The 576716-nt window shown below is 35.9% G+C and overlaps 3 protein-coding genes and 4 non-coding genes across 9 annotated transcripts; 3 read left to right on the forward strand and 4 right to left on the reverse strand.

Moving 5' to 3' along the window:
- Positions 1 to 17376: 17376 nt before the first annotated feature.
- On the reverse strand, positions 17377 to 17448 carry TRNAS-GGA (transfer RNA serine (anticodon GGA)). Its single transcript has one exon. It is a non-coding gene; the product is annotated as a tRNA-Ser (tRNA).
- Positions 17449 to 17660: 212 nt separating this feature from the next.
- Positions 17661 to 17732, forward strand: TRNAS-GGA (transfer RNA serine (anticodon GGA)). Its single transcript has one exon. It is a non-coding gene; the product is annotated as a tRNA-Ser (tRNA).
- Positions 17733 to 18042: 310 nt separating this feature from the next.
- Positions 18043 to 18114, forward strand: TRNAS-GGA (transfer RNA serine (anticodon GGA)). Its single transcript has one exon. It is a non-coding gene; the product is annotated as a tRNA-Ser (tRNA).
- A 16750-nt stretch (positions 18115 to 34864) lies between these two features.
- l(1)G0289 (lethal (1) G0289) lies at positions 34865 to 309785 on the forward strand. Of its 3 annotated transcripts, none has more exons than XM_069833939.1 (10): positions 34865 to 35032; positions 219380 to 219763; positions 238678 to 238835; positions 252057 to 252191; positions 259910 to 260102; positions 265183 to 265392; positions 277987 to 278138; positions 284798 to 285056; positions 287784 to 287917; positions 295864 to 309785. In XM_069833939.1, exons 1-10 carry the CDS (start codon positions 34945 to 34947, stop codon positions 295930 to 295932), a joined length of 1782 nt encoding a protein of 593 aa, XP_069690040.1. In that variant the 5' UTR covers positions 34865 to 34944; the 3' UTR covers positions 295933 to 309785. The 3 variants fall into 3 exon arrangements, with proteins under 3 accessions (XP_069690040.1, XP_069690041.1, XP_069690038.1); XM_069833940.1 differs by having other exon boundaries at positions 34867 to 35032; positions 219380 to 219772; positions 284798 to 284978; XM_069833937.1 differs by having other exon boundaries at positions 34868 to 35032; positions 219380 to 219772.
- TRNAY-GUA (transfer RNA tyrosine (anticodon GUA)) lies at positions 167851 to 167923 on the reverse strand. Its single transcript has one exon. It is a non-coding gene; the product is annotated as a tRNA-Tyr (tRNA).
- Positions 309786 to 409207: 99422 nt separating the features above from the next.
- On the reverse strand, positions 409208 to 471953 carry LOC138705199 (uncharacterized). The gene is made up of 9 exons (XM_069833942.1): positions 471825 to 471953; positions 458255 to 458322; positions 442484 to 442511; positions 440394 to 440422; positions 436436 to 436475; positions 431542 to 431600; positions 427443 to 427485; positions 419348 to 419382; positions 409208 to 409409 (listed from the first exon to the last, which is right to left on the reverse strand). The coding sequence occupies exons 1-9, from the start codon at positions 471871 to 471873 to the stop codon at positions 409380 to 409382; spliced, it is 381 nt and encodes a 126-aa protein (XP_069690043.1). The 5' UTR covers positions 471874 to 471953; the 3' UTR covers positions 409208 to 409379.
- A 42354-nt stretch (positions 471954 to 514307) lies between these two features.
- LOC138705198 (uncharacterized) lies at positions 514308 to 561618 on the reverse strand. The gene is made up of 9 exons (XM_069833941.1): positions 561492 to 561618; positions 551995 to 552062; positions 536274 to 536301; positions 535305 to 535333; positions 533835 to 533874; positions 528614 to 528672; positions 526581 to 526623; positions 521112 to 521146; positions 514308 to 514509 (listed from the first exon to the last, which is right to left on the reverse strand). Exons 1-9 carry the CDS (start codon positions 561547 to 561549, stop codon positions 514480 to 514482), a joined length of 390 nt encoding a protein of 129 aa, XP_069690042.1. The 5' UTR covers positions 561550 to 561618; the 3' UTR covers positions 514308 to 514479.
- Positions 561619 to 576716: the final 15098 nt, after the last annotated feature.

The following is a 576716-nucleotide window of genomic DNA, read 5'->3' on the forward strand; positions in this document are numbered from 1 at the left end:
CTGAAAATTTTAAAAGAACAGGGGTTGTCTTTGAGTGAAATGGATAAGTTATCAATGTTACTGTTTGATGAGATGAATGTCAATGGTGTCATTTGTTAGGGTCGTGAAGGTGCTCACAGAAATGCTTAAATTGTAATAATCCGAGGATTGACAGGTGAGTGGAAGCAGCCCCTCTATTATGATTTCGATAAAACAATGAACACAGAGATACTGTTCGAAATTATATCAGAAATTGAAGCGGCAGGTTTCAGAGCAATTGTGATTGTTTCTGATCTGGGTGGCGGCAATGGAAGACTGTGGAATAAGTTACAAATAAATGTAAATCAAACCTGATTTTCAAATCCTGCTTGAGACAAAAATATTTGGGTTTTTGCAGATTTGCCCCACCTGATTAAATTGTTAAGGAACCATTTTATTAACAGTGGGTTTCAATTGAATGTCAAATGGCAATGTAGTAGGAAAAAATGTAATTGGACGGATTATTAAATCCAATTCTTCGGAGTTGCAACTATTCCCGAAATTACATTGGGGTCACATTACTGTGCAAGAGAATGATAGCCAAAGAGTTGCACCTGCCATGGAATTTTTTTCACATTACACTGCTGCTCTGATTAAATATTTTATACCCGAATGTGAAGAAGTACAGTTTCCCTGGAAAAGGATGAGACGATTGAATATTCCTAAGTCTCAGATGTAAGACACTGCGCATTATTGGAGACCAGAGCACCGATACACAAGATAACGAATATTGAGTTACTTAAATTCAGGCTATTTGGTTTGTTACTAGCATCGTTCCGAAATTCAATTTAAAAACTGCAAAAAATATGATAATATTACGTAAATAAAAGACAAATATATACATAAATCGTGTAGTTAAATCGACAATGGACCTTCATGACTAGATCGACACTCCGCACAGAAAGGAAAGCTTTCATGTCGTTTCCATAGCTTAGACGGTAAGACTTCTGCGTGTTGTGTAGAAGAGTGCGAGTTCGATTCTTAGTCTACACAACAATTTTTTTTTGTCTAAATAACGTTGAAATAGCTAAGTCACGTTGAAATATAGTTTTACAAAGTCCTGAGATTAAGTGTTAATGATCGCAAACAATACAAAATTACAAGTTATAATATTATAAACGTTAATCTAATGAATGCATTTATACACACACATATATACAATGTAAATGCATATATATTAAAAACTAACAATTAAAATGAAATTAAAAAAATATATAATAATAGACAAACTTTTACAAAGGTTTAGAGTCCTTAGGCTATGTCATTTGTTGAGTAATTATTACAATAATTTATTAATAGCTTTCCCGTATGTGTAAGAAATGCGCTCGCACAAAACAATTTTTGTTAAAAGTATGGCTTTGGATTATTTCATTCTCACCCCTGCAGTTAATTTTAACTATTTTATCTACGTGTTTGCATTCAATTTTATTCATGTTATGATTGAATGTATAAGCACTGTTGCAGTTATTGACTAATTACATATATTAATAATAATTATTAAATACATCTGTTAAGTAACCAATTGCAGTATCTTTTGCAAAATCTTGAATGTTTAAGTTGTCAATAATATTTCTGTACTATATACTATAATACGTTAAAAGAATTTGCAATAGATTTGGGATCCTCTACTTTATAATCATTGGTTTTAATGAAAAAATAGTTTCTTTCTTAGGATATCTACAAGTTTAAATTTAATAATATTACGAATAGGTTTAATTGCATTATCTGAATTTTGTACTTTTCTACTCAAATATATTCTATTTCCCTGTTTCATAATTTTTGATAAATTACACTGTACTTTTTGCAGTATTTAAGAACATGAAGATCATTACATTGCAACTCATTACATATAGATTCTTCTTTTTAATACATGAGATTTTGAAGTCCCTGCGTTATCTACATGTTTTAACTTTTGAATTTTTTCACAACATTGAGTGGAGAACATCCACTGAAGTGATTATGAAATTAAGTGAAAAATTCAATATATTTACTCTTAATATCAGTAGTACCAGTATCATATATGTTTTTCCAAGATTCATTTTGTAGACATAAATGTAAATAATCACTAGATACAGCAATTACGATCCTTTCTTAGTTTTTAAATTAATATTTTGAAATTGTTCAGTGACATTGGAAACACATAGGATTTGTTTATCATGGTCAGACAAGCCATTGATTATAGGTTCTGTCGAATAGGAATTCAGTCTAATTCTGTGTACAAAACGTTTATCAATGGCTGTGTTACTTCAGCTTGTATGCTATGGGAAAATGACCCTACGAATAAGGTTTCCAGTTTCAAGGAGTGAATTTAATTTACTTTTACGGAAAAGTTCCGAGAGATAATCTATGTTTATGTCACTACAGATCACAAATTCCATATGAGATTTCTAAAGTCTTTTCTTTACAAATTCAATGTTGGCTATAAATATTAATAAATAATCTAAGAAATATGAATGATTGTAGTTAGAAGTCTGATTTACATTATAAAAAGCAAGAAGTTACATTTCTCGGCAAGATTCGAACTTTCGATGTTTGGTTTTGTCGTCCAACGCACAACCACGGACCTATTCAATGCTTATGTTAATAACATCCAATTTAGCTGTAGCAATGTGGTGTCATAACTTGGGGTTTGTTTATTTAATGTAATTAGATTTAATTTGATTAGTTTCGCAACAATTGGACTTCCTGTTATATCCTGTTATTTAGATATTTAATTTAGGGTTGATTTATTAACTCTTACTATGCAAGATGCCTCTTATTTCAATAATTCTATATCATGTTAAATAGTCATTGTCTACACTAAAGTATTATCGTCATCTCTCATTTCTCATCGTAATGGCGAACCGACGTGACATGAGACAGCGAGTTATAGCTCTAGTTGAGGCTGGATATGGGGCTAGATCTGCTGGCCGTTTGGTCGGTGTTCCTGGAAGTACAGCCGCGAGATGAGTTCATAGTTACCAAAATTTTGGGGAGGTCGAAAATCGCCCTATTCCTGGGCGTCCGCGGATTTCTTCATTGGAAGAAGATGCTCTTTTATTCGAGACAGTTCGACAGGACCCCTTTCTGACTGCTAACGAAATAAGAGCAGCATCTAACTTTCCCGGCTCTTCACAGACTGTGATCAGCAGGTTGAGGAACCGCGGTATTAGGAGCCGGAGGGCTGCGCAAATGGAAATATTGGGGGAGCCGGAGGGTTGCGCAAATGGAAATATTGGGGGAAGCACAAGCTGTCGACCGTCTTGCCTTCGCTACCAATCGAGTGGATTTCGATTGGAGAAATGTAATTTTCTCCGACGAAACAACCATCTCGAGTGATTACGAAGGTCCTGTCCGTGTCTATCGTGAGGATGGTCTCCGACATGATCAGCGCTATGTGCACCGACGTGAAAGATCGGGGCGCTTTAGCATATCGTGTTGGGGGTGGATGTCTTACGATGGACCTGGCGTTATAGAACGCATCGATGGCCGGTTTAATGCGGAAACTTACGAGCACATTCTGGAAAATATATTCCTTCCCTCCGCCCGAGAACGTTTTCCCGAAGGAATATTGCTGTTCCAGCAGGATAACCATCCTGTGCACTATGCTGCAAGCATTCAAAGATGGTTTTAAAGGAGACCCGAGATCGAAATCATTAATTGGCCTCCGAAGTCACCTGATTTGAATGTCATCGAAAATTTATGGGCGGAATTGAAAAAGAGAAGGATAGCCACCTATGCCCACCGACGCCCTCGAAATCGAGACGAATTGTGGGATCAAGTTGCTGACACCTGGGAAGATCTCGCTGGGGATCAGAACTTATTCCACAATCTCGTGACATCCATGCCGGATCGACTTAGAGCTGTAATAGAAGCTGATGGCATGTGGACAAGATTTTAAGTTAACAGGTCTCTTTTTGTTTCTTATGATTTTTGTTTGAGGAAGAATACTTTTAACTTCCAAGTAAAATTTATTTTTTTTTTTGACGAGGTTCAGCCCACTTGTAAGACCCAGAAATTGGGCATAAATTATTCCATATTTTTCGACAAATTAGACAGTCGAGGAACTCTGAACAAATTAATTACACCTCAATAAAAAAAAGTTTTACCTGGGATCGAACACGAGACGTTTCGGTTATACAATGGAACCGGCACGCTACTATATGACCTACCGAGACAAGACAGTGATAGCAGCAGTCCAGAATGTAGATCCCTTAGCAGGCATTTGCCATTCGGCACAGTGAAGCAATGATATTTTGGGACTCGAGCTATGTTGTGAAATCCTGGCCTTAAATGGCAGTCTTCTTCGTGATCCTTATTCTGGTCCTTGTCCTTGTTGTGGTCCTTCTAACAATTCTTGTACTATCTGTCATGTCATGTATCCCTACGTCGATATCGAGTGAACCGCGCTGTAGAACTTTAACTTCCGACGACCAAGAATCGTCTCATTCTTTTTCAGGGTAACTGTACATGATTTTTTCAACTCATAAATGACTTCACAGATGTAATGAACTCGGGAATTCCGAAAGATCCTATACACAATAAACTGAAATGTGTCTTCGGGATTAACCACAAGGAACAAGTAGAGATATTAGATAGAATGGAGAAAACAATAAAAGAACTGAGAGTCAGAAGCAAAAATACTCTTCTACCCTTTCAGAATGGCTTCCTTACCTCTAGAAAGAGCTTGAAAGTGTTATAGGTCTATAGCGATTTAAAAGAAAAAGGAATTGATTATATAATGACTAGGAAACTCAATCAGGACGCCCTGGAAAACCTGTTTTTCCAAATTCGTGGGATAGGACTTTTTATAATAACCCTCTGCCCGTCGAAGTGAAAAATCGCTTGCGCCTATTAATATTAGGATGTCGCCTTCCCCACCCTACAAGTGCCCCAGCAGAAGATTCAGGCGGAGTAATAATAACAAAGCAAGTTTTTCAGGATCTCGTGGACATTTCTCATGAAAGCGTGAACGAAATTCCAGAGGAAGTAAAGCCATTAGAGGTAGATATTGATCATAGAATTGACATTACAGATCTAATGAAAAGGAAAGAAATAGAAACACTCGATATGTTGCTGGTTATATTCCTAGAAAATGTAATAACAAAAGTGCAGCTTCGGATGCTAATTCCAGTCGACGAACTCCAGGATGGATAGAGATCGTTTCACGTGGTGGGCTGGTTTATCCCTCTTCTCAGTGGATGGCAACAATTTTATTTAAGAGTGTAAAGTTATATTTAAAAAATTTCATAAAAAATCAGTCAAAAGAAAAAAGAATGTAATAGGCCGTTTATTTAGACTTTTGAGGAAAAAACTTCCAAATGAAGATCCGGAATTATTGAAGTTATTCACAAGACTAGGTGAGTCAGTTTAAATTTTGTGAAACATTCTTAAAATAAATTGTTCTATTTGTAAAATCAGTGTTAAAGTTGGGATATTTTCATTCCTCGCTGGTATTGAAATCCCTCCTCAACCACTTCACTGAAATGGGTTAATTTACAAAATATTTATTTAGCAATCCTCTATAAAATTAATTATTATTAATTAGTTTTAGTGCACACACTACTCCAGAGTTATTAAGGGAAATTTAATACATTTTGCATGCGTAATGTAAATTCTGTCGTTCACATGTGTAGTTTTCATTTATTGAATACTACTTTAATATAGGCCTAACTAATATTTTGAGGCTCGGAAACAGAAATTGAAGTGTAAAATAAACTAAATATATTGTACAATGCGTATTCATTAATAACTTTCTTTAAAATTGGACTGAAATATTCTACAAAGGTTAGAGATACAAAAGCAAGTACAATGAAGTATTCATAATAGTTTTTATATTGCTAAGAATTTGGAAAGTAAACCATCACTGAATTAAAAGAAAAATGAGATATTGTAGTGGGAGTTATACTCCTAAGCCTTCACTCCTCCAGTGTACATGTGGCCCTAACAAATATATAAATATAGATGTTTAAGTCACTTGGTTATCGCTAGAAAGTGCAAGCCGAGGATTGAAAATGCGTATAGGGTTCCCGTGGTGACGTCACAGATTTACAACCCTCTTGACTGTCCCTTTAAACGCTGTTATGAAGAGACCTGTGAGAGCGACAGCGACCGTCCACGGACCTTGCTATAAAGCTATCGACGTCACTATAAGAAGAGCGAATTACTTCCGACACCCTATGGAGTCCATGTGCTAAGCAAGTTAGATGAACCAACTTAGGAAACATTATTTTTATGTCCTTGGTCGCTTTATCATATAGGGCGCAGCATCTGTGACTAAAAGAAGTACATTATTATACCTGATACCATTAGGCCACAGAAGTCCACGGCATTACAAAATACAGTTGCCATTATTGTGTGGTTCATCTTTTCTGTCGTGGAAACATGTTGCTTTGTATAGCTTATTTACGTAGAAATTCTCGAAAGTGTGGTTTATCTTATTTTTTTTAACGAAATATTTGCACCGATGATCATACCACACAAATCGCTGCAAAATTTCGCATTTGAATTTGCATCCGATGTTGACGGATTCTCTTGTATGTATTCCCTGTAATGTCTGTTGTTGCAGTGCCTTTCTAATTGCCATTTTTTCGTAGCTCTTAACGTCACTTTACATATATTACACTTAATTATTTCTCGTTCACTGCTGAAGGTATTACCTCCGAAATGGTGTACAAGAAGTTCACTTTTTTTTCACTTTACCACATTTTTCCTTAGACATTCTGACAGTTTATAAATAACAACACCAATAGCACACGCTTGTTCCTAACTGGTGTGTTTAACTATGACCCGCTACTGTGCGCAGTTCATCGGATATATCGTATTCCCACATAATAACTTCGCATTAGAGTTCCGTAAGTGCTTTCAGAGTGGATACATCTTATAGTGCTTATTGAGAGTGAACAGTGTTATTTGAAGACGTTTCTATAAATTTAGTTGTGTTAATTTGTAATTCGTTCCTTTCTTTTTTTATTTTTCTTCTCTCAATATGTAATATTACATACACTCACTGAAGTTTTTTGAATATTAACGAAATACAACGGGGTACACCCCCATCTGTTAGGGATGGGGACCAGTGGCGTGTGGTGATAAATAATCCTGGTGGTGCACAAATATTTATTATGATTATGATTATCATATTATTATTATTATTATTATTATTATTATTATTATTATTATTATTATAGGTACTAACCACGACATAACTACTAATATATGTTACATATGTAGATATAGATAGCAAAGTAAAGTGTTCAATTTCTATTGCAGCACACCGTAAATAATATTGTTTTCGCTATATTGCGTTTTATAACACAGTTCACACGTTCACAAGCATTCGATACGTGTGTCGTCTCATCAGCCTTAACTGCTAAAAGTCAGCAGCTTTCTTTATTTCTTTGAAATCTCATCATGGCATACATCAAAATGGCTTGAAGGACTTCGTTCTGTATAGTGTTTGATGTGCTCTTAAACACTGTTTCTCTTTCCAAATGTTCCTTAAGAGTGCGTCTAATTCAGAACTAAAATTGATCAGGCCAAGAAAAATACTAGCGTTTAAAGATGAGTTTCCCTCTTCGTGACCTCTTAAAGCAACAAAACCGCACGCACATATCTGTTCTTGGTAACTTTATCATTGTGAAGTGCAACAATCCAATTGTGTCTGTATGTTTGTTTGACCCAACACTGCTAATTTAACATTATTGTTGAGTGTGCAGCTGAAGAATCGTGTTTTTATTTCTTTCATTCATGTGCTTCAAATCAATCATACCTACAGAACGATAATCAAAATTATTTAGTTACTACGCACAGTCCTACATTCAAACAGAAGAATAAATACAATTCATAACACGTAGCCTACTTGTTTTTGTCAATGAATGTTCGCCGCCGAACAATAGGCAAGGAAAACAAAATACAGCGTCTTTTATATTGCAGCCACATATTGTATTTTTCGTAAGTGCGAATGTTGAATTTTCTTGTCACTTCTCTATTACTATTCTTCGTCACTTATAATTTTAATTCCTGTGTACGTCTACCCATCTTCTTTATTTTTATCTTTTCGTGTAAAGTTCTTACAGGAAATTACATATTTAAAAGATTTTGCACACTATTCATTGCAATATTTATGATAGAACGGGCCAAACAGCGACTGCAGAACACATCTGAAAGTGCTCCTAACCCCTCTTACGCACATTGTACTGGCTCCCTAACATGCTCCAAAGCCTGCCAGTGAAACTCTACTACTGCGCATGCTCGAATGGAACAGTGTGCCGCAAGTGTCGAGTGGTAAACCTAAGTCCCAGGCGTCAACAAGACCAGTACACGTGCAGCGTTATTTTTACATAGTACCGTATTATAATAAAGAATTATGTCGCTCACATAGTCTACTGCAGCTCATTGATATACAGTAAATTTAAAAACATGTGTTATTTGAAGAGGTGGTGCACTGCTCCTGTGCTCCTTAAGAGAAATCGCCACTGATGGGGACCTAAACTCATTACATAACTATACATTAGAGAAAGAAACAACACAAAAAATGGAGGCCGAGGAACTAAATTCCACTTCTATATCTAACACACAATCGCAAAAGTTACCGGTAATATATTACGCACAGAATTCAAGAGGACCATATGCAGTATATGTCCAATCTCAAGACAATAATATAGGCAATTTAAACCCACTGAAAATAGGACGAATATTATTTAAAAGAGAACACAAAGATATTCAAGAAATTAAAAGACTAGGGAGAAATAGACTGCAGATCAACTTTACAACGGCACAGGCAGCTAATAATTTCCTAGAAGACAAAGTACTAGAAACAGAGAAATTGGTGGCCTTTATTCCTAAACATAGAGTTACTTCCATCGGTGTAATACGAGGAGTCGACACTTCAATTTCTATCGAAGAGATACAAAAGGACATACATAGTTCGGAAAAGGTATACAAAATAGGACGCTTTTATAAAAAGATGTACGTAGGGGAAGAGGTGAAATTTATTCCAATTCAAACAGTGAAGATTACTTTTGAAGCACAAAATCTACCTTGGTATATTACGTTATACTTTGTTAGATACGAGGTAGAGAAATATAGATTTCCTGAATAATTTCGAGGGAAAAATTGTTCCGGAGCCAGGTATCGAACCCGGGACCTTTGGTTTAACGTACCAACGTTCTACCACTGAGCTACTCGGGAACTCTAACCGACACCGATCCAATTTTTCCCTCTATATCCACAGATCTCAAAGTGGGCTGACAACCGTCAAGCAACCAACTTCGAGTGCACACTAACTCCGTGTGACTTAAATTGTGACTTAAATTGTGGTTTTCTGTTAACGAACAGTGACGTGTATTATGCAAATCAAGATTTCATGTATAACTCCCTGTAAAGTTGATTTGAATAATTTCGAGGGAAAAATTGTTCCGGAGCCGGGTATCGAACCCGGGAATCGAACCCGGGACCTTTGGTTTAACGTACCAACGCTCTACCACTGAAGTGATGTGGAAAAATCGAAAAATCGAAGGAGAATTGGGAGGAAAATTTAAAAGGTACGCAAAACGCGTCCTTGCAAGGGATTGACAACAGAGAAAGTTGTGTGCGTCAATACATGAGCCAGTAATTTCACTAAGATGACTCTTAAAATACAAAGACATGATGAACGTTGTCAGCATTATATTATAAACCTACCCTTCCCCCAATTACCAGTTCAAAGAAGTCTGCTATATGAGGCAATTAGCCTATAGGTTAACAAATTTTGCTTTCATGTTCTTAAATCCAACCAATGTGTGCTGTACATGTATCACGAAAGGAGCCAATGATGTTTGTTCGAGATTGAATTCCTCTTATTTTTTTATAGTTGCAGAAAGATCAAATGCGATGTTAGATAAGATGATATATCATCACAGTCTACTATATACAGTCGCGAAGCTTGAGGTGATTTTTTGCAAATCTCGTGATAAAGCGCTCCAAGCGGTTAGCAACTAGAAACAATAGACTGTCCACGGTCGACTTTGGACTGTGTCGTATTTCCATCGAGTGCTAGCTCGTTGCGTATTTCAAATTGATGCTTGTGAAATGTTCGTTATTGGTTGTAATTAAAATGTTAATGGCTAAAATACAATAATTGGAATAATAATATTTTACTAGAGACGTAGAAAAATTAAGTTTGTTTTAATAAAATTTATTGATCACGTTTTATTTTCAATTCTGGTGGGATTATTATTGCTTAGGCCTACTTTTTTTTTCAAAGGATATGTTTTTAATTATAGCTGTTAATTTTGTTGTTATTTTTATTTGTTACTTTACTAGAGACGTAGAAAAAGTCTGTTAAAATAAAATTTATTGATCACGTTTTATTTCCAATTCTGGTGTGATTATTATTGCTCAACCTCATCCCACTTTGTTAACTACGTAATCCTACACTACAAGTACCGGTAAACGTAAGTTACTCCATTAATTCATATTTCCATTATTATTGTTGTAAAGAGAAATGAAAATTAATATTTATTGGTTTCATAGTTAATTATCGCTATAATCTTGCATGAGTGAAGCGATTATAGTAAATTTCACTTCGTTTTGCACAAACAAAAATAATTTTAACCTATTTCTTGCAGGTATCTTCGAGTTTATGGTGGAATTTAATATACTTCATAAAATAATAAATTAACTTTATGCATTTAATATTTCAATAATGGAAGGAAGGTGTTAATTTTTCCAAAAGAACACGACGACGAAAGTGTAACATATTTTGTCGTCTGCTAGGAGAGATCTGCGATGATGAGGCGATAGTAGCGATCCTAGTGGTGGGCAACTATCCATGTTTGCATTTTTACTACATATTGAGCTTCGCGACTGTTTATAGTAGACTGTGATAATATGATCGCAGTATCACGATTATTCCTGTGTTTTGTAGGTTAAGAACATGCAGTTTTGAATACTATGTAGGATGATTTTGAAAATTTGAAGTAAAAATATGGTTTTAATAATTAGTAAACAGCATATTAAAAACATTATTCACGAAATTTATTTCACTATGGATCGTCCTGGAGAATAAATATCCCAGTTAATCGAGAGTTTACTTGCAGGCATAAACTTCGGGGAGTCCTAGAAGTACTGAATATAATCTAAATTAACATAGCTTGCTGTCGAAGTTGCATATGCTTCTATTAATTTTTCTTTTCCCTCTTCCAAAATGAAACTGTAGCTAGCAATTCCTTACTTGAAGTAGTTATTTTTGTTTAATACCTAGCACTTTCGAGGCACAATTTAATTAGTTACATTTTTAAGTTTAAAACATGTATTGAGAATATTTCGGGACCTGAAAGAAGACAAAAGGCTTTCCCTGGTTTTTACATATAGGAACACAACAAAAATTTGGCATTTTGAGTTGTTTTTAAGAGTATTTAATGTACTAATATACTACGCAAATCCTCAATGTTTAAATACCGGAAAACAAATGCACACGCAAAGCGCATCCCTCAAAGTACACGCGCGCTATCTGTTGGTGCTAGTTCAAGATATCCCTGTTTGGGAACATTTGTATTTCTCACTTCTCCGCTACGGCGTGGTAGGAGCTCGGTACGGCCCAGTGACTAGTGGCCAGCGCAATCGGCGTTGCTCTTGGGCTTATCTAGTTGTTCCATTTACCATTTTGTCTCGGAGTCTCAGAATTCGTCTCTAAGAAAATGTAATTGCAACTTATTATACTCCCTGGCTAATGTAAAAAGGTTTGGTAATTCTGGAGGACGACCACTCCACGATTTTCGAACTCACCCCCCCCCCACACACAAACGACGATTTTATGATCGACTTTCGAAAGATAACACAAAAAAATGTCGTAAACACATAATTTCGACTGTAACCTAACATAACTTAACACAACCTAAACTAACCTAACCTTAACTAACCCAAGCAAAACTAAGCTAACCCAACCTAACCCTAGTTAAGCTAACCTAAACTACTCCGATCGCCACAAAGCAGTAAACATCGCCTACCAACAAACATAACATTACACTACCGTCCAAAACTACAAAAAACTTTAAAAATCTAAAACATGTAAAACCATAGTCCGCTCGCAACACTCTACGCATATGAATTATGGAAATTTAATATAACGAGATATTATTTGAAGAGTGTGAGATCGACGATTCGCCATGTGATTACCTGACATTCTGCTTACAGTTGGGGAAAACCTGAGCAAACCCAATCAGTTAATCAACCCAAGCAGGAATCAAACACACACCCAAGCTCAGCTCCACATCAGCAGGCAAACTCGCCTATCGCCTGATGAAAGTAGTGTGAAAGTAGTCTCTAAGAATGGCGGCAATACTCTTCAGATCGGAATGATGCTGTTCTACAATAGGAGTGTAACCACAGAACCGTGATTAAGATACCGTATGTTATCATAAAGAACATATTTGGATTAATAGATTCCATCACAGTGAATCAAATTCATCACACAATAACCACCAATTGGCTAAATGTTCTTACAAAGAGCGCTTTGCAGCACGACTTAACTCGCAGTGGAGGGTCGAAGCGATAAGGCAATGTTTATACTAATACTGTCCTTTACTCAGGAGAAGACGAGCGGAAAGAATGTGACCTTCTTGACTATCGCTGTTGATTATTATAAACATCGCTCAGATAAGCATCCCAGTAGCGAGGTTATTATTCGTACATTAAACGTGAGTAACAATTAGAGTTGGGCAACACGATTCTTTTTCAGAAGTCGATTCCAACGATTCAATCACACATTACGAATCGATTCTAACGATTCGTTCACGATTCTTCTCAGTCTGCGATTCCAACTATTCTTTTGAATCGTCAACGAGTTCACGATTCTTCCCAGTCTGCGATTCCAACTATTCTTTTGAATCGTCGCAAGACACTTTCCTTTGCAAACCACGCGTAGAACAAAAACGTTCTACATCTCTCTCATAGATGGCATAAGAGGCGAGACATTGGATTGTCTCTTTCTCATTGGCTGGAACTATTCAGTATGAACTCCATTAGTCTACAAAATTACCCAAGATAATATCTCTAAATTATAATTTATCAACTGAACCTTATTATGAAGTACATTTTTTGCATTACATCTCTATTTAACTATGCAAATTTCAGGTTTGTGTTCATTATTTTCCATACTTAACATGTGCAGTACATATTTTGATTTCACTCTCGCTCGGGAGCATTCGACACGGTTCGGAAATGTCCGTTGACAGGTTACATCAAACAACGAATAGAATCGTGGGTTACGATACCATGCCGATTCCTTCATATTCTTTTGAATGACGATTCGTTACGATTCGTTTGAACGACGATTCGTTACGATTCTTTTGAACGACGATTCGTTGATACCACGAATCGATTCTTACGATTCTTTATTATTAGTCGTTCGAATGAACGATTCGTTCACGAATCGACCCAACTCTAGTAACAATGCGTATGGAAATTAAAGCTAAGTTGAACAGAAGGAGACCTAATGTTTCCGGTTACTGCAGTAAAAATATTGCACTTGTCGTATATACGTTATCTGTTCACATCCCTTCCTCCTCAGTCCGCTCTCGTCTTCTCCTGAGTCACCGACAGTACAAGTAACAAATGGCTGACACAGTTATAAAAGGGATGCACTTAAACATTCTTTGTACAGTCAAAACCATACTCAACAGACCTCATTTGTGCCGAAATCAGAAAGTCGAAAATTCATTTTTGTACATGTGATGAAATATGTATGTGTGATGAAATGTATCTGTACCATACACAAGTGCAAGGTAGCAGCATATAATGTAATATTTATGTAAGTATAACCATGTCAGTTAATGTAGTAGATTAGTAGAATGTACCATGTAACAATTAGGAAATAAGATTGATCCTGTCCACCGCTGTGAAGTATGGTCAGCACGTCTGGCTAAGAAACGAGCGGGCACAGGTTCAAATCCTAGTTGGGACAAATTACCTGGTTGGAGTTTTCCGGGGTTTTCCCTCAATTGATTGAAGCAGAATTTCTGGGTAATTTTCGGCGTGGACCTCGGACTCATTTCGCCATCATTAATTCATATATCATCATCATCATCCATACCACAGTCCGGGTTAAGTTCACGGTGCAGCGTGCTGTACTTGTAGAAGAGCTAGGCCGTTCGGCTACCCAATCATTCACAAGAATAAGAGTGGGAAGCACAATAAGCCTCAGTCTGAAGTGTAAGCCTTCGGATCCCTCCTCCGTACAAGAGAAAAAAAAGATGCACCTAACTAAAGCAACCCTTAAACTCAAGTCTTCGGAGGAAATATCCGTCTTGCTTCACGGAACATATGTGGTGATGTGGTGAGAAGGGGGTGAAATAGCCTTTCACACGACCCTGCCCAGACCTAATTTCCCGAGAATGTCGCCCCTTGGGAAAGCACTTTTTACTCAACAAAGTAATGAAAAGGTCGAGAGGTTGTTTCACATCCTGACAAAATATTATACAAGAGAAGGAACACTGTAGCCCGTATGTGACTTAAAGTCCACTTAAATTGTGACACATCTACCAGAATAAAGTATCTACTGTATCTACTATTGACTCTTCGTTGTTTCTGTTATCGACAGCTAGGGCTTAAGGGTGCAACCCATGTGACTAAAAAGACTGTTCTACAATACACCACATCCAGCTAGATCGCGCAAATCGCACACTGACGTCGGGACTCGAACCAAGAACTTTTATATCCAACCAGATATTCAACACCTTAACTATTAAGCGGGGGCAAAGGCTAATTGGGATTCTCCGGTCTCTGATCGGAACAAAAACCCAGATAGAACTGATATTTAACCCTTGCGGTGAATTTCGATGAAGTCCGGAGGGCTTAATTAGTCAAATCCATTCTCCTCACCTCCACGCTGGGGCCCCCTGGGATCTTTTAAGATGCGAAAGAGAGAGAGAGAGAGAGAGAGAGTGGTGTGTGGAAAGCAACGAAAAGCAACCGTAATTATCGTTCCCAAGAAAAAGTGCAAACATGGCATGATGATTCTTTCCATGGTAAAAGATTCCAGACGTAAACTATGCCCCCCCATTCGGATTTCCAGGAGAGGGATGCTGAGGAAGGACACATTATGAAGCAACCCAACAAAGAGAAGAAAAGGAGACAAAGAGGAAGGCAGAAAATAGGAAAGATTGGAGAATGTTAGGTTTGTAGTGAAAGACCTGCCCTTGGGCAGAACAATGAATGAATGAATGAATGAATGAACCATTAAGCCAAGAAGACAAACTACAAACTGACCGTCAGAATAATTTATCTGTAAAATTATATCGATAATTTCTAGGTAATAGTCTGTAAACGAAACAATATATGACACTACACATTTTTTTTAATAAATTCTTTTTCCATATACGGTTCTTTTTGCTTTAGCAATTTTCCACGCAACTTCATAGCTCGCCTCAATAATGTTTTTCTTCATGGATTCCAGCCCGGTTGTTGTATTTGATTTATAAAACTTGCTTTTTAGTTCTACCAGTTGTTTAACACCGTCAGCCAAGAGACAGCTGTAGTTTGAAAATATAGTAAATTATATTTTCGTGATTTTCAATTTTATGTTGAAATTAGTATGGATAGATGCGTAAATAAATAAAATTTATATTTATTTATAATTAAAGAGAAAAGAGTTTCATGTTTCAGGGAAACAGAACTAAATTTTTAATAATCGAACATTAAAAATTAAATATTTATTCCTTGATGCGTATCGATTTTAAATTGCTAAGTACTGTCAGTAGCAGACATTAATTTACTATGATAGCATGTATTACTGAAACTGTGGAAAGTGCTCAAGATACAGAACACATATTAATGTGGATACATATAATATCATCACTAGACCATCAAATTGTCCTTTCGAAGTGCAATGTAGTAATTGTAATAAAAAGACTGGTATTACAAATAATGCTTGCAAATTTTCAATTCAACAAAATATCATTCTTATATATTGGGTTTCATTGGAATGACATTAGAAATAGCTGCTAGTGAAAGTAACTTAAGCTTAAGCATGGTTACCGTTCGTGATTATTATGCTTTTGTAGAGAATTTTGTAACGTAATACCACAGTCTAGTATATACAGTCACGAAGTTCAATACGTAGTAAATATGCATCCATAGATAGTTGCTAACCACTAGGATCATTACTATCGCCTCATTACAGACAATGCGAAATAGTGCCTGCACAGTCTATTGTTCCTAGTACGGTACCCTCAAAACTCAAGCTTCGTGACTGTATATACTAGATTGTGGTAATACCAACAAATAATTCGACACCTATCGGTGGGCCAAGACCGTTGCTTACGAGATTATACATATGTATATAATCTCGTAAGCAACGGCCAATACAGACAGTAGATTTCGATTAATCTCATATTGTTATGAGGAAATACAAAAAGGGTAAACTTAAAAAAAAATCAAACGTCAACATATCTGGATTTCTGAAAGGATCATATGGTTTGAATACGGTACGTCTTCCAAAACATTATCAACTTTCTTGAAAGACATCGCCATAGTGTACCCAGGATACAGGAAGAAGCAGAAGTTAACTCCAAAGCTTGTACTAGTGAAGGAATATTCGAAGTGGATGTTGAATGAAACAGAATAGTGAGTAGTAAATAATATTATATATGCTTAATTTAATGGCATAACTGTATAAATACATAATGAAATCATCAATTAAAAAAACAACATGGCAGTATATACCTATTATAACTACATCGTGACGTCATCTATAACATACCTTTTCATCGTATCTTTAAAATTACCGTAGGCCTATAAATAACCTATACACGTGTTGATATAAAAGTGTCGTGAAGATAGCAGAAAGTGAGAAGAAACGGAGGAAAAGAGAGGAAGAAAGGGTAGAAAAAAGAGAATAGTTTTTATTCCCCGCCCCTTTACTTTCACAATCTAGAGTTAATGCATAACCGACATATGTGAAAATCTAGCTGCAACGGTATTGTGCACTTGTTCCCTTATTATACTAACAAATACTGTATACAACAAACCCTCAATGTTTGCTTTCTCACATGAATTCTAAGGAAGAATTCTCTGGAATGGTCAGAATTCATGTTAGGCCTATAATTATGATCATAAATCAGTTATAGGCCATATAACTCATATTAAACGTGTACCTACAGTACATATTTCTTCCCCAACGCGTAAATATTTTTACCAGCATTGTAAATAAAAACGTTACGTAGCTCTGTCCAAAACACTTCTCTTAAAATACAGATAATAATAAATACCTACATAATACACAGCAAGCTTCAACTTCTAACTTGGATATTTATTTTGATGTACCGAAGTACATATGATATTTCCATGCAGATATTCTGCTTTCTCAGATGATGAGAGAGAGATGGAACGGAGAAAAATTCTCTCCGGCGCCGGGATTTGAACCCGGGTTTTCAGCTCTCCGTGCTGATGCTTTAACCACTAAGCCACGCCGGATACAATCCCGACACCGTTGAGAATCGTCTCAGATTAAGCTCCATCTCTTGGGTTCCCTCTAGTGGCCGCCCTCTGCACTACGTCATAGATGTCTATGCACGCAGGACCGAAGTCCATACATGTGTAGAGGTGCACTCAGATGAGTGACTGGTTGGCCGGGGTCCGACGGTATGGGCGCCGTCTTTAAATCACGAAGTGGTGTCGGGATTGTATCCGGCGTGGCTTAGTGGTTAAAGCATCAGCACGGAGAGCTGAAAACCCGGGTTCAAATCCCGGCGCCGGAGAGAATTTTTCTCCGTTCCATCTCTCTCTCATCATCTGAGAAAGCAGAATATCTGCATGGAAATATCATATGTACTTCGGTACATCAAAATAAATATGATATGCGTAATAAATCACTTCGTGATTTAAAGACGGCGCCCATACCGTCGGACCCCGGCCAACCAGTCACTCATCTGAGTGCACCTCTACACATGTATGGACTTCGGTCCTGCGTGCATAGACATCTATGACGTAGTGCAGAGGGCGGCCACTAGAGGGAACCCAAGAGATGGAGCTTAATCTGAGACGATTCTCAACGGTGTCGGGATTGTATCCGGCGTGGCTTAGTGGTTAAAGCATCAGCACGGAGAGCTGAAAACCCGGGTTCAAATCCCGGCGCCGGAGAGAATTTTTCTCCGTTCCATCTCTCTCTCATCATCTTCTAACTTGGACATAAGTAGGGTCTACTATAATGATAAACGTACAAAACAAAGAAGTTTTTTTTAACTTGGGGGTTAAACGTAAAAAAAAAATTAATTTATATAATTATTTTAATTATTTAAACTGCCTCTCCTGTGAAATTATCAGTATGTAACTTACCTTTATGTTGCACCATTTCTTCGTAATACGTTCCTTTATCTTCAAGTTTACACTGAACTTTAATGAAACTCAGGCTACAACAACTATTTACGTGTACACAAATTCCAACGAATGAATACTATGAAGGAAAACTACGCACTACACAATAATACTGGTGAACTCAAACTTAAAAAAATGGTCTTGATTTTGGCTCATTAGCACAATTACTTAAAGCAATTTCAAACTCTTTCTTGCCCTAAAATAAACTCAATATGTAGATAGTATATCATAATAATATGAAAATATTTACATTACAACGACAGATACTTCAATCAAACGCAAAGAAAGCAATCACAAATTGTGCGACAGACTCAATACTATAAACTAGAAAGTAGCTGTGTAGAGATGGCGTTGATGTCAGTTTACCTTCATGCATACTATTTCACAGGGTGTTTCAAAATTTATTACACACAAAATATTAAGAACTGAACTTCTATATAAATTGCCTATCAACTGTTGCTTTCACCATCTGTACGAACATTACAGTAGAGAGATACAGAAGTACTAGCGGGTACCTACCTGGTACTAACGAATATACTTATAACTCACTGGCAGAATTAATTATCTTAGCAACAGCTGATTTTTTGTCCTAATGAGTTGTCTATACCTGTTTTTTTCTAAAGATGGGATATGACATTAATTAGCGCTGCGATCGGAAAAAAAACTGAATATTACATAGCGTGGGATGCCTGTTGCTACGGTAACAATAGTTGAATTGTCAAAGTTACAATTCCCACTTGGTGAGTGCTCAATAGCGCTCTTGGCACCATTTGTTGTGCACACAATGTCAGCTATTAATACGTTTCGCGCTTCATTATCTGTCGAATTTATGTTTTTTTTTATATCTCTTCTTGTCAAAGCTACTTCATGTAAATTTATGTAATCTGTTTCTAGTTAATCCGTAGAAATTACAGCCTATATGAAATAAAAAATCAACTGTCTTGAATTTGGAATTAAAGAGAATGCCTTTCATGTCTGATACAAAAAAGGAAACTTCTTATTTGGGGTATGAGTTAAATTATTTCATTTGATGTGTTTGAAATGATCTTCTGGTCTGTCCAATGTAAAAGTCTTTGCAACTGTTGCATGATAGTTTGTATAGCCTACACCTGTTAAGTTTTATTTATTTGTGTGTCTTGTCTGTGTGTTAAGATGTTTTAGTAGTGTGTTTTGTATTATGAAATGTTGTATTTTAGTTTGGTTGGTATATTTTATATTTATAATTTCTTAGGTCTATTATATATTCCTTTATTGATCAATAATCTTTATATTAATAATTTAGTTTCTTGAACACACTACAAAATCATAAAAAAAACATCTTAACACACAGATAAGACCCACAATTTTTTTTTTTATTTTAGTAGGTTATTTTACGACTCTTTATCAACATCTAGGTTATTTAGCGTTTGAATGAGATGAAGGTGATAATGCCGGTGAAATAAGTCCGGGGTCCAACACCGAAAGTTACCCAACATTTGCTCATATTGGGTTGAGGGAAAACCCCGGAAAAAACCTCAACCAGGTAACTTGCCCCGACCGGGAATTGAACCCGGGTCACCTGGTTTCGCGGCCAGACACGCTGACCATTACTCCACAGGTGTGGACGACCCACAAATATAAAAACAGGAATATACAAACTATCATGCAATAGTTGCCATGAATTTTATATTGGACCAGACTGAAAAATCATTTCAAACACGTTGCAAGGAACATATCACAAGGTCACCGGCGTGGCTCAGTCGGTTAAGGCTGCCGGTCTGAAGTTGCGCTCGGGCGCGGGTACGATCCCCTCTTGGGCTGATTATCTGGTTGGATTTTTCCGAAGTTTTTCCCAACTGCAAGGTGAATGCCAGGTAATCTATGGCGAATCCTCGGCCTCATCTCGCCTAATACCATCTCGCTATCACAAAACTCATCGACGCTTAATAACTTAGTAGTTGATACAGCGTCGTTAAATAAGCAAGGAAAAAACATATCACAACAATAACCAAACTACACAACAATTCAGCCTAAGCAGAACACATCAGAAACTCCAATCACAACTATAGCAACATAGAAACCGACATGAAAATACTACACATTCAGTCAAAAAACCAGAAACTTGACACTCTAGCCAGAAACTAAATACACTAGAACAATACGAAATAGAAAGACACACATAAACACATCCAAATGAAATTCTCAACACACAACTCAATTTCAAAAGACACATACTCTTTGACTCCACATTACACTACAGAAACACACCACCACAGGGAAAAAAACAAAAGGCGCCAAGACCAGCAACAACCCGGTCTGAAGATGGCCAATAGCAGGCCGAAATATGTTAACCAGGTACGGTAAAATTTAACATGAGAAAGACATATAATACATATTCCAAAGTGACATAGTGTTAAAAGTTGTGTAATCAAGATGTATGTTCCATTTCTGTTTTCGAAGCTTACATTTTTGGAAAATTCAATAATTTCAACGAAAATATGTCCATTCTGGAATCCTAGAGGATGTTGATGAAATGCCCTTATTTTTTATTTTCGCTATAAAACGTTGTCCTTTAGTACAGTAATTCTTTTTATTTTATAACAGAACAAAATAATGTAACTTTTAATTTGTACTAGCTGAAAGCACCTTGCGTTGTCCGAGTTTTCCTTTTTTGCTTCTATTTTGCATTAAACTGGTTGTTAAACTTCGCAGAAATCTCGTTAACTTAATTATAGACAACCAGAACGAATTGCTTTTGCTAAGTTTTCTTGTCCATGAAGGTAGATCTCTACTAGCTGAAAGCACCTTTTTTTAAGTAAACTCTTTAGACTTTTCAGAAATCTTGGAAACTCAACTATAGACAAAAGAATTAATAAATTGCCTTTACTATAGTCGCGACGCTGTTATTCCCGGCGTGATTTCTCCTCTTTGCTTACGTCTTAGGAAGTCAAGGCTCTATAAAGTCTAGGTAGGTAGTATCGTTCGCCATTTTTGCTCTTCGTTTCCGAGCTACCAGACGAGGAATCTATTTGCCATACCGTTAAACATTATCATGTCGTAGCTCCTATGATAATAAATCAAATGCACTGTAATTCAGCAAATAATTGAATGGCAAATAAAGTCCTCATGTGCTTTCTGCGAACGCAAACAAAAGAGCCAAAATGGCTGGCGATTATATTAAGTATTTATCGAGCATTAGGAAACGCATAACTTCATCAGCGAATCACAAGGCGGACACGTTTAAATGTAGCCGACCTGTAATGTGATTGGCTGCCGGAAATTAGAGCGATGGACTATAGTCTTTTCTCGTCAATAAAGATGAATATTTACATAGCGTTCCTTACATGAATTAATAAACTTCTTAGCCAAATGCCTGTCAGGGTCAAATCACATGAAAACAGTTGTACATCAGACGCCTAAAAGAAAACATTTCATCAGGGCTTTACGTCCAACTGTTTTTTTCAATTTATATATTTATTTATTTCTCTGGTGTATTTAAGGCCAACAGAACTTCTCTTCCACACCACCAGAAGTACAAATAAAATAATAGAAGAAATCATACTATACACAAAGTAAAACTAAACGAAAATATGTTCAGGCTACAGTCACACAAACTTTAAATGAGTTAGCCTTGTCTTGAAGTTCAGCAAAACAAAAACACACTCCTCGGTACCTACAAGCCCACTAAGTGTTGACTCAATGTTCTGCAGATCTTATATTTTATCTCTGCCTGTCAGTGACCATTAAATTTCAAGTGGCTTGTCTTATTCTTGGACGTCAGCCTATTAAAAAACATTATAACCTTTCTGCAGTCTCCTTTCCTCCCCACTGTAAATGTGATGTTGTACAGAGACAGATTTAAAATAATTATAAGATCTGTACATTGATCTGAAGCTGTGCTGACATGAATTTTACGTAATTTCATGCCTATATGTGTTTTTACTTGAACTTCAGAGACAGCTGACGATAAATAAGGATTACCTTGTTTTCAGTCTGAACCCGTTGGGATGTCATAATGAACAAAAATTTATCTCACTATCGGTCGTACAAATAATCAGTATTCATTCATTCATTTAGTGTTCTGCTCAAGGGCAGGTCTTTCACTGCAAACTCAGCTTTCTTCAATCTTTCCTACTTTCAGTCTTCCTCTTTGTCTCCGCATATGATCCATATATCTTAATGTCGTCTATCATATTATATCTTCTCCTGCCCAAACTCTTCTCCCGTTCACCATTCTTTCCAGTGCATCTTTCAGTAGGCAGTTTCTTCTCAGCCAGTGACCCAACCAATTTCTTATTCTGACCGTCCATTTCATACGTTCCATTCTTCTCCAGGAGATGCTAATTTTTCTGTTAAAATCTTCCTTATACGCATATAATTACTCCTGTATGCCTGTTTACATCATATTCGGTTTTTTCAAAATATGACTTGAGAAATTATTATTATCTCACAAATTCAGGTCATATTACTTATATAATTTTTTATTTTATGCACTTTTGTTGACGTCGTACAAAATTTTGTCCAATATTCTTTTGAGAAGATTAACTCCATACGTAGATGAAATTAGGATCATCAGTGTCGTTTTAGGCGTAATAGATCGAATACTGATCAGATTTTTTGTATTCGACAGATAATGGAAAAAAAAATGGGAGTATAAGGGTACAGTACATCAGTTATTCATAGATTTAATAATAATAATAATAATAATAATAATAATAATAATAATAATGAGAATTAAGCAAAATATGCATGGAGCTAGAATCACTCGCTGCAAAATCGTGTCAAAGAGACTGAACTTTGTGTGCACCACATAGCATGATATCTATCACAACTCTTCATGCATAGTTCACAAATGCAGTCTTCTGCCGGCAGGTGGAAGGTCTTTGTCCTACATAGTTTGTGATGGAATCCGTGGACCGCGAAGCGGGTCATCGTGTGTCTCAGCTCGTAGCCCGCGGCCATCCATTCTCTTGTAATCATCGCGTCTGTGATGTAGAAGTCGCTCCAGATTTCAGGTCTTTTATCTTCTAATTCTGTCACTGTCTCTTCGTATGCCTGTATGGATGGTAGCTGCAGCTGCAGTCGTAGTTCCTCTAAGTAGAATGGCTCCCTTTCCAGCTCATACGTAAGTCGCGACGGCGTGTATTTCGATATGCACAGGACGCTTTTGAGGTACTTTGCCTTTACTGCTTCGATTGCCTTGAGGTTGCTTGTATTCAGGTGTTCCCATATGAGTGTTAGGCCATATGTAACTATTGGTGAGATTTTGGCTTGAAATAATTTTAATGCTGATTCCACAGACATCTGTCCCAGATGACTGATGTCATTCGTGGCTCTAATCGCAGCAATTGTTTTGTCTTTTAGATGTAGCGTGTATGTGGTTCCTGTGATCTGAAAAGTTATACCTAGATACTTAAAGTGATTCACTCGAAGTAGCGGTTCCCCTTCTAGATACAGAATGTCATCTGCTGCTGGCCTACCTCCTTTACGGAAAGTCATTTTCACGGTCTTCCGCGGGTTCAGGTGCATCTCATTTGTGCGGGCCCAGAGCACTAGCTTGTTTAGAGTTTCCTGCAGTTCTATCTTGCACGTTGATGTAGCAACCATGTCGTCTGCATACACGTACATGCTTACATTCTCCGCTGGTAGACTTCAGACAATGTCAGCTGTCGCTATATTAAATAAAAGCGGACTTAGAGGGTCGCCCTGGAGTACGCCGTTTGTTTGTTCGATTGGCTCTGATAACATTATACCATCAACGATTTAAATTTGATTGCTCTGTAGTATATTCCTGATGATTCGGGCGATGTAGTGTTCCCTTCCGATCATTGCGTCCATTTTTGACACTAGTGTTTGCCTGTTGATGAGGTCAAAGGCCTTGGTGTAGTCTATGAATAGTGCATAGAGCTTGCCTTTTGGATGTCTGAGGACGTCGCGGCTTGTGTTGTCGATCTGCCTCTCCGGAATCCGAATTGCAGTTTCCGGGATTTTCGTCTCCACCAGGACTGTGAGTCTCGAGTTCATGATTTTTGTGAAGGTTTTGTAAAGATTGCTTTGGAGAGCTATCCCTCTGTAGTTGTTTGGATCTCCTACGTCGCCTTTTCCTTTGTAGAGCATCTTTACTTTCGATTTTCTCCAGTTGTCTGGTATACACCCTTAATTCAGGCATTCCATCATGAAGGTTGCCCATACTTCTACGAATATAAGAGCGGCTTGCTTGAGATGCTCATTGAATATATAGTCTGGACCCGCGGCTTTTCTTTCTTTCATTTGTTGAAGCGCCTCTAGGATCTCTTCCTTTGTGATTGGTTCCCACTCTTGCGAGGGACTGATGTCATGCGTAGGCCTCGTCTCCTTATGTTGGAGTACCTCTGTCTTGGCTAAGGCTAAGCGATCGACGAGCCCTGCATTCTCTTTTTCTCTTGTTTCAAATTCTGCGCACCGCTACCCCAATATATTTGGCTTCTCGTTTTCAAAATTTATCCGCATATCATCAGCTAAGTACAAGATCTCATTATAACAATTTACTCATTATACCCTACCACAAGACATCTTTATATTCTTCATCCTATACAGTTTCAGTTGCTAGAAATTGGAACTCGCTTCCGAGTGATATAAGGGGTTGTTGGACAATAGCTTCATTTAGGTCAAAATTGCATAAATTCTTACTTAACAGATGAATTGCTGATTAATATTTGTTACTTATAATGAAACTAATATCTGTCCATTCTTATTATTATTATCTTTAATTTCTCTAAATAGATTTACAAAACCTCTAATGGCAATTACATTAATATTCTCATTATAGAAATAGAAATATATATATTCTCCCTGTAACATAGTCCTAGTAAGCTTATATTAAATTAATTTTCATCATTTTACTAGCTATCTCAAATATTAAATTAATTATAATTCATTGAATTAAATTAGCTCATAAATTAAGTTACTACTTTACCTTATAGATTTATCTAAATTTAAATAAATGTGTAGTGAAGATTATTGCTGGAGAACCTTTTAAGTGTAGTGAAAATATTTGTAATATAAATTTATGTATTGTATTGATTAAGGCTGGTTGAGTGGAAGAGAAGGCCTTATGGCTTTAACTCTGCCAGCGAAAATAAAACATTATTATTATTATTATTATTATTATTATTATTATTATTATTACCTTGGTGAGATGTTGTGTCCACAGCTCTATCGGTATGTTCCTCGGGAAGTGGGGCTGCTTGGGTCTTAATGCCTTGAATGGATCCTTCTCTACATCCTCAATCATTTTCTTTTCCTCCTCATGTCGGAACTCCTCTCTAGTTCTCTTAATGAGCTCTTTGTACTCTCTTCTTTTCGCGGCATATTTCTTGAGCTTGGCTTCTGATTCATGAAATTTTGCTTCATATAGTGCAGCTATTGTCTCTTTCCTTTTCCTGTAGCATGTCTGGTTGAACCAGGGTTTCGTTCTTCTGGAATGGCTGGTGTAGTAGCTTCCTAATGCAGTTTTCTATGGCTGCCAGGGCTTCGTTGGGACTGTTACTTTGTATGGTTTGTATTATATGCTGTTTGTTGGTTGCTTGTAATTTCGACAAATTTATCACCCTTGATATGCGGACTCTTTTGTCAGTTTTCTCTTCCCGTGATGCCCTGAATTGTATCACAGCTTCTACTGGAAGGTGTTTCCGCTCAGTGACATTTGAAAGTACTTTGTGAGAGATGTGTTGCATCCCGTTGTTTATGAAAATCAGGTCGATAGTACTTGTCCCGTTATAGCTTATATAGTCTTCTGGTCTTTACTGTTGATTAGGGTGAAACCTTCCTCTGCTAGGAATGCGAAGACTGCTTCTGTCTTTTTAGACGTTACATCCATACGGCAATTGAGATCTGCTATTATAACTGGTTCCGTTTTCGGTATTCGGGAAAGGAATGTACTTATTTCGTCTATGATGTCCGTTTCTCCTATCTCTGGTTGAAAATATGTCCCTACTATTGTGCATATCTTAGTCTTGATTGCTAGTATGTGCTCTGACTTTTCCTCCGTTTCGAATGGGGAGAAGCTGGGAGTTATGAGGCAGAATATTCCTCCTTTTGGCCGGCCCAGTTTGCTCTGGGTGGCGAGGTTATTAATACTATAGAATTTCTCTAATCCCCATTCTTTAGTGAGGAACGTTTCTGTGAATATTACGAGGTCGTATTTCAGGAGAAAGTTCAGTGGTGTTAGGGAAAGTGCATTAGTAAGTCCTTCTGTGTTCCACAGTAACATCCGCAGGTTTTTCCTCTATTGTTTGTTGTTTGTTGGTGTCCGGTCGATTACTTCGTGCACGTGGCGTCATTCCTTGTCTACACCTGAGCTGTTGCGGTCGCGAGCTTCGTTCTGCTCTCTGAGCTGTCGGGATTCCTCTCCGAGTCTTGCAGATGGCAGTCTAACTTGTCCGTATCTCTGGCGGCGAAAAATATAACGTCTTACCAGCACTCCTTCAGGCCAGAATTCGGGTGCGTTAATCTTGTCATTAAACTTGAGGGGTATCCCAACACGAAATGCACGGTTTTTCCCTTTAGTTTCTAGTTGTTAGCATTCTATCTCTTCTCTGATTTCATTTGCTTTTATAAAGCATGTCAGATCTTCCGAGGATGTCTCCGGATGTAGTTTGCCGACGTAGAGCCACATATTGCGCTCTGCTGGTTTTAAGGTGCAGTCACTGGGAGGCTTGGTTCCTTGTATTTTTGCTTTCTTCTTCACTAATGTGGAGTAAGGAGTTCCTCCGTCTACATGCGTGTGCGCTCCTGTCACACGGGACTCGTTCTCGGCGTTCTCTTCGTCTTCACTTGATATTGAGGGTTGGCATTTCTCCTTCCTCTCTCCTCGGTGCTGGCTTTTCATATCCTCCGTTGCTGTGTTATGTGGGGCGCTTACTGGTCTTGTATACGCTGCCTGGTCTGGGGCGTTCCTCTGATTGGCTATGCTAGGTGAGGTTACAACCGCTGCTTTCCTCTGTTCTCGTTGCAGTTTCACTTCCCTAATCGGTGTCACCCGTGGGACTTCTTGGGCTTGGTTGTTCGTCTGTTCTGATGATTTTTTCCGCTGTGGTTGGGACTGCTGTTCCCCCTGTACTCCTTCTCTTTCCTGGGCGTCATTCTTTGTTAATACTACGAGACCTGTAATTTTTTCCATTTCTTTTGCTACCGCTTCTTGTATTTTTCCTACTAGAATTGTTTCCAGGTGTATCTTAATTTGCTCTTGTGTTTCATCCATGGACTTAGCAATGCTGTGTAAGCGGTCCTCATAGCTTCCTATTTTCTTCAATCTTGGTTTGCATTCCTCGCAGAGCCATATTAATCTGCAATTGGTTCTGTTCAGAGTGTCGAATTCACCTTGTGTTAGTCCTGCACATTTCCTGTGTTCGCGATTTTCACAGCCTTCGCATTCGACCGAACCACCGTCATTGGTAGAGCTGTTGTTGCATTTCCTACAGAGCTCCGCTAGGTCGCTCTGCACTGCTGCTTCCGGCAGAGTCCGTGGATGTACCAGAGTAGCGCAATCACCGAGTCGGCCGCCATTGTTAGTCCTTTTCAACACTCTAGGGATAGGATTATTTAAAGTAAAACTCAGATATTTTTAATTTGAAGGGCAAAAACGTCTAAAGGATCTTCTTACATTATAGAACATTATTGTCAGTCAACATACTAATGTAAAAAATCTTCATTTAATAATTATAATAGCATAAATATACATTTAAGTGTTCAATAGACCCCTTCATAAATGTCACAGTTGAAGGTATTAAAGCAACAAGAACTTAATAAATTACAAGTAACAAATTAAAACAACAATGTTTCAAATAAAATAACAATAAATCTAAACATTTCCAACTGCATTCCTCGTGCGAACTCTCCGGCTTCCGCATATAAGGGGATAATATAGTGAAATTTCGCGAAGTTCATTAGTACCTATTTATTTGTCTATAATTTAGGCTATATAACAAACTGAAAGCACACTTAATATTAATAACAATACAAAAATAATTGCCACCTACACTTCTTGTGCAGTTACACATGAATAAAACAATGATTATGGATAAAAACGCACTTTTGCTGGAACCCGCACCCGTCCTGTTTAGGCCTACTAATTAAAACCAAAATACTATCATATGGTGGGAATTATTACTATTCGAAAAAAAACATAATCTTTACAATCTTACCTTTTGCTTCCATGTAAAGTTCCTTCATACAGTATGTGTAATTTTCTGTTTTTCACTCTGTTATTTTCTTGGCTGGAGCTTCAGTATTATAGTAAATAATAACAATAATGCTTACAATAAAACCTCAAAATAAATAGTACCATATAAACACGGAACATAAACATGAAATACGCGGGGAAATGTATACCAACGCAATAAATTTCACTACATTTTCAATAACTTCATTGCCAACGTAATAAAAATTTTACTATATCTTCCGGATAACAATCCTGCAGTTAAAATCCGCTGGTAGTACAGAACAAAATATTTAACTTCCAGATTGGTAAACTGGAGTATACGAATCTGGAGCTTTAACAGGCGATCGTAGTACAGGCCCTTTAACATAGCATTTTCACAAGAATAGAGCAAAGTAAGTTGTGAATTAACAGCTTGAGTGGTTTTTGTTTAGACTAGTTCAAGAATGTATAATAATAATAGTAATAATAATAATAATAATAATAATAATATTAATAATAATAATTTTTATTACTACAATAAAATACATATTGTTACATATACAGGATGATTCACGAGGATTTACCGCAACTTACGAAGCTTATTTCCGAAGACATTCTGAGCAAAAAAAGTCCTATAAACATTTATCCTAATCACAATATTTCAAAGTTACATTAATTTGAAGTTGTTTGTAAAATACCATTATTCTTCAGTTTCAAGGGTGAAAGAATATTACAGACAAAGAACGAACTATTCAGAATTATCATTTCTTTAATTAGTATACTGAAACTATGAATTCCAGACTTGCTTCGTAGATAATATTTTTTCGATTTTTAACTATAAAATCACGTTTTTCTTATGCATTTATCACAACAATTGTTACAAATCACGCCACTCTTGTAAATTCTGTACATTAGGATGCATAATTAAACTGTAAAGAATGAAGTTCCTAAAGTCGTACGATTTGTAACAATTTTTGTGATAAGTGCGTAAGAATAATGTAATTTTAGTCAAAAATTTAAAAACAAAATCTGTACAATGTAATTAACAACATATTTTTAGCTTCAGAGCACTAGAAAATTAGAAAAGCCCGACTCTTCGAGTGACGTCACACAACCTGCATTACGGTGGTCTAGATCGAGAAGGCATTGGTAGGACGCAACCGAGCCCCTACCACGCCGTAGCGGAGAAGTAAAGGTACGGTCACACGTCGCTAATTTTGCAGCGCTACTTTTATACTGCAGCTGCAAAAGTTGCGTGTCGTGTTCACACGTAAGCCAAAAGTAGCGCGCTGCACGCTACTTTTCGTGCTGCGCAACCCGAGTGCTGCAAAAGTTGCAACTGGAGGTTGCGAGTCTGTTCACACGCAAGGCGCTACTTTTGCAGCCGCAGTCATGCTGCAGGTTCCCATCTCCGTGTTGACTTCTCAATATACATTTTGTGGTTATGTTCGCATTATTAAGAAACTCATGCGAAAGCTTCCTTATCTATTATTTGCTTTTCTGTCGTATCTAGTATTCAGAAATTGACATTATTTTTACTATAAAGCTTTTAAAAACGCCTATATACTTAAATGATAACCAACAGTATATTCACTTAATCAATGTTGGCAACCCTCCTGTTTGGAACTACGCTACGGAAAATTTAAAAAATGAATTATATCGTCACCAATTATGCTCAGACTGTGTTGTGTATTTAATAACTGTTACAAATAATTTATTTTCATCACATTTGACATTAAAATATATCCAAACAATAAAAGTATCATTGACACATTTGGGTGGTAACAGTGGTCGCAACCGCAGCAAAAGTTTCAACAAAACCGATATCAAAAATGCTGCGACTGCAACCCTGAGAACTTCTTTTTATCCTCTCAGCTGAGAACCCTGTTCACACGTCGCTACTTTTAAGCTGCGCGCAGCATGGAAAAGTAGCGAGTAGCAGGTTCGGCAACCGCTACTTTTCGGGTTGCACCATTGTTCACACGTCGCAGTACGAGACAAAGTCTAATATATACAGTCGGGCAACTTCAACATTTTTTTTGCCAACATTCACGACACTAGCGCTCAAGCGGCAGGCAAGGCACTGGTCATAGGGTTGATACAGCCAGCACGTGCTTTAAAGTTATGCGAGATGTTATAATAACGTATTAATCATGCGTCGGAATAAAGGCAATGTGTGCAATGACGAAAATTGCAGTAAGAACAAGTTTAAATCTCCGAATTTGTCGTTCTTCAGATTCCCTAAAGACCAAGAGAAAATCATAACTCAGTCATAACCTATAATCCACGCTGTAGGTAGCCCAAGAGGACTAAAAATATATATAGGCCTCTTGAGGTAGCCTACGTATTGTGTTCTATAAAACATTTATTAGTTATCAGCAGGGAAAGGATTTATATGTAAATACATATTTACTTATAAAGCTAATATAATTTATATTTTGCATTATCTTTATGTTTCACAATGTGTAGGGTTGAAAAATCCTACTTTTATTTTCCATATTTTTCCATATTTTAGAGTTTAGTACATATTTTCGTTAATTTCCATATATTTTCCATATTTCATATAAAACAGTCCATATTATATTAGGTTTAACAATAAAACAAAACAAAATTCCATTAACTTTTAAAAATACATTTCAACAATAGAGATTTAAACACATGTTCAGTAATCCCTTTAACATCAGAGTTATTTGAAAATTAGCAGTCCTATCAACAATGGGAAAGTAAGTTACAAAACTGTATTAATTTAATTTAAAATTTTTAACAGACTTCAGTTGTGCAGCTCAACAGTTAAATGCCAGTCAGAGTACACATAGGTTCAGTTTTGTAAATCATACTATAAAGACGGTAAATATGCCAAAAGTACGTCATTCAGTCAATTTAAAATCAAAACTAACAAGTTACATTTCAGAATTTAAAGAAGATGGTTTATCAACTGACAATAAAATATTATTTTGTAATTTGTGTCAGTGTGCAGTATCATCTACACAAAAGTTCCTGGTGCAACAACACATTACAACTAGTAAACATCAGGCCAACAAACAACTAAATTCCAAGCAGAGACAATTGTTTTTAACACAACCAACAACATCGAATGTAAGATCTGAGTTTAACATCGACCTGTACCGTTCTCTCATCTCTGCTGATATTCCTCTCTACAAACTAAAGAATAAGGTCTTCAGGGAATTCCTTGAAAAATATACTCAACATACAATCCCGGATGAGTCAACACTTAGGAAGACGTATGCTCCATCCATCTACGATGAGACAATACAGAAGATAAGAGATGAAATTAAAGATAGTTCAATTTGGGTTTCCATTGATGAGACTCCCGACAAAGAAGGTAGACTTGTTGGTAATGTAGTTATCGGTTTGTTAAGTGAACAATATTCTGAACGAATTCTTTTACATTGTGATGTTCTAGAAAAGTGCAATAACAAAACTATAGTTAAACTGTTCAACGAAGCTATGGGTATCCTGTGGCCAAAGGGTATTATGTACGATAATGTGTTATTCTTTATTAGCGATGCTGCCCCTTATATGGTCAAAGCTGGACAAGCATTATCTGTTGTATATCCTAAATTGACTCATTTTACTTGTGTGGCGCATGCATTTCATCGTGTGGCAGAAGTGGTCAGAGACAATTTCCCTAAAGTAGATTTGTTGATTTCATCAGTGAAAAAAGTATTTCTCAAAGCTCCCAGTAGAGTTAACGTGTTAAAAGAAATGTACCCTGAAATTCCATTGCCACCAAAGCCAATTTTAACTAGATGGGGTACATGGCTAGAAGCAGTTGAATATTATGCCGAACATATAGACTCTATTAACAATGTTCTCCTTGCATTGGACTCTGAAGATGCAGTCTCAATTGATACTGCGAAAACAGTTACCTGTGACATAAGTGTGAAGAATGACTTAGCTCACATTCAGCATACATTTTCATGCATCATAAAAACGCTCAAAAGTCTCCAAAATAGGCACCTTTCACTATCTGAAAGTTTTGAAATTATAAATAGTACTGTGGAACAACTGAATCGTGGTAGAGGTAAAGTTGCAGATGCAGTAAGAGCTAAGGTGGACACTGTACTTTCAAAAAACCCTGGATATGAAGAACTACAAAAGGTTGTTGCTGTGATGAGTGGTGAATCAACAGTGAAGATTAACTTGGACTTATCCCCAGCAGACATTGTGAAATTGAATTATGTACCAGTTACTTCTTGTGACGTCGAACGCTCTTTTAGTCAGTATAAATCTATCCTCAGAGACAATAGAAGAAGATTCACTTTTCAGCACTTGAAAGAAATGTTTGTAACCTATTGTTATGGTAACAGACAATAAAAATTGTGTTTTGTTGAAACTACATTGGAAGATAAGGTACGTCCATTATATTTTTTGTTTAGTTTGATTAAAATGTACCAATATTTAACGTACATAGTCATTTTTTTATAATTTTAAGTCCATATTTAATTCCATATTTTGGTAAAAATCCATATTTAATTCCATATTTTGGTAAAAATAACTACATATATATTTACATATTTCATATATTTTTAGTCCATATAAATCCGTTCCCTGGTTATCAGTTACCTATTTGTATGTCAGGAAGGAGAGTTTAAATAAAAACAAAGTAAATACCTGTTACAGTATATTATTGTTTTGCAGAGATCATATGTAAATGTGTAACCATTCAGATTTTGGATAATGTATCTACAGTTTTTAATGCAAGTAATTCCATAATTTTTGTATTCGTGTTTTTTTTTCTTTATATTTTTCAAAGTTGAATGTTATATTGCATTCAAGTAGAAATTATGGTCTTAATTTTTCAAGAATTCATGGCGTATTATAATCCTTTTGCAAAATATTCACTTCTTGAATAAATCCACACTGTGTCGATAAATTTCTGATGTGTTGGTGTAGATTCATGTGGCAGACGTATTAGGTTCTCAAGAAATAAAAGAGCCTTTTTAAATTTAATATAAAAAGCAATCTCTTCTGTAATAATTTGCATGACTATTACTGGTGTTGATTTTATTGCCAGTGATTATTTGAGCCGTTCAGAGCAGAAGTGGTATAAGTCAAAATTAGGTAATGAGGTTTAAAGTAAAAATTCTGTAAAATACAGCGCAAAGTAGCAATTAATATATACTTCGTGCTATTCACTGACTACTAATAGTTTAAATAAATTCAATATTAACTACTACTTTGCGTTGTATTTTACAGAATGTTTACTTTAACTCTCATTACCCATTTTTGACTTACACCACTTCTGCTCTGAAAATAAAATTAGACCTACATTTTCTGAGTTAATTGAAGTTAATTGTGTATTCTTTTGTTCTCACCTACGTCATAATAACAGAAAGTGCATGTAAATTACGTATTATATAGGTAGGGTAAGTTAATATTAAGCTTATGTGTGAAAACTGGAAATGCAATGTAAAATGCGGTAAACTTTCCATAAAAATTTAAACCATAATATCAGCACTATTAGCGACTCAAAATAATAATAAAAAAAATGAAAAAATAATGAACTTCATAAATCATTGTCTGTCAAATTAAGGTTTAAATCTTCCCCTTTTTTATTTTTAAGTTTACCTCAGCGGCCGAGTTTACCCCAATTTGCGGTATGGAAAATAGTTAATTTCTCAGGAAATAGGGAGAGGAGTTCACCATGCGATGTACCCTACGAGATATGCCCTACAAATTTGACTCTTCTCACAGGAAATATAGAGTTCCAATGGTTCATAAATATATTTAGGAATGAATTGAATTAACCGTCCACGTACAAACAATTATATTATTTCAAACCATGATACGTGTTCAGGGCCATGATTCAGTTGTAAGGAGCAGAAAGAATTACGTTTATTCCCAGTTTCTGAAACTTGTAGATTAACTGCGTGTGAAATTCTTCTAGAATTCTAAAGTAAAATTAATAAGAACCATATAACTTACTGTATAGCATAAAAATATAAAATAAATTACGCAAAACCCGTTTTCTGATGTGTTATCATAATATGACATATTATGTCGTGTGCACACTTTTAACTTGCCTGCTGCTAGAGGGCTACTGTCGCGCCAGCTGTCAAATGTTGGCATATTTTATACGTATGAGTTGCGCGACTGTGGTACGAGAGTTGCGCAGTTTTTTGTACTGCATCGCTGCAAAAGTAGCGACGTAGCTCATCACTCTATTGACACATTCTAGCTCGTTGTTAAAAATACATACAGCGACTCTCATAGTATTCTGTACTCTTTGTATCAGGCAACGGTCTCATTGGTATCAGGGAACTAAGGAAAAACCTATTACCTTGTATTCAGATGAAGCAAAGCCATTTCTATGTCTGGTTCTATTGTCTCAACTCTTCTTTTAACAGAGACTCTCCACAGGTTTTGGTCTGTTTATGGTAGTGTGGCGTGAGTGTCGTCAAGAAAGTTAAAAAATGGCGTTTGCTATGTTGTGGAGGTATTCTTGGTATTGCGCAATTTTTCTTCTCATCTTGGAATTTTCCTTAGTTTCATCGAATCAAGGTAAGGGAATTATCATTTATAAACTTGGCAAATGGTGTCACATTTACGAATGTTTTATTACTGAGAATGTTTTTTATTTATATGATAATGTTCTCTTTGACTGATGTTTACGCAAGACGAGAACTCTATACAGTGAACCAAATGGCAATTAAATTAAGTGTTTTACTCCTATTTTTTGTATAACGAGATTTAATTAATTGTTGGATGATTGTTCCATGTCATTAATTGACAGATGTTGCAAAGTTCGATCACATGCATTGTCATTTGTTTTTTTAACACTCGCAGACAATGGACTCTTATAATTTAAAGATTTACAGTACTTGTGTTTGCACTGTAGAAACTTAGCAGATATATATTTTTTTTTTTGAATTTTTACCATATTTTGAATCAAGACAAGGTGACTTTTATTGATCCCTTTTTTGTACCAGTATTACCACTATGACATAAGTATAATTCTCAATGTTAACTGTGTACTCAAATCTTTTTTGTGCGGTTTTAGAAGATGTTTGTTACTCATTTTGCGACTACAGTTAAAGACAGGGTCTGATTTAGGTAGGACCCTATGGTACTTATGCTCAGGGCCTTAAAATTCAGGCAGGAACAGCTTTATTTAAAAGTGATTTATGAAAATTGAAATAGATAACAACTCTGCGAACTGAAAATCATAATTAATTATTAACAGGTAGTTACATAATTAATTAGACTTATGTTAGAAACAGCATCAATACTTACTTTATCGTTTTAAGTTTATAGCGGGGTTGCAGAACAGGGAAAGAGAGGGGTGGAAGCATGGGGAAAGAGTTTGTTCCCTGTCCATAATCCCTTGAATTAAGTATCTGTGACGCCCGCAAGTACACTGAATACATATTTCCTCTCTCCCTACCGTATTCAATGACGTGTGGGGGTGAAAGGAAGGGATGAGTCACGTGTTTCGGTTTGTGACGTGTGCCATAATTGGAACAAGTTTTGCATCCCGGGCCTCTTTCATAAACACAGTAATAATATTAAGTAGGTAATATTATTACAGTCATGAAAATAATTTTATTAATTTACTAAATTCTGTTTCATAAACGTTTTACAAAACTCATAAAATACGTACAGTAATATTATTAATTTATTAATGAGCGCATTCTATATGAGACCAAGTTGTGGATGGTCATGCGTGCTAAACAGTGGTTATAGTGTGTTTATATCGTTTGCAACCATTATAGATAGATTTGAGGTTAAGGCTGACAAACATAACCGAGTATTGGTCTACAGCTTTTTATATTATCACAAATACTTTCTGACAATTAGAGAGCATTTGATTATCCTCTCTGTTAACTTGTACAAATATTGAATAAAATAGGTTTGGATGTACTGTGTTTAATAGCAACAACAGAGTAAATCGTAATATGTATAAATGTTTGAGAGACAATTTATTTCAGATAGGATTGTAAATCATTGAAATTCGAAGTTATTGTTTCTGCTATGTGTTACACAATTGATCTATTTAAAAGAAACATTTTAATAAATCTAAAATATTGTGAACTGACATTGTCATTCCTCATTGTTCACGTCTCTGCTGATGCAAAGTTCAAAATCCTAAAATTAGTGCATCAGTCATAGAAGTGTGTTCCCTAAGGCACCATATCAAAAAGTTAAGCACTAAGCAGTGAAAGTTTTTAATGACATTGTTCTAGCAGCCTTAGGATGTCTTAACTGTCCAGTTAAACGATAGGTTTACTAGTCCTTGCAAAGCATCTTATCGCAATTTCAAGTTCTGTTATACTTCTGAGTACTGCACAAGTGCTTAGTGGTAAAAAAAAAATACTTTTAAAATTAGAAAAAATATATTGGTACAAGAGTAAATAAATAAACACACAAAAATGATCCTTGCACCAAAATAAATCAGTAATGTAATAAGAACATAAGTAGGCCTACTTAAGCAGTGAAGTCATTCCTAGAAGATACTGAGGAATTTGAAGGTGTTGTAGGAGATTAATGTTATAATGAAATGAATAAAAATACTCAAATTGTCTTAATTTTTTATTGCTGATTATATAGCAAGTAGTGCTCTCAAGAAGTTGCCTGACTGTACAAAATGCAAATAATCTTCTAGTTAAAGATTGTGAAGTGGAATTGAAGGTACCCTAAAGATCTCGTAAATTACTCTTAGTTGATCAGTAGGTGTGGTTTAAAGTATACTGTGTTCCTACACGTGTAGAACATACCTTAAATGAGTGATTGAATTAATAAATCCTCTTGTGTTGTCAGTTTGGTTCACCAAGATCTTCACAATGTTAATTAATGAAGAGTATATACAATTTTATAGATTCAGGTTGTCATTACATTGAAAAAAAAAAAATCAATATAGAAAATGTTAATATTATTTTATGATGCAGATATCCCATGTTCTTTTAAAACTACTCTGAAAACAATTGGAGAAACTTGTGACCAATAGGCCTAGACATATCCTATTTCTGAACACTTATTGTAATTTAAAAAATTATAATGTGAAAGGAGGGAAAGATGTTAAGTCAAATGACAACATAGCCTACAATATTGTAAAAAATAATTGCTTGTAATAGTTCTATACTGTAATTTAATTTAGATTTGACGCTTTCCAGTTGTTTCTCTTTCCAAATTAGATAAAAATTCAGTCAATTTTTTTTCTCATTTTAAGCATAATAGGTACTGTAGTAGATTTTGTGGCTTTCAATTTCAACTTGGTCCATCTACATTGGCGCCTGTAACAGTCATTTGTAAGTACGAACAAATGGTCATTCATTTTGTCTTTGATACTTTTTAAAATGAGGGAAAAGAAATGAAAAGAGTTTGAAGAGACATCACTATTTGAATCGGAATTATCCATTTCAAATGTTTCCACTGTTTTATCTTCAAAATCGAATCCTACATTCACTTCTTACCAATTTTGAAATTATTAGTTAAAATACTCTCATGGAATTAATGCTAATATAATTAATAAATTTCATTACCTTTGCTGCTTTACGAAACACTTTACTAATATTATCATTTATTTCAGTAATATTATGAGCGTTTACAGTAATAAATAATATTAACTAATACTTTTATGAAACGACAGTAATAATATTACTTAATGTTAGGTATTACCTTTTTACTAATACCGGTAGTATTAATTTATTAGTTTTATGAAACAGGACCCTGGTTTAGAGTGAGAAGTTGACTGCAGAGTTTAATGTGGTCAACTTGTAACAGCAGGCCTGTTTAAATAATTAATAATAAACACAGCAGTCGAAGTCAACAACATTGTGAGTTATCTTTGTAATAAATAGGGCTAGGATTTTGATGACCTATAAATCATGAAAAAATGTCCCAAAAACAATGCATTTATGACCTAAAAATATTTCAAGAATGCCCTAAAAACTGATCTTACATAATTGGCTTAGAAGGAAAAGAGGTTTTCTACTAAATATTTAGACTAGTAATTAAATTAAATTCTAGTACCAACATTTAAGTTTATTTAATTTTACATATTATGTCTAATTTTTTCTGAGTAGTACACTTCAATTAATTATTTTACCTGATGTAGTTTCCATGTAGTCCACCACAAGGCCACTCTTATCCGGAACTAGCAGGTATAGAGGAATCTATATTGAAGGAGTGGTTGGACTGATCCATTACATAGAGTGTACTACGTTAAAATGGCAATATTTGTGTGGAAAAACGATTAAAATATTATACAAAATAATGGGTATTTATGGACAAAATTGGTAGAGAAAATATCAAAGGATATAAACATTATTTTACATTAATAATGGGGGTTTATGGCCAAAATTAAAGAAAATGCCTAAAAAAGACCGAATTGTATTGTATTGTATTTATTAACATTCCATGGTATTCATACATGCTTACAGCTAGAATATGGAACAAGTCAAAAAACTTAATACTATTATAAAATCTTAATTTATAGTCACAGTCTAGATGAAATATATACAGACGAGATTTACAATAAAGTCTACTAGTACAACACATAGTTTTAGTATCAATTTCATGAAGTGTTATTGAATGTCATGAATTCACCTACAGAATAGAAGGCGTGAGAAATTAGGTACCTCTTTAATTTGGCCCTAAATAATTTTATGTTTTGAGTTTCATTTTTTATATCGATAGGGAGGCTATTAAAAATTTTTACTGCCATATAACGCACTCCTTTTTGATAGCATGATAGACTTGCCGATGGAGTATGAAAGTCATTTTTTTGACGTGTATTTATGCTGTGAACTGTTGAATTAGTTACAAAATTTTCACGATTACATACGATTACATACGAATAAAACAAAAGATGCTCTTAGGAGCCGAAACAGGCAAAAAATGCAAAAAAAAAATGCCCAAACAAACACTCATTTTATCACATAACATATAAATACTAAAGAAGCAATGTTTCTGGCTTACTAGAAAAAAGATGCAATTTCATCAAAATCCTAGCCCTAGTAATAAGTATTAAAACCAAATGCTTAGTGCTGGTGTTCCTTGTAGGTTATCTAATTGTTATTGGTATAAGTAGGACAGCCCCTGGTAGAGGGGCAGAGAAGGCCTGACGGCCTTATCTCTACCAGGTTAAATAAATAAATCTAATCTAATCTAAATTGTTATTGGTATAAGTAGGACTAATATCGGTGTGTAGCGGTAATGTTAAAGTGTATTTATAAGGAAGTCCATTTGGAGGGAGTTGGCGATGGATAGAGAAGGATGGAAAAGAGCCATAGAGGAAGTTAAGGCCCACCTGGGCTGTAATACCAAATAAGAAGAAGAAGAAGGAAGTCCATAATTAAACATTAAATTCCCAAGCAAATTTGAGTCAGGAGCCAATAAAAATGGAAAGCAACTGAAATATAACAGGAAAAACAACATTGATCACTGAGCAATTATAATATGTTTCCTCAGATGTTAATATTAGTAACTCTCCTTTACTCACAGAGATTTCCATTTACACAAGATAATACTTTCACACAGAATGATGAATATTTTGTCATACAAGGACAACAATCCACCACAGCTACTGAACTGTGGAGAGCCAAAGTAAGTCTAGCTCTGAATTTAGGAGAAATGAAAATTTCTCTTAAATTTCTGAATTGGACTAGAAGAAACAAGGGATAGTACTACCAGCGAATAGGGATTATAAAGAATGGACACTGAGCGAATTTTCCTGTGTTTTGTTTCTCTGTGCACCGGCATTTAGTTCCACTTTCAAGCGCTAGAGGTTAGTGTAATCAAGCATATGCTAAGATAATAATTGAGAGTAGAGTTGAGACACAGGATCCAAACATTGCCACCTTATTGCATAATCCAGTAACACTTTGCTTCAAATAAATTCAAGTTACGGTAACAGCTTTTCCTTATTTCTCAGTGGCAAACTAGTTGTAATAATAATTTTTTATATTTCAGATATAATAAATTAAATTATAAAATAATATAATACATTATAAAATTAAGTATCGAATTCGTTTAATATTTGTATATAATATAGGTATATGGTTTTACCAGCGAATAGGGATTATAAAGAATGGACACTGAGCGAATTTTCCTGTGTTTTGTTTCTCTGTGCGCCGGCATTTAGTTCCACTTCCAAGCGCTAGAAGTTAGTGTAATCGAGCATACGCTAAGATAGTAATTGAGTATAGAGTTGAGACACAGGATCCAAACATCGCCTACATTATTGCATAATCCAGTAGTGCTTTGCTTCAAATAAATTCAAGTTAAGAGCTTTTCCTTATTTCTCAGTGACAAACTAGTTGTAGTACTTACTTACTGGCTTTTAAGGAACCCGGAGGTTCATTGCCGCCCTCACATAAGCCCGCCATTGGTCCCTATCCTGAGCAAGATTAATCCAGTCTCTGTCATCATATCCCACCTCCCTCAAATTCATTTTAATATTATCCTCCCATCTACGTCTCGGCCTTCCCAAAGGTCTTTTTCCCTCCGGCTTCCCAACTAACACTCTAGTAACTTTCTCCATTCTCCTGTAACTTCATCCCTCTTAGCCCCAAATATTTTCCTAAGCACCTTATTCTCAAACACCCTTAACCTATGTTCCTCTCTCAAAGTGAGAGTCCAAGTTTCACAACCATAAAGAACAACCGGTAATATAACTGTTTTATAAATTCTAACTTTCAGATTTTTTGACAGCAGACTGGATGATAAAAGCTTCTCAACCGAATAATAACAGGCATTTCCCATATTTATTCTGTGTTTAATTTCCTCCCGAATATCATTTATATTTGTTACTGTTGCTCCAAGATATTTGAACTTCTCCACCTCTTCAAAAGATAAATTTCCAATTTTTATATTTCCATTTCGTACAATATTCTGGTCACGAGACATAATCATATACTTTGTCTTTTCGGGATTTACTTCCAAACCTATCTCTTTACTTGCTTCCAGTAAAATTTCCGTGTTTTCCCTAATTGTTTGTGGATTTTCCCTTAACATATTCACGTCATCTGCATAGACAAGTAGCTGATGTAACCTGTTCAATTCCAAGCCCTCTCTGTTATCCTGGACTTTCCTAATGGCATACTCTAGAGCAAAGTTAAAAAGTAAAGGTGATAGTGCATCTCCTTGCTTTAGCCCGCAGTGAATTGGAAACGCATCTGACAGAAACTGACCTATACGAACTCTGCTGTAAGTTTCACTGAGACACATTTTAATTAGTTGTAGTAATATTTTTTTTTTATATTTCAGATATAATAAATTATATTATAAGATAATATAATACATTATAAAATTAAGTATCAAATTCGTTTAATATTTGTATATAATATAATATAGGTATATGGTTTTACTTCTCATAGGAATTTTGTTTCTCCATTTTTAGCGCTATCAAATCATTACATAGTATTTTAATTGTTGTTGGAGTCAACGTCTCAACTCTCATTATAAAGAAACTTTAGAGTCTAGACATTACAGTTAATGACGGATTTATTATTTCATCGGTCCAATTTATTTTATTTGGGTACATAATGTACTTAGATGTATTAATTGTTATATTTCTGCTGTGTCGACTGCTAGCTGGTGTGATGTCAGCGCCAACTCTAGGGAGAAAGCAGAATCTCACGCTCTAGCTGACTTGAAGGTCATTGAAATCAGTCCGGCTACATCAAAGGTATTGACGTGAAGTGTCCATACATAATTACCTATACACTGGTACTACAACTGATGCAATCAGCTTTGACATTGCTTTGTGGTCACATTTAATCACTGATACCCTATGGAACCACTTAATTTTTAATCATCCTCTTCAAAATCGAGAATTAATAAAAAACCTCGGGGAAGTAAATATAGGCCTACATGGTGAAAGAAGATAGTTAACAGAATCACTTATATCTTAGTGCTAAGAAATAATGTGAAGTAACCTCAAGACTGACTCATTTATTCGCCTAAAATGGCAGTCTTGAGTGTGTCTGTTACATTTGAAAACTCTTCAATAATAATTGTGCAGTCTTAAGTAAAATTGGCTTTTCAGCTTGGAATCATACTAGGCTATTATCAAACTAAAAAAAAGCATTAAATTTCTATTTCTCATACACAGTTTGTTTTCTCTGCTGTTGCTACATCAGAAAAAACACTGTCGAATTGGCTGTGCTATGGTTTTGGACTATGATAAAGAATGTAAAATATTGGAGGGACGTTTTAAAAGTGTTGTACCTGTGATTAAATAGTCGTACTCGTACTATATGACTTCGTTCTGTCATTAATTATGTTTAAATAACCTATTATAGGCCTAATTATCACATGTGAAAAAAAGGGGCCTTAAGAAGAAAATTATGCACCGAGCCTCTGAAACTGTAAACCAGATCCTGGTTGAAGACGTTAATTGTATCTGCTGTATTCATTGGTTTTGTTAATTAGTTAACATTTTATGTATAATTTACAATTTTAATACATATCTACTTAAATAGTTCATTGAACAAAGGAAGAACTGTATGAACAGTGACCACATCATAGTTTTAATACGTCTTATTATCAGATAAGATTGACATTGGCTTGCATTGTGATATCTGCGATTTTTAGAGAGGGACTTGAAAATTAACATTACTGTAAGCAATTACACCCATTCATTCATTCATTCATTCATTCATTCATTCATTCATTCATTCATTCATTCATTTTATTCCATAGATCTTACATGAGCAATGAAGCTTTAAGATGTGGAACAAGTAAAAATTTTACAATATTACAATTACAATATTTACAAATTTTTACAGTTTTACAATTTAGTAATTTTCAACAATTTTTACAATTTTGTGCAATATTTGGCGAGATGTGGTGAGATGAGGTGAGGTCCGAGGATTCGCCAAAATATTACCCGGCATTTGCCTTTTGGTTGGGGAAAGCCTCGGAAAAACCCAACCAGGTAATCAAATCAAAGGGGTTGATGCCATAGACCATCCGGCTTCAGTCCCATGGCTGTGAAAAACCTCAGAAGAAACCAAAGGGGGATCCAACCCAAGCCCAAATGCAGCTCCGGATCAGCAGCCCAGTGAGTCTGCCGACTGAGCTACGTCGATGGCTCTACTAAAAGTATACAATACATAGCCAATCAGATTATTAAATTTACAAATGCAAACAATCATTCGTCACTTGAGCTATATGTGTAATACAAAACAAGTTAATTAAATTTAAGGCATAAATAATTCAACCAGTTGTGATATACAGAAATTGATAATACATATCATGCAACTACTTCAAATTACAAACACAAACAGTTTATCAATAGAGCTATACAGATTACTATTCAATTTAAAGCATATACAATTCATCGGCCAAAACTATACAAGTATATACAATACAAAGTAAGCAGATTAATTTAATTTACAAGCATACTTTCATTAAGCTATACAAATTTGTGCAATTAATATCAAGTAGATTCATTCAATTTATAATCATAAACAATTCATTGGACATGTACTGATTTATCCTGTTGAATCGTGTAGCAATGGTTGGAAAATGAGACTGAAGGGAAATTGAAGTAGATGTGTACGATTTATGATTTATCACACATCCCAGAATATGACAATATTTTATTCAGTGAATTCAGACACTTCAATTATAGCTTAGTGCAGAATTTGTGATGGGACATGTGTCGTTCTTGTTATCAGGTTTATAATTTCACATCATGTTGTACAGACCCAGTAACAAAATTTGGGCCACCTGAATTTTGTTTCTGGGTCTGTACAATATTTTATTGACTTACATAACACACTCGATGATCTCGGAGGACAGTGTTGAAAATTATATTTTTAGTTTGCAATAATAGATGAAGCTGTTGCAATTGAAATAACATAAAATAACTTATTGATAGAACCGCCAAGATTTGTACCAATTAACTATACTACATTACAGCTTGGATTATAAAGGCATTAGCGCATACATTAGGTTCAACGCAAAGAAACAAAATTATGAAAATTTATATTTCGCGAGATTTTTAGACTTGAAAACTTGAATAAAAATTACAAAATCCAACCGATTCTTCTAATTCCTTCAAAAAGTGTTAAATTCTTGTTCCTATATTTCACGAGATTTTTAGACCAGAAAACTTGAATAAAAATTACAGAATCCAACCGATTCTTCTAATTCCTTCAAAAAGTGTTAAATTCTTGTTCCTATATTTCGCGAGATTTTTAGACTTGAAAACTTGAATAAAAATTACAAAATCCAACCGATTCTTCTAATTCCTTCAAAAAGTGTTAAATTCTTGTTCCTATATTTCGCGAGATTTTTAGACTTGAAAACTTGAATAAAAATTACAGAATCCAACCGATTCTTCTAATTCCTTCAAAAAGTGTTAAATTCTTGTTCCTATATTTCGCGAGATTTTTAGACTTGAAAACTTGAATAAAAATTACAAAATCCAACCGATTCTTCTAATTCCTTCAAAAAGTGTTAAATTCTTGTTCCTATATTTCGCGAGATTTTTAGACTTGAAAACTTGAATAAAAATTACAAAATCCAACCGATTCTTCTAATTCCTTCAAAAAGTGTTAAATTCTTGTTCCTATATTTCGCGAGATTTTTAGACTTGAAAACTTGAATAAAAATTACAGAATCCAACCGATTCTTCTAATTCCTTCAAAAAGTGTTAAATTCTTGTTCCTATATTTCGCGAGATTTTTAGACTTGAAAACTTGAATAAAAATTACAAAATCCAACCGATTCTTCTAATTCCTTCAAAAAGTGTTAAATTCTTGTTCCTATATTTCGCGAGATTTTTAGACTTGAAAACTTGAATAAAAATTACAAAATCCAACCGATTCTTCTAATTCCTTCAAAAAGTGTTAAATTCTTGTTCCTATATTTCGCGAGATTTTTAGACCAGAAAACTTGAATAAAAATTACAAAATCCAACCGATTCTTCTAATTCCTTCAAAAAGTGTTAAATTCTTGTTCCTATATTTCGCGAGATTTTTAGACTTGAAAACTTGAATAAAAATTACAAAATCCAACCGATTCTTCTAATTCCTTCAAAAAGTGTTAAATTCTTGTTCCTATATTTCGCGAGATTTTTAGACCAGAAAACTTGAATAAAAATTACAAAATCCAACCGATTCTTCTAATTCCTTCAAAAAGTGTTAAATTCTTGTTCCTATATTTCGCGAGATTTTTAGACCAGAAAACTTGAATAAAAATTACAGAATCCAACCGATTCTTCTAATTCCTTCAAAAAGTGTTAAATTCTTGTTCCTGCACTCCGATTTACTTTTATCGTGCAGGCAAATACCGTGAGATTGTACCTGAACTCTACCAGTATTGCGGTAAGTTGCTATCCTACTGTTATCTTTTGAATACGACTGAATTATTTTAGATTATTTTACTGTATTTACGTGAGCTGTATTATTCACTTGCAATTATTTAAATTACAAAAATTGAAAAAAGAAACCACTAGAAACTAAAAATGTAATATCCGACACTGTCCTCCTTTAGTAACACACTCTTTAAGTCTATATATTAACAGATATGTCAAACTGCTTTGTGTTTCGTGTTCTTTTATATATTACCAAACCTCTTGCGTGCCACACATGATCTATAGACCTTGCCATTGATAAACCTATCAATGTTTTTTAATTGGCTAAGTTATTGTTTGTTGCCTATTCATATAGACTATAGCTAATAATGCATTAACAACTGTTTCGATGGAAATAAAAATATGTTAAAATAATACAGTATGTTTAATATTATAATGAATAGGTTATGAAAAGCGAGTTTAACCCAGGATATATACAGTATATAGTACTGGTATTTCAATTTACAAAACAAATTAACAAAAGTTATAAAACACAATATTTCACCATATTTTTTTTGAGAAAGTTAACTCTTTATGTAGATGAAATTATTGGGGATCATCATTGTGATTTTAGGCGTAATAAATCGACTATTGGTCAGGTTTTCTGTATTCGACAGATATTTGAGAAGAAGTGGGAATATAAGGTCACAGTACATCAGTTCGTCTTAGATTTCAATAAGGCATATGGCTCTGTTAAGAGAGCAGTTTTATATAGTACTCATCTTATCCGTGCGCTTTGCTGTACTTGTTATAAATAAATATCATTGACCTAAGAGGAATTCCATTGTCACGAGTGTGACGCATAGAGTTTCAAATAATTGTAAAATATATCAGGTTCAATATTCCTGTTTCAAATAATACCACTTTAAATGCAGCTGATTGTTCTGTGATATCTGCAAACCAATTTTTAAATAACTATGTAAAGATACATTATTAACTGAAAACTATGTGTCATGGATGTAACCAAATTCGGAGACATACACACCTATTTACATCTTTCCAGGAAAAGAATCTGTGAATGAACTGATGGTATGCGGACAATTTTTTTAATGCAGCATGTTGAATGTTTAATGAATTCTACTCGAAATTATCTGTCAAAAGGGTTTCTAATTTTCAAGATTATAATATAATTTCTACTGTCATGGGTGTGACACAGCAATGTCATGGGTGTGATGGGTACATATCTATTGAAATAGTTAATGGAGGAATGGTTGCTAAAGCAATTAAAATAAATGTAAGCAATAAAAAAATAAGTCTAATGTAGTTTCTGTTCTATTATTGAAAAAAAACAACTTAATTACTGACACAAAGAAAGTAACTTAATGTTAAGTAACATAACTACAGCTAAATTCAAATATCTTTTGTAAAAGAAAATCCCAGTAACAGAAAACACTGTCAGAAAAAAATAAAAATATTCGAAATATGATTAATCTCACTATTTTAAGTCGAATGAAAAGAAAATCTTTCATATTTCATGTTGCACATAAATTCTCTCTAAATGACTCCAACCATTTTGAATAAACAACACATAATTATTATATAGGGTGGAGCAGTGAAATGGAGAGAAAGTAAGGGAGGGCTGTAGCTGACTATAGAGGGGTTGAGATACAGGACTTATCCTAGCATGACCTATACACTAAGTGTGGCTAAGTGAAAGAGAAGGCCTGATGGCCTTAACTTAGTCAGAATAAATAAATAGATATTATTATACACACTACCATTTAGTCAGAATACAACGGTGGATGGGTGAGGAGCGTACCTTCGCTGTTAAAGCATATTACCAAAACGGTGAAAGTTTGCGAGCTCAGCATTCATTCTGCATTAATTTCAATGTTCTATGTAATTGACGAGTACCGTTTAATCATGTGGTAAGAATGTGGATAAACAACTTTGAAGCGAGTGCATCAACAACAAAAAAAATGGGGTGAGAGTGAAAAAACAGTGCGAACACCAGAAAACATCGAGAGGGTTAGACAGGCATTTGAGAGAAGTCTGTGCCGGTCTGCCTGTCGACATTCTGCAGATCTTGGAATAAGTAATGATCTTCACTACAATCCCTATAAAATTGAGATCGTTCTCTCAGCCTAACCAGTTGTGATTTTTTCCTATGGGGGTATCTGACAACAAAAGTCTTCCAGAACAATCCACCTAGGACAATCCTGACTTTATAACAGTGAATTCGAGATGAAGTGGCTGCAATCCCATTGGAGATGTTTGGAAATGTAATGAACAATTTGAGATTGCGACTTGAGGAATGTGTGTGTCTAAATGGACATCACTTCACAGATGTTATTTTCAAGAAATAAATTGTTCAGTTGTTATTTTCAAGAAATAAACTTTTCAGTTATTATTTTCAAGAAATAATTTTTCAGGTGTTATTTTCAAGGAATAATTTTTTTGTTGTTGTTATAAAACAAAATTGTAAATCCTTTCTTTTCATTTCTTACCAGTATATTTATTGTTAACAAACGTTTTCATTGTTTTTACATTACTTTGTTCTCTTCTCGTTTCATTGCCCCACCTTATATTTCAGATGGCCTGCCAGTGATTTAAGTCTTTTTCAGAAATATCTTGTTTATACTGATTGAATCTTCCTGTCATACATTATACATATTTAATTGCCATTTCCTAACATAAAACATAACAATCCAAATGAAGAGATTAATTTCACCTGATCTGAACATTTATATGATTTTCTCACAAAATTGGTAAAAAGTACGATTTCCTTTCATTTGAATTTCAGGAGGATTCAGAATTTTAATAACATCCTTTTTTGTATATTAACAAACGAAGTATAATTTTCCATGGCTGTATAAAGTTTATTGTCCTTGCATAAGTTGATACTTTGTGATCATACCACACACAACATGTGAATAAAGTTACCTGTTTATGGCTCCAGTGAGTGTTGAATTTCATCCTTCCTTAGGGAGAAGTTCTCTGTAGAATTGACTCTGTAGACTCCAGAGGGCAAACAAAAGGAGTGATGAGCTAAGCAATCTCCCTCTACTTCCTCAAAAGGATCTATGACTCAATATCAATGTCTACAGTCACTGGGAAAGGCTGTATGGAAAACAACACATGCATTGCCCAAATCACCAAGGAAGAAAATGGCTGTTTTGACATGCGTAGCAGTATATGCTGCTTTATCACCATCAGCCCTGGAAGTATTACATCATTCCAATGCAAATTCCAAAATGGATTATTCGAAAGTGAGAGATTTCTACTTCAGGCCAGACATTATATATACATGCCCAGGAATGAATGACTGTATCACTGTTTGGGAGAATGGAAACAAGATAATGTCATAGAAGCGCTACTGGACAATGTCCTTGAAAGAAGCTTTTTCAATTTTCAAAGAAGAAAACTCAGAGCTTGTAACTGGTCTTTCCAAATTTTGTAGCTTTTGAAAAACACTCCATCTGATCAGTGCAAGTGCAGAGTGCATGAGAACTTGATTTTTCACACTTAAAGCCCTAAAATACAGCTATTCAAATTCTTTCTGGCAGAAAACACTTTGTGATGTGGAAATCAATCCGATGCAAAACAGGTGTGAAGTCCGCTGTGATGACGACTTTTGCTGGTGCCAACAAACAGTGATGATAAAGTTAGTGGGAAATGCTGGAAAAACTCGGACCATGGATTAAAACTTTCTTCTAAAAAAGGCCAGGTTGGAGATTTATTTGCTGCAACAATACAGCTGTGGTGAAATTGTGAAGATAATTCCTGGGCCACTGATTACCAACAACAGGGGACTGTATAAATTTATTGACAATTAGTTAAAAATTGTGGACATTTCTAATGTTGCAATTATATAACATTAACATATGAGTTGATATTATGTATTTATTTTCTTTCGTAACCTAACCCAAGAAAAGAATGAGACTTCACACAATATCCCACACGTGACATCAATGTCTCACACTTGACAGTACGAAAATAATTAATTTTTCCAATTTGTTCATTCTTTACAATAAAATTAATGTAGGCTATATGATGAATATGTAGCTAATAGTATGTAGTTTTTATTAAAAAATTGTATTCCAATAAAAAGTTCTTGGTTTCACAGAGTTTTTAAACAGAAATGAAAAATTTTTTCCATGTCCAATGACCATGTCCCGCACATGACAGTAATTCAGGTACTATTGACATTTTAAAAATTAATTCGTGTATATAAACCGAGTTGTTTTAGTACTTTTCAGCTGCACACTAGCTGGTTGTTACATTTTGTTTATTAAAGCAAGATAAATATTAGTAAAATGATTGTGAATGTCTCACATGTGACAGTGGAATGCTCCTGAGGCTTTCCTGGCATTGGATATGAAATAACTGTTCTCAAGTTCTCAGCCACCTAGCTGAGAACTAGAGAAACGTTATTTCACTGTAACTGAGTATTTTTGTAAAGATGATGTGAATCAAGCTACTTCAGTGATTCATGATGTAAAATCTGTTAAGAATCCTGTAACTGGAAAAAGAGAACAGATTCAAAAGCAGTATATGATTTTGACTGTGGGTGAAGCTTATTAAGAGGAATTTAAGAACTCCATCCCAATAGGTTACTCCTCTTAAAAAGTCAACATTTTACGAACTAATCCCAAGTTATGTACTACCACTGTCACACACCTCACATAATGTGTGCAAATACCATGCAAATTTAAATTTTCTGACTGAAATCATTTCACATGTAATTCCATAATTTCCTCGATCTAGTAGTAAAGAGTTGCCTCAAAGTTATGTGTCATCAGTAAAGATGAATGCAGTAATAACGCCAAATTTCATACTGACACAGTTTTTGACTGGGCATGGAAAATTCGGGGAATACTTAAATAGATTCCATATTAAAGACGATGCAACTTGCATTTGTGGGGAGGAATCTCAAGATGTCAAACATGTATTATATGATTGTCCAGTCTTTTGCCGTGAAAGATACGAGCTTGAGTTGTTACTGAACACTTTAAATTATACATTTACCAAACCGTTAACCAATATACGTACCAACTCTGAATCATATAAGTACTTCATGTCCTTCTTGAATAGAATATTCGTGAAACTGTAAAATGTTAAATTATTCTGGGAAAAAAAATCGTATTAGTTCTAATCAACTATTATGAAACTATAAGTCTTCAATTTCACATATTATAATATTGTACTATTGGTTTTAATTTTTATTTTAATTATGCATTTGATTTCTAATTTTGAGCCATTTCTTGTAATACCTGATTATTGCCAATTGTTGTTACTAAATAATGTATTTAATTCTTAAATTTTAAGCTATCTCTTAGTATAGCTATTTATTGCTTCTAAAATAACATGTTCAATAGCTATTATATATATATATATATATATATAATATAATATGCCTCAGGGTGAAATAGGGTTTATTAAATTGGATAATAATAATAAAAAAAAAAAGATGAATGCAGTCTGTGTAAACAAGACCTGTCGCATTTGTTAACTGATACTAATGAAGATATATATATATATATATATATATACATACATAAAAATATTTCTTCCTATAACCATTAGATATAAATATAGAGACATGCCTTGAGGCTTTAGGGAACGATCCATTCTTTCATTAAGGTGCATTCTTGTACAAAATTCATGTGAATTGTAACCTTGACAACAATTTTGTATTATAATTTTATTATTGTTTGTTACTTATAAAATATATTTTGATGCCAACTACAACCCTAATATGCCTCAGGGTGAAATAGGGTTTATTAAATTGGATAATAATAATAAAAAAAAAAAGATGAATGCAGTCTGTGTAAACAAGACCTGTCGCATTTGTTAACTGATACTAATGAAGATGAAATGTGTCATGGAAGCAGTGGATTGAAGACAGTGGAGTGCCAAAATTGGTAGAAAATACATCATCTCTAGAAACAGTTGTCAAAGAACTAGGGAATCAGTTATCAGCATTTAAAATACACTTTTGGAGACAGCAGAAACAATGAAATGTTTTGACTCCTGTGATAAAACTTAATGAGAATGATCATATTTTCTGTGTTTCTCCATCTCAGTTTGTCATACTTTGCTTCTTTTTCTTCTTTAATAATCTGATATCTGCTTGTTTTCCTGTTTTTGAAAATACGAGTGTTCATGTTTTAGTCGTTCACGCATCTTTTGCATCTGACTTGCACTTGTATTAAGCAATGTTTGACATTGTGTAGCCCTAGAAAGAGAGAAAATATTGTAATTGATATTACAGTAGTTGTTCTAGATGTTACTTACTAAATTTGAGAATGCAGTTGTCACATTTGGGACATACTTAAATAAGCTTACCTAACATAACCTGTAATAGAAATATGGTAAAAATCATTAAAAATTATGGGAGGATTAGAAATAAACAAAACAGATAAAATTATTGTTCGGCACAAATATATGTAATTTTCTACCACGTGTGGGACAAAAATTCTGAACTAATCATGGCTTAATTACTTGTTCATACAGTAATTATAAAAATCATTATATTGAAAACTGAAAATGTGTTTTCAAGTATTTACTTTCTACAAAATATGCAGTGCATATTTCTAAAGATTCTTGTTGTGCTCTGGCAAATCCTCCAAAATTGACAAATTTTTGCTTGCTTCAGAACCAACGAGTTAAAAGACAGATTCACTGAGGAACAAAAAAAAAAAATTTTTTCTTAGAACAAAAGAATATGTGATTCTGATAATATTTTTTTTCTCCTGAATGCAAATATCATATCGGTTTTTCCCCATCATGTAAGGTTTCCGAGAGACAGGCATTTATAATTTCAAACACTTTAATATTTTCTACATTTTTACACAACATTCAAACATTCTGACTCACCTAGAAAGTAAGAAATGACGATTTTCTGCTATATTTCGTCTGTGGAACATCCCTCTTGATGGTCCAACAATAATCAGCCAGCATATTAGGGTTCCATTTGCCTTGATACCTCTTTTCCATAGCTGAAATCTCCTGATGAAAGTGTTCCCCGTGCTCATTGCTCACTGCGCCAAGATTTCCTGGGAAGAAATCTAGGTGCGAGTGCATATTACAACCCAAATGTTTATAAGATGTTATAAGATTGTTGACAATATCACGGTAATTTTTTGCCTTTCGTTTTCCCAAAAAACTGTGAGTAACTTTTTTGAATGCCAAGCTGCTTTCTCCAGTGGATTCAATAGTTCCTAAAACTTTTCATAATGCATTAGTGACCATATTTGTGGACCCACAAATATTCTTTCTTTAATTTTTGCTTCACTAATTTTAGGAAACTTCTGTTTTAAGTACATGAAGCCAGGAGTTTTGTCCATGGCTTTGACGAAATTCTTCATTAATCGTAATTTGATATGTAACGGAGGTAGATACACATTTTTAGGATTACACAATGCGTTCATGTTTCACATTTTTCCGTCCAGGAATGAATGATTCGCGTTTAGGCCATTCTTTTCTAATGTAATGGTTTTTCTGTTCCTACTATCCCAGTGACACAAAAACCAAAAGTACTTTGTGTAACTAAGCTGCAGACCAAGAACCTAAGTGCAGTTACCTTCAAATCACCACAAATATTCCATTCATATACTACATATTGAAGCTTTTCAATATAAATTTAAAGTTTTCATATGTTTCTTTCATACTAGCAGAGTGAGCCAGAGGTACTGATGGGAATTTATTACCATTATGCAGAAGCACAGCTTTTAAACTAACTTTAGAGGAATCAATGAATAAGTGCCATTCTGTTGGGTTATGTTCAATACCAAATGTCTCCATGAGAGAAGAAATGTCATTACAAAACACTAAGCCATTTTCTTCAGAAAAATAGTCTTTAAATTGAGAATGATGATTATAGTACATACATATCTTTGTATTCTTTTGAAGAAGAGTTCATCCTCCAGCTGGGAAGCAAGCATTTCAGACTGAGTTTTGGATAACTTTAAATCTTGTATGAGATCATTAAGATCTTCTTGAGTCAATAAATGAGGCTCAGATGAATAGCTTTGTTCAAAAGTTGTATCTGTTTCTTTTTCTTCCTTACTTCCATTAGAATCTGAGCTCTCTTCATCTAATGTCGCATGTTCTGGAGGCTTTGGTATGGGCAATTTTTCGCAGTGTGGAACTGGTCCCATTGCAGATTGCAAATTAGGATACACTACTGTATGTTTTGATTTTGACGTAATCCCTTTAATGTTTGTTAAGCAGAAATAATAGCCAGAGGAATGATCTTTGGGTTCCCTCCAAATCATAGGGATAGCAAAAGGCATGTGATGTGTGCCATTCTTCCATGCAGTGAGAAGCCTAGAACACGATAAACAACAGATATGTGAGGTCCACGCTCTTGTTTGGTACCCCACTTTACACCCAAAATAAAGTTCATAACACTTTTTCACTAATGGAGTAAGGTTTCGCCTTTGGGACTTGAGCGTCACTTCTCCATATATAGGTATATAACAAAAGTTGTTAGGAAGATTTAAACAAACTCTAGGCATTTTGTAACTAACGACTAATTAAAAGAAATAAATTTGTAAATATGTAATGCACAATAATTCAGACACACAAAGCAATCACAATGACGTGTTTACTTGTTCACTGCTATCTCACAACTGGCATCGTTCTGATGACTGCGTGCTACACTAGTTAACGTTTGTGCATGTCTGTACATATCTGTGGATGCGTATTCAGCAGACTGTGGTCTGTACATGTCTCTATATGTTTTAACATGTACAACAGTAGCAATGGTATCATTGGTTCTATCATATTTGTAATGCTCTAGGAGCTTTTATTTGACAATTGACAAATTGACGAAAAAACGTTTATTTTACAAAATTGAAGTTGAAATAAAAAAAACTGTGGGTGATGGAGAAATTCCGAATAATTCCGAATACATGTTTGAAAACACGATAAGAAACAGCATTAAGTACAACTATTGGTACTCATGAGACAAAAATCGTGTTGATCGTGGCCGTTGCACCACCGTGTTTGAAGAAAATTGAAAGAGCATCCACCATTAAGCACCCAAAACAAAGTGGGCGTGACGATAAGTAAGGTTAGAGACGAGAAGCTGTCAAAATTTCGTTTGCATAAATCATTTAAACTGAAGTGGAAAAATTTAGTGTTTCGTCAAAAATTTGACTTATGTGCTAGTAACTTAATCTAAAATAAAGAACTTAAGTATGCTAAATTTCAAATACTTGAGCTATTCCTAGAAGGAAAGCTTAAAAGAATAACCTGAGCAAAATTGTCATGTATGTACGAGAAGAGTTTCAGCATATACTGAAGGAAATGTTAATATTCTTAAGTTTCTTTTTTAAATTCGACCTGCAAGACTGTCTATAAAATGAACGACTATGATTCGGATGATTTTATTAAATTGTTTTCCCAGTCTCTACAGGTTGTAAAACTATTTATTATACTATAAGATATTATAGAATGAAAGTAGGCCCTTAACTGTAGTAAACAATCTTTACCTCTAAGCTTATAGCTTGAGTTAAACTTGACCCAACATGCTTTAATTTTTATTTGGTTACAGTAGTGTATAATTATCGGAATGTGAACGTGAGGCCAGCTGTTCTGTCTGGGGGTCAGATTATTATTATTATTATTATTATTATTATTATTATTATTATTATTATTATTATTAGTGTATAATTATGTTCTTTCATGTCCCTCCAGTCAAAATACTAACAACAATACGGCCTACCCGAGAGTTTTGCTAAGAATTTTGGATGCCAGTGTCAAAATACAAATTTAATATTTTATTGCTATTAGGTTTTAACTGGGTTTGAAATGGAATTGTAGTGGTTTCATCCGTGTTTAGTTTAAGTCCATTACTAGTGAACCATTTATTTGGTTTATTATTTATCTTCGAAATAGGCTTACTTTTGAACCATTTATTTGGTTTATTATTTATCTTCGAAATAGGCTTACTTTTTATAAGGTACAGCTCATCGTCTTCTTCTGTAAGCAGTAAGGACACAAGAAGTGTCGTGAACACAAACGGCTATGCTCAGAGGGACACCATTTGTCTCGCTTCATATTTATTACCCACTGTTTCATCAGTTCTTTTTTTTTTTTTTTTTTTTTCGAAAGGAATCTGTAAGAAAAGAAAAACACTGTACACATGGTTGCTATATCGGGCTTTGTTACACATTTATGCATAAAAAAATGCTAATTAACAAAACTATGGACTTAACTTCATAAAATTTACCAGAAATATATCATTTGTCTCTTTTCTGCTATTGCAGTTATATGCAGCACACACAAGAAACATATATATATATATATATATTTTTTTACAACGGAAGGCACTTATTCCATTTGTCGTGTTTCATGGCGGTACCTCTAAGAGCGCTGTACAAGGCAACTTGGCCACTCTATAATCTCTCTTCTAAGTCGTTGTTCAGAACAAATCAGCAGGTAGTCATCTTGTTTCAGTATTGCCAACTCAGAAGTGCAAATTTTACCAACATTTTATTCAATACATTGAATTTAAAGTGTAAAGACATAATATTAACACTTTTTATTTTAACTTGTGAATTTTTTTTTTTTAAGTCATGTTTCCTTTGGAATTCCCCCTCAAGTTCTACTCAGTTAGGCCTACAATGTTGTTTGTTTCTGTAGACAAATTTCTGGAACTGTTTCAGAGTGTACTAAATATTTCTTGGGATCAGGATGGTTCAGTTCTTTAATAAATTTTTTAACACTGGCAGTTCGTTTTTTTGGACAGTTGTGAAGTGATTTTTTTCCTTTGTTAACTGTCTTGCACAATGTTTGAGGACATTTATAAGATCCCAAGTCACTGTTATCATTTTTTTGTTTTGCAGGCTTACGTAGATTTGCTCTACATAACCTTTGTCTAGCCCTATCCTTCTCCTTTTTGACTTTCAGTTTGCGTTTGTTCAACAGTTATTCTCTTTTCCTGGCTCTTCTAATCATGCCTCTTTATCTCTCCTTACTTAAATGTTCTTCATATCTTAATGGATTATTCTCTGATTTAATACGCGAAAAAGACATTGTCTAAAAACATAGATCCACAGTTAGTTTTTCTTAAACTATTTTAACTTCAATTTTTGTCTTCAGATGAATTTCCACCTCTCATTATTTAAGGCAATTGAAAATAAATTGTCTCTAACATATCTCATCTTGTAGGTAGATATTCTCCCTACTTGGCAACAATCAAAAGTTCATAATATCCTTGAAAATTTCTGCCAATATATTGTTCCCTTGACAAAAATTACTATCACACCCGTGACAGAATTTCTAAATAAAATAGAGTTCATTCAGAATATTAATGCAAGCACAGGTTTATGCACATGCTTAGCCTCACTTTCCTGAAATATTATTCGTTTTATAAGCAACTTGTTTTAACAAGAAGATAACTTGTTCATGTTATCTGTCGGGGTGTGGGTGTGACAGTAGCCCATATACTGCTTATACTTCACTTTGTCTCTATGAACCAGGAAACACAATGTGCCTTCTTCTGTGGAGTAATCATTTTATTGAAATGTGATATACAGTGAAACCTCTCATTTACGGACATCAAAGGGACGTAACAATCTGTCCGCATCTGGGAGGTGTCCTTAATTGGGAGGGAGGCTCCCCAATCTAACAGTAAATTTATAATATGCATCATGTATCCCTTCACGCTTTAAATGAAAGGTATTACTGTAGTTTAATTCTAAATACAGTATACTACAGTAAATTCTTTGCAACTTTGAACTACAGTAGACAAGACCGAAAGAGGGAAATACAGTTCTGTGCCATGCAGTTTTATTCTAGATCTACAGTTATGCAGAACTGTAATTTACAGTTTTCAAATTAACCTTTTCGTTCAGGTGCCATGTCTCTCGAAACAGAACAACTGATTGAAGTGAAGAAAATAATCCTACTAACCTTATCATGTGTCGAATACAATTTCATGTTCGCGGAAACTTTGGGCCCATCAGACAGGTTAAATTTTATGACTTTGTTTATCCACCCGCTTCCAGCTAACAAGGGGTAGCTGGCTGAGCTAGTGGTAGCCTACGAGATACTTATTGTCTTCTTTAATGTTAAGGAATTCATGTACAGTTCTCAAAGTTAAATTTTCCATTTTTGTAACACATTATGTCTTGAAATCCAAGTTCTGTCCGCAGTCAGGAGGTGAAGCAAGCTTTAGGACTGTGAAACAGCTGTCTGTGTCCGTAGCTGAGTGTGTCCGTAAACGAGAGTTAAATTTATCATTATTTCTATATTATTTCAGTTGGGACATAAAAATCTGTCCGTATATGAGGAGAGGTTTTTACTGTACAACTGAAAACCAACGTAAACGAAACTTAGATTATCTTTAAAAAAAAAAGAAGCAACTGTAATACTTCACTCCATTATTTAGAGTTGACGTTGTAAAGATAATAGTGTACATTGCGATTCGGATTAAGTTATGAAGTAAAATGAATTAAAAAGAACAAAGGAAGAAAAACGTTCACAAACATTTTTCCATATAGGTGCACAGAATGCATATTTCCAAGCCAGAAATATAGTTAGGATCGTGTTCAAAAAGCGAGATTAAGATTTATATTGAGTTTGTGTCTCAAAGCTCAAGTCTATACTACACACTAGTGACTAGCAACTAGTTGACTAGTAAACTACACACTAGAGAGCTTTGAAGATGTATGCTTGAATTACGGCCTTCATAGACTATTTTTCTTAAAACTATGAAATCACGGTTTGGCCTGGGTAGCGCAGTCGGTATAGTGCTGGCCTTGTGTGCTCGAGGTTGCATATTTGATCCCGGCCCAGGTCGATGACATTTAAGTGTGCTTAAATGCGACAGGCTTATGTCAGTAGATTTACTGGCATGTAAAAGAACTCCTTTGGGACAAAATTCTGGCACACTGGTGACACTGATATAACACCGGCAGTTGCGAACGTCGTTAAATAAACCATAATTTGATTTCAATTTTTAACGGTGCAGCACTGAATTAAGAAGGCAGTGTGCTAATGCAGTTTCATTACGAGTTATGTGGAAAAGATAAGGGCCTAAAATATTACAATAGTTAAAAAATGTAAAGAAGGTACAGGAGTACCGATGTCAGTGTTGAAGGTTAACATATTGTTCTACATTTTATTTCTAAAGCATCTCCAGATTTCATAGCTCCAGTAATTGCTGATGAAGCATCCATGTTTAGTGAACAAATCATCAATCAAGCAAGCATTTTCGTTTAATAGCTACTACGGACTTGACTGCTAGGCACTGTGTAGCTTTGGATCATGACTTCTGTCGTCACGTCCGGCTTTTTAGACAACTATGTAGTTCACTTCAGCTGCAAATGTAGCTTTGAGACACAGCCTTACATTCACTTATTAGCCTTACTTTTACAAAATTCCTCAAATTTCGAGGTTCCCCCTAGACAAAGCATAACAGACACACACGCGCACACACACATATACACACATACACAGTGGCTTTTTACGATAAAGTCAAAATGTTCGGCTTTCTGCCTTTCAACAACATAATGTACCAAATATTGAAATACAGTAGGGCCTATATAAGATAAAATCTGAGGTCAAAAGTATGTGTTTCTGTCGTTATATGAAAAATATGCATTTTATGAATTCTGTGCTCTAAAAGAATTTGTTTTGAAGCATTTTTCTTGGAAACAATAGGTTTACAGTGGAGTACATTTTTTGCGCAGGTTGTGAATGTTAAGTGTTTCCAAACTTTGCTGTATAGCCTATATGTCAATTTTTTTTCAATAATTGCACATAATGCCAATGTTGAAAGGGTATTTTCACTAATCAATATCCAATAGTCAGATAAAAAGAACAGACTATCAGCAGAAGCAATAAAGGTTACTGTAACAGTACAATATAATTTGAAGCATTTTACATGTAAAGAATTTCGCACCTATTTATTAAAATTCCCAAAGCTATTGAAGGGCATTTCCACTTCACAGTAGTATGAACAATGAAGTTGTAAGATTAATAACAATGGATAGCTTTGGTACTGTGTTTGCCTATTGTTTTTATTGAAAAGAAATTTAATGTATCAGGCTTTTTTTTTTCAAAATGGCCTGCTTTTTTCCTTCAAATGTCCTGCTTGTGAACATTTTGATATGTTCACTCTACATATACAGAGCTATTATTATCATAGGTCCCAGAAAAGAGCGGCCGGCCGCGCTCTGCATGGTTCTGCCTCGCGCTAACCGTTTCTTCCGCGCAATCGACCTCCAGTAGCCATATGGCATTCAGTGTGCTTAGAAGTCGTGTAATGAAACTCTCAATTCTTCAGTTGTACAACGTTAGTGTAGGCTATAAAGTTTAGTGATTATTGTGTATTTAGGTAATGCCTAGCAACAAATTTCGTTGTGTGAACGTGTGTAGGCTATATGTGCAATACGTACATAGAATATCGTGTGCGAAAACAAGACGAAAATTTTGAATAAAGTTTCCAAACAGACCTGTGTCTTCTGCCAAAACAATTAGACGGCTTGCTAAAAGATTTAAAGAAACAGGCTTGGTGAAGAATCGAAAATCAAGCAGAAAACGTAATGTTCTTACGCGCAACGATTGACAGTTTATTTCAAACAAGATTCCGCCACTGCTCATACAGCTGCCGTGTTAATAAGTGAATTGAGGCGTATTTTCTGTACGAGACTGATCAGTAATAATTTGTGGTCTCCACGAAGCCCAGATATAACACCCTGTGACTTCTATTTATGGGGAACACTAAAAGGTAGGGTTGATAGGAAAAATCCTCATTCTATAGATGAAGTAAAATATTATATACGGGAAAAAACCCAAGCTATCAATGATGTGGAACTTCAGAGTGTTGTTCATTCGTTTATCAGAAGATGTCAGTTGTGTGTGGCAGCAAACGGGGGCTATTTTCAGCAACGACTGTGAGCATGGTGAGTCCAAATTATTGAACATTTATTGTTAGTGCTATTACATTTTGGAGAAGCGCTGGAGAAATGGTTATGCGCTCGGCAGAAACTACGCAGGTTACAGCCGGCCGGCCGCTCTTTTCTGGACCTATGATAATAAATAACTCTGTATATAATTGAGTTAGTACATTAAATACAATGTTAAGTTCAGTAACGCCAAATTTACAACAGGGGAAAATCCTGATAAGTTGAATAATTAATGTAGATAATAATAGTGGTTTTTATATATTTGTAGGAAACACCTGGTAAAGGCAATAGTTATTTCTTTTCAAATAGATGTTGGCATGGAGAGAGATACCCAAAATTTCGCTAGGAAGCCTGGAATTGTTCCTCTAACACGAATGAGTAGACCCACTACCTCTGTACCAGTGGTAATCAACTGATTTGCAATGTGCATCTCCCTAGCTTGATCGCTTGCTTGCCCCGAACAATGGAGTGTGTGGTAACGGAGCAGAGGTTCCTGCAGTGGCGATGTCTCTGTTTTTTAATGAGCAAGACGTTGGACATGATGTGAATGAAGGAACATTAACTTTTTATTGCATTAGAATATTTATATATTACACATGCAAACAGAATAAGACATTAAATAGCGGCAGCACAATTGTTACATATTACTGGCACAATTGCAATTAAATACTTAATATTCAAATTAATAAGAACCTTGTATGTATTTCTCAATTAAACACTGATTGCCACTATATACATAAATATGCATTAACTAAACCATGAACATAATGAATGCTATTATTTTAGGTTTGAAAGGAGAGAAATAATTGAAATGAGGAATTATAAATTGCTTATGAAAGAAACAGAGTAAAAATAAATATTTCTGCTATTTGTGAAACACGAAAGAAGTTTACTCAACAATGGCAGCTATTTCTTTTTGGGATTTTTGGATCCTCTTTCACCCACCAACCATAATAGTTCCAGCCAAAGTGTTGTCTTTGAATGTACAATAGTTCCTTCACAGGCAAGTATGATGGGAGAAGCGGGAAATTTTTAACTCCAATGAATTTGCAGGGCGCGTTTCATTATTAAACATTTAGCCTGATTGATTAATCAGATTCATTTACATTGTTTGTTATTAATATAACAACAAGAATAAATTCAATTTCAAATTGTAAGATTGTGTCTATTATTATTTTTTCAAAATCATTTTCTTATTATTTCCTTCCTTACGACCTCGTAAGGAGGAAGGAGGAAGGACTCAAGGTCAACAAAGCTTGGTATCCGGCCCTCAGAAGCACACACATCAAACCATTTCTCCGACAATTAGACACTACCACAAACAATGAGAACATCGAAGCCACTAGTGCTGACGGCGGCGACAACGACAAGCAACAACAGCCCCACACCTTAAATATCGACGTGCTACCATTGAAAACCCGAAGTGAGACAAGTGGCCAAGAGGCTTGGAGCTCACATATTCAGTTTTTCACAGCCCCAACTCCCCCCTTGCAAGGACGTGCTTTCACGTACCTTTAAAGCTTCTCCTCCCACTTCCCCCCCTCCATTCATTCATTCATTCATTCATTCATTCATTCATTCATTCATTCATTCATTCATTCATTCATTCATTCAGTCTCAATGCCAGTTCCTGATACACACAGCAGATCTCTCCGCACACGTGTACCACGCCGCTGAAGATGTCCATCGGAGTAGTGGACGAAACGTTTGGTTGTAACACCGACAGACCACGGCCCTCTAGCCCGGAAAATACGTATCCTAAAATAATGAAGCTTTAATATGAAACTAATATCACGTAGTACTGTAGTAATTTCCTTTATTTAACAGAAGGAATGATCAAATCATTTCGATGTTTTATAGTATGTATAAATTACTGCACTTACACCTGACTATAACAGCTGCCATGGTTCGAATTGCATTATGATCTTAAGATCTTTGGAGACGGAACTAGTTCCGAAACAATATAATATTTTGGTGATTATTACGTTGTCAGACGCTTGCTGTTATTTCGAAACTGTTCTTTGGAACTAATACTTTCTTGGAACCAGAACTCTCGGAAAAATTCCGGAAAGAGAACGACTTTTCCCAACCACTATGCTATGAAAATCTTAAAATCTGACTCCATACGTTCAAGCTTTCAAATCTGAGTGAAATTCCTCCTGAAGGAATCGACGGCCTTTGAGACATACTACTTCTCTGTATTCAACATTGCAGTTGGCTTCTGCCAATAGTCACTACAGAACAGGAGATAGGGTTGCATAATGCCAAGGATGAGGTAATGCCCGCTTGTCCTGCACGGGAGCAGTTTGAGCGCCCATGCTCGCCTTCGGCCGGTTGATCACTACTCTATACCTTCGAGTACATATAAAAGGTAAAAAGGTAAAGGTATCCCCGTAACATGCCATGAAGGCACTTGGGGGGCATGGAGGTAGAGCCCCATGCTTTCTATGACCTCGGCAATAGAATGAGGTGGTGTGGTCGGCACCACGCTCTGACCGCATTTTACCCCCGGGAAAGACCCGGTACTCAATTTTATAGGAGGCTGAGTGAACCTCGGGGCCGTTCTGAAAGTTTGGCAACGAGAAAAAAATCCTGTCACCACGTGGGATCGAACCCCGGACCTTCCAGTCCGTAGCCAGCTGCTCTACCAACTGAGCTATCCGGCCGCCTCGAGTACATATAACCAGAGGTAATATTTTGTTACTTATGTAGGACGTTTAAAACGTTAGCCGTGAAATATTCAAAGAATTTATGGGGGTTAAAGGACCTTAATAATCTTCATAGCTTTATAATATATTGAAATAGAATTTTGTTTTCTCTTATCCGCTGTGGCTACGAGGTTTTAAACTTTCTTTTCCGTATCCTGGATAAACAGCTGTTTTGGCTACCAAAACGTTAGGAATATCTTATGAACTTTAGAATTAGATCTACTATTTAGTGTTTTACAATGGAAATACAGTAATGCAGATGTATGTAAATCGTCGAGTCACTTTTATCATCTATCATCACGTACTTTAAAAAAAAATTCACAAACGTTGAAGTTCTGCTTGCGAATGACAGCAAGTATACAACTGAATTCTAATATTAAGTCTAAAAGGTAAAGGGTTATTGTGCAATAATATTGACAATAGATGACACTGCGATTACACGATTGGATGCCATCTCTGTTCAATTTGAAAAGATATGATACATTGATACTTCAGTTACATTTGAGGCTATGAAATGCAAAACTCGCCTTATCCAGGTAAAGTGATTTGTCAGAAAACAGGAAAAACCGTTATACACATGGACAGTTTTGCATTTGATAAAAGTTTTCTGAGCTCTATGGAAGAGGAATTAGAGAAGTTTTGTACAAACCGACTATATCAATAGATAGAGAGCTGCAAGAAGTAGAACATCCCATATGTAACTCATTTTTTTTTTATTTTGGATAAGGCGAGTTTTGTACTTGATAGCCTCATTTAGTCGATCTTTTCTCAGGCTAAAGGTTGTCGGATCGAATTCTGGTGGACCCACAGTAATATAATGAAAAGTACAGTTGTGTAATATGGAATAAGTATAATAAAGAAACTTAGAGAAGAGGAGAGATACGAGGGAAGAGGAGAAATAAGAAAAGGGGAGGAGTGACTAGAAGCGTGATTGTTCATGATGACGTCATAAAAGAGGTAGCATTCATTATCGATTTTGTTTTAACAGACGATTTCGTGGTGTATGTTTACAGTTACTCAGCAAATAATATTCACCTTCTCTGATAAAGGATATTCAGATCATATGCATTTTTTAGGCACTTACATACTCCACATCATCTTCTAAATCAATGTTTCTGACTGACCCTTTTTGATATTGAGTTTCCCTTTTCCTCACCTTCTTTAATAATATTTTTGCTCGCAGCCTCCAAGAGAGTCGCGGCTCCCTGCTTAAGAATCACTGTTTTGAGTCATTTGCCATATTATTTACTTTCGTCTACCGTAATGTGAAGATGGTCAACTGCGTATTAATACGAATATACAGGGACATCATTTTATTTTTACTTCAATTTTTATTGTACCTGAGTTTTTGAATGTACTTCACTCCCACACCTTCTACTAGTAAACTTCCAACCGTTCACGACACAGAGCCGAGGGCGCGCAAGCAGTACTGAGTTAGCGAGTATAGTACGTTCCAGAAATATGTTAGCGTTTTCCAGTGACGAAAGAGCTTTCAATATTGAATCATATTTTCGTACAGATACTGTCGTCCGTTTGCCTACGTCGCATCCCGGTTTCCCCCACCTGCTTCTGTTCGCCCCTTTGTTAAATCTAGTAGCTGGGCTATCGTAGCTCTTTTCTGAAAACATTAATTTCTGTTAGGAATTGGACGTCTACGTAATATTATACAAGTGTTTAAAATAACTTAAATAAAAGGGCCTCGTTAAGTAATTAACTGTCACGTGATCCCACCCACCCCCTTTTTACGACAAAACCACTTGAACGGACAGTAGATAGCATTTCTGAGTAATTTTATCTTTTCGGGTCGGGCAGAAGTGAAGATTGAATTTACACTACGTAAGGTATTCTTTTATAGAGTAGGTACGGAATTATTTCAACATGAGTTACTCGTACGAAGGACGAAACTGGTAATTGGAATTAGGTACAATAGTCTATAGTGCGATAATATGCACAAAGGAACTGAAGCCTGTATCGAAATGAACGGCCACCATTTTCAAAAATGTGTTTAAATATCCATATTATGATTATTTTTCAATTTTACTTCATTCTCTATATTGTACGCTAATGTGCTGTAACAGTACAATATACACTGCATAATTAATACGTCCGAATGGATAGCTCAATTCGTGTGTAAAACACTAAGTGTTAATACAGTACTGTATTTTGATTAAACAAAAACCTAATGAAAATTATCTAACTCAAAATTGCGGTATTTCCTAGTTTACATAAATGGATGAACTACTTTTCTTCCCTCCTATACCTAGTAAAGTGATTTGTATTTTACGCCAGTATCATGGAACTCCAGTCGTGGAAGGGGTAGCAAACGGTGTTTCCTGTTCCAATCGTTAATAGAAAGGTATAGCCAGGTTAATATTAAAAATGTTAGTAAAAATAAAATGATGTCCCTGTACTACACGACCAAGGCGGGAACCGTTTTGTATGGTGGCGCTGCAATTCGCTTCACAACACAGGCCGTGCTATAAAGTCCGCATTAGATGCAAAATGAAGCACATGCTGAACTGCGCTCTTAGCAATGCGTCAATTCTACACTGTACCCTAGGTCGATTCTGACGAACTAGAGTTAGCAACTCACATTTCCGCATGTCTGCATCAAAATTAATATTATTCCTTGAAAGCCAATGCTCTATATCACGTTTCAAACAATTTGTTGACGGCGCTTTATTTTCCTGTTTATTATGGTATGGAGCATTGTCCAATACAACAATACAGCCCTGTAGAACCCTGCTAGAATTTCATTCGTCATCCATTGCGTGAATTTTCTGAGTTCATTTCATTATTATAATCCCCGGATTTGGATTTCGCATCGTACATGGGGAAAGCACCCGGTATAAATCACTACCACCAGCATGGGCTACTGTAAGTCGTTGATCTGCACTGCTATTTGTATAAACTCGTGGCACGGTTACGTCTTGCCAACATTTGTGGACAGTGTAATGGGTATGGAACCATGTTTCATCCAGGTAAATAACGGGCTTTTGTTCACCTCCCTCATATAACCAAATAATTAAGCTGCGCGCTCAACTACTATATCAGAGCGTTCTATTAGATATTTCCTTTTACTTTTATACGTGGTACAGTCATTAAGTTCTAAGACTTGACGCCTGGAGGGTAGGCTCCCACAAGAATCTGGATGTATCACAAGATGCCGCATAACACGGCGTATATTTAAACAGAACCACTTCCTCCCTCAAAATAGTCTCCGTTGGCCGTTATGCACGTTTGCCAACATTGGTATAGCTGCTGGAAGCACCGTTGAAAGATGTTGGCAGGAAGGTCCCGTATGGCTTCTCTTCTGGCAGTCATGACCTCTACGCCCACGTAGAGTTGCTTTCAGAGAAAAAAAATCGCATGGTGCGAGATCAGGTGAGTACGGAGTGTGTGGAAGAACTATCACCTGTTGTCTTGCAAGTTCCTCTTGGACACGGACAGAGCGATGTGCAGGGGCGTTGTCATGTAGCAACAGCCAACTCTTTGTACGCCATAGCTCAGGTCGCTTACGTCGAATTGAATCTCGTAAACGGCCAAGGATCTCTTTGTAGCGGGTTTTGTTCACAGTTGCACCTTCTCGGATGAATTCCATGTGAACAATTCCATTTTAATCAAAAAACAGTTCAAGCATCACCTTGCCTTTTGACCTGTCTTGTCGCTGTTTTTTCTGTCGTGGTGATAACGGCGTTTTCCAGGTGGCGGATTGTCGTTTCAGTTGCGGATCGTAAAGGAAACACCAAGTTTCGTCTCTAGTTATTATCCGGTTGAGAAACGTCGGATCACCGTCAGCACTACTGATGAGGTCACCACAAATCGTCATGCGATCATCACGTTGGTCTTGCGACAGGATTCGTGGCACACTGTGCTGGGTAACACGAGACATGTTCAGGTCATCAGACAGAATTTTGTAGCAAGTACCATGGCTGACCCCTACTGTTGCTGCGATATTGTCTACCGATTGGGAGCGGTTAGCACGCACCAACGTTGCAACTTCTTGGATCTTGCGTTCAGTTCGAATTGTTTGTGGCCGACCAGTACGCACATCATCTTCCAAACTGACTCTTCCTTGCAAAAAACGTCGATTCCACCTAAACACAACACTGCGACTCACTGCGTCCTCACCGTAAACTTGCTGCATCATTTGAAACGTTTCGGCAGCAGTTTTGCCTAATTTCTGGCAGAACTTGATGCTTGCCCGTTGCTCAAACTGTGACATCTCGGGTTCCGACGTGCGCATTCAAACCGCCGTCACAACAAAGACCGTAGTTCTGCTTATAGTGCATGCACTCAACTGTCTCTTTTTGGGTCGAGAGACTAACTGACAAGGTATCATACCATGGCGCCACCTATGCGCTATATTGCACCACAACGCCACTATGCGCTCAGTATTAGAACTTAATGACTGTACCACGTATGTCTGAATGCAAACCTCATGGATAGCATGAGTTTTCGTAAAGTTTCCTTGCATCCTTTAAAATCTGTCTCTCTTTTAGAAAATTTACGCAGCTTGCCTAATGTTGGAAGCTCTTTGTAGAGACTATAATATTTATGAACTTCTTCTTATGATACATTTGTCCATGTCATCTAAATCAACCTATTTGTAGGAGGTCATCTAACTTTGTTTGATGTCGATATTTCTACATCCTTGTCCTCACATTCTTTACCTATCTTTCTAATCCTACTAATTGTTTCCTTATCTACCTTAACAATAACTGCAGCACGCTCTATTATCTTCGATAGAGGTAGGAATAAACCAGTTGTCTTGTCTTCATCACAAAACTTTATGGCATTATAAATAACACTCCGCGCTTGGCTACGAAATACACGTCTTTCTACACAAGGAAAATCTAAATCTATTTTCCTTGTTCCTACATGCGGCATTGCGACCAGATTGAAACGCTAGGTGTTGGATGTGACGACACTCCAACAGTAAACATACGCAACGAGCACGGAGTTCCTCATTCTGCCACGACGGGTCCCACCTTGGTCGAGTAGTACCTACCTCTTCAACGATTTGACGACAACAATTTAGTTGACGGATTGAAGTACTGTCTTGAAATTCAGTCATAGATTGGTGAATGACAGGATTTTCAACGTAAATTAAATTGAAATAAGTTCTGATAATCGTTTTACCTTTGAAATTCGTCAGCTTATCAAGATCGTGATTGATGTACATAACTGTCAATTGCTTTATCAGAGAACAATTAAAATAGGCCTAGACCCTAGAAACAAGTCAATTTGTCATCTTCGAGAGATACTCTGTTGCCAAGTCAAGTTAATCGTTTCAGAAAATGATGAAATAATCGTAAGCATCCTGCAAAATGTTATACATACATACATACATACATACATACATACATACATACATACATACATACATACATACATACATACATACATACATACATACATACATACATACATACATACATACATACATACATACATACATACATACATACATGTTCTGCCCATAGGCATAGGCTGCAAATCCAGCATTCTCCAATCTTTCCTATTTTCTGTCTTCCTCTTAGTAGTCTCCGCATATTATCCAGGTATCGTATCTTAATGTTGTCTATCATCTGATATCTTCCTCTGCTCCGAACTCTTCTCCCGTTCACCATTCCTTCCAGTGCAGCCTTCAGTAGGGAGTTTCTTCTCAGCCAATGACCCAACCAATTCCTTTTTCTCTTTCTGACCAGTTTCAGCATCATTCCTTCTTCACCCACTCTTTCCAACACAACTTCATTTTTTATTCTGTCTGTCTACTAAAATGTTATAAATAGGTATCTTACTTACTTACTTACAAATGGCTTTTAAGGAACCCGAAGGTTCATTGCCGCCCTCACATAAGCCCGCCATCGGTCCCTATCCTGTGCAAGATTAATCCAGTCTCTATCATCACACCCCACCTCCCTCAAATCCATTTTAATATCCTCCTGTCTACGTCTCGGCCTCCCTAAAGATCTTTTTCCCCTCCAGTCTCCCAACTAACACTCTATATGCATTTCTGGATTCGCCCATACGTGCTACATGCCCTGCCCATCTCAAACGTCTGGATTTTAAGTTCCTAATTATGTTAGGTGAAGAATACAATGCGTGCAGTTCTGTGTTGTGTAACTTTCTCCATTCTCCTGTAGCTTCATCCCGCTTAGCCCCAAATATTTTCCTAAGCACCTTATTCTCAAACACTCTTAACCTATGTTCCTCTCTCAGAGTGAGAGTCCAAGTTTCACAACCATACAGAAGAACCGGTAATATAACTGTTTTTTAAATTCTAACTTTCAGATTTTTGGACAGCAGACTGGATGATAAGAGCTTCTCAACCGAATAATAAAACGCATTTCCCATATTTATTCTGCGTTTAATTTCCTCCCGAGTGTCATTTATATTTGTTACTGTTGCTCCAAGGTATTTGAATTTTTCCACCTCTTCGAAGGATAAATCTCCAATTTTTATATTTCCATTTCGTATAAATAGGTATCATTTCGTATAAATAGGTATCATTAAATTTAAATATTCATTATGAAAATTGGCAATTTACTTTAATGCAGTAGTGACTTTTATACCAGTAAACTTCAATATACATTCAAGATGTGGAAAAAATTAATATTTGACCTATAAGAGTACTATCTGTAAAATAAAAAGTCTTGTCGTGCTAGACAAGTCGTCAGTTGCATTCTTTTCTGATAGAGCAAGTGAAAAAGGAGAGTTTTGGTTTGAAAAATATAGGCTTACCTATTTTGCATAGCCTATAAGAACAACGAAAACTTCTGGAAGATAAAATTGTATAGTTACAATACTGTTGTAAAGTTGAAGCTAAGAGTTATCCATCATTTTTAAGATCTTCCTTGTCACCACCACTATTTGGATTAAGTCTGTGCTAACTCAGTATCATATTTGATTATTCACTTGCCAACGTTTCTTCGACCCTTAGATTAATTCGGTGATTTCTATAGAATTGTCCAAGACATTCACATTACTTGATCGGGCCATTCTTTTCCATAATAAATTATTATGCCTAACTTTTGTAATGTGATATTCAGCAGGTTTCTTTTGTCCCTGTTATTTTAATTACTTCTGAACAAGGTCTGCCATGTTCTTAGATAGGCCTACTTCTCTTCAGTTTCTATTCTCTCGACTTCTGCTGTGGTCAAAGTTTTTGTTACGGGTTCATGTAACAAAACAGAAACAATTGTACTCTAACTTTATGAAACCTGAAAACAATTATTTTGTAATATAAAAATACTTAATAGAATTATGCATACAAATGTAGAAGAAAAGGATAGTTTTCCAATCTTTCGTAAGGTTTTAGTGAAAAGAATACATACTATTTCAGAGTTTTAACCTCTTATAATGGGAATGACTCCTAACAGATTAAAAAAAAGAGCATAATCCCAACTACATAAAGTCTATTGGACGACCAATGAAGCGCTGTAAAAATCAACATATCTCTGCCCCGTTTCCATAAGAAACATGAAGACTGGATGCTGCATACTTAGGGCCTATGCCTTGAAATTATTATTATTATTATTATTATTATTATTATTATTATTATTATTATTATTATTATTATTATTATTATTATTCTTGTTGATGTACTCATTCTGATTTTCCGAATGGTTAGTTATAATATTGTCCTTTTCTATTCACATTCAGAGAGGACGAATGGGCAAAAAGTAATCAGTGGGAAGTATATAATTTATGATACTTGCCACTAGGGGGAAAGGAACTGGCCACCAATCCCATTATGTCCTGGCCTAGTTGCCTCATAAATGGTACCTTGTTGGTATCACTTGTGAGGTTTAGACCCGGGAACTATAACCGACACCGATCCAATTTTTCCCTCTATATCCACAGACCTCAAAGTGGGATGACAACCGTCAAGCAACCAACTTCGAGTGCACACTAACTCTGTGTGACTTAAATTGTGGTTTTTCTGTTAACGAACAGTGACGTGTATTATGCAAATCAAGATTACAAGGTTACAAGATAGCTCAGTGGTAGAGCGTTGGTACGTTAAACCAAAGGTCCCGGGTTCGATACCCAGCTCCGGAACAAATTTTCCCTCGAAATTATTCAATATTATTGTCAGTTATTAATTTCTCGAGGCGAGTGATGGCAACACTAAACGTAGTAAAAGTAATTTGAAGGCAACTTACATAAAGAAGCTTAAACTTAATGCAAGTATGCTCCCTAACAATTTTGTTTACTTACCCTTAGTGAAGTGTTTGGGTAGTAAACTTTACTACGCACACACTGTGAAAGATTGGGATATTTGATGTGTGCGCATACTAAACTTACTCAGAGATAACTGAAGTGTCCCGTATTTTTTCCAGTATGTCTGGGAACCCTATCTATACCAGACTTTAATATTGTTAGCGAATCGCCAAGTCGTTATATGACGAGTAACCATTGGCGAACACTTTTTTGTGATGTAGTAATTTAAGGACTTGATCCTTTTCTTTCTAAGGATCGAGGTTTCGTAAGTCTGCCCTTGGGTGCGAAGCGCAATGTTACGCACAAGAGCTCGGGAACGCGTGTGTCAGCGTTTAAACTCTGCACTGTCACACGTGCTTTGCAAATGTTGGTGTTCTTTTTGCTTGTTAAATGGGTTCGCATGTTGGCTGTACATTTGATAGTAGACATGGCGGCCGATTCTTCTCACAGCTCTACGATTGCTGGAGCCACTGAAATTGTGTTTTTGTGTAGGCCTACTTGTGCAAAGTATTTGTAATTATTGTTACATTAAAAACAAAGATAGTCACGGACTATACGGAACTCCCGAACAAATTAAACTTTGAAGATTCGCCGCTTTTGCCAGTAGCCAATCAGCGTGAATGAAACAAATATGTCACTTTTCAAATTCTTTAAATAAGATTTTTATAGTTTGCAACATAATGATGTCATGTAAATGATAGTCTAGGAAAAGATGTTCGTAGATTGCTGTTGGGGGTGTGGGAGGTAGAGTTAAGCCTTCCTTTCACGATCATGTATGGCATTCCAAAATTACCGTGTATAGCATCGTATGATGCTGTTTGACACACCAGACTCGTGTATGGGGAATCAAAACATGTTTGATCACAAAGTATGTCGTACATCGAGCAGGTTTGAACATGTATTGAGATGTTCGACGTTGCCCGTCATTCTTGAGCTATTCTCCATAACATGAACATGGCTGGCAAATAAAGTTTACGAGATTTTATGGATGCATATCGTGATATGCCTCCACTGTGGAAAGTGAAAAGTGATTATTACAAAAATAAACAGTTAAACGAAGAACCTACACGAAATTAACGTACATTTTGCAAACAAACTATCATGCTGGTATCACCAATACAAAAAAGAAAAATAGAAACTCCTTGCGATCGGGATATAGGGCTAGGCATGAATTTAAAATAGTAGAACCCAGAAGGAAATGGGAAACTGGATTGGATGACGTAAGTGATACATATCATATAGTACTTTAACGACATCAAGAACGTCTTCAAGAACCTTTGTCTAACAGGCATCATAGCCAGAGCATGGGGAATTCTATTTACCCAAGCACCCCTTGAACAATATTTATATGCTGAAAAGGTGTATATGATATTCTCTTCAAAGCAAGAATGAACACATTCCATCGCGACTCTGTTAATATTTATCACTATTGTCCCTGCTTGAGGACAAGCGCGCCTGTGACAACTTTTCATCCCAACGACTCTGAATCTTTCAACAGGTCTGAAAATGTACTGGAGCATCGGTCACGTTCCCAAAACTTGGTACCATGTTGTTCTTCTCTAGTTGTTGTCTTTCCCCTTCCTTATATGTTCGGTGCCTTTCTCCTTAGTTCCTCCTGTCCCTGCTCCTTTATGGTTTGGCTGCATAAGGATGTCAAGCACGTATCTTGCGGAGTTATGCAAAGTAATGAATATAGATAGGTAATTTTTGTTCTTATTAATATGACTAAACATTCTCAAACATGAGAAACCCAAGACATTACAAACTTCGCTTTATTTCATATGAAAAACTAATCGCAAGATAAGTGCTCAAATCCTTAAGCTGTTCAAAACATGAAAGGATGGGAGAGGAGGACAGCAAGTATTTTCATAATATTGGCGAACAAACATGATAGGCCTTTTCTTGCAAAGTGAAAATCGAACTTCGCCACACTCAACAAAATGAACTGAACATAGTGCCTGTCATGTACGATGATAATATGTAGTATGAAAGTGAAATAAATTAGGCCTATTTTATTTATTAACAGGTTTTATATTATGAACAGGACAAGGGATTTGGAGTACTGTAAAGTAATGGTGAAATATTGTACATACAGCCAAAGTTGTTGTGAACTTGAATCGGTCTACTGCACTGATCAAGTAGAAGTACAGTTCAGTCAATGAAAATTGCAAGCAACTTGTTGCAAAATTATTTCAGAACGGCACAGTACTTGCTCCGTCAGAGTATAAACTACTAAACAGTGCAGTTGTGTTCAAGTTTGTCAGTCGGCAGTTCGTGCAGATTTCTTGCAGAAATATGCCGAAAATAGAACAAGAACAGTGTATACAAAATTAAGAGTACGTATTTCAGAATTTGATGGTATGTGTTTTATTTAAAACAATAAACTATTCTGCAAATTTTGTAAATATTATGTGACCGTTCTAGGAGTTTAACATAAAGCGCCATGTAAGTACTGTTAAAAACAAACGTGCTTATGAAGACAAATTGAATTGTGAGACTCGAGTTACACTGCCTCGGCTGCTGCGCGACCCGCCAATTCGTGCCTTAAATTCCCCCCCCCCCTCCACGTATCGCTAGATGACGTCACCCGCTCCAACTCAAGGTTATTGTGGATACATTGATTCTTCATCTGTCAATCACCCTGTACTTCATTGGAATTTGTCGTGTAGTATAGAAATAAAATTATAGATGCGACAAAACTCGTCTGAAAATGTGTCGGTCGAAGTTCTGGGATCGCATCCTAGTACTGGGCCGAACTTAACATATTCAGTCAACACAATGGCTGTAGCACACTTAGTGAAATTTCAAATGTGTTATCGAACACATATGCTAATGACGTCATTGAAGATGTACATTTAAGTGACGTGCCTAATTTCAAGTATGCCGTCGGCCTCGGGAGCGTACTTGGTATAGCGCTGGCCTTGTATGCTCGAGGTTGCGGGTTCGATCCCTGCCCAGGTCGATGACATTTAAGTGTGTTTAAATGCGACAGGCTCATTTCAGTAGATTTACTGGCATGTAAAAGAACTCCTGCGGGACAAAATTCCGGCGACGCTGATATAACCTTTGCAGTTGCGAGCGTCGTTAAATAAGAACCATAATTTATTTCAAGTATGTTGCAACTGTGTCAGCCAACGTGGAACGCAGTTTTTCCATGTGTAGGCCCAAGTTTTTTCTTCCATGTAACAGGTGTCGTTCTCAATGGAAAATTTGAAAATGATATTCAATGTGTACTGTAAAAAATCACACAAGGATTATAAGGTTTATTTTTGTTAATATTTAATGTGTAATATTATAAAATTAGCGATGTCGAGAAAGTATAGCCCTATGTTTCCCTGTATTTTTTTAAAGGACATCAGTCAATTGATGTAAATTTTGTGAAACCAACATAAAAATATATTAAGAGCTTTAAAAAAATAATTGTAGGCCAATGTTTTTCTTATTGTTAATAATATACCTATGTGATATTTTGAGAAGAGTGTTTAATATCATATTAATGATTTATTTTTTAAGAATTTCCTTAATTTTCACTCGATGGAAATTAGTGTCGTCCTTAAAAAATATGGATTCATTTATTTAGTTCGAAATGAAAAGTATATTGTATATGTAGCCCAATATATTTATTTAAACTATGTAATACATTCATTTGTTCTCAAATAATTTTGTAATAAGTTGCGTGTAATTTTCTATAGCTGGACTGTACTTTTGCTTTGTCAGTGCAATAGCTTGGTTCCAGCTTACTTAACCTTGGGCTATACTCGTATATACTACGTTTAAACATTACCTTATAACACTTCAAATCCCTTGCCCTGAATATAAGCTAAAATAATAATAATAATTTATTTAATCTGACAGGATTAAGGCCATAAGGCCTTCTCTTCCATCCTACCAGATAGCACATATAAATACAAAAAAGAAATACAAACACTGATGAAAATGATACAAATTAAGTTAAAGCCCTATAGAGGGTCAACAGAGTCAAAAGTACATTATAGTGCTCTCATCGAGCTAATACAACGAAAAGAAAGAAAACAGAGATAGCAATGATGATATTGATAACTGACAATAATAATATTAATAATAATAATAATAATAATAATAATAATAATAGTAGCAATAGTAATAATAATACTAATACTAATAATAATAATAATAATAATAAATACATTACATATTAATTTTCAATTTTACAACAGCATAGTTACAATATTTACTATATGTCATAGGTTAAGGTGAAGTTGCGCAACCTGACATGTGTTCAACAAACAATTCCACGAACTAGAATGTGATTTTTTAATTTAAATTTGAATTTTGATATTATCCGACAGTCTCTGACGTGGTCAGGGAGAGAATTCCAGAGGCGTGGAATAGATATGCTGAAAGATGATGAGTAGAAGGATGTTCTGTGCAGAGGAATAGAGAGAAGGTACATGTTCCGGGTTCGAGGTAGTGAAAGGTAAACAAAACGAGATGCTAGGTAAGAGGGTGTGGAGGTGTGGATGATTTTAAATAGTAATAAGAGAGAGTTGAAGAATCTTCTTTCTTTAAGTGGACTCCAAGACAACAATTCTAGTGACGGTGTTACATGATCGAATTTTCTAATGTTACAAACGAAACGAACGCAGATATTGTGAAGACGCTGTAGTCTATGGGCAAGATCAGTATTTAGATTCGTGAATAAAGAATCGCAATAATCGAAGTGGGGCATCACTAAATAGTGTATAGTATAAAAGTGAATACTTTATACATCTTGATTACACAACTTTTAACACTGTATCACTTCGGAATATGTATGATAAGACTTTCTTGTGTTAAATTCTAACGTACCTTGTTTACGTGTTTCGACCTATTTATGGGTCAACCTCAGAACTGGTCGTTGTTGGTCTTGGCGCCTCTTGTTTTGTTTCCTGTGAGAGTGTGTTCGTGTGGTATAATGCAGAGTCAAAGAGTGTGTGTGTTCTGAAATTGAGTTGTGTGTTTAGAATTTCGTTTGGGGTGTGTTTTCGTGTGTCTGTATATTTCATATTGTTCTAGTGTGTTTAGTGCTAACCACACCCACAGAGATATCAACACAGACATGGAAATACTACACATCCAACCAAAAAGCCAGAAACGAAACAAAATTGTCACTCAATTAGCAAAAGATAAAAATTATTAATCCGGGATCTGTATAAATTGGCCAATCATAGAGCCAAAAAAGAACATGAATACTTCTTGTACAACTTTATGACTCCAGGATCAGTACAAATTGGCTAGTCATTGAGCCGAAAATAAATTACTCCTAGGAGTGCAACTTTACTAACTCCAGGAGTAGTACAAATTGACGGAGAAGTGAAACAAAGAAAAACATTCTCCTACGAGTAAAGACGAAAAAACTGCCTGTTAGACTGGGAAGGTTGTCATTCTTACAGTTTGCCTAGAACCACAGACCTACTGCTGCAGTGCTACTGTAGCCTCGTCGTAGATGTTCCGAGGACACTCCAAGCGAGATGGCAGGATGTTGAGGTGGTCCAGGTGCCCCTTTTGCATATGGGGAATCTTGTTGTTCCCGTCACTGACTTTCATTATTTCAATGAGATTGGACTGCAAAGTGAGGAAGACATTGTTGAGCTTGTCGCGTGTCAGCTGAGAGAAAGCTGTTTCAATGGCGGCGATCAACTCATCAATAGTTTGTGGAGCTGACTGATGCTGGAGAGACTGAATTGCCCGGAAGTAACCCAGATCTAAAACATTCATATCCAGATAGTTTGGCGGTTGGCATACGAGTTCCAAAGTGATTCCACTGGCTGCTGCAGCGTCCATCCAGGTGCGGCCATTGGGAGCGATGTGCGGACGCGCATTGTCCTGCTCAATTGACACCTGAATTCTCCCTGTGCGCGGTCCAGGAGGCCATTTTGCATTTATTGCTGGGATTAATTTGGTGATGAGCATGGATCCACTTTCCAAAGATTGCCGCCCCCGTTGCCAAATGCAGCCTGCTGTTCTTTTACTGACATGAAATTTCTCGGCCGCACCTGTTACGGCACCATTCTTCACTACGTCAGCCGTAGTGTTTTTCAACAAAAACCGCCTGCCGTTCACTATCTGTAAGGTTCTTGCTACCCCTGTCACTCACTACCGCCAGTTGTGTTTCCAGGATATCCATGTCTGTTCAAACGTAAGTACTCACTGCAGGAGTATGCTCTACTAACGATTTCCAGCTTGCTTTGCTACACTAGTTTGTATATAGTGCCATACCGGTGAGTTGAAAACCAATACCCACTTTCGGTAATTTTCTGGGTTGTGTGTGTTGCTTGTCTCAATAAGATCATGTTATTGCTCTGCATAACCTTGTGCACTGATCTACTGCGCGTCTCATGCGTGCACTTCTCATTTGTCCCGTTGTCTGTAATTACTGTAATACCATTTTGGCGTACCGGACAATTATTATGGGACAGAGGAAGTATTAAAATACAGACAAATTGAATGTCCGGGGTTTCATACATGACATTATGTTTAATTATAATGTATAATTGCGAATATATGAATATAAGTTAAATATAGTAAACATAACCTATAATTTCCATATGACATAACATCAACAAGTTGCATCATATTATGTAATGGGAGGGCATTGGAGACCACTAAAATTAGACAAAGAGGCAACTGGTACAGTAAACATAACATATAATTTCAACATATCTAAATATCCGTGCGGTGCAACTGAAAAATATTGAATCGTGCATAAATGAATGTACAAGAATTTCGCAATATTTAATCGAAATAAAGGCAAGTATTACACATACGAACAACGTAATTTTCACAGCAAAAATAATATTACTCGTAAGTGAATTATGTCTGAAGTGTCTCATAATCCTTGTTTTAAATATTATTAATGCAATTACACTACATTTTAGAGAAAAATATGTTACTCTTTATGTATTCAAACTAATTTCTATGTTTGAAACGCGAGTCACATGATCTGCTTTACGGCCTGTATTAGTCCCTATTTACACTTGCTATTTGTCGCGCAACATCAACCGCTTTCTGTCGGCTATAATGTAGCATCACCGTTTACACTTGGCAGATTTTTCGTCCACAAGTCGACGCAAGTTGTTGCGCTTTCTGTCGGCTAAATGTAGTATCACCGTTCACTCTTGGCAGATTTCTCGTCTGCTACTCGAGGCTAGTTGTTGAGCTCGAGCAACGTGTGAGTGATGTGGTGAGCCTTTTAAATGAACAGAATGGATTTTAACAATAAAAAGTAGCTGTTTTAGCTTCTGCAGCTTCAAGTGTTTTGTTAGCTTGCACTAATGAGAAGCAAAAAAAGAGAGAGAGACTGGGAAAGGAGATGGAGGTCCAGAAGGCAGGACAAAGGGTTATTCTATGTTCTCAGTAAAGATTTCAAACTGGAACAAAATTGTCCAATAGATATTTATTATATTAAAATGAATTGAAAGTTTAATTTTTTTTCTTGCATATTGACTCCTGATGTTCTTTATTTTTGTTTTGATGTCGGAGGGAATAGTATTAGGACGAACAGACTCCAAATTTTTACAAATAAACTCCAATGCATTTTCCCTCCGAATCCTATTGTGATAGTCCTTATTTCTGATGTCATAAAAGTATGGAAATTCCTCGTAAAGCTCGATTAATTTCATTACTTGGTTTTTGTTCCACTCTGACATGATGCTACAAAGCGCGCGGAAAGAGAGAAACAGCTGATTAAAAGTTGTCTGCTACTGCTTTTCCGAACCATGTTCGGGTCCTGTCGCGTCAATTCGGCCGGCCCACCTAGGAAATGTCGCACAGAAATAGAAACAGCTTCTACTCAGCAGATGTCGAAAGGAAAGGAACGAAATCCGTACTGCGCATGCGCCCGCGCTGTAAGTCGAACGACAAATAGCAAGTGTAAATAGGGACTTAGATCACGATGGCAGTGACACAGTCTATTGTTCCTAGTATTCACAGCGCTCCAAGCGGCTAGCAACTATCGTGAGATATGCAAAAAATCATCCCAAGCTTCGTGACTGTATGTAGTAGACTGTGCTACTACGCCCAAGGAGATGAGCATCTGTTGGAAAATCATATGGTGCAAGACTTTCTGTTAACATCACACTTCACGTGAAAAAAATGACGTAATTGTACAAAGCCATGGCAGTACACATTCGTCATACGTTTCTGAAACTTGTACGCATTAAAAGAGAAGAAGAAATTGAATAGTGTTCTTTAGAATCGTTACAGTATAGACGTACATACTTCTTTTTGGTATACATACATGCACATAGATAACCTAATTTTTTATTTTTCCGATTTGTATACGAAAGGCATTTCTCGCAATCCGAAAAAAGACTGAGTTTATTTATCAACTGTGCGGTTTAAGTAGATGTGTATCGTTGATTTTTAACAAATTCGCATGAAATAGCTATTCGTGTCTTAAAGTCATTTACATAATATCATTTGCCCATTTACGAAAATAGATTTCTTAGAAGTGATATAAATAGGCTACATATTTAAATTATTAATGCGTTGTAGTACTGTATAATTAACAATGATTGAAAATACATCTTTCTCATTACAAATCAGACAACTTACTAACGGAGATTTACAATGAAAAGTGACAGCAGAATTGTGTCGCCGGCTTAATGAAAACAATTAACAGGGAAATCCCACGCATTGTGTCCTCTGCCGGGCTTAAAGGAAATAACTAGCCGTGAAAACCCAATGCTCTGCCAGTCAAAAGGGAACCCCATGATCAGTAAACATGCCAGTAGCATAGTTCGACTCATTCTATAAATTTATTGGGGAGGGGGATAAATATTAGAAATCCAAGGATTGGAACATTTGTAACTGATGAAAATTAATTAGAAATGAGAACGGCTCTAATTCTTGTGAATGGTATGAATCTTTGTCAATTTTGAAGAAATATTGATCTGGAAACTAGGAGTATGTCGGGGAAAGCTGCCTCATAACTAGGGACCGGACCGGATGTTTATGTAATTACATATTATATTCCTTTCAACCTAATCGTATATAAATAACAAATCTTTGCGAATCTTGTAATTACCATAAATATTTTAACATTTGATACTACATATTTTTACATATTTACCCCACATTACATATTATGGCTTGGTATTAGCCTACATAAATCTACATATTTAGGGGTTTTATTCATTTTTACTTCTTTAAAAGGAAAAAGAAAACTTCTGCTGGGGAAGTTTGCATTTGAAATACACAGATTTACAAAGCCTTTTTACCTACCCGAGAAAGGATATATTTCGGGACGAAACATAACATCTTAGTTCCAGGAAGTAAAAGAGGCACTCACCTCTTACCGCCCACTGTAAATATGAGTGAACAAAAGGCAACCTTTCTCATACAACTACTTTGTATTGTAAAAATCAAGAAGGAAATAATTTCATAGGCATAAGGGGATGACATAGTAATAGGTCTAGAGACCTTACAAAGTTATAAGAAACAATAAACATCATGGTAAAATGGTGCAATAAAAACAAATTTGATATAAATGTGGACAAGAAGGAAATGATACTCAGAAACGGCGGAAGAGCACCAGAAACAGTAGAAATCGCCATGAAGAACAGAAAATTAAAAATTATATCAGACTACAAATATCTAGGCTTAACAATACAAACCAGCGCAGATATCGATATTAAATATTTTCATGATTTTACATATTTTGGTACATATTCAGCTTATTTTTCTTACATAAATATGTACATTTTTCACACCTTGATATTACATAAAAATCCGGTCCCTACTCATAACTATCTTTGTACACCACAAATTCCACTTGACATTCGCCGAGCGGGTTCAGTGTGAAAAGTTGGTCTAACTCACAAATCGAAGTACACGCAAAATGAATCAGTATCGCGAGCCCGCGAACCAAACCTCGGGGTTCCTGGATACGAAGCGAGCGCGCTACGTAATTGAAATGATCGCCATCTGTCCATTCAAGGTCTTCCATTATGCCAGAGAGTTTTTACCAGTTCCGAGTTTTGTTACGTAATAGATTCGCAGTGACTCTGCTAATCTCGATTTATGGTTTATGTCGCGGCTTCGAACCCATCTCGTCTCTTCCCGTTCCGCTTGAACGTTGCGCACTTCTATTGCAGTGCAGCTCTCATTTTTTAAAGCCATATATGTTTTATATTTCTGTATGAATCAAAGAAGTGTTTTCTTTCTTATAAAAGGACGTCATGATATCTTAACGAACCTATTTTATGGGGATCAGCCATTTTACAAATGTGTTTTTATAAAGGTTCCGTCATTTCGGTTTATTGACTGCCACGTCAGTTGCAACTTGTACGCCAACAGCATTAATTGTAGCCGTATTGCTAATGAGATTAGTACTCATGAGCTCCCGCTTGTGATCTCGTTACTTCTCTTCATTTCCTTCCTTCTTAATTCAATTTTTATTTAGTGAATGTGTATTATATTGGCTCGCTTTAATAAATTTTCAAACTACAATATTAATTAATTTTCATACTACAGGCTTTATTAATTTTGAAGCTATGCTAAGATTTACAGTTCGGTATTTGCGAGAAATGTCTTTAACCAGATGTTAATTTAATAAAATTGTACCACTTTACAATAGTAACACCATCATGGTGTTGAATTTTGCTTAATCTGCTTCGGCCTATCATCGAGAAGTCTCTTCATAGGACATCCTTGTTTTCATGGTGTTCACTATATACAATGGTGTTCACTATTCTTATGCAGATGACACAGTTTTACTTTTTGGTGGAAAAACCTGGCATGATGCATATAATAATTCAATAATGGACTTAAATTAATAAAAAAATGGTTTGACATAAATTATCTTTCTATCTACGAAAATAAAAACATCATTATTCCATTTCATTATCTGAAAAATGTAACATACCTCCTACATCTATATTAAGTATTAAATTACATAATTCTGATTGTTGTCTTATGCAGTGTAAATGTCCAATTATTAAAGAGTCCTCTGAAGTTAAGTATTTAGGCATAATTTTCGATAATCATTTAAAATGGAACCAACACATTAATTACCTTTGTAATAAATTACGTAAAATACTGTAGTATATTATTTTGTTTTATTGAGGAATTACTTGTCAATAAGTTTATTACGTACAATATATTTAACTTTATTTCAGTCGGTAAATATGTATGGAATTATAGGATGGGTTAGCTCATTTAAATCCAATTTTAATCCACTTTATTTATTACAGAAGAAAATAATTAAAATATGTCGTCATAAACCTATTGATTTTCCATCTCAAAATTTGTTTCTAGACTTTAATGTACTTAACGTAAGACAAATTTATTATATTGTATTAATAAAATTCATACATAAAAATCGAAATAATTTTGAATTGTATTCTCATAGTTATGAAACAAAAGGTATGAATTCTTTAAGATTGTTTGAACCAAAATGCAACACTGTTACAGTATTTAATCATAGTAGTAATTTAGGCCCAAGAATATATAACAAATTTATATTTAAATATCCTAATCTTGTCAATTCTAATAGTTCTAGTATTAAATTTAAAAAGTTATGTATGGATTTTATAAAAATTGAAAAATTGTAAATTTAAATTTATATACTATAATTGCAAATTGTATTGTATAATTATTAATTATAATTTTATTATATAATTATTAATTTCAATTCAGGAATCCGCCCCCAAGCACGAGTTCTACTTTTTCAGGGGCGAGCTAAAGTTTCTCTGTATATTTTATAATTTGTTACAATTATTAGCAAAATAATAAATAAATAATTAAATAAATAAATAAATAATTAAATAAATAAATAAATAATTAAATAAATAAATAAATAAATCTACTACATGACCTGTTTTTGCCTCTGATTGAGGTTCTAGTTGGTATGTACACTTGGTCAAAATGAAAGTGGCCGGTCTCTTGAGCAGCGAAAATTTTTCAAGTCCCTTCCGATGAGCGCGCAGTTCACTACAGTATACCTCCGTGCGCCGCTTAAAGGCTGGTTCACAATAAACCGGGAACGGAAACGACAACAAGAACGAGAACGGAAATATTGTTAAAATAAATTTATTTAAATGTGAGCATTCACTATTAACTATTGTGAATGTTCACATTTAATTAATTACATATGTTTTAACATTATTTCCGTTCTCGTTCTCTATGTCGTTTCCGTTCCCGGTTTATTGTGAATCAGCCTTTACTGTATCCGTCACGTAACTTGGCGGTCGGCCGCGCCGAGAGGAAAGAGCTACTTTCAGCAATGTTGCCGCATTAGTAAAGTTAGCAGGTTGAAGACAAAGGACGTAATGTCGAAACGAGAAAATACAAGAAGATGGTTTCAAAATGTGCTAACTTAATTAAGTCTAGATGTTATGTATTGATTGATTTGTAAAGAGAAGAGTGCAGTTTTATGTTTAAGGCATTATTCATACTTGAATCTAATTTTATTGGCATTTATAATATATAATAATATCTCTTATATACCGACAAAAATTATACCAGGTATCTTTTTATAGAATGAAATTTTTTTGTCTATAAGTGTGCTCTACTATTACACAACAGTGTTTTAATATTTGAAATTAATATTAAATTAAAAGTATGTTTGCTGTAAATTGAAATGAAACTTACGTACGTAAAACTTTGGTCATATTCTCAACGCCATTTTCAGTTAGAATGACATCTTAAATACGAATACCACCAAAATTGCGAAATATTTGTATTTCTTCAGACAGAAATATATAGGCTATATACGAAACTGAAATTCGGAATATGAATATTTATACATGATAAAAAAGGAAATTAAAAAGTAACTCTTAAAATATTTATATCACTCTATTTACCTCATTATTTATGATGAATCTTCGTCTTCTTCGTTGGAGCCTGAAGAGTCTGAATCGGAATCATCAGCCAAATTAATAATTGCTGGCTCCAAGGTGTTACGACGGGCGGTTCTTTCTCTTAGGCCCAATTGTATAAAACTCCCTGACTAAAGATCAACTTTGATCGAAGATCGAAAAGTAAACCGAGTTCAGACACTTCTTCTATTGTATAAAACTTTTCTGCGATCAAATTACCTTAGTTCAAATGCAATCTAAGTTCACGTGAAAAGGATTTGGCAACATCGCATAAACAGGTGAAATACGTGATGCGCGGACCATGTTATACAGGTTTGTTCAGTGTTGCCAATCTAGAGACTTTAACTCTTTTTCAACAACAATTTTTTTTAACTTTTATATTGCTTAAATAGGGATTTAATGACCTTTTTAGCACCCCATAGTGACAAAATTTAATCTTTCTTTGTTGATAATGAGAAATCTAGCGACTTTACAACTACTTTTTGGCGACTTTCCGTACACACTGTTGGAGACATTGGTTTTTTGTGCAATGTAAATAATGGCGGACAATAAGAAGAAGGTTGACTGTTCTCCGAGTTGTTATCATGTTATGGTGTTTGATACTGCTAAAGATAATAAAGCTTTATAAAACGACAATTTTCGTTTAGTAATACAGTTAATTGAAAATTTATGAATGTACCTATCATATCCATTAATAATTAATGGTTGTTATAAACATAATATAATTATAGGTTATGTTATTTGATACTGCTGAACACGATAGAGCCTTATAAAATATAAGATTGTTTGTGTATTAAGGCAAGAAATTGAAAGAAATATATATAAATGTACCTATCATATCTATTAATATTAATAATAATGGATATTTTATTTGCACAATCTGTCACTCGTATATTTCAAACAGAAAAGAAATAACTGAACTTGGATCATCTAACTTAATCGGAGAAATTTCTTCAGTCAAAGTTGACTTTAGTTTGAGACAAATTAATCTCAGATTAGACTTTATACAACACAAAATTCCAAGTTCAGCTGAAACAAGGATCAATTTAACCTCTGATCTAAGATTAAATGGTTTATACAATCGGGCCTTAATCCTTCTCCTGAAGCTTCTCGACGTGGCTACACAATTTTCCCACGATGCTGCGTCCACAAGAAGAGCCTCCTCGAACAAAACATCAATGTCTGCCGTTTTAAGTGTTTTGTTATGTTCAGCCACACATCCCTCGACTTGTGCCCAAATGAGTTCAGTGACATTGTATTGGTAGTAAAGTAAATCCGTAGCGTTACAGCTCATGAAGGGCCAAGACCAACTAGCCGGCTGCTAGCCTCACGTTCACATGCCGAAGCAGAGGTGGACGATCATCCAACCAGAATGAGGTATCGTGTGGTTAGCACGATGATCCCCCCAGCTGGTTTGCGAAACCGGATTTTCGCTACCTATCATAGCTCTCCAAGTGCATCACGATGCTAGGTGAGCACCGGTCCCATAAACTGGCCGAAATTTCATGAGAAAATTTCTTCTCCCATGAGGACTCGAATCAGCGCGCATTCCATAACACTCGTCCTAGACAGAATGCCTTACAGCGTATTCCGAATCTCACCGGTCCGGTGGCATCAATGACGTCACGTTGCAACGAAAATAAGGAACAAAACTGCTGGAAGAATCGATGCTGTCATGGCGACTGTGCTACGCTAGCAAAATTTTGCGAAATTTCCGTACTGCCATCTCGTTCAAATAAAAGAGATCATAAACAACCTATTTCTTGAACCGGTAGTAATAACTGGTCCGTTGACATGTTCGCTCATAAGCCATTAACATATTGTTTTTACGTTCTGCTCATTACAAACAATACAGCAGAACTAAAGCAGAACACACCGCCATGACACAACAGTGCACGATGTCATTCGTCTGCTAATTCCCGCCCTATACAAGAACCAATCAGATTCACTGATGGCGGCTGATGGAGCCTTCCACCACCTCTGCAAGTTGATGGCACCGGTGCGACACCGGTGGAGCATCAATGACGTCATCAGTGGAATTCGGAACACCGTGATGCCATCGGATTGCTCACCGGTGAGATTCGGAATACGCTCTTAGACCACGACGCCGCCATTTTACGATATTGGTAGTGGTAGGGCGGTAATCTAACAACTCTGTGTCCATAATGTCTCGTAGTGCCATTGAGTTCATACAGCTTCGTTTGGGCCTTACAATTTTCACCGACTGCAATAATTCTACCCGTGTCTGCTTATCAGAATGAGGCACATTGTTTGTAAGCAACCAGTTTATTATGTCACTCTTCTTAGAACTGGAAGTCGGAGGTTTGTTCTCTACACCAAAAGATAGGGGACGTTGTCAATGACAATAATCGACTGTGGTGAGAGATAGCCTACAGAAGAAACTGCGTCGTAAACCACATCCAGGTTAAATAAACCATTATTATTATTATTATTATTATTATTATTATTATTATTATTATTATTATTATTATTATTATCATCATCATCATCTTAAAAATTCCACATTCATTTCTCCATGATAATCAGTATTTGATTTAAACCTAAACACTAATTTGCTTCGTGGAATAAATCCTGTTGCGGCTGATTCAGCAACCAGCATGCCATTATTATTCGGCCGCCTTTACCAGTAGGAACCTTCATGCCTCCAGAACCGTCACTATTCTGTCAGCATTGTTTCCGACTATGATTTTAATTAAGCCACGTTTCATCCATGTAATAAATATTTTTAATTCTCAAAGCCCTTATCTCATGCATTGATCTGAGAAACATTATTTTCGCTGCAGAAATCTTTCTCTCCATCAGAAATTTTCTGCCGTCGTTACATTTGTGATAATTTAAATCCCAAGGAATTCAAAATTCTTAGTATGGACGATTCACTACCCACATATTCCGTCGCTTCCTTTCATTCCGAACACCAATTTTTTTGCAGTATGAAATTCTCCCTGTCGTAAAATTCCAAAACTTTATTACGGTCTAATTCGTCCATTCCAGTTATCGGTTTCTCATTTTGCCTCGTTTTGCTTGGAGAACGAAACACTTCACTACCAGAAGCATTTTACAGGTCCCATACACTGGCCGAAATTTCATAAGAAAATTTGTTCCCCCATGAGTACTCGAACCAGCACGCATTCCGTAACGCGAGTCCTAGGCAGGATACCTTAGACCACGACGCCACGGCGCGGGACTCTAAGCTATTGTACTGCCCGATATACATATATATATATATATATATATATATATATATATATGCTCCGTCGTACGTTTGCGCAATTAATTTCTTGCTATAGTTAAATTCTTCTAAATGATCAAATACAACTTCAGATATTCTTTCGGCTGCCCTGTCATCTGAAAATCCTGTTAATTCTTATTTACTATAGCTTATTTTATTAATTTTTCTGTAATTTTATTTTTTATTCCTTTTATTTTTTATGTCATATAATTTTAAATTATTATTTCGTTTATTCTATTCTTTTAAAATGACCAATGAACTACATTTAAGAAGGCTATAAGGCTACTTAAAATTCTTATTGTAGTCTCTGACAGGGTCTCCATCATCCAGAAAGAAGGGTCGTAGTATTAGGATACACGGTCATATCCTCAAACGCGGTTAAAGTCAAGCCATACCCCTCTTTCCGCACCCTCTCCCGTTCGTTAACTTCACCGCTAAGAAAAACCGTTTGCTGTAAGATATTTGGATGGTTCCTCGGAAATTATTTCTGAGCTGTGCAGTGGCGACAACTCACGACAGAAAGTGGAAGCTTAAAGAAAATTACGTCGGGGCGTATTGAAAATCAGAGGCACGAAATTAAATTGTAGGATCATCCTCATATCCTTCATGGAGGAATCGCCACTGTTAGTACAACCCATAGTTGCATACGCCGACAGTAAATTTTGCACTAGTTCTTCATAGTTCCCACTTCTACGGTTACCCAGAAAATTTAATACAATCTCCTTGAATGCAATCCAGGCAGCTCTCTTCCTTCCAACAAAGATTCGAAGTGATTGTCCTTCTTTATTTCTGTAATTTGTGTTTCATTGAAAACTCTTTCTGTTATTTTTGAGTCACTAATAGCAGGAAATATTCCCTGGGTGTGTTTAAATGCTTCGGTTTGATGATTCATCTCTTTAACAATATTCTTCATTAACCCTAACTCAATGTGTAAAGGGGATAAAATTACTTTACTTTGAGGTTCAAGGGGTTGATGTATAATATTTTTCTTCCCTGGCTCTAGTGATTGTCGTGTTGGCCATACTTTTATTTTATAATTCGTATTTCGAGCGCGACTGTCTCATTCGCACAGCAAGCAGCAGAGTGTTGTATAGTGTAATTGCATTCCAACCTTCAACTCTGCACATATAAACCATTCGTACTTTGAATGTTATCATTAAAGCACACTTTAAAGTAATACATATCTTACACAGAATATTAACACTATGGAAATCTCCTGGTAAACTGAAACGATTTCATACTGCGAACCAGTGGCGGCTGATTGACTGAGGCAAGTGAGGCCGGGCCTTGTCACTTGGCTTAACTGAAATCAAATTTTGTTTTTATGTAATATATTAGTTATTTGAATGAAGCATATATCGCTGTAGAAGCATTTGAAAACTTTGTGATGTAGATAGACCTGTTTTGCAGTAAAATTTGTTCCTGAGGCCAGGATCGCTCGTGCCGGGTCTGGCTTGTGATGTATATAGACCTGTTTTTCAGTAAAAATTTGTTCATGAGGCCAGGATCGCTCGTGCCGGGTCTGCTTCTGGATTTTCGTTTGTCTTCGCGGGCTTTTGACGTTGCGCTTTAAACGTTGTAACTGAGGCACAATTCGTCTGGCCTGGTCAGGTTTCACTCCTCTCAACCATGGGCCGGCCTCAAGGGTAGAGTAGGGTGGGAATAGGGTGACTTGCCTTCCTAAATACGCCATAAATAACAAACATTCCAGCTCTTTGGCAGGCAGAGACCCACACTATTCTCTCCTCTTATGTCTTAGTTTATAACTTAAGCGAGGGTGTTTATTTTTAGTATGTTATTTTACGACGCTTTATCAACATCTTAGGTTATTTAGCGTCTGAATGAGATGAAGGTGATAATGCCGGTGAAATGAGTCCGGGGTCCAACACCGAAAGTTACCCAGCATTTTCTCATATTGTGTTGAGGGAAAACCCCGGAAAAAACCTCAAGCAGGTAACTTGTCCCGACCGGGAATCGAACCCGGACCACCTGGTTTCGCGGCCAGACGCGCTGACCGTTACTCCACAGGTGTGGACGCGAGGGTGTTGTACTATTGTACTTCGTGTAGTGAATCAGGGCCAATGTTGTTATGTATTTCGGGAAAATATAAACAGAAACAAATGCCAGAAATAATGCTGGTGCAGTTAATTCATTGTTAGAGTGTCCTTTTTCGAGAAGAAATAATATTGAAAGAAAGGAAGTTTTAAATAAAGAGAGAGTCTACCGAGATACCTACGACACCGCTGACAATTTTTCTTACAGATAATCTTAAAACGCGAGTTTCTATTGCATCCTGGTATGGGCAACATAAATGGTTAAGTGGTAATGTGGTGTAAAATAAACTTCTCTGTTGGCCTTGTTGCTGTCAAAAGAAAAAAATAAAAAGAAAAGAAAGAAAGGGAAATTTCAACACATAATATGGGTTGCTTCATCACACTGAAACTCGCAGCATAACAGCTTATTTGGTGAGTGAAATTATTATTTTTCATTACTAATAATGATAATAGACTAATAATAATAATAATAATAATAATAATAATAATACAGTAATAATGATATTAATAATATAACAACAATAATAATTAATATCATAAATAAACATTTTCTATCGGAGGCACTTAAACTAGTTGCATCTGGCCTCACCGAGGATTTGGATCACCGGCCGCTACTGCTACGAACCCGCTTCTCCCCCCCCCCCCAATGGAACCGAAAAGGGCAATAAAACAATTTCCGCTTCTAGAAGTGATTTTGACAGAGTGGTGTATTGCAAAATATAAACTACAGTAATGTCATTAAAGCTCACAGTGAAAGAAATACACATCTCAAGTAAAATCAGGTAAACTCAAGCGAATTCATACCGCGAACCTGTTTCACCCCCTCCAAATAGATTCGTAAAAGGGCAGTAAAATAATTTCCGTTTCTACAAGTCCTTCTAACATGGTGGCCTACTTATACTAATTGTTTTCAAATAATGGGTCTTCACATTTGTAAAACAAAATAGTTACATACGAAATACGGTGATATTTAAATAAAATTTATAGAAAATTAATTATATTCTGCACCTCAAAAACCCAAATTGATGGAAAATTTTGTTTGTTATTTTTTAATTCAGGAGGTCTAAATTAGTAAAAATTTGTTAGTTTTATGTCTGGTGCAAAATGACTGTTGACCAGTGTAATAAAACCATTACTACTAAATAGCTGGACTAGTGCGAATTACGAATATATTATTTATGTAGTAAAAGCCCCTTTATTCCGGGTTAAAATAAAATAACATATCTAAAATAATGTAAATAAATGATTAAATAAATAATAAGTTAACACGAGATTCGAACCTGAGTCCAATCACATCACGGCCTGTCACTTAACCATTACACTACGGAGGACTACGTACTAGAGTTGTTGAATTAGGTGTTATGGTTTCATGTTTGCTGCCTATAATGTTTAATTTTAAACAAAAATGTGTTTTATGCCATATAGAGGAAATATATTCATGTGACCTGACATATTTAATCAAAGACCGTTCCTCGTATTATGTAATTTTTAATTGGTATTATTTTATTTATGGCGGCCGGGTAGCTCAGTTGGTAGAGCAGCTGGCTACGGACTGGAAGGTCCGGGGTTCGATCCCAGGTGGTGACAGGATTTTTTCTCGTTGCCAAACTTTCAGAACGGCCCCGAGGTTCACTCAGCCTCCTATAAAATTGAGTACCGGGTCTTTCCCGGGGGTAAAAGGCGGTCAGAGCGTGGTGCCGACCACACCACCTCATTCTAGTGCCGTGGTCATGGAAAGCATGGGGCTCTACCTCCATGCCCCCCAAGTGCCTTCATGGCATGTTACGGGGATACCTTTACCTTTTATTATTTTATTTATTTCTGTAGCAATATGGCCGTATCTACAACGAAAAAAGAGGTGAAAATATATAAAGCGCTTCTGATTTGGATGACGTTCATTCTTTGCGTTTGTGGAAGCTAGACCTTGGCAGTGTCGAATCAGCGCCGTCATGCGTTCGTTCATTTTAACGCTAACCGCAATCAAATACACGGAGCTTGTATTTGTCAAACTTCAGCGAACTTCACCGTAACGAAACGAACGTTGATCGTAATTCCGGTCTAAGCATTGGTAGTGAACGGACGCAAGTTGAGCGCGGCTCTGACGTTGCAAGTAAAAAGGCATTGCCCTCAGGAAATGTTACGGAAGGAGCTTCAATCCAAGAAAATGGAAATGTATGGGAGTGTGTAACAGGAAATATTAACAGGGACGAAAGAATTTGTAGATCGGAATATAGGAGCTGTAAGTAATGAAGAAAGGACAAAATAATAATAATAATAATAATAATAATAATAATAATAATAATAATAATGAATCAAGTGACAACAGACAGGATATTGAAAGGGTTAAGATAAACATAGAGGGACACAGTGAGAAGATTGAATTGTTGAGACAAGAAATAGAGCAACTGAAGAAGAAAATTAAGCAGTACGAAATAAGTAAAAGAAGAAGGACATTATTATTCTTCGGAGTACAGGAAAAGGGACGTGAATTCGCAATAGAAACCTGGGAGACAGTACGCAAAGTATGCTACGAGATCTTCAAAGTAGAGGTAAGAGCAGAAGACATCGAGGAGACTTATAGAATCGGATTAGAATGTAACAGGCCTATTGTGATAAGATTCTCAAACAGACATAAATAACCAAAGAAAAAATATTAAGGAACTTACACAGGAGTGCGAGGAACGGGAATGAGGGTGGAAAAAGACCTGAGCTACGAGATCAAGTTGTAAAAGGAAGCTGCTACTCCCATTCATGAAGGCGGCAAGAGCGAATGGACACTTTGCAAAGTTGTATGAAGATAAACTAAAAATCAATCGGAAATTCTATGACGTAGAATTCTGTAAGGCAAATGAAAAGTGGAGATCACCCAATATTTGGATTAAATACGAAGAAACGAGAACATCAACATGAAAAAGAGCAAATGAGATCTGAAGAAATGGACACGAGGTCGCAAGGTACTAATGGAAAAACTGATGGTATTACAATCGTGAGGAAGAAGAATGGCCAACAGGAAAATAAAATCAGGCAACCGCAGTTATCGCAAAAACTGGAAAGTATGAAAATTGAAGAAAATCATTAGCATAGATTAATACCTACCAGCCCAACTAAACAGAGGTTAAGAGAAGATCGGAATTCGAACTGGGACAAAAAATACGTGACAGGTGATGGACAATTTGTTCAATCAGTAGTTTTGGCGGAACAACAAGAACGTTGACCAGGTACGTGTAGACGACGGAGAATTGGCTGAATTGCAGATCGCGCCGGAGGAAGCGGGACCTGGACAACCAGGAAACGGCGTGGTGGGAATATATATATTCCCACCACGGACGAGAGGCCAAGTCGACCACACACTGCCGATAATGTCGAAAAAATTCGACAAATTGTGCATAATGATTCTCATGTCCATTTTGAAAATGAACGACCACAACTCTGGAAACAACAAATGGATGCTCCATGATGACAATGCGCCAGCTCACAGAGCTCTCGCAGCACGCCAATTTTGCACCCGTAAGGCAATCAAGAAGAATGCTTCACTTTTTTCTGCTGAAGTTAAGTGATACACATCTCTGGAATCTTTTATTGTTGAGACATCCTGAAAAAAGTAGATCATTTTACATATAAATTTAAAAAAAAATCGGCAAGAAAACAGCAGTTTACCAGAAAAACATGAACTGCAGGTCCAAGTCGACCTCTTTTTTTTTTTTTCAATTCCTGATTTTACATCCTACGTTTCATAATTCGAAATGGAATTACGTATATTTTAGTTGCATTACATAAGGACATTTTCCCTTTCCTTTCATCTTATATTGTAGAACTAGATTATTTTGTGATAAATATGTAAATATTTCAGATGTATCTTAGAGTAAATTAATACCTCTTACATTCCAAGTTCCGAAATTCATTAAACCTTTCTTCTTCCACGAATTCTTTTTCGTTGTCCGTAACACGCCTATGTTGTCAGTTTTATCCATCCGGCTACTACCTTTTGAGACTTCACTGTAATTAAAATTTCCCCAGAATAGTTAGTAAATTATCAACTAACAGATTTTAAAACTATTAACACAGGTGTACGACAGGGTTGCCCTCTGTCGCCTCTGTTTTTATAATCTACATGAACTCTATGATATGTAAATGGCGTTTCCAAAACTCAAATAGAGGCTATGTCCCCATAAACAGACGGACCAAAATAGATACAATCCTCTTCGCAGATGACCAGGTTCTATTGGCCACTTTAGAAGATTATCTCCAAAAGTCAATATATTCATTAAACATAGTTGCAAAAGACTAGACAATTTCTGTAGAAAAGTCAAAAGATATGGCTTTTAAAGGTGAAATCCATTAAGAAGTAAAATCTGTAATGACAACAGAATTTTAGAACAAGTGAACGCATTTAACTATGTAGGGTACCGTCTTTCGTATAAAAAAGAACTAATTTTATAAAAGTTATCGGCATTATCAATTGAGTTTTCAAACCTGATTTAGTACAGAAACATACAAGATTAAAGATGTACAAAATTTTAGCACGACCTACTTTAGTCTGTGGATCAGAAGTCTGGACTTTGACAATAAAAGATGTTTAATGTATAACTACCAACGAAATAAATCCACTAGGAAAACGACGCGATACACACTTTGGGATAGAAAACGAAATACAGAGATTTTGGAAGAATTGAACGTCCAGTCTATATTAATTTTTTTTTCAGATCTATAGAGTTAATTGGAAACAGCATGTCTAGAGAATGTCAACAGAAAGATGGCCGAAGACAGTGCTACATTACCGCCCTTCTGGATAACGATCTGTTGGAAGACCATGAAAAAGATGGATGAGACCATTGAGATCGCAAAAGACCACTAGGTCTAGTGCTTGAATTGGATGATGATGATGGTGATGAAGTATCTTAGAATAACTGTTCTTACATTTTCACCACTGAAATTAAAAACTCAATACAGATTTTGTACGGCGAGGTTCTCTTATGACTTATCTGATATAGATAGTGATTATAGGCCTACTGAAGTGGCATCTTACCCCAATGACTAGGAGAAGATGCCACCTATGTATAATCAAGCACTGGTTTCGCAGAAAGAATGGTGAATACCGCCATGAGACAGCTAAAGCACGTGATTTAAGAATGTATGGAAGAATTAGGCTCTTAACATAATATGCGTTCACTGAAAATCCTTAATTGTATAATCAAGATCAATATTGTAGAAAGTCTACTCACTAGTGATAATATACAAAATTCTTTTGATTACTCTGATTAGAGATGATTTAGCTGGAACTGTTCCTCACCAATGTTTGCAGTAGACTTCGGCTCACACTCTGTGACGAGTAGACAAATATCTATCAGGAGATTACGGAAATATCTGCGTAGTGTCGTCTTCCACCTACTGACATCTTTCCCTGACTTACCTTATTCCTTAACAGTCGCATACCAATGCCCATTATTACACCCAACTAATACCAATGGTGGGGTCAGTGACTGACATATTTTATATTGTTTCTGCAATTAAACTATATAAACTATATATTTTTGTAATCTTAAGGCTTAAGGGGCGGCCGGGTAACTCAGTTGGTAGAGCAGCTGGGTTACGGACTGAAAGGTCCGGGGTTCGATCCCAGGTGGTGACAGGATTTTTTCTCGTTGCCAAACTTTCAGAACGGCCCCGAGGTTCACTCAGCCTCCTAAATTGAGTACCGGGTCTTTCCCGGGGGTAAAAGGCGGTCAGAGCGTGGTGCCGACCACACCACCTGATTCTAGTGCCGAGGTCATGGAAAGCATGGGGCTCTACCTCCATGCCCCCCAAGTGCCTTCATGGCATGTTACGGGGATACCTTTACCTTTTTTTTTATGGCTTAAGAAACTTTATATCAACTTTATTGAATGTATTTTATTTTACAAAAAAATTTTTTTGAACGGATACAAAAAAATAAACATTCTGAGAGAAACAGGTATTTGGATACAATATTACTTGATGTAGTCAAGATTTATAATTACTTCCTGTCTCCGTGCAAAATTCGTCATTCGGTCATCGAGTGTCATCATTCTAGTTATTCTTATACTCGTATTTCTGAATAATATTAATTATGCTCTAAAATTAATTTTTGTATTGTGTGTTCATTTAATTTCTTTTCGAATATTGTATGGTCTCTTGATATTCTGACAAACCACATTCCTATGACTTGTGTAATTTCTAACTGGCCTTCGTTTAGAACTGACTTCTTGTAACCATAAAACAAAATTGAAATGACAATGACGTTGCAGTGTAAGGAGTGTTTTTGTGTCTACTTTGAAAGACGTCACATTCTAAATATTATGGTAATTAAATTGTTCAGTCGCTATATTGACTATTATATTTTGTATTACCAGCAAGTGTCTTTATTTTAGTTTGCTTTATAAATAATATTTTGATAGGCTATGAATATAATTTAATGTATATTGAAATATGTTATTTAACTATCAGCGTTTCTCAAACTTTTTTGAAGTGTTGACCACTTTTTTTAAGTCAGAACAGTTCCGCAGACCACCTTACCCTTGTTCCTTTCAAAAGCAAATTTATCATTTTTGTAGCATAATTTAATACCTGTATATTTATATTTTAAAACAAAATTAATTAATTAATTAATTGAATAAATTCATTTAATGTTATATTAGTATAAACTAATTAAATTAATGTTAATAGAAAAATACATTTTCGTTTTTTAATAAATCAAGGCTATTAGAGTTTGGATAATCTTTAACTTATTAACTAAACAAAATAATTAATGTTGGTACTCGCATTAATGTGCGGCCGGGTAGTTCAGTTGGTAGAGCAGCTGGCTACGGACTGAAAGGTCCGGGGTTCGATCCCAGGTGGTGACAGGATTTTTTCTCGTTGCCAAACTTTGAGAACGGCCCCGAGGTTCACTCAGCCTCCTATAAAATTGAGTACCGGGTCTTTCCCGGGGGTAAAAGGCGATCAGAGCGTGGTGCCGACCACACCACCTCATTCTAGTGCCGAGGTCATGGAAAACATGGGGCTCTACCTCCATGCCCACCAAGTGCCTTCATGGCATGTTACGGGGGTACCTTTACCTTCTTTTTTTACTCGCATTAATGAGATGGATAAGCCTGCCGATTCTTGCACAGTTCTATATTTGGATGTATGCTGGTAAGCTTAAATCGGAGATCGTCACATACATCGAGTCGATTTCGGTACTTTGTTTTTATTAGAGTTAGTGATGAAAACCCTTTCTCACACAGATACGTAAAAGCAAACTGAATTATAATCTGAAAAGCACCATTGTACAGTTCACTATATTCTCTTTTCACTTGTGATAAGGTCCAGAAATTAACTATACATTCCGCTTGGAATTTCATTTTAAGTCCGGTATCATTCGAGAGTTCAATTAACTGTTCTCTTTCACTTAATGAAAGTTTATTTTCAATATCGCAATGAAAGGGGTCACAAACCCATGAAAATTCGTCATATTTACTTGGAAAATAAGTTTCAAATTATGACCTTAGAGTTTCGAGATGCGGACATATGTCATTGCATAATTATTTTCCAATAACGAAATCATTTTCAACCAAAAAGACTCTAGGGTGGAAATAGTGAAAAAATCCTCTGTTTTACGGAACTGACCCGCAAACAAAGTTTACTCTCGAACATCTTTATTTTCTCATGCGCATTGAGAACAGTCAAAGAATTATCTTATAGAGAGATTTAGTTCGTTTAGTTTAGAGAATACATCTGGAAGATATGCCAATGTACTTAGCCACATGTCATCAGCTGATGTGCAACGAAAAGATGGCGAGAAACACCACGTTCATAGTGCTTTAAATCCCTCTTTTGTTGCTGAGAGTAGAGTGGGAATTCGGTAGACAGGATGGGTAATAAATTTCATAAAATGTCAGTACTGGGAGAAAAAGTGAAAGGTGATTGCCATGTGTCATTTCCAAATACTGAGATTTTCAGCTATAGTGTGATACGCAATTCGCTTGAATTTTATTTTTTCTTCTGTACTTTTTGAAGGACCACATGTGGTCCGCGGACCATAGTTTGAGAAACGCTGAACTATACTATATGAAGCGCGAGATCAATATAGCGTCCGTGAGATTGATGATAGATCGTATTCTGGCGAGATGAGACCGGGGATTCACCAAGAGATTATATGACATTCAACTTACTAATGGGAAAATCTTTGGAAAACACCGAACCAAGTAATCAGCCCAAGCGGGATTCGAACCCACGTTCGAGTGCAGCCTCGTATCATGTGTCGTTACGCCTGAGCTACAATGGTGGCTCCTGATCTGTATTTTGTAGTCTACTATGTAAGTATTGACTATATTATCGTCGTCTTCATCATCATCATTATCATCAGTCATGTTTTTGAACTAAAACACAATTTCTTCCTAGGTCTGCCTCTATTTTGCTTTTCTCTTGGTTTATAAAGTAGACTTCGATTAGGGTATAGTAGTTTTCTTCGTTCATAACATTTAGGTCACATTTTCAGTTTTGTTAATGTGTGTCTTTTATACTAATGTTCTCTCCATTGTTTCACAGCTATCATAAAATTACGCTGTTTTATCAATGGGCATTGATATTAGATAGCCTTGGAACTCCGTTAGAAACAAAAGCGAAAACAGTTATCATGAAAAAGAGTATGTTGCTTGATAAATAGTTATTCCATGTGTGGTGATAAAAAATTCTAGTTTTATGGTGTAAATTTTTAAACAAATCATATGAGTTAACAATTTACTTTTTATAATATGGAGTGTCGGTCGGTGAAAATTACCTGTTTAAGGAAAGGTTATTCAGTAATGAAATTCATGCGGTTAAGGTGAATACATTGAGGTTTGATTATTCTTCATATGCCGCCATAAAACATTAAATTACGGAAATAAAGATGGACATCGTGTTGGAAGATCTATTTCTGTGACTACTCCAGAAAATACAGATGCCGTGCATAAAATGATTTTGGAAGACCGACGAATTGAAATCAAAGTTATATCAAAGATTTCGAAAATTTCCTATGAACCTATTTTTCATATCGTTTTTTACCTAGGATCACTAAAATACTATAGGGAGGTTAAGCAGTTTTGGAAACAGGAAGAATATATTAGACTAAATTCAAGGGAAGAGAGAACAGGAATGGCATGGTGGAGATTAGGTATCTGGAGACTCAAAAATAAAAGAGGGAACGTGGAGAAGGATAAATGTCCTTTGTGTGGACTAGCTGAAGACTCAATGCATATTGCGCTGAAGTGTCAGGCAACGAATGGTTTGAGACACAGTTGGGTAGATAAAAAATTTCTACAAATAAACGCTATAGTAGCTTATAAAAAATGAATGGTCACCTAAACGCCAGCAATTTGCATAAATTAGGAAAATTTCTTTTTAGAGTTAAAATTAGATGGGAAGAGAAAGTCAAAGCTCTAACGGAGATGGAATTATAAATGTTGAGTAGTCACATATAAGAAACTACGAAGAGTAGTCAATGAAGTTAACAGAATAATTCTTAAGAGATTGAGCATAAAATGAAAAAGCTAAGGTAGGAGTTTTAAATACAAGAGCTATACTTAGTATTAGGCCTAGTTGTGTATTATTATTATTATTATTATTATTATTATTATTATTATTAGTTTTATTATTGTAAACAGAGGAAACTTATAGGTTCATTATGTATTACTTTGTGTTATATTTGTATTGAGAGTGATGGCGGATTAAGAACTGGAATACATCTAATCCGCCATGACGTGAACAAAGATTGATGAAATAAATAAATAAATAAATATCGTTCGTTATGATTTTGGCATGAGAAAATTATTTGCGAAATAGATAGTTAAGGCCCGGTTTTATAAATACGGTTAATCTAAAGATTATGTTAAACCTAAGTTAAACGTAACCATGAGTTTAACTCAACGTGCCGTATTACAGAGTCTCGGTTAAGTTAAACCGTAGGGGAATACGATTGGTATTACTGCTGGGAAAGAAAAGAAGAACATCGCAACTGTTTAATTATATTATTGATTTAAAATAGCCGACACTCGTAGTGAATCTTCATTAAGAAACATCTTTGTCCTTTGATATCAGAGTAACACAAAAACCTAAAGACGACCAATACCGCGTACTTTAGTATGCTTGTCAGACTGAACCTCAAATAGTTTCTTAACGCTGGCTACCAACATTATACTCCCAAGCACAATGCAACCAAACTAAACTTTACGGGTATTATTCGTAGACATTTCGCTAGTCCGCGCTACGAGCGTGCAAAACTAGACACGGCTATCGACTGGTTACTTGTTCAGGATTCATAGCATAATATCATATCGCTAACACTGGTTTATGAATACGAAAAACGTTAGTTCGCTGATCATCCACCGGAAGCCCGCGCTAATAATATCTATGAATAGGTGACCATCCGCGACGTAACTCCATACTGAGTAATGAAGTAATAATATTAGTGTGCGTCTAGTAAGATTAGGTAATATTATTAGTGTGTTTATAAATCAGGCCTCATAGTAAATCTTACCAGGAGACTGTCTTCCACACACAGTATAATGCGCAATAGGTTTATAGTAGATTTACGGACATCTCCGAAATCTTCCATCGTTTTCAGTATGTCTACTACCAGAGGAAAAATAGCTCAGCGCAACTAGTAACTGATGCAGAGATTTAGCAGAATGTTTTCAAAAATAAAAAAAAGAAATCAGTTATATTTTCAAATAATCTTTAAATTCAAACCTTAAAACACATATTTTTGCACTTTCTCATTTTTTTCTGTTGCATGTTGTATCCGAGTTTCAATTTTTCGAAACAAGGTTAGGACTATAAGCCTAATTCTGAAGGTTATGACTGTCTGCTTCGAAAACCTCAATCTGTTTTAAAACTTATGTTCATTTATGTATATTTCAAACTGGTGCACTCTATTTAAAAAAATTCTTGGCCGGCGTGGTCGTTCCGTAATATTGATCACTCACATATCGTCACTCATAAGTTATTGGAAAACATCTGCAATATCCATGTGTATTGCGGGAACCGCCATCTTGCACTGTTCAGCCTTGAACTGCAGTTTAAACGGCAGAGAACTGCCGATCAAGTTAAACTCAAGATTAACTGGTAGTTAAGGTTTATAATACGAAACAGAACGAAAAATTTCAGTTTAAACTGAACGTAAGGTTTAAACGACGTTTATAATACCGGCCCTAAATGCTTGAACGATAAATAGAAACTACTTAGTGTGTCAATTTTCAATTGGCTTTGTCGCCATTTTTAAGAGGATTCTTCTAAATTTTTGGATCATATTATAAATGTGGACGAAACATGGATCCATCATTACGATCAAAATAATTGAAACACACTGGTTCTCCTTGCCCAAAGAAATTTCTCGTTCAGAAATCTGCAGGGAAGGTCCTCACATAAGGTTTTTGGGACAAAGATGAAATAATTGATAGACTACTAGAACAAGGTGAAACTGTGACGGGAGACTATTATTGTACATTATTAACTAAGCTTCGGGAGAAATTGTATAGAAACGTGATGCAAGACAGTGCACTCGCTCACAAGCCCCCGATTACGTTACAGACAACAATTATTGAAGTTGACTTTAAATTGATTGACCATTCCTCATATTCGCGAGATTCACCCCCCTCTCAGACTGTCACTATTTCCGAAAAAAAAAAAAAAACACTGAAAGCAAACAAGTTTTCATCGAATTAAGCATTTGGAAGAGTGGTTTGCATACTGAACTGCAGTTTTTTAAGGCGTGTTTTATGATTGTTGTGCTAAGTGTGTACAGTTAAACAGTGACTATGTTGTATAAATAAGAACTTGTTTCCAAGTACATTATCTTTTTTCATATTAGGCTAAAAACTTAACAAAACCGAATCATTTTTCATATTAGGCTAAAAACTTAACAAAACCGAATCATATGTACTGTATCGTCATTATCTTATTGAGTTAATATAATTTAAGTAAGCCTAATTGCTCCATCTTGGTCGATGATTTATTCTCATAACATTTTGTTCTCTTACGAAATTCTGTAGGAGAAATTGACATTCAGTCCAAACAATTGAAAGTGTTGAAATAGTAGTAATATGCGTTACAAGAGCTGTATGTTGAAGTTTTCATGTTCGTGGAAAAGTTTGAAAAAGCGAAACGTAGTTGAGCTTTTTTAATTTCCGAGAATTGAAAGAAAACATACCGCTCGTGTATCGTACATTAATTTGTGCGAAGATCGTTTATTACATACCTGAAAGAGGAATTTCTAATTAGTTGCAATGAAATCTCCATCTTGGTTTCTGTTCAATGACGGCAAATTTGCAAAACAAAAATATCTATCTTCAACATTGTTGCATTAAAATGTTTTCTGTGTTTACTATACTCCAGCAGGCCGTGATATACGTCTGTCTTTTTTTCCCCCCAGTCTATGATGAGTCTGGAATCTTGTTGATTTTTTCACGGCTTCCTTAATGTTACTTGCATCACGAATGCAGTAACTTTAGTGGAGTTGTAGAGTTTACTTAATTTTTGCAAATATTTAAAAACAATAACTAACAGTGCAATTTAGGTGAAATTGCAGTGGTAAGTTTCCAATTTCTAATTATTACTATATTGAACGTCTCTAAAAATAATATGTTTAAAGCCTAAAGCAGTAAAATCAATATGTCACTTAAGCGGTAAGAAGAGGGAAATTGTTATGTGTGTTAGGTTGGGAATACTGAATGTGTAATTTTAGACTTTCCGCGGATTGGTTTTGTGCGGAAAGCAAGCAAATACGCACGATCTCGCACAAAATATTATTTCTCATGTCAGGCAGTATTCTCTTAAATATTGTTGAAGAAAGACGAAATAGGGCTCGTAGGCTTTTGAACTCGACATTAGACTGGAGATGTTTTTGAAGTAAAATAATGTAAATTAACACGTTAACTATGAGCACTGACTTTGTTAGTATCTTCTTTGCATTTTTAAGTACTATTGTAATATATTAGGCCCTTACCTTTTCTACATACATAATTAGTAATGAAGCTGCATTGAGGCACTGCCTTCTTAATTCATTGCTACACCGTAATGTCATGGTTTTTATAAAAAAAATAGTCTATGGAGGAGGCCATGATTCAAGCATATATGTTCACAACTGCCTAGTGTGTACGGCCAAAGGCCGTGTTTCAAAGCTGAAGTTTACACTAGCATTGGACTTGTAGGCTTGAATCACTGCCATTTTCAGGGACTATTTTTCTAAAACAAAACTATGACATCACGGTGCAACACTGAAATAAGAAGATAGTATCGCAATGCAGTTTCATTACGAGTCATGTGGAAAAGATAAGGGTCTAAAATAGCAATGTTTAAAAAATATGTGGGTACCGGTACTAACAATGTCATTGTTCAAAGTTAACGTGTTACTCTGCATTATACTTCCAAAGCATCTTCAGATTTCATAGCTCTAATTGCTGATGAGGCATCCATGTTTGTTTAGTGTACAAGTCATCAACCAAGCAAACATTTTCGTTTACTAGCTACTATGGACTTGATTGCTATGCACTATGTAACTTTGGATCATGACTTTTGACGTTGCATCCGACTATTAAGTCAACTATCGACGTAGTTCACTTCCTGTAAATATAGCTTTGAGACACGGTCTTAGTATCGGTTTGCGGCCATCTTTAACCCCCGAAGAACACTCGTTCTTGTGTAATGTTAGTCATTTCGGAGTTCTGACAAAGTGAAAAATTCCTCATCCCGAATTTGTCACTGAACCTGAATCATTTTTTACTTAGGGCCTTTGTTGACTAAGCTAAGTTTACTCCTTACTAGAGAAAGTATCGTGTACTGCAAAAGAATGTATACTTTTTTCACGAAAATAATTCACGTTTTCACCATGTGTGACTGAAAAAATGGTTTTGAGCATGCCGTCTATCCGTCTGTGCAAAGCGATTTCTCCTAAACTGTTGAATTGATTTTTTAAGTTTAGTTTTTACGTTTTGTTTATGGTTGTGAAACTTAGACTCTCACTTTGAGAGAGGAACATAGGTTAAGGGTGTTTGAGAATAATGTGCTTAGGAAAATATTTGGGACTAAGAGGGATGAAGTTACAGGAGAATGGAGAAAGTTACACAACACAGAACTGCACGCATTGTATTCTTCACCTGACATAATTAGGAACATTAAATCCAGATGTTTGAGGTGGGCAGGGCATGTAGCACGTATAGGCAAATTCATAAATGCATATAGAGTGTTAGTTGGGAGGCTGGAGGGAAATAGACCTTTGGGGAGGCCGAGACGTAGATGGGAAGATGATATTAAAATGGATTTGAGGGAGGTGGGATATGATGGTAGAGACTGGATTAATCTTGCTCAGGCGGGCGGGCTTATGTGAGGGCGGCAATGAATCTCCGGGTTCCTTAAAAGCAAGCCAGTAAGTAAGTTTTTACGTTAGGCACATGATTCTAATTTTTTTAAGGTTAACACGTGCATAATAAAAGCTAGCATGCGGCATAATGTCTTTGGATTCTTTTCTTATAGCGTTTGTTGTATTTATGGGTTTTGCACGCACACAAGATTTTCACACTAAGCTTCTGATCCATTTATGAGTTTTCTGTTACTATAGTTTTCTGCAAGTTTCTGCAACAAGAAGTCCAGAACTAAAGACACTAGTAATACGATTATTTATTTTCAGTCAATTACTTTACTATTAATATATATAAGGTGCAAGTCCTTACATTACATGATTTAATATTGTATGAACGTTTTCGTCGGTTTCATACCAACATCATCAGATACAACATTCTATATAGCAATATCATCACTAACAGGTACATATGTCTCTATAAACCAAAATACAATATATATTAATAAGCATACAACATGATAAAAACATGATAAAAACCAACATCATTAAGATGTAAATGTTTCTTTTCTGTGTGACTACACTCTACTGTCAAATGGTTAAAACACACGTGTGATTACAATACTTATGCAGATATGTTTGCAGGTCTTCACTGATAAAAATAATAAAAAATAAAATAAAATCTGTATACTATATTGTGTGAAGAGATGCATTACAGTATTTGAGCTATGTTAACTGATTTTTTTCGTTCCCGTATTCTTGTTTTATCAGTACTGCAGGTCTTTTCACCTTCTAATGTATGTACGTCGTAATATATAGACTGAGGTTGTGCCTTGAGTCTAATTATTCAAAGTAGTTATGGATATCATTTGTATCCGACGATATATTTCAATATTAGGTTGTCTTATGATGTTGAATTGCGGCATATACTTGAACGTGCATTATGAGCGGTGATGCTCTTCAATCTAAAATAGAAGTAATAGAGTTTTGTAATTAAATTAAATAATGTGTATTATCATTAAGTTGATGACTTGACTTTAAATGAAGAGTTATTGAAAATTTTCACGAGATTAATTAAATTTCGTGTGACGTGTTGAATAGATGGAAATTTACATAGTTAATTTACGGACGGTATCCAAATACTGTAGTTGTTATGGACTATTGTAGTAAGGTGAATGTCAGCGTTCAAGTTTAGCTGGAATGAGATAAAATGTGAAGTAATTAATATTATTACAATGATAAAACAAATAAATGTATCTGGGGTTTGTGTCTATGTAATTTAAATTAGGATAAATATAAATGATAAAAGCATTCTGTGCTGTTAAATTGGGTAATTAGCTATGTTGCAATAGTAGATAATTTACGTGTATTATTGAATAATAACAAAGTATTTATAATTTAGTGGATACATAAATCAAGCTTTTAGATTGTATTATCTAAGGAGAAATCAGTTTGAGAAAACAAATATGTGAAACTTACTTGTATATAAGCGTGTGTATTCGTTGGATGTTGGTTGTATGGAGGCTATGTGAAGACTGTGTAAAGACTGCGTCTGGATTTGCACCTTACATATATTAATAGTAAAGTCATTGACTGAAAATAAATATTCGTATTATATATCATAGACTTTTCTGAAAATTAATTAAAATGAATTTCAAAATAAAGACACTAGTCTTATCATGAAATTCAATGTAAGTTTGAAAAGTGAAATTTCGTCGTTTAACTCTATATAATTTCATTAAATTGTACAACTACCCTCGCAACACTTCGCACATAATGGTTGCACCACTGTATACCTACATGTTTTCTAGTTTGAGGAAAAAATTTGATAAGCTCATTTCGAAGGGATTAGGATTTGATCACCATCTGATTCTACAGAAGTTGTGATTACAGAAGTGTCAGAGGCACGGGTTATCTTGGAGAACTAAGGTTTTAGTTATTGTCTAGTCACAGTGTTATTGTTTCATATACAGTCGTTATTTTAAAACATGGTTTGGTGTAGATAGATTCAGCCGGAATAAAGAGTTTGATGACTGTTTACACGTCTATGCAATTTTTCCGCGGAGTGCTGACCTCGACAACTCCGTGTTGAAAGTTCATTTACATTACCTTCCCGTTTCTGAGGAAGCCGGAAGTTCATAACACCAGACGGTGTCTTGAATGAAATCCAGTTCTTAATGCAGCCTGTTTGTGAGTTTACACCGTCACGAGTTTTCTCACCGAAGACTGGCGGTGTTGGATTTGTGGTAAGTGAAGCGCTTTTGGGAAGGTTATAATAATAATAATAATAATAATAATAATAATAATAATAATAATAATAATAATAATAATAGTGAGATAATTTAGATATTTATCTGTGATATATAACCATTAAACATTGAGAAACCTGAAACAGCTATTATTGTTAACAAGAATTGTTAGAAAAATATTTCGTTAGTCTATTCTTAAATTGGTTTGATGTCTCACAGTCCCTGACATTACTCGGTAGGGAATTCCAAAGCCGAGGAACAGCCACAGTGAAAGAAGATGGATATGAGGATGTTCTGTGGGAGGGAATGGATAATATTGAGGAGTGTTGTGATCGTGTGGCTAGGTTATGATGGGTGGATAAATTTTGAAAACGAGACGCAAGATAGACAGGAGTGGAGAAATGCAATATGTGAAAGACAGTGGATTTTCCTACGATCTTCTAGACGGAGCCAGGACAACATTTCGAGGGATGGTGTTACGTAATCAGCCCGGCGAATATTGCAGACAAAACGGGCGCACATATTATGAACACATTGTAGTCTGCGCCGAAGTAACGCTTAGGTCAGTAAGCAGAATATCACAGTAATCGAAGTAGGGCATCACGAGTGTTTGCACTAACATTTTTTTCATGGAAAAGGGTAGAAAATTCATCGCCTAAACGAGTGGATTAACGAGAACACTTTTTTGCAGGTTTCTGCATCTTGAATGTTCCAATTTAAACTTTTATCCATATAAATACCTAGATTCTTTACTGATTCACTGAACGGAATTTCGGTGCCGTATATTTTAATCGGGGACAAATTTGGTATGGTAATAGTGCTTAACAAACGTGAATGGCCCACAATGATTGACTGTGATTTTTCTGGATTTAGTTTAAGTCCGAATTTCCGTGTCCATGTCCAGATTGAGTCCAGATCGTCATTAATTTTAGTTATTGCATCATTTATTTCGTCAGTGTGGAATTTTATGTTACAGGCTATATTATTTTACCATTGTTCCATTATCGCATCGTCTCGGCATAGTTCTTCCTGTGTGGCACTCGTCCGGTGTCTCAAACATTCATATATGATTTGCTTGATGACAATCAAATTAACAATTTATTTTTGTAACATGTTAAAATAGAAGGATTGAATAGGTATTTAAGTGTTGCGAATGATATCCCCGTACTTGAACTGTCAATCAAAAGAAATAAAATAAGTTACTGTGTATCCACGCGGGAACATGAACTTTCGCGTTCTGGATTACACACGAAGGACACTCTTCATAATTCCACAGTAATATATCTGACGATATCTACCTCCATTCATAAATTGTACGGTTTAAGTGGGTGTGTCATTACTTTTGCATAAGTTCATGTAAAATAGCTATTCGTACATTGTAATCATTTCCATATTTCAAAAGTTGTTTTTTTTTAAGTGATACAAATGTTGAAAGGTTAGAAGGACTTTATATTTCTTTTGTGTCAAATAACCAGGAGCAAAATGAAATCAGACAGTTGAAGGACGTTGTAATTTTGTGAACATTCGTATAAGTTTTTTTTTTTTTTTTACTAGTGCCCGCTAATTCTTCAAGAAAAAGTGATCCAAACTTCCCTGCACGCCAAATGGTCTTTGTGTTTCTTTTGTCCTGGAGATAGTAGACTTTAGGTGAAAATAAAAGCCAAGAGTGGAAATAATCACAGAAGATGTAATTTTATACGAATTATACTGTACAATTTAATTCATCGGTTTATCCTATCTAATACGAGACATGACTTAAGAAAATAATTGGCTCTAATTTTGAGTGTGTTGTTTGTTTTAAATAAAGATGCATTAATTTTATCATAAAACAAATTTTGTGTTGTTTGTTTTAGATAAAGATGCATTAATTTTATCATAAAACAAATTTTATTTTATATCTCGATGAATTGACTCGTAGATACTAATTATGAACAACATCCATTTTATATTTTAGGTCGTTAGAAGAAATCTCTGTGCAGAGACGGCATGCTCAACACATTTGCTGTAGGCCTATCAGTAATACAGAAATATTGTATTAGAGTCTACATGAATCTCATATCGATGTTTTTGCCCTACATTATTTTCGTTTTGTGATTCGTATGATGACTAAAAGAATTATCCCTCAGTTTAGTGAGTTCGTAGTTCATGCTTGTAAGTTTTAAGAATACTATGAATTTTTTAGTAGGTTATTTTACGATGCTTTATCAACATCTTAGGTTATTTAGCGTCTGAATGAGATGAAGGTGATAATGCCGGTGAAATGAGTCCGGGGGTCCAGCACCGAAAGTTACCCAGCATTTGTTCGTATCAAGTTGAGGGAAAACTCTGGAAAAGACCTCAACCAGGTAACTCCCCGACCGGGAATCGAACCCGGGCCACCTGGTTTCGTGGCCAGACGCGCTAACCGTTACTCCACAGGCATGGAGTGGATTATACTGTAGAAGTATCGTGATAAGAAATAGAAAATCGTCTGCTTATAAAATCTAACGTAATAACCGTGTATGACCTAGCGTATTGGAGATTACTCTCTAACCCCCATAACTTTGTGTGGGTTTCTTCAAAATGTCAGTTGAGAACGAAACACCTGAATTTGGCTGTCGATTTGACGAATAAGAAATAGTCAACATATTTTGATTACGGTTGTTAAAACCTGGTGATATATTGACAAAGTGTACCATTTCATCGCGTGCTAATTGTCTTTGTACTTGAAAAGGGATGTTAAATAATTGTCCATTGTCAGAGATAATTTTGTATCCTGAATACAATAATGCTTGCGCCTATGTTTTATCAACTGTTGTTTTATTGTGTAATCTTGGATTCGTGCCGATTCTGTCATCGAAACCCTGAATGTGTCTTATCAGATTGAAAATGATTGAAAGGAATATGAGTGGGTATGACGCTCTTTCATTCATGTAAATATTCCTATCTCTAGTGCAGAGGCAACTTGTACTTCGCACATACACTTGGACTATGTTCTGAAGCATAAATAAACGTATAGCTTGATGTCAGTCGTAATGCATTTTGTCACAGCACTCTACTTCCGGTACTGCATCTCAGCTTTCCTTAATCCCGTTACGTCATGGCAGAGAAAGCTTCGTGATGTTGCAAATTTTTTTGTCTAAATTTTGACGAAAGTAAGAGTTTTCCAGCACATCTTGACACAGAAATATTGTTTTTGGCATGATATTTGCTTTCTTGTTGCCTTTTTCCATTTTTGGACCAAGTGTTCTTGTTTAATGCAGTGAAATCTTTATTATCCGAGAGGCCGAATCATTGTGGTTTGTACTTCCTTTTTCGCGACATGTTTTCCATATATTAAAAAGGAAATTACGTCGGCGTGGCACGGACTAAATTGTACGTTACAATATTCTTTCATTGTTGCGACATCTTAATTTTTTTGTTAACTTAGTTTTTTCACAAGATCTATAGCCTCCTCTTTTTTCTCTCGCCGAAATGACGGTGACTAGACTGACATTTCTTGATATGTTGTCGGATTGGCTTATGCCTCAGCTAAATGAGGGCAGCGCTACCTACATTAGGCCCGTAACACACTTTCAGAGTTTTCGCAAGCGAGAAATGTGTTGCGAGAAAATTAAAAAATTGATAACATTGATTCAAATGGACGTCCACACACTGGAAGAGATACTCGTTCGAGGCAAAAACCTCGCGCGAGTTTCTCGCTGGAATCTGTAGCTCAGCGAATTTTCTTGACACATTTATCAAAGTTGTTTGACATTTATACTCTTTATGACGATTGAATGTAGAAAAAGACGTGGCGATGAATTGTATTGTTTTTATTTGAAAATGAGGAAAGATGGCTGATAATTGCAGTCAGAAACTTATCGAACTTGTACGATGTCACCCGTAGGCCTATTTATTTGATACACGGGATGAAAACTATAAAAACACGAAACTTAAAGAAGAAATCTGGGAACAAATATCAGATTATCTGAAACTAAATAGGGCTATATTTTATTTTGATGAGATTTAATAGTCTCAATTAAACATTTGAAATAATGTATCTATATGTCTTAACAGTTTACATAATTTTAATCAGAACATAGCAAAGAATCCTCTATCATATCATGAATAGCAAAAAACTGAGGTCCATTCAACCTGCGATAACGCCTAAACGTACAGTATCATCATCCAAATGGAAATCAGTGACCGAAACTCTCCTTTATCTTCGTGAGATACAATGTGATCAAAAGAAATAAAATAAGTTACTGTGTATCCACGCGGGAACATGAACTTTCGCGTTCTGGATTACACACGAAGGACACTCTTCATAATTCCACAGTAATATATCTGACGATATCTACCTCCATTCATAAATTGTACGGTTTAAGTGGGTGTGTCATTACTTTTACATAAGTTCATGTAAAATAGCTATTCGTACATTGTAATCATTTCCATATTTCAAAAGTTGTTTTTTTTTAAGTGATACAAATGTTGAAAGGTTAGAAGGACTTTATATTTCTTTTGTGTCAAATAACCAGGAGCAAAATGAAATCAGATTGTTGAAGGACGTTGTAATTTTGTGAACATTCGTATAAGTTTTTTTTTTTTTTTTTTTTTTTTTTTTTTTTTTTTTTTTTTTTTTACTAGTGCCCGCTAATTCTTCAAGAAAAAGTGATCCAAACTTCCCTGCACGCCAAATGGTCTTTGTGTTTCTTTTGTCCTGGAGATAGTAGACTTTAGGTGAAAATGAAAGCCAAGAGTGGAAATAATCACAGAAGATGTAATTTTATACGAATTATACTGTACAATTTAATTCATCGGTTTATCCTATCTAATACGAGACATGACTTAAGAAAATAATTGGCTCTAATTTTGAGTGTGTTGTTTGTTTTAAATAAAGATGCATTAATTTTATCATAAAACAAATTTTGTGTTGTTTGTTTTAGATAAAGATGCATTAATTTTATCATAAAACAAATTTTATTTTATATCTCGATGAATTGACTCGTAGATACTAATTATGAACAACATCCATTTTATATTTTAGGTCGTTAGAAGAAATCTCTGTGCAGAGACGGCATGCTCAACACATTTGCTGTAGGCCTATCAGTAATACAGAAATATTGTATTAGAGTCTACATGAATCTCATATCGATGTTTTTGCCCTACATTATTTTCGTTTTGTGATTCGTATGATGACTAAAAGAATTATCCCTCAGTTTAGTGAGTTCGTAGTTCATGCTTGTAAGTTTTAAGAATACTATGAATTTTTTAGTAGGTTATTTTACGATGCTTTATCAACATCTTAGGTTATTTAGCGTCTGAATGAGATGAAGGTGATAATGCCGGTGAAATGAGTCCGGGGGTCCAGCACCGAAAGTTACCCAGCATTTGTTCGTATCAAGTTGAGGGAAAACTCTGGAAAAGACCTCAACCAGGTAACTCCCCGACCGGGAATCGAACCCGGGCCACCTGGTTTCGTGGCCAGACGCGCTAACCGTTACTCCACAGGCATGGAGTGGATTATACTGTAGAAGTATCGTGATAAGAAATAGAAAATCGTCTGCTTATAAAATCTAACGTAATAACCGTGTATGACCTAGCGTATTGGAGATTACTCTCTAACCCCTATAACTTTGTGTGGGTTTCTTCAAAATGTCAGTTGAGAACGAAACACCTGAATTTGGCTGTCGATTTGACGAATAAGAAATAGTCAACATATTTTGATTACGGTTGTTAAAACCTGGTGATATATTGACAAAGTGTACCATTTCATCGCGTGCTAATTGTCTTTGTACTTGAAAAGGGATGTTAAATAATTGTCCATTGTCAGAGATAATTTTGTATCCTGAATACAATAATGCTTGCGCCTATGTTTTATCAACTGTTGTTTTATTGTGTAATCTTGGATTCGTGCCGATTCTGTCATCGAAACCCTGAATGTGTCTTATCAGATTGAAAATGATTGAAAGGAATATGAGTGGGTATGACGCTCTTTCATTCATGTAAATATTCCTATCTCTAGTGCAGAGGCAACTTGTACTTCGCACATACACTTGGACTATGTTCTGAAGCATAAATAAACGTATAGCTTGATGTCAGTCGTAATGCATTTTGTCACAGCACTCTACTTCCGGTACTGCATCTCAGCTTTCCTTAATCCCGTTACGTCATGGCAGAGAAAGCTTCGTGATGTTGCAAATTTTTTTGTCTAAATTTTGACGAAAGTAAGAGTTTTCCAGCACATCTTGACACAGAAATATTGTTTTTGGCATGATATTTGCTTTCTTGTTGCCTTTTTCCATTTTTGGACCAAGTGTTCTTGTTTAATGCAGTGAAATCTTTATTATCCGAGAGGCCGAATCATTGTGGTTTGTACTTCCTTTTTCGCGACATGTTTTCCATATATTAAAAAGGAAATTACGTCGGCGTGGCACGGACTAAATTGTACGTTACAATATTCTTTCATTGTTGCGACATCTTAATTTTTTTGTTAACTTAGTTTTTTCACAAGATCTATAGCCTCCTCTTTTTTCTCTCGCCGAAATGACGGTGACTAGACTGACATTTCTTGATATGTTGTCGGATTGGCTTATGCCTCAGCTAAATGAGGGCAGCGCTACCTACATTAGGCCCGTAACACACTTTCAGAGTTTTCGCAAGCGAGAAATGTGTTGCGAGAAAATTAAAAAATTGATAACATTGATTCAAATGGACGTCCACACACTGGAAGAGATACTCGTTCGAGGCAAAAACCTCGCGCGAGTTTCTCGCTGGAATCTGTAGCTCAGCGAATTTTCTTGACACATTTATCAAAGTTGTTTGACATTTATACTCTTTATGACGATTGAATGTAGAAAAAGACGTGGCGATGAATTGTATTGTTTTTATTTGAAAATGAGGAAAGATGGCTGATAATTGCAGTCAGAAACTTATCGAACTTGTACGATGTCACCCGTAGGCCTATTTATTTGATACACGGGATGAAAACTATAAAAACACGAAACTTAAAGAAGAAATCTGGGAACAAATATCAGATTATCTGAAACTAAATAGGGCTATATTTTATTTTGATGAGATTTAATAGTCTCAATTAAACATTTGAAATAATGTATCTATATGTCTTAACAGTTTACATAATTTTAATCAGAACATAGCAAAGAATCCTCTATCATATCATGAATAGCAAAAAACTGAGGTCCATTCAACCTGCGATAACGCCTAAACGTACAGTATCATCATCCAAATGGAAATCAGTGACCGAAACTCTCCTTTATCTTCGTGAGATACAATGTGATTTCCAGATATTCCTGGCTTTAATTTTTTTGGCCTACTTTTTCTTTTCATTAACAAAATATGTTCACATAACTCCATTTTCTCATCATCTGAATAATCAGATTCAACATAATAGCGTTCGTACGTAATTTATAAAGTACGACAATATACTTACAGGTTATATATTTAAGTAACAATACAGTAAATACATAACCTATAATATTTCTCCCAGCGAGTGATTACTATAATCAGCAAAATGATTTCTGCATGAAGGCAGTGCATAGATGATCATAGCGAGGTGTGATCTGTGATAACGAGAACTCTCCAAGTGTGTGGAGGAGGGTTCTTCGCCTCTTTCTCGCAACACATTTCTCGCTAGCGAAAACTCTTCAAGTGTGTTACGGGCCTTAAGCAGTTGGATGGAGCCCGGACCCCGTCCCATTTTCACATAGAGGTGCGAAATTTCTTGGAAGTCCGCAGCTGTGGATTGGACTCGGAAACGTGAATGATCAGAATCTCCTATCGCTGCCGCCTTGATTTCCTTATCTAACATCCATTAATGAAGCCATCCAAATTATCACCAATGACGTACTCCGGTGCGTGTGGCAAGAATTCGAATATCCGATAGCTATCTGCATGGACAAAAGGGAAACATATTGAATATTAAATTCGTGAAGGAATCTTGTGAGTGTAGTGACAAATCAAAATAATGTTTTTTTTTTCTTATAAGTGCAAGTCACAGTGATTTTTGCTAATCCTGACAGTTACAAAGACTGTCTCGTAAGTTATGTTGGTTTGGAACAAAATTTTAGTCTGAGCTTCTATGGTCTTTGAGTCACCTTTCAGCGAGGTTTGTTATCCTGCGATGATACTACTGGATGTTCATTTCAAAGTGTGTCATGACGTCACTGTTGTGAGTCAGCGATTTGAAGCGAGTTTCAGCTTTTATGTCAGAGAAGTTGCCTATTAATCAAGGCGTTCAATCTGAACTTGAGAACGCGTATGGTGTAACTTGAACGTCGTAGCAACAGATGGCGGTCTGTAAAGTCGGTGTGCTACCATAATATTTCGAACTGTGTTTTGCGCGGGCAAGTCGTACGCAGGGTATTTGTTATCATCGGTTGCGTACGGCAACATTCCACAACACAAATCAAATGCTCCGTGTCCATGTTTACCGTCTAAGTTAATGTCAACAAATACGTAAATAATCGTCTTAACCCTCTCCCCATATCCCTACAGTAAGAAAAAACTCACCTCAGTACGTGTTTCCAAACAGTTCACATTCCTGCCACTACCGGCGTTACTGTACGTATCGGTAAGTACTCTCCAGAATGAACGCCGTACTTGCCAGGCAACTTCTCTGGCACATAGGTAATACGCCTCTACGGAAGTGTAGGAAGATTGAATTCTCTATGCTCATCGACTAGCCACATGACGGCATACAGCGAGTCATAACACACTTTAAACTGAACACGCAGTAGTTTATGGTTTTTGATGCGAAGAATTCGCTGATACCTATTTCAACGGCTTTCACGTTTTGAAATGTCTTCCACGCTGGAAGTGGACAAGAATCGAAAGAGATGGTAATCGGAAGACGCAAAATCAGGGCTATATGCCGTGTGTGGTAGCTGTTCGACTCCCCCCAATTTCTGAATTCTCTCCATTGTTCGAGCGGTAGGGGGTATCGCATTGTTGTGTTGTAAAATAATTTAATTTCGATTAACCAATGCAGAGTCTGCACGTCCGTTTGGAACAAACTGTAAGTGAATCATACCTCCAAAATGCCACAAAACACATAACATTACTTTGGGGTCGAACCGAATTTTTTTAACGAGTCTGGTCAGCTGACGGGAATCGAATCACTGTTTTGAGGTGTCAGAATTGCGTTAATATACTCATTTTCACATGTTAGAATTCTCTTAATGAATCTATCATGGATGTGATTAGCAATAAGCTGACGACAAATATCCACTATCTGTTCATGAGGTACAGATCTGTAACTTATGTACGATTTTCTGAGCGTCTGAAGCACCTAATTCTTCTGACAACCTACGAATACTTTTTTTCTTAGATTTTCTCCCAAAACTGCGTTTATTCTCAATATTTCATACCTTAGATCAGGGCTAGGCATCGGGAGCGCATCCAGACTCTAAACGGGGACTCTTAATATTCATCAGTTACGGAATCAACGCTGCGTGGTGTTCGGCGGGAAAGAAAGGGGATTAAGAGAAATCATATGGCTCCCGTGAGAGAGTAGAATACGCTCTTGCTGCCCAGCCTTGCCTTAGATCAGTCATGTCAACTGATGCCCATAGGTGCAAATGCAGCTCAGAAGAGCCTGAGCGCTTTACAGCGGAAAGGAAAAAGACTGACGAGTGTTTCTTGGTCGAGTTACTGTATATGCAGGGATGGCCAGCACTGATTCAATGCAAAAGGGGAAGAGAACTTATTAAAACTGTATCCATGTTAATTTTTATATTTGTCTGAGAAGTATAAGTGCATTATAAGAATGTAAGTTTTAATTTTAATGCTCATTTTTCACAAGTTTGCGTTTTTATTCAAAAGGAATATTTTCTCAACTCTTTTTTACAGAAAAGTGAAATTTTCAGATATGCTTGTTTAGCAGCCTTACAGGTACTGAAACAATGTTTTCGTAAATCTAACATATCGTAAATACGTAATATTGAAGATAGTGTATTGAAAATTTTTAAAATATTCGCATAGAAAATGTTTGTAAAGAAATGAATTAACAAAGCAGCTATTGTTACATCATAAACAAAAGATATGTGCCCATGTGTTGTAGAAACGTCAGCTCTATAGCTTCAGCAGATTTCGAGAAAATAATTTAATATTCTGATAATAGGAAGTTGCGCACGAATATCACTTTAAAGGTATAATAGGATAATAGTTTTATGTAATATTAATTACAGTTAAAACATATACCTAGATAATTTTGGTTTGTATTATAATATTGTTTTGATTAGTTTATTGATTACTTTTATAAGGCTAAAGATAACATCAATATCAATTCCAACTTATCATGTCATACTCAATCTTCCTTTGAAATATCACTTTCTTTATGAATGACGTTTCATTCACTTAGTATACTATAATTGTACTACTATGGAATTTATGAGAATATTCTTTCTTAACTCTTTATTATGTTATTAACATTTAAAACACAAATGCAATATTAAGATATTGGTGTTAGCCTAGTACTTTTGTTTTACAGACAAAATATCAAACAGAAAGAAGCCATATAAAAATGACATAAAATTTCACGTTCCGTTTGAATTTTGTGCATCGCTGTTTTCTTAATCCAACAGGCTGCTTATTCATATACATAAATCTTCATCCTTCCATACCTAGCGCTTGATGCCCGCGCACGACGTCAAGGTCAGAAAAATGCGCTTGCTTTGATATCACTGCTTTAGATCTTCCAGGATGTTGTAAGTCTTTAGGCCGTATCTCAAAGCTACATTTTCCGATGAAGTGAACTACTGTAGATAGTTGTCCAAACAGTCTGATGTGACGTCAGAAGTCATGATCCAAATCTACATAGTGCATAGCAATCAACGAAAATGCTTGCTTGATTGATTGATGACTTGTTCACTAAACAAACATGGATCTCATCAGCAATTGAGGTTATGAAATCTGAATATGCTTTGGAAGTGAAATAATGTAAATGTAATGTAGAATAACACGTAAACTTTGAACATTGACATTGTTAGTACCTTCTTTACAAATTTTTAAACATTACTACTTACTTACTGGCGGTTCATTGCCGTCCTCGCATAAGCCCGCCATTGGTCCCTATCCTGAGCAAGATTAATCCAGGCTCTACCATCATATCCTACCTCCCTCAAATCCATTTTAATATTATCTTCCCATCTACGTCTCGGCCTCCCCAAAGGTCTTTTTCCCTCCGGCCTTCCAATTAACACTCTGTATGCATTTCTGGATTCGCCCATACGTGCTAAATGTCCTGCCCATCTCAAACGTCTGGATTTTATGGTCCTAGTTATGTCAGGTGATTTTAAACATTACTGTAATATATTGAGCCCATATCTTTTCCACATTACTCGTAATTAAACTGCATTAGGACACTGCCTTCTTAATTCAGTGCTGCACCGTGATGTCATGGTTTTTAGAAAAATAGTCTATGAAGAAGGCCGTGTTTCAAGCGTACATTTCCAAAGTTTCCTAGTGTGTAGTTTATAAGTCACCTAGTTGCTAGTCACTAGTCACTAATGTGTAGTATGGTCTATAGACTAGAGCTTTGAGAAACGGCCTTAATGTCTCCTCCGTATTGAAACGCTGGGACCATCGTTGTGGTACTCGCTCAGTAATGACACCTTCACCGTCAACTTCACATATTCTTCGAACCACGGTTTCCAGTAGTGCTTTAAAAGTACTGTAATCTGATACTTTATCACCTCCATTGTATAAAGAGTGCGGCAAAACATCCTCCCTAATTTAAAGTTTAAATAAAAAACAGATGGATCAAAATAAGGAGACTGTATTAATACAAGTGGTATCTAAACAGTGGGAAATTTAGGTTTACATGCGTTGCCATAGCGATATCAAATGACATGCACAAAACAACAAGAATTCAATAGGACATTGAATACACGGAATTGACATTCAATTAGTGCAACTTGTAATCTGTAACGAATTCCAACTATGCCGTGGACGCGTGAAGAACGTGCTTACGCTATGGTATCGTTTCTGGTAAGTGGTAATTCCGTTGTCGCTGCCCAGCTTGCTTTTCGGAGAAGCTTCCAGATTCCCCCCCCTCGTGATCGCTGTTCAAGAATTGTTTGAACGTGATTATGAAAATCGTATGAGGTCATGTGCAAACATCCTTCAAAATGTGCCTGAAGATGCTGTGGTTCTTTTTAGTGATGAAGCACATTTTCACTTATCGGGATACGTGAATCATCAAAATTTCCGATATTGGAGTGGATAGAACCCTCGTGAACTTCATGAAAAACCTCTACATAACGACCGTGTTATTGTATGGTGCGCTGTTGCAAGAGTCGGGATACTTGGTCCTTACTTTTTTGAAGAGGATGGTGCTACTGTGACAGTAAACTCTCAGCGGTACACTTTTATGATCAACAATTTTTTGGCACCAACTCTCAATGCGCTGCAGATTGACCAGGTATGGTTTCAGAAGGACTGAGCCATCTCTCACACAGCTCAGATTTCTCTCCAAGTCCTGAGACGGATGTTTCCCGGACGCTTAATTTCTTCACGTGGCGAAATCCCCTGGCCAGCACGATCACCAGACCTTGCATCCTACGATTTTTTCTATGGGGCATCTTAAGGCTGAGGTGTTCAAACATCGGCCGTGGACTTTGTCAGACCTAAGAAATGCAATACAGGAAGAAATTGGTCTTATTCCTCAAGAAATGCTAGTTAGGGTGATGCAGAATTTCCTAAGTCGCGTTCAACAATGCATTGATAGTAAAGGACACCACTCGAGAGACACGTTATTCAAAAAATGAAAAATTCCCACTTTTAAGATACCATTTATATTAATAGAGTTTCCTTATTTTGATCCATCTGTTTTTTATTTACACTTTAAATTAGGGAGGATGTTTTGCCGCACCCTTTATTTCTTGTATTAACAATTGACGAATGTCGCATGCTCACAATACACAGTAAACCATAGCGTCCTGTAACAAACTAAAGAAACTCATTAAAATCATACAAAACACCAAACTTTAAAAAACCATATCGTCCTGTAACAAACTAACGAAAATCATTAAAATCATACAAAACACCAAACTTGAAAAAAACCGACATTACTCCGGGTATTTACCCATAAATACATTTTGTTACACATAAATACATTTTGTGAGACGACCTAATATTTAGGAAAGCTCTGTATTACCAACTCTGAATACCTGTTTTAGTTTCAAGACATATTATTATGCGTTGTTTTCGTATAAAAGTTGGCACTGCTGCTTCATTGAGTTACGATAACAACATTGCAGCTTTTATACAGCAGATCCTAGTGCCAACTGTTTTTTGAGTTTGCAATCCCATTCTTCTTTGATAAGCATTCTGAATTTCTGCACTGAATACGGTACGGAAACTTCTCGAGGAATGACGAAAGTCTTTGCCTGGAATATCAAGTGACGCATCACTCCGAACCTGTCGGTCAAGTAATGACGTAAGAGCGAATGGAACTGTTTTTATATCTTCGTGTTTATGTCAAGCTGAAAGCGATGTGATTTTCCTTGAATGGCGCCACATCGAAATGAGAAGAGAAATATTCTGTTATGAAGAATGAAGATGGGGAAAAAGAAAATGAAAATTGGAAGAGGAAAAACAATCGCAGAACAAATGTATAAGATAAATGAGAAAATAGAGAAGAATAAAGGGGAAGAGCAAAGAGAGAAAAGACAAATAGAGACGAGAAGAAATTAAAGCAAAAAGAGAGATTAGAATGAAACAGAGGAGGACAGAAAAACAATAAGAATGAAGGAAAGAAAATAGGGAAGAAAATGAAATCATGTAAAGGAGAGAAAAGATACGGGGGGGGGGGAATAAAATAAATATCAAAGAAAGAAACGGAGATAAATAAACGGGATTAAAATAAGGAACAAACTGACAGTGAAGAGCAGGCAACGAAAGAAAGGAAAGAAAATGGAAAGAAAGGAGAAATATAGAAGAAAGGAACTTACTTACAAATGGCTTTCAGAGAACCCGCATGTTCATTGCCGCCCTCACATAAGCCCGCCATCGGTCCCTATCCTGAGCAAAATTAATACAGTCCCTACCATCATATCTCACCTTCCTCAAATCCATTTTTATATTATCCTCCCATCTACGTCTCGGCCTCCCCAAAGGTCTTTTTCCCTCCGGCCTCCCAACTAACTCCCATACGTGCTACATGCCGTGCCCATCTGAAACATCTGGTTTTAATGTTCTTAATTACGTCAGGTGAAGAATACAGGGTTGTTTCCAATCTCTGAAAACGAATTTGAATGACATGTGCGTCAGGAATCACACCGACACACAGTGGTCCAGAATGCAAATTTAGCGGGACAAACTAATAACTTTTCAGCTACTAACAGATTTTTATGAAATTTTACACAATAGTTACAGGTAGCATATATGTTTTGTATACAAGCTCTCATTACGTTGGTCTAAGGGGAACTACCCCTTATAGGGGGGGGGCGCATTTAGACAAAATTAGTAGCTTTTATCCTATCTAACATATTTTTATGAAATTTTACACAGTACTTACGGGTAGCATATATGTTTTGTATACAAGCTGTCCTTACCCTGTTCTAAAGGGAACTACAACTTATACGGGGGCGCAGTTAGTCAAAATTAGTAACTTTTCTCCTATCTAACATAGTTTTACGAAATTTTACACAGTAGATACAGGTAGCATATACGTTTTGTATACAAGCTCTCATTACGTTGGTCTAAGTGTAACTACCCCTTATGGGGGATGCAATTAGACAAAATGAGTAACTTTTTTCCTATCAAACATATTTTTATGAAATTTCATACTGTAGTTACACTTAGTACATTTGTTTTGTGTACAAACTCTGATTACGTTGGTATAAGAGGAACTGCCCCTTATAGGGAGATGCATTTAGACAAAATGAGTAACTTTTCTTCTAACAGATTTTCATGAAACTCTATAAAGTAGTTACAGGTAGGAAACTTGTTTTGTATACAAGCTCTAATTCTCTGGATTGTTTTTCTTTCGACCTCATACTTTCTGTAATGGAAAAGCTTTCTTGGGCAGCCACGACTTTTTCCAGGGGCAAGCTTCCTCTAAATTTTCATTACTATCACGATGAGAACCTAATTTAATAAGTAGTTCACTAAGACAATGTTCATTTCGTTAAAAAGAAAACTTATATTCTTTATCCTTTTGCTCTCCAAAGATAAATTATCTTATGGGAAAAATGTAATATTTTAGGTACTATTGCACCTTTTGGGCACTCGGGAGGCTTATTTGATACATAATTAACAAGCTGCCACCTTGAATTTCCTGAATTTTACTTCGGAAGCGGATTCGGTTCACAGATATTTAAATAACTGTAATCGAGAAAAATTGCATTACTGCACCTCGAAAGAATAGTGCGCATAATTTATTACTTCCGCAAGTCTTACAAATAATATTCAGAATTCTGTATTTAATAATTTATATTAGGAAATCATTTTGCCTTTTATAAAATTATTTGTCAGTTTGTTCTACGCAATATAAAAAATCGTTTTAGACTGAATCGCTATTGCGTTTGTCACTTCAAGCAAAAACCAATTTTTTTTACTAAAATCTATATTTAATATGCATCATGTTGGTGTTTAGGAAAATATTTGGAGCTAAGAGGAATGAAGTTACAGGAGACTGGAGAAAGTTACACAACGCAGAACTGGACATATTGTATTCTTTACCTGACATAATTAGGAACATTAAATCCAGACGTTTGAGATGGGCAGGGTATGTAGCACATATACGCGAATCCAGAAATGCATGTAGAGTGTTAGTTGGGGGGCCGGAGGAAAAAAAACCCTTTAGGAGACCGAGACGTAGATGGGAGGATAACTTAATATTAAAATGGATTTGAGGGAGATGGGATAGATTGTAGAGACTGAATCATAATTAATCTTGCTCAGGATAGAGACCGATGCACAGTGGGCCAGAATTCGAACGTAGCAGGAAAAAAATTAAAATTCAACTTCATTCCCCATTTTTTCCCTCTGAATCTGTTAACAGATAATCATAGCTTAAGAAAATCGACCTTAGAGATGAAAAATAGACGGACATGTTTATAATATAACAATCGTCATCTGCACTTCCTTGAGGGAGCGTCCTGTCTCGTCGGTAGTTGTGTGTTGGCAGTGAACTTTGTTGGTTGTTTGTTTGGTGCCAGTGCATTATTGTGAATATCTGAAGTATGGAAAAGAAAGCTACAGGTATGCACTTGCAAATCAATATAGTTATAAGTCTCTTTTTTTTTCATCAGTATTTTATATTGAAGGTGTTAACAAGCTGATGTAATCAGCGAGTGAAATTCTTATTTTTTAAATTTACACAGTAGTTTAAAAATGTATACAAATGTATCAGTTTACATTTTCATATCAAAATGTACAGAAACTCATAACGATTGAGGGTAAAGTTTCAGTATGTGCCCAAATTTGCCCAATTCTTAGAAATTTTATTTTATTTGCAGAGGCGCGCTTTTCGCCGCGACCTCCCATAACGCACCGTGAGCTATGAGAAGTGTTGAGTGATAAAACACAGAGTGAGGATCAGCTGGTGCATTATGTAGAATCTAAACTAAACATAGAGGACTCTTCTTCTTCTTCTCTTCCTCCTCCTCTTCTTCTTCTTCTTCTTCTTCTTCTTCTTCTTCTTCTTCTGAAGTGTTGCGTTGTATTAAAATGACATTGAGTGTTTTCAAATGCAGATTTCAAGAGCGATGGCAAAAAGTAATAGAATGAAACTAGGTTTCCAACAATAAATTCCAATTCGCTAGAAAAAGAATTACATTTTTCTGATGAAGTTTATAAAGCTACATCCCAAAATTTTAAAACTGCCAGTTCAGTTCCGTCCACCTCTAAACGTGGAAGGCCTAGAAACTCTTTTTTTTTTTTTTTCATATTTAATTTATTTTAATTAATTAATTTAATTTATTTATTTAATACTTTACACTTGAGCTACATTAGGCATTGCAGCCCGAAAGAGCAGAAGCTCGTGCTCGGGAATGAAAACTAAACAGAAAAGGTTAGAAGATTTAATTAAAGAATTAATAATTAACAGTGGCTGCTCAAATCTTACCTCGATCTTCCGGTAAAAGGGACGCAGCAAAAATTATTAAGAACTTTACTGAAACTACCCCTCGCAGAGCCACTAGATACAGAAAAGCATACGAGTTATCCCACCCATTACCTATTCCATATTCTCCAGAAGAAGCTTTGTCATTTCTTGTAGACAATAATTGATCTAAAATCCAATATAGTAATATACGCATGGGAGCTAAACAGAGGCACAGTAACATATAGGGGAGAGTTGGGTAGTATCGGACATCGGGTAATATCGGACAGTGCGTTTCTTTCATCTACCACCATATGGTAGTATCTGAATGACATGGTTACGTTTCTGTATGCGACGTCACATAAACGTAACCATGTCATTCAGGTACTATCATCGTGTGGTAGATGAAAGAAACGCACTGTCGGATATTACCCGATGTCCGATACTACCCAACTCTCCCCTATCCATCATACAATACTGTCAGGGAAGCAAAATTAAGAAGTTATCCACCAAAAAGAAAACATGAAAATTACAGAATTTTTCGCCGAAATAGATTTACAGTCATTGTTAGATCACATAATTGAACGACTTGTGAAGATAAATGCAAACAAGTCAAAGAGTGAAGGAAAATAAAGCAGGTATAAGTGAGAATTCTAAATGAGGAATATTGCTTAACACGGGAAATATTTTATACAATAAGAATCGTGAAAAAATTTGAAACATTTTTTATTGTCTCAATCGTTAGAGTATATTTTTTCTGTATATATATTTCCAAATGTTCTGAATATATTTCCAATTTTTCAGATATGTTGACAGGAAGGGTGTAACATACAGTCGGACACTAAAGTCTACATACACCCCCATTTTTTAGCATATTTTGTACAACCCTGAATGCACAGATGTTAACGTGGAGCTCTATGTCTGCGTCCACTTCCATAACAACAAAAACCAAGGTATTCAGACCAGTATCTTGCGCTACAAGCGTGTTAGATGCAACTGTTTGTGTTTACTGAAGTACAGAAGTGAACATACACTGCGATTCTTTCGTCAGTTGTAGGAGAGACGTTGCAGTGAACACAGTGAAATTGGTGCAGTTTGTTAAAACAGTAGATGTGTATTACAATACATAATTTGATCGCGTATCATGGATCCAAAAAGAACTGAAATATCAGTGGAGGTAAGACAAAATATAATTGAGCTCAATAAAAAGGGGGTTTTTCACTGCGTAAAATTGGGGAAATTGTTAGAAGGAGCCATGCAAGTGTCCAAACCGTAATAAGGAACTACAATGATCGAGGAAGTGTAGAAAACAAAGCCAGATGTGGAAGACCAACAAAATTATCTAACAGGGAGCAACGGCACATCATTAGAAAAGTGAATTCAGATCCCAAAATTACAGCTACGGAGTTGGCAGTAGATGTCGCAAATACTAGTGGAAATATTGTTCATCCCATCACAGTACGAAGACTTTTGAAAAAGCATGAGTTTCAAAGTAGAATAGCAAGGAAAGCACCATTCATAAGCATTGTATATGAACAGAAGCGCCTAGAATTTGCAACTCTGCATCGAAGTAAAGATTCCACATACTGGAATACAGTGCTTTTCACGGATGAGAGTAAATTCAACACATTTCAATGTGATGGAAAGCAAAAGGTGTGGCGAAAAAGGAATGAAAGTTTGAAAAAGCAAAATCTTGTACCATCAGTGAAGCATGGTGGTGGAAATATTCTTGTATGGGGTTGCATGTCTGGAGCTGGGTTGGGAATTTAGTATTTATTGAGGACATTATGGATAAATGGAAGTATCTCACCATATTAAAGGAGAATTTCAAACAATCTGTTGAGAAACTGGGACTAGGAACAGACTGGGTGTTTCAGCAAGACAATGACCCCAAGCATACGGCCATTGTCGTAAAAGAATGGCTACTTTACAATGTACCAAAACAGTTGCATTCGCCTCCCCAGTCACTAGACATCAACCCAATTGAACATCTTTGGGGAGAACTAAAGCAGAGGATAAAAAAATACAAAAGCAAAAGCAAGAGGGATTTGAAAGCTGCCTTAGTGAAAGAGTGGAATAAATTTACATCAGCGGACACAAAAAAATTGGTGGAATCTATGCCTCGACGTTTGGAAGCTGTGATAGAAGCAAAAGGTGGAAATACAAAATATTAAATGGTGCCTGAAAGTGAAAATAATCAAAATGTATGTTGACTTTTGTACCTGATCGGTTTTTCTTTTGTGTGCTTAAGATGTTATTATATGGAAATGTTATTAATAATGCAGTATATATGTTGTTTTTCATTTCCTAAAATGTCTCTTTATGTCACACAAAGTGAATACATAATATTTTCTTTATTGATTTTGAATTTAAGTGTTATTTTTAGGGTGTATGTAGACTTTTGTGTCCGAGTGTATGCAGTAGGTGCTTTTAGTGCAGTAGCCTCGAATGTCGTGTACTTTTCTTATAATGCACAAAGTGATTTTATAGTGAAATTTGAACCAATTCCAGACAGTTTTCATCAGAGCGTTTCTTCAAATACATTAGCGATGTCAAGGTCAAGAGCACGTGGACAGTTCTGCGTGCGATCAAGCGCTCACTGGTTGCAATGCAGGCAGCAACAGAGAATAAGAAGGGGTGAGCAAAGTGAAGTCTATTGGCCTATCACTGCAAGATGAATTAAACTGTTTTTAAATAATAGGTAACGTGTTACATTCATACAAGACAACAAGAAATCAGAACGTGTTTTGTAGAGTGTACCTCTCTAATAAATGCAAAGAATTATAAACTAGTAGGCTACAATAAATAATAAGCATAGTTCTCCTTAACTTATATATTTTCAGATAATAGCTAGAATATGATTAATTTTTATATAGCCTAATTATCTAATAATCCAACTAGTATAAAACACTGTTTTCCTATTTAAACTTACCAATACAAAAGTGAAAGAAATTACAGGACGTTGTGCATACGGAAAAATGAAATAATAGTATTGCAACAAATAATAGTATATTTTTTATCTTAGAGGTTTTAGTAATGACGCCTATCTAATTAAATGCTATGTAACTGTTACATACTTAATAATGTACTAATTATATGAACAGCACATTTCTAGAAACAAATTTAAATTCCTGACTTCTTGTCTAATACAGAAGTGTTTCTTCTTGTTTTACCCGACACCAACCTTCTTATGTCCGGCGAAATTATGTTTCCTGCAGCATGACGTAGCATAGCACGCATATTATCTTAGATGATCTTGGTATTAGTCTTGGTTTTGTGAGGTTCACAAGTGAGGAAAATAGCTCACATACGTGCTTACTGCCAAATATAGAAATAATTTGCGCCCGCAAATATTAGTGCCCTGGATATATTTCCAGGCAAAGCGAACTTCCAACTTGACTGTGTTCACGCATTTCAAAGAACCTGGAGAGAACTTTTCCTCGCTTAACCAAAGGACATCACAATGGTAGGAACCATTGTCAAACTGAAAATCTGTAGACATATCTTCACAATTTTTAGACAGAATTCATAACGAGTCTATGCTATTAGCATCCATACTTTTGTACTTTATTCTGTAAACTTAAATGCAATGCGGCGAGGAAGAACCTCTACAGTACATCTAAACATATATTTATTAGTATTTAATGTCAATAAAACAACAAAATTTCAATACATCATTATGTACAGCTGTCAAAAAAAAAAAAAAAAGTGGCCGCACTCGTGAACAGCGAATATTTTCGAAGTCCACTTCGGGTCGCGGCGATGTTACACAATGCATGTGCTTGTACAAGCAGTTCCGGAACTATGGAAGTGTTCCATATCTGCTCCTCGCAGACCAGCGGTAGAGTGCTTGTTTAATGATTCAAAGGTTGTGGGTTCGCGCCTTCTTCAAGTTTTCATTTTATTTTTTAATCGTTCTTTAGCGATGTAAATGATATTCAAATTATCATTTATATCCAGTTATCGTTCTTGATGGATATCACGTTATTTATATTTTGTTATCGTTCTTTAGGGATATGAATAAAATTCAAGTCATCATTTGTATTCTGTTATCGTTTTATAACGATATGAATAATAATAATAATAATAATAATAATTATTATTATTATTATTATTATTATTATTGTTGTATCTCCAGTGGGGGTTAGCCCTATTTTACATATGTATCTTAGGGCTATAGTTTTATACACAAAAAGATAAGCATAAAGAGAAATGGAAAAGAAAATTAAATTAGCTTACGCGATGTAAACAAAACATAAACAATCCGTAAATTAGGCATTGCGATTGCAAAACAAATATCAGTTATCAATTTGAAACATACAAAAACATTAACAACACACATACGTAACACTTCTATAACACAAATATGCAGCTTTCCATACCATACATCATAAATTAATACACAATAGTCACACAAACACAATCAAACTATAATTACGACATTGCGACGACATCAAGCATCCCATAACTGACTCACATACATAACAAATCAAGCATCCGTTGCAACACATACACTTCAACATAGTAACCACACTTTTAAAAGTTACAAATTTGGCTCCAAGAAGAATAAATAGGACACTGTTACTAATTACTATTCTTCTACAATTTCTTAAATACATCTGTAATAAATCTGTGATATGAATAATATTCACGTTTTTTATATTGTTATCGTTCTTTAGCGATATAAATAATATTCAAGTTATCATTTACCCTATATTCTGTTTTCCTTCATTAGCATTATAAAATAATATTCAAGTTATTCATATTGTTATTGTTCTTTCATTTATATTGTTATTGTTCTTTCGCAATATAAATAATCTGTATTTTATGTAGGTAATTATTATAACACAAATAAACATCTTTCTTTGTAAAATAGGTTACTTTATTTAGATAATTAAACACGTATTATATAATATCTTATATTAATTAAACGAACCGATATTTATAATTTATATTGTAATCGTTCTTTAGCGATATAAATAACATAAATTTAATATTAGGTTTGGAAAAATCCAGTTGCATAATACTGCTATTAGTTTTTCTTTTTGTATTATTACATTATACTATCTTGAACCACAATAAAATGAAAAGGAGTAACGAGGAATTGAACCTGAGACGTTGACATCTAAATTCCGACGTTCGTCCGCTGAGCTACGAGGGCAAAAGTGTGGAAACATTTTCGGAAAAATTGGCCCAATCACACTCTAAGATTTTCTGATGATTCGTAGAAGCTAGTCCAGGATGCGGGGGGCAAAGGCTAATTGAGATTTCCCGGTCTCTGATCGGGTGAAACATCCTGATAGAATGAATATTTAACCCTTGCCGTGACTTTCGGTGAAGTCCGGAGGGCCCAATTAGTCAAATCCACTCTCCTCATCTCCACGCTTGGGCCCCCTGGAATTTAATAAGATGCGAAAGAGATAGTGGTGTGCGGAAGGCAACGGGATGTTACCGCATTTAGGCCTATCCTTCCCAAGAAAAACTGCAAACATGAACAAAGGAAGCTTTAAATAGAAGAAGAAGCATCTTCTGCGGACCTCTGGAAAAATAACTAAGGAAGAGACTAGTGAAGTGCTTTGTGTGGAGTGTGGCATTGTATGGGAAGGAACATGGACATTACGACGAAATGAAGAGAAACGAATTGAAGCATTTGAAATGTGGATGTGGAGAAGAACGGTGCGTGTGAAGTGGACAGATAGAATAAGAAATAAAATTGTGTTTGAAAAAGTGAGTGAAGAAAGAATGATGCTGAAACTGATTAGAAAGATAAAAAGTAACTGGTTGGGTCTCTGGTTGAAAAGAATAATAGACGACATTAGGATATGTGGATCATATGCGGAGACTAAGAGAAAGGCAGAAAATAGGAAAGATTGGAGATTGCTGGGTTTGCAATGAAAGACCTGCCCATGGACAGAACACTTATGTATGTATGTTCAGAATGCCTGGAATATCGTGTCTAAAAACAGTCGCTATTTGCATAGACTAGTCAATTCCATGCCCACTCGACTGCAAGATGATCGAGATAAGAGGAAGATAGACTAAATATTGAATAATGGCCTTTTGTTTTGTTTTTTGAACGCTTAATTGTTTGAATGTTTTAAGGCCGACGCCAGTAAATTTGTTTTGTTTATGCCATGAAAGATATTTTTATTGAGAATAAAATCTTTTTTCTTTCCATTTGCAGCCACAATATCATAATGATAAAGTCATGGCATAATATATTAATGAACCTGATGTTAATTACTAAAATGATCGTAAAAGAAAAAAGGAGCCATTATGTATAGTTTGTCTCTCTCAAAAACAGAACAAAAAAGAACATAAAAAGCACGTGGTTGTAGTCGAACGCAGGACCTCATGAATAAGAGGCCTGAACGCTACCATTATGCTATCGATAACACACAGAATACTTCAATTATAACTGTAGATATCAGGCAACGTGGTCCAACAACATGTAACATCGCCTGTCTCCGAATTGTAGCGAAGATACCCGAAGGGAACTTTGTTCCAGGAGAGTGGCCACTTTTTCTTTTGACAGCTGTACATCAATTAATAATTTCAGGCGTTTCACATTGCTCCTCTTCGTAACTAAATGTTTCCCATATATCAGACAAAGAACATTTTCGCCTCTTTCACTCATAAAAATTCAGGAGTCCAGTCAGCCTAAAACTTACTGAACGACTTCTTCCTCAATGTGTAATGTACAATCCTTGAGTTCATCAGTGACTTGTACCTGCGTGCCGTACGTGCTCTCTACAGCGCATACGGGCGATGAGGCACGCTTGCGCTCTCGTTGACATCACTGAAATACAACTTTGACACAGCTCGAGGTTCTCGTACTGAGAAACATGTGCCAATGTACGTACGCAGTTCCGCTTTGCTGCTCCTATGCCCACAAATCGCAGTGATCATTGTTCTGCATCCTGATTGCTCTGAACTAACGAAATGTTTTAAAATAATCCTGGTTGAAGAGTCAAACAGTGCATGGTAGAAGCATCCGAAGGTAATTGAAGCTATGAGTCAACCATAGCTATGATAACGAGACATTTCAAGATAAGCGGTTTCTCTTAAATCAAATCAAGAAAGGCCGACGAAGTTCAATGAGCGGAACCGATCAAATCCTTCTCGTAAAGTAAAGGAAAATACGAATAGCACTCTACAGCAAAGTATTGAAGTCCAAGCGAGCTTGTAAGCGGAGTGAAAAATCTAAGCAAGATAGTTAAATCTAGTTATTTGTAAAATAATTGAGGAGCGTTTTTGCAAAAGTCGATAGATGCAGAAATCAAGATTTTACAGAAATTACACTAAGTGACACGATCTATCGAGTTTTGAAAAAAACCTGGAAGGTTTGGTAGTCTCTACATGCGGTATGAATCAAGTTTTGGTAAATCTGATTTCATAGATCGATTCCGGAGGTAGAAAACATACGATATCCATATGTAACTCACTTTCGAAAATTTCTGCATCTATCGACTTTTGCAAAAACGCTCCTCAATTGTAAACCAAATTATTAACCTGGGTAAAATATTTAAGAGATTCGTCTTCAATATGACGTGTACTTTTAAATACAAATATATATACAGGGTGATTCACGAGGAAAGGTAAAAAAAATTAGGATGTGAATTCTGAAGTCATTCTGAGTCAAAAAGTTCTTATGAATATGGGTCCGTTTTCGAACGATTACGGAGATATGGCTCTTTGATTTCACAAAAACTTCTCGGATTCCATTGTACTAACTCGCATTTAGAGACAGATAACGGATAAATTTAAACTTTATATTCACGTATGCATACATACCTAATATTATAGAAGTCGGGGTTGATGTTTTCGCACATTTTCAAAGGTACCTCCTTCTGCTTCAATGTACTTTTGCACTCGGGCGTGAATCGCGCTCATCGCTCGGGAGAGTTGAACGTGGCTGTTCTTTATACCGCATCCAAAATACGATCGATTAGCGCCTCTCTCGTTTCCCCGTTCCTTTGCTATACCAAGTCTTTCATCCAACCCCGTAGACAGTAAATACTCTTCGGCATGGTACCCTTCTGTTCGGAAAGCGTCGTTCATATTCAGCGACGGCACGCAAGGTACTTCCATCGCACAAACCATAAACATACAATATCGGCGTATTCTGTAGTCGAAAATGTAGGCCTATAAGGCATCTTGAAAAACACAACTTAACACTTCCGATAATTGTACCTGTATAACTACTGTACTGTAAGTAGCTGACTGAACTGCTGTGAACTGATAACTGATAGCATATTTGTTGTGACATTTATAATGCCCCACCACCCGGTTTGTTTCTCTTATCTATATCGCTCACAATGCAGATTCCAATGTTACGTCATTCATTGCGATGGTGACCTTGTCTCACGTTTTCACGTCAGCAGCATATGGTAACGTCTGATTCACATTGGGGCGAGATGTTTTACCAAAAAAATAAATCTAGCTCCGCCATCGTTCGAGAACGGATCTATGTTCATATGGACTTTTTCACTCAAAATGGCCTAAGATATCGTATCCTAAATTTTTTAGCTTTCCTCGTGAATCGCCCTGTATATATATATTAATTTTAAGAAGACGTTATTTCTTTGGAATTATCTTCAATCTGGTACAGCCAGCCCATTAGACGTACTTCCAGGACCACATGATGTACTGGACTTCAATTTAGAATTTTAGAGCATCCTTCTGGTGACAGCAGTATCATTGTGGTAGAAACAGAGAACATTTTGTAATCTATGGCAGTGGTTCTCAAACTTATTAGCGGACTCCCTTTCCACAGATCAGTATTTTCGCTGACTCTCCAAAGTCGTCAATGGAATGAAGGGTGGGTTATATTTTAGGTTTATATTAAGTAAATATGAGTAATGATATTTCTGTTATATTTTTCAAAAGTGAATTAATGTTGACGGTAGGCCTATATTCGAATTAAACAAAACGTAAATAATATAATACTGTTCCGAAAAAAGTAAATGATCTTCTTGATTATACAACTTTTAACACTGTATCACTTCGGAATATGTATGATAAGACTTTCTTGTGTTAAATTTTAACGTACCTTGTTTACATGTTTCGACCTATTTATGGGTCATCTTCAGAACTGGTCGTTGTTGGTATTGGCGCCTCTTGTTTCCTGTGAGGGTGCGTTCGTAGTGTAGAGTCAAAGAGTGTATGTGTTTTGAATTTGAGTTGTGTGTTGAGAATATCGTTGGGGTGTGTTTTAGTGTGTCTGTATATTTCATATTGTTCTAGTGTGTTGAGTTTCTGGCTTTTTGGTTGGATGTGCAGTATTTCCATGGCTGTGTTGATGTCCCTGTAGGTGTGGTTTGGCATTCAGACAGGTAGATCATTTCAAACACGTTACAAAGAACACATCACAACCATAACAAAATTACAAAACACCTCCACATATGCAGAACACATCACAAATGCCAACGATATTCTCAACACACAACTCAATTTTAAAACATATACACTCTTTGACTCTACACTACGAACGCACCCTCACAGGAAACAACAAGAGGCGTCAAGACCAACAATGACCAGTTCTGAAGATGACCCATAAATAGGTCGAAACATGTAAACAAGGTACGTTAAAATTTAACACAAGATAGTCTTATCATACATATTCCAAAATGATCTTCATTAATATGTTACAACAAAGTTGATATTAAAAAACACCAAAAGAAAACAAAACTACTTCTGAATCCTTATGAATGAAGAAAAGAAATCTCCCAGACCAAAATATTCGCGCACCCTCAGAATCAGCTTAGGGGACCCCATTCTGAGAATAACTGATTTATAGTATTGAGAACTTGAAATAATATCATTCGTTTTCTATGAAACCAGCATTGCAACAGATTACAAAATTGATGGTAAGCACAGAATGCTACTGAAAGCCTGAACGAACCTTCTAAAATGGTGTCTTCCATCCAAAATACGTAGATACATTGCCTGACAGGAAGCTTGAAACGTTTGTATCTAAAAAGATGCCATTTTTCGAAAGATTTTCAATTTCAACAGCATTCACGGAAAATAATCCTACATTATGGAAAATCAATGACATTTTCAAGGAGAGATTGAAAAAAAAAGTAAAGAGACTGATGCTGGGTTGCAAGAAAGCATTTATAGGTTCGTTAAACGCTATTGGTCCTATAACTGTCCATTTAGCGTCAGTATGCGTTGCAAGAACGACCTTTAAAGCTATTGGTTCGTTAAAACACTCTGTAAACTATAGATCGAAAATCGGGGCTGTAAACTGTTAACGAATCGTTAGCCGCCATATTGTACGTATATTTCTTGTTTTGTATCTGACAGTATTAAACATTTTCGTGGATATGTTATCATTAGAAACAGATAAGTAAAATGTAGTCTGATATACATATCACAATGAACTCGAGATTCATGTGTGTATAGGAAAAGTTTTGTGAATAAAACAATTTTGTTACCGGTATTATTATATAATCGTCTGACGTAGAGGTTATATTTGATATGGTACAACATCTACCAAGACCAAGAATACTGAGAGACGATCGAATCCTCTAGAAGAATATGATAATATTGATTTTAAGGTTAGATTTAGATTATCGAAAGACACATTCTCTTGCTCGAAATAGGGCATCATATTGAAAAACAAATCGTACGCAGTACAGCTGTTGATTGCCGTGCACTATTACACAATAGGAGCGTTTCAGAATGTGATAGTGGATCATATTCATGGTTATAAATCTACAGTTTGTAGAATAATAAGATGTGTGACTGCATTGCAAGAATAAGAGAACAATACATTAGTATGCCTCAAGGAAATTCTGTGTAAATAGTAAAACAGGATTTCTTCTCAATTTGCAATTTTCCCAATGTTACTGGTGCATAGACTGTAGCCATACGAAAATTCAAAGCCCTAGTGGACACTTGAATGAGATGTACCGAAACAAGAAGGGTTACTTCTCTATCAATCTGTACCAAGAATCCGTTGCATGTCTGTCTAGTACGAAGTTTGAAAACAATGACTATGCAAAAAACACAATATTACCATAGCGACACGTACGTATAATTGGGAATTATTTGCGCCGGCTACGATGGCTCTGTCGTTTTGGATCTTTTCCGTTTAAAGATGGAATAGCTAACAGATCGTTAAATATCACATTTGCAACGACCTATACTTTAAAGACTGGAATAGTTTAAAGGTCCGTTACTTAACGAAAGAATAGCAATTTATGGAACAGGTTTCTTGCAACCCAGCATAAGTCAATGAACGGCCTCTCGGCTTCAATATAGTCACAGTTTGCATCAGTGGCGTAGCATTATCATCTGAAAAGTTTATGACGTTAAATGCGGCTAATTGAACAATATCTTTATTATATTCTGTAGCCTACTTTCATCTAGTGCCAAGTAGCACCACTTCATAGTTCTCTCCCCATTGCGAATGGTTTCATTCTATCCGCAATATATTATGAAACGCGGTAGCTGGCGCGAACCAATTTTTGTGCTGTGGTTTGTTCACTATCTTGCGCGATTTTTTTTTTTTTTTTTTTTTTACTGTTTTGCCCTTTTAGACTTTCTAACAACCACTTTCTCTGGTCCCCTATAATAGATAACAAATTCTTATGTTGATACAAAGTCGTATAGAATTACATTACGCTGATCGTTAAATTTATTAGTACGGTAAACAATCATATGACGCAGCTAAATATTAACTGATAAGTTAATCCCGTAATTTATTACATGTTTATTTTATTAGAGTTACAATAATTCTACAGAAATGACATTTCATAAATAATATCTGAAATTATAACTTTTCCATACTTCTTGGTATGTTTCGTATTGAAGTGTCGTCTGATATTAAAATGTGCAATAAAGCGAATTGGTACAAAACATAGCAGTAAATGGCCTTGCGCTATTACGCAATAGGAGCGTTTCAGAATGTGATAGTGGATCATATTCATGGTTATAAATCTACAGTTTGTAGAATAATAAGATGTGTGACTGCATTGCAAGAATAAGAGAACAATAGATTACTATGACTCAAGGAAATTGTGTACAAACAGTAAAACAGGATTTCTTCTCAATTTGCAATTTTCCCAACGTTATTGGTGCATAGACTGTAGCCATGTTAATGTTAATATTGTATATACCACTGCCACCGGGTGCTTGCCCACTTGCAGTGTAAATAAATACATACATATGAAAATTCAAAGCCCCAGTAGACACTTGAATGAGATGTACCGAAACAGGAAGGGTTACTTCTCTATCAATCTGTACCAAGAACCGTTGCATGTTGGTCTGGGTCAGTATTTGATGCCTGTCTTCTACGTGCAAAGTTTGAAAACAATGACTATCCAAAAACACAATACTGTATTACCATAGCGACACGCACGTATAATAAGGGAATTATTTGTGCCGGCTACGATGGCTCTGTCGTTTTTAAATATTTTCCGTTTAAAGGTGGAATAGCTAACAGATCGTTAAATATTACATTTGCAACGACCTGTACTTTAAAGACTGGAATAGTTTAAAGGTCCTTTACTTAACGAGAGAATAGCAATTTATGGAACAGGTTTCTTGCACCCCAGCATGAAAGTAGTTAATGTCTTGTAAAACAGTAGTTAAAATTGTTTGTCCGCGTTTTACAGGAATCGTAATGGTCGAAATTAACCATTCTTTTTTGTAATTATTCACTTACAATCAGAAGAGTTGGTTCCTGGATTTCTGAATACCAAAAATAATTTTCGAACATTTCCAGATTGCGACGCGTTTCATTTTATTCTGGCGTAGGTCGTAGTGTTAAACTGTTGTTTCTGATAATACTATATGCATTACATACTGTACACACGTGGGTTGATAGCGAATACGAAGGACACAGTCTATGTGAAACGAGGACAAGGATTTTAGTAAAGAACTACAAATGTAATAATTTATACATTCATACATTTCGTTCATTTAGTGTTCTGCCTAAGGGCAAGTCTTTCACTGCAAACCCAGCTTGCTCCAATCTTTTCTATTTTCTGCCTTCCTCTTTATTTCCTCATATGATCCATATATCTTAATGTCGTCTATCATCTGATATCTTCTTCTACCCCGAACTCTTCTCCCGTTCACCATTCCTTCCAGTGCATCCTTCAGTATGCAGTTTCTTCTCAGCCAGTGACCCAACCAATTCCTTTTTCTCTTGATTAGTTTCAGCATCATTCTTTCTTCACCCACTCTTTCCAACAGTGCTTCATGTATTCTGTCTGTCCACTTCACACGTTCTATTCTTCTCCATATCCACATTTGAAAGGCTTCTATTCGCATTCTCTTTACTTCGTCGTAATGCCCGTGTTTCTGCCCCATACAATGCCACACTCCATACAGAGCACTTCACTAGTCTCTTCCTTAGTTCTTCTTCCAGAGGTCCGCAGAAGCTCCTTTTTCTATTGAAAGCTTCCCTTGCCATTGCTATCCTCCTTTTGACTTCCTAGCAGCAGCTCATGTTACTGCTTATAGTACTCCGCAAGTATTTGAAGGTGTCCACTCGCTCTACTGCCTCATTTACAATTCGCAAGTTTATATTCTGTATTTTTCTTCCTGTGACCACGATCTTCGTCTTGTCGACCTGGTTGGCGAGTATAGCGCTGGCCTTCTATGCCCAAGGTTGCGGATTCGATCCCGTGCCAGGTCGATGGCATTTAAGTGTGCTTAAATGCGACAGGCTCATGTCAGTAGATTTACTGGCATGTAAAAGAACTCCTGCGGGACAAAATTCCGGCACATCCGGCGACGCTGATATAACCTCTGCAGTTGCGAGCGTCGTTAAATAAAACATAACAATTAACATCTTCGTCTTATTTGCATATATCTTTATCCCACACTGTTCACAACTGTCATTTAGCTCCAGTAGCATATCCTTCAGTATTACTTCCTCTTCTGCTAACAACGCCATATCATCAGCAAATCTTGTGCACTGTATTCTTCCTCCTACTATCACTCCTCTCATGTTCTGAAAACAGTTCTTCACTAAATCCTCCAAGTAGATGTTGAACAGGTAGGTGATAAAGGACATCCTTGACGTACTCTCCCAATTTCACTTCCTTCTGACATTTCTTCTCCTATCCTGATTTTGGTTCGTTGTTTCATATAAAGATTACTGAACAGTCTTCTCTCTTTCCACTGCACACCAATTTTCCTTAGGATCCTCATCGGTATATTCCAATCCACTCTGTCAAAAGCCCTTTCTGAGTCCACAAATACTGCATACACTTCTTCATTCTTCTCTAGGTGTCTTTCGCCGATTGTCCGTAGCAGTCCAATTGCATCTCTCGTACCTTTTCCCTTTCTGAAGCCAAACTGCTCTTCCAACTGTTCTTCCATCATAGAATATAAACGTCGATTCAGTATTCGCAAGAGAATCTTCGCCGAGTACGATGTTAGACTGATAGTCCTGAACTCCTTACATTTCTTGGCATTATTTATCTTCGGTATTAGAATCAACACTGTCTTCGTAAAATCTTCAGGCCATTAGCCTTTCTCATATATTTCGTTGCATAATGATAGAATTTGCTTCTTGTCTTCACCCAAACATTTCAATAATTCAATGGGGATTCCATCAACTCCTGTTACTTTCCCATTCTTCATTTCCTTAAGCGTTAGTTCAACTTCTTCGCTTAAAATTGAAAATCCTTTTTCGTCTTTTGATACGATTCTTTGTCTTCTGTAGCTAAGTCATCTGGACGATTCCTTGTCCCATATATATATATATATATATATATATATATATATATATATATATATATATATATAATAGCTATTAAACTCATTATCTTAAAAGCAATAAATAGCTATAGGCTATTAAGAGATGACTTAAAATTTACGAATTAAATACATTATTTACGAACAACAATAAAATTGGCAATAAGGAGGTATTACAAGAAATGGCTGAAAATTAGAAATCGAATACCTGATTTAAAAAAATAAATACATAAAATAAAAACCAATAGTACAATTATAGTATGCGAAATTGAAGACTTACAGTTTCATAACAGTTGATTAGAACTAATAAATTTTTTTCCCCCGGAATAATTTAATATTTTACAGTTTCACGAAAATTCTATTCAAGAAGGACTTGAAATAATTATATGATTTGGAGTTGGTAAGTATATTGGTTAACGGTTTGGTAAATGTATAATTTAAAGTGTTCAGTAACTCAAACTCGTATCTTTCACGGGAAAAGACTGGACAGTCATATAATAAATGTTTGACATCTTGAGATTTCTCCCCACAAATGCAAGTTGCATCGTCTTTAATATGGAATCTATTAAGTATTCTCCGAATTTCCCATACCCAGTCAAAAACTCTGTCAGTACGAAATTTGGCGTTATTACTTTACATTTATTTCGATCATAGACCGTTAGAAAATATAGCTCTTTTATAAGAATTCCCTTATCACTATTGACTCATCTTGCGTATAATGTTCTTTGGCTACCTTTATGATATAGGATATCGGACATAAATTGTACGACAGTGGCATATCAGAGTTGGCTGCCATGAAACTATTGGTTGTTTTACGTCTTCACTCTTGTCCTTGTTGTAGGCTTATCATAAAAGTTATATGTACGTGACACTCCCAGAATAATTATCATCGGAAAAATGGAAAGGAGAAACGTGAATACCCCGCGAAAATCGCAACTTTCACCATCTCTGCCCAACACTAATTTCACTTGAATTCGCTGGGATTTGAGCCCGCGTTCACAGCATGGGAAGGTTTGTCTGTTCGGCTTATGTTGCGCCGTTAAAAGAACAGTCGAGTTGATTAGAAGAATAAGGTGTAAAAAGGTGGATGGACTTAAGTACAGACAGAAAAGGAAAAGCATGTCTTCAGATCTCTCTGGAAATCATGTTTTTTCAGCATTAAAATATTGTTCGTATAATAGGAAAATAAAGTTAAATAGAAAACTTTTGAGTATCAGACGCAGTTCCGTAATTATTTAATTGCTGAGTCTACCTTTCGCCTCGTTTGTGACGTAAAGTACCGGAGCCTGAATGGACGACGTAATTGCTAGCTGCTAAAAAACGGAAGGTAACTATGTTGTTACGTAATATTGGCGCCGACCCTGAGCATGGCGTCAATTCGAACCCAACATACACGTGTGCGGGTATTTAAGTGACATCTGTATAGTTCGTCTCGTAAACTGGAAACAAAGGTAACTTCCCCAAATGAAATAGACCTCGGACTTATGTGAGGGCGGCAGTGAAGCTCCTGGTTCTCTAAAAGCCATTTGTAAGTAAGTAATGATAGAATACAAAAATCCTTTTTCGTCTTCTGATGCTGTTGCTTAATTTTCTATAGCTTTTCCTGCCTTATGTAGCTCTTCTACATACAGGACTCCTACAAAAGGCCTTTCCGGTTTCGAACACATGTAATTTACTTAGAAATTCTAGATTCAAATGTAAAGACATTTTTAGAAAGAAGCAAAATATTTTGCAGAAATATTCGGGGTTTTTATCTTTATTTCGGGGAAGTTATACATGTTTTTATCAGTGTGTCCACTCCATGAATCTAGTATCAGTAATGTATCATCCTTAACATCAGTAATGAACAGACTCATCAGTCATCTTTTTACATACTTTTTCGTGTTTCTCTAAATTGCTGGTATTAACCACAAGATTAAATGAATTTCCTCTTTCAATAGTTTGTTTAACTTTGGGTCCAAACTCTGCTTTCTTTTCTTGGAAACAAAGATAAAATTGAGTTCCTAAGGTGTCAGCCGATGAAATATGGACCTGTATAGTGTAGAAATACGTCATAGAAGATAATGATTGCACAAGTGCATGGGAGTGATTTTCAACTATCTGTGATAAAATCCTATCAGATATCATCTCGTATGCAAATCGAGACTTGTCGGTGTTGAATACACAGTCGTACCTATTGTATGGGGTTTCTGAAGTAATTTTGTTTATATCTGTCACGAAATGTTTTGTTGTTTCAATTAATTTAGAGTGTTTAGACTCTTCCTGTACGAATTTTATTATGTTTCTGGATTGGTGATGTCTCAAGTGCCACACGTTACAGTTCTCGGATTTTAATTCTGCCGGTGGGCGACGTCATAGTTTGCGGAGAGGAAGAGGGAAAGCAGCGGTTGTAGTAGTCTGCGAAAAAAAGTTCGCTCAAATGCTTAATCCTGAGTACCTACCTAAGTATTTAGTTTTTTGTCTACGGTCGATGCACACTTTCCCAATGCGTAAAATTCGTTCACTGTCCTCATTACGCATTGGTCAAAATCGTCCAAGTTCATGGTGTGAATGAACTGTCTTCTAATTTCTCAATGGCGGATAGTTCTTGTTTTATCACACGCATCGTTCTCTCTAATATACCTGTGGCAGCAGCTGTCTTCTCTTCTGATTTAGCGACAGGAATACTGAAGTCACCACGATCTGCTTCATTCTTCATAAACTTTAATACATTAGCCACCAGCTCCCGATTTTGACCACTCGGTTTTTTGTTTTTAACTTTGGTCATGATCGGTGAAAAATTGGAAATTAAAATGACTACTAGTACACAATCAAAACACTTTGAACTATTAGTAATTACGAAACTAAAGCACTAACTACTATAAGCTAGACTTCTATAATAATAATAATAATAATAATAATAATAATAATAATAATAATAATAACAACAACTGTAACACTGGCAATATTGCCGACTTTCGACACACATTACTAACAGGGCAGTTCTTTTGGGAGTGAGACGATCAGATGTCTTTTGTTTTGCTGTATTAGTATTCAACACTCAACACCCTCAACCATAACAAGCGGTCGAATCCCAGCTGCCATTCACCGGCAGAGATAAAATTCGGGATCTGTACAATGAATGACTTGTTTTTTATATTTGTCATGTATAATTTGTGTAGTCCACACCTGTGGAGTAACGGTCAGTGCGTCTGGCCGCGAAACCAGGTGGCCCGGGTTCGAATCCCGGTCGGGGCAAGTTACGTTGAGTTTTTTCCTTGGTTTTCCCTCAACCCAGTACGAGCAAATGATGGGTAACGTTCGGTGCTGGACCCCGGACTCATTTCACCAGCATTATCACCTCTCATTCAGACGCTAAATAACCTAGATGTTGATACAACGTCGTAAAATAACCCAATAAAATAAAAAATAAAAAATGTATAATTTGTAGAAGTACGTACGCAAATGCTTCATCTTCTGCGTCTTCTTGGACTATTTCACCACACATTTTTCAGTTTCAGTTTTAAAATGTTAACAACACTAATTGTATTAATGCAGTGATAATATAAGCTTCCTATTCAATGCAAAATGCAAACACAAAAATAGTCCGTTCCTTACAAAAAAAAAAAAAAAACACATAACGTAACACAAGATAATACAGACACAGTGCAGACTGTCTAACCATGGATACAACCAATACACAACTGTGCTCGTGAATTCCATATTTTGAGTCGCAAAGAGGGTGCCCGACATAGCCGGTCACGTTTTGCTTGTCAAGAGCGAAATTTTAGATTTGTTCCAACAAACAATTCAGAACGCGTTACGAACTGAAAAAATAGTGATAGGTCGCCACTCAATGTTATTTGCATTACCTCCTTTATAAATAAGTGTGCTCATGCCGTTTTCAGTTGCTTAGGTATGTAATTAAATTTAAGCATGACATTGGATAGCAAAGTAAGAAATTTTGTAGTTTTGAGATGTCTCAAGACTCGAACCGTAACTTTGTCAGGACCAGGAGCTGTGTCGACTTTAATACCAAAGAGTGCCTTATGAACTTCATCTTCACTAATTATAATATCTTCAGGAAAGCATGATGAGAAGGTTCCTCAGAAAAAGAAGACGAAGGTAGATTATTTTCTTTGCTAAATGCTTTAGTGAAATGTTCCGTTATGGAAGAAAGTGGGATTTTGCATGACTGCTTACTTGATTCTGTCAAGATTTTCGGGAAACTCGGCGTCTGTGATTGTAGAAATTGTATTGAGCGACCTCAAACTCCGTTGTCTCTTTGTTGTCCTTTGTGGATTACAAGAAGATTTATAAGTATGCGAGCTTTTGTGTTTATTAGATTTACGATAGTTAAAGTATCAAATTGCAGGGTGAACAGGTTCTGGCAGTTCCACTATTTGATTAACAAAAAATGTTAACACATAAGGAGTTAATCTTTCTAGATCATTTTTAATTCCGTCTAATAGTATGTCAGAAAGTTTTGTTTCCCATTCTTGCATAATATAACTTTCAGTAGGGCTGTCTTGTTGTTGGTAATTACTGAACAACAAATTTTTACTTTTTGTCTTGCTCCGAAATAAAAATAGGTGAATATTACTAATATGTGTGCCCTAAATCTGAATTTAAAATTCAAATTGCCATTTTCCGGGGAAAGTGAATTGAAATTTTTTATGAAAAAACTTCTCTTTTTTATTTTTCATTGCTATTGATAAAATTACAACAGACTAGGGATTTAAAATGTCTCATAACACTTGCAAAATGTATACTGGACATAAAAGTGATTCATTGATTAAAGTTCTCGTTAACACTTTGTTAAAACCATAAAATTTACTTAGTCTTACGTTAAAAAGTTTCGACGCTATGTCACGTCATCCTCAGTGTCTCTTGAACCACTGGTGATCTTGACTCTACGATGTGCATTTGTCGATGGTAGAGGTGGGGGTGTGTTGTTCCTATGGTGGGGGCTGGCTGTTTGTGTGTTATGATGTATTATGATGTCGAATAATGTGTGTATTGAACTGCAATTGTGTATTAAGTATATATTGTGGGTATGCTGTTGTATTCTTATATATTTCGTACTGTTCTAGGATGTTTAATTGTGAACTTTTTGGTGTGATGTGTAAAATTTCCATATCTGTTTCTATATTATTGTAGTCATGATTATTGTTGATAACAATTTTAACACTTTTTAAGTAAATTTTATGGTAAAAGTGATGTTAAATATTTCATGTGTGTAATGAGAAAAATTTCGGAATTTGAATTATCATTTAAAAGGATCTTCTGGATGAGTTCCATTTGTAACTAGACCTGGGACTGTCTTTTTTTACAAGGAACCAACAATAGTCTGCGGGCATGCTGGGTGATGATCTTCCTTTATATCGCCTTTTTCCATGCTCGTCGCTTACCGCTCCAGAGTTAGAAGGAAAGAAATTCAAATGTAAAAAGTGCGTTTTGAGACATTCATTACACCCCATTTTCTCATATGAACTTACCACACACAAGTTCGATGTAGTTGCCTGCCCTAGAATTTCCAAGGAAATTTGAGCGAACATCTTTGAAAGCGCGCCATGCCATTTTTTCTATAACGGAAAGTTTTTCCTTAAACAAAGAGAGAACCAATAACTTTGCGAGTTTGTGGATCGATGAAAGTGCCCTCTTTTAATTTGCCTTCACTCAAACTGGTAAACTTTTCTTTTAAATATTGAAAACCACACCCTTGTTTGTTCATTGCTTATACCTCACTTTGAACGTTATGAAATTTACAGAATAGAAGAGACCAACATCTGTTTATTTATTAGAAGTACAAAAGAACATGCCAACAACCATAAGAAACTAGAAATAAGCCATAAAGTCATGAAATGCATTAGCTTTTGTTTTGGTTTATAACCCCCAACCCACGCCAGATGTTTTCTGGGAGAGCGCTTATCGAAACGTGAAACCATAGTATATCTTGAAAACCTTCCGTGATACGAAGAAAAGAGTTGCATTTTCGGTTTCAACGCACACAAAACCATAGGGGACACATTGTTTTAAGTCGGAGCAAAATTCTTGTTGTTCAGTGTAATGGAGGTTTCAGAGGTGTTATGGTTAACATCATTAATTAATTGCGAATTTGATGTTTTATATTTAGCAACTAATGTGTGTCTCCTGGATTGTCAGTGCGCTTTTCCAATATGAATCTTAATTCCCAAATTCTATTTACATGTTTTTTTACAAACTGGACATTTAAAACACACTATTGACTCATTATCATTCTGATATTTATTATTCATGAACAAAATTTTTATTAAACTGTAGATATAATACGCATTTTGTGATTGTTATTTCTGTTGTCATGCAGAATTTAACAATAAGGTTCAGTCTATTACTGAAGATGAAACAACACAAAAATATTATTTCACCATTAAAACTCGCAACCACGATGCCTCCAACACTATCAATGATTCACAAAAACAGTATTACAAGTTTTATATAATATATGCTAAAATTATCTTATCACAGATGTATATAATCCTCTGAACTGTAGAGCTTCGTATTTGATGTGCATATCAGTGACTTATACAGGGACATCACTTTATTTTTACCAACATTTTTAACATTAACCTGGCTGTACTCGGAAACACTGTTTCTCCCTTCCATTACAGGAGTTTGATGTTACTAGTGCAATAATATGTAAACAAATCATTTTACTAGGTATAGGAGGAGAGAAAAGTAGTGTATCCATTTATGTTGTAGGGAAATACGATATTACGATTTTCAGTTTGATCATCACTTTTACGGAATTTATCAAAATACAGTGGAGTAGTAACATTTGTTTTTTCAAAAACTCAACTTTTCAGGCGGCTATGTTCGTTATGTAATGTCTACTTTATTTAGCATATTAATTATTGATGTTATCGTACAATATAGAGAGTGCATTTAAATTGAGGGGGTCGTAAGTAACGGGCTGTAAGTGCACTTAAGTTACTTTTGAGAAAATGGGGTTTAAATATTTAAGCTTACGTAAAATCGGTGAAATTTTTTATTTAAATTTTAATGTGTGATGCGATTAAAATATCCCTTTGCCACTAAAATTTTAGATACTTTTGCTTACACTGGATGCACTTAACTCATGTTATTACAAATGTCACTAGCATTCCTTTGCTTCTAAGCACCTCAATTCAAAAAAAAGCTAATCTGAATTTTTAAACAAGTTGCTGAAAATGGTTGCCGTTCATTGCAATGCAGGCTTCAATTCAGTACGCATATTATTAAAAACATTTTGAAGCATATTCTCTGAAATTGAATTTATCGTTTCTTGAATATAATTTTTTAGTACGATATTATTAATATAGGTTCTTTCTTCTATAGAAAACGCAATCATATTTATGAAACACACTATACACTGCAGTGTTTACTTCACTGTTTGAAGACTTAGAATGTAACAGCGGCCGTAAGTTTGTGTGTCTGACGGGAGCAAGGACATTAGTGAAGGGGTGAGAGTGAAGTACATTCAGAAATGCAGGTACAATAAAAATGCAAGTAAAAATAAAATGATGTCCCTGTATGTTACAAGTCTTTACTTCCACGAAATAATGAGTGCGGTGAATAGACTTTAAATACTGGAGTGCTGTTTCTTCACTTCATTATAGTATTGAAGACAGAGCAACTTTCTTAGCATGTCAAAATGACTATGTAATTGAGGACCGTTTTTGCAAAACTTGCTAACTGTAAAAACTAAATTTTATAGGAAACACAAAAAAAATGAAATAACTGCAAGTTTTGCTATAGCTCTCACATAGCAGAAAGCAAGTTTTGAAAAAACGATCACACTTTGACACAACTGTGAAGGAAATAATAAGATTTTCCTAAGAAGCCTTTAGCATCATGTAGAGGCCTGTCTTATGTTAACTAATCCATCAAAATCTCAATTAGGATTAATTGTAAACCAAGAAAATATATATATAAAATTTCAGAGATTTAGTGTACCCACTTTTTCTCTTCCTACTCGTTCATTAAAATTGTCACTTGACATCCGATCATCGTTGGTGTACCACGTAATTATAGAAACCGTGTGCAGGTCTCATTCAAGCACAAGAATGCTCCTGTCTAGGGTTATTTATAAATCGGTCAATGTGTTTTATTCTTGTTTATGCAGCTAGCGTGGTCTGGGTCTGCTTTAACCTTGTGATCCTCTGTAGGGTCTATTATTTGTTGATGCAGTGATTTCATGGCAGTTCCTTTGTTGCAGACAACATTCCTCACGGCCGAAGTTCAGATAGGCCTATTACTAATTCAAAATAGTAGTAGTGGCAGTGGAAGTAATGGCCTCCGGCGTAGCTCAGGGAGTAGCCCGTTTACCTGATGAACCGTAACTCCGCACTGACGTAGTTTCGATTCTCGCTTGGGCTGATTACCTGGTTGGTTTTTTTCCAAGGTTACCACTGTCAAGCTAATGTTAGATAATCCCATAGCGAATCATCGATCTTATTTCATCGAGTAGTTGAAAGTGTTATTAAGCAATCAGCTATACAGGGACATCATTTTATTTTTACTAACATTTTTAATATTAACCTGGCTATACCTTTGGATCAACGCCGTTTGCTACCCCCTTCCACGACTGGAGTTCGATGATACTGGCGTAATATACAAACAAATCACTTTACTTGGTATAGGAGGGAAGAAAAGTAGTTCATCCATTTACGTAAACTAGGAAATATCGCGATTTTGAGTTTGATCATTTTCATTAGGTTTTTGTTTAATCAGAATACAGTATAGTATTAATAATGCGTGTTTTTATACACGAACTGAGCTGTCCATGCGCACGTATTCATTATGCAGTGTATATTATATTGTCTACAATACATCAGCGTACAATATAGCGAATGAAGTTAAATTGAAAAATAATCATAATATGGAATATTTAAACACATTTTTGAAAATGGTGGCCGTTCATTTCGATACAGGCTTCAGTTCTAATGTGCATATTATCGCACTATAGACTATTGTACCTAATCCCAATTACCAGTTTCGTCCTCTGTAACTAGTAACTCATGTTGAAATAATTCTGTACCTATCTATAAAAGAGTATCTTACGTACTGTAAATTCAATCTTGACTTCTGCCCGATCCGAAGAGATAAAATTACTCAGACATACTATCTACTGCCCGTCCAAGTGATTATGTCATAGGGTCGTAGAAAGGGAGGAAATCACGTGACAGTTAATTACTTAACGAGACTCTTTTATTTAAGTTATTTTAAACTGTTGTATAATATTACGCAGACGTCCAATTCCTAACAGAAATTAATGTTCTCGGAAAAGAGCTAGACAGCCCAGCCACTAGCTGGCGAATAAAAGCAGGTGGGGGAAACCGGGATACGGCGTAGGAAAATGGCCGACAGTACTTGTGCGAAAATGATTCAATATTGAAAGCTCTTTCGTCACTGGAAAACGCGAACATATTTTTGCAACGTACTGTTTACTATGACCGTAAGGCTACTATGACTGTATATGCGGTCTTGGATCTGTGTGCAGGATGGTTGAACTTCATTAGTAGGAGTGGGAGTGAAGTACATTCAAAAACTCAGGTACAATAAAAATTGAAGTAAAAATAAAATGATGTCCCTGTATATGTATATATGATTGCCCACGTCCTTGCGTGTAATCGAAACCCCAGGTCTGCTTGATTTGTATCTAGGTGTGCAATAATAATAATAATAATAATAATAATAATAATAATAGATAATTTGTAGAAACAAAAGCCGCCCTAAATAAGGGTTCGATAGATCGGCCTACTAATCAATTCATAAAGAATAATAAGTAAACAAAACAATTTTGTGACACTTGGAAAGAAAAAGAAAAAACATTAAGTTAAGAAAACGTAGGAAATCATTTACAATAAAAATTTTGTTGGGTACAAATGATTACTAATTATAGCTAAAGATGATTTTAACACGTGAGATCCTATGGCATCAATCGTTGCATCAGAAATTTTATATTGTTTAAGTTGATTTAAAGTTTCACGTGGGATCGTGCCACGGGCACCGAACATGAGCCCAAAAACTGTCCAATGTGTGATGTGGTATTGTGCTCCAAGATGCTGACAACAAGGCTCATATATGACTTGTTTTTCACGACACACCTCTTGTGGCTGTTGCTCATGCATCTCAAAACGGATTGTGGGATCAAGAATGACACCCTTATCCTTCTGCCGATCAATTATGATGATATCAGCCCGTCTAGTAGAGCCATCAGAAGAGACGCAACCAACCTCCTCATAAACCTCATAGGAAGCATTCTGACGGATTGAAGCTGCGATGAGAGAACGAACCGTATTATGTCTGTTGATTCGGAGCAATTCTCCATGACGGCAGAAACCCAAGACGTGAGGAAGCGTTTCTTGCTCGTCGCATCTTCTGCAACGGGTTGAGTCAAGAGTTCTACCAGGGAGAGTACGTACAGGTATTGTATTACAGTTCATCTTAATGGCTTGCGTCCACTGACTGCTCGAAAGTCCCTTTTTGGTTGAGATCCACGAAAGTTCTATGAGAATTCTAGCATCAGACTATTTTATTTTAAATAAAAACATAAGCTAATTAAATTGTTTTCTTTTTGAATTGATACAAAATTTTACCTTACTACTTTCTGAGTTGTACATTCTACTCTACACTTCAGGTCCAGGGGCCGCACTATCGCACTAAACTAATGTGAGAATAAAGAGGAGCCTCAAAACCGAAAAGATTGAAAAACACTGCAGTAGGCCTACATTCTAGACGCTAGATACGGGGCCGCACTAAAGTAAAGTGAGAAAAAGAGATGCGCCATCAAAAAAAGGTTGAGAAACCTTGATTTATATAGATTATAACAAAAAATTGATGATTTTGTTCTAGTGAACATTTTTAAAGAAACAATAAAGTGTCAATTATTATCACTTATTTATTAATGCGAGTAATTTTTATTACCTTATGTTAGCGATAACCGTTCGGTAGGGCATAATTATGTACATCCAGTTTAAACTGCATTTATTGTAACTTTTTGAATTGTTCATCAAACGATTGAATGCGAAATTAATTAAAACTTACTTTCGTCTTCACGCAAGTCACTGTAGACCCATAGATTTATAAATGTCCCCTTCGAGATTCTTAGAAAGTCAGCCTGGTAGCGCATTCGGTATAGCGCTGGCCTTATGTGCTCGAGGTTTAGGGTTATATCCCGGCCCAGGTCGATGGCATTTAAGTGTGCTTACATGCGACAGGCTCATGTCAGTAGATATACTGGCGTATAAAAGAACTACGGTACAAAATTCCGGCACACCGACGACGCTGATATAACTTCGGTATTTGCGAGCGTGGTTAAATAAATCATAATTTTAAAAAAATTAGAACTAGTAACCAGTGAACCCAATGTTGTGTATTGTGCAATCTTTTTGATACAAATAATATGGAGCCAAAAGCTTTCCTTGTAGCACTCTAATTTTGAGTCCACACCTGTGGAGTAACGGTTAGCGCGTCTGGCCGCAAAACTAGGTGGCCCGGATTCGATTCCCGGTCGGGGCAAGTTACCTGGTTGAGGTTTCTTCCGGGGTTTTCCCTCAACCCAATATGAGCAAATACTGGGTAATTTTCGGTGCTGGACCCCGGACTCATTTGACCGGCATTATCACCTTCATCTCATTCAAACGCTATATAACCTAAGATGTTGATAAAGCGTCGTAAAATAACCTACGAAAATAAAAAAATAAAAATCTAATTTTGAAAAAAACAAGTCGACTGATGTACTTAATTAATCTGGAAATTACGGGTGACTGAAAACAAACTGCATACGGATCCGTAGTTCTATTTCTTTTTTGCTTATTCTTTCGAATTCAGTGCAAGCTTTTCAGTGTTGTAAACTTATAATGCATATTTATATATGCGTTAATTAATATTTTGAACGGATTTCAACCATCAGTTTTGCTGTCTACTTAATTTGTTCTCTTTTTTCCAACTTTATTGGGTTTTTCATCATACAAAACACTATTAACTGAGAGATGTAATTTTTTGCCAGAAAGTATAGAAAACTTACTTTATGTTTATTGTAGGCCTAACCATTATTCAGTTCAGAGAATATAAGAACTAGTTTTTTCTTCGGTGTAAAAAAATAGTTACCTAGCTCTTGAATACAGATAAAGATTTAATTATGCTGACTATTACACTATTACTACGTCATACTACTTTTGACCAATAAAACGGTACGAAAGGACGTATTTCAACCAATCATGGCTGCTTATCACACAATTTTATCGCGTCCCTAGCATTTGTTTAATTTTATCGCGTCCCTAGCATTTGTTTAATTTTATCGCGTCCCTAGCATTTGTTTAATTTTATCGCGTCCCTAGCATTTGTTTCTTTGTTTGCCAACATTTGAAACTGCGCTGGTCTGGACGTCAAAACCACTCCAGTCGATGCACATCAGTTTCAAATATGACTCGTATTGGCATTCAAGAACAAGAATTAATTAAAATCACTTATCATACCTATGCATCTTCTGAAATCCGATTTACAAATAAATGAAGAGCACCATTCGGAAATCTTGAATAAGTTGAATACACCATGTAGGCCTAAATGAACGAGTTCCACTTCTATTACGCACACGTCCAATATAACATCAATTGAACCACCAACCACATTCAAATTTGAATATTGTACATTCAATAATTATTCCTTTTAAAATTATTCATGTTTATTTTTTTATGTCGTCGTCGTTAATTAAAACTTTTCTAACACTTGTGTATATTAGTTAGGTTATGTTATAGCTTCTGCTATATGATATTATGGATAGTCACGTATCAGAGATTGTTTAATATTAAGATTTATTGAAAATCATCTGTCAAGTGACGTTGATTACTGGGATTCGGATAATTGAAGTGGAATGTTGCATTTTAATAAAAATGAAACTGAATCAACAAAGCCTTCTTGACTAGTAACATTGCCATCGTGTATAATAGATCGAGAACTTCTCGACGAGAAGGCATTGCTCACTACTGCCATCTAGCATGCATCTAGCGTAATATTTGTAATGTTGAGATGGTAAAATAATACATTTGAAGACAGTTGTATTTTCGTAAGTCAATTAATATTTTATTGTATTGGAGTACTTCGTTACTTCTAATCTTTATATGCTTTCTTCTAATCGTGTAATAGTCAATTAAATCCCACTCGAGTTTTGATTTTCTCTAGATAAATCAAAACGTCTAGTGAGATTACTGTTGATAAACTGTTCGATTATGTTGACTCATTTTATTTTCTTTGGTAACATATTAAATATAGACAAAATCTATAGTAGTTTCTCAAGTCTTATTTTTTTTGTAAATGATTATGTAGACCTTCTCCAAATGATTTAGGAACGAAGCTATTTTTCAATTGAAATGTTTATTTCATATTTTCATGTTTCGAAAAAATAAATTTAATATCTTGGAAAAAATGTCTTCATATTGTGCCGGTCTCTAAATATCACCAATATCTCTACTTGCGGAACAAGCCCTCCCAGACTTCAGACTCTGCATCACCTTTTTTTTTTTTCTTCTCTTCAAGGAAGCATTATAACAAAATCTTAGAAAAGTTAGAAAAGAGGAGACGAAGTCGAGTCTTCAGTGTTTCCGAGATACTGTTCCGCACTTAAACACATGTGTATTGTATACTATTTTCTTTGCACGATTGTGTTTTTTGTTGTATTTACACTAGTGCTTTCGATCGATCAAAATATTTAATCGATTAACTATTTGTATTTAATCGATTAATCGAGTTTTGATCGAGTTGAAAAAATGTTTTAATATACTGTAATACACAATTATTGTTAAATTTAACTTGTGTTCTGTGGTAATCGTAAGTATTAAATGTTATACTGTATATCTGTATATATTGTATCGTTATATTACAAAACAACTATTTTAATTACTTACTAACATATTTATTATGACGCTTATAATTTATTGTCTCAATTTCTCGGGGAATTTTTGAGTCAAACATAAATAACAAAAAGTATGAACACCCACCTACTTAATACTGTTTCATCCATGATTTTAAACATGTGAATGCATTCACATGCTCCGAATTAAGTGCCGCTCTATGTTTAGTAACAATGTTTCCTGCATCATTAAACACGAAAAAACTTTTTTTTTCTGCCAAGAACTTCTCCACGATCGTTCAATTTAAATCCAAACGTTTCACAGAGTTTACCTCTCGAATTCTCATATGACATAATGGAGCTTACTTTCACCATCCCCCATTTAAAGTGAAAAATAAAGTTTGCCGCTTACCAACTTTTGTAGGTGTAAATGTGTTATGAGCAGATCACATCGAAATGAGTATTTTTTTTTCTCACTTCCCAAAACAGATTTTCATTTCGAATTTTTTTCTATGCTTTCCTTAGACATTGAGCTATGAATTAAAAAAATTACAGCGCGATTGATTGACTATCATAGGAGCTACGACATGACATACATTTAAGGGCGCGGGAAATATCGTATTTAAGCCAGTGCTTCCTATAGCGCTCTTGTAATCAAGGTGACGTCATTCACAGAACTGCACGGAACTCCCCTTTACCATTACTACTATAATTCGATCACGGTTCCACCTGTAAGTCTTCCCGCCACGGTACTTATTCCAGACTTCGAGCAGTCAGCCCGATATATAACTACAATGTCTTTGAGTCAGCCCCACTCGTCTCTAAACTAGGCAGGGTTGCCATACGTACGACTATAGTCGTACGCATACGATATTTTGACTCAATGTACGAGGTACGACCGCACTCTATGTCGTACGCAATTTTGTACGACTATTTCACTGAAGGGAAAAATAATTGGGAACTTATAATGTTGGTCTATAATTAAAATGAAATTTATGGTTAATTCGTCCCTTTTAGATGAAGTTTTCTTCATTTAATATGTCCTGGACTAATATAAAAGAAACATGCTTTTAAGGGGGGGGGGGAATGCTGTGAAAATCGATCTGTAACTATGCTTGTCATTCAAGTCATAATTTGTCATCTTGAGATCTAGGTTTCGCGTAGACGGCGCAGTTATATCAAAATAATACGAGTTTAATTTTATTAACTTCCTTGTTTGTTCGATAAAGAAAATCTTTTACCAATTAAATAGTACCGCAGTAGCATTAAGAAGTCTAAACGCGCCGACATTATAGAGGTGTCGGGTTTGAGTAGACTGTAGATGAATGAATTTGATATAATTTTCAGCCGCCGCATTTATTGGCCTATCTGCCGCCGCGCCGGCCAAAGATCAAATTCTGCTGACTTTAAATATAAGAAAGTTGTTTCTAACCAAGCGTCATCGTGCACGCCTTACTACGATGACAGTGTTGATTTATTTCAATGCTGAATGTCATTGTGGATGTGAACTATAATTAGTAGTATTTTTAATTGGAACTAAAATTTACTGATAGATATATTTATTTTGCGATTCTTTATTAACTGCGTAATGACATGAAGGTGATAATGCCAGCGAAATGATTCCAGCACCGAAAGTTAACCAGCATTTGCTCTTGACGGGTTGAGGGAAAACCTGGAAACAACGTCAACCAGATAACTGGTCTCATCCGGGATTTCAACTCTGGCCCGCTCGTTTCACAGTCAGACGCGCTAACCATTACTAGACAGCGGTGGACTAGAAGTATATTAGGAAGTTGAGAAATGTACGACAATTTTATGCTGAAGTACGACAATTTTTATAAGTTAGTACGACGGTTTCGATTCCTCTATCTGCAACCCTGAAATTAGTTCCCTCAGTGCGTTGCCAGCCGGCGTTCAGGGCATACTATGGATTGATAATGTAATGGAGATCGAACTGAATGATATAATTGATTTTGATGCTTATTCTAGGGAAATGGGACAATTCCCGAGAAATCTGCCTTAAGTTTCACTATGGATGAAAAATCACAGGTCTGACAAGTGGGTCTACTCGAACTGGCAAGGCTGGAGAGAACGTCACTACAAGAAAAATGGTTTTAGTCCTGAAGGACGTCATATAGAAATGCAAAGAAAGTGATTAAGTGTAATAGAGTAGGCAGTCTGTTGAATCTACTGCAATATATGAAGTTAATGATTATAGTGACAAATGTATTCTTTTCCTCCATCCGCGGTTTTTTTTTCTGTTTTCTTCCTTCCCTTGTTCTATCATTTTTGTTCACTTGCACATTATCGCCATCTGCATCTTCTGTTGTTCAGGATTAGAAAGGTGCGGCCCTCCTCAGCTCACGGTTTCTTACCAGAGAACAGGAATGTGGTTGCTGGTATTTCCTGTGTACTTTTATGAAGACTGTATGTTTGGTAGGATTTCTTTTACCCTCTAGCGGTCATTGCTATTATTTCCACCATTACTTTGATCATAAATCCTGCGGTTCAATTAATTGAAATAATTTAATATATGATTACAGTATTATGCGTTTTAATTTGTCATAAAATATCAATTTGTACGACAAGATATTACATAGGATGAGGAAAATCGTGTTGCCATACTGTATGGACAACGCTGTGATGTGGGTCATTTGTAAAGTTTTTGACGTCTGCAATGGTGATTTAACCTTATCAGGGATTATTCCACATCTGTTTAAATATAGACGATGACTGTTGTATGGGTTTGGCATGGTTAGGCATTTCTCTTATCTTTAGTTATAATATTATTCCGCCGTATTGTAGGCTGTTATTACGCAGCTAAGACAGAAACCGCAGTGACCGGATGTAGAACTGCTACAGTAATATTTTTGTTGCGTCTACGGAATAATGTTATGGTTGTTCGTGATGAGTAGAGACCGGATTTTTATGTAACTACATATTATAATATTCCTTTCAACCTAACCGTAAATAAATAACAAATCTTTGCGAATCTTGTAATTACCATACTTACTTACTTACTGGCTTTTAAGGAACCCGGAGGTTCATTGCCGCCCTCACATAAGCCCGCCATTGGTCCCTATCCTGAGCAAGATTAATCCATTGATATATTAAAATTTGATACTACATATTTTACATATTTACCCCACATTACATATTATGGCTTGGTATTACATAAATCTACACATTTTGGGGCTTTATTAATGTTTACTTCTTTAAAAGGAAAAATAAAACTTCTGCTGGGGAAGTTTACAATTTGAAATACACAGATTTAAAAAGCCTTTTTACCTACCCGAGAAAGGATATATTTCGGACGAAACATAACATCTTAGTTCCAGGAAGTAAAAGAGGCACTCACCCCATATCGCCCACTGTAAATATGAGTGAAAAAAAAGGCAACATTTCTCATACAACTACTTCGTGTTGTAAAAATCAAGAAGGGAATAATCTCATACGCATAAGTGGACGGCCATTAAGTCAGACATATGTCAATAATCATGAACGTATCAGGGAAATGGTTACACGGTACGAAGACTACAAGAACGACGACCGGCTGGAAACATCGGAGAGTAATTTCATATAGATTAAAAATTAAAAATTAATTAACCGTGATGAAGATGTTCAGGAAGAAGAAAATTATTACTAATCATGTTTATAATAGAAACAGCATGCACATCAACAACACATAAAAATTTTAACAAATTACATTTTCACCAAATGAAACAAGTTTCATGTCATCATTTTTTTTTTCCACAGTGGACGAAAACATAATGGACGAAGCATGAAAATGGGCTAAATGGTCAGTGGACAAAATTTAATGGACAAATGTGTCAGTGGACAAAATAAAAAATGGACGAAACGTAGTGAACCAAAGGTCCTACTCGTATAACAATAGGATTTACTTCTTGTCTTCTCCCAAGCATTTCACTAATTCAGCGGTGTTTCCATCAACTCCTGTTGCTTTCCCATTCTTCATTTCCTTAAGCGCTAGTTCAACTTCTTCCCTTAAAATAGAAAATCCTTTTTCGTCTTCCAATACGGCTGCTGCGTCTTCTATAGCCAAGTCATCTGGACGATTCCCTGTCTCATATAGCTCTTCTACATACTTCGTCCATCTGTTCAATATTCTTGGTCAGTCTGTTATTTCATTTCCGATTTCGTTCTCTATCAATCACATGGATTTGCTTTTCTTATTTGTGAAGTTCAAACATTTTACTTCGTGGTACATTAAATCAAATCTTTTTTTCTCTCTAGATCCTTTATTTCTTTACATTTCGATGGCCCAGAATCAGACTGTTTAAAGTCCATTTTATTATTTTTTTTTTCAGGAGAGCTATTTTAAGCTCCTGACATTCAAAACTTCATGAAACCATTTGCAATAGCTTCATAGCAACCTTATGGAGAGAAATATTTACAATTTTGTTCGAATCATATATGCAGACAAGAACTGGAACACAATAAAACACAGATTTCTTTCCTATAAAAAGTTGGACTTAGAACAGTCTGGTTCTCAGCCATCGATTTGTCTTTCATCCAGTCTTCCTTCGTCTTATCAGTTTCTCTTCTTAGTCCGTTGTTTAGTTTCCTGTAGTTTCTTCTACCTTCTTCTGTGTTGATGTTTTTCCACTTTCTCCTTTCCTCCATCTTCTCTAACATTTTCCATGTAACCCAAGGTTTCTTAATTCTCACACCTTCTGTGTATCTTATTGTTTCTTCTGCTGTTTCTGTATACAGCTTTTTAGATGAGTCCAATACTCATTGCTATTGTCAGATGTGGATTATAATGTAGCGGCTTTCTTTTGAAAATTTGCTTCAAATTTTCTTCTTTCCTGATCATTCCTTCCTCTTACATTCTTCAAATGAATATCTACTTCGCCTATCAAGAGGACATGATCTGAGTTCATATCTGCTTCTGGTAAAGTCTTAGCATTTTTAAGCAATTTCGGAATCTTTCCTGTACCAGTATGTAATCTTTCTGGTACGTGCTTTCGTCCCTTGGGCATCTCCATGTGTATCTTCTTCGTTTATGTTGTTGGAATAATGTATTTCCAACAATCATTGCATTTACGATCAATTATAGCCACTGCCCTTAAAGATGTCGATTACAACACCTTTGAAGAAGTACATGGTCTCTCCGTCACTGGCAGTACACTGCGCATAGATATAATAGCTTTCAAGGAATCTACAAGATCTGGATTCATAATTGATCCCACTGTGCGTTTCGAAACGAATGAGGAACAGCCAGCAGAAGTGGATAAGGAAAAAAAAGAATATCTACAATCCTACCATTCCATATTACCTCCAAAAGTACCAGCTAGAAGAGCTTGAAGTAATCGGACTTCTGGTTGGAGCAAGAGGTACCTCTACTCTCTTCATGAAAGCTGTGTTTAAGAGGCTAAAATAGCTGTATTTAATAGTGGAATTTGTAGTGGATTAAAAGGGTAAATACCCTTGGTATTCCAACATCTATTATACCGATTGTAACTTTAGCTGCATTGAAAGGATCAATTGCTCTTCTGAAGCATCACTTATATTCGAAATGAAACCAAGTTCATTAGCATTCTTTACTTTTTTGTAACACTTGCCTCTCTAAAACTAGGTATATTTCCACCAATCACAAAATATATTTGCAGCTATGTACTTGTGGGAGTTTCATTGTCAAAACAGAATTAATGGTTCACTGAACTTGTAAACATTACTATGGTTAAGTACTCTTTGTCCCTTGTGGCAGCTCACGAATAGTGAGAAGATTTCTAAATTCTAATTCAATACAGAAATTTACCAAAGGTTCTCCTCTGTCATTTCTTCTTCCCAATCCATATTTTTCAACTGTTCTTCCCTCTTGTCCTTCTCCTTCTCAACTATCTCGTCTATCTTATCATAGCTTTCTTCCACTTCTTCGTCTGCTAATCCACTATGTGGCATATAAACTTGCACTAGCGCTAAGTCCATTTTCTTCCCAGTCTCACCATTATCACCCGGTCATCTACATAACGCACTGATATCACTTTATCGTTCACACGTGGTCCCAGTAATACACCAACACCATGACTTCCCTTGCACTCACTGTTTGAATAAAACAACCTAAATTCATCACTCACCAACTCACCACTATTTTCCCACCTCACTTCTGATATTCCCATCACATCCACTCTGTTTCTTCTCATTTCTTTCTTCAAGTTTTCCAACTTACCTACTTACAGAAGAGTCCTTACATTCCACATTCCAATCCTCAATCTTCATTCTTCTCTCCGTTGAGTTGCTTCATAATATGTCCTTCCGCAGCATCCCCCTCCCGAACATCCGAATGGAGGGATAGTTTACGTTTGGAAGCTTTTACCGTGGCAAGACTCATCATGCCATGTTTGCAGTTTTTCTTGGGAAAGGTAAATGCGGTGGCTTCCCGTTGCTTTCCGCACACCACTCTCTCTTTCGCATCTTAAAAGATCCCAGGGGGCCCCAGCGTGGAGGTGTGAAGAGTGGATGTGACTATTTAGGTCCTCTGGACTTCACCGAAGTTCAACGCAAGGGTTAAATTTCAGTTCTATAAGGGTTTTTGACCCGATCAAAGACCGGGGAATCCCATATAGCCTTTCCCCATCCCCCTAATTTTTTTTGTAAAACTGAAATTGTACAAAGTGACATAATGAGTGTTCCCTCCAAGATGTCCGTAATCTGTGTGACCTTTTTCATTTGTAGTGTTAGGTTAGCAGTACGGTACATATTTCCCTTTTGTACCCCTAGAATTTTCCACCTTTTGTCTTCTTGTCAGTTGTCCTGAATTATTTTCTGTGGAATATGTAAAATGAATAAGTATATAAATTGAAGGAGGGCATGTACACACGAGTAACAAGGTCGACTGCAAAAAGCAGTCGGTCTGCCGCCGGCATGAGCGGTACTACACTATCAGTTTTTGAAGTTCATTGAACCTACCTGCAATATAGTTTATTCAGAATCTTTGCCACCTGATGTTATTAAAAATGTGTATTTGAATGGTCAACTTGAAAAATAATTGGACAGATGAATGCAGAGTAGGAAGAAATGACAACATACTTAAGTGGAAACAAGAATTTCCTCGGGATTTGGCGTTCTGAAATCATTACAACGGATTTTTACTAACAACAATCAGTTATTTCTAGATGTAACTTAATTATATAAGTCAAAACTAGAATTTCCTAAAGAGCCATAGTTATTTCTAGATGTAACTGAATTACGTAAGTGAAAACTAGAATTTCCTCAAGAGCTTTCTCAGAATTAGAATTTCCTAGAAACTTCGGGTTTTGACGGATTTCGCGTTCTGACTGTAACAATTTCATGGAGCAACTGTACTTCCATCTAGCGGTCGTTAGCAATCGACAGTGGCGATTCTGGTGGTTATTCTCTTCCACATGTTACCGTTTTTAACATGGGGATGACCAATTGTAATATATATATATATATATATATATATATATATATATATATATATATATATATATATATATATGTGTGCGCGCGTGCGTGCGTGATAAGGGCTAATAAAGTGGTTCAGGCACATAGGCAACGCGTAGCAATGCCATCTAGTGTCGATATAAGCCTATCTTTGGATAAGCGACGCGGGACTGTGAGACCTTTTTTTTATGTATACAATTTGTCTCTTCTCCCATTCTAAGTTTTGGGCAAATATTTTCCGAATAGCCTACTCTGTAGCCTATAGGCGATGTCGGTTGAAATAAAGAACATACATATCCTTTTTCAGTGCAATGAAGTGGACGGTGTCCGATGCAGATACTGAGGAAATTATCTCGGCTCCTAAGTTTTAAAAGGAATTAAACCGTAAACCAATCAACGCGATTTTACACTGAGGGTCAGTCCTTGTGGATGGGACGCATATTAGACCAAAATGATAGGGTTTACTCTTCACAGAAATCTTCGTCTATAGCCATCGATCGCCGGAATCAAAGAAGCCTCATTCTTGACCCCACTGTCCGTTTTGAGAAGGATAATCAACAAGCCAATAACGTTAACGATGAAAAGAAGTCTATTTACAACCCATGTATTTCTCACTTCAGTGAGAGATACAAAATGAATATTAATACATGGGAAGTGAAAGGACTTCTTTTTGGCGCTAGGGGAACTGGTTAACCAAAACCATTCTCCTTTCTCTTAAATTTTCTAATAAGTACATTAACAAAATTTGTCTAATGGTATTGAGAGATTCATTATCCATTTTACACAATCACTTGTATAATGCTATGTAATTTTTTTTACTTCATTTCATTACTCTTCAATGTATTTTCATCTCATGTTTCTCCGAAATCAAATTGTACTTTATTTTTAAATGTATCATTGTTCCGTATTCTCTCTGCAATCATATTGTATTTTTAATTTGACCTCTGCTTTGTATTCTGGATCCTAGTGGTCAGCCGTAAATTTCGGCCAGATGTCCCAAATTGTGGAATTTATGTATGGTTATTGTTTTTGGGTGAAAGGCATAAACTATATACAGTATCTCTTCCCTTAGAAGCTTAGATGTTTTCTGTCCCTCACAAGTCATTGGCGATCTCGCGGTTATGCTATCCATTCGATCCTAAGTTCGCGAGGTTAAATCCAACCGAGGGCTATAGAATGCTTAGCATAGCTTCCTCGGGGAAGAAAACAAAGGCACCTGGGGTTGATGTGTAATACAGTAGCGTGCAAATTAATCCGAACAACGTAATTACTTATGCAAAAACACTCAAACGGGATAAAAAAAAAAGGATCTAAGACATACCTCAGTAATCTATGTGGCCTCCCTTGTTCCTAATAACAGCTCTGAGACGATTTGGCATGGATTCCACTAATTTCCCACAAATATTCTTCATTTCTTCATCGCGAAACCATACACCAATGAGGGCAGAAATCATCTTCTCCTTTGTAGAACAATCCATTTTTTGCATTCTTCTTTTGCAAATTGACCACAAGTTCTCAATGAGATTGATGTCGGGTGAGTTGCCTGGCCAGGGGAGTACCTGAATATTCTTCTTGTTGAAGAATTCTGTAGTTTTTCGAGACGTATGGCATGGTGCCAGGTCTTGTTGGAACACACCTCTGCCATCCGGAAATGATTTTTGCAGCTGGGGTACGATTATGGTTTCCAATAAGTGAATATATTTGTCAGAATTCATCATTCCCTTGATAGGTATTAATGCTCCAGGCCCTTCATGTGTAAAACAACCCCAAAACATTACTTTAGGGGGGTATTTGGGTGCTTGTTGGAGATGAGCTGCTGTTAATTTTTCGGAACCTTTCCGTACGTAAGAAACACGGTGGCCGAGGACCTCGAAATGAGACTCATCGGAAAAAAGTACATTCTTCCAGTCATTCACTGTCCAGTGTTGATGTAATTTTGCCCACATTAAGCGTTTTTTGCACATAACAGGGGTTAGCAGTTGCTTCTTAATAGGCTTACGAGCCCTTCATCCAGCTTCCAAAAGCCTACGCCGCACTGTTGTGACGTGAATAGCCATTAACTCGCGGGTTAAGTCGACAGAAGTTAGTACAGGATTTAATTTACTTTTCCTGACAATTAAACGATCATCTGCAGGTGATGTCTTACTCTTCCGGCCACGGTTTCCTTTTTTCTGGGTTGTGATGAATCCAGTCTCCCTGTATCGTTTTATGATCGAATTAACAGTAGCCAAACCGATGTGGCATTCTGCAGCAATTTGCCTCTGTGTCATAGAAGAATGCTCTGCTAATGTTATAATTTTAGACCGTTTTCGTGGAGTTGTGTCCATATGTGAAGACGAGAGAATGTACACAGGATTACAGTATTAAGTCTTCAACACAACTGAAATGCTTATAAGTACAAAAGACAGGCAAAATGTCACATATTACAAAAAAATAATGACAGACCTTCAACAATAGAATTACACGTACTACAGATGTAAATTAAAGCGGTATGAGCAGCTGTGAGGCCAACAATGACAGAAACTGTAAAAATATGTCGTGTTCGGATTAATTTGCACGCTACTGTATGCAAAATAACGCTATTGTAGAAGGCCACAGGCAACATCTTTCTCTCATTTCTCGGCTTCATTAAATTTATAAGCAGAAAGCTTCTACAATTGAAAGTGTCATATAAAATACTACTGCTTTTGCTTTTCCTCACTTTATTCCACAGGCTTTCGGTGAGAAGGATGTAGTGTTGGTTCACAGAAATGGTAGTAAAGTTATCGAGCATGATGCTAAACATTCATCACGTGTTTTGTTATACCTGAGAGAACTTTACCTTCGGAAGTTGAGAATGGCAATATGCCGAGGTTAAGAATGAGCGAAATGTTTCCGCCAGTATCTGATTGCGTTGTAGAAACAGGAAATAACTAGGGGCCCGCAATGGCGCATCTGGCAGTCTGGCAGGCAGGCTGACTGTGTGAACGCATAATTGATACAAGTCATTTAACCCCCGTCCCTCGCGGATTTAAGCTCTCTTCTTTTGTGACCTTGTACTGGGAGTTGGAGAGTGTGTGTAGGGTGAATGTCCATCAAAAACAACTGCCTGCTGACTGGCCGCATCCGGCCACTCCCACACTAGGAAATCCTGCATTGCGGAGCTATGAGCTTGGAATTCGGATTTCACAGTCTGGTACCAGTAGACATTGTAGACAGTTGTTTGAATCGTTTTGATATTGACGGAATGAGATTAACAGAGCAACCAGTATTACCACAGTCTACTATATACAGTCGCGAAGCTTAAGATGATTTTTTGCAAATCTCGCGATAAAGCGCTCCAGGCGGTTAGCAACTAGAAACAATAGACTGTCCATGGTCGACTTTGGACTGTGTCGTATTTCTATCGAGTGATAGCTCGTTGCGTATTTCACATTGATGCTTGTGAAATGTTCGTTATTGGTTGTAATGAAAATGTTAATGGCTAAAATATAATAATTGGAATAATAATATGGGACAAGGAGGAGACGTTTGTAGTGCTATAAATTGTAGCAACAGTAAGAGAAAGAGGCCAGAGTTATCCTTTTTCCGATTTCCGAAAGATTCAGAAAGGTTCCTGGATTTCCACAAGGATGCTGTGCAGAAACAAAACTCTTAATTTTGAAGTTCTTTGTGACTGTTAGAATACATTACATCCTTAAATTTCACAATGAAATGTTTCAGTCTAACCGAAAGGACATTAGATACCGGTTAAAGTTCTGTCACTTAGGCTGCTAAATTTCCAGAGAAATAAAGGTTAGGTCAACTTTTTTTTTTTTCAGAGGATATATTTTTAATTGTAGCTATTAATTTTGTTATTATTTTTATGTGTTATTTTACTAAAGACGTAGAAAAATTAAGTTTGTTTTAATGAAATTTATTGATCACGTTTTATTTCCAATTCTGGTGGGATTATTATTGCTTAGGCCTACTTTTTTCTTCAAAGGATATGTTTTAATTATAGCTGTTAATTTTGTTGTTATTTTTATTTGTTGCTTTACTAGAGACGTAGAAAAAGTATGTTACAATAACATTTATTGATCACGTTTTATTTCCAATTCTGGTGTGATTATTATTGCTTAACCTCATCCCACTTTGTTAACTACGTAAGCCTACACTACAAATACCGGTACACGTAAGTTACTCCATTATTCCATATTTCCATTATTATTGTTGGTGTAAAGGAAAATGCAAATTATATTTATTGGTTTCATAGATAATTATCGCTATAATCTTGAATGAGTGAAGCCATTATAGTAAATTTCAGTTCGTTTTGCACAAACAAAAATTATATTAACTTATTTCTTGCAGGTATCTTCGAGTTTATGGTGGAATTTAATATACTTCATTAAAATAATAAATTAACTTTATGCATTTAATATTTTAATAATGGAAGGAAGGTGCTAATTTTTCCAAAAGAACACGACAACTTAAGTGTAATATATTTTGTCATCTGCTAGGAGAAATCTGTGATGATGAGGCGATAGTAGCGATCCTAGTGGTGGGCAACTATCCATGTTTGCATTTTTACTACATATTGAGCTTCGCGACTGTATATAGTAGACTGTGGTATTACTAAGTGCAAAGCTGCGTTGTATCTAGCTTGTTAGTCAACCTCGGTGTAAAGCCAGTTTCCCCTTTTGTAACTGCGCAGGAATAATGAGAGGCAAACAACAGTTGCCAGTTAAAACTGCAGATTCTCTGGCGCACATCTCGTTTTATTTGCGCACATATTCATTTTGGATAAGCAAAGGGATGAAACTAGAATCATAATTGAGGAAGCGAGCTGGCCGAAAAATCACATTTTAAAAATTTACGCGGATATCAAGATCAGATTTTGAAATTAAATTACAATTGATTGGACAGAAACAAGTTTTTTTTCGTGAAGCACTTTCAACAGTTACCAAACTGGCCATATGTTTAAGGTTTACAGCTACTGGTGACAGCGTTCCAAATTTGAGATTCGCTTTCAAATTGTCAGGTCCTATTATCTCACTCTATAAAAGAAGTTTTCCGGCGATTGTGAAGGCGCTCTAAACTCTCGTAAAAGTAAGTATTGTATTACCAAATTAATTTATTGGTGAAATATACGAATAAGCAAAAATAAATAAGACAATAGAATAGAAGTTTTTTTCTGCAGTCAAGCTTTTTTTTTTTCAGAAGGAGCCCAACAATAATCTGGTTTAAATTATTTGTGATTAATTGGATTATCGAGACAGAGTATAATACGTAAAGGTAGGGACAGGAAGGCAAAAAAAAAACATTAATTACTTACTTATGGCTTATAGGAACCCGGAGGTTCATTGCCGCCCTCACATAAGCCCGTCATCGGTCCCTATCCTGAGCAGGATTAATCCAGTCTCTACCATCATATCCCACCTCTCTCAAACCCATTTTAATATTATCCTCCCATCTACGTCTCGGCCTCCCCAAAGGTATTTTTCCCTCTGGCATCCCAACTAACATTCTATATACATTTCTGGATTCGCCCATACGTGCTACATGCTCTGTCCATCTCAAACGTCTGGATTTAATGTTCCTAATTATGTCGGGTGAAGAATACAATGCGTACAGTTCTGCGTTGTGTAACCGTCTCAAATATTTTCCTAAGCACCTTATTCTCAAACACCCTTAACCTCTGTTTCTCAAAGTGAGAATCCAAGTTTCACAACCATACACAACAACCGGTAATATAACTACTTTATAAATTCTAACTTTCAGCTTTTTTGAGAGCAGACTGGATGACAAAAGCTTCTCAACCGAATAATAACATGCATTTCCCATATTTATTCTGCGTTTAATATCCTCCTGAGTATCATTTATATTTGTTACTGTTGCTCCAAGATATTTTAACTTTTCCACCTTTTCAAAGAATACATTTCGTACAATGTTCTGGTCATGAGACATAATCACATACTTTGTCTTTTCGGGATTTACTTCCAAACCTATCTCTTTACTTGCTTCAAGTAAAATTAAAAATAAATGAGTAAAAGTGAATGAATAAGCGAGTGAATAAGAGGATAAAATAAATAAATAAATAAATAAATAAATAAGTGATTAAATAAAGAAGCGAATAAATAAGTGAATAAATAAGTAAATAAATAAGTATATAAAGAAATAAATACGTAAATAAAGAAATGAGTGATCAAATAAGTATATAAGGGAATAAATATATGAGTAAAGAAATACATGATTAAAGAAATAAAGTAAATAAATAAATAATTGAGTAAGTGTATAACTAAATAAATAAGGTAAAAAGGTATCCCCATAACATGCCGTGAAGGCACTTGGGGGGGGGGTATGGAGGTAGAGCCCCATGCTTTCCGTGACCTCGGCACTAGAATGAGCTGGTGTGGTCGGCACCACGCTCTGGCCGCCTTTTACCCCCGGGAAAGACCCGGTACTCAATTTTATAGGAGGATGAGTGAACCTCGGGGCCGTTCTGAAAATAAATAAGTACAAATTATCTGCCTGTCTGTCTATGTAGAATTTGTTGCAGGTATTGCATTTGCGTTTGTATACACCTGTCTGGTTGTTAATTCATTTACTTATTTACGTATTTATTTATGAACGTACTTATTTATTTCATAAATAAATACGTAAATAAGTAAATGAATTAACAACCAGACAGGTGTATACAAACACAAATGCAATACCTGCAACAAATTCTACATAGACAGACAGGCAGATCATTTCAAATGTGTTACAAAGAACACATCACAGCCATAACCAAATCACAAAACACTTCCACATACGCAGAACAGATCACAAACGCCAACCACACCTACAGCAACATAAACACAGACATGGAAATTCCGCATTTCCAACCGAAAAAAACAGAAACTAAACACACTAGAACAATACGAAATATATAGGCACACATAAGCACAACCGCATCGTATCCTCAACACACAATAATTCAATTTCAGAACACAAACACTTTTTGACTCCACATTACACTACACAAACCCACAGAAAACGCAATCAGAAGGCGCGAAGACCACCCAGTTCTCATGATGGCCCACCGGCCGAAACTAAACAAGGTAACCTAGTTAATTAACACGTGAAATCATATATATATATATATATATATATATACACACACTTTATATTCCGAAGTGATATAATGTTAAAAGTTGTGTAATCAAGATATATAAATTAATGAATTCGGCTTTCTTCGCTCCTGCATGAAACCTATTAAAGTAGGATTTTAAGGAATGAACTGTGTGCGCACAAGCCGTTTATGTTGCTGAAGGTGTGGTTGGCGTTTGTGATCTGTTTTGCGTATGTGGAAATATTTTGTGATTTGGTTATGGCTGTGATGTGTTCTTTGCAACACATTTGAAATGATATGCCTGTCTGTCTATGTAGAATTTGTTGCAGGTATTGCATTTGTGTTTGTATACACCTGTCTGGTTGTTAATTCATTTACTTATTTACGTATTTATTTATGAACATATTTATTTAGTTATACACTTACTCAATTATTTATTTATTTACTTTATTTCTTTACTCATGTATTTCTTTACTCCTATATTTATTCCCTTATTTATTTATTTGATCATTTATTTCTTTATTTACGTATTTATTTCTTTATTTATATACTTATTTATTTACTTATTTATTCGCTTCTTTAATTAATCATTTATTTATTTATTTATTCACTCGCTTATTCATTCACTTACATATTCATTCACGTTTACTCATTTATTTTTAATTTTACTTGAAGCAAGTAAAGAGATAGGTTTGGAAGTAAATTCCGAAAAGACAAATGTGATTACGTCTCGTGGCCAGAACATTGTACGAAATGGAAATATAAAAATTGAAAATGTATCCTTTGAAAAAGTGGAAAAGTTAAAATATCTTGGAGCAACAGTAACAAATATAAATGACACTCAGGAGGATATTAAACGCAGAATAAATATGGTAAATGCGTGTTATTCGGTTGAGAAGCTTTTGTCATCCAGTCTGCTCTCAAAACCCCTGCCTGTAAGAGCTCGAGCTCCATCCGTACAGAAGCCCACACATTTTCCCCCTGGATCCCTTTGTCTCTTATGTAACTATCGAGAGAGTGAAATATTTTTTCTCCAGTTGTTCGGGTTGGCAACGTTCAACAAAACAAAATATCGTCATGTGTGTCGTCACCACTTGCATATCTAACGTAACATATTAACTGTGTGTCATTCGTAACATCAGTAGTTTCGTATATATTTGTAACACATAATAAGGACAAATTCCGTCATACAGAATCAGTCTTATGTCAACGAAAGGGGACAACAGCGCGCTCAAGAACCGTCACTACAAACGAGAATCATGGACGACTTCTACAACAGGTGTTATAATCCCCAAACCGTAGTCTACGACGAACTTCGCTGAAACTTCGTTAGAGCGATTGGTCTGTTCGGCGGATGTTTAAAGAACAATGATTATTAGAGGAGAAAAATTCGCTCCGGCGCCGGGGATCGAACCCGGGTCTTTGGTTCTACATACCAAGCGCTCTAACCACTGAGCTACGCCGAAGTTCAATCCACAGCATCGAATCCCCCTCCTCTAGTGAACTTCGGCGTAGCTGAGTGGTTAGAGCTACGCCGAAGTTCAATCCACAGCATCGAATCCCCCTCCTCTAGTGAACTTCGGTGTAGCTGAGTGGTTAGAGCGCTTGTACGTAGAACCAAGGATCCGGGTTCGATCCTCGGCGCCGGAGCGAATTTTTCTCCTCTAATAACTATTTTTACCATAATAGATAAATTCTGTAGGACCAAAAATTAATCTATACATGGATGTTTAAAGAGCTGGGTGGATTTGCATACCGCATTTAAGTTACTCAGCGTCTAACAGAAAGGGATGGGCGAGCCTGATTATAGTATTGCAGGCGAGTATTGTCCATGAAGTGTTACGATCCAGATTTCTTCTGCAACGTAATATGGTTTCCAGATGAAAGCCATATTCACCTTGTTGGCTACATCAACCGACAAATAATTCGTTATTTAGGATTTGAACGGCCTGATGTCGTTCTACAGAAACAAAACCACTGCACAGTGCGCGGATTACGATTTTGTATATCGTATCCGGTCATGGAATATTGAGCCCATATTTTGTCTATGCTGCACAGAATCCAAAAACAGTAAATCAGGTACTGTACAGACCTCATTACCCCATTCGTGAGGGATTTGCGCCGTTTTTGTCGCGCCGGAAACTTGCCGCTCCAACGACAATTGATGCAGCAAAATGGAGCTACAGCCTACACCGCAGGGGAGTCACTTGCCCTTCTGCGACGACACTTTGGAGATCCCCTAATTTTAATTTCTCTTGGAACTCCATTCCCATATTCTTTCTGCTCCCCGAATCTCACGGCCATAGATGCCTACATATGGAGCATGTTGAAAGAATTAGTTTTCAAGACAGATGATCCACCTACAAATATTCCAGAATTACGCGAGAAGATAACGTCATTTTTGTATCCTTGCAGCAACTTTTTTTCATTAACATGTTCAGTAATCTTCAGAAACGTTATGAACAGTGGGTGGTACATATTTTGAACATATACTGTAGGAGCGCAATTAAATAACATTTGTGTCGTTTGTTTCGCGGCATAATGTGGATAAATAAATTTTAATGTGTTTTTTTTTTTTTTTTTTTTTTTTTTTCAGTAAACCAGCTCTTTTGTTTAAGAAAAGTGGTCCATAATAGCAAGCTGCATTCCCAAACCTACACTGACTGACCACACTTAGGTTCGTTGCGTACTCAGGTTTCGAGCAGGCAACCCTACTCGTCCCTAGACTACCCCCCTCTGTGAGTCACCTGCCGGCGTTCAGGGAATGCTATGAAATGACGGAATAATGCAGATGTCCAATATGGAGAAACAAGAGAACCCCGAGAAAAATCCTAACCGTAACCTTGTCTGCCACAAGAAAAATCGCAGGCCTGACAGGAACTCGAACCCGGGCCGTCTGCGTAACAGACTGAAGGTCTGACCACTCAGCTATCGCAGAGACAAAGGGCAGCTTTGCCATCAGTTGAAATGCATATTTGTTTTCTGTCAATGTGACGCCATTTGTCGTCTTAGTGGAGGACTAGCATTTTGCATAATGCTCGTTATGAAATCTTGCTTGGCATTCGTCTAGTAAGTCGACTTTTCTTTAGGATGACTGGTCTTTTTTTGAGCGTGGAACTATTTTTTGCCATGTGTATTTTTACTTGTATCAAAAGGAAATAAGGGAAATATTTATAAAAAGAATTGCTTAAATGCTTGTATCCCAAACAACTTCCATTCCTTTGTTAGGATACGTACATAGAATTAAAGAAAACCTGAAATATCGCTCAACTGAAAAGGGTTTTTGTAAACAACTGGCGTTGGGACGCACTGAGAAACCATTTTGTCACTTATGGTCATTTATACAGTATTTATTTCATGACACTTGGAGGGGTTATACTGTACGTCTGAAGAGCAGTATGTATTTTTTGGTTATTTATCGACGCTCTGCCAACTACTAGATTATTAACGTCGGTGGAATTAGTGATAGCGAGGTGGCATTTGACGAGATGGGGCCGAAGATTTGCCATGAATTAAGCCTATTTGACATTCACCTTCCAGTTGGGTAGAACCTCGGGGTGGGGAGGGGAGAGGAACAACCTGGTAATCAGCCCAAGCGGAAATCGAACCCACGCAAATGCGCTACAGGCTGAGCTATGTCTGTGGCTGGGATATGCTGCTTGCCTTTTTTTTTTAATAGAAGAATAAGGTCACAACCTTCCTTGCCATAGTCAGCCATGATTTCCTAAAGTAACGAAAAATATTGTCATATTAATTAAGCAGAAAGTATGCATTGTCTGCTCCGTTTAGAAGAAAAATAAATTATACTCTCCTTATGATGGCGTTATTGGTTACCCCTGGTGGCGCGTGATGCTTTGTTACACGCAGATCGTGTCCACTTGTGTTGTGACCCTTGTAATTGAGGCGGAAAGATTTGCCGCGCGTCAGTTCCGTCCCAGACTTGGCTGTCAACTGTCATGTCCATGAAACTGTAGTTTTATATTGGCTAATTGTTCATAGAACTAGCCTTTAGACATCAGACTCCATTTAAAGCGATGAAGTGATGGGCGATAGAGCAGTTATGAAGTATTCGAAGCAAATCTGTTGACGAGTAAGCCTTACATATACAGGGACATCACTTTATTTTTACCAACATTTTTAACATTAACCTGGCTATACTCGGAAACTCAGATGCCCCCTTCCATTACAGGAGTTTGATGTTACTAGTGCAATATGTAAACAAATCAGTTTACTAGGTATAGGAGGAGAGAAAAGTAGTGTATCCATTTATGTTGTAGAAAAATACGGTATTACGATTTTCAGTTTGATTATCACTTTTACGGAATTTATCAAAATACAGTAGAGTAGTAACATTTTTTTTTTTTTTTTCAAAAACTCAACTTTTCAGGCGGCTATGTTCGTTATGTAATGTCTATTTTATTTAGCATATTAATTATTGGTGTTAACATACAATATAGAGAGCGCATTTAAATTGAGGGGGTCATAAGTAAAGGGCTGTAAGTGCACTTAAGTTACTTTTGAGAAAATGGGGTTTAAATATTTAAGCTTTCGTAAAATCGGTGAAATTTTTATTTAAATTTTAATGTGTGATGCGATTAAAATATCCCTTTGCCACTAAAATTTTAGATACTTTAGCTTACACTGGATGCACTTAACTCATGTTATTACAAATGTCACTAGCATTCCTTTGCTTCTAGCCACCTCAATTCAAAATAAGCTAATCTGAATTTTTTAATAAATTGCTGAAAATGGTTGCCGTTCATTACAATGCAGGCTTCAATTCCTCAATGCATATTATTAAAAACATTTTGAAGCATATTCTCTGAAATTGAATTTATCGTTTCCTGAATATAATTTTAGTACGATATTATTAATATAGGTTCTTTCTTCTATAGAAAACGCAACCATATTTCTGAAATACACTATACACTGCAGTGTTTACTTCAGTGCTTGAAGACTTCGAATGCAACAGCGGCCGTAAGTTTGTGTGTCTGACGGGAGCAAGGACATTAGTGAAGGGGTAGGAGTGAAGTACATTCAGAAATGCAGGTACAATAAAAATGCAAGTAAAAATAAAATGATGTCTCTGTATAATGTACGTACCTCAGCCTATTCCTCATGATTGTCAACTAAGAAACGTGAACACAGTGTGAGAAGTTTACGGATTTGTGTTTCTTTGAGTTGGTGTAACAAGCTTACAGAGAGTTTAGAATAAGCTTATAAAGAAATAATAGTTACGTTATTCAATAATGTTTGAGTAGAAATTGATATTCCTAAACCATCAATCAGCAAAATCAGCCTTCGTTAACAGCCAGTTATTTTCAAACAAGAAAAAGTAAGTAAAATACCAATTTAAAAACCCAAGAATACATTTTAATCGGTTGCTTAATGACGTCTTGTCAATTACGTGGTTCGATGACGTTGGTGATACGAAATATTTGGTGAGATAAGTTCTAGGATTCGCATAGGGTTGCCTGATATGGGTCGTTCTCTGAATAAGGTAAAAGTTGTCACCATCATTTAATAAGAATTACAGAAAACGTTATAATGTTGACTTCTTAAAGTTTAAATGTTATGTTTTATTTAACGGCGCTCGCAACTGCAGAGGTTATATCAGCGTCGCCGGATGTGCCGAAATTTTGTCCCGCAGGAGTTCTTTTACATGCCAGTAAATCTACTGACATGAGCTTGTCGCACTTAAGCACACTTAACTTCTTAAAGTAGTCACTAATTTAAGACAATAAGAAGAGAGGGATTGTAGAAACTTTTACTGAAAATATATTTATTTACAGTTTATTTAGGCTATCCAAACAGTATTAAAGTGCCCTCCATGGACTGTCTCTACACCCGATTTGTAAGAATCTGAACATTGTTATTTGTGAAATTTTGGTTAAAATTTACTTTTTCAATGAATAATAATAATAATAATAATAATAATAATAATAATAGTAATAGTAATAATAATAATAATAATAATAATAATAATAATAGAGCAATTCCACGTATTACTGACTGGCATTTACAGTACATTTTGACAGCAAAATGTCTGTCTAAATTGTTTAATAGGTTGAAATTAAAATGTGTCACCGTATGATTTGATAGAGGAAAGTGTACAGCAGCCGTGGCGAAAAGGCAATGGTGCGCCGAGCCACTGTGTAAGCTGCAACGTGCATAGCACCTATGGAGGGAGGCGGACAACCGAAGGGGAAGTTAATGTTTAGGACGTGTAACGAAGAAAGAAATGAACAAGAAAACATAGGACACATTATCACAACCTAAAATTAACTGTCTTCAGAATGTCTCTGCGACAAAGTTTCAAAATCAGGAATTATGTCACTTACTGCCAATCGTAGTTGATCACGAAGGTATTTGTCTGTCAGTCGTGATCTAAATTTGATTTTTACTATTTTCATTGTTGAAAATAATTTTTCACAAACGTAAGTTACAGCGAACATGGCTTCAACAGAGCAAGCGAAAGAACGAAGAGCTTCAAATATTTATTTTGTTCCAAAGATTTGAAAAGTTCAATATCTGTCAAGTCCTTACATCTAGCTTTCATTTAACGTCACATTGTAAATCTGTGAGTTTAAATTGAAAATCTAACGGCATTATTCGTACATCTGCTGTAAAAGAATCGACGTACAGAGATAATAATAATAATAATAATAATACTTAACCTTTTAATGTTTCATCAGTAACATGTAGTAACTTATAATGCCGTTTTATGTTATTCAACCGTTTTCCTAGTAATATTTGTGAACAAATCATACATTTAATATTTTCATCATATTGTAAGCAAAAGAATGCATCCTCTCATCCTACTTGAAACTTTCGTTTTTTATAGAGGTACATGGTTTCGAGAGAGATATTGCGACGATACGCCACTCGCAGGTCCGAGACAAATACAAATAGAACGGAGTTTGACTCCAGTGAGTAAGAGGGTGGGGGTTGTAGGTAGGAAGCGAGGGAAAAGCACTGCGAGCCACAATGTGTTCGTGAGTCGCATTTTCGCCACGGCTGCTGTACAGTTAAGATACAGTGGCTATCACTCTTATTCGTACATAATCTAATGTAAGGGAATAGCACAACATTTTGTACAAAATAATTGTATTTATACATTAATACTAGTATTCTATGCTTTAAAACCATTCCTTAGAACGTTAATTTACAAGCAGTTTTTATTTTAATCCCTAATGGTAACCGCGAGTGCAGCATAAACAGTGCATTACGCTGTGCTCTAGGATTTGTTTTGCTTCAGTAATCAGTTCTCTTCAACATAGGCAAGTCGAAGGAACTAAGTGTCGAGCTAAAGGAGGCGATAGACTGGCTCTTAAAGGTTATTATTTAGGGAAAATAGGCAGTATAGTAAATAAAAGCCATTCCACGGTACAGTACGCGGTTAATAAATTCAAATATCGTGGATCTACTGCAAATCAGAAGAGGAAACCAGAAGAGAGAATACTAAATGAAAGGGAAGTACGTTTTATCATAAGATAGATATAATCAAATCCATGGTTAAATGTGCCGAAACTAGTCCTCTCATGACAAAAACCACAAGGAAGACTATTAGTGAATCAACGGTGCGCCATGTCCTATATGTACAGGGACATCATTTTATTTTTACTAACATTTTTAATATTAACCTGGCTATATACCTTATTTTATTTCATGGAGTGCAGTTTCATAGAAAAGACTTTGCCGACAGACCTTCTACTGCCCCCTACTAATTGGTTGTCATAAATAAATGTCTTCCTTACTGTGACGGAAATCTTCTCTTCTCTTGCTAGTAACCAATCACAACCCTCGTTCAGAAGAATTGACAGGCTTCCGTCAAATCCACGTGGAGGCGGAGTTGTCGCATCTTTTCCGAATTCCAAGAATCCCGTCAGTTTCACTGCATAATTTCGAAGGTCACCAGGATTGTGGCAACTGTGCAATGTTGGGACGAGGGGACAGGATGGAATTGTCAGAGGTGTTTGTGTAGTAAGTCATAAATCTGTAAGTGGGTGTTCAAAGGAGCCACCGAACTGCACTCCTTGAAATAAAATAAGGTATACCTTTACAGAACCGGAAACACCGTTCGCTACCCCCCTTCCACAACTGGAGTTCGATGATACTGGCGTAAAACACAAACAAATCACTTTACTAGGTATAGGAGGGAAGAAAAGTACTTCATCCATTTACGTAAACTAGGAAATATCGCGATTTTGAGCTCGATAATTTTCATTAGGTTTTTATTTAATCAGAATGCAGTACTGTATTAAGAATAAGTGTTTTTACTCACGAACTGAGTTATCCATGCGAACGTGTTCATTATGCAGTGTATATTATACTGTCTACACCACATTAGCGTACACTATAGAGAATGAAGTTCAATTGAAAAATAATCATAATATGGATATTTAAACACATTTTTGAAAATGGTAGCCGTTCATTCCGATAGCCTACAGGCTTCAGTTCTTTTGTGCATATTACCGCACTATAGACTATTGCATCTAATTCCAATTACCAGTTTCGTCCTTCGTACTAGTAACTCATGTTGAAATAATTCTGTACCTACTCTACAAAAGAGTACCTTATGTACTGTAAATTCAATCTTCACTTCTCCCCGACCCGCACAGATAAAATTACACAGACATGCTATCTACTGTCCGTCCAAGTGGTTATGCCGCAGGATCGTAGAAAGGAGGGAAATCACGTGACAGTTAATTACTTAACGAGGCCCTTTTACTTAAGTTATTTTAAACAGTTGTATAATATTACGTAAACGTCCAATTCCTAACAGAAATTAATGTTTTCAGAAAAGAGCTAAGACAGCCCTGCTTTTACAGACAGGCGTGCAGAAGCAGGTGGGGGAAATCGGGATGCGACGTAGGCAAACGGACAGTACCTGTGCGAAAATAAGATTCAATATTAAAAGTTCTTTCGTCACTGGAAAACGCGAAGATATTTCTGGAACGTACTATACTCAGTGACTCAGTGCTGTTTACTATAAGCGGCCTTGATTCTGTCTGGAGAACAGTTGAAACTTCATTAGTAGAAGGGGTGGGAGTGAAGTACATTCAAAAACTCAGGTGCAATAAAAATTGAAGTAAAAATAAAATGATGTCCCTTTATATGGATATCATGGTAGAAGGATAAGAAGGCCCTTTGTAAGTAGGAAATATCGAGCTTTAAGAATTAAACCTTCTAAAGTCATGTAAATAAGGAGCAAGAATTTTGGGATGGTGTTATTTGGTCGGATGAGACCAAGATTGCGGAGTGTGAATATGCGACTTGAGAGGGCTCTGATGAGACCTGGGGCATCACACATTGGTTTGATAGATGTAAGCCCTATAAGAAGGTATGAATATACAGTGGATAACAGTTATATTTGTACAGCTGTATTTAATATTTAAAACAACGTTTTTTCTGCAGAAATAAATATTGTATTCTTCTGTTTTATGTTGCATTATAAATTATTTACATACTTATCAATAATAACATATAAAAATAATTTTTCAAATACTTTAACATAACAACTTCCTCTATTTAAACAAATACACAGCCTTTTCTCTGCAACATTCTTATTTGTACAGTTACAAAAATAAATTATAAATGTTTCTTTGTTTTTACATTTATGGCACAGACGGGAAGTTTTAATACTTTGTTGAATAGCCTCTAGCCATCAATACAGCTCTGCACCTTCTTTGCATTGACTGTACAAGCCTAAGACAAGTGGCAGGTTTAATTTCTTCCCACGTCTTCAAAATAACTTCCTTTAGATCTTCTTTAGATTTTACTTTACATTTACGAACTCTTCTCTTGAGAATTGGCCATAGATGCTCAATAGGATTAAGGTCCGCGGATTGGGCAGGTGTTCTAAGCTGTTTAGGAACATTCCAGATGAGCCACAGTTTGTTAATTTCTCTGTATGTTTGGGGTCGTTATCTTGCCGAAACATGTAAGATGCTGATAGTCCCATTTTTTCCACACTTTGTTTGACATTATTTTTTAAAATGTTCAAATAACCCCATTTGTTTAAGTTGTCATCAATGAAATGAATCGTACCCACTCCTTTTGATGACATACACCCCCATAATTTAATTGATCCACCTCCGTGCTTGACTGTTGGTAAAGTATTCTCCACATTATCGGCCGTATTGGCTTTCCTCCACACCGTCTGTATTCCATCAGATCCAAATAGATTTATTTTAGTCTCATCACACCAAATCACAGTATTCCAGAAGGTTTGAGGTTTGTCCTGGTGCTCTTTAGCAAATGCCAGTCTTGCTGCACGATTCTTGTTACTTACATATGGCCTTTTTCTTGGGATTCTGCCGCGATACCCATGCTGCCACAGTATTCGTCGAACGGTCTGACTGGATACCTTCTTACCCGATGCCTGTTGCAACATCTGCACAATTTCTGGTGCAGTTACACGTGGGTTCACTTTAACTTTGTTAACAATGAAACGTTTTTCTCTCTCATTCAGGAACGATTCTCTACTACTTCTCGGAATATTCTTAATGGAACCATTATATTTGAACTTATTTACTATATAACTTACTGTTGAGTGAGGTTTTCTCACAATATTACCAATTTTCCTGAGTGAATAGCCCCTCAAAGCAAGACTGATTATCGTAAGTTTAAGTTCTGTGCTTAGCTCCTTCCCTTTCTTCATGTTGGACACGACTGATATAATACGTAACAGACAACATCGGAACTCCCCCACCTCAATAGGTACGGAAACCCAGTTAACCATCTATGCACACAGTAAATGTAACGTATCTTTGTAAAGTGTATAAATAAGAGTGTTGCATGATATGTTGCCTTATTGTGATGCATTTACTTCCCACTGTTTATAAATAACAATGTCATCATTTTGTTACATTGTACCCGTTTAGTATAAGGATTTTAATAATATATTAAAATATTTTAAAGTTTAAATCAATTTATAAGACAAACCAAGTTATTTCTTTACAAAATTTCAGCCTGTACAAATATAACTGTTATCCACTGTACATCATATGGCCTGCATCTGAATGATAGAGGCAAGGAGCGCCTCTCGGTTCTTATTGCTAATAGCATCAGAGGCAGCCATGTTGAAAAGCAGAGTTGTAATATTCCTGTGTTAGTTAATGCTAGGGCTTCTCCTTTTTTAGGTTAAACCTCCCACCAGAAAGGTGTTTGAAACAAGTTCAACTAAATTGTAAATGCTCTGATGTTTCTAGTAATGAATATTCTAAACACACTAACTTCACTATTTTTCATCAAAATATTAGGGGATTAAAACAAAAAACTGATGAATTGATCACTTCTTTAGCATCTCAAAATCATAAACCTCACATATTATGTATAACTGAACATCATATGAAGCAACAGGAAATATTACAAATGTCTTTACAAGGATATTTATTAGGTTCTCATTTCTGTAGACATGTCTTCCAAAAAAGGGGGTGCCTGTATTTTTATCAGAGAGGATCTATTATTTAATAAAATTGATATATCTGATTTTTGTCTTGAATAAGATATTAAAATCTATGGAATACAAGTTGGTTATGAGATATCACATTTAATTATCTTATGTGTTTATAGGGCGCCAATGGGAGATTATAAGAAATTTACAACTAACTTAGATTCATTATTGAAAAGACTTTATAAACCACATACCGAATTTGTAATCTGTGGTGACATAAACATAGATTATCAACAGTAATCTCACTAGAGGTTTTGATTTATCTAGAAAAAATCAAAACTCGAGTGGGATTTAACTGACTATTACACGATTACAAGAAAGTATATAAAGATTAGAAGTAACGAAGTACTCCAATACAATAAAATATTGACTTACGAAAATACAAAACTGTCTTCAAATTTGTACCATCTCAACATTATAAAGTCCACACCTGTGGAGTAACGGTCAGCGCGTCTGGCTGCGAAACCAGGTGGCCCGGGTTCGAATCCCGGTCGGGGCAAGTTACCTGGTTGAGGTTTTTTCCGGGGTTTTCCCTCAACCCAATACGAGCAAATGCTGGGTAACTTTCGGTGCTGGACCCCGGACTCATTTCGCCGGCATTATCACCTTCATTTCATTCTGACGCTAAATAACCTAGATGTTGATAAAGCGTCGTAAAATAACCCAATAAAATAAAAAAAAACATTATAAATATTACGCTAGTAGATGGCAGTAGTGTGTTATTATTAGCTCTTGTCTTGATATCAGTTGTGCCAACTATGGAATCTTCATTGAACTCTGTGGAAGGTTACTGGTCAAGAAGGCTTTGTTGATTCAGTTTCATTTTTATTAAAACAGTTGCATTCCACTTCAATTTTCCCGATCCCAGTAATCAACGTCACTTGACAGATGATTTTCAATAAATCTTAGTATTAAACAATCTCTGATACGTGACTATTCATAATATCATATAGCAGAAGCTATAACAAACATAACCTAAATAATATAAACGAGTGTTAGAAAAGTTTTAATTAGGGATGATGAAATAAACAAGAAACGTTTTAATTAACGATGATGAAATAAAAAATAAACATGAATAATTTTAAAAGAAACAATTATTGCAAGTACAATTTTAAAATTTGAATGTTTTAGTGGTTGGTGGTTCAGTTGATGTTATATTGGACGTGTGCGTATAAGAAGTGAACTCGTTGATGTACATGGTGTATCCCTCAACTTATTCAGGATTTCCGAATGGTGCTCTTCATTTATTTGTAAATAGGGTTTCAGGGAAGATGCATAGCTATGACCAGTGATCTTTATTAATTCTTGTTCTTGAATGCCAATCCGAGTCATATTTGAAAGTGCTGTGCATCGACTGGAGTGGTTTGTAATTTTCTGTTTTTGACGTCCAGACCAGTGCAGTTTGAAATGTTGGCAAACAAAGAAACAAATGCTAGGGTAGTGATAAAAATAAACAAATGCTAGGGACGCGATAAAATTAAACAAATGCTAGGGACGCGATAAAATTGTGCGATAAGCAGCCATGATTGGTTGAAAGACGTCCTTTCGCACCGTTTTATTGGTCAAAAGTAGTGTGACGTAGTAAAAGTGTAATAGTCTATCAGAAAGCTCACGTAAAAGAAAACTAAGCTCATTTCTTGAAACTTATAATCTTAATCACACAGTAAGTTTCCCAACCAGAATATAAGCTGGAAGTAGTACAGCCATTGATAATATATTTATAGATAAAAGTAGACTGAATTCCTATTCAACAATTAGTCAATGGCCTGTCTGATCACGATGCACAAATTCTAAGTGTGTTCAATGTGAGTGAAAAATTCCAAAGTGTTAATTTAAAAATAAAAAAAAAAGGATTATAAATGCTGAATCTCTTCATCATTTAAATACATATGTACAAAATGAATCGTGGGAAAATGTATATAGTACCGATACCATTGATATTAATACTAAATTTAATGCATTTTTCACTACATTTACGAATTATTTCAATGAATGTTTTCCAGTCAAGGTGGTGAAAAAATGTAAAAGTAAAAACATGTGGATAACTCAGGGAATTAAAATATCATGTTTTACGAAAAGGAATCTATATTTAATGAGTAGGGATAGTGATGATCCTCATGTTCTTAATTACTACAAGAATTACTGCAAAACTTTGCCAAAAGTTATAAAAGATGCAAAGAAAATGTATCTGAATGAAAAAATACAAAATTCAGATTGTTCCATGGCGAACATCCAGCTAATGCGAGCAGCGATGTGCCGTGTGCCAGCAGCGAGGCTGCAGCGTAAACCTACCCTAAACGTACCCAAGTCTCTGTCTGCCTCTTTTTATATTTTTTTTGGGGTTTATGAATTTGTTCCTTTTCAGTTAATAGTTAAGAGAATTATAACACTCTGCATGTTTATAATTTACTATCTTACCAGACACAAAGTACCAGCAATACTACTGGATTCTACTTACGATGTGATTAAGTTTTGTATGGAAATTAAGTCACATACACAACACATTTCTGTTTTTCTATCGCTTATTTATGTTCAGAGATATTCAAGGTTCTGCTGGCTATTGTATTATTATTATTATTATTATTATTATTATTATTATTATTATTATTATTATTATTACTAGCCGTACCCGTGCGCTCCGCTGCACCTGTTAGAAATAAATATAAAGTAATTACATAATTAAAATAGGACGTTTGATCCAGGGAACAACTTTTACAACAGCGAAAGATAATCTGCTTCGCTCATTACCCAATTTTTTTTGCATTGCATTTATTGCATATATATTTTATGTATTTTAACACGATTCAATTGAGCATAGTTAAAATTTGAATTATAAAATAATGGATTGCTAAGCTAACGTACTATTACTGCATACTAAATCAATACACTCTCGTTGTTCGTTAATTCTCTGAGATTAAAATGAGTGTACATAAATATTATTTTAAGAAATACAGAAAACGAATGTACAAAATAGCCTATCAAATTTTCTGTGCATAAGAAGCTATTTTAATCTTACCCGTCCTCGATTTACTCAGACGTTACTGTAATAACATTATAGCATTATGTCCATCTAGAGAAACTGCACTTTCCAATGGTGAAATAATAATTAATTATACAAATCGGTTAATTTAGCTTCCGATATTACTTCATACAAACAGAAAATTTGTCTGTAGGCTAAGTTTAATAGCTTTCGATTGTTGCTGTCCATGACCCCTTTTTCGATTGTTGTTGTCCAAGGCCCCTTATAGACGAAGTCATTTGAAGGGTACACGGGAATAACGATCAAGGTCCATTTCAGAAAGTTTCGAGAAAAACGAATTTTAAATTTTAAGCACTTAATACTTTGTTATGTGTGTATTTAATAAAATTGACGTAGTGGAATGTCAAGAACGATGATTTCTTATTACCAGCTAGACCACATGATAGTACTTCCTTTCCACTGTAAGATGGCATTATTAACTCAATTTCGATTTTTGATGGACCTTGATCGTTTTTCCCGTGTACCCTTCATTTGTTATTTTATTGCACCGTCATAGATGGCGTTATTCTAATTTTAAAACTCATTTATCTCATTAAATATCTGTCCTATCAAAATTTTGTAAAGAGTAAAACGTATCGGAAATCATTTTTAAAGAAACTTTTGTTATGTAACATTTTTCACAAAAATCAATAATAAGCGAGATATTTCGATTTATTTAATTCAGGCGCCCTTATAACTCCCCCTTTTAAATAAAGTATTTTGAATGCCATATAGCCTAAAATCTAAGTTACAACGAACTTAATTTATATTCCAATTTTCATATAAATCGGTTCAACCATTATCGCGTGAAAAGGTAACAAACATACAGACAGACATACAAACAAAAATTTCAAAAAAGCGATTTTCGGATTCAGGGTGGTTAATTATATGTGATAGGACCAATTATTTTTGGAAAATCGAAAATTACCAGAAAAATTTCGGCTACAGATTTATTATTAGTATAGATTATTATTATTATTATTATTATTATTATTATTATTATTATTATTATTATTATTATTATTATACGACATGGCGTCGTTGTTATGTTTCCATGGTTACCAAGTATGTTTGCTGTTATGTTTATGTTCCCATCGTGAATGATGGTATGACTTCTTGATTTTACCGTAACGTTTATATTCTTAAGTTAACGCTTACGTTATGTTTAATTTTCATTGTGAATGAGCCTTAATATTATTTTACTTTTTATTCTGTCTTCTAGACAAGGGGGATTACGTTAGTTTTTTTTTTTTTTTTTTTTTTTTTTTTTTTTTTTTTTTTTTTTTTTTTTTTTGAAGAAATTGATGTAAAGTTATCTGAAAATTTACAGTTGTAAAGATACTTCTGTGGAGTAAATTGTCTAGCACAAATAGTTTTGCAAACATACTGTCTTTACTCTTGTATTTGCCATGTTGTACATGGGAGGAAAAAAAACTTGTTTATGGATATCGAATCTATGATCTCCCGAATACGAGCTAGCAGGCTAGATGTTTTATATTAGACTTCCGATAGGTAGCCTATTCATTCTGGGAACATCTCATTGAAACATCATTCCCGGAGTGACACTGTCGAGATGGCTCGCTATTGTCCGACCCTACCTCATTGTTTCCTTTTTCGGAAGTCTCTTTAATTGTCTTGGCCAGCAGTCCTGACGTCACCATCCGGGAAGTGAACAGGAACCGCTAGAACATAGCACCGGAAATACTTGTACCAGGACCGGATGTATATTGCAGTACTTTGGTGAGGTTGCACCGGAGCGTCAACAGCAGTTGTTAGAAAGATACCTGTTGTATTAGCTGCATTTGTCGGTTACTTGGAATAATAAGTTAGTGCTATGAACAGTACACATTTTGAAGTAGGCACTGAATCATTTACCACTTTAAAACACATTTTGACAGGATTGAACAGTATAGAAATAACCATATACGTATTCAATTTATTAAATTCAACTATTCTTTTAATAGACAGTAAACATTTTTTTTAATTTGCACTCTAAACATGGTCTTCAGATAATATATTTTTACGGCAAACCCCGTCAACTCCAGTGTACATTAACTAGCATAATATTTCCTATTTGCCTACACACTTTCACTATCAATCCCTAATAAATTAGGTAGAGTAGTGAGCATGAAATATTATTTTCTATTCTAAGTAAAAGCAAACTTTAAAGGAATATGATTCTACCCTATTAACAAGTTAATATATTTCAAAAACAAACTAAAGATTACATTCATATTTCATATTTTTATTAGACAACTTGATACCATTTAAAATTCAATGTTTTCAGTTGTGTATTTTTAGACGTATACACTTCACTCAGTGCTTCCCTTACTGCACGAGCCACTGTTCCTTGGGTTGTACCCTCAAGTGGTTTCGAACACACAATGTGAGGTCTTCTAGGACCCACTGCATCCAATTTCCCAATCGCTATATTAGCAATGTACCGACCACAAGTGTCCGTTGTTTCATCTACAGACAGCCAGAAGTGTAGGCCTACATCCCCTAGATATTTCTTTTTTCCCTTCAGAATCTACAAACAATATTAAATGTAGGATCAAAGTATTCCACGATACAAATAATATTAATGCCCTTGCCATGCTTGAAAATTCTGATTTTTTTAAAATAAATATCGTGATGTGAAAAGTAAAACTATTAGGTACTTGTTGATACTGTTATTGCAAGTTATCTTGAACCTTCTGAGCGGGGAGAGAGGGGCAGAGGGAAGGAAGCGCGTAACGCGGGTGGAGCCAACTGAGTTGTTTGCGCATGCTCCGCAGCATAATCTCTTGTCAAGAAACATAGGACTATTTCCTTCACTGCGTACCAGTAGTGTTACCATGGAGCAGCAACCACATGGTAGTAATTGTGGTGAAATCACACCACCGCGGAGAAAAAGTAACGCTGTTATCCATAGCCGAGAAAGAGAAATTATCGCAAATATAATAAAATTAAGCGTTGCGAGGAGGAAAAATTAAACAAATAGTTGCTGGAACCTCTTGCTAAGGAATATGAGAGAGCGGCTAAATACTCTAGCAAAAGTATTAGCTCCGTGAAAAGAATTAAAAATAATATTGAATTACAACCGAATGAACCTCACACTACTCCGGGAAAGAATAGGTATGAAATGTTTAGAAATTATTGCTATAATAGTTTTGTACAATAGTGTGTGTATTGAGAGCGACATAATGAATTACTGTTGCAAGTTATTATTTTCTTATAGTTCTACTAAACATATTATTTCATTCCAGAATTAGACTTGTGTAAAGTTGAAGTGGACGACTTCGATCAACATGTTATTCGGTATACAATCGAAGAATTCTATCTTGTTCAGAAAGTAGTACCTACGATTAAGAAGATAATTCCGAATGGATGATGCCATTGGCGAAATAATTAATTTTGGAACAAGCGATGATGGCAGCAATGATAAGGATATGGATTGTGTATAATTGTAAATTAATGTAAATTCAAATAATAAGCCTGTAAAATATTGTTATAAGAATATGTACTTATTAGCTGAAGGTGTAAGTTATGCAGGCCTATATAATGTATAGAAGTAGCTGTAGTAACTCCTCCATTGCCGGTCCCCAGCCCGGATGAGAGAGGAGTGTACACACGATTATATTTAATATTTAAATACTTACTCATTACAGGTTAATTAAAGCTTGCTACGAAACTATGTTCTCCTCTCAAAATCGGAGGATCGAGAGAAGATGATGTCTGTATTGAACCAAGTTCTTTTACAGTAGAGAGCCGTAAGGTAAAAGAACCAACGTTTTTTGAAAAGAGTCACGTTACCCGAGGGAGGGGCATCCTTGCCGTGTCGTTACGTTGACGAGTACACGCCGTACCGAGCAGTTCCAAAGACAGACTTAGGGGATGTCAGGTTCAAGATAACTTGCAATTACAGTACTTGGGTTCAAGATAACTGCTTCTCAACGTAGGTTCATTAGGAATGCTTTTGTTTACATTATTTATGCAAAAAAGACTCGGAAAGCAGCATTTCCAAACTTTTTAAAAGGGATATTTGCTGGTACAAACATCACATACACTCTCGCAAAATTTGTTAGCGTTGTCCATATAAACAAATGGTTGAATGCTACCGGTATTGTTTCCCTTTTTATCTGCATCGGTGTCTTCCGATGCTGATATTTATTATCACATTTTACCTTAAAAATACAATTCTGAATTAATGTTCAAGTTTGAAAAATTTTACTTTTTTATATTTAGTCATTAAAACTTCCTGCCAGAAATGACAAAATATAATTTATAAACCAAAGTGTTAGATTTTATCCCACTAGTAAAACATTCAAATAATTTGTTACATGTAACTTTATTGCAATTTACGTGTTTACACCAGTAATTAACATAGAATTAGTTTGCCATCTGTTGTAAATACCGGACCATTATTTATCCACTGTCTCTACAGTGAACTTAATGAAGATGGTGATTTAGGAATGACAGATTTTTACACTTAATAGGCTACTTCAGCAGCAAGAAAGCAACTGAACCAGTGTTGCCACTGGCCGAAAATAAAATTGTACCAGATTTCTCTGAAAATTGTACCAGATTGTACAGATTTTTTTTCTGTAATGTACCAAATTTGTACCAGCCCAATTTTCTCGTGAAAACACCTGTAAATATTGCAAATACAGAAAAAAAGCATGAACATATTTACATTGACTATTACACTCTTACTACGTCATACTACTTTTGACCAATAAAACGGTACGAAAGGACGTATTTTAACCAATCATGGCTGCTTATCGCACAATTTTATCGCGTCCCTAGCATTTGTTTAATTTCATCGCGTCCCTAGCATTTGTTTAATTTTATCGCGTCCCTAGCATTTGTTTCTTTGTTTGCCAACATTTGAAACTGTGCTAGTCTGGACGTCAAAAAAAAAATGTATATATATATATATATATATAATTACAAACCACTCCAGTCGATGCACAGCAGTTTCAAATATGACTCGCATTGGCATTCAAGAACAAGAATTAATAAAAATCACTGATCATACCTATGCATCTTCTGAAATCCGATTTACAAATAAATGAAGAGCACCATTCAGAAATCCTGAATAAGTTGAATACACCATGTAGGCCTAAATCAACGAGTTCCACTTCTATTACGCACACGTCCAATATAACATCAATTGAACCACCAACCACATTCAAATTTTAAAATTGTATATTCAATAATTATTCCTTTTAAAATTATTCATTCGGAAATCCTGAATAAGTTGAATACACCATGTAGGCCTAAATCAACGAGTTCCACTTCTATTACGCACACGTCCAATATAACATCAATTGAACCACCAACCACATTGAAATTTGAAAATTGTACATTCAATAATTATCCCTTTTAAAATTATTCATGTTTATTTTTTTATGTCATCGTCGTTAATTAAAACTTTTCTAACACTTGTGTATATTATTTAGGTTATGTTATAGCTTCTGCTATATGATATTATGTATAGTCACGTATCAGAGATTGTTTAATATTAAGATTTATTGAAAATCATTTGTCAAGTGACGTTGATTACTGGGATTCGGATAATTGAAGTGGAATGTTGCATTTTAATAAAAATGAAACTGAATCAACAAAGCCTTCTTGACTAGTAACATTGCCATCGTGTATAATAGATCGAGAACTTCTCGACGAGAAGGCATTGCTCACTACTGCCATCTAGCATGCATCTAGCGTAATATTTGTAATGTTGAGATGGTACAATAATACATTTGAAGACAGTTGTATTTTCGTAAGTCAATTAATATTTTATTGTATTGGAGTACTTCGTTACTTCTAATCTTTATATACTTTCTTCTAATCGTGTAATAGTCAATTAAATCCCACTCGAGTTTTGATTTTCTCTAGATAAATCAAAACGTCTAGTGAGATTACTGTTGATAAGAAGTGTTAGTGTGTATAGTCTGCAAAGCAATGGACGTAGCCTCCGACTCCGAGTTCCTTGATGAAGATTCTGGAACTGCAGATGGGGTGGACACTCCCCATTTTTTTCACCGTCTCGAACAGACAGTTGTTTGTCACTTCAATTTGTATTCCGTATTTTTTTCATTACCTACATATCTGCAAATTAAATCTTAATATATCAGTAATGTTATTTGTCTCTTGCTTAATAATAATAATAATAATAATAATAATAATAATAATAATAATAATAATAATAATAATAATAATTTATAATGTTATATCATATAAAGTCAACATAACTGTCCATTTGTTAATTTTTTAGACGGACCCTTTAGAATTCATTTCACAGACCTATCTTATATATTTATCGAAGAGCAACAAGAAGGTGTTTTCCATTTCGAGATACAATACACATAAAGAAAAAATGCATTGTTGAGTCATTTTTGCAGCAGAGGCAGTTATCGTAGTAATCTATGTCAACAATGGATGGGTTAAGAAGTGAATGAAAGAAAATAAAACTTTAGCGGACATAGCCTATTATTTTATTTCAAAGTTAAATTTGCTACTTAAGTCGTGTACTTAAAACCACGAACATATCTAGTACTACTGCTAGGAGCTGACGAGGAGAAGAGAGTAGAGCGGAAGGAATGCGTGACGTAATACTAGAGTCATAACATTTCTATCGCATGCATATTAGTACTACGTATCCTGAAAATATTAGTCGCGTTTCTAATTTAACATTTTAATGCGAAAGAATTTTTTTTAACCGTTAACAATACATTAAGTTATAAGTTATTCGCAAAGCATTTAAGTACTTACATTTAATTTTCTTACGTTACTTTATTCAAGAATTCGACAATTTAAGAATAATTTAATCTAAAAAAATTGTGTACATTAATGTAATAATAGTATATAATCAATAAGTTTATATTGTACGAGTTTCATACCCTATTGTTTGTACAACAGAATTATAAAAGAATATTAATAAAATGAAATAAAATAAATATTAATGAATTAATGTCGACTTTATAATAGATGCAAACAATGAGTACGTAATCTGTTAAAACAAAAGAGCGCGATGTTACTAAACTAATATTATATTGTAACGATTTTCAGCAACAATAAACGCTACTTATAATTCTGGTATACAAAAAAATAATTATTTAACTTAACTCAAGTAATATGATGAAAGTTGAGCTCCATATTCGCTTTCCGACAGTGGACTGGCAAGCTCGGTGTCGTCACTTTCTTCATCTGATTGTGAGTCACTCGAGTCACTAGTATCACTTTCGGTGATGTTGTTCCCTGAATCGCCTTATTGTCCTCAGATATACACAACGCCAATCAATAATATGTGGACGTTCAACTAATATTTTCCTCGCATTATAACATTTTTTTTTTTCATTTATAACCCATATTTTTCAAAATCCTTCTCAAAGAATGTACCCCCCCCCCCTATGGAAACTTTATTTTTTCTTTCAATGCAGGGAACAGTGGGTACCTGTTTTCTCATTGAATAAAATTCACTAATATCTCAAATTACCCTCTTATCAAAATCGTCTAAATGAACATTTCTTTAATCTTGGCGATTTCTGTGTTTCCCTGGAGTAGAAAGGGAAGTCTCGCCAGCATGAGCACCTTCTCTACGAATTCTTGTTATTGAACTGATTGGAATACCAGTGTAATGAGATATTCGTAAATTTACTTGTTTCACTTGTGGCTAAGTTTCCCTTGTCGTGCTTCCTCATCACAACCAACTATAACCCTTCAAAAAATATCCCGGACCTCACTGTGTATTGTTTTTCCTTTTTTCCTCTGTGGTTCCATTATAAAATACTGTATATCTATGCGAAATTAACTATATGCCTACTAATATTACCATTAACTTAGTTATTTTGACGAATAAAACACGATGTTTATAAACACTGTAATGAAAATGAAACAATATTACTAATATTAGTAACCGCAACGCATGGATTCATAACACGACTATGCAAGAGCAAGAGCGCAAGTTTTGTGAATGATTAGTACAGTTCAATGCTTAATACCACGTGCAGCGGGGATTCACAGCGATAACCGCGTCCCTCTCCTCATGCCCCGCTCCTCTTCTCGTCAGCTCCTATACTGTTTTCGCTGTAAGAAAAATCCTAATGTAAACATAAGCACGTTGCTGGCATACCCGTGATTGGCTCCCAGTCGAAACGCTCACATGACGCAGGAAAATATAATCCGTATTTGGAAACCATAATCTTGTATTATTTGAAAATAAAAAAATGAATTCTACTTGTTAAATATGGTGAAACATTTAACTTCACTCATATGTAAAACGCTATGTAAAAGAAAAACTACTTTTATATTTTGTTATGTACTATGAACGCGGATGAATACCAACAGTAATACCGAGGTAGTCTGTTCTTGTAACAAGCTGGCGTCACTTGAGCTCGTAGTTGTTCATTTAAGCACGTGGTACTGAAGTAAGGCTTCTGGACCCTCAACTGTCCATTGTGAAGACATAAGACTTAAAAAATAATTTAATTGCAGTAATTATGAAGTAAATGTTTCCTAAGCAAATGAATGCATAGTAGTGAGGTTAGATCTACTTGACGAGTAACGGGAAATGTTTAATATGAAACAGAATGTACAACAGTAGGCGGGAACACTTACTGAGAATCTATGGCGCCAAACAGTGGCCAATGAAGCCTCATTTCAGTCACGTGCTATTGTTTACATTAGGATTATAGTAGTACTACCGCCGCTACTACTACTGTGCGTTACTCAGGAGAAGACGAGCGGAAAGAATGTGACCTTCTTGACTATCGCTGTTGATTATTATAAACATCGCTCAGATAAGCATCCCAGTAGCCAGGTTATTACTCGTGCAGGAAACATGTGTATGGAAATTAAAGCTAAGTTGAACAGAAGGAGACCTAATGTTTCCGCTTACTGCAGTACAAATATTGCACGTGTTGTCGTACGTTATCTGTTCACATCCCTTCCTCCTCCGTCCGCTCTCGTCTTCTCCTGAGTCACCGACAGTACTATACCACCGCCACCGCCATTCTTACCAATATTACCGCTACTACTACCACCACTACTTCCGCTACTACTATCGCTACCACCACTATTACTACCGCTACCACCACCACCACCACCACTACTACTCTTACCAATACTACCGCTACTACTACTATAGGTCATTCGTTATCATGAAATCAAATGCGTGCGTGCGCCGGCGCTGTAACATTTAGTAATAACCCCTTATCACGTATACGTATAACAGATTGGCCATCCCCATGTTAAAAACGGTAACATGTGGAAGAGAAGAACCACCAGGATCGCTACAGTCGATTGAGAACGACCGCTAGATGGAAGTACAGTTGCTCCATGCAATTCAATGAGAGTTAAAACGTGATTTCTTATGTAGTAGCTAGATGGCAGCGTAGTGAAATTGATGAAAGTTGTTGCCGTCAAAGCCTATAAGGCTGAACATTCTGATATATGTGATCTGGAGTAATAACCTTATGGTGGGAGGTAAGGGAGCTCGCTTGCTACGAGTGGAAGCGTAACGGGGGTGAGAACTTCTCAGTCCATATTCTTATTCCCCTGTCGCGAAGGCAGGTTTCACGAGATACCGAATGCCCTATACCACTACTACTATTTCCCCTACCACCACCACAGCTGCTGCTGCTACTGCTTAGGTCAGATAAGTATGTTCCGACTTGTAAGGGAAACGAGCTGTAAGTCTACAGTTCGGTGTGTTTAAATACGTAATTAATGCAAGGAATGTATATTGATCACAAAAGTCCACACCTGTGGGGTAACGGTTAGCGAGTCTGGCCGCGAAACCAGGTGGCCCGGGTTCGATTCCTGATCGGGGCAAGTTACCTGGTTGAGTTTTTTTGGGGGGTTTTCCCTCAACCCGATATGAGCAAATGCTGGGTAACTTTCGGTGTTGGATCCCGGACCCATTTCACCGGCATTATCACCTTCATCTCATTCAGATGCTAAATAACCTAAGATGTTGATAAAGCGTCGTAAAATAACCTACTGAAATAAAATAAAATAACAAATTCTTTCGATAAAATTTCAGAACAGAAGTGATTTTCCCGTAACTGTGTTCCTATTGTATTACGTCTGGACAATTATATTAATTTCTCAGTACTGTTCGTTACTCAGGAGAAGACAGCGGAAAGAATGTGACCTACTTGACTATCGCTGTTGATTATTATAAACATCGCTCAGATAAGCATCCCAGTAGCCAGGTTATTACTCATGCAGGAAACATGAGTATCAATGCGTATGGAAATTAAAGCTAAGTTGAACAGAAGGAGACCTAATGTTTCCGCTTACTGCAGTACAAATATTGCACGTGTTGTACGTTATCTGTTCACATCCCTTCCTCCTCAGTCCGCTCTCGTCTTCTCCTGAGTCACGTCCACACCTGTGGAGTAACGGTCAGCGCGTCTGGCCGCGAAACCAGATGGCCCGGGTTCGATTCCCGGTCGGGGCAAGTAACCTGGTTGAGGTTTTTTCCGGGGTTTTCCCTCAACCCAATATGAGCAAATGCTGGGTAACTTTCGGTGCTGGATCCCGGACTCATTTCACCGGCATTATCACATTCATCTCATTCAGACGCTAAATAACCAAAGATGTTGATAAAGCGTCGTAAAATAACCTACTAAAATAAAAATAAATCCTGAGTCACCGACAGTACTTATTTCCTGGTATTTTCACGTGTCTACCTAATGTAGGCCAAAGTTTTCTTGTGGAGAATAAAAGATCAGCTGTTTACGTTGTTGAACGGACTGTAGCTCATTTGAAGTCTTGTCCACAATCATTTCTAGACACACATTACAAGAGATCGTTGTTAAAGCTATCACGCTCCAGAGTGATGAGCACGGTGGCGGTCAGATATTTTCAGCTGAACGACGCTTTCAGACAGACAGGCTTGCGGACAACGTTCTGAGCAGTGCAGCGTTCTACATAACAGTAGTGATAAGCATAGGTAGGAAGTAGGCGAACAGTAGATCCCAGTTAAGTACAGCGAGCAGAGTCCGTGGATATATTCACGGACTCTGGCATTGTTCGCGCTCGCCATAGACGATACGCAGTTCACAAACAACGCATACTATCATTCTGTGGAGCTGTGTACAGTCGTGAATAATTTGAAGAATATTGTTAATTTATATCAATAGTTTATATTTTGAACAAAGTGAGCTATTCTGTTTTTGTATAATTTACGTAATATTAATATTGTAACTTTTTTAATACAACAACAATATGACTTATTTCTAATTTTAATCACACACCCCTCAACAATGGGTATTCCACTCAACACAGCAACACAGTAGTCGTTATTGCACTCCACGAACGACAATGACAATTCACGTGTATTATTGAGAACAACAATGTAGTCCTAATTTCAACTAATGTTCACAAAGCACTATGTACGAAACAAAACTGTCAGTTCTCAGTTTACAGTTCGTTCGCCTTGGCTAGTTCTTCTAGCTCACTCACTCAAGTTCACTGTACATCGAACCCCAAGCCTTCCAGATACAGTTCACTGTACTTCGAACCCAAGAATTCCAGCTACAGTTCACTGCACTTCGAACCCAATACTTCCGGATACAGTTCACTGCATTTCGAACCCAAGCCTTTCAGACGCGGTTCCCTGCATGTCGAACCCGCCCTCCAGATGCGGTTCCTTGCACATCTAACCCAAGACCTCCGGGTACGTTGCACTCGCCTGGATACTGCCACAGTTACAGACTCAAGTTCACTGCACGTCGAACTCAGGTTCACCTTGATCCAAGACTTAAAGACCAACTAGCTCTCTCGCAGCTGACTGACTTCGAAGGCTGCTCGCGCTTTTATTTACTTACCACCATTGTCTAGAATGTTCTGCGTCGCGAAGCCTCTGCAACACACCACACTCGGCTTCCAGATGCTCCCCTACGTTCATCCCCTCCGCCGCGCTGTCCCATAGCCTTGTTTCCCCTCCGCGCTGCGTCCCAGCGTCCACCAAAGCTCGAGCCTCGCCTCCCCGCGCCTTCCTTTCCGCTGGACGCGCGCATACACTCCCGAGGCAACTAGAATCTTCCAGCACGGTTGCCACAAGATTATGCATGATTCCAAAAAAAGTAAAGTTATATGTTATTAAATAATAAAATTTTGCATACGGGAGTGTGTAACGCGTTTATTTTTTCCCGGATTATTCTTCGTTATATGATGACGTCTCGTGCTGCTATGCATTCGGTTGCGAGTCTAAGTTCAACACCGAAATTATGATACGAACATCCTAACTGTCATTACAATGGAAATGAAAAGTTTTCTTGAAAACAATTATGGGTTTAATATTATGTGCCACATACGAGATACATTATTAGATTCACAAAATTGTTGTTCACCTGGTGATAATAAGAAATACTGTATCACATTTTCAGATTTGCTCCAGTAACGATTTGTGACGTAGAAAGTATATTTTCGGCGTACAAATATTTTTTTTTCTGAACATAAAAGGAGCATTTCTTTTGATAAAATGAAAATTTCATTGTTATTTGTTATAATGATGCTAGAATGATAGTTTTATGCGGTGTATGTAATTTTTATACATATGTATGGGTAAATTATTTTAGATTGGGCAACAGCAGGAAGCAGACGTATCAAAGCAGTGCTAAATAGTGAGAAATAATTATACAGCTAGAAGAGGAATGTACGGTGCTTGACCTGAGAGGTGAACTAGTAGACGCATGGGGATCGACATTGAAGTATACAGATTAAGAATTGGAGCTTTTTTCCACAGAAATAGAAGAAATTCTGGGAAAAAAGAGGAATGTGGAAGATACGAGGATTTAATATGGGGGATTAGGCGTTATATTGGCAATTCTTCTAATAATCAGCGGAGTTGAACTAAACCCCGGTCCCCCAAAAAAATCAGTTAAACCATCTCAGATGTTAAACAGCGAATTGATAAATTGATAAATGAGTTAAGGAACAAAATTAATGAAATTAATCAAACACTCAACGATTTGGTTCCCCCACTGCAAGGATTTCGTACATCCATCGACGGGACTTCGAAGAATCTCCAGACTCTTCATCAAGATAATAAGTTACAAGTGAAGATCAGCAACCTAGAGATACAACAACGGAAGAAGAACCTAATTATCTTCGGCCTGGAAGAAGAAAGAATAGAACATAGATTAGAAACTTATAATTCTATATTCTGACTGCATTGAAAAATTCGGTTTGAACATAGATGTAAGTCATATTGAAGATCCATATAGGATTGGCAGAGGGAAAACAAGACCGGTGATGGTAAAATGTGTAAGTGTCGCTACAAAAGAAATAGTTTTAAATCGTAGAAGGAGCCTAAGAAGATTAAACATTTGGCTGAAAAATGATTTTAGCGTGGAAACAAGGAAGAAGAGAAAGCTGCTTATTCCTTATTTGAAAGAAGCCAGGAAAAGAGGAGAGTTTGCAGTGTTAGCATTCGTCAAACTGATAATAAATGGAAAGAACTATGATCTAGATTATTGTCAGAGGAACTTTAAGTCAAATAATAACGATACTAAAGGCAAGAAGATCAGAAGAGACGCAGGCCAATGACTTCAGTACTGAGCAGAGAAACGAGAGGAAAGAATGCGAGGAAATCAGCAGATTACGAGGAGAGACGCAAATGTCAGCATCTCATTGTATGTACGCAGAGTGCGAATAGTTCAACAAGTAAACAGCTGTTACCTGAGATCGATGCCCAAGGTACGTTACATAGTGATTCTACAGATGGCAGAGGAAAACGGATCTACCAGAATCTTCAAGGAGGGAGTTAAGTGCGTCAACAGAGGGAAGCTGCCAGAACCCGGGACCTTCGACAGCAGATGGTTTGCTATACTTGTTTTTTTGAAAGATGGGACATGACAGGAGCGTTGCGATCGGAAAAACAACTGAATGTCACATAGCGTGGCAGGTCTGTTGCTATGGTAACAAGGTTGGGTTGCCAAACTTACTGTTCCCATGTGGCGAGTGTGTAATAGCTGTCTTGGCGACAGTTATTGTGCACACAATGTTAGCATTGACACGTTTCGTCTTTGATTCTCTATCGATTTTTGTATTGTTTTCTTACCTTCGCGTCAATTGCCAATGAATGTTTTAACGTCAGCTATCTTAACGACAATTGCTAGCTTCCATCAGCCGGCAGCGTGGTAGTCTATATTGGCAACATGGCACTGTAGTTCCAAGCTCGGCCGCTTAATTGTCATGTCCCATCTTTAAAAAAAAAACAAGTATAGAACAGATATCGTTTAGGAAAAATTACTTAATAAGGGAATTAAAAAGACAAAGAAAAAAACGGGAAAGATAGATGATCTTTTTATGAAGATTAAAAAGTAATTTAAGTTGGATGTGTAAATTGTGATGAAGAGAATAACAATTGGTGAAAGTGTGATAAATTTTAATTGGCTAAAAGTGTACTGAAATAATTATGGGGACAAATGAAATAATGGAAACAGTTCGCGGACTCAGAATGACAAGGTTCTATCTGATATTTTTTAGCAAAATTGAGATTTTTGTTGCATTGAATTCTGCTACTTCGCAGCTATCTACCATATAAATTATATGTTGATATCTCAATTATTGTTCGTGATAAAGTTAGTTTGAAAGGTTCTTATCTGCATTGATTTTATTAACAACCAAACTTTTAAAATGCTCTTTTGAAACATTTACTAAACACTAGATAGAACCTTGTCATTCTGAACCCTCGAGTTGTAGAATGGTGCGAGCACTAGGAAAGGACGTAATCTGGTCGAGAGAATCGTAAGTGTGGAAATGTGTGTGAAAGTATTATTAGAAATATGTGAAGGAACTGTAATCAAAATTAGGGTGTACGATCGACTTGCAAAACGAATAGTGGTTAATGCGTGTCTATAGGATGACGTAGATGCTGATTCAAAAACTGAGAAAATTCGTCTGTTATTACGCGGTTACGAATGAAGAGACAAAGCTTAATTTTAATAACAACAGTAATGACGTTCTAGTTCTAATAGTTAAGCTACAGTTAAGGTGAGTACTTAAAGAGTTAATGCGTCAGGACGTCAATAATATGTATAATGTGCTTTGACAACAGTATGTAGGCGTAAGTGTAAATATAGTTATGGTGAATACCTGTATACAGCAATGTGAAGGTACACCATTACTTATATGTTCTTTTGGTGACATTAAATATAATTTATATTTTAGATTGGGAGTTACGAAGTTTATAATTACAAATTATTGTTTTTTATATTATTCATTTATTATTTTCTTGTTCTAAGGCCGTGGACGATTGGAGCACATGATTGGTTAACACCCGGCTGTACTACATGTTTGCCGTTCTGCTTCACTGACATTGAGAGCAGCGCTACTAGACTTCTCATGCGGTAGCGATATAGTCCAGCCGTGGCGAAAATGCGACTCACGAGCACATTGTGGCTCGCAATGATAGCTGTGCATTTCTCTTGCTTCTAACCTTCCCCAACCCCCACCCTCTCACTCATTGGAGTCAAACTCCGTTCCATTTTGTCTCTGACCTGCGAGTAGCATATGTCTCTCTCGAAACCATGTATCTTTACAAAACGAAAGTTTAAAGTAGGATGGGAGGACGCATTTTTTTTTTTTTTTGCTGCCAATATGATGAGAATATTAAATGTATGATTTGTTTACGAGTATTACGAGGAAAACTGTTGTATAACATAAAACGTCATTATACTAAATGTCACTCATGAAACATTAAAAGGTTAAGTGTTATCATCATCATCATCATCATCATCATCATCATCTCTGTATGTCGACCCTTTTTCAGCAGATGTACGAATAATGCGGTTAGCTTTTCAATTTACACTCACAGATTTACAATGTGACGTTAAATGAAAGCTAGATGTAAGGACTTGACAAATGTTGAACTTTCAAATCTTTGCCAAAAAATAAATATCCGAAGCTTCGTTCTTTCGCTTGCTCTGTTGAAGCCATGTTCGCTGCAAATTACGTTTGTGAAAAATTATTTTCAACAATGAAAGTAGTAAAAACCAAATTTAGATCACGACTGACAGACAAATACTTTCGTAATCAACTACGACTGGCAGTAAGTGACATAATTCCTGATTTTGAAACTTTGTCGCAGAGACATTCTGAAGACAGTTAATTTTAGGTTGTGATATTGTTCATTTCTTTCTTTGTTACACGTACTAAACATTAGTTTGTAGCCTTGTACTGTATAAAATTATATTTAAGTGCTTGACGTAAGGAAAATGAAAATCCGTTAATAAGTCAGACAGTTGCTTCACTTGCCCTTCGGGTGTCCGCCTCCCTCCATAGGTGCTATGTACGTTGCAGGTTACACAGTGGTTCGGCGCACGATTACATTTTCGCCACGCTGATTTATAGTCCCAGCTCACACAACTTAACAGTTTTTGTACCAACTTCCTAGCTCTGGTGATAAGATACCACCGGTACAGCTTGTCGAGTTTGATCGCTGCCCACATCACTGTGTGAATGAATGAATGAATTATGAATGAATGAATGAATGAAAGAATGAATGTGAGGAAAAACGTACAGTACAAAAGGTACGCGAAAAACGCATGCTTGCAAGGGAAATTTGGCTGAGAGATACGAGGTCCAAGTGTGCTGGAGTTGGCCACTTGTCTTACTTCGATTTTCGCCTTTCCATTTGAAGGAACATTAGAGAATTTTGAAAGAAGAAGGCTGCATATGGACGTAACCTTAGCTACTGTGTGAGGTGGGGATATCGAAAGCATGACAAAACAGCAACAGGGCAGGATCGTAGAAGATTTTAGAAGTCTGGGCAGCGAGTGGGGAGAGGGGGCACCACACTCCTTGCAAGAGAAGGGATCCGATCCCTTGTGCTACGCTTGTGAGCTCGCTCTGGAGTACGGAAAACGACACGCGAAAGCCAAGGTTTCGATTTTCTGGAAAATTCCCAAATATGAGTAGGGGGAGACGTAGGTCCATGGCCTATTTCTTTTAGGGCTCCTGTCGATATATTTTGTCTTAGCGCCTTAGGAAAACCACAGACAGAATGAGTTTTCTCAATGTAAGGGGCTGGAGAGATGATTCCAACAAGTCCACACCTGTGGAGTAACGGCTAGCACGTCTGGCCGCGAAAGCAGGTGGTCCAGGTTCGATTCCCGGTCGGGGCAAGTTACCTGGTTGAGGTTTTTTCCGGGATTTTCCCTCAACCCAATATGAGCAAATGCTGGGTAACTTTCGGTGCTGAACCCCGGACTCATTTCACCGGCATTATCACCTTCATCTCATTCAGACGCCAAATAACCTAAGATGTTGATAAAGCGTCGTAAAATAACCTACTTAAAAATATTCCAACAGATTATTACCGATTGAGCGTGAAGGTATAATGTGAGGAAGGGTGGATATTCTTGAAAGGAATGTGTGTCCCAGGCTTACAGATTTGTTGGCGGGGGACAGTGATTCTGGTTTCCAGGCGAGATAATCGATGCATCGTTTGTGAAGTTTTCGTGCTCGCTACCGAGTTGGTGTGAGAAGACTTGATCGCCATCGTGCCCGTCCCGCCATCGCCATCGCCATCGCATAGTCGTAGTGCGTGGTGTCAGAAATCGGATTCCTCTTGTCTGGATCGAAAGTGTGTAGAGGTACAGTAGGGCCTACCTGGTTGTTCTTGCTTTATCATTTAAAATCGCTCTAGGATTATTTATTTATTTTTGAGACATTCTTTATATACTGTAGGATAATTAATTTCGTGACCGTAATACAAGTCTGTTCAAATGTTTTTTTTTTTTAATTATAAGTTTGAAACTTTACTATCGGCCCCAACAAACATAGGGGCGGGCCGCAGGTTGTGCACGGCTGCTGTAGATTCACAGAGATATTCGGAACATCGTTTTAATACCTTGCATATTATTTTCGAAACTTTTTTGGCACAACATCTTACACTAATAAGACGTATCAGTGTGCAAAATTTGAAGGTCTTACGCAACCTTTTAGTGTTGAACGTTCCCTTGTGAGAGATGAATTAGTTTAGGATCAGCAAGAAGTGGCGTGATTACACTTTCACTTGATTTGTTGTGGTTAGATCGCTACAGAACACGCTAGAACAACCGAGTTGCCGAGCCGTGAGATGGTACAGGTCCACTCTGTTCCACATTTTGTGCGAGGGTCGCGAGGCTACTCCAGCTACCCATTGTAGACGTACAGTACGTAGTATCGGTGCTTGACATCATTATTGTTACGCTTTCTCGCAGAAATCACCGCGAAATAGAACGGAAGCCTCATTATGACATTCTTTCCAGTGCTTTATATCTCGATTTTATACATACGCCTGCTTTCTCCTTTTGAAAGAGTTGGGCTGTGAGATTACATGGAAAGAGTGTCGTACTTTTCCAAGAATATATTCCTGATAAGTAGGGACCGGATTTTTATGTAATATCAAGGTGTGAAATATGTACATACCTATTTACGTAAGAAAAATAAGCTGAATATGTACCAAAATATGTAAAATCATGAAAATATTTAATATCAATATCTGGCAGGTATAGGATAGGTAAGACTCTCCAGTTGTGAGTTCATAGAGCACCCGACTTTTTTACCGCAGACTTGACACATTACTATTTCTCCATTTGTAGTGAAAGCTTCGTCCATCGCAATCCATGATTTTGTTTTTGTTGTTAGGGTTGAAGATACAGGGGTTATTTTAGTTACTTAAAAGCAGTAGGCCTAGAGAAACTTACTTGCACTTTATACTGTAAGTACTAAAACTAGAGAACTGAGTGAAGTGAACGACACAACAGTATTGCAGGCATTGTTTCGCTTTACTGAATTAGGAGAAAATAAGAGGAGATGTGGGACACATGCATTTTAGCTGCTCGCTGTAAGAAATAAGGTACCTACTAAAACCTCAAACTATAGGCATTTGCAAACTGTTGTTTGAAAAGTGACATTCCTGTCTCATTCAGAAGGGTTGGATTATTCCAGCCGAGAACCATACTTTCTATTTGCTCGGAAAATCCCATTTACGTATAAGTCTACCAAATTTTACAGTAAAGAGGTCAAGCAATAACCTGAAAAGCTATTTATTTTAATTTTTCAACAACTTTCCAGTTTGTTTCTTTACAGCTTTTTTTTTTCAAACGTCGGCTACTTTCTTGTGACTCATGTCAGACTTGACACGGGTTTTCCCTGGAAGGATTAGAAAGAGGGTGGGTAAGGTTGCAAATTGCATGGGAAAGCTTGTTAAGACGTGTGCAGAACAATTATAGTTCGAGACAAATCATGTCGTCCTCGTCCCACTCCATCGCATGAAGGCAACGTTACTTTCTGAGTGATTTTTTACAAAACAAGGTAGTTGTATGAGAAAGGTTGCCTTTCGTTCACTCATATTTACAGTGGGCGGTATGGGGTGAGTGCCTCTATTACTTCCTGGAACTAAGGACGTTATGTTTCGTCCCGAAATATATCCTTTCTTGGGTAGGTAAAAAAGGTTTTTTAAATCTGTATATTTCAATTTGTAAACTTCCCCAGCAAAAGTTTTTTTTTTTTTTTTTTTAAGAGACTTAAAAATGAATAATACCCCTAAATATGTAGATTTATGTAATACCAAGCCATAATATGCAATGTGGGGTAAATATGTAGTATCAAATTTTAATATAATAATGGTAATTACAAGATTCGCAAAGATTTGTTATTTATATACGGTTAGGTTGAAAGGAATATAATATGTAATTACATAAAAATCCGGTCCCTACTGATAAGATAACCGTTGGATCCAAACTCTTCACGGAAATCTATATCTCGGAAGTGCTTGAACTACAATATAATATGGTTCCCAGTTCGAGCCTTGCCATGTCGCAGCCAGATTGGAATTCGTTGCAGATACTGCAGCAAGCCAGAAATTTTAGCTCATGTCTTCGGTTCGTGCCCCCGCAGCGCTTTACTCGGGAACACCTGTCATCATATAATTCGCTCTAGGATTGCCAGTGCGTTAAAACGGAGGAAATTCGAGGCCCATGAAGAAGTAAGTCTCTTATATCGTAGATGGAGGAAGTAGCAGTAGTATTGACATAATAGCGATCAATAGAAATACTCAACACGTGGAACTGGCGCAGATTAACTCACTGAAGTTAATTCAGAAAAATATAACATCTTGACTATTTTCAAAATCTTTACAAGGTTGAAACTATCAATGTGGTAGGTCTTTTGATTGGTACCAGAAGCTAGAGGATCGGTTCCTAAATTTATAGTTCAATTTCTCAACGGGATTAGGGTTGAACAAATAATTATTTTTAAATCTTGATTTAATTTCGTTGAAAGGGTCTGTACAAATTGTTCGAAATCATTATAATTATAATCCTTTTTAGTGTCATTCTTAAACAGTCCTCTGAACAACTTTTTTTGTTACACGTTTTAAACATTGTTATATCTTCCATTGTTGTCACTTTATGTTTTTATTAATTAATTATTGTAACACTGTTTTTATTTCAATCTTGTTATATGTTTTATTTTATTTTTTGTATGGTTATGCGTCGTCTTTAACGGCAGCTGAAAATTAAGAAGTATTTAACAAAATACTTGAGTGTTGAGAGGTTAAATATTTGACAGCGATATTTATGGTTCATTAATTATCACAATATTGTGAATAAACTGCAAAATAGGTTTTCAGACACATTTCGTCAAAGCTGAAGGTGTTATTAGCGTCCAAAATATGTTTGAAGTAAGTCAGCTGCGAAGTAAACAAGGGAGTCAAATGGGGCTATGTCGTGGTGAATTTTTATTTTATTTTATTGGGTTATTTTACGACGCTGTATCAACATCTAGGTTATTTAGCGTCTGAATGATATGAAGGTGATAATGCCGGTGAAATGAATCCGGGATCCAGCACCGAAAGTTACCCAGCATTTGCTCGTGTTGGGTTGAGGGAAATCCCCGGAAAAAACCTCAACCAGGTAACTTGCCCCGACCGGGATTCGAACCCGGGCCACCTGGTTTCGCAGCCAGACGCGCTGACCGTTACTCCACAGGTGTGGACGTCGTTGTGAATGTCCCTTTCATAGACATCCTGTTCTTTTGTATCATTTAATAAAATATCAATGTATTACTTTATTATGTAATATTGAAAACTTTTTTTTTTCTATATTGACTTGTCTTAGATGCTACTCATAATTTTTTACCAATCTGATCTTAGATTTGTTCGGGCTGTGCGGTGGGTGCGTGGTCTAGTCTAGACCAATTGGAAGGCGACAGTTGCCATCCACGGCGTCATTTTGCTCTAAGCTACTAATTCATTGTTCTATATCTGTTGTAATGGCCTATTTCTAAAGCATGCACCTCTCAGTGGTTCTTTCATCTTAGGGGAAATGTCTAAGTCCAGGACTTCTGGAGAATGCGAAGGATGCTCCAGAATTACCGAGGTATAGCTCGCGCAAGGAACGATTACCGAAAAGCAATGGTGGCATTGCTGTCTGTTTTGATGTGTGAATGATGGCACGCCGAGGGGGAAGAGGTGCGGGCCGATGGAAGTACTGCCTCTTCCGAGAAGATGAACAAATGAGGACATCGCTGTGGAAATACAGAACGTAGCAAGAGAAAAATTCGAAGCTAATTAAACGCGCAACATATGTTTACGAATGAAATAATATTACCGTGCGATACAAGACACGTATTCACATGTAATGGAACAAACTAAAGTCGTAATATAACTATCACAACGCAAGACTGATTCTATCGATGTCATTTCTCTTCCGACTGTACTCTTGAATATCATTTAAGCTATCTCGTGACCTTTCCTGTCGCCCGCTCTTCCTTATCGCAGTGTTTCATTCGCATTCCTTCCGTCGGTATTCCGTGCTTGTGAGACCTATACCTATTAAGTAAATAAGGTTGTGATTGACATCGCGTTGGCGAAATTACATGTGTGGAGGTTCGGCGTTATCTCGCCCAATCACAATTCATGGTCCCCTTAGGTCACTCCTGGATCATGAATTGTGACTGGGCAAGATAACACCGGGCCTCCCCACGGACTTCGCCTATGCATTATAAATCACAACCTTATTTATCTCCCACTGTAACCACTTAGGCAGTCACGTGACTACGAGCACCATCGCGAGGCACAATGGAGTGGATGTTCAAGAGATTTCGGCGCATTCGACCATTCAGTCTTTTACTAGCATCCACGAGCATTCCAATTGGAACAGAATGAGTAATTAATATACCTTCGTAATCATAAACAACAATAAACATACCCGAGCGAGGTGTCTGAGAGGTAGTAGTAATAATAAAAAAAAAAAAATAATAATAATAATAATAATAATAATAATAATAATAATTTATTTTAGCTGGCAGAGTTAAGGCCGTAAGGCCTTCTCTTCCACTCAACCAGCAAAAAGTGTATATACATATGCATGAACTTACAAAGAATTCAACATTTTGATTTAGATGAGAGTTACATGTATACAAGAGTTATTTACGAATTAAACAACAAAATACTATGAGCTATTAATTAAACACTGAAATAAACTGTGTAGCAGAATTAAACTAAAATACATAGAATGTTAATATATTTCAAATAATATTAGATAATAGAAAGAGATTATTATGAGACAATAAAAATACAGCACAATCAGGATGATGTCTAAAGAAAAAAGTAACAATGTAGTCAGTGATATTTTAAATCAGTATGATTGGAGTGAAATGCTAATAAGGTTATCTTTTAAGCTGTTCTTAAAGGTGTTTGTTGTCTTGCAGCCCCTAATACTTTGTGACAAGGAATTCCATTGACGCGAGGTGGATATTGTAAAAGATGATGAATAACAAGATGTTCTATGAAGAGGTATACTTAGCGTGCCACAGATAAGTGATCTGGTATTTACGTCGTGGTTAGAGTATAGATAAGAGAAACGAGAAGAAAGGTAATTTGGTGTTGAAGTGTGCAGAATTCGAAAGAGTAAAGACAAAGAATGTAAAGTTCTGCGTTCTTTAAGTCGGAGCCACGAAAGACTTGCGAAGGAAGGTGATATGTGATCATATCGTCGGATGTTGCACACGTATCTGACGCACATATTCTGAGCTCGCTGTAACTTGACTGACAGTTCAGAACTTAGGTCACTTAACAAAACGTCACAATAATCGAAGTGCGACATTACTAGGGTTTGTACTAGAGCAAGTTTTAGTTGCTGGGGCAAGAAGTTTCTCAAGCGACTCAAACAGTGAATGGAGGAACAGATTTTTTTTTATCGTTTCTTTAACTTGAAAATTCCAACTTAGATTATTATCAAAAAAGAAGCCAAGATTTTTTACGACAGATGAATAAGGGATTAGCGTGTTGTTAATGGTAACAACTGAAAGATTACTGTTATTAAGGGAGTTAACTAAACGCTTATGTCCAATAATTATGGCTTGAGTCTTACTTGGATTAAGTGCGAGTCCGAAATTGGCCGCCCAAGTGGAGACAGTGGCTAGGTCACAATTTAACTTGTCAATCGATTCATTGATCGTATTGGGTCTGGAATGTATGTAAAGTTGTAGGTCGTCGGCATAGAGGTGATATCGGCAATACTGTATGTTCTTTGATACGTCATTAATGTAGATAGAGAAAAGTAGTGGTCCTAATACGGAGCCCTGCGGCACTCCCGCCTTTGTGCATCTCCATTGGGAGAATTGGTAATGGACTAGACTCGCATTTTGGAGGTTGTGGATTCAAATCCCTTTGGCCAGTTAATCTTAGGGTTTTCAAAGTTTCTCTCAGAAAGGCAAATGCCGGATTGAAAATTTACATACTATGATTCATCACCGCCTTGATCACCATTAGGCCTATCATAATCATAAACATTTAAATCGGTTATAATGAATACAAGTCCTATATAATATATGGCAAAAGAAACAATGAAAATAATAGTACACGGCCTACTGATATACCCAAAGATCTTGTAAGTACACGGGATAAAACCTACCTAGCTGTTAAAAACGTGTATAAATAAATCTCCTCTTGTTTATATTCTTATCGGCCGCAGGAGCTTGCAGACATTATTATTATTATTATTATTATTATTATTATTATTATTATTATTATTATTATTATTATAGTGTAAATGAGATTATTACCTTACAACTTACAAATAACACATCAGGCACCACTCCGTCTCATACTATCACTTTAGTTACCGTTAAGGGAGCTGAATATCTGTACTAGCAATGTTGCCATTAATTTTTGAATGACCAATATATAATATATTAAATTTATATTACTTTTAAATACCGTTTTTCTTAAATAGAAGAATGGTAGGAATGATAACTACATACGGGTAGGCTAGCTGTTTTGCGTGATTGTACATTTCTGTTCAAACGTTACAGTTTATAAATTAAGTTAAATACCTTAAAGGGGAACACAACACATATAACTCGAATGTTAGTTGTGTTGGATAACCGAGAGAGCTTATTTTAAATGGAATGGTGCAACGTTAATCTCTCGACGATAATTAGAAGTAGAGTTATTCGCAATTTAACATTTCCCGCGTGACGTCAGTAAGTCAGGCGCTGACCTTGCAGTCTGCTTGAGTTACGTTATTTAACACGCCAGTTAAATGGCTTCATGTATTTTATATTTCCCTGTTTATAACCATTGTTAATAACTTACTATTCACAATAAATTAACGTCATTAATAAAATCAGTACGGTAGTGTAAACTTTAAATGCAAATATTTTGTTGTAATACAGTAATATAAAGTGTATTTTCGTAATGATGGCTAATTTTTTTTTTCTAATCTAAACCAGTACTAATAAAATTCTGTCACGAACTACTGGACCTGCGTCTGACATCAAATTAGTATAAAATATATAAACAAGCCTACCTCTTATCAGTGTTGTATTGGAAATCAGGTGAACTTTCTGCAGCTCATTTCCCCTGCAAGTGGTTTCGGTACTGGAGCGATGTTTCGTGGGATAGGGAGGTTCCAGATAACATTAATGCCGATGCAATTAACACATTGCCTCTTGGACGTCGACCTTGCATTTCCTGTGATTACCACTGTATTACTCGTTGCACGAATGATTGCCGATATCCAGAGAGGCTTTGGCGCTGCGTCTTGCGATACGATCCATCTCCTACGCAATGTTTATGCTTTAGTTCGCCTATTGCCCGCCGGCAATCATTCGTGCAATGAGCAATACAATATGACTAGACAGTGGATGCGGGGTGACTTATCGTTGAACGTAGGTGCACATTTACTATATGTTACATTTTTTCATTCAGACCATTGGCTCAACAGGTTTTAAACGTAAACAGACGACGTCAACATGCTACTGTATCTCCGTAGAGTCAAAAGGAAAAGAAAAATAACGTACTGTAGCACATACCTTGCAAGGTTCAGTCCTCGTCATCATTGATGCAATTACCAGCGTTGCAGTAAACGACGATATGTTCTCGTAAGTTGTCGAAGCTGAATCGTCTTCGCCTATCGCTTAAACAGTTTTTGTATTGAGAGAATTTCTGAAGAAAACCTCTAAAATGGGGATCACTCAATTTCTTTAGAGGAATATTTGTACTGATCATCATGTTGCACGTGTCGTTGAACCCGCACAACTAAATGATGATGATGATGATGATGATGATGATGATGGTTCCTCAGATTTCATTTCAGCGCATTTCCTGTGCGATGTACTGTTGCAGTGTTTCTCTATAGCCTGAGTTATTCTAGTTGTTATTTCAATTTTACATACATTACACACGATATTGTCTTCGTTAATACATAAAATGTCACTCTCATACTTCTTAATTGCATTTCATATTTCTGAGCGAATTTAAAGTTTTGCCATTATGAATGGATCAGCACAACACTATTAATAATAATAATGATGAATGTTAGTTGGGAGGCCGGAGGGAAAAATACCTTTGAGGAAGATAATATTAAAATGGGTTTGAGGGAGGTGGGATATGATGGTAGAGACTGGATTAATCTTGCTCAGGATAGGGACCAATGGCGGGCTTATGTGAGTGCGGCAATGAACCTCCGGGTTCCTTAAAAGTAAGTAAGTAATGATTTATTTAACCTGGCAGAGTTAAGGCCATACGGTCTTCTCTAACACTCAACCAGGAGTAAAACTGCGCTACAAAAACACTACAAAGTTACAAAGTACACTACAATTTTACACACACAACTGAATAAAATAATAATGTAATGTAAACAACAAGTAAGTAGAAATCAGACATAATATATAACATACAGAAAGAAAGGAAAAAGCGTAATAAAATGTGAACAGCAGGTCAAAATAAATGAGACAAAGTATAAAAAATAAGACAATTATTGATAATAATAATAATAATAATAATAATAATTATTATATTATATTATATTATATTATATTATATTATATTATATTATATTATATTATATTATATTATATTATATTATATTATATTATATTATTACTATTCAACGCGTACTAAATACTTGAGCAGGATAACACAACTGCACACATTGCGTTGCAATGTTACTATGAACGGACTGGGGTTCCTTCGTTTTGTACGCTGCTGTACTCGCCAGGTACATAAAAGACGGACGGCGCGGCACGTGCCATATACTCTGATACGAAACAACTTCACATTTCCTTAAGTCATCCCGTATCCACTGTCTAATTATGACCCTCTTCACAAATACTGTAGTTGTAATACACAGGATTGCTCTTTTATTGTAACGACTCACTTTTATAACACGTGATGCACAACGCGAACAAAATTTAAATAATTTATCTAAACAACGCAATAAAATTAGAAACCACATTACTTCAATACAAGTTTCTTTGTTTATGCCTTCGCAATCATTGTCTTCAAAGTCACTATCACTTTTGGAATTTTCACTCAGTTCATAACTTCCATCATTACTATTGTCAGAAGTTTCGTCGATACATATTTGTCTAAATATTTCAGTTAACATTTCGCACTTCTTTATCCAAATTAAATGTTTCTTGCGGATCTTGCAATGGAATTTCCTCATTAACTATCATGTCACAAGTAGATGTACAAGGTGTTTGAAGAAGCGTGGAGACAATCTTCTTCCTCTGTTTCGTCTCATATAAAAAATTTTCTGGTTTCTTTTCTTCAACTTTCAATATATCTACATATTTTACAGTTGTATTACTCCAGATTTAAAGTCCTTTAATTTATCGGGCATTAATTTAATTTTATAACTTAGATTCATCGTAATCAGACGATAAAAATGGTCAGAGCAAATAACTGCATTAGATGTTGAAGTATTTTCTCTTGCAAAACTGTAGTCTGGCCGAGTGCCGCTTTGGAGAGCAATCTCTTTTAGGAAATGAGTAGAAGAATTTTCTCTCCTTTCCTTCCTTGTCTTTATATCCAGAAATGTTGGAACATCATAAGCCGCACATTGAGTCATTTTAACGACTGCACAGAATGAGGAAAAAACTCACTGTGACATGCTGCTACAGCTACGCGACTGCTTGGCAAAGTAACGTCATACTGTTTCTAAGAAACGGTGGCGAGCTAGAAGTAAAAGCTATTGCATTGTTGCTTAGAAGGACGAGTACATTCATTTAAAAAAATAGCCTGTATATATATATATATATATATATATATATATATATATATATATATATATATATATCTGTATGAGAGAGAGAGTGAGAGAGTGAGAGTGAGAGAGAGTGAGAGAGAGAGAGAGAGAGTGTGTGTGTGTGTTTTTTTTTTTTTTTGTATTATGTTCCCTTTTAATTTTGAGCATAATAAAGATTTCCTTTTTGTGCGCTCCAGAAAACGAAAGAAATATTTTCTTATTTGGTTTCAGGGGTAGTGATTTCATTTGTGTATGTTTCTTTTGAATAATGCGAGTACTTCGAGAATGAGATGCAGACAGTAATATTGCTCGCAAACCGATGAAGGTACTTCATGATTGCATCGCCGTAACTGCTAAAATGTTGACGAGGCTTAGTGAACTTGTCATCAGAACACTGCACTCTCGGGCTAGCGTCTCTTACCCGCAAGTATCTTACAGCACCAGCGTGCATTCGTGGCTGCTGACGGGTATGCTTCCTCCCGTACGAAGGTGCATGTTGCCATGTATATCTTATTTTATTTCAAGGAGTGCAGTTCGGTGGCTCCTTTGAACACCAACTTACAGATTTATGGCTTGCTACACAAACAACTCTGACAATTCCATCCTGTCCCCTCGTCCCAACATTGCATAGTTGCCACAATCCTGGTGACCCTCGAAATTATGCAGTGAAACTGATGGGATTCTTGGAATTCGGAAAAGATGCGACAACTCTGCCTCCACGTGGATTTGACGGCAGCCTGTCAATTCTTCTGAACGAGGGTTGTGATTGGTTACTAACAGGTGAAGACAAGATTTCCGTCACAGTAAGGAAGACATTTATTTATGACAGCCAATTAGTAGGGGGCAGTAGAAGGTCTGTCGGCAAAGTCCTTTCTATGAAACTGCACTCCATGAAATAAAATAAGGTATACTGCTTATCCGTAACCCATTTCAGCGAGTGCTGACAACTACTGTGTTAGACCATGGTTACGTACAATTCATTGGACACAACGTTATGTATCATACGACAGCAATCCTATTAGTTACTGTAAAGAGAACATATGAGTCATTTAAATTGCACCAATTTTTTTTCGTATAATATGTCATAAGTATTTAACTATTTTACTTTTTAATTATACGAGTAAGTAGGATCAGCTTTCTTGTAGTCTGCTACTTGGCACGCTAAGCGAAATTTAAGTTGTTAAAACATGATCTGTAGGTTACATCATCCAAGAAAATGTTAAGGGATAAGCCCACACAATGCTGGGGGTCACTGAAAGTTGGGCCTGACCCCTTTCACGATTCAGTGACGGTTTGTGCACTTTGTACCATTCCGCATGCCCCGAATTCCCTTATCTGGGAGATGTCACTGACATTAGAGTCACACGGACAAAGCAGACACCTGGAAAACTGTTTTGTGATAATACAGGTTCCAAGATTGTGCCATTGCATGTGTCACACATCGGTACAGTCAGTCAAGAACGATAGAGCGCTGTATTCAGTCATGAAGTACGCGTATTTAAGTCTTTGAAGTTCAGAGCAGGGTTAACAAAATAGCTGATTTTGTCATTCCATTATTGGTATAGAAACTTAGGCGACATCTTGCATTTTCGTGAGAATCAAATAGTACGTACTTATCAAACTTGCTTATTAAAAAATATTTACTTGACGGGGGCGCTGCGCAGTTTTGATCCATTTGCGTTGTCTCTGTTTTAAATCTTAATCATTGCTTGTGTATCTGCACTGAATACTCCAGCAACTCAACTGAAACTCTTGTTAAGATTTGATTTAAGAATAAAATGCAGAGTCATTTTACCTTGAACATTGTTCCGTCAAAAATTCGAAACAAATTAACGGTGATGATATTGTTGCCAGTGGTGTAATTTAACATTTTTGCCTCCCACCTCTAGGCACAATGTGTAATTGTATTGTATTTATTAACATTCCATGGTATTCATACATTGCTTTACAGCTAGAATTTGGAACAAGTCAAAAAACGTAATCTATACTAATAATAAATCTGTAGCCGAAATTTTTCTGGTAATTTTCGATTTTCCAAAAACAATTGGTCCTAACATATATAATTAACCACCCTGAAACCGAAAATCGCTTTTTTGAAATTTTTGTTTGTATGTCTGTATGTTTGTTACCTTTTCACGCGATAATTGCTGAACGGATTTCGATGAAAATTGGAATATAAATTAAGTTCGTTGTAACTTAGATTTTAGGCTATATGGCATTCAAAATACATTATTTAAAAGGGGGTTATAAGGGGGCCTGAATTAAATAAATCGAAATATCTCGCTTATTATTCATTTTTGTGAAAAATGTTACATAACAAAAGTTTCTTTAAAAATAATTTGCGATAAGTTTTATTCCTTGAAAAATTTTGATAGGACTGATATTTAATGAGATAATTGAGTTTTAAAATTAAAATAACTGTCATCTAAGGCCGTGTAATGAATTAAAAAACAAATGACTTCGTCTATAAGGGGCCTTGGACAGCAACAATCGAAAGCTATGAAAGATAGCCTACAGAGAATGTTTCTGTGTTTGGATAATATAATATAATATAATATAATATAATATAATATAATATAATATAATATAATATGTAATATTATATAATATAATTTAAGTTATTTGAAGGGTTCAGAACCATAGTGAGCCAAGCGCCATTTACTGAATACGTAGAAAACAAGGGTTAAAATTAAGTTATTACCATAATTCAATGGAAACCTATAACAAGTAAAATAAAATATACACATTAAATCTAAATGATGTCAATCTTCATTAAACTATGGTTGCATGTAATAAAAATTAAGAAACATGTTAAAGGAATTGTCATTGCACCAAATGAGTGTCTCTGGACCAAAATGATCGCATTTTAATTATTTGGATGCAATTTAAATTAAGTAACATATTAAACGATTTATCCTTCTATCAAACACGAATGTTCCCTGGATCAAATGTCCTATTTTAATTCTGTAATTACTTTATATTTATTTCTAACGGGTGCAGCGGAGCGCACGGGTACGGCTAGTACTATTATAAAGTCTTAATTTACAGTCACAGTCTAGATGAAATATATATACAGACGAGATTTACAATATAGTCTACTAGTACAACACATAGTTTTAGTATCATTTTCATGAAGTGTTATTGAATGTCATGAATTCACTTACAGAATAGAAGGCGTGAGAAATTAGGTACTTCTTTAATTTGGCCTTAAATAATCTTATGTTTTGAGTTTCATTTTTTATATCGATAGGGAGGGTATTAAAAAATTTTACTGCCATATAACGCACTCCTTTTTTATAGCGCGATAGACTTGCCGATGAAGTATGAAAGTCATTTTTTGACGTGTATTTATGCTATGAACTGTTGAATTAGTTACAAAGTTTTCACGATTACATACGAGGAAGACTATTAATGGAAAGATATACTGACAAGACATGGGCATTATTTGTAGTTTTTTGAAAATAGTCCTACAAGATTCCCTAGATTTGGCATATGCGCCTTCTCTCCAAACATATGTTTTAATACTTACGTATATAGGCTTAGTTTTAATATAACCAGGAATGTGCTATAAATAGTTAATAAAATGACAAAAAACATCTATACAGGGTGTCCACATGAAACCTTTGTGCGAGATCGTGCGTATTTGCTTCATTTCCGCACAAAACCAATCCGCGGAAAGTCTAAAATTCCACATTCAGTATTCCCAACCTAATACACATAACAATTTCCCTCTTCTTACCGCTTAAGTGACATATTGATTTTACTGCTTTAGGCTTTTAACATATTATTTTTAGAGACGTTCAATATAGTAATAATTATAAATTAGAAACTTACCACTGCAATTTCACCTAAATTGCACTGTTAATTATTGTTTTTAAATATATGCAAAAATTAAGTAAACTCTACTACTCCACTAAAGTTACTGCGTTCGTGATGCAAGTAACATTAAGGAAGCCGTGAAAAAATCAACAAGATTCCAGACTCATCATAGACTGGGAAAAAAAAAGACACGTATATCACGGCCTGCTGGAGTATAGTAAACACAGAAAACATGTTAAAGCAACAATGTTGAAGATAGATATTTTTGTTTTGCAAATTTGCCGTCATTGAACAGAAACCAAGATGGAGATTTCATTGCAACTAATTAGAAATTCCTCTTTCAGGTATATAATAAACTATCTTCGCACAAAATAATGTACGATACACGAGCGGTATGTTTTCTTTCAATTCTCGGAAATTAAAAAAGCTCAACTACGTTTCGCTTTTTCAAACTTTTCCTCGAACATGAAAACTTCAATATACCGCTCTTGTAACGCATATTACTATTACAACGTCAGATGTAAATAACAAATTATTGAGACACGATATCTGGATGCGGTTTTCTTCACATTAATCAGAAACTGTCAAAGTTTTTATGGAAATTTTGTTGGATTGTTGAAATGAGTTTTTTTTTTTTTGGTTGCAGTTGTAAATTTTGGTGAAATCTGATAGTGAAGGAAATTTGGACACCTCAGGAGATGGCACAATGTGTATCCTGGTTAATCGAGACACGATCAGATACAATGTGCAACATCACGTTCGGACCCAATGTGACAGAGAACCCGCCATCACGGCCAACAATGCGGGAGTGGCACCGAATATTTATAGAGACTGGGAGTTTGCTGCGGCAAAAGGACATTGGGCGGCAAAGCACAAGTGTGGAGGACATTGAACGTGCGTAAGGTGTATTTGTCCCCGAAGGAATCCTTCCTCAGCATCAATTCTAGCCTGCATGTCTACAGCAAATGCTGTGCGGCGTGGACGATTATTTGCCTGAAAAGCTTGTACTAGCTGAACTTTGTACGCGTACAGCCTCAGATTCTTGTAAAGGACTTTGAGAACAGTCGAATACGGCAAGTTCACTTCCCCAATGGCACTGCGAATGGACTTATAGGCGTACTGATCGTGTCTCGATAAACCAGGATACACATTGTGCCATCTTCTGAGATATAGGCTATACATTTCTTTCGCTGTCAGATTTCACCAAAACTCACACCAGCAACCAAAAAATGCATTTCAGCAATTCAATAAAATTCCCATAAAACTTTGACAGTTTCTGATTAATATGTAAAATTCCACACCTGTGGAGTAATTGTTAGCGTGTCTGGCCGCGGAACCAGGTGGTTAGAGTTCAATTCCCGGTCGGAGCAAGTTACCTGTTTGAGGTTTTTCTGGGGTTTTCCCTCAACCCAATATGAGCAAATGCTGTGTAACTATCGGTGCTGGACCCCGGATTCATTTTACCGGCATTATCACCTTCATCTCATTCAGACGCTAAATAACCTTAGATCCTGATAAAACGTCGTAAAATAACTTACGTAAAAAAAAGAAAAAAAATACATGCAAGAAACCGCAACCAGATATTATGTCTCAATAATTTATTTACTTCTGAAGTTGTAAAGATTTTATGTGGACACCCTGTATACTTCAATCTGGAAACTTTAAAGCAAAGGTGAAGAAAGAAAAAACTCACCATTCGCAGAATTTTGCGTCTGGCTTTGACGGTAGCAAACTCGTTGATCATATCTTCATAGTTGAGACGGTCATCAGTCAGGAGGTCGGCTTCGATGTGAAGAATGGACAAGGCGTTCAGTCTCTTATGAAAGTATAACGCAGGCAGTGTTGTATGCAGAGTTTTGTCAGAGAGGAGGGTCATTATTAAAATTGTGTAAAATTTACATTATCGGTATTTAAAATTTTATACAGGGTGATTCAGACCACCCGTAACAGCCATTTATTTCGGAAACTAGTGCATTAAAATTTTCGAGACAAAAAATATTTATAACTAAGTCACATATGAACTTTCACTTGAGATTGATTTCATCAATCAGCTCTAACAGGAAGTAGGGTCAGTGGCGTATCCAAAGGATTCAAATCAGGAGACAGTGCTGGCCATACCACAGAACCGCATCTCCCTCTTCATCGCCCAGGGAAGAGCTGATTGGCCAGCACGTGCCACCAAAGAGAAATGAGCTGGGCAACCATCTTGCTGAAGCCACATTACTGCTCGTGTTGCCAGTGGTACATCCTCCAAAAGCTGGTTGAGGATTTTCTTCAGGAAGCCAGCATTGTCTTGTTTACATTTTCGTCTTGTAACATTTCTCAATATTGATGGCATTGTCTTTTTGTACGTTTTCTCATTGAAAGAATAGGAATGATAAAAACGTTTTCTATGAAAGTTGTTTGTTTTGAAGAACTCTATGAAATGGTGCCCTATTTGATTCCGACTCCCATTTTAAATTTTAAAGTGATAGCCACTTGCCGTTAGGGCTAATTGATAAAATCAAGCTCAAGTGAAAGTTCACATGTGGTTTAGCTATAAATATTTTTGTCTTGAAAATTTTAATGCATTAGTTTCTAAAATAAATGGCTGTTACGGGTAGTCTGAATCAACCTGTATATTAATTATTCATCATTCATTCATTCATTCATTCATTCATTCATTCATTCATTCATTTCGTGTTCTGCCTAAGGGCAGGTCTTTCACTGCAAACCCAGCTTTCTCCAATCTTTCCTATTTTCTGCCTTCCTCTTTGTCTCCTCATATAATCCGTAATATTTTTAATGTCGTCTATCATCTGATGTCTTTTTTTGCCCGGAACTATTCTCCAATATATTATTATTATTGTTATTATTATTATCAGCTGAATTTTCACAGGGGATGTGAAACTAGTTCTGGGAAGAACGTTCGCGACAACATCGTCACACTGCGAAGAAACATTTGCCAATGTGAAATTTTTACTAACTCAGGGTTGCCAGATTGGGCGATATTTCGCCGTTTGAGCTGCATAAAGAGAGATTTTGCGACCTATTTTTTAAGAATTGCGACTAACGCCATTTGGGCGACATTAATTTTATTTTGAGTAGTGCATTGCTGATACATCCCTAATTCAGTCCAATGACTGACATGAAATATTAGAATTATCGTTGTTGACACGCCGTAACTTTTTTTTATCCAAGAAAACTTTATTATAGTTCGAAATTTTCTCGGTCCGCACTAATAACAGCCAATCGGCGCACAGCTCCTCGGCTGACTCCCTCTGGCACTATAAATTAAGGAGCTAGGTACCCTCAGATATCACTTAACCCTGAAGATGAGGAAGATGAACATCCTCGAAACGTCGGTGGATCACCAACTTATGACCTGGCTGGAAGCCCGAGAAAATTTCGAATTATCACGTCGCCAGGAAAGCTTCAGTAGTTATTTATTATAGTTGTTCGTTTATTCTCAACATTATAGTGGAGCGCCGGAACTTGTCACCGATCTTTGAGGCTTGTTTAAACGAACATATCGCTATTTCTTCCTCGCCCCAGGAAGTAGGCCTACTGCGCTATTTTTTCTTAATCTGAGGACCAATAAACTGATCAATACTGGAACTTATACACGAAGCATTGTAGAGAATTTTCTGACAACATGAAAAATAGCAATGTATTCCTAGTTTCTATTCCAGCTCCCTAAATATTTAATTATTTCAAAGATATTAACATTGAGATTGGTTTAATTTAAGGGGATATAACAGTGACTTGTGTTGTGTAAAATTGGAGAAGTGGGGAAAATTTGAGAAGGTCGGCACAAAAACCAATGCAAAGCGTATGCTATAAATACTAAATTTATAGAATTTATTATATAAATATGACATAAAGTAACGATATTATATTACAAAAACGCACACATAGAAATTACTTATTTTTAAAGTGGAAAATTGGCGACATAGCACCAAGATTTGGCGACTTTAGGTAAAATTAATCTGGCAACCCTGTTAACTAACCTCGCGAGAATCACTAAACGATATTCTGCTAAAGAATTGTAAAATTGAGCTTTGCAGTCGCTTAGGTTGACTTTATTGATGCAAAATCATCAATTATATCATCAGAATTTAAAGACCTAGCAAGATTGTTCTCCAAACTAAGGAGGCCAAGGTTACTCACATTGTTTATCTGAATACATTTTTTATTTTCTTCATTTTGCTGAAGAATCTTTCAGCATCAGCAACTGTCACAGGAATTGTATAGAATATTCTAATGGCTATGCAAATATTTGGAAATAAACTGTCCAGTTTTAATTCCTTCAGACTATTTAGGAGATTCATAGGTTTCAGTAGGGTTGGCCCTAAATTAGAGCCATGAATTGATTTTAAATATTTCGGCTCGTCACTGATTTCTTTGTTAATGTCTTCATAATATTTTTCAAGCTGTCTACCACCCATATTAATATCTTCTAATTCTTTCTGTCTCTCCTTGTGGTTCTCAGCTCCCGACTTATGCCTGTACTTGTCCATTGTGCAGTTAACTATAACCAGTAACACTAATGAACAGAATTTATTAAACAACGACAACGAAAAGACGAAAGTTTCGACACGAAACATACAATGTACTGAAAAGGAAACGTGATCCTGCGACTTCTGTTTGGAAGAATCCACTAGCATATTGCGGTGGGCCAGGGGTGGTTGGTGGTGAAAAAAGACAAACCAATAAATAATTGAACTCGTTCAGTACAAGCGACGGGAACATAGTTCAGGCAAATGCCGGGATCCTCAAGTGTCGTGTCGGTGAACGTTAATGCGGGAAACCGATATTCTATTATATAAAAGTCAAATATTTACATATGAAGTGGTAGTTTGTATTAATTCTACTATTGTTGAGTTAATATGTCAAATTTATGTAACAAATATTCTTACAAAATTTTATAGTACCCGTATGTATCTACGAATAATTATTGATAATAAAAAGTAATCAGACTCAATCTGATGGGCCCTTATTCCTCACGGGCCCATATGCACTCGGCCCCTTTGCCCCCCCCCCCTTCTCGGCGGCCCTGCTCTATACCAAGAAATATTAGTAACTTCTTGAAATATTCTAAAAAAGCGACTGGCACTTGATACTGGTCTTACAATGAACTGTTAAAGTTAAAATATCTTTAAATTGTTTGTTAGGAAAGTTGGTAAGTAGTAATAGCTGGAGTTAAAAAAATGTGAATGATTAATTTAAAAAGATCATTTTTTGTTTAAGTCATTTGGTTTAAAAACGAGCGAATTCTGATTTTACTGAACTTGATTCCCTCCTTCAAAACCAACTAAGAAAGGAGTTCATAATTCAGAAGATGGATATTTGCGGATTGTACATTTTAGCCTACATGTTTACACCTTTTATCTTCACCATAGTACTATGAAGACTTTATTTGAATTTTTTTTCTTCTTCTTCTTCGTATATTAGGACTAAGTTCTGTCTTTTTTTAATTGGTGCTAATTTTCATTGGAGAAAGGTCGTCATAAGGATTGTCATTGCGATTTTCGGAAGACGATCATCAGACATTCTTGAAGTGTGGTCTCTCCATCTCTTCCTTCTTTCTCTAACCCATTTCACCACATCTTGTATTTCACATTTGTTCCTGATTCCTTCATTTGTCTGTCTGTCATACTATATCCTGTGATACTTCGAGATGTTCTCATTTATTTAAATTACAAATTACGTATAATGCATATCGTCGTCGTTCCTGCAATAACTCCTATGTGCAAAATATTAAGTTTTCAGTAGTAAGAAAAGACACATTCATTCATCCTATGGCAGCCGTACATAGGAGACTGTGAATTTTTACATTTTCGAAACAAAGAAATATAATTACATATAGGAGATTTTATTATTTGCTGTATCACTATTTACTTACTTACTGGCTTTTAAGGAACCCAGAGGTTCATTGCCGCCCTCACATAAGCCCGCCATTGGTCCCTATCCTGAGCAAGATTAATCCATTCTCTATCATCATATCCCACCTCCCTCAAATCCATTTTAATATTATCTTTCCATCTACGTCTCGGCTTCCTAAAGGTCTTTTTCCCTCCGGCCTCCCAACTAACACTTTATATGCATTTCTGGATTCGCCCATATGTGCTACATGCCCTGCCCATCTCAAACGTCTTGGTTTAATGTTCCTAATTATGTCAGGTGAAGAATACAATGCGTGCAGTTCTGTGTTGTGTAACTTTCTCCATTCTCCTGTAACTTCATCCCTCTTAGCCCCAAATATTTTCCTAAGCACCTTATTCTCAAACACCCTTAACCTATGTTCCTCTCTCAAAGTGAGAGTCCAAGTTTCACAACCATAAAGAACAACCGGTAATATAACTGTTTTATAAATTCTAACTTTCAGATTTTTTTGACAGCAGACTGGATGATAAAAGCTTCTCAACCGAATAATAACACGCATTTCCCATATTTATTCTGTGTTTAATTTCCTCCCGAGTATTGTTTATATTTGGTATCACTATTTAAGTTATTTAATAGAGCAAAAATCTGAAAAATCGATATAAATATGGCATATAGGAGTTATTGCAGGAACAACGACGATATTTAATACAAAATAATATATACTTTGCACACAAAAGAGAAAATGCTCAGATAACCATAAACAACTGTAAATTCTGTGACCCAAAGTCACTTGTTTACGGAAATTCTTTGTATGCACTATGCAGTGTACATATTCAAATAGTATTTTTCTATAAATAATTGATTAAATGGCGATCTTACTCGTGTTAATTATGTAAGCATGTGCGGCTTAAGCTGTTTCGGTGCTACTTGACACCATCATCAGAGCCTTCTGTTTCTCGGCGCCATCTTAACTTCGCTGCCTGTTGTGTGGGTGCGTTCATATGATGAAGAGTATTTTTCTGTAATTTATTTCGGATGCAACTCTGCAAATGTCCTTAAAAGAAAGCAAGGATAGAATTTTGACTTGGGTTAGCACGAAGGGAGACAAAGGAAAGCAAGAATAGAATTCTGGCTTGGGATAGCATAAAGGGGTACACTCTCACCTGCCTACTTCAGCCTATACAGCAAAACTATTTGAACTTACAAATAATATACTGGTTTTTGTCTTTGTTTTCAGATAATTATTACCATTATGAACTTCACGAACATTCCATCAACCGTCGTTCACCATTGTCAGAAGAAGGTATGAGCCCTAGTGTACATCCAAAAGCCCAAGTCACAGAAATAGTGCCCGTGAACGTTACTACACCCACACCAGTAGTAGCAGTGTCGTCTTCTGCTACTTCATCTCCTTCAAGAACGGGTGGAAACTACGTCACTTCAGATAAAAAGGAGAAGAACCAAACGGCTCCAAATCCTGAAGATGCTAATCGTACATCTCAGTCAATTGACAGTACTACGAACATCACGTCTGTGGCCACTCCAAATGGAGCTCCAGGTCTGCATCCAGGGAGTGCAAACGACTCCCTGATCATCCCTGTAACACAGTCACCAGAAAATAGTACGACAGGTACCTATATTATCTTAATACACAAAAGTGTATGTATGTATGTATGTATGTGTGTGTGTGTATGTATGTGTGTATGTACATATGTACGTACGTTCTCTATACAAATCTACACTCTTTGACCGATATGTGCCAAAGTTTGCACATTTAACCTTCATAACAGAAGAAAAACATAGGCTACATTAAAATTGTTTAAATGGACGTTAAATTAATTAAAAACTAAAAAATAGAAGTGAATACGATCAAACATTCATGTATAATATTAAAATGCAACCTTCTATAGTTAATTGTTTTTTTATTAATGTCTGTTGTATTCAACATAGACTTTCACGAGGCCATGAAAATTATAACACGAAATTAAATACTAACAGTATTGATACATCATGAAGGCCAAAATTTATAAGTATCTTTACACAGTTCAGAAGTATTATATTATGAATTTCTCGATGCACTTGTAGATACTAAGCAGTCTGTGTTTATGACTGAATTCTTGAATTCATTGGAACCACAAGGATTGCTACCACATAATTTAATACCGTACTTGATATTGAATCACCAAGTGGGTTCGATCCTGGGCCAGGTCGATGGCATTTGTGCGTAAATGCGACAGGCTCATCTCAGTAGATTTACTGGCATGTAAAAGAACTCCTGCGGGACAAAATTCTGACACATCCGGCGATGCTGATATAACCTCTGCAGTAGCGAGCATCGTTAAATAAAACATAACATTTAACGTTTGAATCACCGATTGTACTATTGCGAAATATTGACCCACCAAAATTATGCAGTGGAACAAGAATTGGTGTAAAAAAAAAACTCATGCAAACTAACTGGCAAAACGAAAGAAGATGTTTTCATCCCACGTATTCCTATGATACTCACTAATGCCTTTCGATTTTAAACAACTGCAATTTCATTGCGACTAGCCATTGTAATGGCCATTTATTAAAATGAAGTTCAAGAACAGTTGCTCAGAGTTGCAGACATTAACTTAAAAACTGCGTGTTTTTCACATTCTCAACTATATTTTATACAAAGGAGTGAAAAAAAAAAAAAAAAAAAAAAAAAAAAATTACACATATTAAAAGCAATTCAGTAATACTTTTGTCATGTTGCTAATGTAGTATGTGAATGTACGTAAGCCGACTGAAAATAACACTATAATTCTAAAATATACGTCTCTCAACATATTGTTGTTCATGTCCGAAAATGTGTTGCTGCGAAATTCTATCTGTATAATCACGTTGCCAATGTAGTATGTTATGCATTGTGGAATTGAATTTAATGGAGGGGGGCACTATGCCCAGCACTGCGACCTGTTAAAATCTATTGCGCTGACCTTCTGGTGACACATTCCCAAACCCACACCGGCTGACCACACTAAGGTTCCTCTGTGTGCCCAGGTTTCAAGCAGGTAACTCCACTCGTCCCTAGGTCAGCACCCTCCATGTGTCACCACCAGACATTCAGGGAATAGTACAGAATGATAACAAAATGGAGAAATGGTGACGGAATGATGTAAATGCCTAATTTGAGAAAAAATAGGAGAACCCTGGGAAAAATCCCAACTGCGACCTTGTCCGCCACAAGTGTTGAAAAAATCCCAATCCTGACCGGGAATTGAACCCGCGCCGCCTGCGTGACAATCTGAAGGTCTGATCATTCAGCTACCGCAGAGGTTATGCGTTGTAAAAAGATCAATATAGTTGTTTTAAATTAAGTTAATCCTTTCAGGCATTTGGCTAAGAACTTCATTAATTCATGTAAGTGACGTTATGTACGATTCATCTTTATGGAAGAGGAAAGCTTAGTAAAGACAATTCGTTTTGGTTGTCTGTAGTTGAGTTTCTGAGATTTCCGAAAAGTTTAATAGCCAGTTTAATTAAACAAAAAGAAACAAAAAGGACAATCGGGGCAATGCCGGGTGCATTCAGCTAGTATATATATTTGTCAAAACTGTTATCAGTAGACATCATACAGAGGGTGCCAAAAAAATGTATACTCTCTTTCACTGATTACAACATTAAGAATTATTATGATACAGAAAAGTTTCAAAATTAATAATAATGTGAACTAATGTAGGAACCAGTCATTTATTGAAAGTGTTCAAATTGTTGGCCATTGTGGTCCAGGCACAGCTGATAACGCTAACCAATGGAATCCAAAAGTTCCTAAACATTTCGATTGGTATTTGGGCACATTCTCTTTCAATGACTGCTCTCAACTCATCGATTGTAGCTGGTTTTGTGCTATAAACATGTGCTTGATATGTCCCCACAGAAAACAATCCATCAGAGTCAAATCCGGTAAGCAAGGGGAGTACTCGTTACTACCTCTTCGTCCTATCCATCTGTTCTGCAGGTGGCCGTTAAGATAGGCCCTTACGTTGCATGGTAGTGGGGAGATGCTCCATCCTGCTGGAAGTACCATTCTTCATTCCTAAACATCTCTTCAATACATGGATTCCTTTAGCAAGTAGAGGTAAATTGCACTAGTCACGGTACCATCAAAAAAGAAAGATCCAATTAAACCAAATGCTGACAAACCACACCACACTGTAACTCCTGATAAGTTCACATGGTGTTCCACTGCCACATGAGGATTGTTACATGCCCAGTAGGTGCAATTGTGACGATTAATTGAGCCATTTAACTTAAATGTGGCCTCGTCACGCCAAACAATCTTATACGAAAATTGATTGTCCTACACACATTTTGCTTGGTACCACTCACAAAATTCAATTCTTCGGTCATGATCATCTTTATTGAGAGCATGGACTAATCTAGGAATAAAACGTTTCCATTGAGCATGCTTCAAAACGCGATGGACACTTGATTTTGAAAGTTCTGTCTCACGACCCGCTTGCCGAACAGATTTTCTAGGAGATTGCTGAAACCTTTCGATGACTTCTCTTTCTCTTGTGGGGCTGGTGGATGTTCGTGGTCTTCTGGAATTGTTCTTATGGATATTCTGAACAGTTCCTTCATCTTCAAACTTATCTCACAAACGACACACTTGAAAAAATAAAAAAAAAGTGAGTTAGTTATGAGCTATTAAAGAGTGTATACATTTTTTTTGGCACCCTCTGTATTTATTATACACAGAAAGCTAAAAATGTCACCGAGTCAGAGTGGATGTGATGTCTTTTGGAAGAGTTTCTATGTCTAATTCACAAGTCTCAAAATCTAACAATAGGTAAACGAGTCATATGGACTGAAGCATGCATCTTATGAACCACACGCTGATATGTAAATGTGTAAATGACTGTTAAGACTGTTAATAAAATATTATCAGTATTTTGTTTTCATACTGTTAAGGGCCTTATCCACCATTTACATGTCAGCGCTAGGTGTACAAGATGCATATTCCAGTCCATGTGACTCTTTATTGTTTGATTTTAGGGACTTGTGAATTAGGCCTAGAAATTCTTCCACCCTAGTATAAGCATTGACACTCTTAATTTTTAATGCATATAAATCCAGACATCTAGTTATCAGCTCATGGGACTGATCAAAATATGAAATTTGTGTGTTAATCAGAAACAGAAATTGAATTATGTTTAGCTGAACTGAAATTTGATAACTGTGCATCCTGAACTAGTTAATAGTATTTTCTGCGCCCATTTGATTTTCAAAATGTGCTGCTATATAGGTACTCTTAGATAATCGTTCTGTGTATACTTGTATGTTTTAGCCGAAATTACGACTGTAATTTAGTAATAAAAAATTGGTTTATATTCCTGTTATTAATATATAATAATAATGATGATGATGATAATAATAATAATAATAGTAATAATAATAATAATAATAATAATAATAACAATAACAATAATAATAATAACAATAAATCATCCCGAGTGTCACTATGAAGGGCATTGTGTCTATATTGTATCACTTATTCACTGTTTACTCCTGATCACTTGATTGGTGTAGATTGCTACATTTTGTTATACATTTGTTGATCAATGTTACTTGTAAAATTTTCGTACATTGCGAAGTTGACATTCAATGGTTTTCCATGTATTTCTGCTATGCTGGACCGTTGTTGTTGTTTTCTAATGCCAGGCATATGACAATAAAATCATTTGACCTCTGGACCATTGTGGACCTGCTTGTGCTGCGTAGAAGCCTCTCCATCTCCATCTTGGTTTGCCTCTGTGATGTTTGTCTAAGCATATGTCCCACATGGTGGTCTTATACATCCATCTGTCGTCCTGCATTCTCGCTGTGTAGCCTCCCCATTTCCACTTCAGACTGATAGCTCGTTCTGCAATGTCATTGATGTTATTTTGGATAATTCTTCGTTGGAGATTTTGTCCCTTTTTGTTATTCCTAATATCTTGTGTTCCATTTTCCTTTGGCTTATTTGCAGTGCATTCATCTGTCTGTTTGTCGCCAACCATATCTGGCACCTGTATAGTAGTACTGGGTAGATGCAGGTTCCTAGTTTTTCGAATTTGAGACTTCTGCTTATTTACCTGTCGGAGAGTATAAACTGAAGGGACCAGAAAACCTTCAGGCTAGGGATATTCTTCTGTTTATTTCTTTTTCCGTCTTGTCCTTGAAGGACAGTTAATCAGCTGTCCCAAGTATAGAGGAGACTGTTGTACCTTTAAACACTTTTCACATTTTATTTTTTTTAATTTTGGGAAATGAAATTTTTTAAATAAAAAAAATTCTTGAAATAATTATTGAAGATTCCTTTACAACTTCCTGTATGTATTTTCCTGTTCTACAGATCTATTAAGGATGGAAAAAATAAAATGAAGGGATATGTAATGTGTTCAAAGGTACAAAAAGTTCACGTACCTTGGAACATACCCTCTTTTAAGTTGGAACACATGGAATGTAGGTGGGAATATAAGCTGTAAAAACTGACAATCATATTTAAAATGTATTTGCCATCATAAACCAGAGCAGACTTCTCTCATTGAGATTTTATTTCCTGGAGGAGCATAACTGCATCAACAGCTTTCTTCAAGGCATCTGGATCAATTGGAGGTCTTTTAACTCCAGACTTACTTCGTGACATGATCTTAAAATAAAAGAACAACAAAAACTGATAGTATCATGTTCCTTGGAACATAACATGTTCCATGGTATAACATGTTTTGTGTTCAAAGGTATAAGACAGTGCACTTTTAAACAAATATGGCTCTCAAAACTAGAGATTCTAATAAATCTTGGAAATTAAAATATGTTATTACTTACCAGATGATAAGGAACACACCGACTTGAAAGATATTAACAAATATGATCTGGTTTTGTGTTAGAAAACATATATCAATGAACGAAATATTTACTTTTGGTACTAGAAAAACTTCTTTTGTTCACAGAACTCACACTTTGCAGTAAACCAAACTGAAACTATGACCAGAGCTACTTAGGAGCTTTCTCTACAATCTACTTCAGTTTGAGTCCTCTAGGTAGTAGCAAAAATTGAAAAAACAAAAGTTGTTCAAAGGTACACTATGCTAAAGGTACAACAGTCTCCCCTACATATTCCTTCACATATGATAGTGTTACTCCATCTGCTGTGATTGGAGTTTCCAGTCTATTTGTCATTAGCTGTATTTTTCTCTTATTCATTGGTAGGCCTACCGTTTTGCTTTGTGTGTTGAGTTGTTGTAACATCGTTTGTAGTTTCCTTGGAGTTTTGGCACATAAAATCACATTGTCACTGAATCTTAGATTCGTTAAACTACTGCCATTTATGTTTATTCTGTATTGACTGTTCCATTGCATTTTCCGAAATAAGTCTTCCATAACACAGGTTAACAATATATAGTATTGAGATATTAGAGATTCACGAGAAAAATAGTTTATTTCTTAGATTACTTAATATTATAACTAAAGACAGGATTTACATGTAGATTAAGGTTACCAGATTTTTTTTTCTCCCACAATTTCCGTGGATAGATATCGACATATAAAAAAATATTTTCAGCATTTTGCTAGATTACCATTTGCTTATATAGTTTGTACACAATTTAAAGAATTAAAAAACTGATACTCATTCTATTTACAGACTCATTCATCATTCATTCATTTAGTGTTCTGCCCAAGGGCAGGTATTTCACTGTAAACTCAGCATTCTCCAATCTTTCCTATTTTCTGTCTTCCCCTTTGTCTCCTCATATGATCCATGTATCTTGATGTCGTCTATCATCTGATAGCGTCTTCTGTCCCGAACTCTTCTCAATTCACCATTCCTTCCAGTGCATCCTTCAGTAGGTAGTATCTTCTCAGCCAGTGACCCAACCAATTCCTTTTCCTCTTCCTGAAAAGTTTCAGCATCATTCTTTCTTCACCCACTCTTCCCAACACAGCTTCATTTCTTATTCTGTCTGTCAACTTCATACATTCCATTCTTCTCCATATTTACAGACTAAACTGCTGTTTTCCAGAAGAATGAATTTCTTTTAAGCAGGTCTTCTTTAGATCCCAATTTTTTAGTAAATTCCTGACAGGTCACGTTGAAGTTGATTAACCCTTAGAAGCCAGAAGACTTATGCTACTATTGCACGCAAATGTTTAACTCTTAACCAGGGGTTCATATACCTGCATAATCGGGTAAATTCGTGTTGGGTTCATTAGCCTAGCGGTTTAAGGCGCACAAGATATGTCCGGCCAGCATATTGTGCCTAAGATCGCAGGTTTGCGTCCTGGCCACTGCAGTCAATTGAGCCTGTGGTGAAGGATGAGGAGGGCTAAAGCAATCAGTGTAATGATACGCATGGGGTTTCAGTTGACTGCAGTTGAAATAATTTTGCTCCTTTTTTAAGAAAAAAAAAAACATTACAAACAATTTTGTTTTAATCAAGTGCACTGTCCTTAATGTTATATAAAATTAAACAATATCAACGTATTTTATATATAACATACAATTTATAACGCATTATATCACGTCATTGCCATAATACTAGCTGGCCACTATAATGGACACACAGGTCCTAAAGGTTAAGACAGCAAGCATGGCACGAACAGTTTCTAAACTCAATCTGGATTTTTGATATCTCTACATCATGTTTCATTGATGAAACTCTCTCCACTGAAGCATTACTTCCAAGCAGACTCAGAGGTAGTTCAATCAACTTCTAAAATTGTGCACAGAGAATCATTTTCTCAGAAAAAAAAATAATAAAAATTTCCACCCCATTGTAAGCAGAGAGTATAATTTTCTTTATTTCACTTTGCCATTTTTTCTGAAGTCATATATTCTTCAAGCAAAAAATTTCATCGAATAAATTATCTTCAACCAGGTCAAGTCCATCTAGATAGATGGACTATCTAGATCAGGCCTGCACAAACAGCGCTCAATGAGCGCTCATGCTCCTTCGGAGCGGGAGAGCGGTGTTTATCGCTCGCCGAAACGGAAAGGAAGATACGTCAGAATGACATAGACTTGCTATAGGTAGAGGAGAGGGAAACGACCACTCAGTTATGTAGTGGAGTGCTGTGTGTAGGCCTATTCTCAGTAACTGTTTCACGTTACTTACCTACTGCTACAGTACAATATGGAGGAATCTAAAAGACGGAATGTAACATTTAATGATTTACAGCTCGAACTTACTGATCTTCAATGTGACGTAAGGGCCAAAGATCGTTTGAATAATACTACTAGCCTGGTTGAGTTTTACAAGACTAAACATTAGCAATAATATCCACGACTACACAGGCTGGCTGTGAAAATGATTGCTATGTTTGGCTCAACATTTATATTTGTGAGCAACTGTTTTCTATAATCAACTTTAATAAAGGCAGACATCGAACATCTGTAACTGATGTTTCATTATGATCAGTAGGCTACTGTTCCTTTCAGCTGCCAACAGCATAAAACCTCATTTTGATGTACTGATAAATAAAAATATAACAAAATGATATTGTACATTTAAGTAGCTATAGAATTTCTATTACTTCTGTAAAATAAATATTTCTTTATTAATTAGTAATAGTCCAAGATAGTTTTGCAAACACTGAACGGGAATTCATTTCATAAACACTCGTAATAGTACTTCCTTTTGTGTACATTTTGTACGAGATCACCCCTTCTTCCAGTCCACCCTTATACAGAGTGCAGCTAATATCTGTATTCCGCTCATGAGCTGTGAGCCGGCCAGAGAGCGCAAACCTTGTGCAGGCCTGGTCTAGATGGACTGTCTCTTCAAATATTTGTCTTTCTGTAGGAGGTTTCAGCACTATAAGTACTCGTAAATTTCATAGATGTCTTATGTGAATAACCTAGGCAATAGGATTTTCTACAGCATTTTCATAAAAATCATGAGAAATACTGAGAATGCTGTTTTGAAATAAGAGCCACTTCTTCTAAATACGCCCAAAAGTTGTTTAATTGATGGTGAAATAGTTGTATCTTCTTTCCTAGAGTTCAATTTTCTTTTATTAACTTCGATAACAATGAAAGACTCAACTGCAGGTGTCCTCACTGTGAGTTTTGATTATGGCATCATGGAGAAGCGGTAAAGTTGCATTAGCAAAATTTATCACAGCACTGTGGAAGGATCATTAAACTATATTAATAATAATATTAACAATGAAAATCCTGGGATATCTGGGAAAAAAAATTATTAAATTTGGGAACATTCTGGGGATAGAAAGCAAAATTCGGGGATTATCCTGGGGAAATGATGACGTCTGGTAACCTTAATGTAAATGTATGTTTTCATATAAGGTTCCTACACTTCTCAAACTTTGTAAATATCCATTTCATGGCTAAGTGAGTCGAAATAAGTATACTTTTTCCTTACATATTTGCATGTTTTGACTTTTTTAGGGATAAATTCATGCATAATGTATGTTTTTAAGATTATAGGTTTAATAAAGCATATTTAAAGGTTTATCTTCCATGAATATTTAAATACTTATATAGTCACAATCATGCCATGGTATGAAAGAAAAATTTCACAACCTCGAGTGGGATTCGAACCTGCGACTTCCTGTAAATCCCGCTCGAGGTTGTGAAATTTTTCTTTCATACCATGGCATGATTGTGACTATATAAGTATTTAAATATTCATTAATATGTCATATCAACGGACGTATATACGTCATCCACCATCGTAAGATGAAGTTTACGTTTATCTTCCAATTTTAGTGCATGTTTTATGTTAAATCACATAATACTGCATTTTATAAATAACATCTCATGCTTCTACCTGAGAACTCCTGGACATTACCAGATAATCCCTTCATTGTATTGTCACACTAAAATTGCAAACCCCCCAACTCTGTTCTATACAAGTTCAACCTGAGGCCTAAAATATTAGAAGAATGCTTCTCATGTATCCCTTACATACTTTGTACTGGTATTGACAATACTGCTAACATGCTTCTCTTTTACATGGATTTAATTTGGACAGGTAATAGGTCTACAGTACATGTATAGTTTCTTTGTGAATTGCTATAGGGCTATTTGTGTTCTGTTAAAGTTAATGGATATCCCGATTATGAACTTGTGGTTAAAATGTTGAAGACACAGAATTTTGCCTCACTTTGTCTTAAAGTTCATAATTGAAATTCGCACCTTCCACTTCTTGTGACGTAGAAAAGTCATTTTCTGTGTACTAAAACATTTTGACAGATAAACACATGAACTTCAAAGCTGAAAATTTGAGAAGAATGTTAGTAGTGCATTGTGCCATTCGAAAATAAATGCAAGTTTCAATTTTATTAGTGCATATTTTTAGCGACATTTCCTTCATTGTGAATCTTTGGTCATTTGATAATGCATGAAAATTCTATCTCTAATTATAATCATAAAGTGAAACATGGTGTAACCTTTCTCAATTTTTACTCAACAAACACCGTCTTCTAATGTCAGATCTACTTTCATTTTCACTCGTTTATTTTTATTATATTGTATATAATTTTTAACTCCTTTGACAAATCTTAATCATGTAGAAATAACCCTAAAATTGTTTTGATATAAATCTTAATAAAGTATAAAATAATATTGGGTTTCAATGCTGTAAGATAAATGATAATTTATTATTTATCAGTTTGTGCTGCTGATCAGACATGAAGTCTCTGTGCAGAAGAATATGGCACAGTGCTGGCTGGTAAGACCGAGCATTCATTGAGGTATGATAATGGTAATAAGAAAAATTAATGAAATTATGGCATAGGAAAGAAGAGTGCCCAGAGAATGCCAGTCCCAACATTTTCTTTGTCCAGCAAAAATTTTACTGGGATTTGAACTGAAGTCTGTGACATTGAAAGCCAATTTTCGAGCTGTCCACTGCTGTGGAGTAACGGTTAGCATGCCTGACCGTGAAATGAGCAGGCCCAGGTTCAAATCCTGGTTGGGACAAGTTACCTGGTTGAGGTTTTTTCGAGATTTTCCCCTCAGTCCATTAAGAGCAAATGCTGGGTAACTTTTGGCAGCGGATCCTGGACTCATTTTGCCAGCATTATCACTTCATATCATTCAAATGCTAGATAATCATAGCAGTTGATAAAGCTTCGTAAAATAACCCACTAAAAAGAAAAACACTGATGCTGTGGTAGTGAAATCAGGTAGCTGAAACCATGTTAAGTTGAACTCATAGTGTCTAAATAAACTGAGATCAGTAGCCAAATATTGTGCAGCATAGAAACACAATTGACCAGTTTGTTTCCAGCAGCCTTCAGGTTTCAAATCCTGGGAGCTGCAGTGTTGTTGATTTCTGTAGTTAATATAAACTGTTATGGAATATGACTAGAGGCTAGTTAGATTAGTGTAAGTACTTCAATTAATTTAGAATCTTCAGAATAACTTTTGGTGGTTTTCTTAGCCCAGATTGTCATTGTCATTGTCAATGGGAAATGGGAGGAGAAACATTTAAAGATAATCGAAAACACATCCTTTGCAAGAAAATTTGGGGCTGAGAAAAACTGAATATGGGAGCTCTAACCCTGTTGGCCATTTGTCTCGTAATTCGATAATTTGAAAGGGAAAGACGAAAGTGGACGTAACCTAATGGCTAGCACATGAGGGACGGAGAAGCATGACAAAACAATAGCAGATCAGGATTGCCGAAGATGTTAAAAACCTGCACATCAAGTGGGATGCCACAGTTCTCGCAGGAGAAGGGATCCGAATTCTTGCAGTGTGCAAGTGATGCTCGAGTAAACTCGCCCAGAGTAGCGAAGATAATAAGCAAAAGCCAAGACTCTGATTTCACAAGGCTTTGATTTGGAAAAATTCCGAGATTTGTATATGGGGTATATGTAAGTCAGTAGCCCATTTCTTTTAGGGCTCATCCCGACATTTTTCTTGGCACCTTAGGAAAATCACAGGCAGAATGAGTTGTCTCAATTTAGGGGACTAGCCAATTTGTTCTGAGGTGACTAATAAAATATAGTCCGATGTTTGAGATGGGCGGGGCATGTAGCACATATGGGTGAATCCAGAAATGCATATAGAGAGTTAGTTGGTAAGCCGGAGAGAAAAAGATCTTTGGGGAGGCCGAGACGTAAATGGGAGGATAATATTAAAATGGATTTGAGAGAGGTGGGATATGATTGTAGAGACTGGATTAATCTTGCTCAGGATAGGGACCGATGACTAGTGTATGTGAGGTCGGCAATGAACCTCTGGGTTCCTTAAAAGCATAAGTATTAGTATTATTATTATTATTGTGACAGCGACGTGAGAATCGAACTCACGACCAGCGTCCCGCAAGAAAGCAGATCGCACAGGCTCCACGGAACATTGAGTGACGTCGCGCGGTGGAGAGAGGAGAGAGGGTGTATTACGTCACGCGACGAGTCCGCGCGCGCAGCTGCTTACGGAGGGAAGGGGGAACGGACCTTCCCGGCCCTTCCAGAAATGTCGATGTAGAGATATTGAGATAATTCTCTACACACCTGTAGAAGGTTCTCGCAACTATGATTTTGCTATAAAAGAGCAGGCGCCAGCGAACTAGAGAGTTGTTGTAGAGTTTTCAGTTATTCCGTCAGCGAGTAAGCCAGAGCAAGCAAGCCAGAGTTCGACTCGAGTGTGCGTCCGCATCTGCGTCAGCATCCGAAGGCCTGAGTTCGAGTGCAGTGGACCGCAGTTGGAGGGACCTGAGTTCGAGTGCAGTGGACCGCAGTTGGAGGGACCCGAGTTCGAGTACAGTGAACTGTCTCTGAAGGTCTGTGGTTCGAGATACTGTGAACTCGAGTGACTGAGATAGAAGAACTGTGAACTGAGAACTGGTAGTTCTGATTTGTAAATAGTGCTTTGTAAATATTAGTTAAGATTAACAGTTCATTGTTGTGCGTAATAGTCCAAGTCAATTGTCATTGTCGTCGGTGGAGTGCTATAACGAATACTGTGTGAGTGAAGATCCAATTGTTGACGAGAGCGTTTAAGGTGAATTGTAGAAAGGAATTATTGTTGTGACGAATAAATTACATTGTTGTTACTAAATAAAAAGATCACACTGGTGTCAGAAGTGGGATATTATCGACAATGGAGAACCTACAGCAGATTCTGCAAGCCATCGCAGAAATGAAAGCAGAAATGAACAAGCACATCAGTGAGGTTAAGAACGACATAAGTGGAGTGAAAGGCGACATAAGCGGAGTGAAAGGCGACATAAGCGGAGTAAAAGATGACGTCACTACGCAAATTGAAAGCGTTTCGGCCCACGTAGATGGAATTGTCGCCATCGTGAAAGACGAACTTAAGGCCGATTTGGATAAACTAAACCAGAATTTTACAACTATAAACGAGACAGTAACCGAATTGAATCAGAAGGTGGTACCGGTGAGGGTCCTGAATGTCACCAATCGGGACAAGGAGGTGCCTAGTGGAACTGTACTAGGTAGCGTCGAGCCGGTGGTGTCTGTGACGTCTCTGGCAGAAAACGAGGAGTGTCACCGACCACATCCAGATCTAGACCCATCACTGAAAGAGCTGGCTCGAGAATTGCCGGCGAATTTAAGCAAAAGAGAAAGAAGACAAATCCACGATCTACTGACAATTTCAGGACGTGTTCAGTCTGTCTGAAAATGACTACGGGAGAACGGAGAAAGTTCAGCACCGCATCGACACCGGAAATGCTCGCCCAATCAGACAACCTCCTCGACGCGTCCCTCTAGCTAAACAGAGGGAGATTGACAGCCAACTGGAGGGCATGAAAGCAAGAGGGGTCATCGAGGAATCCGACAGCCCTTGGTCATCACCTGTAGTGCTGGTGAAGAAGAAGAATGGGGACCTGCGTTTCTGCGTGGACTACAGAAGACTGAATGACGTCACCAGGAAAGACTGCTTTCCCCTCCCACGAATTGACGACACCTTGGACACCCTGGCCGGAGCAGAGTGGTTCTCGACGTTGGATCTCAAGTCAGGATACTGGCAGGTGGCGCTACATCCGGAGGATAAGGAGAAAACGGCATTCTCTACAGGCCAAGGACTGTGGCAGTTCACCGTTATGCCGTTCGGCCTCTGCAACGCCCCGGCTACATTCCAGAGACTAATGGAGTCCGTAATGAGAGGCCTGACATACGACACCTGTTTGCTGTACCTTGATGACGTCATCGTGGTGGGCAAGACTTTCAGCGAGCAGCTGTTGAACCTGAGGAAAGTGTTCGAGAGACTGCGACAAGCCAGGCTGAAGTTGAACCCGAAGAAATGTCATCTATTCCAGAAGAAGGTCAACTACTTGGGACACGTAGTAGGGACCAACGGAGTGGCCACGGACCCGGAGAAGCTACAAGCCGTCAGAGGATGGCCGAGACCGAGGGACAAGCAGGAGCTGCGCCGCTTTCTCGGCCTCTGCACTTATTACAGAAGGTTCGTAGCTGGGTACGCCAACATCGCTAAGCCTCTAACCCAGCTGACCGAGGAGAAACGACAATTCCAGTGGACAGACGAGGCGGAGTCATCCTTCCAGTCGCTGAAAGAGGCGCTCTGCACTGCTCCTGTACTGGGATATCCCATCCCTGGAAGGAAGTTCACGCTCGACACGGACGCTAGCAACGTAGGCATCGGCGGAGTACTCTCTCAGGAACAGGACGGGCAAGAGAGGGTGATTGCCTACTTCAGCCGAACACTATCCAAGGCTGAGAGAAACTACTGTGTGACACGTAGAGAACTTCTTGCCATTGTGGAAGCCCTGAAGCACTTCCACAAATATTTGTATGGCCAGGAATTCCATCTGAGGACAGACCATTCTGCACTCACCTGGCTATTGGGCTTCAAGAATCTGGAGGGGCAGACCGCCCGTTGGGTTCAACGTCTGCAGGAGTACAACTTCACCTCTGAACACCGACAAGGGAAGAAACATTCCAACGCTGATGCCCTGTCACGACGTCCGTGCCCGGATGGCTGCAAACACTGCCTGAAAGTAGAAGAGCGGGATGGCGCCCACGCAGTCCGAGCAATTGCCGCCCAGCCGAGCCCAGGATGGGATAACGCCGCCATAAGGAGGGAGCAGCTGGAGGACCCAAACATTGGACAGCTACTACGTGATGTGGAGTCCGGCCAGAGACCAGTATGGGCCGATATCGCCAACCGTAGCACCACTTACAAGAGCTACTGGGCCCAGTGGGAATCCTTCACTGTCAAGGACGGTATCCTGAAGAGGATTTGGGAGTCTGCCGATGGAAGGACCCGCATAGAACAACTTGTCCTGCCCAGGAGCAAGGTGAAGGAAGTGCTGGAGGAGACTCATGCTGGAGTGACTGGAGGCCACCTGGGAGCCAACAGGACGCTGGACAAGTTAAGGCAGAGGTTCTATTGGTTGCATCAGAGAACCGACACGGAACAATGGTGCCGAAGATGCGACACCTGTGCAGCCAGTCGCGGACCAAGGACCCGCAGCAGGGGAGCCATGCAGCAATACAACGTGGGAGCTCCTTTTGAGAGGATCGCCATTGATGTTGCTGGACCGTTCCCGGTCACGGATCGCGGGAACCGCTACCTGCTAGTCGCCATGGATTACTTCACAAAATGGCCAGAGGTGTACGCGATTCCCAACCAAGAGGCTTCGACGGTGGCCGACGCGCTGCTTGACAACTTCATCTGCCGATTCGGGGTGCCCCGGGAATTGCATAGCGATCAGGGGCGCAACTTCGAATCCAACCTGATGGGAGAATTGCTCGAGCGTCTGGGGGTGCATAAAACCAGGACCACTCCCCTCCACCCACAGTCCGATGGTATGGTGGAACGCTACATCAAAACCTTGGAAGAGCATCTGCGGAAGGTGGTGTCCAACCATCAACGAGACTGGGATGCCAGAGTCCCACTGTTCCTCTTGGCCTACAGAGCTTCGGTCCACGATACAACAGGGATGACACCGGCAAACATGGTCTTCGGGAGAGAGCTGCGCCTGCCCTGTGATCTGCTGTTTGGCACGCCACCCAGCGCCGACCAGCCAGCGACTGACTATGTGGCAGAGCTCACCGAGAAGTTGAATGGAATTCACCAACTGGCCAGAGAGCACCTCAAGATGGCCAGCGACAGGATGAAGGTGCGCTACGACAGATTGGCCAACTCTGCAGGATTCCAGGAGGGCGACCTGGTGTGGCTGTATCGACCTACCAGGACCAAAGGGAAATCACCAAAGCTGCAGCGTGCCTGGGATGGACCATACCGCGTGGTGACCCGGATCAACGACGTGGTGTACCGGATCCAGCGACAACCTCGAGGGAAGATGATGTTGGTGCATCTGGACCGATTAGCCGCCTACCAAGGGACTGCCCGGGACGAGCAGCCCTAAGGAGGGGGCAATGTGACAGCGACGTGAGAATCGAACTCACGACCAGCGTCCCGCAAGAAAGCAGATCGCACAGGCTCCACGGAACATTGAGTGACGTCGCGCGGTGGAGAGAGGAGAGAGGGTGTATTACGTCACGCGACAAGTCCGCGCGCGCAGCTGCTTACGGAGGGAAGGGGGAACGGACCTTCCCGGCCCTTCCAGAAATGTCGATGTAGAGATATTGAGATAATTCTCTACACACCTGTAGAAGGTTCTCGCAACTATGATTTTGCTATAAAAGAGCAGGCGCCAGCGAACTAGAGAGTTGTTGTAGAGTTTTCAGTTATTCCGTCAGCGAGTAAGCCAGAGCAAGCAAGCCAGAGTTCGACTCGAGTGTGCGTCCGCATCTGCGTCAGCATCCGAAGGCCTGAGTTCGAGTGCAGTGGACCGCAGTTGGAGGGACCTGAGTTCGAGTGCAGTGGACCGCAGTTGGAGGGACCCGAGTTCGAGTACAGTGAACTGTCTCTGAAGGTCTGTGGTTCGAGATACTGTGAACTCGAGTGACTGAGATAGAAGAACTGTGAACTGAGAACTGGTAGTTCTGATTTGTAAATAGTGCTTTGTAAATATTAGTTAAGATTAACAGTTCATTGTTGTGCGTAATAGTCCAAGTCAATTGTCATTGTCGTCGGTGGAGTGCTATAACGAATACTGTGTGAGTGAAGATCCAATTGTTGACGAGAGCGTTTAAGGTGAATTGTAGAAAGGAATTATTGTTGTGACGAATAAATTACATTGTTGTTACTAAATAAAAAGATCACATTATTATTATTATTATTATTATTATTATTATTATTATTATTATTATTATTATTATTATCATCATTAATATTACTTTTGAGTGTAGTTTTGTTGAATTGTAAATTACTGGCTAATATGTTTTGTATATTACCCCACTGCTAGACAGGAACAGTTTATATGTTTTATTATGTTTTAAAGTGTGATGTATTGTGAAAATGTTTAAGATTTTAGATGTTAGATATAATATAATATGTAAGTGAAAATATAGTAGGTTTTCCTTATATCTGCTAAGACAGTGATTAAAATGTGTACTTGTCAGTGTTATAATTGTCCGAAAATTATCCAAAATTTAACGCAAAATAATTATTTCTGGTTAAATAAGTAATACAATTATTTTTAAATTATTGAATATTACCTATACCAATTTTTCTTTTTTAATTGACCAATTTAAGAATATTCTGTGCCAACTCCATAACGTAAGATAATTTTCTGTAATCCTTGAGGTTCGAACTGGTATCTGGCGCATCTGAAACTGTCGTAAAATGGTAGAATAAGGAATATCTTGTTATTATAACATAAAATACCATTACGCTTGCTTATAGAAGCGACAAATATTTTTGGCCAGCTAGATTGGCAAAATTTCACACTGTGCACCTACGAATTCCATTGTTATACAGTCACATTCAGATGTTTTTAGCTCTATCGGATGACACAGCTTAAAATTCAATTCCACATATAAATATTGTGTGCTTAAGAAAGAAATAATACACGAAGCATCAGTGAGACTTCACAACGATTTAACTAGGCAACACTGTCTCACTAGCATTGACTAGTCGACATAGACTAGTTTGAAATAGCTCCGCCTTATATGCCCTTCTTATTCTGAAAATGCTCTATACCTAAAGCAAAGGATCTGTACTTTTTGGGATACAATATCTTTATTCTGGGTACCTTCATCCAGACATTCTGTATTACAAATAAAGACATTTTTACATTATGCAGCTACTCAAAATCTGACAGGGTCTCAATTCCTTCTATGTTGAAATTGTTCACATCAGTCAAAACTGTCGTCCCTTATGTTTGTAACCAATCTCTGGACAAACTAAAGATTTTTTAATTGATGGTGGTTCATTATTGAAGAAGAATAGGTGCACATTAATACATACTGCGGACTTAACAAAAGTGTCACATTTCCCCAAAAAAACTTATTCTTGGAGTTTATACTTTTCTAATCTTCGTTTGCATATGTAATTACATATACTAAGGATGCTTGTTGCTAACACATAAATTAATTCTGACGATGTCAACTTCACAGTTTTTTTAGTGGATAACACAGCATGCTTCTCACACAATTTATGAAAATCATTTAAAACAGTTACTTTTTTTCAGCATTCCGTTGCTTTGATTCTGTTCATGTCTTTTTTCTTTAATGTCCAAATCTCGCTTCCATATAAAAGGGAGGGTAATGCTAGTGTATTATATATTTTTATTCTTGTAGATTTTTGTACTAATTTAGCTTTTAATGCATTGTTTATTATTCCTAGAATTTGTGTAAATTTGGTAATTTTCTTGTTCACATCTTTTTCATTTTGATAAGATATTTCACAACCCAGGTAATTGAAATTTTGCACTTGTTCGAGGCATTGGTTATTGTGTATTATCTTACTTCTGACTGGGTCTTGTCCTAAAAATGCCATTACTTTTGATTTTTGTGCTGAAATTTCCATCCCAAAATCTTTTAATATTTTATTTAATGTATACAATCCTCTTTGTAAATTATCCTCTGAATTGGAAATTATGACTTGATCATCGGCATAGAGTAAGGTATTTAATGTTAGAGCACTGGTTATTTTGATTCCTGATGTGTAGATTTGGTTCCATTTTAAAATAATTTCATTTATATAAATATTAAATAAAGTTGGTGATAGTGGACAACCTTGTCGAACTCCATTATTAACTAATTTTCTTTCGGATATACAGTTATTTATTTTGACACTTATTTTGCTGTCTGTGTAGATTTCTATTATATTTTGTAATAGCATATTTGGAATATTTTTATCTTGTAATATGTCGAATAAAAGATCTCTTTGGACTTATCAAAAGCTTTCACAAAATGAATAAAAGCTATATGGGTTTCTAAATTAAATTCTCTTCTTTTTTCTAACAATAGTTTGATACTAAATAATGGATCTACACATGATCTTCCTTTTCTAAAGCCATTTTGACACTCCAGAAGGAAAGTTTCAGCATGTTTTTTTTTTAATTTTTCATTTAAAATCCTACTAAATATCTTATAACATGTGTTGAGGATACTAATCTCTCTAGTAACCTATCTTAGGGAAAATTACATTACTTTCAAGCCTCAGAAAAGCAGTATAAGGATACATAATTTATATGACGTAATAATTCCTTTTTACAGGAGAAAACATAACGGCTGTTGTGCAAGAAGGAATTTCCGCAGGAAATATGTCATCAGAGACATGGGAAGCAGAGGAAGCAAACATTACAATAAACGAGTTCTCCCATTCTGTGGATAATGAAACATTACGAGATCACAACATTACGAAGTACATGGACGTAAGTTCTGATGATATTTCATACATCATTGTTTAAAATGAGGCTCGAAAGATTGGGATTATTACAGAAGAGGCAGAACAAAGGAATGAGGAAATGTGATTTTCCTTAGCTGTAACATATTATAACACTTGAGTCAGCAGTAATCTTTTTTTTTTTACCCCATATTGGAAAGGATTAAAAATACAGAACTAGGGCCCAAATGATTATGATATACATATTCTTACAAAATTATCAGACGAATTGAAAATAATACATTGAAGGAATGAAGTTAAACACGCGAATCCCAAAACAAATTCTAAAATACCAACCCAAAAGCAGAAGTCTAAAAGGACCATTAAACAGGAAATGAAGTCTATATGACCTAATATGATTATATTTTTGTCCGTTTTTCTGCAAAATATTTTGAGAATTAGGACACAGAGAAGAATTGATTAAATCATCAGCCCTCCAGTAAGGGTGACCACAAGGATCCTGAATACAGAACAGTTATGTTTTTTTTTTAAAAATCGTTAGTGAATTAAAAAAAACGTAAATTTTTTATTTGGGATTCGCTTGATGTCAAAACCGTCATATTGACAAAATTATCTTTTTTTTTAGAGAGAGAGAGAGAGAGAGAGAGAGCAAGAGGGAGAGGGAGAGGGAGAGGGAGATATATATATTTGTGTGTGCGTGCGCGCGCGTGTCCACCAACTTCACTTGCGTGATTGGGGTTTCGCATGCTGCAGATAGATGGCAGAACTGTGACCCATTTTCTAGTTGTACACCACTTTGGTGGGTCACGCTGTACATGATGTGTGTCTGTGTGAAGAGTTACATTGTGTAGTCTACTAAGGTGAGTGTATGTGTAAGTGTTCGTGTCAATGTAGTGTCAGGAATGAGTGATGATGATGAAGATGAGGAAGGGAGAAGGGGAAACCCGGTGCCGGCACGTAGTCTACTTCTGTCGAATAGCACCAAGGGGGCCGCCAGGCTTAACGTCCCCATCCGACAGACGAATCACTATCAACAGTGACATATGCCTTCTCTTCATATGCACTGCGGAGAGATTTGGGATTTAACCAAGGCATATTGGTGCACAATCTAGTGATTAGAAGTTGTGCACCACCATCTATCCTAGTCCTGAGGTAGAAATTTTATATTAAAATCTCTGACCCCGCCGGGAATCGAACCCAGGCCGGCTAGTTTGGAGGCAGACACGCTACCACAGAGCTAACTTGGCGGTCTTAAGATATAAATGATATTGGATGATAATGTAAAGAGTCCCTAAGAATTTGTAATAGGATATTTTGTATTTGGAAAACATTGAATTTTAATTTCACTAATAGTTGGTAGGTAGACTGTGGAAGGGAATCTCTTGCTCCAACATACCTCTGACGTCCTACTGATTAACAGGTATATTATATTTAGAAGAGAGGAAAGATAGGCATGGTTTATATATTTCTTGCTTTTCTTTGTTGACCTCGTCCACTTGGGAGAGGTTTCTCTCAAAGCGGATGGTTGGATCTAATACCATTGCCTTATCCTTAACCCTGTGAATGGCTATGATGTCACGTGCCTGTTGGAATCTGCGGTCGAAATGCAATGAACCTCTTCATGAACCTCCCAACCAAGGTGTCTTAGGACTTCTGCAATACTTTTCTCACTCTATGATGTCTGTTGTTTCATAGCAGCTCACTTTTCCTGCAGAATCTCAGTACGTGACCAATAGTTTGTCTCGTTGCAGCCAGTATGCTTACAACAGGTTGTATTAAAGAATCTGCCAGGAGTAGATCTTACAGGAATAAGATTGCAAGAACTTCACCACATTTTGCTGGGCATTCAGCATATATAATAACTCCTTTCCCTTTATGTAGCAGTTGATACCAAGCTTGGAAAGACCTTATTCTTAGAATTTCTCTAAGTTTCCTCCTATTTATCTTTGGAGGAAGAGACGATTTAGTAATATTAAGTTTTCCAGTGTTACATGATTGTATCTATATGCTGTATATTTGACATAAATTACCTTTTTTCTGTATCTTTCTGTACATCAAACTACTTATTCTGGCTTTTCTGCTGTGTTATCGAATTTTAAAGACCTAATATACAGGGTGGAAGAGGACCGAAGCACCAAAATTTAAGAGGTGATTCTACATGTTAAATATAACAGAACTTTTAATACACTTTTCCTTCTATGAAATACCGTTAAGCAGGAAAAAAAATAGTCTTTGCCCAATGTTTTCAGCACTCTATTGTGGTAATAGCCTGAGAGAAATGGCTGATTGCTATACAAGCAGTTAGGTAAAAATAATCTGAATAGTTTGTGTCGTGAGTCTTTTCTTGAAAATTAAACCATTTAGCCATGAATTTAAATTGAATAATTGCGAAAATCGTTAAAATAAATCTTGCAACGTGTGCTCTATCATGTGTCTCTGAATGAGTACAGGAGAGAGGGAGGGAAAGGTAAGGAATGGGCAATAACGTAATTTGACCTTCCCTAGTGTCGACATTTACATTAATTTACCAGTTTTCAGTCTAAAAATACATGTAAATAATACCGTGTGCTTTAATGATTTATATTCAGGAGTGCTAATTCAATGTAAGACAAATCATGTCAGTAAAAATTATCACAATTTATTTCTGATATCACAAGATGCGCATTTCCGTTCAAAATTGAGATCACTAAGCCATAAATACATTACCTGATTCCCTTCCTATCCTAAAGAGGGAGGGAGGTGAGTGCTAGGAGTTGCTTTTGTTTACATCTGCTATGTTGTCTTAAACTACTAATCGGCACTGCCACAGTGCAGGCCGCACTTGCTAGAATTATTTCCAAGGGCAGGTATTTCTGGAGATTAATGTTATCATTTGTGTTTTTTAATATTGGTGTCAGCGGAGATTGTTGGACATTGATGTGTACTCTTGGTGGAGATTAATGAAAATTTTGGAAGATACAATTATTTTGGAATTGGAGTATTAACTCAGTATGAATATCGCTTTCCAAATAATTAACATTAAAGGTTTGTTGAATTCTGCTAAAGATGCGGTATGGCCAACAGACAGTATTTGTTGGATTGAGACTGATTTAACACACATTATTAAAAAAAAAAAAAAAACTTGTAGCCCTCAAATGAACACTTTCAAATTATTAGTGAAAATGTTGAATTCTCCGTCTTTTGAGTTCATTAATGTAGTCAGAACACCAAGAATGCCATTTAATGTAGCCTACTTGGTTATATAACAAATTCAAGTGAAGAAAAAAATCCGAAAAAAACTCGGAACATGAAAACGAAGCAATAGTAATAATTCGCGGATGTGGTCATATTTCGCTATTAAAATTCTATTTCGCGATTTGTCGCGATTTTTTATCCTCATGTTATTAATCAGAATCACTTAATTCGTAAAGATTAGTAAAAATCTATTGTATATCCATTATGTCGTGATTTTCGCGATGTCCGTAAATACCCGGCCCTGATTATTGCAGGAGCCAGAGTTTGGAAGACTCTGGCTATGGAAACAATTGAAACAAGATACCCACATTAGGAGTGGTTACAAATTTATACAGACTAGTGGCTTGTGCAGCAAATGCTGCAAATTAAGTTTGTTAGAAGTTCAAATAAAGATGTTTCAAATTTGTTTTCCACAAAGAATACCAGAAGTTTTGAAAGTTACTTGCTTTCATAATAATGAAACATACTCCACTGAAGATTAACATTGAAAGCAAAGCAACAAATCAGTGAAGTGCAATCCTGTTAAAATCTTTTGTCTATCAATATCTTTAGATATGTAGTCAATAGAATTAATTTTTTATGTTGTTTCCATAAACGTGATATATCAATGAATCCTTTGTAATGAAATGATTTAGTAGGCATATGACATGGAAAAGAAGTGAAATGGCCTGAAATTCTTCCTGCAAAAAATTATATGCTTGGCAGAGATTACAAATTTCATCAATCGAACCTAAGGGATGGATAACTCATTAATATCTGCATTCCTGAAACTGAATGTGGTTGCAGCTGTGCTTATTCTCCTAGCAGTATTCTTTCTTTTGTGGACACACACTGGGTGACATATCTATCCGTTGTGTTTTTGTATAACATTGGCCGTCTCTGTGGGGGCGCCCCGTATCTGACATACCTAACCACATGAAATCAGTGACCACTGGCTCGAATTCAGCATAGCTCAGTGGTCAGAGCGCTTGGTACATAGAACCAAGGACCCGGGTTCGATCCCTGGCACCGGAGCGAATTTTTCTCCTCAAATATTAATAGTCAACATTACAGAGATTATTCTGTAGGACAAATTAATAAACCATAATATTCTCATAGCTAGCAGTGCATCATAACTGCGGAATCCCGGCCAAATAAGTCACTCAACTGAGTGCGCTCCTAGTATAATGGCAGTTGACACTAGACATATACGTCAACATACATGCCTAACTTGGAGTCAGGCCACAAAGAGAAACACTGAAGGAGGAAGATTCGATCCAGTGCTGTGGATTGAATTCGGCGTAGCTCAGTGGTCAGAGCGCTTGGTGCGTAGAACCAAGGACCCGGGTTTGATCCCTGGCGCCGGAGCGAATTTTTCTCCTCAAATATTAAGAGAAAAATTAATTTATGGAGCATTTCTTCCCATTTGTGATGTAAGAGAAATGAAACAACAGACTTTTTGGTTAAAAAGGCCAGGGTGCCTGATGGAGGGATTTCCCCCTGTTGGAAAGTTATCCCCTTCTCATAAATTCATATCAAAGTCCCTGCCAGAATAACTTTTAAAAATATAGTTGTTTTAATACGAATATACTTTATAAAATACAGTATAAAGTAAGCAAATAAAATAATATTGATGTATTATCATCACCAGCAAGCTGACAACAATCAATAACTTAGGGATTACACATCTTATCTTAAGCCTGCTCATGAACATAATTATTATTATGATCAAGATGCAAGACAAGCAACACAGTGAATGAGGATAATAATAATTTTATGTGTGGCAGTCTCTATCTAGGATTCTATCCCCTTCCCCCTCATCAGAAATCTTAATTCACACCTTGAAAAGGCACTAAAATCTGATTTAGTAACGGACTTACATTTTATTCTGTAAAACAACTAATTAATAGTAAATTCAGAATTGCCCAAAAACAACAAAATTCCGATGGAACAAAAGACCCAAGATAATCTTCAAGGGCCACGTAAATCTGCTGTTGCAATACTTAGGTTGATAATAGTATGGAGGGAAATCTCAGTCAGTGAAAGTTATACCTAAGTGTGCAGCTCCTTTGGTTATTTCAAGTACTTTCCAAGGAATTTATCTAGTTATTTTTTTTTTTTTTTAGTTATGGGGAGAATCCACTGAAAATCATGAAAATTAAAAAAAAAAAAAAAAAAAAAAAAAATGGCTATTTCACGTCATTAGAATGTATATTTTCATATTCCTAATGGATTTAGTTCAATTCTGATTACAAATATGTTTAAAAATGTTTTTAAATTAAGACTGTAAGGAGACGTGGCATTTAAAGAGCTGTCAAAATTATTTTTTCATGAAGGAATTCTTTTTTACAGATTACAAATCCAGTAACTTTTTGTTCTAAAGTTGGCTCCCTGAATTAATAGATGAATGTAGAGGAGGAGAATTTTCATAGATATGTGTTACATAAATATTAATTTTACTTTCAAATTCAATTTTCCGTAAGTTTATTTTTCTTCAATTAACACCAACTTTTTTTATGCCAAATATTAATTAATCTGGATGAAATTTTTATTACAAGTATTTGTGAGGTGGCTGCATTTTTCTATGCATTTATGTTGTAAGAAATGCTGCTAGTTTATTTTATTAATATTTTTTTTCATGAATTATAGAAAAAAATAACATACTGTATTTCATTTCATTTAAAAAAAATGTTCGAAAATGAATAAATGAGATATTTCATAACATGAATGTATAGAACTGTTTCTCTATGTCTTGTGAATGTAACCAAAAAAAGGAAGCTTAAAAATTGAGATCTTCTACTAAAAACTTGGGTTTGAATGTATTTCTGAAAAAAAAAAAAATCAAAGGCCAAAAACATTTGGGAGTTCATTATTTGGATTTTATTAGTCCTTTGAATAGTAAAAACATGAATTTAAATACTATTATAGTCACAATCATGCCATGGTATGAAAGAAAAATTTCACAACCTTGAGCGGGAATCGAACCTGCGACTTCCTGTTCTCCGATCAGGCGCTCTACTACTGAGCTATCGAGTTTGTCTCACGCCAAAGGCTTGGAATTATCCTTTCATACTGGCGACTCTGTTATAGAGTACTGTCCATAGCGTCTGATCTAGTCAGCACTGCTTATGAGTTGAAAGAAACTTTACAAATGTAATCTTCATCTTACGATGTTTGGTGACGTATACATGTCTGTTGATGTGACATATTAATGAATTTAAATACTATTATAGTCACAATCATGCCATGGTATGAAAGAGTCGCCAGTATGAAAGGATAATTCCAAGCCTTTGGCGTGAGACGAACTCGATAGCTCAGTGGTAGAGCGCCTGACCAGAGAACAGAAAGTCGCAGGTTCGGTTCCCGCTCGAGGTTGTGAAATTTTTCTTTTATACCATGGCATGATTGTGACTATAATAGTATTTAAATTCATTAATATGTCACATCAACGGACGTGTATACGTCACCAAACATCGTAAGATGAAGATTACATTAGTAAAAACATGCTCTCAAAATTTGGTTGAAAAAATGATTAGGAAAAAAGTTGTCATTTTTAGTGGAGTCTCCTCTTAAAACAATTAAAAAGTTTGATTATTTGCTCTGTGTAATACAGAAGAAGTATATTTTTAATAATTTAAGTGAATACTGTCCAGTTTGAGATGTAAGAGTGGTGGAGACAAGTCGACTCCTTCTGGTGTTTAGTAATTAGTGTGATTTTCGTGTGATAGTTGTTTGATTCCCCCTCCAAACTGAAACCTTTCGGTTAGTTACTTTTCCCCGAGTTTCTATCTTTAAGGACAAAAGCACTCTGCTAGTGAAAAATTTCTTCTGAAAATTCAAAGTGGAAAGTGATATTGTCAATCATGGTGTAACATATTTACAATCAATCAATTAATCAAAGGACATTAGGGAGCATGTCGACTCCATGCTGATTTCACAAAATGCTTCCACTCTGTTCTGGTTTTTGCTAGTTCCTCCCAGTTAGTAATTCCCATATCCATGCATTCCTTCTAAATTTCATCTTTCCATCTAATTCGAGGTCTTCCCATTGGCCTTGTGTTGTTAAAGGTGTTCATATATGTTCGTTTTGCACTGCTGGAGTCATCCATACATATAACATGTCCTGCCCAATTTAATATTCTGGTCCGTATTTCATCTAAAATTGACGGTTGATTATAAAGTTTGTGAATATCATTATTATGTCGAATTTTCCACTTCTTTTCAAGTGGGTTAAAAATTGGACCAAAATTTTCCTCAACACTGTTTTCAAAAACCATTAATTTGTGTGTTTTTTTTTTTTTTTTTTTTCTTTTTAGTTAAGCTCCATGTTTCTGATCCATATAATAGTAGAGGTTGGATTAGTATTTTGTACAAAATGATTTTTAAATTTCTGGTTAAAAAACGGGGAGAAGATAATTTGTGAACAGCATAAAAAGTTTTGTTTGCATTATTTAGTCTGTTAGGTATTTCATATTTTCTGTCATTAGAATTGTCTATCAAAACACCAGGATATTTGAACTGGTTGACTGTTTCAGAAGTCTATTTTTTTTTTATTTTAAGCCTATTGGGGATCCTATCATTTGGATCATTAGAATTTTGAGTATCTTGTAAATATGTTACAAGATACATATTTACAAGATACTCAAAATTCTGAACACATGCCAGAGCATTTGGATAAAATGGAACATGAAACTCTAACTTGTAATAAATCAGATGTTAGTAACGCAAACCCAGTAGAGACACTTCAGACTATGAATACAATGCCTTCAATGCATTCCCTTATGTTCTACACATTAATGCAACTGGGTATAAAATTGACAATTTACACCGACTGAAACTAGGTAGAATATTACCATAAAATGGGGAAATAGGGCTGCAGGGAGTGAATAGGGACGAAGTTTTATTATTTTTTATTTCTTTGTGCCAAAGATTAATATAATAATAAGAGTGTTTATTTGTTCACTCATTATTAGGGCTGAAGAAAAGTATTGCTATCAGAGTAGTAAATAATTTCTATATACATTGTTTACAAAATGCATACCGTTGCTAAGCATCTCTATTGTCTGTAAGGAGCAGAGAGAGTCAACATTCGACACTCCTCAATAATAGACCTGCTCAAGTGACGTGAGGTTGTATCAGAATGCTGAAACAAAAATCCAACAAAGAACAGATAATAAGGCGACTGAATTCAGAACACAGGGAAAATGTGTTTGGCTTAATTGATAAGAATGATATTTTTTTGTAAAATGTTTGTTCCTAGTTTATTAATTTGAAACACAAGTAATGATGTAAATGTAAATTCTATTATGAGTTCATTTATACAAAGTAAACTGTACAAACAGCCGCTACTGCAGTGGCGTATACTGGTTAAAGGGTTTGGGCTACCGCTGACCCTATTATTACACAAAATATATCTAACAATTACTTTAATTTTAATTACTATGGTAAAACTAATAATACAAAATTATTACATTATGTTATATTATAAACTTTTTCTTTTGTAATTTCCTAGGGCTACCGCCGGTAGCCCACAAAATACGCCCCTGCACTACTGTAACTAGTCGAGCATGCACACAAGCATTTTGTAAACACAGAGCTCTACGTACAATGCAGCTTAGCCTATAACCAATACTTTTTTTCAGCCCTACTCATTATGAAAGAAAGCATAAACACTCTTATTATTATATTTAATCTTTGATACAAAGAAAAAAAAGATAATAAAATGTCATCCCTATTCATTCCCTGTATCCCTATTCTCCCCATTTTACGGTAAATGGAAAAAAAATGCCTTCAAATTCAATTCAATCAAAAGAGTAGAATCTAATAGATTAGCTATTTACTTCTCCTCTCGTGTGGATGTAAATACATTCACAAAGTCAGAAATTCTTCCCACTCTTAATCTAAAAGCACAGATTTCATACAGCAACCTGTTCATAAAAGGTGTGTTCTGGAATATTAATACAGATATATCAGAACAAGAAATTAGAGACAATATCAAGATGGAAAAAAATATGATATTGTAAATGTGCATAAATTCCATCGTAAAATTCTTTCAAATGATGACTCCAATAAAATGGTACCTTCTACGACATGTGTGCTGACATTTAGATCACAAACACTCCCTAACTACATTGTTTTACAGCCAGATTCCAGTTCTAAAGTACAGTGCAGTGCAACAGATGTGCTAAATTAGGCTATTCCCACAAAATCTGTCACAATAGGCCTAAATGTTCTAGATGTGTGGAGAATCATGAAAAGGGTTGTTGTACTTCACAAATAAAAAAGTGCGCAAATTGTGACACGGTTACCCACAAGGCCTCTGATTAGGAATGCCCTCTTTATCAAGAATAACTAATTTTAACAGAAATGATGGCAGAGCAAAGAATAACCAGGTTTGAAGCATACCGTATGTGACACTCAAAACAGTCCTATGCCCAAATAACTAGCAATACTTCAGGCTAGTCACAAGAATCAGTGGACAAGGGTCGTCCCAGTAAATCAAACACTCCCTACCCGACATTACCCACTGTTTCCTTTACGACACATAAAACATCCAGGAGTCAACCTACTACAGTAACACAATCATCCAACCCTACACAGTTTACAGTCAAACGTAAAGAACAGGTTTTCAGCAAAGCAGATGCCCCCAAATCAGGAAACATGACCTTAAAGAAAAACCATCATCCCCCCCCTCAAGGGATTACAATTAAATAAGGACAATGACGCAGAGAAACCTAATGCCATTCCTTAATACTGTCTGATATATGATGCGCAATATATATATGCTTGTGTCAATATCTAAAATGACAAGAAAAAGATTATAAGTACACATAACATCTATACAAAAAGCATTATCAGGAGAGTAAAACAACTCACGATTACAACCAGCTGTATATACTTATTTATTATGATTTTCATGACAATCACAAGCATGAATCCTAAACTTACTTTTTTAAAGTGGAACGCCCACTTAAAAATCTAAGGCTGCAGAATTACAAATGTTTATAGAAAATAAAAACATGGATATAATTTTAGTAGCAGGGTCGTGGCTGGGTACATATCATAAATTTAATTTTTGTCCATATACCATATTCTGATTTTATGGAGTGGGAGAGGGTGCTGATATTGTTACCCGTTTAAAAAAAGATATTATAATTAATTCAATAAAAACAATAAAGAACTTCATGGAAACCTTCCAAGCCATATACATTTTTCTGCCGACTCTCCAAATAATTTTTCTGTATCTTAATACTACAAATTATATTTCAGAAACATTCTGGGGGGGGGGGGCCTTTCAATAAATAAATACAGCAGTGCCTCCAACTGCAGTTCGTTTACAAGTGCATACAGTGTGGTAGAACTTAGCATTCCTAATGACCAAGAATTGGCCCATTTTTTTTTGTCATGAAGTACTAAGTCCTACAACATTAGGAAGTTGAAAATGAAAAAAAAAAAATAAAAAATAATAATAATAATAATAATGATTATTATTATTATTATTATTATTATTATTATTATTATTATTATTATTATTATTATTATTATTATTATTATTATTATTATTATTATTATTATTATAAGTTTAATTAGCTGTCAACCTCTCTCTAGTACAGGTCCATTTCTGGTGATGGAATTTCATGCTAGTGTAGGTACATTTCTTGTGATGGAATTTCATGACCATTTTAAAGAAAAAGTGAAATTACACATGAAGAGTTCGCGGGAAAAATGATGAATGTCACAGTTTTTTTTAAGGTTGATGTCATTATCCAATTCAATGGATCACTACGAAATTTAATCTTGTTCTTATAAAAATTGGTAAAAAGGAGAATTATCACCATGAATACAGTAATCCTTTCCTTTATTTTCTATAGAAACAGCACTACATCTTGCAGTTATAGACTCCATTAGATCATTATCTATTCCTTAACAGAAATGTGACATTCATTGTTTTTCCCGCGAACTCTTCACATGTGTATAATAATTTTATTAAGACATACATTAAGATGGGGCTGGGAATGCAACAGTAAATGAAACTGACATGGTACAATATCTTATCTTTTTCATGACTCCAGATATGGCTATTGCTTATTGTCGATCTATAAATGACTTTATTTTAACAGGGTAAGTATTCATTAAACTGCAGTCACTGTTAATACTGTCTAATAAACTATTAAAGATAACGTCTACTAAAGTAAAATAAATGCATTTTGTTCTCTGCCGCTTAGAACAATTATTTATCCTTCTTGTGAGCCATTTTTTTTTTACTTCTCTTCGACATGCTTTATGGTAGATAAAATAATAAGAACTATAACAAAGTAATATTATATTAATTGTAAACTGAAAACGAAGTAATAACACCAAATTTGCACTAACAGATTGTTACGAACATAAGCTTTTGCCTTGCGTGTGTGGAATAGTCTCCAGTGAAACAAAACAATACCTTACACCAAGTGAAAATCTTACACTGTTTGTCGGTAAGCAGTATGAATTTTGCAACAATGCGGCCAGCCTAACGTGCAGGTCATCCCATATTATTTGCAGGTGACACAAGTATAGTAATTACAGCCAATAACTCCAACACATTCCAATCTTCAACAGAGGAAATTCTCTTCAAAATATGTGACTAGTTCTCAGTCAATAAATTAGTATTAAATTGTAACAAAACTAACCTAATTCAATTTAAATCCTGTCCAAATTCAACATCGCAAATTTTAAGCACAATAATTAACACTAGATCCCTATTAGAAACAACAACAACAACCAAATTTCTTGGTTTAAAAATCGATAATGTGTTAAATTGGAAAAATCATATTAAAGAAATTACCCCCAAACTAAATTCAGCATGTTTTGCTATTAGATCTATGCAAAAGATAGTAAATATCAATACCTTAAAAACAATATACTTTGCATACTTCCACTTGGTAATGAATTTTGGAATAATATTCTAGGGAAATTCCACAAATAGTAACAGTTTATTCCTACTACAAAAAAGAGTAATTAGAATAATAATAGATGCCAAATCTAGGGAATCGTGTAGGACTATTAAAAAAAAAACTACAAATAATGTCCATGGCTTGTCGGTATATTTTTTCATTAATAATCTTCCTCGTATGTAATCATGAAAACTTTGTAACTAATTCAACAGTTCATAGCATAAATATACGTCAAAAAAATGACTTTCATACTCCATCAGCAAGCCTATCGTGCTATCAAAAAGGAGTGTGTTATATGGCAGTAAAAATTTTTAATAGCCTCCCTGTCGATATAAAAAATGAAACTCAAAACATAAGATTATTTAGGGCCAAATTAAAGAAGTACCTAATTTCTCACGCCTTCTATTCTGTAGGTGAATTCATGACATTCAATAACGCTTCATGAAATTGATACTAAAACTTTGTGTTATACTAGTAGACTATATTGTAAACCTCGTCTGTATATATTTCATCTAGAGTGTAACTATAAATTTAGGGTGCTATGCATAGACATTTTGCTAGCTCGTGCTACAAGCGTGCTAAACTAGCCCTGGCTATCGGCTGATTACTTGTACAGGATTCATATCATATCATATAGCTAACACTGGTTTATGAATACGAAAAACGTTAGTTCGCTGATCATCCACCGGAAGCCCACGCTAAGAATGTCTATGAATACGGCCCTAAGACTTTGTAATAGTATTAAGTTTTTGACTTGTTCCATATTCTAGCTGTGAAGCAATGTATGAATACCATGAAATGTTAATAAATACAATTCAGTACAAACACGTCAGAAATAACAGTCCCGCACCTATAGTATATATGTATACTTCAGTAAATGGAAGACTTTGAATTTTTTTATTACTGCTTATATTTAACAGTAACAGTCATTATTTAAAGTTCACTGCTTGATTATATAACAATTTCCTTTTTCTGACTCACTGTAGTTACTGTATAGATCAAATAATTATTACTGTACTATAATGTAATCTTATTTTAGTATTTTTTAATGAAAGTGAGATATTACTATCCTTGTTCTTCATTGTGTACTCTGTTTTGTATAGGACCATCACCAGTACTACAACAGCTCCTTTATTGTCAATGATGAGGCAGTTGGTCATCGTTACTGGGTTAATATGACAAACAGATCAGATGTGATCCTCAATGAGATGTTATCACAGTCACATAGACGTGCTGCAGTAAGTAGATTAACATAGTAATTTAAAATATAAATGATTGAGCTAGAGCTTTTATAACATCATATTTGTTGGTGTATATTTATTTTATTTTATTTATTTTAGTAAGTTATTTTACGATCTTTATTAACATCTCAGGTTATTTAGCGTCTGAATGAGATGGTGATAATGCTGGTGAAATGAGTCCGGGGTCGAGCACCGAAACTTAGGCAGCGTTTGCTCATATTGGGTTAAGGGAAAACCCCGGAAAAAACCTCAACCAGGTAACTTGCCCCGACAGGGAATCGAACCCGGGCCACCTGGTTTCGCGGCCAGACGCGCTAACCGTTACTCCACAGGTGTGGACTGTTGGTGTATAAGATGCTCCTTTGTATAAGACACATGCCCAATATTAAAGGAGTTTTCCTGGAAAAAATTAAAGCTGAAAGGAAAAAAATATGTAGATGATGATGTTGATGATAGCGATAATAATGATGATGATGATGATGATGATGATGATGATGATATAATAATAATAATAATAATAATAATAATAATAATAATAAAAGAGGTGGAAACCTTTGAGTCAGTGAGTGACATATGTAAAGTGATCTTTAATATAGAGTTGAGAGAAGAACATGTCGACTTTACGTATATGTTAGGGAAAGGAATTAATAGACTTATCTTCCTGAGCTCCAAGAATACAAAATTAAGAGAAGTTATTCTGAATAATCTAGGACGGCCCTCTGATTCAGGAGTGAGAGTAGAAACAGATTTGCCATTTCAAGTAAGAAATAGAAGAAAATGGCTACTACCTTATATGAAAGTAGCAAGGTCGAAAGGTCACTTTGCTAAACTGTACGAAGATAAACTATAAGTGAAAGGAAAATGGTATGATCTGAAGTTTTGCCTGAGGAATGAAGATTATTCAGAATCAGAATTTTGTCTAACAAGAAGAACAAAAGTGAACAGCAGATATATTTCAGTTTTGTAGAGGGAAGCAATAAGAAGACAGCTAACAGCCGACGATTGCTACGTAAACCAAGGGAAGGAACAGGAATGGTGGAAAAAAAATGATCCCAATTGCAAGGACGGAACAACTGATAGTCGCAGAACACCACACAATAACAAGAGGGAGTAGTAGCAAGGTCAGGAACCCACATACTGACATAGGAGGAAGTGTAAAGATGATGACACAACATGGAAAAGAAAACAGCATCAATAACGTGATCATGCAGCATAAGTGAAATTCAAGTCTATAGAGAGCAGCGTTAAGCCCAGCACACTCCAGCAGAAATGCGGGCAAGAATGGGACAAGGAACACGGGTGCTAGCAAAAAGGTGAGTGGGGAAAAAAAAGAGAAACCAGGATTCAGGAAGTGATAGAGAAGAAGGAAGTGAAAGGAATAAGTGGAAATATAGTACAGTGAAACCTGTTCAAATCGGAACCTGAATATTCCGGAATCCTGTCTATTTCGGAACAATTTATTGGTCCGGCGAAATTTGTATGTATTATGTGTAATTTTTCCTGAATACAATGGAAACTGTCCAATGCGGAAATGGAAACTGTCTGCTACTGTTCAAAACGGAAAAAATATTTTGGACACACTATATTTTGTAACTATATTTTGAAACAGCATGTAATTTCAAGGAATATACGAAATATGTAGGTCACTAAGATAAAAACAAGTTTGTGGCATTAACATTAAGTTATGAAGTAAAAGTTATCAATATAAAGGAAAATTAGAAACAAAGTCTATGTGAAATAATAGTGAAGTACAGTTGTGGAAAACTCTGGTGTGACACTTCAAAAAATAAAGATCATAATGAGTGAGTGGCGTGCGGCCAATATTGGTGACATAAAAGGAACCAGAAAGCAACTGTTTGTGTGGAAATAAATGAACTGTTGTGGAAGTGGGTTCTTCATGACCTTTCAAAGAATAAGCCAATTTCTGGATCTATTCTGCAAAGCAAGCTATTGAACTGGGAAAGAAATTAAATAAACCAGAATTCAAGGCTTCTAATAGATGGCTCCTAGTCCAATTAATTAATAATGTGCAGTGATATGCAGTACAGTATTAGAGTATAGTGTTGGATATTAAAAAGAATGAGATTAGTAAACTTTACTAATGTTTAGTGACTAATGAGTGAGTTACGATAATATTTATGCAGAAAATGAGATTTAATCAAGATGATTCACCAGCGTAATGAGCGACAGAAAGCTGATTTAATGTGATGAGTGTTAAATGGAATATTTTGTACTTCTTGCAGTTTGCGGCATACCATTTTGTTTTTCATGTATATGAATGACAAAATATTCCATTTTAATGTCACACCTGAATAATACGGAAACCTGTCCACAACGGAAAAAAAATTAGGACCATGTCACTTCCGTCTTGAACAGGTTTCACTGTATATGCAAGTGAAAGTTGGGGGGGGGGGAATAGAAGAGGGAGAGAAGAAACCATTCAAAACAGTACCAGGATAGATAACCATTCGTAGATCCAGTGAGTGTTAGAGATAATGAAATTGGAAGGAAAGAGAAATAAATAGGTGAAAAGACAGAAATAGAAATAAGGCTGAAATGAACAGTAAAGAAAGGACAGAACCTGCAACAGCTAAGGATTTGGATATTAAAATTTCAGAGATATTAGATGCGATTAAAAAAATATGGGGATGTGATCAAAAAGTGCGACTGAAGTGGAACTGAAAAAAAATCGAGAAGTCTAAGGGAGAGAGGGAGTGAATAATCAAATATGTAGAGAAAGAGTAAAATATTTACAGGAAGTGAGAATAGTGAGAAAGGAATTGGTGTAAGTGGAGTAGTGAGAAAGTGAAAGTGGGTGCAAATAGGAAGAGTGAATAATAGAAAAAAATAGGGTATATAATACAATATGGCAATGAATAGGAAAAAGTGAAATTGAAATTTTAGTGAATATTAGAAAAAAGGGGGAGGAGTTGAAAGTAGTATATTATATTAGAGATTAGGATTAGTGAATAAATAGAGAATAGCAAAGAAAATATAGGATAAATATTGAATGGGAGATTAGACTGAGTAATAAAAAGGTACATAGAGGGAATGTGCATGGTTGTACCTTAATTATGTGAGACGAACCCTAATTTTATGCCCTATTTTTCAATAAGGAACGTAGAGCTTTGTAACGCAAAGCAAAGAAACCTATGCCCTATTTTGACGGCAAAAAAAGTGCATTCTATGCACCAACAAATACAGTATGTTAATTCAACTACTCAGTTGATTTAAGAAAGAAGATTAAGTTTCATTTCATCCATAGACCTTACATTAGCATTGTAACTTTGAGATTGGAACAAGTAAAACATTATACAAAAATATAAAAACATAGTAAATAGATAAATTAAATTTACAAGGATAAACAGTTCATCAAATGAGTAGATGGTATGAATGTGGAAAAATTTGGTTAATTCTGTTGTAAACTTTTCTCTTAACACTTCAGAACTTTGAGATAATTAGACAGTGCATTGAAAAATATAATACATGAACAGAGGACTCCTTTTAACAGTGAATGCAAGAAAATCTGATTTGTATCTTGTATTAAAATTACGAATGTTCTGATTAGTACTAAAAGTATCTTGATTTTTTTTAACATAAGTCAATCTTCTTAATGTATCCAGCTGTTTGCTGACAACATAAAGTCCACTATAGTCCACTGTAATCTATTCCTTTTTTGTTTTTCATGAGAAATGAGGGGTATTTTGATCGGTGTTCATTATAGATGCCTGTTGCTAGTAGCCAGAGTTGAGGTGTAGTCAATATATATTGCAGGGCTGTGTCTTCTGCAATTGGTACTGATGATTTTAATTTACTTCTTTTGTGGTTTATGGATGGACAGTATAGAAGATCTTCCAGATCTTCATCCTAAATATTACACCACAGACAAGTAGGATTGTCAGAAAGGTGAAATCGGTATAGGTACAATTGTGTGACAATGTGACCTGTTCTGGCTCTTGTTAAAAATGTTTGAACATGTCTGGGCAAGTTTTGTACATTTCCAGGTCATTTGATTTCTTTTGTACGGACTGTAAAATTTTTCCTTTGTCAGAAGAGAGCCAATTATTGTTGATCCATAGGTTTATAAAATGAGACTTTACTGAAGCAAAAGTAGTAGGGTATGCACTGAGAGATTTTTTTAACATAAAACATCCAAAAAATATATATATATACAGTACTCACAATGTAAGGTCAAGTTTCCTAAATTTTGAAAAATCGTTTTACAGAATGTTCACATGTCCTTATTCTTGGGGCTTTGTTTTGTAAATCAGTGTGTTTAATTTCATATTCCAGTATACTATTTTAATTATGTTTGTATCGTCAATAGAGTATAAGGATCTTCATGCACAACAGGCAGAACTCAATTGATTAGCAATACAAAATGTTCCCCAGGAAACAGGTTTTGCTGAGGTAAATGCTATTGGCCTTCTAATGATATAGATTGATCGCAACTGTGATACATTTCGCCAGGATCAAGTGTGGAAAAGTTTTGTTTTGCGTGATAACACAGGCTGAAGAGACATCAAGGTTACTGCATTAATATACAGCTGACTTCCATTCAGTACAGTTCAGTTTGGTTGGTGGCATTGTACTACACATTAGAACAGCGAATCTTTATTTATGATGTGTATATTACGAAGAAGTCATACAAAAAGTGTCTTACTGTATTTTTACGGAAATATCCTGCATTCAACAATCTGATTGAATAGTCCAAAAATTTAGCGAAAAAAGTGAAACTCCCTCATTTTTAAATAAATAAATGCTAATAAGTCTCATTGTAACTCAAGAAAAACTTGATGACGTAGGCTATAGACTAAACAGTCTCCCATGAAAGCATTAAGGTTGGCTCAAAAGGCAGGTGTATTTAAGACATAAGCTTGAAAAGTGACAGAATTGTTAAAACTGAAGTCTTATTATAAGACAACATTCTATTGAGAGGGATGAAATCCAGCGTGTGTCTAGAAATCTTTCTAAAAGTTATGAAATGAGTGTTTGACTGGATGGTCGACAATAACAGCACTTATTATAAAGTAAGCCAATAAATTACATCTGTAATGTAATGTATAGGTCGCGAAATTTTATTGTCGAAACCTGACTCGCTGAATCACTGCTAAGTAGACTTACTTTCCCATGTTACTTTTCAAATGGCGCCATACTAAGTGAAACCTGTTTTCATGGGTACACCCTTTATATTCTATATTGAAATGTTGTCCTTGGTAGTCTAGTAGATGCCATGCTAACTGTTGGATCTGAGGGTCATGACCTCATGGATACAAATTCAACCAAAGGTGATGAATTTCAAAGGACAGTAAAATCTTTAACATGGCTTCCTATTGATTGGAAGTAAAAATGAGAGGCCCATGTCAGAGATTTATGGCACATTATAATAGGTGGCTCCAAGCAAAATTTATAGACTATTTCTTACCCACGTTAAATTGTGATGCTGAATAACCTTTGTGGTTGAATGCTTAATATAATAAAACACTACTCGTACTCGTCTTGAAAAGCTGATTTTGGCATAATGTAAAAAATTACATTTCCACTATTCGTGGGTTTATTGCGTAATTTTTCAACCATTAAGTTTCAGAGTCTTCAGTAACACCTGGAGTGTCTTTGTTTTATAAAATTTCAATTTGGTTCCTTTGGTAGTCTTAACAGTACTTCATATTTTATTAATTTTTTTTATCATTCTCTTGTTTCTCATACCTGTTTTGCAGCCAAAACTCATTTACAGTGGTGCCATTATTACCACACTTACCATTGAATCAGAGATTCTTGAGTTCAAAGGTAAGAGCAGTCGATATTTAGCAGTGCGTAAATCCTCATCATAGCTTCTTTCAAAAGAGAAGTAATTCTTGGAGTTCATTCATAGTTTTCTTCCCAAGAGCAGGTCTTTCACTGCAAACTCAGCATTCTCTAAGCTTTCCTATTTTCTGCCTTCCTTTTAGTCTCTGCATATGATACATATGTCTTAATGTCATCTATCACCTGATATTTTCTTCTGCCCCAAGCTAGATTAAGGGCACATAAAAGGACCATGTCCCTAAATGAAAGGGTTCCAATAGAATTTACCAGCCATTTCTCGTCGACTTCAAAATTGAACTCTGCTGTCATCATCCTAGGACAGATTTTGTGATGTATTTATTACAGATGCCCTCACCTCTGAAATGGTATTCTTTACACTTGCAAAATAGCAAAGTCCAAGGAAAGTTCAAACTCACGTTAGCAGTTAGGCTTATTCTATTATTTTTTATCCCTTTTTTTGTGTTATGTACAAAAATGCTAAAGCTTGGTTGTTTTTAAACAGATAATATTAAGTTTTAATATGTTTGTGTACGTGTGTGTGTGTGTGTGTGTGTGTGTGTGTGCGCGTGCGTGCGTGCGCGCGTGCGCGGGCGTGCGTGCACTTATAATTATTAATATAAATGTCATATTTCTTTGAAAATTTGCTGTCTTTGATTCTGCCAATGGTGGTACATGGTACAGTAATAATGGATAATGATGACTAATGGAAAAATGGTGAAATGCTGGCAAGTGAAATGAAAGTATCCCACATAAACCTGACCTTAAGTATCCTTCCCTAGAAGTAATACACTGAAACTGCAGATATTTTTGCCATCTTAAATTCTGTCACTGGTACACCATGGAAGATAAATTTATGCTACACAATACTGGTAATTGTGATTGTTAATGGAGAAATGGTGGAATATTGATAGAGAAAGCAGGAATATCCCTCGAAAATGTCCCAAGTATCGTAATTCATTTGCATTTAATGAAATTTGAATTTGGACTCTAATGTGAGAAGCCAGTGACTAACATTACACCAGAATGAGGAAATATTTAACTAAAATATTTTACATCTTGAGTACACAACTTTTAACACTGTATCACTTCAGAATATGTATGATAAGACTTTCCTGTGTTAAATTCTAATGTATCTTGTTTACATGTTCCGACCTATTTATGGGTCTTCTTCAGAACTGGTCGTTGTTGGTCTTTTTTTTTTAGTAAGTTATTTTACGACGCTTTATCAACATCTCAGGTTATTTAGCATCTGAATGAGATGAAGGTGATAATGCCGGTGAAATGAGTCCAGGGTCCAGCACCTAAAGTCACCCAGCATTTGCTCATATTGGGTTGAGGGAAAACCCCGGAAAAAACCTCAACCAGGTAACTTGCCCCGACCGGGAATCGAACCCGGAGCACCTGGTTTCACGGCCAGAAGTGCTAGCCATTACTCCACAGGTGTGGCCTCGTTGTTGGTCTTGGCACCTCTTGTTTTGTTTCCTGTGGGGGTGTGTTCGTGTGGTATAATCCAGAAACTAAACACACTAGAACAATATGAAATATACAGACACACGAAAACACACCCCAACGAAATTCTCAACACATAACTCAATTTCAGAACACACACACTCTTTGACTCTACATTATACCGCACGAACACACCCTCACAGGAAACAAAACAAGAGGTGCCAAGACCAACAACGACCAGTTCTGAAGATGACCCATAAATAGGTCAAACATGTAAACAAGGTACGTTAGAATTTAACACAGGAAAGTCTTATCATACATATTCCGAAATAAAATATTTTATTCTTGAAAGTCAACAAAATGCATGTCTTGATTTAATTTGGACATGTTTAGATTGTTTTGTAAAATTATTTGTATGATAAAATGTAACAGTTTCTGAGAAATATGTATGGAATTTGCAGACAGTGAAGTTATCGTTTGACTTCCCATTTTACGGCCACTTGGTTCGCAATGTAACGATAGCAACAGGAGGCTTCCTCTACACTGGGGAGTATGTACACTCCTGGCTTGCAGCAACACAGTACATCGCTCCACTCATGGCAAACTTCGACACGAGCATCTCCAAGAACTCTAGCGTGAAATATGTGGACAATGGTAAGTTGCCCTGAATTCAGCAGACCATTACAAGATTTAATTGTAGTATATTTGTAAACTAAATGAAATACCACTTCAAAGATAGCTACTTACAGATACTGGGAGCTAGAAAGTTGCCGCAAAAGGGGAGATAGCACAGCCAATGAAGGGAATCCCACCATATTTTTATTTTTTGTTTCATTTATTGCATTTGCGAACAAATGAGTGTACTGCCACGTGACCTCAAAGCTGGCCTCACAGAATTGTAAATTTATTCATTACATGAATGCTGCAAACATAATGAGCTAGCAATTTCTCTATGATAGCAACGAATTATTCATTGCTTTATCTGCTTGTTGAGATACTAATGGCCGGTTTGTCCAAGTATTGTTAGAACACTTAACGACTGTTAAACCTTCAACAGTTTGTTAAATACAGTTTTTCCATTTGTTCAACACCAGTTTGGCTTAACAGATTCTTAACCATTTGTTAACTTTAAATGTAGGATTTCAGGCTGTTAACTCATTTAACAAACAGTTAAACATGGCGGATAACACCACAACTGTTCAGACAAAAGTTGTGAAAATAACATGTTATGTTTCTCTTTGAGGAATGTTTACAGTAAGGGCCGGTTTCACCAAGCTTCAGTAAATCAGTTCAAATGAAACATTAACTAGTACTGAACATTAAAATATTTACACGAGTACGTTTTTATGTGCACTGTTTCCGTAGACTTCAAGCGGAGCAGCTATATGTGCCTCGTCGTGCTTATTACATCATTGACTCTTCGATGGAGTAGTCAGTAGCGAGTTGGCTTGCCATCCCGGGGGCCCGTGTTCGATTCTCGACGACAACTTCTTTTTTTATTAACGTAACTAATTTTTATACATGTTACCTTTCTTCATTTTTATAATTTTGTGTAGTGGAACGAATTATTCCGCAACTCTGGCTCCACTAGGAGAATTTAAAAAACTCTTGGGAGATCAATTTTCTTCCCGAAATAAAACAAAGATAAACAAACAAATTAAAGAAAAATAAAATAAATACACATGTGGATCTAATACTTCATCCACATGCCACCGGCATCTATCACTGCCTGGCATTTTTGGAGCATTGAGTCCACCAGATCGCGGAAATAGTTCTGGTCCTTAGCGAAATCTTTCCAGGTAGCCAGAACTTGATCCCAGAACTGATCTGGATTTTGAGGTGGGATGTCTCGATATTTGTCAATCCTCTTTTTCATGCTTTTCCATGAACCGTCTTTGAACGTTTATGGCGGTGTGCGTGGGATGATTATCCTGCTGGAAAATTAAATTTCCATCGGAAAGAAAACGATTATAAATTCCAAGAATCCAGCTCTTGCGCTTCTGTTTTAAAGCCAGTGCAAACATCTTATCTCTAGCTATAATATAATTCTAATAAATGAAAGTTAATATACCAAGTAAGTTTTGTTATGTTTGAATGCACATTATGAATTAATTTACTAATATTTCTTAGGTACCGGTATGTAGCTACTCGTATAATAATCACTTTCATGTCTTAAAATAAAACTCAGTTGTATGTTACCTAGTTGATTAGTTTCAGCTTTGTCTCAGCCGTTTTTATGATATTCTAACCTATGATCAGTTTCTTCTAAAATTTTGAGTACCGGTACCACGATCTTCGTGACGCGGTATCTTTTGTGAATTTTTGTGTCATTCAAATTTTCAAAATGATCGGTTTTTAAATGGTTAACATTATCTCCATTTGACTCTTAATTTTCGAGCAGTTCCAGATATAACAATTCTGCGTCGAAACGTTCTGCCATTTTATATTGCAACTAATGAATAATTAAAAATTTAAAGACGGAAATTTCTATCACTAAATTTAATGATAGTTTTACTGGTTCGTTAGGCTAAAGATGCTTGGTGAGATATAAAAATGATTTAATGAACCAGTAAATAAATTAATGAATGATTAAAACCTTAATGAAGCTTTGTGAAACCGGCCATAAGACTGGTAATATATAATTTAAAAGATATTTTGGAATATTAATATAGGGATGATAATCTTTATAAGTCAACTGATTATCATACTGACGCTTATTTCGATGCTGAGCTATTATCCATTTAATATTGAGGAATTGTGCGATCTCAACGTGGCAAGAAATTGAAGTCAGATTTGAATATCCTACAAACAGAAATAGGCCATTTGTTCCAATTCACCAGCTACTATTAACTCTAGATTCTATGTTACTGGCTCTTCAACTATAGCCGATGTCAATAATACTTCAAAATACACAGTGAGTCAATAATAAAATGTTTCAGCAGCAATTGCTTCTTTAGGACGAAATTACATATTATTTATACATGGACCTGAATTAGAGAATTTTATATGATACGGAATTCTCCTCGGGGTTTTGTGTACAGTTGACTACACACACATTCGTGTAATTATTGTCACCTGGTGGTCATAATGCTGAGATTTTTCTAAACAGAAATTCATATTTAGCATTATAAAATATAACCGTACTTATAATAATTATTATTATTCAATAGTAGTCAATGCAACGTTCATTTATCAACTCTCTGTACTGTATGAATCGTGGCTACTGTAACAGGTTACGATTTTACACATGTTTCATGACTTACTCTACAGTACAGAATTTAAATAATAATATCAGCCAATAAGAAGTTGTCTTATATAGGCAAAGTCATTACCAACTGCTGTTGAGTAGTTAGAATAGTAATAACGACAGTTAAAGTTAAGTGTTGGTTATTTTAAACAAAATTATGTTGGAAAAACGGAAAACCTCTTAACAAAACGTTTAAAATAAACCAGCTGTTAATTTAACATTAGTTAAGCCAAATTAAACATTACTTGGAAAAACTGGCCACTATAATTCCACTTCCACCTGCACCAGTGTTAACCCAATGTGAATGACCCAATGGGGAACATGGCTCAATGTGGCCTTATATTATGCTTGTGGCCAGTTTGTCCAAGTAATGTTTAATTTTGCGTAACGAATGTTAAATTAACAGTCTGTTTATTTTTAATGCTTTGTTAATGTATTTTCCATTTGTTCAACATCATTTTGTTTAAGTCATCAAATTATCTGTCCTTATACTGCTTGTCATCAAATTATCTGTCCTTATACTGCTTGTTTGAGGCTTGAAAGTAATGTAATTTTCCCTAAGATAGGTTACTAGCCTAGAAGTAGAGTCAGTAGAAGAAAAACTCAGCAAATACAAATTCAATTGGCTAGATCATGTAAGAAGAATGGAAAATTCAAGAATCCCAAAAATTATGATGCAGTATAAACCTAGAGGACATCGTCGACCAGGAAGACCTTTAAGAAGACTGCTAGATGGGGCCGAAACAGGTCTACAGAGGCCTAATTCGTGAAGGATGATGATGATGATGATGAATTTTGTTTAAGATAACCAACATTTAACTATAACATCTGTTAGCACTATTTTAACTACTCAACAGCATTTGGTAATGATTCTACACATGTAAGACAATTTTTTATTTAAATTCTATATTATAGAGTGAGTCATGAAACTTGCATAAAATGACAACCTATTATAGTAGGCCATGCTCCATAAACAAACAGTTGACAAATGAAAGTTGTAGGTGACATGCTGAATAATAATTACAAAGTAAGGTTATATTTCCTCATTGCTATTATGGATACGAAATAAGAAAGAAATAAAATAACACTGATGTATTTAAACAGTCCAAAGTATTTTTTAAATTTTATATTACCAGTCATAAGCTAAACATTCCCTACAGAGAGACACAAAATGTTAATTTCGCAACTTCTGTTCGAACAGCTGTGGAGACATCGGCCATATTTAACTAACCGTTAAACGAGTTAACTGCCCGAAATCCTACATTTAAAATTAACAAACTGTTAACAATCTGTTAAACCAAACTGGTGTTGAAAACATACAATTTTATTAATTAACAAACTGTTTAGAGTTTAACAGTCGTTAAATTTTCTAACAATATTTGGAAAAACTGGCCATTAAAGTATTGAAAATATCATATATTTGTAAAAGGACGAAAATATGCACTTATATGCAACATAAAATCATGCTTAATAAACTCAAAAATTGATAATTCGTTTATGTATACAGAGTGTAACTCTTGTCCCTATTTTTTTAAAGTTATGTACTCCCACACATTCACAAGCGGTGCCGTAAATATGAATCTGTGCTCATTGAGCCAGCGTGCATATCATTTGCAGAGGCAGTTCTACAACTAATTGTTTCCTTGTTTATCAAAGTCACTGGATTAGGGGTAAAACATCTAGATTGTGTACAGAGAGATTTCCCTGTACGAAGGTCACCTGAATTCCAATGACATCCCATAAAATGCAATGTTGCCTACATTCGAAAAATAAGGGGCAAGAGATACATACACCTCCTAGTATAATGGTGAGTATACAGTTATATCCTCCAAGAAAAAGCATGCAAATCAATGAACTTTTGTGCCCTAGTCATTTTGATTCAAATTAAAATCTGCAAAGTGATTAGTACGTTTTACTGTGAAAATTTGCACTTTAAAGAATGAAATCAGTGATTTGTGACGTTTGCTGACATGTAATATTCTTATCTCTTTATATTTATTTTACTGATGAACATTATTGAACAAGTAATTATATTTATTTTACTGATGAACATTATTGTAAAGTAATAACTACTTCACTGTGTTAATATTATAAATTTTGGTGATAAATTACCTGGTTGATTAGTGTCGACGTGGTTTATGTCATCCTCTGAATCGTAGTCCTTATTTTAATTCATACATCTAGCAGATTAGCATATTTCTGTGAATGAATATGATACAGGAACATCATTCAGAGTTCAGTGGAAGAAAGTTCTGCTGCAAAATAAATCTGAATCAGACAATTTCACGTTTCAAACAACACATCATAATAATGGTAACATTGCCAGTTGTCACTGACAATATTCAGGATGATCATCCAGCCAAAGTTGGTCTCTCTGATGCCTATACATTGACAGAACTACGTACCTTTGTTTAATTTATTTTAAAGCTTAATTCATATTTCTAATAATGTCAGATTGACACATCTCTCTAAATGAACGTGTTACAGGAACATCATTCACAGTTCAGTGGGAAAAAGTGCTGCTACAAGATAAACCTGAATCAGGCGATTTCACATTTCAAGCAACACTACATAATAATGGTGACATTGTTTTTGTGTACCAAAATGTGCCAATTGTCATTGAGAATATTCAAGATGATCACCATCCAGTCAAAGTTGGTCTTTCTGATGCCTACATCATTGATAGAACTATCTTTTGTAAGTATTGGAAATGTTACTTTCTGATAAAATAATATTAAAGATACTTCAAATGTTACAAAGAGTGTCACAGTTTCGAAAATACATTAAAGATATTTTAAAGCAGGATCTTTAATGCAACGTGTAGTACACTGTCCCTAATCTGATGTGTTAATCTTTGAGGTCTTATTGTTTTTTCTGTATCTATCATTTGTGGATGCCTATTTAGTTTTCATTAATGACAGACAATTTTGGAACCATTAAATAAATTAATAATATACACACACAAACACATATACATAAATTATACACATAATATACGATGATAAATTGATACTTAGCATGCATTGCCCAATTCTAAATAGTTATCCAATTATTTCCCGCATTTTGAGAGATACATTACTTAGAATAATTAAAGTAATCAAAATGGATGCTTCATGTACAAGCTGTCAGGCCCAGTGAAGCTGGAAAGTTCTTTTCTCCAGACAAATTACATAAAATATTGTGCAGTTTGAAGAAGAAACTCACAACACCAAGTTTTGTAAGCATATTCTCGTTATTGAACTAAATTTAAAGAAATAGTACAGTACCAATACTTTTGTGTTTCTTTTGCTCATGTTGAATCTTTCGTACACTACTTTTAACACTTGAATATAAGTAATTGATTAAATGGCGATCTTACTCGTGTTATGTAAGCATGTGTGGCTTACAGCTGTTTCGGTGTTACTTGACACCATCCTAGTAGGCTCTGAGGATGGTGTCAAGTAACACCAAAACAGCTGTAAGCCACACATGCTTACATAATTAACACGAGTAAGATCGCCATTTAATCAATTATTTGTTTCTTTTGATATTTTGTATTTTTCTACAGTTAATACAATTATTAATTATTTTCGTAAGATTTAAATTATTAAATACTATAATTATTGGGAAATGATACTTGTTAACATGAACAATTTTACTCAAAATTATACTGTAAATAAGCCTTGAGAAAGACCTTGCATTTTTTTTTCTACTATCTGACCTTCCAAGGCTTGCCTATAGACACAGAATAACATACAATTCACAGTAATGATTGTACAAGAATGAGCACATGAAAAAAATGTATAGAAAAAATATTTAAGATAACACGGATTTCAAATCACAAATATATAATTTTAACAATTATGTGGAGTGTTTACCATATAAGTGATTTTTTAAGATTGCAACTGAGTATTTAATTATATTTTGGTCAATTTCGCTTTGAATATCTTTGCCTAATTTATATTTCCCTTTCCACATCACAAAAAGTTTAGGGACTGTTCTTTCGAACCTCAACAGCAGATCTGTCACTGTGACACTCTGGACGTTGTATTTGTTACTTCATATTGAATATAATTGTGTATGAATAAATTATAAGTTTATGTCAAAATCTAAAAAGTTCACATTTGTTCAAGTTGTAGATTTTTAATTTTTTTACTTGCAGTCACTTTCCCCTAATTACTCATATTGCAACTCACTTTGAGGATTGCTTTGAAATTAGGCCTACTTGTTCGGGAGTTTTTGAAAAGAAGCAACATCATATTACCTCAAATAATACTGTATGTGGTAGCATGCGTGATTGAGTCTCCTGCCCTTAATCCCATTCCAGAGCAGTGAATATAATCCAATGGAAGTTTTATGTAACAGTAAGTTAAGACTGGTTTACAATAAACCGGGAACGGAAACAACGAGAACGGAAATAATGTTAAAATTAATGCATTTAAATGTGATTGTTCACAATAGTTAATTGTGAATGCTCACATTTAAATACATTTATTTTAACAATATTTCTGTTCTCGTTCTCGTTTTCGTTTCCAGTTTATTGTGAACCAGCCTTTATCGGTATTACTAAGGAACGGATTTTTATGTACTGAAAACTTTAAAATATTTATTTCCTTATGCAGTAAAAAATGGAAAATATGTTCAAGAAATGGAAAAAAGTATAAAAATTGTAAAAATATTTTGTTTCAATATTACAAAACTTCAAGTATGTATGTATTATAAAGAAATCACTCACCAATCTTGTTGAGATAGTGGTGGGTTCAAATAACTTGCATTTATAGTGAACAATGACTTTCTTCAAGTTTTCCATCACAAACTGATGTCGGTTGTTTTGGAACAATGCACGATACTGGGAGAAGAACCCTTAAATGTCTCAAGAATTGTGTCAGTCAACAAGTTGGTTGATATTTCTAATTTATTTATAGAGTGACACAAAAAACTCAAATTTGCAGATATGTAAGATATTTCATTTTTAAAGAACTGTACTAAAGTAAGTTGTGAAGAATTTCAATTGTTGAAGCATGATCCTTATTTAGTTTATCTTTCACTGATTTAAAATTTTAAAAATTGTCTGCATAATGTACTACTTCTTCTAACCATATCCCCCAGCGAGTAACTATGGGTCTAGGCAGAAGTGCAAGATTGGGATTTTTGGCTTTGAACAAATCAATTATTGTTGGAGTTTTCACGAACATTTCTTTGCTGTTTGAAATTAATTTGTCCACTTCATAATAATTTACAAGATATGTACCTGCTCATATACTATTTGTAAATCAAATACTATACAACGTATGTATATCATGTTTGGGAAGCTTACAGAAAGACCTTCTGCTTCCTGCTCATATACGGAGCAGCATCCGTAGGTAAGAATAAAACAATTTCAAATTTGACTCTATTTGCCATAACAACTGCAGAGATTTATTGAATAAGTGAGACATCTACTTCTAAAGATTCCACTAAATTCAGAGAGGAGACCATGACTTTGGTTTGGAGAATTGGATGTGGTTTCTTATCTTTTTGAAGTGTTTTCGTGATTGTACATCTCTGAAAATCAGTTTTGTTTGATATTATTGTGAATTGGATGTGTATTGTTGTATAAAAGTGATAGCAAATGATTTTGTTATATACTTTTTCACTTATATGTGATTTAGTATTCCCTCATTTTAGACTGTTTATTCTTCCCTAGTAACAGAAGTTTCATGGCTACTTTTATGAGTTATATTGATGTTTATAAGTTATATCTCCGAAACTCGTAATCACAATGGATAGCAAGGTGTGTGCACATAAAATGAACAATGATACTAATTTACCAAATTCTTCGTCACACTCTCCAGCATTATGTGAATATTGTGGTAAAACATTTAAAAATAATAGAGATATGTGGATACACACAAGTCTACCTCATAAATGAAATATAGAGAAAATTTAATCGATCACAGTAACAATTCTGTTGCACCCAGTCAACATTCTATTAGTCACGTGAATGATGAAAACTATATAACCCATTCTTATCCACAATTAAATGAATACCATTCTAAATTAATAACCTGGAAAACGAAGTTTTCTACAGAACTTATTGATGATGAATTCAATAGATCAGTTGAATTTCTTTCTTTCTTGACATCAGCAGTTTATTTTTTACCTTTCCTCAAACACCCAGCTACAAGATATTACAAGGAATGGAAAAAAAAAAGCTAATACAAATAACCAAAAATCATATGCGACATCTACTAATTCTGAAATAGCTATGAAGCGAGACAGACAGAGAGAAAGAATGCTTATATGTACCAGCTCACACAGTTTTATTTTTATAACCAACGTCGCAAAGCTATCCGTAATGTGTTCAAGAACGATAATATTTCCTGCTCAATCGAAATTTCGAAAATATATGACTATTACTCCATCTTTTCTACAGAAAATAATTTTATGCAGGCAGACTCCGCAAGAAATTAGTGAAGCTGATCATATTGAAATTGATGACTTGTTTGACACTACAATTGATAAAACGAAATTATCGAGCCTACTGGGAGCATTTCCATTGATACTGCTTCTGGACCTGACCACGTGATTGTACAGGCAATTAAAAATGCTATAATGTCTATAATATAGGTCAGTTTCTATCTGATGCTTTTCCAATTCACTGCGGGCTAAAGCAGGGAGATGCACTATCACCTTTACTTTTTAACTTCGCTTTAGAATATGCCATTAGGAAAGTTCAGGATAACAGGCAGGGTTTGGAATTGAACGGGTTACATCAGCTTCTTGTCTATGCGGATGACGTGAATATGTTAGGAGAAAATCCACAAACGATTAGGGAAAACACGGAAATTTTACTTGAAGCAAGTAAAGCGATTGGTTTGGAAGTAAATCCCGAAAAGACGAAGTATATGATTATGTCTCATGACCAGAATATTGTACGAAATGGAAATATAAAAATTGGAGATTTATCCTTCGAAGGGGTGAAAAAATTCAAATATCTTGGAGCAACAGTAACAAATATAAATGACACTCGGGATGAAATTAAACACAGAATAAATAGGGGAAATGCATGTTATTATTCGGTAGAGAAGCTTTTATCATCTAGTCTGCTGTCAAAAAATCTGAAAGTTAGAATTTATAAAACAGTTATATTACCGGTTGTTCTGTGTGGTTGTGAAACTTGGACTCTCACTCTGAGAGAGGAACATAGGTTAAGGGTGTTTGAGAATAAGGCGCTTAGGAAAATATTTGGGGCTAAGAGGGATGAAGTTACAGGAGAATGGAGAAAGTTATACAACGCAGAACTGCACACATTGTATTCTTCACCTGACATAATTAGGAACATTAAATCCAGACGTTTGCGATGGGCAGGGCATGTAGCACGTATGGGCGAATCCAGGAATGCATATAGAGTATTAGTCGGGAGACCGGAGGGAAAAAGACCTTTGGGGAGGCCGAGACGTAGATGGGAGGATAATATTAAAATGGACTTGAGGGAGGTGGGATATGATGATAGGGGCTGGATTAATCTTGCACAGGATAGGGACCGATGGCGGGCTTATGTGAGGGCAGCAATGAACCTTCGGGTTCCTTAAAAGCCATTTGTAAGTAAGTAAGTAAGTATAATATCTGACACTATAGCCATAATTGCTACTAGAATGTTAGTTTCAGGAACTGTACCTCCGATACTAAAAAAGCCCAAACAATATCGATTCATAAAGGCGGTGATAAAAACTTATTATCATCTAAGTGGCGCCCAATAACTTGTTCGGTTGTTTGAAGAGTAATTGAGAGAGTCTTTGATAAGCGCCTCCGCAGTTACATCACCTTTATTGAACATCAGAGGGACTTTACTGATTCTCCAGGAACACATGTAAATACATCCGTTCTTGAGTGTACCCACCAGTCAGTTAAACAAAAGAAAGAGTCAGCCTGTATCGTCTTTCTGGACATTCGAAAAGCTTATGACAGTGTTGGCTGTAATCATCTCAGTGCAGTATTGGAGTCTTCTGGTATATCTACCAAACTTCAAAATCAATTATGAATTTACAGAGTGACAGTATGACACAAATTGAAACCTGTCGCATGAAAACAAAACCTATAATTTTCAAACATGGGTTTTATAGGGATCCCCATTATGACAATCGTTATGTAACGTCTCTACCAACCATATTCTGAATGAACTGGAAGATTCGATAACTTCACAGTATGGTTACTTACTACTTCCAGACCAGCCTCAACTAACTGCAATGAGTTTGCAGATGATACAGTTATCGTAAGTAAAGACTCTACAGCAGCAGAAGAATTAACAAGAATGGTCATTCAACGCTTTGAAGAAATTGGTCTCGAAGTTAATATATTCCCGAATTATCAGTCCTTTCAATTTGGGAAGGTCAATTATGTAATGATAATCTAGTTCTTTACGACAACCGTGAAATCGAAGCTCATGGCGTAACTGATATCATACGTTATTTGGGTGTTAACTTTACAGATCAGATCACTTTTGACTCACATCAGACCATTTAAAATTTACGAAACAAAGTTGAAACACTCACTATTTCACTGCTATTATGCCCAGATCAGAAATTCTTCAATTCTTCCAATATCTCCAACTTTCATATACCCTCAACATATAATTCCATTAAGTAAAATTCCTAAATCCTTTTTACAAAATAGTGACAAAATTCTGAAGAGTGCACTGAAAAAAATTTTACATCTTCCTATGAATGTTCCTGACAACATACTGTATACTGAACGTCGTCTTAAAGGGTTGGGATTCTTTTGTATTGCCTGGGAAACAAGACTGCAACATTAACATTTGTCATGTTCTTCACCGCAACAATAATATATATTAATCACTTTCGCAACCTCAGTGATGAATGCTTAAGTTGCATAGAAGATCTTGGTATCCAACTTACCACCACCAATCTCAATTCTCGCAATCTTCTACCTGATGAAAGATGAGTTTGACAACAACTAAGAAAACAAGAAGCAATTCTGTGAAACCATCTTCCTCACAAAGGCAAAGGTGTTGCACTCTATGGGGAATATACACCAGCGAACAAGTGGATTCGTGATCATAAGGACTTATCGTGCTCCAGAGGGATAGAAGCAATTAAAATGACAGCAGGTGTGCTGGGCAGGCCTCAAGACGGTACCCTCTGTTGGTACTGTTGCAGAGAGCACGAAACTCTTGCACACGTCTTGGATGCCTGTCTATATGAGAAAGTACTTCGCAGTAGAAGGCACCATCACATTCGGGGCTTGATGGCTCAAGATCTGAGGGATCATGGCTACACATCTATAGGGAGATTTCTTGTCTGGTCACAAATGGCAATACTTGGTGCATAGATATAATTACATTTAAACCAAACTCCAAATCCTGAGTAATCTGGACCCTACAGTCTGGTTTGAATCTCATAGTGGGGCAGCCAGAAGAGGTCAATTTTGAGAAGAAAGCTATATATGACCCCACAATCAATTATTACAAAGTAAAATACAGTGTAGACAATTTTACGATAACCAGATTGGTGGTTGGAGCAAGGGGAACCACTCCAAAATTTTTTGCTAGTTTCTGGACATCAATGGGATTAGATAAAGCACTCTTCTCTCGATTGATCATTATCGCTATTAAGGTGTCTGTTTCAATTTTAGAAAATCACCTTTATGGATTTAACAACTAATGTGTTTTATTTAGGATTGAAGATTGTGATATGTATAATTTAAAAATTATAAGCCTCATATTTTAATTTGTAAACGAACATTTCACATTGATTAAATTTAATTGTTTTATATACTTTGTCCTTGTGGCAACCCTTTAATAAGGGAAGTTTGTAGTAATAAACTATTGTAGATATTGCTACAAACGGAAATGAACACTTGGCTTCACTTTCGGCATTATATCACCAATCACTTCACTTCACTTATGTACTGGCACTGCATAAATGGTCTGAATGAATGAAGCCAATGCCTCTAACTAGAGAATATTTGAGTCGAATGCATTGCATCAGCCGTCATTTCATAGGGATTCATAGGGATTCCCCTTCGATAATGTGAGACAGCACATACAGTCAAGGTCACTACATAGTACATTTAAGAAAGAAATTCATTCACATTGTGTTTTCATTAAGATGTAGTATGTACGAGTTTTGGATTGAATTAAAAAATTAGAACAAAGAAAAAATAACAATTTATGTATTTATAGCTAAATTATTTAAAATATGTATTTACATATAAAAAATTACAAACATATGTATTTTTATGTGATATAAAATTGAATATACAAATTACTGTATTCTGGTTCGGAATTTTTGCCTCAGTTACAGTCTTTTATCTATAAACAAAAATAGTATATTAAGAAACAAGTTCATAATGTTATATGTTGTGACACAAGTCAATTTTTAGGGGAAAAAACAAAGCAGGTTTCCTAATTTTGACGAGTGCAATAACTGCATAACATTATAAATGTATTTTATGTGTTATTTTTTTGTACGACAGCATTATAAAACAATTAATAAAGAAATAACATCAGATTTGTAATCATGGGTAGTTTGATATCATGCTATGACAACAGTGACGTGTCCACACCTGTGGAGTAACGGTTAGCGCATCTGGCCGCGAAACCAGGTGGCCCGGGTTCGAATCCCAGTTGGGGCAAGTTACCTGGTCGAGGTTTTTTCCGGGGTTTTCCCTCAACCCAATACGAGCAAATGCTGGGTAACTTTCAGTGCTGGACCCTGGACTCATTTCACCGGCATTATCACCTTCATTTCATTCAGATGCTAAATAACCTAGATGTTGATACAGCATCATAAAATAACCCAATAAAAAAAAAAACAATGACATTAAATATTATAACATGACAAATCGTTTCATAATGTTAACTTTATGGTACAAGTTGTGCCATCATAATAGAAGTTGTGACTTTTTAGTTGGCATGCTAATATTTTACGGCTCTGGTACAATAATGTGGCATATTATGCACGATTTTCACTAACGATAAAGACTGTTTATAATGCTGGAGTACAAAAAAAAATATTTATTTACATAAAAATCCGTTCTCTAGTTATTACTATTGTTGATGCCCTGTTTTTGTATTGTTTTTCGCTTGTCAGTATTCGAATATTGACAGAAGGATGTTCATGTTAAGCCCTCCCATGCAATTTAAATGACAGCAGTAATAAATTAGACGCTGTTTGTTCTCTTGTTTAGAATAATATTGTGAATGTGAAATTCAGAGGTGAATACGACATTAGTTATTTTTTGTATCTTTAATTTTGTAAAACTAGTAATAATACCAAGCTTCTTTTTATCATTGTTATATATTTACCTGTTCCACTGATCATTATGGTTGCTTGGTTACTCACATGATGCTACCAGTTGGTATATTTCAACTGAGTTTATTCCACTTCCTGCTGGATCGTATCCTATTGCTGCGTAAACAGCCTGCTTAATCAAAGTTATTTTGCCGCTAGGTGGCAGGCAGTGCCCACCGCTAGTATATGCGTTGATTGGGCAGGCAGTGTAAACAGCTATAGGGTGTGATCCAGTAGGCAGTGGTTTATTCATTAACTTACAACATACAAATTTTTTTTATGAAGATTATGAGTCATATGAACTTAAAAACAAAAAGAAGACATCATTTAGCAACATAAAGTGGATATAAACAATATGAACTGTTCAACTATAAGCATACAGTGTATGTTTGGATAGAAAAATCTTAACTGAGACTTCCATAATTTATCTTGTTCTTTCCTGTGGCTTGATGGGTTTTACTCAGAGCCTTCTTCAGTTACAAGCCTAAGCATGGGTAGGTTTGGCAACTCTGAGTGGAGGCGAGAGATTCTAAAGTGATATTGATGTAATTGTGCTTGCTCATTGCTTTCGTTGTATGTAACGTGTGTTTTTTCAATATTACTTTATGCACAAAGGTAAGATCAAGAGTCAGAGTAGTGATGTAAATTATTATGAAACCGAAAATAGTGTTTTATTGCAATCAATTAGCAATACTTCAGTATATGGCGTAAGTAGGCTACTTACATACAAAGACTGCCACTTAAAATAATTACAAAAAAACACGTTTTTTTTATTGATAGTACAAAGGTAAATAAATAAATAAATTAGATATTCCTTGCACCGAAAATAATAAAATCAATAATGTAATAAAGACATAAGTTCCATTCAATTAAATTTGTGGCTAGCAAATTGACAATGTTTTGCGACTTTATGGTGTTTCACCTGTAACGTGAAAGGTCTAGGATACATTTTAATATTATCTTATGCGATTATCTATCATGCTTTTCTATAAATACAGATGCTCAGGAAGCCAGTTTTAGTTTGAACCTGGCCAATCACTATAACAATACTGTTATCCTAAATTATTTGTTATAAACTTTTTAAGATATAATTCTAAATAAATATAACTACAGAAAAGAAGCTAAGAATGTAAATTATGCAAATAAAATAAAAATGTAAATAGAGTAAACTATTGACATATTATAATAAAATATGAGGATGTAAATACAGTTAGGCCAAATATAAAGATCTATGAAAAAGTGAAGAAACATACCTTCAACATAATACGTAACAAAACACATATCTAATAAGTATGTGCCAATTAGCGTAAACTCAGTGAACTTTAAATCCTGTAAATACCAAGTGAAAAGAAACATGTTAAAACTAATTTATTACAAAAGAAATAATATTAACCAGCAAACCTTGAAAACCACAAATTGTGTGTACCGTATGCATCTACAAATTGTAGGTAGTTCTGATGTAGAGCAGGCATTCCGAATCTTCAACAAAACTGCAACATTTATGGGATCACAAAACAGCTGTTTACAATGAACTTGAAAATCAAGGGCGTAACTTTATTGATATAACAGGCGAGACCCAACAATTTGGCTAGAATTCTGATACACCACAAACCACAAGTAAGACTACAAAAATGTAGTTTATACAATATTTAATAATTGGTCAATCATTTTGTCAATAATAATAACAGTAAAAATTGCCAAAGGCTGCAGCCATATTTTCATTTATTGTCTTGTTTTTATCTCCAACACGCACTTAGTTTATAATATATCAACAATTAATGTTTGGTACAACCGCAAACATAATTCCATCGACACACATTTATATTGTAACATTAATTTACATTGAAAATCGTCATTAGCACAAACACGTGTTCTGGATTGTAGGCCTCCGTTTGACAGTTAATTACAGTGTTGCCGACATATGGCTCTGGCTTGTAACTGAAGAAGGCACTGGTTTTACTCCATTCTGCTTTGGGCATCCCAGTATTGTCCTCGAATCTGTTAATTCATTGAAGAATGGGATTTAATCCTTGGCAGAATAGGAGGTAATTAACACCCATTTTTGATTCAGAATCCACGATTTATAATTATAGATCAATTACATGTCATCACTCACCTCCTTCCTCAATTCTTGGTAACAGATATCACAGTGATAAAAAATTGTAGTGGTTTCTGGTAGAAATTCTGATATCATGCATGACTCATAGTCTTTTCTATATAATAATATCTTCTGAAGTAAAAGCATGAGATGCATAGTTCAAAATTATTGTTAGTTAAGAAACAATCAGAGCCAATGACTTAGTTATAAGGGTGAATATTTTAAAATGGGTAAATGTATGTCCTGGCTGATTTAAGGAGTTACTTGAAAATGTTAACTGATTACTTTTGCGTTTAATTAACTAACTCTCGCATGTTTTAGTTGGAAACAAAGCATAAAAGGATTAATTTTAAAATTTATTATTAAAAAATAACGTCCAAATGTCAAAATGTAACTACGGTCCCTATGTCCCCAACTACATTTTGCTCTGTTTTACTAAGTTTTTCTCGGAATGTTTCGATTTGATTTTATTTCCTCGGCCAAGATTATAAAAATAAATAGTTAAAATACTTATGAAAGACAAGAATTGTTGTTTGTTTAATTCTGAAAGGACACAACTTTGACGTAAAGTTTGTCCCCAAAAATTTCGTAATGCCAGTCCCTCGAAATAAAAGAGCTACACAAAAGACAATTTTGCTTCATGTGGTAAATTTTAACGGTTGGTAGTGATGAGAGGTCAACATGGCGCCAGTTAAAAACTTTTCGTCCATTGTCGTAATTTATTTTATTGAAAAATACAAAAATTATTACTGATGACTGAATGTTATGTTTTGTATTGGTAACACCAGTCCCAGGTGGCATTAAATATAGTTTGTATATATTAAACTTTCGTAGTATATGCAAAACATTACATTGTTTGTCGACTAAAAAATCTAACCTCCATGATATTTTTAGTGATTTATTTTGTCAGAACTATTGCGGAAATTATACTAATTTGTAACAACAATTATACTAATTTGTAACAACAGTCCCTGTAACGTCGGTCCCTTTATTGTGGGACCAAGGTTTCATTTAACATACAATTATTAAATACTGGTGGATAAAGTAACTTCGAATATTATTTCATGTGATTGTTTATAGGAAAGAAAAAAGTCTGATGATGAAAGTAGAAAATATGAAAGGCAGAAGATACGTAGGCAGAGGGCAAATATGACTGAAGAGGAGTTGCAGAAAAAAAGGGACTATGGCAAAGAATATAAAAAAAAGAAAGAAAATAGCAGATATGACATCGTGAAAAAAGAAATGTTCGAAGACAAGGGAAATCTGAAGTACAGAAGTTTAGAAGATACCTTAAATAATGGGCTGTAAGGGAAAGATAACAACAATCTATTGGTTTTTTTTTTAAATTAGAAAATCTCACATAAACATTTTTTTAAGCTCAACTGATACCAGAATCTTCAATAATAGGAGCAAATGTAACCAATGTGAGAAAAAAGTACACTACTTAATATAATTATTTTTTCCAGTTTTGTTATTCATATTTGGCCATTTCAGAATATTCACCCATAAAGTGTTTGGCATTGGGAAGCTGACTACAACCATACTAATCATTCAGACAACTGTCACCATAACTGATCAATGCAATATTAGAATATGCTTCCAGATTTCAAAGACAAAAACTTTTCAGTACTCTTTTTGTGCTAATATTGCTTTGAACAAATTTGGTCATCTTTTATTTTGTTTCTTATATGCAGCTTAGTTGTCGTTATTGGTGTTATCTGTGTTTACACAATTCAAATTTTTGTCTTTTGTGGTGTACAGATTTAGCCAGGACGACATTACACGTAACAATGTGAGTGTTTTTGATAATTCCTTATGAATTAATTGATGTAAATATAAATTTGCAATTTCTGGTAGTGTAGCAATATGTCAAGAATATATTAAACTTCAGGGTATATTTAACATAATTTTATTGTTTAGTTGTCCGTAGAAAAACTATATATGAATATCATCGTGTGAACTTCAATCGTCATGACATCAAAAACTGGACTGTGATAGTTTTACATGCTCTGCCAACTTGTGTGGACCTGAAAGATTGTGACAGTTGTCTGTCCATGTCTACGACATTTTTGGTGAGTTTAGCCTGTTTTTGTTATCTTAGATAATGGAGTAAATATTGTATAGAAAATAGCAATAGTTCAGCCAGACTAAGATTTTAACATTCTTCAGACTTCCAGACTAATGGAGTCCAGGAAGGTCTAAAGCAACAATATTTTGAGGCACTAACAATCAAACAGTTTCTTGTATTGTATCTGACTTTATGTACAGAATTGTACTTCGTCAGTTATTTAGTATTTTATCTTTTCAGCTTAACCATCCCCAGGTGCTGTTACAAACATACCAAACAAATTAATTTAAATCTACGTCTGTCAATTTTTATTAAATATTTTATTCTTGCTGAATGTAGTTTAACATAAATAATAATAATAATAATAATAATTTTATTTATTTACTATTTATTTACTAATATTTAATATGCTGTACAACAGCCAGGGGCCAATAACAGTTCAGCACATGACAGTTTCATAACAAAAACATTAACGGTGATAGAAATTACAATAAAAGTGCATAGGAATAATTATTAAAATAATGACAATTAAAAATAATGATAATTGAAAATGAAAGGATGGAATCATATAAATGAATATAATACAAATAATACAAAAGATGACGAGAGTAATATTGTAATACATATCGAAACAAAAGACATAAATTAATAACAACTGATATAAAACTCCAGAGAGTATAATTATACTACACATTAAATGAATCCAAGTTCAGTCCAGCAAATTAGCATATTTTATACATCTGCAGACCAGAGAGAGAGATTTAGAATTTATATTATAAAAAAATTTATGAAATCTTAAACCTTTAGCAGAAATCACCCTTAATGACTTTACAAAAAAATAAATAATCTAGAGCTTGACATCTGGCAAATAAACTACAGCAATTAAATATTTGCAGTTAATCTCATATTTATAATCATTGGAATTAGGTAAAAATCTATAAGAATACAAGGAAATAAATTTTCTTTGAATATTCTCCAATTTAGCAGAGTCAATGGAAGTAATGGAGTTTCATACAACAGATGCATACTCAAGTATAGTATACAATTAATAGGAGTAGAAAAAGAATAAGTTATAGATCTCATTAGACCAAGCATTCTTAATGAATGGGTATATATATATATATTGCACATGATCATGGAAATATAATTTAGAATCAAGTAAGACACCAAAATCACTAATACAATCTTTCCTACTAATTATGACATTATTAAGAGGATAATTACATTTTTGGGGAGTAGTTTCCTGTGAGAAGGAAACGATCAAAAGTTTTGGATTGATTAATTTTCATTCCATTTTCAACAGACCTTAGTGCAATTAAATTAATATCATTTTGAAGAATTTTACAATCAGCCAAACTATTAATTTTGCGAAAGATTTTGAACTATCTGCAAATAAAAGGAAGCTAGAACTTATTCTTTTACTTATATCATTTACAAATAATAATAACAAAAGAGGCCCCCAGAGTTGACTCCTGAACTCCACGTAAACTATTAAATGGAACCGAGAGAGAATTACTTAGTTGAACACAACATTGTCTATCTGTTAAATAATTTTCAAACCAATTCACGTAGTTAGTGGAGAGACCGAAATTACTTGAGTTATTTAATATAATTTTGTGAGGAAACAACATCAAATGCTTTTCTAAAATCAAAATAAATTGAGTCAATTTGACCTTGAGTTTCAACTGCAGGCATAATGAGATTGAGATAAGAAAGTAAATTAATAGTTGTAGATTTACGTTTAGTAAAATCATGTTGGGCTGAATTGATCTTATTTTTGACATAAAATGAAATGTGTTTGTGAATAATTTTTTCTAAAATTTTAGAAAAATTGTTTAGAATAGAAATAGGTCTATAATTAGTAACACTGTTTTTATTATCATTTTTGAAAACAGGAATAATAGATGCTTCCTTCCAAAGTGAAGGATAAATTCCTGTTTTTAAACTAAGATTGAATGAAAAAGTTAACCCCTTACCGCATTCTGGGACAGATATAGCACATACCGGTTTTATATTCATATAATTTATAATATAATCATATAATATTTCAAGCTGCATATTGGGGCAGATATGGCACATGGTCAAGAATTGGATTTGACCTAATGTGACATCAGTTGAGAAAGAAAGAACTACTTAAGTTATTTGAATATTAAACCAGTGTGTGCAATACTGTCCCATGCGGTAAGGGGTTAAAACAGGTCTGAGAATATTACAGCATCCCTTAATTATAAAATTAGGAATCCTATCAGTACCTTTAGATTTATTAGACTTCAGCTTTTTAATAGCTTTAGTTACATCATTGATTGTAATTTTAGGTAGGGACAAACAGTTAGTAATATTAGAATCATAAGTAACGAAATTAGAGTTATAATTTTGTTGAACAGATTTAAATTGACTAGCAAATGCATTAACAATTTCATTTTGATCCATGATGTGAACCCGACTTAATAATAATTCAGTGAGATAATTATTGGTTTTATGAAAAGACGCAACGTATTTCCAAAATTTCTTCGGTTCATTCTCTAAATTATCATCAATCAATCAATTGTAACCATTTAAATTTGTCAAATTTAATCATAGCTTTGACTTGTTTTAAAAAATTAGAAAAAAATTGATGATGATGATCAATTTTGTTTTTTTTAATTTACGATGCGCTTTGTTTTTTTTGTTTTTTTCTTTTTAATGAATAGACGTGAAACTTGGAAATATAAAAATTGGAAATTTATCCTTCGAAGAGGTGGAAAAATTAAAATATCTTGGAGCAACAGTAACAAATATAAATGACACTCGGGAGGAAATTAAACGCAGAATAAATATGGGAAATGCGTGTTATTATTCGGTTGAGAAGCTCTTATCATCCAGTCTGCTGTCCAAAAATCTGAAAGTTAGAATTTATAAAACAGTTATATTACCGGTTCTTCTGTATGGTTGTGAAACTTGGACTCTCACTCTGAGAGAGGAACATAGGTTCAGGGTGTTTGAGAATAAGGTGCTTAGGAAAATATTTGGGGGTAAGAGGGATGAAGTTACAGGAGAATGGAGAAAGTTACACAACACAGAACTGCACGCATTGTATTCTTCACCTGACATAATTAGGAACTTAAAATCCAGACGTTTGAGATGGGCAGGGCATGTAGCACGTATGGGCGAATCCAGAAATGCATATAGAGTGTTAGTTGGGAGACCGGAGGGAAAAAGACCTTTAGGGAGGCCGAGACGTAGATGGGAGGATAATATTAAAATGGATTTGAGGGAGGTGGGGTATGATGATAGAGACTGGATTAATCTTGCACAGGATAGGAACCACTGGCGGGCTTATGTGAGGGCGGCAATGAACCTTCGGGTTCCTTAAAAGCCATTTGTAAGTAAGTAATGAATAGACGTAAATTGTTAGAAAACCATTTAGGATAGTGTGACTTTTTAACAAAAGTGACAGGGATAGACAGAGATATAGCATTATTTATAGCTTGCAATACCTGAATTGCTGAATGAATGAATGAATGATTCAATCAATCAGTGGGAAGAGAGGAAGAAATATCAATTGAACTGATTGTGCATGACTGTATTGTATACCATAAGTAAGCGCTGTAACCTGTACAGTCGACATCTAGCAGCCTGCAGTGTGTAAGTGAGAGCGAGAGCAGGAGAGAGAAGACAAGTACATCACTCTACTCCCCGGTAACCATGACAACAGCAGTTCAACCAGTAAGATAGCTGGTTAGCGGAGTGTTTTAACTTAACTATAACGCACGAGAGGAGCCGAATTTGGAGCCGTCCTACTCACCACTGACAATTTTACTGCCATAGTCATTGGCAAGCTCTCTCTTTCTTTCTTCTTGGATTTAGAAAATTGAGTCACGTGTTAAGGTACGGTCACATGTCGCTACTTTTGCAGCGCAACTTTTGTACTGCAGCTGCAAAAGTTGCGTGTCGTGTTCACACGTAAGCCAAAAGTAGTGCGCTGCACTCTACTTTTCGTGCTGCGCAACCCGAGTGCAGCAAAAGTTGCAACTGGACGTTGCGAGTCTGTTCACACACAAGGCGCTACTTTTGCAGCAGCAGTCATGCTGCAGGTTTCCATCTCTGTGTTGACTTCTCAATATACATTTTGTGGTTATGTTCGCATTATTAATAAACTCATGCGAAAGCTTATTTATCTATTATTTGCTTTTCTGTCCTAACTAATATTCAGAAATTGGCATTATTTTTACTATAAAGCTTTTAAAAACGCCTATATACTTAAATGATAACCAACAGCATATTCACGTAATCAATGTTGGCAACCCTCCTGTTTGAAACTACGCTACGGAAAATTAAAAAAATGAATTATATCGTCAGCAAATATGCTCAGACTGTATTGTGCATTTAATAACTGTTACAAATAATTTATTTTCATCACATCTAACATTAAAATACATCCAAACAATAAAAGTATCATTGGCACATTTGGGTGGAAACACCGGTCGCAACCGCAGCAAAAGTTTCAACAAAACCGATATCAGAAATGCTGTGGCCGCAACCCTGAGAACCCTGTTCACATGTCGCTACTTTTAAGCTGCACGCAGCATGGAAAAGTAGCGAGCAGCAGGTTCGGCAGCTGCTACTTTTCGGGTTGCACCGTTGTTCACATGTCACAGTACGAGAGTTGCGCAGTTTTTTGTACTGCATCGCTGCAAAAGTAGCGACGTGTGAACGTATCTTTAGTTCTCTCTCCCTGCGTAAAAGTTTTCTTTTTTGTTGGTAGGATTTTCTCTTGTTTGCGGGTGTTCCTGTTATTTTTTTCTTTCGTGTTATAAGGTATATTTATTTATACAGTATATTAAATATATTGAGAGTTTAGAAATAAATTCAGATTTGTCTCCAGCTTTTTCCAATAGTAGTTGTTCAGTATGGTGTGACCATTGATGGGTTTGCAAAGAAAGAGGATCGTCGAGTGAATTTGCTGTACAAGTAGGCTATTTATAGTAATGAGCAAGTCCCGGATTCTTTGGTTCGAACCTATTTTCTTGCTATGTCGTTACTCTCGAAATATTACTTTTTTTATTCGTTTTATGTAGCAACGAATAACATTTTTAAATTTAATATGATCTAAAAAGACCTAATTTGTAGGTTAGAACTTAAAATGACCTAAAAAGACGTAATTCATATTAGAAACACTTCTTAAATGAGTGGTTTGCGAGTGTAATAATTTAATAAAGATACAGTGTCGTAGACATCATCAAGCTACTTTTAGATTTATGTTAGGCCTATAATAACGGATGTTTGAATGTAACTCTAACAGAATTGTAATACAGTAATTAACAGTATGCTGTTTATTTTTATTTTTTCCCTGTAAAATCGTATAAATTCCTAAATATAAGATTTAAAATCCTAAAACATAGATTGGAAAACCTAATTTTAGTTTCTTAAGACCTAAAATTTCGACGCTTGGTAATGAGGTACGTGACAGGCCATATATTTTTTAATACATAAAATGCAAACTCTCATGAGTCACGTCTTTGTCTCCTCAACTTTCAAACCCACCATCCACCACTGGACAACAGCTTAGTTTAAGTGAGGGCTTTGACCGCTACTGGTTTTTTGTCGGTACGAGGGTGTCTTTAGAATTTATGTTTGGAAGAGGGGAAACTTTCATCATGTCCTGGACAGGACGTTGTGTCCTCAGCATGGTTCGGAAGGGATGTCTACTGTAGTAGACAGTATTTTTAATGTAAAGATTGCAAGAATGTACGCTGCACTCACAATTTTTGTCATTCACACTCCCTCATCTGGAAGATCTGGTAACAAAAGTAAAGCGCTGAAGGAGGAAGAGACAGAGAATGAAGGCACTGACATGGACCACCCCCTGATTGAAACACATTGTAAATCCTCATTAAAATTTACAGTTTTCCCTTAAAACCTTCATTTTGTTGCATGTTTGTTTTCCTTTATCTTGGCCAAATTCAAGGAAGTTGCCTTCTCTCTCCGAGATTTGCAGGGCAGTCATTGAAACAAGGTGACTAATTTTTAAGAAGTTGTTGTGCGAGTATAGTGAATAATATTTAAATGTCATTTTCTTTTAATTTTATGTTATTTTTCCATTAGTTTAAGGGCATTTTAATGATAATTTTTAGTAGATTTTTAGGTCATCAACAACTGCCCCCTACTCATCAGAATCACTCAAGTTAGTCAAATGCTGATTTACTACCAAGCCATTGCAAACTAAGTCGGATCTCTAATAATGAAATATCAATATGAAATTTCAGAATATAAAATTGCAATAAACAAAATTCCGAACTTTCAATGTCCTGAAAAGAATTTTTCTTTCCTGCAGCGAGCATTGATTTCCTGGCAATCCGGAAAAATTCAGAACGTTGGCAGCCCTATTAATAACTGTTCATAAATGAAACGAAACTCACTTAGAAGCCAGGATATAGTCCCTGGTTCCAGTTCATTCTGAACCCATCTAATGGGAGGAAGTATATCAGGCAGCCACTAAATAGAATAGCAACCTCAAATTATTTGAGTTTGACATTATAAAACTGTAACAAGTTTAAAGTGTATAAAACTGTGAAAACTTTAAAGTGGCAGCCAGTATATGAGTTTATTTGATGTGCAAAATTAATGATTTTGCAATATTAATGTTGCTTCCTATGTAACCTTATTATGGAATGTGTGTTAAAGTGCCAGTGGTGTCCAGTAGCCAATAGATGTTCTACAGGAACTGACCGGAACCGTCAGGACTGGCTGCATCGTGGGTGTGACAAAAGTGCTCTAAAGAACGTGTCACAATGTCCTGCTCCTCTGAATGTGACGCACACGTCTCAGGCCTCCAGGGATGGACCTCCAAATAGCATTGTGGAAGGTGAGACCAACAGCGCAGCTCAGACCGATCACATTCACTCAGGTGATGGCAGCACTGGGGAGCAAAGCTTGATGGCTGGTGAGTGTTTTCCCTGTCTCCAAACGCATGCATCAGAATTCATTCCTAATTCTCCGATCTCACTTCCCCCCCCCCCTTTTTTTTATTTTGCTCCTTTTACTTTGCTGTGTCAAAGTTCTCACATTTCATTTGTGTCCTAACACTAGATGGACAGCTTGTAAATGGTTGATGATGACCTTCGGCTTGAAGAAGGTAGCAGAAATTGGATGTTGGAATGTAAGAACTATTATTATCTCGTCCTCAGTGGTCTAGTAATTACTGTTCTTATCTGTGGACCTAAATATTTTGGCTTCATACCCGGACAAGGGCACTGGATTTTTTAGGTGAGAATAATCCAAAATACAAGTTCCTTCAAGATAGCAGTAAAGAAGTTAAGTAAGTACTTGGCATATAAAGGAACTTCATGATATTCGACTGATTAATATTACTTAAGGTATGTTTGCTTCGTGAATTTACTTAAGGTATGTTTGCTTTGTGAATTTTTGCCCAAAACAAGTGTTGAAAATAGTATATTGGACTTCTATTTTGTAAATATCCAAGAGTTCTGTTTTGAACGTTTTGTTATGAATATGTTAGGAGTTTACATTGTGAATTTGTGCAGAACACATTTAAAACCTTTTACTAAACATATGTGTGTGTTTGTGTGTGCGTGCGTACATGCTTGTGTCCAGTGCTTGGACATTTGGCAACAAAGTCATTAGTCTTCTTGCACTCCAATACTTTCACACCGAGGTATCTTTTAATAAATGTATGTTAATTTCATCAGTATTCATCATGAATTGGGTGATCTTTTGTTATTTGTAGTAGTAGCTTGCATTGTGAAGATTACTGAGAGTGAATTGAAAGAGAGACATAATGAATGTTCATGGGCAAGGATTTTTTTATCTGGAAGAGAAAACCTTGAAGTATATAATCTAATGTTAAATGAACTTAGAATTGAAGACAGACATATTGTGACTGCAATTCATAATTCTTTTCCCAACTCATTGTCTAAAAGATTTGTTTCCCAAATACATCTCTTTCTGTGAATTTATTTTGATCTACTTTATTTTTCATAAAACCCAATATGCAAAAATAATTAGGTCCTGCCCAGCAAAAGTGCAAATACCAGATTAATCACCGTATAGGAAACAATTACTGTAAAAAAATTGCTTGCAGGAAACAATTTGCCATAACTGTTGAGTTTTTGTACATGATCTAAGTCCAACACATTTTAACACATGTTTATGCTGAGTCCTGAATCGCTTGATTTCTGTTTTGGACATATTCAAGTCAGACACTTTCCATAAAAGTTTTGGATTTGATGAACACACGTTTAAAATGTGATGATGTAGACTTTCACAGTGATAGTATTTAGAAGAAAAGTGTAAAATTTTTCACCATGTGTTTGTACTTGTAAGTGCGTTTCAGAATGTTTCCATCATCAGGTAATATAATACCACACTAGAAGGGTTGCCTACTCTGCTCGACCTGTTATTAGGATTATCCAGGCATAAAGACTCCAGCAGAGCAGACGACCCTTCAACTGTGGTACTATATTATACGGTCATGGCACCTATAAGTACTGGAGTAATGGGTTATAGTGTATAACCAAAAATTTTCCTGTTATTCAAAATATTTGCATTGGACAAAATCCATTGTAATGTAAATGCAACGTTAGAAATATGTTTGCAATAATTTAAGATACCAGTAATTATTTGTGTAGACAACTTTATAGTGATTAAAATAGTACATTTTTCAGCGAGCCTATAATGATAGTAAATTAAGATGTGAGTATGTTTGTTTATGAAATGAGCGCAAGCGAGTTTCATAATTTTCATACGAGCGTCTTAATTACCATTATAGGCAAGTTTCATACGACTTTCTATGCTCGACCATATTTCTAACTTGAAATTATTCAGAAGTATTCATTTTATTTGTATCTGACTGAAGATCGGAAGTGACCTTGTGCATAGCTCGTAAATTGTGAGATATGCGCAGACGCGAAAGTATTGATTTTTTCTGAGGAACAATAATGTCATTGACCTTGATGTAATGTAAAGAATAACGTGAACTAATTTTGGTATAACCTGGAAATTGATGTAGAATTGAAAAACGAGATGACAAATTGAATTTATTTTAATATTATTTACAATTAACGCTAATTATTATAGTAACAGAACATAACCTTCTGCGACAGTATTGGATTTCCAGCCTCCATAATGTTTCCCTCGTTGTCTTTCGATTGCATATCCGAGAATAATCGAAAACCTGAACTTTAATGAATAGGTGTACTTTAATGACATGCATTAAATGACTGCTACCAGGTGTATAATTACTATATTTCGGCATGGTCGAGCATAAAAGTTTTTATATTTTAGGAACCATTCTTTAGGTTTCATGCTATCAATATGATTGGGTTGTGGAGAAGATTTTGTGTTTTACTATAACTGTGAGATTTAATTTATTTTAATTAGTATTATTGTAACTACTGTCCTTTCGGTAATGTTTTGAAATTTACTTTTCAGTGCTATTATTTTTAGTACTTTAACTAAGTGTGAAACATCTGAACAATTAAATCTGACACATGATACAAAATCCAGAGTCTTCATGAACAGACTTGGCTATTTGAAGAACTTTATGGGCGAAAATAAGAACTGAACATGTTTCAGAAAACTTGTTCATATGAAAGCTGGACCCTGATACATTTATTTTATAATCACTTTGCTTTGTTTTCTATATTGACAGACCGGAGAGTATCCATGGGCATCTCAGGTGTTATTGGAATTCTTTTTATTATTGCACTGGTAGCAGGTCTCGGTGTCTGGGCACTATACGCTTATCGGAATCCACACACAGCATCTGGACAGTTCCTTATCAGGGTAAGTTTAGCATAATAACATCTTCGGAGATAATGATATGGTGATGACTAGGGCCAGGAAGTTTATGCATTTGCACATATTTTTCCATTGGTTGTAATTAATTATCTTCACAAATTATCAACATTTAAGCTTATCAAACCAAATTTTATGTTGCATATATTTGCATATTTTAACTTTTCTTTATAAATGCATAATATTTCATGATATTTGTATTATTGTGGCATATTTTCGCGTTTAAACTCATTAAAGGTGATTATATGTTGCATAAAAATGCATAATTTGGATTTTTTAAATAAAAACATATTATGGTATTGAGTGAAATTATTATAATTGTATTATTTTTACTAGAAAATTATTGAAAGTTTCACGGCACACCTAGTGAATCTCACGGCACATTAGTATGCCTGAAGCAATGACGTCCTTGGAAAGGGTAGGCATATCTTCAAATGTGACGTTGCAAGTGTTTGAAGAAACAATATCCAGCCTAAATTCCGTTCCTGGTAGTGTAGGGGAAAAGCCTGGATACGAACAAATGTGCAGAATTACAGTAGAGATATTTTAAATGAAAACAGGTCTACAGAGGCCTAATTCGTGAAGGATGATGATGATGATGATGATGATATTTTAAATGAAAAGTCCTCCATTACTCCCAGTGAATTATATTTTACTGTGGAACACTTAGACGCATTTAAGTATGCCCCAGTAACGTCTTTCGACGTTGAGAGAAGCTTTTCAAGATACAAATCCATCTTCAGAGACAATAGACATGCCATATAATTATCATGAACTGCAACCCATCATATCTTTTGGACAGCGATTCACATGCTTCAATTTTTCAACAGTAAATGTAAGTTTAATATCATCTAGTTTGACCTATAGGCTTAATATTATTACATTTGTTGTTATTATTATTATTATTATTATTAGTATTATTTATTACTTATTAATTAATGATATATCAAGAAATATAGAATTTTATTAGTGCAAATTTATTTGCATATTTTTAGGTTTTTGAAGGCATACTAGAATGCAACTAGTAAGTTTTTAGGGCATGAACTTCCTAGCCCTAGTGATGACAATGGCATGGGTGAAACCAGCTATTTAACTGAATTATGACTAAACCTGTATGAAAGTAATTTTTTTAATTGATAGTACTCGTATTTATAACTTCATGTGTAAAACAGTCTCTCCATAAAATATAAAGCTGCAAAATAATGGGAAGGGAAGAAGAGTCATGATTTGTTCGATTTTAACTCATTGTAGCTATCCAGAAGGTTCTTGTGAGGTCTTCTCAGTTGTCTCATTCCTTTCAAAAGAAGATCTACATATCCTGATGTCACTGTCTTTTACCAAACTTTTTATTTATGAAGCTTGCAAGGAAGTTAATTATAAAATGCAGAAACTTAATTTGAGATCGTAAAGGAACAGAAACATTCTACTCTCAACTTCAAGACTATCTAGACACCAGTGACATTTCCTCCTTTGGACATGGAAATTGTTTAAAATTCATACTTATTCAATATGATATGTATTTTAATTATTACATAGATGTACGAGTATATTGTGCTAATAGAAACGAAGTCCCATTCTCTTTAGACTTTATTTGCCTGAAGATGCTAGATCCTTCAACACAAGCCGTGCTCACAGCTGGGGCTGCAACTTAGCATGTTGTGAGTCCTAGATCCTTGAACATTGAATTTCAGGTAGATGAAATTGTTGGGACCACTGAAGAGGAAAAACAAAGACTGTTGAGCTGATGTCTGATCCGGTGCTACTTGAGTTCTGTTGCGTCATATAGAGTGACAACAAGATTCCTAAAGTGTAAAGAGTAAAACATGTCATTTACCGGTCTCCGTTGACGTCCCTCTGGCATGTCGTTGAGTTGAAGAGAGAGGAAATGGGAGTGACGGGAAAAGAGGGCCAAAACTTAAAGGGGATGATGTATTATTATAGTGAAAAAAGGAAGACTGTTTAACAATATTTGTTTATGAAAATTAACAAAAGAAATATTGGATGTTTTTCCCTGGTTCCAGGGTAGGGAAATGTGAGAGTCACGATAGAAATTAATAAATTAGAAATTCGTCCTGAGATGTCGATGTGTGAAGAGTTACGATAATGTGGTAGAATTTGTGTGTAAGGGAAACAGTAATGGAGTAGGAGAGTGTTGTCCAGAGGGTACGATGTGCAGGTAGGAGAAAAAAGGAGAGATGAAACTGGTTGAGGTTAGTTCTCGCAATTGAGGGATCAGCTGGCCTAGCTTAACAACTTTTCGACAGCAAGAACAAGCTCCATGGGTGTCGATGGATCAAACAAGCCTAGCTCTGCTACTTTTTGACACCCTGGAGCGGGGAAACAGTAAACTTTTTTGTCGAGGAATCAACATTTAGGCTGAAAGCATTTACAATTTTTCGCTATACAGAATTAAAATCAGTCGATAATAAAAATATTTTCACAATACTCGAAACATACATTTTCAGCTATGGCCTGAAATGGCTGAACACATTATATTACTAACTTAAATTAAAGGTTTTTTGTTTTGCATTTTCTTTCGATTTTTTGATCATTTGTTATGTATATATGGAATGCAGTGTGTGTAAAGTTTTCTCGTAAGAAGAAGTAGAACAAACATATTAAAATGTAAGACAGGACCCTTGGATCATTATTTTGTTAAATAAACTTGGCTGTAGAGAAGGTGAACGAAAATAAATATGGTGGAAACATCGGATAGGGCAAGAACAGTATTTGTGCAGGTGTCAGTGTAACAAACTGTGCAGACTAAGGCATAGTACTTACTTACTTACTTACTTACAAATGGTTTTTAAGGAACCCGAAGGTTCATTGCCGCCCTCACATAAGCCCGCCATCGGTCCCTATCCTGTGCAAGGTTAATCCAGTCTCTATCATCATATCCCACCTCCCTCAAATTCATTTTAATATTATCCTCCCATCTACGTCTCGGCCTCCCTAAAGGTCTTTTTCCCTCCGGTCTCCCAACTAACATTCTATATACATTTCTGGATTCGCCCATACATGCTACATGCCCTGCCCATCTCAAACGTCTGGATTTAATGTTCCTAATTAATGTCAGGTGAAGAATACAATGCGTGCAGTTCTGCGTTGTGTAACTTTCTCCATTCTCCTGTAACTTCATCCCGCTTAGCCCCAAATATTTTCCTAAGCACCTTATTCTCAAACACCCTTAACCTATGTTCCTCTCTCAGAGTGAGAGTCCAAGTTTCACAACCATACAGAAGAATTGGTAATATAACTGTTTTATAAATTCTAACTTTCAGATTTTTAGACAGCAGACTGGATGATAAGAGCTTCTCAACCGATTAATAACTCGCATTTCCCATATATATCCTGCGTTTAATTTCCTATTGAGTGTCATTTATATTTGTTACTGTTGCTCCAAGATATTTGAATTTTTCCACCTCTTCGAAGGATAAATCTCCAATTTTTATATTTCCATTTCGTACAATATTCTGGTCACGAGACATAATCATATACTTCGTCTGGCATAGTAAAAAAAAAAAAAAAAAAAAAAAGAAACTGAATTGTTTAAAAAAAAATGTATTTTTTTAAATACTTCTGGAAGAGAGCCCATAAACAAGCACCGCAGCTTGTGGGTGGGTGATGCAACTATGTAGAAAGGAAAATTCTGGCTACAGATATAGTGATTTATTTAAACAGTTTTCTACACTGGTTCGTGGGCAGGAGAAATGGGAGTGCCATTGAGAAAATCTCGAATATTGAAATTTTGTCCTATGACTTAGATTGGAGCGTAATCGAAGATGTGATGATGCTAGGAGTAGAAATATAAGAAGTGAGGAGTAATGGGAATGCGTAGGGGGTTAGAACAATGTTTGCCCTGTTAAGAGGGTGGTTAGCGGGTAGGAATGGGGATATCCTGAACTAGCACCAACAGATAGCACGCTTGTACTTTGAGGGATGTGCTTTGTGTGTGCATTTGTTTCCCAATATATAAACATTGAGTATTTACGTAGTGTATTTGTATATTAAATACTCTTAAAAATAACTCGAAATGTCAAATTTTTGTTGTGTTCCTATACGTGAAAACCAGAGAAAGCTTTTTGCCTTCAATCATGTCCCGAAAGATTCTGAATATATGCTTTCAACCTTAAAAAATATAACTAACTAAATTGCGCCTATTAAACAAAAAGAACTACAAATATGGAATTGCTGGCTACAGTTTCATTTTGTAAGAGGGCAAAGAAAAAAATTTTAATAAAAACATATGAAGGGTACATGGGAAAAACGATCAAGGTCCACCAAAAATCGAAATTGAGTTAATAATGCTATCTTATAGTGGAAAGGAAGTACTATCTTGTGGTCTAGTTAGTAATACGAAATAATCGTTCTTGACATTCCACTACGTCAATTTCTATTAAATACACACATAACAAAGTACTAAGTGCTTAAACTTTAAAATTCGTTTTTCTCGAAACTTTCTAAAATGGACCTTGATCGTTATTCCCGTGTACCCTTGATATGCAAGCTTTGTTAGCTTAGATTGTGCATTTTACAAAGGAACGATACTTGCCCTACAGTTAACTCAGGATGAACTGGGATGTTTATCATCTAGGATGATCCATAGTGAAAAAAATATGTAGGCCTATAAATAATATAGTCTATGTAACTTATTGAAACCATGTTTTAACTTCAAATTTTGAAAATCATCATACATAGTATTCAAAACTGCATGTCCTTAACCTTCAAAACGCACGAATAATCGTGATACTACTGCGATCATATTGTATCATCTTATTAAAAATTGAACTTATTCCTTCTGCAATTAGAGAAAAAAAAAGTATGAGGATTTCAAGCCCCATAGTCCCTTCCCTATATAAAAAAAACTCACACATTAGTGGCCGCATATCTTGTTTATCGCGTGCGGTGCCTACTTACAATATTTAGGGTTAAAGAGGCAATATTCATCTTCGACGAAGATCCTTCTTTTTTTATTCGTGCACCTCGTTCTCAAAGTTCTCGTTTAGGTTCATGAACATTCAATTTACTCGTATCTATATTCTGCACAGTGCAGATTTCCTCATCCATCTCTTAAGGAGAATAGCTCAGTATTATACAAGTTTACGCTATTATTTATTGTAAATTAAATTAGATTATAATGTAAGAAAATACTGAATTATATTAAATTATAATAGGTTATACAAAATAATTATAAATATAATTTCGACACGCACAGAAAACCAACAAGCAGGAGAACGTAATGAACTGTAGCATATGACATAATATAGCCCTGTGCCGCATGGAACGGTCCTGCCATCTAACGGTAAAACTTTGGGTAAGATATCCCTATTTGAGAGACAGGAACCAGGTTTGGGGCCGTTCTCGCCTATTGAAGCTCTGCGGACAAATGGCCCACAATTCAACGATCACCGAAGGGAGTTAGGGTTACTCTCTACTGACAAGGTCTGCTGACATGCCCGCTATCGTCCACAGAGAGGGGTTTTCAAGGAAACTGATGACCAAGTCAAGCCAGACTAAATGGGAGAGAATCGAAGGCAAGAGAAACTGACCAAGAGTTGAGATGATGAAAGGGGAGATGAGAAGTGGATGATTTGAAAGTGGAAGTGCGTCTGGTGGTTGTTGGGCTGCCACACTCATTTTATACGAGTCACGTCTCCATCTCCTCACGCGACTATTTGTGTGGACCACTGGGGAGAAACCATCTGCTTTATGGGAAGTCTCTTGCTTGCCTGTGTTCTGCTGCTATCTGGCGATCGAGGTGAGCTACAGGAAACCTCACGTTGCTGGTACAGGTAACATGTGGTCCAACTGGAGTCTGGCTACCCTCTTGGTTTTGACCAGGCTGCACTCTGGCAGCCAGGCATCAGAGGTCGCCCTTCGACAAGTTGCTCAGATGGGAGGATGGAGGTGTATCTGGTTCTAACACGAGGGGAGAAGACCAGTAGTGAAATGCTTGGTATAGTTTAACTTTTGACTCAAAAATATGAAATCTAGGGAGGACCACATGAGCACAAAAAAAATGATAGCTATACAACAATTTTTCGCTATACAGAATTAAAATCAGTCGATAATAAAAATAATTTCACAATACTCGAAACATACATTTTCCGCTGTGGCCTGAAATGGCTGAACACATTATATTACTGACTTTAATTAAAGGTTTCTTGTTTTGCACTTTCTCTCGATTTTTGTATCATTTGTAATTTATATATGGAATGCAGTGTGCGTAAAGTTTTCTCGTAAGAAGAAGTAGAACGAACGTATTAAAATGTAAGACAGGTCCCTTGGATCATTATTTTGTTAAATATACAACCATCTCCTTGTTACGAAACCTCTAAATAAGTGTTAGTTGGGAGGCCGGAGGGAAAAAGACCTTTGGGGAGGCCGAGACATAGATAGAAAGATAATATTAAAATGGATTTGAGGGAGGTGGGATATGATGATAGAGACTGGATTGGTCTTGCTCAGGATAGGGACCAATGGCGGGCTTATGTGAGGGCGGCAATGAACCTCCGGGTTCCTTAAAAGCCAGTAAGTAAGTAATACAACAATCTCCCCTCTGCTGTTGCCTGCTAATACATTATTACATAGTATTACACTTGACAAGAAAAAAGAAGAAATTAAAGCAAAGAACGAAGAACACAAGTGGAGCAAGAAAACAAAAATACATCGAACATGAAAAAGTACACATATATAATTAAAGACTCACTAATTGCCTTGGTTCAAGTGTTCTACAGAGATCTGGACCTTCATCTGTGCCCATTACATTTAGTCTGTATGTCTGGGTAAATGTAGCGAACACAAATCGCGTTTCAGCATTCCTGTTTTATTCGCATTGTGGCTCACCACACTCACATCAACAGTTCATCCGGTTCGATCACACATCGTTAGTGTGCACATGGCAGTCTGTTTTTCGTGTCCATAGCGATGTCTTCTTTGTGGAGATGACACCGGTGGGGGTGCTGCATTGTTTCTCTCGGCAGCCGGCAGCGTCATCTGGAACCGTGGATCAGCAGGTGGGCTCTGTCTCTGTGGGGAAAGGCTGCTACCACCTTTTTGCCTCAGGAGACTGGATGTTTTGAGGGGATTTGAGAGTCGCTCATTGCCTCAGGATGTGGAACATCTGACTTTGGCATTGTTGATCTGGCATGCTGGCATCTCAGTAGGAATATCAGCTTCATCCCCGAGTTAGAGATATCTTGTACAGCTGCTTGGGACCCATCAGAATGTGGGAAGCCCTGGTCAAGTGGGTTCTCCATCTACTGTTACTCTGCACGACACCAGAGTTGGAGTGAGGACACTGTGGTTCCTCTATGCTAGTAGTGTAGGAGCTGGAGGAATCCCATTGTGTGTGCTTGGAGATGCTGACACTGTTCTTCTTTAGCAGGATCTCCTGGTTTCCATCTAAGTGACTCTGACTTGGTACTCTGTCCGGTCTTGGGTTTGTTGGCCCTGTACCAGTACCACTGTACCATTTCCCAGTCTCAGCTGCCCTTGATAGTAGTCTGCGCTGACATGTCTTGCAACCAAGGTGTCCCCAAAATCGCATCAGCGCGCAGCTCTGTTCTGACAAGGAAGTTCACAGGTTTCGTTGTGCCTGCAAATGTGACAGAGATCTCAGCTTTGCACTGGGTCACCATTGTCTGCTAACGTTTGGCAAGATGAAGGACATCCTGTCAGGCTCATATGATGCTGTCAATCAGAATTTTCCCCGCATTTATGAAGTTCTTGGAGGCAGCTTGGGATCCCATTTGGATATCAATCCGCAGGTCCATTTCCTCTTCATCTGTAGCTAGAGATATCAGCGCAATGGGACTGTAGCCCAGGATGTGGCGAGCAGGAGTGATGTGTCTGTATGTAGTGTGCAAACAGTTTGAGCATACTCAAAGTGGAATCTAAATGTGTAATATGAGTTGTATCTGCTTTTGTTGCAGTATCGGCCAAGTCAGTGGAGCTGGAAGAGGGGAGAAGCTCGTTATACAGCAGCAACGATCCATATGTGACACCACCAAAACCATATATGAAGTGACCAGCACCACTTTGTCTTATTTAGTTTTTACTAAACACCTTAAAAAATTATCCAGTGTGGCTTTGCATTGACTTCACTGAGTGAGAGTTGATTGAACATGTACATATATATATTTTATTTTAAATGTATTAAGGAGACCCTGTGAGTGAGAAACACTCCTCAGATATTGCCAAGTCAGAGTCGCATTTAAAAAAAAAATTAATTGTCCAAGTTTTATACGCAGGTTTTTAAATCCTTTTTATAACATTCAGATAATGTGTATTTCCTTAATGAATTTTACAGCACACAAAAGTGTAGTGTATGAAAATCATGTTCTGTGTTCGACCAAAAAGTTCGTACTTGAGCTTTGTTAACAAGCAAGAAAGCCTGTACCAAAACAACGAACCAGTGTTTTTTATGTTCCTTATTAACTAATTGAAAATGTACTGTCCAGTGGTGTCCATCTTTTTCTAACAACCGCGTGGTGTTTAAATTTTAACCATTGTTTCTTGAATCATTTTATTTTTAACTTCAAAATATTGATAGATTTCTCATATATTTCTTTTATTACTGCATGTAGCATAATCTTCTATCAATACAAAGAGACACTTGTCGGCCTTGAAACTTGAAATGTTCTTATGGAATATTGAAGATAATAAGTTTGTGAGCAATGTATCTTGTGCCTCGTGTGTTACTTGGACAGGGACAGAAAATTGTCTTTCCTTCATATCACATTTAAACATCATAATTAACAGATTACGATATTATAGGACAAATTTGTAATTATGGTGCTTGAAGTTCCCATTAGTCACAGCAAAAACTGGACTTCTACAATTAACATTTTTAATAATAAAGAATACAGGGAACAACTTTTATTCTGGCCTCCAACAATTTATTTCCCATACATTTCCGTTTCATTATTAAACGAAAAACTGTAAGAGATGCTGAAATAAAAAAATGCAGGATAACAGTTTTTTTACTGGCCAACAGTTTATTTTTAGTAGATCGAAATTTCAATAATGAATTAAAATTTTAATAGACAATGGAATAAAGATGCAGGATAGCAGGATGCTGACCACATACGATTATTTTCTGTGTGTAGACATTACATTAATAAATTGCAAATTATTATTTACATTAATAAGCAAATGCAAAAAGTTTTAATTCTTGCCACAGCAATTGATTTTTAGTACATCGAAATTTCATTAATGCATTCATTGTAAATTATAATAATCGGTGCAATAAAATAAATGCACGAAAACGGTCTTTATTCCGACCTACAATAATTTATTTTCATCATATAGGAATGTCATCATGAATAAAAATATCACTACTCTTACATTTTAGCTACATCGAGATTTCACAGTTATAATTTTATCATGGTCTTTTTTATACTGAATATTCTGTAAAATTAAGATAGTCTGGAGTAATTTCAATTCCATATACCATAAGATGCTGTTATGCTAAATATTTAAATGAAATTCGTGGAGGTTCTAAAGGTTCTAAGTACTTGGGCACTAAAATTTTGTCCATTTGCTAAAACTTTCTAATCCTATACATTAAAGGACAATATACTTTAGTGTAAGTTGTACTGTAGTTCCTGTTTTACTCTAAAAAGGAACTGTATTGTAAATTGATTAAATGTATTATATTTGTCTTTATGGTGTGAACAGTTCCAACCTAACTAACGCACATACGCATTGTATTAAGTTTGATGTAAATAAAATGGCGTTACTCGATTTGGATACCACTGGAGTGTTGGAAGAGGCCTGTTGAATGTGGTTTCATTATTAAAGGAACACAGAAGGCTTAGATATATGTTGTTAGCATAATTATATTATTAGCTTTATTTTTCCAATTTTTAAGTGTTTTTGAGTCTCGATTTATATTTTCTAATCTCTTTATGTTTGTGTTTTGTAACTTGAGACACCTGTAACAATGAAAATGTTTCATATTCCTGGAGCCCATTGTTTATTACTAACTTTTATACAAAAATCATAAATTCTCAGCTAATTTTTTTAAATTATTGACGATAATTTACATCCATTATTCTTTAAAGAAGAGAAAGTTAGCTTGCGTTATAAGTAAACTACAATAATTATCGGTATGTTTATTAAACACAATGTGCACAACTTGTTCATCTTCCTAGCAACTTTTTATTTGTAAGTAAACTGCATTGAAGTGTTATAACTATCTTCGAACGAAAATAAAACTCTTCTTTCTTTGTTTCTTATAAATTTTATCATATGCACAGATTAATACTTCATTGTGTCTTATTTGACAGAATCTTGAATATTGGTTACAACAAGCATGATGTGGTTGTAGATAGCTCCAGTTACTGAAAATAACCGAAGGACAAAGGAATTAATTGTTGACAGTGAAATGTTTTGTTCATTTGCTGATAACTTCTATGTTTCTGGTGTCTGAAGTTGCAAAAGTTCAACTTTATACAGATGAAGTTTTCATATGTTGAGCTGTAGAGCTTTGAAATGGAGGAAGGTAATGGTGCCTTACATGAACAACAATATCCCTGCCTCTATTTCATATAAACTTGTCAACAGTGCCTCTCAAAGAGTAAAGCTTACCTTTTCCACACTTCATTCATCGGCAACTTGCAATCTACTTGCGCAGTAGGCTATAATATATTCATTTTAGCACAGTGTACTCTTATTTAATACTTTTTTTATATATCTTTTTTTCTTCTCTCTCACATTCGTGATTGTTGTATTGGCGTGTGCTACAAATTGCACATGCCTTATCTTACAAGACTGTGCATCAGTGTAATCATAGACTCATTATCTTTCTTATTTACAGCTTTAAATTAATGTTCAGGATATTGAAATTTGTGTTTAAGATTTAATTATTGCCAAATACAGTCTGTACTGAAGTACTGAAGCCAAAGTTTCCTTAAAAGTGTTGCAGGCTCTGGAAATTTTTAAGTCTGATGCGACGTATTTTTAAGAAGCTTGAAAAACATAATGGAGTAACAACTAACACATTTGAGTTACTTTTTAATCAGACATAATTTGTGTTTGGACATATCTAACGTTTGATAAAATAACCATTTCATTGTATCAGTCAACAGGTAATTGACCCTATGGCATGTGCAATTGCTCTGGTACTTGTTGATGGCTGATCGCAATCTTTTCCTCAAAATCTTGTATTTGTCTGGTCCTTACAGTGCCACAGTTGACTCCATTGATCACGAAAGTACCAATTTCTCACAGCCGTTGATCCACTTTGGCAGACAAGATGTGTGATAATATTATTACTCAAGAATGTTGTGATTCAGTCATGTGACTTAACAATTTAATGTAATCTATAATATAGTTCACATTACATACATTTGAAGGGTCCAGGGGAAAAACCTGTTAAGTCCAAAATTATCAATTTTTTGTTTTGGATGCCATGAAATACCTCAGGCAGTAGAGATTTCAGTGGTTTAATTGTACAGAGTAAAAACTTGATTAAGCCAGATATATTTGAAGAATGATAACTCAGATACAATAGAATGTAATGGACCTTGAAACATTAAACTTGCTCTCCTGTAAAAACAGTAAAATGTGACTTAGCAGGTTCTTCCCCTGGACCCTTCATTTGTTTTGAACATTTTCGCCTTAAGTCTGGCATCTTCAGACAAATAAAAATAATTTAGATATCATATGAACAATTGAAACTACATAAATATACTAAGTGAGATATGCATACAGTGTTTACAGAAGGTTACATGAGTGAATATATATCTTGATATACATAGTTATAAAATGTCACTGTTAAAATTACATAGATTAAAATACATATAAAAAGGTTAAAAATATGGTGTACTTAGGTTAAAAGCAATGTTATTTTGTAAATAATTTCAATTTTACGTTTTGCGTTTTATGTTGATGTGAATAATTTCACTGAGTTTGTTGTATATTGCATTATCATATCTTTAATTTCTAACATTGAGTATACCGACATCGATTTTTAACAATTACGAAATAAAATATATTGTCTTGACAATTGTAATCAATGTACATATACAGATGTTGTAAGACATATGGTTTTAACTATTGTACTTATGTATTTACGATGTATGTGATTCAACTATCTGTTTCACATATGTATAAAGACGTATATGGTTCACATGTTTGTTTCACAAAGTTATACAAAATATATTAGATATTTACAGTATGGCTACTTACAGTATAGTCATTGATTATTCAATTAGGATGGTGAGACCTCATACAAGAATATTATATGTATATATCAATGTTAACAGTACCGGTATTCACAAACTGTTGTCGAAAATGGCCATAAAGTCATTTATATATGCACTCCTGCATACATGGCTTGAATGTCTTAAATTCAGATAGTAGGCTATTGATAATACAATGAGATGAGTTCGTCCGGCACCGTGAATCATGTCCCAGTATAGCTCAGATGGAAAGAGCGCTCAGCATGCACAGCTGAGCCCAGTGCCAGAACGAATTTTTCTCAAATTAATAGAAATTATTCACATCAACATTAAAGACAAAACATAAAATTGAAATTATTTACAAAATAACATTGCTTTTAACCTAAGCACACCATATTTTTAACCTTTTTATATGTATTTTAATCCAAGTAATTTTAATAGTGACATTTTGTAACTATGTATATCAAGATGTATATTCACTCATGTAACCTTTTGTCACACTATATGCATATGTCACTTAGTATTATGGAATTGCTATTTGTTCATATCATATCTAAAATTATTTTTATTTGTCTGAAGATGCCGGACTTAAGGCGAAAAAGTTCATAACAAATGTATGTAATGTGAACTATATTATGTTGTTGTTGTTGTTGTTGTTGTCTAGTGCCTTGCATTTGGCGATGAAGCCATTAGCAGTCAGTGGCTTTCATGTAACTGTTTTCTTAACGGGCACCAGTTTTTACAATGTGGCAGTTACATCACCCGACATAAACCCCCATTATGCAAGGGGGACCGCACCTGTCGTTGGTCAACGGGTCCTTCGGACCTAGCTGGGAGGACTAAATAGATGTTATTTAGATCCACCGACCTTTCCCTCATGTGCCGCTGAGGGATGCTGTTGTGAACTATATTATAGATTACATTAAATTGATGTCACATGACTGAATCACAACATTTTTTGGTAATAATATTAGAATTGACTTATCTGAATCTTCAAAATGAATTGTAAAGATGTGTGATAGTATTTAGTGATAGTGATAGAGGAAATGCTCATTGTATAACCATGAGGCAGCCCTTCCATTGCTTTCTGCTGTGCCATACACCAACATTACGTCAGCATAATTGGCAAAGATATATGCTATCATGCTGCATCTGATGTTGAAGAGGCACTGAGAGAGATTAATGGCAATGACACTACTACACAGCACCACTTGTCCACATAAAGTGTGCAACGAAACACACATCAGATCTTTTGCACATAAATGGAAGTATTTTTATATGGGTTCATAAGCGAAAAGTAATTAATTGTAACCTCCTTACATGCCCCTGGAGTTTGCAATGGAAATTCATTTACACCTGGTGCATGTAGGCCTAATATTTTCAAATAATATAGAAAAAAGCTGGAATAGCTTGTTTGTTACGGACATAACGCTATGTGTGTGATGTATTTTTCTCTTACAAAAACGAATAGGTATTGCCTTTATTGAAAGTTCATTGTTATGTAGCAAGCTTCATGTTTCTGTTTACCAAACACTGAAAATTCAAAAGGTTTCAAATTCATACAAACATTGCTTTCAGCATGAAACATTAATTCCCGATATCTCTTAGTATTTTTCGTTCCATTTTCTGTGTATTACAATTAACAGAGATCAGAACATATACCATAAATATGCACTCAATCTATCAGTAATGTTATATTTGCCAAACACGAATCTTCTTAACACTTCTTTCCATGTAGAAGCATTACTACACAGTCAGTGTTGCCAGAGATTATGAAGGAAAAATTATTTGTAACACGATGTAGTGAAGTTAATGAAAAAACAGTTTATCATGAAAATGTGGCCACATTTACTTGTCTAATTGTATACATCTTAATTTTGGAACTTTCCGACTTCCTCTTTTATCTTGAGAAATCATTGACATTGATGAATAGTGACTTCTTAGAGAAAAATGAAAGTACTTACCTAAAGGGTATTTTATTTTGTGAATTTAAACATAGAACAATGCAGCATTTTCTTGAGTTAAAAAGCATTAACGTACTTTTACAATTAGAGTGTGCTCTTGGACGAAAAATATTACATCATGCACCAAGCTGTGTCTTATTTTGTCAGAAATGATGTAGCTATATCAGTAGCAAAACCATGCAACGTGATATTTTTCTGTTTCTTACTAAAATTTGCAAGTTTACCCGTTGCTGAGTCAGTCAAGTGGAAAAGGAAAACAAGTGGTGTGTTTATTTTGTTGATAGCAGCTCAGTTCTCTTATTTGGTTTGTTCAATTATTTAAAAAAAAAATTTTCTTATCATTGATTGCCACTTCATCCTGTTGAAAATTTAATGAATGATTATAAAATTAGAATTTATTATTAATAGAAAAAAGTTTTTATGATTTTGTAAGTGTCTTGAACAGCAGGTTCCCTCTCCCCTCATTACTACATTCCAAATCAACAAAAACAATAACAGTGGTTGTTCATTATGTTACATCTTCTTCCTTAGTCTTGTTAAAAATACGCATCCATGATAATTGTTGGTTGACTGTCAAATTAAGGTTGAATAACTTCTTTGTAACAATACTAATGCTTTGTCGTGGTGACTTTTTTACACATAACCTTTTTGTTAAACTTTTGATTAATAAAAATGTTGGTACTTTTTCTTTTAATAAGATTCAGTTGTTTAAGGGGATGCGCTACTGAATTTTCTAATTTCTACATTTTAAGAGATAATGTATTGAAATTTTAACAGCATATTATGATAATGATTATGAATTAATCAGGAAAATTTTAATGATCTAAGTCAAGAAATAACTCTTTTAAAAATAAAATTTGAAAATACCACTTTTATTTTTGGAAACTGTTTTTTGGAATCTAAAACAAGAGTTTTCTATGTTTTTTATAGTGTATATTATAGCTGAAACATAGGTTGTGGTAATGGAGCATTGGAATTTAGCATATGAAGAGTAAAATAAAAAAAAAACATGACATTTCTTCAAAAACTGTCATTTTTCAGTAGCGCATCCCCTTAAGTGCTTATGAGATAAATTTCAATGTTTATGAAGGATGAGGCAAACTGGCTCCACACCAATAGAGGTATTATTAACAACACTCCAAACTCATACATAATCTAAGACACTACATGCAAATCAGGGTTTAGATTTCAGTACAAAGCAGATATCAAGTGGAAAAGTCCTGCAATTTAATATTTCTTTTTATATTAAAACTAGCACGCATGTCTAGGTCTTGAATATCTAGTAGTCAGTGGTACAAGTCAGGAAAGACTGTTTTTGGCAATGACTGACAAGTTTCATGCTTTAAAGTATTGTGATAGTGTGGTAAAGTCTGCACTCTACTTGTGGGATGGGCTGTGTACCATGCACTTCTTGGCTGTCATTTACATATCTATTAAGCTACATTGCCTGGCTTGAATATATCTACTGTGGGAGCTCAAACGGTTGTTATGTGATTTTCATCGTATTGTAGTTGTATATATTATATTATGTTTTTATTTACGATCAGATTTATTAAACTCTTTGCTGTTGGAAAGGTTGTGGATGTTGTTTAAATTTGACAGCAAATTGGTGAATTTTTATGCGGTGAATTATACTAGAAAAAATTCAGTTTAATGTCATAATATAGTTGAGTAATAGTTTAGAATGTCATGGCAGAACAGAAAGTATTCATATTGATTTATGTGCAGGTGCTTATGTCAGCTGTCATAAGTAAGATTTCAGAGATTGATGTGAAAGTTCAGTTTGAAAGCTAAAAGACTATGGCCCGATTGTATAAACCATTTAATCTTAGATCAGAGGTTAAATTGATCCTTGTTTCAGCTGAACTTGGAATTTTGTGTTGTATAAAGTCTAATCTGAGATTAATTTGTCTCAAACTAAAGTCAACTTTGACTGAAGAAATTTCCCCGATTAAGTTAGATGATCCAAGTTCAGTTATTTCTTTTCTGTTTGAAATATACGAGTGACAGATTGTACAAATAAAATATCCATTATTTTAATATTAATAGATATGTTAGGTACATATATATTTCTTTCAATTTCTTGCCTTAATACACAAACATTCTTATATTTTATAAGGCTCTATCGTGTTCAGCAATATCAAATAACATAACCTATAATTATATTATGTTTATAACAACCATTAATTATTAATGGATATGATAGGTACATTCATAAATGTTCAATTAATTAACTGTATTACTAAACGAAAATTGTCGTTTTATAAAGCTTTATTATGTTTAGCAGTATCAAACACCATAACATGATAAAACTTGGAGAACAGTCAACCTTCTTCTTATTGTCCGCCATTATTTACATTGCAAAAAAAAAAAAAAAAACAGTGTCTCCAACAGATTGTAATACGGAAAGTCGCGAAAAAGTAGTTGTAAAGTCGCTAGATTTCTCATTATCAACAAAGAAAGATTAAATTGTGTCACTGTGGGGTGCTAAAAAGGTCACTAAATCCCTATTTAAGCAATATAAAAGTTAAAAGAAATTGTTGTTGAAAAAGAGTTAAAATCGCTAGATTGGCAACACTGAACAAACCTGTATAACATGGTCCGCGCATCACGTATTTCACCTGTTTATGCGATGTTGCCAAATCCTTTTCATGTGAACTGCATTTGAACCAAGGTAATTTGATCGCAGAAAAGTTTTATACAATAGAAGAAGTTGTTGAACTCGGTTTACTTTTCGATCTTCGATCAAAGTTGATCTTTATTCAGGGAGTTTTATACAATTGGGCCTATATGTATTAACTTCCATTTCTCTTTCCACTTCGATTACAACTCCCTACTTCTTCCAGATGCGTTTTATTTGCTATAAGAGCCTACTATTGATAAACTATTCAATTTGTAGTATGATATACCCATATAGAACAGGCAGTGTAACCCCTCATATCAGTGCCTTTTTCATATGTATTGTCCCTGATCACATATATATCAGATTGGCCTATCCACTGTTGAAAATTAATTTTTTTGGTAATGACCACTAGATGGAAGTACAGCTGCAAGCTATTATTCCATGCAATTCCATCAGGGTTATAATGTGACTTCTTTTGCAGTTGCTAGATGACAGCATAGTGAAATTGATAAATCCCGGTGCCGAAGAGAGTTTTTCTCCGCTCCACCCATCCATCATATGATGACGCAGAATTTCTGCATGGAAATACCATATGTACTTCGGTACATCGTAATAATATTTGATAAAAGTTGTCTTGAAAGTGTATTAGACTGATCAATCTATTATATGTGATCAGGGTATTGTATTTGGTGATGTGGGAATATTACTCTTCACCAGTACTTGGATTTTGAGGTTCATTATGATCCTTCCCACTCCCAGTGATGTAGTGTTTGTGACTTTAAATTATTTTCTTTTGGAATTTCAGTATAAACTTGTTATATCACTTCTGTTCATCTCTTGTTAAACTTTCAGACATTGGCTTTTGTTCATAGTTGTGTTGGCTTTCTTAAAGGTCCTGTCCAGTTAAATTTCATGTTTTTAGAATTGAATAGATTATTCTTTCACAAGAAACTGCAAAGAAAATCCCAGTGTTGTAAGTTGATGCGTTCTGTAGCATTCCACTTGTGAAGTTTTGTTTCACGATGACGATGTCGGCTCCCTTACGTGCAGTTGGATAACATTTCTGACTTATTTTAGCATGAATGTTTGTATCCACTGTTGAAATAATTATGACAGTTTACAGTGTTTTTGGTTGTCCTAATCGTTTTGAACATTATCAGAAGAATAATGTTATGTTTTCATAAATTTCCAAATAGAGAAAAATCTCTGGAATTATATAATGAATGGCTGAACAGGATTAATCACCAAAACTTCATTTCAAGCAAATATGAACATGTATGCTCTGTTTATTTCACTGAAGATGACATGAACAATCTTGCTTCTTGAATTCAGTTTATTTCAAAGTAAAGAATGCAGAATGTTAAGAAAGGAATGCGATTCCTTCTGTGTATTTAAGGGGAAAGAAACAATTTTTAGATTCGTCATTAAAAAGGATGAAAGAAGACGGTGCTTAACTAACAAAAAAAGTAGTACATGAAGCAATACTGGGATCGGAAGTTGGTACCAGTTTTTAAGTGTTGTGAAGTTAGTTACAAAAGTTTCGTAAAAGATATTCAGCCAGATGAATATCAGGAAAAGGAATCAAACAATGATGAAACAATTTCGTACCAATTTTTTCGGAAATCTGTGTGCAGTGTGAAATGGTACATGAAATATGTACATTTTCAAATTGCAAGTGAGAACTATAATGAATCAGCAAAAATCCATGATAAATCATTCACATTAGCAGAAGTGACAGTGGCAGTGGCAGTGATGGAACCAAAGGAGAAATAAAAAGTGATGTGTTTGTCGAAAGTGGAGTAACAAATATTTTTTGTAATGTGGGAATGTCTCATGTCCCCCCCCCCTTTTTTTTTTAATACGAAATGTGGCAAACTGGTTACACCTGTGAAACTTTCAAGCAGAGAACTATGTTCACGTGTTGAAACTAAGTGCACAGGTCGCAGAAATGTGTTGTGTTCACATGAAAACTTGAGTACATAATCTTCAATTGAAACGGAGCTTTCGGGCTAAGATGCCGTGGTCTACTGGTGCAGATGTTACCAGACATTTCGTCTACTACTGCGGCAGACATCTTCAGTGGTTAGGTATCCTCGGTCGAAGTCTTCTGCTCGGGATACCTGTAGCAACCACTGAAGATGTCTGCCGCAGTAGTAGACGAAATGTCTGGTAACATCTGCACCAGTAGACCACGGCATCTTAGCCCGAAAGCTCCATTTCAACTAGACACCGGCCGTGTAAGCCTGCATGCTAAGAATAATCTTCAATGTTTGTGAGATTAGCTACATCCATAAAATATGTAAATGGTACGGATTTTTACTTTTCAAACGTTTTTATGAAACAAATTTAGGAACTCTGGGACACGATAGTATGCATTATATACAGTATTAGTAAAAACATGTATCGGTCTAGGAATTAGGAGAATGAGAAGACAAAAATAGGGATGAATAATTGTAAATTACAGGAAAGTAAAACAGAGTTTGGATAGCTGGTAATGGCCAATATGACAACACTGGTTTTAGTGGTAAATACGTAACATATATATGGCAGTGAATATAATGACGGACAACATTTTAGATTTTGTTGTGTTGCACAAGGGTACTATTACAGGTGAACTGAAAAAACCGGCATATGAAACATTGATTACTCGTCTCTTATCGAAAGACCTCTGCCTTAACCATAATTAAATATCTACCTATATTTAGAGTATCTATATTTAGAACAACACTTTTGAAAGAGTCGTGAAAAGTTATGCAATCTGCATTGCCTTTAATATTATTACTTATCCTAACAAAAATATTCTTCTCATGTTTAGCATTAACTACATTCACCTCAATTACACCACTCTGTGTTATTATTTCTGTTCTCAAGTAAACTGACTTCTGGCACATCTACATTAGATTCCTCCCAGGGATTCGAATTGGTGCTGTTTAATTCTGGCCATTGCCTTGAAATACTAGTTAAAATGAAGACTGTGATAAACACAGTTATTTAACACTGCTTAAGGTTTTTTACACGCATCAGTCTGGGCTGCTGTTACATCATCACTTGCAATATGCCATATTACAATGCCAAATAAACACCATTCCAGACATCGTAGAAGAGCATTGTTTTTCTCGTTCTTCTCTCAATGTCAACTTTTTAAATATACAATAAATAGGTGTTTTTTTAATTGGACGAGGCCTTTAAGGAGAATACACGGACCAGAATTCTAAATACCTATTTTCTATAAGTTTTTTGCGTGATGATCATTCTCTGTTTCCGATCACAAAATAAAAGTAACAATTTAAAAAGGGAAGGAAAATGTCTATTTAATTCTTTTATTAAAATTGTTGAAGTTACCAAATAAGAAAAAGTATCTAAGTCACCGGTTCTTAAAGAGTTCGAGGACCTTTTTTATATGATGTTTCGTTTGTTGGATCCTGAAACACACTTCTTTATACATTTGCTTAGTTAGAAAATCTTTTCATGTAATTAACTATTTATTTTTCACTTTTCAAATTATTACACTGAAGTTTAGTTTACAAACTTTAGAAAAATTAACTTTGTTAATAATAAAAAAAAAGTTATTATTACAACATTTTTATGAGAATTAAGTTACATTTATTTCTGGGATTGCATGGTATTTTTATTATATTTTTCGTATTGAAATAAATCAAATTTTAGTTTGAAAACTCACTTGTGGACCCCTGACTGTTAGCTCTTGGCCCTCCTCTTCTCCACCCCCCCCCCCCCCCCAAGCCAGTGTTCTGCAGGCCACAGTTTAAGAATTACTGATCTAAGTAATTGGAAGCAAACAGTGCAAGTTTGCAAAATAAAAGGTGATGCCCATCTACACACTGGTTGATACTACCAAATTAGCCTAAATAACTTAGGGAAGCTGGTCATAATAATTTACATCCAAATGCCACTTAATTCAGCTATGTGACATCACAATTTTAATTTTCAGGAGATACCCTTGTTCGTACATTATAGAGAATTTTTCGCAGTTGGTTTTGTAAGAGGTCTGAGCAAAATATCTGACCTATGGTCAGGAGAAAAAAAGACTAACTTATTTTAAGTTCACACTAAAATGCCTTTCAAAATAGACCTCTTCTGATTTTAAACACTTGTATCAGCCGTTCTTTCAAGTCATTTTTATATCACTACCACATTCTTTGTTACATGAGTTATGATTATCCCAGTGTCTTAAAATATCGAGACTTTCAGTGGGTATCTTGAAGAACTTTCAAGAACGAGGATATAAGTGGGATGAAATAAACAGGATAAAAGCTTGGGAAGACAGAGACAAATGCACGACATATTTTGAATCGACCTTCCGAAAGAAGAGATTTGATTTTCAAATTTGTTGTGGATATAGTGTATCTTAAATGATCAAATATTATCTCAAAATTGCAGGGGAATTAGCTGTAAGACAGTATATGGACTCTAATTCAGTGTACTGAAAAACCTGATGCACCATTATAATTCTTCTTCTTGTTAGCTTATTCTGTTAACTGCCATTGTTTATTTGTTTGTTTGCTTGTTTACTTGTTTGTCATTTTTCTCACTTTTCTATCTTTCATCATCTATTTGCTCTTTTTTTGTTTTGTATGCTTTGTCTAATGTCAGCCTCTAATTTGAGGAAGCTCTATAAATATAAATATATTTTAGGAAGAGGAAAGTATTAAACTGAATTTTTTCTATCTCTATTGGCTTTAAAGTGGAAAATAATATATTTCGATTAAACTCTGGTCAAAAAGGAAATACTATGCATTCCTTTTAAATGAGTGCTTCTGTTTTCATAAACTTTACATTAGTGTTAGATGTAAGTGCACATAAGAAAAGAAAATTGAAATACCGCAAGGATAACTGCTCTATAAACTACTGCCATGTTTTTAATTGTCTCCATTAAAGAATATCATGAACCATGTTTTAACCACGGTGTGATTTCTTTTCTCTCCACTTGTCCTCCTTTTTATTAAATTGTAGAATTGTCTGTTAATTACATTGAAATGTAATAATCAGGAAGCTAATGTAATTGTTAATTAAAATTTGATTCATTAATGTATAAAATGGATAATAAAACATTTGAAATCTGATGCTATTGGAGAAGTTAAAAGTTATTAATAAAAGTATTATACATGCAGTGTTTGTTGTGTATTTGAATTATTTCCTGTTAGACAAAAAAATATTACATAAATCTCATTTTAGACGTGTTTTCGAAATGGAATAAACCTTTATAAGATGGCAGTCAATGCATGTGTTGGTATGTTCTGAACAGTTACTATATGTATGTGAGAAAATTTAGATCATACTTATTAGTGCATAGATAAACACAATATAATATTTGTTATTCAGTCAAATGACAAATCAATGTAAAATAATGACATATTATATGGTCATTAAGTTTTATATACATGAGCTACAGATTGCAAATGTTTGCTAGCTACAGTTCCAACAGCAGCAGGTCGTCTCACGTCTACATAACTGCTTCAAACATAGGATGTTTTATAGTGATCTATACAGTTGCCACGTTCAAACGACACATAATTCATCACTCATTGGACTCTACTGAACAAGAGTTCCACAGAATTTTATGAAGTTTAATTACAACACTACGTGGTTTTTAACATATTGTTTTGTAGTGATCTATACAGTTGCCACGTTCAAACGACACATAATTCATCACTTATTGGACTCTACTGAACAAGAGTTCCACAGAATTTTATGAAGTTTAATTACAACACTACGTGGATTTTAACATATTGTTTTATAGTGATCTATACAGTTGCCACATTCAAACGACACATAATTCATCACTTATTGGACTCTACTGAACAAGAGTTCCACAGAATTTTATGAAGTTTAATTACAACACTACGTGGTTTTTAACATATTGTTTTATAGTGATCTATACAGTTGCCACGTTCAAACGACACATAATTCATCACTTATTGGACTCTACTGAACAAGAGTTCCACAGAATTTTATGAAGTTTAATTACAACACTACGTGGTTTTTAACATATTGTTTTATAGTGATCTATACAGTTGCCACGTTCAAACGACACATAATTCATCACTCATTGGACTCTACTGAACAAGAGTTCCACAGAATTTTACGAAGTTTAATTACAACACTACGTGGTTTTTAACATATTGTTTTATAGTGATCTATACAGTTGCCACGTTCAAACGACACATAATTCATCACTCATTGGACTCTACTGAACAAGAGTTCCACAGAATTTTATGAAGTTTAATTACAACACTATGTGGTTTTTAACATATTGTTTTGTAGTGATCTATACAGTTGCCACGTTCAAACGACACATAATTCATCACTCATTGGACTCTACTGAACAAGAGTTCCACAGAATTTTATGAAGTTTAATTACAACACTATGTGGTTTTTAACATATTGTTTTGTAGTGATCTATACAGTTGCCACGTTCAAACGACACATAATTCATCACTTATTGGACTCTACTGAACAAGAGTTCCACAGAATTTTATGAAGTTTAATTACAACACTACGTGGTTTTTAACATATTGTTTTATAGTGATCTATACAGTTGCCACGTTCAAACGACACATAATTCATCACTCATTGGACTCTACTGAACAAGAGTTCCACAGAATTTTATGAAGTTTAATTACAACACTACGTGGTTTTTAACATATTGTTTTATAGTGATCTATACAGTTGCCACGTTCAAACGACACATAATTCATCACTTATTGGACTCTACTGAACAAGAGTTCCACAGAATTTTATGAAGTTTAATTACAACACTATGTGGTTTTTAACATATTGTTTTATAGTGATCTATACAGTTGCCACATTCAAACGACACATAATTCATCACTCATTGGACTCTACTGAACAAGAGTTCCACAGAATTTTATGAAGTTTAATTACAACACTACGTGGTTTTTAACATATTGTTTTATAGTGATCTATACAGTTGCCACGTTCAAACGACACATAATTCATCACTTATTGGACTCTACTGAACAAGAGTTCCACAGAATTTTATGAAGTTTAATTACAACACTACGTGGTTTTTAACATATTGTTTTATAGTGATCTATACAGTTGCCACGTTCAAACGACACATAATTCATCACTCATTGGACTCTACTGAACAAGAGTTCCACAGAATTTTATGAAGTTTAATTACAACACTATGTGGTTTTTAACATATTGTTTTATAGTGATCTATACAGTTGCCACATTCAAACGACACATAATTCATCACTCATTGGACTCTACTGAACAAGAGTTCCACAGAATTTTATGAAGTTTAATTACAACACTACGTGGTTTTTAACATATTGTTTTATAGTGATCTATACAGTTGCCACGTTCAAACGACACATAATTCATCACTCATTGGACTCTACTGAACAAGAGTTCCACAGAATTTTATGAAGTTTAATTACAACACTACGTGGTTTTTAACATATTGTTTTATAGTGATCTATACAGTTGCCACGTTCAAACGACACATAATTCATCACTTATTGGACTCTACTGAACAAGAGTTCCACAGAATTTTATGAAGTTTAATTACAACACTACGTGGTTTTTAACATATTGTTTTATAGTGATCTATACAGTTGCCACGTTCAAACGACACATAATTCATCACTCATTGGACTCTACTGAACAAGAGTTCCACAGAATTTTATGAAGTTTAATTACAACACTACGTAGTTTTTAACATATAGTTTTATAGTGATCTATACAGTTGCCACATTCAAACGACACATAATTCATCACTTATTGGACTCTACTGAACAACAGTTCCACAGAATTTTATGAAGTTTAATTACAACACTACGTGGTTTTTAACATATTGTTTTATAGTGATCTATACAGTTGCCACGTTCAAACGACACATAATTCATCACTCATTGGACTCTACTGAACAAGAGTTTCACAGAATATTATGAAGTTTAATTACAACACTACGTGGTTTTTAACATATTGTTTTATAGTGATCTATACAGTTGCCACGTTCAAACGACACATAATTCATTACTCATTGGACTCTACTGAACAAGAGTTCCACAGAATTTTATGAAGTTTAATTACAACACTACGTGGTTTTTAACATATTGTTTTATAGTGATCTATACAGTTGCCACGTTCAAACGACACATAATTCATCACTTATTGGACTCTACTGAACAAGAGTTCCACAGAATTTTATGAAGTTTAATTACAACACTACGTGGTTTTTAACATATTGTTTTATAGTGATCTATACAGTTGCCACGTTCAAACGACACATAATTCATCACTTATTGGACTCTACTGAACAAGAGTTCCACAGAATTTTATGAAGTTTAATTACAACACTATGTGGTTTTTAACATATTGTTTTGTAGTGATCTATACAGTTGCCACGTTCAAACGACACATAATTCATCACTCATTGGACTCTACTGAACAAGAGTTCCACAGAATTTTATGAAGTTTAATTACAACACTACGTGGTTTTTAACATATTGTTTTATAGTGATCTATACAGTTGCCACGTTCAAACGACACATAATTCATCACTCATTGGACTCTACTGAACAAGAGTTCCACAGAATTTTATGAAGTTTAATTACAACACTACGTGGTTTTTAACATATTGTTTTATAGTGATCTATACAGTTGCCACGTTCAAACGACACATAATTCATCACTTATTGGACTCTACTGAACAAGAGTTCCACAGAATTTTATGAAGTTTAATTACAACACTACGTGGTTTTTAACATATTGTTTTATAGTGATCTATACAGTTGCCACATTCAAACGACACATAATTCATCACTTATTGGACTCTACTGAACAAGAGTTCCACAGAATTTTATGAAGTTTAATTACAACACTACGTGGTTTTTAACATATTGTTTTATAGTGATCTATACAGTTGCCACATTCAAACGACACATAATTCATCACTTATTGGACTCTACTGAACAAGAGTTCCACAGAATTTTATGAAGTTTAATTACAACACTATGTGGTTTTTAACATATTGTTTTGTAGTGATCTATACAGTTGCCACGTTCAAACGACACATAATTCATCACTCATTGGACTCTACTGAACAAGAGTTCCACAGAATTTTATGAAGTTTAATTACAACACTACGTGGTTTTTAACATATTGTTTTATAGTGATCTATACAGTTGCCACGTTCAAACGACACATAATTCATCACTCATTGGACTCTACTGAACAAGAGTTCCACAGAATTTTATGAAGTTTAATTACAACACTACGTGGTTTTTAACATATTGTTTTATAGTGATCTATACAGTTGCCACGTTCAAACGACACATAATTCATCACTTATTGGACTCTACTGAACAAGAGTTCCACAGAATTTTATGAAGTTTAATTACAACACTACGTGGTTTTTAACATATTGTTTTATAGTGATCTATACAGTTGCCACATTCAAACGACACATAATTCATCACTTATTGGACTCTACTGAACAAGAGTTCCACAGAATTTTATGAAGTTTAATTACAACACTACGTGGTTTTTAACATATTGTTTTATAGTGATCTATACAGTTGCCACATTCAAACGACACATAATTCATCACTTATTGGACTCTACTGAACAAGAGTTCCACAGAATTTTATGAAGTTTAATTACAACACTACGTGGTTTTTAACATTATTTTAATTTATGACTTGTAATATTACATTTTAATTATGGAGGTGTTTTGTACACCATTAATCTTAAACAGTTTATCTACCACCAATGTAACAGCTACATAGTTTGATATTGAGATATTGTATAATTGTGCCTGAAGATGCCTGAATGGGTGAAAACGTTTGCAATTTGTAGCTCATGTATATAAAACTTAATGACCATATAATATAAGTCATTATTTTACATTGATTTGTCATTTGACTGAGTAACAAATATTATATTGTGTTTATCTATATTAATTGACAATCTGAATATTTCCAACATGCTTTCTAAGTTATTAGTGCATGACTGAAAAATATCTTATTGACTTCTAATCTGGAAAAAAAGGCGTTGCTGGCTAAGAACTTCAATTAAAAAGGAGACAACAGAGTATAAATTCTTTAGATTTCATTAACCGAAGTTTAACAAATTAATGGTGATATCCTCAACTGCACTGAAGTCATTGATTTGCATAATTAATCATCATTTATATTCTTTATAAAATGTAATTTGTGTTGTAGCTTAAATTATTATTTGTTGCATTTCCAATAAATTTTTCAATGATAGCCTACCTAACTAGGGTTTCTATTAAAGAAAGAATTGAATTAAATATAAATATTCTTTTAGAATTGATTAGGAGGCCGATTATTAAACCCTGGTTGGGACGGCTATCAAATATCTATCATACTGAATTGCGATATTCACATGAAATTCGGATAAGACAAATGCAGAATAGTATTCTCTACTAAAAGTGTTCTCTCCTGTAATATAAAGAAATCCAAGGTCTGGAAAGAGAAAATCGTGCAGTCTAAATGGCATCAATCACATACAGTACACATGCACACGAAAAACTTAACTGAAAGCATCACTCAGTAAAAGAATAAATTTTAGAACACAACTTACAGCAAAGAAAAAATCAATACTTACTATATGTGAATATCTGTACTTAATCCAGCACTGGGTTATGGACGATATAGAGATAAGTAAGAACAACCAGTCCATTCACAAGTCCCTGATTGCATTGCAGAAAATTGATGAAGTCAGCTTTGAATTTATTCACCATCTCCCATATTCGCCAGATTAATGTGATGGGTTTCATGAAGTCCCTTGGATTGCATGAAACGTCTTATTCTTGATATGTTACGCCTATATTAGGAAACAAAAGACAAATACACAAACTACACTAATACTTACTTACTTACTTACTGGCTTTTAAGGAACCCGTAGGTTCATTGCCGCCCTCACATTAGCCCGCCATTGGTCCCTATCCTGTGCAAGATTAATCCAGTCTCCACCATCATATCCTACCTCCCTCAAATCCATTTTAATATTATCTTCCCATCTACATCTCGGCCTCCCCAAAGGTCTTTTTCCCTCCGGCCTCCCAACTAACACTCTATATGCATTTCTGGATTCGCCCATACGTGCTACATGTCCTGCCCATCTCAAACTTCTGGATTTAATGTTCCTAATTATGTCAGGTGAAGTATACAATGCGTGCAGCTCTGCGTTGTGTAACTTTCTCCATTCTCCTGTAACTTCATCCCTCTTAGCCCCAAATATTTTCCTAAGAACCTTATTCTCAAACACCCTTAATCTTTGTTCCTCTCTCAAAGTGAGAGTCCAAGTTTCACAACCATACAGAACAACCGGTAATATAACTATTTTATAAATTCTAACTTTCAGACTTTTTGACAGAAGACTAGATGACAAAAGTTTCTCAACCGAATAATAACAGGCATTTCCCATATTTATTCTGTGTTTAATTTCCTCCCGAGTGTCATTTAGCTTTGTTACTGTTGCTCCAAGATATTTGAATTTTTCCACCTCTTTGAAGGATAAATCTCCAATTTTTATAGTTCCATTTTGTACAATATTCTGGTCATGAGACATAATCATATACTTAGTCTTTTCGGGATTTACTTCCAACCCTATCGCTCTACTTGCTTCAACAAGAATTTCCGCGTTTTCCCTAATTGTTTGTGGATTTTCTCCTAACATATTCACGTCATCCGCATAGACAAGAAGCTGATGTAACCCGTTCAATTCCAAACCCTGCCTGTTATCCTGAACTTTCCTAATGGCATATTCTAGAGCGAAGTTAAAAAGTAAAGGTGATAGTGCATCTCCCTGCTTTAGCCCACAGTGAATTGGAAAAGCATCAGATAGAAAATGGCCTATACGGACTCTGCTGTAAGTTTCACTAAGACACATTTTAATTAATCGAACTAGTTTCTTGGGAATACCAAATTCAATAAGAATATTATATAAAACTTCTCTCTTAACCAAGTCATATGCCTTTTTGAAATCCATGAATAACTGATGCACTTTACCCTTATACTCCCATTTTTTCTCCAATATCTGTCGAATACAAAAAATCTGATCAGTAGTCGATCTATTACGCCTAAAACCACACTGATGGTCCCCAATAATTTCATCTACATATGGAGTTAATCTTCTCAAAAGGATATTCGACAAAATTTTGTATGACGTCAACAAAAGTGATATTCCTCGAAAGTTACTACAGTTAGTCTTGTCCCCCTTCTTAAAAATAGGTATGATTATGGACTCCTTCCATTGTTCTGGTACAATTTCCTTTTCCCAAATTGCAAGTACAAGTTTATAAATTTCGCTAGATACTACCCTTCCACCCTCTTGTATTAATTCTGCTGGAATTTGATCAATACCTGGAGACTTGTACTTTTTCAGATTTTCTATCGCAATTTCGACTTCAGAAAGTGTGGGTTCCGGTATAAATGGCTCAGCAGTTTGTATTTCAATTTCGTCCCGATCATTTCTATTTGGCCTATGTATATTTAGTAAATGGTAAAAGGTAAAGGTATCCCCGTAACATGCCATGAAGGCACTTGGGGGGCATGTATATTTAGTAGTTGCCCAAAATAGTTTTTCCATCTATTCAGGATTGAATGAGAGTCTGCAACAAACTACAACAATACATAAACAAATTACACCCAAAACTTCAATACGCACTGGAACTGGAAAACAACAACTCCATAAATTTCCTAGACATCACCTAGCAAAAATTGACAACAAACATGCCTTCAAAATATATAGAAAACCAACCACCACCATCACACACATACACAACACATCTAACCACCCCATACAACACAAACATGCTGCATTCAGGACAGTGGTACACAGATAACTCAACATACCCATGAGCCAACAACACTACAATGAAGAAGTGAACACAATCAAATACATAGCACAAGAAAACGGTTACAATCCAAACATAATAGACAACATCATAAGAAAGACAAAAGAAAAACTTAACAAACACAAAAACACGCAAAACACAATTCAAACACAAGAAATATATCACACTAATGTATGAAAACAAAAGCACACATAAGATCGCATCTTCATTCAGAAAGCAGAAATACAACATAGCATACAGAACAGAAAACACACTACAAAGACATCTCAACACACAAAAAACACAAACAAATAAATATGACCACACAGATGTATACAAACTCACATGTAATAGTTGCGACAAGTTCTACATTGGACAGAGAGGCAGATCATTCCAAACACGCTACAAAGAACACATTAAAGCAATATTCAGAGAACACAATACATCTACATACGCCGATCACATAACCAATGCTAACCATACATACAATAACATAAATGTGGACATGGAAATCCTACACATACAACCCAAGAACCAAAAACTCAACACACTAGAACAATATGAAATATACAAACACACTAAAACACACCCCGATCAAATTCTCAACACACTGATCAATTTCAGTACACACACACTATTTGACAACACTATTCAACACTATTCAACAATCAAACGCATCTACACAACAGGCAGAGAAGTTCGAGATGACGCCGAGATCTAGTAGGCTCTGAGGATGGTGTGATGAAGCACCGAAACAGCTGTAAGCCGCACAGACTTACATAATTAACATGAGTAAGCCTGCTAATTAATCAATTACTTATATTACACTATCAGATTTCTGTGTCACAGATAATTGTGTTTGATAAAATATATATTATGATAAAATCTTTTATAGTATAATATAGCATCTTTGATCACATCTAGGTGGGACATAGTTCTGTGATAAAAGTTATGGCCATCGTACCTTTGATAAAATGTATAAAAGAAAGAAATTGGTGGACCGTAAGTACCTACATTATGATCTACTGTATGATAGCCACAAAATTTTAAATTTCACATTATGACTCACGTGAAATGTTGTACAATAAGATGATACTTTTCCAACAAACTGAAATGTTTCATAATCCATTATTAAGTAATTAGTATAGGATTTCACATCTTCACACTGATGGATTCCTTTTGTATCTCTTCACTGTATCCAATCTCTAACCCAGATACGTTTTTTCTTTGATTTCTTCTTTAGTATTAATGCAATAAGCATTACCTACTGCACTTACAGTTGCAACACATGCATAGAACTGTTGTGGATTCATTTTTTAGAAGTGTAATAAAAGATATGATAAAAGCTTTGACATAGTGCAATATAATCAAAACCTTGAATTTGATCAAAGATTTTGCCACATTCTGTGACACAGAAATTTGATACAGTAGTGTAATAATATCAAATATAAATGATACTTGAGAGAAAATTAAATGCAGAATAAATATGGGAAATGGATGTTATTACTGTTCTCCAACCAGGAGATCAACCGTGAAAGGAATGCGCTTACTATTGCGTCATCTGTTGGAGCGAAGTAGATAGATAATATTACCGTTATAACGTCAGTTTAAAAACCATGTGCTCTCCTGCATATGTTATATCCTGTATGAAGGGATTAAAAGACCAGAAGATTAACAGTGATCTAATTTTGTAACTAGGATAGTATAAAGTTGTGTGTATCAATGTTATGGTTTGTGCTGTGAGAGCTAGCCAATAGAGATACGAGTACCCACGTGTGTGTGTGACCTTATGACATCTTATGACATCAACATTCATTCACAGCATTACCCCACTGCGTCTCATTCCGCAAAGACTTTCTCGTGGTTGAAGTACAGTATTCGGTTGAGAAGCTTTTATCAACCAGTCTGCTCTTGAAGAATTTATAAAACAGTTATATTACCGGTTGTTCTGTATGGTTATGAAACTTGGACTCTCACTTTGAGAGAGAAACAGAGGTTAAGGGTGTTTGAGAATAAAGTGCTTAGGAAAATATTTGGGGCTAAGAGGAATGAAGTTACAGGAGAATGGAGAAAGTTATACAATGCAGAACTGCACGCATTGTATTCTTCACCTGACATAATGAGGACCGTTAAATCCAGATGTTTGAGATGGGCAGGGCATGTAGCATGTATGAGTGAATCTAGAAATGCATATAGAGTGTTAGTTGGAAGGCCTGAGGGGAAAAGACCTTTGGGGAGGCCAAGGCGTTAATGGGAGGATAATATTAAAATAGTTTGGAGGGAGGTGGGATATGATGGTAGAGACTGGATTAATCTTGCTTAGGATAGGGACCAATGGCGGGCTTATGTGAGGGCGGCAATGAACCTTCGGGTTCCTTAAAAGCCACTTGTAAGTAAGGAAGTGTAATAATATAGGCCTGATGGATGCAAGGACTAAATAGTAATTAGGGCCTACTAATTACTACTACAGACAGGATTAGTAGATCCAATGCAACATAAGCAAGATGAGCAAGTAGAGATAGTTGTGATTTATTCAGAAAAAGTAAGTTAGTCCGTTTTCCATTATTAATAATTATTTCATTTTTGTGATGGAGACTTGGTGATGAGCAGTCATGTGAGTTACTTTCAAACGAAAGTTCGTGCATCACATCTGAAGGCTGTCTTCACACACTGTTTATGCTCATGCTTTGAATTTTGTTTTATAGCAGAGCTTATCAGTACCGGTACTCAAATGTGCAGTTTTTTTTTTCGAACACAAAGTGGCCTTTCTGTCTTGAAAATCTAAAAGAACAGGAGTTTTTGTAAAGAAGAGAGTACCAGCAGTTGCTGCCATCAGATGGAATTTTACATCTAGACTTTCTCATACAATCAAAGAATATAGGTGGGAGTTTTGCAATTTTTTTGTAAATGTTGTCAAACATCTTGAGAACTGGTTCAGTGATGCAATAATAAAATCTCGTGACTAGTATTTGTTTATGAATTTTGAGATAATATTTTTATTAGAGTTATTAAAAAAAAGAAAGGATTTTGACATGCCTTATATTGTAACAAGAAAGTAATGAATGTAAACGATCAATTACGATATGAAAATATGGATTCCAAAGTGTCTTAAGTCATTTTTTCATTGTAACTGAAGATAGCTTCAGAATTATTGTTTCACCTTTTGTCAAAGAGACAGAAACGTATATTCTGGAATGCTAAAAGTGAGTTGGTCCGTTTTCCATTATTATTTCATTGTTTGTATAATAAAGGATCATGTGCTATTTTTATAAAAGAACTATTTTCTGTATACAGAAAGCCTAGAATGTTACTTTAAAAACCATAAAAATTCGAACTCTGTTATGATTGTTAAGAATTTAAGATCTGTATAATCCTGATTATCTCCAGCACATTTTTGCAAATATTTCATATTCACTTTCAGATATCCAGCAAAATGGTGACATTCAGGTATCAGCTCTGCAGAAATGAGATCTCTGTAATATATATTTGCAAGGTTTTCAAAATACTTCGACATTTCTGAACTGCCCAACACATGTAGATTTTCCAAAAAGCCAAATCTCAGAAAAATGTCCACATAAGCTTTACTTCGAAGTAACGGAATTTTCTCAGTATTTTTCTTCTCATTCTTTAGTTTTCTTTCGCTTAGTACAACCACTTTCAAAATGCCTCATTACTATTGATAAGCTAACAGATACCTCTGATTGAGGTACTGGCTGATATCTAATATCAGGAAGAACAATTTTGTATGCATCTGAAATCTGATTAGTGGAATACGTAGCTAATCGGTGATGTATACATTGGAGAGGGAAAGGAACTGGCTACCCTACCCCATTATCTCCTGGCCTAGTTGCCTCATGAGTGATGCCTTATTGGTGTTACTTATGAGGTTCAAACCTGTCTTTGGACAGTTGACTAAACAACAACAAGCTAACAGGAAAGAGTGTTAAAATTAATTAATTCATTCATAGTTTTCTGCCCAATGGTAGGTCTTTCACTGCAAACCCAGCATTCTTTAATATTTCCTATTTTCTGTCTTCCTCTTACAAGGGAAGGCTTTTGCCTCCCGATGAGAATCATCACAAAACTTTCTGGAGTGGACAAGCATGAGACCAAAATAGCTGGTGCGAAGTGCGGCATTTTGCAATTGTCCACAACCCTTTAACATGGCTTATGAAAGTGGAGAGTGCGCCTGTAATGTTTGCAGCCATACAGTGTCAAACACACTGTACCTAAGGGCAGGGGTGTAGTATTGCCAGGGCGCTGCCCCAATATTCTTTTTTTTTTTCTGCAATCTGAGAGCACCCTGCTTCTTTATTTTTGTTTTTTAAAATAATAATTGTCTTACTTGCGTCTTATTCAAATTTGTATTTTATAAGTGTGGATTAATCGTACAGTACGTATAATAGTAGCAACATTACTAATAAGTACAGTAATTAGGGACCATATTCTGTCCTGGGACATATGGATATAAGGTCAGTTCATAGAATATATTTGCATGATGTTATCTTTCGCACGCGACACAGGTACTATTTTTTTTACATCCAAAAAAACTTTATTGTATAAAATATACATTACAGTTTAGCTGAGAATGTAATAAAACAAAGCATGTGGAACATGTATTCAGAGAGCCATCCTGTGATGGTCCCGACATTAAAACAACTTTACAAGAGTTTTATAATATTAAATCTGTGTGTCTTTTCCTTTTTAGTCTTCGAAATGGTGGAGCAGGTGGGTGATTTCCTGGAATTTGCCGGATTAGAGATGTAGCTATTGCGGAGGATTGTGTTCACCTCCAGAAATCCTAAATCAAAATGCAGTATGGCGTTTTGCACATACCAGGGTGCGTCTGTTACCAGTCTAAGACAGCAATTTTGGATGGTTTGTTTATTTTATTTTATTGGATTATTTTACGACGCTGTATCATCTCAGGTTATTTAGCGTCTGAATGATTTGAAGGTGATAATGCCAGTGAAATGAGTCCGGGGTCAGGACCGATAGTTACCCAGCATTTGCTCATATTGGGTTGAGGGAAAATCCCGGAAAAAACAAACCTCAACCAGATAACTTGCCCCGACCGGGATTCGAACCCGGGCCACCTGGTTTTGTGGCCAGACGTGCTGACCGTTACTCCACAGGTGTGGACTGGATGGTTTGTATTCTCATAATTTGATAGTGAGAAGCAGAACTCCAAATTGAACAGCTGTATTGCCATGGGTCTGATTAATGAAGTATATATGATCCATTTATATTGTAGTGCTGATTTGTGTGGCAGTATACGCTTCAGTCTATAGATGCAATGTCTGCATTTTTTTTAACTATTTCAGAAATGTGACACTGCCACGTTAGTTTGGTATCGAGAGTGAGGCCAAGATACCTAACAGACTGAGATTCTGAAACAGGGACTCTTCCCAATGTTATTGGTTCATAGAAAACATTCTTCTTGTAAGTAAAGGTGACAACTTTAGATTTCAGAGGGTTCATGATAATTCTCTAATTGTTGCAGTAAATATAAATATCTTCACAGAAGTCTTAAAGTTTTTTTACACATACGGGGAAGGATTCCACCAGGATATGTCTGCCATGGAAAAAATATATTCAGAAAAGTCACCTTAGAACACGCTAGACTCACCTATTCTTAGTCAGAGGAAAATTGAAAAGTTGAAATTTGTCGATCAATGATTCATGGAATAATTATATTGTTGGAGATAAGAGTCGATCGATGCTACGATATTGGTTGCATTGTTACGTTGCGTTTCCATGGAAATTTCTGAATCATAAATAAGCATGAAGGATGAAGCAAATATCATCTCAGTGAGAAGTGAGAAAAGGTTCATTCTTGAGGGAGCGTATTACATAACATGGCGATGAAGGGATAATCTGTGTGTTGTACGCAGGATGAAAAGTAGGCAACAAGAAGGTCAGTGATTGCAGAATGCGACATTTTGAAGAGAGTTATGTGTTCAAAGTTATTATTAATGCATATGTCGTAGTCACCATTAGGGCCTACCATCACCACAATATTACTAATGAAAAAACTCTAGACGTTTCGATCTTTCACACTATCTGAGTATATAAATTTCGATATTAAATAATTCCTTTGCAATAAACCCATTACTAGCCTTTGTGAGTGTTATATCAAATTAATTTCGAAATGTTATGTTATGAAGTACTTCACGTTCCTTCTTCAACCAATACAGAGCAATTAGAATTGTTTCGAATCTGATATGTGTTATACTTTAATTCAAGTAAATCCTTCATGTAAAATCCTAATATTCATTTTGTTATCAAATATTTCAATTTTATAGAATTAGTGTTGTTATTACTTCGCACTTGCTGTCACTTTATTTTTGTCGTAGGCTACTTGGTAACATTCGACATTATTTCTTTCTTCAAAACTCTTTCTATGTAGCTTCAAAAGTTTTGCCGTATCTTTGGTTTACAACATCAGGATTCTTCTTTCATTATTATAAATTCAGGACAATTTTCCGTCAATTACATTTTCTATATTTTATTACTCCAAAAACAAGTTGCGTGGTTGTTCATTTATAATGTCGAGTACCTGATGATAAAGTTGTCGTTATCCATGGTTGGCTTCTGATTAATACATGTCATTTCACCTAGAGTATTTACGTTAGTAGGTCTGACTACACAGGTTTCATAATCGATGCGGTCCCATTATTTTCTGTTCGGTCTGAATGAAAGTATTCCGCTCCTTAGTCAATGCAGTAGGGTTGCCAGACTTCCTAAGAGCAGACAATATGTTAATTTTTATTTAATTTGCATATTCAATCAGGATGATATTTCCTATTTGCATATGCTATTCTACGATCAATCCCAAATAAGAATTGCACGGTAAAATTCTTCAGTGTAAATGGAACTCTTAACTGCAAAGATTTAATCTGTATTGTCTAATATCATCCATTTTATTTTAAAACTGCAAAGGGATAAATAATTCGTTATCTATTTCTCTAAATTATAATAGTAAAAATCATAATCGTAAGGATACTATTTATTGAGTAAAACAGTGTTAACATTTAGAGGAAATTATTTTTTTCTGTGAAAATTATTCGTTTGAGACTAATATGGTATTAGAATTTTTGTTGCATTCTATCCAAAGAATAAGCTGTCAAAATCTCCACAGTTATACACTTATTACTTCCACTCTGTATACATATTTTATAATAAGTTAAGATGTTTGTTATCAAGTGCTGAGAATGGTGTGTTAGCAGACCTGAATGTATCAATTCATATTTCTTTTTCTCTATTAATTTAAAAAGATTCTTTTGGATGAAGTTGCTTATGACCAGAGACAAGTAATTTTGATTTATAAACCTCTTTAGCAACTAAATTCTTTGCTAAGATTGTGTCTCTAACTGCTTTACATTTCTCGTGTAATAAGGTTTCTTTGTTGGCCCAGTTCTAAAGTGAAAATATAGGTCTTTTGATTATCACATGTTCTGCTTTCCATCTCTCAAGATTTCTGTTTTTATGATCCAAACTTCCCTATATTACTTCTATGGTAAGAGTTTAAATTTTGTTATGAGAATTTTAAACTTTTATCAAATTATTCTTTTATTTTGCCCAAGTTTTGGGTTTATTCTTGTCGCAGTTGGAAGCATTCGATATTTTTTCCATGATCATTTAATGGTTATTCCATACTTGTATATTATTTTAATGTACCGAAGTGCATATGATATTTCCATGCAGATATTCTGCGTCATCATACAATGAAAGAGTAATGGAACGGAGAAAAATTCTCTCCAGCGCCGGGATTTGAACCCGGGTTTTCAGCTCTACGTGCTGATGCTTTATCCACTAAGCCACACCGGATACCACCCCTGTGTCGGACAGAATTGTCTCTGATTAAGTTCCAACTCTTGGGTTCCCTCTAGTGGCTGCCCTTTGCACTACATCATAGATGTCTATGAACATAGGACCGAAGTCCACACATGTGCTGAGGTGCACTCGTTATGAGTGACTAGTTGGCTAGAGGGAACCCAAGAGTTGGAACTTAATCAGAGACAATTCTGTCTGACGCCGGGGTGGTATCCGGTATGGCTTAGTGGATAAAGCATCAGCACATAGAGCTGAAAACCCTGGTTCAAATCCCGGCACCGGAGAGAATTTTTCTCCGTTCCATTCTCTTTCATCGTATTCCATACTTGTTTATAAGATCAAGATTCTTTGTGTATTGCAACTTAATGAATTTTTATACTTTAATACCATTTTATATTTTATTTTAAGATACATTAGTGGCTGTATTGTTTATAATCCCGAGCACTGGTAATAAAGCGATGGTTTTTCATATTTGTTTCTCGTATTTAAGGAAGCAGTTGTCGCTAGCAAATGAGATTTCATGATCGGTATATTAAATTATTTTCCACTAAATGTCTAATTTTGTAATTAAGACGTATTTTCCAAGTGGTAGGAATGGTGTATTAGCATGGATGTCATGTTTTGTATTTCTTCATATACGTTCATTAATAAAAATATATTTTATATGAAGTAAATTATGACGAACGACTTTTTTTCACGTCTCTTTTGATGACCGTTTGATTGTTTTAATGTCTCAAAATCAGTACACCGTCCGTACCAGGTACTGAAATCTCGTACTCCACACATTGCACTCATGCTAACGACTGTTTTATTGGAAATCATTACTTGCATTCTCGGTTATTATTACCTATAACTAGTTCTCTACATACTTTCAACTTCAGCGGCCTACATTAATATTATGGACTTACCATTACTTACTTACTTACTGGCTTTTTAAGGAACCCGGAGGTTCATTGCCGCCCTCACATAAGCTCGCCATTGGTCCCTATCCTGAGCAAGATTAATCCATTCTCTATCATCATATCCCACCTCCCTCAAATCCATTTTAATATTATCTTCCCATCTACGTCTCGGCCTCCCTAAAGGTCTTTTTCCCTCCGGCCTCCCAACTAACACTCTATATGTATTTCTGGATTCGACCATACGTGCTACATGCCCTGTCCATCTCAAACGTCTGGATTTAATGTTCCTAATTATGTCAGGTGAAGAATACAATATCTGCAGTTCTGTGTTGTGTAACTTTCTCCATTCTTCTGTAACTTCATACCTCTTAGCACCTTATTCTCAAACACCCTTAACCTATGTTCCTCTCTCAAAGTGAGAGTCCAAGTTTCACAACCATAAAGAACAACCGGTAATATAAATGTTTTATAAATTCTAACTTTTAGATTTTTTGACAACAGACTGGATGAAAGAAGCTTCTCAACCGAATAATAATAGGCATTTCCCATATTTATTCTGTGTTTAATTTCCTCCCGAGTATCATTGATATTTGTTACTGTTGCTCCAAGATATTTGAACTTCCACCTCTTCAAAAGATAAATTTCCAGTTTCCATATTTCCATTTCGTACAATATTCTCGTCACGAGACATAATCATATACTTTGTCTTTTCGGGATTTACTTCCAAACCTATCTCTTTACTTGCATCCAGTAAAATTCTCGTGTTTTCCCTAATCGTTTGTGGATTTTCTCCTAACATATTCACGTCATCCGCATAGATAAGCAGCTGATGTAACCCGTTCAATTCCAAACCCTCTCTGTTATCCTGGACTTTCCTAATGGCATACTCTAGCGCAAACTTAAAAAGTAAAGGTGATAGTGCATCTTCTTGCTTTAGCCCACCGTGAATTGGAAACGCATGTGACAGAAACTGACCTATACGGACTCTACTGTACGTTTCACTAAGACACATTTTAATTAATCGAACTATTTTCTTGGGAATAGCAAATTCAATAAGAATGTCATATAAAACTTCCCTGTTAACCGAGTCATATGCCTTTTCGAAATTTATGAATAACTGATGCACTGTACCCTTATACTCCGATTTTTTCTCAATTATCTGTCGAATACAAAATATCTGAATTAGCAAAGGAAACTGTACTATGTGAGCGAATATTCACGCTAGAGAACCACAACTAGATTGAGGCGAATGCAACTGGCATTTCAGGAAACAGAACGGTGACTGAGGTAAGAGGCATTTGAAATAGATTTTCGCGGGACAATCTCGCATCCTCTGCTGTCACTTCGAAATTCTTGCATTCTTAATCACAGTCTTCGTTCAATATAGACGCAAAGTCACGTGGTGCACGTGGTAACCTGAAGCTTCTGGCTTACTTCGCCCTCCTCCTTGTAATGTGAATTTATTTTTCAAAACTTGCGTACCAGGTTCAATTCAAAAATTCGTTTAAAATACACATCAACATTAAATGTGCGATGAGGACAATGAGTGAAGTCTGCGGGTAAACCTATAAATATCCCGAGTTGGAGTGTGCAATGTTATCCCTCACTCAGTAAGTTAATGTGGTTTAATTTTACATATGGCAAGATATATATGAAGTGAAAAATAGGCCTATATAGGGTAACGTCCGTATTTAGCAGGACATGTCTGTATTTTGAAGGTTTATCCTGCCGTCCGTATTTATTGTTGAAGATTTGTTAAAGTCCGTATTTTTATGGAAAAGTCCCAATCATCTCATTTTTTATAATTACATTTCAAAACATAATTCTGAACTGCGAATAAACCTATAGTTTTTCTTCCATATATTCTATTCACAGTCTGAACTCATTACAACGGAAGAATAATGTTCCAAGTATTAGCATCACTGGTCAATAAACTTTCGTTACAACGTTACCATAGTGCTGCAAGTATTTGCGTCAATGGTCAGAATTCTCTTTCGAATACAAGCCACGAATAAACCATGGCAGATCACGCTTTGTCTGTAAAATCAGTCGATCGACGTACATAAACAGTAGCGTGATCCGCAGTACCATCAGTTACACGAGGTTGAGCCAATTTAATATTTTTCACCTGAAAATCAGTAGGCCTATCAGTAAAACTGTAAACATACGAAATTATTCTTCCGAATGCAGTGAAGGCCATTCTTTCAGTGATCTGTCAGCAAATATATGGTGAGTGAAGTAGTTTTTGTAATTATGGCTACATGTAAAATTTGGTTAAAAAATAGGTTGGTGTTTCTCATGTAGGCCTATGTTTCTGTATACAGTGTTGGAATTAAAATGTATTGTACTGTGATTGTATTTTTTTTTTGTTTTAACTGTATTTTATTTTATTAATACAGATAATTATTTAATATATTCCTACGCAACTTAACAAGCAATAATCAATTAAATTCGACTTTTGAATCTGAAAAATCCTAAAGAATAAGACATCTACAAATGAGTGCGGGGAAAAAGCGGGGAAATCCACTTTCACGAAAAATTCAGATTTCCATTCCCTCATATACTTCATATGAAGTGAATTCATTCTACACTTAGAAAAGGGGAAGAAAGTTCTTAGTTACAGAATAACTGCTGGTTAAATTCTCAGTATTATATTCGGAATGATAGATTTTCACATTTTAAAATTGGTTTCCTGAGAATTGTTTAAAAGTGGACATCCCCCCTTTTTCCCCTGGTCTCTTCAAATGTTTTTGTGTCCGGAATTTGTCCTGCTTTTTGAACTAGTGTGTCCTGTTTTTCACTAATGAGTATCTGGTAACCCTACTTATATACAGTATATTATGACAAAATACTATAACATAAAGAAGTGATTTCATGTCAAACAAACATAATTATGTTATGAAGATAAAAAATTTAAATGTAATATTAATAAAGTCACATTAGTAGGCCTATACACAAGCGGAGGGAATACATACAAATATAATGAAAGAATAAACTGTCTACTGCGTCACTTCGAAACAGTGGGCTCGGATTCAAATGCTGCATACCTTTCGGCACTGGACTCCGGACTCATTTCGCTGGCTTTATCACTTTCATTCAGACGCTTTATAACCACCGGAATTGATAAAGTCGTAAACAAACCACAAAAAAGAAGAAACTAATATAACATCGTAACTGTAAGAACGCCACTGCTCTGCTTTAAGGGTATATGTATGTGAACGACCACAAATATTATCATTAAATGCAGGCTCTAATTTTCTAAAATTTTATAAGGAAATGAACTCACAATTGGACAGAAATTACAGGGTACCTCAACAAAACTTAGTAGAACTTAAATATGCAATAAAAGTATAAAAAAAGGTTACTAATAATATTTTTAAGAATTCACTTTTCACTTTAAATTAAATTTTCCAAAAATTTGAAAATTTTGTACACTGATTTAAGATGCATTTATGCAAAAGGTAGACTACAGTAATGCCCATTTCTTTGAAAATAGAAAAATTAGGTCACAAAACATTATGTAAATTTTAATATATTTTATGCTCGACCATGCCGAAATGTAGTAATTATACACCTGGTAGCTGACCTTTAATGCATGTCATTAAAGTACACCTACTCATTAAAGGTCAGGTCTTTCAGCCAATGACGACTCAGGTTACAACTGTTCAGCCAATGACAGGTCAGCTTTCTACCGTTATAAAACCGCAAGTATCGATTATTCTCGGATATGCAATCGAAAGAGAATTAGCGAAAAGTCACGGAGGCTGGAAATCCAATACTGTCGCAGAAGGTTATGTTCTGTTACTATAATAATTAGCGTTAATTGTAAATAATATTCAAATAAATTCAATTTGTCATCTCGTTTTTCAATGTCTAATTTAATTTCAATGTTATCTCTGTAGGTTCTTATGGCCTAGCAAGGTCAATGTGAATATCTGTTCCTCGGAAAAAATCAATACTTTCGCGTCTGCGCACATCTCGCAACATACGGGACATTGGCCAAGGTCAGATACAAAGAAAATTAATAATATCAAGTTAGAAATATGGTCGAGCATAAAAAGTCGTATGAAACTCGCCTATAATGGTAATTAAGAAGCTCGTATGAAAATTATGAAACTCACTTGCGCTCGTTTCATAAATAACCATACTCGCTTCTTAATTACCTTCATTATAGGCTCGTTGCATAATATACTATTATATAGAACAAATAAAGAATTGATTATATTGAAATAAACAACTCTACATGTCTGAGAGTAGTCTACTTTTCAGAAATAAGTGTTTATTACATGCAGGAAAAATATTAAAGATGTCAAAGAGACCATAACTATGTTATGGTTACCAAATGATGTAACTGAAGAATTTTTTTTGTTTTTTTTTTTTTCATACTCTGATAAAACTCGTTTGAAAAATATTATTAGTAATCTTTTTATATACTTTTATCAGATATTTAAGTTCTAATATGTCTTACTGTGATACCTTGTAATCTTTTTCAAATTGTGAGTTCATTTTCGTATAACATTTTAGAAATATAGAGCCTGCATTTTCTGATAATATTTGTGGTCGTTCACATACATATACTTTTAAGAGGCGTCCGTGTTTAAACAAACGGAGTTATAAGACACAGACTTCTTCATTAAGCTTATATCCTTTACTCGTTTCATAATGATATAGCCTTCTAGCATTTAGTCATATATTACGTTCCTTCTTATACCTTTCTTTTTTCATTCTTTCTTAGTTAAGACTGGGAAAGTTGAGTTTGCAGTGTTCTGCCCAATGGCAGGTCTTTCACTGCAAACCCAGCTTTCCCCAATCTTTCCTTTTTCTGCCTTCCTCTTTGTTTTCTCATATGATCTATATATCTTAATGTCGTCTATCATCTGATATCTTCTTCCCTCCCGAACTCTTTTCCCGTCCACCATTCTTTCTAGTGTATCCTTCAGTAGGCAGTTTCTTCTCAGCCAGTGACCCAACCAATTCCTTTTCCTCTTGTTGCTCAGATTCAGCATCATTCTTTCTTCACACACTCTTTTCAACACAACTTCATTTTTTATTCTGTCTGTCCACTTTACACATTACATTCTTCTCCATATCCACATTTCAAATGCTTCTATTCGTTTCTCTTCACTTCGCCGTAATGTCCATGTTTATGCCCCCATACAATACTACACTCCACACAAAGCATTTCACTAGTCTCTTCCTTTGTTCTTTTTCCAGAAGTCCTCAGAAGATGCTCCTTTTTCTATTAAAAGCTTCCTTGGCCATTGCTATCCTCCCTCTGACTTCCTGGCAGCAGCTCATGTTATTGCTTAAAGTACACTCCAAGTATTTGAATCTGTCCACTTGCTCTATTGTCACATTTAGAATTCACAAGTTTATCTACTGTATTTTTCTTTCTATGACCATGCTCTTCGTCTTATTTGCATTTATCTTCATCCCATACTGCTCACAGCTGTCATTAAGCTGCAGTAGCATATCCTTTAGTATCATTTCCCCTTCTGCTAACAACGCCATATCATCAGCAAATCATATGCACTTTATTCTTCTTCCTCCTACTATCACTCTTCCCATGTTCTGAAAACAGTTCTTTACTAAATCCTCCAAATAGATGTTGAACAGGGTAGGTAATGAAGGGCATCCTTGTCGTACTCCCCTTCTTATTTCACCTCCTTTTGATGTATATTCTCCAGTGGCGTAGCATGAAATTTTGAGCAGGGGAAGCTAACTCAAGTTGTCTTTCATGCAATATGAGAAAACGTATTACAAAAATACAGTCTTAAAATAAATAGTAGTCAATGTCAAGTCAGCAGTCGAAGATTGGTTGGAACATCGTAAGTAGCACCAATAAGGCATGACCTCAAATGATACGTAATAAAATATGATTTCACGGTTTACACATATCTCTTAACAAATAGACACGTATACGTATAACATTAGCTCACTCCCTGTCATACTTAGAGAAATCACAGTATTAGTATCATTACGTAAGTATGCGTCTGTCTTTTGGTTGTGTCCTTCATTCACAGCAAGGGAGTCGGTCATTTGTTTTTTAAATTACACTTTTGTTCGTAAGTCAGTTTTGATAATACAATTGTCCTAAAAAAAATTCAAGTAAATTAGTGTCAGGAACTGATATTTCGCTCATTATTTATTATATCAGCCACAGTGCACACTAACACTTCAACTGAACACAACTGACGAAAAGGGATAACTCGGAAACTACTTATTTTAAATGTTAAAGCTAGCTTCTTTGCGAGCCTTGCGACTAGGGTAGCTTAGAAAGGGATGGAAAATCTGCGGGGTGGATTACACAGAAGAAACCGGTCTGCTTGGAAGCTGGTGTGTGCAGGCTTCTTGTTTACTGCTGCATCACAAATCATCCTGAGCTGCCGCATCACAATATTTAACGCGTAAATATAAATTCTATTAAACTTAATAAATAATTTTCTTCATAAACTGCAGGTTTATTATGAAATTATTATTAACTGGGGAAGCTAAGCTTTTTAGCTTACATTGACGCTACGCCACTGATATTCTCCTATCCTGACTTTGACTCGTTGTTTCATATAAAGATTACGGAACAGTCTTCTCTCTTTATTAGTAAATAATATACATAGCCTATATAGGTCTGTATTTTATGGTGCATCTAAATATGAACGTGAGCATTTGGTTTCACGCATTCCATACAAGAATGTTTTCATTCTTGTGTCAGTTAGAAATTGTATGATTTCATTATTATTATTATTATTATTATTATTATTATTATTATTATTATTATTATTATTATTATACAACATTTGCACAATTTCACGACAAGCACCTATTTCGTGATTGCACTAGCTGTTAATTTTGTTTTGTTATATAGAACGACTTTGAAATTCAATCTTGGTAAAAGCAATGAAATCGTATAGTGGTTTGTAACCATAACCTTAGTAAGTCAGTAACTTGTACAGTACTCAACTTTACTCTGGATGCGATTCCTTCGAGTGAAATCGTATAGTGGTTTGTAACCATAACCTTAGTACGTCAGTAACTTGTACAGTACTCAACTTTACTCTGGATGCGATTCCTTCGAGTGAAATAGTATAGTGGTTTGTAACCATAACCTTAGTATCTGTACGTCAGTAACTTGTACAGTACTCAACTTTACTCTGGATGCGATTACTTCGAGTGAAATAGTATAGTGGTTTGTAACCATAACCTTAGTATCTGTACGTCAGTAACTTGTACAGTACTCAACTTTACTCTGGATGCGATTCCTTCGAGTGAAATAGTATAGTGGTTTGTAACCATAACCTTAGTATCTGTACGTCAGTAACTTGTACAGTACTCAACTTTACTCTGGATGCGATTCCTTCGAGTGAAATAGTATAGTGGTTTGTAACCATAACCTTAGTATCTGTACGTCAGTAACTTGTACAGTACTCAACTTTACTCTGGATGCGATTCCTTCGAGTGAAATAGTATAGTGGTTTGTAACCATAACCTTAGTATCTGTACGTCAGTAACTTGTACAGTACTCAACTTTACTCTGGATGCGATTCCTTCGAGTGAAATAGTATAGTGGTTTGTAACCATAACCTTAGTATCTGTACGTCAGTAACTTGTACAGTACTCAACTTTACTCTGGATGCGATTCCTTCGAGTGAAATAGTATAGTGGTTTGTAACCATAACCTTAGTATCTGTACGTCAGTAACTTGTACAGTACTAAACTTTACTCTGGATGCGATTCCTTCGAGTGAAATAGTATAGTGGTTTGTAACCATAACCTTAGTATCTGTACGTCAGTAACTTGTACAGTACTAAACTTTACTCTGGATGCGATTACTTCGAGTGAAATAGTATAGTGGTTTGTAACCATAACCTTAGTATCTGTACGTCAGTAACTTGTACAGTACTCAACTTTACTCTGGATGCGATTACTTCGAGTGAAATAGTATAGTGGTTTGTAACCATAACCTTAGTATCTGTATGTCAGTAACTTATACAGTACTCAACTTTACTCTGGATGCGATTCCTTCGAGTGAAATCGCAAGGAAATAGTACTCTGTTATGAACATTCCTCCACGCCTAAAGTTGAATCATGTATATAGATATCCATTGAAATCTGTTTAGTCGACCCCGAGTGATCGTGTCTTTGTCTTAGTTTACTTGTGATGTAGTGGGCAGTAAGACGGATATCGAGAGAGAAATTATGGGTTTCATATTTTATAATTAAAAGAAGTTAAGACGTAATTAGGAGAGAAATCTCCGTCTACAGTTTTAAAAAAAGTTTACATAAATTCGAAATAATGAATGATGTCATTCACGCTCAATGCCGATGGAGAATGTTTTCAGCAACAGGAGAGTGATTTTGTTAACTAGTACAAAAAAAATATCTTTTCTTACTTTCGTACTGATGTTTTTACCGAATATTTTATAGATACAGAGGCGGTCATTTCCTGTGAACGATCTGCTTGCAAACTATTGCTTTTCTTAAACAGGGCACTCTGTTGTATTGCAGAAAATTTGTTAGGCCTACTACATACCAAATCACACAGACCGGTATTATTTTTCAGTTATGAAACTTCAGTCCTACGAAAGAGACATAAATTGACAGTAATCCAAAATAATCAAATATATCCACACGAATGGTATAAAATTCTTCTGAAATTATTCACAATAAATTCAAAATTGAAATCTCTGAAAGTACAGCATTATATTGTTTACAATGATGGAACATGTACCGTATTAAAATGGATTCTGTAAGGACCGATTATGTAAAACGTATGAAGCGATATTAAGGGTTAAAATTGCCGACAGTTTAGTTGAACCCAGATTTTCTTTGTATAAACGCTAATCTAAGTTCACGTTATCTCATTTTAAGTTCATATTTAACTGTCGAATTTTCTCCAAACATCGACCAGAAGCATTCATTTTTAATATTAAACCGGTTCTGAAGTATAAAGTAAGAATTTTCGTGTACCTTAATTTTATACAATTTTATTGATATAAATTAAGTATATTTTGAATGATAGTTTTTTAAATAACATTGTTTAAAGGTTGTGGAGTTTATTATTTAGCAGAAGTGAGATTATAGATATCAGTAATGAGGAATGTTAGCCTACATCCGAAATACAAACGTCTATTATTATTTATCATTTAAAAATAAATATGCATGAAATTGTTGATAAAATTTAATGGCTTACGAGTTTATTAAACATTTGTATAAGTAATAAGAAATTTTTACTTTAAGAAATAAATAATACTTAACATGTGCCGCGTGTATATTTGTAAAGTTATTCTATCACTTTAATTTGGTTATGAAATAACATAAAGAAAACCAGACAATTCCCGTGCGTCGTGTGGGAGGTTATAAAAGTTTCAATTACCGGTACGTTCCTCACATAGAATTCAGTTACAATTTTTTCCACGTCTTATCTTTAGATTTTGGAATAACACACTAGGCATTTTTATTTCCAATAATGTTTATATTATATATTTAGCAGAATTACACCTAACAGTTCGACCTTCTATTTTTGCGGGAAATTTGCAGGTCGTTGTTTCTTAGTAACATTCCCATCCATCATTTACTCATCCCGTGCAGTCACTACACTATCACGGCAGTGTTTCCACCCCGTTTGCAAAAAACTATCGTGCAAATAGTGAAAAATTATCGCTTTTTGGACAAAATTATCGTACAGTAGGTCTACTAATTGTTCTCTTTCTACAGATTTAAAATATGGTACAGTACATGCCGGTACTTAAAAAAATTAAGTTTTGGTTAATTTTTCAGTACTTTAAATTGTACTTTATTTCATACCTTCTGAAATGCTTATTGAAATATGGATTGCTTTAGAATTAATAACAATAATGATAATTTTAATATACACATATGGAGAGAGGACGAAATAATATTACACTAACTTAGAACCAAGTGGAAATATTCCGTGCCGGCTGCCGGTACTTTCTTTAACAATGCATTACTGCTGGTGATGAAACACCACAAACATTACTTCATAAACAATGTACTTCAAAATATCAATAGAAAACACTAAAAACACATGAAATGTCCTCATTTTTTGGATACAATATTTTAAGAATTTTTTTCTTATAAGTATTAGATATTAACTCCTTTTCAAGGATCGCTAAACTTCATCTTCGTCTGTCTCGATGCTTGTTTCTAGAGTTGACTTCTTTTTTTCAATAACTAGATGGTTGCGAACTTTTGTTTTATAAAATACACGTTCGCATGTAGCACTTGAATGAGGGAGTACCAACACATCCAAGTCAAACCTTTAAAGATATTTGAACTCATTATTGTCACCACTATCTACATCATACTGAAAATATACAAAACTAGGAATAACTTTCTCACATATTAGAAAATTTAATCAGACAGTCTTTGTACGAAGGAACTAAAATCAACGTTGTCACCTTGTTTGCAAAAAAAAGTATGAAATAACATTATTCTGAAATTTACTAAAGATGTTATTAATTGAGCTGTTCAGAGCAGAAGTGGTGTAAGTTAAAATTGAGTAATGAGGTTTAAAGTAAAAATTCTGTAAAATACAGCGCAAAGTAGCAGTTAATACGTCCTCCTTGCTGTCCACTAACTACTAATAGTTTAGATAAACTGAATAATAAATGCTACTTTGCGCTGTATTTTACAGAATGTTTACTTTAAACCTCATTACTCAATTTTAACTTACACCACTTTGCTCTGAACGGCTCAATTGGTCCAACAGAATAATATCTGTTATAGTGACAATTAATATTTGAGGAGAAAAATTCGCTCCTGCGCCAGGGATCGAACCCGGGTCCTTGGTTCTACATACCAAGCGCGCTGACCACTGAGCTACGCCGAATTCAATCCACAACACCGGAACGAACTCCTCTCCTACAGTGTTTCCCTTTTGTGGCCTGACTCCAAGTTGGGCATATACGTTGACGTTTATATTTCAAGTCAACTGCCATTATACAGGGAGCGCACTCAGCTGAGTGACTAATGGCCGGGATTCCGCAGTAAAGTGCACAGCAATCTGTACAGAGTCATGCACTGCTAGATAGACGAATTTACTAAAGAGGCAGTAGCGGCCTGCGGTTACAAAGGTTGGCAGTTCTGCATGAAAAATAGTGTATTTAGCAAACGCATGCTGTTTATTGCATCTAAATCGGATATCGCGTGTAATTACAGCCCCTTCTCGAAGTTGACTGTGCACCCGAAATTGTACTCCGACCATCCGTGCGCTACACCTCACCCACCTGGTACATTAGTCACGTAGTGGAGATGTGCCCCACAAACTTTTCTAGTTTTTTAAGTCAAATTAACTAAATCCTTCACTCCGGTGTTTGTCCATGTATTTTCTCCTCTAAACAGAATGCAGAAAGCGTTTTCATGAGCGCAGCAAAAAAACCAATCGTTTCCATTACACATTTCGGTATTAAAATGACTAGTAGGCTACATGATTTCCTCGACTTTTTCCAGAAATATCAATATTTAAATTTTGTGTAGGACGTCCTAATTTCTTAAGTTGACATGCAGTTTCTCTTTTAATTTCGAAAAGTTTTGGTCGATTAGGTTTTCATTTCATTCATTTTTAATATAAAATATTTCCTTAGACACACTGACTTATCACATCATACCACCCACAGTACTATAACACACTGGAACTGTAATGATATTCAGTAGTCCAGAAGCCTATGTGTTTTAACGCAGGTCAGAAAGAGATGAGGGTGTTGACGGTTCTTTTGTATATTCAGAGAGAGCTGCTTCGGTTGCAGCTCTAATGCAGTCTTATGGGACGGTGAAGAAAACCAGTTTTCTGCTGCCGACTGCCCTACGTTGAGCTTCAGGAACTGCCGATCACAGATCCGAAAAGTACACTACAGCTAAAATTCTCGAGCAGTTCAAGGCTCCTACAGACAGTAAAATCTCGAAGCGAAGAAGAATGAATTGGAAAAATAAATGAAACAATGAACTAGATTACATAAAAACACGTTTTACATTTTTAATTTTTTCAGGTTAATTTAAATGGCGGTTCTGCAGCTCTTCAGTTCTTATTGTAGAGCCGCCCCTATAAAGAGGTTATTAATTGGTCCAACAGAATAATATCTGTTATAGTGACAATTAATATTTGAGGAGCTACCTGGCGCCGGAGCGAATTTTTCTCCTCAAATATTAATTGTCACTATAACAGATATTATTCTGTTGGACCAATTAATAACCTCTTTAGTAAATTCGTCTATCTAGCAGTGCGTGACTCTGTACAGATTGCTGTGCACTCTACTGCGGAATCCCAGTCATTAGCACTCAGCTGAGTGCACTCCTTGTACAGGGACATCATTTTATTTTTACTTCAATTTTTATTGTACCTGAGTTTTTGAATGTACTTCACTCCCACCCCTTCTACTAATGAAGTTCAACCGCCCTCCACACGAGATCCAAGACCGCATATACAGTCATAGTAGCCTTACGGTCATAGTAAACAGTACGTTCCAAAAATATGTTCGCGTTTTCCATTGACGAAAGAGCTTTCAATATTGCATCATTTTCCATTTGCCTACGTCGCAACCCGGCTTCCCCCACCTGCTTCTATTCGCCTCTCTGTAAATGCTAGTGGCTGGGCTGTATTAGCTCTTTTTTTAGAACATTAATTTCTGTTAGGAATTGGACGTCTACGTAATATTATACTCATACAATTGTTTAAAATAACTTAAATAAAAGGGCCTCGTTAAGTAATTAACTGTCACGTGATTTCCTCCCTTTCTACGACGCTGCGACGTGACCACTTGGATGGACAGTAGATAGCATGTATGTGTAATTTTATCTTTTCGGATCGAGCAGAAGTGAAGATTGAATTTATAGCACGTAAGGTCTCTTTTATAGAATAGGTACAAAATTATTTCAACATGAGTTACTGATACGAAGTACGAACCTGGTAATTGGAATTAGGTACAATAGTCTATAGTGCGATAATATGCACATTAGAACTGAAGCCTGTATCGAAATGGACGGCCACCATTTTCAAAAATGTGTATAAATATCCATATTATGATTATTTTTCAATTTAACTTCTTTGTATTGTACGCTAATGTGCTATAGACAGTATAATATACGCTGCATAATGAATACGTCCGAATGGATAGTCCAGTTCGTGAGTAAAAACACTCATTGTTAATACTGTACTGTATTTTGATTAAACAAAAACCTAATGAAAATTATCAAACTCAAATCACGATATTTCCTAGTTTACGTAAATGGATGAACTACTTTTCTTCCCTCCTATACCTAGTAAAGTGATTTGTTTGTATATTACGCCAGTATCATCGAACTCCAGTCGTGGAAGGGGGTAGCAAACGATGTTTCCGGTTCTTAATCGTTGATCTAAAGGTATAGTCAGGTTAATATTAGAAATGTTAGTAAAAATAAAATGATGTCCCTGTATAATGGCAGTTGACTTGAAATATAAACGTCAATGTATATACCCAACTTGGAGTCAGGCCACAAAAGGGAAACACTGTGGGAGAGGAGTTCGGTCCGGTGCTGTGGATTGAATTCGGCGTAGCTCAGTGGTCAGAGCGCTTGGTACGTAGAACCAAGGACCCGGGTTCGATCCCCGGCACCGGAGCGAATTTTTCTCCTCAAATATTAATAAGTTCTGAAAGTCACTAATTATATTGTAAAATAAGACATTATCCTATGCGAATTGTTGTGCATCGTAGAAGAGTCAAAACTATCGTACAAAAAGATAATATTGTATGAGGTCACAACATTGTGTCACGAGCTGCTGGAAGTTGGATCGCATTGTTGTGTAATTATCCAACGGGCAAACAAATTTCGTAATTCATTTATTTTGCTGTGTTGCAAAGTCTAACTTTTCAAAACACAGATTAGATTTGAACTAAATTAATGTAATGCTCCTTTTTCTATTAAAAGCTTCCTTGACCATTGCTATCCTCTTGACTTCCTGGTAGCAGCTCATGTTACTACTTATTGTTCACCCTAAATATTTGAAGGTGTTCACTTGCTCTACTGTTTTATTTGCTGTAGTATCCGCACGTTTACCTTCTTCATTTAATTTATATGAGAGCGCATTGCACTAACGTCTATTGACGCACGCTGTAGAATGTTGGTGACTGGTTCCAGGACGACACTGTACTCTGCTATGACGTGAAGAGATAATTATAATAAAGGCAGAAGTTGTAGCAGGACAAAGAAGCTGGTGTGCCCGCTGTTTTGTTTTGGAATTGTCATTTGCTGCTAGGTCTGCCAGGGCTGCCAAAATTAATGTGTAATTTTCTGCAAAGACTCTAATGGTTTTATGTTTGGCAGACCATCTATTTTTTCAAAATAATGAGGTTTTGGGAACCAGTTTTCTTGTGGTAGTGTTTCTAGGAAAAACACAATGGTCTAATGATCTCTTTCATTGCACCGCAGGAATTCACGATTCCCTCCACTTCATTTAGATCGTTTACTACATGATTTAGTAGTGTATGGGATGCACAATGAAGGAAGAGTGCCTTGAGATGATTGTCCTGAATAAGTTTTGCAACACCCTCCACTTTTTCTGCCATTACAGAACAGCCTTCATATCCTTTAACAACCATTTTACACATATCGAAACTACCAGTTCATAAATATGTTAAAATAGTTGCCACTGAGTTCGCATCGAATTGTTCAAGGGGAACAAAACCTATAAATTCCTCACGCACCATGAGTTCCTGTCCTTTGTCATCAAGAAAGCAAATATCGAAAAAGATCATTGCTCTGTTCCCGCAATGTAGGCCGTTTCATCTGTTAACATTGAGAATTCAACTGAGTTATTAACTTCCTGAACTTAATATTACTCCTTCTAACTTAACCGTACATTTGTATCATTTCATATTGTGTCCGAACTGAAATGTATTTTTCAATTGCCAGCGGCAGCTTCAAAATGTTCTTTAAGCGTCGCATCCCCAGCTTCTACACGGAAAGTTACTAAATCGTGCAGTAAGCCTACATCAGTGTTTGAGCTATTTCCAGGCAAAGAGAGATCAAGTCTAGAAAAAAACAATATAGAAGACACAACTAGCTTTTTCCTGTTTCTTCTAATCTGCTTTTGAGATGCAGAATCAATTTGCGTGAACAGTGACCCATTTTCTAGTTGTACACCACTTCGGCGGGTAACGCTCTACATTATGTGTATCTGTGTGAAAAGTTATGTCGTGTACTAGGGTGAGTGTTTGTGTAAGTGTTCGTGTAAGTGTAGTGATGATGATGAGAAAGGGAGAAGGGGAAACCCGGTGCCGGCACGTAGCCTACTTCTGTCGAATAGCACCAAGGAGGCCGCCAGACTTAACGTCCCCATCCGAAGGACGAATCACTATCAACAATTACATATGCCTTCTCTTCATATGCACTGCGGAGAGATTTGGGATTTAACCCAGGCATGCTGGTGCACAATTTAGTTATTAGAAGTTGTGCACCGCCATCTCTTCTAGTCGCACAGAGCTAACTCGGCGGACTATAAACACATTGTTGAAGCTCAAACAAAATGCTACGATTCTGATTGCTTTGTAGGTTGCGTTCCTATGGATTCAACAACATTAAAAATTAATACGATGAATAAGACAGATTCCAACGCATGAAGGAAGTCGTTTGTTATTGCTTTATGAGTACTACATAATATTAACTTGTAACGGTAGGCCTTCCGAGAGTTGTAAGAGGGTTATTCGGGAAAAAGAAGAGCAATGATTGAAGAAGGGACGCTTTAACGAAAGCAATAAGGTATGGATTAAAAAGGTATTATGATATTTTATTTATCGTCGCAGTCATCGTCATCAACATCGATGACCACAACATTATACGTATTAAGTATCTTTCTCGGTGTTAAAATAACAGTTATTATGGAAATGAATTTAGTGTCCATTTTTGCGAATGTTGTGTCAAAGTGTCAAATTCTTTCTGGAATTCGTCTTTAAATACTTTAATTTTTTTGTATGTGTTCTATTCTTTACCAATCCTGAGTCATAAACTCATCTGTGCTTCTTCCTTGACACTTCACAATTCCATCTAATTATATTTACTTTGCTTCAGATTTTAGTAGGTCTATATAATTGTCGTTGTTATGCTATTAAGTGTCAAGAATGGCGCATTGGTGGGAATTAATGTAGGCCTACTGTAGTATTTCGTATTTCCGTCTTCTGTTTTCATTTAAAAACGATCTTTTAAATGAAGAAAATTATCACAAAAAGAGTGATTTTGTTTTACTAACCTCTCTGGGGACTCAATTTTGATTTCGGAATATGTATGGTAACGGTAAGACTTTCCTGTGTTAAATTTCAAAGTACCTTGTTTACATGTTTCGACCTATTTATGGGTCATCTTCAGAACTGGTCGTTGTTGGTCTTGGCGCCACTTGTTCTGTTTCCTGTGAGGGTGTGTTCCTGTGGTATAGTGTGGAGTCAAAGAGTGTGTGTGTTTTGAAATTGTGTGTTGAGAATTCCGTTGGGGTGTGTTTTCGTGTGTCTGTATATTTCATATTGTTCTAGTGTGTTTAGTTTCTGGCTATTTGGTTGGATGTGTAGTATTTCCATGTCTGTGTTGATGTCTCTGTGGGTGTGGTTAGCATTTGTGATGTGTTCTGCATATGTGGAGGTATTTTGTGATTTTGTTATGGCTGTGATGTGTTCTTTTTAACGTGTTTGAAACGATCTGTCTGTCTGTCTGTCCTATGTAGAAGTTGTTGCAGGTGTTACTTTTGAGTTTGTATACGCCTGTGTGGTTGTATTTGTTTGTTTGTGTTGTTTGTATGAACACACAACTCAACTTCAACGACCAGTTCTGAAGATGACCCATAAATAGGTCGAAACATGTAAACGAGGTACGTTGAAATTTAACACAAGAAAGTCTTACCATACATATTCCGAAGTGATACAGTGTTAAAAGTTGTGTAATTAAGATGTACAATTTTGATTGTTTCGATGTCCCAAATCATACCGTCCTTAGCAGTATTTGAAATCGAATACTCAAATAATCACTTTCTGCAGAAATGTGTGTAGCCTACTTAAGAAAACGATACACTTTTTTTTTATTTGTATATGTACTAAATACTGTTTAAAAAACTAAGTGTTCAACATAGAATTTGCAAATAATTTTTTACGTACAACTTTCCAATCAGTTATTTTTGTCTCCTAAAAAATTATAATTTTGCAGAAAGCGAGTTTTGGAAAAACGGTCCTCAATTGCGCATAAAGTAGTCATGATTTTATTTGAAATCACTACTTGTATTCTCGCTTTTTATTTGATTCACATTTGTACAGTCTTTAATTTCAGTGCTTAGGCCTGTATTTATGTTAAAATAGTTATTGACGCACCAATACCCGAATTAGTAGCTCATCGACTTTACCAGTTGGAGATCCACGTCCAGATTCCGGAGGAATTAAATAGAATTTCAGGCGAGCATAGCGGTGCTTGAGGTAAGTGGTATTTTAGTAGACTTCTTGGGACACTCGTTTCTGCTGTTGTCATTTCAGTACCTTATATTAATCATAATCTACACCTGATGAACTGATGAAAACTGAAAACATCCAGGATAGTAAAGCGTTCTTAAGCTTCATGTCGTTTCTCATATAGGGTGAAGCTTGCATCAATATGATCAGTTAAAAATCCACTATTACATATTTTAAGGGGAGTTGGTCATTATCGCATGCAAAATAATGATAAAAATAGCCTATCTTCTAGCAGTCATAAATATAAGAGTCTACTATTTATCAGTGGTCTTTAATTTATGTTAGCTATGTGTGTATACATATTAAGCTTTAAAATGAAAAAGAATGGTGACTCTAGAGTAAATCTGTATCCTTAAATTAATTTTTTTAATTAAGCACAATTTTTTTTTATAAATTCACTTCATGTCTGTGATTAGGTACACTCTATTCACTTATTATAACACATATTGAATTGAAAATTTGACCACTTACTGCTAATAGATACTAAAACATACCCTACTAAAATTATTCATATATCTGTAATATTATGGGCATAGGGCTTATAGTAATCATCACCGTCAATAAATTAAAAAAAATTGAAGATTAGTATAAGCCCTATGCCCATAATATTACAAATATTTTAATAATTTTAGTAGGGTATGTTTTAGTATCTGTTAGCAGTAAGTGGCCAAAATTTTAATTCAATGTGTGCTATGTTAAGTGAATAGAGTGTACCTAATGATATGATATGTATTTATTTACACTGCAAGTGGGCAAGCACCCGGTGGCAGTGGTATATACAATATTAACAATACACAATAAAATGATAACCAATACACAATACAATTTACAATACACAATACAATTTTACAACACATATACAATTTTACACACAATACAATAATAATACACAATACAATTTAACACAATAATAATAAAACATAAAATAAAATACCTAATTTTACAATACAACCTACATAATTATGTATAGGTCCTACATAAGTTTCAATAGTCTTTCACTTTACTCTCATCTCATTCCCTGTAGTGGCACTATGACGCATTTCACTGACACTTTAGCACACATTTCACTGACACTCTGTAACTCATTTCACTGACACTATAGAACACATTTCATTGACGCTATAAATTATCACTGATCGGAACTGTTCACTGCACTGTAAAACCATAACTTCACTGACTCACCTCGCTTCACTGATACAACAGTTCAAATAAGTCAAATAATTACATCCTTATGCATACTTATAAACAGAACTACATTTAAACTAAACATTTCTAGTCTAAGGCCCTCTTACACGCTAGTTTTAAATAATTTACAATTCAAACCAAGGAAGTAAACTCGTCAGCCTAGATAAATACATGTCACCTTAAAAAAATTAAATGTTGAATGTCACCTTAATTTTAATTTTCACTTTATATACAACTTTTTAAATTATTCTTGAATCTCCTTAAGGAAGGACAGCCCTCAAAGACCGCTGCAGGTAGGTCATTCCAATCATTTATAGTTCTATTTAAAAATGAGAATTTACCTACATCCGTTTTCTGTTTCCTACATTTGATTTTAAAATCATGATCGTTCCTACCATAGTACGTTGGCTTTTCTAACCGAGCCGTTATGTCTACCCATGCTTTCTGACCTAGATGTGCTCTATACAAAGATGTGCTCTATATCACAGGTATGTAGTGAATTTATATAAAACATATGTTTAAATTCAAAAATTAATTTAAGGGTAAGATTTACACTAGATTAACCATTCTTTTTTCATTTCAAAGTTTAATGTGTATACATATATCACTAAAAAAATGAAATAGCTGTGATAAATAGTATTACATTTATGACTGCTTGAAGATAGGCTATTTTTACCATTACTTTGCATTCGATAACGTCCGATTCCCCTTAAAAATGATTTTGTGCTCGCACTCTGTTTCCACCTATACACTAATGCTTATGGAGTAAGACTGGATGTATTGGATATCGTACCAATACAAGAGCTCGAAAAATAACTTTGAACGAAGTAAAATTTAAAATGTATGTGCCCCCGAACGGACCTGTAAAGAAAGAAACCGTATATACTTGTATTCGTAATTTAGAATAGACAAGAATATACAAAATAATCTATTACGTCGCTATATGTAGTTTGGAACTTATTTCCCTAAATTGGATCACAATGGAAAATACTTTTATTACTACAAACGGCATTGCAAGAAACATGCAAGTTAACTTAATGTAGTCTTAAAGTAGTAGGCCTACTTTTTCCTCTTTGATCTCGCTTTGGCGCAGACTACTGGAGCTACAACTCGTGTATTAGGTCAAGTTCCTCATTCAATTTTGTAATTTATAAAGCCGACTAACTGCATTATTACTGGCTGTTGTTTGAGTTGACGAAAGATGTTTGTAGCTTCATATTTCAGCTGCTGAGGAGATCAGAGCTGAGTTTTTGCTCTTCCATCGCTCCCTGAATTTACTATTCGTAGACAGTCGTAATATTTCGTGTACCCTTGCGTAAGGTATTGTTGATTTTTGTGTTGTGGTCCTATGATCATAACGAGAAGTGATAGTTGGAGATGTTTACGGTTTCAATTCGGATAATTATGAACATCAGTTGCTGATGTCGGAGTTCCAGAGCCGCTACATTGAAACGTAACTGGATTAGATCTAATGGGCCACAAATCCTTTTGAGACATTATTTACTAACTAATAATTTCTATAAATAGTTATCCAATATTGAATGTCTTACCCAACAAATATTTTTATTTATTTTTTTATTTTAGTTTTCTTTATGATTATATATTGACGTATTCTATGAAGTATATTGTATAGGGCAGCCGTGGCGAAAAGGCCATGGTGCGCCGAGCCACTGTGTAAGCTGCAACATGCATAGCACCTATGGAGGGAGGCGGACAACCGAAGGGGAAGTTAATGTTTAGGACGTGTAACGAAGAAAGAAATGAACAAGAAAACATAGGACACATTATCATAACCTAAAATTAACTGTCTTCAGAATGTCTCTGCGACAGAGTTTCAAAATCAGGAATTATGTCACTTACTGCCAATAGTAGTTGATCACGAAGGTATTTGTCTGTCAGTCGTGATCTAAATTTGATTTTTACTATTTTCATTGTTGAAAATAATTTTTCACAAACGTAAGTTACAGCAAACATGGCTTCAACAGAGCAAGCGAAACAACGAAGCTTCAAATATTTATTTTTTTCCAAAGATTTGAAAAATTCAACATCTGTCAAGTCACATCTAGCTTTCATTTAACGTCACATTGTAAATCTGTGAGTTTAAATTGAAAATCTAACCGCATTATTCGTACATCTGCTGCAAAAGAATCGACGTACAGAGATGATAATGATAATAATAATAATAATGATAATAATAATAATAATAATAATAATAATAATAATAATAATAATAATAATAATAACAATTAACCTTTTAATGTTTCATCAGTAACATGTAGTAACTTATAATGCCGTTTTATGTTATACAACCGTTTTCCTAGTAATATTTGTGAACAAATCATACATTTAATATTTTCATCATATTGTAAGCAAAAGAATGCATCCTCCCATCCTACTTGAAACTTTCGTTTTTTATAGAGGTACATGGTTTCGAGAGAGATATTGCGACGATACGCCACTCGCAGGTCCGAGACAAATACAAATAGAACGGAGTTTGACTCCAGTGAGTAAGAGGGTGGTGGTTGTAGGTAGGAAGAGAGAGAAAAGCACTGCGAGCCACAATGTGCTCGTGAGTCGCATTTTCGCCGCGGCTGGTATAGGGTGTTAATAAACAACACCGAACAAATGTAGTAATACGAAAGTTCGTGTAATTTTGATTTAAAGATTTTAGACCGGTGGATGAAGTACTGAAATCTTTATATCCGGAATTACATGTTTAAGGGATTTTTGTGATTTATTTAAAGCATTTGACTGTGTTTCACAATATGAGCCGTTCAGAGCAAAAGTGGTGTAAGTCAAAATTGAGTAATGAGGTTTAAAATAAAAATTCTGTAAAATACAACGTAAAATAGCAATTAATATGTCCTTCTTGCTATTCACTGACTACTAATAGTTTAAATAAATTGAATATTAATTGCTACTTTGCGCTGCATTTTACAGAATGTTTACTTTAGCCTTCATTACCCATTTTTGACTTATATCACTTCTGCTCTGAATGGCTCATATATTGGTAAACAAATTATTAAATTTATTTTGTATTAAAAATGGTAATTTATGTTCGATTAATCTTACTTATCAAATAGTAAACAAAAAGCGGAAATAAATATAGCAAATAGTCACAAAGTTACACAGAATTTAGGAATATTAATCACATAGTTCCCTAAGGATCAATTTTAGGGTCATTATTGTTTCTCGTTTAATTTAATGATATAACCTAAACCATAAATAATTTATCCCAGGTAATCTCGTTTGCAGATGATACAAGTGTTATTCAAGTAAACAATACGATCACTGTATAAATACCACTAACCCAATGTTAAATCTAATGAATGAACGGTATAGTACAAAGAATTTAGCACTTACTCTTGATCAAACCCGTGTAATCAAATTTAGTAGCTACATATAATAGTCCTCAGTTTTCCTACAGTACCGTATATAGCCTAATAAATGGAAATGATTTTAGAAAAGCTACAAGCACAGAGTTTCTTGGTATGAAATTAGTCAATCACTTGTTTTGTAAAACACACGTGTTGTAGAATGCGTTACTCCTAAATTGAGATCTGTCGGTTATGTATTAAGATACTCATCTCAATGGGCGAAATAAAAACCCTTAGAAATTCTTTGTGTCCTAAATTAACGTAATATTAATTAATATTCTGGGCCTACTCGTGTAAAGCTAAACATATATTTGTGTTACAAAACATTCATAATTTTAATAGAAGACACAAATCAGATTTCCATCTATTCTCTCTTAGTCTCAGACGTTATCGAAAAGGAGTTCACTGTTCAAGTATTACGGTCCCCTATGCGATACCTAATTTCTTAAAAGCTGTGAAGGTTCAAGAGAAAATATTTAAAACTGTATTAATTAAATATCTGCATACGCATCAATTCTACCCAAACCAATCGAATTCTAAATTAAATTAATCTGTTCGCTATTAGGCCTAATTGTATACTTCCGTATAACGTTTGACTTCATCCACATATCACAGCTACAATACTGATGTAAGATCTATGAAATAGAGTACGGTAAATGAAATGAAATATAATACCGTGGCACCGTACCTTTATGGCGTGCACCCAGATGTTTTGTTTTAAAGTTTATAGACCAGGAAATCAGAGTGTATTATCCAATGTTAAAGAAATTATAAGGGTTGTGGGAAAGGAATGACGTAGCAAGGTTAATATGATGCGACAATACGAATAAATAATTCTTAATGTTGTGTATAATCTGATTTCTACTTCCCCGAACTTTTCTCCCGTTCACTATTCCTTCCATTGCATCCTTCAATAGGCAATTTCTTTTCAGCCAGTGACCTAGTAAATTTCTTTTTGTCTTCCTGATCAGTTTCACCGTCATTCTTTCTTCACTCACTCTTTGTAACACAACTCCATTTCTTATTTTGTGTCTCCTTTTCACACGATCCATTTATCTCCATGTCCACATTTCAAATGTTTGTAGTCGTTTCTCTTCACTTCTTCGTAATGTCAATACTTCTGCCTCTTAATATGCCACACTCCACACAAAGTACTTCACTAGAATGTTCCTCAGTTCTTTTTCCAAAGGTCACAGAAAATTCTTCCTTTCCTAATAAAAGTTTCCTTTACCATTGTTGTCTTTCCTTTGACTTTCTGGCAGCAGCTCATGTTACTGCTTACAGTATATCCTAGGCCAGTAGTCATCAGCACAGAGCACCCTCGGGCTAGCATCTCTTACCCGCAAATAAGAGACTGCACTATGGTGCATCCGTGGCTGCTGGCGGGTATGCTCTCTCCCTCTTCCTGCTGCACGACGGGGCATATTACGATGCACTACTTGCCCGTTATCCATTTCAGCGAGTGCTGACGACCACTGCCCTAGGTATGTAAGCCTGTCCATTTGTTCCACTACATCATTTCGAATTCGCGAGTTTACCTTCTTTATTTTTCTTCCGATAACCATGACCTTCGTCTTGTTTGCATTTCGTCTTCAATAATAAAACTCATAACATATAAGTAATACATCTACAGACGTCATCTAGTTGACAACAATAGAACCAGTCTCAACAATGGTACATAGGTCTTCGGATTTCACCCAAAAGACCAAATTACTAACTCGCGATATGATCAGAGATGTTAAAGCGGATATTTATAACAGCCAAAAAGTAATAATAATAATAATAATAATAATAATAATAATAATAATAATAATAACCCTGCGCAACAACCCATAGAGGACCGATTGTTGGCCTCATCTCCATATGCCTTAACTGAGGTAAACAATCGTAATACTAACCAATATACGGACGACGATCCACCCAGCCATGTTAAGTGGTTCGCGGAACCAGATTGCTCTACTCAGATTCCCAAGCTCTTCACGGTTCTGGATGGACACCGATCCCACACATTGGCCGAAATTTCATGATAACATTCCTTTCTCCATGAATATTTGAACCAGTGTTCAACGAGTCCAAGGCATGACTACAGCGTGGAACGAATAGTGCGATAAGTCATGTAATCATGGATTCGTCATTCAAAATAAAATCACAGATGTGTTTCAAGCGCTTACTAGAAATTAGCATTCAAAATAATGAAACGTTTTAAAACTAAGCATTCAAGGTCCTTAATTAATTTACCGTTTTCCTTCACTGCTCAATTAGGCCTATAGTTTAATGAAACACTGTATCCATTGAGTCATTCGGTTTCGTTTTGTGTTATTTATTAACATCCTGTATGTGATTTGGAATCTCCACTAATCTATATTTCAGATTATACAGTATATGTAAAATTTTTCTTTTTTAGACAGTTTAACCTGCCGTGACGAGATTATTTTTTCTTTTATTTCAACTCAATACTCAAATGTTTCTTCCTGACTTTAAATCTGACGTCCATGTAAGTTAATTAATTTTTCTTTAGTCTTGAATTATTTAAAAATAATTTTTTAAATTTAAATTCATGTCCACTTCTTTGAGAATCCAAATAAGAGCATCAGTCAATATGTGATTTTTTTTCTTATTTGATTTTAAAAAAACTTCTACCTGTCTTTTTGCTTCGCATGTACATCCTTTGACCGGAAATTGGTCGCTGTTCAGACACTAACGCCCGTAACACACTTGCAGAGTTTTCGCCAGCAAGAAATGTGTTGCGAGAAAATAAAAAAATTGATAACATGGATTCAAATGGACGTCCATACACTGGAAGAGATTCTCGTTCGAGGCAAAAACCTCGCGCGAGTTTCTCGCTGGAATCGGTAGCTCAGCGAATTTTCTTGACACATTTATCAAAGATGTTTGATATTTATACTCTTTATGACGATTGAATGTAGAAAAACATATCACAGGTGGCGATGAATCGTATTGTTTTTATTTGAAAATGAGGAAAGATGGCTGATAATTGCAGCCAGAATCTTATCGAACTTGTACGATGTCACCCGTAGGCCTATTTATATGATACACGGGATGAAAACTATAAAAACACGAAACTTAAAGAAGAAATCTGGAGATAAATATCAGATTATCTGAAAATAAATAGGGCTATATTTTATTTTGATGAGATTTAATAGTATTAATTAAACATTTGAAATAATGTATTTATATGTCTTAAAAGTTTACATAATTTTAATCAGAACATAGCAAAAAATCCTCTATCATATTGTCGCCTGAATGCAAGAACTAGGCAACTCGAAATTTGCGTTTTTTAGTTACCTCTTTTATAGCATGGCAAAAATCGCACAAAATGTAATCCAGGATCTAGTTAACTGATCGAACGATACCAGCGACATCTATTTTCCAATATAACAAATAGGTAAAAGAAAACGAGACATATTCCTTAGTGCAATAAATAAGTAAATAGGCGATGTCACAAAATATGAAAAATCAAGTTACCTAGTTCTTGCATTCAGGCGACGATATCATGAATGGCAAAAAACTGAGGTCCATTCAAACTGAAATAACGCCTAAACGTATCATCATTCAAATCGACACCAGTATCCAAAACTCGCCATTATTTTCGTAAGATACAATGTGATTTTCAGATATTTCTGGCTTTAATTTTAGGCCTACTTTTTCTTTTCATTAACAAAATATGTTCATGTAACTCCATTTCCTTATCATCTGAATACTCAGATTCAACACAGAGTTCGTACGTAATTTGTAAAGTACGACAATATACTTACAGGTTATATATTAAAGTACGACATACGTAAATACATAACCTTTAATATCTCCCCCAACGAGTGATTACTATAATCAGAAAAATGCTTTCTGCATGAAGGCAGTGCATAGATGATCATAGCGAGGTGTGATCTGTTATAGCGAGAACTCGCCAAGTGTGTGGAGGAAGGCTCTTCGCCTCTTTCTCGCAACGCATTTCTCGCTAGCGAAAACTCTTCAAGTGTGTTACGGGCCTAAGTCACGCCTCAGAATAGTTCAGGAATCATCGTGTGCGCTGAGTCCACACGCGTGCTTTTTACGTAGAGAGATTCGAAGCCCGGTCTTTGTAAGGAGAAGAAAGAACTCTATCGCGAAGTCATAAAGGCTTCGTAGGGGATATATCGTTTCGTGACATACACATACTTCGCTGATACGACTTGATTTCATCCTCGAACCTCGATGTTTAATATTTCCCTGTGCGAATCTCGTGAATCCGAACGACACAGACAAATTCACGCTACAAGAGAGCGACCATTTTCCGTGTCAAAGCTTGTACAAGAGTGTCTTATTCTAAAAGCGATTTACTTCACTTTAGGAATTCAGGGTTGACAATTTCCCAATTCGTTAATTATTTAGTAGTACCTATTTTATGCCACGCATTGGTTTAGATACATCAACAGAGTTATTTTATATTGTAAATTTATTTCAACTCAACAACAATGTAACTTTATTCTTCCAACAATAACTCTTCACTTTCTACACAGTAACACAGTATTCGTTAGTGCACTCCACTGACGACAATGACAATTTACTTGGACTATTACGAACAACAAAGAACTGTTAATCTTAACTAATATTTACAAAGCACTATTTACAAATCAGAACGGTCAGTTCTCAGTTCACAGTTCCTCTAGCTCAGTCACTCGAGCTCACAGTATCTCGAACCACAGACCTTCACTGTACTCGAACTCAGGTCCCTCCAACTGCGGTCCACTGCACTCGAACTCAGGTCCCTCCAACTGCGGTCCACTGCACTCGAACTCAGGCCTTCGGATGCTGACACAGTTGCGGACGCACACTCGAGTCGAACTCCGGTACACAAGACTGGCTTGCTTGCTCTGGCTTACTCACTGACTGAATAAACTGAAACTGCTCAAGTTCGCTCGCGTTTCTTCTTTTATAGCAAAATCATAGTTGCGAGAAATTTCTACGGGTGTGCAGAGATAGCTCTCTTGAATTATCTGGATATCTCCACTTGGACGGACTTCTGGAAGAGTCGGAAGGGTCCGTCCCCCCTTCACTCCGCACGCAGCAGTTGCGCGCGCACCCTCCCCTCGTCGCGTTGACGTAATACACCCCCTCTGCCCTTCAGCATGCAGATGCTCCCCGTACCAGCGTTTCGTCTGCCGCGCGCCCTGTCGGACGCGTGTTCAAACCCCGTTGCAGCTGTCACAATATATTAGCCATACCCGTGCGCTTCGCTGCACTTCTTAGAATTAAATATTGACAAAAATAAATACAGTTTTGTAATTAATTAGTCAATAATAGCTTTCGTATGTTGTAAGTCGTTTGCTCCTGAATAATTTTCAAGATTATATTTAAAACTATGAATGTAACTGTTATTATCATACAATACTTCCTGGAATTGTTCAGTCAACTCTACTTTTAAGATTGATACAATCCCGGTCGGGCACGTTAATAGCAACTATCTATGGATGCATATTTCATACGTATTGAGCTTCGTGACTGTGGTAACACAGTGAATTGAATTGTAAAATACGGAAATATAGTTCACGTATAAGTTCCTCCAAATATTTTAATTTAAATGCAGGAATTGTGATATGAAAATGCTTCGATTCATTCAATGGGCCAACAAATGGAGAATAATTCGACGTGAAGGAAAACGAAATGTGACATTGTGATAGAGCAGGGTCGGGGGCTCATACTGAAGGGGCAACACAGTGGCAACCTTACTCCACACAACACTAATGGTGGGTTTCAAGAAAGCATTTATAGGTTCGTTAAACGCTATTGGTCCTATAACTGTTCATTTAGCGTAAGTAAGCGTTGCAAGAACGACCTTTAAAGCTATTGGTTCGTTAAAGCACTCTGTAAACTATAGGTCGAAAATCGGGGCTGTAAACTGTTAACGAATCATTAGCCGCCGTGTTGTACGTATATTTCTTGTTTTTGTATCTGACAGTATTAAGTAATTTCGTGGACATGTTATCATCAGAAGTAAGTGAAATGTAATATTCATATCACAATGAACTCGAGACTCATGTGTGTATAGGAAAAGTTTTATGAATAAAACAATTTTATTACTGTTATAGAATCGCTGACGTAGAGGTTATGTTTGATGTATTACAACATCAATCAAGAATACTGAAAGACAGATCGAATCCTCTAGAAGAATTCGAAGTATTGATTTTAAGGTTAGATTTAGATTATCGAAAGACATATTCATGGCTCTCTTGCATGAAATAGGGCATCATATTGGAAAACAAATCGCACGCAGTAAATGGCCTTGCGCTATTACGCAATAGGAGCGTTTCAGAATGTGATAGTGGATCATATTCATGTTTATAAATCTACAGTTTGTAGAATAATAAGATGTGCGACTGCATTGCAAGAATGAGAGAACAATACATTAGTATGCCTCAAGGAAATTCTGTGTAAATAGTAAAACAGGATTTCTTCTCAATTTGCAATTTTCCCAATGTTACTAGTGCGTAGAGTGTAGCCATATGAAAATTCAAAGCCCTAGTGGACACTTGAATGAGATGTACCGAAACAAGAAGGGTTACTTCTCTATCAATCTGTACCAAGAATCGTTGCATGTTGGTCTAGGTCAGTATTTGATGCCTGTCTTCTACGTGCAAAGTTTGAAAACAATGACTATCCAAAAACACAATACTATATTACCATAGCGACACGCACGTATAATAAGGGAATTATTTGTGCCGGCTATGATGGCTCTGTCGTTTTGAATATTTTCCGTTTAAAGATGGAATAGCTAACAGATCGTTAAATATCACATTTGCAACGACCTATACTTTAAAAACTGGAATAGTTTAAAGGTCCGTTACTTAACGAAAGAATAGCAATTTATGGAACAGGTTTCTTGCAACCCAGCATAAGTCAATGAACGGCCTCTCGACTTCAATACAGTCACAGTTTGCATCAGTGGCGTAGCATTATCACCTGAAAAGTTTATGACGTTAAATGCGGCTAATTGAACAATATCTTTATTATATTCTGTAGCCTACTTTCATCTAGTGCCAAGTAGTACCACTTCATAGTGCTCTCCCCATTGCGAATGGTTTCATTCTATCCGCAATATATTATGAAACGCGGTAGCTGGCGCGAACCAATTTTTGTGCTGTGGTTTGTTCACTATCTTGCGCGATTTTTTTTTTACTGTTTTGCCCTTTTAGACTTTCTAACAACCACTTTCTCTGGTCCCCTATAATAGATAACAAATTCTTATGTTGATACAAAGTCGTATAGAATTACATTACGCTGATCGTTAAATTTATTAGTACGGTAAACAATCATATGACGCAGCTAAATATTAACTGATAAGTTAATCCCGTAATTTATTACATGTTTATTTTATTAGAGTTACAATAATTCTACAGAAATGACATTTCATAAATAATATCTGAAATTATAACTTTTCCATACTTCTTGGTATGTTTCGTATTGAAGTGTCGTCTGATATTAAAATGTGCAATAAAGCGAATTGGTACAAAACATAGCAAACAAATGCTTTTTCACTTTGTTCAACACAAAAATGATCTAAGTCCCATTCCTTACGGAAAGAATATTTTCTCTGGCTGTGGCATACTCCTTAGGTAGCGTAGTACATCACTGAGTGCTTCAAAACTATGTAATATTACGTAAACATTGCGCGTAGTGGTAGAAGGGGTAACGGAGGGGAAAAACAGGGACATCATTTTATTTTTACTTCAATTTTTATTGTACCTGAGTTTTTGAATGTACTTCACTCCCACTCCTTCTACTAAGGAAGTTCCAACTCCACACAGAACCAAGACCGCAGATAGTAAGCAGTACTGAGTTACTGGGTATAGTACGTTCCAGAAATATGTTCGCGTTTTCCAGTGACGAAAGAGCTTTCAATATTGAATCATATTTTCGCACAGGTACTGTCCGTTTGCCTACATCGCATCCCGATTTCCCTCACCTGCTTCTGCTCGCCCCTCTGTAAAAGCTGGGCTGTCTTAGCTCTTTTCTGAAAACATTAATTTCTCTTAGGAATTGGACGTTTACGTAATATTATACAGCTGTTTAATTTAACTTAAATAAAAGGGTCTCGTTAAGTAATTAACTGTCACGTGATTTCCTCCCTTTCTACAATCCTGCGGCATAACCACTTGGACGGACAGTAGATAGCATGTCTGAGTAATTTTATATTTTCGGGTCGGGCAGAAGTGAAGATTTAATTCACAGTACGTAGAGTAGGTACAGAATTATTTCAACGTGAGTTACTAGTACGAAGGACGAAACTGGCAATTGGAATTAGATGCAATAGTCTATAGTGCGATAATATGTACAAAAGAACTGAAGCCTGTATCGAAATGGACGGCCACCATTTTCAAAATTGTGTTTAAATATTCATATTATGATTATTTTTCAATTTAACGTCTTTCTCTATATTGTACGCTAATGTGCTGTAGACAGTATACACTGCATAATGAATACGTTCGCATGGATAACTCACTTCGTGAGTAAAAACACTTATTCTTAATACACTACTGTACTTTGATTAAAGAAAAACCTAATGAAAATTATCAAACTCAAAATCGTTATATTTCCTAGTTTACGTAAATGGATGAACTACTTTTCTTCCATCCTAGTAGAGTATCATCGAACTCCAGTCTTGGAGGGGGGAGCAAGCGGTGTTTCCGGTTCTCTAAAGGTATAGACAGGTTAATATTAAAAATGTTACTAAAAATAAAATGATGTCCCTGTACATTATGCACTCATTGAGTACCAGCTCGCGGTCCCAGTGATAGACCATAAAATGTATCGCTTCAGATCCAGATATGAACACAACAGAAATACTTGAAGACGTCTCAACGTATTGTTACCACCTTCCAGGCGTAACATTAATATTGCACTTATAAAAATCATGTGAGCTACCGTTTCATTTTTCGTTTGATTTGATTTCATTTATTATATTCCATAGCTCTTACATCCGCATTGAATCTTTAAGATGTGAAACAAGTCAAGACTTACACAATTTTTTGGCGAGATAAGGTGAAGCCGAGGATTCGCCATAGATTGCCTGACATTTGCCTTACGTTTGGGAAAACCCTCAGTAAAAACCAAACCAGGTAATCAACCAAACGGGAATCAAACCCAAGCTCGAGCGCAGCTCCTTATCAACAGACAAGTGAGTCTGTCGACCGAGCTACGCTAGCGGCTCTACAAGAATTTACAATATGTAACAAGTAGTTGAACTATACAAAAGAATATACAATATATAGCAAGCAGTTTTTGTAGAATTATTTAACTCTAATAAAATAAACATTAAAAAATTTCGGAATTAACTTATCAGTTAATATTTAGCTGCGTCAAAAGATTGTTTACTAATAAATTTAACGATTAGCGTAATGCAATTCTATACGACTTTGTATCAACATAAGAAATAAAATTATGAATGTTTTTACTTACTTACTTACTTACTTACAAATGACTTTTAAGGAACCCGAAGGTTCATTGCCGCCCTCACATAAGCCCGCCATCGATTCCTATCTTGTGCAAGATTACTCCAGTCTCTATCATCATACCCCACCTCCCTCAAATCCATTTTAATATTATCCTCCCATCTACGTCTCGGCCTCCTCAAAGGTCTTTTTCCCTCAGGCCTCCCAACTAACACTCTATATGCATTTCTGGATTCGCCCATACGTGCTACATGCCCTGCCCATCTCAAACGTCTGGATTTAATGTTCCTAATAATGTCAGGTGAAGAATAAAATGCGTGCAGTTCTACATTGTGTAACTTTTTCCATTCTCCTGTAACTTCATCCCTCTTCAGCCCCATATATTTTCCTAAACATCTTATTCTCAAATCTCTGTTCCTCCCTCAAAGTAAGAGTCCAAATTTCACAACGATGTAGAAGAACCGGTAATATAACTGTTTTATAAATCCTAACTTTCAGATTTTTTGACAGCAGACTAGATGACAAAAGCTTCTCAATCGAATAATAACAGGCATTTCCCATATTTATTCTGCGTTTAATTTCCTCCCGAGTGTCATTTATATTTGTTACTGTTGCTTCAAGATATTTGAATTTTTCCACCTCTTCGAAGGATAAATCTCCAATTTTTATATTTCCATTTCGTATAATATTCTGGTAGCGAGACATAATCATATATTTTGTCTTTTCGGGGTTCACTTCCAAACCTATAGCTTTGCTTACTTCAAGTAAAATTTCCGTGTTTTCCCTAATCATTCCTGGATTTTCTCCTAACACATTCACGTCATCCGCGTAGACAAGCAGCTGATGTAACCCGTTCAATTCCAAACCATGTCTGTTATCCTGAACTTTCCTAATGGCATATTCTAGAGCGAAGTTAAAAAGTAAAGGTGATAGTGCATATTCTTGCTTTAGCCCGCAGTGAATTGGAAAAGCATCAGATAGAAACTGGCCTATACGGACTCTACTGTAAGTTTCACTGAGACACATTTTAATTAATCGAACTAGTTTCTTGGGATGTTTTTATTTGTACTAAATGTATCTTGGTTTTTAATATAAAACATCATTATGGAAAGAATGCACTCACAAGGCAAAGTCAAGATTTCTAAATTTTGGAAAATCTTTTTACATGATGTCTTTTTATGCACACCAGCCATTATTCTTATAGCTTTCTTTTGTAATACAAATATGTGTTTAGCTTCAGATGAGTTTCCCCAGAATATTAGTCCATATTTAATTATAGAATGAAAGTATGCAAAGTATGACATTTTAAACGTCTTTATATCGCCAATGGAAGATAAGGATCTTAATGCTTTACAGGCAGAGCTCAATTTAGCAGTGATATATTCAATGCGTGTTTTCCAATCCAAGTGATTATCCAGCTCTAAACCAAGGAATTGTGTGTAATAGATTCTTTGAGATAATTACCTCTGAATAATGTCCTCATTTGACAACAAGCTGATTTCTGATGTGAATATGTCTTGAGATATGAAGCGATAAGTGGAACGAAGGAGAAAACGTTTGGCTGATGTTGGTTCATATAAACAAAAGAAAGAAAATAGTAAGGTAGTTATTAAGGAAACGGGCGACCTATATACGATAGGTACCAAAAACGTCGAAAAAAACTGTGGAAATGAATAGAGATATCACTTCAATTTCAGAAGTGATAAAAGTGAGTTAAACAAGAAGAGGATATTAAATTTAGTGTGTTCCTAGGAGGTCTACGATTGTAGCCATATTTCCAAATCACTATATTTTAAATCAAAGACTATGTCTAATGCCTGTTATTATTCGGTTGAGAAACTTTTGCCATCCAGTCTGCTTTCAAAAAAAATTGAAACTTAGAATTTATAAAACAGTTACATTATTGGTTGTTCTGTATGGTTGTAAAACTTGGACTCTCATTGTGAGAGAGAAACAGAGATTAAGGGTGTTTGAAAACAAGGTGCTTAGGAAAATATTTGGGACTAAGAGAAAATGAAGTTACAGGAGGATGGAAAAAGTTACACAACGCAGAACTGCACGCATTGTATTCTTCACCTGACATAATTGGGAATATTAAATCCAGACGTTTGAGATGGGCAGCGCATGTAGCACGTATAGGCGAATCCAGAAATGCATATGTATGTATGTATTTATTTATTCACACTGCAAATGGGTATATACCCGGTGGCAGTGGTAACTAATTACAGTACCTGGCCACATTATTATAATCACTCACATTTTTACTATATTTTACATATTACTTCCTCATTTCAACTCTGATTTCCTTTCTTAAGTAGAATTCGCATTACATTTTTAATTTTTAAACAATATTAAGTATAATTACAATTATAACAATGTTAATTCAAGAAATATTGATAAATAACCAATCACACCTCATTTTTACAGAAATTTCAGTATTTCGTACGACCTCCTTTGGCTTTAATTACAGCTTCAATTCTCTTTGGCATGCTTAGAATACACTTCTGTATTATTTCCTGGATCCTCTCATTGTGATTCCAGACATGTATCAGCCTTTCAATAAGTCGAACTCTGGTAGTAATAAATTCTTTTGCCATCTCTCTTTTTACGAGCTCCCAGACGTTCTCAATGGGATTCAAGTCCGGTGAGTTTCCTGGCCATGGCAAAAGTGGAATGTTTTTGGAAGCCAGAAACGTTTTGACTCTCCTAGCAGTGTGGCAAGGTGCACCATTTTGCATAAAAATATATTTCTCTCCATTTGGGAACCATTCGTTCAGCTGAGGGATAAGCCTGTTTTCCAATACCTGGATATATTGATCTTGTTTCATTGTTCCCTGAACAATGTAGAGTCGTCATGAACCTTTGCCTGATATCACAGACCATATCATGACTGATATTGGGTGTTTAACTGTGTTACCCAGGCATCCAGGAGCAAAATTTTCTCCCTTTCGTCGATGAACAAACATTGCTTTGTCCATCAAGCACCGAAAGGCTGATTCATCGGAGAAGCAAACCTGAAAATTGTCAAAGAAACTGATAAAAACTCTAAATTAAATACTATATTTAATACTTAAAGACAACATTTAGACATGTAATACACTCGAAGGCATGTCCAAAATCGTGATTGCTTATAAACTGTGCAGGTTATGATTTCTCTAGTCATATTAAAACAACGGGAATGATACAAGCTGACGTACGGCGGTCAAGAGGTAAAAAAATCTTCAGACATAAATTAAATTATATAGGCCTACGTATATGAGCCGTTCAGAGCAGAAATGGTGTAAGTCAAAAATGGGTAATGAGCGTTAAAGTAAACATTCTCTAAAATACAGCGCAAAGTAGCAATTAATATTCATTTTATTTAAACTATTAGTAGTCAATGCACAGCAAGAAGGACATATTAATTGCTACTTTGCGCTGTATTTTACAGAATTTTTACTTTAAACCGCAATACCCAATTTTGACTTACACCACTTTTGCTCTGAACGGCTCATATATTAATCCTTTGGTACGACTGATAGAGAGAACAATTTTGGCTCACGATGTCACCCCGACGAATTCTGACAGGAATCAAGGGATTCCCTATTTATCATCAGCTGTCTTGAAGTTCAAGTGAATGCACACATGGACAAGAAATTACGTGAAATGTTTGTCAATACAGATCAATGTACAGATTTCATAATCATTAATTTATCTCTCCCTCTGTGCAACGTCACATTTTCGGTGGGGAGGAAAGGAGAAAGCAGAAAGGTTGTAATGCTTTTTAACACGCTGATGCCCACGAATAAGATAAGATATTTAAAGGTCGCTGACAGGCAGAAATAAAATGTAAGATCTGCAGAACATTGCATCAACGCTTAATGGGCGTACAGATAGCGGGTATGTTTTTGTTTTACTGAACTTCAAGGCAATGCTAACTCATTTAAAGTATATGTAACTGTAGTAATATACTATATTTTCTTTCGATTTTACTTTGTTTATAGGCTAGTTTGATTTTTTTATTACTTTATTTGTATTTCTGGTTGTGCAGAAGAGAAGGTCTGTTGGCCTTAACTACGCGAGAATAAATAAATAAATAAATAAATAAATAAATAAATAAATAAATAAATAAATAAATAAATAATTGAGTGAATAAATAAATAAATAAATAAATAAACAAAAAATACTGTATATATAAAAAAACAGTTGGACGTAAAGCTCAAGATGAAATATTTTATTTTCGGTGCCTGATGTACAACTGTTTTAAATTGAGTTGACCCTGGCAGCAGGCATTTGGCTAAGAAGTTTAATAATTATTCTTGTAAGTGACGCTACATATTTCAGATAATTATTTTGTATTTCAGACAATATTGTTTGTTAGTAAAATAACATGTACAAAAATACAGTCTTAATTCTTCCCTGAAGAAGTAAAAACTCGTGCTCAGGGAGTTACCTAAACATATACTTAACACAAAAAAGATAATTATTTGACACAAAGTGGGTCAAGGAAAAATATTATAGGAATAAATTAACTTTAAAAATATAATTTCAATTTTAACAATTTAACATACAATACATATACTGTACATATTAAATCAATATATTATATTCTTTAAAAATTAAATCCCTAACGCTATTTTTTAAATTTATGGTACTAAAATTTTCCAAATCTGGTTATTTTTCAATTATTTTATTATATAACCTCGGATCAAAGTAGGTACCATGGCTAAGAGCTGTGCTTGTGAAACACTTTGGTTCCTCTAGTCGTATAAAATCGGCTCTTTTATTTCCATATTTGTGATGATACAATTTGAATGTATTACGATTTTTATGTATGAAGATTAATAAGGCAATATAATAAATCTGTTTAATTTTCAAAACATTAAAATCAGTAAACAAAAGCTCGGATGAGTAATCAATTGGTTTATTAAGGCATATTTTAATTATTATTTTCTGAATATTAGTGGAGTGAGATTAGAATTACAAGCATTCCCCATCCTAAAATTCCATACTGGAGAATGGATTGATATAAAGCTAAATAAATGAGACGTAAAATATTAACTGGTAAATATGACCGAAGTATAACAAAGATATAAATTGTTTTACGTAATCTATTGCATAAATATGTAATATGTTTATTCCATCGTAAGTGTTAGTCGATTTTAATGCCTAAATACTTAACTTCTGAGGATTCGATTAACATGGGACATTCACAATTTTGAGAAGAACAATCAGAATGATGAATTTTGAGCCTAAAAGAAGATTGAGGAGATTTATGATCACTGGACCTTAGTGCAAATGGAACAACAGTTGTTTTGGTTGTGTTTAAGGAAAAAGCGATTTAATCAAACCACTCTTTAATTACATGTAATCCATTATTCGCATTAATATAAGTGCCTTTCCAAGATTGTTCACCAAAAAGAATTACGGTATCATCCGCATATGAATATATAAGCCCATTATATTTGCGTAAATCAGTTAATAACAAATCATTTATATAAATCAAGAATAAAATTGAACCAAGAACAGTGCCGAGAAAAGCTTAGTACCGGTAACCTAAAAAATGATGAAAAATTAAATCCTTCAAAATATAATTATTTTAATAGAGAATTTTCTCCCCTTTAATTTGGTATAAGAATTTTCGATTTATGCCTTATGGTTTTTCAAACAAGTCCTATTTTCTAAGATGCTGTGTCATCAGTCACGCCCACTTCTGCCTGTCAACCCCCTCGTCCAGCTTTCCTTGTAAAATAAGCTCCTGTCTAGTTCAAAATCGATGCATAGATAACTGGAATGTGGGACACACTGGTGAAGTAGAAATTAAATATTACAAAATTATCTGTTTGCAACTTCCTGCATTTTCCCTCCATGCTTTCTGTTCTTTCATTCTTGTGAGTTGAAACTAGATTGAAACCACGTTTTTACATACTGAAGTAATTTATAATCTTCTACCATTAGTTGTGTTTGTTAATGTGACTTAGTATAAATAGTGTCTCAGTGATATTTATAGTGCATAATTTTAAATAACAGCCAAAACGTATTGGAGATGAAATGAGTCACTTCTTACTAATTTTGGGATTCTAAAAAAAAAAAAATGAACTTCATTTTCGTGGAATAGTTCTCATTTCGATTTTGCATAGCGTTTATGCTCGAATTTCACGATTTTTCTCGAGATGATATTTATTTATATTTTATATATTATTTATATTTATATGTATGTTGATAAACACAGCGTAATGACACAGTAAGAAATATGTAACTATATAATGTACAAATTTATAAACCAGTAATCAAACAATTTCAAAATATACTAATAGGGCCTATGCCCTAATAGCAGCCAACGAGAGATATTTCGTATAAAAGTAAGCTTTCCTACAATAATGACTCAAAATGAACGAAATGATCTTGTTAGGGACTTCGAACTACCTAAGAACAAGGTTGAGTTACTAGGTCATGACTTAAGCAGTTTAAATAAATCTTGAAAAAAAATGTAAAATTACAGAATTTGGAGTTCGTTAGCATCCACTGGAAAGATTGCAGTCTACGCATGACTATCTTGTAATTGTAATTATGTTGATGGACTAATGGATGCCATGGAGATTCAACACATCGCAGAAGAGTGACAAATAATATTAATCACCGTAAAGGTATTATTTATGGAATAGCAAAATATTCTAGTCAATAAATTATTTTATCTTGAAAAGATAATGTTACTATTTAAATAAATTTTCTCATCAGAAGTAATTGCTAAATTACCGTAGTTTCCCTAACTATGGTCCACATTTTTCTTTGTATATTCAGTACTATTCATCCAGATTAAGTGAAATTTTGGCTTCGAAACCTTGCAAGTGTGTATTGACATACAATTTTGAAATTATTTAATAACAAGTATTAAAGAAATAAAAATTATTAGTAAACAATTTTATTGTATCCTGAGCTGCTCAACTATGGTCAAATGATATATTCATTCTATCAAAAATGAATGGACTATAGTTAGAGCTGCAACTCTTCGTAAATCAGTACACTGAGTTTCCAATTTAGGTGTCTGGTGTCTGGTGTCTGGTGTCTGGTGTCTGGTGTCTGGTGTCTGGTGTCTGGTGTCTGGTGTCTGGTGTCTGGTGTCTGGTGTCTGGTGTCTGGTGTCTGGTGTCTGGTGTCTGGTGTCTGGTGTCTGGTGTCTGGTGTCTGGTGTCTGGTGTCTGGTGTCTGGTGTCTGGTGTCTGGTGTCTGGTGTCTGGTGTCTGGTGTCTGGTGTCTGGTGTCTGGTGTCTGGTGTCTGGTGTCTGGTGTCTGGTGTCTGGTGTCTGGTGTCTGGTGTCTGGTGTCTGGTGTCTGGTGTCTGGTGTCTGGTGTCTGGTGTCTGGTGTCTGGTGTCTGGTGTCTGGTGTCTGGTGTCTGGTGTCTGGTGTCTGGTGTCTGGTGTCTGGTGTCTGGTGTCTGGTGTCTGGTGTCTGGTGTCTGGTGTCTGGTGTCTGGTGTCTGGTGTCTGGTGTCTGGTGTCTGGTGTCTGGTGTCTGGTGTCTGGTGTCTGGTGTCTGGTGTCTGGTGTCTGGTGTCTGGTGTCTGGTGTCTGGTGTCTGGTGTCTGGTGTCTGGTGTCTGGTGTCTGGTGTCTGGTGTCTGGTGTCTGGTGTCTGGTGTCTGGTGTCTGGTGTCTGGTGTCTGGTGTCTGGTGTCTGGTGTCTGGTGTCTGGTGTCTGGTGTCTGGTGTCTGGTGTCTGGTGTCTGGTGTCTGGTGTCTGGTGTCTGGTGTCTGGTGTCTGGTGTCTGGTGTCTGGTGTCTGGTGTCTGGTGTCTGGTGTCTGGTGTCTGGTGTCTGGTGTCTGGTGTCTGGTGTCTGGTGTCTGGTGTCTGGTGTCTGGTGTCTGGTGTCTGGTGTCTGGTGTCTGGTGTCTGGTGTCTGGTGTCTGGTGTCTGGTGTCTGGTGTCTGGTGTCTGGTGTCTGGTGTCTGGTGTCTGGTGTCTGGTGTCTGGTGTCTGGTGTCTGGTGTCTGGTGTCTGGTGTCTGGTGTCTGGTGTCTGGTGTCTGGTGTCTGGTGTCTGGTGTCTGGTGTCTGGTGTCTGGTGTCTGGTGTCTGGTGTCTGGTGTCTGGTGTCTGGTGTCTGGTGTCTGGTGTCTGGTGTCTGGTGTCTGGTGTCTGGTGTCTGGTGTCTGGTGTCTGGTGTCTGGTGTCTGGTGTCTGGTGTCTGGTGTCTGGTGTCTGGTGTCTGGTGTCTGGTGTCTGGTGTCTGGTGTCTGGTGTCTGGTGTCTGGTGTCTGGTGTCTGGTGTCTGGTGTCTGGTGTCTGGTGTCTGGTGTCTGGTGTCTGGTGTCTGGTGTCTGGTGTCTGGTGTCTGGTGTCTGGTGTCTGGTGTCTGGTGTCTGGTGTCTGGTGTCTGGTGTCTGGTGTCTGGTGTCTGGTGTCTGGTGTCTGGTGTCTGGTGTCTGGTGTCTGGTGTCTGGTGTCTGGTGTCTGGTGTCTGGTGTCTGGTGTCTGGTGTCTGGTGTCTGGTGTCTGGTGTCTGGTGTCTGGTGTCTGGTGTCTGGTGTCTGGTGTCTGGTGTCTGGTGTCTGGTGTCTGGTGTCTGGTGTCTGGTGTCTGGTGTCTGGTGTCTGGTGTCTGGTGTCTGGTGTCTGGTGTCTGGTGTCTGGTGTCTGGTGTCTGGTGTCTGGTGTCTGGTGTCTGGTGTCTGGTGTCTGGTGTCTGGTGTCTGGTGTCTGGTGTCTGGTGTCTGGTGTCTGGTGTCTGGTGTCTGGTGTCTGGTGTCTGGTGTCTGGTGTCTGGTGTCTGGTGTCTGGTGTCTGGTGTCTGGTGTCTGGTGTCTGGTGTCTGGTGTCTGGTGTCTGGTGTCTGGTGTCTGGTGTCTGGTGTCTGGTGTCTGGTGTCTGGTGTCTGGTGTCTGGTGTCTGGTGTCTGGTGTCTGGTGTCTGGTGTCTGGTGTCTGGTGTCTGGTGTCTGGTGTCTGGTGTCTGGTGTCTGGTGTCTGGTGTCTGGTGTCTGGTGTCTGGTGTCTGGTGTCTGGTGTCTGGTGTCTGGTGTCTGGTGTCTGGTGTCTGGTGTCTGGTGTCTGGTGTCTGGTGTCTGGTGTCTGGTGTCTGGTGTCTGGTGTCTGGTGTCTGGTGTCTGGTGTCTGGTGTCTGGTGTCTGGTGTCTGGTGTCTGGTGTCTGGTGTCTGGTGTCTGGTGTCTGGTGTCTGGTGTCTGGTGTCTGGTGTCTGGTGTCTGGTGTCTGGTGTCTGGTGTCTGGTGTCTGGTGTCTGGTGTCTGGTGTCTGGTGTCTGGTGTCTGGTGTCTGGTGTCTGGTGTCTGGTGTCTGGTGTCTGGTGTCTGGTGTCTGGTGTCTGGTGTCTGGTGTCTGGTGTCTGGTGTCTGGTGTCTGGTGTCTGGTGTCTGGTGTCTGGTGTCTGGTGTCTGGTGTCTGGTGTCTGGTGTCTGGTGTCTGGTGTCTGGTGTCTGGTGTCTGGTGTCTGGTGTCTGGTGTCTGGTGTCTGGTGTCTGGTGTCTGGTGTCTGGTGTCTGGTGTCTGGTGTCTGGTGTCTGGTGTCTGGTGTCTGGTGTCTGGTGTCTGGTGTCTGGTGTCTGGTGTCTGGTGTCTGGTGTCTGGTGTCTGGTGTCTGGTGTCTGGTGTCTGGTGTCTGGTGTCTGGTGTCTGGTGTCTGGTGTCTGGTGTCTGGTGTCTGGTGTCTGGTGTCTGGTGTCTGGTGTCTGGTGTCTGGTGTCTGGTGTCTGGTGTCTGGTGTCTGGTGTCTGGTGTCTGGTGTCTGGTGTCTGGTGTCTGGTGTCTGGTGTCTGGTGTCTGGTGTCTGGTGTCTGGTGTCTGGTGTCTGGTGTCTGGTGTCTGGTGTCTGGTGTCTGGTGTCTGGTGTCTGGTGTCTGGTGTCTGGTGTCTGGTGTCTGGTGTCTGGTGTCTGGTGTCTGGTGTCTGGTGTCTGGTGTCTGGTGTCTGGTGTCTGGTGTCTGGTGTCTGGTGTCTGGTGTCTGGTGTCTGGTGTCTGGTGTCTGGTGTCTGGTGTCTGGTGTCTGGTGTCTGGTGTCTGGTGTCTGGTGTCTGGTGTCTGGTGTCTGGTGTCTGGTGTCTGGTGTCTGGTGTCTGGTGTCTGGTGTCTGGTGTCTGGTGTCTGGTGTCTGGTGTCTGGTGTCTGGTGTCTGGTGTCTGGTGTCTGGTGTCTGGTGTCTGGTGTCTGGTGTCTGGTGTCTGGTGTCTGGTGTCTGGTGTCTGGTGTCTGGTGTCTGGTGTCTGGTGTCTGGTGTCTGGTGTCTGGTGTCTGGTGTCTGGTGTCTGGTGTCTGGTGTCTGGTGTCTGGTGTCTGGTGTCTGGTGTCTGGTGTCTGGTGTCTGGTGTCTGGTGTCTGGTGTCTGGTGTCTGGTGTCTGGTGTCTGGTGTCTGGTGTCTGGTGTCTGGTGTCTGGTGTCTGGTGTCTGGTGTCTGGTGTCTGGTGTCTGGTGTCTGGTGTCTGGTGTCTGGTGTCTGGTGTCTGGTGTCTGGTGTCTGGTGTCTGGTGTCTGGTGTCTGGTGTCTGGTGTCTGGTGTCTGGTGTCTGGTGTCTGGTGTCTGGTGTCTGGTGTCTGGTGTCTGGTGTCTGGTGTCTGGTGTCTGGTGTCTGGTGTCTGGTGTCTGGTGTCTGGTGTCTGGTGTCTGGTGTCTGGTGTCTGGTGTCTGGTGTCTGGTGTCTGGTGTCTGGTGTCTGGTGTCTGGTGTCTGGTGTCTGGTGTCTGGTGTCTGGTGTCTGGTGTCTGGTGTCTGGTGTCTGGTGTCTGGTGTCTGGTGTCTGGTGTCTGGTGTCTGGTGTCTGGTGTCTGGTGTCTGGTGTCTGGTGTCTGGTGTCTGGTGTCTGGTGTCTGGTGTCTGGTGTCTGGTGTCTGGTGTCTGGTGTCTGGTGTCTGGTGTCTGGTGTCTGGTGTCTGGTGTCTGGTGTCTGGTGTCTGGTGTCTGGTGTCTGGTGTCTGGTGTCTGGTGTCTGGTGTCTGGTGTCTGGTGTCTGGTGTCTGGTGTCTGGTGTCTGGTGTCTGGTGTCTGGTGTCTGGTGTCTGGTGTCTGGTGTCTGGTGTCTGGTGTCTGGTGTCTGGTGTCTGGTGTCTGGTGTCTGGTGTCTGGTGTCTGGTGTCTGGTGTCTGGTGTCTGGTGTCTGGTGTCTGGTGTCTGGTGTCTGGTGTCTGGTGTCTGGTGTCTGGTGTCTGGTGTCTGGTGTCTGGTGTCTGGTGTCTGGTGTCTGGTGTCTGGTGTCTGGTGTCTGGTGTCTGGTGTCTGGTGTCTGGTGTCTGGTGTCTGGTGTCTGGTGTCTGGTGTCTGGTGTCTGGTGTCTGGTGTCTGGTGTCTGGTGTCTGGTGTCTGGTGTCTGGTGTCTGGTGTCTGGTGTCTGGTGTCTGGTGTCTGGTGTCTGGTGTCTGGTGTCTGGTGTCTGGTGTCTGGTGTCTGGTGTCTGGTGTCTGGTGTCTGGTGTCTGGTGTCTGGTGTCTGGTGTCTGGTGTCTGGTGTCTGGTGTCTGGTGTCTGGTGTCTGGTGTCTGGTGTCTGGTGTCTGGTGTCTGGTGTCTGGTGTCTGGTGTCTGGTGTCTGGTGTCTGGTGTCTGGTGTCTGGTGTCTGGTGTCTGGTGTCTGGTGTCTGGTGTCTGGTGTCTGGTGTCTGGTGTCTGGTGTCTGGTGTCTGGTGTCTGGTGTCTGGTGTCTGGTGTCTGGTGTCTGGTGTCTGGTGTCTGGTGTCTGGTGTCTGGTGTCTGGTGTCTGGTGTCTGGTGTCTGGTGTCTGGTGTCTGGTGTCTGGTGTCTGGTGTCTGGTGTCTGGTGTCTGGTGTCTGGTGTCTGGTGTCTGGTGTCTGGTGTCTGGTGTCTGGTGTCTGGTGTCTGGTGTCTGGTGTCTGGTGTCTGGTGTCTGGTGTCTGGTGTCTGGTGTCTGGTGTCTGGTGTCTGGTGTCTGGTGTCTGGTGTCTGGTGTCTGGTGTCTGGTGTCTGGTGTCTGGTGTCTGGTGTCTGGTGTCTGGTGTCTGGTGTCTGGTGTCTGGTGTCTGGTGTCTGGTGTCTGGTGTCTGGTGTCTGGTGTCTGGTGTCTGGTGTCTGGTGTCTGGTGTCTGGTGTCTGGTGTCTGGTGTCTGGTGTCTGGTGTCTGGTGTCTGGTGTCTGGTGTCTGGTGTCTGGTGTCTGGTGTCTGGTGTCTGGTGTCTGGTGTCTGGTGTCTGGTGTCTGGTGTCTGGTGTCTGGTGTCTGGTGTCTGGTGTCTGGTGTCTGGTGTCTGGTGTCTGGTGTCTGGTGTCTGGTGTCTGGTGTCTGGTGTCTGGTGTCTGGTGTCTGGTGTCTGGTGTCTGGTGTCTGGTGTCTGGTGTCTGGTGTCTGGTGTCTGGTGTCTGGTGTCTGGTGTCTGGTGTCTGGTGTCTGGTGTCTGGTGTCTGGTGTCTGGTGTCTGGTGTCTGGTGTCTGGTGTCTGGTGTCTGGTGTCTGGTGTCTGGTGTCTGGTGTCTGGTGTCTGGTGTCTGGTGTCTGGTGTCTGGTGTCTGGTGTCTGGTGTCTGGTGTCTGGTGTCTGGTGTCTGGTGTCTGGTGTCTGGTGTCTGGTGTCTGGTGTCTGGTGTCTGGTGTCTGGTGTCTGGTGTCTGGTGTCTGGTGTCTGGTGTCTGGTGTCTGGTGTCTGGTGTCTGGTGTCTGGTGTCTGGTGTCTGGTGTCTGGTGTCTGGTGTCTGGTGTCTGGTGTCTGGTGTCTGGTGTCTGGTGTCTGGTGTCTGGTGTCTGGTGTCTGGTGTCTGGTGTCTGGTGTCTGGTGTCTGGTGTCTGGTGTCTGGTGTCTGGTGTCTGGTGTCTGGTGTCTGGTGTCTGGTGTCTGGTGTCTGGTGTCTGGTGTCTGGTGTCTGGTGTCTGGTGTCTGGTGTCTGGTGTCTGGTGTCTGGTGTCTGGTGTCTGGTGTCTGGTGTCTGGTGTCTGGTGTCTGGTGTCTGGTGTCTGGTGTCTGGTGTCTGGTGTCTGGTGTCTGGTGTCTGGTGTCTGGTGTCTGGTGTCTGGTGTCTGGTGTCTGGTGTCTGGTGTCTGGTGTCTGGTGTCTGGTGTCTGGTGTCTGGTGTCTGGTGTCTGGTGTCTGGTGTCTGGTGTCTGGTGTCTGGTGTCTGGTGTCTGGTGTCTGGTGTCTGGTGTCTGGTGTCTGGTGTCTGGTGTCTGGTGTCTGGTGTCTGGTGTCTGGTGTCTGGTGTCTGGTGAATTAGATTTTCACAATCACAACCCTTTGTACACCGTTTAAAACATAGTTCCCCTTTCATTTCATTCAGTTTACTCCGCGGATACACGAACCATCATAATACGTTACACTTGGTCAGTTGTAAGAAAACACTCAAGCCATAGTTACACACGGTTCCAGTGCTCTGCACGTAAGTAATTTTTTAGACATTCTTTTGACCCTCCTTTTCAAATCTTTCATTTTATAATTTAAAAAATATGTTGCAGATTAACTTGAATACAAACAACTTGTCATCGGATTGCAGTTTATTCCATTAGACCGATTACGGGCAAAAACACATCCCTTCTGTTCAACAACTCATGTATGATGATTAGACTCGCATGATGTAAGTAATTTCATACCTTCATATGACTTTTCATAATAATCTCTATTTCACCTAGCACAGATTTATGTTTGTTTTCAGATACGAGGGCTTTGAACAATTTACGAGAATTCCAATTGCTCCACGAAATTACCTATAAATGCTTTATGACTCCACATTTGATAATATTAGATTTTAATTTGTATATTTTTAGGATTTTAATGATTTTATTGACAACTCAATACATCTGAGATACCATACAAGGGATCTGCTTAGCATGGCTAATCACATTCGCGTTGTTTTGAAATGATTACTTTTTTAATTTTGACAGGACAATTAATGGTGATATAGATAAAATAGTCACCATGTCATACTTTATTCTAGTCAAGGTAGTTTTAAATGTAAGCTTATATTGTAATTGATTTTAGATGATACTTATATTTGTACCTGAAAATGCCCCATTAGGGGCGAAAACGTTTGTATCAAGATTAAATAGGATGTAACACATCAATATATTTTTCTCATATGTTTTTATTTCATATGTAATGAAATGCGTAAGCCATATTGACTGAATAATAATTAATCATATTTTGATATTTGTTATTAATCCCAATTTAGATCAACAGTAAGTATACGTAGCACAAACGCCGAGTTATTTTATTTTATTTTATTTTATTTCCTGGTAGGGGACATAACATAACGGCTACTGCCAATTTTCTGATAAATTATTGCGAATAAAAATGAAGGAGAAATCAGCACACAAGTACTTCTGGTGATTTTTGAAGTGGAAGTTGTGGAATTTGTAAGGAATTTTTTCTTTTTGTGGAAATAGAGTTGAATGTACAAACATTTTATAGCGATATTTATTAAGAAAAAACAGAATTGTTCGAAAATGTAGTAAATTACTTTTCAAATGAGAGGTGCGTCATAATGGAGGTGCGTATATATTTATTCATTTGTTCATTTATTTAACCTGGTACGGCCATTAGGCTTAAAATGAAACAGCAGTATAAAATCAGATACCTTATCATCAAGAAGATTGATTTTATTGCAACATAGCAATGTTTCGTTAAGAATACCTGAAAACCTGGTTATCGAGATAGTTTTTTGCTTCTCCTGTAAAATTTGTCTTTCGAAGTTACGAGTCATGCGACAAGTATGACGTACCAAAAGTATAAACCAACCTGGCTTGTCACAGATTCGTAAATTCAAAGGATATGAAAAGCTTAAACTAACCTAACCTGTCTCACATTCCCGCATCTCTCCACCGGCCTCCACTTTCACAGTAACTTTTGACCCTCATTTTCGGTGTGAAACTGGCGTCGGCATGTCTTCCTCTTTTGTTTTTTTTAATACGTATGACTCGACTAGAAGTCAAGAATGTATATATATTTGTACCTTAACACGGTAAGGCAATAATACAGAAATACCTAAACTAATCAAATCTAATGTAATCTAATCGAAGCTAGTAACCTAACAAAACATAACTTTAAAAAACCAGTGTGCACTATCGTGAAACTTTCTTAATGTCATGCTAAATTATGTTGATAAGACTGAAGAAGCAGCTCTAAAACAATAGAGGTGTATTAGCGGAGTAGGAATGAAACTCCCTCTGCGCTGGTTTAGCCAAAATTAATATACCTGGAAACCTACTCGCCCTCAAATTAGTATTAATACAGTAGTATTGAGACGGCAATGTAAATAACGTAAACAAAAAAAATACGTTATTGACCTTCCTATAATTTATGTAACTTACCTCTGATTGAATTCTATCTTATATGCAAAGCTCGGAACTTGGGGACTTGTGTCTTTGCACGTGACTAAGCGACCGGACTTCAATGTCAACAAACTCCCGCTTCCAGCACGGAGGTACTGTCAGGTCTGCTACAAAAGTGGTTTCTGGCTGCAACAACATATTGATAATATTATGGTAGGTTGAAACACGTAATTTCATAGCATATATATAATAAAAATAAACAAGAGAAATATATCAAATTTACTGTTCTGCTGTGTACATTTTATTACAGTGTATGACTATCTATATTCGAAGATTTTTTGGTAGCAGACTTAAAATACTGAATGTTTTCACTGTTACTGTTTTCTGTTCGATTTTCAGCAGTTGCAAGCTGATCTCGTATCTGAGAAAGATAAGTATATCCTAAATTTTTCTCGAAAATAGTTTTCAATTAGTGTGTCACTACTAGGGCAAGCCCCTCTACGTTTCGATCCATGGCTATGGACAGGCTTTTCTACAATTTGAGGGACTGCAATGCCTTTCAATGAATTTCGTTTTCAGCCTCTAGTTAGTATGTGGCACAACTTACAAAATATAAACTCTCCATTCGAAAAAAATAATGTATCTCCTCCGAATTCTCCACGAAATTCTGTATCTTAAATTTAAAACAAAATGTATTTTCAAACTTCTATAATACCCATTCGAAATAACACGCATTTTCTGTTTTCTCAAACAAACCGTTTACCTTTAATTCTCTGAATGTCACTGGCTTCGACATAACAGTTTCTTCGTCCGTCTTCCTGTCATTAGTTGTGACCACTTTCTTAGTACACACGACTGTCTCTGAGCACTTGCAGCGTGAGCTTTGTTTACGTTGTACCTGTAACCTTACTCATGCACACGACACAAGTCCCCAAGTTCCGAGCTTTGCTTATATGTACAATAGGCCTGTATATATTATCAGGTAGTAAATCTCACTTGACGATGTGTGTCAGAGGAAAAATAATATATAAACCCGTGCCACTTAAAAGAATTCCTGCGTACGCCACTGTCTTTTCCATATACTTTTACATTAAGACTTCCGTGTAAACACTATGCCACGTCTTTCCCTGAAGATAACATGGTACGTTACTATAAAGACTACGAAAATGACATTCAGTTCCTTTAAAGTTTGCTGGGAGTCAAATTCGGGATCGCTAGGTTTCGTAGAGACTACTTCATTAGAAAACATATTATTTTTCTGCATAGGTCTTCCAGTAGGCCTATTTAATATTATTTTTGTGATTTCATTTACTCCAATAACTTAGTAACTTCCATTGACATTATATAGAAAACATTAACAGTTTGGAGTTGCGCAAATAATTAAAAAAATTACGACGAGCTGACATTATATAAGGCAGTATTTACAGCAAGAGAGACAAGGACGAAACTCTGTTAGAAAGAGATAGTAATACGACAGTCTAGTATATACAGTGACGAAGCTCAATACGTAGTAAATATGCATCCATAGATAGTTGCTAACTACTACGATCGCTATTATCGCGTCATTACAGACAATGCGAAATAGTGCCTGCACAGTCTATTGTTCCTAGTACCCTCTTAAACTCAAGTTTCGTGACTGTATATACAGGGACATCATTTTATTTTTACTTCGATTTTTATTGTACTTGAGTTTTTGAATGTACTTCACTCCCACCCCCTCTACTAGTAAACTTCCAACCGAACTATACACAGAACCAAAGCCGCATATGCAGTCAAAGTCGCCTAGTAAACAGTACTGAGTTGGTGAGTATAGTACGTTCCAGAAATATGTGACGAAACAGCTTTCGATATTGCATCATATTTTCGCACAGGTATTGTCGTCCGTTCGCCTACGTCACATCCCGGTTTCCCCCACCCGCTTCTGCCCGCCCCTCTGTAAAGACTAGTGGCTGCGCTGTCTTAGCTCCTTTCTGAAAACATTAATTTCTGTTAGGAATTGGACGTCTACGTAATATTATACAACTGTTTAAAATAACTTGAATAAAAGGGCGTCGTTAAGTAATTAACTGGCACGTGATTTCCCCTCTTTCTACGATCCTTCGACAAAACCAATTGGACGGAGAGTAGACAGCATGTCTGAGTAATTTGTTTTATCTTTTTCGGATCGGGCAGAAGTGAAGGTTGAATTTACAGTACGTAAGTGGACGAAGTTTTCAGGTCAGCGCGTAGCGTAAAGTTCCCCCGTCCCGCCTATCTGCTCCCCGCGCCAACTCGTAGTGCGAAGACAGTAGATCTACGTAAGGTACTCATTTATAGAGTAGGTACAGAATCCGCATTATGATTATTTTTCAATTTAATTTCATTCTCTATATTGTACGCTAATGTGCTGTAGACAGTATAATATTGTACATACATAGTATAATGAATACGTCCGAATAGATAGCTCGGTTCGTGAGTAAAAACACTTATTGTCAATACAGTACTGTATTTTTGATTAAAGAAAAACCTAATGAAAATTGTCAAACTGAAAATCGCGATATTTCCTACTTTACATAAGTGAATGAACTAATTTTTCTTCACTCCTATACCTAGTAAAGTGATTTGTTTGTATTTTAGGCCAGTATCATCGAACTTCAGTCGTGGAAGGGGGTAGCAAACGGTGTTTCCGGTTTCTCAACCGTTAATCCAAAGGTATAGTCAAGTTAATATTAGAAATGTTAGTAAAAATGAAATTATGTCCCTGTACTAGAATGTGGTAATACACTCACCAGCTCAGCATTCGCGTCACACTTTTAAAGGATAATCAGTCTTGCGCTAGCTGTCGTCTAGTACGGATCGCTAGTGTGTTTTGTGTGCGGAGATTCGATACTATACTCTTATAGTTCAGCGAGATTACTTTCGTTTTTGTTTATAGTATATACTTTAGTATACATATAATTGGTTTAATTTCCACACTTTTGTTTTTCCTTTTTCTTTTGTGTAACAGAATCAGTGCAACCATGGCTCACATACAACGAAAAAACACAATCAAGGTCACATTCCCAGGAGAGGCAGCGAAACCTACGGCATTGGAACTACACAACTGGGTTGACGCGGAGTTAAACATCACTCCAGATCAGGTAGAAATGATACAGGTTAATACCTTAGAACGATCAATTTATCTCAAATTAACCTCTGTAACACAGTATGAACGACTTATGAATACATACGAAGGTGAAGTTAACTTCAAATACGATAATCAGAGTATAATAAAGGTCAGTTTTCAGCGTGCTGACATTAATGCAATTACAGTGCGAATATTTAATGTACCTCCGGAAGTAGAAAATAACTTAGTTAATCAATCATTGAGTCAGTATGGGAGAGTGAAAACGATACGTGCCGAACTCTGGAGTACGCAGTACAAATTTCCAGTTAACAACGGAGTTCGTGCTGTGCGAATAGAGATGCAGAAACATATTCCAAGCAAACTAATAATTGGCGGTTATACAGCAGTGATACATTACCCAGGTCAACCGCAACTGTGCTACAATGTGGGGAAAGTTCACATCTTCGTTCCGAATGCCCAAGAAGAAAATTTAGCTTTCCAGTAACTGTAGCAGGTCGGAAACCCCTGCTTAGTGAAGTGGTGGGGGGAATGTCAACAAACGTACGTAATATCCAAAGCTCGGATCTTGGGGACTTGTGTGTCGTGTGCTTGAGTAAGGTTACAGGCATAACGTACACAAAGCTCACGCTGCAAGTGCTCAGGGACAGTCGTTTGTACTAAGAAAGTGGTCACATCGAATGGCAAGAAGACGAACGAATAAACTGTGTCACGTCGAAGCCAATGACATCAAGAGAATTACAGGTAAACGGTCTGTTTGAGGAAATAGAAAATACGTGTTATTCGAATGGGTGTTATGGAAGTTTGAAAATGCATTTCTTAAATTTTAGGTACAGAATTTCGTGGAGGAATTCTGAGGAGATACATTATTTTCTTCTAATGCAGAGTTTATATCTTGTAAGTTGTACCACACATAAACTAGAGCTGGAAACGGGCATTCATTGAAAGACATTGCAGTCCTTTAAATTGATGGAGAATTTGTCCATAGCCATGGATCAAGTCGTAGAGGGACCTTCCCTAGTAGTGATACACTAATTGAAAACTATTTGCGAGAAAAATTTAGGATATACTTATCTTTCTCAGATACGAGATCTGCTGAAAATCGAACAGGAAACAGTGACAGTGAAATATTCAGTATTTTATTTAGGCCCAAGACTTTATAATAAAATTTCAAACCATTTTCCAAATTTGAAATTTTTAAAAATTGAAACTTTTAAAAAAGAATTTTGTAAAATTATCCATGATATATAATAGTAACAAATGTACTTTTTTTACCTTTTATTTCTATCGACTATATTCATGTTTTTATCGAATATCACTGGCTTCTGTCGGATTGTCAATTTATATTAAATGTGTATTTTTCTCTCGTTTTCCCTTTCTTCTTTATTCTTGCTCTTGTGTTGTACTTATTGGTTTGAATTAAGTTAATTACTGTATTTAGTAAACTGTCCTTGTAAATTTTATGTTATATTATTCACTAAGACCACACCGTACACGAGCCTGACTCTTACGGTAGTGGCTAGAAACATTTTTATTTTATAAATGCAATTTGTACTCACTAGGTAGCTAGTTAAATTAATAAAATAAAAAAATTAAAGTTTGCTCCCGTCACTTCATGTGACGTGGAAATAAGTTTCCTTCGTTTCAAATCATGTTTAACTAACAGACGAAGAATTTATGGGTTCGAAAATCTTCGAATGCATGTAGTCATACACTGTAATGAAATGTACAGAGCAGAACTGTAAATTTGATGTATTTTGCATGTTTATTTATATATATGCTATAAAATTAGATGTTTCAACCTATCATAATATTATCATTATGTTGTTCCAGCCAGGAACCACTTTTATAGCAGACCTGACAGTACCTCCGTGCTGGAAGCGGGAGTTTGTTGACATTGAATTCCGGTCGCTTAGCCACGTTCAAAGACACAAGTCCCCAACTTCCGAGCTTTGGTAATATCACTGATCAGCCAACGAATTTGATAGAAGACCCTGTACAACAGGTAAATGTTAAGGAACAAATGACAAACAGACAGGTGGAAATGCAAACTGAAAATTCAACAACAGGTCTGAATAACGGTGACTCTCACGACACTAGCCCAGTTCGACCAGAAGACGAACACATTACACCCAGTGTTCCTATGCAAGGAACATCAAGCATGAATACAACCACAGAATACTATACAGAGCTTGCATTGCAAACCCATACAGAAATAAATGATAAAAATAAAGGACAACAGAAAGATGGCGAGGAACAAATGATGGAAGATGATGCTGAAGCTACAGATAGTGATATAGAAATGGAGAAAAACATGTCTGAAAACAACATCTCAATTCCACAACGACAACTACAACAAAAGATAATGGAGCAACCAAGAGATGATTCTGATGGCAAAAAGGAACTGCCCCCGAACAGGGATCCTAGAATGAATAGTAAACTACGAGAGACTGCCGTCAAGAACAAGTTACACAACACGATACCTTAGAACCAAAACAGAAAATAATGAAAAAACATACTACACGAGCAGTACCATATCTTGTTTCTGGTAAATTTCCAACAAAACCGGGGGGGGGGGGCATACTGATTCAGTATCAATATCTCATACGCAACCATAATGTGTGTAACATTATCCAGATTCATATGTCGATCCTACTCATTCTTGTTCCATAGAAATTAGAATATATTATAACAGAGATACCTACTTATATACAATCATCGAGGCAAACGTGTCTTCCGAAATATAACAAAATATTCAATAACTTATGCAGTCAGATTACTATCAAGGGCAGCGTACATACTTATAGGACGATGTGTTTTTTAACCTGCAGTGACATGTTCGAAGAGCAGTCATACTAATGCCTACTTTCTTAAAGCTCTGGAAACCGCCCAAACCTAACGAAGCTGAGGGAACGTGAAATGCTGGAAACGTCACACAGGTTAAGATTCTGGATCACAATGTACAGCTGTCAAAAGAAAAAGTGGCCGCTCTCCTGAAACAAAGTTCCCTTCGGGTATCTTTGCTACAATTCGGAGACAGGCGATGTTACATGTTGTTGGACCACGTTGCCTGATATCTACAGTTATAATTGAAGTATTCTGTGTGTTATTCGATAGCATAATGGTAGCGTTCAGGCCTCTTATTCATGTGGTCCTGCGTTCGACTACAACCTCGTGCTTTTTATGTCCTTTTTTGTTCTGTTTTTGAGAGAGACAAACTAGACATAACGGCTCCTTTCTCTTTTATGATTATTTTAGTAATTAACATCAGGATATTCTGCTTACTGACCTAAGCGTTACTTCGGCGCAGAGACTGCAACGTGTTCATAATATGTGCGTCCGTTTCGTCTGCAATATTCGCCGGGCTGATCACGTAACACCATCCCTCGAAATGTTGTCCTGGCTCCGCCTAGAAGATCGTAGGAAAATCCACTGTCTTTCACTTCTCTTTCACATATTACATTTCTCCACTCCTGTCTATCTTGCGTCTCGTTTTCAAAATTTATCCACCCATCATAACCTAGACACACGATCACAACACTCCTCAATATTATCCATTCCCTCCCACCGAACATCCTTATATTCATCTTCTTTCACTGTGGCTGTTCCTCGACTTTGGAATTCCCTACCGAGTAATGTCAGGGACTGTCAGACATCAAATCAATTTAAGAATAGGTTAACGAGATATTTTTCTAACAATTATTGTCAACAATAATAGCTGTTTCAGGTTTCTCAGTGTTTAATGGTTATATATATCACAGATAAATATATAAATTATCTCATTATTATTATTATTATTATTATTATTACTATTATAATTACCATTATTATTATTATTGTTATTATTATTATCATTATTATTATTATAACTATTTCTTACCAGTGTTTATTATTGTCACACTAACATTAGTTATCCAATTTTCATCATTTACTTTCATGTTGTTTTATGATCTAGATATTAATGTAATAACTATGTAAGCAAATGTATTTAATTAGAATTAGAGTCTGGCTGGGCGGAAGAGAAGGCCTACTGGCCTTAGCTCTGCCAGATTAAATAAATAAATTATTATTATTATTATTATTATTATTATTATTATTATATTATGCCATGACTTTATCATTATCATTATGATATTGTGGCTGCAAATGGAAAGAAAAAGGATTTTATTCTCAATAAAACATCTTTCGTGGCATAAACATAACAAATTTACTGGCGTCGGCCTTAAAACATCCAAACAATTAAGCGTTCAAAAAACAAAGCAAAAAGCCACAATTCAATATTTAGTCTATCTTCCTCTTATCTCGATCATCTTGCAGTCGAGTGGGCATGGAATTGACTAGTCTTTGCAAATAGCGACTGTTCTTAAACACGATATTCCAGGCATTCTGAACATACACACATAAATGTTCTGTCCATGGGCAGGTCTTTCATTGCAAACCCAGCAATCTCCCATCTTTCCTATTTTCTGCCTTCCTCTTAGTCTCCGCATATGATCCACGTATCCTAATGTCGTCTATTATTCTTTTCAACCAGAGACCCAACCAGTTACTTTTTATCTTTCTAATCAGTTTCAGCATCATTCTTTCTTCACTCACTTTTTCAAACACAATTTTATTTCTTATTCTGTCTGTCCACTTTACACGCACCGTTATTCTCCACATCCACATTTCAAATGCTTCAATTCGTTTCTCTTCATTTCGTCGTAATGTCCATGTTTTTCCCCCATACAATGCCACACTCCACACAAAGCGCTTCACTAGTCTCTTCCTTAGTTCTTTTTCCAGAGGTCCGCAGTAGATCCTTCTTCTTCTATTAAAAGCTTTCTTTGTTCATGTTTGCAGTTTTCTTGGGAAGGATAGGCCTAAATGCGGTAACATCCCGTTGCTTTCCGCACATCACTATCTCTTTCGCATCTTATTAAATTCCAGGGGGCCCAAGCGTGGAGATGAGGAGAGTGGATTTGACTAATTGGGCCCTCCGGACTTCACCGAAAGTCACGGCAAGGGTTAAATATTAATTCTATCAGGATGTTTGACCCGGTCAGAGACCGGGAAATCTCAATTAGCCTTTGCCCCCCGCATCCTGGACTAGCTTCTACGAATCATCAGAAAATCTTAGAGTGTGATTGGACCAATTTTTCCGAAAATGTTTCCACACTTTTGCTCTCGTAGCTCAGCGGAATTTAGATGTCAACGTCTCAGGTTCAATTCCTCGTTACTCCTTTTCATTTTATTGTGGTTCAAGATAGCATAATGTAATAATACAAAAAGAAAAACTAATACTAGTATTATGCAACTGGATTTTTCCAAACATAATATTAAATTTATGTTATTTATATCGCTAAAGAACGATTACAATATAAGTAACTTGAATATTATTTATACAGTATCACTAAAGAACGATAACAGAATATAAATGATAAATATCGGTTTGTTTAATTAATATATTGCGAAAGAACAATAACAATATAAATAACTTGAATATTGCTTGATAATGCTAATGAAGGAAAACAGAATATAAATGATAACTTTAATATGATTTACATCGCTAAAGAACGATAACAATATAAAAAACGTGAATATTATTCATATCGGAATTCCACAGATTTATTACAGATGTATTTAAGAAATTGTAGAAGAATAGTAATTAGTAACAGTGTCCTATTTATTCTTCTTGGAGCCAAATTTGTAACTTTTAAAAGTGTGGTTACTATGTTGAAGTGTATGTGTTGCAACGGATGCTTGATTTGTTATGTATGTGAGTCAGTTATGGGATGCTTGATGTCGTCGCAATGTCGTAATTATAGTTTGATTGTGTTTGTGTGACTATTGTGTATTAATTTATGATGTATGGTACGGAAAGCTGCATATTTGTGTTATAGAAGTGTTACGTACGTGTGTTGTTAATGTTTTTGTATGTTTAAAATTGATACCTGATATTTGTTTTGCAATCGCAATGCTTAATTTACGGATTGTTTATGTTTTGTTTACATCGCGTAAGCTAATTTAATTTTCTTTTCCATTTCTCTTTATGCTTATCTGTTTTGTGTATAAAACTATAGCCCTAACATACATATGTAAAATAGGGCTAACCCCCATTGGAGATACAATAATAGGCCTAATTATTATTCATATCGTTATAATACGATAACAGAATACAAATGATGACCTGAATTTTATTCATATCTCTGAAGAACGATAACAAAATATAAATAACGTGATATCCATAAAGAACGATAACTGGATATAAATGATAATTTGAATATCATTTACATCGCTAAAGAACGATTAAAAAATAAAATGAAAATTTGAAGAAGGCCCGAACCCACGACCTCTGAATCATTAAACAAGCACTCTACCGCTGGTCTACGAGGCGCAGATATGGAACACTTTCATAGTTCCGGAACTGCTTGTACAAGCACATGCATCGTGTAACATCTCCGCGACCCGAAGTGGACTTTGAAAATATTCGCTGTTCACGAGTGCGGCCACTTTTTTTTTTGACAGCTGTACATACCAGGTTAGTGTTCTCTTAAGAAACAACAAATACGATACTGATTACCTTATGTTTTCATATTCGTTTAAGAATTCTATCATTCTTCTTCCTCTTATTATGCATATAATTCGCAACTATGCCACTCTTAACATAAACTGTTTACGAAGCCTCCCTAAACAACAGTTGTTGCGTTCATTCATATACATACTAGGTTCAAAAAGTTCCTGGAATTTGCTAGCATCATAGAAACAACGTACCTTAAACACTATTCTACAGCATTCCCTTCAAAATAGTTGCCTTCCGCAACAACACACTTTTGCCAACGCGTGTAGAGTTCCTGGAAGCAGGCCTGGAAGCCATTTTGTGAAACCCGTCTTAGTGCTCTCGTCGCGTTTGCGATAACCTCTTCAGCATTGAATCTCCGTCCTTTCAGATGACTTTTCAGACGGGGAAACAGAAAGTAATCAGGTGGTGAGAGATCAGGAGAGTATGGTGGGTGATCCAAAGCAGTTATGTTGTGCCTGGCAAGAAAATTCTTTACAATAATTGCGCGATGAGCAGGTGCATTGTCATGCATAAGGAACCAGTTGTTTTCTACCCACTTTTCTGGACGTTTCCTTCTCACTGCGTCCCAGAGGCGACGGAGGGTTTCTACGTACAATTCTTTCGTTACAGTACGACCTTCTGGAATGAACTCATGGTGCATGAGACCCTGAGAGTCGAAGAAAACTTCCAACATAACTTTGCTTTAAGTGTGCTTAAATGCGACAGGCTCATGTCAGTAGATTTACTGGCATGTGAAAGAACTCCTGCGGGACAAAATTCCGGCACATCCGGCGATGCTGATATAACTTCTGCAGTTGCGAGCGTCGTTAAATAAAACATAACATTTAAAATAACTTTGCCTTTGGAAGTGTCCCTAGGAAATTTTTGCTTCCGAGGAGATGTTTTCGATTTCCACTCAGATGACTGTCGTTTAGGGACTGGGTCGTACAAGTAGCACCAGTTTCATTTTGTTTAAGAAATCACCATCTTCATCAGCCATACTGATCATGTCCCCAGCAAAACACAGAACTTGATGTTTGTACTTTGCTCTGTGGACATAATTACAAAATGCGACGAACAAACAAAACACTATGATAAACAATTGCCTACAACTCAAAACCAATAATTGCCATTATCAGCAAACTTTAAGGAAATGACATCATGAATGTTACCAACAAAACAAATGTATAATATCCCTTGTTATATATTAATACGAAAAATGGTAGTAAAATTCCGGGAACTTTTTGAACCTAGTAGTACAATAATGATATTGATGTCCTACTATTGCAAGAAGTGAACATTGATAATTTCAACTTCCTGCAGCCAAATTACAATGTTATAAGTAATGTGGGAGAAGCAAATAGAGGAACAGCAATAATATATAGAAGCGGGTTACCAATCAAACAATCTGAATTTCATCCCAGTGGTAGAATTTGATCGATTTTAACAGAAGCCAATGAACTGATAGTTAATGTTTATTTACCATCGGGAACAAATAATAGAACGGAACGGGAACGCGTGATTTCTGAAGATCTTCCTTTCTATCTTCGACACAAATACAATATGCTCATCCTAGGAGGAGACTTCAACAACGTACTTAATGCTAAAGACCAATTAGGCGCCTATAACCCGTCCCCAGGTTTGAAAAGAATTTGTGAAGACTTACAGTTGCTTGATTCTTGGGAAGTTTGCCATGGAAACTACGTAGAGTTTACATTCTACCGCGGTAACTCGGCCTCCCGAATAGATCAAATTTACGTTTCTAAACAACACAAAGAAAGAGTGATTCATGCGCGTGTAAGCCCAGTGGCCTTCAGTGATCATCATTGCCTCATAGTTAAAATGGAAGTGGATAATACTTACAACTTACAAATGGCTTTTAAGGAACCCGAAGGTTCATTGCCGCCCTCACATAAGCCCGCCAGCGGTCCCTATCCTGTGCAAGATTAATCCAGTCTCTATCATCACACCCCACCTCCCTCAAATCCATTTTAATATTATCCTCCCATCTACGTCTCGGCCTCCCTAAAGGTCTTTTTCCCTCCGGTCTCCCAACTAACACTCTATATGCATTTCTGGATTCGCCCATACGTGCTACATGCCCTGCCCATCTCAAACGTCTGGATTTAATGTTCCTAATTATGTCAGGTGAAAAATACAATGCGTGCAGTTCTGTGTTGTGTAACTTTCTCCATTCTCCTGTAACTTCATCCCGCTTAGCTCCAAATATTTTCCTTAGCACCTTATTCTCAAACACCCTGAACCTATGTTCCTCTCTCAGAGTGAGAGTCCAAGTTTCACAACAATACTATTCCTAAATGTGGTCGCGGATACTGGAAAATGAATGCTGCGTGGTTATATGACGACAACATACGAGATGAGTTTCGTGAAAGATGGAAAATAGCAAAAATACGAGCATTGCACTCAAATATGACTGAATTACAAAAATGGCTTAGAATTTACAAACCCTCCATTAGTTCTTTTTTTCAAATCACTTGGAAAGGAGAAAGCCCAGGAAAGAAGAAATATGAGCGACTTCTACAACACATTACTTCAGGAACTAATTATGAAGCAAAGAGCTGGACAGAACGTCGAAGATGAAATAAAGAAAATAAAACACCGCATTTTACAATTCCAAGAACACATTATGGAAGGAGTCAAAACTCGATCACGTACTAAAACAACCACGGAGGAGGAGAGAGCATCCTTATACCAGATTGCGACAGAAAAGAACAGAGGTCAAAAGAAATATATCTCCAGTCTAACAACAACAGATAATCGTCGTATTACTTCATGTAAAGAGATACTACATGAAGCAGAATTATACTACACTCGGTTATTTGGATATAAACCGTCTGACAAAAAAGAACAAGTTACATTATTAGAACACATAACAACTTGCATCCCGGAGGAGGAAATAAATCTACTAACAAACCCCATAAGTCTTGATGAAATCTCACAAGCTATAAAAGCTTCCAGAAAACACTCTGCACCTGGGCCGGATGGAATCGGTTATAGCTTCTACAAACAATATTGGGACATCATTAAACAGGAAATGCATCGACTGATGAACGAATTGCTGTGTACGACGGATTCTCCCATGGGATTTAACGAAGGAATTATTATCCTAATACCCAAGAAGATGACTCCAACAATCATGAAGGATTTTCGTCCTATTACACTTTTGAATGCTGACTGTAAATTATTTTCAAAAATAATAGCCAATAGAATCCGGCCGTATCTATCATCACTCCTTGGAAATGAACAGAAATGTGGCGTTCCTGGCAGGTCGATTATAGAAAATCTTGTAGGAATAAGAGACACTATTATTCAGCTTACAAGTGGAAACAAGGAGAAAGCAGCTCTATTATCTTTGGATTTCCAAGGAGCTTTTGATAATATGCATCACCAATATATGTTTCAGATCATGCGTAGAATGAAAATACCCAACTTAATCATAAATGCCATCAATTTTCTTTACACGGAGGTACATTCCAGAGTACAAATAAATGGATACTTTACGCACCCAATTAAACTTCAGAGTGCTGTAAGACAAGGATGCCCGTTGTCCATGTTACTGCACTCCCTTTGCTCAGAACCGTTAATTAGGATGCTACAGGCTCATCTCACTCGTTACATACCGCAAGACAATTTATTCTCAACGATAATATATGCTGATGACATAGTGATACGATTAAGACACCCCAATCAAATGGCAGACCTTCAACGTATACTTAGGAGTTATGAATTAGCATCGACAGCTAAAATCAACCTTCAAAAATCCACATTGTTACCACTGGGGAATTGGCCTGTCGACAGATCTTTCGCGGAGATACCTATAAAAGATCGGTCAAGATACTTGGGATGATTATCCACGCAGATATGCAAAAAATGCTGGAACTATATTGGACACCCTTGCTGACGTACATACGATATACTCTAGCTCAACATAAATATCGAAATTTAAACTTATTTCAGAAAGTCTGGCACATCAACTTACTTGTTCTTTCTAAGTTATGGTATCTCAGTCAAGTGTTGCCCTTGCCTGTAGAGATATCTCAACGTATTGAACTGAGTATTAAATACTACTTGTGGTCCGGGCATTTGTATAAAATAGCTAAAACACAATTATGGAAACCAATAGAAGAAGGGGGACTGGGTCTATACTGTGTTCAAAAAAAAATGCCAGGCCCTGCTCATAAAAAGCATATTCCGGACATCAGTCACAATACCCGATAGTTTATCACAACATTTTATATTCAGACGAATTAGGACAATAATTGAAAACCTTCCAACTTCCGTGATACAGAATGAAAAACACATCACAACCAAGGATATTTACTTACATTTATCGACACTACAAAATAATCCTGTTTCAATAATGATGAAATTTCCTAATTTCAATTGGCATAGAATTTGGAAAACTTTTAAAATATCAACGATACCAACAGAATGGAAAAGCAGTGCATACAAATGCATAAATGACATTATACCAACTGAAGCCAAAAAATTTACTCATAATATTAATCATTCTCCTCTATGTACAAGGTGTGGAAACATAGACACCTTACATCATAGACTGACTATCTGTGTACCAAATTTGTGGACATGGATATACAGTACCATTCAAGATGCAACGAAAATAGACAACCCGAATGATGTAAAACGAATGGTACTCTTCTTAGATATTCCTCCACACCGTAATAGAAGTTACATGATTTGGCTCAGTATGGGATATCTGCACTATGTTACAACTACACAACAGCCCACATTATCAGGGTTACAACTGATGTTAAATTCTGCAAAAATAATTATGAAGAAGAAAGAACAAAATGCTTAGTTCATGGACAGGAGAACATCATACTTTTTATAACAATATATAATATATAAATACAGTGTTCCCCCCCCCCCTGCTAAAAAAAGTATTGTTTATTGTTGACACTGATCATAAAATAATAATAATAATAATAATAATAATAATAATAATAATAATAATATTAATAATAATAATAATGATTATAAGAATGATAATAATAATAATAATAATAATAATAATAATAAGAAAAAATAATGATAATGATAATAATTTAATAATAGCCTTAGTGAGAAGTTAAGTGGGTGGATCGGATGGCTATAAGGGGTGATGAGGAGGCCATCTAAAAAAAAAAAAAGGATTGAGTAGTATGTTCAGTTTAGTACATATAGAGCAACTGAGCAGCTGACACAAACTCCTACCGTAATAATTTGTATCATACTGACTCTGACTATAATAATAATAATAATAATAATAATAATAATAATAATAATTTATTTATTTATTTAGAATATTAATGTGCAAAACAACAGCACAAGTACAATTACAGTTTAGCACAGGTACAAAACGAAACAAAACAACAAATGATGATGAGAATGAATGATAGAAAATGGCAATGAGATGAAATACAAACAATATAATAGTAATTAAATAAAATGTATTACAAATGAATTAATGAAATCATATAAATGAAGACAGGAATCATATAATTAATATTGTAAAGTTATGCAAATGACGAGAATAGTATGATACATATCTAACAATAGCATAAATAATAAAACTGACATAAAACTCGAAAAGTATTACTACACATTAAATGGATCCAAGTTCAATCCATGCAAATTAGCATATTTAATACATCTGCAGACCGGAGACAGAGATTTAGAATTCCTATTATAAAACAATTTATGAAATCTTAAACCCTTAGCAGGAATATGAAGACTGATATTGCTTATGAAGGATTCACAATCAATATCACCCTTAATGACTTTACAAAAAAATAAATAATCAAGATCCTGACGTCTGGTAAACAAACTACCGCAATTAAAATATTTGCAATTAGTCTCATAGTTATAATCGGAATTTGGTAAAAATCTATAAGAACACAAGGAAATAAATTTTCTTTGAATATTCTCCAATTTAGCCGAGTCAGTGGAAGTAATAGAGTTCCATACTACAGATGCATATTCAAGCTTGGATCTAACCAATGTATAGTATAAAATTAATAAACACATCGGAGTAGAAAAAGAATAAGTTATAGATCTGATTAGACCAAGCATTCTTAATGAATGGGTATAAATATATTGCACATGATCATGAAAATATAATTTTGAATCAAGTAAGACACCAAGATCTCTAATACAATCTTTCTTAGTAATTACGACATTACTAAGAGAATAGTTAACTTTTAGGGAGATAGTTTTCCGTGAAAAGGAAATAACAAAAGTTTTGGATTGATTAATTTTCATTCCATTTTCAACAGACCATTATGAAATTGAATTAATGTCATTTTGAAGAATTTGACAATCAACCAAACTATTAATTTTGCGAAAGATTTTGAGATCATCCGCAAATAAAAGGCAGCTAGAACTTATTCTTTTACTTATATCATTTATAAATAATAAAAATAAGAGAGGTCCCAATGTAGACCCTTGAGGAACACCGCATAAACTATTAAATGGAACCGAGAGAGAATTACCTAGTCGAACACAAGACTGTCTATCTGTTAAATAATTTTCAAACCAATTAACGTAGTTAGTGGAGAGACCAAAATTACTTAATTTATTTAATAAAATTTTGTGAGGAACAACATAAAATGCTTTGCTAAAATCAAAATAAATTGAGTCAATTTGACCTTGATTTTCAACTATAGGCATTATGAGATTAAGATAGGAAACTAAATTAGTAGTAGTAGATTTCCCTCTTGTAAATCCATGTTGGGCCGAATTGATCTTATTTTTAACATAAAATGAAATGTGTTTGTGGATAATTTTTTCAAAAATTTTAGAAAAATTGTTTAGGATAGAAATGGGTCTATAATTAGTAACACTGTTTTTATTACCATTTTTGAAAACTGGAATAATGGATGCTTCCTTCCAAAGTGACGGGTAAATTCCTGTTTTTAAGCTAAGATTGAATAAAAAAGTTAAAACAGGCAAGAAAATATTAGAGCAACCCTTGATTATAAAATTAGGAATGCTATCAGTACCTTTACATTTATTAGGCTTTAGCTTTTTAATAGCTTTATTTACATCATCGAATGTAATATTAGGCAGGGACAAACAGTCAGTAATATTAGAATCATAAGTAATGAAATTAGAGTTACAATTTTGTTGAACAGATTTAAATTGACTAGCAAATGCATTTGCAATTTCTTTTTCATCTGTGATGTGAACGCCATTTATTATTAGTTCTGTGAGATTACTATTAGTTTTTCGAAAAGTTTCTACATATTTCCAAAATTTATTTGGTTCATGCTTTAGGTTATCATCAATTGATTGTAACCATTTGAATTTATCAGATTTAATCATGGCTTTGACTTGTTTTCTAAAATTAGAAAAAATTTGATAATGATGATCAGTTTTATATTTTTTGTAATTTTTATGAGCTTTATTTTTTTTCTTTATAAGCTGACGTAAATCGTTTGAAAACCATTTAGGATAGTGCGATTTTTTAACAAAGGTGACAGGGACACAAAGGGATATAGCATTGTTTATAATTTGAGACAAGGAATTTGCAGCAGTGTTTACATCAGTAGTCTGATATATGCTAGTCCAATCATAATTGCATAGAATAGAATAAAGATTCAGATAATCACCTTGAGAATAATTGAAATAAGAACTGATTAGAGAGTGCTCCGGTAACGATAATTTTACTTCAATATAAATAGAGATAGATGGGTAATAAGTATCCTCTAAAACTAGAGAGTGATCGGCAAGTTTAACTGTACTGTTTTTATCATTAGTAAAAACCAAATCAAGAAGCTTTTTACTCGTAACGGTAGAGTTAATTTGAATTAATCCAAGAAGGCAGGACGAGGAATATAAATCCTTAGCCTTAATTTTAGAGTAATAATGAGTATCATTAAGATTGGAACCAGTTGACCAGTCCATACCAGGAGTATTAAAATCACCAAGGATTACTATTCTAAAATTATGAGTGTCGAGATTTTTTTCAAGAAAATTAAGATAAGATTTTAAGTGAATGTGATCTGTATCAGGAGAGAAATAATGGTTACCTAATAACAGATTAAAACCATCAGTCATTCTAAGTTCAACCCAAACGCATTCACTAATAATTTCTAAGTCAAAACGTCTTTTAGTAAAAGGTAACTGGTTGCTAATCGCTGTTAGGACACCATCACCTCTTTTTTTGTTAGTGTCTTCAAACAGTCTATCTGCACGAAACACAGTATAGTTATTTGGAAATAAATTAGAATTAATAACTGACTCAGATAACCATGTTTCAGTGAGACAGATAATGAGATCATTATTACTCACTATATTCTGAAAAATTTCATCAACTTTAGTGTTAAGTCCACGAACATTTTGGTAGAAAATCTCGAGATGATTAATAGAACTGAACATTGAAAATGAGAGCGAGCAAGACTAAGACTAAGAGGCATTTCCCTGAGAATCAACAGAGTTCGAATTAGCAGAATGCGCAAAGTGCTGCTCAGGTTTTAATTTACCATAAAATGGTGCAATTAGGCAACCAACAGGTCAAACTTCAGGTTTGTTAATGGAATCGAAATCCGTCATATCAACAGTGATGTGAAAGGAAGAATATGATTGATATTTGGTTTTTAGTTTAGTTACAACAAGAGATCTTAGCTGAAGTTGATTCTTCAGGGAGTCCTCTATACTGTTTGTGTTGACTTTGGAACTAAATCTCGAAACAAATAGAGATTTAGTTTTAATTCTCTCAGGGGCCATTTCAATGCTACTCTGGCCAATGTTCCAACTTTAGGTTCTCTTTTTTTTTATACTTTTTGCGAGTAACTAATTGCAAACCATCAGATACGTTGGCAAAAGTTGAAGCATTGGCCTGATTTAGTTCAATATTGTTATGTCTATCATTAGCAGGAGGAGTTGTTGACACAGATTTGCTTGTTGCTGACGCATCAGAATTGCAAGTATGCAAGTTGTCAGCAGCTTAATAATAATAATAATAATAATAATAATAATAATAATAATAATAATAATAATAATGATGATGATTATAAGAATGATAATAATAATAATAATAATAATAATGATGATGATGATTATAAGAATGATAATAATAATAATAATGATTATAAGAATGATAATAATAATAATAATAATAATGATGATGATTATATGAATGATAATAATAATAATAATAATAATAATAATAATAATGATTATAAGAATGATAATAATAATAATAATAATAATAATAATAATAATAATAATGGTGATTATAAGAATGATAATAATAATAATAATGATTATAAGAATGATAATAATAATAATAATAATAATAAGGAAGAAAATAATGATAATGATAATAATTTAATAATAGCCTTGGTGAGAAGTTAAGTGGGTGGATCGGATGGCTATAAGGGGTGATGAGGAGGCCATCTAAAAAAAAAAAAAAAAAAAAGGATTGAGTAGTATGTTCAGTTTAGTACATATAGAGCAACTGAGCAGCTGACACAAACTCGTACAGTAATAATTTGTATCATACTGACTCTGACTATAATAATAATAATAATAATAATAATAATAATAATAATAATAGAGTAACAGTGACGGAGATAATACAAAGATAGTAATACAAATTAATTAATTAATAATAATAAAACATAAATATTAACAATAATAAAATAATAACTAAGACTGATAAAAGGTAAATATAAAACCACTTAGCGAGAGATAACACAACTTATGTAAGCATATAATAATCAGGAGGAAAGATAACTAACTCGAAAATCAACAGAAAAGTTCGTTGTATCGCAGACGACAGCAATTGTGTTATGCTAGGTTTACACGGCGACAGTTTAGAGCGAGAGAAGATCTAAAGTATCAGGAGAGCTCTCTAAAGGAGTGTTTACACGGCGACAGAATATAGCTTCTCTAAACCCATTAGTGAGCTCTCATGAGATTTATATAACTCTAAACTGTAATGTTACTCTCCGGACCGTTTACATGGTGCAGACAGTTGAGAAAGTGTTGCGAGCATATAGAAAAGAACAGGCTGGTCAGTCCGTTTACGACTACAGCAGAAACACAAAGTTTTTCGGCCGCTGTAGTGTGCAATTCTTCTGAATTGAAGAAGGCAGAGGAGAAATAGATCTACGTGGGGAAAAACCCTGGATATCTCGCCGGAACACGCATGGAGCTTACACTTCGGACCTGTAATTGGCAAAAAAGACACAACTATGAGGATTGCCATTAGTATAAAGGAAAGGCTGTTGGTCACATTACGCTTCCTAGCAACAGGTTTGTACCCTAAACACATTATTTTATTGTTCTTAACAGAATAAATGATGAATAACAATAATAATAAATAAACATATGAAAATGGTAGACTACATTGCTCATGTAAAATGTATTAAGTTTCTTTCATTATGTTCGAAAAGGTATGGTGTATGAATTGAACAACAGAAGGTACCTAGTGCCTGAGTTTATAATATGTAATATCTTTTCATATCAAAAATGACAACCATTTATTTTAGTATAATTGATAAGTAGACGTTTTGAACTTACGTCTATTGACCATAAAATATTGTACGAAGCATTTAATACGCAACGATGAGTCCTTTAAATGCCCCAAATGTCAATGTCAATAAGTGTTCTGCTACAAATATCTAGAACCGAACAGCGCTCTAGCGGCGGAATTGCGTCTCTACATTTACACGGCGAGAGTTTAGAGAAGAGAGGGCTAGAGATTATAGCTGAGTATAGCTCGTGCGGAACCTGGTGAAACTTGGAAGTAGAGAACAGTATTGTGGTGTGGGATCGACTACCGACCGAGGTTATGTGACGAGATGCAAGGGAGACTGAATAAGCGTTACCTCCTCCACTCTTAACCGCCCGTAGAACTGATTTCTCCATCAAGGTCAAGCTTCACCAGGTTCCGTTCGAGCTATATCACCGTGTAAACGGTTTTGAGAGTCGGTATCTCTTTGACTCTAATTAGATATTAGAGAGACTAAATAGAGCGGCCTTGAAAACTGCTCTCGCCGTGTAAACACCCTGGACAGAGAACTCGCATATGCTCTCAACTCTCATTATAGCTACTCTAAATTATTCAACTCAGTTGAACTTTTTCATAAACTCTCGCGACAGAAGCAGTACAAATGGCGGCCAAAAACAATGGAGTGTCGAAGACACGAAGATTGATTGAAGCATATAAATTGGAAAGTTGTTTGTGGAATGTGTTTAACAAGAATTACAAGAATAAGGACCTTGAGAAATCAGGCATTGTCAAAATTAGCTGAGGCTGTTGAGGCGTCTGAATTTGGCTTTTAGTTTTGTTAATTTATTGTAATTTGGCCGTAATTTTAGCAAGGTCCATTGTTTTAGTTTTTTAATTTGTGGGTTTTATTCTTGCTTATTTATTTGCTGGAGGAGGTACAGCGAAAGGTCCATAACCTCCAGTAAGTGCGAATTGTAATAATAATAATAATAATAATAATAATAATAATAATAATAATAATAATAATAATAATGATAATAATAATAATATCACTATTTTATTGTTATTATTATTGTTATTATTATTATTATTATTATTATTATCTCTATGTATTATGTTATTATTGTGCAATTATCACCATTCACTTGATGTGGAATATTTTCTATATTCCTTCAATACTATTGATAATGCATCATATTAATAAGAATAACGCTCACCTAGTACATTACGAACAAATCACATACAGTAACTGGTACAATGGGGTCTATACCGGTATCTGTTAACAAGAATATAGTTATAATTTAACAAAACGAAATAGGCACAACTATTACACTGTATTAGTAGAACCATTATAAACACAATATAATGAAAGAAGATGAACAATGTTATGTGAAAAATTGTTGTTTTTTTTTTTTCTTTGAACACTCGGTCTCTTTTGAGGAGCTGAAACGCAATCAGTCATTTTCATCTCAAATTCTGCACACTTTTTTTTTTTTTAACATTGGAGGTAAATTGGACTTTGGCCCTTGTAGCAAGAATATTTTTTTCCTCTTTAATTTTGAGGGGCACAAAGCACATCTTCTTTCTTCTTCTCAATAATCACTTCTTCAGCTGCATCCGTTGCCTTTCTTTCATCAGGAAGCCAGAAAATTGTCTTTATACAGGGTTCCTACAAAAGACCTTTCCGATTTCGAACACATGTAATTTACGTGCTATGAATCTGAGGTGCATGAAAATAGTACCAATGGAAAGAGAAACTCCAAACGTTTAGTTTCTTGACTTAAAGATGTTCAATGTATCCCCCCTCCTTAGTAACACGGCACACATCAAGCCTATAGTCAAGTTCCACGTAGGTACGCGGATTTTCCGATCTTCAGATTCTGAGGTTATGTCTGTTCACCTTACCAGAAAGTTGAAAAGTGACGTCGTCAGAAAACACCACGGAACGAATAAATTCATCATCGTTTTCAATTAAAGTCTACATACTTGTGCAAAAATTTCTTCGTAGTACTTTGTCCTCTGGTATTAGGGCTTGCAGCAACTGTAGTAGGTATGGATGGAGTCGCAACCGCTTGCGAAGAATCGTGCCTTTAAATCTGTGTACTATTTACGGATATTAGGCCCATTGGGTGGATCTGCACCAAACTTTGTTCGGTAATGCTTTTGCACATTAATAACCGACTGGTTCACATGAAAATTAAGCTCTTCTGTCGTCTATAGCAGCCATTTCGCCTCAACAATGAACAAATTTGTTTATATGCACTATTATGAGGCGTGTTATCAAGTAGGGAAACAATGTTAACACAACTAAACTTTTTGAGTTTCTCTTACCATTGGTACTATTTTCATGTATCTCTGATTCATAGAATGTAAATTACATGTGTGCCGACTTGCACATTTTTGATCAAGACTATCAACTCCGTCCTTCGTGCAATTATAGTATTCTATACGAAAAAAATAAATAATGACTCACCCAACAATATTAGTAACGCAAGTGATATGCGCGGTCAGGTTACACAACTGCTGACACACTGATCAGAAGTTAGATGGGTGATGATGTCATAAAAACGCACTGACCAGCCTATTCTTCTCTAAATGCTCTCTCTCAACACTTTCTCTCACTCTAAACCATACATGGGCACAATTTTCGGTTACGTGAGGCACTCGATTTGAAATAGTTTGTTTACTAGGAGAGGAGACTGCAGAGTAGGACGGGAAATATAAACTGCTGTGACCTGCGTCACCTTATCGAATCTCGAAGACGGTCAGTGGCGAATTATTAGGAAAGCGCATGGTTGACGTGAGACTCTCGAAAACTTTTATTCAATTTGGCAAATTAATTCGGCAGCTTTAATCATAAACCTCTTTACTGTTTCTCCGTCGCTGAATTGATTTAAATCACAGCTGAGAAATTGCACGTTCTCGACCTAAAATAAATTCAGAAAATCATATTTCGTTTTCTACGCACATTTGATATTTTTTTTATAAATTTTATTTCGGAAATAACACGTACAAACAACATTTAATTCCTCGTACCTTTTAATGTAGCGTATTTAAGGTATAATGTCGTATTTGGTATACTATGCAAATGTTAAGATCGTAGATTTTCTTCGGAATAGTACGAAAAAATAACATTTAATTTGAATAATTTCAAGGCAAAATTGTTCAAATCTGCTTTACAGGGAGCTACTACCTGAAAGCCAGATTTGTATAACATTTAATTTGTCTTAGCTTCTAATTCAGCATGTTCTTTATGACATAAGGAGTAATGTCGTATATTAAATTTATTAATGCCTAATAGGATTTTCGAGCATAACATACATCGTATGTTCTCCCCTTCTAAACAGCAAAAGAACTTTTCCTCCCATTTCTCATGAAATAATCGTTTTCTAACGCGTACACACTGCTTTGATAATGCCATTATGCCACCACTGATATTGCTTATGAAACTGATATAGAACCTGCCCACGCCTAGGAGCTACGTGAGGGAGGAACGGGGACCGTGAAGATGATGTCACTCTGAGCGATAAGCTCTGTGAAGGTCAGTGAGGCACTAATTCTCAAGTGAGGCACAATGCCCATGTATGCTCTAAACTGTCTGCACCATGTAAACGGTCCGGAGAGTAACTTAGAGTTTAGAATTATATAAATCACATGAGAGCTCGGTAATGGGTTTAGAGAAGCTATATTCTGTCACCGTGTAAACACTCCTTTAGAGAGCTCTCATGATTCTTCAGAACTTCGCTCTGAACTGTCGCCGTGCAAACGTAGCATGATTATTACTTTAGACCTGTATTTCAAGAGTTATGCGCCAGCTTGTATAATCTCGTACGCATCAGTCGCGAGAGTTAATGAAAAAGTTCAACTTAGCTGACTAATTTAGAGTAGCTCTAATGAGAGCTGACAGTATATGCGAGCTCTCTGTTCAGGGTGTTTACACGGCGAGAGCAGTTTTCAAGGCCGCTCTATTTAGACTCTCTATTTAGATATTAGAGTCAACGATACACCTGCTCTCACAACCGTTTACACGGTGATACTCAGCTATAATCTCTAGCTCTCTTCTCTAAACTGTCGCCGTGTAAACGTAGCATTATGCATTATTGGTAGGAGAGGGAGCCGAAGGTCTACAATGTAGACTCTACATCCTGACGTTCTCTGCGAGTCTTCTCGTACAATCATAGGAAGTTAATGCTGAAAAACAAAGTGTCTACGAGTCAAACTGTTCATTATTACCAGGATAAATACAAATAATACTGAAATATATTAATCAAGTTTCAGTTATAGACCTCCCCTTTGGTGTAAGAGGTATCATATCAAAATATTTTATGAAAGGCGGGGAAAATATAAATTTTAAGAACTCTCTAGTGATAGAGATAGTGACAAGTACAATAAAGTGTATTTGTGGCGATGCTAAGAAAATAATTTATGTGGAAATATACGCTGTTATTAATTAAGAAAATGATCTATTTATATTTATTACAATGTTTTATCTAATAGCTTACATGCATCAGATAAATACAATAAATATTAGTAACATACAATGCTAGTAACACTTAAAATAATAATAAAATTAAACAAATATCATAGAAACATTTTTAAACTTGAGATTGTGTAAATTGCTTAGGTTTGGATTACTTTTCAATACTGAATTGTATAATCTTGGTCCATAATTCCTACTGTGTCTTATTCCAGCTGTAGTGTGGCATTTAGGTTCTGCCAAAAGAGTTGGGACATTTCTTCTGGTGTTATGTACATGATTTTCATTTATAAAATTCATTCGGTTTTTGTGAAAATAAGTTAGTAATGTGTGTTTATATATTTGCTCAATTTTTAGTACTTGGAATTCAGAATAAATAAATTGTGTCGGATAATCAAGTGGTTTATGCAGACAAATTTTGATGATACGTTTTTGTAGTAATATTAATGGAGTTAGGTTAGTCTTTGTCATTCCACCCCATCCTATTATTCCATATTGAATGACTGATTGAAACAGTGCTAGATTAACAACACGGAGAACATAGATAGGCATATATGCACGAAGGGTTACAAAGTTGTGAATTGTTTTCCGTAACCTATTACATAAATATGTTACATGTTTATTCCATCTTAAATGTTGATCAATGACAACACCTAAGTATTTTACTTGCGTGGATTCTGTCAAGGTAGAGCAATTGTGTATTTTTAAATTTGTATCCTTATCAAACGGACAATCTCACATCAGCTAATAATGTCTCATATAGAAGTGTTAGGCATACATAAGTCAGAGTAGTGAACAGTACGGGAAAATAGTGGGGCGTGTGGTTTACCTGAACTAGGCGATTCAGATATTAGTATCTTTTTTTTTAGTTGGTTATTTAACGACGCTGTATCAACTACTAGATTATTTAACGTCGATGAGATTGGTGATAGCGAGATATTTGGCGAGATGAGTCCGAGGATTCGCCATAGATTACCTGGCATTCACCTTACGGTTGGGAAAAACCTCGGAAAAAACCCAACCAGGTAACCAGCCCAAGTGGGGATCGAAACCACGCCCGAACGCAACTTCAGATTTAGTATCAGTAGGCCTAATAATGATGCGGAATCAGGCCTACTTCAGTTTATCCTGATGACGCAAATATGGCGAAAGATGATAGTGATCCTATTTCCGACCATTCTACGAGGGGAATAATGAAATTAATCCCTTCGTCATCACATCGCCAAATAAAATTACGTTATTCAAAATAAGGACAGTGATTTTAAAAATACACGCAGGTAATATTTTTTTTCCGAGGTACCTATAATTATGTAAAATTTGCCGGTAACTGAGGGAGTAAGAACTCACTGTCCTGCGACATTTTTATTAATGCACAAACACTGTAAATAGCGTTAGAAACACACACACACAGCTAAATTAAATTTAAAACTAAACTCAAAATAATTCTATATCCATCAACACAAAATAACTACGAAAAGAATAGCCAGCCATGACAGAACACCAATACTTGCTGTAGCTACCACAGTAACGAAGATTCAATTCTTCCGAACAAAACAGCTGGCTACCACGTGCTCATATGAATGATAAGTCGCGCGACTTGTCAGCATGGACTCTGGGTGGCTGGTTTTAGCGGTTGCCATGGTGACGCCTTGAAGCGGCTGAACTGTCTACCTTCAAGGCTCATTCAAAATGAAAATTAAACATAAACATAACGTAAGCATAAAACCTTGTGTCCATGTTATTTAATGAAAGCATTCACAATGAATTACATAAGCATAAACTTAATCTTAATCATAAGACGTTAACATGAAAGTTTGCAAACTCCAAACTTTCATGCTTATGTTTATGCGATTTGGAAACAGTACACAAGCGGAAAGCGTGTTTTCACTTTTTGTTTAACATCTCATGGACTTTGCCTACAAGCAATATTTTGATCTATTGGCCGTGATGATAGCTAGGCGCGCAACATGGAATCATATGACGAAAAGTTGATTATTTTACATCTCCGTTTCTTTGATTTCAAGTATTGAAAGCCATATACTGATGCCATCGTAGTTATTAGAAACATAAATTGAATAGCTACATCGTCAGTCATTGTGCAATTCTCCATTTTTATGTAATAGATTCTGTAGTTTTGTTGATTCGGTATGTTTGTTTCCACACACGTGTTATGTTTACGTTATGTTTAATTTTCATTGTGAATGGGCCTTGGCTACTTAAGTTTGTGGCATATGTTTATGTGCTTATGTTAATGTTTACGTTATGTTTAATTTTCATTGTGAATGAGCCTTTATGTAGAAAACCTGGTTTCTATTCACAAAAACTTTAGGTTTACAATGGTGATCGAAACACTTGTCTGTAAGTACCGACAAAAGTTTCATGAACGCCGTCCTACTTTTCTGCGGGACTTTGGTGCCATTAATGAAGCTTTATTAAGGGTAACTATTTCGTAAAAACACTTGAGCACCAAATCTAAGCATTTATATTTCACAATGAGTATAAAATATTAACCGAAAGATATAATTTAAATATTTAAATAGGTCATCCCGTTTTTGCAGGCCTAAATAATTAATGAATATCCCGCTTTTGTAAATAATTAATGAATAAACAGTTCAATAGCTAAATAACAGCAGTGAGTAGTATGGGATGAAGATAAACGCAAATAAGACGAAGACCATGGTCATAGGAAGTAAACGAGACAAACTGGCGATTTCTAAGTGAGGCAGTAAACCAAGTGGACAGCTTCAACCACTTTGGGCGTACTACTGGGTGTTCAGTTCAAAGTGTGCCATGGCTCGCTGTATGCCGTCATGTGGCTAGCCGATGAGCCTAGAGAATTCAATCTTCCTACACTTCCGCAGAGGTGTATAACCTATGAGGTAGAGGAGTTGCCTAGCAAGTACGGTGTTCATTCTGAAGAGTAACGCCGCTAGTGGCAGGAATGTGAACTGTTTGGAAATACGTACTGTCGGGATATGGGGAGAGGGTTAAGACGATTACTTACGTATTTGTTGACATTAACTTCGACGGTCAACATGGACACGGAGCATTTGATTTGTGTTGTGGAATGTTACCGTACGCAACCGATGATAACAAATACCCTGCGTACGACTTGCCGGCGCAAAACACAGTTCGAAAGAGGTTATGATAGCACACAGACCGTACAGACCGCCATCTGTTGCTACGACGTTCAAGTTATACCGTACACGTTCTCAAGTTCAGATTGAAGAACGCCTTAAATAATAGGCAACTTCTCTAACATATAAGCTGAAACTCGCTTCAAATCGGCGACCCAACAACAGTGACGTCATGACACACTTTGAAATGAACACCCAGTATAAGCTGTGTTGGTAAGAGTGGGTGAAGAAAGAATGTGCTGAAACTGATCAGAAAGAGGAAAAGAAATTGGTTGTGTCACTGGCTGAGATGAAACTGCCTACTGAAGGATGCACTGAAAGGAATGAATTTAGTGTAGCTACCATTTTTCGTGCCATGATATTCTTATTCTACCATTTATTATAATAAGATGTCGTTTTTATAAGAAAGCCAACACATAAGGTAGGCCTACTCTTCTCGTGCCATTTTTTCACTGAACACGAAGATAAAACCAATCTTTTGAAATGTTGTGCGTTCCTCAGTCATTAACAGCATTGCAAAAAGTGTAATCCAGCGATGCCCAACCTTAACCGCAAGAGGAGTCGGCGGATTTACCTCCACCCTCTCTTTGCGAAGCTACTACGCATTCATGTACTCATGACGTCACAAACTTCTCTTATTACAGTGGCGGCTTCAGTTAATTTCAATGTCATTATTTTGTGATGGAAAGAAAATCAAATAGGCCTAAGCATCTTGAACACCTTTTCTGTTAGTGGCTTTGTTGGCACTGTTTACTTCCAACCAGTTCGTCAATGTTTGCCGCAAAGGATGAACAACAGAGTCTTAAAAGATGGACCAAATGTTCGTGCCCTACTCTATTACGAGATTGGCTTTTTATTTTATTCATTCTCGAGAACATCTGCTTTCAGATATGTGTAGAACCAAAGATTGTCATTAAATTCGCAGCAAACATTCGCAATCTGGGAAATGTTTCCCTGGGTAAAGATTTAAACAAATCCCAACCTTCTTTCTGAGAACATTTCGTGGCTGTAGAATTCTGCAAAGCAACTAGTTCCATTTGCAGATCATGCGGAGCATCTTTGCAAGCAAAATTGAACGGGTTGTTAAAAAGACTAATTTTCGCCTCTATTGTTTTCAAGTCTCGAAATTTGGACTCGAAAGTGTCATATAGTTCCTTTATAATTGTTACATATTTTTCTAACAGAGTGACATTTATTGTAAAAATTGATTCCAAGGAATGAAAATGATATAAGTCGCCAGTTTCCAGTTGACTTTGCCATAGTGTTAATTTTGTCATAAATGTATTCACTGCGTCAGATAAACTAATTACGTTTTTATCTTTCCCCTGCAAACTCATATTTAGGATATCAAGGTGATGAAATAGATCGGTCGAAAAAGCCAGGTCACACAGCCATTCTTCTTGAGTTAGTTCTGGAACTTCATGGCCCTACAAATAATAAATATTATAAATTATAACAAACAAGTTATATTTTAGGGGTACGTTATAATGGATACTAAATATGAGTATTTTACATTTTGATGCTTACTTGTGTTTTCATGAAGTTATTTATCTCACATCATAGCTGGAAGAAACGTCTTAACAGGGCACCTCGACTGAGCCACCTGACATGACAATAATATGGCACATTTTCATAATGAGATCCTAGCTCTTCTAGCAACTCTTTAAATTGTCTATTGCGAAGGGAGCTTGATTTAATAAAATTCACGCAGTTCACAACAACGGACATAACATTATTTAAAGCAACTGATTTTGCACATAAAGCCTCCCTATGAATTATGCAGTGTATAGACAAAAAATCAGAGGGCATATCCATATTCCTTAGAAACTTCCTTAGTCTACCAATAAAACCATTTTCATCCCCTTTCATCGACGGGGCCCCATCGGTCGCAACACTAACTAGTTTTGCCCAAGGAAGTTCTAATCTGCAACCAACATCTCGCACAGCATTGAAAATATCTTCACCACACGTGTGTGTTTTAAGAGAAACTACGTATAGAAGCTCTTCAATAATACTAAATTCACTAGTAACCCCCTCAAAAACACAGCCAATTGAGCTTCATTAGTTCTGTCCGTGCTTTCATCCAACGCTAGAGAAAAACATGTTAATGATTTTATTTTGTCCTGTAACTGTCTCTCTACATCACATCCCAATTCTTCCACACGTCTTGTCACGGTATTTCGAGACAGACTTAGTAACCGAAAAGCGGGTATTAAATTAGGACAAACTTCTTCGGCTGCTATGATTAAACAATCTTTTATGAACTCCCCTTCGTTAAAAGACTTCATATTCTTTGCAATGTGTTCAGCAATTCTATAAGAAACTCTAACAACATTGCCAGTACTAAAGCCGTCAGGAGTTGGTGCTTTCATATTGTTTAGTTTCTGTAATCTTGCTTCACCTGCAAGTGAAATTTATTAATTAGATAGTCAATTTAAAACTCAGCAAATATATTCAAACTCTAATAGCAAGTGATGTCAATGATTGCTTACCTGATAGAATATGTTTGCCATAATCAGTATGATGGTATTTTTCGAAGTGCCGTTTAATATTATATCGTGAAACCCACGATAAATGAGTTTTGCAAATAAGACACTTGACCGTCGTTTCCTCTGCAACACAAAAATATTTTTCCTCCCACTCTTTCTGGAAAATGGTATGTTTGGTTGCCTTGGAACCTGCCATTACAGTCAGCCGCCCCTGAGTGAATAAAAGTAGGGGAAGTGGTTCATCCACGGTCATGCCTCCAAACGAAGGAGGTGGGGTAAAGCCACGCTGTGACGTCATTAGCTCTTATGAGAAGGGGTTGGGCATCGCTGGTGTAATCTATACCTCTTTTGAATAACACATCATTACTTTCTACCTGTTTGATATACCTTTACAGACAACAATCATCCCGAAAAGTTTTTCCACATAGTTTTATTCACTTTGTAACGGATTTCGAACAAGCCATTTGACCACAACTTCGTCGTCGTCATCTTCATCATAATATTCATCATCGTAATCGTCCTCATCATCCTTTTCTTTTTCGTCAATCATTGAATTCTCAAGTTCGTTGCAGCTCCAATTTATTGTTCCAGACATCTTTTTCTCGGCTGCTGCACACCGTTTTGCTTGTGTCCAGTAGTTATTAAATTAATTCGGATGTTTTTTATATACTCCACTCAACTTTTCGTGTAATAATTATTTTTTCTTAAATAACAAGAATAGGTACTTAATGTTGACATTATTTGTATGTTTATTAATTACATTGGTTAATTTTTAACAAACCAATTCATTTTTTTTTTCAGCATTTGGTAATTATGTAGTGATTACCAAGTTTCTTCTTTATATGAGCATCTAAACTTTCATAATCAACTCTTTGAATAACATGTAGAAGGTGTTCAGCATCTTAGTTACATTTCTTTGAGGCATCGAAGATAGCAAAATTCATATAAAATAACCAGTAACATCACTATTATAAACACCGGGTTCATACTTCCAGGAATTATTAGTTGTGTTAAACAATACATTACCAAGACAAGGATATAATGATTGTCGAGTAATAACATCCATAAAAACCCGTATTCATAGATAATATCCGCATATATTTTTCCAAATAAAATATATTAATACTTTTTTGCAGAATCTGTATATTAATATCTCGAAAAATAATATGATTGCTAGCCTATTTAAAGTAGGTGTATTAATTTATTTATACTTTGTACGCGTGAAGGTTTGTGGAAACTTTCATGCCGTCGTTTTCGTCGAGCTTTTGTTTTTTTTTTTTTTCTTTTAAATGTTTTGTCAATTTTTGCGTCCAATTCAGTTATAGTCCATGTTAAACTTGTCCTTGGTACTTTTGCCCATTTTACCTTTTATCCACAATATTAAAGGTCCAGTGATTGTGTTTTATATAACAAATATTTGATCAAATGAAAAATAAGTTTTATCAAGTATTATTTGGTACATGAATTTAAAAAGATTTTTAAAACAGGAAGCAAGACTTATGTATTATTAATTAGCTTCATCAACTTCATCATCATCATCATCTTCATCAACTTTATCATCATCATCATCATCATCATCTTCTTCTTCTTCTTCTTCTTCTTCTTCTTCTTCTTCTTCTTCTTCTTCTTGAATGTGTTTTTGATTGATACACTATTGTCCTTAGATATTTCTTTTCATCCCATTTTCTTTGTATTGTACATAGTTGTCTACAATTTGCTCAATCCATTATTGGTTAATTATGTACAGTATTTTTCTTATAAAGGTGATCTATATTGCAAATACCCACCTCTTATTTGCTCAATTATATGCTCAGTCTCCACTTATATACTCCTGATGCCATCTAATCTTAGCATGATGTGTTGCCATAATTTTCCAAACGTCGAATGGAAGCCCTCCACAACATTGTTCGTTGTCTTTCGTCTTAACCTAACGAGTTCATAGACATTCCACATTTGTGGAGGAAATGACGGAGAAACTGCACGACGACGACGACGACGACGATCTCTAGCCGATTTTCCTCGGATATACGTAGGTGGTTTCTATATGCGACGCAAAATATTTCTCTAAGTAGTCCATCAAGTTGTCGAGGGTTCCATACGAGTCTTCTAATGATAGGAAAGCAAACCCATAGTGGTGTTGTATGGAAAGGAACGGGAAGCTACCGAATTTATATTTCCCTAAACTAGACTGCAAACATGAATCGTATACATACACATATACACATTTGGAGACTAAGAGGAAGGCGGAAAAAGATAATGCTGGGTTTGCAGTTGAAGGACCTGTCCTATGAAGGAATAAATATAATTATGCTTGTATATACATAACATTTACATATACTGTCTGCAGCCACCGGTGTAGCTCATTCGACTAAGGCGCTTGCCTACAGATCCGGAGCTGCTTTCAGGCGCGTGTTCGATTCCCGTTTGGGCTGATTACCTGATTGGGTTTTTCCGAAGTTTTCCCCATCCATAAGGCAGATGTCAGGTAATCTATGGCGAATCGTCGGCCTCATCTCACCAAATATCACTTCGCTATCACCAATTCCATCGACGCTAAATATCCTCGTATTTGATACAGAATCGTTAAACAACCAAGTAATATAATATATATATATATATATATATATATATATATATATATATATATATATATATATATGCCTCTAATTGTGTTGTGATCTCAGGCTCTAAACAATAGATCCGAACACTGTGACTGCATTCACACACAAACTCCAATTTCTCGCCTACCACTACTACTATGAGATGATTTGATTGATTAGCCTCCACATTACAGATTAACACTCCATTGTATTTATGTCAGTGGGTCTATATCAGCCGTGGCGAAAAGGCCATGGTGCGCCGAGCCACTGTGTAAGCTGCAACGTGCATAGCACCTATGGAGGGAGGCGGACAACCGAGGGGGAAGTTAATGTTTAGGACGTGTAACGAAGAAAGAAATGAACAAGAAAACATAGGACACATTATCACAACCTAAAATTAACTGTCTTCAGAATGTCTCTGTGACAAAGTTTCAAAATCAGGAATTATGTCACTTACTGCCAATCGGAGTTGATCACGAAGGTATTTGTCTCTCAGTCGTGATATAAATTTGATTTTTACTATTTTCATTGTTGAAAATAATTTTTCACAAACGTAAGTTACAGCGAACATGGCTTCAACAGAGCAAGCGAAAGAACGAAGCTTCAAATATTTATTTTTTTCCAAAGATTTGAAAAGTTCCATATCTAAGTCCTTACATCTAGCTTTCATTTAACCTCACATTGTAAATCTGTGAGTTTAAATTGAAAATCTAACCGCATTATTCGTACATCTGCTGTAAAAGAATCGACGTACAGAGATGATGATGATGATGATAATAATAATAATAATAATAATAATAATAATAATAATAATAATAATAATAATAATAATAATAATAACACTTAACCTTTTAATGTTTCATCAGTAACATGTAGTAACTTATAATGCCGTTTTATGTTATACAACCGTTTTCCTAGTAATATTTGTGAACAAATCATACATTTAATATTTTCATCATATTGTAAGCAAAAGAATGCATCCTCCCATCCTACTTGAAACTTTAGTTTTTTATAGAGGTACATGGTTTCGAGAGAGATATTGCGACGATACGCCACTCGCAGGTCCGAGACAAATACAAATAGAACGGAGTTTGACTCCAGTGAGTAAGAGGGTGGGGGTTGTAGGTAGGAAGCGAGAGAAAAGCACTGCGAGCCACAATGTGCTCGTGAGTCGCATTTTCGCCGCGGCTGGTCTATATGAAGGACAATGCCTGCACTGAAGTATGGGAACTTAAAGAATTATGCTCAGTGAGGTTGCAGAAGTTATTAAGGATAGCCTGGGCAGAGATCGATTATAGGTTGGGCATCTTATACACATGAAAATATGCTGGTTACTTTACAAGTAATTTATTCATTGTGTCTAGTGCGAGCTTACCTATCGTCGGTGTAGTTGGTAGACGGCGATAGTCAAATCATGCTTGACCAGATCAGTCACAGGACTTGTCTTGGATTACTTAGCTGAAGAATGTATACGTCACCAAAAAGTCATACCATCACTCACGATGGGAACGAATATAACCGCTAAGATACTTATGTTACGTTTATGTTCGATTTTAATTATGAATGGGCCTTTAAATTATGTCAAATGTTAATGTTTGATTTTTTTTCTTTTCCGTTATTTTTCAAATTAAAATACAAATATCTGTACAGATGAATTCTACTTCGAGTGCTATAATTAGAATGAAATCACCAGAAGATGAGGAGAATGTAACTTATATTTCATATTTTCATAGTAGCTGTGTTGCAAGGAAGTGTGAAAAGTAATTCTTGGATTCAAGGGAAGAATCCCAACTTTGTTCTTCTCCCCAAATATAGTCCTGCCACATTTCTTTTGTGAAGAAAGGAAGGGTCCATACCTGTGGAGTAACGGTTAGGTCGTTTGGCCGCGAATCCAGATGGCCCGGGTTCGAATCTCAATCGAGACAAATTATCTGATTGACTTTTTTCCGGGGTTTTCTCTCAACCCGATATGAGCTGGTTAACTATCGGTGCTAGACCCCGGACTCACTTCACCGGTATTATCACCTTTGTTTCATCATCATCATCATCATCCTTCACGAATTAGGCCTCTGTAGACCTGTTTCGGCCCCATCTAGCAGTCTTCTTAAAGGTCTTCCTGGTCGACGATGTCCTCTAGGTTTATATTGCATCATAATTTTTGGGATTCTTGAATTTTCCATTCTTCTTACATGATCTAGCCAATTGAATTTGTATCTGCTGATTTTTTGTTCTACTGACTCTACTTCTAATTGTTCTAAAATTTCTTCATTCCTTTTTAGGTCTAAAAGAGTATATCCTGCTGTTCTCCTGAAAAATTTCATTTCCTTTGCTTTGATACTGTTCATGTCTTTTTTCTTTAATGACCAAATCTCGCTTCTGTATAAAAGGGTGGGTAATGCTAATGTATTATATATTTTTATTCTTGTAGATTTTTGTAGTAATTTAGCTTTTAATGCATTGTTTATTATTCCTAGAATTTGTGTAAATTTGGTAATTTTCTTGTTCACATCTTTTTTCATTTTGATAAGATATTTCACAACCCAGATAATTGAAATTTTGCACTTGTTCGAGGCATTGGTTATTGTGTATTATCTTACTTCTGACTGGGTCTTCTCCTAAAAATGCCATTACTTTTGATTTTTGTGCTGAAATTTCCATCCCAAAATCTTTTAATATTTTATTTAATGTATACTATCCTCTTTGTAAATTATCCTCTGAATTGGAAATTATGACTTGATCATCGGCATAGAGTAAGGTATTTAATGTTAGAGCACTGGTTATTTTGATTCCTGATGTGTAGATTTGGTTCCATTTTAAAATAATTTCATTTATTTTGATTCATTCAGACGCTAAATAATCTGAGATGTTGGTACAACGTCGTAAAATAACCTACTAAGAAAAAGAAGGGAAGGGAATATTTCGATACTTTATGCTTATTATTAGTTAATAAGTTATTTGGAAATATACGTATGTCCGTTTCGTACGTACATTTTATTCAATAAACTCTATCATTGTATGAAGATGTAACAATAGGATTTTTTTTACTGTGATTGTAGGTACTCGTATATTAGGACATGCATTATAAGCGCTATGTTCGGTTCGAGTTTGTCGAGTATGATGAAGTTCGATCGATATTCGTCGATGTTCGCTCTGCAGAAGAAGGCCTGTCGTGTTTGTTCCACCTTGTTATAAAAATATTCGCTGTCCTCCACTCCAACCTCTTCATGTTTTAGCCGCTTGCGGCTTTTAGCACAGATCTTGCGATTAGTCTTTCATATGAAATAACACGAAGTTTGTAATGTCTTGATTACCTCTCTCTTGCTCGAACATTGCAGGACACTAAGGTATACAGTGGGCAGTATTCAACAGACTGTACCTTAAATAATAACATATTAAATTATAAATAAAGTAACTGATTTAATGAATTAATAAGTGTTTATTATTCACTTCTGCATAATCTTGAAATGTGCGATAAAACAAGTGAAACAGAATCTCATAAAACAACAGTGATTTCCGACACCGTAGAGGTTTTCTTGAAGGAAGTAAGTTTCATGTGTTGAGGCAAGAATGCACGTCAGGTATTCAACTTCATTCTGCATTTATCACTTCGTCCGACAGCTAGAACACGGAAAAAACAAAGTACATTGTTAAAAGTTACAATAATTGGTGTGTCGTCGTCCTGAAAGAACAATAATTTGTTATTATTATTATTATTACTATTATTATTTATAAAGAGATTTTTGGCTTTGGCATTAGTAGATACCCTAGACACATCTCTTGTAGCTCAGTGTAGATGATGAGCTGACAAGATAATATGAGAATTGAGTTTGACTTTATGAGAATGATGGCCAGTTTCTCCAAGAAATATTTAATTTGGCTTAACTAGTGTTAAATGAACAGCCTGTTTATTTTTAACATTTTTTTAATGTATTTTCCATTTCTTCACCATTATTTTGTTTAAAACAACCAACACTTAACTATAACTATCGTTAACACTATTTTAACCACTCAATAGCAGTTGGTAATGGTTTTGCACATGTAAGGCAACTTTTTATTGGTTGATATTATTCTTTAAATTCTGTATTGTAGAGTAAGTCATGAAATATGTATAAAAACATAACCAGGTATAGTAGGCCATGATCGATAAAGAACAAGACAAATGAAAGTTGTAGGAAACTACTATTGAACTTGACCCATCCCTGTCGAGGGAGTTCTAGCCCCATCACAGGAGCCTTGTGCCCAACATGGGACATCATGGCTAACATTAATTCACTATTGAAAAATAATATTATTAAAAACTGTTGCAACCTCACCTATTGGGCATGATCGGTTTGAAAACTAATTTCAATCATCCATAATTTCAACTGTACGAACGCATTTTCAAAATCTGGTTGGAACCACAGTCGTTTACATAAGTTTTTGAACTGACGATTGCAGAATCAATTAATTAAAATATTCTGACACTTCAAATTGTTGAGAGAGATTCTCTGCTACATGGCGGTTATATGGAAGTAGTAAATTCGCTGTTATTGTACCTAGGGATAATATGTTGAAAATAAGTTTCATTTTTGAGCCTGTCTCTTTTCTCAAATAATTCCAGAAGCCTAACCAGGGCCGGATTTACGTAGGTAGTGCTGAAACTTGCCGCCCCCAACTCCCACAAAGATTTTATTTATTTATTTATTTATTCAATCATTTATTTATTTATTTATTTATTTATTTATTTATTTATTTATTTATTTATTTATTTATTTATTTATTTATTTATTTATTTATTTATTTATTTATACAGGCCATATTTAGTTTAAATTAGTTTCAAATGACATGTTAGAATTCAGAAAACAATAACTTACATTACTGGAATCAAAATAAATGTTTCTTATTTGTGGCACGAAGATTTCCTTCGCTCTTTCTTCACAGAGAAAATATTGATGATGTCCGTCATCATTGAATTATTGTTAACAATATAATAGTTATACCAATTATTAACAATTCTTGATTATGTTGGTGGAACTATATAATTGTCATGAAGTCGATCTGACGAAGCACATCAAATTCGATGCAAAGAAACATAAATTCAAACTTATTCATTGTTGACATAAAATTGATTTTTGAAAGACAGGCTATGGTTTGTTTTTAGGCATTGGTTTTGTTGGTGATATAATTATTACGAGTATTTCTTACTTCGATAGCAAGTATAAGGTAAATTGAAAAATAAATTCCTTGCGGAATAAACATTTCATATCGAATTATATAGTGCGTTTCTCAAACTATGGTCCGCGGACCACCTGTGGTCCTCGTGGTCTGCCCTTGTGGTCCTTCAAAAAACGCAGAAGAAAAAATAAAATTCAAACTAATTGCGTATCATTCTATAGCTGAAAATCTCAGTTTGAAAATGACACATGGCAATCGCCTTTCACTTTTTCTCCCAGTACTGACATTTTATGAACTTTATTACCCTATCCTTCTACCGACTTCCCACTCTACTCTCAACAACAAAAGAGGGATTTAAAGCACTATGAATGTTATACTGTATTTCCCTAAACATCTGACACCGCGCCTGAAACCTAGCCAGGGACCATCCAAATTCATAACAGAGGACCAAACCTTTTCATGTATTGATGACTTTTTTAATAGTTTTGCCGACACCCAGTTTCCACATTGAAATGGTCATGTATTGTACGTCGTACACCAATAATACAACTCTGAGGTCCAATTTGAAACTTATTTTCCAAGTAAATATGACGAATTTTCATGGGTTCATCAATTTCATTACGATATTAAAACTAATAAACTTTCATTGAGTGCAAGAGAACAGTTAATTGAGCTCTCGAATGAGACCAGACTTACTACAATGAAATTCCAAGCGGAAGACATGGTTAATTTCTGGACTGCATCATAAGTGAAAAGAGAATATAGTGAACTGTACAATGGTGCTTTAGAGATTATAATTCAGTTTGCTTCTACGTATTTGTGTAAGAAAGGGTTTTCATCAGTAACTCTAATAAAAATAAAATAGGCTGCCGAAATCGACTCGATGTATGTGACGATCTCCGACTTGAGCTTACCAGCATACGTCCAAATATACAACAACTGTGCAAGAATCGGCAGGCTCATCCATCTCATTAATATGAGTTTTTTTTTAGTTAATAAGTTAAAGATTATCCAAACTCTAATAGCCTTGAATTATTAAAGAAACAAAATTAATTTTCTTCTATTAACATTAGCTTAATTAGTTTATACTAATATCAAATTAATTTAATTTCATTACTTACTTACTTACTTACAAATGACTTTCAAGGAACCCGAAGGTTCATTGCCGCCCTCACATAAGCCCTCCAGCGGTACCTATCCTGTGCAAGATTAATCCAGTCTCTATCATCATACCCCACCTCCCTCAAATCCATTTTAATGTTATCTTCCCATCTACGTCTCGGCCTCCCTAAAGGTCTTTTTCCCTCCGGTCTCCCAACTAACACTCTATATGCATTTCTGGTTTCGCCCATACGTGCTACATGCCCTGCCCATCTCAAATGTCTGGATTTAATGTTCCTAATTATGTCAGGTGAAGAATACAATGCGTGCAGTTCTATGTTGTGTAACTTTCTCCATTCTCCTGTAACTTCATCCCGCTTAGCCCCAAATATTTTCCTAAGCACCTTATTCTCAAACACCCTGAACCTATGTTCCTCTCTCAGAGTGAGAGTCCAAGTTTCACAACCATACAGAGGAACCGATAATATAACTGTTTTATAAATTCTAACTTTCAGATTTTTGGACAGCAGACTGGATGATAAGAGCTTCTCAACCGAATAATAACACGCATTTCCCATATTTATTCTGCGTTTAATTTCCTCCCGAGTGTCATTTATATTTGTTACTGTTGCTCCAAGATATTTGAATTTTTCCACCTCTTCGAAGGATGAATCTCCAATTTTTATATTTCCATTTCGTACAATATTCTGGTCACGAGACATAATCATATACTTTGTCTTTTCGGGATTTACTTCCAAACCGATCGCTCTACTTGCTTCAAGTAAAATTTCCGTGTTTTCCCTAATCGTTATTAATTTTAATTAATTGTATTTTAAAATATATGCATACTGGTATTAAAATATGTTACAAAAATTATAAATTTGCTTTCAAAGGGAACAAGAGTGAGGTGGTGGTCCGCGGAACCGTTACGACTTAAAAAAGTGGTCCCCACTTCAAAAAAGTTTGAGAAACGCTGATATAGTGCATATGCTGGAAAGTGATTAAATAGTATTGCTTACGATATATTATATTGTAAATGTAACTGAGAGTTCTGGTTACTATTCATAGCGATACATAATAAACACACTTCCAATTTGATTTTCAACAATGCATTCCTGTTTATAAAAGTCGTAAAATTCAAGCAGTTTCACAGTATAATAACTTGATACCGGCATTACAATATAATTATGCAGCTACTCTTTGCTTTTACTTTCTCGGCGTCCACGACAATGCGATAACAAACAATATCCTACTCTCACAATGTGTTCAAGAATAAACTTCAGAAAATATTATCGAACAAATGTTTTAAAAACGAATTTCACTGTAAAATGAAAGTAAAAAAAAAAAAAGGAAGAGAGAGCGAGAGAGAGACAGAAAATGTCGCCCCCCCCTGGAAATTGCCGCCCTATGCAACTGCGTAGATTGCCTAGGCCTAAATCCGGCACTGAGCCTAACTCATCCCCACTGGATATATATTCCATATCGTTATCACTAGAAGTGTTTGAATCAGACATCTGAAAGAACTATTACAGGCCTAAATTAGCCTAACTTCTATTTTAAAATAGTTCCGGAAATTAATTTTACTACAATTAATTTGGAAACGACTTTCCAATAATGCCGCGTAAGTGCATATATGCCGTTATTTCATCATTGGTGCAAGAGAGATCTCTTTTTTATGCACTAATTTATTTATCTACCCTTGTACTGTTGTCACGCCAGGAGAAGGCGGCTGAAGTACTTTAGACGGGGCGGAGGGGAAACAGTCGCGCATGCGCACCGCGCTGTTCACTGCAATATTCCTGTTTCACAAACATCTACTGCACGTGTCTATGAATCTTTGCGACTTTGTGATAATAATAGTGGGGTTTTTATTGTAGTGTTTAATTAGTTTCAACAAGACAATTGTTTTCAGTATACCACAAATCTTGTATTGCTTTAGTTATCCTTTGCTTTTCGTGTTAATAATAATATAGTTAATAGAATTTATGTTATTGTATACTGTTATTTAGGTTTATAGCAGTTTTTTGTTTATTGTAAATATGTCGACAAAGAGGAAACAAGGACTGACAATCTATAGCGAAGAAAGGAATATTATTAGAAGTGCAAAATAATTCTGTGATGAAGAAAAACAACAACAGTGCCTTTGCATTCCTCTTACGAAACCTACAGCAAAGGTAGAAAAGTACTCTAATCTATCCACAAGAACAATACAGCGTATAAGGAATGAAATGAAAGACTGCACAGAAGAAAGTGCGTTGTCGACACCTGAGGGAGAAAAAAAATGTAAACGTCCAGACTACCGAAACGCAAATATAGATGACTTCGACGGGAGATTGACAAAAAAGATATAATTGAGAATTTTTATTTGAAAAGAAAGAGGGCCACCGGCGTAGCTCAGGAGGTAGCGCGTTTGCCTGCTGATCTGCAGTTGTGCTCGGGAGTGAGTTCGATTCCCGTTTGCGCTGACTACCTGGTTGGGTTTTTTCAGAGGTTTTGCCAAGCGGAAGGCGAATGTCAGGTAATCTATGGCGAATCCTTGGTTTCATTTAGCCAAATACCATCTCGCCATCATCAATTCAATCGACACTGAAGAAGCTAGTAGTTATTACAGTGTCGTTAAATAACAAGTAAAAAAATAGTACCAAGCTGCAACAAACGTCTACCCTTTTACAAGAGAAAATTGATTTGAAATGAAAGACAACATTAAGACGAATACTGAAGAAAAAGGATTTCAGGTGGAAGAAGTGTGCAGCAAAAAAAATTGAGGAAAACACTGTAAATTAGAATACGTGAAGATATCTACAGCAAATAAGAAAGCTTAGGAAAGTGGAAAAACCGATTTTGTATCTGGACGAAATGCGGATAGATAGGCCTACCAATTTAACGTTTCCCAAGTGCTGGCACGATAAAAATGTTACGGGAGTTTTGACTACCGTAAATGTGTCCAGAACCCTCATTGTTATCCATCAGGATGGGGGCGGTGGGGCTAATGGCTTTGTTGAGAGATTCGAATTAATATACACGGCTGGAACATAAACAGGCGATTATCATGGACAGATCGTACTCCAGAAATTTTGAAAAATGTGATAATGATCGTCATAGCGACAGCACCGAAGATGCGGAATCTTTTATGTCTGACTCCGTTCCCGTGTAGCCAAGTAAGTGGACGAAGTTTTCAGGTCAGAGTGTAGCGTGAAGTTCCCCCGTCCCGCCTATCTACTCCCCGCGCCAACTCGTAGCGCGAAGACAGTACTATAAAACAATTGATTTATTTATTTAGGGCAGCGTTTCTCAAAGTGTGTTCCCAGGAACCCCGGGGTTCCGTAAGCAACTTTTAGGGGTTCCGCCAATTCCTGATGTGAAATTATTTACTTTTTAATCTCTAAAATATGTTATAAAAACATGAAAAAGAATAAGAACAGAACTGTAACTGTTTATTCAGCCATTCTATTGGCAATTATCAACACAACAATGGGTACCGTTTACAGCAATCCGATCAGTAAAGCACATTGTTGAAATAATAATAGGTGCGCTTCAAGTAACTTAAGTGTCTGCAGCTAACACATTTTTTCGACAATAATGTACAAGTGTAAATTGTATTATGGAATCAATTGAAAATTCTGTGAAGGATATTTCGCTGAATTGATTTGACGTTCCTTTAAGAAAGCACAGGAAACTTCTTCTGGAGAGGAAAGACCATTATTTTGAAGTTCAAGGTGAGTTATGTGTTAATTTTGTATCTCAAAGTTTATTTAATAATATCAGAAAATAGGTAAAATGTTTTAAAGAATAATTGCGCGAGTTTTGTCATCCCTTCTTCAAAACTGTGTAAACAGAGGGGGAGACCGATCATTGCGATCTACGTCATTCTATTTTTAATACAGAGTGACACCGAATAATGCATCGGTGGCTTAAAACAGGATCATTAAAACAATCAACATCCAAGTGTGCCACTGCAACTTCAACTAACCCTAAACAATTATGTGGGTCTGATGAAGCCGAAATGGAAACACCAGGTTTACAAAATAGCTGCTCATCATCTGAAAATGTGAAGGAGCCAACATCCAAAACACAACATGAACCTGTAAGTAAAAAACGTAAATATAATGAGAGTTACAGTACGTATTATCGAATTTCATGAATGCTGAAAATTGCCCTCAGTATGTAATATGTGGCAGAATTTTACCTAATAGTTCGATGGCACTTTGAAAATTCCGTCGCCATTTTGAAACACACCATGCTCAGTTTGATGACAACAATATTGATTTCTTTGGTAAGAAATGTCGTGAGTTAGAAATTCACGAAATTCCTTAGCTCCGACATCTTATAGTACAAATGAAAAAACAGCAGAGGCATCTTTCATTGTAACCTACAGAGTGGCTCAGGCAGGTGAGTCCCACACAGTAGCCGAAAAATTGATAAGATTGACATGGTTAAGTGCATGATCCATGAGAAGAGGCTAAGCAATATTATCTTCGTATCGCTTTCAAATGACACAGTGGCTCGTCACATTCAAGACATGGCAGCTTACATCAAGGAAGAATTAAACCATCCACTCAGAAGCTAATGACACAAGATCTGAAATTTTCAGACTTATTAGTGAGTACTTGGAAGAAATCATATACCTTGGGACAATTTGTCTTCATGTCTGCATGGATGGTGCAAAAGCAATGATTGGGAAAACAGCTACTGCAGTATTGCACATAAAGTCAGTTGCAAGAAATTGCAAAAGCAGTCATTGAATTTTGCACCGTCAAGCTTTGAGCACATAAAAAATGCCACTATCCCTTTAGAATCTTCTTAATGAAATAGTAAAAACACTGTTGCCAACATATCGCTCTACAATCTCGCTAACTTTTCAACAAAAAGTAGCTAAATCTCTACAAAGTTTGTTAAAAAAATCCCCAGAAATGTCGCTAAAAATTAATAATAAATGTCACTAAATAAAAATAAGAGAAACATTCATAAACTAGATACGAAAAGAAATTTACATTCACTTCTCCTTCTCTTCGAAATCTTGAATTCTTCTATTCCTTCGTACCTGTCGTCTCGCTTCACTTACCTTTCTTCCCACCACAATCTCAACACACGCTCTCGCCATGAAACAACACTAACAATACCATCCCATCGCACTTCCTCATACTCATTCTCTTTCACAATAGCCCTACCAAGACTCTGGAATTCGTTACCTACTAGCATCAGGGACTGTCGAAATAAAATTGAATTCAAACGCAAACTTACTAGGCACTTGGTCAGTAATTGAGACTCGTTCAGACATGGTTTCTTGTAAATAGTTCTCTTAATCTATCACAAAATATTTCAATATCCGGTAATTTCATCACTATAGAATTTTGTTATTGTAGGTTCCTCCTGCTTGGGCAGGGGTGGCTCGGGTCTTGACCATCAGAAGAGCCTTGTATTATTACAGGGGAAAAATGCTAATATATTCACTGCAGCAGATAAAATCAGAAGTTTCAAGAGAAAATTGCAGTTTTGGATGAGAAGTCTAGCCGGCCGTGAATTTGAGAGCTTCCCTGCTTTGAAAGATTTCCTTGAGGAGAACGAAGAAACTCTCCGAGAACTTGATGAGATCAATGAAGAATTTGTATAGCATTTGGAGGATACTGTATGCGCCACACTGTAGAACAGTATTTTCCAGAAGAGGAGACTGAAAATAATTCTCAAAACTTGTGGGTCAAAAATCCATTTGACATGAAAGAAAAACCTTCTTCCCTCTCTTCTGAACAATACGAAGCATTACTGGAATTGACATCTGATTCATCCCTGCAACCTCAGTTTAAGAATCTCCCTGTGATGGATTTTTGGCACAGCCTGAGAAGAGAGTACTCAGTGTTATCAAAGGAAGCTATTACTTACTTTTGTAAGTACTTACCTATGTGAAAATGGGTTTTATATGTATACGTGTATCAAAACTAAATACCGAAACAGACTCCATGCAAAACCAGACATGAGACTTCAGCTTTCCAACATTAAACCCGATATTAAAGAAATATGCAAGCGTAAACAACAAAAGCACTCGTTCCACCGATCTGTTTCAAACAGGTGATTTTTTTTTTTAAAGATTAAGTACCTGAATTTTAGTGTAAATTACAAAATAGTTATTTGTAATTTACACTAAAATTCAGGTACTTAATCAGATGCAAGTGGACTTAATTTCATTTATGCTTGTTATATACCGGTATTTACTGTTATTTGTAACAGTAGGAAATATATTTCAGAAACATTTGTAATTTTTAAATACAAGTATGTATAATGTGTGAGTTCAAAAAACATGTTTAATGTTAGTGATAAAAATCAACCAGGATTACTAATCTATATAATAACAGCAAATACAGCTCAACAAAATTATTTCATCATCATCATCATCCTTCACGAATTAGGCCTCTGTAGACCTGTTTCGGCCCCATCTAGCAGTCTTCTTAAAGGTCTTCCTCTAGGTTTATATTGCATCATAATTTTTGGGATTCTTGAATTTTCCATTCTTCTTACATGATCTAGCCAATTGAATTTGTATCTGCTGATTTTTTCTTCTACTGACTCTACTTCTAATTGTTCTAAAATTTCTTCATTCCTTTTTCGGTCTAAAAGAGTATATCCTGCTGTCCTCCTCAAAAATTTCATTTCCGTTGCTTTGATTCTGTTCATGTCTTTTTTCTTTAATGACCAAATCTCGCTTCCGTATAAAAGGGTGGGTAATGCTAATGTATTATATATGTTTATTCTTGTAGATTTATAATTTATAAATATGTATAATATGCTACATCAATAAAAATGTCATATTAATGGTAGAAATACATTTGGTAATTTAATATTTGCCTGTAACATACACACATCACTAATAGTCCGCTGGGTTCCATATATTTATTTTGGGTTTAAAAGGATTCCGTAGGTAGAAAAGATTGAGAAACGCTTATTTAGGGCATACTCGTATAGGTTATGTTTTAAATAACATAAAGAATACAATGGGAAAACTATATCAATGCACATGCGTCGTCTATGATTAGAGATTGGCTTGCACTTGATTCGCAAATCAATTCCGACTGTCAGAAATCAATTTGCGACAGTTTGACATGCTGTATAAGCGCGTGACTATTAGCCTAGATCAAATGTATGATCTAGGGCATCTAGGCTATTAGTCAGAAACAGAGTTTGAAGTTTGCACTGTGCGAGCAGTAAAATCCATGTGCGCATGCTCGGAACTGTTCAAACCAGTGCCAACAAACCTATTATTGGCACAGGAGTTAGCCTACAATGTAAATGGTAATATTGAACGTACTTACTTCCTTGATTTTTTTCAGTGTGTCCTCTATTTCAGCTGAAACAAACGAAACAGTTATCCATATTAATTTGTATCTGAACTTGCCCTGTTGAAACATAAGACAGATGTATATTGTTGCAGAAGTGCTTGTGTGATAATAATAATTGTGTTGATTGCATTGGATTGTATTTCACCTCCAGTATACTTCAGCATCAGATTGGATAATTAAAATAAAATATTATGTTAGTATGTTGTCAAGATCCTTTAACATATCATTTATTTAAAGTGACTGCTAATAGTGCTGGTGATTGATAAGATAAACAATGATTAGTTTAAATCTGTTTTTAAGATGTCCAAAGCGACCGATCTTGTGTCTAGTTACAAGTTACTGTTTTTAAGATGTCCAAAGAGACCAGGCTTCTGTCTAGTTACAAATTACTGTTTTTAAGATGTCCAAAGCGACCAGTCGTCTGTCTAGTTACAAATTACTGTTTTTAAGATGTCCAAAGCGACCAGGGTTCTGTCTAGTTATAAATTACTGTTTTTAAGATGCCCAAAGCGACCATCTTCTGTCTAGTCACAAATTACTGTTTTTAAGATGTCCAAAGCGACCAGGCTTCTGTCTAGTTACAAATTACTGTTTTTAAGATGCCCAAATAGACGAGCCTTCTGTCTAGTTACAAATTTGATGTCCAAAGCGACCAGTCTTCTGTCTAGTTACAAATTACTGTTTTTAAGATGCCCAAAGCGACCAGGCTTCTGTCTAGTTACAAATTACTGTTTTTAAGATGCCCAAAGCGACCAGCCTTCTGTCTAGTTACAAATTACTGTTTTTAAGATGCCCAAAGCGACCAGCCTTCTGCCTAGTTACAAATTACTGTTTTTAAGATGTCCAAAGCGACCAGTCTTCTGTCTAGTTACAAATTACTGTTTTTAAGCTGCCCAAAGCGACCAGTCTTCTGTCTAGTTACAAATTACTGTTTTTAAGATGCCCAAAGCGACCAGTCTTCTATCTAGTTACAAGTTACTGATTTTAACTTCGTAATTAATTTGTCGTTAGAAATTTTCTTGCTGTAGGCAAGGCGAGAATGATATTTTAGTATTTCGATTATACTACAGCTTTGCTAGAAGTCTTCATGTAACTCTGAAAATTGGGAAGGTTGCCGGTTCTATTCCCGATGTGGTCATGGATTTTCACCATTGATCTAATCCTTTCGGCCGCATAATGGCCCTGCTGTTTTACTAGCCTCTAAGAGAAATGAGTACCAGGGGTATAACTTTATCCTTAGGAGTAATGGCAACATTGAAAATAAGCTTATTGAAATACAAGAAGCAATACCAAATGAATGGCAAAGAACTATAGTTGTACTAGTATTCAATAAGGGCTATCAGAAAGACCCCAAAAATTACAAAGAATGAAGCATATTGAATTCCTGCTTTAATATTTATATCCAAATACTAAATGAGAAATTAAACATTTATACAGAAAATGTTATAGAAGAAGTGTTGTATGTCGATCTTGCATAGTTACAGCTTTCACTATGAATTTATTACCACTAGAAAGAAGACGAAAGTTCAATAATTAAGAATTACACTTTTTTGGATTATGAAAAGGCTTTCAATGACATCAGAAAACCATTATAAATCAATATTTCACAGAATGGAAATATACCCAATCCGCAATGAGATAAAAGTCAATTTAGATTGAAAACTGGCAAAATCCATCAATATCAGTTAAGAAGTGTGTTAGACAAGGATGCCTTCTCTCTTCCGCTTTATTCAACACGCACGTACACACAGATAGGCCTATTTGAATGAAATAATCTCACGAGGGTAGCAAGAAGATAGAAGAAGGAATCAAAATGGTAAAAATAAGAATATCCAGACAATTTATATGCAGATGATCAAGTCGTAAGAGAAAATTCAGAAGACATTAAAATATCTAAGTATATACGGAGTGATTAACGAGGAGTTACAACCAGTTACGGAGCTAATTTCTGAAGACATATTGAATAAAAAATAAGTGCCTAATAATAGACCCCTAATGTAATTGGTAGTTAAAAACTTAAAAAGAAAAAATTGTGCGAAGCAACTTGGAAATTCACAACAAATTTTTAGCTTGAGAACACTAACCAATTAATTAACTATACTTCTGAATGGCTCATTCTCTACTTGTAATATCCTTTTTCCCTTAAAACTAAAGAAAAATGGTATTTTACAAAAAACTTGAAATTAGTGTAACTGAAAATATTGACAATAGGACGCAACCCATATTCATATGACTTTTTTGCTCAAAATATCTTGATAAATGCGCTCAGTAAGTGACTGTAACTCCTCGTGAATCACCCGGTATAAATTAAAATTAATTGCAGCGAAATGTGGATTAATAATTTTCAGTAACAAAACTGAAACCATAGCCTTCAAATAAAGAGAGCCAAAAAAACAAAGCAAAATAGTAATTAATAACAATGCAATAGAAAAGATCACCATCATCATCATCATCATCATCATCATCATCTTCCTAACAAGTATTAGGCCAAGTGGCCTGTTACGGTTTCAAACTAGTATTTTCAGTCCATCTCTTCTTTGGACGGCCTAGAGATCTTTTGCCATATGGTTGGTAATTAGACAGTGCTTTTGGAATTCTGCATCGATTCATTCGTTCGGGATGACCCTTCCACTGAAGTTGATTTTGCTGATGAACTGTATAACGGGTTCTATTTGAAGTTCTTGCATTATGTCCTCATTTTTTTTATGATCCCGGCGAGTATATCCAGCTGTTGCGTCATAAACCTCGTCTCACTTGCTGTTATTCTACTGACATCTTTATTCTTCACAGTCCACGCTTCGCTACCATAGCTTAATACTGGCTGTGCCTAAGGTTTTATACAAGCCTATTCTTGTGTGTCTTTTTACTAGTGAAGGTTTCATGATTTTATTAATGATCCCCATTGTTTTATTATATTTACATATTTTTTCAGCAATATCCACTTCATCATAAGGTGATAGTGTATAGCCAAGGTAAGTGAAGGTATTACTCTTTCTATTATTTTATTATTCAAACAGATTTTACTTGGTACAGGGAATTTCCCACAAAATGTCATGATTTTCGATTTTTGAATATTAATTTCCATGTTATATTTTTCACTGACCGTATTTAAATTGTGTACTGAATATTGTAAATCATCTTCAGTTGATGCCACGAGAACTAAATCATCAGCGAAAAGTAAAGCATCAAGCTGCAAATTTCGATTAACTGGAATAAATCCATGGCGTGTTCTTGCCTGAGTCGTCATCGTTATAATCCATCCTTGTCATCCGAGGCTTCTGTTGAGGCTTGAAAGCAATGTGAAAATGACGCTCAATGGGTTGCTAGCCCAGAGAGGTGCAATTGGTGGGGTTCCCACCTATGCAGCATTTCCTCTGCATATGACATTTCATTATACCGCTGATACTCGGTCCCCAGAGCCTCGTTCGCTCAAAACGGGTTGCACCACGGGAAGGTGAGGATGGGATTTGGGTAGAAGAGGTTATAGATGGAATGCACATCACTACCTTTTAGCACCCTTTAGCAATAGAAAAGATAATTACCTTAATTATGTAGGATGCTTAATACCTTATCAGAATGAAAAGGATAAGTCATATCACGACCAATACGTTGACATTTTTGTACAATAGTTGGAATGATAAATTCTTAAAACCTTTCCAAGTCCAGAAACAAACAAGATAGAAAATATATAACACTTTTGTAGGGTGTGAGATTTGGGCTAATAGAAAAGAAAAAGATGAATCCCGCATCACCGCAGCAGAAGTGAAATTCATGAGGCGGAAAGGAAGGTACACATGGCAGAATCACAAAACAAACACAGAAATATGCCGTATCAAATTTAAATAATTTTATAGTTTACTTTGGAGGTGTAGACTACACCTTGGATGAAAACCAGAAGAGAAAAAATGGAATTACTGTAAAAGAAAAATTCTAGGCGTATAAATTTTATTCAAAACAGAAAATGCTAACTTATTTTCATTAACTTTCATTATATCTATAATATGAGACCTCAGTTGAAATGTACAATGAATACCTTGCGTAAATTTTTAAATGAAAGTAATACTAACTATTGTCAGCTTAGAGATCTTTGTACATAATCAAGTTTCGTTGTCCTAGCTGTGGTAACAAAAGAAATCCCACCTTTGTACCTCTTTTGCTGTTCCTCACACACTCCCTTTCTAAAATTTGGCAAGGAAGTGATTTTCTCTACTTCCCCATCAAGTTGCTTCAAGTGAGATGCCTAACAACCTCTTTCTCTACCTGCATAAAAACAATAGACAAACATTTGTCGTGATTCGTGACCATTCAGGGTCAAGCCTATTTTGCACATTTCACAGAATAGGGGAGGAAGGAAACACTGAGATATTAAAATTTTACCGTATGAAAATGAAACAACATACTTCTAAGAAATTCAGAGAACGAAGGAAACCAACTGTCTATATAGACAAGTGTATAAAAAGCTTCAAAAGGTAAAAATAAGCTGAATATGACCAATATATCATTAAAATGTGCTCTATCTGGATAAAATGGTCAAATATGCACAAATATGCTCAACAAAGTACCTTAGTTTAATAATTTTTTTTCAGATGGTTCATTTCTGTATATTTTAGCAACTCATTGAACTTATAAAATGCTAAATCATGAAAATCCTAGCCCTTATACGAGAATGAGGAAAAGCGGGGGACACGTAGGACTGACATCTCTACTGTCATATAGCCTCGGACAGAAGGTAGTCTGGGACATTAAGGTTTTCTCTAAACTAACAAAAGTTGGTAATCCTGTTTTACTTGCATATTACTTCCCGCTTTGTTGGATCTTGAATGTTATCAGTTGATTGAATTGCGCCGACTAATGTGCTTGTATTATAATTCGTGTGAGTATTACATCTGGCAGAGAGATTAATATTTGAAGACTTCCTGCCAGTTACACAAGAGGTTGATCTTTATTGTTATATATCCGGTGTGTTGTTAGGAATGTGTTTTACACGTATTGCATCTTACAAACTTAAAGCTGATATGGGTTTGGTTCTAATAATTTATAGAACATTATACTGCACAATGGATAGCCGCGGACAGCTTCTTTTATAAACTGGCATGTATATTATTAATTATTACGTCTAGTAGTAGTTGTACTACCACTACCACTACTACTACTAATATTAATAAGAATGACCGTCTACATAGTCATGAGGTTAGAATGTCTGACTATAGATCCAGAAGTTTCGGGTTTGATTTTCAGAAAAATGTTCAACGGAAATAGTGTTACGCCTTCTTTGGCCGTCAGTAGGCCTATAATATACAAGGTTATTGTCCTTACCACAAGGGCTTTTTTGCTCCTAACAGTTCTGCAGATAATAATGCCGAATTTCAGGGGTAGGTGCTCAAACCGGGGTTCCTGGTCGGAAAACTCTATGAAAAGTGCTGTTGAGCAGGTTTTCAGTCTCCTCACAGACATCCCAGAAGCTCAGGAGAGCATAGCTAAACCACCCCTAGACGATCTATGTGCTGACAATACATCTAGATTAGGTTAACAAACTCCTGTACAAGTCTCAGGAGAATGAAATGCTCCCTCAAATTCCAGATCAAACTTATATGTTTTTGAAAGCCCCACCACACCATCAAACAGAAGCTCCAGGCCTGCAGATGAAAGCCCTGAAATATCATTCGAGGTGAACAAGAACAAGGCTATGCCAGTTGTTAATATTTTGAGTAAGCGTTCACTTCTCCCAGATGCGAGTAAGGCAAGGAGCGAAACTCGGAAAAGGAAAGCCCAGAGAAGCGAAATTTTAACATCATCTCCATTGAAGTAAATCCTTGAAGAAAAGATCATTCAAAAATCAAGTAGATCCAGTACAGCACATGGAAAATCACAGAGAAAAGTTTTATTTGGACCTACATCTGCGATTAAGTCCACTTCTAAGGGCGTTTCTCGAAAGAGAACTGGAATCCTGATAAAACGGCTTGCATAATATATGTGGAGAAATTTTAATAAAACTGGATTCAATGCTGCACATGCAAAAGGTTGACACATGAAGAATGTGCTGGAGTAGAGCCAGATGATGTTGCGTTTCATTGTGATCGCTGCCTGCAGAAAATTTGCCGTTGTCCATGGATTTAACGTGTCCGGGGATACCCTACATTTGCCAAACTTAACTCAACTTTATTACCAAACATATTTTTTTTTTAGTGTTTTCTATTATTTAGTAACGTGTATAAACAATGTCCTTATGTCATCCAAAGTGTATTACATTAACGTGTAAGATGATTAAATGTTAATTAATTACTGTATAAATAATACTTTTTAACTGTCCGGTACTACCCACCTCTCCATTGCATTGTCCAGAAGTCTTCTATAAATTGCCCGGATTAAATTTAAGTTCCCTACTACTACTACTACTACTACTACTACTACTACTACTACTACTACTACAATACTACTGTTAATATTACTGCTACTACTACTACTACTACTGCTGCTGCTGCTGCTACTAGCCTACTGATACTGTATCGATTACTACTACTACATTACTAGTGTTAGTACTGCTGCTACTTTTACTACTACTGCTACTACTAATACTACTACTACTGCTGCTGCTGCTGCTACTAGCCTACTGATACTATATCAATTGCTGCTACTATTACTACTAGTGCTACTACTACTATTGCTGCTGCTACTACTGCTGCTACTACTTCTACTGCTACTACTGCAACTACACTACTACTACTACTACTACTGCTACTGCTACTACTACTACTACTACTACTACTACTACTACTACTACTAGCCTACTGATACTATATCAAATACTACTACTACACTACTAGTGTTAGTACTGAAGCTACTATTACTACTAGTGCTACTACTACTATTGCTGCTGCTACTACTGCTGCTACTACTACTACTATTACTGTATCAATTACTACTACTACACTACTAGTGTTAGTACTGCTGCTACTATTACTACTAGTGCTATTACTACTATTGCTGCTGCTACTACTGCTGCTACTACTACTACTATTACTACTGCTACTACTGCAACTACTACTGTATTATTGTACTACTAACACCACTACTAGCCACCGGCGTAGCTTAGTCGGCTAAGCCGCTTGCCTGCTGATGAGGAGTAGCGCTTGGGTGCGGGTTCGATTCCCGCTTGAGCTGATTACATGGTTGGGTTTTTTCCTAGGTTTTCTCAAACCATAAGGCAAATGTCAGGTAATCTATGGCGAATCCTCGGCCTCATCTCGCCAAACATCATTTCGCTATCACCAATTTCATCGACGCTAAATAACCTCGTAGTTGATACAGCGTTAAAAAACCAAGTAAAAAACTACCATAACTACTACTGTACTATTGTACTGCTGCCACGGCTACTACTACTACTACTACTTCTACTACTACTACTTCTACTACTATTATTGCTACTACTACTACTGCTGCTACGGCTACTACTACTACTACTGTTGCTAGTACTACTATTACTACAACTGTTGCTACTACTGCTGCTGCTACTACAAATTATAATAATTATAATAAAGATGTATTTGAACTGAACTATTCGTAAATAAGTTACAATATGGCGTTTCTACGAAGTAGTGGCGATTTACTGAACATTAATGTTACTGATAAAATATTCGTTGCTAAATCAAGATGTGTGTGTTGTCTTTTGTTTCCGAAAATTGTGTATGATTATTGAATTGATTTTGTTGTACCTTTGTAACTTTATGTCGGTGTTACTTCTGTTGAATTAAATTAAATTGCTGGGTAAATATTCTCAACTCTTTCATCACCATTATCATCATCATCATCATCATCATCATCATCATCATCATCATCATCATCAGCACCACCACCACCACCACCACCACCACCACCACCACCACCACCACCACCACCACAGTGTTACAGCTTTGCTCTAGATGTTTTAGAAGTATATGTTTGAATTATATTTGCTAGTGGTTTGTTTTTTGTACTACTTTGATACGACATATTGTCTTGGTCATCTAACAATAAAAATGTCATCATAACTTCACGTCAGGACTAGGAAAATGGTTAATCAGTAGCTCACCTTTATCTTCAGGACTCGCAACATCAATGAATTGTGGTGACTTCTGTAAAAAGATAAATGAAGCAAAAATAAAGAAACGTTTGCGTTCGCATGTTATAGATCGTGTGAGTTCCGGAGAATTACATCTAGTCCACTGATCGCATTGAAGCATTTTGCACTTAAAATTTTAAAATAAAATCATGTGAGAATTCTGTTTGAATTTACGAAAGACTGTAGTGCCTTCAGTTAGTGTTAAAATGTGCAGTTTGTAACATTGTTGTTACAGATTAATGAAAAGAGAAGGAGCGTTACGAAGGTGACACATACTTTCTCGTTATAAGTGTTACGTGATTAAAACTAATTGCATTCATGGCGCTGCCATGAAATTCCCGGTTCATCGTCGGTGACGTAGCGGTTGCCATCGAATGTGAAGTTTAAGGCAGGGTGTGGTTTCGATTCCCGCATGAGCTGATTACTTCGCTGGTTTCTTCCGAGGTTTTCCCCAACTGTAAGGCGAATGTCAGGTATTCTATGGCGAATCCTCAGCCTCATCTCGCCAGATACCATCTTACTATCATCAACCCATCGACGCTAAATCTAAGGATTGGATGTATTTTTCTTGCGTGACTAATGAATGAATTGAAGGACCCAATGAAAAAGGGCCAATGCCATATTCCTGTTGATTTTTAGTTTCTTTGATAATCCGACAGATGTTGAAATCTAGGATCTCTTTTATGAACTTACAGTCCTGTAGTATGTGTCTACCGGACATTTATAAATGCCTCTTCTTCACTTGTAGAGACGGAATCTCAGTGGAATCAATGATTCTCCTACAAAATTTAGTTTTTGTGGCATGGGCCCCTTTTCAACAGAGCCACTCAATTGCAGACATCCCTCGAGATAAAGCCTGTCGCACCTAGAGAATACAAGATGTGAAGTTGTATTGTATTGCCGCTGTACTTCAAATTGAATGGCAGGAAAGTTTCTGTTCTGTTCACAAGGGATATACTTGACCTCGAACGCTCAGAACTCTACAAAAACATGCTTATGATATAAATCGCTCATCACAAAAACAGTGATATGAGTCATTCTCATACAAAACCGCGCGTTTTACCACGAGAGACATTTGAATGATCACCTATTCAAGATCTAGGAGAAGAACTTTGGTAAAGCAAAGAAACAAAATATCAATGCAATAGGAACAAAACACATATTTCAATGTCGTGACTATATTACTACATATCCCATCAACTACAAAGAATAACATATTTTGCGAACATCTTTATGTGGACTTCTTTAGGCAGTATAAGCTGTATATGAGAAGGATCGTTGGTTTTGTAGAAGTGCAATGTGAAAAGCCACAAGTAAAGTTACCTGATCGCCATTTCATCATCAGACTTCACTTTGTGATATACAATTAAATTTCTGCACTAAGGTACAAACCTATATACTGTATGTTGCAATATGTTTGGCAAAAGGCAGGTTGACATTGTTACTGTAATATCATCATATGAAAATATAAATAGTGTGGCTTTTGATATTGGACTCCATGAATGCGGAAGTGATGCTAAATGAGAAATAGTGGCTTTTAAGATGTGCATATTGTTCAGTTCAGTCAGCAACTAGATTTCAAGCCGAGTGGACGTACTGTCGTGCGAGGAATTGCAGAATCAACATAGAGAGAGCGATGGTCTAAGCTAAAGTAGAAAGAGTCGTCGGCCAACAGGAACAGCAGTAGACGAAAGTAAAATGTGTGTGATATATATGTGTATAGATCAATAATTGGAATTATTAGCATAAGAAGAGTTAAAGAAGAGAGAAGATGGGAGAGTGGGAAGAAGAAAGAACTAAAATGGGCGATTGGAGCAGTCATAGTGATGATATTAATAATGGGAGGAATTGAAGTGAATCCGGGGCCAAAGAGTGTGAAGAACGAAGAGATGAGAGAGTTAATTAAAGAAGAAATGAAGTTAGGATTCATAAAAATTAATCAGGAAATAAAACTACAGCTACAGGATTTCAGTCAGACAATCACAAATTTGAAGACAGACATGGAGAATAACAACAAAAGAATTGAAGAGCTACAACAGTTAAATAGCCAGTTGGAAAAGAGGATTAGTGATTTAGAAGATAGCCAGAGGAAGAAGAATTTGTTAATTTTCGGTATAAATGAGGACGAAAGAGAGTACGGAGAGGAAACTTACACTGCAGTCCGGAGAGTGTGTTGGGAGCTTTTCGAAGTAGATATAGATGGCCATATAGAAGAAGTTTATAGAGTGGGGAAGGGAAAATTTCGGCCAATCTTGCTGAAATTTCAAAATTTAAGGACAAAAGAAATGATTATGAACAGAGTGAAAAATGCGAGGGGAACAAAATTGCGCTTTGTAAATGACCTTAGTTACGAAGTAAGAAGAAGAAAATTATTGTTACCATATCTGAAAACAGCGAGAAATAAAGGACATTTTGCGATCATGATCGATGATAAATTGAAAATCAATGATAATGTATACGTTCTCGAATACTGTGAAAAGAATTGTGACAAACCAGAGTTTTGGACTGAAATCGAGCAAAGCCAGGTGAATCAAGGCGCAGTGAAACGGAGGTTCAATGAACGTGAAAATATGCATACTTCAAGGCAGCACGCTAGGAAGAATGAAAAAATGCAAACGACACAAAACTTCAATATCAATGAAACGAGAGATGTACAATGTCGATATCTGACGCCCACTTCTAGTACGAAACAGCTGACCAGAATAAACCAAGGAGGAAATCAAAACGTGAGGCAGATACAAAATACTGTGGACGAAGAATTAGGGAAACAGCTGGAAGGGTCTAAGGTCAGGAGCATAGACAAGACTAATGGAGGAAATGCAAGAGAAGACATGATAAGAACGGGTGAAGGAATGAAGCGACTACCAGATATTAGTGATTGTGAGGACAGAATGAATAGGGCTTTGGAGAGGTTATTAGCGAAGAAGAAGAGTGCTAAAAAGTGAGTGCAAGAAAGTTAGGAGTGGCAAAAGTATAAGAAAAGGAACAGAGAAGAAAGTGTTAAGTGTAAGAAGATAGTGTAATAAGATAAGACTATCAAACAGTGAATACATGAGAATTAAAGTGGAAAAAAAATCTGAACAAATGAGAAGTGGAATGAGAGAGAAATTGCAAGTGTAATTAAGTGAATTAGATATTTCATGTTTTTCAATGTTATGGGTTGGGAGTCGTATGAGGGGTACTATAACTGTAGGAGTATGATAGAAATAAATATATGGGAAGAGATAATAAAATAGGAAATTTAGGAGTGAAGCGAAGAGAATGGGATCAATACATAAATAAACAGAGGATAGAAAAAAAAGTGATGTAAGTGTTGTAAAATAGGGTAAACGGAAAAGTTAGCAAGTAATGTAGGAGAAAATAGCTGGAAAATAATGATTAAGAGTAGGTGGGATGTGAGGGTAGAGAAGAAAATAAATAAAAAATGCAAATTATTAAGGAAGGAATATGCAATATTTAATAGGTGAGCGAGAAATGGAAGGGAGGTAGTCTAGGTAGGAGGGAGAGAATAGAAGAGGATAGAGGGGGAAGGACATAGAGCAATTCAGTTATAACAGAACATTAGAAAGTAATCAAGAAATACTCGGCAAAGAATACATTAATAGAAAAGAGTTGTATGTATTAAAGGGATGGTGGATCGAAAAACAGAAATGTGAAGGTCCACCATAACTGTGAATTGTAAAGTTGCCTGACAAATAAATATATCATATCATATCATATATATTGTTCAGTTCCATTCTGCTTTGACCACTTCGTTGAAATCCCACACCTGCACTTTGAAGACTGAATAGCCGTGCAACATTATCAGGTGAACAGAAAAACAATTATTTTTCATTTATGTATATATTTTAAATAATAGATCAAGAAAATAAACTTTAAACATTAATGTCATTATAAAGCAACTGAACTGTTGCGAAAGGCTTAAAATGTTAATGAGAAAGTATGCGTCCACTTCGCGACTAATTTTTTATGTTTCTTCTCTGAGAGTCCAAATTATGGAGTACGAGTCTTCAAAGAGACTGTAATTTGAAAACAGTAGGACATTATTTTAGAAAATGATTGAACTTACCTCCATTATTTTATCGTAAGTTTGCTTCACCTTCTTTTTTCCTTTTACAGTAATTCCCGCTGCAAACAGAAAGAAGAAAATAACAACCTGTAGTTCGAAATTATCACCATCTGTGAATTAGGTAGAACGTAAGCCTGAATGTAACTTTGATATTGGATACAGGGTGGAAGGTAACCACTGAACCAGAAAAGAGAAAGACTCAAGGTTATTTTTACCTATCTGCTTGTGTAACAATCAATCATTTCTCTCGGGACATTACTGCAATGGAGCGCTGCAAATATTGGCAAAAACAATTTTTTCCTGCTTAACGGTGCTTCATCGAATGAAAAGTGTAATAAAAGTTCTGTTATATTTAACATGAAGAAGCACCTCTTAAATTTTGGTGCATCGGTCCCCTTGCACCCGGTATATTTCATATGTACGGTGTACATTTGATAGAAATGGATCGGAGTATAATGACAAGTAGCGTTAGCCAAAACAATGATGCATTCATTATTCAAGAGAAAAGTTAGATTTGTTTTATAAGTTAAGAAAATACATTAAACATTCACTGATTCACTAAGTGATTACTTGGCATTTCGATTGGATAGGCGTATGATTTGACGTTAATTGAGATTGAAACAGATTCACCGAGAAATTTTCCACAACTGCATTATGTGAATTTTATTTATTTTTGCGATATTATGGGAATCTCCATAGACGTACGGAAGGGGGAGCTAACGGGTTTGAACCCCTCCTTTTGAACTTTTTAAATAATAACTGTCTATTCTCTAATTTCTCACTGTCAGAGTAACAAAATATATCAATATAAGACATAGTCCTCCTACCCCTCCTTCAATACAATCTCTGTGCTTGGTTCTGCGGCACGTGCGAATTGTAACAACACTATCCCTATTATAGAAAGATCTACCGCCTAGTTCCGACCTTGGAATAAAATGATACTGATGCAATATAAAATTTAACTTGTGGTGAAATATATTGCAAAGGTTGTTTTGACAGATCTGCACTAAAATACAGATGGTAGCCAAAAAAGTATACATACTTGAAGCAAAGAAAAAGTATGTTAACATAACAAAACTGAGTTCACACAAACAGAAAATGATGAGTACTAATCATTTTAGACATTTACAGTTACAAAAGTTACTCAAAATGCCCACCATTGGCGTCGACACATTTCTAAGTACGTTGAACTACTGTTCGAGCAACGTTTGCGAAAGTGTCCTCAGCGATTGCAGCACTTCTTCCCGAAGTGCTGCCAGTGTAGCTGGTTTTTTACGGTATACAACATTCTTAAGAGTCCCCCATAGGTAAAAGTCCAACGGAGTTAGATCCGGAGAACGCAATGGAAACTCAATCGGACCTCTTCGTCCTATCCAGTGCCCTGGAAGTTTGCCATCAAGGTACGCAAGTACATCTTGGTGGTAATGTAGTGGTGCACCATCCTGTTGGAAGTAAAATTCCTCATTTCCATAGAGTGTACGAATGGCGGGTAAGACACATGTGCGTAACATGTTCAAGTGCACTTGGCCAGTTACTGTTCCATCAAAAAAAGAATGAGTCAATTAAACCCCTAGATAACAACCCACACCAAACATTAAATCCACGTAAATTAACAGTCTTTTCCACAAAAACATGTGGATTGTTCGCACACCACTAGACACAGTTATTCCGGTTAACAGTTCCATTCAACTGAAATTGTGTCTCATCGGACCAAACAACTTTCCCTACGAAGGCCTCATCCTCTTGCACCATGTTCCGAAACCACTCACAGTACTGCATTCTCCGATCAGGGTCATCTTCATTTAATGCATGCAAAAGCCTTGGACTAAAACTTTCAATTTTGCTGTTCTAAAAATACGACGTACGCTAGTTCTGCTAATCCCAGTCATGCGTGCACATTGCTTTGTAGATTTCTGCGGTGAGTGCTCAAAACGTTCCAAAACCATAGCCGAGGACGCGGGGCTTGTTGATGTGCGAGGTCTCCCAGATCTGCCCATATAAACATCGCATCCGTACCATGAATCCCAAATTTGTCACGAATGCGTGCAATTGTTATTCACGTTGGTGGTTTTGTTCTGTACTCACATCTCCATTGTCGTTGAGCTTCAACAACATTCTCGGGTCTCCAATACCACTTCAAAATTGCTTTTCGCTGTTCAAACGACAATCTTGGCTCCATTTTGTTGTTGATTGACCTGTCGCGCAGCAATGCTAACATAACGTAAGTAAGTCTCATCTGTTTACAGGACATCATACTACACATTACTGTTATTTTTCGGTCCAACTTTAAAATATTGTGACGGCCACGTGAGGTTCGAACTCACGACCAGCAGAAGGAAGTGCTAAGTCGGCCGTGTTTTGGGCGGGTTGCGCGCGCATCTGCTCCCTGTGGCATGTGCTGCGGAGAGAAGACAGGGAAAGAGCGACCGCGGAAGAGAGAAGAGCGGTCCGGATTGTTCGAGTGACGCTTGGAGATATCCAGATAATTCGAGAGAGCTATCTCTGGACAACCGTAGAAATTTCTCGTAACTATGGTTAAGTTATAAAAGAAGAAACGCGAGTGAACTTGAGCAGTTTAGTCAGTCATTCAGTAAGCCAGTGTTGTGTAGCAGTGAAGCCAGCTTCGAGACCAGAGCGCGACTTGAGTTGTGTCCGTAACTGTGGAGCCTGAAGCCCGGAGTTCGAGTGCAGTGGACCGCAGTTGGGGGACCTGAGTTCGAAGTTCAGCGGATCGTCTCTGAAGGACTGGGGTTCGAGATTCTGTGAACGCGAGTGACTGAGCTAGAAGAACTAGCCTAGACAAACGAGCTGTGAACTGAGAACTGACAATTCTGTGTTGTAAATAGTGCTTTGTGAATATTAGTTAAGATTAACAGTTCATTGTTGTTCGTAATAGTCGAAGCAAATTGTCATTGTCGTCAGTGGAGTGCACTAACGAATACTGTGTTACTGTGTGGAGAGCAAATCCCATTGTTGACGGGAGTGAAATTAAATTGTAGAGAGTGAAGAGTTATTGTTGAGATAATAAAATTACATTGTTGTTAAGTTGAAATAAATTTACAATATATTAAATAGATATATCCTCTCAAAGTGTAGAGGCTATACATTTTTTCGGCACACTCTGTGTAGTGCATTGCCGATTTTAAATTCATTGTAGGAATGGTATACACCTGTTCGATAGGTTGAGTTCTGACTTTATTGTTCTTTGAAGGCACAGTTACCGATGGGTTGTATCTCGAGATGCTTCAGACAACAATTGTACTAGCCATCCGAGAGCTGCATGGAAACGAGAAGTTTTATCTGCAACAAGATGGCGTCTCAGCCTACTACAATTGAGATGTCAGGGTATATCGTGATGAAACTCTACCCGAACGATGGATAGCTCGAAAAGATGCTGTCGAGTACCCAGCAAGGTCCCCAAACCTAACACCTCTCGATGTCTTTCTATGGAGGACCGTAAAGGATGTTGTTTATTTGTAAAAACCAGCTACATTGAATGCGCTATGAGAACAAATCCAAATGTCTTGTACAGCTTTCACGCTGGACAAGTTACAGAACGTACTGTAGTTCGGCGGCATCGACAGTGTTTGGATGCTGATGGTGGCCACTTCGAAAGCCTGCATTAAGCTGCAATTTCTCGAAAAAAAAAAAAAAACGAGAATTTTATCTCAATTTGTTCCAAAGTTATTTATGAAGAAACAGTGTATGATTTTTTTGGGATACTCTGCATATCGGTTATTTGCAAGATAGCAGAAAATATAGTTCCTTGTATTTTTTTATGAGATTTGAGACCCTACTGTAGATTTGCTCAGATTAAAACTTTTTAAAATAATTCAGGCTATGTTGTGAGTAGAAGTTTCAATACATCATTTCTTTTATTGTTGGGTAAAGAAATGAAGTGCACCACATATGTTGCATTTAAATAGAGTGGAAGTGAAATAAGGCTTTCAGATTTTCAGAGCTGCTTATGTTGCATCTAAGAAAAAAAAACTATAATAACATATTGTTGAAAACTAATAGTTTTTTTTTTTGCTCAAATGTTTAACAACCTCGTATAGAGTTGTCCGTATCGATAGGAAATCTAATCATGTATAATTTATCTCTTCGGCGTATTTGAATAGAGTGAACGGTTTTCTAAATTTAATTTTAAAAACCTCTAATTCCAAGCAATCTGCACGATGCAACGTCGCGCCAGAGAACTGGTCATCTAGCGAGACACATCGAGTTCGTTGACCTCTTACATCTGTATCACGAGAAGAGTGTGTTAACAGCGATGTTGTCGGACTGCTGAAACTTCCAACTTAATTTTCTAATTAACCGTGCATTTAATCACAAAACGTGAAGTAGGTTTTCTATTCATTTTATTGTACCCTAGACACCTCTTTCAATCAGGAAGATTATTTCACTTCCAATTTGTATACTCTGGAAAGCTTAATCAATTCCTTTTATTTTTGTGTTGCTTTATTTAAGAGCGTAGCTCTGTCGGCTAAGGCGCTTGCCTGTCGATCCGGAATTGCGTTCGGGCGCGGGTTCGATTCCCGCTTGGCTGATTACCGAGGTTTTTCCCAACCGTAAGGCAAATGTCAGGTAATCTATGGCGAATCCTCGGTCTCATCTCGCTGTAGTTGATAGAGCGTTGTTAAATAACCAAGTAAAAAATACGATTTTTAAACTGAATTTTGTCACTTGTTAATTCACTCGAGTGTAACAAGTCGTTGAAGTTCAGCACGACACACTTTCGGCGCATTGCTCAATTACCTCGTCAGTCACTTTAACTGCAGTGAGAGAGGACGATCTGAAGCTACACATTTGCATAATGAATACGGAGGCCTTACCTTTTGATAATATAAATGAGAAAAATAATACATTACGGAAGTTTTCCATGGATACTAACAACTCCATCCCTGCAGGATGTTGAACAGTCTTTTACGTTCCTGCAACACAAAAAATAGATACTCTTACATAAGGCATTATTCTTGCATGTAGTAGTGGGAAGATGACTAGGGGTATGAAGCTTGTGCACTATAATGTAGTATTGGTACTTCGTATATATTTAACCACGTCTGATACCAGATGTTTTGGGTAAGTGGCTATGGTGTGGAAAGCAATGCATATTATGTCCAATCACAGACGTCTCTAAAGGGGACGTACAGTTATTTATTATACAATATCCTGAAGGTTTTCTTTCGGGCACGAGTGTAAAGTTTGTGAAATTCAGCTTCACTTCGTTTCACAAGCTTTACACGCGTTCCAAAAAGATAACGTTAAGAATATGTATCGTATGTGTTTTTTCTACAATAGCACAAATTTACATTAAATAAATATTTGAAATTGGAGATGTTATAAGATCACGATTTCAAGGCCGTCCACACCTCCACACCCTCTTACCTAGCATCTCGTTTTGTTTACCTTTCACTACCTCGAACCCGGAACATGTACCTTCTCTCTATTCCTCTGCACAGAACATCCTTCTACTCATCATCTTTCAGCATATCTATTCCACGCCTCTGGAATTCTCTCCCTGATCACGTCAGAGACTGTCGGATAATATCAAAATTCAAATTTAAATTAAAAAATCACATTCTAGTTCGTGGAATTGTTTGTTGAACACATGTCAGGTTGCGCAACTTCACCTTAACCCATGACATATAGTAAATATTGTAACTATGCTGTTGTAAAATTGAAAATTAATATGTAATGTATTTATTATTATTATTATTATTATTATTATTATTATTATTATTATTATTATTATTATTATTATTAGTAGTAGTAGTATTATTATTATTGCTATTATTATTATTATTATTATTATTATTATTATTATTATTATTATTATTATTGTCAGTTATCAATATCATCATTGCTATCTCTGTTTTCTTTCTTTTCGTTGTATTACCTTAATGAGAGCACTATAATGTACTTTTGACTCTGTTGACCCTCTATAGGGCTTTAACTTAATTTGTATCATTTTCATCAGTGTTTGTATTTCTTTTTTGTATTTATATGTGCTATCTGGTAGGATGGAAGAGAAGGCCTTATGGCCTTAATCCTGTCAGATTAAATAAAATTATTATTATTATTAAACTCAGAACTATTAAGAAATGACAGGCTGTTTTATTCATGACCACATTTCATGACCGTCTAACCCGGCAGTAAAAATCAACAAAGCGATTAGGAAAAGTTGAATGCTACCTCTTATTGTAATGAGTACTACATATTTAACTTCAGAACAACACGGTATAAATGTAAACATGAATGTTGAATTTGTTATTTGTTTGTGTTACATGTAATATTTACGCCATGAAAGATCGATGCAATGCATTAATTTCTTACTCAATCAAGTTTGTACACTGAATATTGCATTCTCTTTGGCAGTGCTTAAAGTGGTTAGGCCTACATAACTTTTTTATGCACTAGTGTTTTAAAGGCTCTCGGTTCGCGCTGACAACAGTGGATAAAATGCAAGTTTTCACACTATCGCTTAGACACAAATTCAAGCGCGTCTCTTGATAACCTCCGTAACGACAACTTACACGTTTAATACGGTTGGCGCGCGGTTCATTAGATGACTATAGATGAGCCACACGCAAAAATAATCCTTCTGCGTACGCGCAATGTCTCCCACCAGCAGGACTGGCGTGTTATCACTAGAGTTCCAAGTTGAGGCACATTATCGTTTAAGTTACGTGCGCATAGGATAGAACGTGTTTACAAAACAACTGGCAAGGCAGTTCTCCGCCCTCATACACATAAGTACTGTACCATGTCAATCGAATAGAGCCGTTGTAATACGTAATACAGGTCCAGCAAGGGGGGGGGGGTAACTTCGCTTGAAGGGCAAACGTAAATATTATGTTGGATAGAATTAGTGATGAGTCCAACCGTAGCTCGCCAGCTCGCGCTCCCAAGAGAGAGTCGTTCAAAAGAGTCTGTTCGTTTACGAGCTGGTTGCGAGCTCTTTCGTTCGCGACAGGCTAGAAAGCTCGCGAACGACATCGTTCAAGAGCCGGGGCCTGTTTCACAATGTTTACAAGCTTTGTAATTTGTAAACTTTGCTTGTAGATTGTAAACTTCTGTTTCACAATCTTTGGCATGTGAAAACTCCTGCGGGACAAAATTGCGGCACACCAGCGACGCTGATTTAATCTCGGCAGTTGCGAGCAGTCGTTAAATAAAACATACCGGTAACATTTTACAGTAATAACGAAGTCACAGAAATAAACTTGTGTTGTTTTTAGTTCGGTTATTTTACGATACTTTACCAACTGGGATGGTTATCTAGCGTCTGAACGAGATGAAGATGCTAATGTCAGCGAAATGATCCAGGGTCCAGCGCCGAAAGTTATCCAGCATTTGCTCTTAATGGGTTGAAGTGAAAACTTGTCTAGAATAAGGTTGATATTAAATAAATAAGTTTTAGATAACAATATGTTGTATTTAAAACTCGGGGAAGAGAGAAATTGAACGTAAAGTAGCTTAATATATTGTTTCCAAGAAAGGAAGGTAATTTTATAATCAAAATGAAAATTACTCGAGTATTGTGCTTAGTAAAAATTTAGTATTAGTATGAAGTCAGAATGAAAGTTTTCTAAGTTAAATTGATAATAATAGAGTCAAGTGAGAATAAAATGAATTAAAATTAAATATCACCATATCATAAGATAATTAAAATACGTATATCAGTAAAAATATAATAGTAATTTACATATCGTATTCTACATATTTCTTTTATTTTTAATTTGAATTTACATAATGTTAGTTTTTTATTATAGGTACTTCGAAATCATGTCATTATAAAATGTGTATTCATAATTAAGGCTGTATTATTTTGCCAGCAATTGTGACGCATTTTGTCTCTTCAAAAAAAAAAAAAATGTATATATTAAAAATTTGTTCCGATTGAATTTCGTTTCCGACATCACAATGAGTTCATGTCCTCCTAATTCACCAGCTTCTGGGCTAGTACGTACGGAACCTCCAACAGACAGCGTAAAGAATAGATCCCATAGAAAATAGATGGACAAAGTAAACAAGCCCAAGCCTGTTCCCTCACCTCCGCTATCAGTTAACCTGTAACTATCCTATTGGAACCTCAATTACGAAGTCTAGTTATCACCTTACCACTTCTTAAAAATCACTTGTTAATGGCTTGGGCCGCCTACAGTGCAAATGACAGCAAGATTTCTACGTCATGCTATGACTATGACTGGCGATTACAGATTCTGCATGTAAACCCTGCGGATGGTGGGGGAAAATCAACGGAGGTAGGAGTCCGCCAGGTACCCTCTTGAGGATGGGACCTGTATCTGTTAGGGCTGAGGCAGGGTGACTTACCTGTCAGCATCGAATTCACGAATGGCATCCAGGTAGACTTGAGGCAATCATCAGCATTCAGAGAATGAACAATGTGCCAAGAATGCCTAAGTGTAAGTGTACGTCTTGGGTCTGGCCCTCGAAAAGCAAAGGCAAGCCAAGCAAAAATTATAATCACGAACACGTGAGAAGACTAAAGCGCTTTTCAAATGAAAGCGATTTGTCCTTGGGAGCCCGGCGACCAATGTCCAATCACAAAGAGCGAAAGAAAAAGAATAGCTATTCTCTGTGCATGAAGCGGGAAGGTTCCATTAATATTAGTGTCTGTAGGGTGTTATGAAATTCGCTTCCGATTTGAAACAGACAGTAGTATCGTCTCGGGTTCGACTCAGAACCACTTGAGCCGTGATAGCTGGTCTGCGACTGTATATACGCTACGCTACTCCGCGTTGGGCTAGGGGATTATTCACTCATCCACTACAAATTCTATCAATATTGAATTCACAAATAACTGTCGATGTAGAACCTATACTTACTTTAGTCAGTTGATCTTTTTTTTCTCCGTCTGGAAAAGAAATGAAATATGTTATTACTATTACTCAGAATTATATGTGATAAAAACTTTAAAATATTCAATATAAATAAAGAAAAACTGGCATAGATTCCCGCAAGTGCAAAATCAATGTTAATGTATGGGAAATGTTTAAATAATTATAGCATTTAGAAAGGGATTAATATAATTTATTAGAACTAATTAAATTTGGTAATTATGCAGAACAACTACAGAAGCGATTTTGTTATTATTTTTGGTGGTTTGGTAGTGTTCAGTATTGAATTTCGTTTATTAGTACGTGTATATTATGCGTAGGTCAGTTATGGTTGAGGTAGAGTAGATTTTTTTTAAATATGAAGAGGAATTGAACTTGGTTTTTTTCTCATGTTTAGAAGACTATGTTGTTGAGTGCATAACTTTTAATGTATTGTGATTTGATTGGCTGAAGTGTTGTGTGTTCTTATTGGGTGATGTGTCTTCCAGTATGATTGGATGGTTGTGGTTGTCATAAAGCGTTGTGTGTTGTTATTGGGTGATGATTTTTCCGGTATGATCGGATGGTTGCGGTTAAGTGATAGCTGTATGTTACGAGCTATAGTTTCTCTAAGTCGTTGACTGTATGATTGTAGTTTGTCGTAGATGTTGCGTGTGTTATTCTCATCTTGCAGGTGTTCTATCGCTGTGTAATGGATGTAGAATTTCGTTCTTTATCTGTATAGAGTTGAGAGAGGAGGATATTGTAGACTATTTCATGAATCACGGTATTAGTAAGGATTGCATGATTTGCGAAGTGTGTTGCCATGATTTGAGAGCAAATAAGACGGATCTGAACTTCCGTTGTGGGAGATTATACCGGAAGTATGCGAAACGGAAGAAAGTTGGTCGTTGTGGTACCTTTCTGGCACGTAATAAACTTAGTGTTGTGGACTTTTTCGTTTGGTTGCGTCATTGGATATTTGGGAGAATATATGTTTAAGTGTAAATATCTAATGGAAGAGAGAATGTGTGTGCATTCTTTAGAGCAGCTGCAGCCCTGTATCCTCCGAATTATTAAGGTAAGGTTCATCATGTTTGACATTGTTTGACAAATTTGTCAAATTGATTCAGTCTTTGTGTGGCTATTTTGGTTAGGTTAGGTTAGTTTAGGTTATTGCTGCTTAAATTTGTCCTCTTGAAAAAGGAGTGAAAATTAAGGTTTTTGATAAAAAAAAATATTACATTAAGTTTTTGCGGTTTACGTTGTTTTCCTACTTTTGTTTTTAAGTTTTTTTGAAAAAGGGGGTAAAATGTAGGGTTTTGGGAAAGAATAAAATTTAAAATCGCTTCTGTAGCTGTTATGCATAATTACCTTAAAGGTAAATCATTTTTGCTAGGGACGGTCTCATGAGTCCAGGGTCCAACGTCGAAAGTTACCCAGCATTTGCTCTTAATGAGTTGAGGGAAAACCAAGGAAAAATCCTCACCCGGGTAACTTCTCCCGACCAGGACTTGAACTCAGGCCCGCTCCTTTCACTGTCAGACAAGCTAATCGTTACTCCACAGCGGTGGACTGTATGGGTGTTAAGAGTGATCTAAAGCTGTTGTTGAAAATGACCATAAAGTAATTGAAAAATGAATCCAAGCATCCTCGATTAGTCAAATGGTTTTGTTAGGAAATATAGTCTAACGAAATATGTCTTTGAAATTATTTGTATTTTCTGCTGAAACGTGTATTATAGATTTCTTGGCTGCATCCCTATTCCGGGGAGGTCTTCAATTGTAGAGAATGCTTTCCGTGTGTAATACAGAAACTGAATTTATCATTCTGCACAGATGCAAATCGCATTATTTCAAGTAAGAGCTATTCGCATATGTTAAAAGGGAACGAATTTATATGAAACTGGTAGAGAATATTGTACAGTATATTTGTCACCTTTGTGAATCTGGTTTATTTATTACAATTCGTATTGGCAGCTAGGACTTCGTAAGTAAGCTTTCCGTAAATTAGTTATCCTGTGGTAATTTCCAATGTAGTCTACGATGTGACGTTCCATACAAAAAAAAATTGAGAGTAATAATGTTGTTATTGCTTACCTTCTACGCCCGCAATCACCCTGTCATACTGAAAATAAATGAAGAAAATTTAGTTAAGTGTTTAAAGCATTGAGAAATTAGTCATTATGGTGACTTGGTAGGAAGGAAAGGTGGGATTGCTGTGTTTGGAGTTTACACACTTTAAGTCCGTGAATGGGAGTGCTGTCGGGCTAACTTTACCAGTAACTTAAGTTATTTCTCCTCCATTAGATGTTTTAAATGGATGTATCTGCAACTCGGATTGTAGATATTTCTGTGGTGTTTGGGTAAAGGGAGATAAGTCATAAAAATGAGTTCGGAGATAAATGAAAATTAAACTTGAAACCCTTGTTACAAATAATTTTCTACAAAATAAAACACATCAACTGCTAGTATTCTTTGATTTTTGCACACCCACTTGTATAATTTAACTTGTGTGTGCATCTGGGGAACAAAATTCCATCTGCACAAAAAATGACTTATACCCCTTTACCCGAACACCACAGATTTATACAAGTCTTACTGTCGGAATTATGAGGGAGAAAATAGGAAACAAAATATAAACTATGATTGCAGGGATCCGTAGCAAATACGCCCTAAAATAGAGGAAAACAACAATATATTGACATGCAGTGGAACCGTGACGAACCAGGATAACTGCTAGATCATATTAAGCTGGAGTTTTGGCCAAATAAGAAGTTTTAGTCCTCACAGAAGTGTTTTATTCGGAACACTGTAAGATCTTTGGAAATTATGAGAGAAACGTCAGCCTCAGACATAAGAATCGTCATTGTGGACCCCGGCGTGACTTAATTTAATGATAATTGTTACTTAATACCAATCCGTGGATGTTCTGATCAAGTGATGGGACACTGAAAGATCAAGTAATGATGATTCCACGTATGGATTTTTCTATCTCAGAGCATGCAAAACATAAAGAAAATAAATAAAAGGAAAGCTTTAGTGTGTGTGAACAACTGTAACATAATGCTCTCTGCTAAGTTTGAAACATCAGAAGGTAACAGTTTTAAAATTTAAAATGTTCAAATTTGTCATATTATGTTAAAATTGATACCCGGAATCCAAGAGGGGCTGCCGACTCCATTTTATATCGAAATCGAGTTAGATACACGATTGCATTGGTTTCGTTACTGGGAATCTGTATGCCAAAAATAGAGGCCCAACTCCAACATTTAACCATGCTAAAGTGATGTGAAATATCTATCGGAACCAAAGAGAGACCCAACTCCAGGTACTTGGCCTCTCTTGTACTCCATTAGGCAGTTGCGGCATTTTGTCGCTAGATGGTAGCAGGAGCGTTCTACATCAGTTTTTTGAAAATGGCTTCAGCTTCAGACAACGAATCATCTGCTGATAGCATAAGCATAGGATAAGAATTTCGTGATTAAAAGAATCACTTCCTTCAGTATTTCAAAGACAGCAACAAAAAATGGAGAAAAATTCAAAATATTTGAGTATAAAGTTTTTACCTACAGTAAAACTCATGAGTATGAGATTGCAGTTTCACGAACAATGTCAAATGTTGTGTTTGATTACTTCAGATTAATTAAGCCAAATTCTAAGCCGGATCTTACCAATGTACCTTTGTACACAAAACCCTGTCCAGTGAAGGCTGACAAAATTCGAGACTTAAACACAATCAAAAATCATCTAAGAAAGGACGTAGTCTCTTACATAGAATCACTGCAGTCAGCAGAAAACTTGTCCGATTCTGACGGCGATTAACATGTTAATGTGTATTGTGTAACAAATAAAAGTATTGTAAATCAAAGTGATCACTTGTCATTTACATTATTGTTTGTAAATACCACACATTAACCTTCAAAACCACTCAATATAGCTGCAAACTTGTATGTAAAGGCTCCGGAATCCAAGAGGGGCCCAATATTTAATCAATTTGAAAATTTATTTCTCATGCAAAATAATTAGTAGAAGCTTGTTGCCATGGTTATGAAAAGATGTAATGGAGATGTACTTACGAGAAAAAACTATAGTTAGTCAGAGGCATTTTGTAGCAACAGCAAACATTTTTTCTGTTTCCCAAAAGTTTGATGTAATGGACTTGGGCCCCTCTTGGATTCCGGGTCTCAAATGAAAACTTCCAATTGTTGCTTCTTCCAAATCCTTTATGGGATTGATTAAAATAGTGGTTTATTGTGATGCTGAAAACTTCGTCCAAACTGATGTGTAAACAGGTTTTCTTAATTTTACAGCAAGCAGAGAAATTTAGTTTTTCTTAATTTTCACACTACGCCAAGAAAGAACAATAATTTTAATGTATACTCAGATTTAGTTTTTAAATACAAATGTAACGTGTAATTTTTTTAATGGTAACTTATAAGTAGAGACCTGATTTTTATGTAATATCAAGGTGTGAAATATGTACATATTTATGTAAGAAAAATATAATGACTATGTACCAAAATATGTAAAATCATGAAAATATTTAATATCAATATCTGGCAGTTAGAGGATAGGTAAGCTCTCCAGTTGTGATTTCATAGAGCACCCGACGTTTTAGCGCACACTTGACACATTACTATTTTTTCTATCTGTAGTGAAAACTTCGTCCATCGCAATCCATGATTTTATTTTTGTCGTTAGGGTTGAAAAATACAGGGGTCATTTTAGTTAGTTAAAAGCAGTAGATAAACTCACTTGCACTTTATACTGTAGGCCTAAGTACTAAAAGTAGAGAAATGAGTGAAATGAATGAGACAACAGAACTACAAGCACTGTGTCGCTTTACTGGATTAGGAGAAAATAAGAGGATATGTGGGACACATGCATTTTAGCTGCTCCCTGTAAGAAACAAAGTACCTACTAAAACCTCAAACTATAGGCATTTACAAACTGTTATTTGAAAAGTGACATTCCTGTCTCATTCAGAAGAGTAGGATTATTCCAGCCGAGAACCATACTTTCTAATTGCTCGGAAAATCCCATTTCCGTATATATCTAATAAATTTAAAGTAGAGTGATTAAGCAGTAACCTGAAAAGCTATTTATTTTAATCTTTCAACATCTTTCCAGTTTGTTCCTTCACTTCAGCTCTTTTCAAAAGTCGGCTATTTTATTGCGGCTCATATCTGACTTAACACGGGGTTTCCCTGGAAGGATTAGGAAGAGGTTGGGTGAGGTTGCAAATTGCATGGGAACGGCTTGTCAAGACGTGTGCAGAACAATTATAACTTGGGTAGGTAAAAAGGCTTTTTAAATCTGTGTATTTCAAATTGTAAACTTTCCCAGCAGAAGTTTTTTTTTTTCTTATAGAGAAGTAAAAATGAATAAAACCCATAAATATATAGATTTATGTAATGCCAAACCATAATATGTAATGTGGATAAAGATGTAAAAATATGTAGTATCAAATTTTAATATATTAATGGTAATTACAAGATTCGCAGAGATTTGTTATTCATATACGGTTTGGTTGAAAGAAATGTAATATGTAATTACATAAAAATCCGGTCCCTGCTTATAAACGAATATCGAACAAAATTGTTAAAGAAGAAAATAAATATAAAACGCGTGGACTCCCAAATTGTTCCACTTCAGCCATGGATATAATTTTCCTTTATGGAGGCTACGGGTTGTTAGGAAACATAAATAAATCATACAGTATATTATGCAAATGCTCTGATTGAGCTTGAAGCTCATACGTACATTTGTTATCAGGCAGTACATCTAACTTGACGATATATAGAGGAAGAACAATTTTGTTTGTATGCATCTGGAGTCTGATTAGTGTAATATGTAGCTAGACGGCGATGTATCCAATAGAGGGGAAAGGAACTTGCCACCCTATGCCATTATCTCTTGGCGTAGTTGCCTTAAAAGTGGTGCCTTCTTGGCATTACTTGTGAGTTATATTATTTAATGTACCGAAGTACATATGATATTTCCATGCAGATATTCTGCGTCGTCATACGATGAAAGAGTAATGGAACGGAGAAAAATTTTCTCCGGCACCGGGATTTGAACCCGGGTTTTCAGCTCTACGTGCTGATGCTTTATCCACTAAGCCACACCGGATACCCATCCCGGTGTCGGACAGAATCGTCTCAATTTTAGTTCCAACTCTTGGGTTCCCTCTAGTGGCCGCCCTCTGCACTACGTCATAGATGTCTATGAACGTAGGACTGAAGTCGACACATGTGCTGAGGTGCACTCGTTATGAGTGACTAGTTGGCCGGGATCCAGCGGAATAAGCGCCGTCTTCAATCACATGGAAATCTGCATGGAAATGTCTTATGTACTTCGGTACATTAAAATAATATATATGATATGCGTAAATCACTTCGTGATTTAAGACGGCGGTGACATAAACAAAACAAACTTACTGGCGTCTGCCTTAGAACATTCAAACAATTAAGCGTGCATAAAACAAAACAAAAAGCCACGATTCTCGATCACATCTTGCAGTAGAGTGGGCATGGAATCGACTAGTCTTTGCAAATAGCTACTCTTCTTAGACACAACATTCTATACATTCTGATCATAGATACACAAGTGTTCTGCCCATAGGCAGGTCTTTCATTGCAAACCCAGCATTCTCCAATCTTTCCTATTTTCTGACTTCCTCTTAGTCTTCGCATATGATTCACATATCCTAATGTCGTCTATTATTCTTCGCAACCAGAGACCCAACCAATTCCTTTTTCTCTTTCTAATCAGTTTTAACATCATTCTTTCTTCACCCACTTTTTCCAACACAACTTTATTTCTTATTCTCTGTGTCCACTTCACACGCTCCGCTCTTCTCCACATTCACATTTAAAATGCTTCTATTCGTTTCTCTTCATTTCATCGTATTGCCCATGTTTGTTCCCCATACAATGTCACACTCCACACAAAGCACTTCACTAGTCTCTTCCTTAGTTCTTTTTCCAGAGGTCCGCAGAAGATGCTCTTGTTTCTATCAAAAGCTTTCTTTGCTCATGTTTGATGTGTTACTTGGGAAGGATAAATGCGGTAAATTCCCGTTCCTTTCCGCACACCACTGTCTCTTTCATTGCAAACCCAGCATTCTCCAATCTTTCCTATTTTCTGACTTCCTCTTAGTCTCCGCATATGATTCACATATCCCAGCTTATTAGATCCCAGGGGACCCAATCGTGAAGATGAGGAGAGAGGATTTGACTAATTGGACCCTCCGGACTTCACCGAAATTCACCGCAAGGGTTAAATATTAATTCTATCAGGATGTTAGACCTGATCAGAGACCGAGAAATCCCAATTAGCCTTTCCCCCTCCCCCGCATCCTGGACTAGTTTCTACAAATCATCAGAAAATCTTGGAGGGGGATTGGTCCAATTTTGCCGCAAATGTTTCCATACTTGTGACCTCGTAGCTCTGCAGAAGAACGTCGGAATTTAGATGTCAACGTCTCAGGTTCAATTCCTCGTCACTCCTTTCATTTTATTGTGGTTCAAGACAGTATAATGTAATAATATAAAAAGAAAAACTAACACCAATATTGTGCAACTATATTGTTTCAAACCTAATATTAAATTTATGATATTTATATCGCTAAAGAACGATAACTGAATATAAATTACAACTTGAATATTGTTTATGTCGCTGAAGAACGATAACAATATAAATAACTTGAATATTACTTATGCAGTATCACTAAAGAACGACAACAGAATATAAATGTTAATTATCGGTTTGGTTATTATATAATATATATTTAATTATTTAAATAACATAACCTATTTTACAAAGAAAAATAATTATTTGTATTATAATAATTACTTATATAAAATACAGATTATTTATATCGCGAAAGAGCAATAACAATATAAATAATTTGAATATTATTTATAACGCTAAAAATGAAAACAGAATATAAATGATAACTTCAATATTATATATATCGCTAAAGAACGATAACAGAATATAAAAAAGTGAACATTATTCATATCTTTAAAGAATGATAACAGAATACAAATGTTCACTTGAATACTATTTATATCTCTAAAGAACGATAACAGAATACAAAACATTATAACTTGAATATTATTTATATCGTTAAAAGAACGATAACAAAATAGAAATAACTTGGTATCGATAAAGAACGATAACGGAATACAAATGATAATTTGAATATTATTTATATCGCTAAAGAACGATTAAAAAATAAAATGAAAACATGAAGAAGGCCCAAACCCACAACCTTCGCATCATTAAGCAAGCACTATACCGTTGATCTATGAGATGCATATATGGAATAAATCGATATTTTCAGAACTGCTTCTACAAGCACATGCATCGTGTAACATCGTCGTGACCCGAAGTGGACTTAGAAAATATTCGCTGTTTACGAGTGCGGCCACTTTTTTTTTTTTTTTTTGACAACTGTACATATCAGCCAGAACCTCAGTCAGAGATAACATATCTATACGGACACTTAAATAAACAAGCTATAAGGTTTTTAATACAAAAAACTTGAAAATATAAGAAGAGTAAAACGTATTTTTAAACTGGAATATACAGTAGCATGCATTATGTATCTTTATTATTTCGTTGCTAGCTTTGAAGAATTCTCGGCAAATTTTTCGGCGACACATGTACTTCAATTCAAAATACAATTGAAATTTTTATAATTTTATATGCACTTAATTTAAAAAAAATGTGTCTTCTTACTATAGTGCAAATTTTCATTACCTTAATTTTAAGCCATTTAATAGTGGTATAAGGTTTTGAGATTTGGTACATGGAATGTTACAGGTCTATATAGAACAGGAGGGGTAACATTAGTACCAAAAGAACTAGCTAGATATAGAATAGACTTTGTGGGCGTACAGGAGGTTAGGTTAGATAGGAACGGCATAACACAAATAGGAGATTACTTGTATTATGAGGAAGTAAACGATCATCACAAATTAGGAACAGGATTTTTTATCCATAAAAGAATAAAATCAGCAGTAAAAAAGGTCGATTTATCAGTGATAGGCTATCGCGTTTAGTACTTAAGGGTAGATGGTGCGATATCGTAGTTATAAATGCTCACGCCGTTACAGAAGAAAAAGATGACTATATAAAGGATAGCTTCTATGAGGAATTGGAACACACTTTTGATCAGTTACCTAGATATCACATGAAGAATTTATTGGGAGATTTCAATGCTGAAGTAGGACGGGAGGATATTTTTAAACCAACTATTGGAAAAGAGAGCTTACACGTAACTAGTAACGATAATGGAGTTAGGTTAGTCAACTTTACCACATCAAAAAAATTAATTGTCAAAAGTACAACATTGCTCCATAAGGATATACATAAATATACTTTCACTTCTCCAGATGGATTGACACATAACCAGATAGATCACATCTTGATAGATAAAAGGAGACATACTAGTATAGTAGATATTCGAACCTTCAGGGAGGCAGACTGTAATTCTGACCATTATTTGGTAATTGTAGAATTAAGAGAAAGACTATCAGTAGCCAAGTGAGTAGAGCAACAAGTTAATATTAGAAGATTCAATATTCCGAAATTAAAGGACGAAGAAACTAAGCAACAGTATCAGGTTGAAATTTCAAATAGGTTTTCTGTATTAGCAATTTCCGACGAAGTTGAGGAAGAGTTAGATATTAATAGCGTGTGGGAAAATATCCGAGATAATATGAAAATTGCAGCTGAACAGAGCATAGGTTATTATAAAACTAAGAAAAAAGAAACCGTGGTTTGATGAAGATTGTTGCATGGTAGTAGAAAGAAGGAAACAAGCAAAATTGAAATTCTTACAGGATCCAGTTGAGGCGAATAGACACAATTATTTCAATAAAAGACGGGAAGCAAATCATACACTTAGGAATAAAAAGAGAGATTAATTGAAGGGAAAACTGAATGAGGTAGAAAAAATAGTAAAAATAAAAACATTCGAGATTTATATAAGGGCATAAAGGAATTCAAGAACGGATATCAGGCAAGGGTAAACATGATCAAGAATGAGAATGGTGACTTGCTTGCAGACTCTCATTCAATCCTGAATAGATGGAAAAACTATTTTGGGCAAGTACTAAATATACATAGGCCAAAAAAAAAATGATCGGGACGAAATTGAAATACAAACTGTTGAGCCATTTATACCCGAACCCACACTTTCTGAAGTCGAAATTGCGATAGAAAATCTGAAATATTATAAGTCTCCAGGTATCGAACAAAAATCCAGCAGAATTAATATAAGAGGGTAGAAGCGAATTATCTAACGAAATTTATAAGCTTGTACTTGCTATTTGGGAAAAGGAAATTGTACCAGAACAATGGAAGGAGTCCATAATCGTACCTATCTTTAAGAAGGGGGACAAGACTAACTGTAGTAACTTTCGAGGAATATCACTTTTGTTGACGTCGTACAAAATTTTGTCCAATATTCTTTTGTGAAGATTAACTCCATATACAGATGAAATTATTGGGGATCATCTGTGTGGTTTTAAGCGTAATAGATCAACTATTGATCAGATATTTTGTATTCGACAGATAATGGAGAAAAAATGGAAGTATAAGGGTACAGTACATCAGTTATTCATAGATTTCAAAAAGGCATATGATTTGGTTAAGAGAGAAGTTTTATATGATATTCTTATTGAATTTGGTATTTTCAAGAAACTAGTTCGATTAATTAAAATGTGTCTCAGTGAAACGTACAGCAAAGTCCGTATAGGTCAGTTTCTGTCAGATGCATTTCCAATTCACTGTGGGCTAAAGCAAGGAGATGCACTATCACTTTTACTTTTTAAGTTTGCGCTAGAGTATGCCATTAGGAAAGTCCAGGATAACAGAGAGGGTTTGGAATTGAATGGTTTACATCAACTGCTTGTCTATGCCGATGACGTGAATATGTTAGGAGAAAATCCAAAAACGATTAGGGAAAACACGTGAATTTTACTTGAAGCAAGTAAAGAGATAGGTTTGGAAGTAAATCCTGAAAAGAAAAAGTATATGATTATGTCTCGTGACGAGAATATTGTACGAAATGGAAATATAAAAATTGTAAATTTATCCTTTGAAGATATGGAAAAATTCAAATAACTGGGAGTAACAGTAACAAATGTAAATGATACCCGGGAGGAAATAAAACACAGAATAAATATGGGAAATGCCTGTTATTATTCGGTTGAGAAGCTTTTATTATCCAGTCTGCTGTCAAAAAATCTGAAAGCCATTGGGAGTGAATTCTTTTTTAATACCTTAGGTGTCAAACACGTCTTCCGATAGCACTTTTGAAATTCTGCATAATGTAATGAAACCTGCGTTTTTCTCAAGGACACACTTCAGCTTACTTGCCACCAACGTCGCCTAATCCACTGTCCATATCCATTTTCTTTAGAAGTGCCACTGAATATAGTAGAGCCATACCTTTTTTCTGAAGTTGCGCTACAGCTAGTGATATAGACCCAAAAAGTGACTTAATGTACGCAATTTACCCTCACTGGGCATTTTGAATAGACTTCGCGTCCTCCGATTTAAGAGCATGGACAACTATTGTTTTAACAATTTCAAAATTGCCACAATAATAAATCCAAATATTCCGAAGTGTCATCATGGGTTCCGGCGGCAGAGGAACGTTCGGAGCTAGGGATTAAAAGAGTTCTCTTCACGATGGGCCCTTTACAAAAATATTTTTGTGTTCGAGACTAGGTCGTCAACTTAAGAAAAGTGTTACCTCACTTCGTCAGCTACTCTGTGCAATGTATGAGCCAAACATGCTACATGGATCATCTTGCGATGAAATGACATGATGGATTTGGCTGCTTTTATCATGTATGGCTCAGCATTAGTGACGAAGAGCAGGACGTCGCTGTGCCGTATACCATCAGGCCATAGGAGAAACATGGACTTGTCGAAAAGTCTGCAAATAGTGAAATGGTTGACGGACTCTCGTATTTCTGCTGTGAGGAGAAATACTTTACGTGGCCCCTCGACTTCTACCATTCCTACGATGGCATTAGCTACCCACCGGGTCTCGACGTCGGGTGTCTCGTCGATGGAAACAAAAATCTTCTTTCCTTGAACTTGGTTCCTAATTCTTGTCAGAGAGTTATCGTAGCATACAAATACATAGTTCTTTCTCAAAGTGGGTTCGTCAGGGATGTAACGATCTATATGCCGCTCCAGAAAGTCCTTGAATTTACTGTTCGATAATTTTCATAAAGAAATATTAGCTGAAGCAAGAACATCGCACAAATCTGTGAATAAAATACGGTAGATGGAGTTGTAGTTGAAGATACACTTTGTCCAATTAGCAGCTGAGAGCGACGTAAAGTTCCAAAACTCTCTAAATTCACTGTTCAACAGAATTATTTTTTAACTCTTCACAGTAAGGATTAATGCACTTATTGACCCTATATAAATAATGTTCCAAAAAGCTCTATATATCGATGGCCCAGAACCAGACTGTTCCAAGTCCATTTTACTATTATTTTTCCAGAATAGCTATTTTTAAGCTTCTGACATTCAAAGCTTCATGAAAAAATTGGAATAGCTTCATAGCTACCTTATGGAGAGAAATATTTACAATTTTGTTCGATTCATATATGCAGACAAGAATGGAAACACAATGAAACACAGATTTCTTTCTTATAAAAATTTGGACTTAGAAAAGTCTGGTTCTCAGCCATCGATGTAGTGAAAAAGTTATTCTGAAAAATAGTTACATTTGCAATATCCTATAAATCCATTCTCTACCTTTCCAATATCCTGTGGATACCTAGCGACTTTTCCAATGTTCTCTACAACCATTATTTATTTTTTCATATTCTAGTAGTGTAGTGTTTGTGAGATCTGGCAGTTGGTATGCCTTATTATACTTCTTCGCCAGAAAAAAGAATAAGGAAAATAAATACGATTACTGATTCTTCTGAATACATCAGAATTTATGTAGAAGAAGGAACTGTGAAGAAGCTAGGATATGATGTTCCTGTCAACAGCTTGAAGGAAAGGAGTGACACAGATGGTGAAAACATTTTCAACTTAGCCCCTTCTAAGAGCATTTTCTTAAAAAAAGGGAAGTCAGGTGTATTAGTGAGAGGAGAATGCCATTATCGTAACGATTTTGGAGTTTACCGAACTCTTTTGGAACGAGGAAAAGCAATCCATAACATGTAGTTGCAAAGAAAACAGTTGGGGGTGACAGTAAAGAAAGGAGAAAATTCAAGATATTGATAAACTTCTTTCATAACATTTCGGTCCTTTGTGGAAAACGAACTACGATCTGGAATTTTATGCCCGTTTTATCAATGAAGATGGAGAGAAGCAGAGGAAGCAGAAGAAGACGAAGGAAATATTTTGGTCGATGAAAGTGACGATCTGAAGCTGTAGGAGCAAATGTCAATTTTTAAGGTGATTGTTCAAAGTAAACCCTAGACTGAGTTCAATTTTTTTTTATTGCTGGAATTCCATTATGCTATTTGTGATTATTGCATACCACCATGTGAAGATATTTTTGGTCAATGAAAGTAACGACTTGAAGCTCTAGTAGCAAATGTAAATTTATAAGGGCATTGTTCAAAGTACACTCTTTACTGAATTCTATATTCTTTATAGCTGGTGATATATGTGATTTCTGCGTACATTTGAAGATTTTTTGTCAACTAAACAGTGTTCTATTAACAGTTCAGTAATTATTACTTTCGTATGTGTTCGAGCACGTAGTCTACCATATCCAAATTTGTAGAATGATTATGGATTGTTTCTTGAGTACCTTATTCTTTATTTTCAATCCGCATTCTTATTTAAGTGAAAAATATAATAATATCCCTGTAACTCTTCTATAAATAAATAAATAAATATGTTAGTTGAAATTTACTAAGGAAGAGACTATTGAAGTGCCTTCTGTGGAGTGTTGCGTTGTATGGGTCACAAACACGGTCATTACGACGAAATGAAGTGTAAAGAAATAGAAGCATTTGAAATGTGGATATGAAGAATAATGGAGCGTGTGAAGTGGACAGACAGAATAAGAAATGAAGTTGTGTTGGAAAGTGTGGTTGAAGAACGAATGATGCTGAAACTGATCGGAAAGAGAAAATGAAATTGGTTGGATCACTGGCTGAGAAGAAACTGCCTACTGAAGGATGATGCACTGGAAGGAATGGTGAACGGGAGAAAAGTTCGGGGCAGAAGAAGATATCAGATGATAGACGACACTAAGATACGTGGATCATATGGGGAGACTAAGAAGAAGGCAGAAAATAGGAAATATTGGAGAATGTTGGTGAATGCAGTGAAAGACCTGCCCGCGGGCAGAACACGTATGAATGAATGAGTTGAAATCTTTGTTTTCGTAAGCTTCATCTCGTGTTTAAAACCTGACATGTTCCTTTCCAATATCCGCTAAATACATGTTGTTCCTTTCCAATATCCTCGAAGTAAAGACTGAGTTACAAAACCCACTAAATACAAAACAGAACATTCATTTTAGACAATATGGTTTATAATATCATATGAACAATTAAATTGATGTTTTCTACTTTCAAGTTAAGTTCATCAGAAAAAAATAAGTCAATTCAAAGTAAAAACAAAAGTAGTAAAAGTTTTTTTCGTTTCCCGAAAAATTTCCTCGAATGGATTCAGAGGGTTTTGGAATTGCACGCCTCTCTTGTCCGCTTTCTGAATTGTGCGCACGCACATGTTCATCGCGGACAATATGCTGCTTCACAGTGAACCGCTAATCCGTCGTTACTTTAATTTCACTCACTTTGCAAAATAAAATTTCACCATCTGTAAAGATTATTTCCCCACCGAACTCTGAAACAAGTTGTCTGAAATGCCATGCTTTGGAAGGTTTAAGCTTAGGCATAATAAAGTTAATATTGGAAAGTTTTTTTTTAATAACATACTTTTCTATATTAACAGTACCGGTAACTAAAATATTGTGACTGGAACTTTCTTCACTGGAAACTTTATTGCAACTGAAGGTAAAACGGTTTCATAATCGCGTTCGTATAATAAGGATTAAGTCTAATTTTTGTAAATTATAAATTAGAATTATAAATTTCATTGCTGCGAAGTCTGTCACAAGAGAAAAATTCGGCAGCCAATCACATTGCAGATCGGTTACATGTAAACGTCTGCGTCTTGTCATTCACTGATGTAGACATTATGCACTTCCTAAGGCCATTTTTGTTGTTTCGTTTCCGTTCGCAGCAAGAACACGAAAATTCGACACGATGTGATATAATATGTTTCTGTTCGTTTCTTCCAGTAGATCAATGTAGCCTAAATACGACAAAATATAATGCAGAAAACAGATTGAATTTATGAAATCCAGTTAATGACGAAAATATTGGCCCAAAATTTGAGAAAATTATAAAAAAATGGCAAAAAAAGTCCTATTAATTATAGACTTTTAGAATGTGGACGTCACAAATGGAATTTATAAACAAACGAGCAGTGTCTCCAATACAAGAAAAAAGAGATGACTTGTTATCAGAATCCGGGACTTGATTATTAATTATTATTATCATTATTATTATTATTATTATTATTATTATTATTATTATTATTATTATTATTATTATTATTATTATATAAAAAATTATGTCTCCAGGTATCGATCAAATTCCAGCAGAATTAATACAAAACGGGGGAAGCGCATTATCTAAAGAAATTTATAAGCTTGTACTTGCTATTTGGGAAAAGGAAATTGTACCAGAACAGTGGAAGGAATCCATAATAGTACCTATCTTTAAGAGGAGGGACAAGACTAACTGTAGTAACTTTCGAGGACTATTACTTTTGTTGACGTCGTACAAAATTTTGTCCAATATTCTTTTGAGAAGATTAACTCCATATGTAGATGAAATTATTGGGGATCATCAGTGTAATAGATCAGCTATTGATCAGATATTTTTATTCGACAGATAATGGAGAAAAAATGGGAGTATAAGGGTACAGTGCGTCAGTTATTCATAGATTTCAAAAAGGCATATGACTCGGTTAAGAGAGAAGTTTTATATGATATTCTTATTGAATTTGGTATTCCCAAAAAACTAGTTCGATTAATTAAAATGTGTCTCAGTGAAACGTACACCAGTGTCGGTGTAGGTCAGTTTCTGTCAGATGCGTTTCCAATTCACTGTGGGCTAAAGCAAGGAGATGCACTATCACCTTTACTTTTTAACTTTGCTCTAGAGTATGCCATTAGGAAAGTCCAGAGTGTTTGGAATTGAACGGGTTACATCAACTGCTTGTGTATGCGGATGACGTGAATATGTTAGAAGAAAATCCGCAAACGATTATGTAAAACACGTGAATTTTACTGGAAGCAAGTAAAGAGATAGGTTTGGAAGTAAATTTCATTTTATTGGGTTATTTTTACGACGCTGTATCAACATCTAGGTTATTTAGCGTCTGAGTGATATGTAGGTGATAATACCGGTGAAATGAGTCCGGGGTCCAGCACCGAAAGTTACCCAGGATTTGCTCGTATTGGGTTGAGGGAAAACCCCGTAAAAAACCTCAACCAGGTAACTTGCCCCGACCGGGTTTCGAACCCGGGCCACCTGATTTCGCGGCCAGACGCACTGACCGTTACTCCACTTGGAAGTAAATCACGAAAAGACAAAGTATATGATTATGTCTCGTGACGAGAATATTGTACGAAATGGAACTATAAAAATTTGAAATTTATCCTTTGAAGAGATGGAAAAATTCAAATAGCTGGGAGCAATAGTAACAAATATAAATGATACTTGGGAGGAAATTAAACACAGAATAAATATGGGAAATGCCTGTTATTATTCGATTGAGATGCTTTTATCATCCAGTCTGCTGTCAAAAAATCTGAAAGTTACAATTTATAAAACAGTTATATTACTGGTTGTTCTTTATGGTTGTGAAACTTGGACTCTCAATTTGAGAGAGGAACATAGGTTGAGGGTGTTTGAGAATAAGATGCTTAGGAAAATATTTGGGGCTAAGAGGGATAAAGTTACAGCAGAATGGAGAAAGTTACACAACACAGAACTGCACGCATTGTATTCTTCACCTGACATAATTAGGAACATTAAACCCAGACTTTTGAGATGAGCAGGACATGTAGCACGTATGGGCGAATCCAGAAATGCATATAGAGTGTTAATTGGGAGGTCGGAGGGAAAAAGACCTTTGGGAAGGCAGAGACGTAGGTGGGAAGATAATATTAAAATGGATTTGAGGGAGGTGGGCTTATGATGGTGAGACTGGATTGATCTTGCTCAGGATAGGGACCTACAGTATGGCGGGCTTATGTGAAGGCGGCAATGAACTTCCAGGTTCCTTAAAAGCCAGTAAGTAAGTAAGTATTATTATTATTATTATTATTATTATTATTATTATTATTATTATTATTATTATTATTATTATTATTATTATTGGCGTCATTGTATTAATATGACTTATTTCATTTATATTATCGTTCTCAATAATTATGTTAATTTCTGAAAATGGAAAGGCTTCAAAATGAGGTTTAAAATCTGACGGAATCCGTAGTTCAGCAGTTTAATGTTCATCATTCAATCTCGATATTCTTTTACACTTCACATAATTTAATTTCGAGGTGAATTGTGTTGTTTATAAATTTCTAAACTGCATAGTTGATCCATTGCCTTTTCAGAAAAGTATCACTCTATAACAAACTTAGCTGTAGTTTGAAAACCGTCCTGGCATCCATGATATTATCAGGAAATTCTTCGAAGATAAACAAAATGATTTTGTTTTTTGCCAATACTTAAAAGTTTCTCTCAGTATGTAATAACGAAAATTATTCTTCACACTTACCAAAATCGTTAATTTTGCTGACAGTTCACTGGCTTTAGGCTCTTTAGTTGCCTGGCCACTTGCCGTTTCTAAAAAAGAAAAAAAACTTTGTAAACATAGTGATAGTACGCAGAGAGATTAAGGTTCGTATGGGAAGTGTGAGCTTCCAATGAGGGAACATCCATGACTCTTTCAGTGGGGGATGTGGTATTATGATATGATATTTTATTTATTTCTACAGCTCTTATTTAGTAATGGATCGCCACCACATCTCTGTATTCGTGCTCCCCATCACCTTCTAATTATTACAATAACACATACAAGCTTTCATCTCCGTGTGGAGTCATCTTATGTCACCTCTAGTACTTCTATTACTATAATACCTATCTTCAATTTACTATCTAACCTCTCGCCTTGAAAACCTTCCCTTTTATCTAGTGCTCATCTCACAACGTTTTTTGTTTACTTATATTGAAATACTTCCTATAGTTTAAAATTTCATTAATTCATATAGGCCTACTATCTTTTACCAACACTACTTAATCATAATCATTCACTTCCATCTCCATTTCACAATCACTGCAACCTCTCCTCACTTCTTTCATCACTCTTATCCCCTATTTCTTCACTAGTCACTGAGTCATATGTTTATTTGCCCACTTTCACCCCGATAAATTTTTCGTTAGACACCGTTATTGTATGATGATGGAAGAGTGGAACAGAGAAAAATTCTCTCCGGCACCGAGATTTGAATTCGGGTTTCAAGCTCTACGTGCTGACGCTCTATCGACTAAGCCACACCGCATTCACATCCCGATGTCGGATCGAATCCTCTCAGTTTAAGTTCCACCTCTTGGGTTACTATAGTAGCCTACCCTCATGCACTGCGTCATAGATGTATGACAATGGCACAATGTCCATACATGTGCAGAGGTGCACTCGTTATGAGTGACTAGGTGGCCGGGATCCGACGAAATAAGCGCGGTCTTAAATCACAAAATGATTATTTTTCGCATATCATATATTACGATGTACCGAAGTGCATATGATATTTCAGTGCAGAAATTCTGTGTCATCATATGATGATGGAAGAGTGTAACAGAGAAAAATTCTCTCCGGCACCGGGATTTGAACCCGGTTTCCAGCTCTACGTGCTGACATTGTATTCACTAAGCCACACCGGATTCCCACCTCGATATCGGATCTAATCCTCTCAGTTTAAGTTCCACCTTTTGGGTCCCCTGTTGTAGCCTACCCTCATGCACTGCGTCATAGATGTATGACAATGGCACAGTTTCCACACATGTGCAGAGGTGCACTCGTTATGAGTACCGTAGTTTCCCCTAACTATGGTCCACATTTGTCACATTTTTCTTTGTATATTCAGTACTATTCATCCAGATTAAGTGAAATTTTTGCTTCGGACTCTTGTAAGTTTATATTAAATAAATATTGACATATGTGTTTGAAATTATTTAATTACAAGTATTAAAAAATAATAAGGATTGGTACATAGTTGTATTCTGAGTTGCCCAACTATGGTCCACTCATATATTCATGCTTGAAAGCATGAATGGACTATAGCTGGAGCTGTAATTATTCGTAAATCAATACATTGATTTTCTAATTTAAGGGTAGAAACATAACCTAGCACAGAAATATAAAAAATAAATGATTGTGCATGGATTCTTTTTATTTGTACACATTACATAAACACTCAATAAACAAGTGAAATCTGAAAGTCATTTTTCTGCATATAATGAACAACTACACTCACCGGCAAAAAAATCGGGTCACCTAAAGTTTCTCAATTTTTTATGAGCTGAGAATCAGAAATTCCTTTATGAAATGAAGAAAACATTGCTTCCTAGAAAAAAAAACTCATTCATTATCATTTGCGCTATTATTTTCAACGCCAAACAATGGATGTAATTAAAAGGTGTAGAAACTTACAAATTATATCAATTTTCTTCCAAATTTTCAACTGATTTTGTGGCCACCCAGATGTTGGTAATAGCGGGTATTGCCTCCCCGTGACTGTATGACTGTTACCATTCGCCGATTCAACCCTTCGATCAGATTCTGGATGTCAGTCTGGTCGATTCTATTCCATTCTTTACTTAGAACATTTCAGAGCTGCTGTAAGTTGCTATGAGGAGTTAGACGACTTCTAATTCGCTTCCCAAGTATTCCCCACACATGTTCAATAGAGTTTATATCAGAACTTCTTGCTGTCCATGTCATCCTATTCAATCCAACGTCTTGAAGGAACTCATCCACGATTCTTGTAGCATGAGGGCAAGCATTGTCATGCATTAACAGGAACTTTCCACCAATAAGTGGGGCATATGGTACCACATGTTAAATTAGACCTTCTTCGATGTATCTTGAAGCAGTCAAAACACCTCCATTAATGAAAACAAGTTCCGTGTGAGCTTCGTACGAAATGCCACCCCATACCATTACTCATCCACCTTTGAAACTCACACGTGAACTGGAGGTACATGAAGAAAAACGTTCTCCTTATCTTCTCCACACTATTTCACGTCCATCTGTAAACTAAATCTCGATTCATCTGTGAGGAGCATTCGTCGCCACTCCCCCAGGTTCCAATTAGCATGATTGTGAGCAAAACGTAATCGTTCAACATGATGTTGCTGGAGCAATTCTGGGCCTTTAGCTGGTCTTCTGGAATCAGCCCACATTCATCCAGACGTCCTCTTACAGTTCTCTCACTCACGTTAACTTGTCTTATTTTCTCGAAGGCTCTTCTGGTCTCAATAGCTGTGGAATGGCGATTTATTAATAGGACAATAAAATGGTCGTCACGAGCCGAAGTTATTCGTTTTCTTCCTGAACCGGGTCTCCTGGAATACCCTCCTGTCTCTCTAAAGCGATGGTACACTCGTTGTACGGTCCATCGAGAATCCTAAGAACTGCAACCACATAACGCTATTCCCATCTTCTATCAATGCAACCACTTTTTCTGAATCAGTAGGACTTAGTGTCATTTGTATACAATGAAGTACTCCAATACGGCCTCAAAAGAGCTTACCAGTCCGTAGACATCTTCAGCTTAGCTTGAAATGAGTCCGAGAAGTTTACACACAATATTACAAGAAGAACGAATCTTCTTTTCAGATCATTGTTGGCTATTACGTATTCAGTATTACATTGTTACGTATCACAAAATAAATTAATAACTAAATGAACCTCAGCACACCTACAATTATTTAAAAAATCCTACAATTTTAAATAATTTTAAAGAAAGTATAGTTAGCCCGGTTTTTTTGCAGGTGAGTGTATATTAAAGAACAAAAGTACGGTATCAAAATAAACTAACACATTCTTAGCGAAATATTATCCAAATAAATTCACTGATAATGTTTATTTATCGTACTGAGAACTACATTCATTAAGATTATTTCGACCTTTGAAATCTATTGTATTTCTGAAATTGAAAATAGATCTCTCTCTTTCGAGACGCATTTGGGGTCTTCAATTTGTTTTATTATGTTTTTCTTTCTATAGAATAAAATGTCTTTCATTTCTCGCCATCTCAATAATTGCCCCTTCTTACTACACATGAAACAACAGCTCCATTGTTCTTCACTTCCAAAAATTCCCTGGCCACAATTCCTCCTCACAAGTAACTACCATATAACTATGTGCCTTTAGCATTAATTTAACAGATTTCGTCTTCTTGTCCATATCTGACTCACTGTCTGTAAATATGGAGAGAACACCGGAAACATCATAAACTGTATGCAATTCAATTACATCGCTCTAATAGTCACTTACAGGGAAGGTTGCTTTCCTTCTACCCTGAAGTTTTCGTTTACCCGGACCATCATTCGTGCTAGTACCATTGATGCTGGAACAGCCTGTTTCTTTGTTTACTTGAGTATAATGTTAAATGGTGTTTTAGAATATACTGAGATACCGTATTTGCAGAAGTAAATAATCATATTGATCACATTTTATTGAAACAAATATTTCAAAATGAAATACAACTATGGTCCACGAAAAATTGTGGTACATAGTTGAGGACTGACTTCTGGCCTTGAGGTTAAACATTTTTCACGTAGAGTCCTTAATCTCTGCCAGTGTAATTATTACGTGAAAGTAAACACTATATAGCCAGGTTTAATTTACAAAGATACATGTATCTATAACGTATCAGTTCTACAGAGGAGACCTTAATAAAACAGACAATTACAAACTGAATGATTTTTCGTGTCTTCATACATTCAATAGAACGATGCACACTGACTTTCTTAATCACCCATGTCATTGCCACGTGTAATGGTAGATAGAAGCATCTATGGGGAACATAATTCCATCACAGTGGCGCCTTAAATGGCAAACACCGAACTCTTGGGGGACTATGTAGTACATAATGAGTTTTGGACCATAGTTCTGGGAAATTACGGTAACTAATATATGATATGCGAAAAATAATCACTTTGTGATTTAAGATGGCGCTTATTGCTTCGGATCCCGGCCACTTAGTCACTCTTAACGAGTGCACCTCTGCACATGTGTGGACATTGTGCCAACGGTCATACATCTATGTCACAGTGCATGAATATAGGCCACTAGAGGGAACCCAAGAGGTGGAACTTAAACTAAGAGGATTCGATCCGACATCGGGATAGGAATCCGGTGTGGCTTAGTGGATAGAGCATCAGAACGTAGAGCTGAAAACCCGAGTTCAAATCCCGGTGCCGGAAATAATTTTTCTCTGTTCCACTCTTCCATCATCATATGATGACGCAGAGCTTCTGCACTGAAATATCGCATGTACTTTGGTACATCGTAATATACTATTATTGTATTTTTCATTGGATTATTTTACGACGCTGCATCAACATCTAGGTTATTTAGCGTCTGAATGAAATGAAGGTGATAATGCCGGTGAAATGAGCCCGGGGTACAGCACCGAAAGTTACCCAGCATTTGCTCGTATTCGGTTGAGGGAAAACCCCGGAAAAAACCTCAACCAGGTAACTTGCCCCGACCAGGATTATAACCCGGGCCACCTGGTTTCGCGGCCAGAAGCGCTGACCGTTACTCCACAGGTGTGGACTCTATTATTGTAAGTCAGTACTCAAGGGAATATGATATTATAATCTCATGATATGTATTCGAATATTTAGCTTTATCTGTTCCTGATTTAATCCGTCAGATCCTCTTATCCAGGGTTGGGCACCAGGAGCGAATCCAAACTCTAAACGGGGACGCTTAATATTCATCCGTGACGGCATCAACGCTGCACGGTGTTCGGGGGGAAGATAGGGGTTGAAGAGAAGTCATATGGCTCCCCGTTGAGAGAGTAGAATTCGCTCTTGATGCCCAGCCCTATATTAAGCCTTGGTTTTTCTGAACCGATGCATGCGACGTGCGAGGCCGGCGCTGCGTAGAAGCCGTTCCAACGTAGTTGCAGCTGACCTTGTCATCTCGCGCAGGAAGGTTACGTGGGCAACAGGACATGGAAGTCTTACGGAGTAAACGCGTTTTCGTCTACAACGCATCGAAGATCATGCTTCAACCAACATGGAACGATGCGAGGCTTGTGGTTTGTCAAGCTGTGTGTTCCCATGGTGGAGTAGTTGCTAGCGTACGTACTGTCCGGATTTTCGCTTAAAAATTCTGTTAAGTTCCTTAAGTGGAACGACTAAACTCGGACAGCAAGCTTGCAGCTCACATATTCGGTTTTTCTTAGTCCCAAATTCCCTTACAAAGACGCGTTTTCGCGTACTTTTTAATTGGTTCTTCCATTTTTCCATTGCCATTGACAGTGGTCTCGCCTCCTGTTCGCTGCTATTGAAATGGGAAGCTAATGTATGTACGTATGCTTAGTCAACAGTCTGAAAACTGTTGGAGCCTCATAAGTGGCACCACTAAAGCATAATTCGTGAGGAAACTGAGCAAGGAGATAATTTGATAACGTGGCCAGTTCCATTTAGGGCTGGGGACAGAGCGGTTCGGTTCGGAGGAGTTACTGTGACGTCATTACTCGGTTGATCCGAGTACAGCAAGAGTACAAATTTGTGGCGGCAGATTTAAAATTTAGATAGACTGAGTGTTTTACAAGCGTTGTAGTAAAGCGGTTGCAAATTTTATTTGCGTGATTACAACTCTTTGCGGAATTATTTTATATGAAAGGCCCATTTAACCTTCAGTGCTGTTATATATGACAGACGAAATAAAATTGATAAAATAATTTATAATACTAACAGCTAATAAATTAACATGTGAGGTAAACGTTAAACGCTGCAGCTAAGTAAAAAAAAAATAAAATACCAATAAACGGGCTCCATAAGCGCTGCCTAAAGCATTTAAATAATAACACACAGAATTATTTACTATTACTAAAGTCGATCACAGAATAATATATACGGAGCAGATTTCGATAGCGATATTTTGTCACAGATATTTCGCGTCATCAGTTACAGGTTTGTAAATGACAACCAAATCATTTGACAAAATATTGGTTTGTGAAATATCGACCATCTCTATTTACATAAATATTTGGTACACTACATAAAAACTAGGGTTCTTTTTTTTTAGTTATGGTAGCCTTAATATTTTAAACTGCAACGCCAATACTTCAAGAGCGTGACGTCATACAATTTCGTGTGGCAGTTACCCAAAGTCTGTGTTGTGGCAAGACCGTCTCCAATACTCAGAACTTAATACGGAAAAAAGATGGCCGCCGCTGCGGTCCAAACATTTCCATTTATATAGACGGTTCCGCCATATCTATATGTCAAAATAGTTCAATTTTTCGTATATATTAAGTTGAATTACTAAATTTTGTCCTAAATAAACGTCCAGAGTTAATTTATGAGCGATGTTGAGTTCAATTTCAAAGGTGAGACAACAAGATAGATACGGTACGAGTAGAAAGGCATTGCTATGAAGTTATGAACTTGACAGTGCAAACGAAACCTGAAAATAGTTTTCAGTGAATTGAAAATCATACCCTGATTTCCATATAAGTTAGCCTACTGCAGTAAATGCAAACGTTCACTAAAAAGTTAGTTGTTAGGCATACAAAAGGAGAGGTTACTTGAAGGAAAAACTGAATGAGGTAGAAAAAAATAGTAAGAATAAAAACATTCGAGATTTATATAAGGGTATAAAGGAATTTAAGAACGGATATCAGGCAAGGGTAAATGTGATCAAGGATGAGAATGGTGACTTGCATGCAGACTCTCCATCAATCCTAAACAGATGGAAAAACTATTTTGCGCAACTACTAAATGTACATAGACCAAATAGAAATGATCGGGACGAAATTGAAATACGAACTGCTGAGCCATTTATACCCGAACCCACGCTTTCAGAAGTCGAATTTGCGATAGAAAATCTGAAAAAGTACAAGTCTCCAGGTATCGATCAAATTCCAGCAGAATTAATACAAGAGGGTGGAAGTGAATTATATAGCGAAATTTATAAACTTGTACTTGCTATTTGGGAAAAGGAAATAGTACCAGAACAATGGAAGGAGTCCATAATTGTACCTATTTTTAAAAAGGGGGACAAAACCAACTGTGGTAACTTTCGAGGAATATCACTTCTGTTGACGTCGTACAAAATTTTGTCCAATATCCTTTTGAGAAGATTAACTCCGTAAGTAGATAAAATTATTGGGGATCATCAGTGCGGTTTTCGGCGTAATAGATCGACTATTGATCAGATTTTTTGTATTCGACAGATAATGGACAAAAAATGGGAGTATGAGGGTACAGTACATCAGTTATTCATAGACTTCCAAAAAGGCATATGACTCGGTTAAGAGGGAAGTATTATATGATATTCTTATTGAATTTGGTATTCCCAAGAAACTAGTTCGATTAATTAAAATGTGTCTCAGTGAAACATACAGCAGAGTCCGTATAGGTCAGTTTCTATCTGATGCTTTTCCAATTCACTGCGGGCTAAAGCAATGAGATGCACTATCACCTTTACTTTTTAACTTCGCTTTAGAATATGCCATTAGGAAAGTTTAGGATAACAGGCAGGGTTTGGAATTGAACGGATTACATCAGCTTCTTGGCTATGCGGATGACGTGAATATGTTAGGAGAAAATATACAAACGATTAGGGAAAACACGGAAATTTTACTTGAAGCAAGTAAAGCGATCGGTTTGGAAGAAAATCCCGAAAAGACAAAGTATATGATTATGTCTCGTGACCAGAATATTGTACGAAATGGAAATATAAAATTGGAGATTTATCCTTCGAAGAGGTGGAAAAATTCAAATATCTTGGAGCAACAGTAACAAATATAAATGACACTCAGGAGGAAATTAAACGCAGAATAAATATGGGAAATGCGTGTTATTATTCGGTTGAGAAGCTCTTATCATCCAGTCTGCTGTCCAAAAACCTGAAAGTTAGATTTATAAAGTAGTTATATTACCGGTTCTTCTATATGGTTGTGAAACTTTGACTCTCACTCTGAGAGAGGAACATAGGTTAAGGGTGTTTGAGAATAAGGTGCTTAGGAAAATATTTGGGGCTAAGCGGGATGAAGTTACAGGAGAATGGAGAAAGTTACACAACACAGAACTGCACGCATTGTATTCTTCACCTGACATAATTAGGAACATTAAATCCAGACGTTTGAGATGGGCAGGGCATGTAGCACGTATGGGCGAATCCAGAAATGCATATAGAGTGTTATTTGGGAGACCGGAGGGAAAAAGACCTTTAGGGAGGCCGAGACGTAGGTGGGAAGATAATATTAAAATGGATTTGAGGGATGTGGGATATGATGATAGAGACTGGATTAATCTTGCACAGGATAGGGACTGATGGCGGGCTTATGTGAGGGCGGCAATGAACCTTCGGGTTCCTTAAAAGCCATTTGTAAGTAAGTAGGTAAATAGATAGATGTTGACAACCTAGGGTTCTTAGCCTAATTCGTCCTGAATTTCAATTCTTTATGTTTTGCTATTTTTAGACTTAGGCCTAACTCTTCATGACTTCTTTTCACTTTTCTCGATAATTGGTTTGAAATGTTTTTCCCTCGTTCAACACCTTTGTATAGTTATTAATGATGGAATTTCTTCTACACTATCATCTTTCATATTTAAGAAAATAACATAGTCACCTTAAACAACAGTCATAAATGGAACCACAGTTTTTTCCTGAACATCACTTTGAAACTGATCAAAAGTGCTAATAATATTCCTTTCATACCATTCCCTGAAAAATTCTTCTTCTCTCTCCATCTGTTCCCCTTTCCGTTGATGTGGATTCTTTCTGGCGTTAGAATGACTGACACTACGGTATGAAAGTTGATTAGGAAATATGGTTCTTTAGGCGTCATGGGTAAGATTCGGAATTTACCGAGGAATACGAAAAACATCACCATTTACGACAGGAAAATATATATTTCCTAATAACTACAGTAATCTAGGTTCAAAATGTTTTATGTGTAACACTGTCATTTTAGGAGGATAGGAACTGGCCACCCTACCCGATTATCTCTTGGCATAGTTGCCTCATAAGTGATGCTTTGTTGGTATCATTTGTGAGGTTCAGACCTGTCTTCGGACAGTTGACTATACAACAACAAACTGTAATTTCCTTAACTTGGAAATTGTCACGATTATACACCTAAACCGTTTATCGCGTACTAAACGCTGAAATGTGAGAGCCAGATCCACTATTAGAATTACAACCCGGCACATTTCACGATGTAATAAACACAAGAAAACATCATAACAAAACCACGTGGTAATCATGCTTTGACAGCTACCGGCTCCATTTTGGCCACTATCGATACCTACATTCCCCGAATTTTCCATGTCCAGTCAAAAAAAAATTCGAGGAATACTTAAATAGATTCCACATTAAAGACGATGCAACTTGCATTTGCGGGGAGGAATCTCAAGATGTCAAACATGTATTATATGATTGTCCAGTCTTTTGCCGTGAAAGATACGAGTTTGAGTTGTTCCTGAACACTTTAAATTATACATTTACCAAACCGTTAACCATTATACTTACAAACTCTAAATCATATAATTATTTCATGTCCTTCTAGAATAGAATATTCGTGAAATTGTAAAATGTTAAATTATTCTGGGAAAAAAAAATCGTATTAGTTCTAATCAACTATTATGAAACTGTAAGTCTTCAATTTCGCATACTATAGCATTGTACTATTGGTTTTAATTTCTATTTTAATTAGGTATTTGATTTCTAATTTTGAGCCATGTCTTGTAATACCTCCTTATTGTCAATTGTTGTTACTAAATAATGTATTTAATTCGTAAATTTAAGTCATCTCTTAGTATAGCTATTTATTGCTTCTAAAATAATATGTTTAATAGGTATTATATATATATATATATATATATATATATATATATATTTCTTCCTTCCTATAACCATTATAGTTTGCCATTGACAAAGAGTACCATGATACAATAATTATAGAGAAATGCCTTGAGGCTTTATGAAACACATTTTTGTTGTTACAGTGAAAAATAACAAATTGAAATAGATTGAAACACAATAATATACGAAGTAACGTCAAGAAGATGTGAATTAAATACATGGTCCATCAATATAATACCTGGAAATAGCTATTGATCCTTTGCGTGTTTGTTTTTAAAATGTGTTTAATCTGTAACTAAATGTTATGTTCTATTTAACGACGCTCGCAACTGCAGAGGTTATATCAGCGTCGCCGGATGTGCCGCAATTTTGTGTACCGTAGGAGTTCTTTTACATGCCACTAAATCTACTAACGTCCACACCTGTGGAGTAACGGTCAGCGCGTCTGACCGCGAAACCAGGTGGCCCGGGTTCGAATCCCGGTCGGGACAAGTTACCTGTTTGAGGTTTTTTCCGGGGTTTTCCCTCAACCCAATACGAGCAAATGCTGGGTAACTTTCCGTGCTGGACCCCGGACTCATTTCACCTGCATCATCACCTTCATATCATTCAGACGCTAAATAACCTAGATGTTGATACAGCGTCGTAAAATAACCCAATAAAATAAAAATAAAAATCTAATGACATGAGCCTGTCGCATTTAAGCACACTTAAATGCCATTGACCTGGCCCGGGATCGAACCCGAAACCTTGGGCATAGAAGGCCAGCGCTATACCAACTCGCCAACCAGGTCGACCTGTAACTATAGTTAGTGTATCGATATTAGTATCTCTTTGTTGTTACTATTGCTTTAAAAGGAATATGTTAACTCGTAATTTTAAGTCAATTTTTCTACTATTCCTTTACTGCTTACATTTGTTTTTAAATCTTTTGTATTGCCCCTACTATTATATATATATATATATATGTATATATTTATTGGGTTATTTTACGACGCTGTATCAACATCCAGGTTATTTAGCGTCTGAATGAAATGAAGGTGATAATGCCGGTGAAATGAGTCCGGTTTCCAGCACCGAAAGTTACCCAGCATTTGCTCGCATTGGGTTGAGGGAAAACTCCGGAAAAAATCCTCAACCAGGTAACTTCCCTCGACCGGGATTCGAACCCGGGCCCGGACCGTTACTCCACAGGTGTGGACAAAATAATGTACGAAGTAACGTCAAAAAGATGTGAATTAAAGACATGGTCCATGTATATAATGCCTGAAAATAGCTATTGATCCTTTCCGTGTTTGTTTTTAAAATAATGTGTTTAATCTGTAACTACAGTCAGTGTATTGATATTAGTATCTCTTTGTTGTTACCTATTGCTTTAAAAAGAATGTGTTTAACTTGTAATTTTAAGTCAATTTTTCTACTATTCCTTTGCTGTTTACATTTGTTTTAAAATCTTTTGTATTGCCCCATACTATTACATATTGCCCTTCAAGAATTTCGTTATTCGTTAGTTATAAGTCATTACTTGTCTTATTATTTTAATTATTGTACTTGTTCCTGAATCACGTATGTAACTTGTAACCGTAAATCATTGCTTGTAATATCCTTTTATTACTCTTAACTGTTCCATTGTTCATGAATTAATTATTAATTTGAAAGTGAAAATCAAACTTTGTTATATTAATGTACTATTCATTATCTTTTTCTTCTTCTTTTTCTTCTTCTTCTTCTTCTTCTTCTTCTTCTTCACTTCAAGGATTAGGTTCATGTTGAACCTGTTCCGGCGCCCATTTCGCTCTTGGTCTTCCTACATCTCGTTTTCCTTTTGGTTTATATCCCATTGCTAAAGCTGGCAGTCTGTAATTCGGCATCCTTTGTAGATGTTCACACCACCTTCTGTTATTTCTCTATAATTTCTCCAGCAGTGGTTCCATCTCTAATTTCTTCCGTATATCTATGTTCTTCTTTTTATCTTGTATTGTACATCCTAGTGTACTTCTCATAAATTTCATTTCTGCTACCTGGACTTTTGATTTATCTTTTTCTGTCATTATTCTGGCTTCACTTCCATAAGTTAGCATAGGTACTGCGATTGTATTGAAAAATTGTATCCATGTATCTTTTCTTGTTTTGTTTTTTAAAGATCTATGGATTGTTCCACAGATATTTCGAAAGTTATTAAGTTTTTTTTTATCCAGGTCTATATCTCCTTCATATGAAATGTAGCATCCTAGATACTTAAAATATTTAACCTGTTCTATTATTATTTCATCGATTACTATTTTTGTTCTTATTGGGTATCTTCCTTTAAACGCCATTGTTTTGGTTTTTTGAGCTGCAATTTTAAAATTATATTCTTTTGTTATTTTATTTAAAACATAAATTGATTTCTGTAATTTATCATCACTGTCTTGGATAATTTCTTTATCATCAGCATATAAAAGGGAGTTCAATAAAGTGTTGTTCTTTAAATATAATCCTGGATTAACATACACTAATATTTCCATGTTCTAAACATATCGTCAATGTAAATTTTAAAAAGTGTCGGCGAGATACTACAGCCCTGTCTGACTCCTTTATTAGTGGGAATCGCTTCTCTCAAGTTTCCTCCTATCACTAAGCTTATGCTGGTTTCTTTATAGATAGATTTAATTGCTTTACTCTGAAACGGTTAGTCATTCTTGTATATCTTTTGCATTGATTATTCCTCAAACATCTCATTAATCTTTAACAGGATCCATTCTTTCATTAAGGTGCATTCTTCTACATAATTCATGTGAATTGTAACTGTGACCACAATTTTAATTATAATTTTATTATTGTTTTTTGGTTATAAAATATGTATTTTGGTGCCAACTATAACCCTAATATACCTTAGGGTGAAGAAATAGGGTTTATTAAATTGGATTTAAAAAAAAGTGATACTGAGACTGTGATGCAGAAGGACGTGAAGTTAAGTTGAAGGAGGAAGACGAACAGATAGAGAAAGAATAAGACATCAAGGATTATGATAATCAAGAAATGGAAATGAAGAAAGGAAGGGAAAATGAACAAGCAACTGGGAAGAGAATATGTCTTCAAAAAGCGAAGGGCAGGAATCAGATGAAGTAGGCCTAATCGAAGAGCATAAGTGCAACGAATTTTTATATTTATAATTTCGTGCATCAGGAAGCGAAATGTGGCAGATTTGGTGACGGTAACAGTGAACCGGGCATTGAAGTGTTGAACTTACCAAGCAAGACGAATGCAGCGAGGACGAAGATCAACAGTGACGTTCTCATTGTCTTGTTGTAAGGCAACTGCTCTGCTGTGAATGGTACGCCGTCACGGTGAAAACGAAGAGCCTCACCGACTTCTTTTATACGGCCGCCACACCGACAACGTGTTGGATTACGTACTTTTCTATGATAAGCTCATAGCAATGGAAGTAGATTATATAATACACGACACATTTGTTTCATTATAATATGGCGTGCTATGCGTCCATTTGTAATTACGGAGTAATTCATTCGTAGTGTTCTGTCCAAGTGCATGTCTTTCACTGCAAACTCAGCATTCTCCAGTCTTTCCTATTTTCTGCCTTCCTCTTGGTCTCCGTTTATGATTCATGTATCTTAATATTGTTTATTGCTTGATAGCTTCTTCTGCCCCGAACTCTTTTCCCTTTCACCATTCCTTCCAGTGCATCCTTCAGTTGGCAGTTTCTTCTTAGTCAGTGACCCAGCCAATTTCTTTTTTTCTTCCCAATCAGTTTCAGCATCATTCTTTCTTCACCCACTCTTTCCAACATAGCTTCGTTTCTTATTGTGTATGTTCATTTCTCACGCTCCATTCTTCTCCATATCCACATTTAAAATGATTCTAGTTGCTTCTCTTCACAATGTAATGTCTATGTTTCTGCCCCATACAATGCTACACTCCACACAAAGCACTTAATTAGTCTGTCCCTTAGTTATTTTTCCAGAGGTCAGCAGAAGATACTCCTTTTTCTATTAAAAGCTTCCTTTGCCATCCCTATCCTCTTTTTGACTCCTTGGCAGCAGCTCATGTTACTGCTTATAGTACATCCCAAGAATTTGAAGCTGTCCACTTGCTGTACTGCCTCATTTAGAATTCGCAAGTTTACCTTCTTTACTTTTCTGCCTATGACCATGGTCTTCGTCTTGTTTGCATTTATCATCATCTCATCCAGCCCACAGCTGTTATTTAGCTCGAGTAGTATATATGCTTACTTACTTACTTACTTACTTACTTACAAATGGCTCTTAAGGAACCCGAAGGTTCATTGCCTCCCTCACATAAGCCCGCCATCGGTCCCTATCCTGTGCAAGATTAATCCAGTCTCTATCATCATACCCCACCTCTCTCAAATCCATTTTAATATTATCCTCCCATCTACGTCTCGGCCTCCCTAAAGGTCTTTTTCCCTCCGGTCTCCCAACTATCACTCTACATGCATTTCTGGATTCGCCCATACGTGCTACATGCCCTGCCCATCTCAAACGTCTGGATTTTTAAGTTCCTAATTATGTTAGGTGAAGAATACAATGCGTGCAGTTCTGCGTTGTGTAACTTTCTCCATTCTCCTGTAACTTCATCCCGCTTAGCCCCAAATATTTTCCTAAACACCTTATTCTCAAACACCCTTAACCTATGTTCCTCTCTCAGAGTGAGAGTCCAAGTTTCACAACCATATAGAAGAACCGGTAATATAACTGTTTTATAAATTCTAACTTTCAGATTTTTGGACAGCAGACTGGATGATAAGAGCTTCTCAACCGAATAATAACACGCATTTCCCATATTTATTCTGCGTTTAATTTCCTCCTGAGTGTCATTTATATTTGTTACTGTTGCTCCAAGATATTTGAATTTTTCCACCTCTTCGAAGGATAAATCTCCAATTTTTATATTTCCATTTCGTACAATATTCTTGTCACGAGACATAATCATATACTTTGTCTTTTCGGGATTTTCTTCCAAACCGATCGCTTTACTTGCTTCAAGTAAAATTTCCGTGTTTCCCCTAATCGTTTGTGGATTTTCTCCTAACATATTCACGTTATCCGCATAGACAAGAAGCTGATGTAACCAGTTCAATTCCAAACCCTGCCTGTTATCCTGAACTTTCCTAATGGCATATTCTAGAGCGAAGTTAAAAAGTAAAGGTGATAGTGCATCTCCCTGGTTTAGCCCGCAGTGAATTGGAAAAGCATCAGATAGAAACTGACCTATACGGACTCTGCTGTATGTTTCAGTGAGACACATTTTAATTAGTCGAACCAGTTTCTTGGGAATACTAAATTCAATAAGAATAACATATAATACTTCCCTCTTAACCGAGTCATATGCCTTTATGAAATCTATGAATAACCGATGTACTCTACCCTTATACTCCCATTTTTTGTCCATTATCTGTCGAATACAAAAAATCTGATCAATAGTCGATCTATTACGCCGAAAACCGCACTGATGATCCCGAATAATTTCATCTACGTACGGAGTTAATCTTCTCAAAAGAATATTGGAGAAAATTTTGTACGACGTCAACAAAAGTGATATTCCTCGAAAGTTACCACAGTTGGTTTTGCCCCCCTTTTTTAAAAATAGGTACAATTATGGACTCCTTCCATTGTTCTGGTACAATTTCCTTTTCCCAAATAGCAAGTACAAGTTTATAAATTTCGCTATATAATGCCCTTCCACCCTCTTGTATTAATTCTGCTGGAATTTGATTGATACCTGGAGACTTGTACTTTTTCAGATTTTCTATCGCAATTTCGACTTCTGAAAGCGTGGGTTCGGGTATAAATGGCTCAGCAGTTTGTATTTCAATTTCGTCCCGATCATTTCTATTTGGCCTATGTACATTTAGTAGTTGCGCAAAATAGTTTTTCCATCTGTTTAGGATTGATGGAGAGTCTGCAAGCAAGTCACCATTCTCATCCTTGATCACGTTTACCCTGGGCTGATATCCGTTCTTAAATTCCTTTATACCCTTATATAAATCTCGAATGTTTTTATTCTTACTATTTGTTTCTACCTCATTCAGTTTTTCCTTCAAGTAACCTCTCTTTTTATTCCTAAGCTTACGACTTGCTTCCCGTCTTCCATTGAAATAATTATCTCTCTTCTCCTTAACTGGATCCTGTAAGAATTTCAATTTTGCCTGTTTCCTTCTTTCTACTACCATGCAACAATCTTCATCAAACCACGGTTTCTTTTTCTTAGTTTCATAATAACCTATGCTCTGCTCAGCTGCAATTTTGATACTATCTCTGATATTTTCCCACACGCTATTAACATTTAATTCTTCCTCAACTTCGTCGGAACTTTCTAAAGTGGCAAACCTATTCGAAATTTCCACCTGATAATTTTGCTTAGTTTCCTCGTCCTTTACTTTCAAAATATTGAATTTAGTAATATTAACTTGGCTACTGATAACCTTTCTCTTAATTCTCTAATCACCAAATAATGGTCAGAATTACAGTCTGCACCCCTGAAAGTTCGAATATCTACTATACTAGTATGTCTCCGTTTATCTATCAAGATGTGATCTATTTGGTTGTGTGTCAATCCATCTGGAGAAGTCCAAGTATATTTATGTATATCCTTATGGGGGAATGTTGTACTTTTGACAATTAAATTTTTCGATGTGGCAAAGTTGACTAATCTAACTCCATTGTCACTACTAATTGCGTGTAGGCTCTCTTTTCCAATAGATGGTCTAAAAATATCCTCCCGTCCTACTTTAGCGTTGAAATCCCCCAATAAAAGTTTCATGTGATATCTAGGGAATTGATCAAAAGTATGTTCCAATTCCTCATAGAAACTATCCTTTATATGGTCGTCTTTCTCTTCTGTAGGGGCGTGAGCATTTATAACTATGATGTCGCACCATCTACCCTTAAGTACTAGATATGATAACCTGTCACTGATAAATTCGACCTTTTTTACTGCTGATTTTATTCTTTTATGAACAAAGAATCCTGTTCCTAATTGGTGATTATTGTTTCCTTCCCCATAATACAACAAGTAATCTCCTATTTGTGATGTGCCATTCCCATCTAACCTAACCTCTTGTACTCCCACGAAGTCTATTCTATATCTAGCTAGTTCTTTTGCTACTAATGTTACCCCTCCTGTTCTATTAAGACTAGTTACGTTCCAAGTGCCAAATCTCAAAACCTTATTCCTTTGCTGTGATCGTGCCAGAGAATCAGTCCTATTCCGAGGCTTATTGTAGGGATTCGTAACAAGCTGTTTTTTTTATGGTGATGGGTTGTTAGACCTTCACCCAACCCCCAAGCTGGAGGACCACCCCATATCGGCTGTCCACGACTGCTTATTCAATATATTCGCAGCTACCCTCCATATCTGGAGGCCGTCTCCTCTATCCGCAACCTGAGGACGCGCCATGCCGTGGTGATAGGGACCCACCATACATGGGTAGTATATATGGGGTGATCATAATTCAGAAATTGGAAACCATAATAGACTAATGTTATTTGGGATTTCCCGATCTTTGGGCGGGTCAATAACCCTGATAGAACGGATATGTAATCCCTGCTGTGAATTTCGGTCAAGTTCGGAGGGTCTAGTTAGTCAAATCCACTCTCAGCTACAGCTGGTACCTCCTGCGGTCTTTTAAGATGTGAACGATAGAGTGGTGTGCGGAAAGCAACGGAAAGCTATCGTATTGATATATCCCAAGAAAAACTACAAATATGGCGTAATCTTTCCAATAAGCAGCAACATGAAGTGCTTCTTGGAAGTCAAAAGAAGGATAGCAATGGCAAAGTGTGATTTTAATAGAAAAGGAACATCTTCTGCAGACGTCCGGAAAATGAAGTAAGGAAGAGGCTAATGAAGTGTTTTGTGTGGAGCGTGGCATTGTGTGATGTAGAAGCATGGACATTACGACAAAGTAAAGACAAGCGACTAGAAGCAATTGAAATATACATATGGAGAAGAATGTAGCGTGTGAAATGGACAGACAGAATAAGAAACGAAGCTGTTTTGGAAAGATTGGGTGAAGAAAGAATGATGCTGAAACTGATAAGGAAGAGAAAAAGGAATTGGCTGGGTCACTGGCTAAGAATAAACTGCTTGCTGAAGGATGCACTGGAAGAAATTGTGAACGGGAGAAGAGTTCGGGGCATAAGAAGATATCAGATGATAGACGACATTAAGATATATGGATCATATGCGGAGACAAAGATGAAGGTAGAAAATAGGAAAGATTGGCGATTGCCGGGTTTGCAGTGAAACTCGTGCCTCTGGGCAGAAAACTATGAATGAATGGATCATTTAGTTACCATCAATAGATTTGTGGATTAGGGTTCTCTGTCAGTTTTATCTAAGGAATGACGAAGTAATTTCTCCTTCCATCGTTTTCAGGGCATCCTTCTGTCGTTCTGTTAATTTAAGAGATTTGGTGGAGTTCCATCTGGAGCCATTCTTCTGAGGTGATTACTTAATTGCTTCCGTACGTGTTTACTGTGTGGACAGTAATTACGATTTTGAATGCAATATTATTTGTTATGGTCCATTAGCCTCTGTTTTGTCAGAGGCCTTATAAACCTTATCTCTGAGTCTTACTTTCTGCCTCACTTTCGTGATAAACATTGTTTTCATTGTATTTGGAATATGACCAATTCATTTTCTATGTATCTGGAGTAGACGTGGAAGAGAGTGCAACCAAGATCAACCGAAAGGATCCATTCAGTTTGCAATTCGATTACTTCTAATACTATAATTTAAATGGTTTGCTCCCCAGACATTCATTACTTTTGTATTATTGGGGGGGGGGATTTTATTTGCAGCAAATAATGAGATAGGTTTGGAAGTAAATCCTACAAAAAACAAAGTATATGAGTATGTCTCGTGACCAGAACATAGTACGAAATGGAAATATAAAAATTGAAAATCTATTCTTTGAAGAGGTGAAAAAATCCAAATATCTTGGAACAACAGTAACAAATATAAATTACATTTGGGAGGAAATTAAACGCAGAATAAATATGGGAAATGCCTGCTATTATTCGGTTGAGAAGCTTTTTATCATCTACACTGCTTTAAAAAGACCCAAAGTTAGAATTTATAAAACGGTTATATTATATTACCGGTACTTTTGTATATTGTGAAACTTGGATTGTCACTTTGAGAGAGCAACAGAGGTAAAGGAAGTTCAAGAATTAAGTGCTAAGAGGGATGAAGTTAGAGAAGAATGGAGAAAGCTACACGACACAGACAACACGCATTGCATTCTTCACCTGACATAATTAGGAGCATTAAATCCAAAGGTTTGAGATGGGCATGTAGCAGGTATGGATGAATCCGGAAATGCATTTAGTGTTATTTGGAAGACCTGAGGAAAAAGATCTTTAGGGAAACTGAGCCGTAGAGTTGAGCTAGTGGGGTTTAAAAAGGGCGCGTCAGCATCTATGGGTATTTGCGCCCTTATCTAAAATTCTTTACAGAACAGAGACATAATACAATAATCAGAATGCTTAAAAGAACTAAAAAACGTTGTCACGATTAAAATGAGGTACACAAATGCAGTTTCAACAGGGTGATGCATAAAACATTATAAAAATCTCAGACCTTAACTAGTATTTAAAGAGACAATAAAATAACAATACAAGTGAGCCGTAGATGGGAGGATAATATTAACATGGATTTGAGGGATGTGGGGTATGATGCTTAGATTGAATTAATCTTGCTCAAGATAGGAATCAATGGCGAGCTTATGTGAGGAGGACAATGAACCTCCGGATTCTCTAAAAGCGATTTGTAAGTAAGTAAGTAAATAAGTAAGTAAGTAGATATTTGTAGATTGTATTGATTTGTGTTTAAGCATAGTTCATGTAATGCTCTCTGTAACCTCAACTCGTGATCTCTTCATAATACAGTGTGGCGCAGGAAAACGGGAAATATTGAATGTACTTAAATGTCACGAATAAACAAGGTACAAACATTATTTATTGATGGAAGTGCATATAGATAATATGCCATTTTATGTTGCCATCAGTACACAATGTCACTTGTCATGTTACATCTTGAATATGACTTCGGAAAGATGTGATCCAATGCAGCGTACACATTCTGATAGCCTGGTGTGGAAACTCTGGAATGCTCGTTGCATCATGTCTCGAGGAATGCCAGTGATTTCTTCTTCAATCCTTTATTTTAGTTCAGCGATGTTTGCAGGTCGTGTGCGGAAACACATTGCTTTTAAAATGTCCCCACAGGAAGAAATCGCAAATACTGAGATCGGGGGAACTCGCAGGCCATGATGGAATGTCGCCGTTACGTAACATGACGCGCCTTCCTAACAATTGGCGAACGGCTTCCATCGATTGTCGAGCAGTATGTTGCTATGCTTGAAACATTCTTTGCACCGAGACTGCACGATCTTAACATCGAAAACATGTGGTTTCTTGATCGTCGGACATGGCACATTGGTACTTATTTTTTCTTTTGGACTTCGGACAAATTCCCTTCGGATGACTTCTACCGTTTCTTCATTTGTGGATGGTCTTCCAGTACGCTTTTTCTCCAATAGGCTTCCAGTTTGTTTTAACTGTATCGCAACTGCGAATGTTATTCTCTTGTGATGGTTCTTCGTTAAATACGCGACGAAATTCACTTCGTACACAAGTCACAGATTCAAATTTTTCCAGCCACAAAACACATTATCCTTTACTTTGGACATCCATCTTGTAGACCTATAATTAATTGGTACAATAAATATTATTGCATTTGTTCCATCGGTACCGTGTCAGTGCCTCAAACTTACAGACGAGAAACTTAGAGATTTTTATTCTCATCTCGCACCAATATGACATTTCTGCCTCTATTCATTAACAAATAAATTCCTCTGAAATCCAACCATGACTCTTGGAACACAGTGTATGCCAAGTGTCAACGTGAAGCCTCAGCCTTACGGTACGCGCGCTGCATGGTTTTTTTCGTGCTACGCAACCCGAGTGCTGCAAAAGTTGCAACTGAAGGTTGCAAGTCTGTTCACACACAAGGCGCTACTTTTGCAGCCGCAGTCATGCTGCAGGTTTCCATCTCTGTGTTGATTTCTCAATATACATTTCGTGGTTATGTTCGCATTATTAAGAAACTCATGCGAAAGCTTACTTATCTATTATTTGCTTTTCTGTCCTAACTAGTATTCAGAAATTGGCATTATTTTTACCATAAATCTTTTAAAAACGCCTATATACTTAAATGATAACCAGCAGCATATTCACGTAATCAATGTTGGCAACCCTCCTGTGTGAAACTACGCTACGGAAAATTAAAAAAAAAAAAATGAATTATATCGTCAGCAAATATGCTCAGACTGTGTTGTACATTTAATAACTGTTACAAATAATTTATTTTCATCGCATCTAACATTAAAATATATCCAAACAATGAAAGTATCATTGGCACATTTGGGTGGCAACACTGGTCGCAACCGCAGCAAGAGTTTCAACAAAACCGATATCAAAAATGCTGCGGCTGCAACCCTGAGAACCCTGTTCACACGTCGCTACTTCTAAGCTGCGCGCAGCATGGAAAAGTAGCGGGCAGCAGGTTCGGCAGCCGCTACTTTTCGGGTTGCACCGTTGTTCACACGTCACAGTACGAGAGTTGCGCAGATTTTTGTACTGAGGCGCTGCAAAAGTAGCGCCGTGTGACCGTACCTTTATGTTGCTAAATACGAGTACCATGGCATCACCAATTCCACCCATCTACATGATTTCGCAGTCGATATAACATCGTTAGAAGACTGGCTAAAAAGGGAACTGAACTATGAAGAAGTTAGGCTATGTGATGTCTTTAAGATACAATTTTCCTTTCAGAGGACATTCCACTAAAAATGGTAACTTTTTTCTTAATCATGATTTATCAATCAAATTTTGAGAGCATGTTTAGTACTAACAAAATCCAAGTTTTGAATTTACAAATGTCCTTTACATTTGACTTTAATTTTTTTCTGTTTATTTTTAGAAATATTTTCAAATCCAAGTTTTTAGTAGATCATGTCAATTTTTAAACTTCCTTTTCTGCGGTTACATTCACAAGACACAGAGAAACATTTCTTTGCATCCATCTTATGAAATATCTAATTTATTCACTTTTTTTATTTTGAAACTTTTATTTTTTCTATAATTCATTAAAAATATTAATAAAATTAACTACTACCTTTTCTCACAAAATAAATGCATAGAAACATACAGCTATCTCATAAATACTTCCAGTAGGCCCTAATGATTTCATCCAGATTGATCAATATTTGGCATTAAAAAGTTGGTGTTGAATCATGAAAAATAAACTTACGAAAAAATGGATTTGAAAGTAAAATGAATATTTATGTGAATTAGTATTCTCACCCGTCACATTCATCAGTGACTTCAGGGAGCCAACTTTAAATCAAGAAGTTATTGAATTTGTAATAAAAAATTTGTAAAAAAGAATTCTTTGCTGAAAAAATGCTTTTCACTGCTCTTTAAATACCACGCCCACTTACAGACTAATTAAAAATTAACATATTTGTAATTAGAATTGAACTAAATCCATTTGGGGTGTGAAAATATACATTCTAAAGAAGTGAAATAGTCGATACATTTTTTTGGAACATTTTCATGAATGTGTTTGAAGTCTAACTGTAAGGTGCGTATCTCTGACGCGTAAGTAAGAACAGGGGGATATTTGCACGACAAAGGTGTGAAACTCTGATGGAATAGCAATTAAAGTAACATTTATTTTTTTCCTAAATCCAGTTCATTTATTGTTTAATTTTGAGGAAGCTATGTTCCTCTTTCTTCGCGATTGTAGTATGGTATCAGTTCAGTTGCCTTGAGCTATCCTAAAGGCGGAATTGTGACTCGCGTAGTCAAAAGCAGATAACCAATACAATGTATTCGTCCTTCGTTTTGTAAATTATGAAACAATGAAAATTATCACGCATGCGATAGCAGTATTACGTACGTAGTATTTCTTTTCCTGTTTACCTCGTTTGCTGATATGTCCCAATCTTGAATACAGATAAACAAAACGCAAACATGGAACAGGTAATCAGCAAGGTTTGATAGTGCTGCAAATTGAGGCGATTTATTCTATTTAGGCTGCCTATGGTTGTCATTTTGCAATCACGAAAAGTGAAATGGTGCTCCAAGGCGAAAAAGGAGTCTTTCTTTTCGTGATGATAATGACGCTGTTTTATTTACTAAAACTTAAAATAATTTGCAACGATCATTTTTCGTGTTTAATATTACCTCAAAGGAATGTGACATAACTGTATTTAATAAAAAAGCTGAATCTAGGCAATCTCTTGATTCCTCATAAAATGGAAGTACATTGCTGATAGTAGTAATATTGAACAGGCATCGACATTTTGACGTTTGTGTATAAATATTAATAGTTAACGCCACTTTAAAGACGAGAGTATTAAGTAAACAATTAAGGGTAATAGAATTGCAGGATATGATCTTCTGAGTTTTAAACGTGATTTCAGTGATATTGGAATCAGTAATTCCTTTCATTGAGATTAGCTGATGTTGAAATTTTCAGATATTTATTTCGGTTTGTAAATTTGGGCCTTAGAAGAAATTTGCACAAATTCAACGTGGATTTGCATTAAAAATCTCAAGAGCATACCGTACCGTTTCCACAGACGCTGCGGTAATTCTGGCTTGCATAAAACCCCTACAATTGACAGGAATATTTCGAGGAAAATTAACTAACATCAAAAAAGGACGTTTACAGTTCAATTCCGACACCACAGAAGAAGTTGAACTCCCAGCTCATTTCCTGGCTTGTGGACACCCTGCACTACACGCCCGCTCGGTTCGACCTGACTGCCCACTAGAGTTGGATCGATTCGTGAACGAATCGTTCATTCGAACGACTAATAATAAAGAATCGTAAGAATCGATTCATGGTATCAACGAATCGTCGTTCAAAAGAATCGTAACGAATCGTCGTTCAAAAGAATCGTAACGAATCGTCATTCAAAAGAATATCAAGGAATCGGCATGGTATCGTAACCCACGATTCTATTCGTTGTTTGATGTAACCTGTCGACGGACATTTCCGAACCGTGTCGAATGCTCCCGAGCGAGAGTGAAATCAAAATATGTACTGCATTTGTTAAGTATGGAAAATAATGAACACAAACCTGAAATTTGCATAGTTAAATAGAGATGTAATGCAAAAAATGTACTTCATAATAAGGTTCAGTTGATAAATTATAATTTAGAGACATTATCTTGGGTAATTTTGTAGACTAATGGATTTCATACTGAATGGTTCCAGCCAATGAGAAAGAGACAATCCAATGTCTCGCCTCTTATGCCATCTATGAGAGAGATGTAGAACGTTTTTGTTCTACGCGTGGTTTGCAAAGGAAAGTGTCTTGCGACGATTCAAAAGAATAGTTGGAATCGCAGACTGGGAAGAATCGTGAACTCGTTGACGATTCAAAAGAATAGTTGGAATCGCAGACTGAGAAGAATCGTGAACGAATCGTTAGAATCGATTCGTAATGTGTGATTGAATCGTTGGAATCGACTTCTGAAAAAGAATCGTGTTGCCCAACTCTACTGCCCACGTCAACACGACCTCCACATCTATACCGATGAATCACGTTTCGTCAGAAATGAAGAGTCATGTACTCTTGTTGGTTGCGCTTTCGTTGTTTAGGATAGAGACTCTGAAATAGCCTACAAACAGTATGGTCTCTCACCAGCGTGCACAATATTCCAGGCGGAACTTCTAGCACTGAAGAAAGCAACAGAATGGAGTGTAAATAGACCATGTAATGTACGAATTTTATGTGATTCTCAAGCAGCACTCGCAGCAATTGACGATAAAATATATAACCTCAATCCAATTGCGGTTGGTATTAGGGAAACTTTGTTACTATGTAAGCAACATGTATGTTTGGATTGGGTACGTGGTCATGTAGGGAACGCAGGAAACGAAAGAGCAGATCATCTAGCCAAGATGGCCGCAATTTCGGAAACAGAACACACATACTCTAAACAATCCCTCTCTTATGTAAAAATGCAAATGAAGGTGGACATCTTAAATGACTGGAATGCAATGTGGTTAAATAGTACAAATGGTCAAATCATAAAATCACTATATTTTCCCACAGTTAAAGATAGACTAACCGTAAAGAATTATGAACCATCTTACATATCCACGCAATTTATGACTGGACACGGAAAATTTAATTCATATTTTGAACGTTTCAAAATTGACAACCCAAATGGCTCTTCATGTCCCTGTGAACACCCCACACAAACAGTCGACCACCTGTTATTTCAGTGCCCACTACAGGAACGCAAGGGATACCCACTAGAAACCCACCTTAGCATGTGCGATACAACTTTCTCACCACCAATTACAAAAGTTCTTCTGAAGCAATGTTGCATAAAGAAATTTCACATATTTATTACAGGTGTATTTAAGTCTCTTATTTCGTCTCGTTTCTCTTATCTATACTCTAACCACGACGTAAATACCAGATCACTTATCTGTGGCACGCTAAATATACCTCTTCATAGAACATCTTGTTATTCCTCATCTTTTACAATATCCACCTCGCGTCAATGGAATTCCTTGTCACAAAGTATTAGGGGCTGCAAGACAACAAACACCTTTAAGAACAGCTTAAAAGATAACCTTATTAGCATTTCACTCCAATCATACTGATTTAAAATATTACAGACTATACTGTTGCTTTTTTTTTTTCTTTAGACATCATCCTGATTGTGCTGCATTTTCAAAATTGTATCATAATAATCTCTTTCTATTATCTAATATAATTTGAAATATATTAACATTCTATGTATTTTAGTTTAATTCTGCTACACAGTTTATTTCAGTGTTTAATTAATAGTTCATAGTATTTTGTTGTTTAATTCGTAAATAACTCTTGTATACATGTAACTCTCATCTAAATCAAATTGTTGAATTCTTTGTAAGTTCATGCATATGTATATACACTTTTTGCTGGTTGTGTGGAAGAGAAGGCCTTACGGCCTTAACTCTGCCAGCTAAAATAAATCATTATTATTATTATTATTATTATTATTATTATTATTATTATTATTTATTATTATTATATATTCTTTTGCAGCCAAATTTGTAACTTTTAAATGTATGGTTATTATGTTGAAGTGTATGTGTTGTAGAGGATGCTTGATTTGTTGTGTATGTGAGTCATAGTTGTGGGATGCTTGATTGTGTTTGTGTGAATATTGTGTATTAATTTATTATGTATGTTAGGGAAAGATGCTTAATTGTGTTATAGAGTACCGCTATAATAAATGTTTTGTTTATGTGTTGTAACTGTTTTCTGTATGTCTCAATTGATGACTGATGTTTGATTTGCAATCGCAATGTTTAAATTACGGATTGTTTAGGTTTTATTTTTCTTTTCAATTTGTTTTATGGTTAGGGATATTTTTTGTGTAAAACTATAGCCCTAGCATACATATGTAAAATAGGGCTACCCCCCATTGGAGATACAATAATAATAAATTTGGGTCTTAAAAGTTAAATAGAAAAAATGCATATCTTACCCATAAATCAGATTGCATATGAATGAATTAATGAATGAAGATTTTTTCTAGTTTCATAGTTTAACAAGTAGGCGTATAATAAAATTGAGTAATGGAATTGCGTATATATTTTCTATATTACTATGATGTACCGAAGCACGTTGGTTATTTCCGTGCAGAATGTGAAGAATGGGTAGAATGGAGAAAAATTCTCTCCGGCACCGGGATTCGAACCTGAGTTTTCAGCTCTACGTGCTTACGTTTTATCCACCAAGACACACCGATTCACCACCTAGAGCTGAAAACCCGGGTTGGAATGCCGGTGCCGGAGAGAATTTTTCTCCGTCCTACCCATTCTTCGCCGTATGGTATTGCAGAATCCCTGCACGGAAATATCATATTATGTACTTCGGTACATCATAGTATTAAGATAAGCGTAAGTAATCACATTGTGTTTCAAGGCGGCGCCATGTTCCGTCGGACCCCGGCCACACAGTCGCTCGTAATGGGTGCACCTCTATACATAGTGTTTGACATTGTGCCACTGTCACATATTCTGTGACACAGTACTTGAAGGTAGGCCAACAAAGGGGAATAGAGAGGTAAAACTTAAACTGAGAAGGATTCAATCCGGCATCGGGATTTGAATTCGGTGTGGCTTAGTGGATAAAGCGTCAGTACGTAGAGCTGGAAACTAGGGTTCGAATCCAGTGCCGGAGAGAATTCTTCTCCGTTATACCCATTCTTCACCACATTAATTTTTTGTTATCATTTGTGATTTGGAATAAATTTTTTCTTAAAATCGTGCATAAAAATTAACTGGCTTTATATTTCAACGGACAAAAATAGCACACGTTCCTATAGAACACAATCTTTAAAACGTGCAATAAAATGCCATTGCATGATCGTACTTAGTTTTTGAGAAATGTAATTTCCTACAATAAAAATGTAAAAATAAAAACTTATGAGGGAAACTGCATTTAAAGGTAAATACAGATGCCTCAAACTAGCAAGCTGTCTCGTTCGCGCAGGCGCATAGAGCACTTCTCCCCTACCACTGTCCGCCTACTGCTGTGCACTGTGGACTAGAACGGTACAGCTCAGTTCTAATAACAGTTGAGAAGGCTGCATAGGGAGGGTACATCTTGAATACATTGTCAAGAGCTCAACTTTTCAGATAATATGATTATACCTGGGTATCGGAGCCTAGGTGGGCCCCCTCCGTTAGCTCTACTACTTCCCCTATCCAGACAGCTTCCTAGTTTGAGGCATCTTTTTTTTTGTACCTGATGGTCAGGTTGGTTTACCCTCTTTAACCCTCGCATCTTAACAGCCCCAGAATTTCATGCTACTTAGCTATCTGGTTTTTCTTCTACTACAAGCATATTTATTGAAAATTATTAGAGCAATTTATACTGAGTTATTTTACAACGCAGTATCAACATCTCAGGTTATTTAGCGTCTCAGTGAAATAAAGGAGATAATGCCGGTGAAATGAGTCCTGGGTCCAGCACCAATAGTTACCCACCATTTGCTCTAGCACTAACCGTTACTCCACAGATGTGGACTGTATTTTATAGGTTTATGCATTTTATATATATATATATATATATATATATATATATATATATATATATATATATATAATTTCGAAGTTTTTATTGCACCTGGAGTTACTCATTATGTTTAAACATTTAATTAATGTAATTAGTTTAATGGCGGATTATTTATTCTATATCTCTGTTTCTATTTCTTCAGTTACCAGAGAACTTTCCTTGAAATAAAATGTAAAACGTAAGGTATTTTTGGATCAAATGCTAATTATTATATTTGGACAATTAATTTAATCTCATCACCTGATGCAGTAGAAAGTACAAGAACCTTATTTTACAAATCTACAACATTTTACCCATAGCCTGTGGACCTACTTTTATCGTGATCCTGTTGGTAATTTCCTGTAGCGCTTGTTCCAGACTACGTATATCTCTCTTCGAGCCTTACAAAATCATCCATGATGAATGAAATCGTGTATTGCTTTATAATCAACTCTCTGCTTGTAACTGAATATTTGAGTAGCTTAATATCAAAGGCGGACATCTGACCTTCGGATGAAATTTAGATAATGTGGATTCTTATACATTTTTTCATGCTTTTTTCAGTTATGGTGAAACTATATACAAATTCTAACATTACACTTATAAAAATAAATTGTTATAAAATACTACAAAGAAACTGGGAAACAAAAAAGTGTCTCTAGATCAAAACTATGGAAACAACAGATGTCCGTATTTGATATTAAACTACTCATTTATAATCCTAAAATTGCATTATAACAATGGCATTGCGTATATTTCAGTTGGAGTAATTCAAGAATGTGTTTATTTTTGTCAATAAATGTAAAAAATTAATTTAAAGGTTAAATTTAAAATAAATCTAACTACAAAATAAAGACGTGTTCTATAATAGTTGGCTCATCCACGACCCCAAACAATAAACTGAAAAAATAAAACAATATATATAAAATACTACTTACTTACTTACTTACTTACTTACTTACTTACTTACTTACTTACTTACTTACTGGCTTTTAAGGAACCCGGAGGTTCATTGCCGTCCTCACATAAGCCCGCCATAGGTCCCTATCCTGAGCAAGATTAATCCATTCTCTATCATCATATCCCACCTCCCTAAAATCTATTTTAATATTATCTTCCCATCTACGTCTCGGCCTCCCTAAAGGTCTTTTTCCCTCCGGCCTCCTAATTAACACTCTATATGTATTTCTGGATTCGCCCGTACGTGCTACATGCCCTGCCCTTCTCAAACGTCTGGATTTAATGTTCCTAATTATGTCAGATGAAGAATACAATGCGTGCAGTTCTGTGTTGTGTAACTTTCTCCATTCTCTTGTAACTTCATCCCTCTTAGCCCCAAATATGTTCCTAAGAACCTTATTCTCAAACACCCTTAATCTCTGTTCCTGTCTCAAAGTGAGAGTCCAAGTTTCACAACCATACAGAACAACCGGTAATATAACTGTTTTATAAATTCTAACTTTCAGATTTTTCGACAGGAGACTGGATGATGAAAGTTTCTCAACCGAATAATAACTGGCATTACCCATATTTATTGTGTGTCTAATTTCCTCCCGAGTATCATTTATATTTGTTACTGTTGCTCCCAGATATTTGAACTTCTCCACCTCTTCAAAACATAAATTTCCAATTTTTATATTTCCATTTCGTAGATACAATATTCTCGTCACGAGACATAATCATATACTTTGTCTTTTTGGGATTTACTTCCAAACCTATCTCTTTACTTGCTTCCAGTAAAATTCCCATGTTTTCCCTAATCGTTTGTGGATTTTCTCCTAACATATTCACGTCATCCGCATACACAAGCAGTTGATGTCACCCGTTCAATTCCAAACACTCTGGGCTTTCCTAATGGCATACTCTAGAGCAAAGTTAAAAAGTAAAGGTGATAGTGCATCTCCTTGCTTTAGCCCACAGTGAATTGGAAACGCATCTGACAGAAACTGACCTATACGAACTCTGCTGTATGTTTCACTGAGACACATTTTAATCAATCGAACTAGTTTCTTGGGAATACCAAATTCAATAAGAATATCATATAAAACTTCTCTCTTAACCGAGTCATATGCCTTTTTGAAATGTATGAATAACTGATGCACTGTACCCTTATACTCCCATTTTTTCCTCCATTATCTGTCGAATACAAAAAATCTGGTCAATAGTTGAATATATATATAAAATAATAATCATAATTGTAAATGAAACTAACATAATTAAGGATAAGATATCTAGGTTACAGGAACGTTTCACAGCATATTGATGTAGATATTAAGAGTAAAATGTGGTATGGGATGAAAAACGATCCCAAGCAAGTGTCGAGGGTTAAAAGAATTGATATTTAAGTCTCTACAATTGGAATAATCAAATTAAGCTTTGCACAATTATTTATCATGGGCAAATTATTTTTGGTGGGTATATTGAAAAATGGTAAGAATTGAAATGTTTCATCAAAACTCAGTACCGCATACTCTTAAGAAAAACAAAATGGAAAAAAGTGGGCGGTAATATTAATGTCCCATCAACGGACTGGGTGTTTATTCTTTGTCTTATGTAATCGTGGGTATGGCTCTGTGCCGTTCTGACCACATTACCAGGGAGCCTGCAGTGTGCGCCTGTACAGTATTGGCAAAAACATAATACCCTCCCGTACATCGCCTTTGATTTTTAAGTGTGTGGTAGGAGGAGGCGAAACATGACGAAGAGAGGAAGGAAGGCATCCATCACTCCACAAGGAGACAATGAATGTTAGGCCTCGTTCACACTTTTCAAGTAACTTGAATTTAAGTCACTTCAAAAGACGAACTTGAAAAGTGTGAACTATGTTTCAAGTTGACTTGAAATCAATTAACGGCTTGAATTCAAGTTTCAATTGAAGTTAGATCCCTTTCTACTTTTTATTTGACTTGAAAGGACACTTGAAAAGTGTGAACGTCACTTGATAACTTAAATTCAAGGAGAAAAGCGCGGAAATTTAAATTAAAAACTGTTTTAAGAGCATTAAATTAACAGCTGGTTGCTTTCTGTTCTACTGGGAATGTAAAAATAATAGGAAAGAGTAGTAAGTGAAATAATGACCAAGTATTTGAGTTTCTGAAGTTGTATAAAATTCACGAAGGCCTGCGGATTATAGAAACTGCAAAGTTTCGTAATAACAATGCAAAGGAAGGTGCCAAGGAAGGAAGAGTTCACTGTAGAGATTTTAACGTGACACACGAGATAGCCTGTGAAAGGCAATAATAAAAACCATTAAACTGTAGATAGAGAAGAAGTGAGGAAGATAAGAGAGATTAAGAAAAGAAGAGCGTTGCTTGAATGGATGACATTTATCGCCGAAACTGGCATGGTTCAGTGTGTATGATAAATTTTTTTGGGAACTCTAACAGCTTCAAGATAATCATTTTCAATTATGGTAAATCAGACTTGCTAATATTTTATTACATTTGCGATAAGAATTGTCAAATCTGCTTGAAAATTTCGCTTATTCTATTTGTAATGGTCAATGGTCGTGCATTTCTCTTACTAATCCAATTCCTAACCCATACTGAACAATGCGTCTTCCATTTCTTCAATATATTTATCATTTCCCTGGCACGGAGACTTGCTACTACAGAAATTCCTAATTGCACAACATCCATCGATGCCATTTTATCCTACTTGAAAACAAAATAACTTGAATATGTCTGAACTGAGACTTGAATTCAGGTTACTTGAATTCACGTGACTTGAATTCAAGGGACTTGAAAAGTGTGAACGAGGCTTTAGGTTTTATTTGGCATAGTTTGCTAACATTCCAACTTGACAACTCTGGTAATATGATCGGCGCGCATGAGGAAATATCTCTTGAAGCGAGACTTCGGGCCCTCATGGACTGATACCTGGCACTAATTGCGTCCACGCTTAATAACCTTACAATTGATAAAGCAAGTTACATAAACCAATAAAAAGAACAAAGGAATTGAGCTTGGTGTCCTCCGTTGTGGTATCACAGTCACCAGGCTGGCCTTCACTTCCACTACGTTCGCGCGTGCAAACCAAACCCGGCCGACTTAATACTGTTTTTTTTTATTATTTTTTTATGTTTAATATTGGTCGACCAGCAAACTTGCTATACAGACCACTGTTAAATGATGGAAAATCACATGCAGAATATCATGTTGAGGTTGGCTCTAAAGGCTGCTCTAATTAATTTAAATTAATTAATTAAACATTTTTGTGAATTATGTGCACAAAAATATGATGATTTTCTGTGTTAAATTTATGAAGAGTCGTCAGTATCACTAAGAAGGATGTCTTGAGGGAGTTTCCTTTTAAGTGAGATGACTGACAAGATTTGCTCCAATATTATATATCACAGCTCCAGGAACACCAGGAAGTTTGTTGAAGAAAGATTTTGACATTGAATTGGTGTACTGTTCTAGTGGAAGAATTCCCAATTCTTGATGTAATTGATTTCTTACAAACCAGGGAGCATTTGTTGCAGTACGCAGGAACTTGTTCTGGAGAACTTGTAGGCGATGCATGTGTGTCTTATTTGCTGTCCCCCACACTGGCGCTGCATAAGTTAAAAGAGGTCGTACAAGCGAGGTGTAGAGTAGCATTGAACAGTCCAATCCAATTTGTGAACGTCTATTAACCAAAGGGTATAATTTTCGAATTCTAGAAGAGGTTAGTGTGACAATGCGAGTTATATGGGCATTCCGTCTAAGTTTCGTGTCTAATAATATTCCCAAGTATTTGACAGCTTCTTGACTGGAGAGCCATGTAACTTGTTCATTTAGAAGAACCAAAGGAGGTGGATTATGAATAGGCCTTAAAGAGAAGATTTTAGCTTCTGTCTTGGTAATGTTGAGTAGTAATCTCCAGTCAGAGAATCATTTAGACAGCTCCTGTAAGGATATCTGAAGAGTGCTGATTGCAGTATTTAGGTTACTATGAGAATAAAAGAGAACTGTATCATCAGCATACATAGCTATGTGTGACGGTTGTAAACATGGAATGTCATATGTGAAGATATTGAAGAGAAGTGGTGACAGTATAGATCCTTGTGGTACTCCGGCTAAAATTGGACGAAGCGTTGATTTAATGCCATCTATACGTACTGAGAACTGACGCTCAGATAAAAAACTTTTCACGATGCGTGTGAGATAGTCAGGAAAACCAATTCTATATAATTTTAGCATTAGACCATCATGCCAAACAGTATCAAATGCTTGGGCAATATCCAGAAACACAGTGGCAGTATACTGTTTTTCTTCAAAGCCTTTTATAATGGATTCAGTGACTCTTTGCAGTTGGTGTGTTGTAGAATGTTTTGGACGAAAGCCAAACTGAAAATCTGGTATTATCTTGTTTTGGAACGTAAATTTACAAATGCGATGATGAATAACCTTCTCAAACAATTTCGATAGCGTGGGCAGTAAGCTAATAGGTCGATAATTTGATGGCAAGTGCTTAGGTTTGTTAGGCTTATGAAAAACAATGATTTCACCAAGCTTCCAGGTTCGAGGAAAGTACCCAATTAAAAGGGCAGCATTGAAAATTATCGTCAAGTAAGTGAGAGCTTTGTTGGTGAGCTTCTTTAGTACAATGTTGGGTATAAGGTCATGGCCTGGAGATTTTTTATTTGGAAGCCTTTGAATGAAGTGAGACAATTCTTGTGGAGTAGCATAAGAAATTTTCTCTGGCACAGTCGGTTTATTAATATTTTCTATAAGTTCTTTTTCTAATTCAGAGGTAGTCTGTTCATTTTTATTCTCGTTTGGGGTGAATACATGTTGATAATGAGATGCAAGCAAGTTACATTTCGACTCTGTGTCTGTGGCTATTTGAGAGTCTAACTGAAGTGTCGGGATGACTGTGGGCTCGCGTAGAATACGCTTTGTAGCGTACCAAAGAGTATTATCAGCTTCAGATAGAGATGATAAGTAAGACTGATATGACTGCAGGCGATGTTGTTCAAGATTTGTCTTGACTAATCGTATGAGATAATTCAGCTTCTTCCGCTGCCATGGTTGCCTCTCTCGTTGCTATTGTCTACGAATACGATGTTTTTCCTTAATTAATTGGAGTATGGAAGATGGTAAGTAGTAGTGCCTTAATGGCCGCTTGGAGCACAATGTAGAATAATTTACACATGAGCATATTGTGTCCGTAAAATGTTGAACATCATTGTCAATATATGTTGCTGTTAGTGGATGATATTCTGTGACTAACATTGAGTCTAGAGTCAACTGAAATTTATCCCAATCAACAAAACCATTAATAAGGCGTTGCACTGTAGGTGTTATATTAGGAGACAATTGGAAAGTAATCAACACTGGACAATGATCTGAATCAAGTGCTGTTAATGATGCAATATAAGTTGGTAAATGCATATTCTTTTGAATTCCGATGTCAAGAATATCGGGAAGATTGGCGGGATTATATGGATAGTGTGTTGGTTCAGTTGGTGCGAGAATATGGAGACCAAGGTTGTTAATGCAGTTGTAAAGACGATGTCCATTTGGGTTCGTTACTCTGCGTCCCCATGATGTGTGTTTACAGTTTAGATCGCCCACAAGAAGTGTTGAACCAACTGAGGGAAATAAAAGAGCAAGGTATGCAGTATTTAGCAGATATTTTGGGGGCTTATAAGTACAAAATAAAACAAAATCATGGTTATTTTGACATTTAATTTTGATTCCGACTGTTTCTATATCAGAAGTATAAGGAAGAAGGACTTGATGATGTGTAATATTTCGCTTAATTAAATGGCAACACCACCAGATGCAGTTGAAGCATTCCTATCATATCTATATATTTTATATCCTGGAACAGTGAAGACTTCGTTTGGAAGAAGGTGAGTTTCTGTGATGCAGGCTATCATAAAAAGGCAATCAGAGAAGATCGTTTCATTCTAATACCATCAGCATTCCAATTGATTATAGTGAGTTGATGAATAGAAATTTTATTCTTTGCTGCCATTCTGGAAGTAAGATGACAGAGAAGAGATAAAGTAATCTTTAATTTCTGACAAGAATGGAATCAATAAAGTGATAATGTGCGGAATAACCTTAGAGAGTAGATCGGTTAAGAGAGATGAAGTGGAAGATTCTGGAGCAGGTTGACTTATAGGGCGACGGTGACTCTGATCAAAGGATCCTTTCACTGCATTTGCATACGTCTTAGATGCAGAATTTGCTTGAAATTTTGACGTAGATGGTTGAGACATTGAAGGATTTACTTGATGTTGAGAATCTTCTTTGCGTTGAAGTAATGGTTGCGAAGATTCTGGAACATGAGTCCGTTTTTCTTGTCTTAACTGAACACCACGTGAGAGTTTTTCCTTCAATTGTAAATAGTGTTCACAGCCTCTGTAGTTAGCTGGATGTTGTTGTTGACAGTTGACGCACTTAGGCGGTATTGTTTTGAGATTTGGGCATTAAGAGAAATGATGAGCCTCTAGACATCGTACGCAGCGTGGTTCGAGTTGGCAGTAGTTCTTAGTATGATCAAAATTTTGGCACCTTGTACACTGAGGAATCTCTTTGGATTGGCGTCTGATTTCGACTTTAACTACACTGTAAAATAGGCGACTGAGATTTAGTATTGATTTACCTTGGTCATTGTTGTCTAGTTCTATTGCACAAAGTGGAGTGGGCTGTTTGTTCTTTCCTAGGAATCTCGTTACTTTATGAACTAGATAGTTAAGTTCTTCAAGGGCGACTTTTATCTCTTGATTACTGAGAGAGTAGGGTACATTTCGAATAATAGCAGAAAATTTATTTTCAGAGGGATTTTTATAAGTATAGTATTGCTGACGAATTGAGTCAAAGTAAGTAGTAAGTGATCGAAAATCATGGGATGTTGATGCGTATACTTTTATGATTGAACCTTTCAACTCTGTATGAAATTCTGATTGTACATAATTCTGTATGCTTTGTAATAAGAGCTGATAGTTCTCAATGTTCTTTAAGCAGATAGGTGGAATTTTTTTCCTCTTGAAGTGTAGAAGCAGCAGAAGGTTCCTCCATGCTGTCTTCCGTAGCTAAAGGCTGAAATCTATTTAGAGTTGGAATGTTGGTGTAACATGTCATATTCTGTGCTATTTCTGTATTTGAGCTTGTGCACGGCCGCTTATTAATTTGCATATTAGAAGGGGTTGCATTCAGATTAGGTACTGAAGAGGCATTCTTGTTCGCAGTATTTAAGATAGTAACATTTTTACTTCCAAGAGGAGTCAACTTCACATGCTTAGCAGAAAGAGTTTTCAGTGATTTTTTAGGTAGCTGCATAAATATTGTTTTTTTATCTTCTTTTATTTGTAACTAGGCACCAAGGAAATGTTTACAGAACCTGTGTAATTTCCACATTTATCAATATTTATATCGCTACTCACAGTTTCCATTTGATCAACCATAGTATGAAAATCATGTTCAAATGTGCTAGGATCTAAACCAGAAGAGCCGGATTCATTTCCAGAAGAACCACTAATTTGAACTGTGTCCATGCTTGAAGAAAGTTTTTCACGCACTCGCACCAATGAATAATAATGTTAATTTGAATACTAATTAAACCATTATTTTAAGTAATTAAACAACACTATAAGAAAATAAACAACAATTAACACTAATATTGACTCTTCAGGTTGAAATAATCACAGTTAAATCACTCGAAAAATCAATACTGTATCAAAACACAAGGCACAGACACCCGATCACCTCGACGGTTCGCGTGCGAATCCGACTTAATACTGGTGACAGATTACAGTCACTCATCGCGATTATCGACCTAATCGCCATCGGGTTTGTAGTGTGTGACCATCCCGATCTCGATCAGGAGCTAAATCCTGTTTCCAGAAAAAGATAATCGCGCTGAGGCACGGCCCAATGACGAAAGAAACATTTTGGTAATCTTTGGTTTCGAATCACCTTGATTTATATTATTTAGGAAGTCGTGATAGCTTCTGCTGTGGAATTTTGTTACCCCTTCCATTATATGAAATAGAAACGAAAATGAATACCTAGAAATTAAAATTGGCTACTATTAGACGTAGTGGAGAAATTTAATTCAGATGTGAGAAAAGTAAAAAGAGATATATTAACAAATGACAGACGAATTATTCATCTTTCATATATATAGAGAGCAATAGAAGGCTGCTGAAAGATGTTTCATTTCAATACATAATGGATTACAAACTGAAACTGGTTTCTTTTCCAGATTTTCAATTTCAATCTCCATTACGACGCTATCGTTGAGGTTAGGGTTGATTTTAAAAATATGTTTATTACAAAATAATATAAATTTTTGGCAGGGTGATATAAAGTTTATAGGTTATGAAATCTCTTTTCAAAATAATATAAATAGTAATGATATAATTTGGATCAGTTTACATTGTAAAGCATATACCAATTTTAACATAAATTCCCATATCAAGCTGCAAGAAACAGGAAAAAAAAAACAATGAACAAATATCAAAAGAAAGTTTGAACTCAAGGTGTTGTCCAGAAGGAAAATAAACATATACGTATTTACATAGAGAAAATTGTTTCCTCTATGGTAATTCAACTGTTGACCACAGTCTACTATATACAGTCGCGAAGCTTAAGATGTTTTTTTGCAAATCTCGTGATAAAGCGCTCCAAGCGGTTAGCAACTAGAAACAATAGACTGTCCATGGTCGACTTTGGACTGTGTCGTATTTCTATCGAGTGCTAGCTCGTTGCGTATTTCACAATGATGCTTGTGAAATGTTCGTTATTGGTTGTAATGAAAATGTTAATGGCTAAAATATAATAATTGGAATAATAATATGGGACAAGGAGGAGACGTTTGTAGTGCTATAAATTGTAGCAACAATAAGAGAAAGAGGCCAGAGTTATCCTTTTTCCGATTTCCGAAAGATTCAGAAAAGTTTCTGGGCTTCCACAAGAATGCTGTGCAGAAACAAAACTCTTAATTTTGAAGTTCTTTGTGACTGTTAGAATACATTATATCCTTAACTTTCACAATGAAATGTTTCAGTCTAATCGAAAGGACATTAGATACCCGTTAAAGTTCTGCCACTTAGGCTGCTAAATTTCCAGAGAAATAAAGGTTAGGTCTACTTTTTTTTTCAGAGGATATATTTTTAATTGTAGCTATTAATTTTGTTATTATTTTTTATGTGTTATTTTACTAGAGACGTAGAAAAATTAAGTTTGTTTTAATGAAATTTATTGATCACGTTTTATTTTCAATTCTGGTGGGATTATTATTGCTTAGGCCTACTTTTTTCTTCAAAGGATATGTTTTTAATTATAGCTGTTAATTTTGTTGTTATTTTTATTTGTTGCTTTACTAGAGACGTAGAAAAAGTCTGTTACAATAAAATTTATTGACCACGTTTTATTTCCAGTTCTGGTATGATTATTATTGCTCAACCTCATCCCACTTTGTTAACTACGTAAGCCTACACTACAAGTACCGGTACACGTAAGTTACTCCATTAATTCATATTTCCATTATTATTGTTGTAAAGGGAAATGCAAATTAATATTTATTGGTTTCATAGTTAATTATCGCTATAATCTTGAATGAGTGAAGCTATTATAGTAAATTTCAGTTCGTTTTGCACAAACAAAAATTATATTAACTTATTTCTTGCAGGTATCTTCGAGTTTATGGTGGAATTTAATATACTTCATTAAAATAATAAATTAACTTTATGCATTTAATATTTCAATAATGGAAGGAAGGTGTTAATTTTTCCAAAAGAACACGACAACGAAAGTGTAACATATTTTGTGGTCTGCTAGGAGAGAGATCTGCGATGATGAGGCGATAGTAGCGATCCTAGTGGTGGGCAACTACCCATGTTTGCATTTTTACTACGTATTGAGTTTCGCGACTGTATATAGTAGACTGTGTGTTGACCAGACAGGACCAAGCGTGACTATATAGTGTGTCACCACATTTTTGGTAATCGCGATCGGAGCTAATCGCGATAATGCTACTCGCGATTAGCGACTGTAGTCTGTCACCAGTATAAGATTAATCACTAATCGCGATCGTGGTTGTAGTGTATCACCGTCCCGATGGCGATCATGACCTTAATCCTATTTCCAGAACTAGATAATCGCGCTGAGGTACAGCCCAGTAGACGAAAGTAACATTTTAGTAATTTTTATTTCGGATCACTTCGACTTATATTATTTAGGAAGTCGTGATAGCTTCTGTTGTGAAATTTTGTTATTCCTTTCATTGTATTATATCAAATAGAAACAAAAATGAATGAGTAGAAAATCACATTTGGCTACTCTTAGACGTATTAGAGAAATTTAATGCATATGAGAGAAAAATAAAAAAGAAATAGATTATCAAATGGCAGACGAATTATTCATAAATGGAGGGCAATAGAAGGCTGCTGAAAAATGTTTCGTTTCAGTAAATAATGGAACTGATTTCTTTTTCACATTTTTAATTTCAGTCTCATTACGACGTAACGTTGAGGTTAGGGTTCATTTTAAAAATATGTTTTATTATAAACTGATATAAATTTTAAACTTAATGATATAAATTATATAGATTATCATATCTCTTCCCAAAATAATATAAATAGTAATGGTATAAATTGTATCTGTTTAGATTATAAAACATGTAAAAACTATGACAAATAAATTTCCATGCCAAGCTGCAAGAAATAACAACAAATAAAAAGGAAAAACAATGAACAAACATCAAAAGAAGGTTTGAACTTTAGATATTGTCCAGGAGGGAAACACTTAAGTACAGTATGTACAAAGAGAAAATTGTTTCTTCTTTGTTGATTCAGCTGTTGACCAGCTGGGACCAAGCGTGACCTAGTGTGTCCACACATTTTCGGTAATCGCGATAATGCTAATCGCGATTAGCGACTGTAGTCTGTCACTAGTATAATGGCCATAAAATACTTAACGTGGTATCCTTCTAGTAGAAAGTAGGCCTAAAGCTGAGGGTCCAATGTTGTAGATTTGCGATCTGTAAAAATCTCTGTCTTTGATAGTGGCCTGCAGGCAATATTTTTGTCGGTCATGTTTTGTCCACTTCGAATTCAGATACTGAACAACATGTGTAGTTGGAAGCATCGTTAAATGCAGTACAGCTACTGTTACTTTACTGTGGTACTTTTGGTCTTGTTTATATTTTACTTTCAATGCAAGCGTATACAGATGAACAATGGTACGTTATATTGTTAATAACTTCTTAAATTTTAATTTTACAAAAAATGGTTTCACATCAAAAACAGGAAAAATTAAACAAATGTTTTCTGGAACCTCTTGATAAGGAATATGAGACAGCGGCTACATACTCTGGCAAAAGAATTAGTTCCGTAAAGAGAATTAAGAATAATATTGAATTACAAACGAATGAATCTCACAATATTCCGGGAAAAAATAGGTATGTAATGTTTAGAAATTATTGCTTTGTTATGTGTGTGTATTGTGAGCGACATAATGAATTACTGTTGTAAGTTATTATTTTGTTACGAGCCCCTACAGCCGAGGCTGCGTAGAAGTTTAGAGTAGGGACAAATTGAAGCTTGCGTCCGCCGCCATGCTTTGGGAGAAGCATCGGTTAGCAGACGGCTGTACTATATAATGCGAATGTTTAATATATATGTTTGGTTCTCTTATAAATCAATCTGAATGAATAAATGAAAGAAAATCTTATCAACATTTAAACCGACCACGTTAAATACATAATCAAGCTTAGTTACCGTTAGTTTGACATGAAACGAAAGAAAACTGCAACAATTTGATATCTTAACTAAAGATGTTGTATAGTTATTTGACAACATATCGAGCAAACAGAAATACAAATGCATATTGTAGTAATATTTCAGATGGAAAGAGAATTATTAGTGTTGACTATTATTAACAAAACACTGCCTGTGTAAGGCGTTACATTAGGCCTACATTGTAAACACGTTTGCTTTGATGTGGACGAGAAATGAACAATTATTATTTATTCGCTTCCGTATCACATAATATAGGCCTACACCTGTAAAAGAGAAACACGTACCTAATGTTTTAGTTCAGGGACCGTCAAGTGACTACACTCTCGTGCGTACGTACAAACCCTCAAGCCCTGACGTACGGCTGCGGGCAAGGGTAGCTGCTTCCACAGTGGCGGAGCTAAGAACTTGTATGTGAACCAAATTTGTGATAAGAACGTAAATTAATTTCAGCTTTTAATTGAAGCACGCTTTCACTGTTAATTGCACTATACTGAAAAACAGTACTCTATACAATTTTGTACAGTTAACTATATACGAAACAAATTTTTGCATGTTTGCACAATAAAGAAACAAAACAAAATATACACTTTTATACAGATTAATATACTGTTTGTCTTCTTCTCATTGCTATACAATTCAATTAACAAAATAAAACAACAGTACAAACGTTGTTATTCAAATACAATTCTCTAATAATAGTACTTTTTCTTAAACATCAGAGATCCGCTGCGATTTTTGCAGTTTTCTGTTAGTAAGCAGCTATTTAATTCTCGGAGCTATTGTTTTAGTACCACCCAATCACAAACATGCTTTCAATTGTTCATCACTTAGTTGTTTCTGTGACGTGAATTTGTAAACTTCATTAAACAAAACAGTGTTTCGCATACGTAGATTGTCCCGAACATTTACAACGTTCTTGCAGCAAGATTGTACTGTTTAGGAAACCTTTCTCGTGGAAAACAAGTATAGAAATGGTTATACTTTTTCTGTTTTGATACTTATCCTTTAGCTCAATATCGCTTTGTAAATCAAATATTTCTAATTGTAGTTCAGCAGGAATATCCAGGACACTCACTGAAAAAGATATTGCAAATATCTTACATTGTTGTTCAAGATCTCTAATATCCTCAAATCTACGTTCGAAACTTCGCACAATTGTTGCATTATTCTTATATATTCTTTCATGTCCAAGGCTTCTAACAGGTTTCCCATGTACATCCATAAATAAGGCAGTTTCATTTCTAAGTGCGAGAAAACGTTCCAGAATTTTCGACTTCACCACCTTACCTCGGTATGGTAGAGTAAATCCCCATACTGTTAATACCATCAAGCAGTGCCCTGAAGTCCCTGTGATTGAGTCCTTTAGACCTTATGAAATTAATTGTTCGCATAACAACATCCATTACATTGCTAAGGTTCATGTTTTTAGCACATAAATATTCCTGGTGCAAAATGCAGTGCACCGGTGCCCTCAAGCGACCTCGATAGGTTCCACCACTGATAGACTGCAGTGTACAAGTGTACTGCCCGCAGTGGAAGCCGTAAGCAGGCCTGTACGCCCTCTCGTGATCTTGACTCGACTTGGCGGAGCCTGTTTTAGTTAGAAACATAAGTAGGCCTACCGTGCAATAGTTTATTATCACAGCTGTAGAATGAAATAAACGTCACATGCATGAATTAGTCAATTAGTCATATAATAGAACTCAGGCCTAGTGTACAGAACATCTTGCCTATTTATTTATTATTATTATTATTATTATTATTATTATTATTATTATTATTATTATTATTATTATTATTATTATTATTGACTCCGTTAAATATTGTCTTACAGCATTTTATATAAAGTCGTGTTGTACTGGTAACCTTAAGCTGTGTATTAAAATCTTCTCTTTATGTAGTACTTTATTTTATTTGGTTATTTAATGGCGCTGTATCAACTACTAGACTATTTAGCATCGATGGTATTGATGATAGTGAGATGATATTTGGCGAGACGAGGCCAAGGATCCGCCATAGATTACCTGACATTCACCTTACGGTTGGGGATATAAGAAAAAAACCCAACCAGGAAATCAGCGGGAATCGAACCCGCGATAGAGCGCGACTCCGGACCGACAGTCCTTAGCCCACTGAGCTACGTCAGTAGATCTTTATGTACTTTTATGGTCAGTTTAACAAGTTTAAAATATGATTCTCGGGAGGAATCTGGAATCCATTTTCTAAAATATGTTCCTATAAGTGTAGAAAGTGTTCTACTTCTAGAGCACATTGTTTTCACACGATATAAGAGTGGATGGTAATGTGCCATTGAACTGTCAACATCAGTATAATCGCTCTTTCACTTAAGCGGCATATTTCTATAATCTCAGATGATGGTATGACAAGACTCCCATTATTCTTTCGTTAAAAAAATAAAAGAGATTCTGTTTACTGCTGGTAGGCTACGTACCATAAATTGAGTCTTTAGATTTTTTACACCATATTTTTATTAATGATTTAACAACTAAGCCAGCAATGAATAAAATCACATTTTGACAATATTGTGTCATTGAGAATGATGTAAGAATGAGGGAATTGCAATCAATGTCTGCAGTAGAAGAGTCATATCGCCTCTGATTCTCAAAACACTGAGGATTATTATTACAGTGCTTTTGGAAAATACCATTGGGTATATAGAAATTTTTAGCGAACATCTCTCTCTTTGTAATCTAATTTAAATAAATTATTTACTTATTTTCTAACATATATAAAAAACATGAGTAAAAATATTCCATGTGTTCGGTCATACGAAATAGAAATAAACTAATAAGTCTATTTATGAGCAATATAAGGCGTTTTTAAAACAATGCTTAGTTAAAATATTTAGATTTACTTTGTTATTTTATATTATACGTTAGAAAATACGTAAATAAGTTTAGTTATATTACAGTGAAGGAGGAAATCCACTAAGAAAACGCCTATATAATCAATGGTATTTTCTCAATTCCGAATGCTTTATAGAAATAATCATTCATGCTCCCAAAACATGGCGTCGCGCGAACCTGTGCGAGAGGTTTCAAATTTGTACACGACACCAGCGCCAATTGTGTGTCTAGATATATAACTACAACGTCTTTGTTTCGTTATAGTTCTACAAGACATATTATTTCATTCCAGAATTAGGACTTGTGTAAAGTTGAAGTGGACGACTTCGATCAACATGTCATTCGGGATACATTCGAAGAATTCTATCTTGTTCAGAAAGTAGTACTTACGATTAAGAAGATAATTCCGAATGGATAATGCCATTGACGAAATAATTAATTTTGAACCGAGCGATCAAGACGATGACGATGATGGCAGCAATGACAGCGCTATGGATTGTGTATAATTGTAAATTAATGTAAATGCAAATAATAGGTCTGTAAAATATTGTTATAAGAATATATACATATCAGCTGTAGGTGTAAGTCATGTAGGCCTATACAATGTATAGAAATAGCTGTAGTAAATCCGCCATTGCTGGTCCCCAGCCCAGATGAGAGAGGAGGAGTGTACACACGATTATATTTAAATACTTACTCATTTCAGGTTAATTAAAACCTGCTACGATACTATCGGGAGGAAGGAAAGCAGCAGACCCAGGCCCATAATCGTCAAGTTCACGACTTACCGGAAGAGGATTGAGGTCTTTCGAAGTAAAATACTTCTCAAAAACTCTGGAATTACCATTCACGAAGACCGCACAAAAACTCACCACAGTTTATTACGGGAGGCCATATCAAAATTTGGGATAACTAATGTGTGGACACAGGATGGTGTCATCATTGTGAAGGAAGGAGAGTCGAAAAGAAGAATGACCCGTCTGGCCGATCTGCACAAGTAGTGAGTCAATGGCAACTCTTCATAATTTTTTATTCCGTAATTAGTTTATAGAATATTATAGTGTAGAATATAATAGAATAATTATAGCATTACTTTAAAATTTAGACTGATACAGTTCTCCTAGTTATTTCTTCTTAGTTAGGTTGGCATCATTGCCTCTCACAATAGTTTAAACCGGTGGTTCCCAAGTGTGTGCTCCGCGGAACCCTTGGGGCTCCGCGAATGATTCTCAGGGGCTCCGTCCGCGACAGTTATGAAGATCACAAAAATTTCTGCTTTCATCTAGTCTCTAGCGGTAATAACAGAAACTTCTTCCATTAAGCGAAAAATACTTTCTCAGAAAGTAGTTTCCGCTCTTCTTGCTACATAGAAGCACCAATAATAGATTGACTCGTCACTGGAACTATCTCGATCTTTTTTGCTTGCCAAGTACTCGATAATTCTCGAAATTTCTTTTATGTTTTATATACCTGGCAGGCAACGTTTATTATTCGTGGTACGTGGAACCTACAATCTATTGACTGTTACGTTGCCTCAAAAAAAAAAAAAAATATATATATATATATATATATATATATATATATATATATATATATACCTGCATATTAATTTGATTGCACAAGTGTTAGCTAAACTTTCGTTGAAATGGAACTGTGGCTTAAGACGGGCTCCCCAAGACCTAAGAGTCATCAGCCATCAATCAATGCTCAATCAAAGGGAGATAACAACAACTGTAACCTTACTTTCAAAGAAGATAGTGCGAATTTCTCGGAATTGAGTTCGGAATATGCTGAACAAATCCTGCCTCAGAGTCTACGATGCCTAGTGTACAGGTATTGAAAGAAGTATAATATTGTGATTCAAATTTGAACATGGATTTCACTGAGTTTGTTGGTTGACTTCCACAATGTGTGATATATAAGCTTAACAAAGTTTTGCCCAATAGTTCTATGTTCCCTGCGAAGCTTAGACGGCATTTCGAAATTCATCCTGAATTCACAAATAAAACTGCAGACTCCTTCAAAAGAAAGTGACGAACTCCATGCATTTCAGACAACATTTTTACCTCATGTAAAGACAAATAACGAGAAAGCACTGGAAGCGTCGTATTTGGTTCGTCATGATCTGGCTCTTGCTGGTAAACCTCACACCCTTGCTAAAACTGTTATGAAACCACTATTAGTGAAGGTAGTGAAGTGCATGGTGGACGAAAAACTGCGAACTTAACCTTATCAAATAACACTGCGCATAATCGATCCAGAATTTATCAAGAGATGTACAAAATATAATTTCCCGTATTAGTCAAACGAAATTTTCGCTACAGCTTGAATCCATGGACGTTGTCGGATTAGCTGTGTTAATGACGTTTGTGTGGTATGAATTTTCAAGTTCGTTCATGAAGATATTTTGTTCTGCAAGCCATTGCCATCCTCTACAAGTGGTACTGAATTTTTTTTCTTCATTGAAAACTCGATACCGTGGAACAATTGCATTGACGTGTGCACATATGGCGCAAAGGCCATGGTATGTCCTATTGGTGGCACTGTTACAAGGATAAAGAAAGTTAAAAAAAAACTGCACAAGTAGTCATTATGTACTACACCAACACGCCCTCGCAACGAAGAAATGCCAGCGATAATAAAGCAGATACTAGACAATGCCGTCAAAATTATCAACTTTGTTAAGGCACGACCTTTGCAGTGTAGGCTACTCAAAATCCTGTGTGAAAATATGGGAAGTATACACAAGTCATTGTTATTAGTATTACACACTAAAGTGCGAAGATTGTCGCGCGGTAAAGTGTTGCCCCGTTTACATAAACTTCGAACGGAAGTTTCTTCACTTTTGAATGACCAAAACAGTTTCCTAGCAGATTATTTGAATGATCAGAAATGGTTGTGCAAATTATGTTACTTGCAGACACTTTTTAAAAAATGAACGAATTTAGCTCATCCATACAAGGTAAACGGAAGACTATAATCTTTTCGCTGTAAGAAAAATCCTAATGTAAACAATAGCACGTGACTGAAGTGGGGCTTCATTGGCCGCTGTTTGGCGCCATAGATTCTCAGTACGTGTTCCCGCCTCCTGTTGTACATTCTGTTTCATGTTAAACATTTCCCGTTACTCGTCATGTAGGCCTAACCTCACTACTATGCATTCATTTGCTTAGGAAACATTTACTTTATAATTTATTTTAAACTTAAGGTCAATCGCTGCCGGACAAAGGAGTTATTCCTTCCAAATCAGAGCCGTCAGAACTATCGTCGGCAGGATTTATGACGGGACGGTCCACAACAGCGTCAGTTATCCCTTCCAGCTGGAATATGCGGTCTGACTGACTTGCTCTGAATAGAAACGTTGGATTCAACTCACTTATTATATAGGAAGACTATTTGTTTTTCTCCGCTTTTGAGAGGGTTTCCACTCTTATGTTTAATAACCATACACACCGAGGATGCAGACGCCATACTTCAGTACCACGTAGACGTGAACAACTAGGAGCTCAAGTGACGCCAGCTTGTTACAAGAACAGACTACCTCGGTATTACTGTTGTTATTCATCCGCGTTCATTATACCAAACAAAATATAAATGTAGCTTTTCTTTTACATATCGTTTCACATATGAGTGAAGTTACATGTTTCATCATATTTAGCAACTATAATTCAATTTTTTAATTTCAAATAATACACGATTATGGTTTCCAAACACGAACTAGGCCCTATATTTTCCTGCGTCATGTGAGTGTTTCGACCGGGAGCCAATTACGGGTATGACAGCAACGTGCTTATGTTTTTACATTAGGATTTTTCTTACAGCGAAAACAGTAGGCTATATATTCGATGCTAATGACAAAATTGCCGTGCTGAAGAAAAAGATAGGGTTGTACATGGAAAGCGTCGAGAAGAAGGACTAGACATGTTTCTCATTGACATCAAACTTTATAGAAGAAAATAACATAAAAATGAATGATTCATTCATAGCAATAATGAAAGAACACCTTGACAATTTGCTTCAAAATATGAAGTCATACTTTCGAAGGGCCACTGGCGTGGTTCAGTAGGTTAAGGCGCTTGCCTGCCGGTCTGAAGTTGCGCTCGGGCGCGGGTTCCATCCCCACTTGGACTGATTACCTGGTTGGGTTTTTTCCGAGGTTTTTCCAAACCGCAAGGTGAATGCCAGGTAATCTATGGCAAATCATCGGCCTCATATCGCCAAATACCACCCCGCTATCACCAATCTCATCGACGCTAAATAACCTCGTAGTTGATACAGTGTCGTTAAATAACCGACTAAAAAAAACTTTCAAAGGGACACTCATGACTCGATTCTAAAGAAATATGAGTGGATTGTAGATCCATTTCCAGTTAAGTCAAAACCAGCAGTCCTCACTGCGGCAGAATATGAGGTTTCGGAAACCCCTGTCAGGCAAACCACTTCTCGAATTTTGGGCTACGTTAGGGAAGCATCTTTTGATGTTAAGTTCAGAACCAAAATTTCTCTTACCACCTTTTGGTATTATGTTTGGTACTACGTACCTTTGTGAAACGACCTTTTCGAGGTACACGGCTACAAAAACAAAATATCGAGCTTGTTTGGACGCAGAAGACGATATATTATGTCTTCAACTGACTTCTATGACACCGGACATTGACAAACTCTGCCGCAAGAAATAGGCATATTCTTCACATTAACTTCGGGTGTATATGTAACAGTGTGACATGTTTTTAAATATCTTAACTACTTGTTATATAATTTTGTGGATTTAAATAATATTATCTTCTGTACTTTTTTACTATTGTTTCCTTTATTAATGTAGCCTTATGTAACTTATTATTCATACTTCCGTATATGTATCGTGTGTAATATGCTTAATCTGGTTTCGTCTAGGAGCCTGGAGGGCACTTAAAATCGTCAAGGAAGAGGGGGCGAGAATATGTCCTCTTTGCGGTAGAGGCGAGACATCACACCATATTTTATCGGAGTGTGAAGCCACAGACTCTCTGAGGAAACGATTCTTGTCAGAGTCCTTCATTACATCTAGCAGGGGGCACTTGGCAACATACGATATATTAAATAATGCTAAATTCTGTGTCTGTGTGGAAAAATTTATGGCAAAAGTTCGACAGTTGAGGGTGGAACTAGCCGAGGGGGAGGGAGCGGAGGAAATAAGGGGAAGAGTTACTTATTAGTGTTGTAATGAGTAGTATTAACGCTGAGCGAATGAGGTAATTAGGGGATAATGTTCTTTTTGTATTTGTGTCTTTTTTTCAATTTGTATTTTATTGCGTGTGTATGGTTCTTTATGTATTACATTCATATTTATTATTTGGATTATTTGGTGCAGTTTCAATAAGGAATTGAATTGTTTATGTATGTATGTATGTATGTATGTATGTATGTATGTATGTATGTATGTATGTATGTATGTATGTATGTATGTATGTATATGTGTGTGTGTTTCACTGTGTTTTTCCTTCATGTCTTAAATTTATTTTATTTTTATTATTATTTTTTTTAATTTGGTATGAAGTTAGATTAGTTATAATTGTTATAATTAATGATAACGGTAGTAATAATAATAAATGTTGTTTTACTATTTTATTATTAGCAGTATTATTTTTGTTTTGAAGTTTCAAACTATGCATAGTTATAGCACAAATGGCCGCGAAGGATCTTGTGTACATGAGTTTGTAATATGCTTCATAGAACATAGACAGATAAAAAATAATAACTAAATATTTCTTGGGGCTCCAGGAGAAAATTTTGCTTCAAAAAGGGATCCGTGGCTGAAAAAGTTTGGGAACCGCTGGTTTAAACCAAGACCGAACGACTGAAGGCAAGGTCAATGCAGGAACAAACCTTCCCCGCCGTACAACCCAAGTGCAACCTGTACTTGCAACTTCCCCACCTCCTTCAACCCGTGCTAATCCTGCCTCACAGCTGTTGAAGCAGTTTTTCTCACTCCAGCCCACGTCTCTGAAAATAGCACATATAAACGCTCAAAGTCTATTGTCTCATTATGAAGAAGTATCTTCAATTTTCTCTAACCAAGACCTTCATTGTATTCTCGTCAGTGAATCATGGCTTAAGCCCTCTCTCCCGTCCTCTCTTGTCCATTTAAATTCTTACACTCTATGCAGAAACGACGGATTATATAAGCGAGGGGGTGGAGTATGCGCTTATATTAGGAATGACTTGAAACCAAAAGTTCTTCTGAAATCCCAAGGCGATGCTGCAAATCCCGAATACATATTCATCGAAATACAAGCAAGCCTACAGAAATGTCTTGTAGCCGTTGTTCATAAGCCCCCTAAGGCAGGCCATTTATCTGACCTAGAAATTCCACTAACCTTTTACCGCAATATGAACACGTTCTAGTTTTCGGTGATTACAACACCAATCTTCTAGCTCTTAAATCAAATGGTACTAAACAAATGTGTAACATGTTGGAAGCGTTTAACTGAAAAATCCTCCCCTTAACCCCACCCATCACACAGCTACTACTGAAACTCTAATAGATCTAATTATTACAAACAATCTTGACAGAATTGTAACATCAGGGCAGTTGCCTGTTCCTGGAATTTCCGCGCACGACTTAATATTTGCAGAGTATTCTCTCCAGTGCCCGAAAACTGCAGCGAAATTCATTACATACAGAGATCTAAAACATGTCGACGACGATCAATTAATTTCCGACGCTATGGAATTGCCATGGCAGACAATATTTAACTTAGTCACTGTTGATGAAAAATTGACAGTTTTTAAGAACATGGTGATACAATTGTTTGATAAACATGCACCATTAAGGAAAAGACGTGCCACTCATCGTCCTGCTCCATGGATGACTGATAACATACGTAACCTCATGGCGTCACGTGACTCTGCCTACAGGAAGTATAGACACGATAAATCTGAGGAGAATTTTTACAACTATAAAAAAAAATTAGGAACAGAACAACGCAAAACATTTGAAATGCCAAACGCCGTCATGCTCTCAGTCTTGTCGACCCCTCCATTACCCCACGGTATCTTTGGAAGCATTTACGTGACATGGGAATAGGAAGTAAAACTACAGAAACTGAAATCCCAAACATATCACTTGATAAACTTAATCACTACTTTACTTCACCACCCACCTCACAAACTTATAAACAACAAAAACTTAACACCATGAATACACTCTTAGCCATTCCTCTTCCTGCTCGCGAAAAGTTTTTCTTCTCTAATATTACAGACATAGAAGTTAGGCAGGCTCTTAAAAACACTAGATCTACAGCGCAAGGCTCTGACAACATAAACATTGTTTTTATTAATGAATTAATCGATATCGTGCTTCCTGTGATAACACATATTTTTAATTCCTCCATCATTACTTCTACCTACCCAAATCTTTGGAAAACGGCTTTAGTGCGTCCAATACCTAAAGTAAACACACCTACATCTCCTAAAGACTATCGGCCAATCTGCATTCTTCCCGTTCTATCAAAGGCTCTTGAACGTATTCTCCATAAGCAATTAAGCAAATATCTGATTGAATTTAATATTATCGACCCCTTCCAATCTGGATTCAGAAGCGGACATAGCACTTCCACTGCCTTATTGAATTTAACTGAAGATATAGGGAGGCTATGGATAAACGACTAGCAACAATATTAATTTTATTGGATTATAGCAAAGCATTTGACTCTGTTGACATGGATCTACTATTGACTAAACTTGGAGTGTTAAATTTTTCTGACAGCGTTATCACCTGGATGCACTCCTACCTCACTGGCTGCCAGCAGCGTGTTGTCTTTAATAATCGGTTCCCCTTCTGGCAGACAGTAGAGTCAGGATTTCCCCAGGGTTCGGTATTGGGTCCATTGCTTTTCTGTCTCTATATTAACGATATCGCCAAGTCATTTAAATATTGCAGATATCATATTTATGCAGATTACGTTCAATAATACAATTCCGCCAGTCCTGATAGACTAAGTGACTGTATTAATAGACTCAATAAAGATCTCGAATCCGTTTCATTTTGGTCTCAACAATTCGGACTTAACTTAAATACAGATAAATCACAGACCATCTTATTTTCGAATAAAAGATTAATCCCCGATATTAATAAGCTCAACCTTCCTCCTGTGACTCTGAATAAAGAGATCATTCCATTCAGTTCAACTGTAAAAAAAACCTGGGAGTTCATTTTGAATCTAACCTTACCTGGGACACGCATATCAAACACACATGTAAGAAAGTATTTTCCACTCTTCACTCATTAAAAAGATTGTACCGCTATCCAGCTAAATTAAAGCAGACCCTTGTACAGACTCTTATTATGCCTCATTTCGATTATTGTGATGCTTTATTCAGTGATCTCAGGGTGGATTTATCCCAGAAACTGCAACGTGTTCATAATGCGTGTGTTCGTTTCATTTGTAATGTCCGCTACTAGGATCACATTTCGCCTTCTTTCGATAAATTATTGTGACTCAGGTTAAATGAGAGGAGAAAGTTACATTCCCTTTCTCTCTTATACCGAATTTTGCACACCTCTACTCCCTCTTACTTATCTGTCCGATTCCACAGTCTTTCTCGGTATCATAACTTAAATACTCGGTCACAATATGACAACACGCTAGAAATACCACTGCACACATCATCTCTTTATTCTTCGTCTTTCACTGTTGCTACTTCTCGTCACTGGAATTCTCTGCTGCCTGAAGTCGAGGGCTGCCGAACTTTAATTTCCTTTAAATGTAAATTAGAAAAATATCTTATGATGAGTTGCCAGACCTAACGTGTTACAAATGTGTTCCACTGTATTTATTTTTATTTTTTTTGTTTCTTATTTTTATTATCTAAATCGTGTTTATTTATCACTTAATGCCAATATGTATCCCACTGTGTTGTTGTTTTTATTATTAATCTATTTTTTGTATACATTTTATTCAATTGTCGGTTTCTGGTTTAATTATGTAAATCCTACTTAATTGTAATCTAATACTAATATGCATACTAATGTGTTTATTTTTATTTTTACTGTGTACATCTTTCTTTTTTATTGAATTGTCGGCTTCTGTTTTTATGTGATTCGTATTTGATTCTAACAAATTAATATGTATTTCATTATGTTTATTTTTATTTAATGAGGAAATATTTATGTAACTACCTCTTTTGATCTCATTATGTATCAGTATGTAATTACTTAATTCTGATCCAGTTTTATGTTCAACTGTGTAAGCAAGTTTTAATCCTGGTTGAGTGTAAGAGAAGGCCTTACGGCCTTAACTCTGCCAGGTGAAATAAAGCCATTATTATTATTATTATTATTATTATTATTATTATTATTATTATTATTATTATTATTATATGTTCTCCTCTCAAAACCGGAGTGTCGTGAGGTCATGTCTGTATTGAAGCAAGTTCTTTTACAGTAGAAAGCCGTAAAGTGAGAGAACCAACGTTTTCTGAAAAGAGTCATGTTACCCGTGGGAGAGGCATCTTTGCCGTGCCGTTACGTTAATGAGTACATGCCGTACCGAGCAGTTCGAAAGACAGACTTAGGGGATGGAAGGTTCAAAATAACTTGCAATAACTTTACGTAGGTGGTTTCTATATGCAACACAAAATCTTCCTATAAGTTCTCCATCAAGTTGTCGACAGTTCCATACGAGTCTTATAATGGCAGGAAAGGCAAACTCATACTGGTGTGTGGAAAGGAACGGGAACCTACCAAATTTATATTTCCCAAAAAAATACAGCAAACGTGAATCGCTTACATACACATATACACATGTGGAGACTAAGTGGAGGGCGGAAAAGAGGGAAGATCGGAGAATGCTGTGTTTGCAGTGAAGGACCTGCCCTGTGGATGAATGAATATAATTATATATATGTAATTGTGTTGTGTTCTCAGACTCTAAACAATATATCTGAACACTTATTGGCACATACCGATCCTACGATGCATAATGTTTTATAAGGAAGCAATAGACTTCACTACATTATAGCTTATGTGTTTATGTGGTGTCGATAACACACTTGACTGCATTCACACACAAACTCCAATTTCTCGACTACCACTACTATTATGAGATGATTTGATTGATTGGCCCATATTACAGATTAGCATGCCATTGTATTTATCTTAGTGGGTCTACATGAAGGACAGAATGCCTGCACTGAAGTATGGGAATTTAAAGAAAATTGTGCTCAGTCAGGTTGCAGAAGTTGTTAAGGATAGCCTGGGCAGAGATCGATTATAGTTTGGGTATCTTATACACATGAAAATATGCTGCTTACTTTACAAGCAATTTATTCGTCTGTGTAGTTGGTGGACGGCGATAGTCAAATCATGCTTGACTACATCAGTCGCAGGACTTGTCATGGATTACTTAGCTGAAGAATGTATATGTCACCGTAGAATCAAGAAGTCATACAATCACTCACGATGGGAACGAATATAACCGCTAAGATACTGTCTTACATTACGTTTATGTTTCATTTTCATTGTGAATGGGCCTTTAAAGTTTGTCAAATGTTAATGTTTTGTTTTTTTTTTCTTTTCTGTTATTTTTCAAATTAAAATACAAATATCTCCACAGATGAATTCTACTTCGAGTGCTATAATTCGAATGAAATCACCAGAAGATGAGAAGAATGTAACTTATATTTCATATTTTCATTGTAGCTGTTTTGCAAGGAAGTGTGAAAAGTAATTCATGGATTCAAGGGAAGAATCCCAACTTTGTTCATCTCCCCAAATATAGTCCTGTCACATTTCTTTTGTGAAGTTATCTGATTGAATCCCAACTTTGTTCATCTCCCCAAACATAGTCATGTCACTTTTCTTTTGTGAAGTTATCTGATTGAATCCCAACTTTGTTCATCTCCCCAAATATAGTCATGTCACTTTTCTTTTGTGAAGTTATCTGATTGAATCCCAACTTTGTTCATCTCCCCAAATATAGTCATGTCACTTTTCTTTTGTGAAGTTATCTGATTGAATCCCAACTTTGTTCATCTCCCCAAATATAGTCATGTCACTTTTCTTTTGTGAAGTTATCTGATTGAATCCCAACTTTGTTCATCTCCCCAAATATAGTCATGTCACTTTTCTTTTGTGAAGTTATCTGATTGAATCCCAACTTTGTTCATCTCCCCAAATATAGTCATGTCACTTTTCTTTTGTGAAGTTATCTGATTGAATCCCAACTTTGTTCATCTCCCCAAATATAGTCATGTCACTTTTCTTTTGTGAAGTTATCAGATTGAGGTCTTTCCGGGGTTTTCTCTCAACCTGATATGAGCAGATGCTGGGTAACTATCGGTGCTAGACCCCGGACTCACTCCACCGGTATTATCATCTTTGTTTCACTCAGACGCTATATAACCTGAGATGTTGGTACAACATCGTAAAATAACATACTAATAAAAAGAAGGGAAGGGAATATTTCGATACGTTATGCTTATTATTAGTTAATAAGTTATTTGGAAATATACGTATGTCCGTTTCGTACGTACATTTTATTCAATAAACTCTATCATTGTATGAAGATGTAACAATAGGATTTTTTTTACTGTGATTGTAGGTACTCGTATATTAGGACATGCATTATAAGCGCTATGTTCGGTTCAAGTTTGTCGAGTATGGTGAAGTTCGATATTCGTCGATGTTCGCTCTGCAGAAGAAGGCCTGTCGTGTTTGTTCCACCTTGTTATAAAAATATTCGCTGTCCTCCACTCCAACCTCTTCATGTTTAAGGCGCTTACGGCTTTTAGCACAGATCTTGCGATTATTCTTTCATATGAAATAACACGAAGTTTGTAATGTCTTGGTTACCTCTCTCTTGTTCGAACATTGCAGGACATTAAGGTATACAGTGGGCAGTATTCAACAGACTGTACCTTAGTAGAAATAATAACATATTAAATTATAAATAAAGAAACTGATTTAATGAATTTATAAGTGTTTATTATTGACTTGTGCATAATCTTGAAATGTGCGATAAAACAAGTGAAACAGAATCTCATAAAACAACAGTGATTTCCGACACCGTAGTGGTTTTCTTGAAGGAAGTAAGTTTCATGTGTTGAGGCAAGAATGCACGTCAGTTATTCAACTTCATTCTGCATTTAACACTTCGTCCGACAGCTAGAACATGGAAAAAACAAAGTACATGGTTAAAAGTTACATTAATTGGTGTGTCGTCGTTCTGAAAGAACAATAATTTGTTATTATTATTATTATTATTTTTTTTTATTATTTATAAAGAGATTTTTGGCTTTGGCATTATTAGATACCCTAGACACATCTCTTGCAGCTCAGTGTAGATGATGAGCTGACAAGATAATATGAGCATTGAGTTTGACTTTATGAGAATGATGGCCAGTTTCTCCAAGAAATGTTTAATTTGGCTTAACTAGTGTTAAATGTACAGCCTGTTTATTTTTAACATTTTGTTAATGTATTTTCCATTTCTTCAACATTATTTTGTTTAAAACAACCAACACTTAACTATAACAGTCGTTAACACTATTTTAACCACTCAATAGCAGTTGGTAATGGTTTTGCACATGTAAGGCAATTTTTTATTGGCTGATATTATTCTTTAAATTCTGTATTGTAGAGTAAGTCATGAAATATATATAAAACATAACCAGGTATAGTAGGCCATGATCGATAAAGATCAAGACAAATTAAAGTTGTAGGAAACTACTATTGAACTTGACCCATCCCTGTGGAGGAAGTTCTAACCCCATCACAGGAGGCTTGTGCCCAACATGTGACATCATGGCTAACATTCATTCACTATTGAAAAATAATGTTATTATAAAGTAAGGTTATACTACTAATGCTGACATATAACCTTCTCATTTTTGCTGAAACCTTTTCAATATAAGCCTAATATTCACTGTGCATTTTGAAACACTATTGATATTGGCTGTAGTTAGTTGAAAAGAGCCAGTATCATAGAATCAGGCGTAAATAGTAGATGTTGAATTGGAGTAAGTAGTCTGTTTCTGTTTGTAGGATGTTCAAGTCTGGTTTACATTTCTTGTAAAATTTTTAGCCCTACTTGTTTTCAAAATCTATATTGTCACAAATTTAATACCATGCATAGTATAAAAATCATCATTCCTAGTTACCTTACCACGTTAAGATCCCACATTTTCTAAATATTCAATATATAATAGCTCAGTATCAAAATAAACAGCCAATATGATAATCAGATCACTTTTGAAGATTATCTTCCTTATATTAGCTTTCCAAAGTTTCTTTTAAATGTTATCAGTCATTCACGAAATTCCTTAAAGAGAGATATAAAATACTATTTTCAAAACTTCTGTTTCAACAGCTATGGTGTCATGTGCCATATTTAACTATCTGTCAAATGAGTTAACTGCCTAAAATCCTACATTTAAAGTTAACAAACGCTTAACAATCTGTTCAGCCAAACTAGTATTGAAGATATGAAAAAAACTATATTTAACAAACTGTTTAGAGTTTAACATTTGTTAAATGTTCAAACAATAGGTATTTGAAGAAACTGGCCATGAGTGATTTCATTGCAAGTTGTCATGGTAACAAGAACAGTACTAAAGATGATGATACTGATACTACTTTCGCAGAATCTTTGATTCAATAAATGAACAAATCATGTTTATCGGGTGACTTTAACGTTAACATGATAGATAATTAAAATGCATAACTAGGTGAGTTTATGAAATTACACATTTTCAACTTGAAATCCTTTTCGATCTCGCCCAAGGATCAACTAGATCTAACTCTTACATACACATGGTATTTGGAAGTAATGTGGACAAGCTATCCTGCCTGAGCTACGTCTCATACTTGAGCTACCATACGCCTATCTTAAGTACAACGAATCAACACGTTCCTCTGAATAACATGAATACTTCGGGTGCTGTAAATAAATAATGTAGGTATTTATGCAGTAACAGTTTTACAGTAAAGTTTTAATTTGAATTCCAAGGTAAAGTTGTTTTAATACAAGACCTGATATTTGGACATAGCTTTCAACGGTAATCCTGCAATTTAGGATCCCTAATCATTTTTATGTAGTCTACGCGTAGAATTAATTTTATTTCGATTTATTTTGTTGACTTTTATAATGCTTTTGAAATTCAACTTACTTTGGAATATTGTGACGTGTAAATATAAATTACGAAAATTGATGTATTTTGGTCTTGGATTGCCTTGAATTAGCCTATGTTCAGTAAAAAATGTTTTCTTAACAAATAGCGGGCATTATACTCGTCAGTTCTGGCATCGCGTATTTTTAATAGATTGATTTCCGATCACGTAGGTACGTGATTCTTTCTTGTATAGTTAATACGAAATTATAGCTAGCAAATAGTGGAGGAAACAGAAACATTACGTAAGCAAGTAAATGCTTATGATTTGTGAATAAATAATAATAGATCAATGATAAGCAACTAAACAATGAATTACAGTATGTATATAATTACACACAGAAATAGTAATGGAGAAATAAAAATAAAATGCACTAAATTAAGAAGTAAATAAATTATATTTTATATATGAATATACAACATGAAATTAATATATTAGGTTTGCCCGTGCAGCAAGTTTGTGATGGTTTGAAAACAGTTGCAACCTCACCTATTGGGCATGATCGGTTTGAAAACTAATTTCAACCATCCGTGAGTTCAGCTGTAAGAATGCTTTTTCAAACTGGTTGGAACCACAGTTGTTTACATAACTGTTTGAACTGACGATTGCACAATCAATTAATTAAAATATTCTGACACTTCAAATTGTTGAGAGAGATTCCCTGCTACATGACGGTTACACGGAAGTAGTAAATTCGGTCATATTTAGTTTAAATTAGTTTCAAATGACATGTTACAATTCAGAAAACAATATAATACTGGAATCAAAGTAAATGTTTCTTACTTGTGGCATGAATATTTCCTTCGCTGTTTCTTCACAGAGAAAGATTAATGATGTCCGTCCTCATTGAATTATTGTTAACAATATAATAGTTATACCAATTATTAATAATTCTTGATTATGTTGGTGGAGCTATATAATTGTCATCAAGTCGATCTGAAGAAGCACATGAGACTCGATGCAAAGAAACATAAATTCAAACTTATTCATTGTTGAAATAAAATTAATTTTTGAAAGGCAGGCTATGGTTTGTTTTTAGGCATTGGTTTTGTTGGTGATATAATTATTACGAGTATTTCTTACTTCGATAGCAAGTATAAGGTAAATTGAAAAGTAAACTTCAACTTTTGCGGAATAAACATTTCATATCGAATTATACAGTGAAAATTGCACATGCTGAAATGTGATTAAATAGTATTGCTGACGATATATTATATTGTAAATATAACTGAGAGTTCTGGTTACTATTCATAGCGATAAATAACAAATAAATAAATTGTTTTATAGTACAGTTGTCTTCGTATAATTGCCATTTTTCAGGAATACAATACTATTTATTAACGTGGGTACCGTTCTAAAGTTTTACCGCACAAGTTATAAGCATATTAGTATTTTTTATACAAATTTCATGTGTGTTTATTATTTATCAACAGTAATCTCACTAGAGGTTTTGATCTTATCGATAAATCTGCGAGTGGAACACGAGCAGATTTATCTAGAGAAAATCAAAACTCGAGTGGGATTTAATTGACTATTACACGATTAGAAGAAAGTATATAAAGATTATAAGTAACAAAGTACTCCAGTACAATAAAATATTAATTGACTTACGAAAATAAACCTGTCCTCAAATGTATTATTGCACCATTACGCTAGATGGCAGTTGTGCCAACTATGGAATCTTCGTTGAACTCTGTAGACGGTTACTAGTCAAGAAGGCTTTGTTGATTCAATTTCATTTTTATTAAGACAGTTGCATTCCACTTCAATTGTCCGAATCCCAGTAATCAACGTCACTTGACAGATGATTTTCAATAAATCTTAATATTAAACAATCTCTGATACGTGACTATCCATAATATCATATAGCAGAAGCTATAACATAACCTAACTAATATACACAAGTGTTAGAAAAGTTTTAATAAACGACGACGACGACATAAAAAATAAACATGAATAATTTTAAAAGGAATAATTATTGAATGTACAATTTTCAAATTTGAATGTGGTTGGTGGTTCAATTGATATTATATTGGACGTGTGCGTAATAGAAGTGGAACTCGTTGATTTAGGCCTACATGGTGTATTCAACCTATTCAGGATTTCCGAATGGTGCTCTTCATTTATTTGTAAATCGGATTTCAGAAGCTGCATAGGTATGATCAGTGATTTTTATTAATTCTTGTTCTTGAATGCCAATGCGAGTCATATTTGAAACTGCTGTGCATCGACTGGAGTGGTTTGTAATTATATATATATATATATATATATATATATATATATATATATATATTTTTTTTTTTGACGTCCAGACCAGCGCAGTTTCAAATGTTGGCAAACAAAGAAACAAATGCTAGGGACGCGATAAAATTAAACAAATGCTAGGGACGCGATAAAATTGTGCGATAAGCAGCCATGATTGGTTGAAAAACGTCCTTTCGTACCGTTTTATTGGTCAAAAGTAGTATGACGTAGTAAGAGTGTAATAGCCACTGTAAAATGAAAGTAAAAAGGGAAGAGAGAGAGAGAGAGAGAGAGAGAGAGAGAGAGAGAGAAAATGTCGCCCCTTGGAAATTGCCGCACTATGCAACTGCGTAGATTGCCTAGGCCTAAATCCGACACTGAGCCTAACTCATCCCCACTGGATATATATTCCATATCGTTATTACTAGAAGTATTTGAAGCAGACATCTGAAAGAATTATTACAGGCCTAAATTAGCCTAACTTTTATTTTAAAATACTTCCGGAAAATAATTTTACTACAATTAATTTGAAAACGACTTTCGAATAATACCGCGTAAGTGCATATATGCCGTTATTTCATCATTGGTGCAAGAGAGATCTCTTTTTTATGCACTAATTTATTTATCTACCCTTGTACCAGCAATAAAAAACATGTTCTTAAATTATTTTCAATTTGAACAGTCTTGCTACATCATCAGAGTGCTGCATTGGAGTTAAATCGCTCGCTTGAACTCGGTCGAATGTCGTACCCTCGAGTGAAGTAAGATCGATCGTGATACACTCGTAACAAATAGAAGCGCAATACAAGGTCATCTCACCGACATGTCTTATCTTGTATGTAAGGCGACAGATAAAATACACATATGTTTTGCTCACACGGTAAAAATAAGGTTTTATTTTCTGCGTTTATGACAAACGTTTAGTGGAACAGTCTAATGGAACGTACCAAAACAGGAACATGAAGTTATAAATAAAATAGTATGAAAAACTTCGATTTATAGTTATTACCGCTAATTAATAATTATTCAATATTTGATTTACCACATATATAATATGATGGGTCAATACATAGTGTTCCCCTATATACTGCGACAATGTAGAAACGTTTTACAAAATATTATTGATATAGCAGTAGATTAATAACAGTATTAGTACAGAGATAACGTCACAAAAATATAACAAAACGAATAAGCACAACTGTTACAGACGCAAAGATTGATACACTAATTATTAGAGTTTATTATTATTACTAGAAAACTTGATACGGTTCTAGCATTATCGTGATTGTGTTCTCCGTTTATAATAATTACATTTATATCCAATAACATCTATCAGATGTGGGGAAAAAAAAATACCTATAACATTTATATTACATTTTAAAGCAAGTTTTGTAGTTGTACTATGGAGAGGTTAGTTAAACACTGCAAAGTTTTGAAATGATAAACATCTATGATGTTAATACACAGTTCATCACTGTAACAAGAACGAATGTCTAACGCTCAGCTTATACCGTTCGAGGATTTATCGCTCGCGACAATTTTATCCATCATGCATGTGCGCTACCTATCTGATTATGCTATGAACTACTTGGCGCTCGAGCGAAAACGTCCAATGCAGACCTCTAATAAGTACCTAAGCGGTATTCTGAAGTATAGCAATAATTTTTACCAAGAGCATAATCATGATCACAAACTGTGCATTTTGTTTTAAAAGTGAACTAAAATAAGAACATTAACTTCGTCTATGATATATATATATATATATATATATATATATATATATATATATTAAATTGAATAAAAATAGCTTGACATGTCGTATCCAGAGAATTAAATATTAGAGCTATTGTATAAAAAATGCTAATATGCTTATAACTTACGCGGGAAAACTTTAGAATTGTACCCACGTTTATAAATAGTATTACATTCCTGAAAAATGGTAATTATACGAAGACAACTGTACTATAAAACGATTTATTTATTTAGGACATACTCGTATAGGTTATGTCGTAAATAACATAAAGAAAACAATGGCTAAACTATCTCAATGAACATACATCATCTATGATTAGAGATTGGCTTGCACTTGATTCGCAAATCAATTCCGACTGTCAGGAATCGATTTGTGACAGTTTGACATGCTGTACAAACGCGTGACTATTAGCCCAGATCACATGTATGATCTAGGGCATCTAGGCTATTAGTCAGAAACAGTCAAGAGTTTGAAGTTTGCGCTGTGCGAGCAGTAAAATCCATGTGCGCATGCTCCGGAAATGTTCAAATCAGTGCCAACAAACCTATTATTGGCACAAGAGTTAGCCTGCAATGTAAATGGTAATATTGAACGTACTTACTTCCTTGATTTTTTTCAGTATGTCCTCTATTTTAGCTGAAACAAACGAAGCAGTTATTCATATTATTTTGTATCTGAACTTGCCATGTTGAAACATAAGACAGATGTATATTGTTGCAGAAATGCTTGTGTGATAATAATAATTGTGTTGATTGCATTGGATTGTATTTCACCTGCAGTATATTTCAGCATCAGATTGGATAATTAAAATAAAATATTATGTTAGTATGTTGTCAAGATCCATTAACATATCATTTATTTAATGTTACTGCTAATAGTGCTCGTAATATATAAGATAAAGAATGATTAGTTGAAATGTGTTTTTGAGATATCCAAAGCGACCAGTCTTCTTTCTAGTTCCAAGTTACTGTTTTTAAGATGTCGAAAGCGACCAGTCTTCTGTCTAGTTACAAATTACCGGTTTTAAGATGCCCAAAGCGACCAGTATTCTGTCTAGTTACAAATTACTGTTTGTAAGATGCCCAAGGCAACCAGTCTTCAGTCTAGTTACAAATTACTGTTTCTAAGATGCTCAAAACTACCAGTGTTCCGTCTAGTTACAAATTACTATTTTTAAGATGCCCAAAGCGACCAGTCGTGTGTCTAGTTACAAATTACTGTTTTTAAGATGTCCAAAACAACCAGTCGTCTGTCTAGTTATAAATTACTGTTTTAAAGATTTCCAAAACAACCAGTCTTCTGTCTAGTTATAAATTACTGTTTTAAAGATGTCCAAAGCAAACAGTCTTCTGTCTAGTTACAAATTACTGTTTTTAAGATGCCCAAAGCGACCAGTCTTCTATCTAGTTACAAATTACTGTTTTCCAGATGCCCAAAGCGACCAGTCTTCTGTCTAGTTACAAATTACTGTTTTTAAGATGCCCAAAGCGACTAGACTTCTGTCTAGTTACAATTACTGTTTTTAAGATGCCCAAAGCGACCAGTCTTCTGTCTAGTTACAAATTACTGTTTTTAAGATGCCCAAAGCGACTAGACTTCTGTCTAGTTACAAATTACTGTTTTTAAGATGCCCAAAGCGACCAGTCTTCTATCTAGTTACAAATTACTGTTTCTAAGATGCCCAAAGCGACCAATCTTCTATCTAGTTACAAATTACTGTTTTTAAGATGCTCAAAGCGACCAGTTTTCTGTCTAGTTACTAATTAGTGTTTTTAGGGTTGCCCAAAGCGACCAGTCTTCTATCTAGTTACAAATTACTCTTTTTAAGATGCTCAAAGCGACCAGTCTTCTGTCTAGTTACAAATTACTGCTTTTAAGATGCCCAAAGCGACCAGTCTTCTGTCTAGTTACTAATTACTGTTTTTAAGATCCCCAAAGCGACCAGTCTTCTATCTAGTTACAAGTTACTGATTTTAACCTCGTAATTAATTTGTCGTTAGAAATTTTCTTGCTGTAGGCTATAACTCTGTGCGAGAATGTTATATTTGCATTTCGATTATACTACAGCTTTGCTAGAAGTTTTCATTTAATTCTGAAAAATGGGAAGGTTGCCGGTACTATTCCCGATGTGGTCATGGATTTTCACCATTGATCTAATCCTTTCGGCCGCATAAAGGCCCTGACGTTTTACTAGGCATATACATTTTATTCAAAACAGAAAATGCTAACTTATTTTCATAAACTTTCAATATTTCTATATTATGAGACCTCAGTTGAAAAGTACAATGAATACCTTGCGTAAATTTTTAAATGAAAGTAATGTTAACTATTGTCAGCTTACAAATCTTGGTGCATAATGAAGTGTCATTGTCCTAGCTGTGGTAACAAAAGAAATCTACCCTTGTACCTCTTTTGCTGTTCCTCACACACACCTTATCTTTCTAAATTTTGGCAACAAAGTGATTTTCACTACTTCTGGATAAAATGGTCAAATATACACAAATATGCTCAACAAAGTACCTTAGTTTAATAATATTTTTTCAGATGATGCATTTCTGTATATTTTAGCAACTGATTGAACTTATAAAATGCTAAATCATGAAAATCCTAGCCCTAATATGAGAATGAGGGAAGGCGGGGGACACGTAGGACTGATATCTCTACTGTCATTATTGAATTACCTAGAAGTCTTCTATAAATTGCCCTGATTTAATTTAAGTCCCATACTACTGCTACTACTACTACTACTACTACTAGTATTACTATTACTACTACTAGTATTACTATTACTACTACTAGTATTACTATTACTACTACTAGTACTACTACTAGTACTACTACTACTACTACTACTACTACTACTACTACTACTACTACTACTACTACTACTACTACTACTACTACTACTACTACTACTACTACTACTACTGCACTGTTAGGGGAACGATAGGTAGCGCCAAACAGAAGGTAGTCTTGGACATTAAGGTTTTCTCTAAACTAAAAAATGTTGGTAATCCTGTTTTACTTGCATATGACTTCTCCCTTTGTTGGGCCTCGAATGTTATCAGTTGATTGAATTGAGTCTACTAATGTGCTTGTAACATAATTCGTGGGAGTAATTGTTCAGACATCTCGCAGAGAGATCAATGTTTGAAGACTTCCTACCAGTTACACAAGAAGTTGATCTTTATTCTTATACATCCGGTATGTTGTTAGGAATGTGTTTTACACTTATTGCATCTTGCAAACTGAAAGGTGCTATGGGTATGATTCTAATAATTTATAGAACATTATACTGCACAATGGATAGCTTATTTTATAAACTGGCATGTATATTAATTATTACGTCTAGTAGTAGTTGTAATACTACTACTACTACTACTACTACTACTACTACTACTACTACTACTACTACTACTACTACTACTACTACTACTACGAATATTAATAATGACCGTCTACATAGTCATGAGGTTAGAATGTCTGACTATAGATCCAGAGGTCTCGGTTTCGATTCTCAGAAAAATGTTCAGAGTATTAACGGAAATAGTGTTACGTCTTCTTGGCCTTCAGTATAATATAGAAGATTATTGTCTTTACTACAAGTACTGTTTTTGCTCTTTGCAGTTCTTCAGATAATAATGTCGAATTTTAAGGGAAGGTACAAAAACCGGGTTTCCTGGTTGGAAGACTCTATGAAAAGTGCTGTTGAGCAGCCTTCAGTCTCCTCACAGACATCCCAGTAGTTCAGGAGGACACAGCTGTACCACCCCTAGACGATCTATGTGCTGACAATACATCTAGATTAGATTAACAAACTCCTGTACAAGTCTCAGAAGAACGAAATGCTCCCTCAAATTCCAGATCAAATCTATATGTTTTTGAAAGCCCCACCACACCATCAAACAGAAGCTTCAGGCCTGCAGATGAAAGCCCTGAAACATCATTCGAGGTGGATAAGAACAAGGCTATGCCAGTTAATATTTTGTAGAATTTTTCACCGCTCCCAGATGCGAGTAAGGGAATGAGCGAAACTCGGAAAAGGAAAGCTCAGAAAAGCGAAGTTTTAACATCATCTCCATTGAAGAAAAGATCATTAAAAAATGAAGCAGATCCAGTACAGCACATGGAAAATCGCAGAGAAAAGTTTTATTTGGCCCTACATCTGCGATTCAGTCCACTTCTATGGGTGTTTCTCGAAAGAGAACTGGAGTTCCTGATAAAACGGTTTGCATAATATGTGGAGAAATATTTTAATAAAATTGGATTCAATGCTGCACATGCAAAAGGTTGGCATATGAAGAATGTGCTGGGGTTGAGTCAGATGAAGTTGCGTTTCATTTTGATCGCTGCCTGCAGGAGAAAATTTGACATTGTCCATGGATCTAACGTGTCCGGGGATACCCGACATTTGCCAAACTTAACTCAACTTCCAAATATTACTAAATATAATATTGTTCAGTATTTTCTATTATTTAGTAACGTGTATAAACAATGTTCTCATTTCATTCAAAGTGTATTACATTAACGTGTTAAGTTGAATAAATGTTAATTAGTTACTGTATAAGTAATAATTTTAAGTATCCGGTGCTACCCACCTCTCCATTACCTTGCCCAGAAGTCTTCTATAAATTGCTCGGATTAAATTTTAGTTCTCTACTACTACTACTACTACTACTACTACTACTACTACTACTACTACTACTACTACTACTACTACTACTACTACTACAATACTACTGTTAATATTACTGCTACTACTACTGTTAATACTACTACTACTGCTGCTATTGCTGCTACTATTACTGCTGCTACTACTACTATTACTACTACTGCTGCTGCTACTGCTACTAGCCTACTACTACTATATCCACACTACTACTACACTACTAGTGTTAGTACTGCTGCTACTATTACTACTAGTGCTACTACTATTGCTGCTGCTGCTACTACTGCTGCTACTACTTCTACTGCTGCTGCTACTACTACTGCTGATACTACTACTGCAACTACTACTGTATTATTGTACTATTACTACCGCTACTAGCCACCGGCGTAGCTTAATCGGCTAAGGCACTTCGCTTCGGCGCGGGTTCGATTCCCGCTTGGGCTGATTTTTGGGGTTGGGTTTTTTCTAGGCTTCCACCAACCATAAGGCAAATGTCAGATAATCTATGGCGAATCCTCGCCCTCATCTCGCCAAACATCATCTAGCTATCACCAATTTCATCGACGCTAAATAACCTCGTAGCTGATACAGCGTCGTTAAATAACCAAGTACAAACTACCACCACTACTACTGCAACTACTACTGTACTATTGTACTACTACCACTACTACTGCTACTACTACTACTACGGCTACCACTACTACTACGTCTACTACTACTACTACTACTACTTCTACTACTACTATTACTACTACTGCTGCTACGGCTACTGCTACTACTACTGTTACTAGTACCTACTGCTGCTGCTACTACTACTATTACTACAACTGTTGCCACTACTACTACTGCTGCTGCTGCTACTTCAATTTATAATAATTATAATAAATATGTATTTGAACAACTATTCGTAAATAAGTTACAATATTGCGTTTCTACCAAGTGGTGGCGATTTACTAAACATTAATCTTACTGATAAAATATTCATTGCTACATCCTTAAGATTTGTGTGTTGTCTTTTGTTTCCGAAAATTGTGTATGATTATTGAATTGATTGTGTTGTACCTTTGTAACTTTATGTCGGTGTTACTTCTGTTGAATTAAATTAAATTGCTAAGTAAATATTCTCAACTCTTTCATCATCATCATTATCATCATCATCATCATCATCATCATCAGCAGCAGCAGCAGCATCAGCATCACCACCATGATCACCACCACGACCACCACCACCACAGTGTTACAGCTTTACTCTAGATGTTTTAGATTTTATGTTTGAATTATAATTGTTAGTAGTTTGTTTTTGTACTACTTTGATACGACATATTGTCTTGGCGATCTAACAATAAACATTTCATCATAACTTCACGTCAGGACTGAGAATATGGTTAATCAGTAGCTCACCTTTAGTTTGATCATCTGCAAGATCAATGAATTGTGGTGTCTTCTGTAAAAAAGATAAATAAAGCAAAAATATAGAAAAGTTTGTGTTCGCATGTTATATATTGTGAGTTCCGGAGAATTACAATTAGTCCACTGATCGCATTGAAGCATTTTGCACTTAAAATGTTAAAATAACACAGTGTGAGAATTCTGTTTGAATTTACGATAGACTGTAGTGCCTTCAGTTATTGTTAAAATGTGCAGTTTGTAACATTGTTGTTACAGATTAATGTAAAGAGAAGGAGCGTTACGAAGGTGACACATACTTTCTCGTTGTAAGTGTTACATGATTAAAGCTAATTGCATTCATGGCGCTGCCATGACATTCCCGGTTCATCGTCGGTGACGTAGCGGTTGCCATTGAATGTGAAGTTAAAGGCCGGGTGTGGTTTCGATCCCATCATGGGCTGATTACCCGGTTGGTTTCTTCCGAGGTTTTCCCCAATTTTAAGGCTAATGTCAGGTATTCTATGGCGAATCCTCAGCCTCATCTCGCCAGATGCCATTTTGCTATCATAAACCCATCGACGCTAAATCTAAGAATTGAATGTATTTTTCTTGCGTGACTGATGAATGAATTGAAGGGCCCAATCCAAAAGGGCCAATGCCACATTCCTGTTGATTTTTAGTTTCTTTGATAATCCGACAGATGTTGAATCTAGGATCCCTTTTATGAACTTCCAGTCTTGTGGTATGTGTCTACCGGACATTTACAAATACCTCTTCTTCACTCATTGAAATCAATACTTCTCCTAAAAAAATTAGTTTTTGTGCAATGAGCCCCTTTTCCACAGAGCCCCTCAATTGCAGACATCCCTCGAGATAAAGCCTGTCGCACCTGGAGAATACAAGATGTGAAGTTGTATTACATTGCCGCTATACTTGAAATTGAATGGCAGGAATGTTTATGTTCACAAGGGATATACTTGATCTCGAACGCTCGGAACCGCACAAAAACATGCTTATGATATAAATCGCTCATCACAAAAACAGTGGTCTGAGTCATTCTCATACAAAACTCCGCGTTTTACCCCTAGAGACATTTGAATGATCACCTATTTAAGATCTAGGAGAAGAACTTTGGTAAAGCAAAGAAAGAAAATATCAATGCAATAGGATCAAAACACATATTTCAATGTCGTGACTACATTACTACATATCCCATCAACTACAAAGAATAACATATTTGCGGTCATCTTTATGTGAACTTCTTTAGGCAGTATAAGCTGTATATGAGAAGGATCGTTGGTTTTGTAAAAGTGCAATGTGAAAAGGCAGAAGTAAAGTTACCTGATCGCTATTTCATCATCAGACTTCACTTTGAGATATAGAATCAAATTTCTGCACTAAGGTACAAACCTATATACTGTATGTTGCAATATGTTTGGCAAAAGGCAGGTTGACATTGTTATTGTAATATCATCATATAGAAAATTTGTTATTAAATTGTGTAAATATTGTGTATTATCATTATTTGTGAATGTATCAGTTTTAAGATTAAGTTTATGTACTTTTGAACTATAAATAAATAATATCAATAATAGCAATATCATGATATGAAAATGTAAATAGTGTGGCTTTTGATATTGGACTCCTTGAATGCGGAAGTGATGCTAAATGAGAAAAAGTGGCTTTTAAGATGTGCATATTGTTCAGTTCCATTCTGCTTTGACCACTTCGTTGAAATCCCACACCTGCACTTTGAAGACTGAATAGTCGTGCAACACTATCAGGTGAACAGAAAAACAATTATTTTTCATTTATGTATATCTTTTAAATAATAGATCAAGAAAATATACTATAAACATTAATGTTATTATAAAGCAACTGAACTGTTGCGAAAGGCTTAAAATGTTAATGAGAAAGTATGCGTCCACTTCGCGACTAATTTTTTATGTTTCTTCTCTGAGAGTCCAAATTATGGAGTATGAGTCTTCAAAGAGACTGTAATTTGAAAACAGTAGGACATTATTTTAGAAAATGATTGAACTTACCTCCATTATTTTATCGTAAGTTTGCTTCACCTTCTTTTTTCCATTTACAGTAATTCCCGCTGCAAATAGAAAGAAGAAAATAACAACCTGTAGTTCGAAATTATCATCAACTGTGAATTAGACAGAACGTACAGTAAGCCTGAATGTAACTCTGATATTGGAAACAGGGTGGAAGGTAACCACTGAACCAAAAAAAGAGAAAGACTCAAGACGCTAACAGTTCAGATTATTTTTACCTATCTGCTTGTGTAACAATCAACCATTCTCTCGGGACATTACTGCAATGGAGCGCTGCAAATATTGCCAAAACAATTTTCTCCTGTTTAACGGTGCTTCATCGAAGGGAAAGTGTAATAAAAGTTCTGTTATATTTAACATGTAGAATCACCTCTTACATTTTGGTGCATCGGTCCCCTTGCACCCGGTATATTTATTATGTACGGTGTACATTTGATAGAAATGGCGAGAGCATAATGACAAGTAGCGTTAGCCAAAACAATTATGTATTCATTGTTCAAGAGAAAAGTTAGATTTGCTTTATAATTTAAGAAAATACATTAAACATTCACTGATTCATTAATTGATAACTTGGCATTTCGATTAAAAAGGCCCATGAGTTGACGTTAATTGAGGTGGAAACAGATTCACCGAGAAATTTTCCACAACTGAGAGTTTTGCGATATTATGGGAGTCTCCATGGACGTACGGAAGGGGGAGCTACCGGATTTGAACCCCTCCTTTTGAACTTTCTAAACAATAGTTTTCTATTCTCTAATTTCTCACTGTCAGAGTAACAAAATATATCAATATAAGACATAGTCCTCCTACCCCTCCTTCAATATAATCTCTGTGCTTGGTTCTGCGGCACGTTCGAATTGTAACAACACTATCCCTACTATAGAAAGATCTACCTCCTAGTACCGACTTTGTAATAAAATGATACTGATTCAATATACAATTTAACTTGTGGTGAAACATATTGCAAAGGTTGTTTTGACAGTTCTGCAGTAAAATACAGAGGGTAGTCAAAAAATGTATACACACTTGAAGCAAAGACAAAGTATGTTAACATATCAAAACTGAATTCACACAAACAGGAAATGATGAGCACTAATCATCTTAGACTTTTACATTTACAACAGTTAACTGATGAATTGTATGTGCCGTAAATTGAATAGTATACTGTATAGGTCAAGTGATTAATTTTTAAGCTTATAAATTGAATTAATATACTTCATATGAATTATACTATTTTGTATAGCTAAATTGAATTAATTTAATTGCATTTGTTTGTATAGTTTGGCTGATGAATTGTATATGCTTTTAAAATGAATATTAGTCTGTATAGCTCTACTGACGAATTGTTTGTGCTGTAAATTGAATGGTAGTCTGTATAGCTGAACTGATGAATTGTTTATGATTATAAATTTAATTAATCTACTTGATAATATTTGTCCAAATTTGTATAGCTTAATGAAAGTATGCTTGTAAGTTGAATTATTCAGCTTACTTTGTATCGTATATGTTTGTATAGTTTTGGTCGATGAATTGTATATGCTTTAAATTGAATAGTAATCTGTATAGCTCTATTGATAAATTGTTTGCATTTGTAATTTGAAGTAGTTTGCATGATATGTATTATCAGATTCTGTATATCACAACTGATTGAATTGTTTATGCCTTAAATGTAATTAACTTACTTGTTTTGTATTATACATACAGCTCAACTGATGAATGATCGTTTGCGTTTGTAAATTTAATAATCTGATTGGCTATGTATTGTATATTTTTAGTAGAGCCATCGATGTAGCTCAGTCGGCAGACTCGCTGGGCTGCTGATCCGGAGCTGCGTTCGGGCTTAGTTTGGATCCTCCTTTGCTCTCATTGAATGGTTTCTTCCGAGGTTTTCGCCAGCAGTGAGTCTGAAGCCGGATGGTTATGGCGAATCCTCGGTATCATTTCATTTCACTCCTTTGGTTTGATTACCTGGTTGGGTTTTTCCGAGGTTTTCCCCAACCAAAAGGCAAATGCCTGGTAATCTTTTGGCTAATCCTCGGACCTCACCTCACCTCATCATTGTAGAAAATTACTAAATTCTAAAAATTGTAATTCTAATATTTTAAAATTTTGACTTGTTCCACAGCTTAAATCTTCATTACTCACGTAGGATCATTGGAATATAATGAATGAATGAATGAATGAATGAATGAATGAATGAATGAATGAATGAATGAATGAATGAATGACTCAAAATGCCCACCATGGGCGCCGACACACTTCTGAGTACGTTGAACTACTGTTCGAGCAACGTTTGTGAAAGTGTCCTCAGCGGTTGCAGCACATGCCGTTTCAATTTCTTTCCAAAGTTCTGCCAGTGTAGCTGGTTTTCTATGGTATACAACATTCTTAAGAGTCCCCCATAGGTAAAAGTGCAACGGAGTTAGATCCGGAGAACGCAGTGGAAACTCAATCAGACCTCTTCGTCCTTTCCAGTGCCCTGGAAGATTGTCATCAAGGTACGCACGTACATCTCAGTGGTAATGTGGTGGTGCACCATCCTGTTGGAAGAAAAAATTCCTCGTTTCCCTAGAGGGTACGAATGGCGGGTAAGACACATGTGCGTAACATGTTCATGTGCACTTGGCCAGTTACTGTTCCATGAAAAAAGAATGGTCCAATTAGAACCCTAGATGACAACCCACATCAAACATCAATTCCACGTAAATTAACAGTCTTTTCCACAAAAACATGTGGATTGTTTGTACACCACTAGACACAATTATGCCGGTTAACAGTTCCATTCAACTGAAATTCTGTCTCCTTGGACCAAACAACTTTCCCTACGAAGGACTCATCCTCTTGCACCATGTTCCGAAGCCACCCACAGTACTGCATTCTCCGATCAGGGTCATCTTCATTTAATGCATGCAAAAGCCTTAGGATGAAAACTTTCAACTTTGCTGTTTCAATAATACGACGTACGCTAGTTCTGCTAATCCCAGTCTCACGTGCACATTGCTTTGTAGATTTCTGCGGTGAGTGCTCAAAACGTTCCAAAACCATAGCCGAGGACGCGGGGCTTGTTGATGTGCGAGATCTCCCAGATCTGCTCATATAAACATCGCATACGGTACCATGAGTCTCAAATTTGTCACGAATGTGTGCAATTGTTAATCGCGTTGCTGGTTCTGTTCTGTACTCACATATCCATTGTCGTTAAACTTCAACAACATTCTCGGTTTTCCAATACTACTTCAAAATTGCTTTCCGCTGTTCAAACTGTAAAATTTTCTCCATTTCTTTGTTGATTGACCTGGCGCACAGCAACGCTAGCATAATATATGAGTCTCACGTGTATACACGACATCATATTACACATTACTGCTGTTTTTCGGTACAACTTTAAAATATATTAAATAGATATATCCTGTCAAAGTGTGTAGGCCTATACATTTCTTCCGCACACATTGTGTAGTGCATTGCCGATTTTAAATTCATTGTAGGCATGATATCCACCTGTTCGATAGGTTGAGTTCTGACTTTATTGTTCTTTGAAGACAGAGTTACCAGTGGGTTGTATCTCGAGATGCTTCAGACAACAATTGTACTAGCCATCTGAGAGCTGCATGGGAAGAGAAGTTTTATCTGCAACAAGATGGCGTCTCAGCCTATTTCAGTTACGATGAAACTCTACCCGAACGATGGATAGATCGAAAAGGTGCTGTCGAGAACCCAGCACGGTCCCCAGACCTAACACCTCTCGATGTTTTTCTATGGAGGACCGTAAAGGATGTTGTTTATTTGTAAAAGCCAGCTACACTGGATGCGCTATTAGAACAAACCGAAATGTCTTGTACAACTGGACAAGTTACAGAACGTACCGTAGTTCGGGGGTATCGATAGTGTTTGGATGCTGATGGTGGCCACTTCGAAAACCTGCAGTAAGCTTCAATTTCCCCCCCCCAAAACGAGAATTTTATCTCAATTTGTCCCAGTGTTATTTATGAAGAAACAGTGTATACATTTTTTCGGCTATTCTGCATATCAGTTATCTGCAAGGTAACAGAAAATATAGTTCCTTGTATTTTTTTATGAGATTTGACACCCTAGATTTGCTCAGATTATAACTTTTTAAAACAATTCAAGCTCTGTTGTGAGTAGAAGTTTCAATACATAATTCCTTTTATTGTTGGGTAAAGAAATAAAGTGCAGCATATATGTTGCATTTATATACAGAGTGGAAGTGAAATAAGGCTTTCAGATTTTCAGAGCTGCTCATGTCGCATCTGAGAAAAAAAACTATAATAACATATTGTTGGAAACTAATAGTTTTTTTTTTTTTTTTGCTCAAATGTTTAACAACCTCGTATAGAGTTGTCCGTATCGATAGGAAATCTAATCATGTATAATTTATCTCTTCGGCGTATTCGAATAGAGTGAACGGTTTTCTAAATTTAATTTAAAAAACCTCTAATTCCAAGCAATCTGCACGATGCAACGTCGCTCCAGAGAACAGGTCATCTAGCGAGACACATCGAGTTCGTTGACCTCTTACACCTGTATCACGAGAAGCGTGTGTTAACAGCGATGTTGCCGGACTGCTGAAACTTCCAACTTAATTTTCTAATTAACCGTGCATTTAATCACAAAACGTGAAGTAGGTTTTCTATTCATTTTATTGTACCCTAGTCACCTCTTTCAATCAGGAAGATTATTTCATTTCCAACTTGTATACTCTGGAAAGCTTAATCAATTCCTGTTATTTTTATGTTGCTTTATTTACGAGCGTAGCTCTGTCGGCTAAGGCGCTTGCCTGTCGATCCGGAGTTGCGTTCGGGCGCGGGTTCGATTCCCGCTTGGCTGATTACCGAGGTTTTCCCCAAACGTAAGGCAAATGTCAAGTAATCTATGGCGAATCCTTGGCCTCATCTCGTCAAATACATCGACGTAGTTGATAGAGTGTCGTTTAGTAACCAATTAAAATAATACGACTTTTAAACTGATTTTTCTCATTTGTTAATTCACTCGAGTGTAACAAGTCGTTGAAGTTCAGCACGACACACTTTCGGCGCATTGCTCAATTACCTCGTCAGTCACTTTAACTGCAGTGAGAGAGGACGATTTGAAGCTACACATTTGCATAATGAATACGGAGGCCTTACCTTTTGATAATATAAATGAGAAAAATAATACATTACGGAAGTTTTCCATGGATACTAACAATGCCATCCCTGCAGGATGTTTCTCAATCTTTTACGTTCCTGCAACACAAAAAATAGATACTCTTACATAAGGCATAATTCTTGCATGTAATAGTGGGAAGATGACTAGGGGTGTGAAGCTTGTGCACTATAATGTAGTATTGGTACTGTGTATATATTTAACCACGTCTGATACCAGATGTTTTGGGGAAGTAGCTGTGGTGTGGAAAGCAATGCATATTATATCCAATCACAGACATCTTTAAAGAGGAGATACATTTATTTATTATAGAAAAACCTAAAGATTTTCTTTCTGGCACGATTGTAAGGTTTGTGGAATTCGGCTTCACCTTGTTTCAGAAGCTTTACACTCGTGCCAAAAAGATAACGTTAAGAATATGTATCGTATGTGTTTTTCTACAATAATACAAATTTACATTTCATAAATATTTGAAATTGGAGAGGTTATAAGATCACGATTTCATGGCCGTCTAAACTCAGAACTTTTAAGAAATGCGTATCCATGGAATGACAGCCTGCTTTATTTATAATCACGATTTCATGGCCGTCTAACCCGGCCGTATAAATCAACAAAGCGGTTAGGAAAGGTTGAATGCTACATCTTGTTGTAATGAGTACTACACATTTAATTTCAGAATAACACGGTATAAATTTAAACAAGAATGTCGAATTTGTTACTTGCTTGTGTTACATGTAATATTTACGCCTTGAAAGATCGATGTAATGCTTTCATTTCTTACTGAATGAAGTTTGTACATTGAATATTGCATTTTCTTTGGCAGTCTTTTGTTCCCATTGTCTATTCCCCATGAGGTAAAGACATGCAAACGAACTCCTATTCTGAGTTAGCATCGAGGGTGGTAGATATTTTCTCCTTACATGTTCCAATTCGACACACTGTATTAAAATATGTTTTTAGGAGTCCTTTTCTTTGCAAAGCGCACAAAGGCGCTCCCTATAGATGAGCCACACGCAAAAATAATCCATCTGCGTATGCGTAATGTCTCCCACCAGCATTCAGAGAATGAACAATGTGCCAAGAATGCCTAAGTGTAAGTGTACGTCTTGGGTCTGGCCCTCGAAAAGTAAAGGCAAGCCAAGCAAAAATTATAATCACGAACACGTGAGAAGACTAAAGCGCTTTTCAAATGGAAGCGATTTGTCCTTGGGAGCCCGGCGACCAATGTCCAATCATAAAGAGCGAAAGAAAAAGAGTAGACATTCTCTATGCATGAAGCGGGAAAGTTCCACTAATAATAATGTCTGTTGGGTGTTATGAAATTCGCTTCCGATTTGAAACGTACAGTAGTATCGTCTCGGGTTCGACTCAGAACTACTTGAGCTGGTTTACGACTGTATATACGCTACGCTACTCCGCGTTGGGATAGGAGATTATTCACTCATCCACTACAAATTCTATCAATATTGAATTCACAAATAACTACTGTCGATGTAGAACCTATACTTACTTGAGTCAGTTCATCTTTCTTTTCTTTGTCTGGAAAAGAAATGAAATATGTTATTACTATTGCTCAGAATTATATGTAATAAAAACTTTAAAATATTCAATATAAAATAAAAAAACTGGCATAGATTCCCGCAAGTGTAAAATCAATGTTGATGTATGGGAAATGTTTAAATAATTATAGCATTTAGAAAGGGATTAATATAATTGATTAGAACTAATTAAATTTAAATTATTTTTGCTAGGGACGGTCTCATGAGTCCAGGGTGCAACGTCGAAAGTTGCCCAGCGTTTGCTCTTAATGGGTTGAGGGAAAACCAAGGAAAAATCCTCACCCGGGTAACTTCTCCCGACCAGGACTTGAACTCAGGCCCGCTCCTTTCACTGTCCGACAAGCTAATCGTTACTTCACAGTGGTGGACTGTATGGGGGTTAAGAGTGATCTAAAGCTGTTGTTCAAAATGACCATAAAGTAATTGAAAAATGCATCCAAGAGCTGAATAAACTAGCATCCTCGATTAGTCAAATGGCTTTGTTAGGAAATATAGTCTAACGAAATATGTCCTTGAAATTATTTGCTTTTCTCCTGAAACGTGTATTATAGATTTCTTGGCTGCATCCTTATTCCGGGGAGGTATTCAATTGTAGAGAATGCTTTCCGTGTGTAATACAGAAATCGAATTTATCATTCTGCATTGGTGCAAATCGCATAATTTCATTTGTTCATATATTTCAAGTAAGAGCCATTCGCATATGTTAAAAGGGAACGAATTTATATGAAACTGGTAGAGAATATTGTACAGTATATTTGTAACCTTTGTGAACCTGGTTTATTTATTACAATTAGTATTGGCAGCTAGGAATTCGTAAGTAAGCTTTCCGTAAATTAGTTATCCTGTGATAATTTTCAATGTAGTCTAGGATGTGATGTTCCGTACAAAAAATTGAGAGTAATAATGTTGTTATTGCTTACCTTCTACGTTCCCAATCACCCTGTCAATCTGAAAATAAAAGAAGAAAATTTAGTGAAGTGTTTAAATCATTGAGAAATTAGTCATTATGATGACTTGGTAGGAAAGAAAGGTGGGATTACTGTGTTTGGAGTTTAAACTTTTAAGTCCATGAATGGGAGTGCTGTCGGTTTAACTTTACCAGTAAGTTATTTCTCCTCCATATTAGATTTTTGTTTTGTAAATGAATGTATCTGCAACTCGGATTGTAGATATTTGTACAAGTCTTACTGTCGGAATTATGACGGAGAAAATAGGAAACAAATTATAAACTATGATTGCAGGGATCCGTAGCAAATACGCTCTAAAATAGAGGAAAGCAACAATATATTGACATCCAGTGGAACCGTGACGAACCCGGATAACTGCGAGATCATATTAAGCTGGAGTTTTGGCCAAATAAGAAGTTTTAGTCCGCACAGAAGTGTTTTATTCGGAACACTGGAAATTATGAGGGAAACGTCAGCCTCAGACATAAGAATCGTCATTGTGGACCCAAGCGTGAATTAATTTAATGATAACTGTTGCTTAATACCAATCCGTGGATGTTCTGAACAAGTGATGGGACACTGAAAGATCAAGTAATGACGAATCCACGTATGGACTTTTCTATCTCAGAGCATGCGGAACATAAAGAAAATATATAAAAGGAAAGCTTTAGTGTGTGTGAACAACTGTAACATAATGCTCCCTGCTGAGTTTGAAAAATCAGAAGGTAAAAGTTTTAAAATTTAAAATGTTCAAATTTGTCATATTATGTTGAAATTGAAAACTTCCAATTGTTGCTTCTTCCAAATCCTTTATTGGATTGATTAAAATAGTGGTTTATTGTGATGCTGAAAACTTCGTCCATAATGGTGTGTAAACAAGTCTTCTTAATTTTTACAGCAAATAGATAAATTTAGTTTTCCTTTATTTTCACGCCTTCGCCAAGAAAGAACAATAATTTTAATGTATACTCAGATTTAGTTTTTAAATACAAATGTAACGTGTAATTTTATTGATGGCAATTTATAAACTGGGACCGGATTTTTAGGTAATATCGAGGTGTGAAATATGTACATATTTATGTAAGAAAAATATATTGAATATGTACCAAATATGTAAAATCATGAAAATATTTAATATCAATATCTGGGAGGTATAGGATAGGTAAGACTCTCCAGTTGTGATTTCATAGAGCACCCGACGTTTTTACCGCACACTTGACACATTACTATTTTTCCAAATGTAGTGAAAGCTTCGTCCATCGAAATCCATGATTTTATTTTTTTCGTTAGGGTTGAAGATACAGGGGTCATTTTAGTAAGTTAAAAGCAGTAGATAAACTCACTTGCACTTTATACTGTAAGTACTAAAAGTAGAGAACTGAGTGAAATGAATGAGACAACAGAACTGCAAGCACTGTTTCGCTTTACTGGATTAGGAGAAAATAAGCGGAGATGTGGGACACATGCATTTTAGCTGCTCCCTGTAAGAAACAAAGTATACTTGGCTCGGAAACATGACGGCCTCTCTTCTTGGAATTGGTAATCTCTCATAAACCCCCATCCTCTACTCAACCCCTAGCCGCGTGGCAGAAATACAATAGATCCCAGCATTGCCAAATCTAGTAGTCATTGCCTCTACCTGTTGGGTTTCACCCATTCTCAGTGTCTTTGTCGACGTGTTGTTTTATACCGTTGTGCGCTTCAATATATCTAATTTATTCCGACCATGATTAATGAGTGTTGGAGCAAATGATTCGCAGCCAGGCCTCCTGATACACCTGAAGATCCAGGACCATCACGACAATAACAACAAATAACACCGTCGAAGAAAACAGAATATCTTATTTGCAGAGGAGCGTAGCTAAGAAAACAAAGTGTTAAAATTGTGTCTAACGTTAGAAATTCTATCCATAAAGTAATCGAAAGTTCAGGCAGTTTAATAAGTATAACTCTTAATCACTTAACATCGGACGCAACCGGCGGAGTTGGATATATGGGCATAGAAATTAAGAATTACGGTTCACCGACTAAAGAGAAAATAAATTAAAACAGAATTCGGTAAGATAGACGATTTTATACGTGATTTACTTCGCCGAACAGTATGTGAACAGCACGCGAAAGAGATATCGCCAACAGCAACACCGTCCTCAGCAACCTAAATAATGACATTATTCACAGCAGCGCTTAAAAGTTTTCTAACTTACAGCAGTGAATTAAATGCTTTTAAATCACTCTACATGACAACCAACATATTAGCAATAGTAAAATGAATATATATGAACTTCTTCGCCAACAACACAGTACAAAGAAAAGCCCTACAATTTAAAATTAAATTTGCATTCCAGTAATGGATAAAATATTGTATAGCATACTAGAGTAAACAGAGTTTATGCGTTCGTATAAATTATCACTCAAGGCGAAGCTGATAAAATCTAACTTTACTCTTTTGTACTATAAATTCTATAACTATTCAATGATCACAGTTTCAGAAAATTTTACCGGCGCAACATTCTTAATTAAGTATAAAATTCTGGAACTTCAATAACATGAGAATTTAACACTTATTATAGAAGTCTGCATTTTTTTGTTTATTTAGGCAAAACATGTTAGTGAAAATATAAATATAAAGACTGCTATTCATAGACATTTCGCAGCACTCGCTACGAGCGTACTAAGCTAGCCCCGGCTATCCACTGGTTACTAGTACAGAATTCAAATCATATCCTATCGCTAACACTGGTTTATGAATACGAAAAAATCGCTAATCACCCACCGGAAACCCGCGCTAAAAATGTCTATGAATACGGCCCAAAGTGTTTTTAAAATAAGTCTGTTCATTTTTATACCAATTTTGTTTTAGTAATTATAAATTAAGGTATATTTATAAAGATAATATAGTCTTTCTGAAAATCGCGGTTTCACGGAACACAGTTTGAAAAACGTTCGCAAATCACAATGACTTCAAGAATTGGCAACTCGGCTAAGGGTTTATCCCTTGCGCGTGCCTGCAGTTAACTGGTAAAGGGGATGAGGGAAGGTCGTCATGTTTTCGTGCGAAGTATACCTACTAAAATCTCTAACGGTCTTACTAATAAAAACTCTATATACAGACGTTTAACTGTCTTATGCTTATACAATGAGTAGCTCGTTTATAAGTCGTGTGTAAATTCCTTACTAATAATTACTACATACGTCGTGTATAACAGTATGACTGTTACACAGCTACGTCATAGTTTCGTCATTACTTCGTTACGAAAGGTAATAGAATATCTGAGGTTCTCTATTGCATCCGGTAGAGCGCTCTAGTGTGGCGTGTTAAATATCGATATTACAACTGGCTCTAATCGATTACCACACTACATTTTGGTCAAAGAGTACAAGCTACAGCAATATTATTCTAATAATTCTATGATCTTTGGTTGTTCTTCTGTGGTTACAAGGTAACCATCGTCATAAAATGACAGTCGATATGAACAGCTGTTAGAGGGCGGCCATTTTTTTCGCTATATACAACACTTAAACAAGGGGTTTCGTGTATATAACTACTGCAAAGCAATTCCCATTGTATAGTTACAGCCTGTTTATACGTCCATAGTTTATTCACGGTTTATTAGTAACGTTTTCTGTCTCAACTCTGCATAAGTCTCTTATAAAAACTATACACGGTTTATTAGTAAGACTGTAACTATATAATAAGAGAGAAATGCGCACGAGTGTGCATTGTTAGAGATACTAGTAAATGTCACTTTTTCCTATCTCGGTTATTGATTTGTCTGCCCTCTGACACGTCAGTATGTGATATTGCCGACATAGTTCACCGCATACTTTGCACACGCAATCTCCGTCACCAGTATGGAAGCCTGATCTGATGCACAGTCTGTGGTGGTAGCCATGGATTGATAATCTCGTCACCACATGTCGCAACGGTTGGTTTGGTCCCATCCAGTTCCTGTCTATCACGGCTCCGGTGCTGTAGAACCCGTCCGGAATCTGGTGTCTTTTCTCTTCTCTTTCCGATAGAAGCTGCTCGTAGCTGCTGGTAGATGGCAGTAAGTAGTCCGTTCTGAGGTCTTCTATCAGGAAGGTTTCCCTTGAAAATATATATATCAGCCTCGACGGTGCATATTTTGATGTCCCCAGGGCTCTTTTCAGGAAGGTGGCTTTAACACTTTCTAGCATCTCTAGATCCTTCTTCTTTAAGTACTGCCAGATTACTTGAACCCCGTACGTCAGTACTGGCATTATCTTCGCCCTGAACAGGTTCATTGCTGTTTCCAACGACAGTGATTGTAGGTGCTGTATGTGGCTTATTGCCCAGATCGCGGCCACTGACCTCTCCTTTACATGCATAGTAAAACAGGTCCCTGATGTTTGGAAGATCACTCCGAGGTATCTGAACGAGTTGACTACTCCTAGTGGCTCTTGGTTATGCTGGATTATATCATTCCTCGATATCCGACCTCCTTTGCGAAATATCATAACCTTAGTCTTTTCTGTGTTTATATGAAGTCCGTTGTTATTCGCCCAGTCATTCAATTCTAACTATAGGCATTTACAAACTGTTATTTGAAAATTGGCATTCCTGTCTCATTCAGAAGAGTAGGATTATTCCAGCCGAGAACCATACTTTCTAGTTGCTCGGAAAATCCCATTTCCGTAAAGATCTACTAAGTTTAAAGTAAAGAGGTCAAGCAATAAACTTAAAAGCTATTTATTTTAATCTTTCATCATCTTTCCAGTCTGTTCCTTTACTTCAGCTTCTTTTCAAAAGTCGGTTAGTCTACTTTATTACGGCTCATGTCAGACTTGACACGGGTTTTCCCTGGAAGGATTAGGAAGAGGGTATGTGATCAGCGAATAGGGATTATAAAGAATGGACACTGAGCGAATTTGCCTGAAATTTGGTTTCTCTGTGCGCCAGCGTTTAGTTCTACTTTCAAGCGCTAGAGGTTAGTGTAATCGAGCATAGGCTAAGATAATAATTGAGAATAGAGTTGAGACACAGGATTCAAACATCGCCTACCTTATTGCATAATCCAGTAACGCTTTGCTTCAAATAAATTCAAGGTAACAGCTTTTCCTTATTTCTCAGTGACGAACTAGTTGTAATAATATTTTTTTTATATTTGAGATATAATAAATTATATTATAAAATAATATAATACATTATAAAATTAAGTATCAAATTCGTTTAATATTTGTATATAATATAATATAGGTAAATGGTTTTACTTCTCGTAAGAGTTTTGTTTTTCCATATTCAGTGCTATCAAATCATTACATATTTTAATTGTTGTTGGGGTCAACGTCTCAACTCTCATTATAAAGTTAATGACGGATTTATTATTTTATGGATCCAATTTATTTTATTTGAGTACATAATGTACCTAGATGTATTAATTATATGTGTTATATTTCCGCTGTGTCGACTGCTAGCTGGTGTGATGTCAGTGCCAACTCTAGGGACAAAACAGAATCTCACGCTCTAGCTGCCTTGGAGGTCATTGAAATCAGTCCGGCTATATCAAAGGTACCGACGCGAAGTGTCCATTCTTTGTAATCCCTATTCGCTGATGTGATGTTGCAAGTTGCATGGGAACGGCTTGTTAAGACGTGTTCAGAACAATTATAACTTTGTTAGGTAAAAAGGCTTTTTAAATCTGTGTATTTCAAATTGTAAATTTCCCGAGCAGATTTTTTTTTTCTTTTAGAGAAGTAAAAATGAATAAAACCCCTAAATATGTAGATTTATGTAATACCAAGCCATATTATGTAATGTGGGATAAATATGTAAAAATATGTAGCACAAAATTTTAATATATTAATGGTAATTACAAGATTCGCAAAGATTTGTTATTCATATACGGTTTGGTTGAAAGAAATATAATATGTAATTACATAAAAATCCGGTCCCTACTTATAAACGACCATCGAACACAATTGTTAAAGAAAAAATACCAGTATATATTATAATACTGTACGCGTGAACTCCCAAATTTTCCCACTTCAGCCGTGGATATAATTTTCCATTATGGAGGCTAAAGATGTGCAGTACTTTGTTTACTACGAGGAAAGAATAGGAAGCGAAGTATACACAGTGCCAGTTGTAATCGCTAAGGAGTCACTTACGGGTTGTTAGGAAACATAAATAAATCATACAGTAATTATGCAAATGCTCTGATTGAGCTTGAGGCTCATACGTACATCTGTTATCAGGCAGTACATCTCACTTGACGATATATAGAGGAAGAACAACTGTTTGTATGCATCTGAAGTCTGATTAGTGTAATATGTAGCTAGTCGGCGATGTATCCAATAGAGGGGAAGGAACTTGCCACCCTGTGCCATTATCTCCTGGCGTAGTTGCCTTAAAAGTGGTGCCTTCTTGGCATTACTTGTGAGGTTCAGACCTGTCTTCGGACAGTTGACTAAGCAACAATACACCTTGTTCTGAATGGGGATCAAGAAATATGTGACAATTTCAAGTGTAAATAATTGTTTTATAACATACATTTTTATATAACTTGATCCGAGTTTCGATGGATGGTTAATACAACTCGATGTGTGTGCCTCGAGCTACCCTGCAGACATCTAAACGGTACTGAACCTCCTGCCGAGTATTCTGTAACATTTGTGGAGAGAATAGCACAGCTGCATTTATAATGGGTTACCTCAGTTCTTCCAAAGTGTCCTCTCTACCACGCTGGTAGACACAACGCCCTTCACAAATCCCCAGAAAAAAGTCAAAGTTCCGTCAGGTCGGGTCACCTAGGTAACCATGTAAGGGGAACAACTTTTCCATTCAACCTATCGGGGAAGTTTGCATCCAAGAAGTTCACCCGCTGCTCTCCATAGCAATGGAGTAGAGTCCCATGTTGCTGAAAATTCGATCCTGGGGAGAGTTGATAAACAACAAAAGTTCTGCAACATGTCCAGATACCCATTCCCAGCGACTGTCGCTTCGATGAAGAAGAATGGTCCAATGACGGAATGCACTACCTACTGAATCGCGCCAGGCTTGTTTCCATGTTAAAGATTGGTGCGCATGCTCATGAACATGCCGCTCTTTTTAAACCACTGTTACATAAACTTAGATAGTTTCTCCATGTTGTCAGATATAATCAAAACACTATCTTCATCTGATTTTAATGGTGATAATTTATTTTTCGATTCTTTAAGCGGAACATCGTGTATCATGCAACTTGAAATGGTTGAATTAATTTTTCTGTATACATATAGGCCTACTAAGGTTCGATTGCAGAAAGACAAATCAAATATGATCAACGGTCAAGGGAAGTTTGACTGGCAATCTGTTCTATTTTCGTTGCAGGAAGAACGATAAGTATTTTATCGAAAACCAATTTTCCATCTGATTTGATGAACAGATGTTTGCGGATTAGTGGCTGATCAGTGATGATATATATGTTGTTTATAGTGAAGTAGTTGTAATTTATATAGGAAATAGTTAAAGTGGATAGTTACATTGTTCTAAAAGACCTAATAGATTTTATTAAGGTATATGTACAGTACACCCACAAAACGCAAAAAATGATGAAAAATTAGAACTTTCTAAATATAACTATTTTAATAGAGAATTTTCTCCCCTTTAATTTGATATAAGAATTTTCGATTTATGCCTTATGGTTTTTCAGATAAGTCCCATTTTCCAAAATTCTGCGTCATCAGCCACGGTCACTTCTACGAAGATCACTCGAAAAGTAATGCACAAGATATTTTTTAATTTATTCTTTATTCTAAACATTTGTAATTTATGGAGGTCATAGATACATCCTTCCCCCTTGTATTCAAATTTAATTTAAGTTGTTTCCGTGAATGGCGCCATGATGGCACTTCTTCGAGATGGCTGCTGTACTTGGATGGAGAACACTGAAACATCTGCTTTACAGTCCTGATATGGAACCATGCGATTACCATCTCTTTGGTAAGCTGAAGGAACGAGGTTTGAAGATGATGACTCCCCCGTGCACGCTACTAAAGAGTGGCTGGGACGTGTTGGTCCAGACTTTTATCGTCAGGTATACAGGCCCTCATTCCAAGGTGGCGTAAGGCAGTTGAAAGGTGAGGGGATTATGTGGAAAAGTGACGTATTGTCCCTGAAGGATGTATCTACATTCTATGAAAATAGCAAAGCTCTAGGATAAAAATGTAATTTTTAAATAAATATTGTGGATTACTTTTGGAGTGATCCTCGTAGCAGTCAATCCCCTCGTCCAGCATTGCTTGTAAAATAAACTTCTTTCTAGTCCCAAAATAGATGCATAGATATCAGTGCATGATCATTAGATTGAAAACAAATTTTTACATAATGAAGTAATTTATAATCTTTTACTGTTAGTCATAAAACTGTAAATTTGTGTGTCAATGATGTTGTACGTCATTTCAATAAGAGTTCAAAAGTAGAAATTAAAATTCTGAGGAGGATGGGAATAAACCCTGGGATAAATACCATCGCAGGATTTGTTGCATCAATGGAAAATAAGGACAAAATGCCAAAAAAAAAAAAACATTCAACACCTGAAGTTAAAACAAGGCGGAGGTATTTGAGAGGCAGAAAGAAGCTGAAACTGGACCGACATGAAGCTGCTTAAGGGTGGCATATTATGATGGAGTCTTCTAGGCTCTGAATGTTTGTGGCTCATTTCCTGTAAATAGTAATTTTAGAATATTTAATTCTTTTAAACATGATATCTCAGCCAAATATGGTGATACCAAGAAGATATTGGTGTCATTTTGAAGCTTGAAATATCCCCTAGTGCCTGACAATGAGAAAAATAACATTAATATAGTTAATAATTATCTATGGATTTTTAAATGACATATGCAACATAAAATATTAGTATCAGTTACATATATGGTAATATTTAATTAATGTAAATGAAAATAAAAAATAGCTCTATGTCAGGCAGTAAAGAGTGGTTTTAGCTATAAAACAGTGAAAAAATGTGGCTCTATCTTAAAAATTGCATGAGCTATCATGTTTCAAGTTGTATGTCAAAATTATAAAAAAAAATCATTTTTATAAACAATTCAGACATAATTTCAAGAGATCTGTTCACTTTATTCTCTTTCTGGTACCATTATCAATTGTATAAAAATTTTACAGAGCAAAATTATGTAAAACAAAATTTTTTGTATGTAAAGGTGTACATATACCTTAATGAAGAAAATGTTCAAACAATAAGAAATATTCGGAAAATTTACATAAGGGAACGGGGTCGAAAAATAGTTTTTTCTGCATCACTCAAACACCATCCATGTCTTATTTTGTATTATAATTAGTAAAATCTTCTACGATGTTTAATAGGAGGGCTTTATTATTATTAGAAAAATTTTGCTTCTGACATTTTTAGTACGGTTCATTTCTATTGTTTTATTCAGTAATGTATACAGATGGAATGCGCCTGTTTTACTTCTACAGAAAAATGACAAGTATTCATTTGTTTTCTTATCAGCGGTCACTCGATGCATTCGTTTCTTTCCTCTTAAAGTGCGTCAAATTGGTCGTGATGATCAATTAGCGCTGATGCCAAATGTACTTCTTTCTCAAATCAATAATTATTAAAATCGAGACAAGTTGATTGGAGATTCACTGAAGTGCAACGCAGTAAACAATCAAATTAAATCAGACATCAACTGATTGGTGATGAGGGACTGGTTTGATTTGCATTTCTGCAACCGGGCTTTAGTGTGCAAAAATAAACTATTGACACATAGCTATGTTGTTCTTCAGTCAGTTGTCTGAAGACATGTCTGAACCACACAAGTCATAGCAACATGGACCATTTGTGCAGCAACTAAGCCAAGAGATAATGGAGTAGCCTGCTCAGTTCCTTTCCCACTCAACTGCATACATAGCGGACTAGCTACATATTACATTAACCAGACTTGAGATGTATATGAACATTGTTCTTCCTCGGATAAATATCGTCAAGCGAGATATACTTCTGTCTGATGACAGATGTGCAGTTCTCAAAAGAAAAAGTGGCCGCTCTATTGAAGCAAAGTTTCCTTCGTGTATCTTCGCTACATTTCGGAGACAGGCGATGTTACATGTTGTTGGACCACGTTGCCTAATATCTGCAGTTATAATGAAAGTAGTCTGTATGTTACTTGCTAGCGTAATGGTAGCGTTCCGACCTTTTATTCGTGAGGTCCTGCGTTCGAATACAACTTCGTGCTTTTTATGTTCTGTTTTGTTTTCTTTTTAAGAGAGAGAGAGAGAAAAATATAAATAATTTCTCCTTTCTCTTTTACGATTATTTTAGTAATTAACATCAGGTTCATGAATGTATTATGCCATGACTTTATCATTATGACATTGTGGCTGCAAATGGAAAGAAAAAAGATTTTATTCTCAACAAAAATATGTTTCGTGGCATAAACAAAACAAACTTACTGGCGTCTGCCTTAGAATATTCAAACAATTAAGCGTTCAAAAAACAAAACCAAAAGCCACGATTCAATATTTAGTCTATCTTCCCCTTATCTCGATCACATCTTGCAGTCGAGTGGGCATGGAATCGACTAGTCTTTGCAAATAGCGATTGTTCTTAGACACGATATTCCAGGCATTCTGAACATACATACATACATAAGTGTTCTGACCATAGGCAGGTCTTTCATTGCAAACGCAGCATTCTCCAATCTTTCCTATTTTCTGACTTCCTCTTAGTCTCCGCATATGATCCACATATCCTAATGTCGTCTATTATTCTTCGCAACCAAAGACACAACCAATTCCTTTTTCTCTTTCTAATCAATTTCAGCATCATTCTTTCTTCACTCACTTTTTCAAACACAATTTTATTTCTTATTCTGTCTGTCCACTTCACACGCACCGTTCTTCTCCACATCCACATTTCAAATGCTTCAATTCGTTTCTCTTCATTTCGTCGTAATGTCCATGTTCTTTCCCCATACAATGCCACACTCCACACAAAGCACTTCACTAGTCTCTTCCTTAGTTCTTTTTCCAGAGGTCCGCAGAAGATGCTCCTTTTTCTATTAAAATCTTCCTTTGCTCATGTTTGCAGTTTTTCTTGGGAAGGATAAATGCGTTAACTTCCCGTTCCTTTCCGCACACCACTGTCTCTTTCGCATCTTATTAGAGCCCAGGGGACTCAATCGTGGAGATGAGGAGAGTGAATTTGACTAATTGGACCCTGTGGACTTCACCGAAATTCACCGCAAGGGTTAAATATTAGTTCTATCAGGATGTTAGACCCGATCAGAGACAGGGGAACACCAATTAGCCTTTGCCCCCCCCCACCGCATCCTGGACTAGTTTCTACAAGTCATCAGAAAATCTTGGAGGGGGATTGGGCCAATTTTTCCGTAAATGTTTCCACACTTTTGCCCTCGTAGCTCAGCAGAAGAACGTCGGAATTTAGATGTCAACGTCTCAGGTTCAATTTCTCGTCATCCTTTTCATTTTATTGTGGTTCAAGACAGTATAATGTAATAATATAAAAATAAAAACTAACACCAATATTATGCAACTGTTGTTCCAAACCTAATATTAAATTTATGTTATAAACAAATATAACGTTAATATTGGAAAGGTTTTTTTTAATACGTACTTTTCTTTTTTAACAGTACCGGTAACTAAAATATTGTGACTGGAACTTTATTCACTGGAAACTTTATTGCAACTGAAGGTAAAACGGTTTGATAATCGCGTTCGTATAATAAGGAATAGGTTTAATTTTTATAAATTATAAATTAGAATTATAAATTTCATTGCTGCAAAGTCTGTCACAAGAGAAAAATTCAGCAGCCAATCACATTGCAGATCGGTTAAATTTAAACGTCTGCGTCTTGTCATTCGCTGATGTGCACATTATGCACTTCCTACGGCTCGATAAATACTGGGTATTGTAATCATTCGCCATTTTTGTTCTTTCGTTTCCGTTCGCAGCAAGAAGGCGAAAATTCGACACGATGTGATACGTATTACCGTATGTTTCTGTTCGTTTCTTCCAGTAGATCAATGTAAATGCGACAAAATATAATACAGGAAACAGATTGCGTTTATGAAATCCAGTTAATGACGAAAATATTGACCCAAAACTTGAGAAAATGAAAAAAAAGAAGGTCCTATAAATTATAGATTTTTAGAATGTGGACGTCACAAATGGGATTTATAAACAAACGAGCAGTGTCTCCAATAGAAGGAAAAAGAAATGACTTTTTATCACCCTCCGGGCCCTGATTATTTATTATTATTATTATTATTATTATTATTATTATTAATATTATTATTATTATTATTATTATTATTATTATTATTATTGGCATCATTGCATTAATATGACTTATTTCATTTCTATTATCATTCACAATAATTGAGGAGTTGAATCGAAAACGGGCGTACCTTAACTCAAAAATTGAAGTTTTGAGGAAAAGGTCTTTGAATTAATTGAGTAGCTGTATAAATAACACATTTTTAGCCAAAGCAAACAACGAGATTCACGCTATTATTCAATGTTTTATTAACTGAGAAACATTTTAATTGATATAAATGTGTATACAGTAAGGAAGAAATCGTCGTTATAAAATAACCTTGCAATTGTCCTTATTCCATTCAATGGCCTTTCTTCCATTCAATTACCCTATGCATAGATAAACGACAGAACAAATATCCTTCCGTAATTTATTGTTGAGGGTTAAATAAAGAGGATTACCCAAGGAATATGAACAAACGATTTATACTGTTTTAAGGACTACATCATATTTTAAAATTCATGAGAAATGATTGCAAGTAAAAAGCTTTCTTTTTTGTAACACAACAATATTTTCAGAACAATATTAAAGATTCCACTTGAAATGCTAAAGTTATTGTGTAAAAAAAGAAAACATGAAGAAATTCTTTAAGAAAAAATGTGCTAGATACAACAAAAGTCAAGTAAATTGATGAAACTTAGCAAAGACTAGTTCCAAGTAACCTAAATCTTTTGTTCTTCTGACAGGAATATGTACAGGCTCCTTACATCATTTTCCTTCCTCGACTTCACAGGAATTGATGGGACTGCTGGAACATCTGAATCTGTTAAGGGGTTAGGTATAGCTTACAGCAGTAAATTTTTTGTAAATATTCAACATCTTTTTTTCCTCTATTACTGTATCTTTTTATTTTATTTTAGTAGGTTATTTTACGACGCTTTACCAACTTCTTTGGTTATTTAGCGTCTGAATGAGATGAAGGTGATAATGCCGGTGAAATGAGTCCGGGGTCCAGCACCGAAAGTTACCCAGCATTTGCTCATATTGGGTTGAGGGAAAACCCGGAAAAAACCTCAACCGGGTAACTTGCCCCGACCGGAAATCGAACCCGGGCCACCTGGTTTCGCGGCCAGACGCGCTGACCGTTACTCCACAGGTGTGGACATTACTGTATCTTGTACAATAATAAAAATTGGTATGTGTAAAACACTGTCCTTCTCCTATATGCAAAAATATTTTTACGATTAAAAAATTACTTATATATATTTTTTTCAAAAGTAAAAATGGTGGCAGTTCACTGTGCACTGATGAAGCATTTCCCTCATAACTCATAAACTTGTTAACATTTTCATGTTCTCTCTCTTTTATTATATTGCTGAAACTCATGTGTACAATATCATGCTGTTTCAACTACATTCCTTAATAAATAATATTTTTTTTAAATTTTGTGTTAGAAGAAAATACTGATATTTGACCATTTTTAAATGAATTTATTTTTTATCAGACAATCTATCAAAGGTAGAGGAGTGATCTTGCATCATATTGTAGATATGTCAGGTATAAACACACACAAAAAATTTTATAACAGAATGTTGAATGGTTTTTTAGTTATGTGGGAAAAGCTTCATCACTGCACAGTGAACTGAATTTTGAAAAAAAAAAAAAAAATGTAAATAATTTTTTTTAAACATAAAAATATTTTTTTTCATATAGCAGAAGGACAGTGTTTTAACATACTAATTTTCATTATTGTAAAAGATACAGTAGTGGAAAAAAAAGTTGAATATTTCCAAAATTTTACTGCTGTAAGCTGTACTTGGCTCCTTAAAACCTGCGTCCTCTTGCCAAAAGAATACGGACAGTAACAACCGAGAAAACTCTCTGAAGCAGACACGATGCCAATAGAAGAATTTTTCAGTTTTGTATATGTTTGAATTTTGAAATCATGATTTTTCGTTGCGGGTTTCTTATTCTTGGAAAGAGTCGTCAAAGTTTGGCTCCAGTCAAATATATACTCATTTCCTTCAATCACCTTAAATAGAGCTGGACTCAGCCTACAGGTAAGATGAATCTGAGCATATTCTGCAGCTGTGTAAATATTTTCTTTCCTCTTGACTATCATGCTATAGAAACCGAAGTCCTAGTCACACTGGTTGTAAGAGAGACAACGAACTGGAAAAATATGGGTAACTTTAACCGTTCATCTTCTTGGACAACCATGAACAGAAACGTACCATTGTGAGGTTCTTATGTTGACTGAATCTGGAAACAGAACTGTCTCCTCAATATTTCTAGAGTTCGTATATTGTGAACATGGTCATACTGTGTTAGGATCCTTTTTCGACTTTCTCTCTAGGAAGTAGTAAAAGAAGCTGGAGTCATCATTGTGACATGGTTATTGAAGAAGTAAAATCACAGTAGTCTCTTATAAAACTGAGAGGTGACATTCAATCTAGGACATTAAATTCTGAACATAGTCAAACTCTAACACAAACATTTGTTCGTGGCAATCTGAAACTATAACCTGTCCTCTTGGAAAAGTTGAAATAGGATCTGTAACCCTTTTTTTTAGAGTTGTACCCGTTTCTGACCTGGTAGTAAGAGCAAATAAAATTGAACACCTTTATATTGAGATTGAGATTTTCGAAGTATAATTTTTTAGATTTTCCTTTCTAGGTTTGATAGCTGAATCCAGAATTTATTTTTCGTTTTCTCGTCGCTTTGTTTGTTAATGGTACATCGTTAACCACAGTCACTTTCACATTTGCTTGAACCAAAAGATGCATCATCACTGAACAAAAAAATCACTGGGTATTTTAAAAAATGATTAACATTAAAACAATAAAAAATTGAGTTCTCCCTTAAGTCCCAAGTATGTACGTAGGAATTAGAAAACACAACCTTACAACCATCACCTGATAACTAACATTAAACTGTGAAAACAGCTGAACACTTATACTGCACCACAGACCACTAGAAAAGAGATATTAGATTGAAACTTTGCTGGGTGACCAAATACACACTAGAGAATCTAATAATGCATTGAACGAAAAAAAGACAAATCATGGATTACGCCCGTTTTCGATTCAACTCCTCAATTATGTTAATTTCTGAAAATAGAAAGGCTTCAGAGTGAGGTTTAAAATCTGACAGAATCCGAAGTTCAGCAGTTTAATGTTCATCATTCAATCTCGATATTCTTTTACACTTCACATAATTTAATTTCGAGGTGAATTGTGTTGTTTATAAATTTCTAAACTACATAGTTGACCCATTGCCTTTTCAGAAAATTATCACTCTGTAAGGAAATTAGCTACAGTTTCAAAAACGGCCTGGCATCCATGATATTATCAGGAAATTCTTCCAAGATAAACAAAATGATTTTGTTTTTTTGCCAATACTTAAAAGTTTCTCTCAGTAAGTAATAACGAAAATTATTCTTCACACTTACCAAAACTATTAAATTTCCAACGAGTGCACTGGATTTAGGCTTTTTAGTTGCCTGGCCACTTGCCGTTTCTAAAAAAGAAAAAAAACTTTGTAAACATAGTGATAGTACGCAGAGAGATTAAGGTTCGTATGGGAAGTGTGAGCTTCCAATGAGGGAACATACATGACTCTTTCAGTGGGGATGTGATATTATGATATGATATTTTATTTATTTCTACAGCTCTTATTTAGTAATGGATCGCCACCCCATCTCTGTATTCGTGCTCCCCATCACCTTCTAATTACAATAACACAAACAAACTTTCATCGACATGTGCAGTCATCTTATTTCACCTTTACTACTTCTATTACTACAGGGACATCATTTTATTTTTACTTCAATTTTTATTGTACCTGCGTTTCTAAATGTACTTGACTCTCACCCCCTTTCACTAATGTCCTTGCTAACGTCAGTCACACAAACTTACGGCCGCTGTTGCTAGCAGTGAAATAAACAGTACAGAGTACAGTGTTGCATTTTCTATAGAAGAAAGAGTTTATACTATTGAAGTTTATTTTTACACAGGTATGGTGTGTAGCATAACTGAATTTATCTGTGTGGACTAAGCACAAGTGAAGATTAGAATTACCGAAAGTACGGTACCCTATAATATGGTACGGTACTTAACAGCATTATTTAAACAAGAGTTTTGTTTTACTGTTTGTAGGTATGAAGGAAGATGATGGAACTGGAATTACAATATAACCGAATATGAACAACAGTTTTTCTTTTTTTTTTCATAATTTTCTGATTATATCATTACGGAATATTTTCGTAGAAATGTCATTAATCTGGTAGATAAATTTAGAGCAACAGAGTGTACAGAAAGGTAGAAAAGTGTAACATGGCCAACAAAGGTGACAGAAGATGCTGTAGAATATGCTAGAGAAAGGATGCAGCGAGGTCCTAATAAGTCCGTCAAGAAGTTAGCTGTAGAAATTGGGGTTTCTTACGGAAGTGCTCACAAAATTCTCAGGAATAAATCGCGGGTGCTCGTGTAAAAGGGGTTAAGTCAAATTGCAAGGTTTGTAAACTTCTCTTCTTTAGTACTGAACAAAACCCCTTTGTCACAAAATATGGAGCACTGTAACTGCATCATAGATGTGAGAATGACTTAACCCCTTTAACACAAGAGAAAAGTAATTGTGGATAGTTCAAATCTGTACTTATTCAAGTTTAGACAAATCAACTTAACCCCGTTTACACGAGCACGTGCGAAATTAGGTTAGTAATATGCTGAATAAAGTAGACATTACATAATGTATATAACCGCCTGAAGACTTGAGTTTGTGAAAAAAAAAATTGTTACTATTCTACTGTTTTGATAAAATACTGTAAAGTAATGACCAAACTGAAAATCGTAATACTATATCTCCCTGTAACATAAATGGATACACTACTTTTCTATCCTCCTATAGCTAGTAAAATGATTTGTTTACATATTGCACTAGCAACTCCAAACTCCTGTAATGGAAGGGGGATAACAGTGTTTCCGAGTATAGCCAGGTTAATGTTAAAAATGTTAGTAAAAATAAAGTGATGTCCCTGTATAATACCTACCCTCAATTTACTATCTAACCTCTCACCTTGACAACCTTCCCTTTTATCTAGTGTTCACCTCACAACATTTTTTTTTTTACTTATATTGAAATACTTCCTATAGTTTAAAATTTAATTAATTCATATACTATCATGTACCAACACTACTTAATCATAATCATTCACTTTCATCTCCAATTTACAATCTCTTCAACCTCTCCTCAATTGGTCATCACTCTTCTCCCCTATTTCTTCACTAGTCACTGAGTCATATGTTTATTTGTTCACTTTCACCCCGATAAATTTTTCGTTAGATATTATTATTGTATGATGAAGCAAGAGTGGAAAAGAGAAAAATTCTCTCCGGCATAGGAATTTGAACCCGGGTTTTCAGTTCTACGTGCTGACGCTCTATCCACTAAGCCACACCGGATTCCCATCCGGATGTCGAATCGAATCCTCTCAGTTTAAGTTCCACCTCTTGGGTTCCCTCTAGTGGTCTACCCTCATGCACTGTGTCATAGATGTATGACAGTGGCGCAATGTCCACACATGTGCAGAGGTGCACTCGTTATGAGTGACTAAGTGGCCGGGATCCGATGGAATAAGCGCCGTCTTAAATCACAAAGTGATTATTTTTCGCATATCATGTATTACGATATACCGAAGCACATATGATATTTTAGTGCAGAAATTCTGCGTCATCATATGATGATGGAAGAGTGGAACTGAGACAAATTCTCTCCGGCACCGGGATTTGAACCCGGATTTTCAGCTCTACGTGCTGACACTCTATTCACTAAGCCACACCGGATTCCCATCCCGATGTCGGATCGAATCCTCTCAGTTTAAGTTCCACCTCTTGGGTTCCCTCTAGTGGCCTACCCTCAAGCACTGTGTCATAGATGTATGACAGTGGCACAATGTCCACACATGTGCAGAGGTGCACTCGTTATGAGTAACTGTTATATGATATGCGAAAAATAGTCATTTCGTGATTTAAGACGGCGCTTATTCCGTCGGATCCCGGTCATTTAGCTACTCATAACGAGTGCACCTCTGCACATGTGTGGACATTGTACCAACGCCACCAACGGTCATACATCTATGACACAGTGCATGAGGGTAGGCCACTAGAGGAAACCCAAGAGTTGGAACGTAAACTGAGAGAATTCGATCCGACATCGGGATGGGAATCCGGTGTGGCTTAGTGGATAGAGCGTCAGCACGTTGAGCTGAAAATCCCGGTTCAAATCCCGGTGCCGGAGAGAATTTTTCTCTGTTCCACTCTTCCATCATCATATGATGATGCAGAATTTCTGCACTGAAATATCATGTGTACTTCGGTACATCGTAATATACTATTATTGTAAGTCAATGCTCAAGGGGATATGATATAAGCTCATGATAATATGTATTCGAATAATTAGCTTTATCTGTTCTTGATCTAATCCGTCGATCGTCTTAAGCCAGGGCTGTGCACCAGGATCGAATACAAACTCTAAATGGGGACGCTTAATATTCATCCGTAACGTAATCAACGCTGCACGGTGCTCGGGAGGAAGAAAGGAGTTGAAGAGAAGTCATACGGCTTCCCGTGAGAGATTAGAATTCGTTCTTGGTGCCCAGCCCTGTCTTAAGCCTTGGATTTTCTGAACCGATGCATGCGACGTGCGAGGCCGGCGCTGTTGCGGCCTGGCCATGTCATCTCGCGCAGGTTACGTGGGCAGCAGCACATGGAAGTCTTACGGAGTAGATGCGTTTCCGTCTAAAACCCTAGATCATATATGTAACAGATATGTCGGGGTTATAGGCTTTGAGGTTAACAACTTTTGTCAGGTTTACTACGCTGCCATCTAGTTATTACATAAGGAGTCACATCATAATACCCATTTGAATTGAATTAGCGACTATGCTGCCATCTCGTGTTCGTTTACGGCGGACGGGTGGCGATCCTGGCGGTTGTTCTCTTCAAAGCGCTGCCGATTTTAACGTAGCGAGGAGTTATCTGTTACATATATGATCTAGGCTACAACGCTTCCAAGGTCATGTTTCAACCACCGTGGAACGATGCGAGGCTTGTTGTTTCTCAAGCTGCGAGTTCCCGTGGTGGAGTAGTTGCTAGCGTACAGTCCGGATTTTCGCTTAAAAATTCTGTTAAGTTCCTTCAGTGGAACGACCAAACTCGGACAGCAAGCTTTCAGCTCACATATTCGGATTTTCTTAGCCACAAATTCCCTTACAAAGACGCGTTTTCGCGTACTTTTTAATTGGTTCTTCCATTTTTCCATTGACATTGACAGTGTTCTTGCCTCCTATTCGCTGCTTTTGAAATGGGAAGATAATTTATGTACTTATGCTTAGTCAACAGTCTGGAAACTGTTGGAACCTCATAAGTGGCACCACTAAAGCATAATTCGTGAGGAAACTGAGCAAGGAGATTATTTGATAAGGTGGCTAGGGCTGGGGACGGAACGGTTCGGTTCGGAGCAGTTACTGTGACGTCATTACTCGGTTGATCCGAGTACAGTACAGAGTACAAATTTGTGGCGGCAGATTTAAAATTTAGATAGATTCAGTGTTTTACAAGCGTTGTAGTAAAGCGCTTTCGCTTTGCCAATTGACGGGGAAAAAAGTGCTTCTCTTCATTGAAAAATAGCGGTTGCAAATTTTATTTGAATGATTACAACTATTTGCGGAGTTATTCTATATGAAGGGTCCATTTAACTTTGTGCTGTTATATATGAGAGACGAAATAAAATTGATAAAATAATTTATAACACTAACAGCTTATAATTTAACATGTGAGGTAAACGTTAAACGCTGCAGCTAAGTAAAAAAAAAAAATAAGATAGCAATAAACAGAGTCCATGAAGCGCTGCCTAAAGCGTTTAAAAATAACACACAGAATTATTTACTATTAATAAAGTCGATCACAGAGTACTGAATACGGAGCAGATTTTGACAGTGATATTTTGTCACAGATATTTCGCGTCATCAGTTATAGGTTTATAAATGATAATCAAATACCTGTAAAAAATATCGGTTTGTGAAATATCGACCATCTCTATTTACTTATATATTTGGTACACTACATAAAAACTAGGGTTCCTTTTTTTAGTTATGGTAGCCTTAATATTTTAAACTGTAACGCCAATACTTCAAACGCGTGACGTCATACAATTTCGTGTGGCAGTTACCCAAAGTCTGTGTTGTGGCAAGACCGTCCCCAATACTCAGACCTTAATACAGAAAAAAGATGGCCGCCGCTGCGGTCCAACCATTTCCATTTATATAGACGGTTCCGCCATATCTATATGTTAAATAGTTCAATTTTTCGTATATATTAAGTTGAATTACTAAATTTTGTCTTAAATAAACGTCCAGCGTTAATTTATGAGCGATGTTAGGTTCAATTTCAAAGGCGAGACAACAAGATAGATATGGTACGAGTAGAAAGGCATTGCTATGAAGTTATGAACTTGACAGTGCAAACGAAGCCTGAAAATAGTTTTCAGTGAATTGAAAATCATACCCTGATTTCCGTATAAGTTAGCCTACTGCAGTAAATGCAAACGTTCACTAATAAGTTAGTTGTTAGGCATACAAAAGGATAACACACACTCAAAATCAATAACACAATTAAACAAGGTCAGCCAATATTAGGCCTATAGGGACTGCTGCTGCTGCTTGTATTTTATATTTTCAATAGATAGATGTTGACAACCTAGGGTTCTTAGCCTAATTCGTCCTGAATTTCAATTCTTTATGTTTTGCCTTTTTTAGACTTAGGCCTAACTCTTCATGACTTCTTTTCACTTTTCTCGATAATTGGTTTGAAATGTTTTTCCCTCGTTCAACACCTTTGTATAGTTATTAATGATGGAATTTCTTCTACACTATCATCTTTCATATTTAAGAAAATAACATAGTCACCTTAAACAACAGTCATAAATGGAACCACAATTTTTTCCTGAACATCACTTTGAAACTGATCAAAAGTGCTAATAATATTCCTTTCATACCATTCCCTGAAAAATTCTTCTTCTCTCTCCATCTGTTTCCCTTTCCGTTGATGTGGATTCTTTCTGGCGCTAGAATGACTGACATTACGGTATGAAAGTTGATTAGGAAATATGGTCATGGGTAAGATTCGAAATTTACCGAGGAATACGAAAAACATCACCATTTACGACAGGAAAAATATATTTCCTAATAACTACAGTAATCTAGGTTCAAAATGTTTTATGTGTAACACTGTCATTTTAGGAGGATAGGAGCTGGTCACCCTACCCGATTATCTCTTGGCTTAGTTGCCTCATAAGTGATGCTTTGTTGGTATCATTTGTGAGGTTCAGACAGTTGACTATACAACAACAAACTGTAATTTCCTTAACTTGGAAATTGTCACGATTATACACCTAAACCATTTATAGCGCAGTAAACTCTGAAATGTGAAAGACAGATCCACTATTATAATTACAACCCGGCACATTTCACGATGTAATAAATACAAGAAAACATCTTAACAAAACCACGTGATAATCATGCTTTGACAGCTACCGGCTCCATTTTGGCCATTATCGATACCTACATTCCCCGAATTTTCCATGCCCAGTAAAAAAAAAAAAAAAAATCGGGGAACACTTAAATAGATTCCGTATTAAAGACGATGCAACTTGCATTTGTGGGGAGGAATCTCAAGATGTCAAACATATATTATATGATTGTCCAGTCTTTTGCCGTGAAAGATACGAGCTTGAGTTGTTACTGAACACTTTAAATTATACATTTACCAAACCGTTAACCAATATACTTACAAACTCTAAATCATATGATTATTTCATGTCCTTCTTGAATAGAATATTCGTGAAACTGTAAAATGTTAAATTATTCCGGGAAAAAAATCGTATTAGTTCTAATCAACTATTATGAAACTGTAAGTCTTCAATTTCGCATACTATAGCATTGTACTATTGGTTTTAATTTTTATTTTAATTAGGTATTTGATTTCTAATTTTGAGCCATTTCTTGTAATACCTGATTATTGCCAATTGTTGTTACTAAATAATGTATTTAATTCGTAAATTTTAAGTCATCTCTTAGTATAGCTATTTATTGCTTCTAAAATAATATGTTTAATAGCTATGTCTTCCTATAACCATTACAGTTTGTCTTGACAAAGAGTACCATGATACAATAAATATAGAGAAATGTCTAGAAGCTTTATGAAATATTATTTTGTTGTTACAGTGAAAAATAACAAATTGAAATAGATTGAAACACAAAATAAGATAAGATAAGATAATAACTGCCTCCCATTGGAGGTAGCCCAGAAGGACTAAGTATACTCTAGTAAATGAATTTTACAATATTAAATGTTGACATAAATTTTGTAGAAAGAAAATTAAAATAAACATATATGAATATAAAGTGAATAAAAAAAATTAAACAGAGTGATTATGATGACTCAGAATTTGGCAAGAGCGTTTCAAAACTGAAGTTATGATGTCAGTAGTAAGTCTCTGTGGTAGTTCAAAAGTCTTCCTGAAGCTTTCAAAGAACTTGGGAATCACACCACGTAACGTCAAGAAGATGTGAATTAAAGACATGGTCCATGTATATAATGCTTGAAAATAGCTATTGATCCTTTGCGTGTTTGTTTTTAAAATAATGTGTTTAATCTGTAACTAAATGTTATGTTTTATTTAACGACGCTCGCAACTGCAGAGGTTATATCAGCGTCGCCGGATGTGCCGGAATTTTGTCCCGCAGGAGTTCTTTTACATGCCAGTAGATTTAATGGCATGAGCCTGTTGCATTTAAGCACACTTAAATGCCATTGACCTGGCCCGAGATCGAACCCGCAACCTTGGGCATAGAAGGCTAGCAATATACCAACTCGCCAACCAGGTCGACCTGTAACTATAGTCAGTGCAGTGATATTAGTATCTCTTTTTTTGTTACCTATTGCTTTAAAAAGAATATGTTTAACTTGTAATTTTAAGTCAATTTTTCTACTATTCCTTTACTGTTTACATTTGTTTTTAAATCTTTTGTATTGCCCCTACTATTATATATTGCCCTTCAAGAATTTCGTTATTCGTTAATTATAAGTCATTACTTGTGTTAATATTTTAATTATTGTACTTGTTCCTGAATCACGTATGTAACTTGGAACCGTAAATCATTGCTTGTAATATCCTTTTATTACTCTTAACTGTTCCATTGTTTCATGAATTAATTATTAATTTGAAAGTGAAAGCCAAACTTTGTTATATTAATGTACTATTGCTTATCTTTTTAAGGTCGTGTATTTACTCTGAAACGGTTAGACATTCTTGTATATCTTTTGCATTGATTATTCCTCAAACATCTCATTATTATTTAACAGGATCCATTCTTTCATTAAGGTGCATTCTTCTACATAATTCATGTGAATTGTAACCTTAACTACAATTTTATATTATAATTTTACTATTGTTTATTGGTTCTAAAATATGTATTTTGATGCCAACTATAACCCTAATATACCTTAGGGTGAAATAGGGTTTATTAAATTGGATTTAAAAAAAAGTGATACTGAGACTGTGATGCAGAAGGATGTGAAGTTAAGTTGAAGGACGAAGACTTACAGATAGAGAAAGAATAAGACATCAAGAATGATTTGAATAATTTCAAGGGAAAAATTGTTCCGGGGCCGGGTATCGATCCCGGGACCTCTGGTTGAACGTACCAGCGCTCTACCACTGAGCTACCCGGGAACTCCACCCGACACCGTCTCAATTTTTCCCTTTATATCCACACAACTCGCGTGTGCTGACGAAACGCCAGTGACCACATCGAGTGCACACAATCTCTGTGTGACTTGGAATTGTGGTTTTCTGTTAACGTACACAGTGACGTATATATTATGCAAATCTAGTCTTTCAGGTGAAGCTTCCTGTAAAGCAGATTTGAATAATTTCAAAGGAAAATTGTTCCGGGGCCGGGTATAGATCCCGGGACCTCTGGTTGAACGTACCAGCGCTCTACCACTGAGCTACCCGGGAACTCCACCCGACACGTCTCAACTTTTCCCTTTATATCCACATAACTCGCGTGGGCTGACGAAACGCCAGAGACCGAGTGCACACAATCTCTGTGTGACTTGGAATTGTGGTTTTCTGTTAACGTACACAGTGACGTATATATTATGCAAATCTAGTGTTTCAGGTGAAGCTTCCTGTAAAGCAGATTTGAATAATTTCAAGGGAAAAATTGTTCCGGGGCCGGGTATAGATCCCGGGACCTCTGGTTGAACGTACCAGCGCTCTACCACTGAGCTACCCGGGAACTCAAATTATTCAAATCTGCTTTACAGAAAACTTCACCTGAAAGACTAGATTTGCATAATATATACGTTACTGTGTACGTTAACAGAAAACCACAATTCCAAGTCACACAGAGGTTGTGTGCACTCGATGTGGGTCTCTGGCGTTTCGTCAGCCCACGCGAGTTGTGTGGATATAAAGGGAAAACTTGAGACGGTGTCGGGTGGAGTTCCCGGGTAGCTCAGTGGTAGAGCGATGGTACGTTCAACCAGAGGTCCCGGGATTTGATATGCGGCCCGGAACAATTTTTCCCTTGAAATTATTCAAATCTGCTTTACAGGAAGCTTCACCTGAAAGACTAGATTTGCATAATCAAGAATGATGATAATCAAGAAATGGAAATGAAGAAAGGAAGGGAAAATGAACAAAGAACTGGGAAGGGAATATGTCTTCAAAAAGCGAAGGGCGGGAATCAGACGAAGTAGGCCTATTCGAAGGGCATAAGTGCAACGAATTTTTATATTTATAATTTCGTGCACCAGGGAGCGAAATGTGGAAGATTTGGTGTCGGTAACAGTGAACCGGGCATTGAAGTGTGGAACTTACCAAACAAGACGATGGACACGAATGCAGCGAGGACGAAGATCAACAGTGATGTTCTCATTGTCTTGTTGTAAGGCAACTGCTCTGCTGTGAATGGTACGCCGTCACGGTGAAAACGAAGAGCTCCACCGACTTCTTTTATACGGTCTGCAGACCGATAACGTTGAATTACGTAGTTTACTATGATAAGCTCATAGTAATGGAAGTAGATTATATAATACACGACACATTTGTTTCATTATAATATGGCGTGCTATGCGTCCATTTGTAATTATGGAGTAATTCATTCGTAGTGTTCTGCCCAAGTGCATGTCTTTCACTGCAAACCCAGCATTCTCCACTCTTTCCTATTTTTTGCCTTCCTCTTGGTCTCCGTTTATGATCCATGTATCTTAATATTGTTTATTGTTTGATAGCTTCATCTGCCCCGAACTCTTCTCCCGTTCACCATTCCTTCCAGTACATCCTTCAGTAGGCAGTTTCTTCTTAGTCAGTGACCCAGCCAATTTCTTTTTTCTTCCCAATCAGTTTCAGCATCAGTCTTTCTTCACCCACTCTTTCCAACATAGCTTCGTTCTTATTGTGTATGTTCATTTCTCACTCTCCATTCTTCTCCATATCCACATTGAAAATGATTCTAGTTGCTTCTCTTCACATCGTCGTAATGTCTATTTTTCTGCCCCATACAATGCTACACTCCACACAAAGCAGATAATTAGTCCGCCCCTTAGTTATTTTTCCAGAGGTCAGCAGAAGATACTCCTTTTTCTATTAAAAGCTTCCTTTGCCATTGCTATCCTCTTTTTAACTTCTTGGCAGCAGCTCATGTTACTGCTTATAGTATATATCCCAAGTATTTGGAGCTGTCCACTTGTTGTACTGCCTCATTTAGAATTCACAAGTTTACCTTCTTTATTTTTCTGCCTATGACCACGATTGTCGTCTTGTTTGCATTTATCATCATCTCACTTAGCCCACAGCTGTTATTTAGCTCGAGTAGTATATATGGGGTGATCATAATTCAGAAATTGGAAACCATAATAGGCTAATGTTATTTGGGATTTCCCGATCTCTGAGCGGGTCAAAAACTCTGATGGAACGGATATTTAATCCCTGCTGTGAATTTCGGTGAAGTTCGGAGGGTCTAGTTAGTCAAATCCACTCTCAGCTACAGCTGGTACCTCCTGCGGTCTTTTAAGATGTGAACGATAGAGTGGTGTGCGGAAAGCAACGGGAAGATATCGTATTGATATATCCCAAGAAAAACTACAAACATGGCGTGATCTTTCCAATAAGCAGTAACATGAAGTGCTTCTTGGAAGTCAAAAGGAGGATAGCAATGGCAAGGTGTGCTTTTAATAGGAAAAGGAACATCTTCTGCAGACGTCCGGAAAATTAAGTAAGGAAGAGGCTAATGAAGTGTTTTGTGTGGAGCGTGGCATTGTGTGATGCAGAAGCATGGACATTACGACAAAGTAAAGACAAGCGATTAGAAGCAATTGAAATATGGATATGGAGAAGAATGTAGCGTGTGAAATGGACAGACAGAATAAGAAACGAAGCTGTTTTGGAAAGATTCGGTGACGAAAGAATGATGCTGAAACTGATAAGGAAGAGAAAAAGGAATTGGCTGGGTCACTGGCTAAGAAGAAACTGCTTGCTGAAGGATGCACTGGAAGAAATGATGAACGGGAGAAGAGTTCGCGGCAGAAGAAGATATCAGGTGATAGACGACATTAAGATATATGGATCATATGCGGAGACAGAAATGAAGGTAGAAAATAGGAAAGATTGGCGTTTGCCGGGTTTGCAGTGAAACTCGTGCCTCTGGGCAGAAAACTATGAATGAATGGATCATTTAGTTACCATCAATAGATTTGTGGATTAGAGTTCTCGGTCAGTTTTATCTAAGCTATGACGAAGAAATTTCTCCTTCCATCGTTTTCAGGGCCATCCTTCTGTCGTTCTGTTAATTTAAGAGATTTGGTGGAGTTCCATCGGGAGCCATTCATCTGAGGTGATTACTTAATTGCTTCCGTACGTGTTTACTGTGTGGACAGTAATTACGATTTCGAATGCAATATTACTTGTTATGGTCCATTAGCCTCTGTTTTGTCAGAGGCCTTACAAACCTTATCTCTGAGTCTTATTTTCTTTTATTCGTAAATGTCCACGACTCTGATCCAGAGGTGTTGGAATTGCCAATAATTTGTAAAATGTTAACACAGTTTCTCGCCTCACTTTCGTGATAAGCATTGTTTTCATTGTCGTTGGAATATGACCAATTCATTTTCTATGTATCTGGAGTGTACGTGGAAGAGAGTGCAACCAAGGTCAACCGAAGGGATCCATTTAGTTTGTAATTCGATTATTTGTAATACTATATTTTAAACTAGCCGTACCCGTGCGCTCCGGTGCACCCGTTAGAAATAAATATAAAGTAATTACATAATTAAAATTGGACATTTGATCCAGGGAACATTCGTGTTTGATAGAAGGATAAATCGTTTAATATGTTACTTAATTTAAATTGCATTTAAAATATTAAAACGCGATCATTTTGATCCAGAGACCACTCATTTGGTGCAATGACAATTCCTTTAACATGTTTCTTAATTGTTATTACCAATTATTTTTGGAAACGCGAAAATTAAAAGAAAAGTTTTGGCTATAGATTTATTATTATGTTTATATTATATTGTATTATATTGTATTATATTATATTATATTATATTATATTATATTATATTATATTATATTATATTATATTATATTATATTATATTATATTATATTATATTATGTAAAAAGTGTGTTGATAACGGATGTACTCGAATTAGAAAGTTTTTAATTTGTTGTGGGAGCTCTTGAATCTCAGGAGGAACAGCTTTTACAACAGCGCAACGTAATCTGCTTGGCTCATTACCCAATTTTTTTGCATTGCATTTATTGCATATATATTTTATGTATTTTAACAGGATTCAATTGAGCATAGTTAAAATTTGAATTATAAAATAATGGATTGCTAAGCTAACGTAGTATTACTGCATACTAAATCAATACACTCTCGTTATTCGTTAATTCTCTGAGATAAAAATGAATATGTTCATAAACATTAGTTTCAGAAATACAGGAAATGAATATACAGAATAACCTATCAAGTTTTCTGTGCATAAGAAACTATTTTAATCTCACCTGTCCTCAATTCACTCACAAGTTACTGTAATAACATTATAGCATTATGTCCATCCAGAGAAACTACACTTTCCAATGATGAAATAATAATTAATTATACAAATCGGTTAATTTAGATTCCGATATTACTTCATAAAACACAGAAACATTGTCTGTAGGCTATCTTTCATAGCTTTCGATTGTTGTGTCAAGGCCCCTTACAGACGAAGTCATTTGTTATTTCAATACACCGCCTTAGATGGCAGTTATTTTAATTTTAAAACTCATTTATCTCATTAAATATCGGTCCTATCAAAATTTTCAAAGAATAAAACTTATCAGAAATCATTTTTAAAGAAACTTTTGTTATGTAACATTTTTCACAAAAATCAATAATAAGCGAGATATATCGATTTATTTAATTCAGGCCCCCTTATAATCCCTCTTTTAAATAATGTATTTTGAAAGCCATATAGCCTAAAATCTAAGTTACAACGAACTTAATTCATATTCCAATTTTCATCGAAATCCGTTCAGCCATTATCGCGTGAAAAGGTAACAAACATACAGACAGACAGACAGACAGACATTCAAACAAAAATTTCAAACAAGCGATTTTCGGTTTCAGGGTGGTTAATTACATATATTAGACCAATTATTTTTGTAAAATCGAAAATTACCAGAAAAATTTCGGCTACAGATTTATTATTAGTATAGATGGTTTGTTCCCCAGATTGCCATTACTTTTGTATTATTGGGGGGCGGGGGGGATTTTACTTGAAGCAAATAATGAGATAGGTTTGGAAGTAAATCCCACAAAAAACAAAGTATATGAGTATGACTCGTGAGCAGAACATAGTACGAAATGGAAATATATAAATTGAAATTGAAGAGGTGAAAAATTCAAATATCTTGGAACAACAGTAACAAAAATAAATGACATTCGAGAGGAAATTAAACGCAGAATAAATATGAGAAATGCCTGCTATTATTAGATTCAGAAGATTTTTATCATCTAGTCTGCTTTAAAAGAACCCAAAGTTTGAATTTATAAAACGGTGACGTAAGTCAGTTTCCACAAACCTTTTTTGATAATTTATTGACAATTTATGGAACGTCTGCTCGCTTGGAAAAAAATACATAAGTATTTCTCCCATTACAATAATTCATACAGAAAAAAAATCAAATCGATATAAACCAGTGTAAGTTGTCAATAAATTATCAAAAAAGGTTTGTGGAAACTGACTTTTGTCACTCTTCCCAAGCACTGCAGATATATTACCGGTACTTCTGTATATTGTGAAATTTGGATTGTCACTTTGAGAGAGGAACGGAGGTTAAGGAAGTTCGAGAATAAAATGCTAAGAGGGATGAAGTTATAGAAGAATGGAGAAAGTTACACAACACAGAACAACACGCATTGCATTCTTCACCTAACATAATTAGGAACATTAAATCCAAACGTTTGAGATGGGCATGTAGCAGGTATGGGTGAATCCGGAAATGCATATACAGTTATTTGGAAGACCTGAGGAAAAAGATCTTTAGGGAGACTGAGCCGTAGATGGGAGGATAATATTAACATGGATTTGAGGGATGTGGGGTATGATGCTTATACTGAGTTAATCTTGCTCAAGTTATGAATCAATGGCGAGTTTATGTGAGGAGGACAATAAACCTCCGGATTCTCTAAAAGCGATTTGTAAGTAAGTAAGTAGAAATTTGTACATTGTATTGATTTGAGATTAAGCACAGTTCATGTACACCTCTAATGCTCTCTGTAGTGTCAACTCGTGATCTCTTTATAATACAGAGTGGCGCAGGAAAACGGGAAATTTTGAATGTACGTAAATGTCACGAATAAACACGGTAGAAACATTATTTGAGCCGTTCAGAGCAAAAGTGGTGTAAGTCAAAATTGAGTAATCAGGTTCAAAGTAAAAATTCTGTAAAATACAGCGCAAAATAGCAATTAATATGGCCTTCTTGCTATCCACTGATTACTAATAGTTCAAATAAATTGAATATTAATTGCCACTTTGCGCTGTATTTTACAGAATGTTTATTTTAACCCCCGCTACCCATTCTTGACTTCTGCTCTGACCGGCTCATTTACTGATGGAAGTACATATAGATAATATGCCATTTTATGTTGCCATCATTACAAAATGTCACTTGTCATGTTACATCTTGAATATGACATCGGAAAGGTGTGGTCCAATGCAGCGTACACATTCTGATAGCCTGGTGTGAAAACTCTGGAATGCTCGTTGCATCATGTCTCGAGGAATGCCAGTGATTTCTTCTTCAATCCTTTATTTTAGTTCAGCGATGTTTGCAGGTCGTGTGCGGAAAAACATTGCTTATAAAATGTCCCCACAGGAAGAAATCGCAAATACTGAGATCGGGGGAACTCGCAGGCCATGATGGAATGTCACCGTTAGGTAACATGACGCGCCTTCCAAATAATTGGCTAACGGCGTCCATCGATTGTCGAGCAGTATGTTGCTATGCTTGAAACATTCTTTGCACCGAGACTGCACGATCTTAACATCGAAAACATGTGGTTTCTTGATCGTCGCACGTGACACATTTGTACTCATTTTTTTCTCTTTTGGACTTTGGACAAATTTCCTTCGGATGACTTCTACCGTTTCTTCTTTTATGGATGGTCTTCTAGTACGCTTTTTCTCCAATAGGTTTCCGGTTTGTTTTAACAGTATCGCAACGGCGAATGTTATTCTCTTGTGATGGCTCTTCGTTAAATACGCGACGAAATTCACTTCGTACACGAGTCACAGATTCAAATTTTTCCAGCCACAAAACACATTACCCATTTCTTTGGACATACATCTTGTAGGCCTATAATTAATTGGTACAATAAATATTAATGCATTTGTTCGATCGGTACCGTGTCAGTGCCTCAAACTTACAGACGAGAAACTTAAAGATTTTTATTCTCATCTGGGACCAATATGGCATTTCCACCTCTATTCATTAACAAATAAATTCCTCTGAAATCCAACCATGACCCTTGGAACACAGTGTATGTGCCAAGTGTCAACGTGAAGCTTCACCCTCATGTCGCGAAATACGAGTACCATGTCGTCATCACCAATTCCACTCATGCTACACGATTTCGCAGTTGATATAACGTCGTTAGAAGACTGGCTAAAAAGGGAGCTGAACTGTAAAGAAGTTAGGCTATGTGATGTCTTTAAGATACAATTATTTTTCCTTTAAGAGGACACACCACTAAAAATGATAACTTTTCTTTTAATCATGATTTATAATTCAAATTTTGAGAGCATGTTTATTACTATGTAAAGGACTAACAAAATCCAAGTTTTGAACTTCCAAATGTTCTTTACTTTTGACTTTAAATTTTTTCTGTTTACTTTAGAAATATTTTCAAACCCAAGTTTTTAGTAGATCATGCCAATTTTTAAACTTCCTTTTCTGCGGTTACATTCACAAGTCACAGAGAAACATTTATTTGCATTCATCTTATGAAATATCTCATTTTTCACTTAATTTTTTTTTATTTTGAAACTTTTATTTTTTACTAGCCGTACCCATGCGCTCCGCTGCACCCGTTAGAAATAAATATAAAGTAATTACATAATTAAAATAGGACGTTTGATCCAGAGAACATTCGTGTTTGATAGAAGGATAAATCGTTTAATATGTTACTTAATTTAAATTGCATCCAAATAATTAAAATGCGATCATTTTGGTCCAGAGACACTCATTTGGTGCAATGACAATTCCTTTAATATGTTTCTTAATTTTTATTACATGCAACCATAGCTTAATGAAGATTGACATATCATTTAGATTTAATGTGTATATTTTATTTTACTTGTTATAGGTTTCCATTGAATTATGGTAATAACTTAATTTTAACCCTTATTTTCTACGTATTCAGTAAATGGCGCTTGGCCCACTATGGTTCTGAACCCTTCAAATAACTTAAATTATATTATATTACATTATATTATATTATATTATATTATATTATATTATATTATATTATATTATATTATATTATATTATATTATATTATATCAGAAGTTACTGTAATAACATTATAGCATTATGTCCAGCTAGAGAAACTACACTTTCCAATGGTGAAATAATAATTAATTATACAAATCGGTTAATTTAGCTTCCGATATTACTTCATACAAACACAGAAACATTCCCTGTAGGCTATCTTTCATAGCTTTCGATTGTTGCTGTCCAAGGCCCCTTATAGACGAAGTCATTTGTTTTTTAATTCATTACACGGCCTTAGATGACAATTATTTTAATTTTAAAACTCATTTATCTCATTAAATATCAGTCCTATCAAAATTTGTCAAGGAATAAAACTTATCGGAAATCATATTTAAAGAAACTTTTGTTATGTAACATTTTTCACAAAAAACCAATAATAAGCGAGATATTTCGATTTAATTCAGGTCCCGTTAAATGAAGTATTTTGAAAGCCATATAGCCTAAAATCGAAGTTACAACGAACTTAATTTATATTCCAGTTTTTATCGAAATCCGTTCAGGCATTATCGCGTGAAAAGGTAACAAACATACAGACAGACAGACAAACAAAAATTTCAAAAAAGCGATTTTCGGTTTCAGGGTGGTTAATTATATATGTTAGGACTAATTATTTTTGGAAAATCGAAAATTACCAGAAAAATTTCGGCTACGGATTTATTATTAGTATAGATATAATTCATTAAACATATTAATAAGATGAACTGCTACCTTTTCTCACAAAATAAATGCATAGAAACATGCAGCTATCTTATAAATACTTTCAGGAATAATTTCATCCAGATTGATTAATATTCGGCGTAAAAAAGTTGGTGTTGAATCATGAAAAATATACTTACGGAAAAATGGATTTGAAAGTAAAATGAATATTTTATGTGAATTTAGAGTAATATTCTCACCTGCTACATACATCAATGACTTCAGGGAGCCAACTTTAGATCAAGAAGTTATTGCACTTGTGTTCAGAAGTTTGTAAAAAAGAATTATTTGATGAAAATTGCATTTGACTGCTCATTAAATGCCACGCCCCCTTACAGACTGATTAAAAAATAACATATTTGTAATTAGAATTGAACTAAATCCATTTTGGGGTGTGAAAATATACTTCTAAAGAAGTGAAATAGCCGATACATTTTTTTGGAACATTTTCATGATTGTGTGTGGAGTCTCCCTGTAAGTAAGAACAGAGGGATATTTTAACGACGAAGTTGTGAAACTCTGATGTAATGGCAAGTAAAGTAAAATTTATCTTTTCCCTAAATCCAGGCCATTTGAGGGAGATATTGTTTAATTTTGAGGACGCTATATTTCTCTTTTTTTCGCGAGTGTAGTATCAGTTCAATTGCCTTGAGCTATCCTAAAGGCGGAATTGTAACACGCGTAGTCAAAAGCAGATAACCAATACAATGTATTCGTCCTTCGTTTTATAAATTATGTAACAATGAAAATTATCACGCATGTGATAGCAGCATTAACTACGTAGTATTTTTTTTCTGTTTACCTTGTACGCTGATATGTCCCAATCTTGAATACAGATAAACAAAACGCAAACATGGAACAAGTAATCAGCAATGTTTGACAGTGCTGAAAATTGAGGCGATTTATTCTATTTAGGCTGCCTATGGTTGTCATTTTGCAATCACGAAAAGTGGAATGGTGCTCCATGGGGAAAAAGGAGTCTTTCTTTTCGTGATGGTGATGACGCTGTTTTATTTACTGAAACTTAAAATAATTTGCAACGATCATTTTTCGTGTTTAATATTACCTCAAAGGAATTTGACATAACTGTATTTAATCAAAAAGCTAAATCTAGGCAATCTCTTGATTCCTCAGAAAATGGAAGTACATTGCGGATAGTAGTAATATTGAACAGGCATCGACATTTTGACGTTTGTGTATAAATATTAATAGTTAACGCCACTTTAAAGACGAGAGTATTAAGTAACCAATTTTGGGTAATAGAAATGCAGGATATGAGCTTCTGAATTTTAAACGTGATTTCAGTGATATTGGAAACAGTAATTTTATTCCTTTCATTGAGATTAGTTGATGTTGAAATTTTCAGATGTATATTTTTGTTTGTAAATTTGGGCCTTAAAAGTTAAATAGAAAAAATGCATATCTTACCCATAAATCAGATTGCATATGAATGAATTAATGAATGAAGATTTTTTTCTACAGGGACATTATTTTATTTTTACTTCAATTTTTATTGTACCTGAGTTTTTGAATGTACTTCACTCCCACCCCTTCTACTAAGGAAGTTCCAACTCCACACAGAACCAAGACCGCAGATAGTAAGCAGTACTGAGTTACTGAGTATAGTACGTTCCAGAAATATGTTCGCGTTTTCCAGTGACGAAAGAGCTTTCAATATTGAATCATATTTTCACACAGGTACTGTCCTTTTGCCTACGTCGCATCCCGATTTCCCCCACCTGCTTCTGCTCGCCTCTCTGTAATAGCTGGGCTGTCTTAGCTCTTTTCTGAAAACATTAATTTCTCTTAGGAATTGGGAGTTTACGTAATATTATACAGCTGTTTAATTTAACTTAAATAAAAGGGCCTCGTTAAGTAATTAACTGTCATGTGATTTCCTCCCTTTCTATAATCCTGCGGCATAACCACTTGCAAGGACAGTAGATAGCATGTCTGAGTAATTTTATATTTTCGGGTCGGGCAGAAGTGAAGATTGAATTTACAGTACGTAGAGTAGGTACAGAATTATTTCAACATGAGTTACTAGTACAAAGGACGAAACTGGCAATTGGAATTAGATGCAATAGTCTATAGTGCGATAATATGCACAAAAGAACTGAAGCCTGTATCGAAATGAACGGCCACCATTTTCAAAATTGTGTTTAAATATTCATATTATGATTATTTTTCAATTTAACTTCTTTCTCTATATTGTACGCTAATGTGCTGTAGACAGTATAATATACACTGCATAATGAATACGTTCGCATGGATAACTCACTTCGTGAGTAAAAACACTGATTCTTAATACAATACTGTACTTTGATTAAAGAAAAACCTAATGAAAATTATCAAACTCAAAATCGCGATATTTCCTAGTTTACGTAAATGGATGAACTACTTTTCTTCCTTCCTATACCTAGTAGAGTGATTTGTGTTTTACGCCAGTATCATCGAACTCCAGTCTTGGAGGGGGGAGCAAGCGGTGTTTCCGGTTCTCTAAAGGTATAGACAGGTTAATATTAAAAATGTTAGTAAAAATAAAATGATGTCCCTGTACTTTCATAGTTTAACAAGTAGCTGTATAATAAAATTGAGTAATGGAATTGCGTATATATTTTCTATATTACTGTGATGTGCCGAAGCACGTTGGCTATTTCCGTGCAGGAATTCTGTATTACCATATAGTGAAGAATGGGTAGAATGGAGAAAAATTCTCTCCGGCACCGGGATTCGAACCTGAGTTTTCAGCTCTACGTCCTTTCGCTTTATCCACTAAGCCACACCGATTCAGCACCTACAGCTGAACCCCGGGTTGGAATGCCGGTGCCGGAGAGAATTTTTCTCCGTCCTACACATTCTTCGTCGTATGGTATTGCAGAATTCCTACACGGAAATATCATATTAGGTACTTCGGTACATCATAGTATTAAGATAAGCGTAAGTAATAACTTTGTGATTCAAGACAGCCCCATGTTCCGACCCCGACCACTTAGTCGCTCTTAATGGGTGCACCTCTGTACATAGTGTTGGACATTGTGCCACTGTCACATATCCTGTGACACAGTACGCGAGGGTAGGCCACCAAAGGGGATCAGAGAGGTAGAACTAAAACTGAGAAGCATTCAATCCGGCATCGGGATTTTAATTCCGTTTGGCTTAGTGGATAAATCGTCAACACGTAGAGTTAGAAACCAGGGATCGTATCCAGGTGCCAGAGAGAATTTTTCTTCGTCATACCCATTCTTCACCATATTTATTTTTTGTTATCATTTGTGGTTTGGAAGAAATTCTTTCTTAAAACCGTGCATAAAAATTATACTGGCTTTATATTTCAAAGTACAAAACTAGCACACGTTCCTATAGAGCACAGTGTTTAAAACATGCAATAAAATGTCATTGCATGATCGTACAGTACTAAGTTTTTGAGAAATGTAATTTCCTACAATAAAAATGTAAAAATAAAAACTTATGAGGGAAACAGCATTAAAGGTAAATATCTGACGGTCAGGTTAGTTTATCCCTTTTACCCTCGCATCTTAACAACCTCAGAATTTCATTGTACTTAGCTATCTGGGGTCTTTTTTGACCACAAGCATGTTCATTGTAAACAATTAGAGCAATTTATAGTGAGTTATTTTACAACGAAGTATCAACATCTCAGGTTATTTAGCGTCTGAGTGAAGTGAAGGTGATAATGCCGATGAAATGAGTCCTGGGTCCAGCACCAATAGTTACCCACCATTTGTCATAATGGGTTGAGGGAAAACCTCGGAAATAACCTCAACCAGATAACTTGTCTCGACCAGGATTCGAACCCGGGCCACCTGGTTTCGCCTGACGCACTAGCCGTTACTCCATACGTGTGGACTGTATTTTATAGGTTTATGCATTATATATATATATGTATATATATATATATATAAGCAAATTTGAAGTTTTTATTGCACCTGGAGTTACTCATTATGTTTAAACAATTAATTAATGTAATTAGTTTAATGGCGGACTATTTATTCTATATCTCTGTTTCTATTTCTTCAGTTACCAAAGAACGCTTTTACTTTCCTTCAAATAAAATATAAAAGGTAAGGTCAAAATGGGAAAGGGACGTGGTGGAGAGATAGTAAAAGACTTAGGGTGGGAATCTCTCAAAACAAGGCGACGAAAAACCAGACTCACCGCATTGTTTAAGGCACAAATGGGACACAAAGCACGGACCGACATCAATGCTAGGTTAGCAACACCATCATACTTAGGCAGGGCAGATCATATTATGAAGTTTAAATGTAGAAAACAAAGAACGGACGTGGCAAAATTTTCCTTTGTTAACCGCACAATAGTAGACTGGAACAGCTTACCTGCGGCAATCTTTCAGGGTGGTCCTCTCAAAATCAATACATTTAAGGAAAGGTTGAGAAGATTATACTGAAAATGTAATTGTAGGTGCAGTGTAATTATTTAAGTTGTGTCATGTAATTAATTAAGTTGATATGTAATTAATTAAGATGATATGTAATTTAGTTGATACGTAAATAAATTAAGGTGATATGTAATTAAGTTGATATGTAATTAAGTTGATTTGTAATTAATTAAGGTGATACGTAATTACTTAAATTGGTAATAGTTGGGTGAAACAGAAGTACTTATAAGTTAGGTTTACTTTTGCTTATTGTTAGGCGTTATTATATAGTTTTTATTTATAGTCCTAGGTTTATTGCATCTATTTATTTATAGTTAGAAATAAATTTAGGTTTATTTTTTTTTCTTTTATTGCTGTAATTATTGTATAATTATAATGATATTATTGTATATTATATATCACTGCCACCGGGTGTATACCCAATTGTAGTGTTAATAAATACATACATTATCGGATAAATTCTGCTAATTATTATATTTAGACAATTAATTAATTTAATCTCATCACCTGATGCAGTAGAAAGTACAAGAACCTTATTTTACAAATACAATTGCTCTTGAATCTACAACAATTTACCCATCGCCTGTGGACCTAATTTTATCGTGATCCTGTTTGTAATATCCTGTAGCTCTTGTTCCAGACTACGTATATCTCTCTTCTAGCCTTACAAAATCATTTACGATGAGTGAAATCGTGTGTTGCTTTGTCATCAACTCTCTGGTTGTAACTGAATATTTGTAATCCTAAAATTACGTTATAACAATGGCATTGCGTAATATTTCAGTTGGAGTAATTCAAGAATATGTTTATTTTTGTCAATAAATGTAAAAAATTTATTTAAAGTTTAAATTCAAAATAAATCTAACTACAAAATAAAGACGTGTTCTATAGCTGGTCTCATCCACGACCCCAAACAATAAACTGAAAAAATAAAAATGAATATATATAATTATGAAATAATAATCATAATTGTAAATGAAACTAAAATAATTATGGATAAGATATCTAGGTTACAAGAACGTTTCACAGCATATTGATGTAGATATTAAGAGTAAAATGTGATGTGGGATGAAAAACGACCCCGAAGTAAGTGTCGGAAGTTAAAAGAATTGATATTTATGTCTCTACTATTGGAATAATCAAATTAACCTTTGCACAGTTATTTAGCATGGGAAAATTATTTTTTGGTGGTTAAACTGAAAAATGGTAAGAATTGAAATGTTTCATCAGAACTCAGTACCGCATACTCTTAAGAAAAACAAAATGGAAAAAAGTGGAACTAATATTAATGTCCCATCCACGGACCGGCTGTTTATTCTTTGTCCTGTGTAGTCCTAGCTAGGGCTCTGTGCCGTTCTGACCACATTACCAGGGAGCCTGCAGTGTGCGCCTGTACAGTATTGGGAAAAACATAATACCCTCCCGTACATCGCACTTGATTTTAAAGTGTGTGGTAGGAGGAGGCGAAACATTACGAAGAAAGGAAGGAAGGTATCCATCACTCCACAAGGAGATAATGAATGTTAGGTTTTATTTGGCGTAGTTTCCTGACATATCAACTTGAAAACTCTGGTAATATAATCGGCGTGCGTGGAGAAAATGGTCTCTCGAAACGAGATTTCGGGCCCCCATGGACTGATACCTGGCTGGGTTTCCCTGCTTACGAGGAGATTATCCTACTATCTAGCGGCGATCTTAACCTCATAGGGCTGTCACTAATTGCGTCCACGCTTGATAACCTTACAATTGATAGAGCGAGTTACATAACCCAATAAAAAGAACAAAAGAATTGAGCTCGGTGTCCTCCGTTGTGGTATCATAGTCACCAGGCTGGCCTTCACATCCATTGTTGGCGCGTGCAAACCAAACCCGGCCGACTGTAATACTGGTGACAGACTACAGTCACTAATCGCGATTATCTCCGATCGCGATTACCGAAAATGTGGTGACACATTTACTACAAAAATGAATAATTAAAATTTGTTTGAAGAAACGTTTCGATTATCCAACTAAATTAATTTATTCTGAATTTAATGTATTTAATATTGAACAAATTTATAAGTATACGCTGTTAAAATTTTATCATAAAAATCGTAATAATTTTTTATTACAGACACACAATTATGACACAAGACGAAATATTAATTCAACATTAGTAGAACCTAAATGTCTCACATCTGCTGGTCTAAATGAAAGAGTGATGGAACGGAGAAAAATTCTCTCCGGCGCCGGGATTTGAACCCGGGTTTTCAGCTCTACGTGCTGATGCTTTATCCACTAAGCCACGCCGGATACAACCCCGACGCCGGTTAGAATCGTCTCAGATTAAGCTCCATCTCTTGGGTTCCCTCTAGTGGCCTCCCTCTGCACTAATATATATATATATATATATATATATATATATATATATATATATATATATATATGCTGGTCTAAAGCATAGCATAAATTTTGGCCCTCGGTTGTACAATGCTTTAACTAAATTACACCCAGAACTTCTAACATGTAACCCACTAACATATAACAAGAAAATTAGAAACGTGTTAATATCTTCAATTTGATTAAATAAATTTATAGCCTATGTGTATGAATTAATCAACCTATATTATATTTGTATTCTATAATTTTGAAATATATATTAGTCCTACTTTTCACGTGCGATATTATTCTTCTCTAGTTTTAATATTATATTATATAATTCCATTGCCGCTGTAATTATATTTTAGTTCCTATTTTATTTTACTTATTTATTTATATTATTATTATTTTTTATTTTAATATTATATCTGAACTGCGACCGAGCACGAGCGCTGCTCATTCGGTCTCAAATTTTGTTAATATTACTGTTTTCTTCTTTTTATATTGCTTGTATTATTTTAT

This window comes from Periplaneta americana, chromosome 8, assembly GCF_040183065.1.
Source record: "Periplaneta americana isolate PAMFEO1 chromosome 8, P.americana_PAMFEO1_priV1, whole genome shotgun sequence".
In the NCBI taxonomy this organism is placed as follows: domain Eukaryota; kingdom Metazoa; phylum Arthropoda; class Insecta; order Blattodea; family Blattidae; genus Periplaneta; species Periplaneta americana.

Excerpts from the sequence above, each read along its gene's own strand:
- LOC138705199 (XM_069833942.1), bottom strand. The coding sequence starts at position 471,873 with ATGAGAACGTCACTGTTGATCTTCGTCCTCGCTGCATTCGTCTTGCTT. Across the intron at positions 436,476-440,393 it reads AAAAAGATCAACTGACTAAA|GAACGTAAAAGACTGTTCAA; the intron begins GTAAGTATAGGT and ends TTTGTGTTGCAG. Across the intron at positions 409,410-419,347 it reads CACTGAAAAAAATCAAGGAA|CTGTCGGACGAAGTGATAAA; the intron begins GTAAGTACGTTC and ends TCCGTGTTCTAG.
- LOC138705198 (XM_069833941.1), bottom strand. The coding sequence starts at position 561,549 with ATGAGAACATCACTGTTGATCTTCGTCCTCGCTGCATTCGTGTCCATC. Across the intron at positions 535,334-536,273 it reads GGTGATTGGGAACGTAGAAG|ACAAAGAAAAGAAAGATGAA; the intron begins GTAAGCAATAAC and ends TTTCTTTTCCAG. Across the intron at positions 533,875-535,304 it reads AGAAAGATGAACTGACTCAA|GAACGTAAAAGATTGAGAAA; the intron begins GTAAGTATAGGT and ends TTTGTGTTGCAG.